Genomic DNA, 539,718 nt, shown 5'->3' with positions numbered 1-539,718 from the left:
GCCACTGTGGGTGAGGCCATGCAAGGCAGCTAAAGGAAGAGGCTATGTACCCTCATTTACCGCGGGGTCCATGTGTGGAGGCTAAAAAGCAGGAGCAGAGGAATTTTCCAGCTGCTGAAGCATTTTGTGAAGTTTTCCTTTCTCATGCTTTAGCTGAGAAACAGTGGAAGACAGTTCTGTAAACTAACTATCTCACACCTGCAGGGCTGTTGTGAGAACATATTGGAATGTTTTGGTTTACTGAGAATAATATTTTGAAATGGGTGCTTATACCTCTTAGCCTCTCACCTTGGTAGGTGGTTGACCGATGGGCCAATCATGTAATTTCTCTTTTGCCATCCATGCTATAAAAAGATGGGGTTTTGGCATTAAAGGTCGGCTTCGACCATACTTCTCTGACCTGAATCCATGTCGGTTCTCACCATCCCTGGGGACAACAGGGACATCCATGTGGGGTTGTGAGCAGGCAGCACAGAGCTGTTTCACTGCAGCTTTTTGGGCAGGACCTGGTTTCTCTGCCCACACACAGCCAGGCAAAGTCATAGACAATAGTATGAACTTATGGGGCAAGTTCGTACCAGTTGATTCAGTGGTGCATTGAAGTGACGAAATGGCATGAGACCACATACTGAATGCTGAGAATGAAATAAAAGTTTAAGTAGCAACTCATTCAGTGACCATCACCTTATTTTGCAATCCTTGATACTTGGCACATTTCCAATATACTGCATGAATCAAAGACCTTAGACCAGATATGTAGTTGTGTATTAATATATGACACATGAAAAAGAAGGCTGGATGAGGATGACATGACCCATCTTTATTTTTTGTTTCTATAATTTTTGCAATTTCTGTGGTTTTCAGCACAGTTTTTTACAGAATCTGCCAAAGCCCTATTTCAGTATACTTACAGAAGAGATTAATTAACTTAGTACAAGTCATGTGACTATGCATCTGTTTTGCCTCTTCTACCTAAAAATTTCCCTCAATGAACAGTGAAGAACCTGTGATTCAGCTCAAAGTGGGAAATGGTAATTTAAAAAAAAAAATTTTGTCAGCTGCAGAGCCTGCCTCTTTTTTTAATTAAAAAAAAAAAAAATCAAACTCAAAGCCCCAATTGTTTTCTTGCAATGAGTTATGAGGAAGTGAGTTAATCTTGCTGTGATATAGTTATTGGGACAGATATTTTCTAGCTTTGTTATTTAAATTTCCTTACAATGAGAGCTATAGTAGGAAAAAATAATGTCTGTAAATTATAGCTTAAAATTACTTCTAATTTGAGTATGAACGGAGATTGAAAGGCTTTGTACAGAGAGTCTAATTTTTTGACTACAGCTAGATATAAATCTCTCCTTTTTCATGCTTGCAGACAGAGAATTGCAGCCAGAACCTGTCAAACTATGCAGCAACATGTGTAACATATCAGATCAGGGCCTGGACTCTGGGGAGGGCACCTGTGAACTGAAAAGACACCTGTAAAGTTTTCAGTGGTAGTTAATGAAGCTATATGCCACTTGTGACAGAATTAAATATTCTCACCACTCAGCCTGGCAGTCACAAGATTCTTAGAAGTAACTGTTGATACAGCAGACATAAGGCACTTTATAAATAAGTCAGTCAAACAAACAGCAAGTTTTCTTTCCTTCCTCTGTCTTCCTCACCACCCTGAAAACCTGAGTACATCAGTTATGGGAATAAAAATGCAGATCTTAAAGAAACACCAAGGAAAGAGATATCACTACTTATTCAGGGTCTCAGCCAGCAAACTTTCTGCTATTCTTTTTTCTAATTTTATAAATGGAAGCATTATTTTTTGGAGACCGTAAGTGATTGCGAAAATGTAAATGGAACAAATTTTAATAGTGTTGCTGTAACCTTTATGTCTTCTAGAAGATAAGGCAACTGCAAAGATTACACACCACATGGGAGACACTAAATAGGGGGGGAAATGTGGTGGAATTACTACATTTTATCAGAGCATTCAGAGGGAATGACTGTTTTCCAGGTTACACATAAAGCATAATGTCTTTTATGGAATGATTCTATAACTCAACAATCAATATAAAATCTATACAGGACTTAAAGGATTGGTTTTCCTCAGACAATCCCTTTATCAATACAGGATCCCCGTTTTAAAGATTTTGTATGAATAAGGGAAGGGGTTGCCATGGAATTTACTTCAAGGTAAATAATGACATCCTCTGCAAGAACTGGAAATTCTCAGGCTGTGGACAGTTCAGGTGTGATCCTAGGAGTCTGCCTAAGTAATTTTGAATAAAAGGCACTTCTATCCAACCATTTACTTACCTAAACTAGTTTACATCTGTAAGACGATTCAGTCAAACATGGATCATGCAATGGCTCTAGAGTGGAATAGGACATGTTAAAATGTGTATTGAATTCCTCTTGTTGGTTATGCATCTCTGCTGTGGGTATATTTCCTAAACAGGTTTTCAGACTCTAATGCAGAGAAGGCCTTGTTAGATGCAGTGATGCAATTGGATATTTTCTGGATTGAAATATGCTTTGTTTGTATCCTCTCTGTAAAAGACAGATAATCTAGGGCATTGGGTTTGGCCCTTCATGTTTCTTTTGAACATTTTTCATGTCACTTTGGTCTGCAATGATCAAATACTTCGAACATTCACAATCATATGTGAATTTTCCACAGAGGGGATTTGTAACATGTTTTGAAGAACAAACAAGTGGAATAAAACAAGTGTAAACTTGTAATTAATACAGTCTCTTAAAAATCTCTCTTCTTCTTTTAGTGCCTGAGAAGGTGATACAGTCATATTAATTGAAATGATGATTATGTGCAGCTGAATCACATGATGTGAAAGTTGAAGGTTGTGAATTCATTTTGCTTATTATTATTATTATTATTATTATTATTATTATTTCCAATGTGTTGCTTAATCTGCAGTGAGGCAGGATGGATTTTCTATTAACTTGTGCCAGTACTAGTGCCATAAGGATCGTCTGAATAGGCAGCAGGATGTCTCCTGCTTGGGCTTAAGTCCTAAGGATGCCCAATGATAATTGATAATTCATATCTGTAGGCAAACATTTTGAAGCCCTTGACCTACACAGGAACTCTTCATAATCTTTCCAAACATTGTATGTTCCCCATTGGAAGAGGATTACCATGATAAGATGTAAGGAAACTTCTGTAAGCCAGATAACAACATTCAGATAACTTGATAACAGCCTACCTGTGAATTTAACCAGAGAATACTTGTTAAGGTGTGATCTGACAAGATGAAAACTAGAGCTCTGGGGAAACATGGATCTAAGTTACCAGCCATGCATTCAGCATTAAAATCAGGAGGACAACAGGTCCTCAACAGAGGAGGATCTGAAGTGGCAGGAGGTGTAAGAGTTGTCTTCATTCACATTCTTGCTGGTATTTCAGTCATGAGTAGAAACTCTCCATGAAGTGAGTATGGTGGTTAGTTGTGATATGTTGGTATAGAAGGCTGAGAAAACAGTAGTTCCTTAAATGTACCTTAAGTTTACTTTATGTACACTTGAACTGCTATCCTTACTAAGAATAAGCATTTAAAGAGAGAGAGAACAGCCATAAAGTTTCAAGTACAGCAGGTTGGAGACACCGAGTCACAGATGAGAGGGAAGGATGTTAGAGTCAGAAGTCCTAGGTTCCATCTAGGAACGTGGTTCCACTGGTGGACTTGGTAGTGCTGAACTAACAGCTGGGCCCAATGATCTTTGAGATCCTATCTAACATAGATAATTCTTTGATTCTGTGGCATTCGCAATTCCTGGCAAGTCTTACCTCAAAAATTACTGAAAACGCCGCCAGGTGGCGCGAGCGGCAAGCGCCGCCCACGTCCGGTGGAGGGGCGGGGCCTGAGAGTGCCGGGGCGGGGCCTGAGGGTGCCGGGGCGGTGTCTGAGAGTGCCGGGGCGGTGTCTGAGAGTGCCGGGGCGGTGTCTGAGAGTGCCGGGGCGGTGTCTGAGAGTGCCGGGGCGGTATCTGAGAGTGCCGGGGCGGTGTCTGAAAGTGCCGGGGCGGTGTCTGAGAGTGCCGGGGCGGTGTCTGAGAGTGCCGGGGCGGTGCCTGAGGGTGCCGGGACGGGGCCTGAGAGTGCCGGGGCGGTGTCTGAGAGTGCCGGGGCGGTGTCTGAGAGTGCCGGGGCGGTATCTGAGAGTGCCGGGGCGGTGTCTGAAAGTGCCGGGGCGGTGTCTGAGAGTGCCGGGGCGGTGTCTGAGAGTGGCGGGGCGGGGCCTGAGAGTGCCGGGACGGGGCCTGAGAGTGCCGGGGCGGTGTCTGAGAGTGCCGGGGCGGTGTCTGAGAGTGCCGGGGCGGGGCCTGAGGGTGCCGGGGCGGTGTCTGAGGGTGCCGGGGCGGTATCTGAGGGTGCCGGGGCGGTGTCTGAGGGTGCCGGGGCGGTGTCTGAGGGTGCCGGGGCGGGGCCTGAGGGTGCCGGGGCGGGGCCTGAGAGTGCCGGGGCGGTGTCTGAGAGTGCCGGGGGCGGTGTCTGAGAGTGCCGGGGCGGGGCCTGAGGGTGCCGGGGCGGTGCCTGAGGGTGCCGGGGCAGTGTCTGAGAGTGCCGGGGCGGTGTCTGAGGGTGCCGGGGCGGGGCCTGAGGGTGCCGGGGCGGGGCCTGAGAGTGCCGGGGCGGTGTCTGAGAGTGCCGGGGGCGGTGTCTGAGAGTGCCGGGGCGGGGCCTGAGGGTGCCGGGGCGGGGCCTGAGGGTGCCGGGGCGGTGTCTGAGAGTGCCGGGGCGGGGCCTGAGAGTGCCGGGGCGGGGCCTGAGGGTGCCGGGGCGGGGCCTGAGGGTGCCGGGGCGGGGCCTGAGAGTGCCGGGGCGGTGTCTGAGAGTGCCGGGGCGGGGCCTGAGAGTGCCGGGGCGGTGCCTGAGAGTGCCGGGGCGGGGCCTGAGAGTGCCGGGGCGGGGCCTGAGAGTGCCGGGGCGGGGCCTGAGGGTGCCGGGGCGGTGTCTGAGAGTGCCGGGGCGGGGCCTGAGAGTGCCGGGGCGGGGCCTGAGAGTGCCGGGGCGGTGTCTGAGAGTGCCGGGGCGGGGTCCTGCTCCCTGCGCCTGCGCTTGGCGCCCCCGGAAAGGCGGCCACGTCTGCCGGAAAAGATGGAGCTGAGCTGCCCGGCGCGGCCCGCGGCTCTGTGCTGACCGGCGCTGGCCGCCGGCCCCTCACGGCTCCCCTCGGGAGCGTCCCCCGCGGTTGCAGGAGGTGAGGCCGGGCCGTGCTGAGCCCCCGGCGCTCCTGAGTGGGGCCGGGCCTGGGGAGGGCCGCGGACAGGCAGTGCTGGGGGTGGGGGGCAGCGGCCACCCTGAACGTCGCCCTTCCGCTCGGCTCTGCGCTTCCTTCCACAGTCCGGTCCCGGGGTGAAGGAGCCATTCCCGGGAGCTGGGGTACAGGCACACGCCGCCGGTGTGGTGTCGCAGGCCCGTGGTGCAGGTGAAGGCACGCACCTGTGCGCCGTGTTGGTGTCACGGGAGGGGCAGCGGGCTGCAGAGTTTGTGGGGAAGAAGATCCCCTGCCGGAGCCAGGTTGGGAATTTGCAGGCCAAACGTCTAAGGCATAGTTGTTTTCTCTTCTGTGGTACTCTGTAGCAGGTGATGACACCAGAAACTGATACAGTGGTCTGATTATAATAGCCTTGATTAAAAACCTAGGTCTTGTCTGTATTCCTCAGAAACTGATTTGTTTTATTTCCATTAGTTACCAAAACAGCAATATACCAACGAGTAGAAGGAAAGTATTAAAATAACTACAGCACTGATAGATTGACAGCCATTGTTTAGGTAAAACATACAATCTGATTTGTAATCCTTTTGTCTTTTGCAGTATATGGTCCTGAAATTTTAATTGTACAGAGTTCATCAACAGACACTCATCATGTCTTGGCTTGCTGATCTTGCTGGAAAGGCAGAGGATCTACTCAACAGAGTTGATCAAGGAGCTGCATCGGCTCTGAGCAAAAAAGACACATCAAGCAGTGCAGTTTATGATAATAAGAACTTGGACTCTGCCAGTGAATATTCTGAAGTGCGCCAGCATACTGGAGAACTGAAATACCAGGCATCATCCAAAGCAGCCTACATCTCCTCAGCAGCCGATAATATTAAACACCAAAAGGCCACAATCCTGGCAGGAACAGCGAATGTTAAAACAGCACGTAGGACATCCTCAGAGGCAGCTTCTCCAGTAGAAAATGCTTCCACACCCAGAGCTGCCTCACATTTTGTGAGAAGAAAAAAGTCAGAACCTGATGATGAATTGCTATTTGATTTTCTCAACAGTTCAGAGAAAGAACCTAATGGAAGGATAGATTCTAAAAAAGAGAAGAGCAAGGCACCTGTTCTTCAAAATCACTCTCGGACTTCAAGCATTAGTTCTGTGTCTACTAGTACACAGAGTGCAAAAACTACTGAAGATAATGCCGTGAGGAGCCAAGGCAATGGTAGTTAAATAGTATTGAACCTAGAGATATTTAAAACCCAAGTATGTCTAGGGTAAGGCTAGGTAACGCGTTTGTTGTCACTTCATGGAACATTTAATAGTGGTAGTATGTCAAATGGGTGAGGTACAGCAGGGCTTTTCACATTTTTTCATCACTGAGGTCATACTCGGTACCATGCTAATTTGACAAGCACATAGTTAATACCTAAATCTTTTGTGCTCTGGATCTACCTTGTTGCTACTGCTCACCCTGACCTCTCTGAACTGTGATCTAACCTTGCATCAGCCCCATATGTCCCCATGTAGAAGCGCAGGTGCTGCTGCATTTGTTCAGTCATTGAGGCCCTTAGCTGCTGTTGCCACGTAGGAGGGTGAGTGACTTCCACCCACAGATAGATGGTGTTGGCTGCTGCCCAGTGCAGCACGTGAGGTGGGGTGCGGTATTCCCTGTTCCACCATGCAGGAGGGGTAAGCTGGCAAACTTGCTTGTCCTGCAGGAAGCTGGACGTGGATAGGGTGTTGCAGAGCTACAGGCATGAGAGAGCTAGAGAGATAAAGCATCTGGGTTTGCCAGAAGTAGTTCATGACTGCAGTCTAAATCCAGAGGGCCAAATGAGCCTCCAGGCCAGCCAGTCAAAAGATGGGGCTGTGCTCAGGTCAACAAGGAGAATGTGGCTGGGAAGCGTCAAGAACTTGTGTTCTCTATCAAACTGTCCAGTCTGTACTCCATCCTTGTTGCTGTGCTACTTTGCTATTACTTATTTTAGAAAATTGAAGCAAGTGGTTCTGTTATTAATAATGTAGTTAGAATACTTTAGTATTTGTTCAGTACTTTGAGCATGTAAAGCATTGTAAATGCCATTTTTTTTTACTTACTAAATTAAGGATGCTGAAAAGCTTTAGACATAAAAAGGGATAATTTCCAAAGATGTGAGTATTTTTCTGTTTCTGAGTTAATGACTTTTTAGTAAGGTTTATTACTAATAATAATTCAAATATATTAGACCTGGCTCTGTGACCTTGCTGATTGGTGCTTAAGAAACATCTGGTTTGCTCAGTGTGGCCTGTTGAATTTTATTCAGAGGATTTTTGAGCAGAGTTTGCATTGTGGAGCTGCTAAATAAGAAGGGATGTAGTTACAATATAGGATTTGAACATGCTGTTTTCCAAAGTTGATTGTACAGATATATCTTTGTCATTTAAATATTCAGCATAGAATCTGTCAAAGTATCTTATGATGTATTAGCTATAGACAAAACCAATTAACATTATACTTTGTATATTGCCATGGTTAGAATCTAGTCTGTGCTATAAATGGCTCATTTCTTGCTTCATTAGTTTCATTAATCTGTTGAGTTTTCCAGAAAAAGAAATCAGCCTAAATTGTTTCATAAGTTGGAAACTGTGTAACTAAATCAAAGGAAAGATAATGACACTCCTTAGAATCCCCTAAATCAGAAGGGCTTGAGAAAATGTGGAAGAAATCTTCCTGTCACTGCTGCTACTTGTGGGTGTGGTGGTGCTCAGAATTAATAATGTGCCCCAGTTCCCTGGTCTTGGGGTATTAGGGACTGTTGCAGTGGTAAGAAGAAAGGTGAAGCAGCTTGATTAGTGATCACAGGGGGAAGTAAATAAAGTTTTAACGATTTCACTGCAGTCTTGCTTGGAATTAGTTGCGGCCTGGCCCCCTCCCTGGATTTTCAGCAGTTACTCCCCTGGGACATACTAAATTCAGCAGTAATATTTTTGGATTGCCTGCTTGTTTGTTCATTGCTTACTATGTCATTTTTTATCTTAACATTGCTGCAAAGCTGCCAAATATCTGCATGCTGGAATCAAGATTCTTACAGTGAATTTTCACAGCACTAATCAAGGATGCTTGTGCATGATGGGAAAAGGCTGTTGGTTCCTCCTTCCCTGCAGGGGACTGTTGTTCAGAATACTGCTAGGAGTTCCTTTATAGTTCTCTCTCTTTTAAAATAAAATTGACATTGACAAATTCTGAATGGAAACCCAGAATGAGCTTGTACTAAAAATTTGTTCAGTTAGTTGCTATGTGTATTTAATGTTTTCTGTTACTCTTCAGCTTCTGAGGACTTCTCTGAGCAGCAAAGTCGTAAATAGAGCATTAATGTTTTGAAATCATAAAGTTTCCATTTATGTAATGAGAAATTTTATAGCTTCTATGTCTTATCATGCAGTATTAACAAAAACACTGTATGATGCATAAATATGCATAAATGTAAATAGTTCTATTTTGTGCAGTTCCTTGTGAGAAATAGCTCCATATTCCATTTCAGTATAAACTATTTTGATTTATTATCATTGTTGTTACTTAACCATTGATGCAGAACATGGAACTACTGTTTGTATAAAGGCAGCTTATTAGATACATACATTAGTTCTAACTTGCATCTCTCTGTACAGAAACTCCAGACAGTTCAGACTCTGGCCTGGGAGCACAAGGGAGCAGCGTGAAGGATTCATCACTAAATGCAGTAACCAACCCCAGCCTTTCAGCTAATGATGATACCAAATCACATGAGCTGTCCAATCTTCGCCTGGAGAACCAGCTGCTGCGAAATGAAGTTCAGTCGTTAAATCAAGAAGTGGCTTCATTGATACAGAGGTCCAAAGAAACACAAGAAGGTACTTCAGCTATAACATGAGTAAAATGCTAGTGAACTAGGAAACAATGCTCTGTGTATTTATAATAAAAGCTCTCCAGGTACATTTGCTTGTATGACTTGCCATGTAATGAGATGGGAGAAATTAGAAGGCTTGTTCAACTACAAAGATAAAACAAGTGTTGATTAAAATGATGTGTTCAAGTAAGTTACAAAGCTTACGTGTTATTAAAACACTGGTAGCAAATACCGTGTTTAAAATACTTTTCTTCCATTTTAATTGCTATTTCAATATACTTTTAAATGAATAAATTCCTTTAAATACTTTAAACTGACTTCTTTCTGGCCGTAGTAGACTACAGTCTCTGATGCCTAGAAACTGACAGTAAAAATATAAAATTAGTAGTTTTAATATGACATCACTGGCTTTTTCAAAGCCAGATTAAATGACAGATGTAGAGAATGTGAATACAAATTAAACAATAAAACATACAGCAAACTCCTGCTGCTAGGCATAAAATTGAGGTACCACATTTTTTTCACAGTAACTGCATAAGACAGATGATTTTAATTTCCGGTGAAGTTTAATATGTGATGTTAGATTAAAAACACAAGCTTCTAAGTATTCAGGCATTATTCACCACTGGTGTATTTTTCTATTGTTATTTATGTGACAACAAACTCAAACTAGAGTTAAACTAGAGATGCTTTATGCAGAGGTTTGTGTTCACACAGAGATAATTGACAGAAGGCCACTGCAAGGAGTGGGGCAGGTGAAATCTGTCATCTGCAGTGTGACCCAGAAGGAAATGTCTGCTTTGAGATCACCTCCAAAATTTTATGGGTTGTGCTTTGACAGCCAATCTGGCATTTGTTACTTCCCGGTAGCTCATAGATTTTCAGTTTTACTTCAGCTTGGTTGTATTTAATTTTTTTCTTCAAGAAATGAGATATGTGCATCCTGACTGCTTACAAGACCTTGCAATGTCTACTTTTGTAAACTTCAAAGAACCTTCTTATTACGTAGAACTGAACAAATCCCGGGAGAAGATGGAGAAGTGGAATGCTGACCACTCAAAGAGTGACAGGATGGTTAGAGAACTTCAGGCTCGAGTTGATGATCTGACAGAAGCTGTTGGTGCCAAAGATTCACAGCTAGCTGTGCTGAAAGTACGGTTGCAAGAAGCTGATCAGCTCTTAAGTGCTCGGACAGAAGCTTTGGAAGCATTGCAGAATGAAAAATCACGGTACTTCATAATTTCATACTTTGGAATTCTGCAAATAGTAATAAGTTTGAAAAAATCAAGGTAGATAATTTAGTCTCTTCAAGAATGAAAAATAATAAACTAATGAGGAAAGATTCGAAATACAAGAATTAAAGTTTGTTCTGAGACTGCTATATCATAGTTGGCAGTGGGAACAGGGCAAGTGAGTATTAAATAGGGCATCAGTTGCCATCTGATTATTGAAATACATTTTGTATAAAGTATTTATGTTTGTTTCAGAGGCCTGAAGTTGAGGTCCCAAGAATTTTATTTTTTCTTGAAAAATAGTCCTGCTTATCCACAAATATAAAGTCTTTCCTAAACTTGTCTCAGTGCTGGGATGTAAATCAGCAAGTGGACACTTCAGAATATAGGCCAGGGAGAAGAAGTGTGTGTCATTAACTCCAGGCTTTACACCTGTAGTGAGCCATATGCAGTAATCTACTGGGCAAATCTTCAAAGCTGGTCTGGAAGCAAGGAGGTTATATTTCTACACAAAAAATCACACTAGCTTGCTTCTTTTCCAATTAATGTGTGTCTCTATTTCAGGATAATACAAGACCACAGTGAAGGAAGCAGTTTACAAAATCAAGCTCTTCAAACTCTTCAGGAGAGGCTGCGTGATGCAGACTCTGCACTCAAGCGAGAACAAGAAAGTTATAAACAAATGCAGGTTAGACATGAAGAGTAAGGAAGCCTTTGAGACTGTTTTTGAGATCAGATCTGTGAGGTTCCAAGTGCTCTCTTCTCCCTTTGACTTCAGTTCCTGTTCAGGGCACTAATTGCTTGGAAGGATGTGCTGTCTGCTGCACTAAGTATCTTTGAGATGCTAATTTACTTCTTATATGTTATTTTGAAAGCTTTGTGAGTAAAGTTTTTTGAGGATTAATGTTGACAATTTTTATTGGGGTTTTTTTTCATGCTAACTTTAGTGTTAATACATATTTTAAAAGTAAATCAGTATTCAGTTTAGTTTTCCATGGTGTGTTGTTACACACCTTATTGTTACACAATTTTACTGTGAGATCTTAAGATGGATGATCACTTCTGTGGTAAAGGTGCAAGTACATTATTGATAGAGAATGTTTTCACACTTAATTTGGCCTTTGTTATGTATAATAACATCTCTGAAAATCTTTATTAGTGTCTGTTTTGGTTTTTTTTAAAGTACTTCAAAATATGTCATACTACAATTGATAATATTTTTTGAGAGGCAATCTTGCTTTTTGTTTGCTAAATAAATATGAATAATAGGAAGATTGTTATTCCCTCACTATTTGTGGTGAGGGAAAGAAAACCATATTCTTACTCAGATTATTTACCACTTGCTTAAGCAAGCAGAATTTTTTTCCACATAGCAGTAATGTGTCTTTAAGTAGGAGGTGGTGTGCCCTGTGTAGTTGCTTTTAAACTGTCTTTTTTCCTTTCTAGGTTAAAGTTGAGACTGTGTTTAAACACAAAGTATTGTTTCTTTATTGCTCATAGAATGAGTTTGCAGCTCGTCTAAGTAAAGTGGAAGCAGAACGTCAGAACTTGGCAGAAGGGATAACTGTAGCAGAGAGAAAGTATTTAGATGAAAAGAGGCGAGCTGATGAGCTTCAGCAGCAAGTCAAAGTAACTAAAAGCCACCTAGATTCTGCAAAACAGGAACTGACAGACTATAAACAGAAAGCTACTCGCATTCTCCAAGTAAGCATTGTTGTGAAGAAATGCAGTTTGATTTGTATGCTTTAACTTTTTTAAGGTGTCATGTGTCAAAGAATCTAACTTGGGGGATTTTTTTTTCATGTGTCCTTTAATGTCTTCTGGGGCATGTCTATAATGATGCATACATAGAACAGCTACCAGTCTGCATTTTGTAAACTTCAGTTTAGAGATGAAGTTATGGAATTGAAGTGGTAGTTCAGGTCCTGAACCTTAAAAAAAATCCAGGTGCACCTTTGCACTTACTGTGCATCATCTCTCAGTGTGTTCCATGTCCAAGGGTCCAGATAGTTAAGTAGATGCAATCTACAGTTTGTTCCATATCCAGTATTCTTGATTCAATAATGTTCTTTTGTTCTGCTTGAGGCTGAAGCATAGCATAGAATGTATACTTAACATGTAACCAGAAAATATTTTTCCATGTCCTGAAAGGTTGCTTGTGATCAACATTATATAAACAATGGCAAAATCAGGTATTTTGTGCAGAGTTCTGTACTATTTAATTTGTCAAAGATACCATGTCCAAATGTGGTCAGTTTGAGTCTTGTTTATAAACTTTAGCAAGATGTTAAAGATAGAGATCTCTGTTTAGAGTAGTTAATTTAGTCGAATGTTTGAGGACAGGTTTTAAATCATCTTGGTAAATACGAAAAGCCTGAAATCACAAGTCAGTGTTGAGGTAACACTAGGCTGACTCGGAATAAAATGGTCTATCCTCTTTCCTGGAAGAGTTATTGCTGTATTTGGTTATTGATTTTGCTGGCAGGAAAAAAAGGAGGTCAGTTTTGTCATGAGTGTCTTTTTTTAGTGTCTGTTAGTGTGCAGCTTCTCTGTTATGGTACCTAGAGGGCCAAAATTGTTATCCATGACAAGTTTAACGTTCCAGGCACTTGTAAAGAACAAAGCTGTACTCTTCCATAGGTAACACAGGCTTTCAGTAAACCTAGTCTTAAGGCATACAGGAAATCAGAAAAATTAACAATACGGAAGCATTTTCATTTCCAAATGTGTGGGGTCATTATTGGATAAAAGAACAGATAAACCAGTGCTTTATGTCTATGTGTGAATTTTAGAGCAAAGTTGTTAGAGCATATTCTAGTTGAGTACTTGTTCAATGCTGCTATGAATAATATATTGACTTATTTTTTCAGTCTAAAGAAAAGCTGATAAACAGCTTAAAAGAAGGCTCTGGTATTGAAGGCCTGGATAGCAATACAGCAAGCACGGTGGAACTGGAGGAACTGAGACATGAGCGAGACACTCAGAGAGAAGAAATACAAAAACTAATGGGGCAAATACAGCAGATGAGAACAGAGATGCAGGTATGTGCCTATGTACACCTGCATTTGTACTTACCTACAACAAAGGACTGCTTTCTTGTATACTGTGAGATTGTTGTTTCTAGTATTAATTACCTGACTTCTCTCTTCTCTCCCTACTGTGTACTCCTTTCGAGGGAAGTATCTTTCCTAACAAGCATAGTGATTTTTCTAGCCATCACCTATATCCTTTTCTGCAAGAGCTACTAATTCTTGAAGCAGTGTAATCCAAGTCATCTGCTGGCATAATGGGCTCAACACAGCAGCTTGCATGCAAGCCTGTTTTACAGTTTTAGCCTGTAGACAGTAGAAAGGAAGAAATGGAGGCTTTTCATGTTCACAAAATGTGTGTATTTTTTTACCGTATTAGTAAAAATATTCTGTATAAAATGACCAAATGTCATTTATCCAATACACCCACACCTTCCTTTTCCTTTGAAGAAATATTGCATATACTACTTTTTTTTTGCTGTTACTTACGACAGATTTGCAGTAATGTTTGAATGTTAGTGAAATGGTTACATTTCTGTTTCTTTCAGGATATGGAGACACAGCAGGTAAGTGAAGCTGAGTCAGTGAGAGAGCAGCTTCAAGACCTACAGGAGCAGATATCAGCACATAAAATGGCCAAGCAAGAGGCAGAAGCTGAGCTAGAACGGCAAAAACAGGTAAGGAATTCTTGAAAGCTGGATCTCTTTTTAGGCCCCGTGTAGTGCCATCAGCCAAGCATTTGGCTTAATAAGAGAATAATTGGATACTTGGGCGATGTTCAATTAATTTTTTGTCTAGTATTCCAAAGAAATCCCCAAAAGCTTGGGGAATGTCATTAGGTCAAGGAAGGTGCAGCCAGAACTAAGCAATGGTCAGGGCCTTCTGGATACTCCTGATGAACAGAGATCTCGCTGAATAAACAGGACCTTAAGGAGTGCACAGAATTGATCAGGATCTTGAATTTTATTCAGCAGGGAAACAATCAAACAACAAGGATAGAGTAAAATTTGTAACATTTTTTGTATCAAGAAACAGTAATACTGAAATTGGCTACTGTGAAACTTCCTGTGCTCAATTAATACATAAGTTTCAGCTTGTAAGACAATGTCATTGTAGTACCAATTTAGAGGTACTTTATTTAATCCATTTGTTACTCAGTTCTGAATTAATTGTTGTTACTTGTAAGCTACTCTATTAGGCAAATTGCTGATAAAATTATGTTAATGAATTCTGTCAGATTGTGTCATCTTTTTGCGCAAACTCTGCCTTGATATAATCAGTTTTGTACAAAAAATAGAGCAGGGAAAAAAAGGCAAACTCTTATTTCATGTGAATGAACTTATTATTCAGTAGGAATTGGACAAATACTTTGCACTCTGTGAAAAATTTTCCTTGTAAGAAAAAGCTCATGTAAAGAGAATTAATAACGAGGAAAGCACGAGTACTCTGTATCTGCTAGGAACAATTTATCTTATAGGATTATCTATCCTTCCAGAAATTACATTTTAATGGGATTCTTGCAGCTTGAACTAATTAAAAGGCAGAAGTCGAGGTCTGCTCTTGATGGGTAGCTGATGTTTATTATGTCAAAGCAGATGGTAGATTGTATTTTGTTACTCCTGCCCTTCTGAGGAATATGTTTTAAGTCAATAGAAAGAGTGAGGTGAATTAAAAAAAGCATTATTGGTTATTGCAGAAACTGAAATCTTCTTTTGGATGACACCCGTTAACATGTGCTTTTAACATAATTGCTTGTGTTGATACTTAATATAGTTATGGTCAGTTCTGTCTGGGAGTTGCTTTAACTATTGTCAAAAGGTTTCTGAAACTGAAGATGGAAAATAAGTAGAGGCGTTATTTTTTGTACATCTGATGGTTCAAAGGGAGAACAGGATTATGTGTTTTCTGTAGCAACTGACAGCTGAAGTGATAGTGATTTGAAGATGGTCTTAATTTAAAAAATAAGCTTGACATGTCTTTAAGTGGGAGCTAAAATTGCCACTATATCATGGGAGTAACAGAACTTATGGTTAGATTTACTCTTCAGTAATTTGTTTTTTATTAATATTCCTTCTCCTTTCACATCTGCTATGTTAATTTATCCTAAAATTTAGGGGAAGATGTATGTCGTACAGAATTACAGATAGATATGCCAAGGGTTTTCAAATATGTTTAAAGAATGGTATTTTGAATTAATGAGGTTTTTTAGGAATACAGATACCCCCTGAGTATTTTGTAATCGTTACATTATTGACATAGTTTCAAGATAGGACTACAACAAATGGTGAAAGTGTAAGGAAGATGAATTATGGTCCCAATGAAATTGTGTGGCTCTTAGTAAACTAGTCGGGATTAATATTTATATTAGGGTAGTCTCCGCAAAAGAATTTAATTGGCCTTGTAGGTTGTGTCTTGATGCTCAGCTCTCTCTTTCCCCATACCCTCCATCCTAGCCAGACATGTAACTAAGACAGTATTTCAGTTTGTATTTGAGTGCAGAATATTGTTTTCTTGTGTTCTGTTGTGAAACTCTAGATAACTAGAGTGTGTCTTTTAAAATACGTATATGTGTAAAATCTTGTATTTGTAATTGTGATAAATTTTATAGGAACTCCATTATACTGAAGAAGAATTGTATCGAACAAAGAATACTTTGCAAAGCAGAATAAAAGACAGAGAGGAAGAAATTCAGAAGCTCAGAAATCAGGTGTGTATAGAAAATAATTTTATCCCCTTCAGTTCTGAAAACAGTGATAGGAACTACTCATTTGACTAACCTATCCTGAAAAATCCCATAAGCATTCTACATGCGAGGCACAGTGTACTTGTTTTCAATAAAGAGTAGAGTTTTGAGAGTAGGGAATACAAGAAGGGATCCATGTAAATAGCCGATTTTATAGCTGTATGTGCTTTTATATAAAGGGAGGGGAAAATCAGCCTCTGTCCCAACTAGACCTGGTGGGGGGTGTTGGATCAACATTCTTCTCTTTGCAAACTAAAAAACCTCACTGGAGTTTGATTAGGTCATTATGAATTCTGCCAAGATCCTTGTAGCTGGGCACAGAACCTTGGTTATGTCCTGCAGACTCAGTGATCCTTCTGGCCCACTGTTCTATCTTGGCCAGTGGCAGTAGGGGCCAGCATGTGAGCCTGGCCACTTCTTCACTCCGTGTACCTGCTCAGCATCAGCAGTTGAATTAGGGTTGTTAGTGTTTAAGTCTCTACCAAGTTCCACTGGTGTGTTGATGGACCTGTTTTCCTTGTATCAATCTAATCCCTTTTGGAACCTCCTCATACTTGTCAGCCCCCACAGTCTCCTTGGGCAGCATGAAGGCATAGGCCTCATTTTGTTAAATTACCTTAGCATAGTGAAAAGTAGTCTGTTTGTGGAGAAATTGGTAGTCTGGAGTCAGGTGTGGTCAGCTGTGCAGTTACCATGTCAGAGGATTTGGAAATGGTTGTGTTGTGATGGGTTACTTGGGCATGTTGCCAGATGAATTTTCTGCTAGTGCTGAACTTCAGGACTACCTGTACCTGCCTTGTTGCAGGCACTTAATTTGTATTTTGGATCTCTGTAATCCCTGATAATTCTGTTTTTTCATCAGTGAAGCTACATTTTTGTGGAATATGATGCCACAATGTGGCTGAGGTCCAAGACTGTAGTGAATAGATGAGCTATAGCACATATGGCAAATCTGGTGATTCCTATTTGCTTTAAATATTTTCTGCAAATTGAATTACATGATCCATGTCAAATGCATGATCCATTTGCTGGCCATGCAGTTTCTGTTTGCTAGTACAACCATATTTTCTGCCTCACTGCTCCTCAGTTCTTCTGCAACATTTCCTGCATTTTCACCGTTTCATTCAAGTTTTCCTGTAAAATGGCATCAGATTCTCCCCATTTGTACTGAGTTTTGCTTTCCTTGTACTGAGTTTTGCTTTCCTTGTGCTGAGTTTTGTTTTCCTTGCTTGAAAACATTTTTATGTACTCACTAAGTTGAAAGTATGGTAGTCAGGCTGGATTAGCTTGCTTATGATTGCTGTCTGAACTTGTCTTTGAGGCATAGCAGTGATTGTGTGATCAAATTTAGGGTTATACAGGAACTTTTGTAGGATTATAGGTGGAAAACAGATACATTTTTACATTGAGCTCCTTGTGTAATGTAAACAGTTAACAACTGTTGAAATTAACTTTCCTCTATTGCACTCACTGGTGATAGTTTTGATGGCATTGTCCTGTAAAAATTCTGCAGTGGAGTAATTTGGTTCTTGAAAGCTTAGATTATTTTACAGTTTTGTAATATGTCAGTTGGTCAGAGCTGGAATTTAGAATGATATTTTTTCTTTGCTTTTCTTTTAGCTCACAAACAAGACTCTAAGCAGTAGTAGTCAGACAGAATTAGAAAATCGGCTTCATCAGCTGACAGAAACACTAATTCAGAAGCAAACCATGTTAGAGAGCCTGAGCACAGAGAAGAACTCACTTGTGTACCAACTGGAACGGCTCGAGCAACAGCTGAAGGCTCTCCAAGGCACGAGTGCTAATGGACCTTCCATTAACATGGCAGGCATTGATGGTGCTGAAGGTAAATAAGGAAATGCAATACTTTAAACTCTTGTCTTTTCTGCAGTTCAGGCTTTTCTGTTTCCTAATGCCTTTCCCCGAAAGTCTGAGTTTGTAAGGAAAAATAAGTGCTGAAAATAGGCCACTTATGCTAGAGACCTTCTCTACATCAGCCAGTATCATAAAAATAGTTAATTAGAAGCTCCTTTTTGTGTGCAAATGACCTCAGTAAATTTAACAAAGCCAATTTAATCTTCAATTCTAAATAATATGGCACTATTGGAACAATCCTGTCACAGGTGCAAATAAACCTGTATTTTGGGGTTTAAACTGAATATTAGAAGCAGGATCTAAGTATTCTCTTGCAAAAAGGGCTTAGGAGAAGGGCAAGAATGGAATACTTCCTTTTGAGAATTGATCTGGTTGAAATTAATTTATTCCTTTCTGTTTTTCTTGAAAAGCAGCTTAAAATGTAATGGTTCTGATGAGGTTGGTTTGTCAATTGTGTATCTCTGGGACAACCTCAGCAGTTGATCCACGGTGTTGAGATGTTACTTTGCCGAGTCAAAGTTTGTCATTTTGTGTATCTCTTAAGTAGCTTTAAAAGCAAGGGACAATCACCAAGAGGTTTGAAATAACAGTCCAGTCTTTTGTTTCTCTGCTTATCAAAGCAGGAGTTGTCTATAAGTAACTTAAGGAAGCTGAAGTTTAGTTGCACAAAAGTAACATTATCTGAGAATCTTTTTTCTTTTTTTTAATAAAATCAATACATAGTAAAAATGTAAATAAAGTAAAAAATTGTTGAATATACAAGTTAGTGTCAGAAATGCTAATGAAAGTTTCACTGTATAAGAGTAAAAAAAATTTGAGAAACTGTGGCAAGTATCAAGCCCATCATTTTATACACCTCATAATAGTTACTGTGACATCATAGAGTTGAATATCAAGATATCCATTTAGTAAGCTAATAAATTAAAAAAATATACCAAGTTGAAGAAATGTTTGACTTGATTGTAAGTTTATCAAGAATTGATGACACTTCAATCACATTGATCACTATTTTTATATTATTTTTATATATCTTTGTTATATACTATCAATTTGTTTTAGTTAAACAACAGCTTGGCTAATTTTTTGCCTTTTTCCCCTTCAAACAGGTGCTCGTATGCGCAGTGTTCCCGTCCTGTTCAGTGACGTGGATACCAGCGTGGCAGGGGTGTATGGGAGAGTCCGCAAAGCTGCCAGTACTATAGATCAGTTTAGGTAAGAGTGCCCCTGGGCAACGCATTTGCAGCTGCTGTCATCCTTTTACAGTTTCCAAGTGACACACTTTGGTTTGTATCGCTTTTATGAAGGTAAAAGTTAAAAATAATGCAGCTAAAGTATGGTATAAATTACTAAATATTGCCCCATTTCACTTGTGCTTTCCTATGATATTAATATTCTTGAGCTTTTGCAAATTATAGTCAATTATTTAAACAAAGCTCTTACAGATTTTGATGCAGGAGGTTCTCTAAACTATGAAAAAAAATCTAACCTAATTCATTACCGTCTTCTACATTTTTTACTTTCAGAGGTTTTGGCTGTGTCTGTGATAAACACAGTAAGAGTGTATTAGTGGGGGAGTATCATCTGTGCTCTTTTAGTCCTGATGAAGACAAGATTCTGCCTTCTAAGCCAATGCAGCTGTTTACCTTGAAAGATAATCTGTTTGAGGAATTAGTAAATGCAAATCATTCTGGATCCAGCAATAGACTTGCTTTGATCCCTTTCTGAGAAGTTAGGTGAATTGACAGTATTTGTAGCAAAGGTCTGCTACAAAACTTGAACCAAATACCAACAGAAAACAAAATCTGGTGATACTTCTTTGAACGCAAGATAACTTGATAGAAAGTTCTTTGTGCTTCCTTGGTACTTGAATTTCATTGTGAAAGGATTTCTATGATTTGGATTAAATTAGGAGAATATGTTTTATTGGTGAATTTTCTCACCCCACTTAATGTTTTGAGTCCATGAAGTAAAATTCAAGAAAACAACAAAGCCTTGTGTATATTTCAGCCAATTCAAGACAGAAACAAAGCCATGATGTTTGAGTTTGTGGTGAGTGGGATGAGAGGAACAGGAATTTATTGCTCAGTGTTGAATTGTGTGTTTTGTTTTCTCTTGTTGCCTGTGTAGCATTCGGCTGGGAATCTTTCTGAGGCGATACCCCATAGCAAGAGTCTTTGTAATCATTTACATGGTGAGTCAGCTTTCTTGGATGCAAGATTTCTGTAGCCAATTTATATGCCTTAAATGTATGTCTTAAATGGCAAGATTGATGTTCGAAAGGCTATAATTAACAACTCCATGTGGGTTTTTGGAAAGTGGACCAAATAATACTTATACAACAGCATTTTAGAGTCATGTTGCTTGGCAGTTTTCAGTTTTCCCCAGAAATTCTTAGTATAGCTGTCTTAAAGACACTTATGTAACTACCATTGAAAGCCCTGTGAAAGTAGATGGCTAGTGGTAAAATATGGAATAGTAGTGACCAGTTGCCAAGGTTAACCTGGCATGCCTGCATGCACTGCATTTAGGAAAATGACATTTTTTAGAGCTTTTTTAAGTATTTGACTCTTCACTTTGGTTTTTTTCAGTGACTAATGATCACTCCTCTCTAGCAGCTGAAAAAGTAGCAAGAGAAGTTTTTCTTGGTAGACTTGCACAAATAGTAGAAAATTGCTCGCCCACATTGGGCAAAATTGTCAGGCTGGCAACTGCTAGAAGTGAAATGCCTCCCTTGTCCACTGGAGGGCAGGTGCCTGTCAGCTACAGGGACCTGTGGAAAGGCAGGCTTTATAAAAACCACTGAAGGCTTCTGCTGCCTAAGATGCAATCTGAAGGGAGGCTTAATGGTGGCTGTATATGAGCTGAGCAGTCAGTGGCAGTTACCCCTTTTCAGCTCAAACCTTGACCATGACTACTATAACTTGAATTTTTAAAAATATTTTTAAAAATAAATGTGGATTATGTATTCCTTTTTGCACTCCAGGCAGCTTCGATTCTAATTGGATAATTTCAGCCAAATTTGAATAAGAATTAACATTCCTGCAGAATTCATAAAAATGCCTCCAATCAGTGCCTGTAGTAAGGAGAAGGAAAGCAGAACTTGGCTGTTTTACAGTCTGGTGTCAGCCAGTTGGCACAAGAGTGAGTAGTGGCTTACCAGTCACTCGAGGCACATCACATAATGTGCTGGCTGGGGACTGGGTGTCAGAGGGAAGAGCTGAAGTCACTGGAGGAAAAGAGAAACCAGATTAACACAAATCTGTAGGAAAACAGGCTGCTTTATTTTTGCTGCTTGCGTAAAGTCTTTCGTTTTCTGTAAATAGCTTCTTCAGAATCTGATTCAGCATTTCATTGTTCAAATGCCAATTATTTTTTTAGAAGTATCTGATTAATAGAAAAAATATTTTAATCAAAATATTTCTACAAAACGAGTTTTATTAGCTCTTGTTGAGAGCTCTCCTATTTACTGCTGCTGTGGATGATGATTCAGTGCTAAGTTTATTTCTTTTCTTTCCCCAGGCATTGCTTCATCTCTGGGTTATGATTGTTCTCCTTACCTACACCCCAGAAATGCATCATGACAGTCCCAGTGGCAGGTAGACTGAGACAGGACCATATGCTGTGCTAATGTAATTTGGACTGGCAATGCCTTTGGAATAATCAGTCCTGAAAAATCAGCAAATTTTTCCTCATGGTGTTTTGGAAGGATGAAAACCATCATGCCTGATTTATCACTACGTTTCAAATATGTGTATAATGTAGCTTTTTCAATTTGCCTAAAAGAGCATCACTTACCTGGAGAAATGAAGCTGTTAAGCTCTGATTAGCCTTTACATTTTATGTAGACCCTCTGGTGGTTAGAGTGAAAGATAAGGCTTGTTCTGCAGAGAAATGCAAGGATTTCTGAAATTGCAGATATGGCTGCAACAAATTATTTTAGGTTGTACTGGATGTAGGCTTTGGTCAGGTAATAAACTGTACTTAGCATTTTAAATAAACTTCTTTCTGTTTTCTTTCAGTCCGCTTTTGCACTTCTGTTTTTGACTTTGTACATAATAGGCTTTTCCTTAACATTTACTGGATACAGGACAATGGATTGGTGCAATATATTTTTGTAAATAAGTTTAAGAATAAAATATTATGCATTCTTCTTAGCTTTGTACTTCTAGTGCAATAGATGTATCTTTCCTACCAACTGAATAGTGGGGCTGCCTATTTAAAGGCTGGTATTTTAGCTTTATTAGAGAAAGAGAGATGGTTTTTGAGAAAGCAGGTTTAAACTGTTGAGAAATAACGGTGTTTCTTTTTGCACTTGAAATTTGTATATTTTCACTGCATTTTCTTATACCTCTCTCATTAGTATGTGTCTTAATCAGATCTTACTGAAACATTTATTTTCTAAAGCTTTGGGTACTTAATTAAAACTATTTCTATATGAAATCTATCAAAACATTAAAATTTTCTCATGTCTAAACACTCACCAAATATACTAATAAACAAACCTCATCAAATATTTATAGTAAAACCCAAAATACCAAACCTACTCAAGTAATTCTGTTGTTGGACTGTGGCATTCTGTAACTACGAATTATCAATAGGCAATCATACAAGGTCACTTTCTTTCCTTAAGAAATTTCCTGGTTTTTTGTGTGGTGCTCACAGCTGGGTAATGAAAAGATGACTACAAGCAATTTGTCACTCTTGCTCTTAAAGATATGGTTCAGTTTTCATGGGGCTTGAACACACAGCACTAGGTCCTGTGCATGCAGTCTGTCACGCTGGCTCCTGTGGAAATGTTACAGTAGACAAATGACTGTATTGCTGCTCTGATTCAGATCTTGCAGAGAAAACTGAAATGTTTTGATGAACTGAGTAATAAAAGAGAGCATTTATTGTAAGTTGTGTCTGCCCTTCATCACATTGTTGATTTTGCCTAATTCCTGTTGCCTGTTTTCTTCTCAATGCTGGTGCTAAAGCCACTTTTGAACGCCAGGGGGAGCTCATTGGTATGGAAGGAGATCAAGTAAAGGACCTTCGCACACTCATTTTCTCCTCACATCCAGTTTCTGCATTTAAACACATCTAAAACACTGAATCTTTGGATATTTCAGTATATTGTGACATTTTGGGGGGAACATTCTTAGTGGTATAAACTCCTTACAGCTTTTCTGACATCACAGTCACTGCATGTCTCTCTTACTTCCTTTTTTGGTTTCCCTTTTCTTGTTTTCTTTTTTTTCTTTTTTGTTTGTGGTTTTGGTTTGTTTGTTTGTTTGGAGTTTTTGTGGTTTTTTGGGGGGGTTGGTGGCGGTTTTTTGTTTGTTTGGGGTTGGTTTGTTTTTATTAGGCAACAACTTTGGAATACACAGATACTTTCTTTTTTGGTGAAACTTACTGAAGCTGTTACAAAAACCCTTCATCATAGATTGGTATTCTTTTCTTCAGTATTTCAGACTTTCTGGTAGAAATTTCACAGGGGTAACCACTAAAAGATTTCAGCTAACTTTTGCCTATTGAACTATTGCCTATCTTGCATTCCAGTATCAGTTTGGGCTTATGTAGTGTGATGTCTTGTGATGAGGATAAAGTGTTTGGTGCAGGGCACTTGAATAGCATCAGCCTTGTGTTCTGGACAGCGCTAAACCGTTTCAGAGCTAGACAAGAAATAACTACTCCATAAAGCTTTTGTTCAAACACACTGGATTTTTTGCCCCACAGTTCATTGCCTGCACAGATTCAGTGCAAGAACACACAAGACCATGTGCTGGAGTCTCTCTGAAGATAAATGTCACATTTTGAGTTGAAGGCTGATGTACTTCCTGCCTCCAATCAGTGGTGTTGGTCCCCAAGGTCATCTGTATAGATTTGTGAAGTGAGCCATAGCTACAGGTCAAAGATGACACAAGGACACCATTCTGACAAGCAGCTCCTCATGGTGGTGCCTTTCTGTTGGGAGGCTGTCCTTGTTGAACAAATGGCTTTGGAGTGAACAAAACACTTCTGTGGTAGCCTCTCTCCTAAGTGGTGGGAAGATATTTCAAGTGCCAAGTTTCTTCTTGAGGGACTATCAAAGTACTGGGCAGTTAAACTACTCCCACTTCAGAGACCAGAATATCACTTTAGGGGTTTTGAGAATACTTTGCAAATGCTGACCCTATCTTCCCATGCTCTGTAGCCTAGCACCAGAAATAAATGGTTGCCATAACTCACAGAAAACAGGAATCTCGTTTCCCAGCTGCTTTATCTCACTGCCTTGAGAGCACAATGGGCTATTTTGTGATTGAAAAGTCCATTTTTATTTCCTTCCTTCCTTCCAGGACTGAAACGGCTCCAGGTACCAAGCATACAGCTTGACAGAGTGAATATGATGGAAGATGAGGAACAGGGTTGATAGGGAGCCCCACATTATTTGTTTATGTTTGTTTGCCCCCCCCATTTGTGCCCAGTTTCCATGCTGTGGTCAGAAGGACAGAGTGCATTATGCCACCCTTCTGGAAGGAGGGGAGAGAAGCTGTCCCTTCTGGGCTGGCTGGCAGTGGGGCAGGGAGAGCAGCTGGGAGACACTGAAGGGAGGGTGGGAGCTGCTCAGGTGGAGAAGGCTGCAAAGGGAGGTGGGGATGGGTAGCAAGAGCAAAACTACTCTTTCCCTGATATTTTGCAGCCCAGAAAAGGCCTGTTTCTTTCAGACTCTGCTCATCTTGGTACACATTCTGTTAGGCAGATGTACTTGGAGACAGATTTGGGTTTCTGCAAAAGAGGGCTTTGTGTGCATACTCACAAGCACTCATGTGACATCAAACTCTTCTTTGCCACCTTGGTTTGCTGATACCTGATCTGTGCTTTATTTGCTGTGCTAGGTCAGCCGTATGTATACTAAGACCCTGTGCAAAGGAAGTGACTTTATTGCTTGATTGCAGATAACATTAACAAGGGGGAAATCAGACTTGCCTGGTAATTAATCTGCTAGTTTCTCATCAATATATATGAGAGACAAGACATATTTCTTTACCAGAGAGAATGGGTTTCTCTGCTGACCAACTGCAGCCTGATTATAAGATTTGACATTCATGTGTTGCTAGATATTTAGCTATGAAACTATGAAAGAATTCATCAGAATTTCATGTGTTTTCATCTGTATGTTATATTCTTGCCCTACAGCTTGAAAGCCTTGACTTGGAAACAGGCAGACAGATGTCAGCAAACCAAAAATTGTGACAGATGAATAGCAGCTCCCAAAATTATCTGCATTATTCTAACAGGCATCCATGTGCATGCACTCACATAAATAATCCTCTTAGATACACAGTTTCCTTTCAGAAATGCACTCACTAATTTAATCTCTATTTTAGGGTAGCCGATATTGGGCTAGTGGAAAAACTGGATCCCACCACTGCATTCCACAGCTAGTGGAATGAGCTTTTGAGTTCTCCCTACCTCATGTTGCTTCCTGGCAATACTGCCTGAATTAAATGCTGTTCATCAAGGAGTTATGCAACCTGTTTGGAGAAAGTATCTGATACTCCAGGCAGCTCAGGGGACTGGAGGGATCATGAACCATAGACTAGATCCGAGGCATAAGTGAATCAAGGTGTGCAAAAAGGTTGGGCTGGGAACACAGAGACAGTTTTTCAAGTTGGAGGGGAAAAAACAAAAGTTGATTTATGATTACAAACCTTTGCTAGTAATGTGGTTAAAAGTCTGACAGAGACTTCTTGGGAGAGAGTAAAAGATGATAAAAGAGAAGCAATGGCCTTTTTGTGCCATTACTTAGGCTTTTCTAGTCAAGAATCAGAAGCATGGATGAGTGTCTTGTCTAGAATTGACCTTTCCTGCTGAATTTTAGCTTTTTTTCAGACAGATATTGCATGGCAGCTTTTCATGTTTGCATGTTCTGTTCAAATCTGGCAAATTACAAAAAAAAGTGCTTTGAGTTCACATTCTTTGAGGAGAAACTGGAGGAGGACACAAATAAGCAACAGTCTGAGCTCTGTAGCAGCAGATGGATGGGCTCCAGATGTTCTGCAAAATTAAGCATGTGTGTTTGGTAAAGGTCTGTGATAAGAAATGGATGTTCTCATTTGCTGAAGTTAACAAAGCTGAAATTAACCAACTGCAGCAAAATAACTGATAGGGTACAGGGAAGATCTGGGCTTAGTGGAATGGGATAGAGTGAATGTTTATTTTTTCCCACAGAAAATGAGTCTGTTTTGGCATTCGTAGTAAAGAGAAACATTATCAACAGCAGCACTTTCTACAGTTTAGTGCTAATATACTTGATGTGTTTTCTCAATAGCTTATAAAAAATACCACCTTAACACCAGTGTCTTGCAGCAACCTGGAATAGATGTAGTCTGCATGTGCAAATTCAAGCAATAATTGTCCTAAATGGCTCTATTTAAAAAATTAGGACGCTTGTTGAAAGCATTTGTGTTGATATCTTTAGTGACAAGAACACACGATTCACAATTAGTGTTTAATTTGCAATTAGAAAACACATTCTGCTGAATGAGAGATGGGAATGCCAGTTTTCTGCCTGAACAGCTGGTTAGTTGCTCAACAAGATCCCTGCCCATGAATGTCCCATCTCCACTGCAGCCTTCCAGTTTCCCTCCTGCTGCAACAATTTGGGAGGCTACATAGCTGCAGCAGATGAAACAAAAAGCAGAAATCAGTATTTCTCCAGCTGTTCATGCTGATGTTCAAAGCTTCCCTGTACAATAAAGCTGGCTTGAATTGCCTGTCAGTGTCTGCCAACTGGATATGCAGATCAAGACCTTCCCAAGTGGGATCTCCTAAAAACGTATTTATGTACCTGAAAGGAGTTTTTGTTTTGGAAAGCCTTGATTCTGCTGGACCTTACTATCCAAGTGAACCATGACTTTGACCTCTATGGGACACTCAGCTGGCCACAAACTGTTCATGCACAAACTTTCGTAGCCCTTGCTTCCCAAAAGCAGCACAAGCTTTGCCTTTGCAGAGCCACAAGTACCCCCTTCTTCAGGGGTGATGGGAGGCACCGTGGGCTGCAGCTCCATTGCCCTGGCCCCATGGAGCCTGGTTTTCCCAGGCTGCTGCCAGTACCCTGCAAGTGACCCCATCTGCAGTCACGGAGAGGGAACATCTGCCTCGTGCCAGGCAATAGGATATCAAGGACCAGGACACACCTGGTTCATCCGTGACATGTGTGGCCATAACACCTCACCTTGATAGGGTTTTCTCACTGCATATGGCATTTTTGTAGGAGAGTGATAGGGAAAGTTGTCCAAAATTCTGCTTCCAAGCCAACACAGAAGCAGGGTTGCCTGCAGAGAAGGTGGGAGTGATGCTGCCTCTGCCACCAAGCCAGACACAGCTGGGGACTGCTTATAGGCCAAAAACCCTGAGTCTGCCTGTGGGGATCAGGGAAGGAGAAAAGGTCATCCAAGGACTGGGGGCCTGGCTTTGCAGCCAGAACAGACCTTTTCAGAGGCATAGAGCAGAGCTGTGTGATCACCTGTATCAGCTATATATGACTATTTATCATTAATCCAAGGCTATTGAAAGCATTGGTTTGAACTACCTGCACCTGCTGCTTCCCAAGGGTTCACACAGACATCAACTATGCAATGAAAGACTTTAATAAAAGAAAGCAGTACAGCTGCTGCTTTGGGGGGGGGGCTGTGTATCCAGCCAGCCATGAGGCCCTGGGCCATGTATCCAGCCAGCCATGGGGCCCATCACAGCCACCTCCAGGCAAGTGTAGCCCTGCCCTGGCTCTGCCCACCTCCAGTGGGGTGGAGGCAGTGGGATGAGATGGTGCACCCACCCAGAAACTTTCACCTCATCAATTCTTATAGCTGATACTGTATTTATTTACTACTTACTATTATTTTACCTGGAACACCTTGTGTTTTAGGGGGAGATGTTGAACCAAATACCTGCTCAGGTTGTTTCCAAAAGAGCTTAGCATGAGATGTTGAAATACAGCTCTATGAATTATTTTCCTAGAATAAAAGTTACACCCAGAGCTGAGTACTTGATCATGGGTGGGGAGGAGGCTGAAAGAAGCTTGGCTGTGACACAGAAGAAGTTTCTGAGAGGTCAGAACCAGCTCTCAACAGCACTGTGTTACAGCAGTTCTAAGTTTCTTTGCCTCGATTTCCACTTGGATAAATCAGGTCGTTTAAAGAAACTGGTGCTTTCTCTGACCTCTTGAATTTAGATAAAATACATGTCTTTAAGTCTTACCATTTTCCTCTCATTTTACTCATAAGTTACCTTGCCTTTAGCTGCAAGGCCCCACAATACTCCAACCTCCTCCCTTATGGCAGGAAGACACAATGCTCCATTTTGTCTTGATGATGGGTTCAGGTCAGCAGCAGTATGGTACATTTCCCCCCCTCGATTCTGTGAAGAAAAGCAAGGAGGACACTGTTTGCAGTGTCCTTGTTGACCTGTGGAAGTTGAGTTTCCATCTACCTCGGCTCTGGAAAGAGGAAACCCCTCAGCCATCATACCAAGCCAAACCAACACCAAGGACCTGGTCTGACCTTGAGATCCAGTGACCTCAAGTATGAGAGCTGTTGAAAACCAAGGTGCTTCTAAGCAACAGCTTCCTCTGCACGTCATCCCTCAGATGGCTGCACTTTACTTAGTGCTTCAGATATTTCAAGGCGCCTTCTGAGTGCCTAAACAGGAATTCTTTCAAGATTTTGGCCTTATTGGCTTAAGTCCAAGTTGGGGTATTCCCTGCATTAAGAGCTTATGTTTAGGAAAAATTATTTTTCAATGCTTGACCATGAAAAAGTTCTGGCAAGCATTGCCTTGATTTCAGTGGCTAATACAGTGCTATTAGGAGAGAAATCTGCTGTAATGCAATTTCAGCTGAGCTTAGGTTAGGGGTTGGTCTGTCGGTTTTCCCCCACTGAGCTGGTATAATACTAGTTCAATGATTTTTTTATGGCCTGGAAACTACAGTTTGTCAGAGAATAGACAGTTCTTGTCTGTTTTAACCTGTGACAGATTCTGGCAAGATAAGACCCAAGTTTGTGTTTAGGCTGAGGTGTCCTGAGGGGCAGCTGAGGCAGCAGCGGGCAGGATGCTGGTGCAGTCCAGGCTGCATCCTCCAGCTGCAACCTCCACTGCAGCTTAAGTGTCCTGGGTTACAGTGAAACCACAGGGATAAAACCTCCCCAGTGGTGGACTTTCTTAAGTAGAGGTGTGCTGAGTCCTAAGGAAATATATGGAAGAGGGGTTAAAATGGATCCACTGTGTCCTAAAGCCGCTCCTGTCTGGAGCTGAAGGAGGAGCAGATGCAAGCCTTGCCACAGGGGCTGCTGTTGAAGAGGGGAGGAGAGGCCTGTCCTTCACAAGGCTTGGAGCTCATCTTTTCCTCCTATTTAGGATCATCTGGGTCTGGCTATTAACAGCAGGGTGCCTGCCTAAATCACTGGCTGGTAAATTACATTTTTCTGTCTAGAATGAGGTAAATGTGTATTTTATCTAGGTAATTAATCTGAGGGATAGAGCTAACATGATTATTGTGTTTTCTTTTCCCTTGCTCCTGTCAATATGGCCATGTGGCATTTGTATCTCAGAGCCTTTATTAAACTGGTTTATTTGTAAGCAATCAAACAAGGAAAATTATAAGGACAAGGATGATTTTGTTCAGACTGCCACCTTTATCTAGCACTAACAAGCTAGGAAATGACACTGCCTTTTATTGTCTTCCTATCTCTGTAAACTTGCTTTTATTTAAAAAAAAATAAAGCTCTTACATAAGCAAAGAGGAACAGGCTTGGAAAATTTTGTGGACTCCAAGGTGCTTCTCTGGTTTTCCTCTGCAGGAACAAACACCACCCGTTCCCCTTTTCCCACGCACTGAACCTGTTTATTAATGTGTCAGGAAGAATGACTCAATCTGCAACTTTGTAAAGACACAGGCAGGAAATTTAGGTGCTTGCATTACCACCTGCTACTGTTTGATAAATCTTTCCTCCATAGATTTTGATAGTTTGGTGCCTTACCACAGGCTGCTGCTTTGCAAATAGTGACTAGTAAGATGGTCAAAGTTAACTTGCCATTAGAGCCTCTTTGGGAGGGCACTGTGAGGAAAATGCTGTATGTTGCTGGAGGCCTGAAGAAAAGAAGTAGGAGAGTGTCTCACCTGCAGCTCTAGCAAAAGTCATCCATAGGTACCCATCCATAGGTACCATTTATTCTGTATTTCATGTCTCCAATGACCATGCAACAAGACCCTCCCATGTCCCCTTCAGTCAGAACAGGCCAAGGTATAACCTGAAATGGGTCGCTGGGTCACTCTTTGGTCCTGTTGATGGACAACGCAGCGGTCAGATGCGGGGACCCAGGGTAGGGGCAGCCCACCTGGACCCTACCTGCACCCTGCTTTTCACTTGCAAACTGCCTGATCTCTGGTGCAGCTGCAGTACTGGGGCCTGGCCACTCACATAATCCAGTCTCATGGGGTTTTTATAGTGGTCTTCTCCTTGGCATTTTATGGGTTTCAGTGTGTGTTTTCCAAAGGCTGAAGCCCAGGCACAGATACCGGGTGCCTTGTGGCCAAGAGCCATCTGCACCGCTGCAGCAAGCACTGCAATCCAGCAGAGAGACTGGAAAAACTGTTTTCTTTCAAATTTCAAAGGCTTTAGGGCTTGCTCAGCACATTTTTTGATTTTCCACACAGGTTTAAGTAACAACTGAAATTACTGTTTAGCGTAGAACTCGAGATGTTTTGGAAATGACCACTCCGGCTGCTCAAAGGTTTTCAATTGCATGGTGAGGTAAATTAATTCTATATTTTAATTTCTGACGGAGAGAAAGAAAATGATGGTATAGGACAGAGCTGGATGCTTGCCCAGGGTGAGCAAAGTGACCTGGCCTAGCATGAACTGGAGAGCTGGCTGGTCATCTTTGCTTCTCATGAGGGCTGCAGCTTTTAAAAATAATAAAATGCAAGAAAATAAAATAATAGCATATAATAATCTTGTAAATCACAGCTTTTACAGGGTCTCCTTTTGATCTTCTCTTTCACATATGAACACCTTATACAGATATATACTGATTTGAACAAGAGCAACCTCAACAAAAGGAGTGTTATTCTCTTTCACCATCCCAAAGATGGTTCCATGTTACAGTCATTTTATAAAGCTAATCAAAACTTTTATTTACCAGTGCTGCATTAAAACATGGCAGGATAACATAGCTGTTCATATTTTATTCTTACTGTGCATACTACAGATATCTTGCATGGATATCTGCTGTCCTCTTAAGAGGAAATTATGTTTTTATGTCAAATGCAAAGAAAGAATAACTCCTTTCTGAAATGTCAATGGTTTTTTTATTAAAACTATTTCCCTGAAGGGCTGAAAACACCAATATGGTGAAATCACATTACAGGAGAAAGTGTGACTGTCAGAAATTAATTTCTCTGTTCATCCTCTGGTCATTGTTGACACAGGGCTGAGCAAGACAGACAAACTCAGAAGTCAAATCATCTCTGAAAAAATAACAGCAATAGTGAATTAAATAAGTTAAGGAATTAGTTAGTGCACAGGAGAGAATCATAGAATGTGTTGAAGGTTTTTCACATCCTGTATTTTTCAGTCCAGAATAGTGGAAGAAAGAAGTTTAGAAGAATCAGGCCGGAAAACCAGCTGTATCTTGGGCTGCATCCAAAGCAGCAGGGCCAGCAGGTTGAGGGAGAGAATGCTGCCCCTCTACTTTGCTCTGGTGAGAGCCCACCTGGACCACTATGTCCCCAGCACAGGAAAGGCATGGACCTGCTGCAGCAAGTCCAGAGGAGGACACAGAGATGATCAGAGAGGTGGAACACCTTTCCCGTGCAGAAAGATTGAGAGAGTTAGAGTTGTTCAGCCTGGGGAAGAAAAGGCTCCAGAGAGACCTTGTTGCAGCCTTTCAGTAATTGAAGGGGGCTTATAAGAAAAATGGGGTTAGCCTTTTTGTAGGGCCTGTTGCAACAGGACAAAGGGGAATGTGTTTAAACTAAAAGAAGTCAGATTTAAGATTTAGATAAAAGGAAGAATTTTTTTTTTACAATGAGGGTAGTGAAGCACTGCATATGTTGCCCAGGGAGCTGGTAGATGCTCCAACCTTGGAATATTCAAGGTCAGGTTAGATGGAACTCTGGGCAACGCAATAGGGCTGAAGATGTCTGTGCTTGTTGCAACTAAGTTGAACTAAATGGCCTTTAAAGGTCCCTTCCAACCCAAACTATTCTATGATTTTGTGATTCTGTGGTTCAGTGGGGTGTGTCTGTCTGATCTACATTACACATGAAGTGTGGCGTGCCTGGTTGCAATTGTAGTGAGACCTGTTCCTCTGCTTGAGGAAGAGACAGGTCAGCGCTGTTGGAGCAAGCAGGCCTGAGCAATAGGCTCTGAGGAGGAAGAATAATCTCAAGGCCAAGGCTCAGCCACATGCTCTGGACCTGGGAAGGCTGAGTTCATCCCTGGTTTACCTATCTCTCACCTTTTTATCAGCACACTGTAGGCATTTAAGGATATGGACTGTCTCTTAAATCTGTTCACAAGACTTTATTCCAAATTTATTCCTTCATGATACTGAAAGCAAACAGCGAACATCTCCTACCAGTCATGATTTTAATCATGTCCCTTTCCTTAAAAATTAAGTGTCATCTGTATTGCAGAACCTGAGATTTAACAGTACAAATGAGGCAGAGAGTGGAGATGACTTTATGTTTTTAATAGTCACCTTCATGCAGAATTTCCCAGTAAAAGACATTTTTGCCTGACCTCTAGATTAGCAAGAAATTATTTTACACTTCCAAAGAGATCAGGCTTTCTTGTGTGCTCTCTTTGAGGGATGAGACAGCTGGTATTCTGGAGCACTACTTTCCATAGAAGCTGACTTCTACTGTCCTTGTGAAGGACTGTCAAGCACATGTTATTGCTGATTGCTACTTTCTATTCTGGTTTCAAATTAAGTCAAAAGTGCTCCATTTAATGCTGGCAGGTGGTTTGTCCTGAATAGGCATGGCTTACCCAAGCCAGTTTGGAGAACATACTTTTTTTTTTGAAAAGTTACTGCTCCAAGACACATTTAATTGTCCCACCTAATCCTGAACCTTGAATCCTTTAGCCCCAACCATCATATTCCTTAGCCTGAATCCTGCCTCTCCAAACCAGTGGTGGCATAAGCATCTAGACACTCCTCTTTTTATCCACATAAATGAAAAGGAAGAGAGTTAATCAGCTGATACCAGACGCTCACCCTCTTTGATAGGTGATCTTAAGATGGTCACCAGTTGCAGCAACAGGTAAGGAGAGGGGCACATCTGTGAGAGGAGGATTGCATGGGCTTCCCAGCAGTGGCTCTGACAGTCACATATATGTTGCCACATGCCCATGATCTGCTGCAGAATTTGCCACCCATGTGCTCATACTGGCTGGATGACTCATGGCCTTTCCCCTCCTGGCAGCCCTGAAAACATGGGAAAGCAGGGAGCCAAACTCCCACCCACTAAGGGGAGTGTCCCTGCCTTCTGTGGGGCTCTGAGCATCCACAGCTCCCTGTGCCGATAGCTTCAGCATTGTACCCACACAAGCCCCCAGAGCAGGCAGTGAAGCAGCCGTGCCTTGGGATGGAGCTGCAGCACGGTGTCCAACACCCAGGTCTTGCAGGAAGAAGTCCACATTTCTCAGGGGCCTTCTGGTTTTGCAAGGACATGAGGGAGCACTGTAGGACTGACATGGGTACATGGAAATCTCAAGAGGACACTGTCTTTTACAAAGCTGCCTGTGTCTGGATTGAAAATCTACATAACATGGATGCTTGCCAGTCTGGGAATGTTTTGGAACCAGTTGTGAGGGCAGCTTCCCTCTGTGAGCTACTCCTCTCTTTCATGTCTGGCCTAAAGCTGGGAGAAGGCCAAGTCTTTAAGTCCAAACTAGAGCGATTTCTGCCTTGTTGTCATCCAGCCTACTGGTTTGTTGAAAAGGTGGAGCAGTCTGTGGTGATCTGTGGGTGTAGTGGCTTAAGTCACATGGTCACCTGTCCACATGGCAGCTCAGAGCTGTGGCCTGGCACCAGCAGTTTGCCACTTTACCATTGCACCAGCTCTGGAAAAATTGTGGGCTCCAGGGCCAAGGCATCCATTCAGGCTGACAGTCTTCTTTTTCCTCCACCCCAAAGCCAACAGACAGAAAAACCAAAGAAAGAACTCCCAACCTCAGAGCAGGAGTCTGTGCCTTTGCTCTGCATTCCCATGCTTGCACCATTGTCCCTGTGCAAGTCAGACCAGGAGGACAGCTGGCCCCGCCAGAGGTGGCACATCCAGGGCATGTGGATGTGCAGAGTTGGAGAGCCCCAGGCTGCCTGCCACTCACTGCTCCCTGCCAGGCTCCTGCCTCCCACGCTGCCTGCAAGGCAGATGCAGCCATGGAGCCTCTTGGCAGGCTCGCACAGGGCTGCATCATTCACCATCCAGCAGGAGCGGGCTGCCTGCTTTGGGCACAGCTATTGGGACTAGCTGCCCTGTGGCCTCCCTGGAAGGGGTGCAGCACATCACCACTAGAAGGAGTGGTCAGTGCTCTGCTCCTGCCCCTGTTTGCCATGCCCTGGTGTCAGGAATCACCATGCTGTCCCATCCCCCACAGCACATATCCCATTAAGTACTTGCTTGTGGCAGACCTCAGGGAAATGTTCCACCGTGCCAGATTGGAGGAAGCAGAAGGGTGTGGGTGAAGGGTACAGTCACCAAGCTGAGGTCTCAGGGGACCATAAAATAATGCATTGCACTGTATAGCTGGTGACCCACTTCTGACCTTAAGAAGTCGGACTTGGAATGCTAAAGCAAAGAATAAAACTTACCGCCTTAAGCATGAGCTCATTAGTAACTTACTGAGAGTTGCTCAGCCACATCCAGAGCAGAGGGCAGTTACCCTGACATGGCTTTGAAGAGACCTGAGTGATTGGCAGCTTGTCTGAAACACTCAAATTTCCCGTATTAACCAATACTCCAAGTCTGCCATGCATCAGGTCCCACCCTCACCCAGCAAAGTCACCTCACCAAATTAACACAACTGCAGGGGTGGATAAAAACATGGACCTCGACATGCCTGCATTGCTCAAGAGTTCAGTCAGGCCTTGGGAATCACACTCTGGCTAATGTGCCAGCATTACCCCTAGAAGGTCAGAGGTCTGAATGTGAATGAGCAGTTGTGACTATGACTTAACCCTTCCCAGAGTATTTTAAGCTATTTTAAAAAACTTTTCACTTCTTAGCTGCTGGAGCTCTCATGGAAAAGCACTCTAACATAATTCCAACTCTGCAGGAATGTGTCTAAGATAAATGCTGGGAGGCTCACTGCCCATGTTCTAGGGAAAAGAGATAATTTTCTAATTCATTGAGTCCAACTAAAATGAACAACTATCAGCATTACTGCAGCATGGAGGTTCCTACTCATCTTCTCTGGACTGGTGGCTGACTGTCTCCACTTAACATCAAGCATCACAAGTCCTGGCCACAGTGTCCTCAAATGGAGGCATCCAGAATTTATGCTGATTTTTAAAAGATGTGGTTTAAGCTATATTAACCTCTGTGCACCAGGTTCCTTACCTGTTGAAAAGGAGTGTGGTACCAACATGTTGATGATGTGGTGCTCTTGCATTTGAATAATACAATGATTCAGAAAGTTCAGAAAAATTACTTTTTAAATTTTGGGTTGTTTCTCTTGGGGGAGGAACTGAGAATGGAATTTGGCATTTCTCTGGCATATCCCACTGCTTTGCCAGTATACCCAGTGCCCTTCTTCCCACAGCACCAGTGAGTCCAAACTAAAGGACAGAGGATTCTCACTGACTGCTCCCAATCCCTTTCTAACAAGTTCTCTGCCCAGGAGCTCCCTTTCCATTTGATCCTCTAAAGGTTTCCTGCTTGACCTTTCTTTCCTTCCGCAAGAACCAAAGCTCCTTTCTGGCTTGAGCTCTGGGGTTTGCCTCTTTAATGCTTCTGGAGGGGGAGGTGGAATGGGTTAGCACATGATCCCAGAGATGAGAGCTGAGGCATGGTCTCAGTTACAGCATTTTAGGTGTTGTCAGCGGCTACTGCACTGTTGAAACTACCCAGCAGTGTGCAGTATGCACAGCCTGTCCTTCTGAACCCTTAAGCAAAGTCAGAGGCTGCTGCATTTCTTATATCTGGATGACGATGTAAAAGAGGGATGTGAGCTTTAAGGATCTCTTGAATCCCATAGACCTGCTACAACTTTTAGATTATTTTATAACATTATTGTCCATATATACATACATCCAGCTAATATCTCCACCAGTATGGACTGGTTTTCTGCTTTTCTTGTATGTATGATTTCATGTCCAAATACTTCATTTATCTGCTGTGCCAGGAAGAAGCTTATTCTGATGGTTTTTTCTACCATGTTAGAAATTTGATTTGGGAGTCCTGAATGTCACAAAACCCCCCAAAACTTCTGCATTTACAGGAACTATGTCTCATTTCCAAGGAAGTGCTAAGCCCATCTTGAAAGCTATGAACCTCTTTTTTTGAGAATCTCTTGAATTCCTTTCTCACTTGAATTCCCACGTTCCTTGGACTGGGTTTGAACCCATCTGTCTGGATCATCTGACTGCAGCACACGTACATATGCCAAATTCTGGTGGGATTAATGTTAAAATGTACTTACTTCAATAGATGAGACATCAAAGTATTGACTGGAGGTATGAGTCTATGTCACTGTTAATTCATGCACCTCATTACCCTACTCAGTCAGAGTGCTCTCATTCCACTGGGGAATGTTGCTGTAATTAAGATCCTGAAGCTTTTTGAGAAAAAGGAGTGGAGACAAAATAAATTAAAGGAGAGCTGCTCTCACCTTCTGTAAAAGCAGCAGTTGCATTTGAATTTTCTGCCAAGCCAGAAGATTGGTGTTTGACACATGTCACTGGTTGCTTGGAAGCAAGTTATGGATCCAGACCCATGAGTAAGTGCCAACTATTCAGGAGGAAGCTACAGCATGCAACAGCTGAGGCCTTGAAGCGATGTCTCAAAGACAGGCTTTCTTGAGCACTGGGATTTCTTTCATTTTCTAAAGCTGCTTTGCCTCCAGTGTGTTATGTTCTGATGCACAGTGAATATGGGGAAAGGATTCACTTACATTAGGGAAAGAATCTCTGGGCAGGCATTGGGAACATCCATTTACCAGTGCAGAGTGTGCAAAGCGAAGGAAGGTCGGTGACAAGTGAGTGCGCAGACCAATTTAAAAACCAGTCCATATTGCAGAAGCTTTGTAGTTAAAGTAGGGAGACTGCAGAGGCAAGCTGAATTGCATGCCTCCAGCATGGTCTTCCAGTCTGCAGTAGGCATTAAATGTGGGAAGTACATCTGAACCAGCAGAAATTGGCAGAGATAAAATTGATAATTAATGCCCAGTATCCTCTCACTGAAATCCCTCACGATCCCACACCACCTGGCTTATCTGAGTTTCTTCCTGGTGTCCCAAACTGCCCCAGTTTTTAGCCTGGATATAGGTTAAGTAAGTAAATATTGAAATACTCAACTCATTAGTCAGAAGAGGAAAAGGCACTTTGCATCTTCTTCCTCCTAAGTTCTGTCCTGTAACCTTTGTTCATTTACTTGATATTGTATTAACGATCCATTAGATAAACCCTAAGCTGGATTTCTCAATAATCAGTGTTTGCATGGTACAGCAAGGAGCTGGAGATGGAGATGAGGAAGGAAAAAGCTGTTTTCTCTTTCCTATCAACGTGAGATGTTCAGCATTAAGGAGCAGATACTGAGATCTGGCCAGACAGGGCTGGTATAAGGGTCACACCTTGGCAGGGTCGTCACCCAGTCTGTACCACTGGCCCGTAACTGATAATCTCCTGATACTATTACAGGCAGTGCCATTATGACTGTCAACTTTAATTAGGCACACTCCCATTTGCTGTTTCCTTCTAAACATCACTCCAGGGCCACAGCTAATTCAATGTGCAGCCAAACTTCACCAGGAGGGGTTTTGCCTTGTTTGCCTTGTTTCCATCAGCCACTGGTGGGGCTAGCCACAAGTGTGCTTGTGCAGGAGGGAACTCTGGAGGCTGTGGATCATCCACTTTCCGCCTTTCTCCAAATTCTCAGCTGCTGACCGTTCTGCTCTAGGGCTCTCAGCTCTCACAGAGGCTCAGAAGCAGAGACCCCTCCCCTCCTCCAGGCAGGGCGAAGCCATGCAAAGGGTCACCACAAAGCCCCTTCACACAAAACCTTCAACAAAGTCTTCAGCATTTGGCATCTGTCAGCCTTGGCCTTCAGTTTATTCTGTAAACATGAATAAGCATTAGGGCACAGCCCCGTGTTTTATTCATTATGAAGGACTGAAACCTATTACATTAAAAATTCAGATATTAAACTGTATTAAATGGACATGTAGGGGATATATGTCTGTATATCAAGATATCCATTTATTCATAGGCTCAATAGGGTCTTAGATATATGCAAGAATAAAGGGAAATTAAGTTACTTATCCAGTCTCATACAGTAAATTGGTAGCTGAGTCAGGAGGAGTGCTTAGGAGAGGTTATTATTTGCTGTTGGTTACATGGGGAAGCTTAGACCCTCTGTCCAAGAGTCAGTTTATATTTGCAAATTATAACTGTCTTTCCTGAGGTGTCATTTGTTTAACACTTTGAGAACTCCATTGTCAGCTGCTGAGGAAAAACTATTATGGCTTCTTTTCTATTCTTCCACACAGTTCTATTTTAAATTTATCAAACAGCTTGTACTGTTCTTGGCATGTGAGCCTCACTGATTTTTCCTAACTGAGCTTGGTCCTGCTCAAGTGGGCACCCAGCCTCTGTCACATTAAGAGCACAGCTGGAAGGACATCCAGGGGTGCAGAGTCTGGACCCTCTGGGCACCTTCTCCCCTCACCTCTCTCTGCAAGGAGCAGGAGCCAAGTCAGAGCTGCTCCCCCCAGCATGAGGTGCACCTGGGACACTTCACCTCTCAAGCCCTGTCAAAGTTCAGATGTGCTGGACTGCCCAGAGAAACCCTGTGTGTGTTTTGTGTGCATCTGACTCATACTCTCAGCGTGGGTTAACAAGGTGTTGTCTGCTCTTCCGAACCATCAAGGAGTCAAACAGACAACACTACTTGAAAATTTACCTTCCCATATTCCAAAGACTGGCCACTGCCCTTCCCTATCCAGAGTGTGACTTGTTTTCATTTGTGCCATAAAGCTCCTCCATCTCTGATTCCATCCAAAGTCATGCTAGGAAATTTGCCCTCAGTGTTGGTCTAAAAAAGCTGTTTTCTAGAGCAACATGCTCTGATTTGAAGATTGCTAGCCATTAGTGGCTGCATTATCCCTTAGCCAGCTCTTCCTAAACAGCATCCCTGGCAGGATTTTATCTTACTTGAACACTGAAGTGGGTATTTGTGGAAAATACCCAGGGGGTAGATGAAGGTCATCACTGTCCACTTACTTAATTATGGAGTGACTGCTATAAGGGTGGTAAACAAGTCCATTACAGATGGGGCTAATGGCTTCAACAAAATTTCACACATCTGTGAGGGGAATGGCAGAGATAACACGGACTTTATGGAAAAACATGAGCTGGACTGACAGTGTAGTCTTCTCTTCATTAAGATCAGGCCTGGATCAGCCTCTGAAGGACCAAGTACTGTGTATGTTTAAAAGCTGTTAAGCAGCGCACTGACAGCATCTCTTTGGACCTTGGGGTGTCTCAGTCATTCCACCTGTGGAAGCTGGACAATATCACTCAGGGAAAACACTTTGCTGAAAAAACTTTATCCAGAAACACTGAAGCTAGTAACAAAATAGAAAGTGTGTAAAGGATCCTGCAATGCAGTCTCAAAATTGGCAATTTAATGTCCTGTCCCTGGGGGAGCAGAAGCAGGATGATATGGGGTTTTGTCCTCCAAAGGCACCTCTAAGAGAGGAAGATGGAGTTGCATCCCAGAATTTTGAGGTTCCCCTTGTTTAGCCCACTTTTTTTAATGCCGCTCATATTTTGCCAACAGAGTGGCTACAGATTGGTGCATCTGAATGTAGGCCTGGTATGGATGGAAACCTCCTGTTCCCTCAGCCATGAGGCAAGGACTGGGGTACAAACTCTTCCTTTTTGGGAGCTTGTGCAGATTGCCCTGTTGTGTAAAAGTGCAAGGGCCTAAGTACTGTTGTATTACACCACTGATATACAAGAAGTTGTTCCTTTTAAGAAAATGCTCCAGAGACACAGAGGCTTTAGAGAAATTAGAAAGGATAAATTCAGAATAATAAATTTAAAATATGACCTGAATCTCTCATTGCACACCATGTGTAGCAAGAGCTCATTTTGTGTTGCTCAAAAAATATAATTACCTGCAGTGCAGGGATCAGCACAGCCACATAATCTTGAAGACTAAGGAGTGATTTGTTTTATAGTTCTGTATTTGTAGTTGTGATATTGTGTCTTGGGTGAAGCATCCAGGCAACAGGCCAGTCTTCATGATTAGCAATATAATAACTGGCTGAACAAATACTTCACACACACAGATCTAATGAGGCTGGTGCTAGGGAAAATGAGTATTAAAAAGTTAATTAGGATATACTTTTTTATACACATTATTCCTTAGTGTTGCTGGTGTATCACCTGCAACACACAGCATGGTCCAGGAAAGGCTGTAGCCAGATATAGATACAGAACATCTGCTGAAGAACAAAGTGTGAGTGTCCTCCTCAGAGCAGTTGCACTGCACCAGAGGGAGGTGTGAGGCAAAGGCAGTAGCCCTGGCTATATCCTCACATGCAGCACATCTTGCATAAGAGCATGGAGGTCAATGCAGTCTTTCACAGGAGCCCAGGGGAGCTCTGGTCATTCAAACTTCTCAGGGTCAAACAAGTTTAATTGTAGGTAGCCCTATTTTAACTCTTCCTCTGAAAGGCACATGGAGAAACACAGTTTGTCTCCCAGGGTATGATTCTAGTACTGGACCACCTCTAACCATGCCACCTATAACCTGCATGTTAGCCAGGAGACACAAGTACTGCCAGGCACCAGCTTGTGTGAAACACCAGCAGATGTTTGCTCTCTGCTCTCTTGTCACGTGGGAAGGAGCTGCACAGCAACACTCTGCAAAACCGCTGTTGTGATAGGCTTTGGTTGTGCTGCATAATGTTTGATCAGACATGGGTTGGGATAAGTGCCTCAAACTAGTACTCATCAAGGAGATTTTTGCCCTAGTTTCTCCAAATCTTTTTGTGTGTTTGCTTGACTCTTATGTGTATGGTGACTACTGAATTTGAAAGGCTTGTTGAGCAAATATGCCCTAATAGAGTCTGTAAAAAATGCAATAGGTGGATTAAATTAAGTTACTCTGCTTTTGCAAACCAGTAAAGTTCTTTGCTCTCCCCAGTTAATTTCACAGGTACTCAAAAAGCAAAAGATTTAGTTAGACAGTCCTTTATATTAGTTGATATTTTCTGTATATGCAATGAAAAAATAATGGGGGTGGATGTATTGAAAAGATGCTGCCCTGAGTACTTTATTAGAAGCAAAGCAAAAGTGAAGGTACTAGGCTGTATTTATTACTGTTTTAATAAATAAATGAGTCTATAAAAACTGTGCACCTTAGCCATGGAGCCTAAAAGCTCTTAATGTTTAAACTTTGCTACAAAGGGAATGGTTGGGATGCATGTTTCAGAAGCTGTTTCTGCATTTATTTGGATGATTTTGTATGAAAAAAAGCTTTTGGTGCAGTTCTTACATGTCTGCTTCAGAAAGGTTGCTGACAGACCTGACCAGCTCTCTGCTTTTCCCCCAAGAAGTGCATCCCAGTTTGTGACCAGAGGCACAGGCTCTTGATAAGAGAATTCATGCAGGTTTTCTAATGAGAAGCATTGTTAGTTTTAGCTGGAGTGTTTTAAACCAGAGAGACTTTTGTCATATCTTTAGCTATGAATGCTAAGGAAAGTTAGAAACCCCAGTCAAATGTGAATTCTGTGAATTCTCTACCAAATGGCTTTAAAATCCTGGTGACAAAAGCCTGGAGACAGTGTGTGCCCAGAGCTGACAGCTGCCTGTCCACACCTGCTTCTCGCCCAGGGGAACTGCTGGTGTGCCTCTGCCCAGAAACCACAGCAGATCTCACAGGGACCCTGTGACGTGGATGTGCTCAGGAGCCAGGCTGTGGGGCCCAGGGGAGGGCAGGTTTGTTGTACTCACCTGCTTAAACTGTTCTTGCTACCTCCACAAACATGCCTCCCTTCCACAGTAAGGCAGCTGAAGCCTGAAGAAGTGTCAGGAGCCATACAGGAAGGTGAGAGCCTCCTCATGATCAGAAACAAAGTTCCCAGAGGGTGGTGTGAACCAGCAGTCTGCAGCTCGAGATCAGGCTCAGGTCTGGGGTTCCTGGTCATATGATCAGATAAAATAAGTTTCCTATTTGCCAGTCATCTGGTGACTCTGAGGCATCTTAGGACCTGGTGGAATGACTTGTGTAACCAGTGCTTCTTCCCACAGTGATATTCCCTGGACATTTGTTCACCTATACCTGCCACTGTGTGTTAAAGAGCAGCAGACCCCTCTATCTCATCTCCTTTAATCTTAAATCCAGCTCCTGCTCCCTTCCCAATACAAATGTCATACATGGAGTCTTTCTCTCCCTACAGGAGTGTTGGGGTTTTAGTTTAGTCTTAGGTTTTCCTGTTAAAGGAATTTTCTCCCATATGCATGTTGCTAGGGGACAAATAGCTGTACTTAAGAAAGACAAAAAGGGGAGTGGGGCGGGCCTGGCTACTCTTTTGTCTACACCTGGGTGTGGGGACAGTTCGCTCTGAGCGTCCGGAGAGAGAAGCTGCAGAGAAAGGAGCTGCTGCTGCTTTCTTTTTGGCCGTTCTTTCTTCCTGCTGGAAGCAACGCCGGGACCCCAAAAGCCGCTTTTCCCTGCCCTGCTGGAGACCGAGCTGTGGCTGTCCTGCCTGCTGCTGCTTCGAGCTTTCGCTACGCTGTAGCCCTGCTCACCCTGCCTGCCTGGGCCTCCGTGGTTTTTTCCCATCTGGATACATCTCGTCTGCCACCCGGGATTTGCGTTCGTCCCTGCCATTCCAGCCTGCTGTTCCTGAGAGCCCGGGATCGGCTGCCCAGCGGTTTGTGAAGCCTTTGTTCCATCCTTCCCGGGATCCCAGGGCACCAGAGCCGCGGGTTTCCCGAGCTCGCTCCGGAGCGCCCCCTGCAGCCGCGGGGGAACCATCGCACCTGCCCTGCTCACCGGGAGCCGCCAGCGCCCCTGCCGGCTGCGAGCGGAACTGCACCCGAGGGGAAAGGGCCCGACAGCCGAGAAGGCTGGGACTGGGTTTGTGATTGCTGTTACTGCCATAGTTGTTGTTGTTTGTTTGACTGGTTATATACATATATATATATAGTAAAGAACTGTTATTCCTATTTCCCACATCTTCGCCTAAAGGCTCTTGATTTCAAAATATAATAACTTGGAGGGAAAAGGGGTTATATCTGCCACTTCAAGGGGGGCCTCTGCCTTCCTTAGCAGACACCTGTCTTTCAAAACCGAGACAAGGAGCTTCTTAAAATTTATGCAGCAGCCCCATTCCTATTCATATCCACTCCACCTCCCAGGTTCCAGGTTGTTGGTGGTGCTCTACAGAGCCCATTTATGACAAACCAGTACTATAAATGCCACACTTGGCACAAAGACAGCTCAAGCCACCTCTTCTTGTCTCCTTCCTCTCCACCCTGCCCACCACTTCCATGCCATCAGTTCTCGGTGGCTCAAGAGATTTTTGGACTCAGATTGTCTCATGGTTTTGATCTTCCACATTTTACCCATATGTACACACATTCATATATTTGCTTTTGCACCCCTTTAATTCTACCATGCAGTAGAGCAAAACAAATAAAAGTGTGAAATCAACTTAGCCTGTGTCAAATAACCTCTGTGATAGTATTCCTGTCAAGAAATGTAACTCATCATCAAACCATCTGGTGCTATACCAGCACTATATGCATGGGGAAAAGCTTTTTTTTTGAGTCCTGGAGGTGGCTTCTGTTTGACTCCAAAGTGCTTGAGTTCCTCCTCCTGATTTAGGCCACAGAGACTGACACCTTCTTCTGAAGTGGTAAAATCCAAACCCAGCACTCTCAGGAACCTGGTTCAGAAGATCGTGCCCGGTCTCTGTGTCATAGTTTGAAGCACCCACAGTCACAGTTCACAAGATGAGAAAGGCCAAGCTCACTTCTCCCATCCAGGTACCCTAAAAAGCAGACAAAGACTACATGCTCTCTTGCACTCATTCATTCATGCTCCAGTTGCACTGGGGACAGCTCAGGCAAAGTGAGGCTGGGTACCCATGGTCCCCATGGCCAGGAGACTTTCAAGACGATGGGAGTTACGTGTTTGAAATCTATCAAACTGAGAGGAGCATTAAACCTTAAAATACTGCTTTCTATTTTTGGGAGGGGAAGATGAGGATATGCTCTAAATATTGTCATGGTAGGAGAGAGGCACTGCACTACAACTACCTCACTGGCTCCTGTTTATAACATGAAATTGTGATTCTTGCTCATTCCCTTCCACAAGGCACCTTCCTTGAGGAGAGGCTGCAGGGTCTAAGGCTCAGGCAGGTGGAGGCTTCTCCTCGTCTTGGGTCAGGTATCCAAGCTGACTCAGGGATGAGTCTCTCCATAAAGCTTCACATGCCCCTCTTAGACACCTAAACCCCACCCCACACTTTACATCAGGAGCCCACCTTTATCTTCTGGGTTTCATTCTGGGGCCAGTGTGGAACACAGAACACCAAGTTATGTACCTCGCCTAGAACATGTTTGCATATAGCTCTGAGCCTACAGACAGCGAGATGAGGTGCATGAGTAGGAGTAGATCCTTAGACTGTTTTGGGTTTTCCTGAGTCATTTGTGCTAATAAAATAATGGGATACCTATTGCATGACTTTATCATCACACCTTTCTCAAGTCCTGAGAGGGAATCTGTGTAAGTCATCGGGAAAGGGTTAAAGGCACCACAGTCTACAAAACTGTATTCTGGAGAGGTGACGCCCAGCAGAAACTGAAACATCCACTGTCATTTTCTGCTTCAAACTTCCTAAAAACCTTTATCATAACCAGATGTTAAAGACAAGTGAAACATACAACAGAATTGGAGCCATGGAATGAAATAAGGAAAGAAGAGCTTAAATAACATTTAGATTAGTGAGATGTGTTCCAGCTTGCATAACCAGACAAAATCCATCTGTAAGAGTTTAAGGACCATCCAAAGCCATTTCCAAGCTATTAACAATTGCTTTTGAGTAGCTGGAGAATAAGAGAGGAATAACAAGGAAACATTTAGTACCTGCATTGCAGGGAAAATCAAGGAATTTAAATATACCTCACTTTAATTCTTGGAAAGATTGCTAGAACCTATTATGAAACCCTCAGTTTATAATCCGGTACAGATTAGTCAGTTGATATGAAACACATTGCAGGGATTTGTCAAGAATAAACTGTGCCAATTTTTTTCATTTTTTCCTCTTTGGTCTAGTGGCTAAGGGAAACAGATTTAATTCTAGGAGTTTGGACACTTTCCTGGTGGATATGTTCAGGTGTGCACCAGGGAAACACAGTATAGGCTTGACTGGGAGAGCTGAATCCACCTACATTATAAACTGGAAGAGTAAAAGGTGGCTCAAAGCATTGCAAGACCAAGGGGATGTGTGTTCAGTCTATGTCTGACCACTGTGTGGAAGAATGAATGATGGGGAAGGGAATGCAGCTAAAAGATGTCTGAATAAAGCCAAGCTGCTAGAGCTTGAAAGACACTGGAAGGCAGGCTTATGGTTCAAAATTACTGTGATGACTAGAAAAAGTGCTCTGAAATCCTCAAGATGAAATTGGGCAAGTAGAAAAGCAAAGGTCTGCCAGCAGAAAAGGGACATCAATGCACAGCTACAACGAGGTCCACAAAGAAAATTCAAGGGAAATAGTAGCAAAAACCTGGGGATGAAGGGATGCTGTGCAGCAATTGCAAAAAATCCCCAAAGCAACAAACCAGATTAAAAAAAAAAAGTCAAGAAATGGGTTTAAACTACTTGTGAAAACCCTTGATTTTGAAATTAGAAGGGTGTCTGTACTAGAGGATGAAAGTCTGAAACAGCTTTCCAATAGATGTGGAAAGGTCAAGAATCCTTACTAGGTTCAAGATGGAAAAGAGCAATTTTTGGCAGGGAGTTATCAGAGGTGGTTGCAGGAACATAGGCCCAGTCTGGGCGAACCAGGAGCTTCCTTGCCAATGTCTTTCATTTGCTTCTCTGTAAGACATAGTGGGGTGATGCTGCTCTTGCAAGGCTTCAGCTGGAGCTGCTGTCTTCAGCCTTGGGAACCCCACTTTGTGGAAGAGAGAGGAGATGGAAAATACCCAAGACACAGAACCATGAATGAGAAGTTTGGAAAATACCTGGGTGGGAGGAGAGGCTTGGTTAATTTAGAATGGAGAATGCTGGGGAGCAGGCTGGGGAAGTGCGGTAGCAATCTTACACAGAAGGGTCACAGACTGTGGTATCTCCATATCCCATGCTGGACAACCTCATCTGAAGAAAAGTGCATAGAAATTAGGAGAAAATTGGAGAGTTCAATTTTCAAAATACAAGGATAACCAAATATTTGGACAGTTCCTTTAAGTGTAAGACTTCATGTGTCCATCAGCCACATGGCTACCAAGGCTGGAAGGTCCCACATTAACTAATCCACCCTGAAGGCCTGCACGGTTAAATGGTCTGTAAACGATCCGTTCAGTCTGAGGCTTCTGGGAGTCAGTCATGTTAAAATCAGAGAGAAGCTGGGTGATATGCACCTGAAATCATGACAGTGTCAACACAAGAGATCTCAGTGAACTTAGAGTGAATCTTCCACCTTCCTGTGATCCTCACAGCTGTATCAGGTGGTATTTTCTCAGAATTTGTTCACACACCAGAGGTGCACAGGCAGTAAAAAATCCAATATGCTCTTGGTCTCTGGTGGCAATAACATGGTACTGCTTTCACCATTTTCTTTCAGACAGAGTTTGAAGAATTATTATATTAGAAATAATTTTCAGAGACATATTAACCTTAGTCCTGCCCAGTACCCCAGGGTGTCTTTTGAATTTTCAGTCCTGAAACAAATTCTTTTGGAAAGGTAATAATTGGCACTGAAATGAGAGGGAAAAAAGGTGATGGGTGTGAGGAAGAGGGCACAGCAGGTGTGCCCGTGGCCAGAGTGCTCTGCCATTGTCCTCGACAGATTCCCAAATGGAGGCTAATGCCTGGAAGGAGAACAAGGTACCTAGGATTTAATAGTAAATGACTGTCAAGAGAAAACAATTATTTTATTGTTTGCAAGACTGAAACCACAGTGGATGTTAACACCAGGCTTCAGAGTGTAATAATCTCTGTTCACTGTCCTAATAAATAATTTTCCTCATTTAGCCTGCTCTGTGAAACAGCTCTCACTTGTTGGATTCCTTGAATGTGCTGATGAATGTTCTCCCAGCTTAATGACTGCCCTTGCTGCTCCTTCAACCAGTTTTTTTTACTGCCAGCTTTTTCCCTCTCCAGGAGGTTGTTTATCCAACAACCAGGGCACTGCTACTGGAGCATTTCTAAAAAGATTATTCTGCTAATTATTCAGATCATTAAATGAAAGGTGAAGCAGTCATCAGCTGCCAGCTTTGAGCTCCCCAATAATACAAGAATGATTCTCTTACATAAAAATCCATATTTTTTAATTCTGCAGCACTTAACCTTTTTGCAGCCTTTGAAGGAAGGTTTCAGCTCCAGCAGATGTGGTTTGTTTGTAAGAAATGGAATTTTTCTCCTTTAAAATATAAGATACATGTTCAATACTCACTGCATGCTGAAGACATTTCTCCTACCTTTTTCCACAACAGTTTGTGTCATGAGGGGGAAAAACCAAAACCAGCTGCCCAGAAAATACCAAACAGGGATCAACATCATCCACAGGCAGACACTTCAACTACCCCCTCAAATACAGGTAGGGTTTGCCTGAAAAACAGGGATTTTTCTTCTTCTCTCTTTACCTCAGGAGTCTGTGGAAACGGAGACAGGCTAGAAGTCACCTGTTGGTGAGGTAAAGGGTTTTAGAAGGGATCATCAACTCTCAGCCATTGCTCACTACTTCATGGAGAAGTGGGCAAAGTCCCTGCAGAGCAGGACTCATCTGGAGCTGCTTTGCTTCCTTTACTGCTTTTTGTTTTGCCCACATCTTCAGAGCTGCATCACACACAGCTGCAAAGCTTTGTTAAAGACATGGTGAGGAAAGGCTGAAACAATACCCCAAAGGAGGTTCATGTAGATGTGACAGAAGGTGAAACAGCCAGGTTTGCAGGTGATAACTGTGCTGTTTTGAGTAGCTGGTCAAATGTCACACCAATGGCAGGGGACTTCAGAGGGATCTCACTGAGTGGAGAAGAGGATGGCAGATGAGTTTCAGTGGAGATAAAGCAGGAGATGCAGCTAGGGGGAAAAATAACCTGAACCATGACAAGCACCTGAAACCATCAGTGGGAGAGAGCATCTGAGAGGAGAAAACACAAGGGCTGGGATTCCTCAGTTTAGACAAAACAAGGTTATGGGGGGATATGAGTGGTATTCACAAAATCATGAAGGTGAAGGCTAGTGTGAAAGCAGAGCCGATACTCCCCAAATCTTGTGTTACGAGATGTCAGGATCTCTAGGTAACCACTGGGATACTGCATTAAAGCCAGTAAGGGGGTTCTCTGCAGCAGGGGTGAGCTCCTGAGCTTGCTGCCATGGGAGCTGGCAGAGGCAGACAGGACCAGAAGAGACAAAGAGGTAGTGAGTAAATCCAGGGACAGCAGGATACAGATATTGATACAGCAAAAAGAGAAGGTAATACTAGGAATGTGTCACCTGCCATCCCTAACCCATCAGCTGAAGATACATGCTGGGGGAGAATAAAGGGACTGCAGAAAGCAGCTGTTTCTCCTAATAATGTCTAATGCTGCTGTGTTATGCAGTTGCTTTTAAATTACCAGGAGAGCATGAGCTTAGCCATTCTCCATCACAATCTCTGCAGTCAAGACCTTCACAACTGGGTCAGCAAGACCCAAGCACCAGGGCTGAGACCCGTGAGAGGAAAATCACATTCCTCAAGACTCAAGTGGTAGGACATTTCTTAGGGAATTCTGTTCGAACTATTAAACTCCCTTCTTTCAGGGAATTGTTAAATTTTTGGTCCTTGGGTACAGCATCCTGTGGAAAGCCCAGCTGAAGTAGCTGCAACAGTCTTATGTGAGTGCCCCCCTCAGCACACACGGGCCTGCTTATGATGGGATCAACACGTGGAGAGTCCTCAGGGAGACGTCCTGATGACTGCATGGAGGGAATGAAGTCTCTTCCAAACAAAGGATTTAACCCTGTAATTCTTTTGCTTAATACAACTACTGTGTAATTACATCCTTTGCCGAATTTACAAAGAAATTCAAAAGCTAAATGCCTTTGGTTTAAAAGCAGTTCATCCTTTCTCCCTTATTTTGATACATAAATGACTTCAAATATGTATTGCTGGATAAACTCAAATACATAATCCTGACTAAACCTGTGTTTATTTAATAAAGGAAGAAGTAGTTGGTTACAAGAAATGAATTACAGAAGAGGCAAGGACTCTTGGTAATAAATGTAGGACTACAGCAGGCACAGTGCGCTTTCTGATGCTATGAGCTGTCTTATCAAGGAAATACTGTTTAGACATGCCAAGAGGGAGTTCCTTGGAGCCTGGGGAGTGCTTGACTGACTCTGACAGCTCCAGTTGAAAGCACTGCCTGGAATTCAGTTTGCAGTAGGGTCATGCAGAGAAAAGCTCTGTGCCTTGCTTCACCTATGAGGCAAGGCTCAGGTGAAAACCAGCAAGTGTTACTCCATCAGAGGCTTCAGTTCAGGACTGAAAACACAACTCCCACAAAAACAACTTTTGAAAAGATCCCCAGCAGCAGGTGTCACCCAGTGTGTTTCTCAGCTCCTTTAGTGACACAAGCCAGCAACCAGTGCCCGTGGAGGGCTGACTCTCACAGTGCACCGATGCTGCACAGGCCTGAGCAGTGGTAGATGCTGTAGCAGCACTTGGACCACTCACATAGTCAGTGACAGAGACTCTGGAGTCGAGACCGTGTGCTGGGGCTGTCTGAGGGGACTAGAAGAACCCAGGTTTTGTTAACTCTGCTGCTTACAGAACAATTTGTTCACTCAAAATGTGCTGCTGGGAGCAAGTCCCTTCTGGAGAGGCACCAAGGCAAGCACATGACAGTTGTCCTTATCAGCACATCTCTTGCTGTCTGATCTGAGCCTAATGAGACCCAATGCTCTTTAAATCACTCAGTCTTGTCACTAACTCAATTTCCAGCCCTGCAATTGCTAAATATCCCTTCATGCACATATTTATTTGCTCCACAGTTACTATGAGGCCAACTACCTCAAATGCAGTTTGCCCAGTAGCTGAGCTGCAGCCTTGCAAATTCAACAACAGTGTTTGCAATTAAAGAATGTAAGTTAAAAACCACTTAACATCAATAACAAAAGGTAAAAAGCAAGATATGCCTTCCTATAGGCCTCTAAAAGGTCTCTCAGCATCTGCAACTCCCTTGTTTGCTAATGGAAGATGAGGGCCAGGGTTGTAAGCTTTCTGCCTCTGACCTGGGAGAAGGGCTTTGCCACAGGACCAGGTGTTTCATGACAAAAGCTGGGCCTGCCAGAAGCCATGTATTTGGGGAAGGGTAGGATCAACTGCACTTTCCATTTTCTAGCTGTTTCAGCCAACGTTATTGTTTGTAAGAGAGGATTTGTAAAATTACTAATTGTGCTTAAAAAAGGCCTTGAAGATATATCCAAAGTAAGAAGATGAGGAACAGCATGCCGAGAAGTAGAAGATTTCTATTTAACTCGTGTATCAGTTGTCTATTAATAATAGCTGCACAGAGAGACACGGACATAATTTCCAAGCACACAGAAATCCCCTCTGTCCCTTATTCTCCATATAAGTGATAAATGAGATATATCATGAGCACTAATTCAAACCCACAGCCCCAAGGCTTCTCACCATCGAGTGTCCCCACTTTTTCAATGCCTTTGTTGCTACCATTGACATTATTGATCCCTTTTGTAGGGTAGTAGGGAAGGTTGATCCCTCCCTCTGCACAGCAAAACCTCCTCACTCACTTGGAGGGCCTGGTTACAGGGGCATTATGTGCCCCCAGACCTGCTTTGGAAGAACCTTTCCACCACTCTATGTGTAAGTCAGGTATGATCCTTGGGCATAGACCGGGATTTACAATGGGCAAACGCTCCTTTTATTCCTTCTGTCTGGTTGGAAGAGGATGATGACAATCCTTAGAGACCAACCACCCTGGTTTGGAGACAAATATGGTCTTGTCTCATGGCAACCTCTGCCAACAGCTCCCAACTGCCTTTCATTCAGACACCTTTCCCCACACACAGGAGCTGCCCCTCTCAATGGAAGGATGCCAAGATCCTGACACTTCTAGCAGAGGTTTTTGTACCAAGAGCTAAACGTGATCTGCTGCAGGAATTCCAAGCCTTTAAATAAATCCTGTTGTACCCTGGCCAGTGGCACCCTGGGAGGCCAAGCCTGCCACTGCAGCCCAGCTTTGAACCCATGGGGAAACCCAGAGAGCCAACTCCATGCAGCACTGTGCGCTTAACAATACCATAGGGGTAACCAGTGCAGGCAGCAGCACCAGCAGGAATGGTGCCACAGGCTCCCAATGCCAAGCAGAGTTAACAGAGAGACCAGCAGCCTTGCCACCACCTTTTTCCTCCTCACCCTTCAGAGAATCTGGTCATGATGAGAAACACCTGCAACTCTTCACCTTTTCAAAGAAGCTGTGCTAATGCAAAGCAGTGCTACCAGGTGGGTAGAGTATCCTATTACTATCCCTTCACCCAGATAGGATTTACACCTGCCCTGTGGCATCTGCCTCCAAACTCCCTGGGTCACTACTCTGCTGGGGGTGGTCTTGTGTCCCTCAGAACACTCCAGGCCTTGCACATGGGGTCACAAGGAGTGTGTGCTTCAGTTCATCACCTCAGGGTTCACTCTTGTCCCAAGCAGCTGATTAGCAATTCTGCAGCAGCAAAACTGCGCTGCTGCATAAGCCAGGTTTAGATGGTGATCCTTTAAACAGGAATGATCTCTGTCAGAACAGCTTTCTTAAATCCTGAGAGAGATGCTGCTACTTGCACTTAATTGTTTTTCTGCGTATTAGCTATTTAATGGTATTAGCATAATATGTGCTCCCATTTACAGAGAAAGCGTTTATCTGTGTGCCTTTACCAAAAAGTGGGTTTGATTAATTAAAAATGGAGGACAAATGGGATTGCTGTGAGGATTTGAATGTAAATGCACCAGCAGATGCTTCCTGATCCTCCCAGCAGAGTACATCACTTTTAATAAACTCGGAACAGATGGCTGACTGCGGTGTCAGAGATAATATGTATCTAAGTGCTCTGCACTCCCCTCCCAGACAACTCTGTCCTCAAGCCTCAAAATCCAGAGGGGTGAATCCTCACCTGCAGCCCGCTGGCAAAGTTCCCACCACCTCAGGGGTGCTGTGCTTACTCATTGCAGCCGTGGAGTCCTGTCAGGGATGTGCAGGTTTTCTGCTTCATGAGTCCTGTGGAAATGTGATGGAGGCGCTTGCTGGAATGCAGAGCCCGTAGTTAGATTAATCAGGCTGCACAAGAAGCAGCAAGAGATAATGTACAGCCAGTTAAAAGTTTAGGTGTTCTTTCTCCTCCATGGGAGTGGGATCCTACTGACTACAAGTGGGAAAAGCTCCTCGTAGTTCAAAAAGCTGTTGAGCCAACCCTGCAGGACTGAAGTGACATCTCGCTGAAACATTTGGTATATGAAAATTGCCTCTAAAATTCTTTATGTGTTCACTTTATCTCTTGATCAAAAAGACAGGATAAGAATGCCATTTAAAATGGAAAAAATTTAGAAAATGAGTGATCAGTGCTTTCTTGGGTCCTTCCTTCCTAGGTCCCTCTATAAAGAGGATTTTGTCCGAAGAGTAAACTGAGGCACTGGACAGATAAATGCATTGCGGTGGTCACGTGGGAAGGGAATAGCAAAGCTGAGCATAGAAACCAGGTCCCCAAGCTTTTATGATAGGCTGAAACATTTCCCCTAGTTCCTCAGGCCCATTACCTAACTCATTGCTACCTTTGTTAGTGCTGCTTTGAGCCAAACTATGCAATGAGTTGCCTGACTCCTCTGCACCTATTTACTGCCAGGTGCTGCGACCACCTGGGCTGGCTGCTAGCAGTAATTGTGGGAGCTGCTGGCTGGCAGGTGAAGAGTGGCAACGTCTGGGTGACTGCTGGAAAGGAAAAATGAGCTGTATGATTCGCTAGAAAATAGGAGGCAATTTTCTGAAAGCAGGGAGATGAGTCAAGCAGGTCTTTCCCTGGACTATCACTAGGAAGGGAGAATATTTGTCTTGAGGAACACTGCTGCCCAGGTGTTTCTGGCAGCTGTTTCAAAGACCATATAACTAGGTTAACAGACTGACCTCTAGGTATCTTTACCATCTGCAGCTCAAGCAATGTAACCAGAGGCAAATGCAGATCTCATTCCATAAAATAAGTTATGTCTCATGCACAGTGCTGGAGATGGAGAATGTCTGGAATCTTGCGAGCAAAATTTCCAGTGTGAAATCCTCATGAAGATAAGGGCTGGCACTAGGAAGCTCTGTTCTGTGCTTGTAGAAGAAAATCTGGCCTTGGTGCAGCCTAGCAGGAAGACAAGAGGGAATGAAATTCTAAGCAGAAAATGAAGATCTATGCTGAGACTGCTATTGAAACATCTCTTTTTTAGCCAGAGCACAACAGAAAAGCATGTGGATATTCAGCAGAAGGGATGGCAGACTGGCAGTGGAATCTCCCAGAGAGGGTGATAAATCTGCAGCTCTGCAAACCTCCAATGAAGGCTTGGATGAGCTATACTTGGTCTTGGCACCCAGCATTCTGTAGGTTAGAGATGACACCTATGGCAGGCAGGCCTGCGAAGCACAGCATCCCGAGCTGCACATTAAAGCAGATCAGAACGGTCTGGTTGGTTAGGATGATGTGAGGACATAGTGCTCAGAGAAAGTGCAGGATGCAATTGAGTTCTTTGGAATTAAAATCAAAAAACAGGGCTAGGGGTTTTAAAGAAAATTGGATGGATAGGAGGGAGAAGGCAAATAAAATATCAGGCAGGATATTCTGGAGAGGAGAAAAGAAAACATAGATAATAATCATTGTTGAAAGAAACAGAGAGGTTTGAATGGTCTTGTCCAGCATCTCAGTGTGTGTGTATGACAGTCCTTGACCAGCATGATCCCTGGGTATCACACAACATCCCACAGCACTGAGGATAACCACCAGCCTGTCCTTCCTATTACACTTCAATAGACCTCTCCTATAAAACTCTGTGCCCTCTCATTTCTTGTTCAAAAGTAAAATATTACTCTATATTGGAGGAGTCAAATTAAGACAATGGCAGCATGATTGATACTGGGGAGGGTAAAAAATACTTCATAAGACTTAGTCTGCCAGTAAAATGGAGGCTTTGCTGCTGGATGAATGCCTGTCTTGGGAAGTTCTTTATTTAAAGCATCCATTTATCATTGCAGCAGGGACCATTGGCTACAAGCATTCAGACTGCAAAACAAACTTTCCCATGAGTACAAACTCATCATTCAGCTCTAATGATCCAAAGAAATGTTTCAAATTAATCCATACAAGAAAAACAGTGGTGTCATCCGGGATGATGACAGGAATAGAAACACCATGCAAGGTCACCCCAGTAATACGGAGGAGCTCCGTGTTTTCTTGCAGAAGCACCAATTATGTATCTCAGGATTTCAAACCGAAGTCCATTGCTCCTGCTGAAGCAAAGAGCCTGTTCCTGGGTCATTCCAAAGTCCATGTGAATCCTACTGAAATCAGGAGTGTATGTGAGGGTTATGGTTTAGCAAAAAAGGAGATTAAATATGACAATAAGCTTCTCATTATTCACCTGTTGATCTCTGCAATACTAGACAGCATATCCCAAGGTCATTTCTGGTGCTAAAGGGATACTTCTAATATGAAAGATGAAAATGAAACTATCACTACCCCTCAAAAATGGGGAAGCACCTTCTCTTGGTCTATGGGGCAAAGCGAGGCACAGGGTGGGTGTCCGCCTCTGGGCCGAGTAAACAGAGCAGCTGGAATAGCTGAGCCAAGTCTCCAGCTCACTTTTACTTACTGCCATCATTTCCTGGTTTTGTGGTGGTTTTGTTTTACCCCGAGGGTCTGACTTCTTTAATTAGCTTTTGTTTTTTACATAGGAGCGATACATAAAGATTTCCTTTTCTCATCTCTGGATAAATAGAGGATAACAGCTTCGTTAGACAATTGAGTACTCTTCCAATCAAACAGCAATACCTTGTCTCTGGGGGGGCTTTCTTTAACCACAGAACACAAGCAGCTGCTGTAATCGTGCTGTTCTTGAGGCCCTCTGCAGGGGCAACCAGGGCTGCTGCTTTTCCTGAGAGCATCTTTGGTGCAGCACAGGAGGGAGTTCTGTGCTTGGATCCCCTATCACAGTGTGGATTTCCAGTAGGCCCTTCTGCTTACCCACCTCTTCCAATTAATGAAACTGCTCTCAGAATATGAAAAATTCATTCCTTTGCCTAAGTCAAGGAATAAACCCCAGATGCTTGATGTTTTGAGGCAATTGCATGTAAGATATTAAAATAAAATAAAATAAAATAAAATAAAATAAAATAAAATAAAATAAGAGTGGTTGTGATACCCAGGAGTGTGTGAACAAAAGGTCAGGACTGAATTCCCGATTCTCATTGTGGCTATTGTACAGTGTGTACCTGCTGTTTATAAAGGGTTAATAAAGCATCAATAGATGCAAGAATCATTTTAAAAACATGAGTAGCCTGTGATCCAGATGGCTATAAACATATCAGTTGATGGTGGTAGAGATGGGCTTCAGCACAGTAATAAATAGGGCTGATCAAAATATGGAAAAGTGTTTCTGAAAAATATTTCAATGAACCAGAGTTGTTTCAGTTCAAAGGGCCTGAAAAATTCATCCTTATATTTAAAAAAAGTTAGACAAAAAATATCCCATTTAATTTCTGCTTTCATTTATTAAAAACACAGTCAAAATAGATGACAATTCGTATAATCATCAAAACCCATGGAAAATATGCTGCTAGTCAACTTCCAAGGAGGGAGCTGCATTGCTCTCTGAGGTACTGATCCTGCAGGGAGTTTCAACAACATGATTTAGGACACTTATTTCGTTGTTAGGCTTGCACCTGTTTCTCCACATTTCACAAGAAATTCAAAGCAAGTAAGAACTGCTTTACTGGACCTCTAAAAACACGAGGAACATCTGTATGTCTTGGCACCAAGTAAATCAAGTTGAAAAGGAGCAGGTGATTTCTGAAAGCCAAGGAACTCACACATCCTTGCAGGGAGGGGCAGAAGTACTTACCTTAAGAGGTCAGCTCTTGCAGGAGCTGAGACGAGCACCGATACATGGCTCTCCCTGTCCTTGCACAAGTCAGAAGTTAAGGCTGCACTTCAGCTGCTATGACAGGGGTGATGCAAAGCCAGTTTAGGAAACAGGAGAGTCATTCCTGCATGTGGGTCCCAACAACCCCACAGCATTACAGGCTGGGGCAGAGTGGCTGGAAAGCTGCCTGATGGAAAAGGACCTGGGGATGCCATTTGACTGCAGCTCAACAAGAGCCAGCTGTGCCCAGGTGGCCAAGAAGGCCAATGCCATCCTGGCCTGTATCAGCAACAGTGTGGCCAGCAGGACCAGGACCATGATCATCCCCCTGTACTTGCAGAATTCAAATTGATTTCCTGTCCTCACTTTTGTTGATGAACAACATTGACTGATTTTTTTTTTTTTAAGACTTTCTCTGAGCAGCTGTTCTTCCCTCTTATAGCTGCTATCCTCACTATTACCTTTACTCCTTGCCTAAATACACTTAAATTACATCCTTTCCTCTGGGAAATGCATCCCAACCTCAGGGAAGGAAGCCAGGTGTAGAATTGAACCCAAAACCCACTGGAAAGGGTAAAAGTCTTTCCATTGATCTATGTTTGGGTTCAGGCTCTCAATGAACAATTTGCTTAGAAATGCAAATAGCACATTTTCTCCTTATACTTCCAGTTTCTCACTATGTGAATCTGTCAAGCAGCTGCAACATTCCCCTCAGTACAGAAAGTCACATACTCACTGCGGCTTTAAACACAAAGTGAACATTGTACCATTTATCTTCTCTGTCTGGGAGAAACCCTTCCATTTCTGCTCCTTTGGGACTACACACAACAACAGTTTCCTCCTACATGGCACAGAACACATGGATTTCACAAGGATTTCACCATGTTTCTGGTTATCTAGCTGCCTCCATCAAACAAAGAGCTGTTGAGAGTCAGCAGATAATGTTTCAGTAAAAACTCTAAAAAAATCCAGAAAGAGAAGCATGGTCTGGATTTTTTCCTGTTGGTTTGGGTTTTTTTAATCCCCAGCAAAGTAGAAAATTTCATTTGTCCTGAAACATCTCCCAAGCACATAGTAGCAGAGACTGAGTCTGAACTCAGCTGAGTACAAATGGACAGTAGATCTCTGCAAGGTCAGTGGCCCAAACCCTTTCCTCCAAACTGAGTAAACTGGGAACTGCAGGATTTCTTCAGGATCCCCCAAATTTCTTTGGACTCATACTGCAATGTAGAGGAATCTGTCTGGACTATTTTGTCTGCAGAGCCTATGGATGAGGCAGGCTCAGCAGAGACTTTGCTGCATCTGAAGGTGCCTCGTGCTGCTGTCCCCTTGCCCTGCGGAAGGTAATGGCTGCTCCCGAAGGACAGGCACTGCAAACCCTACTCTCCTGTGAAGAAAAAGCATTGGTCAGGTAAGAAACCTGAGCTTCTGCAGGCTGAAAAAAAGCCCAGTAACAGTAATTTAAGATTCTGTGGCTGTTCCTCAAGCTACTCTGTGCTGATGCTCTCAAGCAATTTAATACCTGAAAGGCTACCTCCTCCTGTTCCTTGCTTAGTATAGAAGGAAAAGGCTGCTGTGCCTGTAAAGAGAACATTCATTAACTAGCATTAACATGCAATTTGATGTCTAAAACTGCCTTATCAACAGAACATCTGAGGTAGGAGCCATCTGCACTGCACAGGCTGCTCAAAGTTCTGCTCAGGCTGTGCAGAGAACAGCCTGACCCAAACCAGGGTGAGTGGATGGAGGGAGGGGACCAAGGTGCCAGCTGAGACCAACAGAGTGGGATTTTTTTTCTTTGCCTTATCCAGACTGAGTCATTTCCCTGATACAGGCTGGGACAACTCTTTACTACTGACTTACTGCTGGAGCATGTCTAAACCCTCCAGAAATCCTCCCTCTCCTCTCCATAATGTCTTTTATGTGAGGGAATAATAGATCTTCAAGGATACTGACTCCTAAGATAACTATGTATGGCCATTCCTAAAATGAAAACAAGTTTTTTTTAGGTATCCCCAGAAAGTTTCTGGGTCACTAAGTGAAGACTAAAAATATTCTAGTGAGAGTGCTCTAGTGAGAGCAGGATACCCCAGGATCTCTTTGCATTATGTTATAGGTAATTATATTCTATAGGTAATTAACATGTGGGACTTGCTGGCTAGTAGCCAAGTTTAAAGGAGCCTCATGAGAACCATATGACTGAGATTGTTTCTCTTGGAAAGGACATGAGTAAGAGAGAAATGTAAATATCATTAAAGCCTCACTGGACTAGGGAAGAGAAAAGGTTTTTGTCTTTCCCAGCTTTTAGAATAGAATAAGAGGTCATTTAAAAAAAAAAAACAGATGAGATATTTTTGCTGTGTTTAAGCAAGCTGTGACATTTAATGCCATACGGCTGAGGAAGGTACCAAATTTGGGGAGACACTCTCAGAGGGACAATCAAACTAGCTACTTCTAATTAACACTAAAACATTCTGGAGTACTGTAACATAAATATCAGGGCCAGTGCCCAGTTTTTGGGAGGCTTGGAAGGGATTCAGCCTGGCACACAGGCAGGAAGAGGCCCTAGTCTGACCCCAGACCTTGTCCCTACCTCTGGGGGATAGCCCAGGGTCTCCAGCTCCCTGCTCCAACCCAAAATAGCAACTTCTGTGTCCCTGTGCTCCATATCTCCAGCCAGATGCTTCCAGGGATGTGCTATTGCCACTGTTGGAAGAATAATAATCTTGCGGGGACAGCAGTGCCCTGAAAGTCCTTAAGTCTGGCTTTTGGGTACAGAGATGTGTCAGGAGTACATACATGAATCCTCACACCTTTCCTTCATCCTTCTGCAAGAGTGGCAGGGAAGCAGGCTCTGTGCTCAGTTGTCTTTTCATCTCTTTAAGTGCATTGTTTCAAATGTAAGCAAAGGGAGATCAAAGAAAGCTTCCAGAATGGAAATTGTTTATGTTTCATGATTCTAAACCTTGCTGTTAGGGGGAAAGAAAAAAGGTTCTAATTACAATTGCTTTTTAATTAGGGATTCTGTCATTTCATCTCCATGAATTGGAAAAGTTATCACAAGTGAATCTAACTTACATCTCAAAAAAACCCCTTACCATGCTCACAACATTTGAACTCTGTCCTTATGGGCAGCCCAGGAGACCCAGGTACTCCTGTGGCTCACTTGCTTTTCACTGAGCAACTGGCCTGGAATGGGCAGACAGATTGGGTATATAAAGGAAGAGGAATAAAATACAAAATACACCAGGCAGTCACTTAATGTTCAGAATCTGGGCTGATGCTGATGCTGACTGAGAATTCACATGTTGGCTGTGAGCTGCTGGCAGAGTAGAGGCCATCTGGTGGGTTTATGGACCCCCCAGGACAGGACTGCTGGTCCATAGACCTTAGTCGCTCTTGTCACTATTTTTTTCCCTTAATTCTCATGAACCCTGTTAGTGCCTGCAGGCCAGTAAATAGGACTGCCTGTCTCTAGCTTCAGAGCTAAGTAAACAATATCAATTATGTTCTCATGAACTTGTTTAAGACCAGTCTAGAACTTACAGGATTGTTTTATCTTGCTGAGTATGTACATCAGCATCATATAAACTTTGCTGTCACAAGTCAAATAAAACCATAGCCATAGGAACAATCAGTAGTTTCCAGAGGAGGTTGTTTGAGATCACTGTTCAGGAAGAACCTCTGTCTCCACATCTCTTGTTGCAGATTCAGGGGGGCTCATGGGAGTCAATGAGGGTTTTCTGTAAGTACCAGGTAAACTGCCCATGGCATTGGAAGGGTATGACATTTTCCAGATTGGTGTTTCAATAACATTTAGAACAATTATGTTGAGATCCGAGCTATGTGTAAGGGTGTCCAGATGGTATTCTGTGATCACTACAGAGAAGTCTCTTCTTCCAACAGGGGACATACTCCATCTGCCCCAGTGAGAGCTGTGCATGCCAGGCAAGGACGAAAATGGATAGGCAGAGCTAGCTACTGTCAGGTTTGGCACGAAGATGGGCTTTTTTATGGGGTGTAAGTAAACCTTTCAGCAGGAAAATCCATTAATTTCAGGTTGGTGCAAGGACAGTCTAGACTCAGAAAATCAAAGCAAGTCAACATCATTTTGCCTCTGACCTGAAAAAGAAGAGAGGACTGCCTTTGAGCAGCACAGATGAGTATTCACAGCAGCAATCTAAGCTTTGAAGCTTATTTCTGTTTACAGGCAGACAAGCAAGGCTTGTATGAGGGAACTGAGAAGCGAGTGTGACTGACTAAGATGGGAAAGAAGAAAAGGTGTGATGTGGGGGTTGTAACAGGCTTTGCTAGTAATTTAGCAATGAGCTTACATTCAAGTTTTTCAGTCAAACAGTTATCAATTGATTTCATATACAAGAAGTGTATGTCACTGTCACTATGCCTATTTTTCACTTAGTGTCTTTTTGGTTAGGGTGTGGTATTAGCTGTGCCTTGGCTTCAAAACTTTTTGATATCTTCATGAAAATGACACTTTTCCTCTTTATGTGCCTCAGCACCCAGATCTGTAAAATCACAGCAGTCTGAAATGCAGTGTCAGTGTTTCAAACAACAGAAGAGGAGTGAATTCTTAACCTGGTTTCAGCCAAAAAATTAGAGAACAAAGTTCTCAAAGTAACTCACAGACAAACACAAGATCCTTTGGTTTTATTTCCTGAATTCTGAAATAAAGTAAAAAAATATTTTACTCTTGAGAATAGCACTTAAGCCACATAATCTCTTAATCAGATGACCTTATGCATAGAAACATCATATATCAATATGGCTTTTAGGCTGACCCTCTTGTTCCCTCAGCTCAGAGCATGGATAATGCAACAGTGCTGGGTGTTCACTTCCATCCATCCAGACGCTGACATCTTTTCAAATCACTTTCAGGCTGGGAAGGCAAACATCTCTTTGTCCATCTGCGCATGTTACATTAGTGACTGTAGGCAGGTAATGGTATATGGCTTTCCACAGTCCCACCATACTTCATACATGAGAAATTGTGCAGCTATAAGGAAAAATGGAATTGTTCTCTATAGACATCAAGAGGGCTGATATCTATAGGCTGCAAGTGGTCAGAAATGTCCATCTTCATTACTTTGCCACTCCCTGAAGATCTACTCCTGTTTTCCCTATACTAAAACACAAACTACTTTAGAGACTCACAGACCTACTCTTCCCTTGGAGTCTGCTTCAGGTATTGCCTTTCTCTGAGTGGCAGAATACCTTCCACTTTTTTATTTGATCACTTTTGCTCTTTTGACATAAATCTTTCCCTGACACACTTTACTGTGACAGTTCCTAATATAGCTGTGCCTAATTCCAATAGCAAAGTAATGAGACAAATTCCAATAGCAGAAGTACTGATTGCTGGATTAACAGTTTCATATCCATTTTTCTGGGGTAAGAAATAGAAAAATTCACCATCCATCATATGGTACTACAGTGGGAGATGCATGCCATACCTGGAAAGCATTTAGTTTCTCCTCTGCAATGAACTTAATGGCTGCAAGACCACACCTTGAGAAAGAGAAGAAAGACAAAGTAGTTATGGGCACTACATATCCTGTAAAATTTCTCAAAAAGAGGCCCCAAGGAAGAAAAGGGCTTCATGTACGAAACTGGATTAGAACGGAGATAATTTATTGCCCTAATAAGATCAGCATTTATATGTAAGGACAAGTAAATATTGACTAGGAAAACACAGCCTGTTAAGCAGATCAATCTGTTTCTCACTTAGGAATACATAGGAATTAACAAGCTTAATAATGCTCAGTATTTCAGGCTCAGAGACTTAAATGCTGTGGTGTATTCTGAATGAGGGAAAGGCCATTCTATATGGTCCGATCCCTACCCCCCAGTAAATAATTCAACAATACACACACATACCCCCTGAAAAAAGAAGAAAAAAGAAAAAAAGAAAAAAAACCCCAAAACTAAACAACACAACAACCAAAAAGAAAGAATATCTCTTGTTCCTGGAGGTTCCCCATGGAACAAGAACTGTCATGGTTGTTCATTTCATAGACTTACGAACATTTAACCATCCATCACTGCCATCCACAAAGCACTGTTCAGAAGATCAATTTATTTCCATATTTCTCTGCATTTAACTGGAAAATGCAATTGACAAGAGAAGCTTTAATTTTGTATGAATGCCTTTTACAATCCAAATGCGCCTTTTGAAGCATGTGTTTAAATCAGGTAGATATTAGAGGACATTTGAGAGCACATTTCCATGTGCACCTGGAAAGAGAAAGGGAAAATGATGGTGCAGTCTGTACTGCCTAGTCTCATAGAAAAGTTCTTGTCATCTTAGACAAGATGACAAGTGATGACCTCTTAGGTTCTCCCTAATAACTTGGGTGCAGGACTCCCCAGCGAGCAGAGCAAGGCAGGGTGGGGAAGAAAGATGGTGCATTTTTCTGAATTTTGTTTTCTAGTCTAAGTCCCTGCATTCCATGACCTCTGAAACTGCTTGAGGAATAGAACGGAGTAGCAGAGCTGCTATTCCTAAAGAAGCATTGTCCTAAAGAAGAATTGGAGTCACTTTAAAAAAAGAATCCAGCTGGCTGACCTGGCAGATACTCCATCCAAAGAACAGACAGTCATTTTTTTCAAAAGCATGGAAATGCTTGTGACTAAGAGAATTTTTTGTTTCCTCTCTCTCCCTTGCCAATGCAAACTGGCAGTCAGGTAATCTTGGTTATTTCAACTTTGGAGTGTAGGGTATTGCTACAGAGTGTTAAAAAACATTGAACAAAGGGTAGCAACCTATTAAAATTTTGCTTGTAGAGCCATAGATGGACAGCAGATGCACCAGCCTTTGACCTTTACCCCAAATAATATCCTACTAACCAACCTCTCATAGAACAGCTTGGACCTACCATGTCCATTGGCAAGCCCTTTTCATGGTGAGCAGTTCCCTGTCTCTCAACCAGTCTTTCAGGCACCCCTATCCTCTGTGGAGGTCTTTAAAAGGCATCTAAAACTTTCAGCACCTGTTTTAAACTTCCGTGGTCAGTGAAAGACAAGGGGGCTCTGAGAGGGCAAAACCATCTACAGATGGCAATGCAGCCTGGGACACATGAGGTGCCTCACGTCTGGCTACAGGTACCTACAGAGAGGGCACACGTGCAGAGGCGCTGCAGATTGCCGGTGTCGGCTGAGGTGCTGGGAAAGTGGTATCCTGGAAACACACCTCACAGCCTTCCTGTGCCTGCAGAGTGTGAGAAGATGGAGCGATTAGAGCCTGTCACCTTTGCGTGGGCAGCCGGGGAGGTCGGGGGATGCTGCCGTGTGGCCGCTCCTCCGACACCCGACGAGTGATGGAGGCTGATGGGAAGCCTGTGTGCGAGGGGAGGGGGCAGAGAAGGAGGTGGCTTCCTCCTGACGCCATTTCCGAGGGCTGAGATATATAAATGAGGCGGTTGCTGCAGTGCCTCATCTGGGATCTTCAGCCAGAGCACTGGCGTAGATACGCACGCTGCGTGCTGGTTTCCCCCCGGCACCTCGCCTGGAGCCCCCACGCCACGACACTCTCGCCCTCTGCCCCTTTCTCCCTGCCTCCATCCCGCCAGCACCATGAGCCGGCCAGAACTGCTCGCCGTCCTGCTCCTGGCCGTGCCGGGTAAGTGGGGCTGGGATGGGTCCGTGTGCGCCGAGCTCCTGGGAGCCCCGGCCCGCGGCAGCGCTGAGCCCGCCGGCCCCGCTCCCCCGCGCCTCCAGCACCGCGGACAGGGACGGCCCGGCGCCTCCAGCACCGCGGACAGCGGCCGCCGCAAGGTCACTGCCGAGCGCCGCACGGGCCCTGCCAGCCTAGGCACCTTCCCTTCCCTTCCCTTCCCTTCCCTTCCCTTCCCTTCCCTTCCCTTCCCTTCCCTTCCCTTCCCTTCCCTTCCCTTCCCTTCCCTTCCCTTCCCTTCCCTTCCCTTCCCTTCCCTTCCCTTCCCTTCCCTTCCCTTCCCTTCCCTTCCCTTCCCTTCCCTTCCCTTCCCTTCCCTTCCCTTCCCTTCCCTTCCCTTCCCAAGACAGGCATGGTGCACACGTCCAGCTGCTGCACACAGGGACCAGTTCCATCAGAGAGAGATGCCCCTCTTCTCCACTCCCATTCTAGAAGAATAGTGTTTCTCTGCTTGTCTTCCAGATGAGATGAATAACATGTTCTCTTTTTTTCCCCCTCCCCTTACCTTACAGCCGTCTCCCTTCCTGTGACAAATGACATGAATAAAGGTGACACTAAGGTAAGGATGAGCCTGTAGTGGAATGGTCAAATGAAGAGAAAGGATGTGATATTTCACCTCCAACTAGGTGGTTGGTTTTGGGCCACTCCCACTGAACTACCGTGTAGAAAGTGCCAGGAATTTGCATGAGATCCCTAGAGTGGAATCCATCTCTGCTCCCTTCCTAACAGAATTTACCCTTTGTGCATCCACTTCTGGGCAGCCAAGGAAGTGTCTCAGGATGCAACACAGGGATCAGACAAGCTTGTTTAGAGAGGAGATGGAGGCTGGGTATAACTCTCCCTAGTCCTCCTACTTTCAGCTTTTCAAAGCTCCCAACAGGAGGTGACTCAAGGGAGAGTGGGGGGAGATGTGATTCAGGAACTGTGTGTGTTTGGGGGTGTATACATGTGACTTTGTACGTGTGTGGTGTGCTACTTAAACATGCATGCTCCAGAAAAATAGGCAACCGGTACTCTCAGCTTGCTAATCCATCCTCAGCTCCTGCTCAGCCTGTCTGGATGGCTACAAGCAGTGCAGGACTTGGCTGACCTCTCCAGCCCTCCTTTACAGGCTTCTGTGCACATATCTGTGTCACACCCTCCAACATTTATAGCTGCACTTCACAAACGTGCATTCCTATCGGCCTTTTGGCACCTAAATGCTTGGATAGGGGGGTTTGCCTGTGTTTATCTACATCAGACACGATTCCCTGACCCCTCTCCACCCCCCTGCCCCACTGCCCCATCTTTCAGATGTGCTGATTGGCTGCCCAAATTAAAATTTCTTTAGAAATTCATGTCCATAAAGGAAACTTCAGCCTTTTTCCTTTTTACTTCTTGAACCATTTCATGTTATGAAATCTTCTAGCCACATTTTTCCGCAGGCAGCAGCAGGGGAGGGCACACTGATGCCAGTCTCAGCTCCATTGCAGGTTACATCTAGGACATGTGCCATGAGCAACGCCTCCCTACTTCCTGTGAGACATGCCTGGGCCTGGAGAGCAGTTGCTTTGTTAAGAGTTTTAGCCTGCTTAGCCCTTCCTGGGGCTGAGCCATGAGCTGTGAGACACTGGGTGTCTTCCTTGGGCTGTGTGCTGCTGAGGAAGAGGCACTTACCCTTTCAACTGTCCATGCCAAAGTGGGCATCTGGTGGGACAATCCATTAATCATACAATTTTCCTTGTGAGTTCTGTTCCCCAGTATATTCTATGTGTAAAGAATGTCACTTTTGTGGCGGTTGGTGCAACTCTATGGAAATGCTTCCACCAAGGAAGGACTTTCCCAAGACTTTCCCCCTTCCCCTGGGTATTATACTGACATGGGCTCTAGCTGAGAGCAAAATCAGCTTTCTTTTGAATTTGCTGCAATTGGAAGAAGCCATTAGGGCTTTCCTGCCTTCACCATCCTCTGAGAAACAACATTTCAGGGAAGGAAGTCCTGGTCTTATGGAACAGATCAGAGCAGGGATATCATCACATGAATGCAGCAGCAAGCACTGCAGCTCTTCCTACACACCCTGCTCTCTGCCACCAGCATTTGTGGGTGGCTCAGGGCTGTGTAATGGGTAGTCAGCACGTGCAGGCCTTTCCTGGACAGCTCATCAGACTTTCCTTACACCAAGGGCTTTCTATAGGCAGCTGAACAAGACCAAAGCATTTACAATGTCTCTGGTGTTTGCCCACCCTTGTGCTTGAAGGACACTATTTCCCACTTACAACCATACATTTTAGGAGGGCCTGAGCATAGCCGAGCTCAAATATGGAGAAGTCTGTCCTTGTAAGGGCAGAATTCTTTGGAGATTTCTGTGTAGGGGCATTGTGAGCTGCTCTTAAGGATCTAGTTACATGCTCATGGTTAGATGATAGCTATGGCAAAATTCCAGTCTGAGTTTCTGCACTGGGTTAATTACATTCATTTGGAAAGGATCTCCTCCATTTCCTGATGCAGGCTGTTATTTCATGACCTTGTGAAGTCTCACTCTGCAAGACCTCCTCTAATAAAAAGACAAGGAAAGTGTTGTGGGATGACTGCACTCTTCATTTCATTACCTTACAGAGTTCCTCCACAGAGGTGAATGTATTTCTGTGGCAACTGATGTGTTTCCTTGTGCTCAGACAAAGACTTTAGTTCAGCTTAGAAGTCTTGAAAAAGCTTGAATAGAATATTTCATTGAATCAGATTCTTACGTCTCATGCTGAGAAAGTCTTTACTTCTGAAGCTGCATCAAATACTGCTGCAATAAGTGGGTCCAGAAGTTGGGAAACACAAGAGGGCAACATCAGAATCTGGTTTTTACTCTATTTAAAGATAGAGTGATTCAAAGTAATCTAAAATCAGTACTAATGGATTGCTTGTGATATAGGAGAACGATACCAGGGAAATTCCCCTGCTTTCTTTTTTTTTAGATCTTTTCTGTAACATTTTTAATCCAGCAGACAATTCCCTCAAACTGTGTAAGGAATAGAGCAGTTCAGCACTTTATGGCTGTGATCTGCAAAAGCAGAATTCTCTCCTTAGACAGGGTGAAAATTTGCCCATTCCAGCTGTCCAGTGAATATAGCCAACTGCTTGAATGAACAGCATTGTGGATGACTGGGAACTGCTGACTTGTGTTTAATTTCTACTGCAGCCACAGTGCTCCGCTCTCCTGAGAATGGTACATTGTGAGGGAGGTCAGGGCTCTCAGGGCTGCCTGCTGAAATCATCAGGAGAAAGAAGTTATTGAGTGAATTTTTTGCCTCCAAGGCTTACTTGTATTCTTTTTTCAATTTAGCCTCTTTTTTTCCACAGGCAATTGCAAGCCCTGCATTCTTCCTAAGATTGCTTTGTAAATAGTCATCCTTTTGAGCTAAGCAGCCTGATTTGTACACTACTAATCAGCACCAGACTGTAGTAAATGTTTCTGTCCTGTGTGACCATTGGGTTCTACCATGACCTCACACAAGGGCTCCCAGCAGTGTGTCTTGGCATGGCAAGGATGCCTGCAATCTCAGTACAGATGATAACTTAGATAAAAAACACTCCTGGTTTTACACCAAAGAAAAGGGCTGCTGGAAAGGATGGGCCCAAAGTTCACCCTGTCTGAGAAGTGTCAGAACTTCTTTGCTTTCAGATGACCCACTATCATGTAGAGCTCTTGCAGTCTATAACAGATGGCTTGAACACTCAAAGCACAAGGTCAAACACTTCTCCAGATTGTCTTGTCCTTTTCTAGGGTTTGAGAGCAGTATTTCTCATCTGTGTTTGAAAGTAGTTTGCCTCACCTCACCCTCCATGCCTGGCTTCAACCTAACTATGGTGTCTTTCCCAGGGTTTGAAGAGCTTTTAAGATTTCAAGGTCATCTATTGAACAGCTGTGACCATTTGTGCTCTCTACAACCTCCCACTGAGTCCTTTTATGAGATGCAGGTTGAGATATATTGACTTGAAAGAGGATGATTTTGGATTTTCTATGTATATATCCAGATACCCTTTACTCTCCAGATGTGCCCAGACTCTGGGATGGTCTGAAGCCATGCAATCCTCAGCTGAATTGTGTGTCATGTGGAAGAAGCTCTTTCCATTGTCATGTGTAATTTGCTCACTTCTCAGTTGCAGGAGGTACCTTCTGTTCCTGCATTAGGGAAAACAGGAACTGAACATTCAGTTCTGTCTTGACCAGAAAAGCAAGAAGATCTGTGCCATCATCTGCTGTATTTTAGCCTGGGTAACAAGGAGGAACAAAAGACAAAACCCCAGTTCTTTAATTTGTATTTTTTCTTTTTCTAGGTGATGAAGTGCATTGTAGAGGTCATCTCTGATACTTTATCTAAGCCAAACCCCCTGCCGATCAGTGAGGAATGCCTAGAAACTCTCCGAGGAGGTACTGCCTCAGACTTAATGCTGGGTATCAGCAAAAGCAAGTTTGGCGAGTGGGGGCTGGTCCTGCCCTGACCAGCTGAGCCCTGGCCCCAAGACCCCTATCAAGGGGTCCTTGACATGCTCACCTCCCTCTTCCACTGGGCTGCAGGGCCACAGGAGCAGGGATGGTGCCACTGCTTGTCCCAGGCCATGCCTTGTGCTGGCACTGTGGCCACAGGGGTGCTGGGAGACATCAAACTGCCTGGTTTTCATAGGACCTTCCTGTCATCTTAGTCATATGGTTAAAAGATGTGAGAGCAAATCAGACCAAGGGAAAGAAAAGAGCAAATGAAGAAGGAGTGGCATTTGGGGTTCTTTTTCATTTCCTGGGGTTGTGGGGAGGTTTTCTTTGACTACTTTCTGTACTAAGTCTCCCCTATTGCAGATGAACGAATTATTTCTATCCTTCGCCACCAAAACTTATTGAAGGAACTTCAGGAAATTGCTGCTCAAGGTACAGTGCCAGTGTATGTTTTTGGGAATGTAACTATAGGGAAGATTGTTTTCTTCTGTTGTAGTCCCTTACAGAGTTTTATTGCTTGTTTGGTTTTGGGTTTGTTTTTTTTATTTTATATTTATTTAAGATCATATAAATATGCCCTAGGAAATGTAGATCCAAGATTTTCAGCAGAGATTGTGTGAGTGGGGACAGGAATTTTGTTTATAACAACTCCAATATGTTTCTGATGATTTCAATAGTTATCAATGTAACTTGATGGTGATGTAGTCTGGACATTTTGAGGTGGGAGAACTCTAAAAGGAAGTACTGTAATTTAATTCAACAAATGATCACCAGCTCCCAAACTAGAATGAAAGGCAAGAAAACCTCCACTGTCTGTGCAGCTGGAGTCTAGCACTAAACCCAGGTGTGGCAGCAGGGAAGTCCCACTGAGCAGTGAGTAAGACTTGCACCTAAAAGACCCCAGTGAAAATGTTCTTGAGCTAATGAGTATTTTTTGATGGCTTCCTTAATTCGAATGCAAGTTTTTTTGGTTTGGAGAGGTGTAGGCTGCTCACCACTGGTCAATGTGGGAACAGCAGCAGCACTGTGGAGCTGTGCCAAGGGATGTTGAGGGGAAAAAGGGTTATTCTCAGGTGCCCTGTTGCCCAGAACTAACATGCAGATCCCAGGCAAGGCTACTTCAGAGCTAGTCCAGATCCCTCTGTCCAGGTGAGGCTGCAACAGGGCTCTCCCCAGGCTGCAGGGGGAGCACCTCCTGGCCTTCTCGTCTCCTTCTCCCTGGGGTAACCAGGGCAGCTGGGCACCACCAGAGAGACAATGACTAGGGCATCCCTGTGCTCTGCTCTTGTGTGGCAAGTCTGCCAGAGATGGCTGGAAGGCAGTGCCACCAGAATGCTTTCAGAGCAAGGAAGCCACAGAGGCAACAGGGAGAAGGGAGAAGAAAAATTCAGGAAGTCAGAATTGTGGAAGAGCCTCATGCAGCTCCCAAAGCCATATTTTAGTCATTACCCATATGGTGGAGGGGCCAGCTCGTCAGTGACCTCAGATGGACTCCACGGTTGCTCTGGTGATTCAGGAGAAAGAAGCCTTGGGCTCTTCAGTATGCTGGGATGTAGCTGCCCAGGCACACCAGGGATTTGAGGAGGAGCACTCAGGTATCAGACAGGCTGTGGCACTCAGCATGGAGTCCATGAGAAGGGGCTTGTTTCATGGACATGCACCTTGCTCCACTCTTTCCTTGGCCTGAGCCCATCACACCACTTAGGGTAAATGATATCTAATCTACAAATCACAGAGACTGGGGGTGGAACAGTCTTGTAGACCAAGGGAAAAGCAAAGGTGTTTATCCTGGTGTCCTCTGTGCTGGCTGCAGCTGGTTCTGCTCAGGCTGCAGAGCCCACACCATTTAGTTCTGGGCTAGAGAGGACTGCTCTGGCAGCACTGGCTCTTGCCCTTGCATTAAGGCATAGAAGCAGGGCATGAGCTGGGTTAGACAGGGCTTTTTTGGCTTGCAGATTCCATTAGAATGGGGCTGCCTGGCAAGTGCGGGTTGCCAGGACAGCTGCAGTCTGACCTCCAGCATGTGCTGCCTTCAGACACCTGTCTCCAGGTGTCTGTAACACCAGGGTGTTACATTTTTCAAGCAGGCTCCATAATCCCAGAGCTAAGGTGTGGGCCCTTGGAGGCCCAGACTACCCCTGCAGTGGGAATGAATGCTGCTTCTTCCTCGCAGCAGTCAGGGGAGAGGGGCCCCCACAACCAGGCTGGAGGACACAAGAGCTCTCTGAGCTCCCCTCAACAGAGGTGCGTAGGCAGAATCTGGCAGGATGCAATTTCTATCCTTCAGTACTCTGGTGATGAAGTCTTTTGTTGGCCTCAGTGTGCTGCAGTTCAGCACCTCTTATTCTCTAGATCTCCATCAGTATTAGTTTTCCTGGTAACCCTGCTTCTCTATTTAGAAACCATTTTCTTTCCTGCAGATGATGTTTTTGATTGTGGTTTTGTTACTGCAGTTGATTCACATATCCTCCAGTCTCACTCCTCTCAGCTCCCAGGTAGATTTTTCCACTGTAGGAAATATAAAGGGCACAGAACAAATTTCCTACCTCTACTTTCTGAAACACAGGAGGGACTGTTGCCTTTCCCTACTTTTTGTTACTTGACACAGGTGCCAGTGAGAGAACTCAGCAGCAGAAGAAAAACAGTGGCTTTGAAGATGAACTTTCCGAAGTCCTTGAAAGTCAGAACGACAAGAACAAGCAGAGAGGTCAGTGTCAGCCTCCACCCCCGGGAAATCCAGGTCAGGCTGTAAACAAGGATCTTCTTTCTAACAGCCTTGATATGTCCATCTGCTTCTCTTTTAGGCATCTTCTTTGATGCTGCTGCTGACACACAAGCAACCTGGTGTTTGCTTTGCTCTTATTTACCAGCTCAAACAACATGTAGTTTCTGAGCTATAGTAACGGGTGATGGTCAAGTTACCAAACTGATACTGACTTTTCAACCCTGCTGCTGGCACTTTCACTCACTTACAACACTTAAAATGAGTCACAGCCAGGGAAATTCCACACTGAAAGACTCAGTGATACAGGCAAGGGTGATCTGGGTTTGTGCCTGCCACCCTTGTTTTCAGACATCTAAGATATTAAGTAATGAGTCTCTGAAGGAAAAATCGAACTTGATACACACACAGTGCACACACCCACACAAAACACCTGCTTCTTGGAAAGATCACCTTCAGCTGGGATTTACCTTGTCATGGTTTCTCTGGCCTTATTGCAGACAGGCAGTTTAGCAGAAAGGAGGAGTAGGCCCCTTCCCTTTTCCTTGTCAGGAAGACACAATGCCAATGTGGGGTGTGATGTGACTTCTCGTCCAGCAGCAGCTGAATCCCTATAGAGGGTCTCAACAGGTCTGGGGCACGTGGTTGGACCACAGCAGCACAGCACTGCTGTGACACCAGTCCAAAGCTGCTTAGAGCAATGAGGAGTGATACCCCAGGGACAGCTGCTGCAGCCAGCATGGCCAAAATCCAACGGGTAGGATGGTGGCACTGCATCTCCCTCCTGCCAAGACAGACCTGAAACTCTTGCTCTGGCAGTGTGGAGATGGAGGAAGTTGAAGTGAAGATGAAATGTGGCACATGGGCCATTCAGGCCCACTGACAATCTGGTGACACCAGCACGGTGTCACTGGTGGCCACCAGCCCTGTGTGACCAGCTCTCTGCATCCTCTCATCCCAGCATACTCCTCAGCCCTCCTTGGGGTTGCATTTGCCTTTCTCTAATTCTGGCTTTTAAACCCCCGTCTTTTCTTTTGCTAAGTGTTTTCTCTGGCTAATTATGTTAAAAGAGGCCAGTCTCCCTTGATCAGGAGCAAATACTCAACCCATATTAAGCTCCTGCTGAGTAGCTCCTTTGCAGAAGCAGAGACACCCCTCCTCCCTCCAGCACCCTGTGAACAGGGCTGTCTGCCTCTTCAGCCTGCTGGGAGAAATAAGGATGTGATGTGAGTGCAGCACTCAGAGCAGGGAGAGCTGTGTGAGTGCCGTATTACACTCCTCAATAATTTCATTTTACATGCAGTCTGGTTTCATGCAGGGTGAGTTCGTGGCTGGCATCTCAAGAGATGGCGATGAGGACTGTGCTGCAGCAAAACACTTCAGCATATGTTTAACTTCAGCCTTGCAAGTCTCTCCAGGAGCACAGGCACCAGAGAGAGCATTGCCTTGCTTGAATGCAAACATATGCTGAGATGACTTGCAAGAGGATCCACGGGCTGGTTAAGCAGATTGCTGAGCAGGGCTGAAGCTCCTTAAGAAATGCTTGGGCTTTGCTGGTTGTGAAATGAGCTCTCAGCAGAGGTGTTTCTTCTTGTTTCTCCCTCTGTAGATGAAGTAGGGGAACGCCCTGAAGAGGAGCAGCCCACAGGGTCCCTGGCTGAGCTGGCAGCACAGAAGCCCCAGCAAAATGAAGACTCAAGAGAGGAGGGAAAAAACAGCCTGGAGGAGAGGGAGCCCAGGCCACAGGATACCAACCCTGTTGAGAAAGAGGATCAGGAGGAAGCTGAGGGCAATGACATCAGGGATACAGAGGATACCCATCGAAACAAAGTTTTGGACAACCACATTGGCAAAAATTTCAGTGAGGATGAGCAGCAGCAGCAAGGGGATGAAGAGGAGGAGCCCAGAGGCTCCAGGGACAGCCTGGAGCTTGAGGATGAGGGAGAAGAGCCATCCAGGCAGGGCCAGGAGCACAGCAAGGAGGTAGTAGGGGAGCGTGTGGAGCGGGAGGATGACAGAGATGAAGCTGCAGAGGAGGACCCTACTGAAGCAGAGAGGTCACTTGATTTGGCTGAGGAGGACGAGGAGGCTGAGGAGATGCAGGGAGATGACAGTATGTATCCCAGACTGCACTGATACCTTCCTAGGGTGAGCTGAGAGCACTGAGACAGATGGGTTAGAGGCATCAAAGCTAAAAAGTTGCAGCAGGTGCTTAGTGGGTTTACAGAAACACCTCTGCCAGCAGCCACCTATTACTGTATCCCGCAGCCGTAGAGAAGAGAGAAGATCCAGCAGGCAGGAATTGTGCAGCAAGATTGATTTATTTAATTATTTTACAAACTCTTTTATAGACTTTTTTCTTCACAGTCTAATTGGACAAAGGATCGGCCACCCCCTGGGTGGATTGGCTAGAAATCCTAAACATCCATTGTCAAAATATTTTTCTACTGTACCATAAACAAAGCTCTGCAAGGTCGCAGGTATTCATAGTTTATAGAACTTCTGCTAATCTCTTCGTGAGAGAAAAAAGTATCCCACGGGTTTAGAAAGAAGCAAGGAAATTCTTGCTAGCAGCAATATTGTATCCACAGCCACCCAGACCCCACCACAAACACCTGACGCACAGTCCCATGTACAGCAGGTAACACAGGCCTTGCAGCTGCCTCACTGCTCAGCTCTCGTAGCTCCTGGGGACAACTAATTCATTTTCCCTGAACTTCCTACAGGGTTTTTGACTGCTGCCTTCAAGCCCCATTACTGACATGGCAACATTAGAGTGGGTATTTCCAGAATATTGGGAAAGTGGGCCTAAGTCAGGAAATACATCTGGCATCGCCACTGAAGGCTCAGGTTAACAGTTGTGTTCACTGCTTTGTTTAATGCTCTTTCAGATAACGATGATGAGCTGGGATTTGGAAAAGATGTGCGGAGCTCTGAAGAGGAGGAAGAGGAGGAGGAAGAGCAACCCCGGGCACTGAGAGGAGGAAGGCATCACCTGGAGGATGAGGAGACGCAGGGAGAAGAGGACACCTTTCAGTCCAGGGATGCCAAAAGTGATGAGATAGAGGAGGAGTTCTCCAGGGAGTGGGAAGACACCAAGAGGTGGAATAAAATGGATGAGCTGGCCAAGCAGCTGACATCAAAGAAGCGCATGGAGGAAAATGATAGTGAGGAAGACCCAGACAGGTCCATGAAAAAGACATTTAGATCCCGCAAGTATGCCTTCAGTAGTCCAGAGGAGGATGTGAGAAGGTCATGGAAGCGTCACTCAAAGGAGGACAGCAGTGAAGGAGGCTTTCCACTTGCTCCCATGCCTGAAGAAAAGAAGGATGAGGAAGGCAGCGCTAACAGGAGAACGGAGGTTGGTGTATGTAGGCTTAAAAATCAATCCCACCCAGTTATCCAAACTGTGCTTGGAGATGTGGATGGTTTATTGGCATTAACGTTACCAGCAGTGGTTCTCTGTGACATTAAGTTGATGCTTAATGAACTTCTAGTCATTCAGCCTCAGGTATTATTGAAATTTGCACCCGGCTGTGCCTTGGTTTTTATCCTTGTTTTAGTGACTAGTGCAAAAGCATTCCCTGCCCCCCAGAGTCATGTCTCCAGTGACAGGACTTCTGCACTGGCCTCTGCTGGACATAGTGACCAGAGCTATAACTGAACCTAGGGGTAGTCCTTGTCTCCTTGTCTCCTAAAGCCCTTCCAAGTCAAAAGGAATGCTTTCCCTGTCTCAGGGATGGAGTAATGCCAGACCTCCTACAGAGGTGGTGAGAGACCAGGGGCACTGGAGTGGAAATGGTTGATGGATACAGGAATATAGCTGAGCCAGGCTTCCAAAGTCAGAGATCTCCTTCCCTGCTACCTTGTGTGATGCTAGGTAGTAGCTCAGCACATCCCCAGCAGCCAGGAACTGCTCGTGGGTTCACCTTTGTGCTGAGGCCCAGCTCCAGCACAGGAATTGATTTCGGATAGTGCAGGGGGCTGGGCAGTGGGGCTGAGCTTGAGCTTTGTGGACCTGGGACAGGCCATGATCAGGTGCCTGGAAATAGGCTGAGGCAGCGAGTGAAGCCAGTTGGCTCTCTTGCCTCCAAAACACCCCTCTTGCCTCAGTTATGCACCAAACCATTGGCCAAAGATTGCCCATCAGCAACCCTCCCATGAGAGCATCTCCAGTTGTGTTGGTTCAAAGCAAAGCCAAACATCTCTGCTCAGAGCAGGGATGCAGTGGGGTGGGCTGCCCCATCTGCCTCCTCACTCCTGTCTGCTCACATCCCACATCTCTGCCCCAGGGAGGTTGCTGCCCACCTGCCCCTGCCAGTGGCTCTGGGGTGCACCTTGTCTGCAAGGTGTCAGACTCAATCTCTAAAGGGGGATTGGAAAAGAGGTTGCTGAGGCTGCAAAACTGCTGTGTTTACAGCTGCAACAAGACTTTTCTGTTTGTTTGGTTGGTTTTTTTAAACTAGATTAGGGCCTCTGGGAGTCAGTGAGAAAGTATCAAGACCAGTCACGCAGCAGTGAGGGAAGGCACAGACTCTGGCTGCTGTCCTGTCCTCTCTCTTAATTTTTGGGCCATGGGGCTGTGTGGCTTGGCCAGTGATGAGCATGGGCTCAGATATGGGCCGAATGTGCTGCCCCCTGCACTTTCCAGGGCTCAGCATGTGGGGCCAGGCAGAAGCAAACCAGAATACACAGGCAGTGGTTTGGGTCTGACCAAGCTCTCTTTGGGTGCTATAGAGGATTTCAGAACCGATTTTTCTCCCTTTCTGGGGGCTCCAGTAGCAGCCCAAGTTCTCCTCCAGTAAGGTGAGCCTCAGCGAGCTGCTCCCTGACCCACTTCAAACAGAATGTAACAGCCGCTTGGGCACCCTGGGTGCTTGCAGGCACCCTGAGCTGTTGGCACCCTACTGTAGCCAGAGCTTTCCCAGGGGTTGGGCCAAGGGCCCAGTGGAAGGGCAGGGTGACTTGTTCCCCTGTTCAGGAAAATAGCTCAGGAAGAGAAAAAAATTACTTATTTTTACATACTTCCTTTACTCCTCTCACACCAGCCACATGCAGTGCAGCGACTTAGTGTCAACTTGTGGTTGGCAGCTGCTGAAGGCAGCAGCAAGGCTTTGCTCCCTCCACACAGGCGGGGACTGTCACCTCGGCTCTGCCGATGCGAAATGGTACAGCGCTTAGTTTGCTCACACAGAGCCTGCTGCTGCTGTGCTGAGTGCATGGTCTGCAGAGAGCCCAGGTGACCACAGCTGTGAGGGACAGGCAGAGCTGGGGCTGGCAGCGAGGCAGGGCCAGCTGGATATGACCCGAGTTCAGGCAAAGCCATGCAGTCAGGTGTCTGAGTACCTGCACTAAATAAAGCAGCTATAGGTGACAGCACAGATACACAAGATCCAGTATAGAAAGACCACCAATGGATGGGCAGCTTGAGCCTTTGAACTGATGGCTTCCTCAGTCACTATTTTCCCAGGAAAAGTATCTTCTGCTAGTGAAAGTGCAAGCAAAGACCCAGAGGCAGGGTGGAGAGAGGGGACACCGCTGTCCCCTGCATGAGCAGGGCACACGCTGCACTTCCCCCGCAGGAGGCAGGCACCTGTGCCCATCCTGGTTTGAGGCCACTGACTCAGCGCCAGCACCCAGCGCTGTTCGGCAGAGCCTGCTCCAGCTCCGCAGCAGCCTTCTCCCTCCAACCCCATGTTCTGGAGGCACAGACCCATTAGGGGCTGCCCTCCCCGGCAGGGGACTGGGGAAGGATGGCAGCTGCACGTCTTGTCCCCATCACCAGTTGCAGTAATTAAACATTAGGGCAGGAGTAATCAGTGTTGTGCACCGTCGTCTGTCCGGAGGGGCAAATGCTGGCTGCAGGGATGGGGCAGGACAAGGCTGTACTCGTGCACCAGGCAAGGCTCTCTGTAGCTCTGGGGGGCGAGGGCTGCTCACCTGTGGCCACTGACACATTTCCTGGGCTTTTGTTGCAGGACCAGGAGCTGGAGAGCCTGGCTGCCATCGAGGCCGAGCTGGAGCGTGTCGCCCACAAGCTGCACGAGCTGAGGAGAGGCTGAGGGCCCCAGCCCTCCCTGTGCCGGCGAAAGCAGCGCCGCCGCCCTCCTCCCTCCCACCGCGTGTTCATTTCCTGATCTAAGAGCAATTAAGCCGAGCAGAAGCGCCGTGCCTAGGAACCGACCTCGCTAGCACCCAGGCCTGCCTCCCTCGCCATAGTGTTGTGCCCATCGCCGCTGCCTCACCTCATGCTCCCCTCTCCACACGGATGCCCACACGCCTGGCAGGGCGCCCGTGGGTGTGAAGTGCAACCTACATCTGTATTTTCTGTCTGGGTGGGGTTTTTTTCCCTCTTTTTTTTAAAAGACAGGACAGCTTTCTAGAAAGTTCTTTCACCGGTAGTTTCACTGGGTAAAAAACTGCAATAACTTGTTATTTTTTGATTAAAAGCTGAGAACTCTGACTGTAATATATTCTATACAAAAAATTTATCTAAGGAAAAATAAAACTGCAGCGGGTTCCTTCCTTTGTTTTGGCAGCTTCAGTGTCGCTTGTCAGCATGCTGCAGGGCCTGTATGGTCCTGCAAAGAGGAGGGGAATGGAGGACTCTCCTCACCACAAGCACACCATGATGGTGCTCCCCTCCTTACCCAGGCTCCAGCGCTGCTGCCCTCTGAGGCCTGGCATCGAGGACACTTCCCTGTGGTCCCAAGCACTGCAGGGCTCTCCCTGCCCAGCCGGGGGCCGCTGGTGCTGTACAGCTCGGCCCCGGCACTGGGTGTCCTGGGTGCTTCAGTGAGACCTGGGTCACATCTGAGGCTCATCAATGAACACAGAGAGAAAACAGTTAAAAGTTTAAACACTGGGGCAATACTTGACCAAGTCAAGCCATGTGGACAACACAGGAGTAGATTAGAAAAAAGACAAGCAACAAATAGGCCAGGCAGGAGGAGAACTACCGATCTGTGTTCCCCCCAGAGGTGAAGGCCCATCCCGAGGAGATGCTCCTCCTGTGCACTGGCTCACAGGAGCCATGGTGGCCAGCTGGCACTGCGCTTCCAGGCAGAACCTTTCCATCCCTTGGGCTTCAGACCACAGGGCAGCTGGAGGACCGGGTGGTGCCTGGGCTGGGGAAGGCAGCTCCAAAATCTCTGAGTACTGATCACATTTTAGATGTTCTATGTGCATTGGCAGGAGAGGAAGAAATCCACCCACTGCCAGGGCTGTATTCCAGACCCCCCAGTCTGAAGCTCAGTTCTCTCCCATCACCTGGAGCCCACAGAACAGCTGACATGCTCGGGGAACAGCTGCCAGGCTTTGAACTTGACTCACTCCTTTATTCTGCAAAAAACCTCATTGCTGTTGGCCTGTGGAGTGCATTGCATGGGGGGTGGGTGTGGGGGGTCCCCTGGCGCAGGAGGCATGTGGTGCCTGTACCCCACCCACAGGATGAGCTTCCCCAGGGAGGGCCAGGAGTGGGCACTGCCCTCACCCCCAGCCCTGCGCAGCTGCCACTCAATGGGAAGAGGTGCTGTTGAGGCCAAGGCCCAAAAGCTGCCCTGGCACAGGGCACAATCCAGGACAAGGCACTGGGCAAGAGCCTGGCTGGGGAAAGTGCACTGGAGCGAGCTGTGAGCCTTTCAACTCTGTCCTGAGGAGATCATAGTATCTTTAACCTCAGGGAAACACGTAGGAACCAAAGTGAAACCAAAGGTGTTGCACAGAAACAGTACTAAAATGTCAATTAGGGAGTTACTCCACCTGGAGAAATCTCATTTTACATATTAATCTTCACCTAAATTTAAATTTGAATACTGTATTTTTAATCTGAATATTTTATATTGTGAATATATTGTATTTACAGCTGGAACAGGTTCCCCAGGGAAGTGGTCACAGCACCAGCTTCACAGAGTTCAAGAAGTATTTGGACAATGCTCTCAGGCACCTGGTGTGATTCTTGGGGTGTCTTGTGCAGGGCCAGGGGTTGGACTTGATGATCCTGATAGGTCCCCTCCAACTGGACATATTCTATGATTTAGTTTCTCCCTTTTTTTTGTGACAGAGTCTCTGCCAGTAGCAGCACCCATACAACTCCTTGCAAACTCAGGACTACATGTAGCAATAAATTCACAGAAACCCTCAGACCCCCACCACACCTCCACCAAAACAAACAAAAAATCCCCACTAAACCCACAAACTCAAGAAACCAAGCAACCCCCACAGAAACGCAACCACGTCCAAAGGCGTTAGACAAGATTTTTTCACAAAGGATGGCAGCAGCAGACAGAAATTGTCCATACCTGACACAAAATCAACAAGAGGAAAAATAATGTTACTTGATGGAGCTGCTATAAATACTGTCTTAATTGGATAGTCAAGTAATCACAAATATTTGGGACCCAAGGATTTTCTTCAGAGGGGAAGATGGTGTTCAAGGCCCAAGTGCAGGGCTGCAAACATCTGCACTCGGCAAGGATGTGAACATCAAATTCCCATGAAAACAGGCCTCCCCTGATGAGCTGCTCACCTTGCTGCCCTAGCTACTCAAAGAGGAAGCAAACTAGAACTTGTTATAAGGCATTTATTTTCATTATGTGTTGGAAAGGGACAATTCTCTCTTCAAAACAATTACAGAGATAATGCCACGATACCTACTGCATATTGCTTTACTGTTGAAACCAAAACATTGTCCAAAACAGGTGCTTGGCAAACAAAAAGAAAATTAATATATTACCATTGAAATCAATGCTGTTAGATGAAAGCACCATCTCCACTGTCAGATCTGATCAGTCATGCAACTGAAGACGCCAAATAGCAAGTATATTGAGTTTTACAGTAAGCCATGATCTTTTAAGGGTTTATATAATTCTATACAAATTGAAGTACAAAATGGGAATTATATTTCAGAAATCATAGTGAACCAGGCTGAAGCGAATCACAAGACACACTTGTTAACACTGTACAGCTGGATTTGAACACAGATACCAATGAACTTCCGAAACTGAGCACACGCACACAATGGTCCCCGAGATTCAGCCGTGCTTGGGTGGGGAGCAGTGCTGGACACTGAAGGACAATATCCAACACTATTCACACCCAGAGGGCTAATTTGCTCAAAATTGTTGGGATGCCAAGGAATTGCTGTTACTCCATTTTAAGAACGACAGTGTTTTCAGTATGTGGTTGTCACAAGGGTACACACAAGCTGTATCAAATACTGAATCAGAAATAAATAATAAAAGATACTTCTAACACATCTTTTATTTTTTAATATTTTTTTACAGCACTGACTTTACAAGAGGATAGACAACTCATTTTTAGGGGCTGCTAACATCTGAAACAAAGAAGTCACTATTTTATACTCAACATATTCTCAACCTTTTAATAACTTTATATATGTATATATGACTTTTCACACAAAAAAAAGTAGTTAAAATAATTTATATCTAAAAACTACTGTGTAAAGAATGAAGGAGGAAATAAAATGCGGTTTTCTTTAAAAATGCTGGAAGAGGAAGACCTGATTTTCATGAACTCCACTTGCTGTTGCAGCTATTTCGGGAGTTTCAAGAGATTCCCTGGCCATCAGCAAAAACTTCCCAACACATCGGGAGCCCTCTGCAAACTCATGACATGCCGGGTAAGGTCACCTGCTAATGAGTTCGTGTGGGCCACAGGCACCTGCTATCATCAGCCCCAGTGGATTCAGGGTAAGAACGATGGAGAGGAAGAAAACATCTCCCAAGATTGCTACTGAAACCCACAGAGTGAAATTCTGGACAACTGGTATCATGATGTCCACCGGCCAGGATTTTACTCCCGAGCCCTACTCTCCTTCTGCATCACAGATACAGGATGTTTTTCTCTCAATGGATTTTTTTATTTCCACAGGAGGGCTGCCCCAAGAGCAGGGTGGACCAGACCCCAAGAGCCACCTGCACACAGAGAGTGAAAACTATTCTCTTTGCTTGCTACAAATGCTACTGTGCTTGTGTTGCTGAGGAATCGCTCCAACATCTCCATTTCTACCTGGATCCTCCCAAACTTCAATCATCTTTAGTAACTTCTGTGGCCATGTAAATGTGACAGAATTCATGGAGGATCTGAAACCCATCCAGTCAAAAGCTCAAGTGTTGATGGCCTGGATCCACATAGGGTGAACAGTGAAAGGAAAGGTACTAAAGATATGGAAAGTACTTTTCTGGAAGTTACATTCCTCTGAAATAGATATTAAAGCAATATTACAAATAAAATCAGCAATGTGATCTGCAATGGCATGTTCATTTATCTAGAAAGTGAGAGGAGATTATATTAGAGGAAATAGTTTCATCTACAAAAAGCATTTTCACATATTCCTAATTACAAAACACACACCATAAAGTAATTGTATACTGAATACAGAAATCAATACATCTCTTACTAAAAAGGAGAGAGGGGAAAAAAATTAGCAGGGTAATGCAAGTGAACTCCTGCAAGTGTGCACATGGGGAGACTGCTACAAACTCAACATAAACTCTATTCACTAAAAATCCAAAATCCAAGATTTTCTGCACAGCTGTGGAAGGCAAGGCTACAAGCTAGTGTGGAAAAGCCTGACTCACTTGTCGCTGCTGCCATGCAAAGACTTCAAGAAACCAGCATTAGTCTAAGAACTGATAAGTCTGGATTTTTTTAATTGGATGGAAACAACAGGAGCATTTTTCCTTTGTTTTGCTCATTTTTTTCCCCAACAATTCAAACACCTCTGGCCCCATTTATTCTGTTGCCTTTGGAGTGTATTCTGCCTCCATTATCAAACCACTACTCCACCTGGTTGTTCCCTGGCTGGATACTGCCCACAGTGAATCTAGAAAACTTCAGACTTTATCTTGAGCAATCCTCGTTACCTCCAGGTCAGGTTCTTAATTTGTAATCATCTACAATGAAAACAAATTGAACTGGTAGATTTCCATCTGTGCAACCTGCTGCAGACCTCCTCTGCAGAAACATTCCCACATTGACGATGGAGATCTTCAAACAGCTTTATCATTCCAACAGTCTGAATAGCAATAATGAACCTATCCTATCTACCAACCAGCACAGTCCATCAGTGCCTCAGCACAAAGGCTGCACAGCCAGACACCTCAACCAAAGGCAAAACATCATCAGCCCAGTGGTTGTGCATTACACAAACCACAAGTGCTAGGCACTGATACTGATAGTCTGGTTGCATTGCTGCAGTTGGCTTCCACATAATGATCAGGATGTTCTGGCACAGGCTACAAAGTCAGGCACAATGCGGCCAAGTCAGCTAGAGGGGGAAGAGGGTGACTTTACATCACAGGCAGCAGTAATACCACTCAAGTTCTCTTCAACAGGGAAAAATCTTCACCTGTTGAAGTTAATTACATAATTACAGTGGAAACCAGGGTCTCATCTCCACCATGCGGACACAAAACCTGGAGAAATTCCAGTCAAGCTAATGGTATTCTTGTGGATTTCAAACAGTGAAGCAGAACAGTAATAAATCCCTAAAAAGCTAACTGGTGACCATGTTGCTCCCATCAACAACAGCAATAAGAGCTATGCCTCTGAAAACACAGAAGAACCTTTTTCTAACCCACAATAAAAAGAATTCAAACAGACATTATGGAAAATCTCCTCAGATTGTCTGCAATTTTAAGAGCAAGGGCATTCTGGTATGGTCTAATGTTACTACACTCCTCTACTTTTATAAAGAAAGACAAGACTACAGAATATTAACTAACTTACTGTGAAGCTGATTTTAAATCAAAACTATCCTGAACTTACCAAATGAGGCAGCAATTCAGAAAAGCACTGTAGCACAAGCTTAATAACATACTCATGCTCGAAAGTTTTGCAATAACATAATTCTATGTCTGGATACTTGGTAATTTACAGTTTTGGCTTTTACAAATTGGTCTACCAATTTGCCCCTGTGATTTAGCAACATTCTAGCATACTAGTCATTACCTTAATTTCTGCAAGGAAATATAGTAGTACAGCAAATGCATGGTAATTTATGTCAAAACTCTATTGTAATGCCACATCACAACAGGTACCTGCATAACTGCACCTGGTAAATTAAAGTGATACTGATACATTCGATAAATAAAAAATAAGTTACAGACTATGGGAAAAATGTCACTGATCTCACCAATGACCTAAACTTGTTTTCTAGTTACTGCCAAGGTCTGGAGTAATATTTAAATATAGTATTTCTGCAAGCATTCCGAGAATTACAAAATAAACTTCTAACAATCATTTGTAAACAAGTTTAAAATGCACAATTATGTTTCAGTAGTTTATTTTGGAGAAAAAAAGCAGTGCAAAATAGGCCAACCAAAACTCAGAAGGCAGCCAGGAAAATAAAATTCTTATTTGATGTTCTAACTAGGAAACAGCATACAGACATTTCCACTGGATCCAACACTCAGATTAATGTAAACATACTTAGTTTGAAAGGTCTTGAGTTAGTAACTCAGTTCTAACATCATTGCTTCATCCCCACCACCCAGTAAAGAAACAAAAACCAAAAAATCAAAAAAAGCCCAAGCCATTGTAATAAAGGGAGAAATAGGCAAGTCTACAAACACTCCACCAGCTGGTTACAAGAAAGTACCATACAAAAATATGTACTGGCAAGTTCCTTCCTGAGGGTATCTTTTGTTACACATGTAACATAAAAACACTTTTTATTTTAAACAAACAAAAACAAACCCCAAACTGTAGATGTCCATTTTATTTTAGTCATGGCTTTACGAAAAGTTTGGTCTATCATGAATACTTTTATAAACCCTTACCTATGTACATCTGACTCACTCACACCACAGCCACCCGAGACCTGCGAGCTGCAGACAACAGCGGATCCAGCAGCCTCAAAGCACACAAGGGCTGTGAAGCGTGCCCAGCTCAGAACTGATCTGCAACACTTGAGGAAGTTGGCTGTGCTTATGTGCACCCTGGGATCTGACTGATACCTCATAAGGTCCTTCCAGTCTCTATAGAAATAATTTAAAGTTAGTAATCCCTCTAGAGGTGGAATCATCTGCTATTGTGTAAAATCATCCTGGAAAATTCAATCCTGGATACAGGAAATTCCCAAGAATGGCATTCTGGAAGAAGACCAATCTCTCCTAAGGAAAAAGCATTGTTTACACAAAAGAACTGCTACATAACACTCCTCAAAATTTCTTCCCCTCCACAACTGGTACCATCAGGTAGGGTGATTACATCTTTTACACAGTTTAATCCTCTCCCCATGATCTACCTGGGCTTTAAGCTCCAGGTCCTTTCCTTTTGAGTAGCCATATAACACATGATACTAACCAAGCTGGTATCAAATGCTGCAGTGACGGATGCTTTAAGAACACGTGCTATAGAAAGACAGAAAATCCTGCATTTGCAAGCTAGGAGCTTAACTAAGGAAATTTTCTTAACACCACCCTTCTTAAATGTATTTTAGGGCTAATAAGGGGAAGAGAAGGCCACTTCTTCTACCAAAATAGTGTCTCTGTTCTCAGCACTTGGCTGTTTCCAGTATAGTGTTCAGAATTGGCAAAAGCTGCAGGAATTCTCAACATCAGAAGATGCTGCCACACTAGAAGATATCTCAAGAGATACAAATTGGCTGTGCTGTAGTTTACAAATAGTATAAACCACTGTTGTGAATTACTATATGGCCTCGCCTGGCAGCTTGCAACAAAGTAATGGGGTCTCCAAACTACAGCTGTCCTGTACTTCTACCTCATATGAAGCTACACAATTTTGTTTATATTTCATTTACAGAAAAAAACGCACAACAGGCATGGATCTGTGGAAGGCAGCAACTGTGTTACCCCTCAGAATACCGAGATCAGGTGTGCTGCTCCAAGGAAAATGCACAGCTCTGCCAGCCTTTTCCCAGAGCTGTCCCACAGTCCTCACAAGTGCAATGGAAGGAGAATTAAACTCTCTACTAAGAGATGAGCTGCTTCCATTAACTCTTCTAGGATTTCAGCACTAGCAGACAATTGAAAGCATGTTATTTAATCTACTCAATGACTCAACCTAAATACTGGCACCCTCTCTGGGTGAAACATGTTGCTGTTGGCAAGCGTGGTTAGAAGCTGATTTGAGTGAAGCAATGAGGCCTGGGGAGAGAACGGCAAAGCTGGAACAGGGCTGGTCACCTTGGTTCTGTGCCCTGAATAAGCAGGCTGCTCTGTCCTACTCAAAGTGCAGCGGCTTCACAGCAAGCTACCTGCCAACATCTTGACTGGTCAACGTTTCAAGAGATTTGGTTTAGTGATACTGAAGTTGTCTTAGCTTTCTTTTGCAATGGCCTACCTGGAAAAAAGAGGAATGGGGAGTTTTTTTAGGCAAAAATCTCTAGCACTGTTACATTCAGACACTGTTTCAACATTATTATCTTCTTGATACAATGAGGTCTGATTTTAAAATGCTGGTCACCAGTGATTACAAAGAACAATAGAAATGAAAGAGCAACCCTCCCACAACGAAAGGACTAGTGTTAAAACACGTGTGTGTAAACTCACTACAGATTTGCAACTGGAATCTGATGAAATGGATCTGGATCACTTTCTCGCTCTTCCCCTTTCAGTCCATTTCATCAGCAAATTAGGTTAAATCAAATGCAAGGTTTTTTTATTTTGGTTTTTTTTGTGTTGTGTTTTATGTTGGGGGTTTTTTTCCATTTTTTTCTCAATTGTTAAAGCCTGATCTGGTTCTGGGACCACAATTTGAATCCCTGGGGCTTTTTCTCAGTCCATGGCATTGGCAAGTTATTGAGAAGAAGCTTTTGTTGCCAATGTAGCGACGCAGTGCTGCTGGAAGCTGGGGGACACTGCTGAGTTGCAGCCTAGTCTCTGGTGTTGCAGCTTTACTGAGCTATTGGTCTCGCTTTCCACAATCCAGGAGGAGTCTTTTCCCATGACGCTGAGACAGCCTGTGCTGGCACAGCATATCCGCTCGTCCATGATCCCACCGCTCTGCTCTGCCAGGAGCTTGCTGTGGTTTAGCTGGGTCACCTCAGGTACCTGACCCTGCAGGACAGCAGCTATGTGGTTCAGCAGATCTGTGAAAAATTCAGAAACACCCTCGTAACCTGAAAAGAGTAAAAATGGAGGAGAGAAAAAAAGGCAATTAAGTAATTTCCTTAGGTTCTTTGAAAGGCTTACTTTAACAGTTTATTTCTTGGTGTCTCCTTGCCCACTGATCATAAAAAGGCTGATAATAAAACTGATAATAAAAAGGCTCTTTCTCCATGACATCATTTTAAAGTGACAGCAGAAGCAGAGCAGCATAAAGAGGAACAGAGACTCTTGCAATAGAAGTATTTTTCCAGCAAGAAAAACTATTGTCTTGCAGAGTTGCTGCTTCTTTTTCCTCCCAAGTATATATACGTATATATGATTTTAGGTATATTCTATCATTTATTGCCAAGTCCAGGTTTTTCCATAACTTACGAACTCTCTGGTATAACACTGATCTTTTCCATACCACTTCCAGGTTTACTATGGCAAGTAGCTCTAATGTAGAGCTTCCTTGAGGGTCTGGACCCTCTCCAGAATTCGCCCAGCAATACCCTCAGTTAGGGAAACCTCAGAGGTTTTAGCAGGGCTGGCTTTATACATTACAGAAAAGGCAGCTCCCCACTGTGTAAGAAGCGATGTGATGCTCGTCTAACCTAACCTAACCTGACACTTAAAACCTGTTTGCTGCTATGTCTGAAAAACACCTGAGGGACAGGAAATGTCTATCAATGACACAGTATTTGATAGAAACAGCAGTCATTTATTTCAGTACTGAAACCACCTTTCTGCATGTTCTCTTAAGTGATTCCAGACAACTTACAATGCAGTTTAATAACAAGTTCCCTGGTTAAAACAGATGCTCAAATACCAGCAGACAAGACATTTTTGGTGACACAAAGGGTGGCAGTAGGTGTACAGAGCTTCTGGCTCTATTTTAAACACTGTGGTACAGGCACAGTTTTATCATTGCATTTCATTTTAAAATTGAAACAGATATGCGACATATGGGTACAATATCTTGAAATGGATCTTAACTGCTACTGCATTACCTAAAATTGTTATCAGTTTGCCTTAGTATTTAGAGGTGACATATGACATTCAGTGTTATTTTATGGGATAGGCTGATTGTTTTAAAATGTCTATGGAAGTATTCTGGGAGTGACCTGGCATTAATACAGGAGACTGAAGCAATAAATAAAAGACCCATGTGAATAGCACACATTCACACAGCAGCACATGAGCAGAACCAGAGACCACAAAGTAAATGCACATTTTAAAACACTTTTAGTGATGTGATCACTGGGCAGAAGAGTTCCTCAGATCCATAAATAATTCAATTTTAATTTCCATTCTCATGTAAAGACCAACTTCCTTAGGCAATAAAAAAACCAACTTCCTGGAAAACATTAAGTAAGACTATAATTTCACTCATAATAGATGTGAGGATTTTATGGTGTATTTGTAAGCCATATGTCAACCAATTAACACTTATTTAGGCTGCTACATTACTTTGGATTTTATTGCACTTGGTCCCAATTCTCCTGGATACAAGCCACACAAAACATCAGTAATGTGAGACAACAGCTCATAGTTTTCCTTTCTCAAAGGCCCTTGAAGGGATTCACCAAACAAATGGCTCATTTCAAAACACCGAGTTTCCCAGTGTCTCACATGATAATTCACTGGTCAGCAGGGGGCAACTAGGACTCCTAGGGCTGGCCATGGGAGTCAGAACAGGGTCTCCACCCCTTGGACAGAAGTGCTTGTTACGCTTTCTTGCTTATGTAAAAGCCGTGGGATTAGCCTTCAAATCTACTCAGAGTGCTTCGAACACCCTGGGAATAAGCCATCTCCATAGTAACAGCTTTAATAGAGGAGATCCATAGTACCCCAGAGTGTTCTGTGTACAATCATTGAAAATAAACTAGCCTTGTAGGAGGGCACCTGGCAAACTCACAAAGAAGTTGGTTTAAATATTTAATAGGAACAAGATGGCCAGTTATTCGGTCCTGAAATCAGCAGATGTTAGTGAAAGGAAGCTGTACATAACAGGCAGGCTCTGCCTGTGCAAGCCCTCTGCACACTGGGTAGAAATGCCCAAGGGATTCTGCCTGGTCACTCAGAAGAAACTTCACAAACTTGTAAAAAATACAAGGAAGGGAGGAAGAGAATTAGGTGTCTCAACTCTTGGTTCACAGGACACCTGGGGAAGGCTGAAAACTGTGGGTATTGCCGTACTTGGTTCACCTAGGGCTCCTGTAGGCCTCTCAAACAAATCAGTTGTGGGACATCACTGTGCTGCAATCATAAAGAAATCAAGGAAGTGCAGATTGAATAATACCTTCAGAAACTACTGGCAGTGAATTTGGGATTTGTGTCACACAGGCAATCAGTGGGAGGATATAAGTTTGGCATGCCTGAAACATAACTTGCATGAATCACGCTCCAGCAGGTGCTATCCTAGCCCACTTGAAACCATTTTGGAAATGCCTGTCTACAAGGTGCCTGAATTTTGTTATACTGAAAACAGTCTCCCGAGTCCTCTGGCTGAGCATGGATAGGAAAGATGTCCACCCAGCAATGCATCTGAAAACAAGTGCCCATCTCTGTAAGCTTCGGTGGAGGCAAGAAACAGCTATGAGCTTTTTAAAGCTAGCTTTACAAATGCTACCTGCCTGATTTTTCAGAGATTTTCCCTGATCTGGCACACTCAGCTTTTCTCCATCTTCCCCTGGTCAAAGAGAAATGGACAGCCCAAATCCTGCATTTACAGCAATGTCTTTACACACACAAAGTGCATATTCAGATTTGATGCTTCCAGCTACCATACGATTGACCAGAGCCAGCAGTTCACCTGCATGGTGACAGCCTGCAGCTCCTGGGGCTGGGTGAGCAGCACCCAGCAAGCTGCATGGAACCTTTTCTCTCACTTATCTGAGGTCAGACAAATGTAACTCCCACACGCTACGTGACTGTGCCTACAGTTCGATACCTCAGCTGGTAACCACTGCTAAATATAGTACCAGTAGTTTCCCACAGAACAGAAGGCACAATAGGCCTTTCAGACATTTATCTTTAAAATCTTTTTGAAGAGTTGCTGGTGCTAATGGAGCAGATAACAGACAAATCCTCCTACAGGTACACCTGCTCTCGATTCTGTCGTTAAACTCATCTCAAGATGACAGCCATGGAGGTTCAAATGAGCTTCAAGCCTGGTAAACACAAAAGACAGCACACAAGAAAGGCAGCAAACCTCTGGGCAGCTGGACAAGGCTTTGGTCAGGCTTGGCCCCAAGCCATGGCTTGAGTTCCATGAAAGAGGCTGTGATTACTCTTTAAAGGGCACTTCTTCCCCTCTCTTTTTCCAAGCAGTGGGGCAGAGAAAATGCCCAGGAGGGCTGACTGCAGTTTGGCTCTACTGCAACTCTTGACGGCTATGATGATTTGAGGAAGAAGAGCAAGGGAGGGCCCTTCCTGGGACTGCACTGAGCCAGGCCCAGTCCACTGTTGATAAAGGCCACCAGTGGCTCTTCTGAGGTGGGCTGAGCTTGAACTTCTCACTAGCAAGGTGATGGCTCTGTCAACAAAGTCAGTCATTGTAACTCTTCAGCCTTTAATCATACTGGCCATTGGAGGGAAATGCAGTTGCCTGTGCTGAACATGCTTTTGAGCAAGAGAGTATTCTGTGCTGAGATGTAACTTTGCTTCTGTTGCATTTTACCCCATTGTTTCTTCTCTGACCTCAGCAGCCCTCAAGAACAAGGGCTCCTCTCTCTCAGTTCTGCCATGTTTTACAAATTTGAAGGCAGTTTTTTCTCTCCCCAGCTTTCTCTTCCATATGTCTGGGCCCTGCTGCTATCCTCTAGATTTCCTCCTGGTCATCCACCTATCCCATGGTGATAAAGTCAGTAGTTACCTTCATGACCCACATGTTCACCACCAAAAAAACTGCTGTGTGAGACACAATGTAGATCAGTGCATAAGAAACTTACCTGTGCTCTCAAGCCTCCTGCAAGGACTAAAACACTATAAATTCAAACTCCCTTCAAAGATCAATTACTGTGCAGACTGAAACACAGGACTTGGGCTGAATATTGAAAACTATTGCCTTAGGGTGGAAGCACAGCAGAGCATTCTGCAAACGTAAGTGACTAGAAGAAGACATTGGTCCTCTCTAAATATATGTTTGCCACATTGCTGTTCCCCAATGTGAACTTCTCAACGTTTCAAGAAAAGGGGAATCTGTGCCAAGTACCAAATCCAAAATAATACTTGAAAAAAAAACGAACCTGAAGCCGAAAACATGAAGCACCAAACCAAAATGCAGGATACAGGATTGCAAAAGAATGTCCTGTATCACTGACTTCAAGATCCAATGTCTGAAATACAATTCTATTCATGAAACTGATATGGCTCCATCTAACACCCAACTGAGGTTGTTTCACTGTCCTGGGCAGAAGAGTGTTTTCATAGGTCTGCAAATTGCGTAACACCATGTGGTAGAACCATGCTGGAAAGTGACCTGAGAATAGCACAGCTGAGTTTTAAGAGGAAGCCAGTCACTGTGGAGATAGACAGAGAAGGAAGGCACTACACAGCAGTAGGACTGAGGACCTGATTTGTAAAACTGAGGAGACTGGGAGCTCAGGACAAGCTCTCTAGATGTAAAAACACCACAGTCACATTAAAGTCTTCAATGACAGGTTAAAGAAACTATGCAACAGCCTGTGTATGTCTCTGGAAACAAACATCCCCATTCAGGTAATGAGATGAAATTCTCAGAGAGAAAACCCCCCTGGCAAAACAGCATCAAATGAGATGATGTATTCTTTTCCTGGGTTAGACTACTGAATTTAGCACAGGTGACAGACCATTATTGCCTCACCCTTATTCACACTTGCAACTCCTTTCAACAATTCCAGTGATCAAGGAGCTTGTTTAGTTGTTTCCAAAACATAAGTTGCACTAAAAAAAGTGGAGGACAAATTTACCCACTTTTACATGCTCTAATCCATCCTTTTATTCCAGGATGCACTTACGAGAACCTGCAGGGATACCAACTCTCTACAGCAACTTCTGTGCATCTACAATTTTATCATCTTCAGATTCCTGGTATTGTTTTTGTGGACAAATGTCTTTTTGTGGGGAATCAATTTGCACAGGAAGAGATTTTCAAGGGAACAATTTGTTGCTTCTACCCCCTCAACTTTTTTAATGGCACAGAGTCTGAAAAAGAAGTAAACTTTAAAGGCTCTCCTAAAATAGAATTTACTATTCTTTTCACTTCAGAATGAGGGCTAGGCCCAGAAAGGCTAGGTCCTAAGCACACAGTCCCACACTGCAGTTCCTGAGCTTCCCTTTGCAGAGGAGGGCACGACAGCTATGTTACAACTGCCACTAAAATTTGACTGTATCTCCTAAGAGCTGATACTTCAGTTGCAAATTCCATATCTAGATTAGGGTTGTTCCCTTCCCAGATTGACCTGTATTTGATCTCAGAACCATCTGGCTGCTGCTGTCCCATCCCCAGCCTAAGAAGAGATGACATGAGACAACAGCAGTAAAACTTGTTCCCCTAAAGCAGGAGTGGAAAGGCCTTTCTTACCTGGGAATGCATTTATATCAATGACTGCATGCTGCCCAGTCTGATTGTTAATGATGATATCAATTCCAAAGAGAGAAACTCCCAGAGCTTGCCGCAGTGCTTTAGAGATTTCCCGGATGACGTCATCATTTGGCCGCTCAAATACGCCTTCAATTTTATCCAGCTATAATGGAAAAAGACACATTACTAAGGGACTCTGAAGCAGCCTTTTTATTGGAAAGATTGATTTTCAGAAGTTTCCAGGTGCATATCTACCAAATTTAATTGCAGAGAACCAGTGACATGAAACCGAGAAAGACACCAAAGAGAAACTGCTTTCATAATTCAGAATCCTTCCTAAATTGGAAGTTCATCTGCTCTAAAGCATCTAGTTCTTCCTCTTCATATTGGTGCAGCTAGAGAAGCAAAGCAGTGTAGGAATGAATGGAGAACCAGACTAACTATTTTAAGTACCAGATCTACACCTTAAAAAACATATATAGGTGGCATGTTTAATCCTGTGCTGCAAAAGTTCTGGCTATCATTGTTATTTCAGTGTAGATCAAGGTCCGTGTTAAAGGGCTGACAGGACAGACTCCTCCTGTTAGTTTAATCTGAGTCCTACAATACAACCCAGCTGGTTTCTTAAGCGCAGAGCATACCTTTTATGTGGGTTTTCATGCGTAAATTATTTTGTAAGTATTTATTAAAATGAGTGACTCAGGTTACTTATGACTGGAGGATGCACTCTTCTTTGCTTTTTAAACAACGTATTACACAGCAGAAGTTTGCTGTTATGCCTGCAGAAGCATGACTGGAATATGTATGTGTATGAGTGAGATCCAGGTAAACCACAGGAGCACACTCTCTAAGTCTGAAGGTAAATTTTTAGTAATGGCTTCTCCTTCAACATAACCACAAAGGGATTTATGACTAGCACAATTACAGTTTTAATATTTAGCATGGCTAAATATTGCACATAAAATTCAAAATCAAATACGAAACTAGTCCCCAATAGAGCTTGTGAAACAGAAAAGAATCTCAAGACTCAAGAGATTGAAAGGACCCAGTGCTGTAAAGTGACTTGCTCAGTAGCCGAGTGCCCAAGAACGTGTTAGGATTCAAATGTGCAAATCTTATTAAAAGGACTCGTAATGCTAGCATGAAACTGTGCAGTGTGCTAGCACTGCTGGTCTTGAAGGACACCCAGAAATGGTCCCATGGTCACAGCTTGGGCATGCTCATATGGGAGACAACTACTGGCTCTCTGTGACCTTGTGCCAACTCAATTTCTATGCTTGAATTTTCAGTTTGTCTGTCCTCACAGAACTGAGTCCTAGAAGGATGATTTATGTTTATTAATCTCTCTGGACAGGAAAAAGCCAGGTGTTTGCATCCAGAACCTCCTTCTTCCCTTTGCCTAGATTAGCCCTGGGTAGTTTGGGAAGCAGCACAGCCCTGCTACAAGTTCTTCCTCACCGGAGCTCGGTAAGGAAAACCAGAGGGGGACACAGTCATGCTGGTTCGTGGTACCAAACAGACCTCAGCCTGCAACACAGAAGCAGACAGCTTGTGAAAGAAAGTCACTAGCTACTAACACTTCCATAAGAAAGGATTAGATAGGTTTCCAGCTGCACTAGAAGGAAAAAGACCAAGTGTACTTACCGCTGTTAAGACAGATGAGGACTCTGGTTTGGAAACATTGTGGCTGTTGAAAAATATTGATTCTCTGTCTGCAATTAAAAACAGGTTGTAAACAACTTTATACCAGATTGTAATTTCCAAAGGAACAGTGCAAGGAACAGTAGGTGGCAGTGCAGCCCCGGGATTCTCGTCCTGGTCTCAACCATCCACCCCACCAACAGTGCTCTCCTGCCTGCTGGCACTTGGCTGCCTGCACAGGCTGGAACCCACGGACAGATCAGCCACGGTTCTCAGACCACAGATAAATAGAACCACGCGCTGGGTGGTAAACAGAAATCAGTTTCCATTCCTTCACCAGAACAAATTAACTAAGTTCAGTCAGATAATGAAGTTAATTTTTATTAATGTGCTATACTCAAAGTGACAGTTCCAAGGGGAAGGTGTGTGACAGAAGGGAGAAGCTGCACTCACTGCAGGTGGTAGGCCAGCAGAACCCAGGGCACACTGAGATCCCTGTGAACCTGGGCAGGACATTGTCACCATGGCAGAAAGCAATACATTTTGTGGCCAGGACCTGTCCTTCTTTTGGAGGCACTGTAGGAATGCAGGAGACACACTGAGGTGACAGAAGTCACTAACGAACCACAGTGGAAACCGTGGGGAGAATTGCACCAGCACCTCCCACCCTGCTTCCTCTGTGCTGGAGGTCTTATGGCTGAAAGAAATCCTCCACCATGTCTCCCTTTAGGATTCCCACCACAGTAGACTGATGGCATCATAGAGACAACCTGCCCAGGAACACCCAGACCCCAAAGTCTCAGCACACAGGTGGCACCAGCAGGAGTATTTCTGCTATGCTGGTCTCTGACTGGACATTCAAGAGCAGCCTCAGGGCAACATAAAATAAAGACAGGAAAGCAAAGCCAAGTCCACTCTGCAGTCTGACCACCAAATACTCTTCGCGTCTTTCCTCTTGTTTAGAAAGATCTTGTACTTTCAGACACTCAGCTCTTTCAGTGTCTCACAGCCACCAGATCTGCTTATCCATCAGATCTGCCAGCTCAGGTTCCTGTGGCACGGCCTCTGCAAACTCTCCTGATGTGGGTAAGAGAGACAGACACTTACTCTAATCTGCCAACAAAACTTATTTTTATGGGGACTTCCAGACAACTTCCAAGTCTTATACTATCAGATAAGACATTAACTAAGGCATTTTTAGAAAGATGCCTTAAAATGTTCCCTTCCAGCAAAAGTATAGACCAACTGTCCTAACAATTTATATAAACACACATTCTGGCCTACTTAATTTGATCAGGACATAGAGCAGACCTAAATGTCTGTTCACAGGCACACATAGCTACAGACAAGAACTTCTATCAGCATCCTACTACACCTATACTACCAAAATACATATTTGTGTGTGTAATGGTGTGGTGAGCATATATGGACATATTAGGATCAGCAGAAAACACTAAGCAAAGTGACAAAAAGCGGCATTTGTTCATTCATCTCCTTTAGTTTGATGCCATCCTCACCTCCTGGATTTTTCCAGTTGCTCTAGCAGATCATGCTCCCATCCATGTGCTGCTAAATTTTTTATGCTTTTGGTGGGTCACAGAATGCAGTTCTCTGGAAAGGAGCTTTTTTCCATAACGGAAATCTAAGTAATCTCTAATGAAAACCCTTTCAAGTGTTGCTTTCTAGTGACATACAGAAGAATCACTCTCCTCACTGAGAAATCCATTCCTCCTCCGCAACACAGCTGATATCTACAAACCAAAGGGCACTTCCCACCAAGATTTACAACACTGGGCCTCTCATGAAGAGGGAGGCTCGTTTAGGGTAGAGCACAAGTGATCTTTAATTTAAACACACATACATATTCAGGTAAAAACAGGGAAAGGAAGTTCTGAAATGATGGAATCCAGGAAATTCTCTCCAAAGCAGATTTTTAAACAAACTCCGGAACAAATGACACATGAACTTACTGTGAAAGGAGGGAACTTCTCTCCCTCTCCCCCTTTCCACATGACATAAAACACTGTGTCTAACAGGTAAGACTCAGGTTACTACTACATAAATATTTACTATATTAATGTCATTGGTAGTTATTCCAGAGCAGGTGAGTTATCTCTCTTCCTATTGAAATAATACAGAAGAGGAAACATGGTTTGTCAGAACCAGCAGACTTCACTTCAGCAGTCTTTTCACAGATATTTTCTTTGGAGATGTTTCCTGCTGATGTTGCGAGAATGGACATTTTTTTTTTACATCAGTACAATGTACCTGAGATGCCTGCAGAGAAGTTCTTTAAAGATGGTCTTTTCACCACGGTGTAGGATTCCCCGACCACGAAAACTTTATAGAGCACAGCATTATGATTGATGAAGCTCTGAATGACGCAAGGGGGGCGAACAGCTTTGAGGCCCTCCTGGTTGAAGATGATCGCCATCTGGAAACACACACACATAGTTGTGCACAAGGCTGGCAGTAATTTCATGCTTACCCAGACCTGACAAGCAACAAGGTGGAACATCCACTCGTGGATATATATTGACCACACGTGAACTCCTTCTCAGCTTCTTGTTCTACTTCATTACGTTTCATTTAACTGACACACAGCTCTGCAAACACTATTAGCAGTGAAGCTTTCATTTTCAATCAACATTTTCTTCACAGCTCTTTGCAATTTCATTTGCTGCCTTTAGCTGGGAAGCTACTGCAACTGCAGGTACAACAAAAGGCTAAACCATCTGACCAACATAGATGACAAAGTTTGTGTTGAAAACAAGCCTGTATCATGAGAAAAACAGAAGGAACAGCTCTGTGCACTAACTACATGAGTTCTTCCCCACAGCTCTATTCCCCTGATTTGGTTCAGCCCAGTTGCAACAGCCTAAGCACCAGGGCTTCACCCACACCATCAGAGAATATTTCTCAGACTCTAGTAGTTCTTACTGCTAACGAATGCTGGCATATCAATTTTCCTGGCATGGTTTCACTCCATTACTCCAAACAGATAGTCCTCTTGAAGGCACTGGAATAAATACGCCAAAAAGGAAGGCATTTATTGGGCCTTAATGAATGATGACCAGCAGCTGTCTTTAACAGCATGGAAGCAACATTGGTAGGTGCCCTGAAATACTTTGATGAGACAGCTTATCTTCAGCACATTACACTGGTCTTTCCATTGAGCTCTCCATTACCATGCTTACATGCATATATAATTATTAATATTATAGTGCCCCATTTTTCAGGTTTTTTGTTGAAGTATGGGTTGTGCCATGGCTCCTACAGAACCAGCAGCAAGCACCATTCTTGCACAAGTGATGAAATTATGTATCTGTGTGCCTCTACACAGCACTGAGGATACATTCAGGTTTGGTCTCTATCCTCAGAGCCCTGAACAAGCTCTGCCCTAATTATCTGAATATTGACTGAACTTTTGCTAACACCTTAGTTTGTTTCTGTAAAAAATACCAAATATATAATAGGTTTTCTTCTTCAAAAGCATGGCTGTGGTAAATGATGTGGTGATTACATACTCATAATTAAAAGTCTGAGCACATTTTTGTCCTTATTCCTCCTTATCTGGTAGATGACATTAGATCAAATAACTGTCTGCACACATGTACAATAACTCAGCAGATTAACATTTTCTGAGTTCAAGTCGATGTGTACATTCAATACCTACTAGCAGCTGATATTCTTGCCATCTCTATTACACAGCACAGAGTGAATTTGTGAGTGGTAACAACCTGTGCAAGGAATTTCTCTAACACACAGAATCATCCATCAAGATGATTCACAGCAACAACATCATAACTCATTTGTCTCTTACTGGTGGCAAGAAACATTGCTCTCTTCCTCCTCCTGTGTGGACTGTTGGCATTATAGTGTCTACAACATCACACTGCCAAGAACTATGCTGTTTCTATAGTGTTCTCTTCCACTATTAGTTAATTGATTCCCACAAACAAACATAAGATGAACAGGTATTTATCAGCCTATTTTAGAAGTGTGGAAAGCCAGAACTTATCTTCTCAGCACAGCACTGACATAGACCGCTGGAAGCTACGTGAAGCTTCTCTTCTCAGCTCTGTGCTGGCAGCCCCATGGACTAGCACACAACCCATGTAACTCCTGTGGTGTTGTGTTGTGCTGGTTCACTGCCATGTCTCATGGTTTTTAACATGCATGAATAGAGCTCCAAGAATTTGCTTGCAGGGTGCACTTGTTCTTTGTCATCTAGCACAGACCTGCTGTGTCTGGCAGTAACGTGGCTACAATACTTGATATCATAATTTCCAAATAGCATTTCTCATTATAAATGCAGAGCTCTCTTGAAGGCAAAACAAAACAAAACATTTGCACCAAGAATTTTTACTGACAATGTCCATAAGGAATTCAATCTCAAAAAACCAGTGATTTTTTGCCTTTTCCTTCCTGTCTGCTCAAATGCTCAGAAAAAAGAATTCTGGATACATTTCTTCAGGCTTTGGGTCTCTCATGGCAGCTTTAACAGAGGTTAGTTATGTTCTGACCTGATGGCAGGTCAGAAGCACAACTTTCAGCCATCATCTCTGTTCAAGTTTAACAAATGGTGCAGGCAAACTGGGGGTCAAGTGCCGAGCTGCTGAGGCCTCTGCTAGTGCAGAGGCCATGTAGAACTGGGGACATCACAGGAAGGCTGACAACACCTCACCTTAACAACAGCATGTGCTCATATGAGAAAAGTGGAGTCTGCCAGCCCCACACGGCGAACACACACACCAAACCCAAACTCACACACCAAACTTAAACTCAAGCCTGCACCTTCAGCCGTCCTTGTTAGACAGTACTTGAACTTTCTTAACAGCCATCTTATGAAGAAAAGCAGGTTTCTGGTCAGTGCTCTAGTTTCAGTGTCAGCTCTGCACTGGAAATATATCCACAAACAATGAAGTGATTTACCAAAAGCCAGACAAGGAGTCATTAATAAAACAGACAAGAATTTCTTGCTTCTAGACCTATGCTCCATCTTTTAGAAAGACTGTACTGTAAGTAGGTATTTATCCTATGCTTCCTTTGTAATTATTGACCATAAGCAACTACAAAACAGTTCCACTCTGATTATAAATATAATTTTGGATCACTCCTGAGAACTCAGAAACTGCAAAAGTGACAGCTACTACTACTTTGTAAAGTACTGTGCAAGACTTCAGGCTTTTTTCCAGGGGTCCTCCTAAGCTCTAGTCATAAGTTCCTGTGATAAAGTGCAGACTGTGGCTGTATTTTAGTCTAATTTTTGCTCTGGCAGGAGGCTTAGATGTGTCTGCACTGTATGAAAGAAGATCAAAGAAAGATTCACCAGGGAAATAAAGTCCAAGCCTAACTGGACAAGTACTGAGAGATTCATGCATTTCAGTTTGCAGTTGCAAAGGAACTCTTGACAGAAAAATCAGCAGGAAAATTGGAGTCTTAAATTCATTAACAATCCAGTCCCCAAGTGTTCTCAGAAATGACAGCTAAAAATTATAACAGCTGCTCCGGCAAACTAACAGGACTGTCTGCTGGCTTGTGAAATCAGCCGAGGTAAGGCCTGCCTGAAAAATCTCACTGCATTTTTAAAAGGAAGTGCTGGTCAGTCAAGATTTCAGCCACAGCCATTCTGCTCATCTAGATTTACAATTTACTTCAGGGCCTTCAGCTTTCAGAGACATGGCAGCAATGTCTCATAGTGCACGTTTCAAGAGCAGCTGGGAAACCTGGACTGATGACCATGTGGTTAACAAAGGAAGCCAGGAGTTAATGCAGCCAGCATCAAGGGCTGGATTCTCAAAACTGATCTGCAGTAAGCAGGAAGGCAGGAAGCACAAATGGAAAAGAATTAAAACGGGACTCAACTCACTAAGTTTAGAGGAAGCTAGTCTCATAGGTAATGCTCTCCTTCCAGGAATATACAACCATTTTAGCTGCAATTGCCTTACAGGAAGGCAGATAAGTTCTACCAGTCCTGTTCTCCCCACAGATCTCACTGTGTTACTACAACTGAACATGTCTGGAAAACATCTCTATTTGTTACTCCCTTCCTCTCAAGGAAAGCAGCCAGCTGCTCCATCTGAAGCACAAACCCACTTCTCATCTGTACCACATACAAACTGGAAAAGTAACTTTCTGGGTTGGAAACTTTTTTTAATGACCTCTTACCAGAGGAGAGACTGAAGGAGATTTCTTGCAGACAAAGCTGACTGGAGACTACAAACTGCTAGAAGCAACAATATGATAGAAGCTAGAAACTGCTAAAAATAACTTCCATGTCAAGAGGTTCAAGTAATATTTGACTTCATTTCAGATTTTTGAAAAAATAATTGTGCAATTAAACATGAAGGACAGGTGGGGAAGAAAAGTCGTTTGGGCACAGCCCTCATTCTACCCACTCCAGGATTGGAAATCACCAGCCAAACCATCACAGGGGGAGTGGGGGACAGGACACAACTAGAAGTAGAGGGATAATACTGCAAAGTTTTTTAACTCACCTCATGAGAGTTGGTTCCATGGGCCACTCTGGTTTTACAAACTGGGTAAATAAAAAAGAAAAAACAATTCACCACTGAAACAAACTCTTTATAATCCTGTTCCCACCCACACATGCAAACACTGGAGTCCACCAGACCAAGGCATTGACTGTAACAGACACCAGTGACAATCTTTGCTTGAACAGTGTCCTCAATCACTGCAAAACTCGGCTTGCTTCAAGCTCTACTCTCTCAATTCCTCCCTGCAACTAAGGTGCAAGTACAGATCATTATTAGGACTAGACAGAGTTGCCAAGCATCAGCTAAGAAGTTAGTACTAGTACTGGGACTGCCATCCTGTTTACTCAGAGAGCATTTTCACAACTATGTAATATTTTTTCTGAGGCTAGAGCTACTTTACAGGTACCACAAAACACCACTGTCCTTAAAACAAAGGAACTGGGACACGGTGGAAACCAACTTTTTTTCCTACCTCCCTGTTTTCAGGGAAGAGCAGGAAATGTAATGGGCTGAACCAAACTAAGATGTAACTTACTTTTCACAGGCAACCATAGAGGGGGACAAAAAAGGCAGAGAGCCTAGCAGTTTTTCTTTCTCCTTCACATTTCTTATCTGCTCTGTATACCCTGGTTCTCACCTCCATCCTGATTAAGAGGAGGAGTAAAACCAGTAAGAGGAAAGAAACAACATGCTCCTTCTACTATGAGGCCAGAGAAGAACTGAAGACCCTAGGAACCACATGATGACTAGAGCTGATGTTACTTATGTGTTACGCAGAGGAGATGAAAACTTGCAAGTAGTGAGGGGGTGGATAGGACAAGACTTCTTTGCAGTTTGTTGGAAGAATCAAATTGGCAGGTAAGAGGACAGGCAGCTACGAAAGGCAGATAACCTGCACTAGAATCCAATATAAGTTGGTAACTTGAAGTTTTGGAAAGTGGTTTATGATGTCTCACGGACATATGCTCTGGAGAGATGGAGGATTTTTAAGAAAAAAATAAAAATAGAGACAGGAAAAAGAAAAAACACTACCAGAATACCAAGGTATATTAATTTTCAGTGCTATTTTGTAATTTCATTATCATTTAGTGGGGTTGATTCAGACCTCCTGAATATATGCTGCTGACTACTGAGGACTAGTCAGTCTGTACTGAGACACAATGTGAAGAGAAGGGCAAAGCCATTCAGTGGGATTTGAAGTACTGCTTCACAGTGCAGCTTCAGGAGACCTGCCTCATTTGGGAGAGCGATGGCAGGGAGGGCAAAACATGCTTTTTCCACGCAACTTTACCTCTGAACCTTACAAATGAGGCAAACACCAAGGGAACAAACACCGACTAATGATCCTGCTCACTTTATACTGCAAGGAATCAAATAAAGGAACGAATTAAAGCACAAGCCCCACAATGAAACTTGCTACAAAGCACGAACAGTTCATAGCAGCTGTTTGAGCTGTGGGCCCTTGCTATCTTTGGTAACCCTCTTTCTGTTACCCTTTAAGATTTTATTTGTACCCTGGACCAGCAAAAGGGAGACGTGGGTGAAAAAAGAGGCCAGTCAGCAAGGCAGTGATTTTCTCAAGAAAAATAATGAATGCAGTTGGCAGGAGAAACATCTTGCACAAGTTCAGGGCAAGAGGCTAACTTTGTTAGAACTATTAGCATTTCCCAGGAATGCATGTTTACTGTAGCGAGGTGTTTAAAGTAAGGAACAGCAATAAAAGGCAAAGTAAAAGCTGATAGGGAGGGGGTTTGTTCCACATTCCAAGCAGACTGCCTCAGAGCATTTGTTTCAGGAAAGTTTTAATATCCTTGACACCTTTGGCAGCGAAACCCACACTCCTACAATGTTGGCTATGTTTTGGGGGGTGCATGTGCAGTATTTAGAACCTACTAGAAGCACCAAAGAAATGCCCATGTACATACTGAATGGGAATGCCAGTCCATTCTTCTCTATAAGCTGCAAGGTATCTTCTCCACAGGCACTTGTCAGCTCCATAAAGGGTGGTGAACAGATCCTCTCATCTGCAAGAAAATAAAAAGGCTCAAATGAAGATGAGGGGATTAGCTCCTCAGCTGCACCATTACCAGCTCTCTCCGTACTAACTGCTTCTTGATAGCTTATATTAAAGCACCCAGAAGGATTGTAAGCCAGGCCTGAATTTGGGGCTCTGGAAACATTTCAGAAGATGAAAGGCCAAATTTTAAGATAATCTAAATGGAAATATAAAGCCAGTATTTTCACAGGAGGCAAGAATGATCACTTGGTTAGGAACACGTAGTCACAAGACTTAGTCAGTGAGGTGAAAAGCAATTGGGATCTTAGCTCTTAACTTTATGCCTTCAGGCATAATTTTCTAAAGCATTTTACAAAAAACAGAATGGTCTGCAAATATGACTAGAGCAGGCAGTCTCACAAAGCCATCTCTCCTGTAGGGCTCCTCAGATGGCAGATTCCAGTGTGTATTTACTTCAGACAAGGTGCCAGAACTTTCTGCTGTTCGCTGGTACTGCTCTGCCATGAAAGCAGTGTTCATTTGGTCTGGCAAAACCAACCAGAGCACAGCTGAGACATCACCATGTCAAGACTGCTCAGCAAGCTCCGGTTAAAGAGAAAAATCAGGGGAACCATGGTAAAATTTAATGGAGCAGGTCTGCTCCAGAGTGTTTCTGCTGATGTTGTGCTTGTTCACACAGCGTTGCAGGAAGGCTGGAGTCAAAAACCAGCCCTCTTAGTGACTTGGTAAGTTGACTTCTCTAGGATTCACTTCCTGTTCACTGTAGGAGAACTGAGATTCCCTTGGGAATGCAGCAGAAAAGGCAGAAACCACTGTAGGACTCATAGGGCTTGAGCATAACTCGTCACTTAAGAGGGCTGGGTTGCGATTTCAAGTGTACAGAGAACCTTGGCTTCAGCCATAGCTCTGAGACAGGTCAGCAGGCCCACAGGTTTTCAGACAAAAGCTGTGTGCATGTTGACAATATTGACAAAGTCAAATCAAGGACATCACCCAAGTATGAACACCTATTCAAATTACCTCCTCAGTGAGCACAGTCTTAAAAACTTACTACTTTCATGGAGTTTAAGCTGTGGCCAGGTTAACTTTGGAGCCACAAATGAGTTATAACTCGATTTAGCTGCACAGTACTGAACACAATTCAGAACACGTCTGCCAAGACTAGCTTTTCAGACTTATTTCAAGAGAAACAGCATGACACCTTCCTCCAAGAAGCAACTGGAGACAAGCACAAATGGTGGGAGCAACTGTATCTGGCAAACTCAAGTCACAGGTTTATATCAACCAGAAACTTCTCTTGAAAATAAGCAAAACATGGCTGAATCCAAACAGGTGGAGGCCATGCTGTGCAGATGGTGCAGAAATGGAAAAGTACATGTGAACTAAAACCCCAGCAAAGCTAACCATAACTCTGAGACAGCCACGCATTCAGAAATCACTTTATAAACATTGTTTAGATTCATACTTTTCACTTCACTGTAAGTGTATATATATATATATATATATATATATATATATATATGTAAATAAAACTGAATCACTGAAAATAACAGAGATGCAAAACTCTCTATATTTTGGTACACATATCTCAATACATCCCCAAGCTTTTAGAATATCCAAGAACTCTGTTCATTAGCAGTGCTGTCACTACAAGAAGTTTTCTGAGAAAAGGCTATTTTCATACATTCTAAAAGGAGCAGAAAGATTGATGCTTTGAGGTCAACCTCTACAAAACTAAACAAAACATCCCAGATTTCAAAGCTTTCAATTTGCTGCTATGAAAACAGAAAGCAGCATCCAAAAGTGACAGGTACTGTAATATTTACAAGCCTTTGCCAGAGCAAAAGTTCCTTAGTTGGATGAATTTAGGGAATAAGATTTAGTTTACAGATACTTGGGAAAAACTTTGGCTTGGCAGCTCTCCCACCCACATGCTTAAGGTTCACAAATAACTTTGCCTTCATAGAGCAGATGCAGAGATGGTTCCATCTCACTTCCCTCTGTTTCTCTCTCATGCAAACAGGAATGGGAGACAGGGAGGATTCAGTGTTCCTGCTGACTACATGACACTTGCATGGGGAGATGAAGGAAGGAGCAAACAGTAATTTCTTTGACTTTGTACTTAGAAAAGACCACCTGGATCAACAAAAAGTAGCAAAGAAGACTCTTAGCATCTCAAAGTGCTCCCGCTGAGTTTGCACAGCACTGGCATTTTCTCTACCAAGAAGATAGCCCACTGAAACCTCTAAAACAAATCATTAATTCACAGCCAAACCTGAGGACAAACAAATCCTCACTCAACACAAGATTTCCATAGAGCCTACAGCTAGAAAACTGCTGCTCCGAGTTTAATTGCACATGCTGAAATCCTAAATATAGCTGTAGGTTAAAAAAAAAGTCCTCCAGCTGCCAGCAATCATCCTCTCCTCCTTCCCAGGGTGGCAAACACATGCTAAAGCTTTCTCTCATCACCAGGCTCCCACTATCAGAGTGACAGCAGTCTCTGCACACCTTCTCTGCACTGAGGTCCAGGATAGACCTCACTCAGTGGCTGAGAGTCAATTCAATACTGATTTACATCAGCTTGGAACTACACCATGCAACTCACATGGTGCAAACCCCCAGTGGTACACTGAACCCTCCCCTCCCCTCCTCCTGAGTAAGCTGCTTTAGTGTGAACTTACTGAGCTGGGGTCAGGTGCCAGACCCTTGGCACTGTCACTGCTTCTTTGCAAACCAGCAGTGACAAGACACCACGGGAAACCATTGCCAAAAAGAACAACAGTAAATATACACAAACAAGTGAACATAACAGTCTAGAGATGAGAAGGGCGTCAAGATTCTGGCTCCACTGCTGACCCTTTGTATTGAAGCTGCAGCCTCCAGTTTAAAACCAAGCAATATTCTCATTAGCAGCTGAGAGCCCAGTGTGGACAAAGCACTTTAATGAAAGAAGTCTGAGAACAACTACAGCATGAGGCCACAGCCATGTCACCCCTCCTGTGCAGCTGCACTGGCCATACACCGCTAGCAGAAGTGACTCTGTCAGGACAAAGACCTGATAAAACCCAGACCCTGTGCAAGGAGCTGATGCTGTTGCTTTTTTACCATCAGTACTCAGCTCTGCTGTGCATTGAGATGCTGCTGAGTGGAAGAGTCTTCTTCTAAAACATCAAGTTTGGAAAAGACTCCACCTCATCTTCCATCCTTGGCTATGTACAAGTGACCTTAAATCCCAAGAGATTATTACATATGCAATTTCTAATCTTTCCACATTGGATCTGAAACTAAAACTCAGGCACTTCCTCCCTCCCTTTGGGTGCATACACTGCATTGCACAATAAGCAGATGACCACAATTATTAACCCTATCTTCCTTCATGCAGCCTGCATTGAACTGAAGATATCAGCAGGATAAATCTGTCCATAAGTCTACAGACTGCTGTCAATTCAGATTCTGTACATTGCTGTACTGCACACTTAGAGAAAGGTATTTCTTTATGTTCTAAGCACCTGGTAGTGTCTGAGGGTCCTGCCTTTGAAATATGGCCAGGACTTCAGGTGAACCGTGTCAGGTCCAGAACTGCCAACTTAACAGCAACATGGAAAGATTCTTCAGATCACAGTGTTCAGCTTTCACTTCAGACAGGTACCCAAAGTATTTGCAGCACTTTTGTTGTTAAAACCAACACGTTATAATTAAATTTAAAAGTCAAAATTCTGTTACTCTGTTCCTCTCCCATCTTTGTCCTTATTTTTAGCACAAACTTTGTGGTATCTGTTTTCCGTATTTTCCTTTAAATATTCTCCCTTTTCTTCAAGATTATTTGATCTCAGAGGGAGTTCTCTCTCTCTCTCTCTCCTCTTTCTCACTTTTCTGTATTTTTTCTCACTCCCATCCCCATCTCTCATCTATGCTGTTCATTTTTTCTACTGTTATTTCTGTTCTTTCAGTGCTACCTACACTTTATCCCTCCGTCACCTCTGAACGGAGCTCATGGCTGGAGGGATCATGTTCATTGCAAGCACAGAGGGAGCGTTTGCAGTGGGACTTCTGGGGACAGCAAGGAAGCTGGCACTAAGAGGTCACGGGTGACAGGCAGCAATCACAGCACCAGGGCAGTCAGCCTGGCACACCCTGCTGCGGGCTGAGCTTTGTCAGAGCATTGTTCCATTCCCATGGAGCAACAACATTATTATGAGGGCCTGACTGATGAAGGCCAGTTTACAGGATGAGTAACACAGCTCACCAACAACAGAGAGGTGAAAGAGCACTCAAATCAGGGTGTCAGTGCCAGGAGGGGATTATTCCAGATGAAGTTCAACAATAGTGACAGGAGCAATGGGATGTGAAGATGAGGAAGATGCAGATTAAAAACTGGCTGGGGAAAAGAATTTTCTGGCAGTGAGAATTGGTGGAATTCTTTGTGTTCAGGACTTGCTTTAGTAAGAGATGCTGAGTAATGCTTCTCTACTCAGGGGACCCTGGTGGCCTGCAGACAGCCTGCCAAACAGTCACAGGACACCCAAACCTCGAGAAGAAGGCACAAGAAGCCAAACACTCAACACACTCCCACTCAGCAGCCAGGCAAAACAGACAGAGAAAAAAGTAAGAGTAATGGCTGTTCCTATTTGAACCAAATCTTAGTAATAAATGGAAACCACTGCGACACGGTTGTACAGGACAGTCCTGGGATGGTTTCTGATGAGGGTAGAAAGTCCTTTTACTATAAAAGTTTGAGAAGTACCAACAGAGTGGGCAGCTGTGGATAACTGTGGGGAAAAAATAAACCGTAAGAGAAGAAGAACCTATTTGGATTTCTTTGGTCCTTATGATTTTGGACAGGTAAGAAAACAAATAATAGATTGCAGATCCAATGCTCTGCATTCACAGATCAACCAATTGTATTTCCTTGCCTTCAGAAAAGGATTTTAAAGAGAATTTTGGTCTTGTGAGAATAGCTCAAAAACTGTGTCTAGAAAAGAAATACAAACAGTGATAAGACAACTGCCTATTAAACTTCAGAGTTATTGTTTAAAGATGTTTTCCTACCTCATAGTTCACCATCTTTCACTACCTAGCCTAGGGATTAGGAAGTGCAGCAGACAGGCGGAAAAAAGAGTATTTATTCTCAGCACCACCAACCTCTTGCCACAAGACCATGATGCAGTCACCAAACACAGTCTAACTCTGAGCTTCTGTTTATGAAGTGGGGAGAAGGCTTCACCTCCCTTTGGCCAGGCAGGGCTTTTTGGCTCTAGTTTAAGGAGTTCCAGGAAAAAGACTTTTTGATGCTACGGGGGTCATTGCAGTAGCTGAACAAACTACCTGTTTGAAGCTTCAATCTGAGCACCATCAACCAAAATCCTGAGTGTGTCACTGGAAAAACATAAACCAGAAGGTGTTTACAGAAGAATGTCATATCTTTTGCCCAGGCTCAGTACTCATCATTAGCAGTACCTTCTTTATTTAGACACAGAAGGTAAAAGAAGCACCAAATAAGGGGTGTGCTGAGGACAAGGGAAAGGTGAAAGAAGTTGGTACAGTGAATTTGTGAAACAGGTGGAAGGAAGACGCAGTTTGTCAAAGGAGCACAAGAGGAGGCCTGGAGGCCCCCAGGTGCGCAACCTACCTGGCACACCTAGATCCCCTAATTCTGCTTAGCAATTCCAAATGGAGCACAGCTGTGCCCAAGTTGCTCTCTGTGCCTGGAAAGGTTGTCAGGATTATTCTTAAAAAGACTGGGTATGCAACCTCCACATCACACAATGCATTATGCAGAAAAATTACAAAGCTGCTTTGAAAAGTGCTGGTCTCTGGTGTAAACACCCTTAAGATAAGCACAAAACCATCCATATCAAAATCAAAACTGACTGGCTCAGGCCGTTCCTCATCCAACACTCATGGAGCAAATGTTAAGCCTTAAACTATCAGAAAGATTTACAGCAGATGGTAACAAACTCTAAACTGCCTACTTTGTTGAAAAAAGCCACTCTTCAATAGAACAGTTTGCACTATGATTTGAAAACATTTAAGACTCCTTAAAAATAAACATATTTTCAGTAAACTGTGCTTCACTGTAGCTTCCACCAGCTTGTGGCACTCTGCTCCTGTGGGAATAGAGAGGATACACAGCCAGGGCCATGTCTTTTTCTCCTAATACAATAAGGGGAGGAAATAGGAACTTCCAGCTCACCCCTGCCTACTGAGTTCATTTTCAACCAAAAAACCCAACCACACAGAGAAGCTGGCAAGGTTTATTTTTTAAGCATGCAGCTAAATCTTACTCAAAGGTATAGTAAACCACTACATGACAGAGTCTTTTGCCCTTTGAATCCCTTTAATGACTGTACACTTATAGCTTTGGACTGTAACTTTTGCTAAGGTCAAAAGTTGCTACATCAAGGAGTCAGTCCAGCTAAGCCAACACCACCTTCACAGCAGCTCAGTCCCTATGAACTGGAAGAACCCCTTCTTCACTCCCTCTAGTAGATAATTTTTCAGTTGAAGCTTCATAAACCTAAAAACTTTATTCATAAACCCTACAACTTTAACAGGTTTATTTCAGCACTTTTGAGCTGTATTAAAAATACTCTCAAGTTGTTTTCCCTTCCCCTCAGAAATGCATGTGCATGAGGAATATTGGCAGAACAGATTTAGTTCAAACATATGTTGATCTATACTCATCACTGAAAAATCAGCGCATATATGAATATCCATGCGTTTGCATCTTATTCTTTAAGTCTGTGAAGGGAAAATTCCAGCTCTCAGGATAAAGCAGCTGTATCTGAGGACCATTTGGCAACACATTCCAAAGACACAAGAGGGCAGAGCAGACTCAGTTTTGAGGGCACAATTTCAAGCTTACCCTAGCTTGGCATACAAGGAACTGCACACCGAATATCTGTGTTAAATGGAACATCTGCCGAGTAACAGTCTTTTTTTTTAAAAAAGTAGTGATTTTGAAGCATTTGGGCAGTGAGTGAGGAAATCTCACCACTAAATATCAATACGAACCTATTCAAAAAAATTCACAATAACTTGTCATTTCCATGCAATTTAGGAGTGCTAATTATGGGTTTTGAACACGATGAAATCAGCTTAGACTGAAGAGAAAGTATAAACCATAAAGAAGAAATAAAGGCAAAGGTCATAGTAAAGTCAGCCTGATGGCATTTTTTCTCCCAGATGAACTCTTCAGAGACAACCATTTCACAAAGCTATGGTCCGTATTAGTTCCTCCTTTACTTTTTAGATCTAGACTTTCATCTTATGCCCACTCTCCTTAGTGAGCAGAATCTTTCTGATTCCTGAGAAAGGAATTCACGTCATCCTTTGGGTGCTCAGGCTGAACGAGGCAGGTTTTGCAGACAAGCATTCTGCTCACTCGTGATGGAGCCTCACAGGCACCCGATAGTAGAGAAGCACAGCTACAGACATGCCTTCAGTTAAAATAGACCTGTGGTGAAACACATAACCTGATAAAGTGAGCTCACGACCATGTAACAGTTTAAGTGGTGAAAAATTACCTCATTCAGGAGACAGAGTACAGACTGGGAGACGGGTGTTCAGCATCAAGTAGCCTCATTTTTCAGCAGGTGAAAGTGGTTACCCGCCACCTTGCAAATGCAAGGGACAGGAAGCTTTGCAGTTAAATTTTAAAAACCAAGCACACCTCACCACAGAAAAAGGAGGCAAATGAACTAGCTGTCCAGGAGAAAGAAATAAACCTTCTGGTGCTTCTTTGACTCTTTGTAGATAAGAATGTTAGGCAAAACTGTCTTGTAAGTAATGAAGAATGGGTGGAGAAAACCTGCTAGAATAGCTTTTGTTGAAACAGTAACATTTATTCCTTAGAGCACTGAAGCTGTACCAAAACCTAGGGACTCATTTTACAGGCAGGAGTGTTTCCAACGTTACAGGAAGAATGAAAGCAATTTTCCTCATCAAGGAAAAAAATGAAAGGGATTGTTCGACAAACTTAAAGGAGTCTTTTCTGTATTTTTATCCCAATAATGTTCCGCTCAGAACACTGGCATTGAAAGTATTGGTATCTGCAAAACCCCAAAGGCTTTTCAAGAAGACGGACTATGCAAAATATACTCTGCATGTCTGTCTGCTCTACATTAAAATGCAAATGTCAGATTCAGTGTGAATACCTAAACCCTGATTAAAAACAAATCAACTGTCCCTAAACAGTAATTTGGATCGGCTGTTTCATATGCTTACCTATGTATGTTGAATACAAGAATTATACTTAGCGTTGCCATTTTCAAGTGACAGAAGTCCCCAGTTTTAGTACTCTTACCAACATGGACAACCCCGTGTTGATGATAAAGAAGTCTCAGAACCAAGAGCCAGTGTCAAATATGACTCTTTACCATGAAATACAGAAGGTATATAATGGCCCAAATGCAGGATTTTTTATGCTTCCTCTCCCAAATACTGAGCTAAGACATTACTTAGACTAGTGCAAAACAATTTCCAAGCTAAGCTTCTACTTGCAAAGTACACAGCTCCAGGACAGGAGTCAGTGGGATGTCAATTTGCATCCCCCTGGCCTAGATGGTGGATAGGAACAGATAGTGCTGTGCACTTCCCTGTACACACCCATGGAGCTTGAAAATGGCCAGGGACCACCAGATTTGGAGCAAATATACTGTTATACACTATATGTTGGAGATTGAGTGAAAGATGTGAACACCAGGGCCCTCATAATTAAACAGACACATAGCTCCACGGTTCTTCATGACCACCCAATTCACTGAGAAGTTGACAGCAGAGAGAGCACCAGTTTGCTCCATATAATGAAATGCTCATCATTCCCAGGAATCTAAGGTAAGCTGTGAAGACCCAATGCTGAACTCCTTACTGAATTTATTTGCATATAACTCTACTCACTTAAACCAATTAGTTCCTCTCAGTTGAAGAATCAGTCTTTCCTTGTATTATACAGAGTACGTTGTCTAATAAAATAGAAAATGCATTCATGCAGGGGGCATGATGACAGACATGATGTAGGCAGCTTTTTCTTGTCTGTGATGGAGTCCATTTGAAGACGTTAGAGTACCCAGATTAGTAGAGTCCACTGAAGCTCTTTATATCTCTAATCTAAGAGGGTTGATGGCCCTTAACAAGATCAGTTTAATGAGCTTTTGGAAGATAAATCCTGGGAGATACTATACAACGCATGTCCCAGGCTTTCAGCAAACACCACTTCCAATCTACACATGCTGTGTCAGAGGCAAAGCAGCAGCCCACAAAGAGCACAAAATAGTGACAAAACTCCCTCCGAGGTAGAGAGGTATCCCAGGGACACACTGGAAGGGGCTCTGACAGTACCATTCACTGCTTAGATCAAGCCCCCATAGTTTAGCAGGACTCCTGCAGCACCTGTGCTGCAGCTCGAGCCAGAGAGGAACATGGCCTTTGGCTCCTGTTCCAAACCATACCAGAGATGACAGAGGAAATGCGAATAAATACCTGTCCTTTATTACTTTACCAACTCACATGTATGTGAACACAAAGTTAGTGCAAGAGTTTACATACAGATCTAGAAAACACAGCAAGATCTTAGAATAACGCTGAATAACAGGAAAGGCACATCACTGCCACTGCACAGCTGAGCAAGGCTGACAGCCAGCCCTGTGACTGGGCACCTCCTGTCACCTGTGTTGGGAGGCCATCTCTGTGCTGTGAGGACAGATTTGCCAGAGATTTGGTGATCACTGATTTAATTTGAGTTCCTTTATGTAAAACAGCCACTCAGAGCACAACTATACAACTGCAATGCACTTCTTCCTGTGCCATGGGTAAAATGCAAGCATGTGGCATTTCAATAACAACAGTGGAAAGAACTGTTTGCAGATACCTAAGCAGAGACTTAACTATCAACTCAACAACACAAGCCAATGATCAAGGACCCAAGTTTGTATGTAACATGGGAAACAAGAAGCTACTCCCCCGCCCTAACACTGTTCTTGCACAGGTTAGCAAACTTCTCTAATGCATGTGGGACTTTCACCTGCTACACTGCTCACCTTTCAGAGCTTGCACTTTGTGTCATGGAAGGAGCAAACTCAAATGAACAGGGTTTTTTTTATTCAGAAACATTTTGTATTTTCAATTGAAGATCATATAGACAATCCTGAAGCACTTAGGAAAAATGTAACTGAAACACTGGTTCTAGCCTTGTAAGATCCTGCTCTGCACTTGTGTGCAATGCTTTAACTGGAGCAGGGCACACCAGCCAAGGCTGCTGCCTGCTACACAGACTGCTACAACTTGATGATTTTTCCCAAGTGAGGTGGATTGGGCCCACTCCAAATCAATGAGAAAAAATAACTCTTGAGACAAACAAGCTATGAGTATTTTAAACATCAGAAAGAAAAAGACCTATCTACATGGGAAAGCTTTGTTAGTGTATATTTTTCTGTTCTAATTATGTTAGTATAACTACAGCAAAGGAATGCACACACAGTATTGTTTACATTGGATTAGTTTCTCTTGCTAAAAAGTTTTCAGACAGCCCTCTAAATATTAAACTATTAGAGAGTGTCCAAAGGAGGGCAATGAGGATTGTGAAGGGCTTTGAGGGGAAGCCGTATGAGGAGTGGCTGAGGGCACTTGGTCTGTTCAGCCTGTAGGAGACTGAGGGGAGACATAATTGCAGTCTACAACTTCCTTGTGAGGGGAAGAGGAGGGGCAGGCACTGCTCTCTTCTCTGTGGTGACCAGTGACAGGATTGAGGGAAAGGCCTGAGGCTGTGTCAGGGTAGGTTTAGGCTGGATATTAGAAAAAGGTTTTCACCCAGTGTGGCTGAGCACTGGAACAGGCTCCCCAGGGAAGTGGTCACAGCACCAAGCCTGAGAGAATTCAAGTGTTTGGACAATGCTCTCAAGCACATAGTGTGACTCTTGGGGATTGTGCTGTGCCATTGAGTTGGATTCAATGATCCTTATGGGTCCCTTCCAACTCGGCATATTCTGTCATCTCTTTTCATAAACAACTGAAAAAGCACTCTGTGTAGATATCCCATGGAAGAGCTTTCCCACACCAGATCCCAACACTCATCAAAACACTTTGCAATACCTGTGAGAAACTATTGGGAGGCAAGGACTCGCAGTCCTTACCTACTACCCTGAAAGCAGTGTTGGTGTAGGAAGCTGACACTACTGCCACCCTGCTGACAGGCTGCCAGGAGAAAATCCTGTGTTGCATGATTCTCTCTGGCATCATGGAGAAGAGGTAGTGGCCGCTGAATTCTGGAAGGGGCATGTGCCCAAGCTTGGTATTTCAGTGGATGTCATCTGCTAAGATGCCAGACTTCCAGCAGAATCCAGGACAAAGTGGTTTCTATTTCTATTTTCTCTGGCACTGTAAGACTAGGTCTTTGGCCACATCTTTGGTGCAATCAATGCCATGTCCCTGGTTTGTCCATCCCCTGGGCATGCCAAGCAGCTAGCAGCAGCCAGAAGCCACTTATTCCACAAAAACCTCAGTGCTTCAAAGCTGCAAGTCCAGCACTTGGTCTCCTTCAATAACACCTGGGCAGGAGAGAGATGGCAATGAAAAAGCAGAAGAAGGAAAGACAACACCAGAATGGAGTCCTTGACTGATGTGCCAGAACACATGGCAGCAACAAGGAGGCTCCTGAGTCTGGCTAAGAGCTCCCAAAAGCTGTGTGCCAGTGAATAATCGTGACAGAAAAGGGAATTCATCTCACATGGCTCTAGCCAATTTGTTTCTGGAAGCTGACTGTGTACCAGCAAAGCCAATGGACACAGGCACATTTGACCAGTGGTTTTACCTTATACATTCAGCAGTTTAGAACTAGTAACTTCTGGACATATCTATCTCTACCCACTGTTTGTAAACTCCTAGTACTGCATACACATGTAAATTTTAGCCAGATAGTGTGAGGTGCAATGACCTGCCCTTTGCTGCGTGACAATTACCTTCACAAGAACTGTTGCTGCAAAATAATCTTCCTGTTTTTCTGAAATGTGCATTCCTGTCTTGGAGGGAACAATGCTGACCTGTATAGTCTGAATACACAAAGAAATACCTATCATTTTCTGGCTTCAGTTATTACACTGACTCCTGACTTGCTACTGTCCTGTCAAGTATACCAGCAAGGGTGGAGGAGATGTCCACATGCAGAAACACCCAGCAAGAAAGTCCAGGAAAGACAGAGAACTTGTGGCTGATTTCATAGAATCACAGAATGACTTGGGTTGGAAGGGGTCTTAAAGATCATCTTGTTTCAATCTCCCTGCCATGGACAGGGACACCTTTCACTAGACCAGGATGCTCAAAGCCCCATCCAACCTGGCCTTGAACACTTCCAGAGATGGGGCATTCCATAACTTTTCTGAGCAACCCATTCCAGTGCTTCACCACCCTCACAGTGAAGAATTTCTTTGTAATATCTAATCTAAACTTACTTTCTTTCAGTTCGAAGCCATTCCGCCTTGTCCTATCACTACACGCCCTTTAAAAAGTTTCCTTAGTTTATATGTAACAACACTGGCCAGGACAAATTCTGAATCATAGTCTCCACTTTGGCAAACAGTAGCTCCCAAATAAACTTTCTAGTGTAATTTTACTTGTTTAAAATGGAGTGCAAATATTGCCCTGGGCCACCTGGGTGTAGGTGTGTTTCTGGTTTTGTCTTGGGCTCCTCAGCACAGGCTTGCTGCTGCTCCCTGGATCTTATGCTTGTAACAACTTATGAGCCCTGGATTACACCTCCTGCTCTCCCTTAACTACTGAGTATGGAGTTTCCCTCATGCAGTGAGGGGAATATTTTTTCAGTTTATCTCTTTGTACTGCACTGGGCTGGAGGACTTGTACCTGCCTCTGCAAGTAGTTCCCATCTGCTGACATAAGGACCAGTTGTACTGAGGTGTACTTTTTTCCCCCACCGGTTTATCTGTTTAAGACTTGATATAACAGCTATCCCCAATTAGTCAGGATTTAAGGCGTGTGGGAGGTGCTCTCCCTAAAAGTTAAAGCATTCTAAAATTTCATGTGCTTTCTACATATAATGATCATGTCTCCACTTCTCTCTTCTTTATCTCCCCACTTTGATGAATACAGCAAAACATTCACTGTCTAGGCCCTCTCACCCTGGGGGATCCTTCAGTTAGAGGACAGCCCACAAGTCTTCTAGCACACTGCTTGTTGCCATTTGTCCACCACTGAGTCCCAACTCTTCTTCTATCTCAACCGTGCCACCATCCCTGACCTTCCCATTTACACCTACACACTGCCATCTCATCACAAGCTTTCTCATGAATAAACTCCTTTTGTGACATTTCTAAAACCAGGCCCTTCCTCAAATCCCCTTTGCCAAAACTCAAGCTTATACAGTTTTTTTCCTTTCCCCTGGTGGCTGGATCCATTTTACATCTCTCCTCATTAACCGATCTAACAAATGAAAGTTGTAAAGAAATGTGCCACATTTATTAGTTTTCTCAGTGAAGTATATATGAAAAAGCCAAGTAATACCTCAAGAGGAAGAAGCCTCAAATATCATGGATGGATTGAAGAAAACTGAGGTATAGCAGAGCTGCAGACTGGATCATTTAGAAAATAGGAGCTGTGTGAGTGCAAGCAACTGTGTAGGAACCTCTTCAAAATTCTGGTCAACTGTCCCCAATTCCCTAGATGTGGTGCACCTACACCAAGAAATACAGGGGATGCCGACTCCTAGAAGGTCAGACTGTATCAAATCCACCCCTTAGCTATCCAACAGCTGTGAGCCCTGTAAGTTGGTAAAACAAGGATTTTCCCTTTCACAACAGCCAGTGACAGGACACATGACAGGAACTCAGAGATAGAAGATGCCTTGAGCCACACAGACACATGTAAAAAACTACACCATAATTTGTGGCTCAGCGTATGTGTGAGATCAGTGAAGAGGAAAGTTCCCCATGTATTCAGTGTCAATTCCCAGTATTCGGCAGATCCTTTCTCAAAGGAGAAGGAACATCCTGTGTCTTCAGAAAATGCATTTCTTTGAGAAGTAAATAGTTGCAAAAACTTGATTTGTACCTGCTGTCTTCCAGCCCACTTTTTGGTGGTTGCCAATGCTGCAAAGATATATCAAAATCCTATGCTCTACAATATGATGGTCTGTTCTTATGTCCTGCACAAAAGAATTTAACAGTAACTAACAGGGTAAGTAAAATCACAGGCTAAACTCTATTCTTAATCATGTTGTAATCAAAGAAGTTTTACAGACTACCCAGTCAGAAAAATGCCAGATTCATACCATACCAGTTGTAGTATCTGAACTCTGCTCTGTAGGTGGATTAGAAAGTTATGGAAAGAGCTAAATTCTTGGCTAATTTTCAAGAAGAGAAACATTGCTAAGCTCAACAAGTTAGACAGCTCTCAGCATGACCCATCATGGTTTGTATAAAACATCTCTGATTTAGTAGACATGCTATTTCCTTTTGTCTGATCTATTTAATGACCTTTTTCCAGGCTTTGGGAATCTGGGTACTCATTTTCTTTTTGACAGACTGAAAATGCTGTAACAAAGTCAGGGCAACAGAAGACATTGAGAGACAGAGCACTTTCAAAATGAGGAACATACCTGTAGGTCTGGGAAAGCTAAATACTTCAAGGGCAATTAGTAGATTTCTGAGACATGTGGTCATGTCTTTCAGTCAAAACTTTACTAATCTGCTTCTTACTAGATGAAAATAATTAGCTTGTATTTGCAAAGATTAAAAAAAAAAAAAAGTAAAACACAAGAGTATATGCTAAGATTAGACTTTTCAAGTAGCTAAATGCAGATGAAAGAATGCTCATTAAAACCCCATGCTACTATCACTGACGTACACTTTATTTATATAAACCTCTTGAAATACACGAAGTTCCATATGCATCAAAGACTCTTCCTTCATTCCTGCACTATCCAATAGCAGTTTCATTTTACTGCCAGGGAAGCTGAAGCAGACCCTCAGTGAACTGACCAAAGAAACAGTGGGTTTTGGTGGTAGGCTCACTCAGGACATACCTGCAGTTGCCTCATGCTCTCATACAGCACTCCTTGTTTGGAGATCTTTCCCTTTTTACAAAGGCAGCACTCATCGCTGATCCATTTTACAGCAGCAAAAGAAAGAGACAAAACCCTAGAAGGGCTCATCAAGAGACAGCCTGTGGGCAGGGGTGGAAAACCTCATCTTCTGTGCCTGACTCCATCTGAACCAAGAACTTAACCAAGTTAAGTTCCTGGTTAGTACTCCATCTGAACCAAGTTCTGGGTCTGCTCTGAATCACCAGCCACTTGCAATGCAACAGCTGAACAATCTTTGTTAAAGCATTTAAATATAGAGAAAGGTAACAAAGATGCAAAAATATTGAAGTAAAAAAGTGCAGTGGAAAAGTTTATAAAAGCTATGAACAACACATAGAGTATAAGCATTTTAGCTTATTCCAAGAATGTAGAATGTGATCCTGAATAGCATTAGGATTTGCAAAGATATGTAACACAGACACATAGCTGAAGCTTTATATGAGATTTCCTCATGTGTCTGGAAGCTCATATCCCTGACCATTTGCTGGGTTTCAACTTCATGCTCTTGCATTGCTGTGATGATTAGTGATTGCTTATTTTAGTCCTTGTGCCCATGGATGATTTTATGTAAGTGTAAGCTGTGCCACCAGCACCATGCAGGTGTCCAAATGTGCTCATTTCCATAGGGCCTCTCAAACACAAGGATCTGCACGTCAGGGCTCAAAGCACCTCAGAAACAAGCAAGACACAAGCTGTACAAACACATCAGTTCTCTGAGGTGGGGAGGCTGTTCTTCCTGACTTGAACTCACATTTGGACAACATGAAATTATGCAACCAGAGGACTTCTGAGACGACGCATGTGCCCTGACAAGAACATTTTAGCTTGCTTTCCTCTTCCCTGAGGCCAGCACTGGCACCATTTGTTAGAAAAAAACCTGAGTACCACATATTAGGCAGCAAAACAGTGCACATACATCTTTTCTGGATAATTTATTCACATTACCAGAGAAAAGGGCAACAGAAGACAATAGACCACTGCAGACAAGGTGCTGTAAAATTCAACACTTGTGTTAAAATGCAGGAATGATGTCCCTTGGTCTCTTGGGAACAGCCTTCAAAACCTGACCTCAGCACCTTCTCTCTGAGATGACTGTGGAGGAGGATGCTGTTATTTCTCAAGTGTTGCTGAGTTCAGCTTAGCAAGAAGGGGAAAGCACTCAGGAAGGAATGCTCTATTTTGCCAAACAAGGACATGTTAGCACCCTACCAGGACACCAACCCAGGCAGTACCAGCATTTGTTTTGTTCCAGTAAGTCTGACTATTAGTCACATCTATGTACTGTCTGCAGCAGCCAAATGCTGTAGTGAGACAGAGGAGACTTGTACAGGCAATTCCAGAAACACATTCATCCTGTGCCAAAATACAATATGCTGTCAGTTAAAAAAGGGGATTCTCACTCCAAGAGCAGGGGTGACATTTTGTCTCCAAAATTGTACCACGAGTCAGAGGCTACATAGGACCTGAAAACAGTAAGGAATGTACCACAGCTCAGTCTTACAACATGCTTGTCCTTGAAAACCCTTAGTTTTAGCACAACAAGAGGAGGAAATGTCCTCAGGGCTCCTTGCAACGTCTCCACAGGAAGAGACATTGCAAGTATCAGTTATACTGTGTAACTGAAAAAATGGGGAAAAACCTAAGTGTGTTCAGAACTAGAAAATCACAGCAGTTGTCAATATTTTCCAGTCTTCAGGCATGTAATATCAACATTTCAAGCTTCTCCATCAAGTGTTTAATTATGGTCTCCTTAGGTTCCTTAGGAATTGTCTGCACAGCATACAGCAGAGTACAAAAGCAGGAAACCATTGGGAGATTTGGTGCTTTACTAAAAGGGGAAGCAGAGAACACGCCAAGTTTCTTGTGAAAAAAGATGATTGTGCCTTGCGTAATGCTGTGAAGGGATGGCTGTGACCCTGACAGTGGTTAGGCTATCAGAGCTTTTTGAAAGTGCCAGGGAGCCACATCCAACACGCGTAGCAACATAGCAGCAAAGAGCGCGTGGCAGTAAGCCTACCTCACTCATGCAAAAATATGTCACTACCGCTGCTGGATTTTGCAGACCACTTTCATACAAATACACAGAAGACGGAGGCATCCTGTCTACTCTGTTCACCTGAGAGCAACAGTTCAGGCTTCCAGGCAGGAACAGGCAGTTGTGAACAGAGAGGAAACGAAGTCTAACAGAACTCATACCCCGCTGAACTCACAGCTTGCTGCTCCTTCTAAACGAGATATTGAGGACATGATTTTGGTTCACAGCACTTAATATTATCATTATGGACTTTAGGGGCTGCTCTAACTAAATGCACCCTTGTGGAACCAAACTCCTCCATTTCCTTCTGATAGCCCTGTTCGGGGCACAAGGACACAGGCTTTACACTCCAGCAGACTCATGGAAGGTACCATTCCAAGACTGACCAATGAGGAAACCACAAAACCAGAAACGCCCCTTCTTTCCCAACAAACCTTCATCATTCGCCTGCATTTTTCTAGGGGGAGGGTGGTGAAGAAGGAAAGCACCCTCCCACAGTTCAGGGCCCAACAGAATGCTTGTGACATTCACACTTACTCAGTCATTAGCAAGCCATGACAGTACAGCAATTAGCATGTGGATGTGCTACTGAACAACCAGTGGGAAACCAATGCAACCACCTTGCTGGACGAGCTGGAAGCTTAATCTTCCTGTGGCATCAGGACTGAATCCTACTGTAAAGGAAAGCCTTCTTCCTAGGTGCATTTAACCTCCTGGCCATGGAAGGCAAACATACTGAGAAGCCAAGGAGGATGGCACTGCCACAGCCTCTGCTGGCTGAAACAAAGCAGAAGACATGTCTGAGCCAGGCATGCTCAGGGCACAGAGCTGATATCTCAGCATCTTTTGAAACTGTAACTCTTCTACACTATGTACTTCATTCAGCTCATATTCTTCACTATGAGGCTGAGCTAGATGCTTATTTGAATTTGCTTTTGAATCTGCAGGACGACCCCTGCCCTGTATACCATGAAACAGTAATTATGTTCATTTTGGCAATAGTTACTAGTGATTGAAATAAATACCGTCTTCAATGCCTGTTTCTTAAGTCTGCTCGAGTAAGAGAATATTCTATAAACATATCCCTGCCAACGAACCAATACATTCATGTTTTTTTCCCTAATACTGATATACTTTCATAGCTTTTCCCCATAAATATTTTGCAAGCATATCTCAGACAAGAAGAAATTAATTTTCTGCTTGAAAGGCGAATAGCAGGACAGATGTTCATGTAGCACAGTGAAAAATGAAGCATTTCAAACACATAGTTGCCAACTGGGAAATTATCAGTTCTTCATTAGCAAGAATTTGAGTTAGGTATGAATGAAATTACCAAACATTCCTCTCCCCTTTCTGTTTATCCTACTAAGCAGGAAATCCAAGAGATCACATTTAATAATGTATCTTTCTAAGAAGTGACTTTAGATTTCTAAAGGATTTTCATTTATTACAGTTCATGATCACTTCTGCAAGTTCCTCTACTCATTTTACTTCAGCTTCTCTCAAAAAATACCCAAGAATTTTAATTTCATTTCATTTTTAACCTTTGCATCCCTTTTCAAAAGCACTTATATTCTGCAGCATGAGCCTAATCATTATGTTCTGCCTTAGACAGAGCTGCCAAAATCCAGGGTTAAGCTGCAGTCAGCCAAAGTTCAGACCACTTTTTCAGGAGAACACAGCCCAGGACTGTCTCAAAAGTTGCTCCTCAGCACAAGGTGGGATCCCCACAAGCAGCATCCCACCTCATCCAGCAGGTATAACCTGCAGGCAGCAGTACCAACATTTTTAAAGTAATTTCACATGTATTTCATTGCAGTTTCTCATCAGAGAAGCCTGGAAAAATGTCAGCTGTCTTTTTACTTGAACACTCGTGTGACTGCAATATGACCAATAGAGGGAACAACAGGGGACAGGACTTAAAACACTGTATCAAACAAACCAGCTTTAGGTTTGCTAGTCTTTTTAAGAAACCAAAAAGATTCATCCAACCAGGATCAGGAAGGTGTTTTTGTTCCCCAGGATAAGCCTAATCCTTTGCATTACCAGGTTTGTGGAGCCCTGTGGTGTTTCCAAAAATTGGAAACTCAGATGTGTATTTGTAGTGATGGGGTACATGTTCATACTCTCCCAAGAAAACTGTTCCTAGTATTCACTTTATTTCTCTGTATTTTATTTTTCCTTTAGGTTCCTCCCCTCCCTTTTCTTTTGGTCTTTGCCAAGGAGATCTTCAGCATCCTTTACTGAAGGAGACTTTTTTTCCAGTATCAGGACAATGCCAGATCATAATGGCACAAATCAGCAGAGAGAAAGGCTAGTGGCAGGTGTCCAGCAAAGAATATAAAATCACAAAAGCTTACAAGGACGTTGTCCCTGTCATAGCCCTTTAGGGACTTCTTCAGGAAAGTAAAGGGTTTTTCTGTTCTCAACAGGTTTTTCTGACATGAATCTAGTTGCTTTTTTGAACGCACACAAATCAGCATTCACAGCACCCTGTGGCACTGAATTTCCTTGTTTAGCTATGCAGTGTAGGACAGTGAAAATGTTGGGGTTTTTTTTTCAAGCTTACCACCTACTACTTTCATATTTACCAGAAGAAACAACACATTGCTGTTCCCATTCATCATCAGCATGCTGCTCCCGATTCACACAGGCCTCCATTGTGCTCCCTCCCCTCTCAGCTGCTTCAAGAAGTTTTGAACTCTGCATTTCAGTTTGATTCAATCCTTTGCCAGTGAAGCTGCTGTACTGGGGATGGAAAAGAAAGGGTCTGGCCGCTATAATGAAGCATTTCAGTAACACAGTGCAAGTTTCTGTCAAAAAATCTTAAGACTTTTGCCTGCAAAGACTTATGCTGAGTCTAGAGTAGAGATTCTTTACAGCACAGGCAATCAAACGCTTTTGTATTCAATATGGAAAATTTGGAGAAAAAACCAAAAACCCTACTTCTGTAAGCTTGTTTTGGGACTTTAGACTATTTAGGTTGTATTTCAATGTACCAGGTTATTATACAGTCTTTGTGAGGTTAAAACAGCCACTTCCTGAAACAAAATGAGATACTTGGTTGGAAGAGGTTGGTGAAATGCAAGAGAATAAATACTATGCTTGCAGATGCAGGTCAGATTTTGAACACAGTCTCTTACACAAAGTCCCTACCTCTCCTATGAAAGTGTCCTAAAACAAAAAATCTAGTTATTAAGAACTAGAAACTGCTCTAAAAAGAATATGAAATAATTTTAAAATAGCTCTTAATTTAGATTGCCTTAGATCAGAAGGGAATGCATTTCAGCAGTTATAATGAAGCTGGTAAAATGCGCTTATGCAGTTACAGAGCATTGAACAGACCACATTCTTTTTGTGTGATTTAGAAAAGTAATCAGAGGCCATCATCAAAGAGATATTACGTAATATCTATGCAGCTAAGTCAGGTTTGTAAATCCTCCCACCCTTGTGTTCAGAAGGAGGGAGAAGAGTCTTGCTCCAACAAAACCACTGCAGGCCCAACTCAGAATTTGGTAGCGCTGGTCAGACTCTGACTTTCATCCACAATTGCATCTAGATATGAATTTGCAAAGACTAGCATGCAGGCAGGTAGGACACAATATTCAAGTGAGATGCCTGCAGGGAATCAGCTTGCTTAACGCCATCCCCACCCAAATACACCACATATACCCTTGCCCCCACCAAAAACACCCACCTAATTTAAAATTTCAAATGCCATATTATATATGTTCTGTTCATTCTCAGATTGAGAATATAGACAATAACATATAGCTGGAAATAAGCTTTAACTTTAGGTTAATTTTAAATCAAGAATCAGATTTTGTAGCTGGATTAGGTTGGGGTCTTTATACTTGCTTTGTAGTAGTAGATGTGTCTGGTGTGGGGCTCAGCTCGAAGCATTAAGAAAGATGCTCAGATGCTGTTTTTGAATCCAGAAAACTCTATACAGCATTCACTCTCCCCCCTCCCAGAAGAGATGTGTTCAGCTGATTACACAGGCATCCCTAGTCCCTGCAGCATGAAAGGAATCAGATCTGAGTAGCACCCTTCCATAGCCCATCTTCTTCCTTTTATCCTGAAAAGGAGTAAATTCAGAGGCTGCTATGATTCTGAGCTAGAACATACTTGCCGAAGAGGGCTACCTCATTATTGGGAAAAGATACAGCCTGGAAGAAAAGTATGTTTCTCCTGCAGGATGCAATGCCCGTGGCTAGGTACAAGTGTGACACAGAAATAACCTGTTCCCTGCCAAGCAACACAGCATGCTCTGCACAGTGAGCAGAGGCAACTACTGCTGCTTTAGGCCTTGCTGCCTGCAACTGAGCACTGTATTTCAGGGCACTGGGAGACTGAAAATCAGAGCAAACAAATGTCTCTAATCTCTGTAATAGCACTTGAACCAGTAATTATATCAGAGGTTCTCAGGAGAGTCGTTCACAGGATGATGGTGAGAATTTGGTTGATAGGCATTTTCCCATTAAGAAAAAACCTTCAGTAAGGACATCATCGTTATGTACCATAAAGGTCAGTACTGGCAAAAGACACTTCAGGAAGCCCTGTGACAAATGGCAGACTTGTCCCCATATTAATTTTATCCAGCCATCAGCTGGAGATGTCTCAAATGGTAAATGCAATAGAAAAAGTAACAAATAAATCCTGTGTTAGGAACAGCAGTTCTCTGGTCAACTCAGTCTACCAAAGTTTAGCTGCAGCCCTTCACAGACACATCTATTAAGTTAATTAAAACACAGATATACAGTCTGGTTTATTTGAGCTCCATTCGGTGTCATACTGCCAGCCCATGGACTTTTACTCCCCTACATCAAACTCTGACTTTAGCATATGTAATACTTCATTTTGAGCAAACAAGTCTTCCTACAGGATAAGGATCACTACATTAAATTATCATTAATTTTAATTACCATGATATCTCAACTCTGGATATGCTGCCCAGCCCTAAAGACATGTTTTGTTTCAAACTACAAAGCAGTGTCACTCTTCTGTACTGTGTTTAAAAGCCATGACATTTATTTAACCCTTATGACAATTAGTATAGAGGAGAAAGTTAAATCGCACCACTGAAATAGTAAACACCAAGCTCCCAGCAGTGTTAATCTTTCTCTGATCCCTTCTTCCAAGAGGCTGCTCCTTACAATCTGATCAAACTTGAAAGCCCACAACTACTTTTGGACATTAGCTGGTGAAGCAGAAAAGAGTAGTGAGTTAAGGTGGACAGTGAGTGTAATAAAAGTGTTTCACTGTACAAATTTCTTCACATTCAATCTCTGTGGCTCTTCTTATTAAATGTGTTTTATATTACTTGAATGACTACCTGTACCAAATTTCCATAACCCCTCTTCAGTCAACAAAAGCCCAGCACTGACACCGGCCTTAATTTAAGACTAAGAAAACAGAAGATGGAGGAAAATAGGTAGCCAGGGGTCCCACCAGATCTCTTGGACAATTTACATCATATAAAACACTTGAGATTTTTGCTTCACTTGAGGCAAATTGAATAATGAAGGGCTCTAGGGAGAAAAGAATAGGACACTGCAATTTTTGCAATGCTGACAGATGAGGAGAGGGAAAAAAACTACTCCTTTAGGTTCTGGCTACTTTTGGCGACATTGGGATCTGAAGCCTAAATATTACCTCTTTTCATTGTTCTTGCCTGTCAGAAGTATTCTGCAATGGTGAGAAAAACATCCCTGTCTGAATTACTAAAAATCAAAAGCCTGGGCATTAGACCGGGCATAATACAGTGGTATTGAGTAAGTGCAGATCTCCTGCTGGTATGGAAGGCCACACACATGTTGTGTATTTACTCTGATAACAGTCTTACCCCAGACAACCTGAACACAGAAATCTGTGGTTAGATACTTCAACTCAGGTACATTCCAGCTACTTTCTGTTAAGACACAGATTAAAACTAGCCCCCAAAATTTTATTAAACACTATCAGTCCATCAAAGCTTGTGCTGTAATGCTCACAGTGCTTTTAAAGCTGGCAAATACTGAGCAGGTCAGAAATCCTCCCCCATGGGGGCCCTGGCATCACTAAGAGTTAATAAAATGGGAAGGGAAAAATGAGCACACATTTCCAGATGCTTATAAGACAAAGAGTACCTGTAAAGCTCCACACCCAGATTTAGCATGTGGATAAGGCAACTGCATTCACATATTGGAACATTTTGTTGGGTGTTTTTCCTAAGAATAAGCACTCTCCAGTGGAATTCATGCTCTAGTCTTGTACATGTGTAAGACCTAGAGTTAAGTGGCCTTAGGTTCTCTTGCAAATAACCTTGTTTGATGCTTGCACCCATTGAACTAGAGCAGATGTTCTCTAACCATGTTTTTCTTCTCACTAGGTGAGAAGAGAGCTGCAGTATGAGAAGAGCTGCTTCCAGCACTGATGTCACCTGGAACTGAAGATAAACAATCACAAACTGCTTCATCTGCTCTTGGTATCCTCTTTTAGCATGTTATTTGATATGGATAGAGAGAGCAGATTTTTTTTTAAAAATCTTTTTCACTGTTTATTCTCCTAAAGGTCTTACTGCTTCCTGTCATGTCCTGGCAGAAAAATTCTCATGTTTAATTATCTATTCTCTCACTACTTTGTAATAACTTGCATTAAGTTATAGCAAATACTCTGTAGAATAAGTTTTAAATAGCCCCACAAAAAAAAAAAACAACCCAAACCCAAACTCCCTAAATATTAATTACTGACTTCTTTTGCAATATCCTATTCAAAAACACTGTAATTTATTCTCATGGTTATTAATGCAACCCCACCACACTGCTTCAATTTCCTATTCTTCTCAATCTATCTTCTCTCACTCATGTTCCCTGTCTGTCTTTTTAAGGGAAACAGATGAGTATCCTCCTGGAAAAGATCCCTGCTCTACCTTACATGCATAAACTATGTAGCCAGAATGAAAAAAGGGAGGCAGAGAGAGAACAACAGAAGGTCAGAAAACTGAAATTCTTTCGAAACAACATTCTACATCAAAAGGCACTGAACTCACAGATCTGACCCACAAATGTTAGTTAGAATCAAAGCAGCTGGATGAGAACTGCTGGAGGTAAACCAGGATGACCTGAGTAATTCCATTCATCTTCCACTTGCAACACAACAAATTACCCCTACTGCATCCAGAACAGGGGTAACTCAAAGCAGAGCTAAGCACAATTCTCACCTCATGTAGAGAAATGAGATCTGGGATCCACAAAAAAAATGACGCACCTTTAAAGTGAACACTACAGTCCATCTTCTGCTTAAAATCTCTCCATGTTCCTTCCCACTCCAGGGTTCTAGCATAACCAAGGCCTTGCAGGGGTCCTGGGGAGCAGGCAGGCTGGCCTTTCCATGGACAGAAGGAGCTGGGCGCCAAAAACCATCCACTCTTCATGGGAGACAGGTCTCTCTCCCCCAGAGCTGTCTGAGCATTCTGCCTTGCTGTTCTGTACACTGTAATTTTCTTCACTTTCAAGGTTTATTTTGAGGTCTGAATTAGGTTCTACAGAGTTTGGCTGTTCCTAATAGGTCTAACAAACTGCAATTTTGTTACTTTGAAGGAACAAATTTCACAGCAGTTCCTAGCACAATGATTTTATAATCTTATTTTTCAACTTGAAGCAGGATGTACAGGAATAAAGTAGAAGACATGAAGGCGATGGATCAGGCTGAGGGACTGGTAGGCTGGGCATCGATGACATCCATCACTTGACAGAAGAACCTAAAGCAAAACTGGGATTCATGTGAGTAGGGATTGCTCATTCCTGAGAATTAAGTCAAAACATTTTCTTCCTAATTAAATCAATCCTGAGATTCCAGTAAGAATTTCTGACATATGCTTGCTACTTACACTCTTTCAGAGCTCAACTGCACCACTCTTTCCCATCTCAGATTTCACTTCAGTTTGCTTAGTACAAGCTTGCACCTTCACTAATGTTTTGATCTCTGCTTTGCTATACTAATACCTGCAAGTTATATGTGATACCCTAGGAGGTGCTTTTCATAACTGCCACCTGTCCAAACAACCCCCCTCCAGCACCAACCTTTTTTCATGGAATCACAGAATGCTCTAGGTTGGAGGGGACCATCATCTGGTTCCAATGCCCCTGTCATGGACAGGGATGCCTTCCACTACACCAGGTTACTCAGAGCCCCATCCAGCCTGGTCTTGAATACTTCCAAGGATAAGGAGCCCACAACCTCTCTGGACTGTTCCAGTGCCTCACCACCCTCACAGTGAAAAGTTTCTTCCTATTATCTAATCTAAACTTGCCCTCCCTCATGGCTTAAGGCCATTCTTATCCTATCACTACATGCCCTTGTGAAAAGTCCATCTCTTGCCTCCTTGGAAGCTCCCTTTACGTACTGAAAGGCTCCTGTAAGGTCTTTCTTTTTTTTAAGTTCAAATCCATTTGGACTTTGCCTGCCAGGCTGAAGAATGCTGCCTTGTATAGCATCAGTTCATCTATGCTTTTTCCCCTCCTATTTATAAAATACACTTTCTTCCAATAACTATCAACAACCAGGACTTTCATACTACTCAGTGTTTTAGTTTTATAGTCTCAAACATTTCTACAAAATGGCTGTGAAATCCAGCATTCCCCCCTATGCTTCTACTCATATAACAATGTCAGACTATTAAGATATTTAACTTAAACCTTTTCAAGATGTGCAACTTTAAAGGTGCAGTACCAGCCCTTCACATTTCACAGTTCACTGTGAAGAATTAAGGAGGATTCTCCTTAGTGCTCTTCAGCTTTGTCTAGATATTGGAAAAATGACAAACTAGGCTATGAAATTATGCTATAAAAGCAGGATCTAAATAAGTCTAGGAACTCTCATTCTAATCTGTGTTTTTCTACTCAATTTTGGTTTGCTCTGAGCAAATCCCTTATGAACTGCATGTCGAGACATTTCTATAATGATCAAGTGAATAAGTATTATTTATGGCAAGATTTATATAACTACCTACACGTGGGAAGCTCAGCACAGTGTATTTTTAGCATCAGATACTGAAGGCTTCAAAATAATGACAAAACCTGAATGTTTAAAGAAACCAGGTCATAGCTCAGAATTTAGCTTCTACTAAATGCGGTTTCAAAGGGTTTCCTCTGTATACAGTCACAATTAAAAGCTGGGTGGACACCATGGAAGCCTCAGCATCTTCCCCTAACATTGTAGGATCTTTTGTATTACAGTGGCATTGCAAGACCAGTATTTTGAGTACTGTGCAAAACACAAAATAATAGGTGGTGTCCCCCTCAGAGAAGTTTCAAACCAAACAGGACTGATGAAGGAGAGGGGTGTGAAATGAAGAAACAAGGAGGTGGAGAGATTAATACCTACTCAGGCACCATCACTAAGTCTTGAAACAGGATCAAGCCTTCCAACTCCCAGCACAATGCAGTTCTTCAACAAGATTTAACAACTTCAGTGTCCCTCTGTACCTTCTGGCTGACACAATACCCTTGCTTTAATTAAGATAATGATAGTGCTGTTCCTAGATTAATACTATGTGCCCTACAGCCACTAAAACCACACCTCAACATGTTAGTCTTTAGAAGTTGCAGTACATGGTGTATACAGCAGAAGAAAATGACACAACCAGAGCACAAAACAGACAATGTTTTGAAAAGATCAGTTGTTTTTTCTCAAGTCAAAAAAGAACAGGAAGCCTCCCTACATTTAGGTTTCAAAGAAAAAAGATCCTGAACAAACATTCAGTTCACAAAGATCTACCTTTACAAAAGGAAAAATTAATTTTCCTATAAAGGCTAACCAAGTATGGAAAGTTATTAAAAGAAATTCTTTTGGACAAAGTAATATAAAAAACAAAGACTTAATAAGAGCACAAAAGGGAAATGGATCAAAACCATCTGCATGTCATGATACACATTACATTCAATATGAAATGCATTTGCTTTACTCTTCAGCTCCAGGCAGGCTTTGACTTTCATTGCAAATAAACAAACGAATGAACCAATGCAATTCACTAATGTAAAAGGTCAACAATGCACCTAAAATTTGGTATAGTTTTATTTAGGAGATAAATTTTGTTTAAGGATTCCTTTCAATTCCTAAATCAGAAGGCAAAAAAACCCACCCTGATCATAGGATTAGACAGAGAATTATGACACTTTTTTTCCCCTTGAGATAAAATTCTTGTGGTAAATCTGATATATAGGTAGGGAAGATAAGACAAGCACTGCTAGCCTCAGAGAAGTTTGTGCACATCTAGATGTGATTCTCATGCAGTGAATGTCTATCATGCTTTGAACCCAGCTCTGTCTCAATACGAGCCGGTTTTCTTTGTGCACATGTTCAGGCTGCAATGAATTGTGAAACAGCCAATACAGACAGAAATTTGCATTGTTACAAGATGTTACTTCTTTTTGTGGGTAAACCTGTAAACCTGGACTTGAAATTAGAAGGGATTCTCAGCTGTTTAAGTATCCAGGCTCTTGAGCCACCTGCCAGCTGAAAGACGGGGACAGGGAGAAGAATAAAGCGAAGGGGAAATGGTCGTCAACCTGCTGCACTACTTACAACACACACAAGTCTATAGGGCTGGATGGAATCCACCCGAGGGCACGGCGGGAGCTGGTGGAAGAGCTCACCAAACCACTTTCAATCATTTATCAGCAGTATCACCAGGGAGGTCATAGACAAAAGGAGGCTGGCAAATGTTCTGCCCATCTACAGAAAGGGCCAGAAGGAAGATCCAGGGAACTACAAGTTTGTCAGCCTGACCTGGATGCTGGGGAAAAAATCACAGAGCTGATAATTTTGGAAAGGTGCACTCTTTGCTGGATAAGAAACTGGCTGGACAGCCAGATCCAGAGACTGGTGGTGAATGGTGCTGCATCCAGTTGGCACCTGGTCACTAGTGGTGTTCCCCAGGGATCAGTACTAGATGAAGTCCTATCCAATACATTTATTGATGACCTGGACACAGGGGTTGAGTGTACTCTTAGTAAATTCATGGCCAATACCAAATTGGGTGGGAGTGCTGATCTCCTGAAGGGCAGGAAGGCTCTGCAGGGTGATCTGGACAGGCTGGTCCATGGGCTGAGACCAACTGTATGAGGTCAACAAAGCCAAGGGCCAGGTCCTGCACTGGGGTCACAACAACCCTCCAGAGCACGACAGGCTGGGGGCAGAGTGGCTGGAAAGTTGCCTGATGGAAAAGGACCTGGGGATGCCATTTGACAGCAGCTGAACATGAGCCAGCTGTGCCCAGGTGGCCAAGAAGGCCAGTGGCATCCTGGCATTCTGTGTCAGCAATAGTGTGGCCAGCAGGACCACGGCAGGAATTGTCCCCCTGTACTTGGCACTGGTGAGGCCACACCTCAAATCCTGTGTTCAGGTCTGGACCCCTCATGACAGGAAAGACATTGAGGGGCTGGAGCGTGTCCAGAGAAGGGCAACGGAGCTGGGGAAGGGTCTGGAGCGTAAGTCTGATGAGGAGCAGCTGAGGGAGCTGGGGGTGATTAGCCTGGAGAAAAGAAGGCTCAAGGGGAACCTTATCACTCTCTACAACCACCTGAAAGGAGGCTGTAGCCAGGTGGGGGTTGGTCTCTTATCCTAAGTAACAACTCATGGGTCAAGAGGCCTCAAATTGCTCCAGGGGAGACTTACATTGAATATCAGGAAAAATTTCATCAATGAAAGGCTTGCCAAACATTGGAACAGCCTGACCAGGGAAGTGGTGGAGTCACCAACCCTTGAGTTATTTAACAGACATACAGATGTGGCACTTAGAGTCATGGTTTAGTGTTGGGCCTCGTAGTGCTGGGTTAATGGATTCAATTGTAAGGGTTCTTTCCATGTTTCTAACAAGGTGTGGAGAAGGAGAAAACTTGGCTAATCTTTTCACTGGCTCACCCTGGGTTTCTGGAATAGGCTGGATGATAAAATGCTTAGAACAGGTGGGCCAGGACTCGATAATCCTGGCTGTGTTGCTTATGTTGTTGATAAGCCTGGATACTGAACTAACACAGAAAGTACCATTTCCTTGCAGGAAGAACAAAAAAAAAAGGCAGGTTTGGTATGCACAACCAGTTTGTCTGTCTCACTCTCTCTTTTTTCTTTTCTGGGGGAGAGAGACAGCTTCACAGGCACAAATGTACCACCTGTTGAAGCTTTCTCAGCTATTCCTTTTTTTTTATCCTCACCTCTGCAATACCTTAGGCAGCTACTACTGCTGCATCCAGTGCATGAATCCAATCCCAGGCAGACCTTCACAAACCAACTGCGTAAGGTCCTCCACCCATACCTGCCTCCAGAGACCAACATATACCTGTGTTTGGCACAGGTTTCACTACAGTTTCAGCTATTTGGTTACAAAATTTTAAAAGCTTTTCTAACCAGTTAAATGATGGCAGTTATACAATTATACCATGCTATACACCTTCAGCCTGTTTCTCAAAGAATTTCTCCTAATTCACAACAGTCACTTTGAAAATAATCACTCTAAAGGAGTAAGGCAAGAGGGAAGAGGCAAAACATCACATGATCTTGGACAGGTGTGCACTTGCAAAGAGCTGCATCCATGGAGCAGTTACTGCCAAAGGTGCAATTACCATCTGGAATGGTAACCCTGCCCCAACACCTGCACGGATGTAGTTATACAGACTATAAAGGTGCTTTCTTCTGGGACTGTTCATCCCTCCTCCCACGCAGGAAGTTGTGTAAGAGCATCCACATCAGAGCTGTCATTCACTGGAAGGAATGAAAAGCAACACACATAATGAAGACAAGCCCACCGAATCTCCTAGATGGGACTCTCTTGTAAATCCAGACTCCCACTGGTGTGAGCAGCTTGTGTTTTACTTTTATATACAACTAGGTTACAGCTATACTAGTCCTTAACGTTAAGTTCAAAACAATAGGACCGGCCAAACTGCTGGCAAGCAGTTGCACTTCCATCAAGTAAGATGCTTTTCAGTGAAACATAAAGCAAAGCTTGTTTACTTTCACTTCAAATAAAGTGTCCAAAAGAACAAGTCACCTTTCTTCCTGGGACTTTTGGGCCAGTGAGCTGTGGAGTAAGAGTGGGAGAGAGGAAGGGGAAGAAAAGAGCTATTTTCTTCTCTTCTCCAAATTCTGAAATCTCAAAAATACTAACTCTCTCCACTGCCCCTTTTAGGCTCATTATAAATGATCATTTCTTCAGTGAAATAAAATGGATATTTTCAGATCTCTTCTAACATTATTTTCTTTCAAAATACCGAAAACCAAAAGCAATTACAATCAGCTCTATAATCTAGGACATTCACTTCTCCCCCTCCCCCCCTGTGCAGGACCTTGAGGGGAAACATCACACTTAAAGAACTGCCTGTATTTTGTTAACAGCTCATAAAACAGACAGCATACAAACATTGTGGGGCAGTGTTGGAAGACACAACAATCAGAGTGTTGAAAAACCTGGGAAATGTAGAGCTCTACACCCCCCTAAGCACTTCTGCTATCTAGGTGAACACATTTTAAGATTTAGCAGTTTAACTAAGTGGCAGCCTAACAGCTGATTAGAAATTAATGATAACCACAATAAAATGCCAGCATAAATTTTACCCCCAAAAATCATACCAAACTCTGGGTTCCAAAGGCAGCAAAAATCAACCAATACCCCCTAATCTGCAATCTGGTGCACCTGTATGGCAACTTAGGATAGAACTATGAAGTGCCAAAGAATTTACGGCAGAATTCATTTTCCTTCAGCAGAATAGGAGTGTGCTATTGAACTTTCTTGGTGGGACTATCCTTCCCAAACTGCATTTACCTCCTTGTCAAAAATAGCAAGTTTTTAAAAAACATTGTCTTAAAAAGGAACTAAAAAACTGTCCCCATGAGCAACAATGAAATCAGCAAATTACACAGTACAAGAAATCAGTTGGTGTGATACACTTCTCTCCTTTTAGAAAACCAACACTAATTGCCCAATACTGAGGTAACTGCAGTTTATCTCCTAGCAAATGCTTGTGATGCTTCCCAAATCAGCAATTAGCGTCTGTCCCATTGTGCTTGTCTGTCTAATATCTTATGCAAATTATACAATTTATAGCTTTAGATTTAATGTGTGGTTGCCAAAGAACGCCCAAGGCAAGAGGAGCCTGCTGATTCAGGAATGCATAGCTCAACTGCCTCACCCTTGTGAAGCAAGTGACAAACTCATTCCACAGATTTCTCCACAGAGGAGGAAATACTTGCTGCACCACATCCATATGAACAGGTGCAGCCAGCCCACTGCTCTTCTCTTGGCATCCCTAAAAAGCAGAATGAAGCCAACTTTGGCCCGAAAGTCAAGCAGCCAGAGTAGCAGGACTATGTCCAGGTGAAACATGTCGGGTTTTATATCGGAGCACAGCCTATCATATCCAGGCCTGGCTGCACTGACCCACGAAAACTTTGCCTCAATAGAAGCCCAAGACTTCTCAAACTGCTTAACTCTTAGATCACTGGCTCAAACTATCAGTAGTTGATGTTTTTCATTCTGAAGGACAATCAACATCAGGAAGTGCTGGTCTGGGAAGGCTGCCAGGTTACCTACCCCAGTCCCACTGCATTCTGAGAAGATGAAATGCTTGTAACACCAACACTGGCAGATGTTCCCCTATCCAGTCTGTTCCCAAAGCCTCCAGTACAGGAGATTCAACTACCCCACTAGTTTGCCCCAGCACTACAGCTGCCTTGCAAGCAAAAATCTTACCCATACTTACCCCTTCTACCAGTGTTTAAACAGCACATTCACAGGCTTCCCAAGTGCTGACTAATCCTCAAAAGGTTCCTCTGAGGGAGCAGGGAGGTTTGGCTGGCATTTTAGAGATCAAGAGAGTAAGCAGGGCTGTTGTCAAAGCCCTGAATCTCAACAATTAAGAAGATACTAGAAATTCTTCACTGTGAGGGTGGTGAGACACTGGAACAGGTTGCACAGAGAAGTGGTGGATGCCCTATCCTTGGAAATGTTCAGGGTCAGGTTGGCCAGGGCTTTGAGTAACCTGGTCTAGTGGAAGGTGCCCCTGCAGGCACCCCATGTTCTTGCCCATCCCATGGCAGAGGGGTGGAACTAGATGATGGTCCCTTATAACCCAAATCATTCAATGATTCTGTGATTACAGATCCTTTGCATCTCAGAGACTATGCCTTGCCCACAATGCTGCATGTAGATTGATTGTATCACATGCAAACCAGAACTTAGCACAGGATGGGGCTCATGTTCTGTGTCCCTGCTACTTACCTGGATGGGTGTCTTGTCAACACACCTGTGCCTTAGTAAGGTGATGAGATAGAATAAACTCTCAAGTTTTAAGTGAGGAAATTGCTTCAGTGAAGCTCAACTGTCCCACACAACCAGGATCTCAGTGGACCCTCAAACACTAAAAAAATACAGATGAGAAAAGATAAAGCTCTTCCTGAATGTTAACAGCTTCCATCGCCTTCATAGTATGTTTAGCGTCATTTGTCAAAAAAAGGACCTCATTCAGAATATTCATTTGTCAGCAGATGGGTGGTGGGTATATGTGTGCAAGACTGACACTTTGCATCTCTGCAGGAGAGATTTCACTGCTGGCTGCTCACTGGCACTCAATCAGAGACAGAGCGAACACCCACATGGCATCCTCAAGCTGATTAAGAAGGAGCTGGGATATGAACACTCCCTTGTGTAGGAAACCTGATGCCACATCTAAAGTTAACACTCAGTAACAGCTGAGAGATCCCTTCCCTCCTTGCCCCGGCAGACACTACAGAAGCTGGCAGCTGCACTGTAGCAAGGAAAAAGCTGCAGTTATTCTGATCATGGAGTAGGCTTGTTAGGGTGGGCAGGTGGGTGAGACTGTGAAACATTATCTGTTCAGTCATTTTCATAATTACATACAAGATAAATTTTGCAACTGGTCAGTCTTCCCCATGATTTTGCCAGGCACCAAGAGAGGAAATGAAACAAAGTATTTTAAAAGTTGAAAAGTCCCATCATGTTAAGTAATGCTCTGTCCCAGAAAATGCACCAGTGTCGTCTGGAGGGTGACCTCCTTGATCCTCTAGTAAAATAAAACCTGATAGAAAAACTTCTTCAAGGGTATTCAGTACCATTCCCTCCCTGCCATGTATTACAAGAGCCTGTCCCACAATGCCTCCGTTCTGTCCCCTCATGAACAGACTCCTTTGTCTAGCTCTACAGGGTCTTAATACAGCAGAAGAGAGAGCTATCAAAGAAAAAAGTCCTAATCATATCATCCAGCCACATTTCTGAAAGAATAACAGTTTTAACACATGTGGCTCTATCCGAGTTCCCATTTAACATGCTGAGTGCTCATAACGATTTATATTAAATACCAAGACTTTATTCACAGGACAGTAAAAACACTAAAGCATTACTACTCGCATGAGGTTTAAAAGTTATGGAGTAGAGAAAGTGCTTTAAATCCTCACTGCACTTTCAGGCAGTCTTGCTTCCCTGGAGATGAGAAATGAACACTGGAATTATCAAGCCAAATGAGAATACAGTTCAGCTGATACCATGTCATCTCCGTCTTTTCAACTTGGCACTGGGTTTCAAATGAAAGAAAAGGGAATACATATTGTCCCCCAACATATCCCAGCTTATGGAGTTCAGAGTTCATCATGGAGTGTCTTTTTAACACCCACCAGCCAGTACTATATACCACCAATCACAATGGTTTGTAAACCTTTCAAACCTAGTTGTGAATGCGTCCTACCTCTTTCAGTCCAGCTATGATCTCAGTTGATATTTTATGGCAATTGAGCAGCTATTCAATGGAACTCCAACTCTGACATGGTAGAAAAAAAGGGAACATTTCTCCATTTATTCATGTTTTGTTTGCTCAGGTTTTGTTCCACCTTTGCTAGCCTGAGATTGATTTTACTCTTCACTTGTGTGGCTGTCTCTTGGCATTGACCATGTCCCTTTTTTCCAGGACTTCTTTCACTTCTAATGCATATTTTTAAATTCAGGAAAGCAGAACTGAAAACAGTCTTCGGAAAAAGAAAGCGCTTTATTTACACAACTGTATGCTCTGTGTCTTCAATGCTATTTTTGGCCACCATAATCTTTTTGTTTGATTCTTTTGGCATGTTCTCTTTCGACTACTGAGGCTGAGGGGGCAGAAGTTTCCAGTGAGCTACCCAGTGTGATGCTGAGGTCTTTCCTGAGTAGTGAGTCAATGTAGAAGTTAACAATGCACGTCCATATTATATTTTATAGATTCAAGAGACAACAATAAAGTGGATCTATCATTATGCTAACTCTTCACTGTCTTTTGGTAAACCTGTCTGATATTGCTGCCTCCCTTTGTCTGGAAAAAACTAAACAATTTGGACTTGTCTAAGAAATTTGGTATCCTGTGTTCATCCACCTTTTCCAGTGTTAATAATAAAAGTTCTGAAATGCCACTAGAAGGGGTAGTATGGGATGCTTGATTTGCCACATTGAATGGAGTTTATTTATCTTCTCCATGTCTTTGGTCTCTCTCAAGCACTTTCTGATGCTTCAGTTTACTTAAGATCTGCCCTCTGAGGAGTGACTTTTTTTTTTTTTGAAAGTTATTTCAATGTGCTGACTTGTGTTCAGCTATCCAATTTCTAGCTGACTGTTTCCAAGAACTCTAATAGGCCAGAAGGCCTGAAGGCAACTAGAGCAACATGGACAGTGCCATTTGAAGGATACACAATTTTTATTATTCAGACTATTTTAACCCAATTTAACAAGCAGTGGTTCACTCTCAGTGTACAGAACTAAACAGATTGTATATTTCTCTACAAATGCCAGGAGTTCTGAAACATGCTCCATGTACACCTTGCCCACCAAACAGGGTATGAAGGGATGCAACACATGGCTGTGACAGTGCTGCTTTTTCTTCTCAGCAGAGCATGTTTTTGTTTCCATGGAGCAAAGCTGTATCCTGCTGAATCAGTTTTGTTTCCTTTACACAAATGCAGTGACCTGAACCACAATTACTGACACTCTAGAGGTGCTGACTGTCTCCATACAGCCATACCAGCCCATGAATGCATTGGGATCTCTATTTCCACCCCATATGCAGCATTTATACATCAGAAAACCAAAATATTAGTACTTTCCAAGCACTACTGGAAAAAGGGTACCCCAAACAAAGAGAAAAGCAAGATGTTAGTGGTATAGTGTATCAAATGACAATGACAAGTAAATAACCTTGTCCAGGAAGACTATCAAGCAACTGACCATAGAGGTTTGGTTCCACTCAGTCATAAACTATACAAGAAATCCATACCATTTCAAGTCCCTCTCATCAATCTTTACACTTTCAGCCTCATCCACTCTAATTTCTGAAAGCCATTTAGAAATTTCATGAGACAGACCCAATTACTGATGTCAAGAACAAGAAATGCACTCAGGCTTTCATGATTTTCTTTACTGATACACTCAGCAGGAACAGTTGCACAAAGCCAGCAGATAAGTGAAATGGGAGCCAACAGTGATTTTAGAGGGGATGTTAGGGCCCTAGTGGTAAAGGAAAGCATCCTCTGTGCATCTCCCAGGCAGTGCTGCCATCAGCTGATTCCACACAACCTTGATAGAGCCTTAAGGTCCTGCTGGACTCTACGTGAGGAGAGATTAGAAGCTAACCAGGCGTACCACATGTTGGCTAGATACTTATCTCAGAAAATGTAAGGGATGCTACTTTTCTTGTCCACACCAGAATAAACTGCTTCTTCAGCAGCAAAAGTGACATAAACACATTACACCAAAACTGGAGTAATATTTCATCAGCCAAGTCCTGGTGTCCAACTCAGATGAAAGGTCCTAGTTTTCAAGACTTATTTCTTGACCTTTGATCTTGTGACAATACCAGTAGAAACACTGGGAAAAGCCACTTCCTGCAAAAAGTATTCCCAGTTAAATTTTACATTGATACTTTGAGCAATTTATCTTTCAATGCTCCTTCATTACTTTTTCTACTGCAGCACCCAGATACTTGAGAAATTTGGATGTCAGCCAAGGAAATTTCTGCTCAAGAGGATCAGAATACGTTGAAACACAACCATGCTGGAATTTAAAACATCTAGTTTATTCAGTGAAGACTTCATCATGACAAGAAGAATCCCGGCTCCTCTTTTCCTCCTTCTAGAGAGACCAAAATCCTCAAGAATTAATCCATGTTCTGTTCATAAAACTCAAACTGGAGATGTCTTAGGAATGCCCCATGACCACGGAGTGCAATCATGGCTTATATCTTTACCCCATAAAATGCAGATTCAGTCATTCTTCAGATCCACCCAAGCCCCTAACACCAAATTCATGGCAGTTCTCACTTAAATGGATATAAACTTTTCCACTCTTTCAGCTTTATCAAGTAGAAAAATGCTTTGAAATCGTGCATGTAGATGTAAAACAAAAGTTTTCAACACTGGTATTCAATAAATGGATAAAAGGTCCAGCCTTGTTTCTTTTCAGATTCAGATAAGCAAAAGAGAGTGAAAATGGGGTGCAGATTCCCCGTATCTGGTCAAAAAAGCACATGAGAGTTAAAGATTAAACCTAAGTGCACCCAAAAATAACATCTGAACTTCACAGGCAGGCTTATTTTGAAAGCTCAGTGGCCATTAAGACTACTAAGATCCAAGATGACGATTGTTTGTTGGTTCAAGGAGTTCTGACTGGCACACTGTGAGACAAAACAATAAAAATGTTTTCTGTATTATTCTCTGGGCTTTGTGCCTGTTGGCCTGCAGAGTCACTTGAACAGTCCCAAACTGATGGACCTCAGGAGGCCAGTGGCAGCGGGCCAGCAGACTGCCACTCCTGGCTGGGAGAACAAGGACTGTGCCCACCATATCCACAGAGGCCCCCAGCTCCCTCCTACCTATGCTGGGACAGAGATCACAGCTCAAAATAATGAAAATCTGAAAGGGGAGAGGAGAGGCAGGAAGGGAATGGAGAGCCTGTTCTGATTATGAAATGGCTAACTTTCAACAGTCTTACCTTGGAAAATCCTTTTGTATACTACTTTAACAAGAGCAAGATATGGTACAAGACAGAAGATTCCAGGCTCCTTTAGGGGCTTCCCACTTTCTTGTCCTGCTGCCTCTTTCAGGACAGCATTGGTCCTTTGGAAGCAGCTATCTACTTTAAATTTCAAAGCCAGGGCTTGTTATCTTAACACCAACATGCTGATGTCCCTTTGTTATCCTCCTCCTAGATGGAAGAATGAGCTTTTATGAGAAAGTTGGCAGGTGACACTTCCCTGGGGCAAATGTCCCAGTGTGTTTCCAGTTCCACAGAGCAGGACTGAGACCCACAAAGTGCTGGCAGCTGGGTATAGAGGACTGCCATGTGCAACACTGCTGGGAGCTGAGGCACTTTGGACAAGCTGCTTACAGTCACAGAGACTATCAGTCCCATTCCAACTCCTTCCTTCCACACAGGTGTACTAGTTTTCATACAGAAATTAAAATCCAGTCAGTGAACACGCACCACACATTTTAAGTGAAGTACTAAGACATCTGTCTGCATGTGTTCTTGCTGGAAAGAGAAGATACAGCCAACAAGGGAGACTTTTGCACCCAAAAAAACTGGCGTGGTTATTTACAGTAACTGACATCAGCCCTCTAACTAAAGATACTTTATTGATATGTCCCTGCATGAAGAAGTGAGTCCCAGGTGAGTGATTAAGAGGTTTTAAATTGAAGCTAGATTTTTCTTTTCACTTTAATAGGAGCTTCAAATAAAAATCAGAGGTGTCCGAAGTTGACCTGTGTGACTATTTTTCTCTCCCCTCTGACCAAAACTGCCCTGAAAAGTAGGCCACAGAGAGAAGATGCTACAGTTTCAAAAGTTGAATGCCTGAAGCTATGTATATACAGCTATTTTCATGCACTTTTTAACTGGGTGGCCTGATTTTGAGAAGTTCTAAGTATGCACTGCTCCAGCAATGTACATGCTCCGTAATGCCCAAAAAACCCACCCCTGACTATCGGCTCTGGTGTTGAATTGTAGACGCAGTTTTCTACTCCACAAGAGGTCCACGCTTTCTGTTCAAACAATACCTACACAGCTTTCTTGGCACAGACACTTGCTGTATCAGAGTATGTGTACGTACACCTGGAAAAGAGCTCCTGCCCAAAACAATGTGGCATCTTGACAGGCAGGTGAGGGTCACGAAAAGAAAGAGATGCACAGGGGTGACACGCCATGTCCAAAGTCATGCAGCAAGGCAGAACCAGCACCAAGCAGAAAACCCTGAGCCCCAAATCAAATGCCTTACCTATTACATCATACTGAGCTTCCCTCCCAGCAGCAAAAGATACATGCAGCTGTGCGAGGAGTATTTCTAAGGCAGACAATCTGATAAAAAGAAATCCACAGACTAGAGAAGGATATTGTGATCTGTTCTGTAATATCCCCCAAAATGAGAAAGGCGTACATACAGCAGCAACTGCATCTCTTATATTAGTAACCAATCAATCATAAATGATTTTGATTACATGCCAGGATGAAAATATCAAAGCTAAAGGGGTGTATACTGTTTAGAGTGTCCTGAGGAAATAGCTCCCATACTTCAAAGACAACTGCTATGAAGAGAGAAATTAAGTAGTTGCAGCTCGGCTCATGCAGGAGTTCTCTCTCCTAGGAGAGCTCCACAAAGACTATTGTCTGCACAAATTTTAGATTTGGAGCTAAATTTAAGAACAACAAAATTTTTAAACTATGGAAGAAAAAGCCAGGAGCAAGTGGTTAAAGAAATGAACTTCAGGGTCTGCAAGTTCAAATGTTATCAGAGAAACCAGCAAGTCACTTGAGACAGCAGAGGAAGCTGAGCAGCAGATGGGAACACTAACTAGATAGCACACTGAGTGAGTAGCATGTTTACTTCAGTTTTGGTTTAAGTTCCTTCAACTTGGATTATTACTTTTAAGATAGGTAGTGAATTTCAAAAGCTTTTAATCTTTAAACAAAAAATGTAATATGAAAAGCTTAGTTAGTGCCCAGTCACAGTGCTCATCCATTACCATCTTAAGCATGATTTTAAGTGCCAGATTTTGAACTTCAAACCTGAAGGATCACAAGTTTTCAACACAGCATCAGAAAATTTAGTTACTTTCATTAGGTTAGAGCTTTAAAAAGGCTGACACAGTTCCAACCATACAATAACCTGTTAAAAAAGGAATTTGCTCCTAATCTTTCACCAAACATCATCAAAACTGATCAAGAGCACTTTTATATAAGAAGCAATTCTTCACAGATAAGTAAATAAAGCAATACAACTGCTGAGAGAACAACTGTGAGACCAAAAAAATCAATTCAGTGATTTATTTCAACATAGATCTGACAGCTATATAGGACACTAGCTGGGAATGCAACCTTTATTTTTTCAAATCTTTTTTTTAAAAGATTCAGAAGCACAGGTTGCAGAATAACTAGCTCTTTTAGAGCTTGCACTCAAAATAACAGAGACCTGGAAAAAGAGTAAGCCATAGCCCCAGTCAGACTATTGATTCCAAAATAGAATCCATTAAAATCAAAGTTAAAATATCTCTTAAAGCTTTTTTTTTTTTTTTCCCCCAGAAGAGAGTGCTACTTCCTTCCAAGGGAGATATCACTACCTATACTGAATAAAGCAACAATCTGCAAACCACCTCAGCACTGCTAGTAGCACGCTAGCACAGTGGGTTCAAGGTGAATCCTGGAGCACATCTCTCAGAGAGGTTATGCAGTCTCCATCTGTGGAGAAACACAAAAACCACTGGACATGGACCTGAGGAACTGCTCTAGAGATTCTGCTTTGAGCAGGGAGTTGGACTGTATATTCCCAAGAGGCCTTTTCCAACTTCAGTGATTAGGCAAGTCTGTGAACCTTCTATTTCCACAAGGACTGAGTGGTTACTAGGTCAGACTAGGACATAGAAAGCCCAGGTTCAACCCCGTGCTTTCCCTCAGACTACTGGTACAATTCTGGCCTAGTTACTAGTCTTCCTCCACCTCGGTTCCTTTAGTGGCCACAGAGTGGTAGCAGAGAAAAGGAGTGTCTCAGCCACCCATTCTCAGGAGGCTGGATCAAAGTACTTATCACTCAGACACTTGACTCCAGAAAGAGCAAGATACGGGACTTTCAGAAAGCCTAACAATGTCCACGTACCCAGTTTAGACACTTCAAATAGGGATTCCCTTTTTCAGGAAGCATGGAGAATTCTGTGTCAAAAGGACAGTGACTTGGACATCTGAAAAATAATGTGAGTTAAAATCAAGCTGTTTATAGACCATGGGGCCCTACTGCTGCAGAATACAGTCACCTCAGCAGAGCATGTGGTCACCCTCTCTTTAAGCCAACTGGTGCAAATCTTCAGTTTTCCAGTTGTTGTAAAGTCTACAGCATTGAAATAAAGTGTAAACTGAGAATCATAAATAAAGATTATGCTTCATTTATAGTTACTTTCAAACATAATTCAAATAGAGGCAATAATCACTGAAATCCAAAACTGGTCTGTAAATAAAAACTGAATTTTCTTTTGAAAGACTTTGAACAGCAGAAGGCTTCTCCTTACATACATACTCAACCCCCCTGAGTTTACAACACTCCTTTGGAAGAGATAATCCCTTGCACTGAACTTAACCCATCACATTAATTTTGTATCCTGGGATAAAAAGAGCTCTCTAGTTACAGCTAAAGACTAGGATATTATTTTCTTAGTAGTTACGTCCATAATGAAATTCCAGAACAATAAAGATGTGGCTCCTAAAAGTTCATGCTATTCACAGATGTATTACTTCTTGTTTGAGTTTTCCAAGTGCTCATGGCCTTGGGATATGAGATGGCAGCCACAACAGAGAAAACATAACTTAGCAGGTGAAAATAAGGAAGTGGGGGGAAAACCCACAGCACTGTCTAGAGTGGTGTAACTTTTCTCTTACTGCACATCATCATGTGCAGGAATAGAGAGGCTGATCTACTTAGGCCAGAACAAGAAGACAATTATTCATCTCTCCTGAGATTTCCGCTGCTAAATATGGAGTTGGTTCAAGGTCTTGGTCATGATATTTCTGATTATGAGACAGAAATAAGATGAGACTAGGGAGAAAAGTGCCAGGGGGAGGGAGACACAGGGTCAGGGGAAATATGGTCACCAAACACTGCAGCAGCCAGTGACAACAGCTAACGCCATTCTTTACTTAATTCCTCAACTTTATTAATAGCTTCTTTTAAATTCAGTTTTACCTGAATACAAATTTCCTTTTTCCTTTTCCTCCTTAAGTATTTATTTCTTTTTCTCATCAGTTTGACCAAAGGAGGCTGAAACATGTGGAAGACAAACTACTTGCAAAAACTGGATGCTCTCCCAAACATATTGTTCTCATAAGGATAACAATAGTACTGATAGCAATTTAAGAAAAAAAGAACAAAACCAAACCCTACTGAATCCCTCTGCTTTTAGAACAAAATCCCAACCACTCCCTCAGAGCACAGGTTTCCCTCAGCACCTTTCTCTTACTCACAAACAGCAATAACTACTCCAAAACAAAATCCTTCTAAACTAATCAAGTATTTTCTCCCTAAGAGATTCCAAAAGACAAGTGAGAGTGCTGTGAATTGGTAGTCTTATTTTTACATAAAGACGGTGCCAGTGGGGCCAGGCAGGTTGTATGCAAATAATATGTCCATAAATCTACAACTATAAAAATACAAATTGCTGAGCTTCTTACCTGCCCATCAAGACAGTGATAACACAATCTCAATGGTATTTCCAATAACACCCCATTAGAACATAGTTCAGAAATGCAATTTCCCCCCATTACAGTCATCTAACATATGAAACAGTTACTTCAGAGCTATTCTAGATTTAAATTCAAAAGCCAATAAATGTTTCAAGAACATGACAACAGCACAAGTAGAAAGGGAATGAAAGACTAACTCAACCCAACAGTTACAATGTTAAAATGAGAAGGTAATAGAATTTTTCAGGTTGAAAAGGCATGACTTCTAAACATGGGAATACAACTCAAATGATACCAATTAAAGGCAATAGTTTATGTCAGGTAACAAGCCAGCACCAGAACTGCATTTATGTTCCTCCTAGCAATTAGCTTGTGCAATAGGCTTCCAATACCTCTCAAAGACCTTAGCTGTATTTACACTTTAATTTCTTTCGGTCCTTTCCAAAAACTATTTTTCTTCTTCTCCCTCCAATTCAGACCTCAGGACTCTTACTACTGCTGAGTTTGTACAGTCATTTCAATTTACCAGCTCACACAAGAAGACAGTGTTTTCCAGAAGATTTCTGAGAGTGCTCACTGTGGTAAATATGCTCCCCATTAAATCCACATCGTATTTTTAATCAGATACAAACCTTCTTTGTGTATATGGAAAAAGAAGAGCACAGAATTCCAGAGGGCAATCCTGTGACACAGGAATGCTTCAGTGTTTTTGCTCCCATGGAGAGACAACGCAAGGGGCCCAAAACCACTACTTCAAAGTTCACATCCAACCTCCAGAAGGAAGCTGCTTCCTTCTCTAGTCATAATGAAAGCCTCCAGGGAGAGCAGATATTGGCCTACCTTGCATGTATGCCTCTATTTGCCGAATTAGCTCATAAGACTTGGATCGGTCCAGAAGTGTACGAATAGCCGGGAGAGGGTCTAGGATAATGGTTTCTGGATGAGCATCAATATACTCCTGCAAAACAATATATAGAAAAAAAACGGCATTAGGTTGGCTGAAGAGTGTAGAAAAATATGAGAAGAGAAAATAATGGGGAAGAGAATAGATAATGTTAAAAACCTCGAAGTCCAGCTTCTCTTCAAGGGGAGCCAAATGGACTTTGGCAACGCAGAAAGTGACCAGACAGTCAAAACACTGACACTTGAACTAAACGCAAATGTGACAGCTAACTGGTTTAGATGGCAAATTCCTCCTGTAGACACTATCGGTACCAAAACCCATGCTGCAACCACATTACCTCACAAGGGAGCCAGTGGCAAAGTGCCATAGTAAGAGCTGTGAGCAGGGCTGAGAAAAGCCATTAGGGGAAGAAAGATGGCACACAGCTATCTTGGGGTCAGCCTTGCATTCAATTTCTACATGTGAACCTCACAACTATCTGAACTAGGCTCAGAAATACATCTGGGTTCTTTTATGTCGTTATTATTGCTGTCCTCTAGCTGGGCTGAAGACAGTGTTAAGGGCTGGATGATAAGGGCTGAAATTTTTTTTGGCAGAGCTGAAGAGATTGTTGCTTCACTGTGTCTTCATTGCTTGCTACTTCTCTATGTTCATACTCTCCTTTTCTGACTACAAGAACAAAGCAAAGTTAATGACCTCATGGATCTTCATCTTGGGAACTCAATTCCCCATTTACTGAGGTCATAACCGCACTACTGCATCTTGGCCATGAACACAGACACAGCTGCCAGGTATTGGCCTTGCAAACCCAACAAAACTTCCTTCTGTTTCTTAGAACAGGAGCTGAGTTTCTTCATCATTACCCCAACCTGGCTCTATAAAGTCAATGGAAACATGCATCCATCTTACTCTATTCAAAATCAGACAAATATACCCAAAGTTAGCATCTCTCTTTGTTTTACCCAACTTCCCAAAGCCATCCTAATGTTTCCACTTACTTCTTTAAATACCCATTCATACAAATGCTGCTGCAATTAATGGACTTCCACAAAGTTCTACTTCATTTAAATTGACTATTTCAAAGAAGAAAACATATTACAAAAGATACTTCAGAGTATGACAAGGTGGCCTCAGGAGATGCACTTTGCTGGAGAGAAAAGAATGGCATAATCTATTCTCAGAAAGTGATTTTGCTCCAGATACTAACTGGGGATGCAGACTTCTCCACCCTAGCACTGGCAAACTGTTGCCTTCTGGTGACTACATAGTCTGAGCTGATGGCGGGTAAAAGGAGATTATTCATTTGAGGTTAAGAGGATCCAGCACTGAGGTTTAAAGAACCTACTGCATCACCCACAAGACACAAGCAGCTTTCTTTCACAGTGCATTAGGCACCCCTCAGTGGCAATACTCTGTGTCTGACGTATTTAGTAATCCCTGCAGAACACAAAAAATGAATTCCCCAAAGATACGTTCAACCTTGCTGCCTCATGGGAAAAGTAAGGGACAGCCTTTTGCACAGCTGGTCATCAAGACTGTCAGACCCAGGTCTCACCCTGCAGTACAGCCTGGATAAAACGCCTCATCAGCTCAGTGGAGCAGAAGCTGGGTTCATTTCCAGTCACTAAAGCCCAGAACATACACTTTTCATGAGTCTGCTGCCCCTAGTACTTCCAGAGTCTTAAGCAGAGCAATCAGCTTTCAAATAGTATCATATTACCGAATGCCTCTTAGACACCCACACATGTTTATGCATACGTGCCCTGTATGCAGCACCTAAAAGACACCCTGTGGAGCTAGCATGATCCAGTGATTATGGTATTAGCTTGAACTTGCTGATAGTGAAACTGTACTTGAGTATCTCAACATCTCCAGAGTGTAACAAGACAGCTCTTTTAGTCCCTCTGTGCCTCCATTTAAAAGACAGGGAGTTACCACACTCTTCTGTGTGAACACTGTGTCTTCCCCAGCACACTGAGGATGAGCTCCTGACAGGGCAGCAGGGAAGCACAGCACCCAGACTGAACATCTCACAGCTCTGAAACGTGGCCTCAGCAGAGCTCTGGCAGCAAGTGTCCTGCAGCACTTCTGTTGTGTGTACAAGCTCTTCCTTTTGCACTGTGGCGACCACCCGTCCGCCTCTGGTTCCACTTTGACTTCAAGATCCCCAGACTTCCATCCTGGCCCAGCCCCTACTCTGCACATACTAATCCTTCCCCTCACACATACATTCCTCCAGTCTTTGGACTCCATTGCCTTTAACGCCCTCCAAAGAGGGAATGATTTTTCCATCTCTTAGCTCCTTGTGTACCTTCCCGAATTTTCCTGATGCTCACATCAGCATTGAGAACTATCCTTGCTTCTCTGGGATTCATGTATTCTACTTGTTAATTTGGCTCACATTACTCTAAGTATTTCCAGATGGAGTCTGGCTTTTTTATGCTTTCTGTAAGGGAAGAGTGCTTTATTTCTAATGATAATAGCTCTAAACCGTATTAAAAGATCATCCAAGCAGTAAGCTTGCTACAGCATAACAAAGTTTAACAGGAATAAAGGCACAATCTCAAGGCCATTCTATACCAGTCAACATGTCAAGAGAAAGGAGCATCTAAGATGACTTTCCAGTGCCTGATTTCTCATCCTGTTGCCTTAAGGAGCCTCCAAAAAGCTCTGTAAGGCAAACATGAAATAACTGATGAAGATGAAGGAGGTGGGAGTGGTTTTCCAAAAGCCATTTAGACTCTGAAGGACTTTAAGAAACTACTCTAATGTCAAGAAGAACTGCACTGAGTAAAAGGCAACAGCCCCTTCAAACACACAAAGGCTTTTGAGCTTTGAGCAAATGAGCTTTCTTTACAAAACAAAGACATTTCTCAGCATTAAATCTGTGTCAGGTGCTATTCTCCAACTCTTCTCCATTCGCAGGCCTAGGCACTCGGACAGCCAGAGAGCACAGGAATGGCAAAACTCAGAGCAGGGCAGTGAAGATCTGTGTCATCTAAGGAAAGGAAAGGGCTAGAAACTTAAGTGTCTCCTAGAGCTAATCTGGGGACAGGCCACACATCTCTCCTTTTAACTGAATCCAGAACCAGCTTCCCCTTTGAAGCACAGGACTCTAAATGCAGAACAAGGTCAGCGTACTTGTATGTGTCCTTTCTGTTTGAACACAGCTAGAGATGAACTGCAGAAGCTGTGCAGGGGACAGGAGCATCAAAATGCACTCAAGTCCTCAGAACTCTGCATCTCTTCTCAATGCTGTTCATTGCTTGGATTTCCATCACAAAGCATTAACTCTGCACTCAAAAACAAACCCATCCAGTTGCACCAGGATCCCCAAAGCAAATCATCCAGCTTCCCCTTGGGCCTGTAGGCTGCCCGCACTTTCCCAGTCTCCCACATGTCTCACCAGTACATCAGCAGCACACGCAAAAGAAAGTTTCAATACCCATGCATGGAAAACTACTTTAAATAAGTAATTAAAAAATCTGAACCTTACACCAATTCCCTACAAGAGGAAATTACAATAAGAAAAGTCAATTTTGTTAGTTTCACAGGAACATTATGGTAGCTGATGTGAGACCTTTCATAAACTTTGATTCTTTACTAGAAACTGCTCCACACTCAGACATCATGTATTACAAACATACTCAGTTTTCAAAGCCATATACTTTGTCTAGAAGGCAGGAACTGGGATAGTTTGGTTTTCTTTCTTACCAAGAAGGCAGAACTGTAGCACCAGTAAGTGACCTGTGAAGATCACTTAACAGACTGGAAAACCCTTGGTGCAGCCTAAGTAACAGCGCTCCAGTGGCACAGAAGGACTCCACTACCAGAAATACAGATCTGGATAAACATGAAGGGTTTCTGCCTAATTATTTTGAAAGCAGGTGAGGTACTATAGAAATGAACTTGAAAATGAAGCAGTTGAAGGAGGAAAAGAGAAACACTGAAGCCAGGAGAGAGCTTTCAGTACAGCACAACCTTTCAACTTCGAACGTTCAAATCTTCTCTCATCCTTCTAGCAAAACAACTCTGCTCTCCACTTCAGTGGATTTACTGAAGACTGATATCCAACAGCAGACTCCAACCACCCAGGCAACAATGTGGAAGATATTTAGGCTTTCCAACAATAGATTGAAAGGGCTCTGTCCTTGGGCTGCAGTTCAGCTTGACCCAGACAACATCTATGTTTTCCTCTTTCTAATCTTTGACATAATAAAAGCAAACAAGAAGAAACAAGGACTTTTAGGAGATCTTCCTTTGTTTGTATTCCAGGCCTGATGTTAAATCATGCTTTGTACCAGCCCCATTCCTGGCAGAAGGCCAGCAATGAAACTTGAAATCAAAAAGAGACCAAATATTTCATGTTCCCTATTAAATACCTCTGGATATAACCCAGCAATTTAAAAAAAAATACTTTCCTTGAAAAGCCTGTGTATAGATGAGAATGGAGTTGCTTGTCATTTTACCCAAGAAAGGTAGCTAATGATTTTTTAAAAAATATTTTAACAGAAAGTTGATACAGTATCTACTGCAAATAATAAGTCATTAGATGATAAGAGAGATTCACTGATTCATTGACTTGCTTTTATTACTAAGTAATAAAACTTATATAAATCTTTTGTTTAATATTAAACAAAGTTCCATAAAAAAATATTCCAAAAGAAAACAAGTAAGCAAAAGAAACAATAACGCCATTTGGATTTGTGTTTTCCCACATACAGAAACATGACAATGACCGCTTGTAAAAACAGGACAACATTTTCCAAGGGAGAAACAGATGTAAAGACAAGCCTGTCTAAAGAGTTTGCATCAGATTCAGACTTAGTTCTGACTAAGCTGAGTTCTAACTCAGCTGCACTGTTTAGCCTTCAGAAGTCCACTGCTGCTTCATCTTGCAAATACCTACCCACGGGAAGCTATCCTGACACCTAGCACTCAAATGACAAATTTTCAGTTAAGTTTGCTGTTTATGAGGCTCTTCCAACAAATTTAAGACATTATTTTTTAAATGGGTAAAGCACAGCCTGTGAATTCAGGTGCAAATAAACCATTTCAATTTTGTATTAATGTGTCCCCCCAGTTAGAAAATAATTACTAAGACATAATAGTTTCCTTTGGTTTTTTTGCTTGCATTTTCCCAGCTGAGAAGTCCCCTACCTCCTTCCCTTCAAAAACATCTCCCTAATTTTCCTTCCTCTGAGTCCCAAACCCTTCTAAGAAAGCTTCTCAATCAAGATTAGAAGAGCCCATCCTGGACAACTCCAGAGTAAGAGAGTCAAGAGCTGAAGTGCAGCAGGGAAGGAGACATTTTAAATTTTCATCAACCTGATAGCAGAAGTCTAGGCATAAAATCTGCATCTGATCTTTTTATGTAGACTAATGCAAAGAGAACCTGTTCAGAGAAAGCTCTGAAAGACAAATTAATAACCCTATTGATTTTCCATCATTCAAGCCATCATTTTGAATGCAATATGAAGTGGCAATGAATGAAGCTACTCAAGGCCCAGTACAGCTATGACAGGCAGGATTTTGCTCTAATGAAAGCATAACAAAGATTCCCCAATGCCTTACATGAGCCAAAACATACTCAGTTTTCAAAGCCATATACTTTGTCTAGAAGGCAGGAACTGGGGTAGTTGGTTTTCTTTCTTACCAAGAAGGCAGGAACTGTAGCACCAGTAAGTTAAAAGCACCCTGGGGACTCTGCCTCTTCACCTGACTTCCCTCCATGTACTTCTGGTCAAGAAGGAACCACTGAGCACTATAACCAATTTTTACAGTTAACCAATTACCTGTGTTCAATCAGTCCAGCCCTGTGTTACAGTGGGTAGGAAGGGAAACTGATCATCATCTCTAAAAACAATCATCATCCCCAAAATAAGGATTTGAGTGTCCTAGAAAGCAAATAGAAATAGTTCTCCACTTTTCATCTCATGCACTACACTAGGTGCTGCATGCAGTCTTTGTTTTGGCTTTGGATGAGATCACTAGGCATTCATCACTGATTTTCAGTGCAGTGGGGAACAGTTTGCACCCACCAATATTCTCCTGAGAAACTGCAGTCCATACCACATCCCACTAGCACAAAGACCTCAGAAAGCTCAGCCCTAAAGGTCTTCTGGAGCTAAAAATCCCCGTCAACAGGCAACTCCTCCGTACCATTTTTGTTTTCCTGTAATGTTTTTTTTCCAAGGCAATTGAAAACAGCCATAAACTGGCATGCCAAGAGGCTTCCTGTTCTATTAGAACTCTCTGCCAGACCCTACAAGGGCTCATCACAGACTCCAGAGAGCAGGGACACAGAGTCATGTAAATATGAAGCCAGTTTCCTCCTTAGCTCTTTGCAGATTAGATGGTCAAGGCCTCTATAACATAGATCTAAAAAAAAGTCATTCTTAAAAAGGTCATAAATATAGTCTGGCAGATCATTCCTCCTCCTGTGGTCAAGGATCCCTTGCTCTCTGCTTCCTGGAAGACTGCTTTATGGAGCCAACAGTAAGACTGCTGCCAGGAATCATCTTGCTGTCACATTTATATTCAATAGCAGGAAAAAAGCATAATGAATTTTGCACTGTTTGGTCTGGTTAAGATCATCAGAACTTTTTCAGTCAACTTAATCAACAATAAGGGAACCACACTATTTCCAAGTGTGTGTAGGTGCCAGAAATACCACAGTGCTTATATAACACCTCGCTCGTGCAAATAGCTTTCTTGCAAGGGGTCATTTTACATTTTCCAGGTTGGTCATTGATTTTAGTTTTAAAAACTCAAAACAACAACCCTATCCCACACACTTTATACAAAAGTATTCTTACAATTTCTTTTTCTTAGGGAATATGCTTCTCTTAATTTCTAATGATTTTCAATATCGTAAAAATAATACAGGACAGATGCAGACAGGCAGCAACTTCCAGATAGTTTCTGTCCTGGACTCGAAATTACATGAGAGTATAATCTAAAAATGCATTTTGGTGGGTAATTCAACACAGAAAGGCCTGTGCTCTGCCCCACTGGTTCCTAGTTATATGTTTTACTACTGTGGAAGTTTCCTGCATGCCAGTGATGTGGCACAACTTGGCCTCCTGCAGAAGAAAAAGCTTAAGGCCTTACTTTATTGGAGAGAGGATACCATTCAGATGCCTGCTCACAGGGGCCCTACCCTCTATCTTATCCTCTGTCTTCCAAAACCGAAAAGGTTGGAAGGTACCGGGAGAGAATCTTTTTCTAATGAATGAGTTTTGAAGACACTTTTTCTTTGGGAAAACAGTTCTCTGTACCACTACACCTTGCATATTTCTGACCTTCAATGTAAACCTGAGGGAAAAAAAAATTAATACAACACGATTTTCAGCACTAGAGGACAGAGTCTCTCATAGTAATCTTGATGTTACAGAAATTAGCATTCCAGGAACTGGGAAGACTAAACAGAACTGGGCCAAATTCAGTGGCTTCTGTCATGGAGAGATACACATAAAGTGCTCGGCAAACACCTGTTCCTCTTCGTGAGCAGCACTAAGACTCTTGAAATGACATAAGAACATTTGGTGGGAAACCAGTTCTAACTAACCTTACTGATACAACACAAAACCTTCCCAGGGTGCAAGTCCATTTTAAACTGACAAAACTATTTTTGCTGGGCTATCAGTAGCAAGGCAGCAGCATGCCAGACAGCTTTTCTCATCAAACCCCTACAAACTGCAAAGTAATCAGACTGAATTTGCTGCACTAAATTCATCCTCTTGCTTGAAATGCAGAAAGAACCACCTACCTGGAACCTCTGAACCAACTCCAATGACTGGCTGTCATTCTGGTCTGCTTCAAGGATTACATCTGTCAGTTTATGTATGATCACATCCAAAGGGCCCTGATCTTCAATGGGTTTGGTGAGGTCAAGCTGAAGAAACCAGAGAGAAACATTTTATTAATATATGGGGGATCCAAACTCTTGTCCCTGCCACCATCCGAGGTGTTGCTGCAACACAGAAGGCATTTACTTTACGCAGTGCCTTTGTTTTGGTATGTTATCCAAATCCCTGAGCATTTACACTTCACTTAATGTCAGAAAACTTTACTCAGACACTTATGTCTCAGCAGCATAGCTCTAATTCCATGAAAAAGCAGTGAAGTCACCAGCAAGTACCCTCCATCCAAACACCTTCCTGTTCCTCTCCACCCTAAGCCAACATACGCCTCCTCAGCTCAGTTTCCCGGTACACTCACATACATACAAAAGGAATGAGCCAACAAAGATTAACACCACTAATAAAAGGAAAGTCTGCTATGCCCTTTGCCCACTGGGATTGCACAAAACAGCGCCCAGGAAAGGAAAAAAGGTAACACAAAAGCAAGTGACTCAGGATCTGTGGAAATTCACCTGCTACTGAAACAGCTATTTAGCTGGTAAGGAGGGGTGCAGCTCCTAGACACTCCCAACAGCAGACTTTGGCTGGAGGCAAAGATTTGGGGTGGGGTGTGCAGAAAGCCTGCTCCAGACAGCACAGGAAGGCATGAAAATGGTGGCAATGTGTTAGAGGGCTTGGTTCTAGTACCAAAACAGGGTTCAAGAGCAGAGGAACGACCTGCACTGGAAAAGGATTGAGGAATTTTCTCTTGATGAAATATTAATGCAAAGAAGCCTACTGGACCTGATGGGATGCATGCGAAGAATCCTAAGAGAGCGGGCCAGTGTGAGGGCTTGGATTTATCAGGATATAAATCAAAACTATGGATATTCCAACTAAATCAGGAAGGGCAGTCTGGTTACAGCAGAGTCCCACAGAGGTAGTGGGATCTCCATTCTTCAAGGTTTTCAACACCTGACTGGGCAAAGCCCTAAGCAACTTAGTCTAAATTTAATGCCAAATCTGCTTTGATGAAGATGATGCATTTCAGACCCCTAAGATGCTCGTGAAACCTAATGATCCCATGAAGCTATTTACCAGATTTAACATTAGTTCAGTGTAAGTGCCAGAACTGGCTCATGTTCTAGACAACACACCAGGCTGCTCACAGCACAGAAGCTGTGAGATTCAATTCAACCAATTGTCAGACCTGCTGCATTAATGACAACTTAACCTTGTAAACATCAAACCAGGAACATCTCTGAGAGGAAAGATGGATGTGTGCTTACTAAACTAAAATTAGCATCTGATTTTACCTGCATGAGCCTTTCTATTGCTGCTTTCTTTTTTATTCAACTCTGGTAAAGAAGGGTATGGGAGGCACAGGAGGGAGAGGAAGAGGCTGGGCAGAAGAGGCTGCTGATGATGCTGTTTTCTGTCTTGTTAGCTTGAGTTTTGTCCTACTAAAATCTCCCACCCTACAGAAATGACCCTGCTTTGAATTAAGGAGTGAGTGCTTTAAAGAAGGTAAAGATAAGACAAGATAAAACCAATAAAATGAAACCAGCAGAGATCTATCAGCCTTATACTAATTTGCTAGTTGCTAATGTAACCGATCCACAGAGCTGAATTGCTTTTCTTGTGTAGGCTCTCTTATCTGGGCCAGGCTTCCCCGAGCAGAATAACTGAAGTTACCTATGGCACAAAAGCAAATTGAAAGCCTGCCATTTCCTCCCTCAGAGACCACCTTTGCTTGCCCATTACTATATGCTCCTACTAACAGTTATGGGTTGGGGCCCTTTGACGTCCTCATGCAGATTCCAATACAACTGGAAAACAGTTTTTGTGTCTCTCTTCGGAGGAGACGAACAGAGGCACCGCTCACAGGTGGGCAGCCACTCCTGACAAGCCGTGGTAGAGGCCAACAGGACAGACTTGGCATGGATGCTCAGGGACAGGTAAGCTGTGGCCAGGTGAGGCAGTCCACAGAAGGTTTGGCTGTACTGACATGTTTTCACTCTCACAAGTAGTGCAGCACAAAAGCTAAGGGACAGCCTAAGGGTCTGCAAAATGAAGTGAACTGCAGCTTGGCTAAAGGACACGGGAGGAGATAATTAACTTCTGTAACCAAGTTCCAGAAAAATCAGTTAATATCCTTAAAAGAAATCTCAGATGACCACACTGCTTCTTCTGATTTTTTTCCATCTGCCTATCACATCTGGAAGGAAATAGCAAAACAAAGGGTTCATTTAACTAGGTCAGAAAGTTCCCAGTTGCCAAGGTACAAAATTCTGAATTAATCCATTTTCAGGACTTGCAGTTTGAAAAATGGTAAGAAGCAAATAAGTACTTGAAATTGGTTACCCCTCTACATTCTTCCCGAACTTTCAGCTCAATCTGCACAGAAACATTCAGAAAACAAGAAAACAGTCCTCCCTTTCAGCCTTGACCCAAGAATAGAAGTAAGCTTTCAAGGCATATCCAGGCATTTCCAGCACAGTGTTTTCCAGAAGCATAACATATCTGGGCAAGATAACTTCTTCACAACAGTTATACAAGCTAAACACAACGGGCATATTTTGAGAATGAAACCAAATGCACCTACTTTGCACACTGGAAAGCATTAAAAAGGCTCCCCATTAACAGTGTTTTCCTTCCCCTTCACCGGTAAAGCAATGTGAGAAACGACAGCATGATAAAGCAGCTTGTCTGGAAGGAAGTTCAGTGACCACTTCAATTGCCTCAACAAGGACAGCAGGTACATTTCAGCCACAAAAACCTTCAAAATTTCATCCAGTATTTTGTGGATTGGAGGATCAAACAATTTGCAAAAAAATACGTTCTCTATGTTTAGAGCCATGCTGCAGAAAACAAATATTCCGGGGCTATGTGGAATTTGGAAGAGATTCACCTTCCTTTTATGCACTCAGAAAAAAAAAAAAAAAAAAAGTAAAAGCAGGAGGAAAAAAAAGATTTGAGAAGGTAAAAAGAAGCCTTTTCAAGTGGAGTATCAGACCCAAAAAGAAGTCGGTGAAAGCAAAGTACAAAATTTCTGATGGCCCTCTGCTGAGACAAACACTGATTCACTGTTTGTCATCAGCTGGAATTTGAGCCCTCCTACTTCCCTTCCCTTTCAGCATCTCTCGCTCCAAATGATCTCTGCATTTGACATGATCAATTGTTTTCATGGTTTCATGGTATTGGTTTCATGGCATTGTCACTTACCACCAAAACCCAGTAAAAGTCAGGTGCATGACATGCAAGAGAGCGTCAAAGCCGTACACAGTAAATGTACACGGCGTGGATGTGACATGGACGGGTGCACTGTCTCTGCGTAAAAGCTGTCGGGATGGCCAGGACCAGAGAGTGGTGGTGAATGGAGTTAAATCCAGTGGGCAACTGGTCATACCTGGTGTTTACCACGGCTCAATACTGGGGCCAGTGCTGCTCAATGTCTTTATCAAAGATCTGGACAAGGGCATCGAGTGAACCCTCAGTCAGTTTGCAGTTCAAACCAAGCTGGGCAGGAGTGTTGACCTCCTAAAGGGCAGGAAGGCTCTGCAGGGTGATCTGGACAGGCTGGTCCATGGGCTGAGACCAACTGTATGAGGTCAACAAAGCCAAGGGCCAGGTCCTGCACTGGGGTCACAACAACCCTGCAGAGCACGACAGGCTGGGGGCAGAGTGGCTGAAAAGTTGCCTGATAGAAAAGGGCCTGGGGATGCCATTTGACAGCAGCTGAACATGAGCCAGCTGTGCCCAGGTGGCCAAGAAGGCCAGTGGCATCCTGGCATTCTGTGTCAGCAATAGTGTGGCCAGCAGGACCACGGCAGGAACTGTCCCCCTGTACTTGGCACTGGTGTTGCCACACCTCAAATCCTGTGTTCAGGTCTGGGCCCCTCATGACAAGAAAGACATTGAGGCTTTGGAACATTTCCAGAGAAGGGCAACGGAGCTGGGGAAGGGTCTGGAATATGGTTCTGATGAGGAGTGGCTGAGGGAGCTGGGGGTGTTTAGCCTGGAGAAAAGGAGGCTGAGGGATCATATCTCTCTCTACAACCACCTGAAAGGAGGCTGTAGCCAGGTGGGAGTTGGTCTCTTCTCCCAAGTAACAAGTGATAAGACAAGGGTAATGTCCTAAAATTGCAACAGGGGAGATTTAGATTGCATATTAAGAAAAATTTCTTCACTGAAAGAAGTCAATCATTAGAATAGGTAGCCCAGGGAAGTGGTGGAGTCACCATCCCTGGAGGTATTTAAAAGATGTGTAGATGTGGCACTTGGGCACGTGGTTTATTGATGGCCTTGGCAGTGCTAGGTTAACAGCTGGACTTAATTTTAAGGGTCTTTTCCAAACTAAATGACTATATGGTTTTTATGCCTTTCCTGGTCTTTCAAATCCATATATGGAAGAAACCAACCAGTAGATAAATGCTCTTATCATAGCTGGCTGCAGCCAGCCTGCCCACCTTTTAATAGAAGGATGGGCTGAAAGTTACAAAACGCTCCAAGCTTAGAAACGACAGTCTCTCCCACAGGCTTCCCAGAGAATCCGCTGGAGAACAAGTTACAGGCACGCAGAGCTCTGTCTCTGCCCTCCTCTCCCCTTCCCCCTTCCTCTGTCCTCCAGAAACACACAGCCAGCACATTATCCAAATCATTACAGAGAAGGGCAAAAAATGTTTATTTCCATTAAGTATAATTTGTTTAAAGTTTTGGGGTTGTTTTTCTCCAGAACCCTGGCAATCCATCTGTATTGCAGGGACAGGGTGAGTGCCTGGCGGAATGCCATGGCTCTCCACTGGTCCCAACTGCAAGCCCACACAAATGCATTTCTGGAAGCCGTGTTTAAAAATAAAGCTATGTCCAAGTGGAGAAAATCTGGATTTGTTCACTCAGGGAAAAAAAAACCAAGCCAAACAATTACAAATGCTGGATTTAGGAAAAAGAAATATCATTTATAATAATGATTAAAAATAGTTATGTATTTTTTGTTTTATTCAGTGTTTCCAGTCCATGGTATAATCAGCTATATTTCAGAATCTGCCTGATCAGGATTTATGATTCTGATTTTTTTTGTAAAGCTCTTCTTCCGAAATAGTTTTTGGATTATCATTCACATGAAATGAAGTTTTAATACCAACCTGTTATTTTATCTGAACCAAAGAGAGCTATGTCCACTGCTTTATCCCTGAGGAATGTAGAGTCGATCTCTACATTTCTATTTATCCTCACTTTTCTCTTATTATATTTTCATTAAAAACAAAAAGACTCATACAGCTATTCTTCAAACATTTTGCTCCCATTCTCCAGTCTGCTAACAAACTCCACTCACCAGGATGCTGCTCTAAGTTTTTGCTATGTCTCTTGCTATGTTTTCATTTGATTTGCTGCTAGGAACAGCAGAACAGGAGTGCACGTCCCTTCACAGCAGTCTGTCATGCTGCAGGTGGAAAATGTTCATGAAACTTTCAGCCAAAGGAGGTAAACGAAGGCAGAAGGCAAATCAGAATTCCAAGCCTTCTCACCAGGAAGATAGCATCAAATCATCAGACATTAGCTCAAGTGCTAGAAAACTTAATAAAATGCCACCAAAGGGAAAGAATCCATTCAGCTTTCCAGTAGGGACCTGTCAATGCTCTGCTACACATTTCACAGAATCACAGTCCAAAAATCCCTCTGTGGTAATTTAACCACTCTCCTCCCTGTGAACTGGACATACAACTTCAGCCTGACCTGACTTCTCTTCTCCTTGACTCCTGAGACTGTATACAGAATTTTCTACACAAATCTATTGTATCCTGCTATTCAGACACTCAGTTAAAGCTGTATTGATCCCAAGACATGTGGTGTTTATTTCAATCTTAATTCAGCTTCTTAAACTCCACGGCACGAAACCTTCAGGATTTTAGCCCTCATCTTCCACTCCTGGGGCTATTTTCTACCCTATATTTTCATCACATACATTTATACCAAAAGACTTGTAAAATAAAGCTTCTCAAATTCTTCTCCCAACCCCATCCCCAGTGTTTACATGTGCTGTGCATCAATGCTGAGGAATTCATAATAAAAAAAGTCAAAAGTCACAAGTCACAAGCTCTAGATCAGAAAGCCAAGTCTTCAGAAAGCTGAACCCTGACAACTGATCTATTGGTGGACACTGTTCTCTCCCAAAAAGCTCAAAGAAAGCATCTAAAAATATCTTAAGCACTTCGGAGAGGGAAGGGAAGCAACAAAAATCAATACTGTCAAGTTCACTCTAAAAAGCTTACCTTACTGTAAAAAATAAACAAAAATACAGGTAACATTCTAATTACAGGAGAGAATGTGCTAGCTTTTGAAAGAAAGTGGGGAAATTTCCTGAAAGAAATCAGGGAAACAGTTGTGCATATCCATCCATTCATGTAAGACCTACCTGTGCACAGTGGCAGTGACAGAACAGAATGGCACAGAAGCCTGACTGCTCTTGGGACAAACCAAGGGAAATCCATATGGCCAAGTAAGAGCAGCACATGCTTCTTTCACAAATTAAATCCTTGAGGAGCAGTCCACTCCTGTCCCGTCTCTCCACTAGGACTATACACTCACAAAAGCAGCTGTCAGGTCTGTGCAAGCACAAAACTGACACAAATGATTCCCTGCCAAACCCAATGGAAGGTAATAAAGTATGTATTAGTAAATATTTCCTCATGAGGAAAGACATTATGCTACCTGGCATTTTCAGTTGTATACAGGCTCTCCATAGCTCCTAAAATACCCATGTATTGTAACTAAGAAAAACTTTAGATATCTAAGTGATTTAAGATATTTAAGCTATTTAAGATATTTCAATTTCTCATCTCTCTGTCTGAGAAAGTTATCTGGGTTTTCATCACACCCAGATAGTGCAAGTGTTCAGCACTTGCTGCTGCTAATGGGGCCAAAGGATACCAAAGGATAACATGAACTTCCCTAGGCAACAAACACATTGCAAAGGGCAAACAGGGACTTGACCATCAAAGGGTGTAAAGAAAGAGCAAAAAGTACACCAAGAGGTGCTGGTTTGTCTCTCCACGCCCCCTTCCCCAGCACTGCATTAACCTGCACATCCTGTTGCAGCATCGGCAATCTGAGAAAGGAAACGCGCTGTGGTGAGGAGCTCCCCCCCCCACCGCTGACGAGAGGAGAGGGCATCGCAGCGGCATCGCTCACAGCCACCACCTCACATGGGAACTCCTTCCCAAGCAGGAAGGAAACACCTGGACAATACCCTGCCTTCTTCATGGGCTTTTTGAAATCACGGAAGTTAAAGACCGACCAAAGAGCTTACCTTTCTACACTAGAGGTTATCTGCTGTTGTTCTGCCCAGCTTAGTTTAACAGAACCACCAAAGGAGAAGGAAAGCAAGTCCCACACTGTGATATGTCATGCAGAATCTCAGGCAAGTATCAGTGACATCCCAGGCATCACGACATGCCTAAAGGTGAGGAGCAGCACAACACAGCCGATGAAGCTGTGCTGGGTTCCCATTTTCCCAGATAATGAAACTTTAACACCAGAGGAAAGATTCTGGGTTTAACAGATGGTTTCTTTGTGTTTTCTTGCATTCTTGTGTTTACTTTGCATTCTGCTGGGCACAAGTTGCCAGAGAGTATGTGTGAACACTTTTCACATTTTCAGGAGTTGCACACATCCATTCCCCTGGAAGCTTGGTATAATGTCTGAAACATCTGGGAAGTTCTCATTTCTAGCTGTATTCTAGATAAAATGAAGGAAAAGGGATCTCACAGGGTTTTTTTACACTACATATGCTAACATACACAGACACCATTTATGGATCACTTCCCCAACCACTACACAAACTGACTAGTCCTTGTACACTCGAGGCTTGTCCCCAAGTAACGCAATCCCCCAGGGCCTTGGTGAGCATCACCTCCCCACAGCCTGCTCTGCCCCCTCCCACAAAAGCAAAGAGTGAGCCAGCACTGCTCTCGCCTGTGCGGTAACACTGGCATAAGTTACTGCATCCCAGTTACTCAAACCTCTCCCGCTGCTCCCCTCACTTCCCTCCTTACTCCTCTGACCCCAGTATACATATTTCCACTGAGCACCATCCTCCTGCTAGCACTAAGTTTTGCCCCTTCACTTCTGTAAAAGCAAGACAAGCAATCCCATGTTTGGGCTATGGCTGAAGTTCTTCACAGAAACAATTTTCTTTACTGGAACACTGTTACTGGAACTTTGTTTTAGACTTACAGCCCAACACACACACACAAATAAATTCTAGCAATTAAAGTTCAACAGCTTGGTTTATCTCCTGTACAATACTTTGGCAGTTGCAGAAAGTTCTTTCCAGAACCTGCCAAGATGTTGAAGAATGGCTATTTCTGAGCATGATATTAAACTGAGAGGTCATGTCCCATTGAGTGGACTGCAATGAGCAGGTTTTGGTAGGCAAATGGTTAAGCAGCTCAGTCTTATTCAGGGATGATTTGAAAGGCAATTGCTGATTTTCAGCAATGCAGGAGAAATAATCAATGTTATCCAAATCCAGAAAAGCCTCTTGCCAAGGGTGTCTCCTGAGGTCACCAAGGCTCCTGTGGATTAAGAAGGGCAGCAGAACAAATCCAGAGATTAGCAGAGGAGAAAAGTTGAACAGAAACTGTGTGACATGGGAGGATTAGTGCCCCAAAGAATGAAAGCAAGTTATAGAAAAACAAGAACACAGGAGAATGAGCATTCAGCATAACCTGCCTTGCTTTACTTCCTGGAACTGTCAAAAAGGCAATGTTCAGTGCACCAGATTAAAAGCCTATAGAGGAAATCTCAGTAGTGGAAGGTATGGGAAAACTACTAAGTGGTTCACAAAACCTCTGTCTCATTTCTGGAATGGACAAATCGGACCCAGAAACCTTTATATTTTTTTAGACTTTACACAGCAGAATTTTAATGTTTTTTGAGCGAGCTGGGTCAGCTGTAGCCTAGTTATTGAACTGACAGCTCAATCAACCCTGTAGGAGAGCAGACAGCAGAGGAGGAGTGGAATGGAGAAACCATCCATGGAGAACACTCTAGCTAATCCAGAATACAGAAATATTGCAGCACTACAGCCAGTACAGCCCAGGTAAGCAGAGGGAGGGGCACAAGAGTGGTGAACTTCACTCGCTAAGTTTTCAACACTTAATTATATCACCGTATATGGAATCAAAATATCAAGACCTTACAGTACTACAAATACTTTTGGTTTTTTAATATCTACTGGATACAGAGAAAGTTAAGATGAAGGAAGCATATCCTGAAAGTTTCTCTTAAAGAAACACAAACATAGACTGCCTAACTTCCTTCCTTTTGATCATGGGATTAGATAAGTAGAAAAGCTGATACATAAGAAACATGCCCCAGAAAGCCTGGCTACTACCCCTTATCCTAAGGGCTGACAAAGCTCAGCTCTGGACTTATACCACACAGCTCAGGCTCAGCTTTTGGATAATTCTTCAGCAGCACCTGTCAAACATCAAGAAGAGTCAGAGCTCCTGCATGTGCAGCTGTACTTCTCATGAAATTGCCAATGTGTCTGCTGTAATTCTCCCTTCAACAAAGCTTCCCATCTGGCACAGCCAGGCTGCCAGAACCCTCTTTGCTTCTGTTAGCTACAAGCCCCCAGAGAGCTGTATTTCTAGGTGCACTTCCCTTACTCAAGAGACTCTGGATGACACCAAGTTGTAAGCAAATGTAGGTAGCACCCAAAACCAGTCTGCTCATCACTTTGCTGAATTTATGTACTCTTTATTGCATACTAGGAAATTTAAATACATGTGGAGGGAGCAATAGCTGTCCGAGTAGAAAGTTTTATGCTCTTTATTCACCCCCTGCCCTTCTGAAAAACAAACCAAAACTGAAACATACTTCTCTCAAAAAAAACCAAACCTCCTTCATCCAAATGCATTTTTACGGTGCTGCTCATGAACACTGGATAGCTAGTAATGCTTGTGCAACTGCAAAGGATAGAGGAGAAGGAGGAGGGGGAAGTGCACTGGAATAAGACAGGGAAGAAACACAAAAGCTTTTGAAGACTTTGCCTAAAGGGAAAATAAAAATGCATAAGGTTGCTCTTAAACATAGAGAAGGCCATGCTTAGGCTGATCTCTATCATATCCCTATGCTGCATGAGCAGAAATCAGAAGAGAGATCATGAAGAGATTGAAGAGACTGTGGCATTCCCTTCCATTCTGTTCCAGCAAGTATTATTTATGGAAGAATGAAGTTGCCTTTCAATTAGAAAGCATTACTTCAGCTTGAAACCACTGCTCCCAGTAAGACAAAATGATTAAACCGTCCCTTCCAAGGGTGAATGTAAAGGCATTTGAAATAGTCTGAAATGAACACAGCTGCAAAGGTGAAACAGCTCATCATTTCTCAAACAGAGGAAGAAGGGCACAGGCAGAGATTACAATCATCCCTCACTGGTGCTGCATGGCTAGAAGGTATCGGAGAAAGGAGCAGAAAGTGAAGTCAGGAGAAAGTGGCTGGGACACAGGCAAGGCTCTAACTGGAGTCTCAGTTGGTCTGACTCACTGCATCAGCAAGTATCCTGGCACAGAGGTAGTGATCAATAGTTAATGGCCAACAGTTTGTTTTGCAACAACTGCAAAACAGATTTGCTTTTTACTTTCTGCCATGTCTGATAAAGTCTTCACAAGTGGTCCATGGCTCAGCCACACATCAGACATTTTTTCCCACCCAGGTGAACAGTCTTCCAATGCAGCACCTACCCGACATATATGGAGACCAGTGGCCCAGGCAGAACGTTTTAAGCAAAATTCCTTCTAAACGAGAATGTAAAACGTCTTGCTTTTGCTGTGCTGAGATCATCTGACAATCCTTCGGAGGTTATAGCCAAGCTATTCTGAAGCAGGAAAACTAACATAAAATTTAATAATACAAAGAATACTACATCAAGCTGTGTTAGTTTAAATTACAGGATAGAATGGTGTACAATTCAAGCAGATTTATGACTTCAGGATGACAAATGTATAAAGGAAGTAATTAGTAAAGACTGCTGAGTTGTGAAAAGCTCCAGGATTTGATAATAAAGGACGCTCAGCATTTTTTGCCAGCATGCCAAACAGTGAAACGTATTTTGGAAACACTTAAAAAAAGAAGAAAAATTGGGATCTCTGTGTAGCAAGTGTAGGCTTAATATTAAAGATAATATAGGAATAGCCACAAATTCTACACAAATGTTTGGCTTCAGCTTTCAACAAGAATAAAGAGGCCAGTCATAGGGGCAAGGCAAGCTGGTGAACAGAGATGAGTATAGATACACAGATGTCAGATGACTCTTCAGAGTTTACAGTGCTGAGGTGAAGGGAAACAGTCTCTCTCCTATAACTGGATAATTTTTTAAAAAATCCCAAAAAGCACCCCTCCCCCCCATCTCTAGAAAACAAAATTCAATTAAACAAAACATTACATAGGAGATTGGAGGATGGTGATACAAGGGTTCTGAATAACTGTATCCTTTATACAGTGCTTCCAAAGAATTAAAGAAAAAAAAGGGCAACTATATGAGGGAAAGATGACAGCTACTTACTGTTCACCTGACCTAGCAGTATAAAAGCATTTCAGTACATCTGAAGATGCCAGAAAGTAATCAGATATTCAGACATAAGTAAAAAATGTAGTAAAACATGATGCAACTCTCAAAAAGACAGACCAAACCTATCTAATTGGCTGTATGACCACTGATTCTCTAGACAGAGAAAATGCAGCAAAGCTATTTTCTTTTTTTTTTCTTTCTTTTTTTTTCTTTCTCAGTAAAGCATGCAGGCAGGTGGAACTGGAGAAATACAAGGACCCACAGAAGCACAGGAAGGTGAATGAAGAGTTAAATAAAAGAGAAGCTGACAATGGCTTGCATGCTGAAAGCAGCAGTGGCAAACCAGAGAGGCTGTGCTAGTGTCGTTCCTCAGGCACTGGTTTTGTGCCCATTTTATTTAATAACTTCATTAGTAGTCTTAGCACAGTAAGTAGATTACTGATAGACCTTAGTACCTACACAGTCTAACTGGCTCCACCACTTAGAAGTATCATGCACAAGGGAGAATCAGAAATAGAACAACATTGACTAAATACAAAATGAAAATTATGCATACTTCTCTATGTTCAGAGAAGTATGCTGGTATGGTAGCTGAAGTACAGCTATGACAAAAATAAACTCAGTTTCACCAGGATCAGGGTATTTTGCCTGAGGTTTTTAAGAGTTAAACTAGTGAAAAAGGCACTACTGAGAGCCCTGTGGGACAGCTTCACCCAGTTAGGGCATCCATGACTAGAAACAGAAAACCAAAATTTAAAAAAAAGGCTTAAGAATTCAACTAAACTTTTTAAGTTATAGGCTCAAGAACCTAGAAAATCCTTTCCACACATTCCATGGTCACGGATCCTTATAAACTATGAATAGGAACATTTGGCCTAATGCAGATTCTTAGAGTGTTAACCACTTTCTGGCAAGAAATAGCTTACCTTAATCATACTGTTGCTGCACTGGAATATTGACTGATTTGATGCTATAAATGGGCATTCTGGGGTGTGCAGCACAAACTGAAATTGCTACCTAGGAACACATATGTTCCTGGAGTTCCCTAAATATTCTCAGAGGAACAAAAGAACTAGGAGGTCAAGGGAAGAATCCCAGGTTTCAGATTATTCAAATTTGCATTCCACTTCATAAACAGAGAGCTAAGTCAGCTGAACAGAGGCAAGATGAAAAAAAGACCTTCAGAAACATCACTCAGGAAGAAGCAGGCAAAGCAGCACTTTGTCATTGACCTGTAAATCAAGTCTGGCACACTCCCTAGTTCTGGTGTCTTCCCTCAGGCACTTGACTGACAAGCCACCCTCACCAGACGGAGAAGGAACCTGTAGCTCTGTCCTCGGCAAAGCAGCCAGGCCATGCTGGACTTCTGCATGGATCCTGCAGATACCTTGTCTCACTGAGATGGCTGTGCTGGTTTACAGGAATATCAGTGACACAAAGTAGGTCAAAACTTCATTTTAATTGGTTAATAATAGTTTCAGGTTTTGTCTCACAAGCCTGCCATCTGACTGTTGGGGCTTTAAAATGACATAACCCACCCCTCACTACTCATTTTCTTTTCCTTTTTACTGTTTGAACAGAAAAATGACTTCCTATTCAGGGAAGATGGTGAATGCTGGGGTAATTAAATGAGCTAGAAAAAGAACAGCTAAAATTGCTGTTCTTGTTCCTCACTCAACTCTTGTTTACAGGAATCTCAAGCTTTCCTGTCACAGCAGCAGGTAAAACATCCTAAGAAAATGGAGTCTATAAATTGTTGGTATGCCTTCCACAGACACCAAATCCCATCTTCAGTATTCATACTCATTTTAACAGACAAAGATGGGAAGGTGGTAAAATAGTTAAAATACAAGGACACAGCTAGAATGTGAAAAGCCTGTCTGTGTAGCTTATAACCACAGGACAGAGAGTGCCAGACACACTCCTAGAAGGTCTTATGCTATAACCTAGTTTTCAAACTGTGTTTGCACACATTCTCTCCCTGAGCTCTGATTTCAAGGCATTTGTCTTGACTGTCACTCAGCTATCTGTGAAGACGCCCTCCGTTGCTCCTCATCCGTCAGCACAGATGATGCTTCATTTGCTCTCTCTTTTCTTCTCCAATCTTTTGCATGAGGGTAGTTCCAAACTCTTTCCAAATTTCTCCATGGCATCACTTCCTCACTGCTTTCACCCGGGCAAGACCCACTCTGTCAACTGCCAGGGAAGGCTGGTCCCAGCTCCCATATGCCCCCAGGCCCCTGCTCCAGCAGAAATTCCCAGCAGCCTCAGTCTGACACTTTGGTCTTCCTCCCCTCAGCTGTTTTTCATTGTAACCGGACCTCCAGTTAATAATTCTGGTTTCTACTTTTCTACCTCTAGCTCTTACCTCAACCTCTGCTCTTGCTCCTGCCCCAGCAAGCTCTTTGAGCTCCCCTCTTACGTCAGTCTCTGTGAACACGAACACCGAACTACTGGGCCTGCTATTTAGAAGTCATCATCAATTCTCTCAAACTCTCTCCTTCTTGAAATCCAGACCTTTCAGATTCCTTGTATCTCACCACATCACCCTTTTGGATCAGAGGGAAGCCCTCCCCTGTTCATCTTCAAAATTCTTGAGCTTATTCTCTCCCACCTCTCATCCACCCGCAAAGCCAACTTCCACAGCCCACTTCAAAAATACAACCAGCACCTTAGCATTTTCTTGCATCCTGCTGCTTCCACTTCAGAAAAGCTTGCCATAAACATATACACAGCTCTGTCACTGCTGGACTTCGCATCCCTTTTTCCAATTCCTGCTTTGCTGGAGTGACATAGAGTCACTTCTAAAACAGCCAAATGCTCAGAAATCTCCTGCCTTTTCTCTGAAGGTCTATTTGACTCCATCCACCAGCTTGACCACACCTAGATTTAGAGAAGCAAGAGTATGGGTGTGACACTTCACCTAAATATGGCTACACAGCTTTTAGCAAGGACACACTGAACTACTAAGGGCAGAATAACAAGCACAGAGACCAGCAGAGCACAGAGGCATCTCAGCTGAACTTACAGCCTTGACCACTAAGAAAGTTGTTCCCAAAAAAAAGGTAAGTATAACATACACATTTATATATGGCAAACACATTTATATATTTTCTTTTACGTATATATTCCTACCTTTCCAAGAGCCCTTGTTGGAGAAGATATAAATACACGTTCTTCCTCCCCTTTGCTTCTAACTAGTTAACTTTCACTTAGGACATGGCAGAGAAGAAACCACCACATTGCCACTCTGAGCCATCTTCTGAAACCAAGAACTTATGCTGAGCTTCTGCGCATTTCCCTGTAGTCATTTGTCACCACTGGAGTATTTAAAAGCCTACATTTCAGGGAGAAAAGGGGGCTTGAAACTACTACATTGCATTTCAGCGACATCACTTGATAATTAGAAGTACTCTCTGACATTAGCCCTTAAAACTATGACATGAACACAAACTCTGTCCCTTGCCTGTTCCACTTGGGAGCCAAGCACCTCACCATAACCAGTCAGCTTCAAGTTCTCTGAGCAGGAAAAACTGAAATCACATATCATTGCTGGCACGGCTTTTATACCCAGAAGTTTTAACATACAATTGGCAAAATAGGCCTTTTTGCTGACAAAACCCCTTCCACATGCTTCCTGACCATTTGGTCTTCACTGCTACGCTAAGCAAAATAGCTTTAAACCTTTTGGGCACAAGCACACTTGAAACTTTCAGGATAAATCTGTATTTCCAAATGAAATCCCCTTTCCTTATTGAAAACAAAAGATGTGAACAAACTTTCCATTTTAATTTATGGCATCAGTCACATAAGAATCATCTTCATGTAACTTCCAGGAAAACTTCTAGTTAACGAGGATTTTAATAGACCATGCTGAAAAATAGAGCAGATTTTTCCCCCTTTGTATCACTTGACTTATTGTACTTGCTCAACCCACTGGAACTGAAAAGCTGACTTTAAAACCTCAGACAACTGGCAAAAAGAGTTCCTGCAGATTAAGTTCGCCCTGCACATCACAGCAGAGTGAAAAAATTATTTCCCAGCAGGAGCTGGTAAGGCAATTTCCAAAGGCTGGTTCCTTTAAGCTGCATTGCAATGTGAGTACAGATGCCTGTTGGGGTCCATATCAGTGGACCCCCAACAGAAGGCAGGTGATCCAGAGCTGTCCAATTCCCAGTTGTCACCTTACTAGAGACATTAAAAAGTATTTCTGACCATGACTTCCCTCTCCACTTTGCATCTCTCTATAAGCCTCCCTTATTTCCCTCCATCACTGGCAGCTGAGGATGACTGCCAAACTGGCATCTCCCTCCTCTCCAGTCAGTTCCTGTCAGCTCAGTGAGGCCACCACTCCGGGCCAGCAGCCCACAGGGCCATCTCTCACTGCTGTTTACAGACAGGAAAGAAAAGGTGTGTGACCCAGCTGGCCCCTACAAAAGACAAAGTTATTACACCTCCAACTGTTCTATTTACATCTGCTGGTAGGAGGAAATAATCAACTTGTCTGAGCTGGAGCACAGGATGTTGGAGAACTATGAATCAGAAAGCCGCTTGTGTCAGGAAACTTCTGTCATAGGTTGCATTAAAAAGGACATCTTATCTAGAACTGTGTAGTAAATGGCACCTTACCATTATTTCTCCCTCTTTCTTCCTATTCATGGAAACAAGAGGCAGGGTGTAGAGGAGGTGATGTAGGAAAAGGCAGAGAGCTTTATGTAAAACCAGAGATAAACCTTCCTGGTGCCTTGTCACAACTGCAGCCATATGCAATGTCTAATACACACAAGAAAGTTACACACTGAAACCATAACTGCTGGCAAACAGGAGTCATTGCAAGGTCTGCATGCATGCCCTGAAGTGCTGAACTCTAAGCCAAGACCTCAGAAAAACACTGAGATTGAAAACCAACAGAGGCATCTTCCATACCAGCTTCCTACTGATCCACATCTGTAGGGCTGGTTTGGTGCTGGATGTAGGCCCTGGGGAGTGCCCATCAGCACTGACCTTCAAGGATTTTTAATTCTTCACAGCAGTTTTTCAGAAGAAAAATACAAGGATTATAGCTGGAACTGCAATGTTTTAACTAAAACACAATACACTATCCTCCAAGGCATCAGACTTGTCTTGAGAAGGCCTGGTTTCTGTCCCTTTACTACCAGCATTACCTTAAAAAGCTTTAGCAGACTGACTTCCTCTAAGCTGGAGCGCCTACTGCACTCTCACACCTGGAAGTTCACCATCCAGGAGGTCATTTAAGCCCTTTCAAGTTATTTCCTCCACCGTGCATTTTTACCATTAGCCCATTTTACTCTGTCTTTAAAATCTGAATCAGGACATCAGAGACATGCTTATGAAGCTACAGCAGCTGTGAGCCTTACAAGAACAGAACTGACTCCCACGTTCTTCTATTATATTTTAATTCATTGAGCTTTTCAGGTCTCTGGAACATCAGCCAAAGTTGAGGATCCTGCAGCTTGACACAGTGGTGTCTTTCACACAGCTGCTTTATTCCACTTTTGCAACTAGCCAGGAGCAGAGTCTGTTACTACTTCCCAACTTCAGGGCAATACTGTAAGCTTTGACCAGCTCCCAAGGTATGCTGAAGGCTCTGGAGCTGCTTCTCTGTGACAAAGTTCGCCAAAGTTCCTAGAGCTACCTAATATTCCTTCTTCCGCAAGAGAGCAAGAACCAGTCTCTGAACGAGGCTCTTTAGGACAGTCACTGGTTGTACTGGGTTTGGCAGGGAGAGAGTTAATTTTCTTCACAGCAGCAGCCTGTACGGCACTGTGTTTTCAACTGGTGACAAAACCAGTGTTGATAACACACCCATGCTGCAGTTATTGTTGAACAGGGCTTGCACACTGCTCAGGCCACCTCTGCCTCTGAAGCTGCCCCTGCAGCCCACAGACAGAGGTGGGCAAGAGGCTGGGAGGGGACACAGCTGGGAGACCTGAGCCCACCTGAGTGAGCAGGGACTGGCTGGGATCTTAGCTGCCAGCTGGGATCAACCCACCACACTGGTTTACAAAGTATCTTCGAAATCTGAGCTCAAGCTGTTGCTAAACTCAGATTTAAAATCATGTGATAGGGTTAAAATTAGAAGTGAATAATACATTTTATAACATCTGGCAGGCATAGACCAGGCATTTCTGTTGTTCAGGTGAATGTCCAAGGTCTTTTTAAAAATCCCTTTCCCATCTCTACACACACATAAGCAGATATCCTTGTAAGATGAAGACATGGAGAGAGAAAAGTTGTAGTTACATTTAACATATTAATGCAATGTGACCTTTTCAGTTGTGCAATTTAAAAGAAGGAAAGTCATTTCACTATCAGGGGATCTTGGGTTTTGACATTACATTTTTCCCCTCGTTCCATTTTTTTCCCTTTATTTATTTCAGCTGTTCCAAGCTTTTCACATCCTTCAAGAATTATTTAAAATACGCTGACAGAACATGCCCTTTTCAACACTGGCACAGAAACAATTTCCCTAATGTACAGCTAAGAAGATGACCAAAATACATTCCCAATTCCCTGAGAAAATTAGTGGACTATCTGCTAATCACACTTAGCTAGGCCATGTCATTAACTTATGGCTATGACTGCTAAATAAGGCCTGGCTTAAGAGAAGATAGGAACATGCTCACCTTAAGCGAGAGCTACTCATGAAGCCTTCCAGAACATAAAGGGGGGCTACAAGAGAGATGGGCAGGGATTTCTTATATGGGCATGGAGTGACAGGACAAAGGGGAATGGCTTCAAACTGAAAGAGGGCAGGTTTAGATTAGATGTTAGGAAGAAATTTTTCACTGTGAGGGTGGTGAGGCACTGGATGAGGTTGCCCAGTGAGGTTATGGATGCCTCATCCCTGGAAGTGTTCAAGGCCAGACCGGATGGAGCTTTGTGCAGCCTGGTCTAGTAGAAGGTGTCCCTGCCTGTGGCAGGGGGGTTGGAACAAGATGATCTTCAAGGTCCCTTCCAACCAAACCATTCTATGACTATGAAGCCCTTCAGACTTTCCAAGGAAGGAGGTTATACAAGTATGTGTGTGGGATAACTAATCGTCAGCAGCAAGGGGAGCAGTCTTGTAAAGTCACCTGCTATTCAGAGCAGTAACAGAGGGATCATGGCTGAAATTTTGTTTGAATCATCAAAGAAAATGAGCATTGCAGACACAAGTTAAGGGTAGACAAAAACAGAGAAGGCATTTGATTTTGATGAGGGTGTGTTTACTCTGAAACAAATATTGAAGGCATACATAAAAGTCTGGCTGAGTTGCTTGTTCACATTGTTCACAGTGAAATTTGAGTGTAACAATTTACTCAAAATTGGTAACATTTCTCTTCTGAGCCAGACAATTTAAAAACACACAATCATCTCAAAAATTTGCACAAAAAACTAAATATTCTATTCATCATTATTATAAAACCTCAAGCTCAAAGTGTATTTTCTCAGGTTACTAAGGAGCTCATCAGGCTGGGCTGTCTCCCTTTACTAAGCCCAGGTGTCTAAACAAAAAATTAATGAGGGGGAGGGAAGTGTGGAGAGATGGAGAAGGAAAGGCTCAAAATAAACCAGTGTTATTCAAACACTGCTAGTTCCTAAATAAAACACAACAATACTGACCAAGTGAGACACAGAAGACCTGGCATGGCTCCAGAACACAATAAACATTTGTCTTCTTTGCCAGAGGCAAGCAGCAGCTGGAGATGCCACTGGGGGGGGATAAATAGCACCATGCTACAACTGGAGGATTGCTCCCAGGAGCAGTGCAATACATAAGAATAAAAGATGACAAGTTAGATGAATGCTCTTCAAGAACTTTTTCAGAAAGGTCTAACTGTTCTTTAGAAGAAGTAGGAAAATTGAAGTTATGCAAAAAAAGGCCAACATAATTTTGCCAAATTCACTTGAGAATAAAAATGAATCAACATGCAAAAGGCTTCACCTGAATCAGCCTGAAATACTGCCAGGAAACCCTGGCATAGATAGATCTTGAACCAAGGGAAATTTTGCAGAAATGGAACACTTTCCTAAGAGTGAATGGGAACCCTTTAAAGCACTCCTCAGATTTTGGGGAATTGTTATACACAGCCCAGTGGAAACTTCTGAGCGGCAGAAAATGTCTTGAGAGTCTCATAAAATAGCTGGGGAAGTAAGCAGAAATTCAGCAAGCAGTTGGTATTTATGTACTTATTTATTTATTTGTTTACTGGCAAAACATGCTTTAAAATTAAAGTTATAATACTGCCTGCAAACCTGTTCCACATCAAAATCACCTTTTGGGGAAAGGTATAAGACTGGAATCAAAACAGAAGATTCTTCACAATGCTACGTGGTCTGTAACATAACAAACACCACTGCATTTCTTACCCAAGTTCACTCCCCACATGGCTGCCTCAATATAAATATACTGAGTGAAAGCAGAAGGGTAGGTGCCTCAGAAATACACCTTTGTGGTAACATAATCAAACATGCAGAAAGGACCAGACTAGCAGTACAGGAAACCTTTCTGCTGCAGGGTGTGGGAGCTAAACTGGGAGAGTTTTCTCAAGTGCAAACGGGAGGGAGGGAGAAAAACGAGAACAAACTCCAACTGTATGAAATCAAGCTTTACATAAAGTAAATCATAGTCCTTCCCAAAACACCACTAAGTCAATCTATGATATCCTTGTAAAATATATGGAATGGAAGCAATTTCTTTTCTGCACCTTTCAAAGCTGACAGGAAAAAGAGCACCACACTGCTGGAAGAAACATTGTGACCAGCAAAAAAACCAGGCAAAAGGGCTTGATTTCCACTAAGAAGGCAAAACACAGGTAAGATATCCAAGAGAACATAAGGATTCAGGTTTCCAGGTCACAGCTGTGACCTTTAGGTACCTAAATTTCCTAGGCAGTTAGTTTGAAATTCTTAGGTTACATCCAAGCAAACAAGTTACCACAAGATAAAGGGTGTGGATTTACAGCTCATCAACTGCTGAAGCCAGGTAGCTGTGGAGCAACCCTACTTTCAGCCATGACAAACAGGTAGTAAGGTAAAAGAGTATCAGCATCCGAAAAGTACTTTGCCCTAGAAGAGAGAGAATGCTTAAGATGAGCACAATACAAAAAGGGATAACTAGGACTGATAGGGTGACAAGAAGGAAATGTAGGGGCTGATCACCAGAAAGACTTGCTGGCACACAAACGTAGTTAGACCATGGAGCAATCTCCCAGGGGAACTGGTGAAAGTCCAGTCGATTGAAGCTTCATGAAAGAACTTAAGCCAAACAACAGGCAGAACATAAGCAGTAATCCTGCACTTCAGGGAAACAGCAGAGGTATTTCCACATATACAAAGCCCCCCGCCCCCCTCCCTCAATTCAGCCAACCAGAAAAGCTTTACACAGAACTTTTTAAACAGGATCCTTTCTTTGTCACAGCACTTTTGCTTCCAGCAAAGCACAACACCATCACCATGCAGGGGGATTGGACCTGTCCCTTTCCGTAAGGCAGCACCAGTTCTGTGACCACAGAAGCCTGCCCAGCTTCAATCCCTGCACTGCCTCTCAGCTTGGGACCCTGCCAGCCTGCAAAATGTGAAACTAAGGCCAAGAAAATGATCTCCTGCATTTGAAAAGGACCGGCCTCCTCCACTCTGTAGAGACTGCAGACATTTGCCATGTCGTTAACCAAGGGAGGCTTGCAGGGTTAGTGTTCTGAGTATTCATATATTGCTTACTACAGACATGTGTCATTCAAGCTTTAACTAGAGCTTTCCAAATAAATCTATTCTGAGGTTTAAGAAGCTCTTACACAGCTCAGCTCTGTGGCATTCACAACGCAGTAGACAGCAGTACATCTGAATACCACTAATAATACAAAAAGACCTACCATAGCTAGAGTTCAGCCCATTAACTATCCTGGAGCAGCACGGGGCTGAGTAACCGCAGGTTTAATAGCTGTGACCTGCAGCTATTTGCAGAGACATACCAATGTAAGTGTATTTTGGGAAGTGCTATGTGCTGCAATGTGCTCTGCGGTTCCAGGCACTTCCTTGCATTGACTATCAACAACCAGCATTTTTTAAAGTCCACCTCATTTGACAAAGGGACAACAGCCTCTCTTTTCACCAAGAAAAAGAAGTGACAGTTTTCAGTATTTGGCAAGTTCATAGTCTCTCCACTACGTGCACTTCAACACCAAACAAGCTACCAGTGCAATTAGGAAACTCCCTTTGCAAACAAAACTGGTTTTATTTACTGTCTGATAAGAGCTTTCAGAGGCAACCTGGGCTCAGCAGAAGCCAGGCAGCAAGGATTACAGAACATGCACTTCCATAGCACATCCTGAGTCAGGTGTTTCAACACTGTGAGTATCTACATCTGGTAAAGATGCTCTAAGAGAAAAAGGTAAGTCACAGAAAGCATGCCATGTCATATTTATTACTGCCATGAGTAACTGACAATAAGACTTCAAGGCTTGTCATCATTTCTCACTGCAATCTATCTTTCTTCCCCTTCCTCCCTTTATGCACCCTACAACCCAGGATGACCCCAGAAAGCACAAAAACTAGACAGCTCATCTCCAGGGTGCACTGGCAATGAGTACTATGCTGGGGGCAGTCTCAACATTGGTTTTCTGGCTAACAGTGGCAATTTCAGCTTTAAGTATTTTGTTGCCTGTAGAAGAAAATAAAATGGAAAAGTAGCTGAAACATGCTAAATACCACTGAATATATCCTGGAAATATACAGCAGGAACTGGTTTTATGGTTAAAACCAACAAAACATAGGTTCACACAGCTGGCACTGGTGAAAGCAAGGCACTGCAATCCAGCTGTACTACCACCATGGCAGTGGGCTTTGCAGCAGAATTCACCTTGCAGCAGAAACTAAGAGTATGCACAGGAGAATTCAGCTGTTTTCTTCTCCGCTGAAAATAAATGCCTCAAATAAGTGCTTCAAGTAACTTTTGAGTAATAAAAATAGCTCATGAAAAATGGGTGCCTTTCAAGCTGTCTCCTTCTATGGGAAACATGATGAGAAACAACTAAGACCTAACAGCAATTAATTTCCAGCCCATCCAATAAAGTGCATTTTATCACTTATATTTATATCTCAGACTGACACAAGGCAGTTAGACATAAGCTAACTACCCACTATAAGGGTGACAGCAATAGAGCAACAATTTATTTCACTTATTCTTTTTTTTTTTTAATTTGGTTGGATTTTACTTTAGGAAGCAACAGCAACGGTATTATTTTTACCAGGAGTATAAAGTTTCTCCTCTTCATCCTGTGCTTGCAGGAGGGTTGACCTTCATTTTCTCAGCAATAAAACTTTTCTTTCGCAGTTTTTCCTTTTTATAGACATTTCAAGCTCATTACATTAGTCTGCTATTCCAGAATCCGAAGGATGTCCTGAGTTCTGGAGAAAATGGGTGGTATCCTCAAAAACAGGTCTGGGACTGCTCTATCTAAAATATATGGTATTTTAAAATGCAATGGGAGGCATGGCTGAGTCACAGGCCCACACTTGTGTTAGCACGAATCTTCCTAGGAAAATTAGGAAAGGAGGACACACTGGGATTGACTTTGGTCCAGATTAGCAACATATCTACATATTTCATGCTCTTTAGCAGATCACCCAGTCCAGGTGGAAAAGGTGCTACCTACAAAGGCTGCGCCTGCAACCCCACTTTCCCAGCTGTACCACAGCAGCATTCCCACAGCTCCTGCCCAGAGCCACCTCCTTGGACCACACGATGTACCAGACTACAGAAAAGGTTTTTATGAAGTCACTCTACAGTATTGAAGAGAGCAGTCTCTCACACTCTTACCCCTTCAGACTCTTTCAAAAAAGCATACTATAAATGCAGCAATAAGCTGCTGGTGTGTTTGTTTTTTTTATTCCATAGGGGCAGAGGCTCTCCAAGTTGCCATGCTACTTGCCTTCTATATTTATGTCTGCTATATTTGACTGGTTCCCACAGAACCAAAATCTCTCACTGAATACTGAAATTCTCTCATTTTAAAAAAAAAAGTTTTCATCCTGAAATTAGTATTACAAGCCTTCTTTCTCTACCACATACCTAGCATGCCTATGGAGTAGGCATGTTCCTTTGCATACGGTGGTATCTCCTTAACTGCAAAGGAATTACAGTATAATCACTGAAACATTAACAGAAATTCCTCATTCTATAAAGCTTAATTTTCTAGGAAATAAAAAATTAAAAGCCTGTAATTTTAGTTTTCTTCTACTGCACTGCCAGTAGGTATCATGATATCACAGACTATCCTGAAACAGAAGGGACACACAAGGATCATAGTCGAATTCTTACAGCAGATTCACAATGTAGTATTATTTTTAAATAGAGCCATGGGAAACACAAATAGCAAAATCAGGCTGTTTTGTAAAGCATAACACAGGCTACTGCATTGTATTATATTTTGCTCTGAATTTAGAAAAGTCCCTCAAAAATGGCAAAAAAAGTATAGCAATTTCTATGAATGTTCGCAGAGGGAAGGACACCAATGGATTAGGTTCAGTACACAGACTGAGAGGCTCTGCCTTCCTGTGCCCCAAAAGTACAAGTCATTCATGCACATTTGCATCACTAAGTAATAGAAGAGGTCTAGAACAACACAAATACAAGCAGTTTAACAGTAAAGATGGTCAGAAAATCTGCCAGCATTCAATAATGGAATTCATTCAGAAAAAAATTTTTCAGCTAAGATTCTCTGGAGGACGGGTGGACAGATGGGGTAAGATTCACAGACACATGTCTGTGCAGAGTGGGCTGCTGCATTCATATTTACACCCCATGGTAAATATGAAATGCTAGAGCATTTGGTTTTTTCCATGAACCTCAACAACAGCTGCTTAGCACCTTTAAAAAGCAGGGTCATTACTTAGCAACTTACCTCAGACTTCAGATACAAGAAGGACCAGTATGGTCACTCATCTGCCTTGTCCTATGGCCCAAGCCACAGAACTTCCCCTCACCATGGCCTCCATCATAACTGACAACCCGACTGAATACTTACCTTTGTGCAAATAATAAAATCATGACTTTAAACAATTTTTCCTAATTGTGAAACTAATTTGATACCTAGTATATATTTTAATGATTACTTCCCCTTGACTAGAGCACCTCATTTCCACTGTAGTACTGCAAATTTCATGTTCCCACTACACCATCTATGCCATTAAAAAAAAAAAATCACCTTTCAAAATCTAAAGGAACATATGAAAAATTTTGTGTTTGCAGCTTTAGTTCTGCCACACTTGTTTACCAGAAGATTACAACTGGAGTCAAGCTGTAATTCAGCATTCAGCAGTGGTCCAGAAGGGCAGGACTCCTCACTGAGGTTGACAGCAGGACACAACGGCAAGAGCTCAAACACTGAGGATGCCACCTCCAGCTAAGAGCTAGCACCATAGCTTACAGCCCAGGATGTGCTGCAGCCACACCCTGGTGGCAAGGCACGCTTCTGCCTGTCCCAGTGCAGGGAACAAGGTGTGACAAACACAGCAGTGTAAGCTGGTACACAGCTAGCAAGGAGCAGAAGGCAGACGAGCAGTTTAGAAGGAACTGTCCTAACAGCTCATCACAAAGCAGGAGGCTTCTCATCACCAGTGCTCTCTCTACAGAAACAGTCATTCCAATGCTGTACTTGGATAGATTAACACATTTTGGGTAGGTCTGTGGTCACATACAGGCAGAAACATGCACAATTTGCCTCTTCTTTCCACAGCCAGAGCAGACGGACCCTGGCTCTGCTGGGGATGCTGCCTGGACTCACTGATGTGGCACAGGGCTCAGGAGGCTAGTAAGACCCATGGACAACAAAGCCAGTCATCTGCCATGCTAGCACAATTTTGCAACCTTAAAATGAGGAGTTGGTTTGCTTCCAGACAACTTCAAGTACAAGCACAGGACGGGCTCCAAACACAGGTCCTTCAGTACAACCTGTTCTGAACACCACAGCGCAGATGTTTGTGAAGGGGAACAAAGAAGGATGCAGAGCTGGTGCAAAGAGTGGTCTGAAGTCTGAAATTTGCTCTTCAAAAGCTCTGTACTTCAGGTTTAACCTGCTTATGTTAACTGCAGAAACATTCAGCTCAAAACGAAGTTCCAGATGCAGAGCTCAACAAAATGAGCCAGTCAGTAAAAGCCTCTAAAACAAGGGACAAAATGCAAACCACTGACCAGCAAGTTTTATGTATCCTTAACATAAATACATGCTTTCAACATGGAGATTAAGTGCCTTGAACTTTTTGGTAGACATGCCATTGCTCACTTTTGAGCATCTAAACCCCAAACTACAACACATAGAAAAGCAGCATCTAATGGTTTTACTGCTAGCCTTAAGAAAACACATCTACAAATACTATTTTGATTGTCTTCAGTTTTACAATTAGCTAGTAGAGACCTTTTTCTTTTACCCATTTATTCTTGGCCAAGTGCTTTTGAAAAAGGAGAAATGACAAATGCATGAAGCAATGGATATTCCAATAGATAGCAGGAAATGCACAGATAGTGGGAAATGCATGGAAAACAGACAGGAGAGAAAAGTCTGCTATAAAGTTCCCAACACCAGACTGAAATGTTAGGAAGCACTGTATGGGGTCTACATGCAAACAATTGCAATGGGAGCACTTAATTCAAAGCTCCAGGCACAATTAATGGTTTCTTGTTCTGATAAAATGTAAGTCCTTCAAATCCCTGGCTGCTGCAAGCATCTGCAGAAATGACAGCACAACCTTAAATAATCTCTTTATGCTGCCCACAGAACAAGACAACCAAGATGGGTTTGGTTTGGCCTACCTCGTCAGCTTAAACAAACTGTGATAACCTTGCCCAAAACAGACTTCGTGTGGAATTGCCTTGCCCTACCTCCTCGAGCTGCCTCATCTCAGAGAAACACAGCCTGGGTGAACAGTGACGTACGATTTTCAACATCTGTAGTGTTCTGAATGAAGTAAGCATACAGCATGACAACCTGCAGGTCAGTGCAACATGCTACACCAGAAGATCTCATCCCTCGGTGTTAAAATATATTATAGACACAGCTTTGGTTCTGCAAACTGAGAGAGAGAATTCAGCACTGTTTTGTTGTTGAGCTGTTCCAGCTTACAGGTTTGTTGTATGGCAGAGTAAGATAGCAACTGAGTTAAGACCTGAGGTCTTTAAGTATGACAGCCTCCCCATTTTAGTAGAAAATACCACCAGTCATGCTTAACACTGTATTTTCATACCTTCCTTACTATAAGAATGTATTTTACGTGGGATATTTTCCAAAGAAAATAATAACATTCCCTGTTTTTTCCTTCTTGAAGACTCCAGATTCTAAGGTCAGGGAACTAAGAATTTTCAGTGACTGCAGGAATACCAGCAACAACAAATTGAATTCCACCAAAATCTCAGCTTTTCCTTTTTTCATTAAAACTTGGATTCATATCCAAACTCCTTTAAAACTCAGTTAACACTAAATGCAAATACTGCATTTCGGTTCCTTCTTGAAAAGTTAAAAAAAATAGTAGAATTTGTTCCATGCACATCCCAGAATCAGAAAGAATACTTACAATAAAGCATTTCCTTACAATACTTAACTTTTCCCCCACCTACTATGGACCCCTTGAGCCACTAAGATCCATAAACACAGTGTAATCTATGTTCCTGTCAATTTACTGTTGTACCAAACACAGATGTGGGGCATTTCCCACTTACGTATTGTCTATACACCAGACCCTGAGGGCAATTTTTAAAAAAGGTCTTTTCTGATCATGTTCAGCTTTCACCTCCAGTGCAAGCTAAGTGACAGAATCATATAATCACAGAAGGGACCCATCACAATCATTGAGTCCAACTCCTGGCCCTGTGCAGGACACTCCAAGAGTCACAACATGTGCCTGAAAGTGTTGTCCAAACACCTCTTGAACTCAGGCAGGCTTGGAGCTGTGACCACGTCCCTGGGGACCCTGTTCCAGTGCCCAACCACCCTCTGGGTGAAAAACCTTTCCCCGAGCTCCAACCTAAACCTCCTCTGACTCAGTTTCATACCTTTGCTCAAGTCCTGGCACTGGTCACCAGAGAGAAGAGAGCAGTGCCTGCCCCTCCTCTTCCCCTCACAGGAAGTTGTAACTGCACTGAGGTCTCCACTCAGTCTCCTCTTGTCCAGGCTGAACTGACCAAATGACCTCAGCTACTCCTCATATGGCTTCCCCTCAAGGCCCTTCACATCTTCGTGGCCCTCCTTTGAATGCTCTCAAACGGCCTGATGGCTTTTTATACCGTGTCATGCAAAGCTGCCCTCAGCACTCGAGGTGAGGCTGCCCCAGTGCAGAGCAGAGTGGGACAATCCCCTCCCTTGCCTGGCTGGCGATGCTGTGCCTGATGCCCCCCAGGACACGCTTGGCCCTCCTGGCTGCCAGGGCACTCCTGATTCATGCTCAACTTGCCATCAACCCCCAGGTCCCTTTCCATGGCACTGCTTGGAAGTCATTTAAGTCAAGCCCATTACTGGTATCAATATACAATAACCAAAGGCCTGAAATACGCAGACATTCAGACTTGAACTTGTAATTCCTCTTGATCAAAGAGAACCACAAACCTAAACAAGAAAAAAACGCCACCACAGGAATAGAAATATTGATTATTAGAAGCAGAAGAGTCTTCGAGCTGTACAAAGTGTGCACAAAGCTGTAAAGTTGGAATACCAGTCTAGATTCCAGACCCTTCCAGAGAACTTTTATTCCTTAGCTATTATTTGGTGGAGCACTAATTAAGAAGACTTAACAGATTAAAGTATGAGTTGTTTCAATATCAAATAGTTGCTTCTATTTTAAATACTCAGGAGATGCTCCATTATAACAGCTGGAGATGTCCCATGAATATGAACATCTACATAAGCAGAGAGTATCATTAGATCAAGGTTACAAACATGTAAGTAAAGTATTTTACAAGCAGTGCCCCTCCACAGCAATGTGGAACTGTTCAGTAAATGAGCTGCTTTGTTTTGCTTTAAATTTCTATTTACTTGCTGTTTCTGGGTGTTTCCTCATTGTTTTATGCTTCATCGTACTAGCACGAGCGTGTCACTGTGCCATAGACTGTTGCTAAGTGATCCTCTGCAAACACACCAAGTTCTTGAGACAAAATCATAAACAATCCTGAGGGATTCAATAAATAAAGTTGCAGCACATCAATCTTAAGAAAATTTGTAAGGAATTAAAATTCCCAATCATCAACAACTATGCTTAGTACTTCTCTCTACTGAAGATGAAGTAAACTCTGTCAGCTCTTCTTTTAAACATTAGCTTGATGGTATTACTGCCCCAAAACTTGGCTACAGACTGACATATCTGGGCAGTAAGAAAGGAGACCATCAAGACAGCATTACTATGGACAGATTATTTTTCATGCATGATTATGCTGCATTTGCATTGTGATTCCTTAAACAAAAAGACAGCATAACATTAATTCAAAATCACTTTTGCTGTAAGCAGAGTTAGGCTGTACCCACTCCAGGAGAGTCTTGGACAGTAGTTATAAAAAACAATCCTCCCAAACTAGGTATATTCAGATTTATGGAAAAGGCAAAAGTAGTCAGATTCATTGACTTGAAAAGAACACATCAAAAGTGTCACAGAGGCATGAGCTATGAAAACACCAACAGACCGCTTTGCCAGCTGCTAAGAAAGTACAGGACACCTGACAATAATCTCCACTGACTCGGGACTGCCACAGTTCCTGGGTTGTGACCATGGCTTAGCAACCACATAAGAACAACTTTCAAGTCCCATGTGGTTCAAGGACAGTGCGCTGTTCATGCCTGCCTTTGGTTTGAACTCAGTCCCTCCAAACTGAGCAAGATACTCTCCACCTGCAACACTAATGCTTCCAGCTGGTGTTTCTCTGGGGCTAGAACTGCGTAAGGCACTCCCTGTTCCACTCCTGCCCGGAGAGGTCCTCCTTGCACCCAAGGGTATGAGCTGCTTGGCAGTGCAGAGACACAGTAAGCAAAGCCAGGAGTGTGGTGAAAGCAGACTTGCTGAAAGCAATATTTAAACCTTTCTAATGTCTAAGTCAGCACTTTGCCACTTCAGAAGAAAGGACCTTGACATGGGAGATGTTAAAGAGACTGCTGGATAAATGCAATTTCACTTGCCTTCTAAGCTTCCACTACACCAACTACCACTGACCATCAGGGTACCTCACTAGCCTCTTTCCTTCCTTGTGCTATTTTGAAGTCAAACCTACTCTGTACTAATACAGAAGTAAATATAATCCACTGAGCTGCTGTACAAAGGGCTGACTGCACTAAACTAGTAAAAAGACATTACACCAACAGACCTTTAAAAGGCACTGCAAGGCCTGGACCGTACTATATAGACTGAACATCCTACAGCACAAGCAGCAGCACTGTCCTGGTCCCTTAGAGTGCCGTACCTGCTAAGGCACAGCATAATCACACCTATGTGGCACACAGTGCTCAGAGATCCAACACGCTTTTGTGTGCATCCACTTCTACAGGCTCACTCGGAAAGACTCGGATTTTTTGAAGCACAGAAAAAGTAGAAATGTGTGGTGATGTGTTTACCCACTGCTTTTCTGATCCCATCTTGTTCCCCGCCCCCCCCCCCCCCGCTTTCCCCTGCCCCTAGCCCTGGCCACTCCCTCGGGCTCTCCCTATCGGCTCCTGTACCCCAACTCTGCCCGTGTGCCGCCCCTGAGCAAACCCCCCTGCTCCCTGACCACGAGGTCTCTCTGCCTCTGGGGGTTGCTGGTACAAGATGTAACCATTAAAAGTCCTCTGAAACTCTCATGGGGAGACCCTTCTTGCCTCCTTTGCCGTCACTGGGCTGTAGAGCTGAGAGCTACCGGAGCAAGAGTGCGGAGCCGTCCGAAATCGACTACGGGAGGGTGAAAATGGTCGCACTGTCCTAAGCAGCTCTGCTGAGCTCCCAGGGAAAGCTGCAGCTTGCTAAACTAAATCTAGCATTACGACAGAAATGCCTTGATTTAATTGTACAAGCAGGTTGAAGAAGCTAAGAAGAGACCCAGCAGGCAGCTACCTCGAAGAAAAGCAATCACAGCATTTATCAAAAGACAGCAGAGAACTGGAGCACTCCACACACCTGCGAGACAAGACCAACCACCAGGGTGTAGTTTCCTCACCCGATAGGAACTGAAAGCAGTGTGAGGACATGGACCTTTACTGGCAGGAGAAAGGTCCTCTGCCCAATGGAGGATCATGAGCTCTAACCTGCCCTTTTTGGCTCAGAAGTGGAAAAACTATGAGGAGCAGGGACCAGTGAAGGGATCTGTCACCAGCAGGGAACAAGTGCTATCTCTACCTCCTTTTTAGTCACTTAGTTCACTGATAACCAGCTATTAAGTCTTGCATGGTATGTAAGTCATCACAACAGGCTCATGAACATGTAATCTGCTTTGACTCAGTTTCAAGCTGCTTTGTACTTAAAAAATTCTGTTTCCCTCTTTATAGCTACCGTTCTTTTTTCAGCCACTTAAAGGTTGTTATCATAAAGGAAAGGGTATTACAAAATAAGCTCATCTAGGTCACAGGAAAGAACATTTTCCAAGCTAACCTGAAGTACAAATGACCTCTCTGCAATCAACATAAATTCTCTACAGAAAGCAGTTAGCTTGTTCTCTAATCTTGCCATCAGTAAGGCGATGAACAATTTAACACTGGTTATGCTGCTGAGGTTACAGGACACTGCAGCTGTGCAACGAAGCTTCTTGTACAAGAAAGCAATTTCAGATGCACTTAGACCTTTGAGTAAAGGAAGCTCTTGGCTCCAATCAACAATTTATGACAAAAACAAAGCTAAAAAGCTTCTCAGATTGCAAAGTCAGCCAAAAATTCCTCTACAACAGTTGTTTTCCTTACATTTCAGTCTTTTACAGTATTAGCTCAGTCCCAATGGCATCTTTTCCATCCCGTCCTGGGATGATTCTGTCAAAACACTGTAAATAACTTCCTTGCACTTTGGCAAGGTACCATGAGGATTACTTTTTTTGTAAAAAAGGCCCTCACTAACTACTCAATGCTGACCTTAAAACACACACTCAAACAAGGACACTATGTATAAGTTAACATGTGTAACAACTTCAAATTAGGCACGAATTTATTCAGGGAAGCACACCAACTGGGAAATCAAATGAGGCAACTATAATTTACTGAAGGAAGCTCAGGTTGAAAAATTGATCAGTGAATTCTAGTAAGACACTGAACTATCATGGATCCTAAAATAGCAACCAAAAAACAGTGTAAGGTAAGTCCATTGCTCAGCAATGACAGAAGCAGTCTGCAGCTTGTATACAGGTGTAGTTTCTGCTCTCCCACCTGTGTAAGCTCTGTTGTGCCCGTTTTCAAAGCAGCACCACTCTCAATTTGATTTTTTTTCTTTAAATCATGACTGAAATGTGAGATACCTTACTGACTGGTTAGCTGACAGCATTGCCTTAGGATCCTACAGGCTGACGAGCAAACTTTATCTAAAAGCATAGTGGACAAGTTCTCTTGATAGGCTTTTATTCACCTATAATATGGGCAACAAGTAATTCTTTTGATTCCTTTTGACAAAAATAACCTTAACATAAGAAAAGAACCATTAAAGTAAAATGTACTACGGCATCACCATTTCAGTGACAGATCTGCACACTGAAGTCAGGCTTGGGTTTGCTTTGTTTTTAATCACAGTTGAGTCACAGAAAGCACACCTGGATACGGAGCCTCCTGGGAACAAAATCACCCTGCTCTAAGGGCAGGTGAGCTGGAGGAGAAGCAGCAGAGCACAAACTGTGACTGCCATGAATAAAGCTGCCTCACAGAACTGCACAAAGCTGGTGGCTTTTGTGGTTCCTCTGGCTTTGGGATTTATACCAATTCATTACTATGTCAGTAGCACACTATCTTTAAATTAAGTTTCTTCCTGGTATAAACCTGAGCAACAGGAAGAGTCACAGGAACCTACTGGAGAAAGCTTCTCTCCAGGCTCCCCCCAGTCTATGGGAACAAAGTTAACTCTTGCCCTCAACCTTCTCTTTGAAAAGAGCATTCCAAAAGGAGGGTCTACTTCCATCACTTGCTAAGGGACTGCTGAGGGCAGATCAATGCCCTTAGGTATCCGGTGACTATTTCAATCCATTTATTGTGTGTGGTTACCCACCCTTGCTCCTGGCATAGCCAATAGAGAACCACACTAATCTCATCTAGAAAAGTGCACCAGCAGCCCCCTTCATGACAAGGCATATGAGGGAAGAGGGTTGAAAAACATAAATAAAAAAATTAACATACTACAACTCTGTGATCTTATGCTAAAGAAACACATTTTGGATAAACCACTTCTACCTCGCTTTGGAGGAACTGTGCTTATAGTCATCTAAATTCTCCTGGTAATCTCCTGTCTTCCTCAAAGTGAAATCCTAGATTTAACAATTTTCACCCTACACTATTAATTGCACTGCTTTTGGTACCAGTGCAAAATTACCCTTAGCAGTAAATATTACCAAAAAACCGACAGTGATTAAAAACAAACTGTCAGAAAGTCCAGAAGTGTTTTCCATCAAAAGGTCAATACTAGAGATATTGCAAAGTAACAACCAAAGGCACAGAAAACTCCTACAACATATGCAGAAACCCTTTTTGTCTAATCTGTCTACATTTAGACATACAGCAAAGAGGTTTGCACTTTTGCAAAAAGAAATTAAAAGAAAAAGCAGGTGTATTGCTTTCACCAGAAATGCAGAGTTAAAGTGAAAAACAGATATTCATTCTAGAAAAAGACATCATCCTTAAAATACAGTGCCCCTTGGAGAGAAAAAATGGGGGTAGGATGCAGGCAGAAGTTCAGCTGTTCTAATTAAGTTGAAGCCCCTCTTCTGTCTTCTGCTATATTTCCATGAAGGCAATGAGGTTCAGGAAAACATTTCCAGTTTTTTGCTGTATTTGACTGTGCTCTGTTTTATATAGAGGCAGCTTAAGTACATGCACTAGGAGTTTCTCTAGCTTAACGCTAAAGACCAAATACAGGAAGACCTAAGAAACTTTAGGGCTTAATGTCTTTAAGCACCAGGTTTTATTGGAACCATTCAATCTTGCAACATGAATATGTTTATCTCCTTTAATTGTGAAGTGCCAGAAGAGCAAACAAGCATGCAATATTTCCAGATACAATTATCGCAGGTCACAGATCAAAGGAGTAAGTCAGTCTTGCAGAAGCTGAAGAAAGAAGAGTGAACATACACTGAAAAGAGTTCCTTAAGCTCCACTGATCTGCAGTTCAGACCTACCAGCACCCTCACTGAGGAAGACAGGCATACAAATAGCCTCCTTCACTGTTCTGATGATATTCTCTCTATAAAGCTTCTGTTGAAAACAACCAAGTCTGAGCTACAGTGGATACATGAGTCACTGCTCCTAAAAAATATCTCCGTGGAACTAAACCCCTGGACTGAAGACAAGGTTACAACTGCTGTCACAGGAATGAGCTTGCAACTCTGACAGAGCAGAGAACTGCATGATTTCACCCACAAAACACACAAGGGATGGGGCATTCATCTAGGAGAGGACAGGGTCAGAGATACAGTCACCCTTGTCAAGGTATCATATTAACTCATCATCCTTCCTACTCCAAGAAAAAACTTCAGAAAAGGTCAAAAGAGCTAAATGCATATTTGTACTTCAACGCTGACTCTGCAGTTTCAGCAAAACTGCAAATAAGACAGGCTGGTTTTAAAATAAGGGATTTCCTGAGTCACGTGTCTCTGAACACACTCCATGTGCCTATTTTGATATCATATCACAACACCTGCATCCAGTGAGACAAATAATCCTATTGTTAAATGCAGACTCAAAGCCAAGTCTTTGTTGGCCAATAGGCACAGTGCAATATTCATGATTCCTAAAAGCACGGTCTAACTGTCATTTTGTGCAAAGACTGGGACTGTATGCTCCAAAAAGAGACAAATAAAGAATTTTATAACCAAGCATTTCTGTGAGTGTCTTATTTTTATCCATACTGTTTCTTAATGAGGGATTTATGAAGCTTTGCGGTTCACAGAAGTATCTGGGAAGATACATGCTAATGACAGAAAAAACATTATTATACACAGCAATCTTCAGAAATTAACAGCCCCGTTTTCCTTCACACACTCATTTTTCTCTAAATCTATACACTTAGATATCTGAAAGTAACTTAAATGGCATTCTACTATGTGGAATATTACCTTCATTAGGAAAAAGAGGCAGAATTTTAAGGGATTTGCCCAAAGTGCCTGCAGTTAAGTGACAAAGCAAGGCAACTCCCCACTGCAATTTCAGTCCCATTACAGCCACCAAAATCTTTGGCAGAGGTCCCACAGGGACTGGATTTTCGCTCAGGACTTCCCAGCTCCCAGCCTTTAGCACTGTTAGAAATCACTGCCTCATCACTACATACCAAGGAGTGGGGAGAGGACAAAGGGGCTGGGCAGAGCTGGCTCCGTAGGCCAGAACAGTACAAGCTCCAACCTGACAGCCATCCATTATACATTAGTTACAGATTTCTAAATCTTAGTAAAGTTTTCACTCACACAGGTGCTGTCTGCAACTGACTGCAGAACCCACACCTCTCCGAGGCTACTGGGATTCACCATCAAAAGAAAGCAGTCAAACCAGTCAGTAAGAGACTCTCTTAGACACAAAAATTTCTTCATGGTTCTCTCTCTCTCTCTCTCTCTCTCACCAAAAGTGAAAATAAATCTAAATGCAATTTGATTTGTTTGGCTTACTCTGTTTAATTTTTAAGAATAAGTGTTTGTCGTTTATTTAATCTGCTTAAACCACACAGTGAAAATGTTCCATGGTTTTGTCTTCTTTCCCTGCCCCAACAGATGTGCATTTATTCTTCTTTCCCAGCGGACCAGAAAGGCCCATGCTGTACCTAACTGACCAGCATGCTGATGCAATATAAAGCATCGTGCCAAAATCATCTCTCCCTGCACTGGAACCTGTGCTTCATTCCTGCTGGGCAGTGCTGCTTCTCAGCTACCATGAAGGTCTCACATAGAAGGATCTCCCCTACTGAGAAGGACCAGAGGGAGGATTCTGCTTGGGATTTGTTCTTCCACATTCTTGCCGTTTCAGGGTTTGAAACTGAGATTAATACACTTTTTTGGAAGACCCTACTTTGTGATCTTAGCACATCCTTTGTAGCACTGACACTAAGAAGTATCGGGATCTTTCCAAGATTTTAACCAGTGGCCCCCCACCTTCAAACACACACAAAGTACCTAACACAGTCCAGACTGGGAAGGGCTGGAGTGCCTCTGTAGCATCATTTCCAAAAATGCACTGAAGGCAAAACAGGCTGCCATTCTCAGGAAAACATGCACTTTACTGAGGGCCTGGCATGCATGTAAAAATAAACTTTCTTCTCCCAGTACTAGAGAGCCAACTCTCCAACATCTCAACAACCTTGCTTGCTTTGGAAGCTTTCCAGTCACATCTTTCTGTATATGCTATCAAATATATATTTTACAAGCTCCTTTTCTTGGTTAGAACACTGCTATTTCAAGCTTATTCCATTAATACTTCATGTGAAAATAAACCTCTCCTCATTTCTAGAAAACAACAGTCCCCTGGCAACAAATAGTAGAAACTGTTGTCATTAGAATTTCACTTTGATTGAAGAATTAAAAAGCGCGAAGGGCACCCTGAACTCTCCTTTGCAGACTTCAAGAAAACCCATGTCTCAAAGGACAGTTTTCTTTTCCAAAGTAAAAGATTTCAAATATCTTGATTCCCAGAGAGCTGGGGGAAAAAAGAAAAACAAGACAGCAGTCAAGACCATTGTAACTACTACAATCAGCTGGTCCACATCGGAAAACATGTTCTCCTTCATATCTCACTGCTATTAAAACATGTGCAGTTTGAAATACAATGACTAATCCCACTTTTATAGCCAACTGACTAGAACATCTTTCTAAGATAAAAGAGCATTAGTGTTCATTTGAACCAAAAACACCCAGCAAAAATAAGAAACCTCCACTATTTTAGAACTAAAAAATGCAAGCAAGAGCTCTAGGAAAGTTTGGGTGTGGAAGTGCTTGAAACAACTTTGAAGTCACGAGAAATATGAAGGCTCCAAACTTTGTCACACAAAAACCAAACTGGCAATTTGTCAGAAGCCAAAGGGCTGCAGCTAATTATTCTGGTTTTGCATAGCTCGTGAAACAAAAATAAATGCATGTCTCTATCAGAGGTACTTGTGATGATTTCCACTTCGCTGCACATGTTTTCACTCTTAAATTCTTCAAACTAAGCCAACAGATTTTTCCTGAAAAACAAGGTAGATGAAGATGTTCTTTCTCTCCCTTGCCAGCGTACAAAGTCATAAGAAACTGACTACTTCATTAGCTAAAGAAGAACTGACAATTTTCAATCCTAAATTTGGCCCTCTGCTAATTTGGGTGATGGAGGGCTGGAAACTGAACAAGATCAGGAACAGCTTTACTTTTAAGACACTATGCAATACCCTTATTTGCTGGATTCCATTATAGAAAATAGCTTTTTTTAATAGTAAACACCTCATCAGCCATCCACTGCATAGCTTTGTAGGCAGTTTTCCCCTTGAAACAGTGATGAAAGAATTTATTAAGAAATGCTTCAGTTTAAGCATTTTCTGGCAAGTCTTCCCAGTGCCAGCCCAAGAGCTGCTCTGCCTCAGCCTTGCCAGCTGCTGCCTGCCTAGCAACTGCCTGCAGGCCATGGCAGATGGGCTTTGGTCATGTCTGTCACCTGTTCAGGGCATCTCTACCCCTCTCTGGCCACCAGCTCAAGCCAGGCCAGCTGAGCAGGCAGCTGTGAAGGGTGGGAAGAGCTGGTAAGAAAGGAGAAGGTATGCAACTGCCACAGGAACCACAAGCATTACATTCAGAGTACTTTAAATGCAGCCTGAAGATTAAACGCAGCTGATTGGTGCTGCCTTTCACTGGAAGAGAGCCAGCAACCCCAGCCCTGCTGACCACCTTTAATTGCTCTTCCCTTCCTGCCCATACAACAGCATGAACTAATGGCCCCACAGCCCTGCTGAGACAGCTGCAGCTGTAATTCCTGCAGCACAGATCCCAACAGCACTGGGGCTGGTACTGCAACAGGTTCCCTGAGGGAAATGGAACACATCCTTCAGTCCCTCCTCCTGCAAAACTGGAACAAGAATACTTCCTTACCTTATGGAGTACAAACAAGTAAGCACCCTAATTCAAAAAGCACCCTGATACGGGAGTGATCCCTGCTTAAGAAAAAAAAAAGCAAATGCCCTGTTACAAGGTAAAAGATGCAGCACAGTATTCTGTTAAGAGCCCATCTTTAAAAGCCAGTAAATCAGTTGCAGAAAGCAAATCTAGATCCAAAACACTGCCAGATTTTAAGGATGCTGCTACTCGTAGTTCTGCCATGCCCACTGGAAAAACATTAATGAGCTAATCCTATTCAGGCTTCCAAATGTTTGGGTGCAGGCTCAGACTCAAACTGTCTTTGGAAAGTTCATAACCTCAAAAGCTTTTTATTTAATTAATCTACTGTACCATCTTCTAAGCCAGCTAGCTTGATGGATGTTACTCAGTTGTACTATATAACGTTGCACATTTCAGCTCTAGTACCTTGAGTTCATAGTGAATTCTTATGTTAAAATTTAATCAGTATTTCTAAAAAACCCCAATTATTTATCATCACACAAGTTGAGAGGTTTTCTGTTTGTTTTCAATGTGACGCTTTAATTAAGGTCTTACTGCTAGCTAAGGAGAATGCCTGCTTAGCATCCCACTGCCAGTCCTATTCTTGCTTCATTTCTCTTTGGAGAATGTGCATGTTTCCCCATTCAATAAAAATAGAAAGCTGGAAACACTCTTTCTGCTGAAAGTGGAAGTCTGAGAGAAGACAAAACACAAAACATGAACACAAGTCACAAAATGTTAATTGCTGTCTAGCAGCAGCTCACTGAATCTGTAAAGCACAATTAGCTCTAAGAAAGCAAAATAGAAGAATTTAATCTGTCTAGCTGAAGAAGTGAGGACTACTCTAAATCCTCCCTGTAGGAAGGAAATAGAAGTTACACAGGTGCTTATCTGAGGACTTCCAAGCTTCCCTTTAGTTGCAGAAAATCCTTTCCTGCTCCTGTGAAACATCTTTGGAAAAGAATAATCTGATGTCTGTTCACAGAAGTCAGCACATACCAGTCCATCATGCTTTGCTCTCTAGAAGCCAGTAACTAAACCTTACCTTCCAACTCATTACTTATTACTGGAAAGCAAGTCTACATTCAGAAAAAATCTGAATTTATGTAAAGAATAAATTCTTTTTCAGGTAAACACCCTGTGTATCTTGGGTTTTGAGTTACTTGCTTACTGTCAGGTCTAAGAGCTGGTTTCTCTCTAACAGGACAGGTTCTTTGAAGGAGGAGAAGGGGAAGTGAAACAAAAAAATGCTGCTGCTTGACACAGGAAGACAATATTCCCCCTGTCAAATAAACCTTGTGCACCAGATGGACACCAAGACAATCCTTCATCTAGAAGCCAGATCATGCAAAGTGCCTCAAGCAAAGGTTTCTAGGAAGAAGGGATGAAGAAAGAGCCCATTTCTGATACATTCCCTACTGGCTGAAGCACACACATCGGGATGTACGAAGCAACACACAAGTGATATGCAAAGGGTGATCTCACAATTCCATCCACCCTGTTCCAGCAGAGCAGCAGGCACCAGTGATCAAGGTATGCCTTTGGGGCACAAGTTCCCAGTATACATTAGTCTGACATCTCAACCACACTGTCGAATTAGAGCCAATAAATTATGAGACCGTAAAGCATTTTTATGGGGAAAAAGTCCTGTCTAGTTCTGTCCAAATGTTTCCCAAAATGCTCTTAATATAAATAAATACTTTCCAATAATTTTGTGTCTATCTGATGACTAGCCATTAAGCTACACAAATGTCAGACTAAGAGGCAACCTGCGGAAGGACAGCAACTTTAATCCCTGAAGTAACATGGAATTTGCCTTCTGCTCAACTAATGGATGCATCACTGAATTCATCTCATGTGAGCCCCTTGCTGCTTAAATGTACAGTGCAGGTGCATATACATATATATATGTATAACAAATACAGGCTGTAATACACTGGGGTATTATTAAAATAATAATGTCTCCTAGACAATGACACAAATATGGGCTAACTTTCTCCCTGTGCTCCTGATCGAGCTGTGCCTTGCAAATGCTGGTTTGTTTTTATCAGTCTGGTAATGCCATTATCACAACTGATGAAAGAAGCTGCTGCTTAGCTCTGAGCAATAGGAGGTACAGGTAAGGAAGAGGATGCTGTAGTGGTGAAAGGTTAAATGCAGCCAGTAAAGCATATGCCCTTTGTCCTAACACCATGCAGTTCTCAGACAGACATTCATAACTGAAAGACATACTCTCCATTTTAACTAGCAATGAGAATTTTTTTAAGTCTTTTCTGACAGTGGATTCTTTAAAATAACATGGCCTGATTTTTCAATTTATTTTTTGTTAAGTGCTTTTTTCCTGCTCCCTGCTGGTGTTGAGAAGCACCTTTCACATGAATTTAAGAGCAACCACAATTACCAGTGGCTGACACACCATTTTCCTCCTCTCTCCTCTGTCCTCTCTATTGAGGCAGTTTCATCTCTGTTACTAAGCGAGGAACTCACTGACCACGTTAGAGTTCAAAATGAGCACCAGGTAAGTATCAGCAAGACTGAAACCTATGACATACAGTTCTTCTAAGCACACAAAATAAGCCAGAAAGAAAGAGCATGCTTCCCCCTCATCTTTTAGGGCTTATAGTGCTCTGTGTTACAGCTGACACGTAACATAATTCCTTCCACAAGCCGACGCTATCCTTTAAGTAACATCTTGTGTGAAATATGACCATTCAGACCTGGAAAGGAACAAATGTAGCCAACACCTGAACTCATCTGTAGATGGACCACAACTCAAAGGCACTTTAGTATCATTTCACTGCTCACTGGATTACAAGAGCATTCCTTCTGCCATAGCTTTTTTTTCAAAGGGCAGATCCTGTTTCTGTTAAGCTTGACTGCCTGTGAATGCAATTAAAAGAGTAACATCACCTAATCAACTATCAGATCTTATTAATTGACAGACACAAGAAAAGCCTAACTGCATCCCCATTTTCCCTAGGGCATCTATTAAGCTGGACTGCATGTGAGCTCAACACATGCTTCATAAAAGGGGAATCCTGTCTTTCCAAAAGCAGTATCTGTTATTGAGAACTGAATGGAAAGAAAAATCATTAAGCCCAGGTCATATTGGCATCCAAATGATAGCATTTAAAATCAATAAGCCTTCTTTAGAAGAAAATAGAGCTTTTACTCACCTGTACTACTTCTACGCCTCTTTTCCTGAAAAAAAGGAAGAAAAAAAAAAAGGAAAGGTTAGTGTTGGAAATGTGGGAAAAATGTAAAAACAAAAACTAATGGAAAAGCACTGCTTCATACTAGAATGCAAACAATAAAAATCTGCACTAATAACCTGATTCAAATTCAGGAAAGCACTTGTTCAGTTTCACTCCCTGTCTAGGAAGCACTTTGGCAGATTGTGAATCATGGCCCCAGAAGTAACCCAAGATGAACACTAAGCAGCTGCAGTGCTGGGAGTGATAGGGCTGTCAGGTGAGCACAGGTAGGAAGTGGCTGATATTAGGGAGGGAGCATCTCAATTTTAATTAGATCTAGATTGCTTTTCATTTCTCATCTGCCCTCAGAGTGTGCAAATTGCACCACAGCACATTCTGCATGCTTGACAGATCTTTTATGTTGAACCAAGGATACATGTATAAATGTCAGGGAGAAAGAACACAGCACCTTGCAGCCATTTATTCTCTTACTTACAACTTTGTTCTACCCCCATCATCTTGGTACACAGGATGCTACCCTGGACTTCAGTTCAAAGACTTGCAGTCAGTCCAACTCCTTCATGAGCACAGTTCAAATACTGGGGACTCAAATACTATCAGAAAGGCCCAAGCCTCTGGCCATACGGAGAATCATTCCAGTGATCCTGGATCGCCAAGGATGAGAGACTGGAGAGGCCTACTAATTAAACACCAAAATGTTAAGAACTGCAACTGGTAGAGCCAATTTAGGCAGATCTGGAGAGATAGTTGTCTACTCTGCTGGTATGAGAATTAAGATTCAGGTACATGCAGTCAGAAATGCTCAGTCACTGCCTTTGACAACTTATCAAGCAAAACAAACCATTTCTGCACTAGTCTTGAGAACAGAACTGAATCCCTGGCACAAAGCCAGCCATTCCTGCTCCATGCCCTCCTCCCAATATATGCAGGCTATTTAAGTAAGTTAGAATCTTCTCCTCACTTTGAAGACATAGGGAATTTAACTTAAAAATTAAAAGCCTCAGCAAGCACAAGACAAGAATCTCTCTTCCTTGTTCCTGCTAGCCCTGTATGTGAAAATCAAAGCCCCTTTTCTGGGGAGGTCATAGAACAGGACCGCCTAACTCTGCTCTCAATGCTTTTCTATCTAAGAGCGTCTGTGGTGTTGTCCATAGTCACAAATGCTGCACACTGCTGAATATACAATGGCTCCTCCAGTTTTCCTCCCAATACAGTAGGTCTTTCTTTTGGGAGGCCATTACAAAGATGCCCAAAGGGACAGGCGATCAATCAGCATCTATGACACAAATTGCCCCCTCTTCCACTTTACCAGTCTGAAGTCTCTCTGGCCTAGAAGCAGCATTCAATGCACAGACACAGGAGAGAGCTTGTTGTGAGAGCTCAGCAAGGAAATAAAAAAGAAAATGAAACCAAGCACCTCTTGCAAAGAATTTCAAAGCCCTCTTGCAGACAGCAGTAGCTGTAAGTGGTGGGTGATTAATATAATGCCATTATGGTGTGGGAAGCACTACTGTAGATCATCACCTGAGGCTGGCCAGATGCGTTCCAACTCTGTGGTGAGAAGAAAATATGAAACTTGTAGAGAAAGAGTTAATAGCCAAATTTTTGAAACCAAGATTTTCACAGAGCTAAGCAAGAAAAATAGGAAAAATTAGATGGGGAATGCTGTTCCGTAAATTAGGGCAGCAGACTATCAGAAGAATTCCCAGTATTGTAAGCTAAAACTTAAAATAATCAAACATTTTTGCTGTGTCTGCCCTGGAGTAAACAGAACGACTTGGAACTACCACGGAAATACACTAGGCTTCAGGCAAAACTGCTCTTGAGTCCCTGGAAGAACAGTGGCTGATGGCAAAAGCTGCATTTCTTGTCATGCCTGCATACACACTGAATAAGCTTTATTCTACTTTGAGAAAGATAAATGTTTGTGAGCTGGGTGCCAAACCCATTTGAGGAAGAGTCAGTCCAAATGGTTTCTGTAATCCCCCCCCAAAATGAACTTTGGGACTTACTGAAACCGACTGCACTGTCCCAGCAGAAGGGAAGAAGCCAGAAGAGCACACAGGCAGGGAGAGAAGGGGTGCCTGCTCTTAGGTATGATACCACACATGCTTAAAAGGTACAGGAAGAAGGAAGCAATTACCAAAGCTGGCTTGTAGGCTGGTCTTCCCCTTTTCAGAGGGAAGCAGGATGTCCTTTTTGTTACCTGAAATATGAGAACTTTTTCTACTTAAACCCAGGGGACAAGAAACCATAAAAGCATGCATATTTTGAGGACTAATTAATTGGGGAAAAAATCCTCTACCAAAATAATCCTTATTTGAAAATCGGTTATTTTAAAAACAAGAAGTATCCAAACAACCAGGATGTCAAGCAACCACACACCTCAGTTTTGTTATTAGCTGATTCTCTACCCAGAAGATTTCCTAAGCCAGTGGCTCCAGGCTTTTCAGCCAGGCAGGTCACAGCTGCAAGCTCAGGGCAGCAAAACATCCCTTATGCAACCAAGCATGCAATACCATCTAACCACACAAACTGCCCTACGTCACCTGGGAAAGGGCTTAGGGTCAGGCACGGAAAGAAAGCTGATCCTACGCACAAGAAACTCTAGGACCTTAGAAAAAAGGAGCAAACAGAGAGAACGAAGCAGACTGTGGGCCTCCATTCCCCAACAAGGGGCTGCCTGTGCAGGACACACAACGGAGACAAGACAGCTGCTGAATGAACTGTGCTGGGAGTCTGACAGAGACATGGACCAGCTACCACTTCTTCCTATTGTGCTTTAAAAAGCCAGTAAGAAAAATACATCCTACAACCCTGGTTTATGTTCTTTTGGGCTGTTTCTTTAGCAGAGGACAGGCAGTGCATGACTGACAGGACAGGATGGGATGACTGCTCCACTTGGTGTACTGACGACTCCTCTTGTGTCCCTCATGGTGTTGTCCATGACCCTCTTGCTTCCCATGCAGTTTGAAAGTGAGCCACTGCCTACCAAGGGAAGGGCTCCCATTCCCAGCTGGCCTAGCTGCCTCCTGAGGAATCTCTTTTTCTGAGGAGAAAAGAAAGATCATTATTAGCTGTATTTCCCTTCTGCCTCCAAAGAGGCAACTCAGCTGGGTCAAAGAGAGACTGCATCTGTCGACTTTCATTGAATAGCTATTTGAAAGATGGTCAGTTCTAAACTACATTCCCAGAGGTCACTAATTTTTAAATACATTTAATTCCAAAGACCATCTACACACTGCAACACTTAAGGAAAACCAGAAACATTTAAGCAACTGCTGCAATAGCCTGCAATACCAAGTAAAACCCAAAACCTTGTTCTAACTTACTAGATCTATAGCAGAAACCTGGATAATGCAAGCCTCCCTGTATGCAATAGCAATTAAAATAATTACCATGCTAGTTGACTTCATGTTTGAGTTGGAATGATGTATGGATTTAAAGAAGAATTCAATATCAAGTTACTAAAAGCACATTAATCGATGTCTTGAAATTGATATTTTGCCACAGCCTTAAACTATGTAGAATAGCTGGCTTTTGGGGTTGGGGTTGGGTTTTCTTTCAACATTCAAAGTAAACAGTTTGGACTAATTCCCCACAGCATCTAGGATCTGAACATTATAGTGAATGAAAGTTAAAAGAGAAAAAATGATAATCAGGTTGTATATCATAGTCATGGTTAAATTAAGCAACTTGTTTTTGCTGTATGGTCTGAGTGACAGACTGAAAAATGCCAAATGGAATTTACAATTTCAAAAGTAAAAGGCAATCTTTCTGTTTTAATAGCCTAAGAAGTTATTAGTACATGCAGTGAAGTTAATTTTCTCAGATATGAGAATGTTTCACTTTGAAAATTTCCCATGTAAAGAAGTGGCAAATAATAATAATAATAATGTATTGCTTTAATATTAAAAAAAAAAAGCATTTTCACAGAAAAGCAATACATTGGCATCAAAGGGAGCTTATAAATACTAATGCTTCAGAGCAAAAACCTGCAGCCACTAAGACTTTCCACCACACCGAAAACCAGCCAATACTGGCCAGCCGCAACCTTGTGGACAGCCCATTTCCCCTCCTGGCATAAAGGCAAGCTCAGCTGAACTGCCTTAGCTTTTCCATCAGCAGAATACTCTGAATTTGTGTTATTAAATATCCATGACAATCCTTGCTTTCATTATTTTTCATCACTGATGGACTCCACCTCATTGTCTATCAGGGAAGCAACCAAGCAGCAACTCCGATATTGGGGTGCTTGCTGTCCAGGGGCTCCAGCTCGCAGCCACAGCCATCAGAGCACGTGGAAGTTACCCAGGGGCATCTGAAACATGGCAAGACCCTGCTGTAACAGGGGGACCTTTTGTGGTTTGGTTTTTTGCACACAGATTATCCAGCAGGCAATTAATCAGTTATTTTTACCAATTTATATCCAACTACACTTACCTTTTAGAAAGCTTTTCCCCACTAATCTTTATTCTGGAAAGTTTTATGTCTGAAATTAATCTAAAGTTGGCATTTGGGGAAGGGAGCTCTCTATTTCCTCAGTCTGTCAAGTATCATAGATCCAAAGGAGAATGGAAATAGAGTGCATCTTTATAGTCTGGCAGGTACAGATAATGTAGTACAGGGGAGAAAACATCTCAATTCAAACTCGAAGTGCTCTCTAGGTGGGCTGAAAAACCCCCAAGATTTTGGGCTGTCGTGGAAGACCTTTCAAGTAGGATAAAACCCCACAGAAGGTTGCCACATTTTTGCATTTCTTCCTTGTTTGTATAAGCAGGGAATGGTCCAAGCAATAGGAGCCCTCATACATCAGACACTACAACACCATAAGTGATTTTCACACCACCACCCCATTCACACATGACATTTGGTAGAACCATCTTATGTTTTCCACATCTTCAAAGCATTATATCATCCCATTTACAGCCATAAAAATGCTTCTTAAGAGTGCTGTATCAGAACAAAGTGCCCTGAAAGGGACTAGAAGATAAGAGAGGATCTTGATAGAGCAGCAGCAGCGTCACTCTGGTATTCACCTGCAGTGCCATGAATTCCCACTACAACACACACAAACATTCACCAGCACTTCACAGCAAAGATCCAGCTGGAAACCCACTAACCCCTTATCCTGCAAGAGCAATGACAAAGTGAAGCATCCAACATCAATGCTTCATTCAAACAGAAGGGAGGAAAAAGCCATCAAAGAAAGAAAACAGGCACTGCAAGCAGTAACTAAAGGAAATAAACTGCCTTTAATCACTAAATATTAAGACAAAGTTTCTGTCTGTTTAATGAAATGTTACAGGGCTACTAATTTCAGCACTAAAAAAACCCAGTTAGAGTGGAAATAAAATCTGCGTATCCTAAGTTATAAAAACCATAAAGCCAGTAAATACAAACTCAAAAGAATCTATTTTCTTTTTAAACTAGGCATTTAAGACGGATCAGTGCTGCTGAGCTCTGCCAGACTCTTTTCTTGGAGCTAGTGACCCCAGGTTCTGGGAGCCTCTACTCACTACTTTCCCAGCAAGGACAGAAAACCTTTAACCACAGTCTTTTGAAAGAAAAAAAAAACCTGAAAAATCACCAGTGGGAAGAAGGAATGATTAACAGCTGCACAGAAAAATTATTAAAGGCTATGAGTTATTCATCCTACCAGGCATACAGAGACAGATTTAGTACCTGATGACAATTATAAGCAGTTGGGCAGGGTTCAGCCTTTAGCCATAGGCTTACCCCACCAGACATTATCAGTTCCAGTTCCCAGCTATGGCAAACAGCCACACCACATGATCTCTTTATAGCCTTATTAAAAACCAGCTTCAAACCAAGCTGTTTTGGAACTGTATCTTCCATTACAAGACATTAATTTCCTAAAGGTCAGAGTCCTTCAGATTTGCAGGCTAAATTGCTCTAGCATCATCCTTTGGCTTCAATAAACTGCTTGCTTCCTTAAGCGCTGCAAAGAGCACACACGTCCACTCTGCTCCCAGTTCCCTTTGTCTCCCCATGACCTCAGTCACCCCAATGTTAATATGACCCTTAATATGCAGAAAGCAAACATATGACCCATCCCTTTCAAAAGTCTTTCTAAGGTCATGAGACACCAGTGATGACTCAGAGACCTGAGAAGAGGCAGCAGAATCACGAGGCAGAAGACAATATCCCTTCCAGGGAGAGACATGGTATTCATCTTTATATATAAAAAAACTCTCACTGCAGAAGCTATTAGAGGTTTCTAGAAACATATGAACACGGTGGGATGGTTCCTATGACTGGAGAGTTGGAATGGAAGGATACCAGCTCTTCAGGAAGGACAGGCCAGGGAGACAAGGACAGGATGTCGCCCTCTAGGTCAATGACCAGCTAGAGTGCAAGGAGCTCTGCCTGGGAATGAATGAGGAACACACTGAGAGCTTATGGGTCAGGCCTAAAGGGACGGCAGGACAGGTGACACTGTAGTGATGGTCTGACACAGATCACCTGACCAGGGAGACCAAGCAGATGAGGCCCTATATAAACACATAGGAACAGCCCCACATTCACAACCCCCGATTCTCACAGGAGACTTCCCAGCAAGATCATGGAACAGATCCTCCTAGAAACTATTCTAAGACACTTGGACAATACAGAGGTGATTGGTGACAGGTAGCAAATTGTGCCTGCCAAATTTGGTGGCTAAAGGAAGAGCAACTGATGCCATCAACCTGGACTTGTGCAAAGCATTTGATGCTGTCCCACATGACATCTTTGTCTCTAAACTGGAGACGGGCCTTGATGTTCTGAGAAGGAGCTTCAGCTGCTCTCATTCTCACTGCACGAAGACCACCAGCTCAGTATGGCCAGTGAGACGAGGCTCTTCTGGGCCCCAGGCTGCTGCTGCAGGTTCTACAGGTCTCCTGCACACCACAACGGAAAACAAATGCACATCTCCACTCTGCTAAAGCCAAGGGGTACAGAGAGAAAGGCATGTCTGCCAAGCCAGCTTTCATCTAGAAAGGGCTTTTAATCTACTAACTCTGAAACCAAAGGCTGTACATCCTCTGCAACTTTCCCAGACTTTGGCAAACAGCCTTGAATAAACCTTTCGGGGGTTTTTATAGAGGCCAGACACCCACTGAGACATGCATGAGCAATGTGCAATACACAAAATTTTTTTTCACTACTTGGATCTCTAAAAGAGATTGGGCATTTTTTTGGCAGGAATCATAGACGTATTTAAGTTCAGCAACTTGCCATGCAAAAATGAGTTTATTCATCTCCAGCCAGGCTTCAAGTAAGATATATAGGTGTCTGGGGCTTTCTTCTTTGTGCAAAACTTCATTATACAAACAAGAGAAAGTTACCATGTCTGCTCAGTGAAGAAACCTGATTTTTCCTCTCTGTAAGGGACAGTGTGTTGGCACTGTACAAGTCAGTCACCAAGCCTCCCTTAAGTTTCGTCACCTTTGAGAACCCTTGTGATTTCTTGTCTTTTACACTCACCAAGTGACCACTGTTTGCATATGCACAGAACAAATTTTCCTCTATGGAACTGCAGTCAGCCATAGATTCACAGACATAACCAATAACAGGAGCCTATGCAGGGAAGTTACTGCAGCCAGATGAATGCACTGGCACAGGTAACCATCAGGTTAAAAGGACATCCATGCAAAGGTTTAGCATTCCCAGACATTCCTAGAAAGCTCTTCCCCTCCAACTCTGTATCAGTTCAGGCTCACATAACTCATCCAATCAGTTCCTGTTTTGTTTGTTCCTTTGAGAGGCATTTCAAGCTTCAATCTTTATTTTGGGGCACTTATGAATACAGCTGTTATTTTAAAGAGGACTGGCTGGTTAAGCCCCAAATAAAAAGCCAGTTAAAAGCAGTTCAGTATTGTATGAAATTGGATTTCACCTTTATTTCATTATGCAGCTTCCCCAAACACTGTATGAACCACATCAGTGGAAAACAGACTAGCACTTAGAATACGAGCAGTGCACTTCTGCAGTCTGGTACTCTACTTGAGAGGAAAAAGATGTTCAGCAGAAAATACATAGTACAAATTAAAGAAATGTGAATTGGATTGCTTTTCTCCATTTGAACAGATGCAGATGCCAATACTAATAATGGGAACTTCCCTCCACTGCAACTGATTCTTCTGCTCGAGTTTACTTCACCGTAGATCAAATAAAAATGATTTTACTTTATTTGGAAGCCTCAGTAGACAGGTTTATAATAAAATGAAAGCTTGGCTTCCAGCAAGTGATCATACTGTTTGAAAATATTCCATTTATTGACATGTGGCCAACTTCCCTGAGAAGCAATAGGATAGAGCATTTGACAGTGCTGCAGTGAATATTCTTGATGGTCTACAGAAACTACACACAATCCTGGAAATGAAGTAAAATTTCTGCAACATGCAATATTTGAGTATGGTCCTTAAAAGAAAAAGTATCTAAATGGAGAGATGGCAAGTTAAGAAATGTTCTTTATTATAAAGCATACAGAATCATTTTAATAGCTGATGTGAAAATTGGGGTGGGGATCATAAAGAATAAACTAAAAAAACCCAACACACACACCCTGGGCAAAAAAGTTCAGGTAAGAGAACAGAGTTTTCCACCGATCCCATTGGATAGGGCTGCAGTTTGAGAAGCTGGAAATCCAACATAGGGAACAAGGTACTGCTGCCAACCTCTTAATACCAAGGCAATATAGACCATGAAGATTCACAGAAATACACCAAAAGCTTTGAGCAGGGATAGGCATAGGATCAGCCAAGGTCAGAAAGTACAGACTTGAAGCTGGACCAGAGATTAGACAGCGAGATGAAGTGTCCCTTGTTTATCATAGTTTCTGCACCTGAAAAGCACAAAACAGTATCTTCAAGAAATCTCCACCCTAGCTGGTGCAAATTCTGTTATGGTGATTAGACCACTTCAGAGAAGCACATCTATGTATGTGCTACAAATACATCTATTTTATCAGGCATTTTATCTGCTCTACATTACACTGAAGTTTGCTGCTAGAGAAAGATTAAAATTCTCCCCATTTCTTCCAGTCCATAAGGTTCTTGCTTTAAGCAGTAGCAGATAAATCATAAAACACAAATACTGCCTGGTTTTTAGCCAAGCTGTTAAAAAAACAGCTTACGTCTGAAAGGTGAAGTGAATGACAAAGACAGAAGCTCAATACAAATCCTGTTTGCTTGCAAGAAATTTCGAGCATCCCATCTCTGTGAACCAAACCTTCTTTTTCTGATTAGCTTCAGTCCTTCTGCAGGTGCGACTTTTGCCCAAGAGGTCCCTTCAGAGCTCTGCCTTGAGCCAATACCCACAGCACGCGCCTTGCTGTCTCCCACAGCCCTGACATTCCATGGCACACGTTGCTGCTCCTCTCTCTCACACTGACACTGGGGTACACATGAACACAGAGGGCCCCCTAATTCATCCTGGCCTTGGTTTTTTTTCTTGACTTAGCCTAGACAGCAACTGTTACACCCATCGTTTCCATCAGTGACTGAACACACGTGTTTTGAGATGACAACTTTCCCAAATTTGGCCAGGGCATGCAGGAGCTGATATATAACCCCCAAAATGCTGTTCCATTTTCTAACCAGATTCCACTCTAGCCCAGCTGCAGATCTGCTGGGAGGTCTGCTACACTTCATAACTGGGAGAGACACAGAATTTTTTGGGCCTCGAAGCTGCCTCAACAAGCTAAGTCCTACCATTGTACCTGAGCTCTGTTACTCATACCCTACTTCTTCCTCTCAGAAAAAAAAGCCTTAGGCCAACAGTTCAGCTGCATCTTTTACATTTGCTTCCCTTTATGGACTTATCTAGATTATCTGGCACCTGCCCCTCTCCATTACAACACTGGTGTGATCACAACACACTGATAACTTTAAAAGATAACCTAAATTCCTCTTACAGGAAAAGGAAAAGCTACATTTCTATTCTAATCTACCAAATTACCATTGTCCTTATTACTAAGGAGGTGGACATATAAACAGCTGATCCAGCTTTAGAGTGGGATCTGGAGAGGCAGTCACACAAAAGCACAGTAGCAGCTAGTTGTTTTCCTCTGGGGTATATCTGTTCATCTCCTGAAACTCACTCTTCAATCCCAATAATTGGCAGCAACTAATTAGAAGGAAAAATACAAGTAGTTTATTACATGTTTGATTACACATGATCACAGAACAAATCTCCCTCGGACAAGCATAGTCATTTTCTCTTGCTCGCTTCTTTTGTTTGTAGACACAGGAGATAAGCACTGTGGAGATGCTGTTATACCATGCACAGGGATTTCAAGCCTATAGGTGACTACACAACACAAGGCAAGGAGAAGCTGGCGACTCCTCTGCTGTTTCAGACTGATTTCCACATTGCTCATTATTGGATGCACACTGCTGCACCCCATGTTTTCTCTTCAGGGCTTTCACATTCAACAGTGTTATACACAGGATCAGCTCAAAGATATTGCCAGAATTACATCACAGGTTAATTGGAGATACAATCAACATAAAGGAAAAGGACTTGTTACAACTTTTACATTGCTGTAATTCCAAGATATATATAAGAACTTGAAGAATCACTATACATAAGAAAAAATCTGCATTAAATTACAACTTCAAATAATGTCAAAAATCCTGAATGTCTTAGATCTTTGAACTATAAGTAACATGACTTTTGTTCATCCCATTTGCTGTTGCTTAACTTATCAAGTAACAGTAAATTAAAATGACTGAACCATATTATACTACTAAAATCTGCAAATGTACACATTTACCTCTCAATCTCTTAGTAAATAAAAAAATCGCTCCAAATATTTTCATGAATTCTTGTTTGTGAGGGCAAGAGAAAATCCTTGAACAAGTGTCTGCTTTTACACTCCACTAGCACATCTATCTGCAACAGCAGGATTTCTTATCCCAAGAAGTCTTTTTCCCTGGCAGCATGTTTTCACAGCTCTTTGCACATCATATCCTGCAGTCAGCTGTGTTTCATAGCAATGGAGGCTGCTCCACGCCCAGCTTTACGTAACTACCCCCTTGCACGTGGTTGCTCAGCCTTGCTGACTTCACTCCTGCACTGGGTGGGTATTATGGACTGGCAGGGTTTTGTGCTTGGTCAGTCTAAGGTACCAAATACACAGGCATCACCTTAAGGGCAGAAGCTAATCCAATTTAGCAAAAACATTCCTCTTCAAAATCATCCCAGTTGACCATAAAAATGTCATGATGGTTATAAAATGAGAATCAAAACCTTGCAAAAGTTGCACTTAAGAGACTGTAAACTGTCATATTATTTGGACTCCTCCCCCACATCTCAATAAAACACTGTCACCCCTAACTATTTTCTCTAGTTTCCAGATAAAAATAAAAAAATTGCCAGGTTACTTATATTTTTGCAAGAATAGTTAGAACGCCTGCCTTTTTCCCTCCCTCTGAATTCTAGCATCCATATCCACATTGCATAAAAAATCTTCCTCCAGCCTGGCCTGCATGTCTCCACATCACTGCCCCAAGGCAGACACCAGCCAAACATCCCCCCAGTCCCACAGACAGCACTCAGACCTGGAAGGCTGCAGACCAGCCAGCACAGCTGACAACAGCCCACCAGGGCAGTCCAACAGCACCATAGCCAGCCTTGATTTTGCAGCAGGACCCTCTCTCAAAGCCTGGCTTCAGACCAGTTCCAGTGTAAAGTACTAAAGTGCAAATTTTTTGAACTGACAAAAGCATTGACCTACATCTTGGTCAGACATAGTACCTACAGTTCCAATTACTAATTTCCAATGGAGTTTACAACAGCAGCCAAGTGCTCCAGGGCGCTTTTAAACCACAGACCCTGCTTACAGAGGTACACTACATCTTCATTCATGTCCCTGTCTCTCTTCAGCATATTCAGTCAGAAGTGACACTGGAAAGGTAAAAGATCACTTAATTATGATTCCACTGTTTTCACATTGTGGTGTTCTCATTAGAAAAATCCTAGCAAAGTCACACCTAGACTTTTTTCAGAAACTTTCCCTGGTGAAAATTAACTTCTCTGCTCACACCACTAGAGAGAGAAAAAGCCAACAGACTAACAATTAGGAAATGAAAGAAAAAAAATGTAAAACTGCATTTTTGGCCATTTAAGGCTATGAACTGAGAAAGAATGAATAAGCCCTTATGTGAAAACAAAAGAAAATTTTAATATTGTTAAAAGCAGGAATATTTCTCTTTTTCAAGTAATTCTCTATAAATATGCCACTATAATTAAGGCACTAACCCACAAAGTCTTGCATCCTATCTTACAGTAAACTGCTTACAGGTGATTCCAAAGATAACCTGTGTGCTGAACTTGACATTAAATTTCTGCCTCTGCTAATACACAAGAGAGAACTAGAGAGAACGTAACACCAAAGAGTAAGTTTCTTTTAATTTCTTCCTGAAAGTTTACCACTGCCTCAGCGCTCGGCTTGCTCAAGATCTGATGTCTCTGTTCACCTACAGCCATACAGTTCTTGTGCTGTAATTTAATGGCACCAAGCCAAACATCACTGGTCTTGCACCTTTCTAGTAGTGTAAGTAGGCAGGGCAGGCTTATGCTGTCGAGTACCAAACACCTCCACTGATGATGAACATGCTCAGAAAATAGAGGCAACGGAAGCTGTGGATGTGAAGCTCACCATTACACACTTCATGTACATAGCAGAAGTTTATATTTCTTCTATAAACCCAGATAAAAAAGCATTTTTAAAGAGCTAAAGTTAGAATTCAGTTTTTCAGTGGAAAGGTTTTACATGAAATGGGTTTTAAAACTGCAGCCTCTGAGGAGGATGTACTGAGTCCCATCAGTGCCTCAATCAAAACACATTCCAGGGACAGGAGGCTAGAACTGCAAACTCTGCCTCTCATGCTGTCCCTCACTTTTACTGCTGGTGCTCTTTACTCTCTCACCCACCTCATTGCTCTCACTTGGAACACCGAGGCTTCCACTAGCTGCATCCCACAGGCTCAACGGTTACCCTGGCCACATCTGCATCTTACTCCAAAGGCCCATCTATCCTACACTCCACACAAAAGCAAGGAACTCCTCTTGAGTCCTTCCATGTTCATCCTGCAGTACCCACTGCCTTCATTTGCTGTTATTAGAAACCCTGAATGTGACACCTGTGCATTCTGGGACCCAAAGACAGAGGGCTAAAGAATCCCCAGCCCCCCAGCCCTTGCCTGGGAGGGCACTGCAGTACTGCAGCCATCCCTGCTGCTCTCTCACGCCAGTGATACAAGACAAGGTGGCAGCTGTCGTGCTGTCTTTTCTATCCTCCACAGCATGGTAGTATGGAGGGAAAGAGAAAAGCACCTGCTAGGGACCATCATATCTTCCATACCCAAAGCAACCAGCAGGAAGTTTTTGAACATCAGTGAGCATTTTGGACATTGCCATAAACTGCTACCTGCATAGCAACAACGACCTTGAATTTAATCACTTCTGTGCATATGCTCAAGACACCAGCTGCATTAGCTGGACAGTGGGCCAGTACCATCACCAAGTACTCCATTCAGAATGGAAACTACTCTAGCAGCCCTTTACCACTTACCACACAGCTGCAGAACGGACAAATCACACATAGAATCCCAGCATCAATTAGGTTGGAGAAGTCCTCTGAGTTCAAGTCCAACCTATGACTGAAGACCACCATGTCAACTAAACCATAGCAGCAAGTGCCACGTCCAGCATTTCCTTAAAGACCTCCAGGGATGATGACTCCACCATGTCCCTGAGCAGTCCACTGCAGTATCTAATCACCCTTTCTGTGAAGAATTTCTGCCTAATGCCTAACTTAAGCCTCCCCTGACACCCAGTCACAGGGTGCTTAACACAATTTCTTCAACACAAGTGGGACCATACAGAAATTCTTCCAAAGGATTTACAAAGCCAAGAGGAAAAGGACCACATTTAAATCTCCTCCTTGAAAAAAACAACAAAAAAAACCAAACAAAACCCCACAAAAATCCAACAAACGAATGACAAAAAAAAAAAAAAAAAAAATCATACCTTAGAGAGCAAGGGAGAGAGACCAGAAATGCACTCTCCAACAGATCAACAGCATGGGAAATCTATGGCACACTGCCAATCTGAGTATAAAATAAGAACACAGAGTAAGGATCTCCTTTCCCTGATGCAAACATGCAGTTTCAGAAGCCAGTACTAGTCTACAAGTCATCCACAAAATCATGGTAAAAAGAACACAGTATCACACCAGGACAACTCAACAACATGAACTTCCTTCAGAAGAAGCGGAAACAGCACCCCAACTTAAGTGCATGCATGACCCTTGTGTTGGATCAGGAAGGGTGCTTAGACCAGCTCAGGGCATCACAGCAGGCAGCCCGCTCTGATCGCCACATCCATCTTCTTTCCTACATACGGCTCACAGCTGTCCATTTGAAAAGCAGCCAGGAGAGGAGGCACAGGGCTTTGTAGTCTAGAAAGGTTTCATTCTGATTAGGCATTTTATTCTCTCCTGTGAGAGCACTCCTTGAAACCTTCACATACCCAGAGATTAACTGAACACACTGTGTTCTGCAGACACACTGTTTTCAGTCCTGTGACTGAGACAACTGACAAGAGCTCACCTTATTAACTGCCCCCTTTTTTTCACTTGGGAGTGTTTAGATTACACTGCTCCACTTTCACTGTTAGGATGGGATCTGAGGCCAGAGGTTCACACAGCTACATCCTCACCTGTAAGGGAAGACTGAAACACTGCTGTGTGCTGCTTGCTGGCCACTGGGAAGAGGTACGGTGCTATTTCTCAAACATCATTTTAGAAGATGCATCAAATCATCCCATATTTCAGAAAATAACTATGCAGTCTTCAAATCTCCTAGGAGATCCAGGCCTCATTTAGAAGGGAAAAAATAGTTTCTTGGTACAATGGTGAACAGCAACTTCTTTTAGAAAAAAGGCTGCAGACTATACCTGATCTTTTAGTTTTTAAATAAGCATGACAAAACCAAGCTGTTACCACTGCTGATACAACCCTCAACTAGCCAATCATTTGAGCCTTTCAGATGTTTAATACAAGTAAAACTGTGTAGAATAAACACAGAGGAGTGCAGACTTCCTGAAGAGCTGGTCCCAGTAAACAACATACAGATGTGAAAGAAAATTAATCACTTGAGAAGTGATTATTTCTCTTTTTTTTTTTTTTTTTTTAAGTTCACAGCTAGATGAGTAAGTTATATAGTACCTTCATAGATAAGCTGCTATAAGAAGAGTAAAATACTTCTACTTTGGGGGATTTTTTTTCCAAATTTCCAATTTAGGTAAACCTTCCCATTAGCCTAAGCAGGTTTATGTTCAACCTCAAATTTATTTGTAGATTCCAGAGTTTTCATTTTCCTGAGCAGGTTTCATGTACACTTGGAAAATGGCAACTACTTGCTCTACAGAGTTACAAGGGCTTTCTTGGAACTCAGGCAGCCACACAAGAAGTACAGAAAAAATATAATTAAGAAAACAATCCTTACCACTGTCACTCTCTCTTCTACACTGGATTGGTACACAGCCTCCTGACTCCTCCTCTCCTTTGCTTGCTTTTCAAACCATGGTTTTATTTTCACCACAAATTAAAGTTACCAAGTTAGGAAAGTCAATGCAGGATGAAATCTTAGCTTGGCAAAAACTGAGTAACTTACTCTGTATATGAACTGAAAACATTCATAAGCTAAATAGGTCTGAAAGAGAACAGCAGTTGAGTGAACTAAAATTGTTAAAACATCTTGGCATCCTCAACAACTAGGTCCAATAATAATCCTCTACAGAAATCACCAATGAGAAGGAGACAAATTTTAACAACTTTAATTTTTTAATTTTGAACCATGTGTTGGAATAGCTAAATGTAAATTAAGAGCTGCTGACAAATAACAAGATGAAGTAATACACAGACTGGCTCTTCTTCAAGATCCAATGATCTTTGAGCAACATATACAATGATAAGCCACTGAACAGCATTCTGACAGGTTTGTATTACTTCAGACATGCAGAAAAGTAAATTAGTGAATTTTCGAATGAATTTAAGTTACAGCTAAGCCTACTACTGAGCCAAAAGCCAACCCTATTTTGGCTGCCAGGCCTGTGTCTGATTCAAGGGTCTTTAGTCTCTCTTGGTGAGGGGAGTATTCCTTGATTTGGAAACTCCCTGTAAAACCCCTGTCCTAGTGAATACATGGAAGACATCAAGATTTAAACACATTTCAATTGTTCCCAGCTCATCTACATACACCTAAGACTCATATTTCAAAACTGTCTGGGCAGAGTGCTTCAAAAACTCATAGTCAAACTATACACTTACAGTACAGCAGGAAAGATCCATCTCTCAGGTTTTTTGGGGATTGGCCTTGCAGAAATACCTCTGAGTTCCTGTAGGCATCCAACACCGCCAAAAGGCATTTTAAACAAATAATTTAATTTCCTGAAGTGTTGGAGAGAAGGAAAAAAGCCAGAGAAAAAATTTTCACTTTTGAAGACATACAAAGAATGAGAAAAAGTTAACCTTTTAAGAGTTTTTATTTCATCAAAAGGAAGTCAAGTTTTACTGAAAGAGAACCTTCATCGCTGCTCTTATAAAAGGCTCCAACAATGATCCTCTCAAAGCCAAAGCAGCTACCGAAAGCAGCCCCGCACAGACATTACCTGTTTCAAAGACCGAAAAATATTAAACCAAAAACATTCTCCGGCACAAGCCTTTTAATATTAACAGCACTGCTAGGCTGCTCCAATCTGCCTGGATCAGCCCTAAACTGGCAATCTACTTCAATTTAAAGGGAGAGGGAACCAGGAGATTTCACATGGACCATGCACATTTTCCAGAAACAAACCCTTTGTGGTTCAGGTTTCACTACCAGCAGCAAGTGTGCTAAAAGTCTATTTCTGCCAGGGAGCTTTCACACCCACGTATCAGTCAACATAAGAAAAGGTGACAACAGCACTAACAAGCAAAAGGAAACTCAAATACTGTACTTGGTCCTACAAAAACAAATTTCAAATTACACTACTGGATACTTCCCTGGGACAAGTAGGCATTTAGTGTACTTTCAATGGCATCATGGTTGCATGTTTTAATTACTACCTACCACCTTTTTGATTCTTGGCCATCAGCTGTTCTTATCAAGCCATGCCATCTTTTAAGTGCCTGCTGTCAGTAGCTATGGTACAACGAGGCAAGAACAAGCCAGTGAAAGAAATCCATGTGGTGATCCAGGTTCGCCATCAAACTTGTGCCAACATTAAAAAATTCAATCTCCATTCCATTCCAAGTCTCTCACGCTTTCCATTTAAAAAGAAAAAAAATCTGAACACCAGTTCAGAATATCCAGTTCCCAAGGAATCCAGCTACAGAAATTCCTAATACCTTCAGAGTGAGCTGAGTTAGGCCAAAACCTGAGAACATGATCAGTTCCCACCAAGGTCAAAGAAACTCAACACCTTAAAAAGTAGGAGCTTTTCTGAATCTTAACCTAATTCATATGCAAGGATTACTTTTTCAGGAATAAGCACTTGTACAAAGAACTTGTCCCCCATCTAATTTGTCTAAGAAACAAGATTTAGAGATCTTGATCTTACACATCAGGAAACAGCTTTGCACCAGAAGAAATCTTTGGAAAAGCTGTCTAAGAATAAATTACTTTGTTTCCAAAGTCTTGCCCAAGCTATGAACTAAGCATTTTAATTAAGGTCTCCTAATTGCTGTTAGTGTAATTTGGGGTAGGGGGCAGGGAAGAAACATGCTTTTCCATAGTCTGCCGGTACCAAAGTGACTTTGAAAACACACATTAGCTGTAGTAAATGTTCTAACCATGTTCTGTGATTTCAGAAACATATTTCCCTGTTTGAAGAAATTTCCCAATATCTGTTTCTACAGAACTTTTTCACAATGGCAAACAGGAGAAACTAGGGAAAATCAGGGAAGTTATTTGTTAACATATGAACAGACAGTGTGTCAGACTGGAGGTCCAACCTACTCTGCCTCTGGCTGTTCTTTCTGTTCTATAGCCAAAGGCACAAAAGAAACATCCCAAAATACTGTTTTTCTTCAGTGATTCTCTTGCAAGCAGAGCTACACTGTTTCATTACTACTGCAAAATACTACAGAAAAACCTGCCAAAAAGGAAAGGGATTAAGCATTACATTTTAATAGATTATTCAAGACAAACTAGGGATCAAATCACAGCACAAAAATATTGTGCCAACCCCCACCCAAACAATACCTATTGTGAGCCAAGATGCAGCCCCTTCACTGATCAGGAAACCACTGAACACAGCAGCACAAAAATGAGGAAAGACTTTTACTACAAGAGCTGGTGGTCAGCACAGCATACCTGGAAGTGATAGTTTGCTGCAACCTTAATTCTCTGCTATGCACTTGAGCTTACTTTACTCAGAGAGAAAAGACAAAACTCCCCAATGACCCCATGCCTTTCTCATTCAATCACTTCTCACTCCTCACAGTGTCATTGTGGGCTCCACTCCTATTTGACTCAAATGAGCACTTACATCCCATCAGTCTCTTAGAAACATTCACAATTAAAACAGCAGCTGACCAGCATCAATCAAGCAAAGTCTTCTCTACTCTCCAGAGCCCTCTCAGGGAGACACGAGCTATATGCTAAAGATCCATGCGGTTTGATTACAATATCTGGAACCAATGATAACTTGTCAGATACTTAAAGATATCTAACAGAGCCTTTAAATTACATTTAGGCCAGACAACAGCAAGATCCACTATTTTTACAGAAAAAAGCAAGTTCTGATCCACAAGAATGCTCTACCTTGAGGAGCAATGCTAGTTGAAAATGGGCTATCCATCACTAGTAAGCAATAAAAGTGATGAAGATCAATGCCCTATAGCACACATAAAGACTAAAGCTAGTTACATTGCACTAACAAAGGAATCAGAAAGGACACTAGCTAAGAGTTCTTGAAACTAAGTTAGCCCCAAACAAAAGCAATTTAGACTGGTGGATGCCTATGACCAAAGATTTTTCACTCTACTGAATCACAGAAAAAACCCCAAAAAAACAGAAACCAAAATTTGAAGCACACATCCTCCCAGATGCTGAGAATTGAGGGCCTAAAATAGCATTAGAAAGAGAAAGAAAAACAAAATGGAGTTTCAATCCCCTATCTAGCAGCAAGCCTGTACTTTCTATTCAAAGCATGTTAAAATTTTTGTTCAGGAAAAAGGTCAAAAAAAGACCTACTCTTTTCAAAATTCACTTCAAGCTGGACAAAATCCCTGGACTTTGATCTATTTCTTGAGACAGAAGGAAAGGTTACACCAAAATATCAAGCCACAAAGTCAAAAAAATATAACCCCATCCAGTGCTTGTTCACTTGCAAATAGATCTTTTGCCCCAGTTCCCACTTGCGGTTCATGCAACCAGGAACAACTAACAGTGTAGCACAAACTATTTTTCTCCACAGACTAAACAAGCTTTAAAAGGTGGCAGTTTTGAAAAAGAAAACTTCTACCAAGGGACAAAGGGTGCTGTTCAATTCTACCATCATGTACTTTTCCCCCAGCACACAGTGCTCCAACCCAATATGCCAGCAATAATACTTCCCTTTTACTCTTACGCTTTCCCCTTTTCTACTAGATACAGTGTGCAGGTCAGCAACTACAATTGTGGGGGGATTTTTATATCATCAATCTTTCATCAAAATAGTAGTCTTGCTTAGTTGCTTTTTCCTTTCCTCCCTCTTACACACGGTTTTACAGGAGTTTTCTTTCAATGCCTGAAAACTACCAGATTGACAGCTCCAGTGAATTAAGCTCCCTCTTTGTCGACAAAACAAGAGCAGCACCACAGGCAACCTCAGAACAAGCTCCCTGTATCCTTCTCTTCCCACCCCTCCAACTAGCAAGTGTATCTGAATGCTGAGCTTCACACACAGCTCTATCATGCCAGGGTGCCTTGTACAGGAGTCTCTGGTAACACAGTTTACCCAGACTATCTCAGATGACACGTTAAAGCCACAAATGCTGGAAACATCATGACTCAACACATTGTCGGTGTATACCTGTTCCAGACAGCACAGTAACTCTAAAACCATGAGGCTGGCTGAGTGCATGCACATCTGTGCTTAAAGACTTACTGGCAAAGAAAATCCATTTAAGACACCGGGGTGAAAGAATGCAGACCTGAAGCAACTTAAAGTCATTCTTGAGACCTGAGAAAGGCAATGTTAACTAAAAAAATCAATAGGAAGACCAGAAAAACTCAATGCTCTCAATATAAGACAAAAGTCAGGTGCAGATTTTATTAAAAAATTAATTGCACATTTGGCATAAATGCTAGAAAGACAGGGGTTCTGTTACTATTGCAGTACTAATTCAGTGCTTCACTTTCTCAGAGTGCCCCTCCGCTATGTTAGCGCTTAACCTCATCAGGCAACAAATGAAGATCTGTACACTCTTCTCTCTTCAGTTACAAGGGGCTTTTAAGTTCCACAAACCCCTCCACTGTTGGTTTCAAGTCACAGATTACCATGCACTAGATTAAGTTAGAAGATGGCTTCTAAACTGTACCAAACTCTTAGTTCCTCCTCCTTCATCTAGAAGCTATTTTATTTTTAGCAGGAAAGTGTTTTCTTTTAGGGAAGAACTTTTGACTTCTGAACTTTTCAAGACATCTTGACCAAATTTTTTTTTTTTATTAGCCAAGAGACAGGGTGCTTTTGTAAAATGAACACCTAGACATACACTTAAAAATAAGTAATACCTATTCCTTTACAGGCTTAAAAAAACACAAACAAACAAAAAAACCATGCTAAAACCAAAACCCAACCCCCCCCTCCAACACAGCAAATGCAACTTTGTATTTGCTTATGTTTTTACTCATGGCCAAACTAGAGAACTGCCAACAAACGCCAATAGCCTCCCTATGTTCCCCGATGGCAGAAATGAAAGCAAGTTCAAAAATGCGTTAATAGGTTTATGTGGAGCAGATCCATCCATGGCTATTACAGGTGGTACCACGGACACAACTGCTGCCACCAAAGTCTCTAGAAGTGACTGACAGAATGCAAGGAGGGTCTGCCAAGGGCAAGGTGAGCACATTTGCTCTGTGCCTCATACTTTCCCTAAGCAACTGCTACAGCCATCCCTTCAGGTCCTGGCCGGCTGGGTTCAGGTCTGTTTGGCTGTCTTCACACTCTTCAGCTGGTCTGTCACCCCAAACAGCTCCAAGCAATTACATTCTCTGCTACAAAGCAAAACATACTGATGAACTTGTATGGGAGTAACCTCACCATTACCCCCACCAGCCCCTCACCCTTCAAACAGCAGCAAGGAGAGCCCATTCCATCTGCACTGGTACCAGACTCCAGTGACAGCAGCCAGAGGGGGCTGGATCCTCAGCCTGTAAATTCCCCAAAAGTGAGATGAGATTTTGTAATCGAAGGAACAGCATGTTCCTGAACAAAGCAGCATCTACACACAGCTGCATGACATGCAGATAAAGCTAAAGAACAAGAGTGTTCTGTATTTACATTCATCTCTGTGGTTTGTTTTTTAACTACAAGGAAATAACTCCTTGAAACACACATACCCAATTAGGTTTAAGTGGTCACTGCTGGACTCACTAAAACATACCATACTGCTGAAGCAGGCAGTGTTTCACAGCCCACCGATACAAATGATGACACTTCTCATCCCTGTAGGGAGAGCAGGGTGACAACATAAGGAATAAGCCTAGTCATCCCACCAATGTTTTAAACCACAGAAGTCATTTCAGAACAGCAGGGAGAAAGGACTGTGGCACTGTGGCTGCCAGTGGGTCAGGCGTGGCATTTCATAAGTGAACCTTTATGATATCATTTCCTTCCAGCACCATTAATCACCCCAGACATCACTTGTTCTATCAGCTATTAACCAGTTGCCCCAACTCCAACATGAAGATAACTTTATCAAGGTTAGGCAGCAAGAGCCATTACTAAGCACTACAACACACAGTGCCAAGGTCCTTGTTTCCAGAGAATCCTCTGAACTACTTCTTCCTGCTGTAACAAAACACATTGCAGTATTGCATGTATTTATCCATACCTAACATCAGGAAGAAAATTACAGAAAGTACAAAGAATCACCAGCATGTTAAAACACAGATTTCAGAAAAAGACATCTATGTTGCTTATGGCCAAAACATTCAACTCAAACAAGGTCTCTTAAAACACTGATTTTTAGCTCATTAATGCTCTTGGGGGGGGGGGGGGGGGGGGGGAACAACACCCCCAATATCCATGAATTTTGGTGGTGTAGTCTGATGAGACAACCATGGGGCTTCAGAATGACAGCCAGGAGCATCATGGCTTCACAGCTCAAGATTTAGTATTTTGCTACAAACATGTCTCATTTACTTGTTTTTCTTCTTGCCAGTGGCACCATGAAGAATTCAGTTTCACGAGGCAGTGCCTCAGGACCCAGACCGCACATGCAGAACCAGCGTGTTACAAAGGGAAAGAACTCCTTGTTGACAAGGAGAAAGAAAAGTTTGTGAGGAGTCTGATGAAGAGCAAAAATAAGGCTGTTTCTGAGGAGGAAGGACCAACTTCGAATTCTTCCAAGCAAGCAAACTTTACTCAGCAATATGTTACAAGACAAGACATGTTACAGATCTTCACTAACTGGCATCGGAGGGGAGAAGATTAAACAGCTTGATGGGAACTGAGCCTGCTTCCAAGTCCTGTGCCTGGCTCTGACAATTACTTTCCTAAAAGTGCCATTAGATCTGGAAACATGATTTTTTCCACTCTACAGATCCGAGCCTCGACAGCCCTCAGAGCAACCTCTCAATGTGCCTATACCCTACTGCCTGCATAGGTAGTACCCTGACTGTGGGAAAAAGCAGACTTCTGATTTGGCTCCCAGTTCACAGGAATTATTTTACATGAGTGGCAATCACACTCCAGTCAAATTAGCCCAAGCACTGCAGCTGGGAGGAAGGAACTACAAGTAAGGACATTCTGCTTGGAAATAAAGGACACCTCCTTCAGTGAAACTCAGTTATTTTGAAAGCCATTCCAAAAGAGCGTGGTTGTCCCAAATAGGATTTCTCTCTGAATACTAACTAGTATTTTTGTAGTATTTGGACAGTATGGAAGTATCAGCAGCTTCCTCCTCGATTATATTAACCACATAACTCCTTCCGAGCAGAATTAAATTCCATTAGTACAAAACAAGCCATTGTTTCAAGAACTGAACACTGAACTCAAAAATGAGAAAACGGAAGATAACCAGACAAGAGAGGGTTTGTTGCACAACACTGTGGCACAGATGTGACCAGCCCAGGTGCTTATTTTATCTATTATCACACTTATTTTAGCGTGTTTCACGTGCACTGCTTCCTTCTTTCTTTGGAACATGTTCAGGAATGTCATCCTCCAAAAAGTGTCAACTGCTGAGATGAATAGCACATTATCTGGCCAATATCAGGAAATATTATCAATTCCCAGATGCAGCACATTAAGACAGAGGAAACATTTTCTGTCATCTCTGACACCCCACTCACACTGAGCCTCTATGTTCAAGAAATCTACACACATTAAGACTGTGTGCTTAGACTTCCCAAGTCATGACTCCCAAATTAGTAAATGGACTTCAAGCTACTTAATGTACACCAAGAATGGTTTCTCAGGTACCTTCTGCGCTATTACAGACTGAACCAAGCCAGGAACAGCACTGACCTCAGGAGAGGTCAACATCTCTGCCCTGAAACAGCACCACAGGCCTGTATCATTCCCAGCATATTTGTCCAAGGTGGTTGTAGAGCTCTCAAGCAAAAAATTCCACTGCCTGCCTAGACAATTACAGTATCTTTTTCACTTACCTATCATCCCTTCTTGGCACAGTTGAAGGCCACTACTTTTTCTTCTACCTACAACAGAACTGGGGAATATGCTTTGCAGAGGAGGGGGAGCACATGTTGGATTTTTGTCTTTCCTACAACAGCTTTTTACAGACAAGATCCATCTCCAGCCTCTTCTTTATGTTGAATAGCACAGTACAATACACTGTATTTACAAAATCTCCGATTCTTCTCACTGCTCTGGGCACTTCCCAGCTGATCTGCCTTTTCCTTGAAATGCTGTGCCCCAGACCAAAGGCAGTAGGTGAGGCTACTGCAGCAGCGTTATCAGTGCTGTGCAGAATGGAGGCACTACTTCACACGCCTTGCAGGCTCTGTTCCAACTCACACACCCCAAGATGACATTTGCTTGGGGTTTTTTGGGGCTTTTTTTTGGCAACACTGTCAACTTGTATTCTGCCTGTGATCTGCAAAAGAATGCACATCTTTCTCAGAAAAGTTGCCACATGACCAGGCTTATTGTTCCTTTGCTGCATAACAGTTCCAACAGGTTGTGGTAAAGGGATGTGCCATAAGGAAGACACAAACTTCCTGAAGCTGAGGTAAATGATTGCTAGACCACAAAACAGAGTCACTATGAAAGGGTGATTGTTACAGTCACTTCTGTTGTCCAGCAGCTGTGCTGTGTTCCCATGAAATGGTTCTGCAAGCGTAACACCACAAGCTCTTTCTTTGTGAGAAGAATGCCTGTCAGTAGGTGCTCTCAGAGATGAAGAAAATGCACACATATCCAGCTCTTCTGGGATGTAAAGTCTCTACACATGACCAGAAGAAGGAGCAGGAATCCAGAAACAGAGTGAGCTGCTTCTCCAAGAAATACATCCTTCTTTGCTACTACCTTCAACACTTTTTCATGGCTTAGTGTAAGTTCTACCATTAGGCCAGTTGTCTTTAAGAGTTAATGTCAAAGAAACTTACCCACCCATCTGGCCCCCAGTTACTTCTCATGATATAGTATTTCAGACTAACACAACCAACAATAGGAGCTATTGATCAACACACATGTATTTTATTTTTATGGCTTTTAAGGCTGTAAAAGCTAACTAGCACAAGCCAGATATCTAACAAAAGTAGTATTTAGGGTTTTTTGTGGGGAATTGGGGTTAAAGAAAATCCCCTGAGTTCTTCCTGGAAAAAATATGTAATATACTTCATGCCTGCTATATAAAGAAACAGATTAATTTAATACCCTCAAACCAGCATTATTCTTAAATCTGTCTTAAAACTCACGTTTAGGTTCTTGTGCACAGGCCATGGCACACAAGGGACCACAAATAAAGTTTAGAACAGAAAAAGAGAACCATACAGATCTACAGCACTGACAACAGTGCTTGCCATTTTATGGTAGATTACTAGATAGTGTGATTTCTCATATGTGCTAAAATAATACTTAACTATATCACAAAAATTAAATTGACAGAAGTTGAAGAATCAATTTAGCCTAAAGAAAAGGAAAAAAAGACAAACAAGTTCAGAAATTTACAGAAATTTAAATTAGGCATACTAATATTTTGGTAGGGGAAAAAAAAAATCATTGGTTGCTATGTTCAGCAGATCGACCTGGTATCAGCCTCAAAATAGCTTCATCATAACTCAATGAAAAAAAATCAACAAACCAACACACCATTTTGTTATGACAGTGACCTGTCGTAACAAAATGGTCTTCAGCACAGTTGACAGATGCTCTGTTGGAGCTACATACCCAAAGTTCTGTACTAAATCCCAGGCCTATTGAACTGATGCAGGTCGCAATTCAAGAACACAGCCTCGAGTTTCCGAACAGTCTTCACCAGTGCATAGCACCTAGGAATCCAAACTGGACCAAGATAACTCAGCTTCCTGCATGTCAGGGGATGCTATCAGTTTGACATGGGTGATCTCTCAAGGAGGGAAGATGTCAATTTGGCTTGGTCACTAAAAATCAAGACAACTGAGCTTTACTAAAAGGCATAACACAGTCACCCCCTTCCATTGTCTTTTGTGGGCAGAATTTGAGTTTCTCAGCATTTCTATCATTTCCTGAGAACTTCTTCCTCCCAGATGCTCACCCTATTTTATGAAAAACAAAACAAAAAACCCAAAACAAAAACAAAACAAAAAGAAAGCCAAAACCAAAACAGAATAAATAAACAAAAAAACCCACAGCAGAGTAAATTCTTACCATAAATAATCTGGCCATTAGGGTGGACAAGCACTGTTCTTCTATCAGTCAAATTGTGGGATTTATTATGACATGAATTACATCTTCAGGCAACTCTTCAACTGCTTTTCTATTCATTTTCTACATGCCATTTAGAGGAAATTCTGACTTTTTATGTATATAGCTACACAGAAAAGCTACCACATTACCATGCAAACTTACAAGCTGCACATGTGAATGCTTTTGTCCAAAATAACTGAGAAGTAGCTTATCCTTTAGAATTAGGTGACTTTAAATTATCTCCTCTTGGATGAAGCATATTTCACTTCACATCACTATAACTCATTCATATTGCCGTGACCTTACTGCCTCATATCTCCAGAGCTCCCAAAAGAGACCATAGTAACAGCTGACAAGCAGAACAACTACCAAGGAAATGGAGGCTTTTACAGAGCAAAGAGACATTTGTAAATGGCTGCATCTCACTAATCTTAACTGGTGCCAAACACACACAACTCATTTACTGAGTAGATATATAGGCGGTTTTATGCATATATGCCACTCCTCATATGGCATGAACAGAAGTCTTTTTATTCACAACATCCACAGACGTTATTCACAACGCCCAGCAGCACACAAATTTTACAAAATGATAACATGGGCATCCAAGAGTCCTCACCACCATGTGACATTCACACAACAGCTCTCCCATCTCTATAATGGAATGTGGCACCTCCATTTCCCTAACCTCGTATTAGTGCTCATGCACCTGCACAGTGACAGCCATTCCAAGGTCAGTGTGATGAGCATGGAACTGATTGGATTGAGCGTCTTTGCCAACTGCATAATCATTAAACCCAGCTTGAGACAGAGGATGAGACCAAGCAGCTAGAGAAAGGAGGAACTGTTCCTTTCAGCAGCCGCAGGGACACATGACAACATCAAAACTACACCCTTATATCACAGGCTCCTAAATTCTCAGTCAGGAGTGCCTAGAAACCTTGCTTACTTTTCAGTAGGCAATAGATACTCTATGTTTTGACAACAGACAGCAACCTAAAGCTCTGAGACTGTACCACCTGCACCAGAGGAGCAAAACATAAAGGCTCACAAGAAAGTCTATTTGAGATGCACAAACCAGACATTTGCACGCTGCGGTCCCACAAGCACCCTACACTCAGGGAACTGCAGCTGCAGCATATATGCTGGAATGCAGATAATTCCAAGTGCAACACAAAGCATGGTGTTCTAGCAGCTTTACTAAAAGCACAGGACAACTTGGCAACAGTAGTAAGTTGCCTAATAAATTCACTGACAGTGTAAGAAACATGTACCAAGCGCCCTGTTCCACATAAAAGAGCTCAACCCCGTATCACAACTCAAACAGGAATGCCTTCCTATCAGCAAGACTGAGACAGAAACTCTTTTCTCACCACTGAAACTGTACCTATGCACAGAACAGAACATAAAAGTCTTGCTCCAATGCCAGCTTACAAAGCAGCTTATATAGAAAAGAGCTGCTGGGCAAGACCAAAAACCACCTCAGGAAACAGACCAGAACAGAGGACACACCTCATCCCAAAGGAATGCCCCTGCCAGGGTGCTTCAGACATAGCAGGGAGAATGACTAACCTGGCACTGGGGAGGGAAGTCACATTCCTCTCTATACACAGTGGCAGGTTCAGCCAGTGGATCAGAGTGAACTTGGCCTATCTTCAGGTTTGGTCTCCCTTGGGAGATATCAGCTGCAGGCTTGAAACCAGGCTTCCCAGGTGACAGGCCAACTGCTCTATCCTCCAGGTCAACAGCTCTTAAGGCAGTATTCAGGGATCACTGATTCTCTGCAACAGACCTGTGAAAACACACTGCCCTTTTTCTCACCACTCTGCTCAGAAACCCCAAGGAGATGTAGAAGCACTAAGGTCTGCACTGGGCTGCAACTCACAATTTGGGATCACTGGTCTGGGCTATAAATGTGAAGGTAGATACAAACACTGGCACTACCTTTACCTCTACAAAGTTATGCTCTACTAAGAATATGGCTCAGGTGGGATATATCTAGTCTGTCTCAGTGAGGACCAAACGTGCAGGTGAACTCTAAGGCCTTTGATAAAAGGAAGATTCCCTTGTGGATAAAAAGATTAGGCAAAAGTCCCAAGACACTATGTTCAGGCAGGACAGCTCCCATGTCAGTCATACGGAAGTTTTCAAGTTGGATACAAACATGAGGAAAGTATTTAAGGTTCCTGCCCAGTGTTTGTGGAGCAGAAAGCTCAAGGCAGGGCTGCCTATGCCCCAAACCTGCACCTTAACTGCTGGTCCACTCACACTGGCTCATGTCTCCTTTCAGTTCAGACAATCTAACCTAAAACCTGGAGCCATGCTTAAGAAAGCAGTCCAGCACTTAGAGCCCATCTCTCAGAGAATGCTTTGAACAGATTTTGAAATGTCTGTCCATGACCTCTTTCAGATGTCAGTGCTTTGCACAAGAAGTGGCTGCCCTGGCAAACTGTAAAGAAATGAAGATTCTCCTTATCCTAACAATACCCCAGATTTAAAGCCAGCATGCTTCAGGAGTTCATTAGGAGGCTCCTCTTACTTTCCTGGACTATATAACTGCTCCATCACAAACCCGTACAAACAAATCTGAACTTTGTAGTCATCCGGAAAGTATATCCCTAGGCAACAGGCAAATAAATTCCAAGTAGCAGACACCATAAAGCACATAGAGTAGACAGACAGACACATAGTCCACTCTAACACATGAATCACTGTACAGGAATGAGTATGCTTGTCTTGTTTTTTACCATACACAAGATTTCTAGTAAGATGCATGTTGAGTTTGGCACAACTTTGTCTATGGAAAAAAAAGTTTACAAACACACAAGTTATCAAGTAGATATTATCCATAAACACTTGAAATCTTTGCCTAAATGAATGCAGCCTCCCTTTGGTGTCAATAGAAGTTACTGGGAATGAAAACAGAGCATCCAAGATATCAGCAGAATGTGCTCCAATGACTGTACTGATACTTAAACCAAACATTTAACTCTGCTTGTACAGAAATGCTAATAATGCTTTTAAAAGTACCAAAGCATGTATGAACAGCCACCTCTATCCAGTGCCTGTAAGTGGTATTCAAATTGAGCTTAGCCTGTACAGGATGAGGTAGCCTAATTTTCACCAAGAAATTAGTAAAGTGTAGCAAGAGAGACTCTTTGGGGTCAATTTTCACAGCACCATGAGGACCCAAAACTATTAATAGGTTTATACAGTACAAAAAGAAATTGTGGATCCATGCTATGTAACACAAGTGTAAGGAATTTCTGAGGTAGAGAAAAATGAAGCAAAGCACTTAGTCAAAAAGAGAAACAAGGACAATGGAGGACAAAAAGTCAGTTTTGGAGATTCCTAAATACAACAATGTACAGTACATAATACGAAAAAGTTTTTAATGGATTTTCTGAGATTCACTGTAGTTTCCAGGCATGAAAAACAGCTATACCAAACCTCAAAGCCCTAAAAATTACATTTTTCATATGCCTAATAGAGGTAAAAAGTGTATTTTTGAGCATCACAAAAACTAACCTAAAATCTTACACAAGGGCAAAACTTAGCATTATTCATCGACAAGAATTTTGCTTAGAGAACCACGTGAAATTAGACATTAAACCAGAACTTGTGGCCCTTTCTATACTTCCAAAAAAGTCTAGTAAATTTTGCTGAAGTTTGATGGAGGGGATACAAAATGTCAAGTACAAAAGCTGATGTAAAAGCTTCTGTCACTTTCTTGAAATAGCTCTCTGTTTTGCCTCCTTCATCTTTACAGAAAGAAGCAAGTGCTGTCAACAGAAATTTCACAGGGACTGGTGTTTTTAGAATGACATGCTTTAAATAAAGTGTATTTGACATCCTATACAATATATTCTGTAAAGTTTGCAGCATATTTTCAATTATCAAAATTGATTTAGTATCCTTGTTATAAACTTACTATTAGAATGAAGTAAGAAAAAGCTGTTATTCAGTATCAGAAACTGTGATGTATATGTCACAAGACGTTGGACCCATAAAGAGTTTAAACTCCCAATTAAATAATAAAATTGTGTAATATACTGCATAAATTATCCTCTAAGCTATACAGATAAAGTCTAATTACAGCTTATCAAACTAACCTTTACCTCTGGGACAGCACAAAATAGACGTGGTTATACCACCTTCAGATGTCTTATTCACATCTCAAATGAATACAAGCTTACTCAGGGGTTTGTAGACCCTAATTTTACATGTTTTCACACAACTTGAAGGAAAGTTATTCCCAGACGTTTGACTCTTTCTAATAATAACTCGGCTTCGTAAGAAGGTCCGCAGAGATCCCAAATTACACTATTTCAGCGGGAATACCAGAGACCTCTCGGGAAGCAGGGGACAGAAATGCACCCAGGCGGGCAGTAACGTGGGGCTGTGCCGGGCCCTCGCACACCCACGGGGACGCTGCACCATCCCGGATAGTGCTTCCCTGGAGAGACCGGCAGCGCCCAGGTGAGCGGAAGGCAGGAGCGCTTAGCCCGGCCCGGAGGCAGCGGGGCGGGGTGCCCGGGGCACTGCGAGCCCTGCGGCCCCGGTCCCGGCGGGCAGAGCCGGCTCCGCGGATTCCCGCACCGAGTGCGGTACGCCCGAGGGCGGCGCGGGCCACGGCCGAGCACGGAGCGGCCCCAGCCCCATCCCGGGGCCGCCGCCTGCCCCGGCGTCCGCCCCGGCGCTCTCCGCGGCGAGGGCCGCCTCCTTACCGGCACAGCTCGGCGAAGGCCTGGAAATTCAGTTTCCTGATCTTCTTCTCGCTCAGCCAGTATCCCACCCGCTTCCCCTTCAGGAAGGTCTGCATGGTGCCGCCCCGCGAGCAGGCGACCAGGGCGGCGGGGCAGCGCGGCTGACGCTCGCACTCGGCGCCTGCCAAGCGACGGCTGGAAGAGAAGCAGAGAAAGGAGGATCAGCCGGTTCCCCGCGGCGGGCGCTGCCCCCCGCCCGCCCGCCCGCTCCGCTGAACCGCCGAGCCGCGCCAGGCGCAGCCCCCGGCGGGCGGGCAGCCCAGACAGGCCCTTCCCCGCACCGGCGGGCAGCTCGCCGAGGCAGAGAGAAGCCGCTCCCCGCACCAGCCCCGGAGCGCCCAGCCGAGCAGGCACACCGCCGCCGCCCGCCCCGCGGCACGCCCGCAGCGCCCGCACGCACGGACCCCGCCGCCGAGCTCGCCTCCGTGCCCACTCGCCGTCGTCGCTGCCGCTGCTGCTGCTGCGCGGCCGCGGTGGTGGTGGTGGTGGTGGTGGTGCTGCTGCTGCTGCAGCCGCTCAGCTCCCCATTTGCCCGCTATTCGCAGCCGCCTCCACTTCCTCCTCCTCCTCCAGGCCGTCCCCTGCGCTCCGCTCCCACCCACCTCGCGGGGCGGGCACCGGGATGCTCCCGCCCCGTCGCAGCACCGAGGGGCCGCGCCCGCCCCGCGGGCTCCGCGCCGCCGCCGCCAGGGGGCGCCCGCGCCGCCGCCTTAAAGAGACAGCGCCCCTTTCTGGGCGTGGCCCGTGGATGCGCCATGGGACTTTGGGGTCCTAGGGAGGAACAGTTTTACACAGCTACTGAAAGCGGTTGGTCAGTACATCTTTCACAGAAAAAAGATTCTAAGTAAACATGAATCTTCACTGCAAAACCAAGTATGTTCCTTCTTCCAGCATTTGCAAGTATCTGGAGGGATTAAACAATGTTTTCAATAACAGCTATTTCTTATTTAACTTTCTTTGGCAGGAGGCAAAAGGCAGGCAATGCAAGCATGAGCTGACATTCTCATTTTTGGATTGTGCATCCCTAAATACTGAGGCAGCTGTTCTGTGCTTCATTTCAGAGGAAGAATCTTTCAGTCTGATTTACTGTGTCTCAAAGGACAAGTATCATTTCCCCGTTTTTGTTTTTCCCCTTCATCTGAAAGGATCACCATTTCATCCTGAACATTTTTCTCTGTCTCTCCAGGAATGGAAAGCATGGCCTTGACAATAACGATGTCCCTCACAGAGGGGTTGGCGTACCTGCAATCCTGAACAGAGGTGCAGATGATGCTTCTATGAAGATGCTCTCTGTGAACCAGCCCTGGAGCCCTGTGCAGTGGGAACTGCTCAGCGAGTTCTGCTGACTCACAGTGCCACAATAAATGTGGTTTATAACTTCAGCAGAGTATTGGAACAGTGGTAGAAGTATCCATGTGAAGGAAGGAAGGGTGAAAGCCTTAAGAAATATGAAAGGGGTAATTGACTTAGGGAGTTTGTAGGAAACATTTTACATTCCTGTCATTATTCACATGAACAGTGCAGTCATCCTGACCCAAGGGTTTATTGGAAAGTAGGCAAGGAATGGAAACACCTGCAAACAGCTCATACCAATGGTTTTTGAGAATTTGTATCATAGCATTTTTTCTCTATTTGTGATTGCTCTGAGGAATAAATATCTTTATTTGTCTCCTTCATCTTACTTGCCACTCATACGTTCTAACCTTTATTTTACAGAACACTTTTTATCTTAATCATATTCACACATTTTTTCACAGTAAATTAATTAATGTAATTAGAATTAGTAAATGTATTTTGATAGCATGATTCCTGCTGCAGAGTATTTCACTGATACTTAAATATTTTATGGGAGTAAGGTAATTTTGGAAAAATTTGTAACTCAAAAATACAAGACTTTATCAAACATTATCAAATTTATATACAAATCCTGAAACAAATTGACTTGCGGTTCTTGTTATGAAGTGTTTCATTTTGCCAATATCAGTGCTTTATTTCAGCTATCATTTCACTGGACTTTTTTTAGACTTTATTAAAATTTGAGTCAGTATATTAAGCTCAAAATTTATATTTGTATCAGAATAGAATATGAATGTATTGAAATATGAAAATCTTGAAGCCAACTTCCTAAAATATTTCTTTCTGAAAGTTTTCTTCTTTAAGAAATGTCACCGTTTCAGACCAATCTAAAACACAGTCTGCAGAGACAGAAATATTTATGTACGTTTTTCCGGATGCAGCAGAGCAGGTTTTTAGAGGTGTTGAGCATTCCTAGCTCCTGTGGAAATGAAGCACAGGCACTAAAAAGGAGGAATTTGCTTTGCTCCGATATAGAAAAACTTGAATTAAATATATCAAAGACCAGATTCAATCTTAGGAAGGAGGAGGCTGGTAAATGCCTTCATTTTAAACTACAGTTTTTGAATCTTAACCCTTGAACAACTGCAGATGTGGGAAACATATTTCACCTGGTGTGCCACTGTACTGCATCTTGCTGTACAATGTTGCTAAATAAATTACAATCCTCTGTTTACACTGCAGAGCTTGTTCAGGCAATGCCAAACCTGCAACCACAGGAAGCCCCAGGGTAATGTTTATGCCATTCCTGATCAGGAGCAAGCTGACTATTCCTGTGACTTTCTGTGGCCCAACTCTGTAAGCTGCAGCTCATGAGCTGCTTCATGCTAATTAAAGGGGTGAGGGTTGATTAGGATCTTGAGCCCTCCGGCAATCAGAACTATCTTCCTCTTCATCTTAGCTTCAGCTACAGGCCAAAGCATGTTTCCCTTGTTTAGCTGGAACCTCTCACACCTTGGCTTCTAACCCTTTCAACAAATACAGGGGCTCTGACAAGGCTGGATACTTGCAATGTGGCATAAGTTAGTAATGGAAATTAATTTTAGATTAATATGAGGCATCCCCACTTAGTTATCGAAGTATATTTTCTCAGTATTTTTTGAATTATTTTTTCAGCAGCTGGAAGAAGTCATGATAGAATCTTTTGCAATGAGTGAAAAGAAGGTGGTAAACTGATTTACATTGCCTGCAGTTTAGGGTTTTTGCTTTTATTTGCATTTTTTATTATTACAGGACAGTTGTTACTCTGCTGCAGATGGGCAGGAGGGTGGGCTGAGCCTTCTGTATCAGAACAGGTCCCTTTCTCCAGTCAGTCAAACCACCAAGTCAGATCACGTGCTAACACGGCACTGCTGGAATAAGGTCGTAGGTAGGAGGGAGCACAAAGAAAACCCTGCATGTGCTGCACTGCAGCTTCTGGCCCCTGAGAGAGAGACCCAAAGATGAGTCCAGGTGCTGCACAGCATGTGGAACTTGTCATCACCAGGGAGGCAGCCAGAGAGAAATGTACAAGAGGCATGGTGGGCTGCCATTTCCTCAGGTCTCTGCTATATCTATAACCGATTCATCACTGCAAGATTCATAAAAAGGCCAGATAGGACTTCTTTCCACAGTGGTTCACTGGAGGATGTGTGTGACAGAAGCTGAGCTTCTACAATTTATGGTTGTTTTTTGCCTCTGATAGTATCAGATGGATTTGGTTTTTTTGGTTTTTTTCTTTAATACACTACAGTTAGTCGGCTTTGGAATACTCCTGGCGTGGGCTTTGGAAATGCTTTTCTGCAGCTATTCTTTTTGCACTTGTGAGACTGTACATTGTGGTAGCTCTTGAAAAGATGGAAATTGTTGCCCTTCCCAGAGAGCAAAAAAAGCCAGTGTCTCCTGATGGGACTGTGCAAAATCAGCAAGCACAATGTCTGTGAACTGTTAGTGAACTCTAAGGAAGCATTTAAACAAAACAGGAAAAGGGTCCTCAATCACTGGAGCCGTAAGCATGAGAAGAAAGTGCAAGTGATGCTGTGGCCCACACCGGACTTCTATCTTTCCTGTTTTCTCAATTTTAGCAGTCTAAAAGGTTCAACTGTAGCCACAAACAACTCATGGAAGTGGAGAACCGCTGGAAGGAGGACATGTTCTTGAGGTCACCTTGAACGTGTTCTTAACATGAGAAGCAAAGACAGATGTAAGCCAGAAAAATACGGGACAAGAGTGGTAGGATTAATATATGTCCAGGTCAGTTGATATGACTTTATATGTAAGAGTTATGTGTCCATGTCAGTCTTATGTACATTCATCATATTAAAAATAGTTACATTGTTTTAAAAAAATAATGAAATGAAAGCAATGAAAGATATGATTTTTTTTGTGGTAAGATGGCTCATTTTGCTGGAAGCATGCTCCCAGAATTGTTATACATACTTAAAACTACCTGATTAAAAAACCACGAACAGCTATAAGCAGAATAACTCTCTCAGCATGAAACACATCCCCCATCCTTGGCTTTTTTCCACTCAGAGTGCATTCTGAAACATTATCTAATCCCCATACTCAATAATACTCAATAACCAAAAGAGGCTTTTTTTTTCCTTCTTGCTCGAGTACCAGTCTCGTATCCAAAGATTAAACTATACATATACATCTCCTTCACGTTACCAACACTCTGTCCTGTAACATCCCATTTCTACCTCCTACTACATGGAGCCCTTCTGAAGGAAGATGATCATGTAGAAAAGAACTGGAAATTCAGGAGACAAGTAAGTTATAGAAAACAGGAGCTAATCAGCTGTAGTGTAAAAGGAAAAAGGGGAAAAAACCCAAGCTAAAGCACCATCAACAAAAAGACCTGGAATAAATCAACTGAGACCACAATTTGGTTATAGCTCTGGGCATTTACTAGATGCTCAGGCTTGTAAAGTGAAATAGATCGCTCATCTAGAATCACAAACTTTCAGATATTTCAGATCACCTAGATCCTGTAAGACACTTGTAGTTGCACAGATGATAAATTCCATTAATACTTGTTGTATCACTGTACTATTAAATTTATTATCTCACATACTCAGTGCCTGTCAGTCTGTAAATAAGGCTTAGGCAGTGAGCACATCTGAATGTGGGACTTGTCATAATCCCATAGTGTCATTATGGAGCTACCTGGACAGGTACTGCTTCCCAATCATTTTTCTGACAGCTAAAAGGGACACTTCCATAGACAGGATCCCAGCAAATATTCCTAGTGATTCTTAACAGGCCACTTCTGTGCTTCATATTAATGTACCAGATATATAAGAGCCACCTTTAGGGTTGAACATACAATGCCAATGCTGCCCTTTGGGATTTTCCTTTCTCCCAGAGCTTCCAGAGAGGGGAAGGAATGTTAGTGACTGAATGCATGAAGGCTGCTTGCCTTGAGCCTCAGTTTTCTGGTGCGACCTCTGAAGAAAGCTTTTCACATGGATGAAAAGTTTGTCCTAACTTGTGCCTATGAAGATTCCCATTGTTTGATAAGGGATGAGCTAACATTGTACCTTTTCCCTTCATCAGAAGCCAATTTCCATTATCCAAGTGCCAACTGTCCCAATACATATAGAAGCTCAATGCCTAAAAGAGATCTATGTTTTTGAAATTGTGCAATTAATATAGATACATACATGCTTCCTCTTTTATTTATTTGGGAAACCAATCTAAACAAATCAGAGCGAGGACAAGTTAGAAGAATGTTCTTGAACTCTCAGCACTTTGAATAGTGGTTATTTCTGCTCCGTTTGCATCAAGCCTATGAAGTGGGATTCTTTTTCACGTGAAGGCCTGCCAGGAGAAATCAGAGAGGGTGAGGAACACCCTAAACCAGAGGAAAGCACTCATGCCACCATTTAGACAGCAGAGGCCTCAGGACATGCCAAGGAGCTGTCATAAAAGTGTTTCAAGCACTTAAGTAATTTTTCAGCTACTTGGACTATAGAGTTCTCTAAAGAAAATGGTTTCATAAACCAGAGAATTCGAAGTTAGCCCAGATGTCTTGAGGGTAAAGTTGATAGTGGTTTCAGGTTAGATTTTGGCTACTCTGCAATAACAAAAGAAGCTGCCAAAGGGATTTACCACAATTTGTAGGACATCTTCTGAAGATAATGCCTAGATTGGTGTGGGGGAGAATAATAGGCATGTGGGTCTTGCCAAAGGATCTCACCTACTCAATTTTGAGAGCATTCAAACCTGAACTCTTCTTTGCTAATCATCTCCACTTGCTACCAATGACAATAGCCCCAAAAGACTGGTTTACCATCACTCCACACAGCTGGGGAAAGGAGAACTTGCAGCTGTCACAGACTTTTCTAGAGTGAAAAAACTTTTGTGTTGCTGGCTAACCTTGGTGGTTTTTTGGGGGCCTTATTTGTGCAGATTTCCAGAGAAGGGACATCTACACCTTCTGTTCTGCTGTTCTTTCTGATCCTCCTGGGTTAGGGTGGCTATTCTCACCCACCAGTCCAGTGCTGGCTAACCACGTTTCCAAGCATTTTCACTGTGTGAAGCCACTCCAGAAAAGTATCAGGCTGCCTAATTTTACCAAGCTAAAGATTTTCCACTGCTTCAGAGGCTGTTTTGACAGAGCACTTAGAACTAGCACTTAAAAAATGTGCAACAATCTGAGAATTATAGTGTCTAGCAAGTGAAAAAAGAATGATGGAAGATGAAAAGACCTTGAAATTGTAACCTCTGCTTCAACAACCAGATCAGGATAGGTTTAATTTTGTGTCACAATCCATTGTAACATCATCATTTATGCATTGGATTCATTGGTGAAACACTTCGACTGGTAACAGTTACCCAGAACACTATACCTGGCAAACAAGCTCTGCAGCATGTAAAAGCATCATTTCAGAATGGAGGTGCTCTAAGTCCCATTAAACAAAGCAGTGCAGAAATGCACCTACAATGACACACTAATTTAGGCCAGATACTTTTTTGTATGGAGAAGGTGTTGATTTGGATGCACTTGAACTTGCTACAGTCTCATAGCAGTATATTTCTTTACCCTCCCAGTATCCTCATGTTGTTATGATAATGATGTTTACGTTCTGTTGGTGAAAGGCAAACCAAGCATACATTTGTGTGGAAAAGTGGACATTTCCCCTCTTTAAGAATGCTAAAAAATGCAGTAATAAATGTGCTAAGCTGGAGACATTTAAATAGTCACTTGGAATTATAGGACAGAGTATGACAGTAGGCATTACTGCAATTTCATTTTATATAGCAAAGAGCAGCAGCTTAAAAATTCTGCACAGCAAGGAAAAAATGTAATGCCTTTTGCTTGAAAGATTTGCAAATACTGCTTAATGTGCTTTTGTTAAATGAAATGCAAATACTTACTTACTAATAAATTATTGAAATTTTCCCTTTGAGAGTAATCATCAACTGCTATTAACATCTCCATTCAAATGTTCAAGTCATTCTGGGTCTCTGTGCTATTTCTGGTACAGACCTCTAGCATGGGCTTCAGAAAAAGGCAAATTCAGGTACAAGGCTAGGTGAGTAGTTAGAAGCTTCACAACTACAGTGAACTGACTTTTATCTTTCACTAAAGATAAACAACAGGACAAAAACAGGAGCCCTCCATACAGATGAGGATGAAGATTTACTTCCAATTGATGACATTTGTATGAAAGCCTCCCCTCTCATGTCGGCCTCTCAGCTGAGCTGACAGTGTGCACTTGTGACAGCTGAGCTGACATCGAGCACTTCAATGGGTAACAAGGTGCTCTACAGGTCTGGAGCTTGGATAAACCATTAGGTCCTTCTGTCATTCAGCCTGCCTCTGACAGTGACTTCCCATTGCCTCAGACAAGTTCTGGTTTTTTATAATCTATGCAGACATTTCTGTGACTAAGAACCTATCAACCCACACATTATATGGGTGGATATCTTACACATATGCCTCTTGCAGTACATTTTAATGTTAGCAACTATGGGCTAATTCCTAAGCTCGAACAGGACAGAGGGAAGAGGTTCCTAAAAGACACAAAGACACACTGTCTTGGGGTGACTTTATGATGTGCATGCCCTACTGCCGCTCTATGCCCAGATATGATTCCTGTGCCTGTGTCTTTAAAAATATGGAACCCTTCACAAATTTTGGACATTCCTCCAAATTTGTCTCAAACCAGGACACACAAACGTAAACTTTTTGGTTTGGTTTGGTTTTTGGGTTGGGGGGGGCATCATTTTTTTGTTTGTTTGTTTGGGGGTTTTGGGGTTGGTTTGGTTTGGTTTTTGTTGTTGGTGGTGTTTTTGTTTTTTGAAAGGTTAGATTCTGCAAATTTTAAATATTGCTGTCTACAATATGCTGTCTACCTCCCCCAAACTTCCATCCTGGTCTATGCAAAATTGGGATCCTTTGAATTTGGGAAAAGGCCTGATATGAACTGAGTTCTTTCACTATTTGTTTAGTAAAAGAAAGTTATGTTTCTGGAAAATACAGTTTACAGTCTAGAGCAAGATAGGTACAGCCTAGAAACTGGGAATCTCAGAAGAGACAATAACTAAATCTCTTTAAAATAATTCTATGGTGTTACTGACTTAAGCATCACATAAGCATCACTGAAGGAGAGAATTAGTAGAAATTTTTTTTTAAATTTCTCCTCTCGTGAGGGTGGAGCAGTCACTCTCTAAGATGGTCAGATGTTTCTCTTGGACCATCTATATGGACAGAAAAAGGATTCTGTTTTTTCTTTTTAACATGGGTGATTTTTCAGTTAACTTGTTTATATGACTAAACGTTGACAGCAGCAAACTCAGCATGGAAATTCAATAACTGCTCCTTTCTGGGAGTATGAGCTTACTTTAGTTGAAAACATGAAAAAACAGAATTCTCAGGGGTTTAAGGGCAGTTTTGGAAGTGGACTTGGGGTGGTTTTTTGTATTATTTATGAAAATTTAATTAAAAACAATAAATTGTAATGAACAATGGTTTTGTTGAAATGCAATTTATAACTGTAAACTGGTTTGACAAAAATTCTGCAGGAAAGCTCTCTTTCCTTCAAGGTCAGTACAATGCTGGGTCATATCACTGGAGCTGTGAGATCAATATCTGCATTGCTTCTGCATAAATTGTACTTGTTCTCTGTTTGAATAAATGCCATGGAGAGAAATAGTTAGTTTCCAGACACCTCTGCCCCAATCCTTTCAGTATGTTTTGTCAGTTCTTGCTCAACTTTGAAGCGACTTTGTAATTGGCTGAAAAAGAGAAGGTAAAAGCAAAGATTTTATCTCTTTCCTGCCGGAATTGTTTTACCGCAGACAATGCAGACATGAGGCGTACATTCAGTGGTAACTAATTAACGAGGAGCATCAGTGTACTGAAGACTAAGAGTGCAGTCTAAAATACCAAGGCCCTTCTTCATAAAAGACTCAGTTCTTTATAGGCACTTTGACAAAGGGTACTAGTGTATAATTCTTCCTTTGGCAGATGTTTACTGTGGATGGTTGAGAGAATGAGATAGCTATTCCATTTGAAAATATCAAAAAGTTTGTTGGAAAGATGATAAATATTTCTACAACTAAGAACAAAGTATGGATGGTATTCAAAGAACCTGGTTAACATGATTGCCTGAAGCTTAATTCAGATGTGGCTGCTGCTAATAAAATGGTGGAAGCAGAATTTCAGGAACTGAGAATTAAAGATTAAGGTAATTTAAGGTCCCAAAATTTCAAAGTGTACAAAGCAAATATACTATTTCAATTCAAAATGAGAAGAAATAAAATATAAAAATTCTATCCTATAGAAAAGTGCCTTGCATGCTCTCAAATGAATGTGCAACACTCTATAAGAGAACAGATGTTTCCAACAAAAGAGTTCAAAAAAAGACAGCAGTACAGACAAAACAACTACCCAAGAAAAAAAGGGGATCAGAAGATTACGGCCTTATTTTCAGAAAAAACAAAACTTCTAAAACACAAACTAAAGATTCATAAAACATGAAATAAAACATATGAATTGAAGCAAACTAATGTTCTTGACTCACACTAAATTATAAGAAACTGATCAAAACAACTTATTACACCACAACAGGATACTATGAAACTCACTGTAACTACATCTAATAAATAAAACTGCTGTAAGCTGCAAAAACACTGGACATTCAAGCACTCACTGATAAAAATTCACATGAGTACTATAAACATTGTTCTGAGCAAAAAAAAAAAACCCAAGGCATTCTCTTTTCCCAATATACATCCTCAGTTTTTTCATGTGTTACTTCAAATTCACTAAAAACTCATTCCCTTCTGTATTTCTTTATAAGCACAGCACTAACCCTGCTTGTAACACAAAGGAGAGTTTGCCCAGCTGGAGCTGAGGGCAGATGTCATGTGAGGCTTGGGTTTTCATGTGTGTTTTCTTTCCCCAGTCAAAGCACTGGTTCTTCAGTTTGCTCTATGCCCTACCTTTGGAGTACCAGGAAGAGATGTGAACTAGTCTACCTCTCTTGGCTTAAGGTTAGGTATGATCTTCATAGGACCAACACATGTGCTCATGCCCTGTTCTCCTCATTTATGCCAGTTTTGTCCTTGGAATCCCAACATATACGGAGTCTGTAGGGACCCCAGTTCTGCAGCCAAGAGTTTGGTTTAGAGTCAGGATTAAGAAGGAAAAGATCCAGGAACGTGGTATTCTAGATGAATCAAAAAATCAGTGTCCTACAAAGTGGAAGGCAAATGCCATCTTGACAGAAATGTTTCCATTAATAGATTCTCACTTCTCAGTTCTTGTCAGCGAGAACCTACTACAACTCTGCTAAATATAAACATAAGATCCACCCAAAAGGATGCAAGATGCATTCTGTCCTTCAGCTTCTGCCTTCCATTTGGAAGGCCAACTAATTTTGGTTTTTTAATCATCTCAGGTCTTCTACTTTTGCTTTTCTATTTTGGCTAAAATCTAAACTTAGGCAATACTTTCTATTAATACTGAGTTATGAAAACTTTGTTTGACTCAAACATTACAACTAACCCTTCTGATTCCTCTTGTCAACCCTCATTTATCCTATGTAGTTTATCAGGATCCTGAGTGCACTAACAGGCCTTAATAGCCCCAACAATCCTCACCTGATCCCTCCCTTGGGCTCAGGACCCCAGTTTAGTCAAGCCTTGTGCTTTCAGTTCATGCCTGACCTGAGCTGTATCACTATGTGTCCCCAGCTCAGCCATGACTGTGCCAAGCCATGTTTATCCAGACCTGGAGTTACAGACTGAATTCCTAGCTTGACCTCAGTCTTTTCTTATCAATATGGACCTTCGTGGCAATTGCTAGGTTATGTCTGACCCTAGTTCTTGCTGGACCTGACCCTAGCCTGTGGGCTGCCTTCACAGCTTGAACTTGGACCTGCCTTGTTACTTGCCTGATGCTCTGTACTCCTGGCTGAATCTGGTGTGCCCTGCCTGCCTTGCTCAGGCTCTGTGGGACTGGGCTTGGGCAGTGAGGCTCTGCCCCATCATCTGTGTTATTATGCTTGGCTCCTGCCCTCTATGGAGCAGCCAGCTCTCACTGCTCCATTGTTTGTCTCTTTTATCTTCAAAATAAACCAAATATTTCTATAAAAATACATTGCATGTCAAAACTAAGTGAAACACTTTTTTTTTTCTAATGCTACAAAATTCCATGATTAATTCTCTGATTCTGTTCATTAAATATTATTTCCTTTGGATTCAGCAGACTTCTATCTCCTCCTCTGGTTTGCCAAGCTGAATATTACCCTTTTGAGTGTCACCAGGTGTATGTTCTCATTTCAATATGCAGAGTTATGAGTTCTTTCCCCTTATTAATACCAGCCCTTGTGACTGGAATTTGTCTAAAGCTGAGAACAGTTGCTTCTTGTTCTACTAATTTTGGTATTATTCCCTTCCCCCTCAAAGGCCTGCTGCTAAAACTAATCAACCAACAAACTCTCAGTTGAGCTATTTGCTCCGTCCCTTCCTATACTATGCCAGAGGTTAAGCATAACACTGAATTTAGGCAGACTGAGATCTAGCCCAAAACCACTACAAATCACTCTGTCCGTGTTATGCCTTAGCTTTCAAAGGCAGCTTGTGATTGTTGTAACAACTCTTCAAATTTTTTAGATCCTTCTCTTCATAACCACAATCTCAGGCTTATGGTTATTACAGAAGACCCATGGTTAGGTCTTTTAACCTACTTGGTTTACAAGCAGGTTAAATCCTAAACCATCCTTCCTGCTTTTTTTTCATAATCTTAAGTGCAAATGCAGGCTTTACAGTTAGCACATGTATCCACTGCCAAGCCATACATTCACACTCACATATTAATTCATACTGAAACCCTTCTCTTTGAAATCTAGGTGGGTATTTCAAAGAATCTGGTTCATTTCCCATCATTATATCTAACCTCAATATAAGAAAATGCAATATAGCCATGCTTGAGTGGAAGGTCTGTCAGCCACACAGGAGTTTTATTCACTTTTAGATCACCTGGGACCCCACCACCTGTAAGAATGGAAAGAATGCCATTTAGGTGAGAAAAGTGTCCCAGGGGTAATTAGAGGTATGTAGCTATTCATGTCTAGATCTATCATCACAACTACACTAATGATTTATTTAAACTTCGGGAAAGATAATGAAATCTTGATTGAACTGAAGTGTAAAATCGCTGACCTGGGAGTCACGCTGTTGCTCAGGCTGGCTCTGCCTGTGGTGCCGGGCGCCATCTCGTGTCACTTTTGGGCCTTTAGTTCAATGAGCATTAAAGCAACAATAATTTTTTTAAAAACCCACAAAACAACAAAACAACAAACCAAAACAGCACGACTTAAAGTGAAGTTTCTCTGTGACAGAGGAGTTGTATTTCTGACTCTTGTGGGCTCTCAGTAGTGTCACTTTTCTCTACTGATATCTGCAGCTCCATGCGTTTTGTCATCAGCTGTCCTGACTATAATCCAAAACACCAGCTTCTAACACTTTTCATTGAAACACCAAACATAGCAGGATAAGCCATCATAAATTTGATTTTGCAGCAGCTCTTATATACTGTGTCCCATGCACCTACTACATCCCCAAGAAAAGTGGCAGAAGATACCATGTATTTACAAAATGTCATTGCTTTAGCGTCTTTCATTTCTTATTGGGCATCCCTTTTTAAATCGTCTTTTAGCCTCCTTCTTAAGGACAGCTGCATGAGAGTGAATTGTGGCCACTGCTGCTTTCTCTGTGAAAAAGTGTAATTTCCTCACGACTTTGGGATACAACAATTTAGTAACAAGTTCCACTTGCTATGTAACGCGATTCAGTTTCGGCATTAACTGGCACGGAGTTCTCGTCACACAGTTCCTGAATTCAGGCAAACACGTTCTGCCCACACAAACTCTCCCCAAATCATTGCTGTGCCGTCATTGAATGGCACACACCTGACCGGATCGTTTTGCTGTCAATTTAAAGGATCTTTTAGCTTCATTTAAAGCTTTTCCCCGGTAGAAACATATGGACCTTAAAGATCATCTGGTCCCAACCCCTGCTGCCATGGGATAATAAGCATATAATATCTCCTAATACTTTAATTCATTAGAAATAATCCACTAAGTCATGTTTATGTATAAGCATATACTGGGTTTTGACTACACGTTTGCCATTTTCTGGAGACAGTTTCAGTCTCTACTGTAATCTCTAGTAATCTCTGTTGTTATTCCCCTCGGCCGGCTAACGCGGCCACTGTACCAAAACACAACAGTTTGGGTCTGTCCCCCGCCAAGGAGCCGAGCGCCGCCTCAGGGCGACGCCGCCATTTTGGGCGAAGCCACCCCCGCCACAGAGGGGCGCGCGCCCGAGCCAAGATGGCCGCCGGCCAAGGCGCCCGCCCCGGATGCGGCCGCGCGCCCCGGCAGCCGTTGCCCCGTGCCGGAAGTGGCGGTGCCGGCGGGCGGCCATGGCGGCGGGCGGGCAGCGGGGCGGGCCCGCGGGACTCGCCGCCTCCCGGCGCCGCGGCGCGGGCTGAGGGGAGCGGGCCGCCCGCCGCCGCCCTCCCGCTCCCTCCTTCTCCGCCAGAGGAAGGTAAGGAGCTGCCGGCGCCGGGAAGGACGCGTGGTGGAGAGGCGCGTCTCTCCCAGAGCGCGAGTCCGGAGGGTGGTGTGTGCGGGCGGTCGTGGGAGGAGAGCCCCAGTGGGGTGAAGGGGTCCGAGGACCATCGCGGATCTGCCCGAAAGCTGCAAGTTGTAGTGGAGTCTGGAAACGGAGAATAACAATGAGAAGACTCTGTTACCTCAGCCTCTTTCGGTATAACCGGGAGCAAAGGCTTCTGTTCTGGCTTCTGCTCAAGGGCAGGATCAAAACCCGCTGGTGTTTACCTTCTTAATTCTACTGCTGTTTTGACAGTGTTTGTGCTTTCAGTATGTACATACCTTCTGACGTTTTATTTCTTCGAAGGTGACAACTCGTGAGCCAGCTCGGATATGCCGAACTGCTGGAAAAAACAGCCAGCGGCTTATTTAGCGGGTAAACGCAAACCTGGGGTTCACGTTTTTACCCTGTGGATTAACAGCTCTTTACACGAATGTTTCAGTTGTCCTGCTGAACGTATTGGCTCGGGGTAATAAAGGGAAACGTGCAGCTGAGTTACATAGAAGGATCAGCTGAACGAGAAGTTGCCATTACTTAAGTCTGCAGTAGATTTCTCAAGTATTTACTGTTCCTTTTCAGGTATTTACTGTTCCTTCTCAGGTATTTATTGTCCCTGTATGTTTGACTCTTTTAGCCACCATGAATGTAGGAGTCTGAGGGCCAGAACAATTTCTCCAGGGCTCCCTTGATCAGATTCTGTCATGTCAGGATTGAGGATACCCCTCAGTTATGTAAAACCAGGAAGTAAGTCTTTCAGGATTGCCAACCAAACTGGCAGATTAGTCTGGCTCAGAAAGGGTGACTGAGAATGATGTAATGATTTTGTATAATTTATGGTAAATTCTCTAATGCTTCCATGAATTGTTACTGTTTTCTATGCATAATTCATTTTTCAATAAGCATTTCTGCCTAGTATTTTAAAGGCCTGATATATTTTCTTAAAATAGCACTACATAGATGGATTTTAGCCCTCTCTAGGAAAAGGTAAGAAATGTAAAAGTCCAAAAGTCTGAAAAAGCATTTTTTTTGGAGAACCCTAATCAGGCGTAGAGAAGCAGTGGTTCTCCCTGCCCCATGCAAGGGCTACTTGGATGGAAAGAGGTGATGACTTCATTTATGTGGAGGTACTCCAGCTGGAGTGTTTGTGACTGGTTTGAAGAGTGTTTCCAGTCACCTAGACCCATGCAGCCAGCTGGCAATTTGAAGCAGCTGAAATTGAGCCCAGTAGTGTCTGTGGGGCTCCAATAATTTGTGCTTTTTCTGAAGAGTGCCCAGTGGTGAGTGTCTGGTTTGTTCTGCACAGAGACATTGACCAGTGCAGGTGTGCAGTTCTGTTCCTCTGGAAGGCCTGTGGCAACTGTCCACACAGGGACAGCAGGAATACAGTTAGGTGCAAGTAACATGGTTATAGCACCTTCATGTGTGCAAGTACATATTTTTTGTACAACCTAACCCTTGAACCTCATGTTCAAATTGAAAATATCCTTTCTGTGGTTCATAGATGGGCACTCAGCTAGAGCTTAATACAGCTGGATGTTGCTGTACTACAGACAAGCAGCGATGTTCTTGTACTGGCTGTCCAGCAGCATGTTTGTCTTGCAGATGTCAAAGAACTTTCCAAACTTTACATATTTATAGAAAATCTTGCATTATCCCCACTCTATGTCTAGAGACATTGAGGGCAGATGGGGTCAGTAACTTACCCAGTTGATGACTTCTGTCTTGTTCCCTCAGTACCTGACTTTAGCCAGCAAGCCCTAAACTATGCAGAGCCATCAGTGGAGCTTCTTATGTTGTTGCTGTTAACCTGTTGCTGGCAGAGTAATGATTTTCTATGTTGTAGAGAAAACTCGGGTCTTCAGAAATAGATGTGTGTGCTGTTTTAACTAATGTGTAATGAAAAGTTATAGAAAATTAACTTAGGAAAACCAAGGTTCATCTGTCCCCTCTTTTGTCAAGCTGTACTGAATGTTTATGTCACCTTTTGTTTCAGGTGCAGAGCATGGAGAATGATGAACTTCCGCCAGAGGATGGGCTGGATTGGTGTGGGGCTGTACTTGTTAGCAAGTGCTGCGGCTTTTTATTACGTCTTTGAAATCAATGAGACTTACAACAAACTAGCACTGGAGCACATTCAGCAACACCCCAAGGAACCACAGGAAGGAACCACATGGACACACTCCTTAAAAGTACGACTGCTATCCTTGCCGTTTTGGCTGTGGACTATAATATTTTTAATACCGTATTTACAGATGTTCTTGTTCCTCTATTCCTGTACAAGAGCTGACCCCAAAACTGTTGGGTATTGCATCATTCCTATCTGCTTGGCTGTTATTTGCAATCGTCACCAAACATTTGTGAAGGCCTCTAATCAGATCAGTAGATTACAACTGATTGACACTTAGCTCAAGTTCTAGTTTCTGTTGCTGATTTGAAGCAATTGCATATGCCTGATCTAATCACAAGACTGAAGTTCTGAGTGAAGGCCGGAAAGAGCCTTTTCTTTCAAACTGGTAAGCAATGAAGAGAATGACTGTTTTCTATTTAAAACAAGCAAGTAACTACTAAGGTTTTTAATTATGGATCTATCAGGTGGCCAGAGTGGGAGAGCCCTGTGTGACACGTGATGGAAGTATTCCTCATTTTGCCTTAATGATGCAAAATTGCAACACTCCATCTGAAATGTCCTGTAGGGAAACAAGTTTCTGGTCCACAATTTTACTCCTCTGTGCAAAAAAGTGATTTCCTATGTTTTCCCTTGGAGTGAAATCAATGAAAAGATACTTCTTTTGTGGTAAATGTAAAAGGAAAAAAGAAATTGAGAAATTATATATAATTGAGTAATTATAAAAGCTGTCCTTAACACAATTCTTTGCTTTTTTTTTTATTATCTACATCAGTGGTGTTTTTAATGACTTTTTAAAAGCAAAGAATAAAGTCTGTGCAAACCATTAAAGGGAAAAAGTACATTTTTTCCTGTGGTAGCCTACTTGTTTTCAGTCACAACAGTCCATACTGTACTAGGTAGGCAGTGAGGAGTGGCATAGGCCTGGAGCTTGGTGCTTTAAACTGTTGCTGTGACATCAAAAGCAGCCTATGCTGGCATTGGCCTGTAGTCTGCACAAAAATTCTTTTGTGTTTCCTTCTCCTATCATTTCGCTTGATAAAATTACAAGTTGCTGAAATTTATGACCATTCTGATTTCATTCCGGACATCATGCAAAACCATGTTCCAGGAGAACTTATGTATTAGGAAAAACTTCGAATTTGGGAAAGTTTACTGGTTGGGGGATGCTACAAACAGATTGTAAGATAGATAATCATGTTTCTTCCAGAAATTAAAAGAAGATACCTTCTTCTCATTCTTGTAATGAATGCGAATTTCTTCAGTCATACTGAAATTCCACTGAGATTTCTTTGCCATCGTTTCAACCTCTATTTTTCAGTGCTATTTTGGAATAGCATTTAAGTCTAACTGCTGTATTGTGTATTTTGAATAAGACTGAATCTGTTCTTTCTTTCTGTCCGTTTTTGTTTCTTCTTAGAATAACTAAATTTTTGTCTGAGCTGTGATGGAAGTAATAAATATGAAAACAGTGCAAAATACACTTCAGAAGCAGTAGGCTCAAAAGAATTATGACCTAAACTCCTCGACTATGACTTTAACTGTATGTGATTGTCCAGACCTAATAATCACAAATGCCAATCCATTTCTGACTGCTTTAAGGGAATCCTGGAGAGCGTTGTCTTTTGCTTTGGAAAGAGAACACTTTTCAGTGTTGCTGTGCTTAAGCATGGCAGTTACAACACCTTAAACTTTCTGTTTGCACTTGGAGATACTTTGAGACACTGGTTTCAATTGTCAGCGTCGGTGCTAGGACCTGAAAACAATGTAGCCTTTGCAAGAAGGTTTTGACTTCTAAGTGCAATATGAAAAGGAGGAAGCTGCCATCTTAGTGCTGGAGTAAGGGTAAATTATAAACTCTGACAAGTATTTAGTATCTTGGGGAGTCAGAGCTTTTAAGATGTGTTGTTTCTGAACTTTTAAAATCACCATGCTATTTATCTATAAAATAAAAACTTTTCAATGTTTATAAACAGTAGTCTGTTAATGCAGATATTTACCAATGGCTTTTCATTTTTGTTGGTTTTGGTTTAGTGGGGTTTTAGTGGTGGTTGGGGCCAGATAGCAGTGCTGGCCGTCAGTTGCTGCTCTCCTTCCCTTAGTGTGTGTGTGTTCAGTTCATCTTTTGTTGTCCTTTTATGCTCTGTGCCCTAATTACTTGTTTGTAGCCTGAAATTTTGGGGCTTGCTGGATGAAACTGAATCCCGTGTTGTTTCTTTACCTTTGTGTAAGAGATACCTCTGGCTGGACTGTTTTTAACTTGATGCTGTAAGTTAAACTGAGCAGCTACATTGTGTCCAGATGGAATTATTTAAAGAGCCAAAGGCATAAGAGGAAGCATCAAAAATAGAAAATGATAGGAAGAACTGCCTAATTTTCTGTTGGGCAAGCATGTGACCCTTAGCAAATTCACCAGCAGGCCTGGTGGGATGAGCCAAGCCGTCTGGATGTGGAGCACGTGCTGGGCATGGTGGGGACTCGCAAAACAGAGGCTTGTGTTTGTAGATTTTTCCATCAAGCCTTGTTTTGGATTACGGCTGTAGACAAGCATGTGCTTTGCAACTAACTACAGAAAAACACACAGTCTAATTCAAGCAAATGCTATGTGTGTAAGGATTTGAGCTTGAAGTGGAAAGCAGCAGTGGAGAGAATTAGTTTTAACTATTAACATAGTGTATACAAATACTAGACAATAGGAGTAGGAGAAGAGCAAAGTTAGCTCTGCTGGTGCTTCCAGCATTTTGGCATCAGGGGAACATCAACAGGTGAAATCTTACCCACAGTGTAAATAAAGGAAAGACTACAAAAATTAATGATTAAATAGTTTTTACTTACTGTAATAATTTTAAAAAAAGAAGTAGTGAAATAACTTCTAGGTTGATTATTCTGAAAATTTATAGGTATTGTCAAGGCTGATTATCTGAGTCACCAAAGAACTGCCTGTAACAGAAAATGACATCATCTACAAACTTTTGGGATAATTAAGCTTGAAGGTTTGCAACGTTCCGAGCTTTAATTTTCTGCCAACGAAGTGAGTAGCTGTAACACAAGGGTGGTTAATAATCATCTGTATGCTGCCTACTGTGGTTTTCTTTTTATTCATTTGTGTCACAAGATAAAGCATTGTCAGACTGCTTGAACATCACTTGAGCAGTCTCAGTGTTAGTTTCTTTAGCTGCTTGACCTTCACCTGACAGTCCCTTCCCATATGTCTGCCACATATCCGTAAGTGCTACTTAGCCTGTTGTTCACTTCCTGCCACATGGGAGCAGGTCCAGTGAAGAGCATAACATGAGGCTGCAGCCCTTCAAACTTCGACAAAAGTAAGTTGCAATAAAATGTGTTCCTTATAACATGTTTCTTCCAGCAACAAAGTAGGACTGCAAGTTTGATTTCTTTTTTAAATTAAAAATATGAGGATTGACTTATCCTTGGAACAAAGCTTTCCAGTTGGTGCAGAATACGCATTAACTCTGCTTACTTTCTCTTGTCTGGTCCATTGTTCTCTTAAAAGGATGCTCTCCTGTTAGTTTTTAAAAAATTCTCCTTTTTATGTCACAGTCTTTGATGAGAACCAGTTTTCTACAAATAACCTAATGCACAAAAGCAGTTTAATAAACTTTATCACGTAGTTACATTTTAGGAACTGACTTATCTTAGCTCTCCTTAAAGATACCCCTATGGTGCAGGTTTCTTCTGGGAAGAAAGAACATGCTACAAGCCATAAAAAGGTACTTCTGCTCAATTCAGTCCTCCTAGCCCATGCCTAGTCCAATTGGCTGGTGCATGTGCCCAGAACCACTGCTCGGGTGTTCACACTGCTGAGTGCTAACCTAGTCACCATAAATTACACCCCACGATGTCCCAACTGTCACACTACTGGGTATTTTGCAGAGAATCTGACATTCATAACAGCTTGTGTATAAATTACCTTTTAAGATGGAGTGAGTGGGAATTAAATGGGCTGCAGTGGGTGAATGGCATTCAAATCCTTTAATAAAAATGATGACTGTGGATCTCTCTCCTGAGAGCTAGGAAAGGTCCTGCACTTTTAGACAATGCCCCAATTACTGGGCATAATGGGATTGCCTCCTCTCCCTCACAGAACTGAGTGCCTTGCCATACTCGAGATTTAAGCTGGTTTTTTTGAGTTCCTTTGTGAATTTAGCCTCAAAGGTGTTTGAGTTCCTTTGTGAATTTAGCCTCAAAGTTGTTTGAACCAGCAAATTCAGTATTTCAAAACAGTAACAATAGAGTATGTCCTATAATTTCAGTCTTTGTGAAGGAGACATGCTTTGACATTTTTGTTGTTCTGTTTTGTAACTAGTAAAAGTAGTTGGTTCTCATCTAAATAGTACCAAGAATTTAGTATCACATCAGATCTTTTAATTCCATACAAACATACCAGCATTCTCCCCTTTAGTGAGGAAATCCAGAGCCCCCTTGGGCCAGTAAAACCAAGTTCTATTAATAAGACATACAAACTGCACTAAACAGTGCAGATGTGGTGAACTGAGCTTGTTCTATGCCCACTTGAAGATTGGTTAAGTACAAAAGCACTGCATCTCTCTGAGGTGAAGAATACAACATCTTTTTTTTCCATCGAGGCTCACCTCCTCTGCCTAAAATTCAGGGGCCACAGTTGATTTAGGGGCTCCCCAGATGGGGTTCAGAACACAGCTGTAGGGGATTGGGAGGGTAGGGAACTACATCACACTAGTGTTTCCTGTGCCTGGTAACCTCGAAGCAACTCAGAAAAATGAGGTCTATTGAGTCAGGGCACCTTTGTCACAAGCAAACCTACAACTTGGAATTGCGTAAGGTCCCCTGAAGCTCCAGTGCTCTTTTTAGTCACTTGAAAGTTTTTGTAGCTACAATAAAGACTAGCAAAGATTCTTTAAAGGCAGAAATTTGACTGGTTTTTTTTGACTCAGTGTTCACTGGTATTTTCTGGATACTCAGGTGCAGCTTATTCCCGTGTCCAGGCTGACAGAAAAAAAGAAGTATCCCATTTCTGGAATGGTACCTGCACTACTCCTGTGCTAAGAAAGTTAGGGCCTGTTGCTTTACACCATGACATGCCAGTGGACTAGTTTACACAGTCTATATGTAAAGGCCACAAATTCTTGCCTAATGTTAAATGTTGCTTTTCAGCCATCACACAGTTCATACCGTTTCTGGAGTGTTTTGTGTGGAGGAAAAGGGAAAACACTTCTCTCAGATGAAGGTGTACAACAAGCTTCCAAAGCTGCAGAACAAAGCTCATAGAAGATGTCATCATTTTAACACAGATCATGTGAAAGAGCTCTTCTGATACACTTATCAGACTACTATTTTGTACTAAGTGTTGCCTTTGTCATTTTGGTAAGACACTTCCTGCAATAAATCATCTACCCTAGAACACTTAAAGCATGTTATCACTTCAAGATGTTGCAGCCTGACAAGACATCAGAGTGAGTGTAATTTTCTCTCACTCTAAGCAACTCAACCTCCTTGGTCTTCGGAGTCGGTCTTTTCAGTTATGCCTCTATCCCATCTGCCAACAGAGTATCTTAAGAGTATCTGAGTACATAAATGTCAAGGATACATTTACTGGACCTCACTTCTGACTCCTCTCTGCATTTCAAACGAATGTAGACAATTTTGTCCTTATAAAAATTCATTTATTTCCACACCTTGTCCTCCATATGTAAGTCTCAAGATTTGCTCAGTTTCCATAATATATAAACAAACTTATGCCAGCAGAACACAAAGTGAAAATAAAAGCTTTGCCCACTATTCATTCAAGCAGTTAAATTCTGCTAGAGAAGATTCTTAGGCTCTATGGACTGACTATCAAGTGTTTTACACCTGTTCACAGAGGCATTCTTGATTAATAGGTGACTAAACCTTGAAGATGATAGGCAAAAATAATCTTCCACTGTAGGATTGTACAGGAATGGACACAGTCCTACACATGCTTGTTAGTTTTGATAGTTATAGTGGTCTTATATTGCTTTTTCTTCATACAAATACAAGTTGTCTTGTACTTCTAAAGATCATATTTGACAAAACAACTCTTTTCAGATTTTATTCCTTTATTTTAAAAGTGGTGTCACATGATAAAATACTGTGACTTGGAATAAGTTATTAAAAAACATACCAATCAGAAGATTTGTGAGAAAAGTTTTACACTTGTCAACTAGTTTACCAAAAAACTGTTGTCAGCATAACACTGGCACCCTGGAAGCAACACGCTCCTCGCACCCAGGCCTATCCTTTCGGTCAGGTTTCCGCATTAAAACATAACTGTCGGGATGGACATTTCGCATGTAAACAGGAGCAGCAGCGCCGCAGGAGCCGGCCCGTGCAGCGGGCCCGGGACACTTACAGTCGGTACAGCCGAACGGGACTGTCTTGGCGCAGACCCGGCCTCTAGCGCCATCCTCACGGCTGCTGCACCTTCGTCCGCTTCAGGGGAGGGTCATCGCCGCTCGCCGCCGTGTCCAAGTTGTTTTCGTCTTCGCCTTGATCCTCCTCGTCGTCATCGTAGTCGTCGTCATCTCCGCCATCACCTGCCAGAGTTCGGGCGGGCACGAGTGAACGGTGCGGGGCGCGGGCGGCGCCCCGGGCCCGGCGGAGCCCCCTCGGCGCACCCCCCCCACTCACCGCGCCGCGCGCCGCCCGCCGCCGCCCGCTCCTCCTGCACCACCGGGGCCAGCATCTCCACCACCCGCTCCTGCAGCTCGCTCAGGGCCCGCCGGAGCCCGCGCAGCTGGGCGGCCTCGCCCTCCTCCGCCACCGGGTATGGCACCCGCACCGTCCGCGTCCGCCCGTCGCGGCCCCGCAGCTCCGCCACCAGATCCTGACGCAGGCCCGGCTCCGTCCCCGCCACAAGCTCCGCCATCACCGCCCGCTGCTCACGTGCCCTCCCCTCTCGTCACGTGCCGGCCGCGCCCCCCGCCCCGCGCTGACACACCGCCCCCGGTCACGTGGGGCGCACGCGATTCCGCTTCCGCTGTGGCGCCCCCTGGCGCCTCCTTGGCCCCGGGTTTCCCGCCTCGCTTCGCGCTCCTCGGCCTTCGCGGCCCCGCGATGGAGGCGGCGGCTCCTGAGGGCGCCGAGCCGGGGAGCGCCGGGAGCGGCGCGGAGGAACCCGTGGTGTCCCTGGCGGAGGTGCTGGCGGAGAACGAGGAGCTGGAGAAGGAAGCGCGGGCCGTGCTGGGGGGCAGCGACCACGAGCGCTGCAGTTACTCACAGGTGGGGGCGGGGCCGGGGGCCTCGGGGGCCGGGGGCGGGGCCTGGGCCGGGGGCATCGGGGCGGGGCCGGGGCGGGGCGCGGGGGCGTGGCCGGGCGGGGGCGGGGCAGCCCCCCGTTCCCCCGGCGCCCCTCATGCCGCGGCCCGTCGGTGTCTCCGCAGGGCGCGGTGAAGCGGCAGGCGCTGTACGCCTGCAGCACCTGCACGCCGCCCGGCGCCGAGCCCGCGGGGATCTGCCTGGCCTGCAGTTACGAGTGCCACGGCACCCACCGGCTCTTCGAGCTCTACACCAAGAGGTACGGGCGGGGGAGCGGGAACGGCCGTGTAGGACCCTCACAGCTCCCGTGGCTCCCGATAAACTGCTGGGAGTTGTTAAGAATACAAACCCCAGCGTGTTCGCACTTAATATAAACCCCGAAACGCTACGTTTTTCTTTCCAGGAATTTCCGCTGTGACTGTGGGAATAGCAAGTTCAAAAATCTGCAGTGCAAGTTATTCCCGGTAAGTTCAGACAGGTTTCAGACATTCAGAGTCAAAATAACAGTCTTGGGAGGTTGGTGCCTTGCCTCAGCCAGTGCTGACTCATGCGACGCCTCCAGTCTTCCCAGCAAGTTAAAAAAGGTGGGAGTATTATGGCAGGAGATAAAACTGTTGAGGGACCAAAGGGAAATGCTGGGAGGAGAAGGAACATTTGGTCCTTGTCATCCAAGAGTGCCGCAGTTCTGCATCCATGGTCAGTGCTCTTCCAGAAGCATGTTCTGGCATTTCTGCACTAACACATCTCATTAGTTTTAAGCTGGTTCAGAATAACCTTTTGGGCTGCAATTTTGCAATACATTAAGAAAATTTAGGGCTGTGGTACTGTCAGAGGGACAGTTCCCTTTCCTTCTTTGTGGTGGCATTAGTGCCCTAATATTTTTTGATAGGTTGTCACCAGAGCCTACTCATGGGATGTTTTTTTATTGTATGAAGCTGCCTGTACTTTCATACTTGGTGGGCATTTTGGACATGTCAAATAGCCGGTAATCTTCTGAGAAGCAGCAACAGGATGCTGCTTGGCTTCCTTGCAGTGGTGCTCCCAGGATAATAATGGTGCAAACATAGAAACAGACAGTGGTTTTGCGTATGCCTATTTTGTTCTGGGAGAACTGAGATGGATCCAGAACTAGTCAGCCAAGCCATGGTGCAGTGATCCCTACAGAGACACCTGTAACAAATTTAAGGTGTTACCGTTTCTCATTTAAGTCAATGAAATGGATCACATGGTTGTTCCTTCTGCTTCAGTTCAGTGAAAAATCAGTTGTACAGGTTAAATGAGCTTCAGCATCTGTCCATTGAATATTTCTGACACCACAGTTGCCATTTGTTACAAAGGTGAGCAGACTGTTTTTCCTCTTTGCTTTTGAGCTTTAGCATTCCTCACATGCCCTCTTTGCTGCTCACTGTAAAGCAGAGGTGTCTGGAGAATATCTTTCTTTTTGTATATTCAGGCTGATGAAAATAATGATTGCTTTTAGGAATTAAAGGGAAACAGAAACTGTGTCTTTACTGTCTTTTGTTTTCTACTGTGTTGTCTATTGAGATATCTTCCCCTTTTCTCCTAGGAAAAGAGCAAGGTGAATTCAGGAAATAAATATAATGACAATTTCTACGGATTGTACTGTACATGTAAAAGACCTTATCCTGATCCTGAAGATGAGGTAAGAAATAGAAAATCCAGTAGTAATCATATATAGATGGTGTTTATGCTAGGTACTGTGTAAAGGGTGGTCGCTGAGCTGCTTTGCAAGGAAAATCCCACTTCAAGAAATCTTACTTTCCATATTGGTTGTCATGTGTCATATGAAGTAATTACTTTATAATTTTTTTTAATGGTAAAATATGTTTATGCCTTAAAGACAGATGATGAGAACAACTCATCATTTGGACAAAATGATGCTGCAGTTCTCTAAAGTTGCAGAGTTCCCCTAGGGGACGGGGTTATCATCATCTTGAGAGATGTGGCTAGAGCAGAATAAACATGTTGCCCACGTTAGGAGAGTCCAGAACCTGCTTCCCCATGCCTGCAGCAATGCTTTGGCAAGGCTTCTGGGATGGGGAGAGTCTGTCCTGTCCTGTAACACTAGCTACAATCCTTGGTGGTAGCCAGAACATTTTTTTCACTCTCTGAAATACTAAAACACAGCACTTGATTTTGCATGTGCATGCTGTTGTTTGCAGCCACAGAAGTCAGGTGTTCTAAAGAACGGGGAAGGCACAAGTCTTTCAAATACAAAAACCAGCATTTTATAAACTCCCCTTTCTGAAGTTGAGAGACAGCGAAACATTTCTGAAGAAATCATTAATAGTTGTTTCATAACAAAGCACTTCATACTGTACTGTATGGTGATCAGTTGATTTCAGTTCTGGCATCTTTCACAGACCTGATGACTGTGAATATCAGTATCTTTCTTCTGCTGAGCTGTCTCTTCATGCATTTCTGTTTATAGGAAGAGGGATACTAGTAGTGTAGTAACTTTTATCAGGTTTCTGTGAGAAAGTCTTGCCCTTCTGGTTTTGTAGTAAGAAATGGGATTTCCACAGCCTCAGTCATATGACAAATGACATGTGCTGCTGAACCTGAGGGAAGCAAACTGATTAACGAAGCACTAGCTACTTATTAATGGCAGCTCCCTATTGAGGGGTGAAGAGGGAAATGCAATTCACTGAGCAGGATTTGCATGATACTGCAGTTTGAGACCTGTGAAAGATTCTGGAGGTTGCTATTAATGCTAATAATATGATTGTTCATCTAGATTCCAGATGAGATGATCCAATGCATAGTTTGTGAAGACTGGTTCCATGGAAGGGTAAGGAAACTATAAGTAGCAGAACTGCCATTTGCACAGGAATGAGTTGGTGTTAGTTAGGTTTGTATGGTAATTCTTACTTGGCAAGCTTGCTGTAGTTCTTAAAAGAGATTATTACATGAGTTCCAAGGTATTTGTTTTCAGCTTATGCAAAGGAGCATTGAAAGTCTAATCTTGCACTGCTGTCTACTCCAGTTCAAAAATACTGGGAAGAGTCCTACCTTTTTGAAGGTTGCCACTGCAGAATAAAGTAATAACTTTATAACTGTCTCTTATTTGGAAAACTCAAATCAGTATAGTTGGTGAGGAAAAGATTCTTACTGAGGCACATCTTTATCAACTACCTGAATAGTTCTTCCTTCAAAAAAATGCTTTTTAAACTCTTAATTCCTTTAAGTAGCAAGGAACAGACTGTGCTGGTCATTCTTGATTTTGGGCTTTGGGGAAGTCCTTTGAAAGCAGCCAAGCAGTGTAGTGGGTGCCCTACTTAATGGGTAAGCATTAAGGATTCAGCCTCTTGTGCCTTGAAGGGCACAAGTGAAATTCCGTGTTTGAAGTTGCAGGATCAAAGAGTAAAAAAAAAGATGATTGGCTTCAATTATGGGTTCTTGTAGATAAACTTCTTTTATATAAGCGTATGAATGAAGAGTGTTGTGCTGCCTACTGTGAGCCTTGCAGGAATGCTTTTTCAGAAGAAAGCCACTAAGTGCTTTTAATTGCCAAAATAGTTCTCATGAATTTATGGACAGCTTTGGGACTTAATTCTTGTAATGTTCAGTATGTGATCACTATGAAGACTTTACAATCTCTTATATGTAAGGAAGGAATCATAAGAAGCAATCATAAAAAGTTAGGAGTTGAAATGTGCAGCGTACAAGAGGTATCTTCATCTGTCCTATGTTTAGAACAGTTTAGTAGAATATTGTTTAGAAATGAGATTTCTGGGTATGTTGAAGACATAAAAGGCTGTAGACAAACAGAAAATTCTTTTTTTCTCCTGGAATTTTTATCAGCTCTTTCCAGTCTTCAGTTATTCTGATAATCATTGCAAGAGTGAGCGCTTGTGCCGAAAATGTGATGGCAGCTGATGTTTTCCTTCCTCTAAATGTGGAGTCTGTTAATTGGCAGTGGATGCTTCACTACTGTGTGCTTGCTTCTTTCTGACAGCATCTTGGTGCAGTTCCCCCTGAAAGTGGAGACTTCCATGAAATGGTGTGCCAGGCCTGCATGAATCACTGCCATTTCCTATGGGCTTATGCATCGCAATTAGCAGGTAAAGAAAGTTAAGAGATCTGAGCCAGTATTTTGTGAGCATGTATTTCTCATACATGGTTGGTTAATGACATAATACTGGTTTTAAGTGTTTGGAGAAATGATACTCATTAATTATATTGGACAATCACCTTCAGCAGTGGAACATGTGGGGTGGCAGTAACTTGTGTAAAAAAAAAAGGCAGTTTTCATTCTTAAATCTTAGTTCTGTGGTGCTTGCTTTTATTTATTTTATCAAAGATGTCTAGCACAAAATGGATGAAGATTTAATACTTGACTCAAAGAACTTAATTTCTAAACTGGATCAAAGAACTGAAGAGCCATCCTAAGGGAAGCAGTGAGACAAACAGTTCTTACAGAGGCTCTGAGCAGCAAAGAGTGAATGATAGAGTGACCTGAAATGAATATGCTTAACGTTAATCTGAGTAGGGCTGGGGCTGTGCTCAGGACACACATTCCCTGTGGTCACACCAGGCCTCAGCTCTGTGAACTTAAAAGAGTAGATGACTTGATTTCTGTGGAAAGAGCTGGTTTCTCATAGTCTCCTAAAAAATACTGCTTGTATCAACTGCTAATTGATCTCTTATGTTCCCAAAATTTCAGTGGTATTTTCAAGGATGGCTACCTGGAGTTCTCTTCCTTCTAATGTAAATAGTACAGAATGGGGCGTTTGTCTGTTTTTTGCTTTCCTCCTCCTAACCAGCTTTGTCACAGGGCATGTACTTAAATTGGCATCGAAACAAAAACTTGTTTTAAATAAACAAGAGACCAGCGTAGTTAATCTGCGATGGTGTTTTTGGGGTATGTTAGGAGAAAGTTAAAAACTCTTGACACAGCAAAAAAGCATGTGACAAGTTACTGAAACTGTGATAGCTGGCAAGGGGTGTCAAGAAGGACAAGCGTCTTAGTAAAGAACTCTTTCAAATTGTGATACCCTCTTCCCTCTCTTAGGGCTTAGGTTTTGGGAAGCAGAGTGTTTTAGAATAGGAAAAGCAGAGAGAACATCTGTAGCGATCTGCACCTTTTCTGGCACAGTATTTTCACTTATGGGGGTATGTATCTTCCAGTTCCTCCTTTGACCAAAGCGAACTCCCTTGAGAATGAAGGGATTGTCCTGAAGGTAGAGGAAAGTGAAGAGCAGAAGAAAGAAATAATAAAAGAAAGTGGAGTGGAACACCAAGACACAAAGGAGGAAAAGCAATCGGAACAATTTAATGAACCATCCACTAGCTCTGGGTCTGCCTGTCCTGAGGTAGAATGTGCCTTCTTTTCTGACCTGCACATCTTCACGCTGCTGATAGTTGAAGTAAAGCCCACCTTGCTCTGTACAAGCTCAGGGAAGGGGTGGTGTGTTCAATCTGTTCCCATGTTCCTCTTCAGTCACTTACTCTTCTGACCTGCAGTCTCTGTGGAGCACAGCTTAGGCTGTGGAACAGGGCTGTCGAGAGATGTAATGTCTGTTTGCAGATGGGCTACATCTGTCCCTTCTTGTCGGCCACCTGGCCACTACACTGAGGTGACTTCTGTTCTAATATGTGTTGTGGCTGCACTTGCATGATGGTCCAGCTCTGAGTTCTTAAATACTTATGGTTATTGCAGTAAATTTCTACAGAAATTTCCAGTGGAAATTGCTGAAACCACATCAGAATTCTCATGTGGATGGTAATATGGGTTGTTTATAAAAATAAATGTTTGAGACAAAAGAAAAATCTTGCCTAAGGAAAAGGACATACCAAAAAGAACAGGGTGTGTTTGAAGTGATGTTATAGAGTGCTGAACACTCTCATTTTAATTCAGGTAGTTACTAAGAGCGAGGAGCCAGTCTGCAAGCTGAAGGAGCTCCAAAGCAAGCCATTTGTAAAAAAAGATACTGCCACCTTTTGGCCATCGAACTGGAGGAACAAATTATGCACCTGTGAAGACTGTTTGGTATGTACGTTCTCTTCATTACCATCACACATGTGGGAGAGGCAGGGAGAAGCTCCCAGACAATCTTGAGGAGAAGCTTTAGGTAAAATCTGTGTAAATCTTCTTAACGCTGCATATAAACACTGAAACCCCCCTTCACTCCACATAAAGATTCGCACTGAATCCTATGGAATTAATATAGCATGAAAGGGCTTCTAAATGTTTGTATTTTCTTTGCTGCTTAAATCCAGTATTGCTTTAGAAGTTATGAGGAGATTCTGAAATACTGGGTACAAATTTACCTTATTATTTTTATTGTTGTTATTTGTGATACTGACTGAGGGAGAACACCTCCATTTGAGAAGTTTTGTCACATAAAAGTAAATTTGACTTTATTCTCCAGAAAATGTATTCAGATCTTGAAGTCCAGTTCCTGACAGATGAATGTGACACTGTCTTGGCTTATGAAAATAAGGGTACCAGTGACCAAGAGACAGAGAGAAGAGATCCTTTAATGGACACCCTTAACAGCATGAACAGAGTCCAACAAGTGGAGCTCATCTGTGGTAAATACAACTTTGTTTTTAGAATCTGCCTTAACACACTTTAACTGAACAGTTTTTCACAAGAGATTGATCTCAGGCCTTGCAGTGTGATGTCAAACTATTTTTGAAGTAACATGCAGACAACTGTATGACAAGTTGCACACCTCACTCAGGATTGGTCCTCTCTGGCCCATCATTACAGCTTTAATTTACAGTGAGACACTAGATGGTATGGGAACTTTCACCCTGTTTAACATCTTAGATACTGTATTGATAGTAATTTATTGTAATGTGAGTATTTAAACCTTAATTTGAACTTCTGCTGTCTGGCTGATTTATCTTACCCTGTTCTGTTGTTTGGCCATCTCCTGTTGTCTGGGGAGTGCCAGCCAGGTGTCCCCTGTAGCTCTGCTGCAGAGCATAGTGACAGGGCAGGGCTGAGGTGTTTCATACCTGGAGCTGTGCTTCTCGTTTCCAGTCAGGGCTCTGCACTCTGGTGAGGACAGTGTCCCAATCCCGAGTTACAGGCTGGGTCTTTACACCACAACCCACACATGCTTTTGCTGGGAGCAGGGGCACTTTTAATTAATTGTACTAAATCACTCACTGATGTCTCTGTCTTTCTCTGAAATGAACCCAAACAGCCACTCACACTACATAGGTTAGTCTCATAAATTTTTAGGCTTCTCATGTTTACATTATTACTACTATTATTATTATTTATAATCTAATTCAAACCTACATTTGTCTGAAGTAAACCTAGCAAATGACAAGAGAAGGTAGAACAAGTTGTGTTCTTGAGCTAGTGTTAAACTAAAACTAGGTATCTTACTGGGGTTTTTTTGTTTTCTTTGCCATCCAGAATACAATGATTTAAAGACGGAACTGACTGACTATCTCAGGAGGTTTGCAGATGAGGGAACGGTAAGGTGCAACTTCCAGAACTTGTTTGCTAGAAAATGTGTTTTAAAGAACTGTGGAGGGCTCTGTTGTAATGTTTTTTTCCTGTCTCTTGGACTTGCTGGTACTGCATTAGAAATTAGAAATCCCTGATTTCATTCAAGTTTAATTTCTTAATGACATTGTTGAGAGATAACAGGGACTTTACAGAAATCTATCTTCAAGGTACTGAGAGTAGTTCGTACATTTAAATGAAACTTCTGTTGCTCTAGATTAAATATTCAGGAAGAAAAGCTCTTCTCTGTTTTTTCGTAGATTGAATCTAAACTGCTAGAAGAATAAGGATTGATTATGATTGTCAGTCTTGTCAGTTGTTTTCCTGCAGGAATTTGCATGCTGTTATTAAGTAACACTTGGATTTTGTTGGCTGACTTGCTGTATTGCCATTCGTAGTTACATTGGAATGACCCTGAAGTGGGCTAGTGAAAATCTTGCTTTATGTTAAATTTCCTGATGGTAAAAGCAAGAGGTCAAAGTCATTAAAATACCATTGGGAGCCTGGCTCCTTGTGTCTGTTCTGCCTTCGACGAACTTGTTTCCTTGTTTGTATTATTTACAATAGAATTCGGGCATGAATCCTCTTCTTTGGGTGCAACAGGAAAGCTGTACCAGAGAAATTTCAGGGTATTTGCTTTTCTGTGCTCTGTGTGTTATGTGTGGGGATAAAACAGGATCCCTTAATTAAGCATTTGCACCACAACTTGGGTTTCATACTGCTTCTCCTAGGTGGTTAAAAGAGAAGATATCCAGCACTTCTTTGAAGAATTTCAGTCTCGGAAAAGGCGACGGACTAACAGGATGCAGTACTACTGTAGTTAGACTGAAAGGGTTTGGGTCTGAAAGGACAACTGGGAAAACAATGTTCACTGGCAAACAGAAAAGGCATCTTCAGTTTTTGGCTTCTCATCAAAATCCAGCTGTCTGAGAAACATCATTTTGTCTTATACTTCCTTTATTTGTAGCACCTAAAACATGTTCTTAACAAATCCTTACACTGCAGTTAGAGGGATTTCAGTACCGATCGACTTTGCATTCCCGTGAAAGCCGGCCTTGTCTCCAGGGGAGGAGGGCTGTTGCCACAGCTGTGTCCTGCTGCTTCTCTGTAGCCTCTTCCCTGGTTACTGCCAGGGCCTGGCGCTGTGGCTGTGCTAAACCCGCCCGGGCTCCGCCCTGCCCTGGCCTCGGCCGCAGGGAACGCGTTCCCGGCTTTCCTGCTTGAGTGGTTCTGTCTCCTCCCTCCCTTTGGGCTGTAGGGATTCTGGTGAGGGCTCCCAGCACCGAGGAGGTGCCTGTCCCTGCCCGAGGGCTCGTGGCTCCTCAGCGGCTGGAGCGGCCTGGCTGTGGCTGAACCCAGCACTGCTGCCTGCCCACTCCCACTGGGGAAGCGCTCCCTGGGCTGCTCACAAATGGGAAAGCAGAGCTTAGGCTTGATGCAGCAGAGTGTTCTAGCTGGTTTTACACATTAAAAAGCTTATTTCTAGTATGGGACAGGGATGGTTTACATGGAAAAAAATTGTCACATGATCTTAGTTCACTCAATAGAACATAAACGAGAGCTAGGAGGAGTTATTAAATTACGAACTAAGCATGGGGGGGTTTGTTATATGCTTTGATTTTAAAAACTAGCCTACAGCAAATTCTTCTACTTTATAAATGTTGCTGAAAACACTGCAGCATCCTGGTATTTTGCTACAGTATGGAATGTTCTTTTTATAACCACTGTGATAATCACGGAACAGGAGATGTTTCACTGACTTTTAAGACTACACTTAGCGGCAGTTAAGAATAAAGATTTTTAAAGTTTGGAGCCTAATGTAGTTAGACCCCAAAACATACATTAAAGTTCTAGTTTTTGAGGATTTCTGTATCATGGGGTACTACTCTGCTTCCGTGTTAATGGTTTTTGAAAAGCAAAGGTAGGCCTTTATCATTCTCACTATTAACTGTTTCTGACCACTTTATTTACAAACAGTAGTTTAGCATAGATGCTCAGCTCAGCAGTTTCATAGAACATAGAATATGCTGAGTTGGAAGGGACCCATCAGGATCATCGAATCCAACTCCTGGCCCTGTGCAGGACACTCCAAGGGTCACAACATGTGCCTGAAAGCGTTGTCCAAACACCTCTTGAACTCAGGCAGGCTTGGAGCTGTGACCACGTCCCTGGGGACCCTGTTCCAGTGCCCAACCACCCTCTGGGTGAAAAACCTTTCCCCGAGCTCCAACCTAAACCTCCTCTGACTCAGTTTCATACCTTTGCTCAAGTCCTGGCACTGGTCTTGAGACTGAAGAGATCAGTGCCTGCCCCTCCTCTTCCCCTCACAGGAAGTTGTAACTGCACTGAGGTCTCAGTCTCCTCTTGTCCAGGCTGAACTGACCAAATGACCTCAGCTACTCCTCATATGGCTTCCCCTCAAGGCCCTTCAGTGTCCTCCTGGCCCTCCTTTGGATACTCTCCAACAGCTTTGTATTTTTTTATATTGTGGCACCCAAAGCTGCCCCCAGCACTCGAGGTGAGGCTGCCCCAGAGCAGAGCAGAGTGGGACAATCCCCTCCCTTGCCTGGCTGGCGATGCTGTGCCTGATGCCCCCCAGGACACGCTTGGCCCTCCTGGCTGCCAGGGCACTGCTGACTCATGCTCAACTTGCAGGTCCCTTTCCTAGTTTCTTTTAAATTTAACTCTGGGTATTGTACATGCTCTTTTTTTGGTAGCAACTGTTACAGGAGTTGTAACTGCACATCTAACTGCAATATAAAAAAGTTAAAAGAACTGTTCACTGTGTACTGTCTTGTTTTCTCTCAGTGCTGCTGTACTGTTCTGTTTCCATCCATGATCCAGGCAGACACAGGGACCCCAGTGATGACGTGTTAGCCAAGCCACCAAGGTACATATATAGTGGGGGCCCAGTCAAGCCCAGGATTCCTAGATCTTTGTTTCTCCCTGATGCAGGTGTGAAACAAGGGATTGCAGCCTGCTGTTAGAGCAGGATGGGGTCATGTTTCCCCGGTATTGCAGTTTCTGTAATTCACTGAAGGGGTTGGGGAGAGGATACCAAAGGCAATTGTGTCTTCTGCAGGAAATAAAAAAGCAGGGAAAGGCCCCAGTGCACACAGAAATGCTTTATGGCCCAGCACAAGCCTTGCTGTGCTTGAGAAAATACAGCAGTGATGGAAGAGTGAGGAGTTCAAATGTGGAATTCCTGTAGCTCCAGTTGCACAGCACAGGGCCAGCACTGACCATGAGCACTGTCCATTCTTGGCATCAGCCTGTACTGAAGCAGGGTTCACCCCAAGGGATGCGGCCCCAACAGTCCCCCTTTCCAATGCCTAAAGCCTCCCTTAGCAGACACCTGGCATGCTCTCCTCTGAGGTTAGCAGGCTCAGAAGCACTGTTGCAGAGTGACAGAAAGCCTATAACAAAAAATGTTAAAGTTGTCTAATTTAGGAAGCTCCTAGAACTCATCTTCCTGGGTGTGGGAGGAAAGGTGACATGTAGGACCACACAGTTCTCCCTCTCCTCACCCACCCGCGCTCTGTGCCAGGATGTAACTCGCAGTATTTTGCTCTCGTACATCAAAGCGAGACCAGGCAAGTGGCCAGATGACACTTCTGAACTGAAGCAGTGAGGCACTTCTGTGAAAGAGATGTACTGAACAGTCAGCTGGAATAGTCAGCAGGAAAACTGCAACCCAGGAATGCTGGTACTGAACACATCTGTCCAGCTGCTCTGATGAGAAAATGAATAGGGACCCAGGGCTGCCCCTCGCAGCCCCAGCTCTGAGCAGCCCTGTTGCCTTTCACAGGGCATGGTCTCAGGCAATTAGGCTCTAGCCAGAACTCACAGAACTACTTTACTGAAATGCTTTTCATTTTTAATAACTGCCTGATCAGAGTGACTAATTTCCAGTCCCTCCTTTACACTGGTTTATATCATGGCTTTGGTGTTCACACAGCATTACTGTGCGCCGTTTTTCCCCAGCAGGAACAAACCTTGTCAGTTTGAGGAGTCTTTGTACTTGGACGGTGCCTTTCTGTTTGTATGGCTGGGCTCCTTTCCCCGGCCCCAGTCACTGCAGTCTGGAGTGAGCAGGGCAGGGTCGCGGGTGCAGCCAGGCAGCAGCAGCTCAGGGGAAGCAGCCACACAACAACCACGTTCTATACAAGCCATTTATTTGAAATGCCAACTATATGTAGGATAAAGTCAGTGTTACATGCTTCTCAGCAACAGTAGAAAAATAGAACCAGTGAAAACCTTTTTACAACTGTAATGGTACTCAAAAGAGAAATGTATTGTTTTACAATGCATCACACAAGACTAGAATTCAAGTTTGGAGGTACCTAAATAAAAATACCATCTTTTTTTTAAAAAACACTATGTACAATTGAAGCGTAAACAAGTTTTACAAAGTACTGGTTATGCAGGTTGTAGAAAAAACACTTGCATAGGACATGAAGTCAGTTTAAGAAAGTTTTCTGAGCCTTTAGCATTGAAGGCACTTGACTTTATACCAGTAACAACACAAGGACAAGAAACAAATCCGTAACACTGCCAAGGGCAGGGCTGCCTTCTGGCAGTACAGTTAATTACAGAAACCCCAAATGCGGTTTTACAAGTTTTCCTCTAAGCTGTTCCCTGCATCCAGCAGGGCTCAGCACTTCTACCATAGAAGCATAGAATTCTTAGAAGAACAGTGCCTCAAACAGCATTAGTGTTCTTTCAAAAAAACCCCCAGAAGAACAACCAAACCAAAAACCCAAATAGAACACCCAACCCCCCTAGCCCCCCTGCCCCAAACCCAAACCAAAGAAACCCCTAAGACATACATTTGGGACATTCCGGGACCAAAACCCAAGCTTACAAGTACAGGTGGCCACAGCCTTAGTTTTCGTAAGTGAAAATCCTTAAGAACAGGAAAAATACAACAAGAAACTGCCAATCAACACAGCAGTTACTAATACACAACTACAATAATTCTGTGGAACAACAAAACGTTTCAAAGGAAGAATGTGTTTCAGGAATTAAGTTATTCATCCATATATTAAGGAAAAGAGGAGTTGGGTTTGGGGAAAGGGGAATAAGACCTTTTTGCATGTTGCTCACTAAATCCAAGTCTGAGCTCTCTCTTTTAATAAGAACAAGGAGCATGAGTCTCCCCCATTCAAGAAAACAATGTTTATACCTCTATCCTCAAGCAAAATAGTCAATAATCTGTAATCTCCATCAAATTTATAGAAGGTAAAGGTGTCAATTTCCAGCCTAATCAGAAAGTGCTTAATGTAAACAAGGAGCTTCTGCACCAAAGTTTCAGTAGACAGAGAACAAGGAGTAGCAGGTAGCACAGGTACGTGTGTTGTGCGAGTGAGATGTAGGATGAACACTGGCTTCTGAATAATGCTGCCATGAAAAATGGTCTCACCCCTCCCTCTGCACATCCTAAGTAGGGAATCTTGCTCTGGAGTACAAAAATACAGTTCCAGTAATTCAAGAAATCCTTATTTTCCACTTCAGACCAGTTGCCCTTAGCTGCCATCTTCTTCCCAATTCAAAATATACAAGTGAAAACACGGATTGTCTGCATGGCCTGATTGTCTTTGTGGCCTCAGAAGGACTTGTCTTTCATTCTGCATCTACTTTTATTCCTTCTTTTTTTAATACTGCTCAGTTCCTGAGACTTCAGAAGCAATTTTGTATTCTAAAACGCAGATGTGTCCTCCCCCGAGGCATTTCTCACCAGCTTATTCCAAAGCAAAGCATTTCATGATTTTCCTCAAACCACAAGCCCAAAACTTCTCATCTTCATCAGCCACAACCCCCCTAAATTTCAAGCTTTAAAGTTCTATCTGTAGATCTCGGTCTCACCTCTATTCAGGTACACAGTGCCACACCAAACTATGATAACTAAAATAGTTTTCCTGAAGTACATCTATCAGTTTTAGGTAAAGATATTGAGAATAATCAGTCTTCTGAGGACAGCTGTAATTTCTTAGCAATTAAGCTGCCAACACACACATGATCCAAGTCCAGGGAGTTTCAGGGTTCTTGTGTGTGTGATGAAAGTTACTGGTTCTAGTGAGCTGGTCTGATGCTTGTAAGGATGAGACCCTCGTGTGCGGTTGGAGCTACGCAGTCAGACAGCACCGTGCTCAAATCTTCAGAAGAAACCCAATGAGCCTCAGCCCCTTACTCTGCAGCAGCACCATCCCCCCACTGACACCTTCTTGCATTTAAAAATGTTCAACACCACAGTCCCATGGAAATCCCACAGATGGGTGATGAAGCCAGGACCACCCAGTGCCTTGACTGTGGGCAAAAAACAAGATTAAAAAAGCTGACAGAGGGGAAAAAAACCCCAAACCTCCCCCCACCCACAAGACACAGCACCTGCACAGTTTAGCTAAGTTACTGCTCCAATCCTACACCATGCTTTCCATGGCTGCATCTCAAAAGGAGCACCTGCAGAGCTACCATGGAAGCAGGTCTATAGATGTGTCTGCAGGAGACACAGGGTTTATTGGTTTAAAGACCCATATCTTCATTTGTCTAGAAGCTATTTGGTAGTTTGGAAATGCAGTATTCAATATATTTCAGTAGCACTGTGTTGTTACCAGGCCCTGCATACTTTAATGAAACACATTAGGTAAGAATCTGCCATCAACTAAAACCACAAGTAAAGTTGCAGCAAGAATTCTGTTAAACAGTATTAAGCACTTTGAGCTGCAGGAAACAATTCAACCTAACCTTAAAGCAGTCCTTAGGTCACACCTGGGACTATAGTTTTCTGCTATAGGGAAACTCATTATAGAAACTGCATTTAACCTCCCCAAACAGGACCTTACCAGCAAGCACTACTCTGCAGTGGCATCAGATCCCTATCCTGAATGCAATGAATTTCTTGTTAAAACTGCACAGTGAGTATTAAGGATGCACCTCATAATTGTAACCGTTCCCCTGGTGCTCTGCTGAACCCCGCTCCAGGGCAGGAGCCAGCCCGGAGCAGCATCCTCCCCTCCTCACATCCTGTTAACAGGGGAATCTCACTTCTGTGCTTTCAAAAAGCAAAGCCAGGCAATGGAGGTGGAATTTAAGAGCGCCAAAGCTTCACACGTGTGGTGATGCTCAAGCAGTGACTCTTCCCTTGGATTCCGCTCACGGAACAGCTGCACCTGTGGAGCCAGCGCCACGTGAGGCCAGGTAAGGAACACTGAGCGAGTCACTGAGGCTGGAGCCCTTTGTAGCCACAGGCAGAAGAAAGCAAGGCCATGGGCTGGCACCGCCGGGGAGGGGACCCTCCCACGTGTTCAGGCAACAGCAAAGGTTCTATGCTTCGTCTTCCTGACGCTCCACGAGTTAGCAGGAATCCGCTCATCTGGTCTTCGCTTACCCACGGATGAGCAGCTGGAAGAACAAGTAATCACTATAATTCCTAATAGCATTTCTAGATTTATTTCTGAATGGGCAAATCAACAAGTCTGGTCTGTCTAGTATGTGCTTCCAGGTGATCATGAAGTCCTCCATGGTCACAGCCAAAGCAGAACTAAACAGACTCAAACTGTCATATTCCAGTGAATTTCACAGGAATTTGGATTCCTAAATATCCTTCTGAAGTCTTAAAATCCCAAATATAATTCTTGAAGTGGGTTTGCTATCTATATAAAGAAAAGACCAGCTGCCAGAACATTTCAAACAAAATATTAGACTGGATTCTTGCCATAGTCGTAAAAATCAGGAAGATTTCAATCTAAACAAACAAAAAAAATCTAACTAAAAATGTAGGTTTTTTGATGTGCTGTTCTTTGGAATTCCTATAATTAAAAAATAAACGTGTTGTTATTATCTCATAAGAAAATACATTTCATAATGTGCAACCCAATGCACATAAGGAATCAGCACGTGAAAGGGTAAATGCAAAAGTATGAAAATACAGTCCTTTAAATGTGACATTAAAGTTTAACATATTAGTACAAAACTAATACACTAAAATAGATGTACAGGTGCAAAAGGCTACAAGGTTGTAGAAAAAAGGTACCAGTTTCTGTTTTTTCTAAAAGGCTTAATTAAATCTGCTCCAAAAAAAGTTGCAACAAAATAAAACCAGAAGCAGCATTAAAACCAAACTGATAACATGCTGTCTCTAATAAAGCAATGTATGTACAAAAGAAGTGAGCAAAGCTGAATTTTTCTGCTGGCATGAAAGAATTTCTCTGACAGAAGTCAGGCCAAAAGTTGCAAGGAATGGGATGTTTACAACTCTTAGGCACAGAGAAATAGTGGAGGTTGCTTTCATAGGGCAGATTTTTTGTACAGGAAGTCTGGTTTGTTTGGAGACCTCCTTCCTCTGCTTACGCCATCTTCCCTTTCCAAATCTGCGCTCCTCTGTGCTCCATGTTCCAATGGCTCATCATCTGCCAGTCTCCTACTGGGTCTCTCTTCTGGCATGTCAGAGTTGTAGGCAGAGAGTGAAGGTCTGTTGGAGGTTAGCCCATAGGTTAAATCCGTTTCCATTTTTGTTCTTCCCCTGACGTGAACAGGGCCACTGCCAGCATTTTCCTGGGTAGCCAGGGCCAAGTCCAGTCGCTGGGGAGGTTGTTCTAAGACATCGAGGTGTATTGGCTCATTCTTTTGCCTGTGTTGATGCCCATCTTGTGAGAGCAGGTATTCCCTCCTAGAATCCTCTTGCTTTTTAGGAGATATCTGGGAAGGCAGATAGGCTGACTTTAAGCCACTTGGTGATGCCTTATTGTGGCTGTACAAATCTGGGCCAAAATAAATGCCTTGTGAAGGTGAAGGACTGTGCCTGTTGGGTGCTGGAGTAGAGGGTCTGCATGCAGCATTAGAGAAGTCATAGAAGTCAGGATACTCCTGGGGGTTTTCTCGAGCATCTATTTTTTGCTCTATTGCATGTTTTTTCCGAGAAGTAGGCATGTGTCTGTTCTGAATACATGAAATGTGCTGGGGCGGGCCGGGCCCTACCTCTGTAACCGCCTGGCTTAGCTCCGTGTCCACCGTGAGCTCTGGTAATCTTCTGTCTTTCAAAGACATTGCTGACACACCCATGGCGATGTCTGGCATCAGTTCATTTAGCAAGGGCTGAGTGCACTGGAAAAGAGAAGAAATTGGTCCATGGAAACAAAGACAAAAGCTAAACACAAACTGTATTTAGGATGGTTTTTGTAACTCAAAATGGCATTTACTTAATCTACTTTTGTCTTGCCAACTTCAGCCTGCAAGTTTCCTGCACTGTTTAAAGAAAACATCTATCCACCAACCTTCACCTTCCTGCTTCTTTACTTCATGAAGCTGTTGTGTCACAAATACAGCTCTTCTTAAATTCATCTTGCCTTCAACGTGCAGTAAAGGACACTGTACTGCTGAACTTCTTAAAGGCAGGCCTGCTTTCAGCCACTTACAATTTTCAAACTAAACAAGAGCCCAACAAATGGTTTGTCAAGCACACAGTTCCAGTGCAGAGAAGCCATGACACACACGTGCCATCACTGTAGACACAACCCTTCTGCCTGCATTCCCCATTTCAAAGTAAGTAAACTCCAGACAGCCACGTGTGTCCAGGACAGCCTCAGGGCTTGGGGGAGCATCAGTTACAGGGCTGACTAGATCCAGAGAGTACGTGGAAGCTGTTGCATGGCATTCTTCTCCACCTACCCCATGCTTGCCTCGGTGCAGAATTGCTCATATTACAGCCTTCCAGACAGAAGAGTGAGAATTTCTACTCACATTTATCATTTTTCATGAAAGCAACTTTAGTAATCATTGATTAACAGTAACTCACAAATTGCAGAAAGAATACAGAACAAAAGTATCACCTATATTAAGCCTATGCTCCCCCTTGCATTATTTATAGACGTATTCTAGCAGAAATATTTCTGAGATGAAAAAGGTTACTATACAGTTTCCTTAGGGAAGTCTGTTGATCAAAGGAGAGTGACATGCTACAAACCCCACTTTTGAACAAACAATGGCACACATTTCTAATGTTTTTTACGTATTTCATATTTTACTCTAAAACAGAAAAAGAAGTGCAATATATTTAAGACAGTTGCTAATGGGAAGAAAATAAAATCCATTTTTCCAATCAGAACTCGATGCTCAAATCTGCATCTAATGTGCCACAACTATGCACTGACAGTTTTTTCAGTGCAGAAATAAATTACCCAATTCTTCATTTTGCACTTCCTGTACTTCACAAAGCTATGTCTTTACTGAGTATCTTATATTTCATTGTTTTTATTGCATCATATTGTAGTTCAGCAACTATAATGACTACTTTTAAATGCTGTAACAAACCCCTTTGTATCAGCAATTACCAATTTCTGCTTGCCAATTCCTTTTCAAGTATTTCTCAGCTGTAAAGCTTTCACACTCTTCACATGCGTATAAAGGCAACCTGTTTACTTCAGACTACTTACCTGTGAAGAGCCAAAATATCCCCACTACTTCTACCTGTGAATTACAGTGTGCAGTCCACTACTGAAGTTGGCTTATGCTTTGTTTTGGTGTAGAGCAAACTACATTTGCCACACAAGGGGTGGCTGATGTCACTTGGTCAGTTCAGCCTGGAGGAGACTGAGGGGAGACCTCACTGCAGTCTACAACTTCCTCTTGAGAGGAAGAGGAGGGGCAGGCACTGATCTCTGTGGTGACACTGACAGGATTGAGGGAACGGCCTCAAGTTGTGTCAGGGGAGGTTTAGGTTGGATATGAGAAAAAGGTTCTTCACCCAGAGGGTGGTTGGGCACTGGAACAGACCCTATGGATCCCTTCCAACTGAGGATATTCTGTGCTTCTATGATTTCAGAAGATTCCTGAGCTTGCCATTTGCCCCTCCAACAATGCTCCTGCCCCTGGAACATTCATTCTCCCAGGGATTAGGGCATGTCTTTGGGATAGAGAATACTGACAGACAGTTCAGTAGAAAAACCTTCTCCTAACTGATAAAGATGCTCTTTTCATACAAACCCAAGTTACTTCATCATAACAATTCTCCCCAGCTCCTTCGATGAGGTACTTTGAGTGGCCAGAAATAGGCAGAAGAGGAGGAATCCCAATACTTACTACTTGTTTCTCCGCTGCCATCACTGCCGCTGCCGCCGCCACCGTTTGCCGCCCCAGGGCCGCAGTGTTGGTGCAGTCGGGAGGCGCTGCCTTCACGCCGGGCAGGTACACAGGCGGCACAGCCTTGGGGGCTGTCCGCGAGTGGAACAGCGAGTGGTTACAGGGGTAAGAAAAGGAACGGGAAGGATGTTGACTCGGCACCCTTTGTTTCCAGCCCACTTTGAACTGGTTATGAATAGGAGTTGCTGGTGGGTGGTATGGAGGTGGAGGAGGGGGCAGTGGTGGATGGAAGGCCACGAAAGAGTCCAGTTCTGTAAACATGGTTTCTGCAGTGGGAGTGCTGTTGACACGACATCGTCCAGACTGTCTCACTGTCAGCAGTGGGCTTTCATCCCCAAAGCGCTCATCAGGAAAGAATTTGTGAGGATTCTGCAAAGGTAAAAAACCCAGCATGTAAAAAGACAAAGCAGGAAGCCATCTAGAAAATCTCCCGAACTAACACTCTCAGAAACATGCCAGTACTGTAACTGCCTGGTTGTGGTATCTACGAGCCCGCCAACGCTCAAGGTGACTGCAGCAACCATGCAAAATAGATTGGGTTTTTTTTTAAATATGAAGCATCAGATTCACTGTAAGCTGACCAACAAATGCATTTGCTTTAGCAGCAGTGTATAAACAGAAGAGGTATTTTCAGTTTCCCAGTTCTGACATGTACTGTGCAGACCTACAGTATTAGTTAGCACTTTTTCTCTTCTCTAAGAATAAATAATAACCTGGGCTTCAAGTTATGGTTCTACTGCTCTCATCAACTCTCTCTTTAGCAGTTCTATTTTGTCCCCAAAATCTGTGTCAATAAGAGCCTCCTGAATGGCAATGACTCTTTAGAAAACTATTTATACATGGCACTTACAGGTTTATAAAATCACACACATCAAATGCAACTGGCATTTGCACCTGGACAGTCACACAGGCATTTCAAAGCACTTGTGCACCTGCATGCATACTATTGCAGAGCACACAATCAAGTCCCTTCATGGTCTTGCACAGCCATTCTTCATACCTGCAGGAGCTCAGCAGCAGCATCAGAAAGCCCAAATTCCCGCAGCACGCGGATCTGGATCTCGTAGCTGACAGTGGCGCCTTCCCCACAGTTCAGGGCGTAGGCTCTCTGCACCTGCTCGGTGTGGCGCAGCTCCTGCAGCCGCTTGATCATCTCTTTCACAACCAGGAGATTGGGAACTGGAGGGATAACAGAATGGGGTAGGGATAAGAGAGACTCCTTCTTCTCAACTGTGAGACAGTAAGTTTGATTGCAACGGTTAGATTTACTCTGAAGGAAAAAAAAATCTAACATCAGGCTGCCTTGGCTTTTTTTTCTTTAAGAAGCATGCTGCCAAGAACTGTTCAACTTACACATGTTCCACGGAGCATCATTAAGCCACATGGGATAACACACACCATATGAATGATAAAAACATACACCACTTCTCCAGCTTCTGCTAGAATGAGCCACAAATAGAGCCTTCTCTGTAAACCCCTTATGATGCAGGAATTCCATGATTTGAGGTGGGGGCAGGATATCTTAAATAACAACTGAATGTTCCCTCATGAATTGTACAGGCCAAGAATTCATTGATTTTTTTGGCATACACTTCATACTTCTAACGCAGCTCAATAATCACAAGACCATAACACCAGTATGTAACTAGAGAAAGAGCATTTTACAAAAGTTACACAAACTGTAAGCCAACAAAAACCTGTTAAAATTATGTTGTTTTATGCAGTCATATTGAAATAATGTTTTAAAAACCATTCCAAAAGAAAGTAATATATAATTTTGGGTATTTATCCTGTTGCAAAACTTTCTCATGCCACTTCTTACTGCTGTTTGATGATGAATGATATTTCTCTGGGGTGTTTCTGTCCTGAGGAAAATGTGCATATAATAGAGAAGATAAATCCAGATCTCTGAGTGTGTAAGTCCTGGTGTCTGATCCTTCACTAGCTTTACAAGTGTTATGTATTACCATGACCAGATGTCCGTATTGAAAGCTCACAAAAATTAAACAGATCAGACAGCAAGAACAGTGTGAAAAGACATTTGCATTACAGAGAAGCAGAAAACCCAACACCACACAACTACAACTGGTCCCAATTTCACAAAGTTTACATTGGTACATGAAGGAGAAGTATATGTAGTGCAAAATATTCCCCCCCTCAATGGAGTTCCTGTACTGGGAGGGGCGGGAAGGAACCCATTCTAACCAGTCTTCAAGGCTTGTAAATAAGTCTTCCATGCTACCCTCCACTTAAATTCTTCTGAAAAATCCTGGTTTAGCAGCCAGATGTTTAGCTATAGCCAGTATTTTGCTAATACTTAAAGAAAAGGATTTAAGAGAAGTCTGAAGCAGTTCTCCAAACTAGTAGTCATAAAAATGACATAAGGTTTTCATTAAAAAGTGCTGTCTTCGCAAACCCTGGTTTGTTTCTGGTTTCGTTGTTTTTTGGGGTTTTTTTTACTATTATTCATGTGAAACACACGCAAGAAAGATTATGTATATAAAAAAATACAATTCTCTCAGTTGCAAGATTTCTAATTCAAACGGAAACTGGAAAATACATAAGGAAACCCAACCACTTGCAGAACCTGGCCTCAAATTAGAACAGGCTTCAGCTGAACTCATTTTACAATAGTGCTGCAGAAAGAGCACTATAACATGCTGCCAGCAGGTTTGTGCAAATCCAGTCCTCAGGCAGTGGGTCCAGGGAGAAGCCAGGGACAGATGGAGAACAGCCGAGCTGTGAAGCACCCCCTGTTCTGAGCCCAAGAGCCATGGAGGCGATGCTGCCCAGCTCTCCCCCTATACCCCCTGTGCTCCATCTATGCTCCAGGATGGATTTCTGTACAAGTTAGAGTTTGGGACAGGCTTTAATCTCCTCAAATTAACTGGGCCCCATCTGCTCATTCTAGCAAAAAGGCATTGGCAAAACAATCAATTCTTTTGCTTAATTACAGGACTAAGCAAGGCAGACAGTTGCCAGGACACAATTCCTGTCCTCCAACTACTGGCCAGGCTCAGAGTCGTATCTATGCTCAAATCAAAGGGCTGGCAATAATTTCTACCTATTAAATTGTACAGAACAAAGCTGCAGGGGAGTTTCAGATTGGTCAAGATGTCTCATGCTTGCCAACAGTGCCAGTATTTTTTAAGAACATGAGAACTTTTGCAAAACAGTAAAGACCTCTGAGAACCTGCTGCCATTCTCAACTTCCTTGGAAATTAAGATTGAGCAAAGTGTTATCAAAGTCCTATCTTATATTAAATAGTTTATATTCAATTAATGGTAAGTATATTTATGCTTTTCTGGGGAGGGAAGTCTAAGTACTATAATGCACTGTTGAGATGCCACAGTTTTGTTGAAAGCTCCAAATTTCTAAAGAAGCAATTGGTATTTTTATCGAATTTTTCAAACAGTAAGTTTTCAAAAGCTCCTTCTAGGCTTTACCAAGTTTCTTCCCAGACCACAAGAAGCAAACAGATCAAAACCATTCTACAAATTTTCCTAGAAATCTTATAGCTAAACAGTGTTTCAAATCTTCCTAACACCACAAATTAAATTCTCTTGCAGCAATTTCACTCCATTTCTTTTGTCCTGGCTCTACCATCTATAAGAATAGTTTATATCTACTTCCTTTCAACATAGTTGACTGAAGAGAGACATAATTGATACACAAAGAGCTTATAAAATGGGGAATGTCATAGGCACAGCGTTTACCACTTCCTTCACTGAATTAAAATTTAATCTTTTAATATAATATAATATAATTATATTATAATTTAGCTATCTAATCCTGTCCTCCAAAACATCCACTAACCCTTCCAACTTGTCATCAGTTTCAAGTTTTGCCAGTGCATTCTCTGTGCACACCAAGTATTAACAGGACAGCGGAAAGGCGAGAAGTGCTAGATGCTTTAGGAACCCCACTAGATACATTCCCCTAGTCTGACACCAGAAGATCATATGCATAAATGACAAAATATATTTAGTATGTACTTTTCTGGCTTGCCTATGGGGAATGTCACACCAATCATCCTGAAGTCAAGAGAGGCCATATTTACTTGAGCCTATAAAAACGTACTCTGACACACTCTTCCACAAGGAATCAAGTTAGTTTGACTTCAAAGCTAAAGTGGATTTGGTAAATTGAAGTAAATGTGTTTTGAGTGCCTACTTCCAGTACTTTCCTGGCAAACTGAGTTCAACTGATTTCCTTACAAGTTATGTTCTCTGGCTTTTGATTTTTAAAAGAAATTTTCCAGACCCACAGATCTTATCTATATTGGACAACTGGTTGTATAAAACTGAGAACTCGGTAGAAAATTCTGAGAATAGAGAGCCAGGCTCCAGCAAGTGTTCTACTGTGTTTAACCAGTCCAAGGGTTTTGTTTTCTAACTTGTTACTCTGCCATCCAAAACCAGTTAATGTCTTTAGGATAGACCAAAGCAAAAGGACTATTCCTGGTGCAGAACTAGTCTCTGAGGAAACAAAGTTCAATAACTGACACTCACTCCCCCCAGGCCCAAGCCCCCAAGCACTCCCAGGAGATCACTTGGCACGGGAAGCGATCAGAGCTCACCTGGGATCTCGTTGGCTATAACTGAGGGAGGACTGGTCTGGTTAGTGCTGACTTGCTGGTGGGTGATCACATGGCAGCACTGCGGCACCGCGTTGTTCACCATGTACAGCGTGTCAGGCACGTTGGACATTCGCACCATCCGCAAGCGAACGAGGTCGGTTTGCTCCACCATCATCTCGTCCAGCACAGACTGCAACGACAGCCGCCAGAGCCTCGTGAAGGCACCGCACACACCCCGCTGCCACTGCTGCGAGCACAGCCCCAGCGACACAAGGCCAGCCACGTCTACACCACAGTCACTTTGTCAGGCCACAAACAATATCTGGCTTTTCATCAGCATTTTCTATTCCATTTTCCAGTCATGATCATAGTTGAGTTTCAGAGCTAAGAGTAGGCAGGAGAATAGTTTGGGAAGGATGCTTTGTTTATTTTAACCTGTCAGATTAGAACTGACCTTCTCGAGGGCAGACACCCTGGACTTACACAATTACTGCCTATGAGTCTCAACTTTCTGTGCCATTGAGTAGAAGGCACTAGCCTGAAAATGAAACATCATTCCCTTAGACATCTTAAAGAATAAAAAAGGATTTATGCCTACCCTTTAAAGATTCTTACTTGAAGTTAAATGAATTTATTTCAAAAAATGGGAGACTACTAGGGGAGTAAAAAAAAAAGATCAAAAACCACTCATTCACAATTTTTTCCTTTTACAATAATTAAACTACTACTAATAAATTAAACAGGAGGAGTAAAGTTACCAGAGACTATGTATGAGAGTCCTCCCTCTAAGGTTAAAAAGCCAATAATGCTTTAAAAAATATTGACAGCATAATATGACACCAATACTAACAAGCAGGAATCCTGACACAGGTATGGGAGGTGTTAGAATGCACTTTTTACTTTGGATAACTACTAAAGCACTCCCATGGCATATACCTGAAAACTAAGAGTCACAGCTTTTATCACATTTTTGTTAGTTTTAGCAATCCAAGATACAAAGAGAACATTTTAACCAGCTAGTGTTCCTTTGCTGTTTTAGTGCCACTTGTTGCTCTCTAACTGCTGTGCCCAAAATGCAAAGTAGTTTTATTTCTTCTCCTCCCTCACAGAGGACATTAACAACAACTCATACCCTTAGAAAACATTTTCTCTCTTAGGCACAGGGTCAAAGCTCCAAATTCACCAGAGCAGAGGTCAGAGTCTGTAGGTGATGTGGATGTGCACAGCTTCACCTAACCCTCTTGTTCTGCTGTCACCTGCACTGCTGGGACTCTCAAGCCCACAAGTCAGAGCACCCTGAAGTGGTGGCATTAGTCAGTGACACAAAAGGCTCCCATTCTGCCAAACAGAACGCGGCACGTTCCTGCCCCACGCAGCACCATCTCCACCCTGACACCAAACTCACCACCAGAGATGCTACAAGATCTTCACCTTGACAGTGCTCATGCAAGAAATTAAATAGGGAAGCAACTGCCTGAGAGGGAAACAAAGGACTTCATTCAAATCAGACACAGGATATTCATCCCATTTTGTGGAGGATCACGAGATTTTTGGGTATGTTCTGATTCAAACAAGAAGATGAAATATCAGTCCTGTGCCGAATAGCAGTTCCCCACCCAGCTCTGGTGGGAGCTGGGGAGCCTGAAAGAGCTGGCACCAAGGTTGCTGACTAGCTGCAGACTGGGACTCTCAGGCTCTCACCTTGCCATCCGCCTGCCAGGAGGGCTGCCGAGGAGCTGGGCCGGCAAACTGGCTGGAAACCAGGGAGGTTTCCCTCAGAACGCTGCTTTGTTTCCGGTGGAATTTCATCAAGATCTGTCTCGCAAACATTTCAATTTCGACAAAAAAAAATTTTGTTGAAATTTTTCTGACCAGTTCTAGAAACTTGAGCCTGATGATCAATCTTGTAAGTCTTGTTAAATTGAAAATGTTAGTATTTTAGGCCAGTACATGTAAAGAGACACAAAACACACCAAAATCTTTCCCTGTTTACAGAACCCCCTGATGACTCCAATCTGAGAACAGTCACGTGTTGCTGATATTACCTTAGCCTCCTCCACATACGGTGAGAACAGTCTTGGCCGCACATATATTCCAGCATTTTTTTGCCGCAGCCAGGCATTTGACTTTCCACCTTCTGATGTTGGTAGCATGTCTGAAGGAGGAGTACTAATCAGGCCTCTCTTCATCTTTAAGAATCAAGAAAGAGTTTCATGTTTTTTAAAATATTAATATGGTAAAAACTTGCAATAAATGCATTTTTTACACTGAATCCTTACACCACTGATTTTTCTTTAGCCTTCTGATAGATTTAAAGGACACAAAATCTAACCAGAAAAAGTGCTATACATCTATTACTCTCAATGATAACATTTTAGAAGTTAATCTTTAAAATAAATAAACAAAACCAACACCCACCAAAGCAAAAAAACCCTCACACCTGAACACTGTAACATGTGAAGTACAAAGAACCCAGAGATGGTATTTGTATGAGACTACTGACTTACTGCATCACTCAGTACTTCACTATTCATGGGTAAGATGTGCTCAATGCGGACAAAAGGTAGAAGTGGAGACAGGATCTCCCTCAGCTCTTCAATGTCAAGATCTCTCCTCTTCACACCTCTTTTATTCACACTGTGAGCTGTACCACTGAGTAAATTAGGCTCTGTGGGAAGGAGACATGTTAAGTTTACATGAGAAAGTTTAAAGAGGATAGCGAGAGGTACAGGGCGTACAGGAAGTGATAGAAAAGGAAAAAAACCTCTCATTTTATATCAATAGTGCTCATCAGCACTGTTCCACAAAACTAACAACTGAACATGGCACTTAGTGCTATGGTCTAGTTGACAGGGTGGTGATTGGTCAAAGGTTGCACTCCATGATCCTGGAGGTCTCTTCCAATCTAAATGATTCCATGATTCTACTTCATGCCTTGAAATCTTATATGAAGCATCCACAGAGAAGTTCATTTCATACAAGCACAGGTCATTTGCACAGCTGCCAGTTTCAAAGTGTAAGCCAGGCAGAAAATACAAAGATAACACTTGGGATAAACACTTGGAAAGCTCTATTAAGAGCTATGCTATGAAAACATTTGTACCTCCCTGCTAGCAGTTCCCACAAGGTCTCTCTCCTGTAGCTCCTTTCCCTTTCCCCAGCAGTTTTCAAAGACACTTTCTACAAATCAAGGTCTGAAGAGTCCTCAGGGATACATTATTCTAGCTTCCTTGTGTAACCCACCTCAGTAACATGTCAAACCCACTCCAATTGCTCTTAGGATCACAGGACACCTATCTGTGCCAGGAGTGGGTATCTTCCTTGAGACAGCAAGATGACCATATACCCACATGTGTATTTTAGGTACTGTGACCAACCTGAATTTGACTGGCTTCCCTCTCTGAGGGAACCTGTCAAACATACCCACCCTCCCTTGGTACATGCAGCTCAACTTTTGTTCACAGCTCATTACATTCTCTAATGCATTGTGGCATTTTAGTGACACCATCACACATTCAGAGCTGCAATATAAGGAGTGCCACTGAGGAATTTAGATGAAATTACTAGACTAAATCTGCCCCTAATCTGACAGAATGTGGCATCACTGTTATTTCTGCTTTTGCTTATTGTGTTATCTGATGATCCCAGATAAGAGAAGTGAGCTGTTTACTTAATGAATGCCAGAGAAAGAAGCTGTGCAGTGTTCCCAAAGGAGCAGCTTCTGCCCCAGTCCAGGTCTGTTACTGTTTAACTGGCTCCATTATGTTCCAATGTGCCCTAGGACAAACACTTGGAAAATCTTGTTTTGGCAATAGGTTAATACTTACTCAGGTCACTAGAAGCACATCCTTTAACTAACTTTTTGTTGCATTTCGTAAAACATGTCCATGACAAAGCAGTTGTATTGCAAGCAGTAACAGTGGATTTCAAAAGCATGGCCAGCCCTCCCAAGACAGTAGTCACACCAGTAGTGCTCTGTTTTCACTCTGGCAGGTTCTTCCCTTTCTGTTCCTCTTGCGGCACTATGTGACTGACATTTGTAGTGCAGATGAACTACAAGATCCTTATATTTGTTATTTGGGAAATATATGTTTAACCTACTTTCCATATCCAACACGTGTGAGATTGCCCTTGAAGTTACCACTCTAGGCTCATAAAAATATATTTACATCTACTTTAGGGAAAACACTGGTGCCACTTGTTGGCTTATTTCTCTCTACCAGATTCCTGTGAGAGAGACACACAAACTGAAGTGAAAGGCTGACATATTAAACTAAGACTGCTGTGAGAAGCCTGCATAAGAAGATACTGCAGGGTTTTTTATGTGATGAATTAGTTACAAGAAAAATAATTCTGAGCCAACAGGAAACCAACCAGACTTCAAATCAGACAATCATAGAGACTGAAAGGACCTCTAGAAGTTCAGTCACAACCAAGACCATCTTCCCACACCTCCCCAGCTAAGGCACAGAACACTGCCCTTCACTGCATCCAGTTGGGATGTGAATACCTCCAAGGATGGAGATCCCACAACTAATGTGGGCAACCTGTGCCAGTGTCTGACCATCTTCACAGTTTCTTGTATTTCAGTTAATGCCTCATCTTGTCCTGGGTGCCTAGAGAAGAGTGCTGCTCTATTTTCCTTGCTTCCTGCCATTAGATATTTATAGACTTTGCTAAGATCCCCTCTAAGCCTTTTCTTCTTCAGGCTAAACAATCCCATCTCCCTCAGAATGCTGTGTTCTCATTTTTTAGATAACAAAACCTTTAAAGAAAGGAAGAGCATTTGCTTTGTTTTGACTGTACTATGGACAAAGTAGACTGAATTTCCCTATGTGACAGACGATTCACAAAATAGAACTGCCATAAATTTTGGTTTATTTGGTTTAGTACTGCATGGTTCAAAGGATCCTCACCTCGATCTGCTATCCTCTTCATCAATTGGTGTTCTCCCCATTTAATCAGATATTTAAGAATATCTTGTTCACTTGCCTGTAGAAACAGAAAGTCAGTAATCTGTATATGCTTAATTTAATGTCACATACACATACACAAAAGAAAAAAAAAATCACAGGTCTTTTACAGCTCTAAAGAAACACAGCTGTACCAAAGCATGAAGTATTTGCACTTTATGATCTGCTTACCACCTTCTCCTAATATTTTAAGCTGTACTACTGGTATATCACCACCATAATTTCTAGATTCATATTATTTACTGAATCCCTAGGAAGAGGAAGAAGTTTTCCACAGAAGGAAGAATTTTATTTAGTATGGAAACTTATAGGTATAAAGTTTGAATTACTAAATTTAATTAAAAGGGGCAGTTCTACCTCTGGGTGTTTCGAACTTTTGTTTAACATTACAAATTCAGCATCTGCCAGCCTGAAAAATGATGAAAATAATCAACTCTATTAAATTATAATCTATGTGAAAATTTTTCAGTAATACTATAATTAAAACAACTTTGCTTTGTTCATACCTATACACGTGCTGACCACTCAACATTCTTACAGAAAAAAAATCATGTACTAAAAAATTTATCTATGTAATTTCTTAACAAGTAGGGTAGGAAATTTAGTCATAATATAACCTCTTATGGAAGATCAACACTACTGTTAACTGTAATGTCTGAAATGTTTCGAGTAAACAAATCTTTAAAAGAACCACTTAAAATAATCTCTAGCACTTACTTTTTTATAAAGGATTAAGATTGAAATGAGTGCAGTTAAAAAAAAAAAATCTAGTAATCTTTAAGCTATAAAAAATTATTAAAATCATTATAAAGCTATCTCCTCTGAAGAGAAACAGCAGCAAAAACCTAGAATCTTTTTATTGGCCAGTACCGTTCTCTCTCCCTAAAACCACACAATCACTGAAGGCAAGTCACAAAAAACCCCCTAAATTCTGCAATACTTGTCAGAGAAGGTATTTTTCTCTCTCCACAAAAATAAATCGAGTTTTCTGATTTCTAGTTTATTAGCTCCCACTGCCCTAAATTAGTATGTGTGTTGTTACAGCAAAACTACTCCCACCACGTAATTTTATAAATCTCTTGAACAGGCAAGGCAAATGTTAGGTTCAGAAATGTGTTGTTTAAAATAATTTGCATCCATTTATAAACCATTATTAGACTTCTAAGCAATAGCATATACCACATTTGGGTTGTGTTACAAGCCAAGAACAAAACAATCTCCTTAATCACTACTTCCATTTCATTTTTTTACATATTACAGAAGGAGTGCTTAGTGTGTACAAGCCTGCTTCAGCCTACAATTTAAAATTAACTATTCCCAAGCATTTCTAGCAATGGTATAATACATCCTTCTAGCAGGACCAGGTGTACTCTGCAATGCAGGTTACCTGTAAATAGTCAGACTGAATAGCTGTGAGCAGGTGGTCCTTGCTGAGTTCATAGAAGACCTCTGAAGTCATGACCTGGGTAAACTCCTCACAGAGGAAATGTAGTGCTTGGCGATGTACCCACTTGGAACCGTACGGCTGAGAGCTCCACTTCAGAATGGCAATTAAGGTGTCCAGTGAGATGCTCTCAGCAATAATATCTTCACAGCCTACAAAACAAGGGCAACAATCAGTGATGTTGTTACAGAAGCACTTTGATCCTGAAGGAATAATACACGTGGCTAAATCTGTAATATAAAGGGTCACATGACTCCCAGTGAGACTAAATACAGAAGTGCCCTACAGATCAAGGTTGAAAACAAGGTCATATTTTGACTAAAAGTACAACAATTTTAACAGCGGTTTAGGATTCCAACTACAGTGTTATTTACCTTTTAAAGGCACATGAAACATCATGGCTGCTAGCATGCCTAGATGAAAACTGGAAAGCTAGTTCAACCCAGCCAGAATCCCCCTTTGGTTATCTGAGTGTTTAACATATTTTAACATTGCACATTTGAGTCTGAGTCACTATTGTTTGCAGCAGATTCACAGAAACCTATGAACTGTAACAAAGGTGGGATTTCTGTCAGTATCACTTTGCTCATGGACCCTCCTGAGACAGACCATGCAGAGAAGCAGAAACATAAGCTGTGACACTGTGTTGGTACTCAGCTACTCGGTACAGGATGAGGGCAGCAAAGCATCATTTTCTGACTCACAGAGAGGGCAGGAAGCAGTGGATAGCTACTCCAGGCCACCACGATGGCCTCAGTATCCAGCAAGGCACAGAGGGCGCCAGGACAGGGAGCACCTTCTCTGACAGGGAAGCAGAAGGGAGGCAGACTTAGGGGAGTCTGCTACAGTTTCTTCCTACTCACTGCTTTATTAAGATCTACTCTTTCACAGGGTACACATCTTCTGAAGGAGAGAGAGTATAGTTAAAACTCCTGAAGGGAAATGGAGCAGATTTGGAAGAAATGAGGGAAGACATACTGTAGGAGGGCTGAAAACATGGGTACCAGGGGCTATGGAATTAAGACAGATGGCACCACAACACTGATAACTTGAAGTCTCCAACAGCACTCTGTTGATTTCACGTGTACATCTAGTTTAGCACAAAGATAGCAATTTAAAGAAAAAAATCCTCAGAATTATACATTCCAGTCTCAACCCAGTACAGCCACAAAATTACAGCTGTGCTTATGCCCATAAGAGGTCCCCAGACAGTTCAGAACTACATGTCTACACTGCAATTTTACTTGTTATACATCATCATTTTTCTCTCAAAGATATCTAAAAACTAAACTTTGTTTAGGGATGTGTATCACATTACTGAGCTCTTGCACTAAGCTGAGTAAAGAAGCGTTTAGCACAGCAATCTCAACCCTAGCCAAGACAAAGACGGGTCTCCTGATGCTACATATTTTTGCACTGGCTGCATACAGGTAAAACACACTAGCAACAATTAACAGAAATAAAAGAAAAACCTTACTTTTCTACATAGGACAGCATACAGAATATATAGTATTCATTCCATTTCCATTGTAACTAATAATGTGAAAGATATGTTTCTAAGGAGTAGGTAGTAACAGGTGAACACATTTCTTCAAGTAGGAGGGAATTTGTCAAAGGAGCTATTACTCAGAATTAAAATCACTAAAAGGGAAATTTAAACAGGAGGGTTAAGAAGGTAGTAGAACATGATACTGCTTATGAATTTACCTGTCCTATTAGACACACATATTTGTACCTAATAGTATAACAACCCTAGTGTGGTAATTTTAAGAACAATATTCCACCAAGAAAATTTTCTAAGCTTTTCAGGAATATGTCTGAATGTATACATAGTTTTGGAAACAATCTTTATTTAATTTCTAAAGCAATTTATGAGAGTAATGTCTGTCCCCCAACAGTAATGCATTTTACACCAGTTCATATTTAAACCTAACTTCCCTCAACAAGCAGATGGATGATTTTTTTTTCACATGCCCGATTCACCTGAGAAAAGGAAGACTGAATGCAGCCATTGACAGAAGGGCTACCCAAAGCACACACATTTCTGGACAATGCAGCACATGCAACATCACACTGTGCATCCCCAGACAGACTGTACATTTGCTTCTTTCAAAGAGGTGAGTGTTGAATCATGTTTCAACACAACTGCTTTGTCCTTCACCATTACTGAAATAGTATGGCACTTCTCAGACCTACCTGTTTCCGTGAGGTTACATATTATCATTACTACGACTAGTAAGAGCAGATGCCTCATTATAGATACTGACCTCTAACCTGCACGGCAAGCACTGGCCCCAAGTGAGCAGTGCACAGGCAGCAAAGATGGGTTGGAGGCACTTGGAACATCACTACAGTCATCACCAGTACTGGTTAGAACACAGGATGAGAATGTTCTGAAATGCACTCCATGGGTTGAGGTACAGGTTACTGAAACTGCCCCCTCTAGACGGGGGAATTCCCCAGATTCCTAAAGTCTTAAGTCTTAGAAAGTTCTGGTCAAGAATCTGAGAAAGAGCCTTAAACAAACAAACAAGAAACAACTAAACCATCAAAAACACAACCTATCATACAAAAAGCTCAAAATACTTCAGCATACGTCACAAACACGAGTAAATGAAGTCTGAAGCTTTCCACTTCAGGATCCATTTTTACTCCAACAGCAGAGGGCTGACATTGCATTTAATGTCCCGCGAGTCCCTCTCACCTTTCCTTTTGGGGCTCAAGAAAGGAAAACGTTAAGTTAGCAGCAAACCTGGCACGTGAATGAAAGTTAAAGGTGACTAGTTGCAATTTGCTTAAAAGAGGAGTGTGACTCCCATGAATAAGAAACACAATTGTTTGAAACAATTCTTTTAGGGTCATCTGCACTCAGCCTTCCCCTGCTGAATCCTAACACAACTTTTTGCATGCAATTGCTCTGCTTGCATGCAAACTGACTTCAGCAGACACTGCATCCCCCTGAACTCTAAACATCACATGTAAGGACTGCTCCATTTCAAAGGCAGTAAACTCACATACTGAAATCAGTCACCAGGATACTCAAACTGCAAGAGTAGAGACTTATCTCAAAATTAATGCCATTCCTAGTATTTAATCTGACATTTATTTTTGAAATAAAGATGCCTGCCCCGTGAAAAGACATGAGAAATGCAGTTCCAAAGATCTGAGCAACAGCAATTTATAGAAACAGTACATCAGCTCAGTCTCAATTCTTCTGTCAAGTTCAATTATTGCACAACTAACAATAATATGACATCAGGTGAAAAGCTCATTAAGGATGACTAGCAAATGAAACAGTCTTTTTCCCAATTAATTTTAGCAGCGGGTCAAATGTGTGGGATTATTAAAAGTATTTCTTCTGAAGTAAGCATAAGGTAATAATTAAAGTGTTTTTTTAACTTCTAAATAAATTGGGGCAACCCAATTCTAGCTATGGAAGGAATCCAATTTCCTTTCTTCTTTGGCAGAAGTCTTTTCTGCTTTAACAATCAGCCACTTGGCAAAAAAAGTAGCCATCTAATAGCCACACTTTTGCTCTTCAGAGTGGAATAGAGCACTTTTTTCTTGTGAATACTATTTTTTTAATACTCAGGCAGCAACAGTCTTCCCAAGATCCATCTGCAGTGTCCCACAAGCTTCTGTGACCACTACTATCCTTCAGAGATTCAACCTGAAATTTACAAAAAGGAAAGATAATTATCACATTTTGCACAAATTATGCTATTCCATGCACTCCTTTTGCTGGATGCCAATGGACAATGCCTACAATCAAGTCCTTTCTGCTTCCACAGTTCTCTCTCAAATGCAGTTCCACAGTCCTTCCAGACAGAAATAGCTTGAGCCTACATTTAGCATTCTAGCTAGCGGCTTAGGATCAGACAGTTGACAGACCTACTGAAGACAAGTGCCTTCAACAATCAGCAAAAGTGGCATTAAGCAAAGCTACAAAACTGTTAGCTTGATTTAACTCATTCTGAGCTGAAGCCCTTCCCTCTAAACTTGTGCACATCAGTGGAGCCAAGGAAAAAAAAAGTAGTAAGAATTCATCTTAACACTGAACTGAAATCTAGAAGCTATTAAATGTTTATTGTCACATTAGGAGAGACCACGCTGGCAATCACAGGAACCACAGTTTTTGAATTTATTGGCAGGTAGAGAACAGTTCAGATGTACAGCCTGCAGCTAGTCTGGACTGCAACATGTTTGGAAGCTCCAAACATGCCTGTCTCATCCATTCATGTGCATCCTTGCTGCTCTAACCAAGATTCTCAAAGGAAGAGAAAGAAAAAAGGAAGATACCATTTGTCCAGCTTCTTTCCCACATCTTATAGACCCAGAGCTGCAAATATACCCTGTACTTGCTAAGGATTCCTTAGAGGGTAGCCCATGCTCACAGGCTGTGGGAGCAGTCATAGAAGCTAAACTCACACAGTGCTATTAAACTAGATTTTCTCCTTCTTACACACCACATGTCCCCTGTCTCTTCTTCATGCTGGTGCTTGGTGGCTACTCATGAGCTAGCCAACTAATTTCCATCAATCCTGCTTCCAGCAACATCAAGTTCACAATAGCCCAAACCCTACAGAGAGCACAGAGAACATAAACAAGGAGACTACTGCAGGAGGAAGGGCAGCACTACCAATCAATCAGTGTCAGATACAAGTGAGCTCATACACTTGAGAGACATGGCAATTGGAATTTATGTTCTCCATGGCAGTACAAAAACAGTACGAGCAAGTCATGAGACTTACATAGTACAAACAGGAACTACCTTTTTAACTAGTTATCACAGAAGCAGCAACTCCAACAACCTCTACCTTTCTCTAACTGTACAGTGAACAAGGATCTTGTTCAACTTCCACCTTTTGGATGCAGGCATTTTCCCAGTCTATTAACGTTTATTGCCTCCTGGCAGCACTGTACTCTCCGTCTTCATGGAATGCTACAGGTTCCTAGCTTTTCAACATTTTAGTGCTTTTCTATCTCCTCCTGAAACTATTTTTAAAAAGTATCTTTAAAAGCAGATTAAGTTAATTGATAACTGATGCCAAGGCTGGAATTTGCAGGTGCACTGTTTCCCACATCTTAGACCTCTGAAGCAGACATTCTGGTTAGTGAAAGTGTAAAACTATGTGAATGTTTTGCAGAAGAGAAAACAAGACCTAAATAGCACTGGAGATAACGAAGTGCTCAATGGGCCACTGCTGAAGTCTATGGCCAAATGTGTGATGTTTTTTGAGCTATTTTTAATCCCTCTGCTGATTTTTCCAAGCATAAAAATTTAAAACATGCATGTAAAGCCATCCTTGAAAGGCTGGATTCAAAGTACATCTATTATGGCATTGTTAATGTATAAAGCATTATAGTTTGCTTTATTCAAATACAAAGCTCATGACTTCATAGCAATTCAATTAACTGTTAAAGCAAAAATAAAATATTATCTGAAGGTAAGGTCAAGGCAGCATTTTGTGCTACTCTTAACCATTCTTCTTCAGTGAAAAGTCTTGAATCATGTCAAATCCAATACAATATATTATTCAGTTATTTGAAATAATTAGAGAGCAGACAAAAACTATGCAACTTGCATTATTTAAAAATAATTTAATTAATGATACAGTTATAAAGCTGTTAAACCTTCTAAGATATTAACAGCTGGATTTTTTAAGTTGTAAGTTTAGCCAGAAAAACAAGGTAATCATTACATGTTTAAAGCAATCAATATTGGTGGAACAAGCTCTCTAATGTTTTCTCTCCCAAAGGTGAAAATGAATTTACTGTTCTGCTCCTGCCACAGGTAAAATGCATGAATTTAGGAAGCCTGAAATTTGCACCCATGTGCATCCTAATCTTTAGCTTCTTGCAGCCATTCAGTTGGTAACTGCCCTTGGCTGGCTTCAGCATTCCTTGAGCAGCACATCAGCAGCACCAGCAGACAGCAAAGCTGATCCAGCCTAAACAGAAAACCACCATGGGTCAGAAACACAACGTGCCAACTCAACCATAACAAACCAGAGGGAGAACTTCATATGGGAACAACAGAGAGCTGAGGGAGGAAGAGCTGATGTTTAGAGTGACCACCACCAACCACCACCAGTCAGCATTTAAGCCACGTACTTCCTAGAACCTGGTGGCTGAAAGAAAAACCTGTAAACAGTGACCAGCACTGTTTCTCTATAAATTATGACATTGCAAACAAATTGTATGTGCTCTGCTGCAGAACTCGGTCAAATTCTTTATCCTTGCATATAACCTTGGAATGCAACTGCTATACTGGAAGATCCTTTCCAGTCTTCATAATATAAAACCTAAGCAATAGTTTCAGGCTTGAGTGCAAGTGAATCATTACAAGGAGACAACAGGTCAGATGAGCTTCTACAGGTACACTGGTGATAAAATGAAGACTAGGGAAAATGTGAGCCCTTTTCAGAAGGGAACAGAAGACTCAGTTAACTGGAACATGGAGGAGGCTGAGGTGTTAACAACTTTTTTACCTCATCTTCACCAATAGGTGTTCCAGCCACACCACCCCAGTCACAGAAGGCAAAAGCAGGGGGAGAATGAAGAACTGCCCACTGTAGAAGAAGATCAGGTTCAAGACCATATAAAGAACCTGAAGATGCACAGGTCCATGGGAGCTGAGGGAACTGGTGGATGAGGTGGTTAAACCACTATACATCATATCTGAGAAGTTGTAGCAGTCCAGTGAAGTTCCCACTGACTGAAAAAGGGAGACATAACCCTCATTTTTATAGAAAAAAGGAAAACTCAGGGAACTACAGGCCAGTCAGTCTCACTTCTGTGCAAGGCAAGATCATGGAGCAGATCCTTCTGGAAACAACACCACCAAGCTGTGTGGTGCAGTCAATATGCTGGAGGGATGGGATGCCACCCAGAAGTGCCTTGACAGGCTTGAGAAGTTGGCCTCTGTGAACCTCATGAAGTTCATCAAGGCCAAGTGCAAGGTCCTACATGTGGGCTGGGGCAATACCAAGCACAAATATAGGCTGGGTGGAAAACGGATTTAGAGCAGCCCTGAGGAGAAGGGCTTGGGGGTCTTGGTGGATGAGAAGCTCAACACGACCCAGCAACTCAGCCAAGAGACTTTATAGCACCTATATACCTAAAGGGGCTCAAGGAAGCTGGAGAGAGACTATTTACAAGGGCATGTAGGGATAATGACATGGGAGAATGACTTCAAACTCAAAGAGGGCAGGTTTAGATTAGGTAGAAATTCTTTACCGTGAGGGTAATGAGGCACTGGAACAGGCTGCCCAGAGAAGCTGTGGATGCCTCATCCCCAGAAGTGTTCAAGACGAGGCTGGATGGGGCTTTGAGAAACCTGGTCTTGTGAAAGGCACCTGTCTACAGCAAGGAGGCTGGAAAAAGATGATCTTTAAGGCCCCTTCCAACCCAAACCATTCTTTGATTCTATGACTTAAATTAATAGTTACTTAATCATACACAATTTATTTCAAAGCTCCTTTGAGCATTCCTACTGCACTGATATGTAACTGACACACTTGCACTAATCTCCCAATACATTTATGTGTATTTAATACTGCTACTGTGGGATTCCTGGCATTTCAGTCCTCCTATGATCAAGAGTACTTTTGATGTCAAGCAGTATCTGCTTCTAGATCAAAGGCTTTGCTACTCAATATGGCTTTAAATAAAGCTTCTAAGTTCTTATAGTTGTCAAGAGTAAATGCAACACCTAAAATAAAAGCAAAGGAAAACAAAAAGTCTCAATTTGAGTTAGTTTTTGTCAGTCTTACTTTAGAAAACTTTTTTGCATCAGTTGACAGAAAAGGTTCTCAGGCAAAACTACTTCATAAGGTCCCAGTATCTAAAAGCCTATCACAGAAAAACATTCTGTACCACAGCCTCAGTGGGACTATCCATGACAGTAGGCAACAAGGCCAAGATGCAATAGAGGATTCACATATGTAATACAGCTATCTAATAAAACTAATACGCCTGAAGTCAAACTTCCCTGCAACAGCAGGGCAGTACAGTAAGACTGGAAGTGGGGATTATTTTAACAACGTGTGATGAACAGGACTAGGGAACTGATCTGGTGTTAGTAACTGTGCTACAGAAGAGCAAGGGATAAGTGATATTAAACCAAATCTTTGTGAGTCAATGTGTTAAAATGATTGCACCAGTACAGTTGACAGAGAGAAGCAAGGTAGCATGAAGACAGAAAAACTGCAGCAGACGACAGAAACAGGCAGCCAGAGCACAGAAATGTTCCACTAAGGGATGTGCTCCAACCTCCTGGAAAGGGCTCTAATCCTCACAGCCTCTGTGAAAGCCCTGAAGAGCTTTGCTTTTGATAGTAACAACTACCAGAGCACCTCTAAGAGCAGTGTCAGTCCTATTAGGTAACAAATGGGTTTCAGTATGATCAGCTCTATTATCCACATATATATATATCATGACCAGATATGCTTGCTGATTAGTGCATTTACTCAAGTAAGTTCATTCAAAGACCCATTTCAGTTTCTCTTGTAAGGTAAGTGGCAATCCTCAGCTGAAACAAATCAAGAGGAAGGCAGAGGAAATTCTAGATAAAGGTTGCCCTGCTTTACTTGGACAGTAAAGATTCATTGCATATGCTATCACTGTCTTCATCATGGGGAAACTATCTATTAAATTACCATAGTCAGAAAAAGGAGTATCACGGTGTTAGGAATGGGAAAATTTCCATGGAAATAGTCAAAGCTGAATCATCTGCTGCAACTGAAGAAAAATTACAACATCTGGATATTTAGAAAGGTCCCTGAAGACAAATCAAACTAAAATCTGTTGAAAATAAAAACAGCTGATCAGAAGCTTTAAAATACACCACTTCACTTGACACTCAGTTACAAACACCCCGGCAAAACTGAGTACAAGTGAGAAAAACGAATTGGAAAGAGTATCCAGACTCAACATAATAAGCCCAAAATATTTTCCAGGAAACCAAGGAGACAAGCATTAGCAAGTTTGCAATTGGCTAGCAGGAGTGAACTGAAACAAAAAACTTTAGATGAGGGTGTGGAAATCTAGAGAAGAAACTTAAGACATCAGCTACTGAGAAAGCCAGCTGATGGAATCAGTCAGTACTTGGGCAGAACTGGACACCTGCTGCACCACAGAGTGGAAAAACACTGTCAGAGGTCCAAGCTAAGAGATTTCAGGAGAACTGCCTGCTCCAACATCTACACAATGCTGTCTCTTCCTGCAGCACTCTGTATAACATCTAGAAGCCAGATGTTTGAGTGACAGCTTCCAGCATAGAAATCTGCTAGCTGTGAAATCAGGGAATGGGATAGACACTACTGAAATTAAGATCTCCCATCTTCCTCACGTTAAGTATTATAGTAAGTGAGGACAAGGTGCTACAATTAAGTCGGAAACAAGAATGGCGGTCACAACTAAAGCACATCTTTAAGTGATCTCAGTCACGTGCAGGCATATAGTTTTCCCTGCTCAAATAAGCTTTAATTTTGATTGTAAGACTATACCAGAGCAGTTCTTCCATGTCTGCAGAGTACCAAAGACCTAAACATGAACTCTGCAAATTAAGTATGAAATTATTAGATTCCGACTCCACTGGCATATACAGATCTACAGAGCGCTTACTACTTTCTCCTGTAGCTAGAGAATGCAGCACCAATTTGTAAAATCCTAATTAGGTGAAGTTAACATCTAGAATTTCAGTATCTGAAAAGGTGCCAAATCTACATTTTCTAGTATTTGATAATTTAATAGATTTCAACACTTGCTGATTTTACTGCATTTCTCCCCTATATATAACAACAGCTTCACCCCTCAACCTCACTACTTTTGTGGTCAGAAAGGGATTTACTACGGAAAGAAGAAAATCTCTGAACGTCACTACATCCCTCTACCTCCTCCCTATGACCATCTCCAAAACACTACAGCTCCAGTTCATCCAGAGGGCCACCTAGACCGAGCCTGCACTGCTGCACTCATTGGCTTCAGCCACCCAAGTGTGCTGCTAAGGTGCAAGCCCAGCGCAGCTCCTGCAGCTGCCTTTCTTTTACTCTCCTAGAGGTAGTACTAAGGGAATACTCCCAGGAAAAAGTAGAGATCTTGTTACCACTGACTCATGGAATATATATTCCAGAGCAGCATGCAGACCAGTAATGCACTCTGTAGTGCATTACTGAAAAGGGTGCCAGTTTAGGACATGCTGATCCAAACATGCTCAACTTAAAGAGAGCAGAAACAAACTCAGCACCAAATAAAACATCAGCTTGTTTTTCAGTATTTACTAACACTGAAAATAAAAGCCATTTTCCTATCTATAACTAACTTTCTCTTTGAAGATCTCTATCTGTCAATGCTTTTCTGCGTTGATATAACCGACACTGCTTCCTCAGAGCGCTTCCAGACCACAGTTGTTCAAATTTAGTTTCCAATCTGAGTAAAAGAATTGCACCCTTTTCATTTATGAAACAGTGCATAATTATTCGGTGTCTCACTGAGGGTTTCATTCACCATTTAATTCTCTCATTAGTATTCCCTGAGCATGTGAAATCCTTTTAGCACTTGTATTTATGTGCACTCACCAAAACTGAGAAATTTCATCACCTCTTCAATTTCAACCCATTTTCCTTTTTTGCTTTCAGCTGATCCAGAGAGTTATTCTCAAGTACTATTAGCTTGTGCATATCATACAGAAATTAACTGAATACCACAGTTCAACTGTGGTAAAACTTCTTGCCCCTTCTGAAACATTAAGTTTCTAGGTGTACTGAGAGGGAAACAACAAAGGTAAGAAAGGTGCAGATAGACAAGAGAGGATCTGAAAGGACTGCCATGATGATGATCAAAGTGCTGGAGAACCTAGCCTACGAGGAAAGACTGAAGGAAGTTAGGTCTCTTCTCCCTGGTGAACAGAAGGCTCAGGGGACCTTGTCGCAGTATTCCCAGTCAGTATTCCTGTCACAGTACTTTTAGGTACTGTAGGGCAGCTATAAAAAGGACAGAGGTTCTCTTCTCACAAGAAGCCACGTGAAGATGACAAGGGGCAACAGGTATAAGTTGCACTGGTAGACATCTCAACACAAGATGTTTTTGCAATGAGAATCATTCACCAGGACAACCTCCCCAGGAACACAGAACAGTCCCCATCACTGGTGGTTTTCAAGAAGTGATTGGACAGAATGCTAGATAACCTCACCTAGGCTCCCTTTCTCACTTGGATAGATGGGACCATATGATCTTTGGAAGCCCCTTCTAACCTGGGCTGCTCTATAATTGGATGATTCTGAGCCTAAGAACAGCCCAATTGCATCCTGTAGCATGTTGCCTCAGAAAACACATCCCCTTTGATTTGTGCCAGTTTTATTGCAGCACAATTATTTAAACTTTCAGCATAATCTGAAAATTAGTTTCCTAATGGCAAACTCTGCATGAGCTACAGTAGTTCTATTAGTTTCACATACTCTTATCACTCTCAGTTTCATGTAACTATTAGGAGAACCCATTAAAAATATGATCTCTTCCTGCAGTGCTTATAACTGCTCTTTCCCGTCCACTCTCTATCAAGTTTCCTATTTTAGTTAGAACTACTTTATAGCTTATAATAGGTTTCAATCTTGTCAAATTTAATTTGACATCCAGATCTACTGTAAAAAGCTACTTTTGTTAAAAAAATTAAACCAGCTTAAACAAATTATGTTGCTGATATACCAGTGAGTTCCATTTTCCCTTTCTCAGCTCAAAAGCAAAATTCATATCCCGCATCAGCAAGGCCTGAAGCAATTCCCATACTTCATTATGTATAATATGGCCACTAAATAGCTCAAACATCAACAGACAAAACTGCAGGCAAAGCTCCTGCCACCACAAGAAGTACCATTAGTTCACTGATCAGTGACACCTTACCTGAGATTGCAATAATTCAGGTCAGGAGTTGTATGTTACTAAGATTTGAGTGATCTTTGAGAATAATGGAAGTAGTAAAACTTTCTAAACTTTATGTCTCAAAATACTGACTGACCCTGCCTTCAGGTCTGTACATACAGATATTAAAGACCTAAGACTAGTGCAATTAAACTGTTTAAATTTACCTTCCAACAGCAAGATTGCAGAGTTGGTGTCTGACATGAACTACAAAAACAATCATTCAAGTTTACAGCCTTGTTAATATATAGGGACACTTCCTAACACGGCTCAGTATTTCCTCCTCTCAACAAGGATCTCTCCTATCTTCTCCTGGTAGTTTACACCCAAAAATGGATTACAGAAAGCAGATAAGCATTAGAAATATCAAGACCAGTTATACATATTTGATCTAAATAACAATCTTCTACAATGATGCACCATATAACTAAATCTCTTGCACGGCATTTCTTCTGTCCCTAGAAAACAGAAGCATTATTGACAACTTACAGATGGAAAACAAATTCCATTTCTAAAGGAGCTGCCAGCCACAGATAGCTGACAATAAGCTACTTACTGTTGTAAAGTATTTGAACCTTGATAGTGTGCCCCAGCCAAACCATTTTTAGTTATTTTTACCAGAGCCCTCAGAGAGTGAGCAGGCTGGAGTTACCCTCACCAGCTTCACCGGGCCTTCCACCTTCAGCTGCAGCACATCAGCCCCAAGAGGGTTTTTAAGCTCCAGTCTGAAGGCTCGAGGGGAGAGGTGGGCCAGGTTTATATCTGCTCTCTGTCCTTTGCTGTCTTGTTGTTTGCATTTCCTGGACTAACTTGGCTGCTGATCGCTGGATGGGCTTTGTTGCTGTCATCATCTTAATGCTGCTTGCCTGGATCAGGAGCCCCACCTGTTAGAGCCCTCAGGAATTCATCAAGGACTGAAAGGTAAACTGTGCTAAATTGGAAAAGAATCGGGAAAGAAGAAGCTGAAAAACTAAATACCAAGACAGCAAGGAAGAGGTAAAAAAGGACTGTGCTGCACTTGATTAAAACCAATCATATTATCAGGAAAAGCACGTGCAGAGCTCATGGACAGAATAGAGAAACCAATCGAGCAGTGGGAGATCTCTTGCACAGCAATTGCAAAATGTATATGTACTGTATTATGTAAGTAGTGTAAAATGTATAAGTAGAGTAGTATGTAAAAGTAGGTAGAATGTAGAAGTAAGTAAAATGTGTAAGTACTGTGTTATGTAGACGTTGTAAGAAAATGTATAACTAGAGTGATATGTATAAGTACTATAATCTAAGCAAGTGAAACGTGTAAGTAGGTAGAATGTATAAGTAAGCAAAGTGTATGAGTAATGTATTATGTCAAAGTTGTGAGATGTGTGAACACAGGGGTATTTTAAACAATAAGATCCTTCTGCGTAATCATACTGATTCATTGATCAGAAGGCATGAGTTCCTGCAACTTACACTGCAAAATTGCTAAAACTTGTTCTAGTAAGGTCATATACTCTACAGCGAGGGCAGTAGTACGTACCTTGTGCAAGCATGTTAAACTCCAAGAACAGTGCTATATGATAAAGCTCCATAGCTTCTTCAGCCCTAGTCATGTTTAGTTTTCCTGCTACAAGAGCCTGAACTTCACTTAAACTGCCCACTGAAGGACTGGAGTGCAAAACGGAGAGGTCCACCACATCTGTATACATACAGTTCAAAATGACCTTAGCGTATTTTTTTGGTATGATAGATTCATCCAATATAATTCTAGTTGGAGTTCGTAGAGTTCGGTCTGTGATTTCTTCACCAGTTCGTATCCTCCTCTGCAGCAAGTGACGGAAAAAGGGAGATCGTGATGAAATAATAGCTTTGTGAGCTCTGAGCTCTTCATCTAGACAGTTCTGACTTCCACCAAAAGTTTCAACTAAGTCAGAGTTGGATGAAAAGCTAAGAACCACATCGTAGTAGCACATATAATCAAACAGTGCGCGCATGTCAACATCTAAGGAATTTGGTGTTCCAAATTCTTCACTAAGCTGCACAAGAATATCAACATTTTGGAATCTTGAATCCTCCATTCCAAACTCGCCCGTATAAAGGTAGTGTAACAAAGCAGAAAACATAGGCATATCTATGCCAGCTGTGTTAATATCCATTATTATTTCTGCCCCATACTCTGGTGAGGAAGAAAGCAGCGTCTTAAAAAATGGACATCTGGCCGCCAATATCGCACGATGCACAGGAAAACAAGTTTCTTGAAATATTAAGTCTACATCAGTACAATATTTGTATTGATAAAGTTCAGCCATGTCTTTTTGTAGCGTCTTGGCTTCTGGTCTTGCCAAATTAGCTTGTAGATAAAGTTCCTTTAAGGCTGACGTTCCTTCGTATTCTTCTACTAATGCATTAACATCTCTGACATCCCAGCCTGAGAGGAGCTCGCGCATCTGCTTGGCATGGTCAGCAGATCGGCTCGATTTCCGACGCTTAATGAATTTCTTTTTGAGGGTGGCAAGGCCAGAGGTTTTCTTTTTCTTGTCTTGAGGTTTCTCATGGCCATGGTCAAGGCTATACAGCTTTGATTCACAGCCAAAACCTTGATGAGAGTAGGAGGATGTCCCTAAAAGCAAAAGGAGAATTGAACACATTTATTCTTTAAATTTAAAAGGAAGGTCCATAAAACCTAAATGCTCCATCAATGATACTGCAAGTTACACAGTTATTCCTTCTCCTCACATCAGATGATACGGTAAGTGAAAACCTGACTGAAGCCTTTTCTGGCGATTAAGAACAAAGCCTTTTATTTGCATCTACAAAGCTCATAGTTTGCTGGATTTCGGGATGTTTTGGGGTATGGTTTTCTTTTGTTTGGTTGGGGTTTTTTAAAATATATTCAATTTTAAGAACTCAGTGGTGCCAGTTGATGTACCTCTATAGCATATGGTACACTTATCTAAGCAGGAAGAGAGTACTGCAGTTGTAACATTGAAAGTGTAATTGTATTAACTTCTTAAATCCTAATATGTCAGTGAAATACTAGCAATCCCCCCTTCAAAGTGTTTTTCAAATTCTGTTCTAGCATTAAGCATCATTAAAACAATAGAAGCATACCTGGCATCAGACAGTCCTAGTCACAAGAATAAAAAGCAAGAGAACACAGTACACCAAAACACTCAGGGAAACTGAGGACAATTAATTATTTTCAGTGCAAATTTAGAAAGAAAAGTAAAAATCCTGTCATCTGATAATCAAGTAATGCCAAAGTCAAACACATAAAATGGGCTCCTTTCCACAGAACTACAAATACTAATTTGTGCATACACACCATCAAAAAGAATATGGAGAAAGTCATACTGTATTATTAAAGATTTCCTTTGAACAGAGCATTATACAATTGAAGTATACATATAATTATTTTTCTCCTCAAAAATAATTTATAGGGAAATTATACTATGAACTAACACTGATTGCAATTCAGTGAGGAAAAAAAGGAATTAGAGTCTGCATTTTGACGAGTAATGGAAAACCTAAGTAGTGTTTTAGAGAAAAAAAAGGAGTTAAAAAACCATAGCTTTAATGTGAGAGTCATGCTTCTGTTTAACGGTTATTTTCTAATTTAAGTTTATTTACAGGGCTTTCACTCTAAGCCAGATGGTGAAGAACCTCAGACATGACAAGAAAAGAGAAAAGGAAGTACACAAACCCAACTCCCACTTCTGGACCAAAAAAGAATGAGAAGAAAACATTTGCAAGTGCTACACATATCAATAACAATCACAGGTTCATCTGAAATAGTGTTTGTCCATTTTCTGTCACAAACAGTTAACATGTTTCCATTAGCACACTTGTGTAGCTTCACTACTTGTTGCCATTTTTTTTAATCTTTCAAAGCCCATTCAAGAACCAGAGCTTTTGGGGCCTTTTACAACTTGTTCTATCACTGCAATCTCACAGCTCCACCTGTTTCAGGGTGATTCACTGTGATGCTCTTTTGATAGTGATGTTATGGGCCAGTCTGTCAAAACACACTGCTTTCAGTTGCCACGTGATTTCAAGTATTTCTTGAACTTTGAAAGACACTGGAGTAATTCAAAGCTGTATTTGAGACTAAGGCAGCTGTAGCAATCTAACAGTTCTGTAAATTGTTTTATTGTTTAAGTCTCAATAACTAAACTTACACAGTGGTTTTTATGTCAAGCTAATTAAAACTCCCACAAATCACGCAATGCAGTGGTTTTATGATTCTTCTATTAGTGAAAACTCTGAGAAGGAACTTTGCTTTATTTGAGGAAAGACATCTAACCTTTTTATCCAAGTTTAAAATTTGCTTGATCAGGCAACATGTTATTAATCATGTTGAAATTTCAAAAAGTGAAAAGAATACAAATTTAAATGAAAAGAACAGGAGTAACTCAAGAAAACTTCAACAAAGACGTTGTGCTGCAAAATTTACCACAAAAATTCCTTCCACATGCTATACTAGATATGACAACGGAAAAGCAGAGATTTAGCCTCCTGCTGACAGAGACAAGCGTAGACTTTCTGCTTCATTTGAAATTTTCCTTTTTACAATAAAAGTAAAACTACACTTTGGTCCCCCTATAACGACAGATTCTGTTTCCAGAGAACATGCCAGCTCATTTCTACTTGAGGTACATTGGATTCTAATGGCAAATTTGAGTGCAGAACATTCTCTAACATTCCACTAAAGAAAAACTAGGACACCGCAAGTCTCAATTTCTTTCTTCCCTGAAGGCTGCTGTGAGGTATTACTTGCACATGAATCACCACAAAATACTAAAATGCCATTCAAACCTTTGTGTACCCTGAGCTACTTGCAAGATTTAACTTTGGAAGTACTGCAAACAGTTCTATTAACCATTACAAACAGATAAAGAACTGCTACAAAAGTATCACCACACAACTGCTTTTTGTAAGAAATAGAGATGCACCATCATAGCCTCTCTGGGTTCCCAACAGCCGGTGGCTCCGTATCCCTCAAAGAAAGAATCTGGAAGAGAACATTTTTGGGCTGCCTGCATTCCTTCATAAGGCAGCAGCATTAAAAGTAGGAAAAAAATAAATTATTCCCCAGCACTACACTAAAAGACACCAATCTATTAAATGCTGTTCAAAAGCAATCGCTATATCATGGCCCTAGACCATACCCAGCTTTGGACAGACAAATATTTACAGAATCAGATGACTGCCAAGAGGAGCTACTTGGGAACTTGACAATGAAAAATGGGATCTGTTCAGTCCCTTGCATGCCCACATATTTTAGTATCTAATTATAGAGCTCTACTTAAAAAAGCAAACATCTTGAACAGATGCACCACCCTAAGAAATGGCGTGAAATCCTCCTCCTGAATGCTGCAGACAAAACACCAAGGAGATGACTAGTTAAGCTTTTGCTAAAACGAAAGTATTATTTTCCAGTAAGTGCACTACACTATTTTGAACTGATTTGTCTCCTCTTCATAAACTATAAGCAAACTAGGATGAAGTCAACTAACAATAAGAGCTCATACCATGAAACTACTGTGCTTTGCCATACCAGTTCTCAGACCTTAGCATTCATCCTACAGTTAGCAGGAAAGACGGTGCAGGGCTTTAATGGTAAAGTAGCATGTCTAAAACAAACCCATAGGCCTGAATCCAGTTTCCAGGAATAAGGCAACTAATACATATTATGATGCAGCTATGATAACTCTATCCCCCAATTCTGCTTCGGGGCAGTAAATAGATCTAACGCCATCTACATTAAAAAAACCCCCTACAAGACCATAAAAACAGACAATTCCCCCCCAAGCAAAGGAATAAAACCCCACAACACCCAAGCCCCCATACATGTAAAAGCTGATACAACATTAAAACATCATTATTCTGACAAGTGATGAAAACCTCAGCTATCAATTTTAGGATACATCTATTTTCTACTGAGACAGCTACAAAAACCAACCATGCAAACAAAAATCAAAATGAGAAAGAGCCAAACACCACAAAGTGGGAAGAAGAGATGTACACGTTGGGATGTAGATAGTACATTCACAGAACCCCATAGTATCAGGAGATTTCAGCAAGAATTTTACCCAGAACACTCATCTGCCTTTCCTAAGGTGAGACAAGCACATGCTTTTAGGCTTTCCTCAAAAAGAGCCTCAGCCACAATTTCCCATAGGTAACAGGGGTCAGTAAATTTATTGTGACATACTATATAATGGGTTTCTATTTTGAGTTTAATAATGAAGAGCATCAACTAAACCTTCCACATATCATGTAGAAAGTTTCTTGGGAATTTAATGAAGCCTTTGGAACTCTCTTCAAATCTGCTCAAAAGGTGTTTCAGCCTGCAAATCTGCCTGTTTCAAGGCCTCTAAGGGTTTCTCTTCACTCAATACAGTGGCAGATTAAAAAACACCATGACATGTAAGAAAAGCATTCTAGCTGCATTTTAGAAAGCATACATGCAAACTGGAGCAAATCTTCTACTAGTTAGCTATGATACACTGAAAATATTTAAACCCTCGGGGGAAACTTTACAGCACAGATATCCATGATGTTAGGACTAAAAGTTCTTCCTTGACATGCTGTGACAGCACACATGGAATTTTTAGTCAAGAGCAAACATCCTTCAATGCAACAGTTTGTGGTCTGTCCTCAGAGCTAGGAATGCCACAAAAGCTGAGAAAAAAGAAAAAATTTACAAAGTGAGTCAATTTTCCCTCTGCTAAGGATATCGTTCTGCTTTCAATGGTGATTAAAAAGAGAAGTAACACTGAATATCAATAACTACTTATGTAGTGTTGCAAGCTGAGGCATAAAGGAGAAAAGCATTTATGAACTATTGATGTTATTTACTGCTAAGATCATTCTTCAGGCTGTCAGGGTTGGGGTTTTTTTAAGGAATATTTATATTCTCAGAGACTGCCTTCTTTCAGATTCATAACATAGATGTTTATTATTTATAGGGTGACAGTACTCAGATCTACACTGAGGTCTTTTTGTACTAGACTGAAAAACACATAAAGGTAACGCCTGCCCCAGTTATGACTGGGATGAGAAAATACTTTCTTAAGGGCACTTCAACACGTCTCCAGCTAAGCAAGGTCCTGGCTTGTAAATAATACTGTTAGGACAGTAAGTAACTCCATTCCCCATTTACAGGCACACAAAAAGGAAGAGAAGCTGTCTTCAAGCCTGTTTATTACCTTAACAGGTTTATTACCAGAGATATCCCTTCTAGCAGTAAGGAGGTAATTGACTTGGACACAATGTCAATACTACAATGAATACTGATGATCAAGAGTTTCACATGCTCTGACACAGTTCCACAGAAATTCTGAGGAAGAGTATAAAACAGTACGAATATTAACAGAAAGCAACTGCTCTTGAACTGGGAAAACTAGCATGCATGGTTTAATGATAAAAAACTCCATTTATTTTATTTAAATAACCTGGCAAATGTTTACTTGCAAAAGGCAGATCAACTCATTGCATACACAGGCCAAACAGATGGACAGCACCAAATTTCATGCACGATTGAACTTGAACGGATTCAAACTGGTGACCTAGAAAATAGAAGCTCTACATAACATTTCTGCAAGCAAATCAAATCCAGTGCATACACAATCCACCAAGTCATTTTTGTAAGTGACAAGATAACTGAAAAGAGTTACCTATGAATGTCTGTTGTGCCTGTGAATTTCCCCCTACCCTTGGGGAACACGAGTGAGGGTAGTTAGATGCATTAGCACCCATTTTCTTCAGTCACTCAGGCATTCCGCCTGCTGGCTCTTCAATGTATAATCCCATAATCCTTTATAAATCTTCAATCCCAGGTCCAGCATTCTGTTCCTCCATTTCTGAAGAACAAAAACGCCAATAAGTTACTTCATTATTTGTCACTGTTATGTGATTTAGATGAAATAAATTCAGCTTCCAGCACACAGTATTTTCATAAAATAAAACCGCAAACTTTCAAGATAGCTTATTATTTGAATGATTAAACCAAGGTCAGACACACTTTTTTCCCTTACAATAACCTGTAGTTTTCCAAACCATTCACAATTCATATGATAAATTGCAATATGCAACAGGATGGCTATCAAACTTTTAACTAAGAAATTTTCAAGGAGAAGTTGGTCTAGACTAGGTAGTCTCCTTTGACTATACCAAGAAAGACTTTTCATACATGTTTATACCTATTCCCACATTGTTAAAAAGTCCCAAACTGAATTATACTGATTGAGAAAGCTAAACAAGCCAGTCCTGTTGGAGGTTATACCATCATCACTGCTTTCAGCTGCATTTTTATTCATAACATTTACATACTTCTCATTCAGTACTGCTTTTCAAATTCAGACTTGAAAAGACCTAGAAGTATGTTTAAAATAGCAAAAATAAGGCATTTAAGGATTCACTGAATGTTTTTTGGGCATTTGAAAACATCTTAGAAATCAGTTCTGAGGTAATTTGAACAAGGATTCTTTGCTAACATACAACAAACATTCTAATTTATTCCAATATTAGCAGTGTTAAAATATTAATACAGAAAAATGGAAGCTACCACATGAAGAACTGCTACTGTCAACTGAACACCTGTGACCCCTTCCAAAACACAAACATGCATATAAAGAGTGATACAAAGGTGAAGCCTATACCAAGAATCCTTTAGATTCCCTTGAATGTTGTTAACACAGATTTGCTATATGCTTCCAAATTTTCTTCCTTTCTTGGTACTCTGGCATGTTAAATTGGCCAGGAAAGTGACATGCAAGTGCATGTTTCAAGGAAACATGCAGTGCAGATCCTGTGGAGCAGAAAGTGAGAGAGAGGCCAGGAAGGAAAAGGCTGCAAATTGCTGTAGGCACAGAGGTGAGGGGAACAAGTGCTCCCGGATTTGAGTGCTGGTTACGCGAAGAGGAAGAGTAGGGAAGGGTTTGAAAACCTGGCTTTACAGATGTGGTTACCAGGCAGAATTGCTGCTCCAGCTTGTGCATATCCCCAGGGTGGCCTCACACAGCTGCAGCCTGCTGAGCACTAGTGGAATTCTGCTAGGGCAGGAGACACAACCATAAAACCACCACAGCAGCTTTCAAGCCAACTTGAGCCAACCTGCAAGCTTGTAAATGAGAAAAGGGAGCTCCCATGACCACCCTCCCTAGCGAGAAAGCCAGGTCATCTCAGCTGCATACAGTCTTGAACTTGCAGATCCAACTTGCTACACATCTGGAAACAAAGACAAAATACCCTCCTACAGGAATAGAAGTCTACTCGGGATGAAGATAGAACCAGAGCACACACAAAACAGGCAACATCACACCAATGAACATCAGCAAATCTCAGCAAACACAAGCTGCTGGATCAGTTCAGTCTTACCAATGCATGCGCTCATGTTCTGCCTTGTGCAGAAATAAGGAATTCAAAGATTACTGAACCCACATGGATGCAGATCTCTACTTCATTTATGAAAAACTTCACTGACTTAAGAAAAAACACTTAGAAAATAATTTCATTAAAATAGTGACACTCCAAGTGATTTCTGTACGCACCAAGAATACATTGCTTAAATGTGGTGTAGATTTCTAGATGGAATTAATTACATCCAGGACAAACTTTGTGAAGGTAAGAGTCACCTTGAAGTTTGAATGCTAACTTGCTCACAGGTAAAGGCCAACAACCTGAGTAGATACCCCAACAACTTCCCTTTTCTCAGCTAAAATTGGACTTGGTTCATTTGGACTTGAGTCCTGGAATAATGCCATTGTTATTTCACTTTTCTCTTCTGCATTCAGTTGCGGTGTGATAACTTGTCTATTAGATGTCTACTAACAGTTTTCAGTTCTTCCTAACACAGGAAAGAGCCCAGGAGCTAAGTAAAAGAGGGAAGAAAAAAAAAGTGTTGGGCTTCTCTTTTTTCTTTATAAGTAAGCACTCAATATTTAGAACCAAGTCTCAGGTCTGAAGTTAATACTTTCCACCTCCTTCCACTTGGCAAAAAATATGCACCAAAAGATGGAAGGAATGCAATCAAGGAATATATGCGACTGTTCAATACCATTAGCAGTCAATGCTTGAATTTGCAAACAAGGATTTAAATAACTGGAAAAGGAACATGATAAAAGATTCCTAAAATACACAATAGATAAAATTATTTTATTTGGAGGCTTACCACAATAACATTGTTACACACTAAGCCCAAGTGAGTATCATGCAGAACAAATTCACTCACTAAATTTAGAATATGTAACTTCCATGCACTGGTAAGTCATGTGCGTACAGGCTGATTTCTTGAGTATTTTGCATCTTGAATTCAAACATGTTGTAGTTCATAAAGCGTATTGGGCCCCATGGCTCAAAACTGACCACAGCTGTAGTTCCACTACTGTCCTTAACCTCATGTATCAACTGAAAGTACATTTCTTGTATTTTTAATACATCACCAAATTTTACGAGACAAATTTTAGACAACCCATGTTGCATTTCCCAAAAAATTAAGCTAGCACCAGTGATGAACTCTGTCCTGGAGGAAGCCCTGCCTTCTTCTCTTCATTCTCATAACTTTTCCTACCTTGTTTGTTCTGTCCCAAGTATTTTGTGAATCAGATAAATTTACCCAAATTAGAGCTAACCTAAACAAAAAGCTGAAACAGCATCAGTCACTCAATTTGTTTGTTAAGACATTAAATGAATACTTGCACTAGCACAGGTGGAAAAAGAAAGAACCTGAAAACAAGCAATAGAGTAGGATTGCATCTTTTGACAGCAAAGTGTACTTGAACCACTCATGGATTTGGATGCTTTTTTTTTTGTTTGGTTTGTTATGCTAGTATCCACTTCAGCCTCTGTATTAAACCTAGCCTACCTGAACACCAGTTAGTTTAGCATATAACTAGCTGAGTCTAGCCAATACATCTCAGCTACTGCAAAAATGCCAAGTCAGGAATGCTCCTTCTCCACAGTGAAAGGCACTTGTAACAGGAGAGGAATATAAAAATTATATATATATAAAAAAAAAACTCCAAACCACAAACAATTAGATCTTTAGCTGCAAAAGGAAAGACAGATTTCATCTCTTCTTGCAACAGTTATCCTGCATACCAAAAGCTTCCCTATTTCAGCTTATCTGAAGCATTTTTAAACGTTATTTTAGCCTCAGAATATAGCCATGGAATTTTGTTTGTTTTAAAAACTACCATCAGATGAACTTTTTCTTTCCTTTTTATTAAAAGCCTGCATGCATCCACGTAAGCATTACCAAAACAAAACTGAATTCAACATCTGCTGACCAACTGAAACAGTCGTTGAGAGCGGTGACGCACGCACAGATGCATTTTGAACATACACAGGAAAAGAGTTAAACTATGTCAAAGCTTGTTTTGAAAAGCCTATACTGCAGAAGGAGTATATGGAGTGTGTTACGTGAAATGAAGCTATAGAAACTAAAATTAAAACCCTCAAATCCTACAAAACAGCACAGAAGTGACTTTCAGATTATACTGATACTCAGAAAAGAATTTAAAATAAGCACAAACCTGGTTAAAAGTTTCAGAACCTGAAACACATTTCTCAGTCTTCTCAATTCTTGTCACACTGCACCTAAAATCCTAAGAACCTAAGGCAACGTGCATCTGAGGTATCTGGGCTGACAGCCAGGTATTCCTGGACTGGGAATTTTGATTTAACAAAAGTCTCTGTATAGAATGGACTTTGGGTAACAGTGACACTTTGTTTATATCATCATTCAATACAAACGTTTCATAAAATTTCCTGTAGTTCACTGTGATCCAATTAATATAAAGGGCAAGGCAGGGAGTGCTACAACATGTTTTATGACCAAAAGCATTTGACTTTTCCCCTGTAAAATTTTAAGAACTTTGTATTTCTTTTGGAGTTGCTGCCATAGGATTATGCAATAGCATAATACTAAAACCAAAGTAGGAAATTATATCAAGTACATGCACATACCTGTACCAACATGGTATTTCAGGTTTTCATCTTACCTAACATGTTTTTAATTTACTATGCGTAAATGACAACACAAGCATCACAAGAATAACTTACTCATGTTTGCTTAGATTTTTATCCAGACCAAAAATGCTATGTTATTTTGCCCCAACAGCTCATTTCAAGTAACAAGAAGAACTGTACTGCAAGATGAGATGACAAGATCCAGCAATAAAAAGCCCCAACCCCAGTAAGGAAACACATCAACTAAATTTCAGCAAGGACAAACTTATTTCCATAGAAGTTAGGTAGATCAATAATTAAAAGAGATAGAACTTGTGAGAATGGACCATTGCTATCATCCCCAAAATACATCCCACCAGCTTGCCTTAACATCCTGAACCTGCCTCCAGCAGAACAGTGGTCTGGTGACCAATACAGAGTCCTGAGCCATCACAACGTGATTCAGGAGCAATGCCATGCTCAGAAGGACAGAAGAAAGTTCCCATCCACTGAGAAGTTTCCAGAGCCAGCCCTGGCCGTGTTGCTTGTTACACAGTATACTGCTGGAATTACAAGTCAGCAACATCAAAGCCACAAGCTCTCAAAAATGAAGACGAAGTTGCTTGTGGCTGGAGTTTCAACTGCTTGTTCAGATGTGCATTTAATATCTAGCTCATTTTTCTTACTATGCTACTGGAAGGTGGCTCTCCAAGTAAGAGGAGCTGATGGGAACTGAGTACTACCTGTCCTGACCTTCCTCTTTTTCCATGAATAAGACTCAGAGGCACTAGCACAGTCTCAGATTTTGTGGAGGTAGAGCCTCCAGTCTTGGAAGCATACATGCTAAAGGACTGAATGCCTATGGGACAGAGTATTGGAAAGAAATTGTGTAACTGGCAAGTAATTTTCTGTTCAAAGGAAACAACTGAAATTTGAAGGCTCAGCTGATTATGCAGCCTGACACACATGCAAATCCATGCAAAGCCTATTCTGACTCCTTTTTATAATCCAGTCAAGCAATCAACCTTTATCATTATTCAAAATTAACTGGATGATACAATACCAAGATGCAACTGAAACAGCTGAAAGGTTGTGGTTTGGATTAGTTCCATACAAAAATAAGGAATGGATAATGCTCTTTATGACATGGGATAATAAATCTGTGTTATTTCATTATTTAATGCATTGGAAAGAAAGAAAAACCCAATAAGCAAAACACCAGAACTTAAGCCACATCAGCAGTTACCAGCTCAAGAGGGCAAGGAAAAGCAGCTATAACTAGATTACGAAAGTGACTGCATTACTCAGTGCTTTGCTGAGAATCCTGTGTTCCAGCCATCACAAAGAACCCTTTCTTATAGTTAAGCATGAAATGTACAGCATTTTCTCTTCCATGAAGTAGTATGCTTCTCCATGAAGAAGTTCTTTCAAAATGGAGGTGATAAAAACACCACAACAGTCCTAGCTTTTTATTTCTAGATTTGTTGAGAATCATAGGACTGAGTTTCAGTGGGGAAAACCCACCAAGAAACAACCTGTACTGATTTTCAACCTTTTCTCTGAGGAATCAGAGTTAAAGTTAAAAGAACTATGCTCAAATAGAGCACAAAGGTGTGCGGTCTTGAAGATATGCACACTCCAGAAACTGAAAACACTGAGCAGCATTTTAACAGTTAAAAAAACCCCACAGAACTCACAGGAATATAACCTCTTTTCAATGCTGTCTTTGCAAATAGTGCTCATAGTAGGATTTCTCATGATCAGCAAAGCAATTCCAAGTACGATGTGAACATGTCACATCCTAGAAGTAATTAAATAATGTCATTAACAGGGAGTGACAGGTCAAATCACTATCAGCAGTGTGGAGGCAGGGGACATCAACATATTTATATTCCTCTAAATATAAAAAATTCCAGCAGCTAAAAAATTCAAACACACAAAGCACACAGAGACTAACTGAATTACAGCAGCACAATCCTGCACGGAATAGGCTGTTCCTCCCAAGCAACTTAAATGTCTTCATACACTGGCGAACAAATTTTCATCTCTCTATGTCAGTGATCCTTCCAGCTGGTTGCAAAAACACACTAATTTACCAAAAGTCTATTCTGATTGATAACACTCACATGAAAGACTTAACTAATGTTCCTGAAGATGAATTCAAAACACTTCTTTCAGCCAAATGAGCAAGAACTCATTTATTGCCCTCTAGGACTCTCCTGAAGTGAAATGACAACATGTATTCTTCAATGACTTTCCATTTTTTCACAAGTTAACTTGAAAGGAACATTATCTGATTTCAATGCAAAACATCATTAAATCTACTTTGTAAGAAAATCAGAGAAATCCTATCCACCAAATCTTTATCAATATCACTGAACAGAGTAATTAGGTATGAATATATCCATTTACAGGAAAATGAGGATAATTAATTTTAGCCAATCTAGAGTAATTGCAACATAGTTTGACATACTGTGATAAATTTTGAGGAGTCTAAATGTGTTTCAAAAGGCCTCTTCTGAGCAAAAATCACCCACATGCTTTTGTTTCTTAAGAACAGCAAATATTCTTTGGTTCAGATATATGAACGCATCAGTTGTTTAACACAGAAAAAGGAACTTCCAAATAACATGAAAAGTACCTCAGAAAAAGGATCAGACTTTTTTTTTTTTTAAAGTAGTCTGCTTTTTCTTTTCCCATCAAAGTTCAGACCAACACTTAATTGTCTTGTCAGGCAGTGACCTAACTCATAGAGATTTCAGCTACATTCTGCTTTGGATACTGAGGTCAAACACCAGTCTGGTAAGACCACTGCCCTCATCAGTGTGCCTCCAGATACCGACTGTCCATGATTGCAGCAATACCCTTAGTCACCTGTTCCTCTTCCCCCTCTGGAAAAGACTAAAGTGGAGCAGAAGTAATAACCTTCCACATGAAGCTCTACCACCTTTTTACAGCTTATTTCATGGGCTTCATATCCCAGTACCCTTCATCTGTCAACAGGATTACTGCTTCTTCTGGAAGAGGGCAAGCAGTCTTTCAACTCTGCAGTCTTCCCTCCCCATGGAATTGTATTCTATTTAGTCTGAGAGCGTCCCCCAAAGATCCCTGTCTCATTAAGAAAGGGAATTCTTCCTCTTGCTCAAGCTGCGACCCAACCACAACACAAAATCCTGTTTTCAATTAACAAATCTACTACGACGGGAAAATCTTGGCTCAAACCCCAGTCATATGGAAGATCCATATACCCTACAGTTTCCTTTTACTGGAAACATTTTCCCTTTTTTCCAGGCCCAATGATTTCACAGAAAGCCATTTACTCTGAATGAGGATGTCGGAGCTTCCTGGACACAACAGTGCTTGTAAATTCACTGCACAGTTGCATTCACACTTCCTCTCTGAACATGCTTCCTCTGAGAGTGCATTAGAGTCTCTGGTAGGACAATCCCAGACACTGTGCTCTGTACCTACATAAGTGGGCAAGCAGCATCCATCCTATCTTATGACTTACTATTTTCAACTTATCTTCAAAAAAGCAACCTTTTGATCACTCAGCTTTAGTTCCCTTATTAACTTCCACAGCCTGAGTCATCTCTGGTGATGACACTGCTTGGGGTTTTCACATCAATAGCTCCAACATCAAAGCAGACTAAAAAGTTTTGGACCCACATACTGATCAGCTTTCCCATATGGGTGGCCTCTTTTAATAGATCAGATGAAAAATTACTTCTATCTTAATTTGGCTGCAATCAACTCCTCACCCTGCCAGCCAGTCATTGTATCAGTAACAACATCTTGTGGTATTTCTGTTGCTTGGAACATCATACTTCATGACTACAGTGTTTCTGTACAATACTCTCCCTTTATACACAAGCTTCCAAGATGCTTGGTAACAGTACACAGCTCATCTCTTTCCACTGAAACCCCTGCCTGTGGCTAAAAAGTGCCACACATCCAAAACAATTTTCTCTACACGCCAGGCCTTAATACACCACCATTCCTTTACTTCTGTACATCATCCTCTCTGCGTCCTTTTGTCATCGCACAACAGCATTTTCACCCATTCAGCCTTTCTTCTTCAATATAATAAGTCTGAAGTATTGTTTGCTAGCATCATTTCTTACACATTTAACACTAATAGGTACATCTATAAACAATAGAAAAACTGGAAGGTGGAACATGAAAAGGTGTGGTAAAGAACTCAACAGGCAATCTAGTCCAGTCATTTCATGAGACATCAGGAATTTTATTGAAAAAATAGTGATTTTCCTCATTGAAGAAAGCATTAAGTTACAGCCATAAAATGGACTCACTACAGCTACAGTTTGAATACTTTTAACGGTAAGCCACAAGTCTTGCATCCAACCAAAACACAATTGCAATCTGGATTTAAAATGCATTATTTGGTGTATACAAACCCAAGTTGGTTCACCAATACTGTGGTCCCATGCACATTTCCTCAGCTCCAGTGCTCGCTGCAGCTACCACCAGCATGTCCCCAAAGCTCCTCCATTGTGTCAGCAACTAAACACAGATATTCTCTTCGGTGAGATTTTTTTCTCTCCAGTGTAGTTAGCTCCCTGCACCAGTTTACCAAATGGCTCAAGGAACCCAAAGGTCGCCACAGAGAAGGAAGAACAGCAAGGTTACTTTGCTCCCCACAATCAAACATGACATGCAGTTTGACTAATACCCAGTTGACACAGTCTTCAAAAAATAAACATTCCCAGTCCCCGTGCACCCATTCCTGCAGGAGAGCTGTACCCCTTCATTGTAGAAGACATTTGGAAAGCCACCTAAGTCCTGAGGACCGTGTTTGTTTTCAGTTGATCCTTTGGTGCTGCCCGAGTACAGCACTGCTTCTATCTTCATTCAGCCAACTACCACTTTTAATGAAAACATCTTACTTCAAGTGGGCAGCTACAAGACCACTTTTGCAATATGCTTTTTCTTCTCCACAGCTCTTAAAAAAATTAACAGTAGGAAAAATCATCTGCAAAGCAAGGGCAGTCCTAGCAGAAAAAGGCAATTTAGACAGCAGAAACTACTGCTAGGATTCACGATTTCAGTGCTCCCTGTATCTAGCTGGTTGATGGCTGCTTCTTTGGCCTGCACTTACTTTCCTCTGTATTTGTGCAGTTTGTTCCTCCCTCAGTTAACAACGCTTCACATAGCTGTCATCACTGCTAAAGAGGTCCGTGGGGTCCATTTTTGCTTTTTTGAATGCTTGGAGAATTTTAAATTTGCAGTGCCAGAATATATGCATCTAGGTATTACTCATATAGGGAAAAAATATAAGGCCAAGTGTAGGTTACGGGGGTTCTGGGGTCCAGTCGGGACGGCCGGACATAGACGGTGACGGATGGAGACGAGAGATCTCTATAGGCAGGTCTTGGGACACAGCCGGTTTATTGTAAAAGGCTTGGGTATTGGGGCACTGCTCAGAGCTGGTAGACTCAGCTCTGAGCAGGCCCAAGAGAGCAAGAGAGTAAACGGGTGAGAGAGAGAGAGTGTAAGAGCAAGAGTAAGAGCAAGAATAGAAGTGGAAGTGAGGAAATGTCTGAAGTCCTGGTTACAATACAATAAATCATCTTCTGTACTGAATATTCTAATTGTCACTAACCAATCTAATACAAGATACAAATCCTATAGCATTTACATACAGCCTATAAGAGTTCTTATATTACCATAGAGTGTTACATCTTAACTTCTAAAAACTACTCTTTGGACCCCTTCTGCTGAGCTAGTAGGGTCTGCTCTGACCCTTGGACCTGTTTGCAAGCAGAGGGTATTGTTCCATCAAGAGGGGATTACTTCAGTCGGCCATACCATTGTTTTCTAGTTGTTCAGTAACTAAGACCTGGTATTTCAAAAGTGGCTTTCATTTCGATGTTGCCTGTAGTTTTCATATTCCCAAAATCTTTTGTCAGGCAATCATATTTCCAAGGCTTTCCTGTTTCATCTTCCCCAACATCTCCCCCTTTTCGACGGACAATTAAGATATTAGACATAGTCTTACTCGTCATTTTTTGCACACACTGAAGTATACAAGGTACTGCTACTAAAACTATAATTATTACTACAAGAATAATCAAGCCTATTTTACAGAGTTCCCTTAGCCAGGGTGCAAAGCTCCAACCATCAAACAAACTGTCTAGCCAAGACGAGTTATCTGTTGTAATTTGGTTAGCTAGGTCCCTTAGGTTTTGTCTTTGGTTGATTTACAGGTAAAGCTTCATTATAAAAACAAAAACAAAAGGTTAAAAGCAACATGCATCTACACAAATAATGCTAAAACTCCATTCTTTTCTCGAGCTGTTTCTGGCAGACAATCTTCTCTCAGTGGTTCTGCCGAGTTCACATTTCAGTGCCGGCTTCTCGGCTTCTACTCGCGGGGTCACTGCCTGAAGTGGAACAGACAGTGGGCTTTGATGCATGGTACAGCTTCACGTTCTTTGCTGGAATCCACTTGGTTCCTTCACCTGTGGAGAGACATGCAAATCCCTTTCCCCACATTATAAGATCATAAGGTCTTTCTATTTTTCCTGATGCTAAATTCTTAATTAAAACTGGAGGGTGCTCTTTCAGTTTTGCTTTTTTGTTGTTTAAGAAATGTCTGAAGATGGGGGGTTCAGGCTCTTCTGCAGAGCTGTTCAAGAAATTAAAAACATACAAGGCTTTATTCAACCTTCTTTGAGGTGTAGCCTGGGCTTTTCCCCTTTTCTGTTGATTTAAAATGCGTTTTAAAGTTTGATGTGTTCCTTTTAGGGTACTTTTTGGCAGTTGTTTAAGATACGGTGAGCAAATGCCACTGTATCTTACAGCACTTTTTAGTTCTTTAATTTGGAGAGTGGAGATGGGAGCCCACATTTTAGGACTGTCAGGCTGTTGGCTAGCTATCACAGGCTTAGTTAATAGACTAAGACTTTCATCTTTATAGATTTGGGGTCTTATTTCATGGCAATCTGTTAATTTAGAATAATCTGAGCACTTTGGAGGATTTTTTGATTCAGAAGGTAGGGCTGACAAACTTTCAGAACTCGTTTTCTCTTTCTGGGTTGCAAGATCCCCGCCGCTTGCCGGCGGGACTCTGGGGCTTATTGCAAACAAATCTGGCTGCTTTTCAGAGTTTACTTGTGTTAGATTTAAAGCATCAGCTCCGGCAGAGGGGCTCTCCGTCTCCCCTGCCACTGGAGCTGCATTATTGCTCTCGGTTCCCCCCCTGCTCGCGTCTTCTGAGGCAAGGCTGCGCTGCGCGGAGGGATACGGCTGTACGGTGTCGGGGGACCCCGGCGGGGGCGGCTGCGGCGCGGGGATGGGACCCGGCAGGGGCAGCGATGGAACGGCAGAGTTCGGGAGTGGTGCAGCCGATCTCGGTGGCGGCGGGCGAGGAGGCGGGGTGGAGCTGCGCGGCGGAGTCGCGGGAGGATGCGCGGCTGGTCCCGGGAGCGGTGCTGAGGTTGGAGAAGTCTGAGCGGACTGATACCACTGGTCCGGGAGTTGCAGCAATGGCGCATGCGCGTGTTGCGTCATCAGGTCCGCGCGGTAGGCTGTAAGGGCAGCAGTCCGTGTGGCGGGCGGTTCGGGCAAAGCGAGAGATGGCAGGACTGCAGAACCAGGGGCTGGGGCTGCGGTCGCGGGAGGCAGGAGGGCTGGTGGCTGGACCGCGGCGTGCTGCTGCTGGAAGCTTGTAGGCTGGGCTGGGGTGGGTGGTGGTGCCGCAGGAGACGGGGCTGCAGTGCCGGGAGACGTAGCTGGAGCAGGGGCAGGTACGGGGGAGACTGCAGACATCCGTGCAGGCAGCGCGGCACCGGCATCAAGTGGCTCGCGGAGCTGGGGCGCTCCCAGCGCAAGCGATGGTGTGCGGGGATCGGGGAACAGCACAGAAACGGCAGGAGGAGCGGAAGTAGACACAGGCGGCTGCTGTGCCGCCACGGGGCCGGGGGACCGCTCGGGGCGTGCTGTGCGCGCTTGAACGGCAGGGTGGGGGGGTAGGGTTCCTGCGGTAACGTGCAGAGGGGGTGCCGGAGACAGCAGGACAGCCGTGGCCGGCGCTCTGGGCACCAGTGTTTCGGGAGCGGCAGGGGACTGTGAAGACGCAGCAGCGGCGGACGCGGATGGAACAATGGCTATCATCGGCGCCGTGTGGGGGGGGGGGACCTGGGGGGCTGGAAGAAGGGTCGCCGCTTGGCTTTGGGGGGGGCCGGCTATAATGGCAGCCATGGCCATAACCGGCGCGGCTGGGGGAGGGGTAACACCCGTAGGTAGCAGGGGGATAGGCGCTGGCCCCGCCGGGGGTACCGCCGGGGGGCGGGGCCACCATGATGTCAGCAGCGGGGGGTGGGGTAGCAATGACGGCAGCAGGGGGGGGTGGAGCCGCGGTGACGGAACCGGGGGGGGGGCACGGGGGGGCAGGGGCAAGGGGCGGGGCCGCGGAGACGCTGGCACTGAAGGCGGGGGCCGCGGGGGATGGGGCAGCGGGGGCCGCGGGGGATGGGGCAGCGGGGGCTGCGGGGGATGGGGCAGCGGAGAGGAACGGGATGGCGGGAGGGGCCGTAGGGTCCGGTGGGGTGGCTGGGGCCGGGGTAACGGGCGCGGGGGCCGCGAGCGCGGGGGGCGGGGCGGCGCGCGTCAGCCGGACCGCGGGTATCGGAGCCACGGGGTCCGGCGGAGGGGCGGGGGCCGTGCTCCGCTGCGGGCTCGCCACGGCAAGGGGCGGACTCGCAGCTGGAACCAGGCTCGGCGGGGTGACTGCTGCGGGCGGCGCCACCGCAGCAAACAGCTCTACCAGCGCTCTGCAAGCTGGGAGCAGCTGTGCAGCTGCCATATCCCGGTAGGAGATATTATTAAAGAGCTTAACTCCAACTGTGTCCCAAAAGTCTCTTGTAAAGACGGCTGAACGGTCAGCATTTGGGAAATTAAGTCGGGTCCATTCTAAAAGATTTTTTAGCTCGTGTTTAGGCAACTGACTAGGACCAGAGCTTATAAGTAAATGCTTAAGTTGCTTATAGAGATCTCTGTCATGGGCAGAGTGGGTTTGTCCCATTTTTTAGACCAGTATGATACTCACTTAGGTGATGTCGCAGGAGCAGCGTCCTTACTCAGATGTCTGTCGTGGGGGGCTGGCCAGGCACTCCACTCAGCACTCAGGACGCCGCTTTTCGGTCCTTTCCCAGAGCTCCGGTTTCAGGCGTCGCTTGGCAACGGCTTTCCGTGCTCAGGACCTCACGGGTGGGTCCGCACTGAGCTCCAGCGCGGGCGGTGCTCAGCACTACTCGCCTGTGCTCGGGGCGTGCGGCAGATTTCCCTCCGCAGAGCTCCGGTCAGTACTGCTTAGCAGCGTGTCCGTGCTCGAGGGGTGATACGGCAGACCTCCTCAAAGAGCTCCAGGGGGCCGCTGCGCAGCAGTGGCGGCCCGTGCTCGAGGACTGCCAGGCAATTGCCTCCAAGAGCTCCAGGTAAACCCTGTGCTCGAAGGCTGCCTCAGCAGAATTACAGAGCTCCAGCTATTACGATGCGCAGCATCGGTATGCCGTGCTCACGACACGTTCTAGGTGGCTATAACTGGTCTTTTAGTTACCGTCCATGGAGAAAAGTCCTACAGATGGAGAAAGCTGAACCGGGCGTTCAATCACGTTGTGTGCCAGGCTGCAGGTGCTGGGTGTGGGCTCGTCAATCACGGTGGGCGCCAGACTGTAGGTTACGGGGGTTCTGGGGTCCAGTCGGGACGGCCGGACATAGACGGTGACGGATGGAGACGAGAGATCTCTATAGGCAGGTCTTGGGACACAGCCGGTTTATTGTAAAAGGCTTGGGTATTGGGGCACTGCTCAGAGCTGGTAGACTCAGCTCTGAGCAGGCCCAAGAGAGCAAGAGAGTAAACGGGTGAGAGAGAGAGAGTGTAAGAGCAAGAGTAAGAGCAAGAATAGAAGTGGAAGTGAGGAAATGTCTGAAGTCCTGGTTACAATACAATAAATCATCTTCTGTACTGAATATTCTAATTGTCACTAACCAATCTAATACAAGATACAAATCCTATAGCATTTACATACAGCCTATAAGAGTTCTTATATTACCATAGAGTGTTACATCTTAACTTCTAAAAACTACTCTTTGGACCCCTTCTGCTGAGCTAGTAGGGTCTGCTCTGACCCTTGGACCTGTTTGCAAGCAGAGGGTATTGTTCCATCAAGAGGGGATTACTTCAGTCGGCCATACCATTGTTTTCTAGTTGTTCAGTAACTAAGACCTGGTATTTCAAAAGTGGCTTTCATTTCGATGTTGCCTGTAGTTTTCATATTCCCAAAATCTTTTGTCAGGCAATCATATTTCCAAGGCTTTCCTGTTTCATCTTCCCCAACAGCCAAGCCTATGCGAATTTTAATATATTCCCCTCAATCTAGTGAACTCCTCCTCTGACAGGGAGAAGCTAACTGCATGCCGGACTCACTGCCTGTCAGCTCATCACAGCTACATCAGCGTGATCTGACACCACCACTGAAGTCAAACTAACAGGGAACTGTACTTTCCCCTCACACTCCATCATCCCAAGGGGTTTTCTTGCTTCCCCTCACACTACATACAGAGATTATATGATCACAAACCAAATAATTTCAAATGGCTGATCCATACCCCACTGCTGTAGAGAGAGGCAGGTAACAGACAGGGAGAGGGAACTCTAGAAGATTTGTCTGACAGGCAGCTAAAACTGGAACAGGATGCCACAGCTCTGAATATGAAGAGAGAAGACTATTCCTATTAGACTGCCTCACAACTCCACAAAACTACACCCCTGTAGCCATCCTTTCTGTTCTCCCTGAGTGACTCTTCAAGTCGCTCTGGCCTGGCCCAGAGTGACACTCATATCTTGTTGACACTCACATCTTCCCCTTGTCTCCCAATAGCCACAGTCACTCCCAAGTCTATTCTGCTCACTGCTGCAAGAAGTAATACACAACCAAATTGTAAAATTCATTGTACCTAGTATTTATACAACAATTGACTTATCTGAGACCATGTAAACTGGTTATGCACTGCTGCCTCCCTGAGCAAGGGTGAAATTCCTGGTCAAACCCACAGAACATTTTTCTTGTATTTAGGTGCTTTTAAGACAACTCCCCCCCCCCCCCCCCCCCCAAAGAATGATGATTTTATACATGTTCATATTAATCAATTATTATCTGTATATACTAAGATTTTAACAGTTACTTTAAAACATACACATTTGAAAGATGTCTCCTTTGATTGGACTCTTCTGCATGGCTAATTTAAATTCATTAACTTCAGGAGAAAATTTTAAGAGCCAAACTGACTTCACCAACTAATATTTATATCATAACATCTGACGCCAAGAAATCTTTCTATGCCATATACTTCAAAGATTTCAGCCATTTTGAAGATAGTAGCAAAATACATCAATATTGCAATACTTCCCCTCAAAAGTTACACCAGTAACTTCAGTTTCAGTAGTTACCTTCATGAATACCTACATTTAGATTCCATGAAAGCGTAGCAAGAACTAAATGCTCATAAACTTTAAGGTGTGTCCTGCCCAAAACTACAGGAATTCATTTCAGAAAATACACTTTCTCAATGATAAAAGAAATCAATTAAGGAAGGAAAGGCTTAGTCAGAAAACCAGACTAGTACTTAGCCTACAATTAAGTTGGAGCTTTGTTTACATTTTCCCCTTGGCAAGAAAAGGAAGTTATGTCTTCCACATTTCCTGCAACAAGCTCTCTGCACTTCCAAAGCATTTTTTTTGTCCTGTAACATGAATATGCAAGTCTTACAGAACAGTCAAAAGAGCATCACACATGTTGAGATAACATGTTGTTTCTGAAAACAGAGGCACCAATCATGTACACATTTAATTTAATTAATTCAGCAACATCTACACAACTCATGATGGCAGACTTTTGAAGGCTGCTGAGTTAGAAAAGCTTATGGGGTGGTTTTCTGCTTAACTATCTGCTAAGGTAGATCTGCCCTTTGAGCAGACTGTTGATGTGCCTTAACTCCTCCTTCTCCCCCCACAAGACTGAAGCTTTTCAGATGCCCCAGATTATTAAAAAAATAAATAGATTTTTCAAAGAAATCAAACAAAACTTTTAGAAGGAAAGCAAAAGTCTGTTGCATTGTACTAATTACTAACTCCATTAAAGAATCCCATTGCTCCTAATGTAATTTTAGACCAATTTTTGTTCATCTTTCTCTCTTATCCACAACTGTCCTTGATACCACTATTCCTTCACATTCGAAGAAAGCGCAAAGTTCAGAAACTTTGCCAGCCTGTGCTCTACTTCCCAAACCTCCTTTGATTCTTCCAAGTCTGTTAATCCAAATGGGAGACTTTGAGCCAATAATTAACTGAGAAATTATGCAGTAACAAAATTACTTCAGATATTCTCAGCAGAGAAATTCAAATGTCTTGAGAAACTTAGAAAAAGACAAAGGGAATTTTGTTTTACTTGCAGTGGAAAAGCCCTGAGTAGTATGAACAGATATTTTAGAAAGTTTGTATTAAGACTGTACTTCTGATTAACATCATTTTCAGAAGACATGTAATTTAAGCTTTAAGACCAACTTCAAGTAGTAACTGTCCAGGTTACAACATCAAAGACTGTGGTCAAATGCAGTTAAAGACAAGCAGCTTTGATGCAGTGCAGAAATACATATAAGAGTCACTTTACCAGAGGTTACCGGGTCATCAGATCTGTGCCTAGAACTACAAAATACTATTAGACGGGTCTTATACTGTATGTTAACCTTACTATGTTGGATGGGTATTTTGGCATTTCAAGTCCAACTGCACATTTCCAGAAGTGCTTAATGGAAGACTAAACCCTACATTGATTTTAATGACCAAATAAGATGCAGGAGGTACTTTTTGACCCAAATAATGTACCTTTTAATGTATTTTTAAAAAAGGATACATCAAATTATTCTCTTAAATATTATCTTTGGCTATACAAAAAACCTCCAAAAACCAAAACAATCACCCAAGCTGGGATTTGAGAATTTAAAGCAGTAAACACACATGCTTACCCAAAATTTAGATAAGCTAATCATGAAAATAAACTGCAGAGAAGATGGAGGTACTTGATACACTGAAAGTGTGGAGGGGCTCACATGGACACTGAGTAAGCACCTCACGCTGTCATACACATTCCTCTGTAGAAATTATGGTGCTTGCATCCAGCTCACCAGTAACAACTGTTGCCTTTCAGTACTGACACAGCTTAGCTTATCCCTCGTTCAGTACCAAGGCCATCACTACACTGATAAACACAAAGCTTCCCGTCTCCAGCATGCATTTTGTCAACTCAGCATTCTTCTACATTGCTTGTCTCTGTAGTATAGTAAAAAAACAATTTCAAAGACTTCCTACAAGTACCTCATTACAGACTGGCAAAGATATTTTCAACTTAAAATGATGGTAATAAGCAATTTGATCTATTTCAGAGAGTAGCAGTCACTACTAGAATGACTTTAAAGAAATCCATGAACCTATTAACATTACCTACTCTACCTGCATTCTAGACATTTTATATGTATTTCATTTCATCTCTCAAGATGTCTGAAATTGAGATGCCCAGTACAGGATGAGCCAAGGTACAAGACATCAGTCTTTAATATAGTCACATGCTTCATTAGTCTGGGATTTGCTGGGGTTTTCTTAAATGGTTAATACAAAATTGCACTGTGTATATGCCCGCACTCCTTCCTTCTTCATGATGAAATCTTCTGGTCATTCAGTTAAGTATCACAAGCAGCTTCAGAGGTTGTTAGCCATTTATGTATTTTAAGACAGACATTTGGGTACATGAGAAAAACCCTCTAAATGGCCTCACATATAAAAAGTACTTCAGCACAACCTCATCTTACACACTGCAGAATTTAAGTGGAAAAGCACTGTAATTATCATAGCAGCAGGAAGGCTTTAAATAAGACATCTTCCTAGACAAAGTCAAAAAAATCACCAAATCCACAGCAAACCCAGTTCTCATAGTCAAAGAACCACTTCTCCCCCACCTTTACATCAAGAATCATCATTTGAAAAACGCTAAAGCAGAAGATCGAAAGAGATCAAAGAATAAGGGAGCACCAGTCAACAAACTACTCTCTTGTTGCATTCTGATTGTATTTGCTATGTTAAAATGCTTTTAATCAGCTCTCAAGCAGCATTTCTAATATTGGGGTCAGGAGAAAAAAAGTATGAAAAGGAACTTTTGTCACTCATACTGATTATTTTTAAAGCACTTAAAATAACCTACCCATTTACAGAAGTGTTTTATATACTTCATTGAAGTACAGAGATTTGGAGTAGCAGATGATAAGTAAAGCAGCACTTCAATTTTTCATTAATGCAACGTAATCTACTTGGTCACTCAAAAAATACTTCAATTTTCATATAAATAGGCATAAAATTTGACTCATGTTGGATGCCTTCACAAGACACTGGTATTCTTGTTCTTTGTATATGAAATCTTGATTAAAATCTCAGCAGCAGACTATGAGAACAGTCTTCTCTCACCCAAACTGCAGTTTAAAATACACAGGCAAGCACACACAGATACATTTTGCAGCTCTACTGATCACACAGAGCTTCTGCAAGTTCTGGGTCACAAAATAACACAACCAACTAAAGCACCAAGCAGTCACTTATTACATTACTGTTTCCATCAACTCCTTCGAGTTTAGCCATCGTTACCATCAGCAGAATGGTAAAGTGTCCTGCTAGTTATCCTGAAACTGGGTTTTAACAGATCTTGGACGAAGTTTCCAAATTAGAGGAATCTTGCATATCATTAACAAGCTTGATCTCTCTCCGAAGCACTTCCCACTAGGTAACACTGAAGATCAGAAGTGATGGAGAATGACAGGAAAAAGAAATTAATCTTAAAAGCTGCAAGTTACCATACTGAAATGATCCTGTAAAAGAAAGAGGACAGAGTAGAAATAAAAAGGCTCTTTAACAATATGGGGAATCACAGTAACAGCAGCACTAGAAAGACATTCTTAAAAAAAGGGATTTAAAAAAATTAAATTCTACCCTTTACAATTTACTACAGTTGGTTGGAAACAGGATATGATATGAAAGAAAAGCAAGGATGAATACAAAAAATCCAGTCTTTCTAATACAGGAAGAACTGAAAAGACAATGACATTTGAGTGCCACAAACAATATACAGTATGAATGACCACTGAATTCAGACAAAATTTGAGGACAAAGATCAAATAGGATGTAGAAAATGATCAGTCAGTTATACAGGTAACAGCTCACACAAGAATGCCGAGATCGAAAACCAAAATAAGATCACTAGAAGATACTTCTGAAACAAACTGATTTAGGAATATGTTGCCCGAAACTCTACACCACCACACTTTACTGAAAGTTTCTTCTTAATCAGTTTTGACTGCTGTTATTTTTTCTTGCATGTTTTAGCACTCAAACATCTAAATAACCAGTTTAAATCCACTGATGATGGAAAACCCCCAACAAGCTGGACTTGTCTGCAAGGACACCAGTAGTTAAAGTACACATTCAGTAGTGTTTGGTGTAAGCTTGCACAACACCTGCACACAATGGAGCAAACAAATCAGATTTAAATTTAACTAAGTATATAGTTAGGTATGTACTTGAATCCAACACATGAGGCAACCTCCCTGGCCTCGCCTCTACACTGTGCTAGCAAACAGACTTTCTACAGCAATGTGATGACCCAGAAGAAGGATCTGATATAAAGTTATTTTGTGCTTTAGTGGTTTATTTTTCAGACAGATCAACTTCCTGAATGTTTCAGAGTGAAGCCATGTAAACAGCCCTACCAACACAGCTGAGGGGACTGTGCAGGAAGTAAGGAAAAGCAGCTGTGGACTTAAAGTATTTAAACCAATTTTGCTACTAAGCATCTATCAAGAACCTCACAGGCATCCTTACTGTTGTGGGTTTCCCCTGCCAGTGGGATAGGGAACAGAACCAGAAGGCGAAGAAAAAACAATGCAGTAAAACTCGTGGGTTGAGATAAGTACAGTTTAATAATTGAAATAAACCAAAATATAATTATGGTAATAACAATTTCAGATCTCTTAGCATCCATTCATTACACAGAAAGCATCATTACTGATGGTATCCTTCTTGGGAGACATGCAGAACAGCCTATATGGGTGTAAAATGCAAGACTAGAATCAAATGTTGCATCTGCAGTCCCTTCTTATAGTTCAGGCATACTGGTAAGCCAACATAGGAAAGAGCATTCTAAAAATCCACAACAGCTTCTGCCCAAAGATTTAAGGATACACTGACAAGACTTATCCTTCAAAGAACCTGGGAAATGAAATAAAGCAATAGCTAGATGACCCACTGGAAGCTCACCTAATACATCTGAACTAGGATTCCTGGTCTCCACTGCATGTACAATAAAGTTGCGCATTGGATTTCCAGACTAGTGTGAAAAAATGGGAAAAACCATTGATCCCGGTAACAGAACTCAAAAGCCATGTAAATACGTTAAGAAAAAGCAAACAAACAAAAAGAAATTTAGAGTTAATATTCAAACTTGCAGTTCTCTGTCAAGATTTGCTGTAAGAGCAGATTCTCATCAGTCTCGTTAAGAACATAGTTATTTCTTTCTTAGTTCAATCTCACAGTTTCCCTATAGATCTATTTATTGATTAGTGTGAACTACATGCAGTCCATCAATATGTCCATAGGATGTTTACATTCATCTTACTGTTTGCCTCTGAAAGGCAGTCAGCCACAACTATCTTGGTCACCACAGTGTGCCCAAGACATCAGAATAAACTCACTCTTCTTGCATGTGGTCTGGTATATCAAGACCAAACAAGCATCAGGGTGGAAGAGGAGCAAGCAGGGTTAGTGTTACCTCCTCCTACGGCCATGTGCAGGACCCCAAGACACCACATCACCAATGCAGCTTGCTAATAAGACAGAGGAAGACATAGTCCAAGCCTAAAATTTGTCCCCAACAAACCTGTAGATTAATTATCATCAGTGACAATTAATCTGTAAACTTGACACCATGTATGCAGCAACTTTGAAAGGCCGCTTTCAAAATGAAGACTCAATATTTTGTTGTTAATTCATCAAGCTCTGGCAGTTCCACTGAATTAAATTCAAAGAGCTGGCTGCAAAGGCAGCACATTCTACTCTAATTTAACAATGAGTAACATAGCTTCACAACACAAAGTTTGGAGCTTCTCAGACAAGCTTGAAAATTAAGAGGGGAAAAAATATTTAAAAATCACTACGACAAATCCATGCAAGTCTTCCAGAAGAGCTTATAAAAGTAATTCTATTCTTTCATGTCTGAGTCTTTGCAAATCAGTCCACACCAGCTATAAGCATTACACCACCATTGTATCTATGACTCAGCAAGGGAATCTGGACATATGAAGAGAATTCACTACTGTAAGAGGTAAGGATTTTTATAATGGCAACAATTACAACAACGCCGCAGTAAATGAACCAAGACAACTTGTGACTGCGCTCCTTGTATGTTTAAGCATACAAACTAGACTAGAATGTCAAACCCATTTATACATTGGCTAAAGTCTGAAAGCAAGTAAAACAATGCTGAGTGCAGCTGAGCTGAAATACAAAGGGTTCAACAGCTGTTTTCATCTCCAATGAACAAAAACAAACACTGGCTGTACATTTGACACAAAACACTGAACTCCATTTCCAAGATTACCTGTGTGCAGGCCAACTATGCAAGTCTAACTTCAGCACTAAATAAAAACCAGTGAGCATCTGGCAGCTTTGTGTTGTAACTTAAGATACAAGCTTGATTTACAGAGACATTCATCACATGTTTACATATAAGCACAAACAGATAGTACTGTTTACAGGACATTATTTGACACAGCAAAGTAGCAAGTTCTTAAATGACTCAATTATGCCTTGGTCAATCAACTAAGACTAATTATCTAGTTGATAAATTACTCCAAAAAGGGAGAAAACATCACAATCCATACCTTCTCAATACATTATCTTCATCCAAATACTCTACATAATAAGCACTCAGACCTTGCCTTGTAAACATCACGGTCCACAGAATCTGTATGTTACTAAAAGACTTCTGTTCCACCTCCTCATAAATAATACCTACAGAATTATTTTTGGTACATTGGTAGCAGACTCTTAGTCAAGAAGGGATGGAGGAAAAAATATTTTCATTGAATTCTTAAGCAAAAGGTTCAAGTCGAGAAGAATCTAAGAAGGAATTCCCTCCCTGCACCACCCTGTGTGAAGGATACTAACACAGAACTAAAATGAAATATCTGAAACAATAAAGGAGAAGTTTAGAAGACTCATCCTCTTCCCTAAGATCTTTCAAACAGAGTAAAGCTTTAACTCCTCAAGCTTTTCAGTGCATCAACATGAGTTATGAGGTTTAAAAATTTTTTATTTGAGCTTCAGGTTTTATTTTCTCTATTTCTAAATGAAAACAGAGCATACAAGATGTGGTAAAACCTGAGGTGATTACATCGCAATGGTATATCTGCCAAACACTTTAAATTTGTTATTATATTACACTGGTTTGAAGCAAAGCCTCAAGCGATGCTACACTGCCTAAGGTAAATTCTCACACAAACTATCATTGCATCAACACGTATTTTATTATCCTACCGTCGTATTTTATGTTAGCACTCGACATGTGTGTCATCTTTCACCCAACGGCCTCAAATGGGATGGCGGAGAAGAGCAAGTAGAAACACGAACCAACAGAAAACCACTTATCCCACTGGCAGCAGGAATATTCCAGAGGCACAAGCGAACACATCACCTACAAAGCTCTCCAAGTTTCTCCAGGAACACCGCAGTAACACCCGTACAGAGAGGAGCGGGACAAAACCCCACCTGTCCGGGGGCAGCAGCAATCTGCGGGCCACAGGCACCGTCACGGGACGGGCTGACCGGCACCGGCGGCAGCCCCGCAGCCACGGCGGGCGAGCGCGGCCGCTCTCGCACCGGCCCCACACGGGCGGAGCTCCGCAGCTGCGGGAGCACGAGCCCCGCACCGGCTCCTGCGGGAGACGGCTTCAAGCACCTCTCCCGGGCTCCGCGAGGAGCTGCGCCGGGGCGGAAGGGAGAGAAGGAGGGAGAGAGGGAGGGAGAGAGACAAGACCCGACAGCGCGGGCAGGCACAGCCGAGGCCGCTGCCAGCGCTCCGGACCGCGGACCTTGCGGGCCGGGGAGCGGCACGGGGAGCAAGGCTCCTTCCCACGGCGGAGCGCTGCGGGCTGGGAGCGGCGCGGCGGGATGAGCTGCCCGCAGCCGGCCCGGCGGGGCGCGCACTGAGCCCCGCCGTGGGGGCGTCGACGGTCTTGCCCCCTCCCCTCCGCCGCCGTGACACCAAGCCCCCGTCCCCCTCCCAGCCCGGCTCCCCTCGGTGCCTCACCTCCGGCAGCCGCTCGCCGCCGCCATCCTCCCGCTCAGCGCCGCCCGCTCCCGCCCGGCCCCGCTCCGGCCGCCGCCATTTTGATCCCGAGCTCCAGGCTCGGCCGGGCAGCCGGAGAGCGCACGGCGCCTGCGCGGCGGCGGCGCTGCGGCGCGCGAGCCACGTGGTCCGGGAGGGCGGGGCGGGTCGTGGCTGAGGGGTCCCGGCGCGGGGAGGGCGGCGGCGGCGGCGGGTCTGGGTGGGTTGGGGTCTTCGGTGCTTTTCCCCGCACAGCTGCTCTGGAGTCGTGGAGAAAAGCCGAGCCCGGCGTGTGTGCCCCTTCCACGATCCCCGTTCCAACATCGCGCGCACTCCCTGCTCTGTGTGACACATCTCCTAAGCTTGTTGCAATGCCCAGATGCAGAGGTGTCTGCAATGTAAGTGGTGTGTCAGCACATGTTCTTTGTCCTTGAGACTAACATAAGCTGCTTATATTAAGCCTGTGTCTGTCTCCTTGCTTTGCCAAACTGCTATGAGCTTGTTCCAAGCAGGCCACAGTCAGAGTCCAATTTCATTGTTTGTACTAGGACTATATACTGCTCACCTGGAAATAAACTCCCACCACCCTTCCCTCTCTCAGCATGAAGAATTAGTATTTCACTCGCCTAGGTGAAAATAGGTGCCAGCAGTAAAAATGCTTCTAGCTTTTTTCCACCCCTGCTGGTACCACTCTGGCTACATTTTCTTCAAAGCAAGGTGCACGTTGATACAGTGAGGATGAGCACATATCTGCCACTATGTCTGTAAGTTAACTGTTTTCTAAATCAGTGAGAGTGACCAAAAATACATGTCAGCATTTTATAAGAACCAGAAAAACCCTTAAGTGAACCGAACAACCTGTGCCCTGTAAAAGAATGAAGCACCAATGTCTATATATGAGAAGGTCTGAGAAAAGTTTCATGCATGGGCCAAAAATATGAATAAATCACATGCTAGAAAATATTCAGTAAGCTGAAAGCCACATTTATGATCATTCCTGGTTGGTAAAAGCAAGCTATGACTGATTACATCCCTTCCTGATTCTGCTGACAGTCCATTTCTGGAGGGAAGCCTTCTTCCCACTTGGCATCCTGCTGTCCTCCATCTCTGTAATTAACTTGCCTGAATGCAGCAGACCTCCCTAACTACCACTTGGCATAGCATCCCATAGTGCTCAGCAGCTTACCAAGAAGCTAGGGAAAAAACAACCTCTAATATATTTACCTGTGCTGTAGACTGTTTTCTTACTGGTTTCAGCCTAAAAACAGAGGTGAAACACATTTGGGTTTATAGACAGTATTATGTACTCCTTGGGGTTTTAACCATCTTAGTTATTTATACGTTCTCTGAAATTGTAGTATACGAGAGCATCACAACCTTTGACCTCCATATCTGCACAGTACCAGAGGTGAGGGAATTCTTATCACTGGAATTTAATCAATGAAGTTCATGCTGTCAGGGTTGTGCTTGTATCTGTTCAAGGGGGGCTATTTCGTGTAAATGGGATGTCTTTGCAAGCTGTTGTTGCTTTTGTTGCTGTCGTCATGAGAGCTCATAAAACTCACTGGCTGGCAGAGCTCAATCTCTTTGAGCTATTCCCTGCTAGAGCCTTCCCACCTTCTATTTCTGTCTCTTTTCTTGTGCCTGCCCTAGCCTGCTTTCCATTTCCTGCTACTAGGAACCCTGATATGGAATACCATATACACAGTGTTCACCTTAGTTTTATTTTACCCTGTTTTTCTGTAGAATTGTGTTATATATGTTCATATTGCTTGCCTGGACATATAAGGATTTAGGTCTATGACCTCTGTGCTAAAATATTTTTAACTCATTGATGCATTTCTCATTTGGGTCCTTATGGACACTGCAACTACAGGAAGAGCTTCATTTGCCTGAGCCACCAAAGTCAGGCAACCAACAGACAGAAACTATTGAAAATTAAACTGCAGTAGTTTTAAAACACATTAAACTGTTAATTTAAATGTATCTGTTAGGAGAAATTGTTGCAGATGAGGTTCTTAAGTATGAACAGTGTGAGACAACCCCAGCCTCTCTATATCATTCATGATTTATAATATTGTTACAATTTTAGCAGTGGCTTGCTGAGAGCAGCATAAAAGTAAGAATGAGTTGAAGTTAAGTAAGTAAGGTTCAGGTCACACAACTCTTAGACTGAAGGGAAATAGTACACCAGCTTGGTTTTCAGGTGACAGGAACCAGTTATGAATTTGTTCCCAAAGTTCTGTAGGTAGGTGAAAAAGTCCAGTCAATTCTCCAGCAAACCTGGCTCATAATATTATAGGTAATGAAAATGAGAAAGGAAAAGAAGTCTTGCCGGCTGAATGTTTGGTTCATTAATGGTCTTTTTAAATATTCTAATACCGTTAACTGGAATATAGTCAAAATGGATGGTTAGATTGAAGTACCAAGATCTTGCTCTGCAATAGTCATCCTTTTAGTGGCTAAAATAAACCTTCTTTCTTATGACTCAGAGACAAACAGTGTGTTGGGTAACAACTTATGGGAGACATCTGGCAGGTTGGAAGTGACGATGGCTACCATGTGCTTTCTTTTACTTTTTAAAGCATAGAGGTCACCCCTTGACTGCAGCACACTGTCATTGTCTTTGAGGATTGTGTGGTCTCATGGACTAGACAGCTGGGAAGCGCACCACAATAAGCTGACTAACTCCTTCTGCCACCTGGGATCTTGGTGCAGAAGACAGGTTATAAAACACTGAGTTACAAACCTTGCTGTGGAGGAGTGGGAAATGGAAGCTAATTGCATTTACATGCAGGTAATGTAATGTTTTCTGAGATGAGAGGATAGGAAATTCACACGGTCTGACAAACACCCCCAGAACATGTGCACTCACATCACTTCCCCGATCATTTAATTATAATCCTCACCCCACATTCTGAGAAATAAATTTGTCTTCCATTTTTATCAGGATTGAGGTGTTTGGTTTGATCAATTTAAAATAATCTCTTGATGTCCCAATGAGTAAAATCTGATATATGCCTTAAATATTGTAAAATGTCATCTCCTCTTTAGAACAAAGAGCAGAGTGAGAATCTGTCTGAGCTGCACAACGGTTCTCAGTACCTCTGCTCATACAGAATGATTCAGTGCTTTATTCATGTTTTTGCAGGGACTTCTATAAAATACTTACTGATGATAATCACTGTACATATACATTGCTTTTTATCTACAAACTCAAGAGTGTTAGTAGGAAAAATTGATTATGTGCCACGACTTATTAAAAATAGAACCAAGCCCAATGTCTATTGTAGTTCACTTACCCTTCATTTGTACTAGGAAGATCAAGCTTTGGAATGCCCTTTGGATGATATTTATCAGAGTTTATTGAAGAGAAAATACACTTAAAAAAAACTCCCAACCAGTTCACTTCCATTGCTTCATTTTTTGTCTGTGATTCATTTCTTAGACTTTTAGATGTTTCATTTGATTTTCATTCCAAATATGTACTGTTTGTGATTATTAATAACATAGATTGTGTTTATTATTAACATATTTATTAATAACATATTTCCTTTGAAGAAGCACAAAGGAAGGAAGAGGCATCAGACTCCATGTTAAATGGGGAGGCCTGGAAATAAGTCTCTGTCTGTGGAACAAGCCTGCATCTTAAGAAATGAAGATAAGGTTGGTGGTGATTTATGCCAGGAGGTTAAACCTTACAGAATTAATGGTCTGTGAAGGCCGTGGGCTAACAATGCTGGGCAGCCCATGGCCATTACATTTAGACAAACCTACACTGAGAGATACAATCAAGATCTCAAATTTAAGCACACAAAATTAATTGTCTTGCCTGCATGACCTTTATGTAGCTAACTTCTGCACATTCACAGGGAATATCTCTCACTCTGATCACCAAAGCATTTCCTAAAAGGAATGTTACCTTATTGTAAATCAAATTTCATTTGGATTAAGCTTTGGTTGGGTCCTTAAAAGGCGGTTGTTATCCGTACATAAGGGGGTTGTTTGTTGTTATTGAAGCTACAATGTCACTGATGGTCTTGGTGAGGGTATAATCACTCATCCTGTGGCTGCATTCCTTGGTAAATTCTCATTGTAATTTGTCAGTACAGAGAAAGATGCCAAAACCAAACTGCTGCTGCTGCTGGCAATTGCTTGTGTTGGCTGTGTAAACCTTCACTGCTGGTCTTTTCCTACCATGCAGTACTTATCAAATGGTGCTTTTCCCCCCCATTTCTGTGTGCAGTGTGCAGAATGTAAGATGTTTGTGGAATGAGCAGTTACTCAATACATTGATCTCTCCCCACAGTTCAGTGTGACACTATGCCTACTTTGCAGCACAGTTCAACCTAAATGCGGAGTTGCTAACTTCCTGAAGCCCTTTCTGTGGCACCTGAGTGCTTCACAAACACTAATGAACTTCCAAAAAGCAGTTGCTATATCCACCCTATCGATTACGATGTGAGGCACAGAATTATTCAGATGGAGAATCTGCTTGTTGTGGGGGCTCAGCTGGGTACCCAGGCCCTCACGGGCACTGGGCAGCACTGTGGCATCTGCCGTGCTCAGGGCACATATCCTGTCCCGTTCAGCTGCAGCTGTGAGCCTGCCCTCCTGCAAACTTGGCACTCGAAACATGAAGAGCAAACAAATAACCACAACTTATGAAAAGTTTAAGTAATGACTGATTATTACACTGTTATTCTTTGGCAAAAGCAAGGTTGGATTCCCAGGAGAGCACTTAGCTAGGAGACAGTAATTTTTCTTCGTAAAATTTCCTGCCTCATGCCATCTGTGCCTTCCCGGCTCTGCAGCATGCTGACCAAAGATCAGCATATGGACAATATTTTTTTTAAATGTGCATCCCTGATTTATACCGAGAATAGGGTCATCCTATAAATCATCTATCTGTTTAGAACCTGCTATGACCCAGTTGGATCTGGATGTCATAAAGTGCAGTTACTGATGTTAAAAATAGTTATCCACTGGAACCTAGATACATAGCATCTGCTGAATTTGTAGCACTGACTGGAATTTGTCTAAGTATTTAATGTATGGATAAAATAACTAACTGATTGGGAAGTTCATGTTAGAAAGGTGACAGTAGATGATCAGTGGGAGGTACAAGAACTGATGGCGTGCATATAAAGCCTGTTCATAGAATCAATTAGGTTGGAAAAGACCTTTAAGATCATTGAGTCCAACTATTAACTCAGCACTGCCAAATTCACTATAAACCATGTTCCTAAGCACCACATCTAGACATCTTTTAAATCCCCCCAGGGGTATTGACTCCATCACTATCCTGGGCAGCCTGTTCCAATGCTGGATGTCCGTTTCAGTGAAGAAGTTCACACACAGAATCACACACAGGATCATTTAAGTTGGAAAAGATGTCTAAGATAATGGAATCCGACCTTTGACTGATCTCCGCTCTGTCAACTAGACTGTAGCACTAAGTGACACATCCAGTCATTTCTTGAACACCTCCAGGGATGCTGACTCTGTCACCTTCCTAGGCAGCCCATTCCAATGCTTAGCAACCCCCCCTGTGAAGAAATTTTTCCTGAAATATCCTGAACTGGAAGGGATCCACACAGATCATCTAAGCCCAAGTCCTGGCCCTGCACAGAACAGCCCTGAGAATCACACCATGTACCTGAGAATGTTGTCCAAATGCTTCTTGAACTCTGGCAGTCTTGGGGCTGTGTCTACTTCCCTGCTTCTTTGTACTCAAGTTGAACTGGTAATCCTCCTGAGATGCTGCTTGATCAACAGTGGACAAATCTTGTAATGTTATTACTGCTCCTTGTTCTACTGTCTCAACAAAGAAACCTGGATGATGAACCTGTTACCAAGCTGAGTAGTGTCTGGATCAGACTGAGTGAATCTGATTTCTGAAAGAGGTAGGGCTAGGAACAAATTGAAGCAATCAATCATTGTCAGTGAAAGAGAAACGCTAACAATATCTTCAGATGCCGGAAGTTTTTGGAGTGCCAAGTAAGAGCAACAGGGAGAGTAGCCAGTGGTCTGAGTGATGCCTTTTCCTGGTCTTAAAATCAAGAGTCAAACACGGTTAGAAGGGAAAAAGGGATTTTACCTTGGTATTTATTTTAAGGATCCTTAGGTGCACCACATCCAGGTTGAATGCACCTCGATGCCCACTGCAATGCACACCCCCAAAAGATCTGGTGTAACATTATAAGTCTTACAAATTAGCATATCTGTCAAAGATTCCCCATTCAGAGGCTTGAATGAGCCCCCCTCCCCAAGGAACCTTCCCCGGGATGGTTCTGTTTTAGTTTACAAGAATGTGTTCTGGAGAGGACCTTGGGGTCTGGGGCACACTATCCTCTACCTACGAAGCTTCTAAAATGTTCAGTCTCCTAGCTGAACAAACAAGTCCAAGAATGTAGGCAAAAAGCACTAAGAATACAGAAGTTGTAAAAAGGTATAACGGGTATAAAAGAACAGGCAAAAATCTTCATGGCATCATGAGGGGGAGGCAACCTTGAAAGAAGTAGTGAACATGATGGAGATCTAAGCTCCCTAAAGAGAGCAGAGCATGGTAATGGACTGCTCTCAATCAGCAAAATTTTCCTAGTGTCAAATCTAAATATTCCTTACTCCAATTTAAGTTCACTACTTTTTGTTCTGTCAACAGCAGACATGGGAAACAGGTTATTCTTAGTCTTTTCAATTGCTTCTATTGTACAAGACTGGAAGACAGTCACCTTCTCCTCTGCTTCTGTACTTAGACTAAATAATTTTTCAGCTTTTCCCCATGGATATGTTGTGGTTCTTGGTTGTTCTCCTTACACTTCTTTGTTGTCTTTGTGATTAGTTCGCAACTTTCTTGAAGTCCAGGTCCCAAACTAGATGCCAGATTGCAGTACAGGTTATACCAGTAGCATGTGCTGTAGGGGACTCCTTCAAATACTTCACAGATATGCTTTTGTGTATTTTACCTTCCAATTTTGTGTATTTTACCTTACCAATATTTTACGTTCTTGTATTTTGTGCTATTAGCTATCCTGGGTGCAGAATTTTCTGTCCTTTGTTATTTGTATAAATTTTTCCTTGTTCATGTTGAATTGCGTGAATCGTGACTGAGACAAGTTGGCTTCATTACACACATCTCCTGTTCTTTCTCCACTTTGCATTACCCTGCAACTGTGCCATTCATGTTTTTTAAGGAAGAACAAATTTTCTGAGACTTCTTTTCCTCTTGGTCATATTTTCCTTAGGATCTGTGAGTTCACTGATTTTCATAGAAAGCAGACTTTATGGTCTTTATTTTCCTATTCTTCCTCATTCCCTTCACAAAAATGAGGAATACTTACTTCCTAGTCTCAGCTACCTTTTCTCTACATTCTCAACCAGTTTCTCTCTACTGCTTGCAATTAAATGGAAAGTGAGCTCTCTTCTACCTCTATTCAGAATAAACACATCACCAAACATCTTCTAAGAGTCTTCTGGACAATCTGTTCTCTATCTTTTTGTTTTTTCCCTTAATAAATATGCAGATGCTTAATCTCCATGGCTTACAAATCTGTGCCTTTGGCTGATTCTGCTAGCTGCTCTCAAAAACCTTGTCTGTATCATCTGCCCTGTTTAGTGTTTCTGTAACACCACCCTTGTGCATTCCCTTCGTTATTATTGTGCATATATTAATATTACAGGAATATAGATTTTTCCACACTCAATTGTGCAACTTCAGTAGTAACTGGTTTCTTGTTTATCTCCTGTCTTTCTTGCATTAATAAACAAATATCTGAGATGTTCAGGGAATTGACTCACTGTCCTTCACAGCCCTCTTATGACCCTTATGAATACAAAGCAAAGATACCGATCCCCACTTCTTGACAAGGTGGACTGAACATCTATCCAGTTATTTGTAGAACAGTGTTTCAAGGAACCCAAGCCCTTCTGCTGCTACCATTTATGGAGACAAATGCTCATTTTCAAGATGTCTTTCTCACTGTCTTGCCCTTAAATCACAACTGGAAGAATAAAAAAGAGTTCAAAGTGACTCCCCTGCTGCCTCACCCTCGCTCTTTGCACCTCACAGTTACTACCCATCCCTTCAGTCTCTCTTCTAGCAGTATCCATGGCACTCATGTGGATGAAGAGCATGAGGAAATAAGCACTAAACTGGTGGGGCTTCCTCATCTCGTTCCAGGAGTTTGAGTGCATGGTTCTTGGAACAGCAGTACAGAGTACTGTGGGGGCCTACCCAATTCAGGAAAGGTTGATGCCACTTTTTGTATCCTCCATGGAGGTTTTGTGTCCTTTGGAGAATGTGGCTTTCCTTCTTTCATCTTCTGTGCTAAATCATTGTTTGCTGCCTGGACCCTGGCTCCTTGACTTCAAAAGAAATGCCTTCTTGGAAGAGTGGCATATTCACCCCCAGCTGCTGATGCTGCTATAGACTGCTTCAGCTTGCCAGCTTCCCTTTCTGCATCCTGACCTTAACAAAGGGATTGAGAAGCAAAGTAAGTTAATTAGAAGCTAATTAGAAGAAGTCCAGAGATTTTTCTCACGCTATGCATGAAGACCCAACTCCTGGAAAGAAAGAAGTTATGAAGCATTGACTGAAGATATTTTGCCTTTTCAGACTGAGAGGTGCATAAGAGAACAGTGTTGGCTGTTCCACAGGTGGGACTGACCTGTTTTGCTTCCTGACAGTAGTAGTGCTGATGGTGCCAGGGGGATTTGCAATTCCACACCAAGCCACAAAGGATTTCAGAGATAAATGAAATGTTATTGACAGGTTTTAGTTAAGAAGTAACAGTTAATGAAAACCTATGTCTCCTATTGTGAGATCTGAGATGACATTAAGAGTGTTAGCAGTGTCTTGTTAGGAGAGAAAAAGTGCATGGAAAATTACACAAATACTGACACTAAGATTCTGATGAGTCTTTTAAATACGAAGGTAAGATGAGTAGGTCCTGTATGAACATAATGGGATCCTATTATGTTCGTGGGATAACTGCTGGAGATGAGGGACTGTATCCCTAGAACATCACAACCAAGGATTAGAATTTGCTGTACCCGCCCACAATATATATGGAATGAGTAGTACTCATGTATCCCATGAAAAGCATTCGAGCTAACAGAAGGGGTTAGAGCAATTGCCTGAATGAGATGATTGCTTTGGAAGTCCCTTTTAAATTGAAGTAGGTATAAGCTGTGTCAGATGTAGTTCTATGTTGACTGATGACTCAAGAGTTTTTGGATGCAGAGTGTAGGTGCAGATCCTAACAGATAAAGTGAGCCCTGAATACAGTAAACTGAAATTGATAGCACATCACAGTGATTTAAATTAATAATGTGCTGAAAGCCTGGTTTTGCTTACGTTTCAAGATTTTGACTCTGCCTCCCTTTTTACCTTTGAAGTTAACATTCACTGCAGAGTGATCTTTGTTTTCTCCCAAGCACTTTCATCTTCTGCCTCAGGCCTTCTCATGTACATGGGAGGAGATCTGTGTGAAAGGTTTTTTCAAATCCCTCCCTAAAATTAATTTCTGCTATGAATCTTTTAAGCAATGATAAGCTGCTACTGTTTGCTGTGCTGCATATGGTGTTCACCTCATTACTCATCACTTTTCCCACAACATGTATGTTTATTTTTGACTCAAGCTCTGCCCTTTCAAAATAAAGGAGCCTAATGTGCCAGAAGGTATTACCTTGGTAAGACCAGTTCTGCTTCTGTAGACCTTTGCAGCTGTCTGAGGATGTCAAAGCATAATCTGTCTGTGAAAGTGGTATTTTCGGGTAAAGATAGGCCTCTGAGGCTTTCTTGGGACAGTGAGTCCACCAATTCCTTTTATGATATTGGAAGAAAAATTGAATTAATGTCAGATCCTGATAATTTTTCCCCTTGGTGTCTGATTCTCCTCCTAGTTCACTTTCCAAAGAGTTGTTTTATTTGACCTGTTTAGACTCTAGCGTAGCTCCTACAGTAGTTTGTATGTTGCCATATGGATAGCATCCAGCCTTGTGGTGTAACATCTACTGGCAGTCCATACCCTACTGAATTACACCTGTGCTCTGGAGACACCAATCCAGGATTAGGCACGGTGAGCAAGTCTTTTCTTGGAGCAATGGAACTAACGCAGCCAAGCTGTTACATCACTGCTTGGGGATATTAACCTAATTCCAAGGGTAGTATAGATATTTAGCAAGGTGTTGGGCATTTCTTTGCTGCACACCAGAGATGTGCCCTTATATTCCTACAGGTAGTACACACTTTCAGTCTGTATTTCTCTGCAAGCAAACTTTGGAGGTAAAATGAGTGTTGCAGGCAGAACACAAAAATGTCAAAGACCACCGACAGAAACAGATGACCCGGCTCTGGACTGGACCCAGGATTACTGTATCCTCCAGAGCTGAACATGGCAATTAATTTGTGATACCTACCTACAACAGAAGAAAAAGCTAAAAGATATGTGTTCTCGACACGTGATGAAAAAAGATACAATACCTCTGGTGATTTTAAAAGTAGGCACAGTGCATTTATGCAAATTGGACGAATGGGGGTACCGACTGGCTTGCTTTTGCAAGCCTCCAGCTGATAACAGTCTGTTATTGGGATAAATTTTTCATTGTCTTGTCCAAAATCCAGTGTGTTGAACAGTCATACCATAGGTTGTCTCCTCCCTCTGTCTGGGTTGGCGTAGTGCCACTGTCCTCAGTTGTACAGTGCCAGTTTATACCAGCTGGGACTCCCGACTATGATTTGCTTATTCATCAGGTTCCAAGGGGAAAATATAAATAGTACTTAGCTCTCTTACTGCTCTCTACAAAAAAAAAAAAACAAAAAAAAACAAACCAAAAAACAACAACAACAAAAATGGGAGTCTCTTCTGCATTTAAACAGAAGAGAAAAGCTAAATACTGTTCAAGGTAAAGTACTGAAATTTTGGTGTCTCAAGGAAAAGGGCAAAAAGCTGATATTGTCCCACTAAAATTGATAGAAACACTATCACTGGCTGGCGAATGTAGGATAAATCTTCAAATTGTCATAAAGGCCCTTTAGGAAAGTCAAATAGCTTTCAGAGGAATTCAGAATTTCATTGCTTCTACCAGTGTTAGCAATATATGGATTATTTTTGTGATTGCAAATAAGGGCAGCAGCCAGTTTGGGTCTTTACCAGACAGAGAAATACCTGTCGGAAGACCCTGCAAAATGCTCAGCTTTTCTCAAAGCAGTTGCTTTGTATTGAATGTGAAACAGAATCTGAAGCAGAAAGCAGCATCCTTCTTATTGTCCCTGCACTTCCCAGGAAGCCCGTTTCAGTGTCTGGTGGGTCAGACTGCCTCTCACCCCCCCAGCACACTCAGGAGCAGCCAGTCATACAGCACTGTACCGTTCAGAGGCTCAGATTTTCAGCTTTCATTCCACATTTAGCTGTTCCAGAATTGTGGGAGAAATCTTAGCCTAGTCATGTTAAGTAATCCCTGTATTCCAGCTCTTACACCATTAACTGTTGTTTGAGTTTACAGAACAAAAATGTTGTATACTGCATACATCAGCCAAAAACACAGCAGAGAATATCTTTTGTCCCAGGTTTCAAGCAAGTTTTAAGTTGTTTTTCATGCTACTTAGTTAAGTGGATAAAAATCTTATCCTTCAGGAGAACAAAACCAGAGCAAAGTCGTGGTACACCCAGCCAGCTGTAGGTAACTGAGCCTGCTTGGTGTTGCACAATGAATCAGTGCCACCTACAGTGTGAAATGGGTCTTGAAGATAGAACGCTGTCAGAGGTTTAAACTGCACACAAAGCAAAACAACATGCACAAAAGATTACCTTACTATTTAAAAACAAATAAAGACACGATAAAAAGCCAGAAAAAATTAAATTAAAAGCTTGCTATGTATTAAAATAGCAATAGAAAATTTAACATCATTTAATAAAAGTTTTGCTTTTGAATATGCTTGATTCCAACATAGATTGATGTAGTCATGCGGTACAGAATTTTTTTTCTCAGGTCGTTTATTTTTGCTATTGTTGATCTTACTGAACTTGAAGTAAATGACAAAATGCCACCTGGTGCCCTTCTTAATAAGCTTTATGCAGTAGCATATCAAACCTGCCTTCGGTCCTCTGGTGTCATTGGTATTGCTTACCTAGACTTCAGGAGGAGAGAATTGGAACTCAGTTGAGTAAATTCCATATTGTGTAGTTTTCTGTGTTAATGCAGTTAATCAAAACCTAGGAGCATGTTGCCCTTTTGAAGTGCTGTGCTCTTGACCAAAGCACATGAACATTTGATTGGGCTTTACCTATTCACTTAGGAAGTTCCCTCCATTATTTCTTATGTGCTCTGTTCAGGCAGTAAACCAAAAGGGGGGATTTTATGATGATAAACTGAATGATTCACTGCTTTCTCTCCTTGTACAGTCTCACAGCTAGAGGGCTGGACCCAAATGCTCTTCAGCCTTTATATGCTGTAAATACAATTTGGGATGGAGAATGTGTTTCTGACAACTGGACGTGGAGTTATCCTAAACTCTTACACAAATTGGCAATCAGGTTCTGAAAGCAAGAGCAGCTTCCCAATTTCTTCAGTACCTCAGTGCCTAAGTGGAACCTCTAACAGTGACCTCTGAAAGACACCGATAGAGATTGACTTCTCCATTTGCCACTACTGATATTTCTAAAATTAAATGGATTTGAGAATAGGAACTGGAGAAGCAGGTTCTGATCTCAAGGTCCCTCACAACCTTTCTCACTGCTCCCCTCTCTCTCCTTTCCTCTTTGCTCATATTCCTCCTCAGTATTAATATGTCTTTGCACTTAGATCCATTGTTTTCTTATGTCAGGGATATTATGTCTATTGTACTTAGGGTAATACATGATAAATTCAAGAACATAATTTCTTCTTTTTTTGTAGGTGCTATGCAGAGCAGGCTTATTAAATGTTGAAGCAATACTTGCAGTAATATAATGTACCAGCCATTCTTTCCAGGAAATTAGTAAGTATTTAGAAATACCCATTCTCACTGATTAGTATGGATATTGATGCAGAGAGCTGACACCAATTGTGAAAACCTTGTTTGATTTTCTGTGCCTGGGAGCAGTCAGGCATTGATTCATCCCATCAAATGTCACTGCTTAACCAAGTTGTCTTTGTTAGGACCACAGCCACTCTTAAAGTCAGTAGAAGAAGAAGAAGGCAGTCTGCATGGTAGATTCAGATTTTAGGTGCACATTGGTAGAAAGGGAGGATCTATACAACTGAAGAAATCAAAAATGATGATAGAAGGAATTTATGGTGTCCACACTCCTAACTTAGATACCTCAATAAAGTCTGGGGCATGAATTCACTGGAGACAGGAGGTAAGAGGAAGGACACTATTAATATTTTTTTTTCTTTAGAATCAAAACAGCTGTAAAATTATGAACAAGAAGTCTGTTACATCTGTGTTCAAGGACACAAGAATTAATCATCTGGTTTTCTTAGAGGAAGGATTATGTTAAAGAAATACCTGCTTTCAATTTTTCTTCTGCTCAGAAACAACCTGAAAAATATCAAATACTCAGTAAATGCTCAAGGCAAAATGCTATCTATAATTAGCTTGTAAATGGTTTGTTTATGCAAAACACAGTGATGACTTCGGTATTATTAAGCCTGCTTGGGCAGTGCTCTTAAGCAACATGTATTCCGGATTATTAACACGCAGCATCTGATTCCAGCATTTGGTTCTTCTCTCTGATACATTCTAGAAATTCAGGAGAAACTTCACTCAAGGGAATGAGCTTTTCCTCTTCGAAATGGGAGCGGGGCTGAGCTCTGCCGTCCCCAGGTGGCGGTGTGCGCCCTGGAGAGACAGAAACGCCCAGGTCGCGGCTCGGGGACGCCCAGGTTATCCTGCGTGGGGGGTGGATTCACTTTGGCCAAATCCCTGTGTTGCATTAAAAAAAATCCCCCACTTCCAGCCTTTTCTTCCTGTGCATCTTAAACAAGTGTTCCACTGAGGTTCAGAAAGAAAAGGTAATAAATTTATAACACATCTAGATTGTGTCTACTGCAAAGCGGGTTCTGTATCTAAAGCAGCAACTCACAGTAGAATCACCACCAAATCCTCTGCATTCTACTATAATTATTATTGATCTGAAATTTATGGAAAATATTAATGATATCTGGCAAATTTATAAATATCAAATGTATTTAATTTTATTGAAGGCAGTTTCTAAAAATGTGTCCAAGTAGTAGAAATAAGATTTATTTTCTTCCAGATATGAAACTTATGGATGCAAGTTACCATGTTAAAAATTTCTCATTAAAAGAAAATAAGCCCTGGCATTCAAAAAAATTCAAGTTAACTATGGTTACTTCATTTTCAAATTAGATATATTTCATCATAGTTCTACAGGTTAAATAGCACTATCACTACAATTGTCCTAAATTTATATTGCTGTAAAATTCCTGTTTTGAATTCCTCTGTATCTTGATGAACCTTTCATCTTTTATGACAGTGATAGTCAGAAACTCATTCATTCCTACTGAAATGTTTTCTTCTGTGAAAAAGCAAAGACAATCACAAATAGTCTTTCAAAGATAACATCAAGTGATTTATTTGTGGGAGTATTATTATAGATAGACCAGGAAAAAAACCCCACAAAACCCTCAAGCATTAAAAATACTCCCTCCAATAGTGTCATTGGAGTCATTTTATCAGGACTGTAGATTTGAAGATTAGTGATAACGAGTGATAATTTTCAGAGAAGTTTCAACATCTGTTTAGTTCTGTATGTTCTATTCTCTTTAAGGATTTCAGCATTTATGTCCAGGGAGGATTAACAATTCTCTGTGCAGCAGGCTTGGTTCCCTCAGATGCTATTCTGAAACCAAGGACCATGGAAAATATGACCCAGCATTAACTTTCTGCACACTGGACTCACCTTTTAAAATAAAATAAACAAGTAGCCTGACGCAGAAATCAAACTGTTGAAACAGTCTTACACTATTACCTACAATCTTCCCCCAGGAACAGATGAGGGAGAAAATGAGCTACAAAATCAGGGGGTCAGTGCTGTCTCTGTATGTTAATTGAAAGTGCTTTGCTCTGGCATTAATGGGAATATTGTTACCTGTATCACTGTACCAGTGGCCAGAGAACCTGCCCTAGAACCTGTCCTCTCAGCTAAGGTGCAAGGAGATGGTACCTAGCTAATGAACAAGGGACCCCAGCAATTCAAAATCAAATTGTTCCAGTGATATCAGTCTAAAGAGCAAATACTCTTAAAAGCGGGGCTCTGACGGAATGAACAAGCAAAGAACTACCCCGTGGGATCAGGTATGTTGGGAAAAATACAGAATGTATTTTTATGGTAGCCAAGAAGATGAAAGCTGCTGGATAAGCTGTGCCAGGAGAGCTTTGAAGTCCTCCTGCCTTTCTGAAGGGACCAATAACAAACCTAGGAACAGCAAAAGGCTTTGCAAATCTAAACTTAATGTGAGAAAACTCCTAGTGTTCACAAGTGGTGTATAAGTACTGTCTGGAGGGTTGGCAATGTGAGTATAGGGGAGGCTGGAGCAGGCTGAGTGTCCCCAGGCACTGAATGAGACAGACTGAGTGAGGAACAAAAGGGCCAGTGCTGAGCCAAGCTGAGCGTTCTGGGGGACACCGACGAATATTGTTCACTGCTATGTGAAAATACATGGTCTGCCTCTCAATGCCAGGGTGCAGCACTGTTCTGAGCTGAGGACTATGGTAATGGGGAAGAGTGGTTTGGATGTATAGCTGTTAGTGAAAGGTGCATGAACCAAACACATGCAGGTAACACCAAGATGACCACAACACACAGCTGAAATGCAAAAAGTAGATTTATTCCATCATCTCACTGGCTGGAGGATTCCACAAACAGATGGAGACACATACGCTGCTAAGCTCATTTTAGCAGGGGCAAAACATGGCTAGGCCTGAGTCCTGTGTTCCAAAAAAAAAGGGGTCTTGGGCATGCACAAATCTTCCCCACGCTGTGTTTTACAATCTTCAAACTTCTTGTCTTCCTTCCCCCTTAGGAAAAGGCCTCCAGCCTGTCTGAGGAATGCTGGTATGTTTGTTAACAGCACTTTGTTATCTGGGTGAGAAAGCTCTTCTTCAGTAGACAGAAAACAACCCAAAGTGAACATAAATACATGAATTTTCTCACACTGAGAGAAATATCTGCCAGGTGCAAGGTTGGTCTTGGAGTGAAAACAATTCTAAAGGCAACTTATTTTCCTCTCTCCTCACCAATCATCCTTTTTAACCCTTTCATCTCCATGGAAGATTTGATAGAAAAATAAGAACATATCTAATTTTCTAGTGAATGTTCAGAAAGCTGAAAAATAAGTACCAAGTATGGCAAGATTAATGAGAGGCACTGTTGCTATTGTAGGACAGAGTTTGATTTCATTTTAATACAGGAATTAATGCTAGTGCAGTCTGAACAGGAGATAGGAAGGAGAATCCCAGTACAAATTCATGAAGTTTCCAATCCTCACAACTGTAGAGAAAAAGAAAGTTAATGTTGAGAGCATGAAACACAAAAGCAAATACCTGAAAACAAGTAGTAGAACTCAAACCCTATTATTTTAAAATATCATATATCTAGGACAATCTCTTGCTGTTAGAGTGTCTGTCTCAGGAAGTTTGGTTGCTTAGGGTTATCCACTGTGTGCTTAACTGCTATTGCCTCAGCTGATGAATGAAAATCAGTCTTTTGCTTTCTAGTTAATTTAGACACATCTCTCAGACATATTTATTTCTGGATAAACTCTGTATTTGTTACAGGCAGGTAGGATATTTAGTGTTTGGGGAGAATTTACAGGGAAAAAAAAAACTTGTCTCATCCTCTGTAAAACTGAGCAATTAAATTTACCAAGATAACAAAACCACAGCTCTGGCAAATAACCTGCCAGATATGTCTGTTTAACCACTGATCTCCACTTGTTTGTGTAGACTTCTAACTCTTTGCTCTTCACACCTTGCTAACGTATTCTGCACATTGTCAAAACCCCTCAAACTGAGGCTCTCCCCACCATCAGTGTGTTGCAGGCTGTCTTGGAAATGAGCTTCAGGGGCGTACTCTAACGAGAAGCCTAGAGAAGGATGCTATAGCTATCTGATTCAGGATTTGATAATTAAAGGCAGGAGAAAGCACAGCAAAAATTAATAAAATGTATTTAGAAATGAGTAGGGAATCTAATAAATTGCCTGTTTATTGCAGCTGAGTAAAAATCTTCATGTCTGCATGTAATGAGCACAGAATTCATCTCTCAAAAATGTCCATACTGGAAATGGCGCAGTCCGTAGCTGAGGGGAGGATTATTTACTTCCCTGCCTCTCCACCTCTGAGTGCACAAGTAACACATTTTAAGCAGATATGCACAGAGCATTGGATATCTGATTGCTATGGCTGAAAGCTGACTAGCTATAAACCAGCCCCAGTCTGCAAGATGAGTTGCTTAATTCTCACGGTGCTGGTTCCTGGGCTAATAGCTCCTAAGCCTGGGCTTATTGCCATGGCATTGTAGCTCTCCAGCATCCATCCAGTTCTGCATGCAGAGGAGTAGACGTGTCCATCTCTGTGCCTGCCCAGCTACTTCTGTCCTTAAATAATCTCCTACCAGAAATGCTGATAACATTTTTCTGCCTTTGTCTGTTACCCTGTCACACATTTTGCTTTAATGCTGAACCCAGGCAGGTGACTTGACATTTCCCTCCTGTGGATGGCTTCTCTCCCAGCAGGGAAGCCTCACAGCGTCACTGTACACCTGGATTAATGATGTTTTGGGTAGGATGTGCAGGAAGGAGTGTTCTCTGCAGTGGGAGCAGGGAAGTATTTTATTCAAGGTACTGGTCATTTATGGGTCAGTTTCTTGAATGAAGGTAGTAAGTGAACTGCAAACAGGAGTTCCAGAGAGTGTGTAATTGGGGTGCAAACAATTTGTGTGGAGAGACATACACATATAAATATAGGGCAAAAAATACTTTTAAGGTTCTGGTAGATGGGAGGACAGACAGGTTTCTCCATTTTGCTCACAGCATCAGCAGCAGAGACCTCCTCCCATACCCTGGGCTCAGCAGCATAACTCAATGAGCCTGTGGGAGGTGGCTGCAACATGCCCAGGTGCTCCTCTCCCAGCCAGCAGGCACAAACACACTCTTCTGCTGCTGCTGACCCAAGGAAAGGTGTTGGTGCTTCTTGCACCCAGCTTAAAAACGAAGGGACCTGACTGTCAAGCAGTCTTCATTGAAGAGAATTCAGCATTCTACAGGTTTTGAGGAATAGAAAATAACAAAGGACTGAAAAATTCCTGGTAGCAGTAGTCACTTGTTGGTCAGGATATCTCAGCTGTGCTCTCTCCTCACTGGGCTAAAATAATGGGCCCTATAATGCATTGTGGATCCCAACTCTTCTGCTTCAGGTCTGCCAGCTGGAGCAGCCGCTGGATCCACAGCTCCCCACCTGAGGACAAAGTGGGACTGCTGGTGAGTTCTGTCTTTGAGCCTTCACTTTATTTTTTCTCATGCAAGTCTATCTTCTTGGAAGAGCTTTCTCTTGCTGTTCTTTTTCAGATAGAATATATTTGTTTTCTTCATCCTAACTAGAAGCCAGCTCTCCCCAGGAACTCCCTCTGCTCCTCAAAGAAGTTTGTTTCCTCCTACTTCCTAGAAGGGAAATCTGTGCCTGAGAGGAAGGGAATGTCATAGCATCCTACAGAGATGTCACAAAATCCTTTTCTGTGGGGTGCCTTTTATAAGCTTTGGTTATAGTCCCCAGCACAAGGATTCCAGTATGTGATTCTAGAAGATCATCTAAATTTATTTAACTAAATTAAGCAGCGACTCTCTGCCCTATTGTATCAACTCCCAGTGTTAGTGTAAACCCAAAGCTCTTTTATCTGAATAGTTGTTGGCTGTGGTACTGTAGCTATTAAGCAAATAATACTGTTTCTATAAAGATTTTATTTATAAAAAGCTCAAGAAATAGGCGCAAAATGTACTGAATCTGTAGGAAAATAAGACAGTTGCCTAGTGTCTTTTACTGTGTCTTTTAGTCTTTTAAATGTGTCTTGTATAAACATGGTGCTGCATGGAATGGACTAAGATACTTTTCTTTCTGACTGCCATAGCTTGCTAGTGCTTCTAGTTCAAACATGTAAAATAATCCTCTGTGGATTATTTTTCCTTCAGAATTTGTCACATCTCTGGAATTATAGCTGCAGAAGTTTGATAATACTACATAATTTGCTTGGCAATAGACAGCTTATTCTGAGAGCATTTCAATTTGTTTAGCTTTGTTTAACCTTATTTCCTTTAATTTAGGAGAAAATCATTGGATTCTCAGCATTTTCACTGGCAGTTCTTGGACCAGCTGGATGGTTCCTGTGCCACCTTTCAAGCTATAAAAAGAAATAGAAAAAAAATCCCTTTAAAATTAAGATCTGAAGGCTGCAATAAACTATAATACTCCCAACTTGGACCCTCTTGAAAGTCCCAGTTCACACTCTATCACCCATCCCATGGGCCAGGTCCCAGAAAGCTTTTGCAGATACTGTAGAATTGGACCCAGAGATACAATGGTGTAACAATACCAAATGGTGTCAGGCCTAGTCCGCCATCACCTGCTGCATTGGAGCAGCCTGAATCTGTCATCAGGTACTGCAAGAAATGGAAGATTGATGAGGAGGACTGTAAACACGCTCAAGTGACTTGCAGTTTGGCTGTTGAAAAACACATGTATCATACTAATTGTTGTTTGACCTTGTGTTTTAGACAAGTAGAGCATCTGTGTCTAGGAAACATAGGCCCATGGTAGCCTTAGAGGCACCCTATCTAACATGCTTGAGAATCCTGCCCTCCTGTGGGCAAGATTAAAGCACAGTGGTAAATTGTACTTGTGTGAATCCTTGAAATAGGAAAAAATAGCAGGTTTGCTGATCCTCCACCATGGGCCAAGCTTTGCAGTGCCTATGTTCCCACTTGTGTGCCTCTTCTGTCTGCTGCTTTGGTGATCCCTGGTTGGTGAGGTAACAAAAATGAGTTTACTCTTTGTGTTTCATCCATGGTTTTGTCATTGTTCCTGTGTCCTGTCTGCTCCATCTCATACAGGTACCATCAAAACTTTGAAGCAAATAAATGGGAAAAAAAATACAGAAAAAAAAAAATTATAGCCATCTCAGACTAAAACTCTGAGAATTTAAGACAATTTTCTTGAGAGTGTCTCTTTAATCTTTACATGTGTTCTTTTGGTGTGTTCCCCCACCCAATTTACTCTTCCATCAGAATAAATGCTTTTCTGCAGGTCATGATTGTAAGATACTTCAATTTATTTTCAATTTTTAGATTAAGATCTTTGACCTTTGAGAGATTCTTGCATGATTGCTATTTGCAATTAATATGATAAAAACTTTGAAGTCTAGACTAATTTTGAGAAAAGTACTATAAATAATATTTTTATGCCACATAACATGTGATAAAGGAATGTCTTCTAATGATTTCATGTCTGTCTTGCAGAAAAACCCAGAATATGAAGCTTTTGTGATGTTAAAGGATCAGTTGTGATGCTTAAGTATTAGCAGAATATAATTTATAATTCCATTAAGTCATTTGTAATATCTAATATCAAACAGTTTCTGAAAGTAGGGCTGTGAATGTGTGAAAGTATATAATCTTGCTGTACGTCTCAAGTATGATTTACAAATAAATTGTCATGAGTTCCCTTCAGCCTTGGAACCATGACTGAAGTTTTCAGAGTGAGAGTGGAGACATTCATGCTGAGTGTTTAAAGAAACTCATACTTCTTTATTTTTTTCCAAGAAATGATAGCTTTGTCCCTTAGTTGAAGAGTCTGATGTGAAAGCCCAGTTGTGTATGTGGAAAGTTTCCCACAGATTTGGATGAGTGTTGGATATGTGCCTGCAGTCCTGGTATCCAGAGAAAAAACAATGCCAGTAACTGAAAGGCACTTGGACAAGCAATCTGAAGCTTTGCTCCTGCGCACTGTGAGTGCATCCTTTGGAATCATAAGGCTATTTTGCAGAATTTGTTGTAAAAATCAGGTTTGAACATTTCAGTGTATCTGCTTGTCCTGTATCTGATTTCATCATCCTTCTCTCACCTAGTAATGTTTAAATAAATCAGTAAGATATTACATTTCAGTTGTTGTACTTGTCCTCTTAAATTATGGCAATGAGTAATAAGATTGCCTGGTTATAATACATACTCGGGGGATGTGAGTGAAGCACTGAGAATTGCGTTGGATGAAATGTGGTAGAAAAGTCACTTGGTGTCTAATATCTGGGACTACAGATATATAGTGATGTTTATATTGAAGCAGTGATAATTTTTAGAAACTATTTACCTGAAGAGCTACTTAAAATTTAAGTGTTTTTCGCAAATACTTTTTTTTTCAGATTTCCAATCCACTTCAAGCATTTTTTTCCTAGAAGTACTATTGATTACATTTTATGGGCATTTTAAAATGCTCCAGTCTTCATGTAGCCCTGTTTACTGATTGCAAATGGATCTTTAACCCTGAGATTGGAAGCTCTGGAGAATGTGGCACATAGAAAACCAATATGAAAAGGAGAGAAGCCAGGTCATTGCAGGCACCTTTATTGCTGTTAGTGTGGTATTGAGTGAGTTTATACATTTCACTAAGTGCAAGGGTGTTTATTTATTACTCTAAACCAGCCACAGTTCAGCCAGAACTGGGCTGATAAATGCAGCCAGTAGTGCCCAGGGCTCTAGCTCCAACAGCTGTTTTTCCTCAGGCTTCCTACAGCTCCCCAAGGTGTTTGGTCAAAATGATCGTGTGTTTCATTTCAGCAGCAATGACCCTACCTGCAGCCTGACTGGTACCACTCGGGGCTGCCTGAGTGATGCTGAGTTTTTTGTGTGGGCATCAGTGGAGTCCCTTGCAAAGAAAGGCAAGAGACTCCCTCCTGTAATTCTGCAGATGGGAAGCCCCAAACATGAAATGCTTGCCCAAGATAAGGCAGCAGGGTAGCAGGAGGTGGAAACAGAGAGTTGGAGGATGTTTCCCTGCCGTTCTTCTCATGGTATATTTACATCAATGGTTTTCATTTCTTGCTGATGGATCAAAGCTGGCTTTAAGCTGACTGTAGGTAGTAGCACAGGTAACACATATATTGCTAAGGGTAAGTGGCTGAAGCCTGTTCTTTCATGGGAACACAAGTAGCAGCCATTCCAGATAAGACAGAAGATCTTTTATTGAGCTAAACTTTGTAATATTTACATGCTTTGTGATTATAGTTATGTGCTGCAGTGTACAATTAAGCTAAAATACTCATAGTTCTGAGTAAGTAGAAGTGTCTTTCAGCCACTCTGTTGTCTCTTCTTAAGAATGGATGCTCTAGATAAGCTTACACTTAAATTAAGAGGCCCAATAGTATTCAGCTTATAGTCCGTAAACACTCTGGGTCTGCAAAAAATAGTTGGGGAATACTATGCAATTGTCAGTAGGCCTGAATTTGCAATAGATAGGACAATTTGTAAGGATCTGCAGATGAGAAAAATACATTCCCATGTAAAGTGCAGCAGCTTTCCTACAGGCTGTGTTAAGAGTGTCCCAGTTCCATCAATTTTGTTCACTTTCTGTTTCCAAGGTTCCAGTCTCTGGTAGTCCACCCTTCATTTCATCTTATGTAGCTCCTGGATTCCTATGTGGAGCAAACCAGTTTGGAGGAGAGACTACACAGCTCGCTGGCTTCTAAGGAGGCAGCCTTCAAATGCAGGAGCAAGGTCAGCCAGTTTTAATTGTTACTGAGCCAGGTCTTGACCCTGCCATGGGTGGCCAACATGGTACAGGTGTGGTACAACACCAAGGACCGCAGCAGCATTGAGCGTCGCATGCCTTCTCCTCACTTCCTTGTGGAAATTCTCATGCCTTCTTTTGCTTTCTGTTTTTGCCCAGCAGAGACATTTTACAAATGTTTTTACTTGAGTGTAGAAATACTAAAGCAAACTAAATATCTGCTTTTCTTGATTTCTCTGTTCATTTCTTTGCCTTTAGGCCATGATACTGTGATAAGTTTAAGAAGGCAGTATTTTGACACTTGTCATTCTGATTCCTAAAGCATTACTACCACTACAATGTGCTTTTATTTTAGCCATGTAGGTAGGTGGTATAGTCAATTCTGCACAAGTCTGATATTAAAGGTAAGAAAAGACCCAGCCTTTTGCGGGGGAGATATAATTCAGCCAGGGTGGTGCTGATTTTCACAAAATTGGCATGATAGCTGTCACAAAGACTGTGCCTCTTAGAGCAGTATATCCAATCTCTGATTTTATAATAGTCCTAGTATATGCTTATCAAATTTGTGCTAATTCTTTATGCAGGTCACCATGTATTTCTCAAACTCCACTGCTATGGCAACAAATTAAGTATTTTGTTCACTTAGAGGCTAATGACATTACTTTAGAAGAGAAATTGAGGGCATTTATCAGAGATTTTTACAGTGACAGATACTGACAAATGTAATAATAAAGCAAACATCCACAGACTGAGTTGATGTAATTATCAGAATAAGAGGAAAATTACAGTTTTGTAAGTACAATCAAATAACCACTGTATTTCTTAACGACATTTTTTTCCCCCTGAAGTCTTAATTATTCTAAATTGGGGAAAGAAAGAACAAATATCAACATCACAAGCTGGATACCCTGTTGGAAACACAGTACTAGCAATGAGCCACAGAGCCCTTTAGTGCTCCATCTCTCACTTTAAAGCAGCCCAAGCCAGAGATGACTGAAATGAATTTGTCACATGCCAGATGGCATAACTGATATGGGTCGGTGGCTTCAGCCAAGCTTCTGGTCACATCACGATCACTTCTGCCATTACTGCCAACTTGTTCTCTATTCTATTCTAATTCTCTACCCTGTCCAAATTTCTCTCCTACTATACCCCACACTTTCCTTCTCAGAATAGTTACTTTCCTGCCCTCCCACTGGAGAAAGGTCTGGTTGATGTTTTTTTTCTGTACACAGTGCTGTGTGATAGTGCCACTAAACTAAGTTTTCCTTGCATTTTTAAGTCTCAGCACAGAGGCCAAGATTGCATATCTTCACCACAGAAGAAATTATTTCCCTGCACAAGACTATAAAGCTGTCAGTAGTATTGTATTACTTTTGTGCAGACATGATTTTCTGTGGGCAAGAAGAGGTGCTTTCCCTGTTCCCTGTCTCTTGGCTCATGCTGGTTAATCCAGGTGTCAGAGCCCAAAGGAACTGCTCTAGAAATCATCCTGTGTCAACCAGGATACATGCTGTAGCCTATCTAAGTCTAACTGTTCAGTTTAATCCCAGATAGACTTTTTCCTCAAGTGATTATATATTTTACATTCATTCATGAGGATTAATGCTTACCTAGAGCAAAGATTTAGAGACTAATTTAATATGGTATAACTATTGCTGTCAAATACACTCATCTGAGCCTGAGGGACTCCATCTGCTGTTTGAATCTGACAGAGAGGAGGTTGGTCCCTATGCAGGAGCTGTTCAGGGGCTCCAGTTCCATACCAAGACCCTTTCATTGGCATTAGTTTAGCCTTGCAAGTATCCAGAAAGCACCATGTGGATTGAAAAATCCTGAGGGCCAGAGAAACTTGCCTTCTCCTGATCGAGTTCACTCTATGTTTGGCTTTTCTTATTGGAATTACCATTGGCTCATCAAGCAGATTCTGCTCTCCCTTGCCTCCTTCCATGACACAGCCTTCAATTCAGATAGGCTTGTAGTGATTAGAGCAAGAATTTGAGAATTTGAGTCAAACATTCAAACATGTTCCGACCTCTACTGCAGTTTTTAATATCCCTATCACAATGCAGTTATTGATAATCTCTTGCCAAAAATGGTGAGGAAGTTTCAAAAAATTGAGGCATTGGCTTAAAATAAATGAAATCGAAAGTTAGATGGTTTTGGTTTGTGTTTTGATAAAACTTACAGAGCACTTAGGTCCTTGCCTCTCATTTAGGCATTGAAATCCTAATTTGTTTCAATCATTGTTTATATTGCATTGGAGTCTTTGAATATGTTGGGCAAGAACAAACTTTTATTTAAAATTCAAATAAAGACCCCTGTAATTACATGACTCTGGAAGCTGCGCCTTTAAGGAAAACACCATGAGAATGTTTTGAGATTTGGTAACAGTGCACGTCTGGATACCAATGTGCAGATATATATCCCTGTAAACTGATACATTGATTTATTTTTATCCATGTATACATTCACTTCAATTTATAAACAGTTTAATAAATTTTCTGTACATGATTCAAGGTAGGAGGGCTTAGGATTTGTATTTTTCAGAAAGGATTACCTTTCTAAAAGTAGATTTGTTAATGCTTGGAGATTAAAAAAAAGGGGCAATACTAGATTTTGTCTTTTTGGAGCTGAATACTTGAAAATGTAATTCAAAGTGGCAACAATCACATATATAGTGACTTCTGTTCTTGATGACTTCTTTTCTCCTTAGAGGATATTTCATTAATTTATTCTTGAATTATGTTGTAACTACAATGCACATTCTTAGGCAGGCAAAATTTAGTTAAAAACCAGCACAATGCACAGAAACAATATGCTCCACATCCCTTCCAAACCTTATCTATCTTATCCTGCAAAAGCCACATTTTGAAACAACCAGAAATACACAAGTCCATGGGACATGACAGGATGCATACACAAGTGCTGAGGGAGTTGTCCAATGACACTTTAAGACTGATTTTTATTATCTTTAAAAAGGCCAAAGCAACTGGAAGAGTCCTGAGAAGCAGACGAAAGCAAATGTCACTCCTATTTTCAAGGCGGTATCCAGGAAATTATAGGTCATTTATCTTCACCTTGATCCATGGGAAGATGATGGAGCAAATCATCCTCTAAACAACTTTCAAATACATTAAGGACAGAAAGATTATTTGGAGGAGTCACTGTGCATTTATGAAGGGAAAATTATGCCTGACCAACCTGATAGCCTTCTGCAACAAAATTACTGACTCCGTGTATGAGGAGAAAGCAGTGAAAGTTTATCTTTAGCAAGACTTTCATCAATGCCTCCCATAACACTGGCAAAGACAAACTGATGAAATATGAACTAGGCAAGGTGACAATGATGTGAATTGAAAAGTGGCCAGACAAACTGCCAGGCTCAAAGGGTTGTGATCAGGGGCAAAAAGTCCTGCTGGAAACCAGTTGCCAGTGCTGCACTACAGGGGTCAACCGTGGGCCAGTGCTGTTTCATGTCTGTGCCAGTAACCCCCATGATGGGACACCCTCTGCAGATGATACAAAACTTGGGGCAGCAGTTGATACACCAGAAGCTGACGGTTTTGCTGCCCTTCAAACGTGTCTTGAGAGCTTGGAGACATGGGCCAACAGGAGTCTCCTGAAGTTCAACAGGTGAAAATCCAAGTCATGCACATCCGAGGGAATAACTAAGCACCAGTACAGGCTGGGGCTGAGCAGCTGACAAGCAGCTCTGCAAAGAGTGACATGGGGGTCCTGGTAGACACCAAGCTGACCGTGAGCCAGCAATGAGCCTTCATGGCAAGAAGGCCAACAGGATCCTGGGCTGCAGTAGGAAGAGCATGGCCAGCTGGTCAAGGGAGGTGTTTATACTCCTCTATTTGGCACTGGTTAGACCCAACTGGAGTGCTGTGTCTGGTTCTGGACTCACCAGTACAAGAAAGACATGAATATACTAGAGTAAGTCAAGGGAAAGGCTAAGTGATGAGGAGACTGGAGCACCTGTCATATAACAGATGCTGAGAGAACTGGGTCTGTTTAGCCCCAAAGTCAAAAGGTTTGGGGTGGGGAGTGGATCTTGTCAATGTGTACAAATACCTTAAGACAGGGACTAAGGAGATGGAACCAGACTTTTCTCAGTGGAGCTCAGTGATAGGACCACAGGCAATTGGCACAAACTGAAATACAAGATTTTCCACTTAAACATAAGAAAAGACTTTCTGCTGTGAGGATGGCCAAACTGTTGAACAGGTTGGTTAGAGAATTCGTGGGGTCTTCATCCTTGCAGATATTTGAAACCTGACTGCACATGGCCCTGAGCAATTTGCTCTAGCTCACCTTGCTTTGAGCAGGGAAGTTAGAGTAGACAAGCTCCAGATATTCTTTCCACCCTTGAAAATCATGGAGATTCCATGATTCTGTGAAATTTCCACTCATAAACTCAGAAAGTAGCATTTATTCTTTCGGTTTGCATCAGTTGGTATGTAAATTTTTCACTCCCTATTCATTTAATGTTAAAAACATGTTCTTTCATTAATGATTTGTGGGCTTTAAGATGCATGCAGCTTTTCTGTGTTCTCTTAACTGAGTGTGTGCAGAGGCAAAAAACATATGGACATAAACCTTAGCTGCTTAAAAAGGTTTCCTGTGGAGCATTGTACCCATTTTATTAGGCACATTCATGAGGATCTTGCTGAGAAATTATGCCTTTGATTCAGCCCAGAGACTTGAGAAATTAATTCCCAGAGTACCACATTCCTATATTTGCTCCTTAATGACATTTGTTCACAATTTAAAGTGTGAGTCTTTATACTTGAATTAACAAACTAGGCAACTATTAAATTGTTTGACTGAACAACAGATGACTTGTATGGAATTTATTTAGGGCTTAGACATTGTTTAGACAATGCAGAAGGAGTCATAAGCAATAAATTGTTTACCATGTACCTGAACTACATGCTGATCTGTGCAGGACCTTGTTCCGTAAATGCAGACATAGTTGCAATTTTCAGGCACTTAAACTAAAGAAGAAATTTTACATGAGAAATGGAATTAATATTTTCTCAGTGTACTCCTGCTTTATCAACTTGAGTGTTTTTAATAAGCTCACCACTCTGGTATGTGAACACTTGGTGTATTTTAAAGATACTTATGGAAGCTCAGTTCCCCTCGGTGCAGAGAGTTCCCTATTGTTCTGAAATGAGCAATAAAGCAGTTCAGATTGATTTGTTGCATCAACAGACAGAAATTCAAAGATGAAACCTGTCTTCAATATCTTATTTCAATGAAGCCTGAAAGCCATTTGTCTGTATTTTCATCACTTATGCTCCATGTTGTGAGACATAGGGTTGGGGGAAGTAGGATTTGTAGCACCACAAGACCTCTCTGGGCACTTTACTAAATAAAGCTTCTAATAAGAGAAAAAACTCAAATGTTTACTCTCAAATATTTGAATGTAAAAGAGAAAACAGTGGTATAAGTTGGCTTCGCTCTCTCTTTGGGGCTCACAAGCAGCAGGGAGTGTGGAAAGAACTATGGCTTCCAGTAAGAGCTCTGTTTTGTACCTAATTAAGTGTTGAAGAAACATTGCCCGTGGAGTATTTTTAGAAAATTGCTTTCAGAAAAAAAGCCAACCAGTTAAATGCCAGTGAACAGCATCTGCCCCTTCACCACAGTTCCTGGCACCAAATATGCTTTGTCCTCAAACCAGGGCAGCAGTAATTTGGAGGCACTGCCTTGTATGATGAATAACAAAACATACCTATTTTCCTCCATCTCCACAGCACAGTTCTCTTTGACTGGTACAGGCCTACTCATCTTACACAGCCCAGAATTTTGAGGAGAGTGTGTTGCAATGGACTTTTTTGTGTGTAAACATCAAGACTCCCATGCCCTGGCTGATGAAATACTGCTCCTTCCACATAGCTTTTTCAGAGGTGTGAGGATCTAAAAAACTGGTTTGGAAAGTTTTGGAGAAGAAACTCCTAGCTTTCCTCGGGAAAGGCACGGCGGTTCCGAGGTGCTTGGTGCACTATAGAAACAGGTGGGGAAACCCGGGCAGAGGCACCTGACTTGCCCGCCCGCCCGCCTGGGGCACACAGCTGGAGCCCAGGGCTTGAGGGGAGAAGTACTCAAGGGAACAACCGTCCTGTTCCATGCCAAGGATCACACGGAGAACACAGCACAACCCCTGGCAGTGCCACCAGCGCTGTCTTCGCTCAGTGCACTCCCGCGGGGCCGGGCGAGGGCACCGCCAGCTCCTCCGCAGCCCCGGCCACCCTAGCGGTCCCGGGAGTACCGCCGAAGCTTATCAAGATTTTCCGGCTCGGCAGCTCTCAACTCGACGCTGTGACAAGCTCGGCGGGGCCACAGCCCCGCTGGCGTGGGTGTCTCAGGATCGCCCCGGGGCCAGCCGGCCTCCCCCTCCCCATGCCATCCCATAGCATCCCATGGCGTCCCATGTTCCCCGTCCCATGGCGTCCCATGTTCCCCGTCCCACCTCTCACCCCGTCCCTCCCGAGGATGCTGTTTGCCGCGGTCGCCAGGCGCGCTGCTCCTTTAAGCGCGCTCCCGCCCGGTCCCGCCCGCCCGCCGCTCCCCGGCCCGCAGCCCTGCGGCACCGGCAGCGGCAGCGACACCGGCACCGGCAGCGACACCGCGGCCGGGGGCCGGCGCTCCGCGGCGCCGAGGGGCAGAGAGGGGCGGCAGCATGTCCACCAAGGCGGAGCAGTGTGAGTGGGGGCCGGGCGGGCGCCGGGCCGGGGTCTGTCCGAGGGGAGGGGAGGGGAGGGGAGCGGGGCCGGGGCGCCGTCCCGCCGATGGCGCTGCCCCTCCGCCGCCCGCCCGCCGCCCCGGCGGGGCCGCGCTGCCCGGGCTCCTGCCGCGCTCTGCGGCGGCCGCGAGCAGGCGGTGCAGGGGGAGGGGGCTGCCGGCGTTCTGGCTCTTTCTGTCGGAGCCGCCGCCGGTGCTGGGTGGCCGCAGCCCCCGGACCCCCTCGCTGGCCGGGCGACCCGCTCGGGGCGGCGGCGTGTTTGTGCACAGGCGGAGCCGGGGACCCGACCGGGGAAACGAGGGATCGGGGATGAGAGTTAATATTGAGACCTCCGGCTTGGCCCCCCGCCCCACGGCGGGAGCGGTCCAGCCTGCCCCGTCTGCCAGCGCTGCGTCCTGTCCCAAAGGATGCAGCCACCTGCGAGAGCAGGGGTGACGCACGCGTTGCCACCTTGCAGGTGGTCTTGCAGTGAGATAGAGCGACAAGAGTCGTGCTGTCGTTCGTGCCCGTGCCGCTCACCTTTAGGGTGAATGTAGGCTGGGTGTTTGTGTCTTGCCCACAGGCTGCTTGCCACAGTGGCCAGTGTCCCAGCAGGATTCCCCCAGGTGCTGCCATCCGCCTGCCCGCGGCCAGCGTGCCTCTGCTTGGTCACGGGTGTTCTAACCACCATGTTGGCTAGATCTGATTAGAGCATGATTAGATGACATGGTGGTTGGGATACCAGCATCTGGGCCATGGAAGTGCTCCCCAGTGTTGTTGCTCATGACACCTTGGTGTGTCTGCAAGAGCCCCGATGGGAGGCTGAAAAGAAAATACTCAGGGTAGTCAAGCTCATCACCCATGTCAAAGCTACTTTCTAGCTTGATACAGTGTCATGGTTATGAACAGGCAGTCTGTGACCAGGAGGTAGGATTGATGTTTGTCATGATGACGTGATATGATTTGACACTTCACATGCTGAGACTTCCTCTCTTCTTCCTCCGGGTCACTGAGGAGGATCCTTGTGTTTGTAGATGTCTATGCTGAACTGGTCTAACAAAAAGAATACCTGTATTTTTTTACTTTAGGGTTTACTGCTTATTTATAATGATGGATGATCTTGCTTTAAAAATATTATGCAGATGTTAATTTATTGCTGTAGAGGTGCAGTTCTAGCCTCATAAATAGAGACACAATGTTCCGACTGTGCAGAAGCCCTGAATTGTGCAGTGTTTGGATCTGTAGTGTTCTGTTGTTGCTACCTTCCTCACCTTCCACTTGGGTTCTGTAACTGTTTCTTCTTTCATGTGATACTTATACATTAATTACACTTCCTTCACACTGCCATGTGGAAGGATTTGTGCTGCTTTTTTCCCCAGCCCTGGCTATGGCATTATCTTCCTCTTCTATTCTGCTTTCTCTGTTCCTCCATTCCTAATGCTTTTGGTCTGTTGTTTGAGCTTCTCTTTCCTATTTTATCCTTGGCTGCTTTTTCTTTTCATCCATTTGTACTTTTCAAGATACTGCATCTAGGCCTGCCATGTCTCTGTTGCTCTCTATTTTAAGATTTACTTGGGGTCCAGATTTCAGATCTTTTTGCCTCCTAATGTTCCTTTTCATGATACTCCAGGAAGAGTATTTGGTTAATGGCCATATCCTTTGCATTCTAACCTGCTGAATGTATTTTGTTTATCAAGGCTACATCCCTGACTAGTTCTTACGGCATTACCAAATGTCTTTACATAACTTCAAGATTCCCTCACCTGCAATTTTTGAGCAATGGACTCTGACAAGGATGTGTTGGTGTGCATACATCACTACCAGTCAAACCCCAGCTGTCGCTGTTGTTGCTTCTGCCCTCACTGAGTGACAGGCAAGAACCAGAATGTCTTGAGAAGGACTCAAGACATGAATCTCAGTTTACCAGTGAAACACTACGACTGAGGAATCACACTGAACAGAACAGAAGATGTGCTGGTCTAAACATGAATACCACAGCTCTTGGGCAGGTTGTATGAACAACAGGTAAAATGGTGTCAGTCTGGGAAGTCGACTGGAGAAGCTTCCCTTTTTTGTAACCACACACATCTTGTATCCCATGCTAGACGTATCAACAGTGGCTTTCATCATTTGACTCTTTGCAGCATGCCTCACGTGTTCTGTTGTATTCAAAGAAAATGAATTCTTTTTCACCTTAAATAGCAGTAATTGGTATTTAGTTGTGGTAAGTAATGTCCTGGGAATGTCTGATGCCTGCTCTATTCCCCTCCAGAACAGTGGAGCAGCCAAAGCCAAAGCTTTGAGGACTCCTAATGGTTTCACTCTTGGTTCAGTCAATGCTTACACAAGGGCTGAGGAGTTTAGTGAAGTCTGTGTAGATCCTAGAGAGATACCTATTTGTTTTTTAGGATGACCCTGTGACAGTGGCCAAGTACTTCCACAGGGTGACATCACTTTTTGAAGTGTGTCTTCAGGTACTCAGAAACTCAGAAAATTGGGTCATTCACACACTTCCTGTAACTCAAAAGCTGGGAAAGTTTTTGCTCTAGGGCTTTCCTTCAGAATTTTCTTTGTGTTCTGGGAGTCTGTGCTGAAATGGATAGAATTTTGGGAAGCAGAACTGAGAAGTGAGGCTGAAAACTTTAGCCTAAAGCTAGTGTTAATATTTAGGCTTTATAAATAAGTTTTCTCTTTTGATATTTTGCCTGATACAATTGCACAATGGCAATTAATAGAAATAAATGGATTTCCATCTTTAAAATAAAGTGATTATAAGTGATTCTAGATAGCCCTATGCTCTGTATTGAAAGTTAGTAACTGTAGGGAAGCACACAGCTCTCTGAAATACATCTAGGTCTGAATTCTGTAATCATCTTTGGCATTTTGTTCATCCATTTAATTTACAGATATCTGACAGTAAACCATGGCAGCCACAGTAATCTGTGCACCTTGCTGCGAATTGTTCTTAGTTGGGTACTGTGACACATAGTCTGTGTCCTTTACAAGTATACTTGGTTTCATTTTTTTTTCACCTGACAAGAGAAAGTAACATCACAAAATACGTTTAGGAAGTCATTGCTTTCTTAATCTAGAAATTAAACCAAATTAGCTTTTTTGACAGTTAAAGCAAATGCCTACCTTTTAAATAATCTGATGAGATGGCCTGCAAATCTGGGACTAAAACTGAGATTAGTGGGCAGAAAGAATGAAGTGTGAGATGGGAAGGGGAAAGCAGTCTTGGGCAGTGCAAGTCAACCTCTGTAATGTGGAGTGAAACACATCCTGCCCAGATGTTACTACCCCAGTGGTTTGGGGGCTGTATAGGAAGCTGGTTATGGCTGCTCTCACATGGGATAACCTCCTGAAAAGCACAGTTTATGTGCCACAGGCCTATGTGGTGGCCTGAAAGGCTCTGATCTTGCTCCCAGCTATCCTGAGGCAATCTGAGTCTGAGTGATGAAATTTGTCTTTTCAGTTGTTTGAGGGGGAGGGGAAAAAGTAATGTGATTGTTTTTTAATTATTCATTAATGTGACCTTAGAATAAATTTGTGAGGTAAAAGACTTAAAGATGAGGAAAAATAACTAAAGATGCTTATGCATTTTTAGTGTATTACTTTTGCATATGCATTATGGCAGTGTCCCTGGTTGCATTTTTGCTTGCTGTTTTCATATAAGCCCCAGCCCTTCAGCCACATGATGGGCTTTCTCCTTGTGATGAAGCCAGGTAATATCACGAGGGAGACTTCTGTCTGTAGAAGCTTCACTTGCTGCAGGAACTGGGGAGTGCAGTCCTTACAGCACGAAATGAGTTAAAGAATGACCTTGATTGGGTGCTGCAAGGCTGGATATCTTGTCATGCATTCAAGAAAACAGTATTCTTCATTTGATGATTTTTTGGGAGTTCCTCATTTTATGGATAATTGACTGATAATTGATAGATAACCTCATTTGTTGTGTGGCTAACTACTCACTGAATCTTTTGTTTCCTGGATATGAAAGTCCAGTGTGTACTGTTACCTATACTGGCAAAATGGCTTTCAGTATCTTAAGCTGAGCCTCCAACAGTATTTGCAGACATTTTGCTCTTGGTGTCTGTCCATCAGTCTTTTTCTCTAATATGGATACAATGTCACCCCATCTCATTCAACTTGCCAGTGGCACAGGAGAAAATCAGAATGTTCATGAACTGTTCAGATATCTCAGCAGTGAGAGGCATAGTGATGTCTCTCAGGCAGTTAGTACCTTTGTTCAGTGGAGGATTTAATGGTATTCATACCTTAATAAATGCCACTTGACCATGAGAATAAAACAAAGTGTTGACTAATTGATTGTTTAGGAAGCATGATTTATCTTCCACACTGAAGGAGCCCTGTAGGGGAGCAAGGTGTATCTTGGTGTAGTGAAACACTGTTATAATCCATATGCTCAAGGGCTGAAAGAATTCAGAAGCATCTCCCCTTTTAACTGCCTGTTACAGTCTTGGTGCACTTTTACCATGATGAAGAGTTCCCAGGCAGCTGTGCTTTCATGAGGCTGTGTCTTCAGTCCAGTGCAGCTGAGCAGCCCTCTGTCACAGCCAATGCACTCTGTCTCTCAGCAGAGTTGATTAATCTGAGTGGAGCACAGAGTGTTGGGTGTGTGTAGGTGTCTCTACATGAGACTGTCTTGTGCTGTATAGGCAATGTAAGGCAATGCAACTAGGGTGGGTGATCACTTTTTTCCCAATACTGAACAGGGATCCCATTAGAAAGTAAACCTACTGTTACTTGTAATACAACAAAAAATGGTTTGAGTGAAGGTGTACACCTGCTACTGCTCTTTGAAATCCCCTCATCTGGTTGATCACACTTCCTAAGACAAATAAACAGCAGACACATTGCTCTTTTCATGTCTTTAGTTTATTGCATAAAGTAAATGTATGGCCTACAGTAAATCAAACCAGGTCTCTCTGTCTTAGCTGATATCTCTGCTTTGGCTGTAGAAACACTTATCTGTCTCACATGAACCTCCTGTGATCCAATGACTCATTCATTATAAATGAATCTTGAGATGCTTGGAGACATGGAAGAAGTACAGAGTGGTAATATATATTTTTTAATTTGCTAGCACTGTTTGCCTAATACAGATGCAGAAATTCACTTCCATGTGTTCTCCCTGGTACTCTTACAATTTATTCAGTCAGAACAGAAAGAACAGAGAGATTTTTCTGTTTGTTGAGTTTAACACTTAAATTAAAAAAAAAAAAAAAGGAAAAGGAAGAAACAGACATGACTCTGTCAAAGTCTGCAAAAAACCTAAATGAAAGTTTCTGTGTTTGTCTTTTTGTCTTTTATGTAGTTGCTTCCAAAATCCGTTACCTTCAAGAGTACCACAACCGGGTTCTCCACAACATATACCCTGTGCCCTCTGGAACTGACATTGCAAATACTCTGAAATACTTTTCTCAGACGTTATTGAGGTAAGTTTTGACTAATGCTCTTGAAGAAAAAAGAGCTAAAGAATTGTAGGAGATATTGATTGGCTTTGTATTGGTTTCCAGATTTAATGGGTCAATGGTCAGCCAAAAAGAGTCAGAGCATAATTTAAGAAAAAGATGGTATGAACAAATCTCTTCAGTGGCTGTTGCCCAATTTGCCCAGTTAAGCCCCTTATTGAGTGGCTGATTCTAGAATAAACTTGGTTGATTATGCATTTGCTTGGCCCTCCTAAGACTTAGCTGAATGCACAGACATGCTGAACTTGTGAAGAAAGGAGTTTCTGACCTGTAGCGTTTTAGATGTGTATAATCATGACCTCCTTGACAGTCCTGGTGCCTCAGAATCCCAGAGTGATGAGCCAGACAAGCAGAACTGGATTCTTACTGTGCTGTAGTTCAGCTGTTTTGGGTTCTGGTTCAGTCCCTTAGAACAATAGGAGTAGACACAAAGTTTGTATACAGATCTGGATTTTCATGGCAACACCACATCAGGATTGTTCTGACTCAAGGTTTTTGACTTAGTCTAATATTAGTAATAATATATAGTACTAAATACCACGTGGATGCAAAATACATTATGAACAGGAAATACTACCTCTTGTCTTGCTAAAAAAGATAGGAAAAAATGTGAGACTTTATTAGGAATAATGTACATTCCACAGTGCTGCCTAGTGGATTCATATTTCCAAATTGTTTTTAAAATGGCTTTTGACCGCGAAGAGGGGATTTCTATCTGCTGGTTTTGGCTGGCACTAGTTTTCACATCCAGAAGAATGCAGTTAAAATTGCATTTTTGTGCATAGCTTCCTGATTTATATCTCGAAAGATTGTCCTTGCTGTCAGAAGGTAGTTTGGAAATAACGCTGTTTGCCTTATTTGAGGAGGAAACATTAACAAAATACAATTTACTCATATATTTGTACATATACTCCTATGATATATACAAGTTGAGAAGCAAGAATTTAAACTTGACAGAATGAGAACAGTTCGTTCTAACAGTCAAAGAGCCTGAGATGCATCAAAATTTTCTTGACCCTGTTTATAAGAAGGAGAGACACATAGACAGAAATAATTTTTAGTGGAACACCTGTTCACAGCAAACTTGAAAACCTCCTGCTTGCTTTTGAAAATTTCAAGAGCAGATCTGTTTCCCTCCTCATTTAGACTGTTGAAGAAACTTACAGCAGCCAGTAGGACTTCTTGTTTGAAGATTAATAAATGAAATTTGGTCTCATTGTATTGAGCAGTGGGAAAATATGTTCAAAGAGTCACTATAGATACCTCTGAAATGTGTCTCTGTTCCCACATCAGGCTGTTATGATGGATTATTTGTGCAACACTTAAATTGCATTTAAGTAAGATTATTTATGACAAGACAGCTTTTGCTTAAGTACTGTGAACCTTTAAGCTGTTAAAGCAAGAAAGTTGGACTTGATCTGAATATTTTCTCTTTCAGCTGTAACTACCAAGTGCTGTAATGAGATATGTTTCTTTTTGATCAGAAGTTCACTTGGTCAGGATAGATTTAGAATGTGCTGTTTAAAGAAAGCATCTTTATAGCACTCCATGGTCTTCATGTTTCTAAACAGTACAGCTGACATGTCCTGTGTGATAAATTCTTCACACTCAGGAGCAGTGATGTTCCTGGGCTTACTGAAAAAGCTTTATACTTAGCAACTATGAGAGCAGATCAGAAATCAGGGCAGCAATTGCACAATCGAGCAACTCCCTTTCTTTTATTTCATGTTCAGAGTGGGACTGAACCAAAATCCTCTTGTTGATAATGCTGAACCTCATGGGGCAGAAGTGATACTCATATCTGATACACAGACCTATACAAATGGCTTTGTCCTTCATGATCTGGGATCTGATCAGCTTCAGAACTAAAAGGGTATGAGAAATTAATGCCTGGACTTGATCTAAATTTAAGTGGACGGAGTTCTGATACTCATCAAGGTCAAATTCACATTCTAAACCCCTGTAACTGGGGAGTTTAAACTGTGGGTCAAAGACCGAGTGCTATTGTTGAACCAGTATAAGTTTATATGCTTGCTGATACTAAGAAAGAAGATGGATAAAAAAGCAAAACAACACACCCTGTATTTAGTGTGGCAGATGGAAAGAAGGAAACTCCCACCCACTGTGTGCAGATCTCTGCAAGATTTATCCTAAAACTAAACAGACTGGTTAAAAACCTTTCTGAAGAGCGTGTTCAAAAATTTCTTTGAATATTTTGCATGCTGAGTCTCCTTTCTGCCTCCTACACTGAGACTCCATTGTACAAGGTTTAACATCAATCACAGAAGTACATGGTGGAGAATAATCTTTCTAGCTTAACACAGAGCATATGCAATGAATTTGGGCTGCTAAGAGAATGCTGATACAACCGTGACAAAAATGCCCGTTGATTTCTGGAGCTTTTAGGTTGGTTGTCACCATCTACTATTTTAAAATAACTTTAAAAATACTTCCCAGTTTGTCTGCTCTCCTTGCAGCTGAATTTTTTAGGACAAACAATTCTTGATGAACATGTATAGTAGTAGAAATAATGGAGGAATAGTCAAAGAAATTCCACATGATGATTGGGTTTTACAGAAGTAGATTTTACTGTTTATTACACTTTTACCTTTCCATGTTAAGGACACGTTGACTGTGTTCTTTTCAGTGGGATGTGCCCACTGTTTAGAATCACATTCATATGTGGTATCATTTTGCTGACTAAAGATGGATTGCACAAGAGATTAATTTGCTCCTTTGCTCTGTACGCAGCCTCTATAAATTGCAAGCTCAGGGGTGGGGGGAACAGATGTGGAATGGGTGAAAAAAATAAATTCCTTATTTCTATAACAAACATCACATAAAATCACCATACACAATGCATAGCACATTGACTCATTTAGTTCTTCTTTAATTTTCTCTTCGGGAAAAGCATTTCTTTACATTACAGCATGAATTTGTTTCATGCCCTACTCATTTTCAGTGATTTCTCCCTCATTTGAGGAATGATCTAAGGCTCAATAAACATCTCACAAAAAAGTTTATTCTTTCACATTTTCCTGAAGAAAATTCTCCATATGTATTTCTAAGCAAAATACTTTATGTGAGGCATAGTTTTAAAGGCCTTGGTGGCTAATTAATGGCCAGGCTTGTTTTGCTGCCTTGGTGAGATGTAACTCACTTGTACCCATTTTAGGAGACCTTTCCAGGAAGGCAGTAATTTTGGGATAGATTTGCAGCAAAGATATACACATCTTGAAACAAGCCTTGGTAGCTTTGCCCCTTATTGCAGAGCAAGTTCAGTATGGAGTAAGTTCAGTATGGAGTTATGATTTGCAGATACTCCAAATTCTCAGCACTTGGTTTGAATTGAAACAGAAGCAAATTGCAGTCATTGTATCTTGGTCTTAAGGGACTTCCTAGCTTTTCAGTTTTGCCTCTTCTGTTTATTGCTTTTAAAAAACGTGTCAGGCAAAAGCCTGGACATGAAATTTTTTTTGTTTTGTTTTGTTTTTTAATAAATTTGGTGTGGTTACAGCTGGAATTTAGATCTAGTCTTATTACTGTTAAACAGAAGGATGCCCTGATCAAGATACAATAAGCGTGCTTTGGCATCTAATCCAGAGATGGGCCCATAGCTCAGTGTAAAAAGAAAGGATTAATATCCTTTCTGGAAATAAGTGCAGTTGAAGTGATGTTTTGGCAAATAAAGGGATGCATAATTGGTATTATCTGTTGGTAGACAAGAAAGGAGTATAGTCATATCTCTAAAGATAAGCTGAAAAATATGGCAAATGAACATCAAGCAAATTAAAAGGAATCAGCACTCTGATAATTTTTTTTTAAAGTCATACTAGATATTAGGTGATCTTCTGATACAATTTCATAAACACCACTGTGCTAGTGATCACGTTTCTTTTACTGGACATTGGGTAACAGAAACCAAAATAATCTGCCAAATATGTGAGGCACAATAAAAAAAACCAAAAACCAAAAATATAGTTTCTTAAGACAGGCTTTGTCTGTCATCTCTGACTGCAAGGTGATGTGATAGTAGCCATGTAGCCATGTGATAGTAGCCACTTGGCAAAGAACTGTTTTTGTAAAAGTGTTTTGTATATATGGCAAATGAATGATACCTTGTCTTATAAGCACCTTAGCAAGAGTTTGGCTTACTTGTGTAAACTGTTGAATTGACTTGGAGGTAAGATTTGCTGAGGTGATTATATGATAGGGATTTCTGTACTGTTAAAGAGAAGAGAGGTTTCCAGAAGTGCTCTCTCTTGACATAATTCTGCTCTTCATGAGTCAGTGGAAATCTTAGTGCTACTGACTTGTCTTTTATAACCTTTAACACTGACTTTGGGAACAGAGTTAAACCAACAGGAATTGCTTTTGGAAATCCCAATGACTGAGAGGTGCAAAAATGTGCTGTAAAAAGGAAAAAAAACCATTGTGTGTGGGTTAATATATTTAAAAGGTGTATTATATTTTATAGGCACATATGGAGATTATGAACTAACCCTATAATTGCTTGATAACTAAAATATAACACTGCTTAAGTGACAATTTATTTCTATTTAAAATAGTGGGGTTTATTTTTTTTAATAAATTAGATTACCATGTTTACAACCATGTTTACAACCATGTTTGCAACATTCTTAAAACTACATAACAAGCTGGTTGACGTATAGCCTCTATTTTGATTCCCACTAAATTCTTTTTATTTTTTGAAATTATCTCTCCTTTAGTTTATAGTGAGTTTTGTTGAATAATAACGTAAGTAACAGCAGGAGTGTATGGTAACATACCGTCTGATCTGCAGTTACATAATTGGTCTTGCTTGCTTAGCCCTTAGATTTTTGAAGGTAACTATTTACACAAGGAGTGTTTGTATTCATAAAGCAAAATGTTTCCTCCCTAAACATGGGCAAAATTAAAAACACACATAAACAACCATTATCATTAGCTCACAAACATATGCTAAAGACCATCTACTATATATTATTTTATGACTTTTCCAAACGTAGTTTAGTTAACATTTTAGAAATATTATATTATTTCTAAATCCATGTGCCTGTTTAAACTTCATTATCTCAAATGATACTGAGTGAGTGGTCATGAAACAGTATCATAAAATACATACAGACATTATTTTAATGCAATAAACATGTGATTTTTAAGACTATCTTAACAAACACACATGTTTATTCTTTGCTAAAACATGTTTCTGCAAGTGCCACACCTATATTTTGCATGTTTTCACTCAGTTGGTTCAAAAGATTATAGGGGGGAAAAAATAAATCTCTCAAAATCCTCAGAATCTCAGAGCAAAATACCAGCCTATTTTGACACAGCTAAACACTTCTAATTCTCAGAATTTTTCTTAACTGTGAAACATGGGTAGGGCACTGAAACATGCATTTTTATATTTTTGCTCCTTATGAACCAGATAACACATGAGATGCAATGAAATTTTCCTAGATGTCAATTTTTAATTCTCCTACCTTGAAGCATGAAAGTAAATGGTTGCTAGATTGGTAGACATGCTGGTTTTGGTAGTGATTGCATCTTATGTGGGATGTATCTGGTCTTTTATTATTTGTTTTATAGTGTCATTTCAATGTAATGTGCTGTTCTTTGTGTCTTTGTTGTCTCTTTTTTTTCTTTGTCCCCCCAACAGCATTTTGTCCCGCACAGGGAAGAAGGAGAATCAAGATGCCTCCAATTTGACAGTGCCCATGACCATGTGTCTTTTTCCTGTGCCATTCCCACTCACCCCATCTCTAAGACCACAGGTCAGTTCCATCAACCCTACTGTTACTCGCTCCCTCCTTTACAGCGTCCTGCGAGATGCTCCATCTGAACGTGGCCAGCAAAGTCGTGATGCTCAGTTATCAGACTACCCATCTTTGGACTATCAAGGACTTTACGTGACACTGGTGACACTGCTGGATCTAGTTCCCTTGCTACAACATGGGCAACATGGTAAGCAGGCCCTTGAATGATTCCAGTGCTGTGAATCCATGAGTGGTGCATATATGCAGTAGAAGAGATGGGCCTAAACTGACCTGGATCTGGATTTCAAATCTCCTGGGATGCATTTATATCCAAGTGTTTGGTTTGACTTTCTTAAATAAAGGACTTTTTTTTGCTAAATGTGGATTTGAATTCTGAGGTTGTCTGATTTTTAGTGGTGTGCTGGTGGTATGTAATGAAAACACAATGGTATGTAACAAAAATTGCACGGCTGTAAAACTACCCAGATTTTTAACTTGAATCTGCTGGAATAACTTCAGACTGTCTTTTTGGGGTGGGTCTCTTAAAAATGCACAGAGCTTGCAAATGTGTATCTGGCCTATCAAAAATACACAGATTGAGTGTTCTGGTGAAGGTCCATCTCTACACAGAATATAGTATATATCTAATTGAAGAAAAAAACATGGTAATTGTGCTTTGAGATGGTTTTAAAATACTTCTGTGTAAAAATGGTAGCAGCATCTCTGTCTGACTCAGAGAAAAATGATATTGTCTTATGTTTTAAATTAGCTGCAAGCTTTCTTTTGTGACTGTGCTGTATTTGTGTTGTTTTCCCTCGAGTTCTGCTCTGCATCTGTCTGGCTTGTTAATCTGTTACGCTTTCCATACTGGGATCCAGTAGCCCAGTATTCTCTCTATGTATTAGCCAAATATTAATTTCCATTGTGGTATTATGATGTATTACTTACATAATTCAGTATAGGAAGGTGGTTGTCTATCTGATAATGCTGTTGAAATTCTTCAGGAGGAAAGTTGTTTCTGTTAAGTGATGAATTCCATTTGAGCTGGCAGCAGTGTGTTTGAATCAAAGGCTGCTGCACTAGGAAATGGTATGATCTTGCAAAAGCAGGGCCCATAGCACATTATAGACTTGTTGACTTCAATTCTTAGAAATGGAGGAGTTAATTATCAAAACAGTCTTTTCCTAAATAGATAACATGGTGATAATTAACAATCAATGAAGACCTGTAAAGAACAAATAACATTGGACAAACATAATTTTTTCTTATGGCAACACAGTGGCTCTCCTTGCATGGTTTTCCTGTCCCTAGTCACATTTTTGTTGCTGTGTCATTTTACATCCTAATAGGCAACCTGGGACATGGTCCCCACCTGAGGAAAACACTCTAGGAGTGGCTTGGCAGCTGGAAGCATATACCAATGGGAAATCTTACAGGAGTCTGTGCTGGGTCTAGTGTTATTAAATATTTTAATTTTTTACTTAGCTGATAGAGTTGAGAAAGCACTTGGATTTGTAGGTGTTATCAAGATGGTTACTGGCATGTGCTTTGTGTGAAAGATACGTGATTCAAGTAATTGTGGCAAGTTGCATTCTGTTTTGAAATGTGTCCAAAGGAGAAATGTAAAATACTATGCTTAAGTAGGAAAATCAAAGGAGAAGGAGGTAATACTGGCTTGTGCTGCAGAGAGCTCTGAGTGTTAACAGTGGATCAGAGAAGACCATAAGTCACTAATATATAAATATTATTCTAGCAATGTGGTAAACATTTTTTTTTTGTGTATGAGACACCCAAAGCATTGTGTTTATTATTCTAACAGCCCTAGCAAGGCCTCAGCTGGAGTAAAATTTTCAGATTTGTCCATCTAGGTTCAGAAAAAACACGTACTATTTGTGAAGAGTCCAGGTAAAAAACAAGAATGATGTGAGGTCTAGAAAATGTGAACAGTGAGAGAAAACCCCAAAAAATTTCGTTTATCTAGCTTAGAGAAAAATGGGAGATGTGATTATCATATGAAAATGTGGTTGCTGTGAGGAGAAATAAACTAAACCAATCTATTTGTGGTTGTAGTTGAGCAGGATAAGAAGTTATACACTTAAATGGCAGCAATGGAAATTTTTTTTTATAAAGAAGATCTTTGTATGATAAAGACTTTTAAGCATTAGGATGAATTGACAGGAGAACGAGTGAACTGTCTTGCAGGTTTTTAAGAACATTTTAGATAAATATGTGCCAGGAATAATTTTGTTGACTCATGCTTGGGGCAAGGAGAGATCATTTGCTATTTTGTATGGTTTTGTGTGTGGAGAATTAAATTTTGCTGCAAAACTTGTTATTTATTTCTTCCTCAGCTTAGTAATTGACTAAAAGAAATATGTATTTTTTTATCAGAACAATCAGTTTTGTTTGGGTAAGTACAACTGCTGTGCTAGGCAATCCTGAGCTTAGGCCCAATCAGGTTATAAAAGACAGTGTTTAGCTGATAAATATGTATTGCAAGAGAGAAGCACTCTGTAACATTGAGGGTCTGGTCAGACCCTTGCATAGAAAGCTGGCCAGAACCACTGAAATGGAGCGCTGATTTTAGTTTTTGCTATGACCCAGGATGTTTACAGCTACAGATCTCTCTGGCTTTCCAGAGACGGTTTTAAATCACACCAGTTGTACAGGTGAGACTGAAGGCCTGTGTAACATACTTAAGGCTGGGGAGTAATTAACAAAAGTAATGCCTCTCATGCAGGAGAAAGGCCTTCTGACGTCTTTGGATCATCATTCAGGTTCAAACTTGGGGTTCCTTGAGTGCTGTAACCTTTGTCAGAGGGTTATGGGCACCAGCTCAATTCCTCATTTGGGAGAGAGTATAAAGATTCCACAGTGCCCAGATACGCAATAAACTATCCCTTCTCTTTGGATCTTAAAATGTTGCACTGTTATTAAGTATCCTTTCCAAAGAGTTACAATGTGATTAATTAGAAAAAGTATAGAAAATCTTGATAAATATTCTTTTCCTTTAAACTCTGGCCACTTTTGGCTTCAAAGGTTTCCCAGGAAATCAAGATCTGTCGTTTAATCACATGTGGTTTGAAAGATAGCGATGCTTCCTGTAGTCAGTATATGTGAGGTACTTTGTAGAACTCTTGAGGGTTATTAAAATAAAGCTCTTATTTTAACATGAATGATAAAGACTAGAATGCTTTTTGCAAAATCTGGCCTTCCATACAATGTGCATTTCAAATTCTGATTCTCGTAGCATCTCTGCTTAAATTCAAGCCATCATACATTAATCACTTTATGATTAAAATCAACATTGACTTTAACCAATTATTTTATTGGCTGTAGTATTCATATTCCCTTCAAACTCTTCTGAGTAGTGTTCAACAACTGTTTCTCTCTATTTAGGAGGGTCTTAAAAATGGGTGAAGTCACTTGTCTGCAATGATTATCTTCCCCAGTTACTTTGAGAGGAAAGCTTGAATTTAAATAGAACTTTTTTTTTTTAGTTTTGTAAACAAAAAAGTACATAGTCATAATTACTTTTTCACTGTAATGATTTTATATTTCTTTCATTTTATTCAACAGATCTTGGGCAATCAATTTTTTACACTACTACATGCTTACTTCCTTTTCTCAGTGATGATATTTTGAGTACTTTACCCTATACAATGATTTCAACATTAGCTACCTTTCCTCCATTTCTGCACAAGGATATTATAGAGTATCTCAGCACATCTTTTCTGCCTATGGCTATATGTAAGTAGAACTCATTCTAGTATTGTTTTGTCTTGGCACATAATAGTATCAGACTGTACGAATCAAAATTTGATCTGTTATGGAATAGTGATGGAACACCAGTCTACTTACATACATGAAATAATTTCATGTGACTGATTTTCCAAGGGAAATAGTTCTATAATTTTTATTTATTTGTTATGCTGTGTTTTCGTGTGAATTCTTCCTTCATTTAAAGTGTGAAGTTTATTTAAGAAATCACTGTTTTCAGACTCAAAGAGCTTTCAGTGCCAGCAGTGGGAGTATTGAATGCAGAATCAATGGTCAAACTGCTGCTGAAGTAATAGCAATAGCAACAAGCGTGATTTTTGCATCTGGACTATATCTGGATGTACAAGTATGATTTTTCTCAATGTAATGATGTTGTGATGAATTTCTGATTTTTCTCCCTCTGTCTACTCAGCTCTTTCTCTCTAAGTTCTATACTAAATAGCTGTGCCTGTAATTTCTCCTATCCATAAGTGTTAGGACTGAATCTGAGGGTCCCTGCCTTTTTTTCCCATTCTTTCTTTTACTTCCCCTCCCTGAGGATGTCACGTGATTACTTAATTTCATAGTCCCTGCACATTGTGGGTCTTGGGGTGTGTTCTGAATGCTTGTCTATGTACCTGACAAAAAGCTTGTTAGGACTTCAGTAGTAATGAGAAATGTAACCATTTTCTGCAGACAGAATCATTAGGGTCAATATTAGGTCAGTTTTAGCCAACAAGCCTCTTACTGTGTGTGACCAAACACTGGAACAGTTTGCCAGAGCAGTTGCAGATTCTCCATCCTAGCAGATGCTCAAAACACAATTTCCCCTGGGTACCTGCTCTAGTTGCCTTTCTTTGAGCAGAGGGACTGGGCAAGATGATCACCAGAGGTCCCTTTTAACATTAACCATTCTGTGATTTTGTGAGACTGTCTTCTCCTTACCGCTATATTCCTGACCTTTATGGAAAAACATGAACAGCTTCTGTACAGAGATCAAGAGTGATGTCATTTAAGTGTGCAGAAAATGCTGAAAGAAGCACAGTCCAGTGTTTTAAGATTAATATTTAATGCACATTTATCACCTGTATTTTCTAATTTGACCAGTCAATGATTTTGGAAAACTCCCCTAACTCTCCTGTACCTCAGTTTTCCCATGTAAAATAGTCCTTTTTAATACATTGTAATGAGGTTTTCTCTATTAACTTTGACAGGTCTAATGACAGTATGCAAATGAAAATTGCTAAGATCTATTTCATACATATGTGCAATACGTCCTCTTTGTGTTAAGAACAGAATGTTGCATTAAACAACTTCTTTTCCTGCTGCTGTTACCTGATAGAGAACAGCTGAAGGTGGTGACATATCCTGTCTGTCCTCAGATCTGTAGAACTATACCTCAGAATAACTGGTTGAGTCAAATCCTTGGTTTACTTAAATAGATTCCCCAACTTAAATAGTTCCCCAACTGCCCTTGACAGAGATTGCATCTGTGCATTTGCATTTGTCATGCTGCCTTTCTTCTCTATCAGTTTTGGTGAGATTTCTGTATGAAACCAGTCTGCTGCTTTTTAAATTTACTAATCTAGTACTGTCCTACTTTTTTGCTGATGACCATGTTTAATTGCCCAGTTAGAGCTGCCAAGTATTTTTCAATTTAAATCCATACAAATACACTTTTCTGTAATAATTTGGGGGCTCTTATTTGTGTGGATAAGATTAAAAAATAAATGAATGAAGTGCAATGAAGAGAGCCATAGTAACGTTGGGTCATGTGGAGAACAGACAGGGAGAAATTCTCCATTTTCTCTTCCCTCCTTCGTTTCTATTTGAGTGTTCTTTTAATTAGTGTCCTTGTCTTTCCCTGCTGGGAATTATATGCTCCTTTGCAAGGCAAGTGCAGAACCTTTCCTTCCCTTAGTGTTTAATTCTGATTCAAACTGAAAGGGAGGATGCAAGAGATTGCCTAAGCAGTTGGAGAGCCAGATGGGAGGGATGAAAACAGCTCACTGAGCTGGTAGCTACAGTTCTGTGCTTCTATCCCAAATGCTTGGTATTTGGGTCCTGGCAGCCAGGCTTGGGAGAGGGCTGTGAGGATGGAAAGATACAAGTGACATCTCTGTGTAGGAGCTTGCCTTCAAAGCCATGTTGCCATGTAAAAGTTCTGCAGGGTTTTTCCAAGTATACCATTTAACAGTAACCCATTTCATAGGAAACCAGGAGGAGCTCCAGCCACATTCTGTGTGAGGTAAAAGGTACACTTCAGTGCTGCTCTTCATCACTATCTCAGCACAGTTCACATGGCGATGGGACTATGTTTCTGGTATGTTGCTGTAACTTGAGCTCTTACCAGATGCTCCCTGAAAAGTAATCTGTGCCATACACCAGCAGCTATCACCAGCCCCAGCCCTTCCTCAGTACACCTCAACAGCAGGCTTTCCATTTGTTCTTGGTTCCTCACTCTCCAGCTCCTCTTTACCCCTCCTACAATCCAAGGCCTAGGTGCACTTGGTATACAAGTGATGTTATTTTGTCGGGTCTGTGGGTTCTGAAGGAGAGGGCCTGAGAAGGCAACTGGTTAATGCAGTTTTGGGGATGATCTGGAAAACCAGGTGCGTGCTCTGTGAATCAATACCTAGCCATCTTTCTCTTCCACCAGAAAAGGTGTTTCACCCCCCAATACAGTGTGTTTCTAGTTTTTTAGGGGTTTTTTTCTTTCTTTTTGATTTTTGTTTTCATGACATGGTACCTTAGGAACTTTATCTGCAAGAGTTGGAATCAGTTACATGCTATTCTCACCTGATTTTCCTATTACAATAGAAAATTTATTTGTTTTTTCCTTTCTTTTAAGTGGGATCTTCAAAACGAGAAGGTGTTCCAGCACATGTCAATCTGTCTGCATCATCAATGCTGATGATTGCAATGCAGTACACATCAAACCCAGGTATGTGTAAACATGAAACATAGTATCATTTTTTTCTGAAATGATCAGTCTGGAAGTATTGTCCAGTGCAATCAGAAAAGTTTTGATGATGGGAAAAATCTGTGTCATTATCCAGAACAAGATGTAAAATGAGTTATTTTAGTCAAAACTTGGGTTTCTGAACATCATGCTGGAAGTAATCATTATGTAGGTAAGAGATCTCTTTGTGATGAAGAAAGAGGATTTGGCCCAGGATTGGAGACTCTGATCTACTCATGTTTGAGATCAGAATGTAATGTTATATCTAACATCAGTGTTGGAGAGAAATACCGCTTACCTTGACTACAGAAATTCATAGTAACTGTGTTATACGATGATTCAAGTATCACCAAATTCAAAACTGGTACAGCCTTTCTAAAGAAGACAAGTAATGCTGGCTGCAGGCTTAATGGAACTATAAAGAAGTTAAATGTAATTATGAGTATCTAAACAAAAGTGACACAGTCCCTGTTAAACCACTGGGATCACATAACCAAATCAAAACAATATTTAACCCCAGTGAGCTGTTACATTGCATGATGGTCGACTGTCACCTGTCTCTGGTCTTATGCGGATGGGTAGATGGTGTGTGTGTGGAGGAACCCCACACTGCATCGTGTGCATCAGGAGTGTCACATCATGCTAATGTGCTTCACACAGGTAGATAAAAGCAGAACACCATTTTTAAAAGCTGCTTGCAGAAGTCAGTTTTTTTCATTAAATGTTCTGTTTTTGTTTTTGTGATGTCTGTGTTCAAAACATCAGAGAAAAATGTTGCCCTGGGGTTTTTGGGAAGTCAGACAGGTAAAGTAGTTCACTTGGCTCTCATGTTTGTTTGATGCAGAGTGGCTCCTACAGCCTTTGGTATATGTGGGAATAATATATTGTTACATATGATTTCCATTGCTGCCTCAAGATGAATGACAAGATACCCACTTACGTTGTGGCAGAAGGACAAAGTTTTAGTGATTCAGCAGATATTCTTAAACTAGATGTGTTTGAAAAAGATCTCCACGGCTGTGCAAAAAGCTCTTACCCTCATGGTAATAATCTTCCTGCATTTCTTGACAGAAACAAGTTACTAATATTAGGTTTTCTTACATTTTGTGATGACTCTCAGGGCAATGATTCTTTAGCAAGCCCTTTAAAATGAAAAATATTTGAATGAGGCGTAGAGTTTTAGATGGACAAAGCAAAGCCAATCATCTGATTCCATCACTTCTTTAACCTCAGTTTCCATTTCTGTATTAAGTCTATACTCTTTTCTCTCTCAGTGTATCACTGCCAGTTACTGGAATGCCTCATGAAATATAAGCAAGAAGTATGGAAAGTAAGTTTATGATCATATACTTTGTGGAAATGACTGTGGTTGGGTAGTAACAAAAACCAGATGGCTTGAAAATTGAACCAACTGTATGCCAAGAAGTTGTAAATGATCTTTATATCCAATCCTCCCTCTGGATTATGGAGAGGAAGGTCCCTCTAATTTTTAGTTTACAGAGGCTGTTCCATGCTTTGTAGAACAGAGCTCTGTTTCCTAAGTGCTATGTGGTTGTGGCTCCAATTAGTGGCAATTTTAATAATGAGCAGGCTTCTCAGTTCCTGTGGGACTGAAGTTTTGTGAGAACTATTTGTGAGTATTGTTGTCTGAATGTGCTCTGAATCTGGTTGTTTATCCGTATCTCACCTCTTTGCTCCGCAGCTAGACAGAGAGTTCAATTTGCTCTGTTAGTGCACTGTGGGGTGGTGGGTGGTTGCTATTGCATGCTCTGATCAAACTCAGAAGCATTGAAGTTGGTCATCTAATCTGTCTCTAAGAGCATAAAAAGGAAGTTTGTTAGGGCATGAAATGTATTAGTTTTGTGTGTTCAGCTATCTTTTGAACGGCAGTACAATATATTGAATTGTGGTTTGTTACCTTGTAAAAATAACTGTTTTGTACATGTCTTTCCTTAGGATTTGCTATATGTGATAGCCTATGGACCATCTCAAGTTAAACCTCCAGCGGTACAAATGTTATTTCACTATTGGCCCAATTTAAAACCCCCTGGGGCAATCAGTGAGTACAGAGGACTGCAGTACACAGGTCAGTGCAGCTGGTTTTGTATAGCCCAAAATAAATGAATTATGAGAAGTGTTAAAGTCATGTTTTTACAGTTCTATGATGTATTTTGACCTTTTTTGTTTGATAAATTGTACTTTGATAACTACATACAATATCCGTTTATCTGCATTTTCAAAAGATGTTATGAAAAATAAAAACTCAGATCATGGCTAGTAAATATGTTGTCTTACTCCCAATAATAACTAAACCAGAACAGGAGACGAAATAAATATTGTGTTTGTAACAAATGGTCTGTGAAACTGCTGCCTGGGCCTCACAACAGTTCTGGTTTATGTTCCTTTCAATTATTGCTTTGGTTGCCTTTGTTGTGCCAGCTGCTAACACTGCTGCTGTTCCTAAGACTTCTTATCTGGCTGTTACTATTAAAAAAAGTCAGGTGATGTCAGGTGCGGTTAGTATAATGGATAAATTCTCAAGGTTGATTATAGGATGAAAATGCGAGACAAAGTCAGGAATGCAGCTGGAGTAGGTAGATGGTACAAAGTCCTCTGTCTGCCAGACTCCCCAGAGATACTGATGGGATAGTGCTGCCACAGGGATGACTGTCTAGCAACAACTCATGACTTGCTTGTCCTGCTTGTCTGTCTCAACCTGTTTCAAGTAATATCTGTCATATGGCATATGTTTTGATCATTTTTAAAATTTCTAGACCAGAATATGACATTGTAAATTGTAAAAACGAAGGGTTGGAAGAAATCTTAGAGGACCCCTAGACCAACTCAAGTGCAACCTGAATGTTCCCGATAGAAGTTTGTCTGATCTGTTCTAAAGCCTTCCATTGAAGGGTTGATACATTTTCTTGACTTTTTAGAAAAAAAATAAAATTCTTCATATACTGTTCTGCATCACTTCTTCCATGCAAGCAGGTCTGTAAACTAAGCAGGATAGTATTCGTTCTTAACTGTTACTAGCACTGGATAGACTGGGGTTTTGTTCTTATATAGAAGTTTTTTGTTAATATATCCCAGAATGGGATGAGTATTATCTGCAGTTGCATGGCATTTTGACCTGGGGGCATCCCGCAGAGCATCCAGGTGATGCCATTTGAGCACCCCTTTGTTGTTTACTTCTTGTCATTACACAACTAAGGCTCATTCTGTCTCTGGACTCATTTTCCTGTGTCATAGCTGAGTTTTCATTTTGCCTGGGAATATAACTGAATTTACTCAGCTACTCCTACCATCTTGCTCATGGAGTGGAAGGATAGTTAATTATTTCAGGATGTTGGTGAGATCAAGAAGGGTCTGCAACAGGAATGTCTGTGTCTTACTTTTTCCATTTTCTTGCTGAATCCATGGTTCGTTTATATTGTAAATAAGTCAGGAGGCCTGTATGTTCAAGGTTGTTTATTATAATTATTAAACTTCTTGAGGAATCGCTTTTTGTATTATACTCATTTTTGTATACTACTTAGTACAAGAGGATCTTGTTCTCAATTGAGACTGCTAGGCACACAGAATATAAATATCTCTTCTCATTTATTAATCAGCCGTGTTTTGGTTTTGCAGCCTGGAATCCTATTCACTGCCAGCACATTGAATGCCATAACGCGATTAACAAACCAGCTGTGAAGGTACTGCTGTTACTTCAGGGGCCAAACCCAGCTGTCTGGGGTGGGGGAGGTTGCACTTTGACCCCAGTCCTATGCTGTGGTTGTGTGCAGGTGACCAAAAGCAGCTGCTAAGGGAACAGCAAAGCCTGTTGAGACCAAGGGGACCAGGCCTTTGTGAATATGTTCTTCGGCTGCCTAAAGCAAGATGAGGTTTTCCTGTAACTACTGCGGGACAAATCTTGAAATTAAACATGGTGATGGTTGTAGAGCACGTTATAAAATTCTAATCTGACTCCTGGCCAATCCATGTAAATGTTTTCCTGAACACATATATGTGTATAAATATGTGCACAAATATTACTGTATACAGGAAACATTATTTTAGTTATGTAGGTACATGTTCACCTTGGTATCCTGATTGAGCTCATACAATGCACCTACTCTGGTTATGATCCTTTGCTTGGAATGTGTCCTAAAGCAAATAGCAATAAAGCTTTACTTACCTTTCCTGCAGCCCTCTTTGAGGGAGGTAAATAGTATCTTTACTGTTCACACATGTAGTGAAAATGAAAAGGATTTGACCAGGCTCACAGAACAATTTGATAGCAGAAGCAAGAACAGCAGCCCAAGTCCAGAGCATGGTACAGTTAGGTGTACTTGATTAATTGATTTGTATCTAGTTACATATGAAGGTACCACCAATTTTCCTGGCATCAATTCGAATACTAATATAATTTCTTTAGTCAAACAGTTCTTCAGTGAGCCTTTTCCAGAGGCTGTGATAGGACATAATGATGACACTTGTCTCAAAAGTCCTGCAAGGGACCACCTTCCTGCACACTCCAATCATTCTCAATTATCCCTCTCTCACAGGAGAAGTGCTGAAAGGTGTTCCTTCATGTTGTAGTGATCACCAGATTCAGGCTAATAACACAATAGAGCAAAATATAAAAAAGTGCAGTTCCAAGCTTTGCAGCTTAAATACCTGAATATTTTTGAATGATCTGTTAGCCTAATTTTGACAGAAGCAGCTTTGATCAGTCATCACTCAGAAAAATGCAGCCCATTTTGTCTTGAATAGAAGAGTTGGTTAACACAGATGAGAAACATTCAAAGAGGTATTTGCCTTTATTTATAAAGTCTTGCACTTGAATGGAGTAAGAAACATTTTGATCATAGTGGTTAACATACAGTGTATGCATACTACTGTTAAGTGTTTCCTTAGTAGTACAAAACACTTGAACAAATGTGTGTGGAACTGGCTGTTAACTGTAACTGTTTTCTGTAATTGACTTATGTGAAAGGATAAAAGCTTATGCAAGACAAAGTCTGGACCTATGTTGCCAAGGGAACTGTGAGTCTTTGATCTGTCACTGCAGTTGTGCTCTATACTTAAAAGCAGCAATGACTGAAAATTAGATTTTGCTGGAAGAGGCATTGTTGGGAAAGAAAAATCTAGACCTTTACATTAGCTTGTCCTAAGCCATGGATCCTCTAAGTGCTGTCTCTTTGGGGAAAAAAGTGGAAGTGTACAGTGAATAAATGATGTCAGTGTATAACAAAATGTACTTGTCTTTCAGAAAATGATAATACTGGTACTGAAGTATGTCCTATTTTTTATAGGCTCTCATTTTCACTTACATCCCTATCTTTGTTAGAAATAGTTTGAGATCTTGTATGCCACATGCTGAGTATTTTCTTTCAGAATACTAAATGCTGTTAACGCACACCAAAGCTGTGTTCTGTTTTATGTCCTAGCATTAACATGTTGAACTTTTTCAGCCAGCTTCAATGAACAGAAGTGTTAATCCTTTTCCTTCTCCACGTTTCAGATGTGCATTGACCCGTCCCTGTCTGTGGCTTTGGGTGATAAGCCACCTCCCCTATATCTTTGTGAAGAATGCAGCCAAAGAATTGCAGGGTAGGTAAACCAAGAGCTGGAAAATGATAAATATTGTCAAACTCCAGAGTTCAGAACTCTGGAGTTTTGCTTTATTGCAGTATGATTAGCATATAATTTATATAGGTGAACCTGTTGAGGTATATGGAGCACACCGCCGCTCAATATGAATAAGGGTTATGGATATTTACCCCACATGATCAGCATTTGCACCTAGCTTAAAGAGTTTTTAATTTGAGATCTCTGAAAGAATGGATACTGTGGGTTGCATTGACTATGATAGGGAAACCTCATTAATGTACAGGCTTTTGCTTAAGAAACATATTTAGTCCTCATCCTTTAGTTTTCATTAAAAGCAGAACATTACAGTGAAAGCTCTTTTACAGAGGTTTTGATACTTTTTTGTAACAGGTATTTCAGATTAGTCTCTAAGATGTACTGTGGAACAGCAGAGATCAAATAAATTGATCCAGGATTGACCAGTACTTCGAAGGAATATACCCTGAGATAAAATAACCTCATTTTGTTTTCATTTTTGGTTGTCTTTTTTACCTTTAAATTGCTATTTTGGTTTGCATTAGCATGCAAAATCCGACGGTAATATGTAATACTTAAATTCAGTGCCAGTCATTACTTCAAATGGACAAGGTTACAGGTAGTTCAGAACCTAAAGGAGTGTTTTTCTCCTCAGTTTAAGACAACTTTAAATCACACCAGCTGTGGGAAAAGCAATTACATCTCACCTTAGGTTTTCAAGTCATCATTGATTTAAAGCTGCAGGAAAAGTAATTGAATTTGGTAGAAGCATAGCTTCTAAGGACACTCACAAGAAACAGTACTGGTACTTTGGTTTTTTTCTACGTTCATCTGTTATTTTTCACTATCATTTCTTAGCTGTCAGACTTTCAGAGTGCACTCTCTTTTAATTTGATAAATTTAGGTCTCAAAAGTAATTTTTGAAAGCCTTGAACATGGTGACAAACATCAGCAAAGTGATAATTTACAGTAAGACAGCACAACAAAGAGACGTAATGTAAACCAATCTGCAGTTTATAAAACTACATTTGAAAAAAGCAGCACTCCTACCACATTGATTTATCTAAATTTCCTCTGTGCAAAAATAAATCCATATATATATATATATATATGTAAAGATTTTGTTATGTTTATTATATAATTTAAATTAATGTTTACAGGGATCACAGTGAATGGTTGATTGATGTTCTTCTGCCACAAGGTAAGAGGTATTTTAAGGGTAGGTACAAACTAGTCATAGTTGTACAAAGCTATGCTTCTGATATTTCTCCATACTGTTTTACTTGAACTGCTGCATTCTGTTCAAAAGTGTTGGAATTTTTTTTTAATTTTAAAGCAGTTTGTACTTAATGCTGCTTAATGTCCTGAAAATAGTATGAAGAATTGACTAATCCTTTATCTGAAATACTATATAACTCTTTATGTGTGAGGAAACAGAGACAATTTAACAGATTTTCAGATCTTGAAGCATTCACGATTGGAGCCAAGTTTTTAAAAAGTATTTATGTCCCAGAGCGGTGTCCAAAAACTGGGGCTAGTTCTTCCAGTAACCCAAGTCTGATTCGAAAGCTCTTAAAGCTGCTGAAAGTCTATAACATGAGACTGCAAAGGAAATCAGAAAAGGACATAAAATATTTTTTGATGGTCCAGTCATTGATCCAATCATTGCCCTTTGATCAGTGAGAAAACCTGATATTTTATTATCTACTAGAATGTAGACAAAGTGTGTTGACAGGCTAATCAGCATATTATCTAAAATAACCCTCCCAGGGATAGAAGGAAGACACTGCCTGTCTCTTTGCTTTGAAAACTGAAAATTCTTAAGCAATTGAGATTTTTTGGCTGTCTGCTTTTAGTTGAAATTTTATCCAGATTAAGAATGTTTTATTTACTTAAGGGAAACACTTCTGTTTAATCAGCCACTTAAACTTACTGAATCATATGTTGCCAGGGCAACAGATCAAATAGCTACTGCTTACAGGTTGAATCTGCAAACATTTCACTCTGAAATGATGGGCCACAGACATAGTGGCTGCTTCTACATTGTTCATCCATATTCACTACTCTTTTATGCTGAGAGCTTTCACAAGCCATGTAGGCCCATCAGAGCAGTGTCTCCTAGAGCCTGCCGCAGTAGCGTGTACAAGGTGTGCTTTTAAAAGTCTGTCTGTGAGGCAGAAGCATAAGCAGAAGGTGGAGGAGTTGCAGAGCACGTCACACTTGATGCACCAAGGCTGTTCCTGCATTTAAATGTAGAAATAGCCATAGGCCTAAATGTGCAGTGTCCTAACTTAGGCTTAGGGGTTTCAGTAGTATCTGGAAACACAAGTTTAGCCCAGAGACTTCCATCCAGGATGTCCATTTTCCCATGGCTGCCATAGTAAATCAGGAAGATGGTCATTTTGTGTTCATGTTTTGTATGCCTTCCCCTTACAGCGGAAATTTCTGCTATATGTCAGAAGAAGGTAAGATTCAGCCATTTGTGTGATGGGGCATGATTTGATGTTGTGTCTAGTGTCATTCCATTCCTGTCTAGTGCGTTCTTCTTTGTACCATTCCAAAATTTCACAATTTATCCATGAATGCATTTATTGGTGGATGGAAATGATTCAGCAGCAGCAGGTTTCTTTTTGTTAAAACTCATGATGTTGATTTGAGTTGTAGGTTTTAGCTGAAGTGGCAATTAGTAAAGCAATTCAATTATGCTGTTGAGCTCTGTTTTTATTCTATAACTCTGCTTATGAAGAGGATAGAACAAGAGCTGAAATTTATATCTAAGTGTTTATATATCTTCTCATCTCCTTGAAGTCTTGGATTAATCCTAAATTGGACAAAAATCATACTGTAAAACGTGCATTTTTAAAAATAAATGGACTGAAAATCTTCAGTGCTTGGCTCTGAAAAGATTGCTGACAAAAAGAATCTGCTTGCAGTACATACCAGCTAATGTGTTTTAATAAGAATTTAATAGCAAGGAATACAGTGTATAACATATTCTAGTTCTCATGTGGTAAAGAAAGCTTTTCTGTTGGGCTGGGTTACCAGGTGGCAGAAATTTGAGGTCCATATTTCAGAGGCTCATACAGTTTCTTGTGATAAGCAGGTCCTTACATAGCATAAACTGTGGCATGGTGGCACCATGGTTTTGCACTCCTAAGGATCTACCTGTTGCTACCTGTAACATAAAAAGACCTTCTGAAGCATAAGCAGGAGTTAAGAGAACTACTGTAAAATTTAGAGACTGCTCCAAGTCAGGAGATTGAGGCTGATGACTTAAGTGTCAGTTTGGAGTGTTTCAGAAAAAGAGCAACTGTGACATTTAAGTCTAGGCTCAGCTTATCTTTCTGGAAGGTCAGTGATGTTTGGCATCAGGAGTTTGCACACAGCTGTGCTTCTACAGAGTGATTTTGGAAATTGCCAGCACTTGAGCCAGCTCCCTCGTGCTGACTCTCATCCATGTTTTTGGTTCCATTGCCTGATACTTGTGGCCTGATAAACTCCTTTTTATTTTCCAGAACTGTAGCTCCCACGTCAGAAGAGCAGTCGTCACGTGCTTCTCGGCGGGCTGCTGCGGCCGCCATGGCAACAGGCCCGTGCGCTACTGCAAAAGGTGCCACTCCAACCACCACAGCAGCGAGGTCGGGGCGGCCGCCGAAACCCACCTGTACCAGACCTCCCCGCCCCCCATCAACACCCGCGAGTGCGGGGCAGAGGAGCTCGTGTGCACCGTGGAAGCTGTGATCAGGTAATCCGGCAGCTGGCGAGCCACCAGTATGTAAAGCAGGATCAGGCTTTCATGTAGATATTGCCTGCAAATCTTGTGCAGGTGAATTTTAGTTTCACCGGGATAATTTAAGAGCAGAGACAGTTCCACTGCTTTAGCAGAGAATGGATCAGCTGTGAGTGTTGTCCTGATGAGGCAGTCAGCCTGGAATCCTAGAATTTGATGTTATTTTGTTCAGGAAAGTGATGACATCATATGGCTTAACATCTAGTTACTCTTGGTTAGATACCTGTATCCACTGCAGGAAAGCTGCATTCACTGACCACAAGCTTGTTTTATAGCTTGCTGAAAGAAGCAGAGTTTCATGCTGAGCAGAGGGAGCATGAACTCAACCGAAGGAGACAGATGGGCCTCTCCTCTTCCCATCATTCCCTGGACAACACAGACTTTGATAATAAAGATGATGACAAGCATGACCAACGCCTCCTGAGCCAGTTTGGAATATGGTTTTTGGTAAGAAATTCTTGCTTTCTTCTCTCACTCTTCTTGATTCCCTCATCTTTACTTTCTGAAGTCTCAGTTTTACCTCTTTTTATTTATTTTCCTCACTTCGTGGCTTCAGTCGGAGAGTTGTTCCGATTTGTAAGCAAAAAACTTGTCCTGTGAAGCTGTCAGACTTGGAGATTTCATAACTAGTTTGGGTGGAGCTGCTGACTTCCTCTGAGTCCTCTATAAAGTGTGTAACAGAGCTATTCACTCTCAGTTTTTAATTGAATTTCTGTTTGCCATCAGCTTCTGTTCAGAAGTACCCTCTGCTGAGTGCCATTATTTTAGGTTTAAAAGGCAATCCCCTAAAAATCAATTTTTCACCTTCCAGCTTTCAACATCACTTTCTGGAAGCAGAGCTCTCTCTCTTACCTCTGATTAGGCTGTCGGATTCTTAGTGGGATGCTGTTCCTTCCTGCAGTTAGCTTGATCAAGCTGTGTCAGCCAGTGTACTCCATTCACCTGGTGTGGGTTGAGAGAATGAAGCTCTGCTGGTTCTACCCCACAAAGTAGCTACCAGAGATTATTCCAAAACAGCAGGACTGCTGCTGGCCATTCATTAGTAGGCCAGGCTGCAGTCTGATGGATCCTCAGAAACTGCACTCTGCAATTCTCCTTAAGGAGAATTCTCCCTCTCAGGCTCTTTCCAATTCACCTTTCTTCTCAGGCTTTGTCTCCTGTCCCCAGAGGATACCAAGAGCTCAAACAACAGGTAATTAAGGACCTAGCAGTGTGCTGGCCTGTGAGTTGGGGTAGAAACTTGATCTCAGATTTGTGACAGCTTTACAGTCCAGGTATCATTTTAGAAAGTTTGGAGAAAGGGAGAAGAATGTTGATTATTATGTGAGAGTTTCTGAAGACTTAAAACTCATATTCACGCCCCAAATGAGGACAAAAATTCAAGATTGGAATATTTTTACTTAGTACATTAAGTAGGTATCTTCTTTCAGAATTTTTGAAGTTCTTGATTTGACTTATCTTTTTATCTTGTACATTTTATATATATGTGTGTATGTATATCAGAAATTTTACTAGGTATTACAGTACCTTCTGAAATTAAAAGTATTAAAGTTTAAACCAAAAACTTTGTCAAAGCACTTTATACTGATTTTTTTCAGTGTTGAAAGTAAACAAAAAAATTCAGTGCCTATTTTCTTTTCCCTTTTATTGTTTTTTTTCTGGTTATGAAATGTTTTTTCTATTGTGCTGTACCAACCTCTACTTAAAACTGATCATCTCATTTGTCTCCTATGTAGTCTGCATCCTCATAACTCTGAGAATATGCAAAATATAGTAGACAAAAAGTTTCCCACCTTTAATTCTAGAAATGAAAGTTGGTTTGTGTTTCACTCTTCCAGGTGAGCCTTTGCACTCCCAGTGAGAATACACCCACAGAGAGTTTAGCACGGCTGGTTAGTATGGTGTTCCAGTGGTTTCACTCTACAGCTTACATGATGGATGATGAAGTTGGTAGCCTGGTTGAAAAGCTGAAGCCCCAGTTTGTTACTAAGTGGTTGAAGACTGTTTGTGATGTCCGGTTTGATGTCATGGTTATGTGCCTCCTTCCTAAGCCAATGGAGTTTGCCAGGGTAAGAATGATTTATCTGAAGGCTCCCTTATTTGCCACAGAGATTAAGGTCTTAGGTAAAAATGCCTTTTCTTTCCCAGCTCCAACAAGACAAAGAAATCTCAGAGGTAGAGGGAGCAGTGGAATTTTGGAATTTTTCCTCTTAATGGAATTTTTAGTTTTACTGTCTTAGAAAGTAGGCATTATTTATTTTATTATTTTTTTAAAAATTATTATTATTATTTTATTTAGGCATTATTATAATGTGAAGACAGTTTGAAAGAATATTATAGGTATTTAAAGATACTGCACATTTTTGATAGCTGCACATTTTCATTATGCTGCTGAAGTACCCAAACTTGTCTTTGCTAAAAGGTGTCATTTGCCTACTCCCAGATATAAGCCTGTCCTTTAGTGATGTTTCTTTGCTCTTTGCATACTTCATCTCTGCAGGTGTGAATTAAGGTTTATGAAATCACACAGTTGTAACCGAAGGGAATTCTGGGAATACCAATGCCCAGTAACTTCAGACCCAATTTGAGTGACTCAGTTAAGAGACCAGTCTGACATAATTTGCCTTGTTGCTGATGGAGAGAGAGACTTACCTGGAAGGTTGTCCAGGGTGCCTAAGTGTAACCATTGGTGCAACCTCTTCTAGAAGGAGTCATTCTTTCTGTCCGTTGGTTATGAAGCAGAACTCACCACTTAATCATGCTTTTGTAAGACATTCTTTTTCTGAGCCTCTCATGTAAAATGTCCAGAGGACATGTTGGGCTTGTTTCCTAAAATTAAGTGGCTAGACTTGGAAAGGCCGTCAAGACTTCATGTGATGTATTACATCATCAGGCATGAACTGTGCATCTGTGGATTTTTCATGACCTAATGTATGGGATTTGCTGTTCATATGCAGACCAGCATGGATGTGTGTTTTACTCTGAACCATTGCTGTAAGATACACCTGGCTGTGGGAGGATTGAAGGTCAGCTGAGGCACTTTGAGAGCTGGATGGGTGCTTTGAATGTTAGAAGCTTAACAAAAGAGACCATGGCTTAGAGGTTAAGGGGAAAAGGAAGGATTGAACCTCATGCTGTAATCTCTTACAGATTTTTTTCTTGGATCCAGCCTCTCTTTTGAGTTTTGTTACCCCCTACTGCAATACTTAAGACTAGACCAAAAACTTGCCAGATTTGCAAGGCTTCACAAGAACATGAAGACAAATAGCCATGAAATTAGCTGTGGTGAATGAAGGAAAAATAGTTTGTTGGCTGAGATTACCATTAATTGCTGCCAAAACAGCAGGCATCTCTAGAGCCATTAGTCAGGAACAGATGATGTGAGCTGAGGTCAGTTAGAATAATTAATTTCTGTATGCCAATTACTTATGTACTTAGAAGCATATTTTTTTGCTTCTGTCATGTAGAACCTTTCTTCAAAAAAACCCTAAACAAACACCAATGAAAGAACACCTTATACAGACCAAGTTTTTCAAAATAAAGACCCAGCAAGGTAACAAGTTGCCTGGAGCAAAAAATTGATGGTGAAGGTTTGACCAAATAAATCTGTGCCTTTTTGAGAACTGTAAATAATAATACACTGATTCATGGCGTGGAAGTAAGCAAACTTCATTTAAGTCTTGGACAATGCTTTTGTGTACTGTGAGTCAAATGGAAGAGGAAAAAACAATGCAGCTCCATGGCTGAATTCTAAATTCTGCCTTGAAGGTATTAATGATCACCTCCTAAAATTTCCTTGCTGCAACATACTGAGCAAATTTGTGATGCTGAGCAAGTTACAGGGACTAGAAATGTCATTCATCAGTGTAATCCTTGGAAATACCCACAGGTTGGTGGATACTGGGACAAATCATGTAGTGCTGTAACCCAATTAAAAGAAGGGCTGAATCGAATCCTTTGCTTGATTCCATACAATGTAATAAACCAGTCGGTGTGGGAATGTATCATGCCGGAGTGGTTGGAAGCTATAAGGACGGAAGTGCCTGATAACCAACTGAAAGAGTTCCGGGAAGTGCTGAGGTATGTAGGCATATGGTGGAGTCATTCTGGTTTTGCATATGTTTGTTGAGGGTTTTAGCATGGTAAGATGGAGACAACTAATAAAAATGCCTATGTGTGCAATAGGCAGTAGTGAGTGAATGCTTCAGATTTGTTTTTATAACTTACATTTAGACTAAAGGATTTAATCTTTGGGAAAGTTTTCTTTTATTGCTCCGGATATCTTTGTATCAAGAGCCAACTACATGGATGCTTCTTTGGTGTGAGCAAGGCACATTTTTAGTGGCTTCCTGTAGCATGTTGGAAGGACCATCTTTCTCCTCCTGTCCAGTTGATGAGAAATGGTGGGGATTAGTAGAGCTGGCATTGATTTGGTATTTGTTTAGCTAATATCTTCCCCTGTTGAGCAAAGGAAACACCAGAATAAGAATGGTGGCGGAATCGTAATTTTATGTCTGGTGTATGACTTTGTCAGTAAAACTTCTCATTGCCTTTTAACTGATGACAGGGCTCTGAAACTCACTGTAAGTTCATATTTGTAGGTATTGCTGTAAATTTTTTAGTGCAAACATGGAATAATGGACTAGTGAGATGAGTAATTTTCTGATTTTTGCATTGGATGTTGGAAAAGATTTTGCTATCAAATGAAACTGGACATATGGGATGTCAATTCTTAAGGTACATCACCAAATTCAGACATGACCTTATATAGTTAGGACAGGTGGTATCAGCAGCCTAACTCAGCTCCCATGGAGGGTGAGGCTGCAAGTAGGATTAGCTTTCTACCAGTTTTCTGTTCTATCTCACACAGTGTATGCCATGCTAATTCAGTGATGCTACATTTTTTTTCTGTTTTTCAGCAAAATGTTTGACACTGAGCTTTGTCCTCTCCCTTTCTCCTTGGAGGAGATGTTTGGCTTTATTAGCTGTAGATTCACAGGGTATCCATCTTCTGTGCAAGAGCAGGCATTGCTCTGGCTGCATGTAAGTGTCCTCGCTTGACAAGTCATGCTGAAACAGCTGATAATTTTGAAAAAGAATCTGCTTTTGCAAGGTTGATGCACACCTTCTGCCCTTTGCTCCAATATAAGGGTGGTTGGTAGACAGACCTTGAGTGTAGCTAACCCCTCATGAGCAATAACCTAGTTGACAAGGTGGGAATCAGTCAAAGGCTGCACTCAGTAATCTTGGGGATCTTTTCCAACCTAAATGATTTTGTGATTCTTTAATAAAATGGAAGCCTGGGAATTTCTTTTATCTATGTCAGTTGAGTCTTTAGGGCCATTCAGTTGGCTTTCTTACAGCACTATGTTTTAGTCTCCACAGAAATTGGTCTGTAGATTTCAAAATTAATTTGAGACTCCAGAAACAGCTGTAGTTGTTCCTGCATATGAAGAGCTGGATTAGACTAGCTCTGTGCCTGCCAAGCTTTCTGCTGATCTGGCCCTTTTGTGCTATATTTGCCCACAAAATTGACATTCACCCAATGTTCTTATCAAAAGCTCCAGGGATAATCATGTCACCTGAGGGCAATGAGTTCAAAAAGGGTATAAAATTTTCCACAGCACCTCAGAACAATACCTGTACTTTTCATTATTGCTTTTTCTTCTGCTGAGGGTTATTTTAATTAAGGTCTCTGCAAAGACCAATTTACCTGACTGTAATTTCAATTTTTAGGTATACAGAGTTTTCAAGTAAAGCATGATTTTTTTTGATTTTTCTTGAATTAATAACACTTAATGACAAGTACAAATGAGCTTATATTTATCTGAGTGTTGGTGGCATAGTAGATTGTGAATATTCTCTAAGTGATGTGCAATTAACAATCCTGTCACTATGTTGACACCTGTAGGCTACTATTCTGACCAGGTTCTTAGAATGAAAAAAGGAATTCAGTTTTAAGTAATAATAAATAACTAGTTATTCATTCAAGTATTGGTAATACTTCTGCTTTACAGAAATATTTTTGTGGAATAACCTCACATCCCTGGGTGTTTGTGCATGAAACTGATCTCAAGGTGCACCAAGTGGATGCCAACAAATATTTTGAAAGAACCTGTTTTATTTTGCCCTGATTCTAACAGAAATCTATGCTTGCACCTCACCTCACTGAATTCCAAAATTAAATTCACAGAGCTTGCTGAACTGAGGATCATGTTATAAAAATGCATATAAAGTAGCTGGTGTTTGTGATCCAACTTGAAACTCATGCTTTCTTATTTGTTGTATTTCCTCAGGTGTTGTCTGAACTAGACATTGTTGTTCCTCTTCAGTTACTAATCAGCATGTTTTCTGATGGAGTTAATTCTGTAAAAGAATTGGCAAATCAGAGAAAATCAAGAGTCAGTGAACTGGCGGGAAATCTTGCAGCTCGGAGGGTAACTGTTACTTATCCTGCTTGTTTTTTTTGCTTGTAACAGTCTTCCTAATAGAGTCCACGTGAAGAATTAAAAATCATCTTTCAATATGGCAGTGTTTGATTGGAAACACTATAAATTTTGAAAATGAGAGAAAATTGGCATGACTTCAGTTAATATCGCTCTATCATATAAAAGTGTAAAGATAATACAGGTAGGAACTTGGTATATTTTCCAACCTTTTTTATTCTTTGCACCTTTTATTAATAACCATCAGCAACAAGTTGTTACGGACAACTGGTCATCCAGAATGACCTTTTGTATTCTGGTATGAATTTGGTGGGCCTGGGTAAGTTTTGAAAGTGTGAGAGAGCAGAATTTATTTCTGGTTCCCTGTATTTTTTGTCCCACACAAAAGAGATGAAGAATTTGATCTAAAGTTGTCTATCAAAAGCTTATGGTCTGGAAGAAAACATGTACAAATCTGTAGGCACTACATATACTTGGTCTGATGTGACTTAACTTCCCAGTAGTTTGGATGAAGTGCTTGAAGGACACCAGAACAAGGTTGTTTGAAAGCCCCGATTGTTTAGATTTAAGGAACTACAGCATCTAGGCAGTTGATGATTCCTTGCATGTGATGTACCAGTCTTCTGATGTAGCTCTGCAGAGAGCACTGCCACACCTAGCCCATGATCACTTCTAAACTAAGCAGAAAAAATGGACAAACTTACTGTCTGGTCTTTCAGACCATACCTGGCCTGAAAACAGACCTTGTGTGCCATCTAAGTGTGTATCTCCCTGCAATGCCTAGATGTTCTCAGGGTGTTTTAGATGGCCTGCTGTGGTGTGGGCATAGATCAATGCACACATACACAGCTTATTGCCATTTTGACTAGTGCATTTCCAGCTACCTGTATCCTTGGTAGAGCCTTAGTGAGCAAAGCTCTCTTGAGATGGGCTCCTTTATTAGCCTGCTGCTATTAAAATCAGTGTCCATGGATTATGGAGCAGATCTTTGTAACCTGATGGCTGCTTTACTGCTTGCACCAATTTTCAGTTTGGTTTATGATGTTGAAATTCTCCTTAGTAGGAATAACATAATGGATGTCAGCTGCTTAGCTTGAGAGAATGTACACATCTGGGCAGAATATTGTTCCTGTACTTCTATCATATCTTATTCAGTGGCGTTAAGGGACACCTGTGTATTTTGCAAAAGAGCTACAGAAGGGAATGGCAAGGCTGCCAGAGTTCTTGCTATTTTTGGCATTTTCGTATAGAATGAGATTGCTTAAATGTCTAACAGTCATTTGTACATGTTGATGTTTTTATGTTTTCAGGTAAGCGTTGCTTCTGACCCTGGGCGCAGAGTTCAGCACAACATGCTCAGTCCTTTCCCAAGCCCCTTCCAGAGCCCATTTCGGAGCCCAATACGTAGTCCTTTCCACAGCCCTTTCAAGAATTTTGGACACCCTAGTGGAAAAACTATTGATTTTGAGTGTGAAGATGAAGAAATGAATCTTAATTGCTTCATTCTGATGTTTGATCTAATTCTGAAGCAGGTACTTGCAGAAGAAAAACATCCACATGGCAGGAACACTGAAGTTCTGTAGTCACTTTTGGCTCTCCTGTATTGATTCTCTTTCTGCTAAGGGCCTGGCATTGATTCTTTTGATCCTATATTGATTCTCTATCTGCTAAGGGCCTGGCATGAAGTGTAAGGCATTTAAATCCCAGTACAGCTGTCATCTGTCTTTATAGAAATTATAGATTTGTGTTCAATGAAGTTATGTACTTCCACATTCAGGTTAGATACTAACCTCACACTAGTGAAAGGAACTTTTCATTGGAGATTTGTTTATTTTTACAGACTAGAGGCAGAGACATGTTGATAAGCTTAGGTTAGTTAGGTTAATTTTTGGATAGTTAGGTTTGTACATTGTGAATCCAAGGATAAGTGTTTTGGATTACAGTCTCCAGGTAAAATTAATGGATTCTGTGCTTGAAATTGTCTATTTACTCTAGCTGTTTGGGCTTGAGCATCAACACCCTTGACAAGTTAAATTCTGAGCTACAGTTTATCTCAAATTCTTTCCAGTACTGTAATATAAAAGTAGTAGAAATGTAGGAAGAAGCAGAAAGTCAGTGCTGTGCCTTTTAAATGAATAATAAATCCTTAATCTTTTCACTTTCTTTCAGATGGAACTCCAGGATGATGGTGTCACTTTGGGCTTAGAGAACAGCATCTCAAAAGATATAATAGCCATCATAAACAATGTGTTCCAGGCACCCTGGGGTGGTTCTCACACCTGTCAGAAAGATGAAAAAGCTGTTGAATGTGGTCTGTGCCAGTCCAGCATTCTGTGTTACCAGCTGGGTTTTGAGCTGCTGGAACAGCTTGCTCCAAAGGAAGAAATCAGGCTTGTGGTAAGCAGAGCAGGAAAGGATCTGTATTATTGGTGTGCTAAAAAACTCCTTCACTATTCTCATTCCATTGTGCTCAAGGGAGCAAAGCTGCACTGACTTTTGGCATGAAGGATTCAGGAGTTTAAAGCAAAATGCCATTGAACTCTAAAATTTCCTAAGTTCAAATTGATTCAAAGAACCCAGGGAAGATGGCAATATTCATCCACTATGAACTCTTCCCCCATGAACATTGACGTGCTATTTCACTTTGGAAGTGCATCACTCCAATCATACTGTGTCTCGAATAAAATGTGAAATGTTAATACTTAGCTTTTGTTAAAAGCAAAGAGTGGATGCTTTAAAATGATTAATGATTTTGAATGAATCAGTTGTCAAGTGAGCAAGCCTTAGTTGGAGCTTGACCATTTAAAATGCTGAGTGCTGTGGGAAAACTGAATGTACTTCAGGTTGAGTATCCAACTTTATCAGATACAGATACTCTCAAGTTGCTAGTCACCATTAAAGTCCTCTGTAGCTTTGCAGAAGAATTGGAGTATTTCCTGTGGTGGTGGTGGTGTGGTGAATTTATTTTGAGCTGTATGTCTATTATACATAACTTTTCTGTCTGATAGTTGAGAAGAAAGCATCATTCTGTTTATTCTGATGCTCATTTGCTGTGGCATTTAGTAGCAGATTTTTATTAGTTTATTTCTTCAGTGGAGGGAATAATGATGCCTTTTTATGTGTCAAATTTTCAGAATTTAATTTGATGTGTATGCTAGAAGTCATTATTTTGCATTTGATAGTCAATAACTTGTGCTAGAAAAATCATCTCATGCCCCTCCAGTACAGATTCTCATCTCAACCGAAAAATAGCGAGTAGTGCAGTCTTTTGGGTGCTGGGGCACTCCCAGAATTCACACTGCAATTTACAACATAAATGTCACAATGGGAACCTTTAATGCTGAGCTCCTGGCCACAGGCAGAAGTAACTCCAGCCTGGAGTTTACATTTTTCAATGTAAAAGTGGTTGAGGTATGTCCTGCCCCAAAGCTGGTAACTCAACAGTAGTGCAGGAAACACCCTGCTCCTGTCTGTTACTCCTTTCAGGCAAGGATGACAAACTTGGTGAGGTATTGGCCCTTTGAATGAATCCCCCTCAGCTCTGATATGGATATACAGTTTCTGTTAAATCCATGTCTGGAACACAGTCTTTTTGTCAGTATGCATTTGCTGATGCAAAATATTAGATATGCAGGTTATTTGAGTGCACAAATGTACATGGACCTAAACAAAGTCTGCCTTATTTGAGCTCAGTTTGTCACACCAGTTGTAGCTTAGAGAGCAGGATATGGCCTCATGTATGTAGAGAACATCAAGAAATGAATTTAACTAATTATATTCTTAAAGGAGCCCACAGATAACCTCGAGGATAGTCTTCTGTATACTAGACCTGAGTTTATTATAGGAACTGAAGGAGAAGAGGAAGACAAATTAGCACCAAAGCATGGAGAAAACCCAGGAAATCACACAGAGACCACAGAAAATGCTGGTAGGTAGAGGCTGAAAAGGTTATTTCAGTAAGGCTATAAAGAAGTGCTTATACTCGTATACAATACAAGTTTCTGGAGCAGTCTTTCAAGTCAAACAGTGCACAGTCACTTTTTTTATCATGCATTTAATTCTTTCAACATATTAAATAACTAGGCTCTAAATAAGTTGATAGCAAGTGTGACTGTCTCCCAAAAAAATGTTAAAAGAAATCTTGGCTTTTTGAACATATAAAGTAGCAAAAATATTACATGCTAAATTCCATGCTGTGCTAATTTTACTGACTGCATGCTTAATGTGCCTAGAATTAATTTAACTCTCACCACCTTAACATTCTTTAGTTTCATTTTGAATCCACAGATAAAAGAATTTTAACATTGACTGTAACTTACATTTTTAACAGCGATAAAGAATGACACAGAAAGGAAGTTTTGTTATCAGCAACTTCCAGTTACCTTGAAGCTCATATACACTATATTGCAGGTAACATGGATTACTTGTCAGTTTGGTTTGTATTGTTGGTGAAGTGGTGTCACTGTGCTGAGAGAACATCTGTTTACGCAGGAAATGTCAAGGTTTGAAGAACCAGACATTCTTTTTAACATGCTGAATTGTTTGAAGATCCTGTGTCTTCATGGTGAATGCCTGTATATAGCAAGAAAAGACCATCCACAATTTCTTGCCTATATTCAAGATCACATGCTGATTTCAAGGTGGGTTTTTATATCACATTTTTTCTTCATACTTAATTGGTTCTCCAGCTATAAGTTTGTTGTTAGTGTCAAAGAATTTGCAAGTTTACAATGGAAAATTGACAAGAGTGGTAGGGATGTCTGGAAAGATCAAGAAACCTGTATAAGAGTTCATTGCACAGGCCAATTAAGATGTAAATGAAATCAAGGTACCCTTCATTGTCCATCATGGCTACCCCATCGTGAACCACCTCTTTTGCAGTGAGTCAGAGTCTCTCATATTCAATAATACCATTACCTGAGACTGATGTATCTTCCTGGACTCTACAAAATAAAATAAAGGATGTTGTAGAGGCAGGCATGCAGTTTATAGGGCCTTAGCATTAAAGCTGAGAGAACAATAGTATTTCACCTTATTTTTATAAGGGAAAGGAATTTTGTTCACTTGGAGTCAGAGTGAATTGGATTGAAATCCATGCATTTTAAGATTCTCTTTGGAGAAAGGGACTTCTGCAGAAAAGTAGCTGAATAAACATCAGCATATGATCTTCTGAAATAGAGTGTGTTTGTCAGCACTTAACAGCTGCTCTATATCAATTTCGCTGAAGATCTTCCAAGACTTGGGGTTTTAGCAGCCTAGAAAATCTGTCCTGAATCTAAATACCAGCAAATTGTGAATATCCAACTTCTTAGTTACTCGTGGATGCACATGATTTGTGGTGCCAAGACACTTCATGTGGCTTATGTGGTGTAGCTGGTCATGCTGAAACTCCTAATTCATAGCATAGATTGTGTTCCATGGCAGTTATCTTGAATTAGGCAAACTCTTTCAAAATCTGAAGTATTTCAAAGTGAGGAATATTTGAGCCTGGATTTTTCAAGAAAAAACCTGCTGTAGTTGAAGATTTGCAAGTAGCTCTGTTTTCCTACTCTGTTTTTACTACAGTCCACTCCACAGTATTCACATAAATGCCCAGGATGGCTCATAAATATTTTCATGAAAAGTTCTTTACATTTAGAAGAAAGGATATCAAGGGAGTGTCTTTATAAGCAGGCTTGCTCTCTTTTGTCTTGCCAGCTTGTGGGGAGTTGTGAAGTCTGAGTTCTCTCAGCTTTCTTCCCTGGCAGTCCCACTTCTTCTTCATGCACTTTCACTTCCCCATGGAGCTGACATTTTCTGGACAATCATAAACAGCAATTTCAACAGTAAAGACTGGAAGATGAGATTTGAAGCAGGTGGGCCTGAGAAATGTACTCTATTTTCTCTTTGTTTCTTCTCTGAAGAGGTAGAGCTTTCTCTGCTATAACTGAGGAGACCTATAATAGATGATGATCTTTTTGCTGCTTTGGAGATAGTTTGGTGCAAAACTATGGCACACAGTGCAGTAAAATAGAGGAGAAGATGAGACATTTTGGAAAATAAAAATCAAAATTACAACTCCTTCCAGCTATCTTTTTGTTGTTACTTTCTCAGCTGTGTATATTTCTAGGAAATTTATATTAATCAGTACATAAATCATTGCCTAAATGAATATGCCTCTTTTCTTGTCTGGGTGCATGACTGCTACAGTGGAGAAAGTGGCTGTGTTGTGCAGATTTTTGGATATTCACTCTGTGACAAAAAACCACCTACTGAAGTACTCTTTGGCTCATGCATTCTGCTGTTTCCTGACTGCTGTGGAAGATGTCAACCCAGCAGTGGCTACAAGAGCTGGCCTATTACTTGACACCATAAAGAGGCCAGCTTTACAGGTGGGTGAGTTACATGGGAAAAAATACATTCCAATGGGAAACGGGCTTTTCACCTGGAGTTCAGATGAAAAGCATAACAGTCACTGCTAATACCTCTTTAGGCAGGCATTATTGGTCTTGGTGCTTGACATATGCCCAGAATAGCCAAGGGAAATGATGCTGCCCTACTGCCAACTTAGAGTAATGGAACTGTTTACGTTGGAAAAAATAATTCTTAGGATCGAGTCCAACCATAAATACTTTGATGACTGCAGAGGATTACTATTGTGTTTGAGCTGCTGTTGTAGAAAACAGTAATTTTTTTTATTATTTGAAAGTAATCTGATATTTTTCAATTAAAAAAAATGCAATTCTAAGTTTTATGACACCCTGCTGAGCTCACTGTGAGAAAATATGTTTGAGCAAAACCAAACATGGTCTCGATCTTTACAAGATTTACTTAGGCATGTAACTTCAAGCATGTGAGAGAGGCTGCCAGTCAGGATTCACATGATTAAGTCTAAGCAGATATGGAAGCGAGAAAAGCAAGATAAAAAAAAAAAAATCTCATAGAACAATTCAGTTCTAGTTCTCTGGAGAATAGAATGAGTGTGTCAAGAGTTCGAGGTTACTGCCTACGAAAAGCTGTTAATATTTGCTAGATTAATTCCATTTGGTACCTTTTCAAAATAGTTTCCAGAGACCTTGAGTTCAGTGACACAGTTACTGAACTTGGGTTTAATGAGACCAGTATACTGCACTTTTATATTTAATGTGTGGGCTTTCTTCTCAACCTTAAGTTTTAACACTACAGACAAAATTCTAGTGCAAATAATGTGCAGAAGAATTTTGAGGCAAAGTGCCTCTGATACAATTCACAGTGTAATCTTTCTTCCTCTGTTTAGGCTTGGTGATTCATTCTTTTTGTAATTACAGGCTTGATTCAGTTACCTAAATGTAAGGTTTTTCTCGGACGGGGAGTGTGAGTGAAGTACTTTAATATTGTGTGCCAAATATGCAGTAGGACAGAACTTTGCTGGTACCTTTGTATTGCTCAAAATCTTAGAAAATTCTACATTCAAAATACGATGCTTATTTATCTCTTTATTTACCTTACTTTCCACTGATATCAGTAGCATTAGTTCTGATTTAAAGGACTTGGTAGAAAAAAAGAGCTAAACCTTGATCCTGTACTAACTGACAGGAGGAGTTACAAGCTTTGACCTCCCTTTGCTTTAAAGAAATCCTTAAAAGATCTCATATCTCAGTTATGTGTTATTTTTTTTGTTTCCCTCTATAGGGTCTCTGCCTCTGCCTTGATTTCCAGTTTGACACGGTTGTCAAGGATAGGCCCACAATTCTTAGTAAGCTTTTGCTACTTCATTTTCTAAAAGCAGATATCCCAGCTTTGAGCTGGGAGTTCTTTGTGAATCGCTTTGAGACCCTGTCTTTGGAGGCGCAGCTTCATCTGGACTGCAACAAAGAGTTCCCTTTCCCAACAAGTAAGCAGAATTGAAATCAATCTGAACACTTTTTGTCATCTTCTGGAATTTTAGCTGCCTGCAAGAGTCTGAGAGAGTTGCAGGTCTTGTGTGTATAAATTCTCTGAAATTAACTGATCTTTCAGGCCAAAATGAAATAAATTGAAGTGAGCATTTTTTACTTCCTGAATATGGGTTAGGCTGTATTCTGTTGTGCCTTTGGGTGCTGTGTTTTGCTCTCATTTGGATGTGTTTGCAGCCTTGGTTGGATTGTGGTCTGGTTCTATGATCGCCTGCAACCCGCATTAACCCACTTGTTCTACTGTAGATATTCTAATACTGTCATGTTTGCTATTCTCCAAGTCCCAGATCATGCCAACCCTGTCCCGTGGTGGTCTGTACAAAGTCAGCCCTAGGAGCGCTGTTTGACCCTCAAAAAAGCCCTAGTGTATGGGGCACAGCATAAGAGATACATGGACTCTTAGAGCCAGTGCTCAGTTAACTATTATTGCAGTGACAAAAGTTTTTAAATGTTTGTCCTGTTCATACTTGGTTTCTTGATGAGAAAACAAATCTCTTTCCTTTCACTAGGGAGGGCCAAAAAATTACTTCATGCATAATTATTTAGAATGCTAAATAATTGAAAACTTCCTAACCCAAGTGGTGGCCCATGAGTCAGATCTATTTCCATCTGATTTTCCTGAAGGAGATGGGAACAGCTGTTTGAACAATATATGTTCCCTCAGCGGTCTAACACTTCCTTCTACTTTTGCATGGAGCCCAGTGCCTAAAAAAGCCCAGGTGGTGCTACTGCTGCACAGGAGAGGGGTGGAACTGCAAAGGTATTTTCTTCCCCATGTGTGAGTAGCTTGACCCAATGCTGGGAACTGCTGCTGTGGTCTGAGGATGGAATCTTGGCAATAGTTTCTAACACCTCTGACTGCAAATGTAGGGCAATATCTTTAAATAGGAATACTTTAGAGTGATTTAAAATAAGAAGGAGATAATTTTCAGATTTCTTTTTAACCTTTCTCTTTGCCATTTCAAGGACACAGGTGATGCAAAGAATGGGCTCACTGACTTCAGTCACTCAGATGATTAAACTCAAAGGGTTTCAGTGCACTATAGGTATGAATATGGAAAAGTATTGGTGATCCCATTAAGACATGCAGTGATACTGCTGGTAACACCACTATAACTCAATAATAACACTCACAGGTTTTTTGAGTTCGAATTCAGGATGGTAAGAGTAGGCATAACAGGAGGTTAGTAAGGCAGAACTAGAGGCCATGGTTGGGTATGAGTGCACTAAATGTGATCCATACTTGTGAGAGTTCTGCCCTTTTAAAATATATATACCTTCTCTTAGCCTGAAATTCAGATCTTGGTTTCAAGAATCTGTTTTTGTCAAGTAACAGCATAATTTTTTAACAGAGTTATGCCTTTTGGGGTTTTATGGATTTCAGAATGAGAGCATGTAGATGAGTGCCTTGCAGATGGACCCCTTGGGCCCATATGAAACTTCTTGGCTTGAGTGGGACCTGGGGCCCAGTTGCATTTGGCACTTGGCAGCAGTTAGGCCCCCCCATGCTGTGGAATGAATCCTAACTTGGTCCCTTGCATTTGCAAAGCTATCACTGCTGTCCGGACAAATGTGGCCAACCTCAGTGATGCGGCAATGTGGAAGATCAAGAGGGCTCGTTTCGCACGCAACCGTCAGAAGAGCGTGCGCTCCCTGAGGGACAGCGTGAAGGGACCCGCCGAGTCCAAGAGAGCGCTCTCCCTTCCAGAAACCTTAACCACCAAAATTCGTTGAGTATCTATGTTTTTGTGACACACCCGTATCTCCTCCCTTAGGTTCCTATCCAGTTGATGGGTACACATTGGATTTGTCAATATTTATCCAGTTGGGATGGCAAATTTAGGTTTCTGACTGCTTTGGGCATTACTCAGATACTGACAAGTTAGTGAGTTTGACAAAGAACATAGACATTGTGTCTAGATGTGTCTGTTTAAAATGCCAGAATAAAATGCTCCAAGACTAGTTTGTCTTTTCTAGATCTTAAATTTTGTTTGTGGCTAATATGCAGTAGTTTTGTCTTAAATAGATACAGTGTTTACAGAAAAATTCCTCTATTACTGATTTATTAATTATAATTATTAATCAGTGCATGCAGCATATGTTAGACATCTTAAAAACAACTATTAATGTCTCAAATGAGTTTTTGAATATATTCAGAATTCCGTTGTTAAGCAAACAATGTCCGTGCAACACATCCTTCCTGCTGGCTTCTACAGGAGGACCTAGGTGCTGGAAAGCCATAGGATTGTGTGGAGTGCCATGCAGATACCTTTCCAAGCAGAAATAAAGCTTGGCCCTTCTCATTTAGAGAGTTTTGCAAACACAGATCAGTCCTTATATTCAAATTGGACCTCTCACATTGCTCTTACCCATGCAATAGGAACTGATAAAACTTTCGAACTTGGGTGCTAGTGATCTATTAACTTAAAAAGTAATTTTCTTTCCAACACTGCAATATATATTCTTTCCAAGACCCCCCGCAAATATTTTGGGATTCTTAGGTAATCCTTCATGACCGATTACTGATGCTGCACAGGGACTCCTGTGTGATGACTCTTGTACCAGCAAAATTGAATGATGGAGAAAATTAGAGTTACAGAACATGGTGCACAAAGTCTGTAGGGCACACAAGTGACATGTTCCAAGCAGATACACTCACTGCCTGACAGCAGTGCATGAGTAAATGAACATAAATGTGCTAACACCGAATATATGCTAAGTGTAAGATGTCAGTGCTGCCTTATTAAACAGAGTTGCTCTTGTTTTCTCTTAAAGCTGTGAGCTTGACCAGACATGAGCAGTCTGCACCAGCTCTTGGAGGAACACCAGAGCAAACACCAGGTGGGTTTGACAAGGGAGGTGTGTTTTGATGGAACAGGAAAAGGAAGGCTCTAACTCTGACTTTCTTGCTGATCGTGAGATAAACTTACATGAGATAGAAGTTGTCTAAATGGCAGAGTGAATCACATCTCAGCATGGTTCCAAAAAGTGTAAATTGAAGCTTTGCTCTCAATCTGTACTGAAAGCTGCCTCCAGTTGTAAATAAGACTTTGGAGTTGGGAGGAGGTTATTCAGTCAGTCAGCTGTGCCAGCAGTGCCTCACCCTCCTGTGTTTCATTGCCCACAAGTAAATATTTGCTAGACTTGCCCCATGGGTCACCTGTTTTGAGTCTGATCTTTGTCCTTCAGGTTTTAAAGACTGCAGACAGAATACTTTTGCCTGTTAGTACTGTATATTACATGTCTCCTCTGCATGCTTATAGATGTCTCAAGTCCCTTATTTTGTATTTACTGACATTTTGTGAAGATGTTGCCCTTCTGTCAGGTGTCTGTAGAATAGGCAGCACAGCAGGGTCCAAGTAATCTCTCAATAATTGTGGCTACTGACAGTTATTGCTCTGAGTGCTGTGTAGACTGATGATTTGGAAGTGAAGAGATGTCAGATTCAGATCTTTTCATGTTCCATCTTTAAGACTTGGAATACTTCCAACAGATGCAAATTCATAATCAAAACATATCAACTTACTTGCTGATCAGCTGGAAGGAAGATACCTTGTCACTGTGGGAGCTGACTAAGCTGTGAAATGAAATAGGGGAGTTTCTGAGTTAGCAGGATATAGCCTGCTGTGCTAGCCCAGTGAGAGCTGGAAATCAACCAGTTCCTTACAGAACATATGTGTGGGTTGTCACAGGCTCACAGAGGGAACAAGTGATGTAATGATGCAATAAACAGGTATGTCAGTGGATGATTGTTCTTCATTTAATGGCTCTAACCACCTGCTATATACTGGGCTTAAAGGAATTTTTTTGCATAAGAAGTGTCAGTCTCACAGTAGGCATTGTTAGACATTGTGGTTTTATTAGCTGTATTTTGGTATTTCTACACTTTACTTTCCAGGCTCAGGTAGTTCATCACCTAAGGTTAAAACAAAGTTTCCACTAAAAATGTGTATATAAAATGTTTCATGTAGTTAGTAACTACTGATCTCAAGAAAACTCTAATAATATGATTCAGAATACGACAGATGATTTGGGAACTAGAAGACTGATTACTGCCCCTTTTCTCCTACCCAGTATTTATTATTCCTTCCTAAAAGCTTAAGTGTTTGTAAAAAGAAATTTTTGAGTTTTGTTTCAGTTTTTAACACTGCATTGGGAGTACTGAGCATATCTGATTTGGCTAAGGAACTGACTGACTCCTAAGCAGAGGATGTACATCTGTAGTAGAAAAACATGTATTTTATACATGGCACTTGAATGAACCAGTTTCATGCTCATCTGTCCTTTCTAGATCTAAAATGGGCATCCTTGCACAGTCCAAATGCAAGCTGAATTCAGTGTGCATTCTGTATGGATCAAACAGCAGGATCATGTATTTGTTCCTGTATCCTCTGCAGTATCTTGGACAGTCACTGAGAGAGTTTCATTGGTAGGGATCACAGCTGGGATGATGAAGCATGGTGTAATTGTGATCTGATGTTTTATGTTACATTGTGATAAACCTTAGAGTAATTTGAAGGTAAAGGGATCTGAAATAGGGGGCACATGAATAAAGAGATGAATCTTCAGAGGTAAGGCTAGACTGAATTCAGGCATGGAGGCTGTATATTAACTATGTCTGTGAGTTTGGTGATGTGAGAAGGTTTTGATGAGGGTTGGGGAGGATATATGTGTGTATCTAATGTACCTTATATAGGCATATACAAATGCACACAAATTTCAAGGGATAAAAGTTACCTTAGCCACTGTAGAGATAGAGCTGTCTTGGTTTTGCATTCTTAGCTTGGATTTAAACAGCCTCATGTGATAACAGGATACCCTGTATCTTGTGTTGATGAAATGAATGTTTAGTTCAGGCTTCATATAACTTAAGACTCATTCCAGACAGCAGTAGTTTTCCACACTCTGAAGATCTATTGACTAAACTGGATTGTAGAGTTTTTGCAGTTTTAAACAAGTAGTTCTCCATTGCTGGTTTTTTGCAGGTTCCTACATCAGAAATAATAATGGAGTGACTGACATTCCATAAACTTGATCTTTAGTAGAGCTATGACAAACAAATCAGGGTGAAGCTCTGTTTACTCTTTCCTGCTGTATAGTTTTGCATGAGGGTAAAGTATGAGAAATCTTTAATGCATCAGAAAGGGTAGTAATATTTCTGGAAGAGTAAAATGTCAGGAAAAGTCCTGGGAAGTATCTGTTAGCTAGAGTTAGAATTATGAAACACTGTCAAAATTGAACATTTTATCGCTGAGCTTCTAAATTATATTGCTCAGCAAGTGAAAATAAAATGGTTTAATCTTTTCAGATTAATTCCTCTTTGAATTCTATTTGGAGAACCAGGAATTATTTAGAGACCAATGATCCTTTGACTCATTTCATCTTATCGCCTTCTTTGGTTTATTGAAAATCTCACAACATGTTATAGAGATGAAAATAAATAGGGCTGGATAGAACAGTCAAATATCATCCTTACAAAAATTGTGTCTTTGTGATATAATTCCATGGAAAATTTTAATCTGTGTGTAGTATTATATAAGAATATAAGATTATTTCTCAGTTTATGTCCATGAAGCTAAGATTATTTTCTGTGTACATTTTTAATGTGCTTCTGAAAATAGTTTTTGCTTTATTTCTGATCCTAATTATTTCAGAATTCATTGTTTTCTTTTTCCATCTGCAAATCTTGATCCAGCAAAAGCCTGGGTAGAGAATTTTAATCGTGAGGGAGATTTTTAAGTAAAAAATCCCAGTGAAAACTGTCTGGAACAAAAAAATATTGTATAACATGGAGTTCGTTATTTCTTCTTACCCAGATAAGACCAGTAAGGGAAAGTTACTCTTAATAGAAGTGGGTCTGAAAATTCCTGCCCCCCCACATATTTTAGTTTTCATCTGTCATAGAAATGAAAACCATCTCCCATGCTTTGCAAAACAGCCAAACAAACCTTTGTTCACCCACCAATAAAAATGCAACATACTTCAAAATTATTTAAAAAAACTTTACAGACATTGCAGTTTTTTCTTGTGAAGAACCTAAGAGAGATGCAGTTGTACCAGCAAAGGAGTGCCTTGTCAGAATAGCATATCACATTGAGAATATGGGTAAATTAGAATATTAAAATAATACTATTTATTTGCAAGTTATTTGTAATAATACAAGTTATTTAAGAGAAATACAGATTCGTGCTAATAGGGGAAGTCTTCATTCTTTGTTTAGTCATTATTTGGTACAGTTTTTCGTATTTCCTACCTTTGCCATTTTGTACATTTTCCACTGGCAAAGACTGATACCCATTAATGTTTACTGAAGAAAGACTGATAACCATACCAGATGAGAATCTGGTGGCAGTGGGATTTGATCGATGTGGAAGAATAATAGTGTTCAATTCGGCAGAAATGCACTGGGATGGGAAATAAGATGCTCCACTAATTATGGGAAAGCTGAGAAATGGAGTTGGGTGTACACAGTAGGTGTTTCTGTGCTGTTGGGCCTGAGACAACAGAGGAACAATGTCCTCAGAAATGCCTGCCTGTCTCCTGCAACTTCACTGTGTGTATTTGGGCAGAAATGGAGCAGTGAACTCTGGAAAAAAATTCTTGTGTATTTTGTACCCCGTTTTTGGATTTACAGAGTTTACACAGTGTTCTCCAGTGTCTGATACCAATGTCTCTTGTACCCATAGGACAACCTTCCCCAGAGAATGATAATACAATAAAAGACCTGCTGCCAGAGGATGCTGGGATTGACCACCAGACTGTCCACCAGCTCATTACAGTGCTCATGAAGTTCATGGCCAAGGATGAGAGCAGCGCAGAGTCGGACATCAGCAGCGCTAAAGCTTTCAACACAGTCAAGCGCCATCTGTACGTCCTGCTTGGCTACGATCAGCAGGAAGGATGCTTCATGATTGCACCCCAAAAAATGCGTGTTTCCACCTGCTTTAATGCCTTTATTGCTGGAATAGCACAAGTAGGTGAAGGCACTTAGTATTTTTTGCTGCTATTTATTATTGCCTGTTGTTGAAATGTTGGTAGCACAACCTTCTTTGTAGCAAAATAATGGTTGAATGAGGTACTCCTATTTAAAACTTCATCTCTTCAGCTGGTCAAAAATTTCTTTCTGCTGGTAGTCTAAAGTTGCTGCATCACTGGCAAAGAGATGATGGTTTTGTTTGCACGGAGGCATGCAAATACTACCACTGTAAGAAAAATTAGAGACTGCTTCTAACCTCTGCCATCTTGCACTAGCCTTTGAATGCCTTACTTTCCCCAGGAGTAGTTCCTCCTTCCTTCTTTGGGAAGACCTGGGACCCATGTATTCTTATTTTGTTTCCCGATATGAATGGTCTGTGAACTCTTCAACACTCTTCACTTTGCAGGAGGCTCATTTTTCTTCCTTACAGTGCACCAGAACTTCCTGTTCTTCCTTTCTTAGGGAGTGGTATTGCCGTCATGAACTTTTGCATATATTGATATGATAAATGACCAAGCACATCCTTGCTTTGTGCCTTCTTTCTCCATCTTGTAAAGAGGACCATAATTTTCCACCTCATGAGGCTCTTCTAAGGCTCAGTTAATTCCCACCGATAGAGTAGTGGGTGATACTGGCCTGAAAAATATTTCTCACTTGCAGAGTATTCCTATTTGCAATGGAGCATCATCATCACTTCAGTGCTTTTTTATCACAGTCTCTCATAAAGGAGTACCTTAGGAGAAGAAGAGGGCTGTGATTCAGATGTCTGCTGTAACCTTCAAACATTTCTCAAAGCTATCCTTGTCTCTTCTGTATCTGCAATTCTTACCAGGATTTTCTGATTCACATGTTGGAATCAGTGATTTTTTTTTTAAAGTTAAATGTGGTGTTGATAGTTGGATAAATTTTCACAGCTGTGGCAATGTCAGGTATCCATATTTCAGGAAGCAAAATAGATGGTGTTAATGCAAACTGGGTAGCTGGAAATGCATCGTGTTCCATTGTCCCAGAGCCTTATGGTTCTGTGTCAATCACCTTTCATTTGTACAGTTTTAAGCTAAAGAGTGTAAAAGGAGATTCAGATCTGCTACTGTTGTACTGAGAGTCTGGAAGTGGCAGTTCAGATCACAGTGCAGCCTCTTCGCATTTTTCCATGTGTTTTCCAAGTTTGGAAGCCCAAATTTCAGTGATCTTAATTAGCCTGATTTTCAGAAGTACTCCTTACTGCAATTGTAAATATCAGCCCCTGCCTTTCTCTTTCACCTTTAAAATGTCTTGTGAGAGCTAAATTCACCATTTGTGTTTAAAAGCTTTTTAACTAAATCCGGGTTCCTCTGACATCAAAAGGAGTTTGAGAACTTCAGTAGGCCAGGGTTTTTCTCTGTGCAGCAGACATCAAAACTTTAATTTGTAATTTGGGAGAATTGTTTTCTTATCTGTAGGGCTGGTTTGCATTTGGAATCACCTTTGCTGCAAGAGAAATGCCATTTGCAATCCGAAGATGTGTTTAGAGAGTGAAAGTTTAGTACTGAGCCCTTCAGAGATATATTTCAGTTACTCTTCCTTCCTTCCCAAGCCATCAATACTTGCTTTCCCCTGCCAGTTCCACAAAGACTGGGATTGTGTTGGCTTGCTGGTTCGTTGATTTTGATTCCAAGCTTGGTTCGAATGGACAGTTCAATAAATAAAAAGTCCAATGTTTGTCAGTATTTTTCACCAGAAAGTCGAAGTGTTTTGGCCAGCCCGGGTTTCTCTGCAGTGGCGGTGCTTGCCCGCGCGGTGGCGATGTTGCGCAGCGCGTTGGCCTGGCGCGGGCTCCGCTCCGCCTGTTCCGCGGCCTTTATTCCTTTATTCCTTTATTCCTTTATTCCTTTATTCCTTTATTCCTTTATTCCTTTATTCCTCTATCCATTTATTCCTTTATTCTTTTATTCCTTTATTCCTTTATTCCTTTATTCCTCTATTCATTTATTCCTTTATTCATTTATTCCTTTTTTCATTATTTTCCTGCAGCCGCTTGAAAAATGGCTCTGCTCAGCGCCAGGCATGTTTGCGTTACAATATGTGCTCTGTTAGGCAGTGCTCGCTCTGCTTTGTATGGATGAGTTATTCCTAACCATGCTTATCGCTCCCTGAGGGAACCCAGCATTGCAGGGTAGGACCAAATTTGGTGATTATAAACCATATATTCGACTGGCTCACCCTACATGGGTAGATATGGGATTCTTCTATTTAGCTCTACACATGCAACACAAATATTTGAGACAGCTGCACATCAAGCTGGAGAATTTTGCAGGGAAGGACTTCTAGTCAGCTTGTTCAGAAGAGAACTTGAGACATGAGTTTAGTGTTTGTAAATTAGGCTCATCTACTTGTTCTAATAAAAACAAAACAAAAGAAGTACAGGCTGTCTGTTTAGATGTAGAGAGCTGCTGATAAAATCCACTAAGTCCATTGAAACTGCAGGGGCATGTTGGATTTTGGGGGTTGTGCTGGAGTTGGCTTGGCCTGCTGTCACACCTTCCCAGGTGCCAACCAGTGTAGGGCAGCATCAGACACGAGGGCTTTGTGGAGCCTTGTTATGATCTAGTTTAACTGCTGATTTCAGCGTGTGTGATTTTAAAAATAGCTCATGTTGGAAGACTGATAGGAAGATTATGGAAAATAGCATTGCACTTTCAATCGAAAACACAGTTGTGCCAGGGTAGTGGGAATATATGGCCTTACTGCACTTTTGAATCACTTCTTGGATTCAAAGCACTAGGACTGGCCCCAAATAGCATGATGTTCTTCAAAGGTCAGGATGGGGGAAAGGCATATGACTAACAGTAATCACAGCAACCTGTCTGCAGCAACACCACTACTTAACATTGATGAGCATTTTATTTAGAGCAAGATATTTTTCATTTGCTTTATTCTTGGATCCTTTAGGATTTGTGTGCTTAAACTTCCTGCATAACATAGCAGACACTCTTACCTTTGGTAAAGAGGAGAGTGGGAACAGAGCATCATTACCTGATCCCAGAACTTGGGGCTTAAAAAACCCCAATGCCTAATGTTGCAAGACTATTGAGAAAAAAAAAGAAAACTGCCAGTACAATGTTAAAATGTTAATACAAAGCCCCTAAATAACAAAAATACACAGCCCTCAAAACTCACAGCTGCATTCTGTCTGTTAAACATGGGATATACATGATATACATATGTTTTTGTGTATTGAAGCATGATCAACTTGTGCTATAATACAAGGCTATTTCAGCATAATATATTTTATGAACTTGCCAGTGTATCTTAAAATTTAAACTGTACTGGATGAAAGGCTTTCAGAACACGTTTTCTTTTGTTTCATTCTGCCTATCTGGCTAAAATGAGAAGGTGGTAAGCTGGTAGAAAGCTTCTAAATGGTAGTGAGACTTCCTTAAAACCATTGATTTCTCTTCACTTAACTAATACCTCAACTGTATTAATTATTTTGCTTTTCAACATCAGTGGATTTGGTATGGTGAAGTAACTCCTGTGTTCTTTTCAGGTGATGGACTATAACATCAACCTGGGAAAACACCTTCTTCCCTTGGTGGTGCAGGTGTTGAAATATTGCACTTGTCCTCAGCTAAGGCATTACTTTCAGCAGCCTCCTCGCTGCTCCCTGTGGTCCCTCAAACCTCACATTCGGCAGATGTGGTTAAAGGCTTTGCTCGTTATTCTCTATAAGGTGAGTGGTCTTAATCAGAGACTGTCCACAGAAAAATTTACACTTCAATTTGAAATTTATTTCAGGGAACACCTAAATGTATGGCAAGTGAAAAGAACTGTAAAGGACACTTTTCTCTGATATACTTACTCACTGCCTTTAATTTCAATGTCTGAAATAGTTGGGATTTAGTCTGTTCAACTGACTTCCTCTGTGCTTCTGCAGTCTATATTGTCTTTCAAGTGTTTACCTGAGAAAAGGAAAATATGGATTTGAAAATAGGAAAATTATGTTTGAAATTCCAGTGAGGAGTATTTTGAGTAACTTAGAATTAGTTTTAAAAAAACAGTAGTGACTTTAAAGGGAGGAATGTGTCAATTTAGCAGTTTCTGTTCTGTAGCTGAGTGATAAAAAGTGAGCTTTTTAGGAATTGCTGTTAAAATGTAATGCATTTATGCACTGAAATGGAGCTGTGAATACTTTTGATATGCTTAACAAATTTCTAGCAGATCTATAGGGCATACAAGGAAGTGCAGACACTAAATGTTACTAATATGGACTTTTAATATTTTATTAAAATAATTCTGTGTACAAAGTTCTCAACAGTCCTGCTTCTCTTGATGTATTTGGAAATGTATAATCAAGGGAAGGCAAAGGGCATCCAGCTGACAATATTATTGTAATTTTTCTGTTTTGCTGCCTGAATGTTTATCCAAGGAGAAAAGTTAGTTTTTAAGCTGAAGTTTCTCTTTTGCTGAACAGTACCCCTACAGAGACTGTGAAATCAGCAAGATTGTACTTCACCTAATCCACATCACAGTCAATACCCTCAACGCTCAGTATCACAGCTGCAAGCCCCATGCAACTGCTGGTCCTTTGTATAGTGACAACAGTAACATAAGCCGATACAGTGAAAAGGAGAAAGGTATTTTTAACACTCTAATTTGTATGATAGCCATTGATTTAATTCATGAATCTTGCAGATGTTGCAGAAATGGGTGAATATGGTCTGAACTTTAGAACATAATACTTGGAATTGAGTCTGAAGTCTGACTTATCTGACCAATATGGCCATGTATAGTAAAAGACATTCTCAGCTGCTCCATAGCCTGAGTTAGCACAGTGGTCTCACATCTCTCAGGGGAGTGTATCTTAGACTTTATGGCTCAGGCACCATGTCTGGATAGTCCTTGGCCTTTTCTATGGCAGTGCTAGCTGATCATGATAACGCACAAGGTATGCAACCAGCCTGACACCACGTTCTGATTTTACTTTGTAATAACATGAAATAGTAGCAAATATTTGATACTGAAAAGATAAAACTATGATTTCAGTCTATAGTTTTTCTATTTAAAGGGGCTGAAGTTGGAAAGGTTAATGCAAACATCTATGTGGATGTTTAAAGGCAAAAGAATGTAAGGTTCAACTCTTAAACTCTGTCTGATTGTTAGCTCTGTATGTGCTTCCTAAGTTGTAGCAGAGGTACTGTGGTGATGTGAACTGGTGTAAGCTTGGGGCTTCTAGTACCATGGTGTCACTGAGTGTAATTCCTTACGTTTGTGAGGTTAGTTATATAATGAGTGTTAATGATAAAAGTTTAACAGGTTCTTTTGAAATTCTGTAGCCTACTTCCAGCTATTTTGCCTTTTAGCTGCTTATTTGCTGTTTACGTCTTCCTTCTCAAATAGTCTTTGTAGTATGCAGCAAACTCTTCTGAAGAAAAATCCAAGAAACTCTTATGTTTTCATGTCAGAACCTTTTCTTCTTTTGCTGCTTGCTGCTCGTAGAAAGATATCCCGCAAAACAAGAGCACAGAGTTTTGTTTACCTGAACACCCTATTACTCTGCTCTAGCAAATTAAAGCAACCTCAACGTGAATTTAAACTATATATTCCATATCCTCATTCTGTTGGACATTTTGTATTGCTAGTGGAGGGCTAAGAGGGTTAAGATAACTGTGGCCTTACTACAAATTTGTCTTTGAGACAGTGGCTTAGTTCATAATGACTTAATAATGCATTTATGAAGTGCATTAACTTTCTGGATTGATTCTGAGATGTTTTAAAGACAAAGTGAGGTGCCCAAGTACCCAGCTTGTCCAATACTGGTTCCCTGGGTGGCCTTGTGTCTTACTTCAGCATTGTTTCCTTATGTTTACAGTAAGGAGAATAATATTTACTTGCTTTCCAAAGCTGTTCTGATGGGCTTTGGGCTGCACAGAGGTAAAAGACCATAAATGGGCAAATTTTACTCTGTAAATACTGACTTAATCATAGGCTTGTTCTCCTCCTTTGTGGAAGGGCTGCAGAAAAAGGAGGATGTAGAAAAGTTTCCTTTCACCTGCAAAAAGCAGCCAATGTAATTCCATAGAGATTTGGAGCGTTGAAGCCTTTGCCACCTTTTCTAAAGAGACTTGTTTAATCACTGGTCAGGTGGTGTGCGTGTGTGTTTCTGTCATCATCAGAGGTGGTATTTAGATAGTGAGCAGATGAGGATTTTGTTGTCAGGCAGCAAGAATTCCTATGCTAAAGATGGATTTCCCCACTATTGAACTTTTTTCCTATTTTTCTGCTGAACTTTGCTGTGGGGATCATGAGTGTTGTGGGGATCAAGTGTACTGACTGCTGTAGAACTGATGCTAAATATTCTGACAAGAAACATTTGCTGCTAAGGGGAAGAAGAAGTTACACATAGGACATGACATTAAAAGTGATATTCTAACTTATTAAAGCCAGTTCTTGTGGAAATTCTTACTGTCAACTTTGATTGATTTTTCTGGATTCATCATTTCAATTAGGTATCTTGTCCCGGATGCCCTGGTGGCAGTTTCCTATCTTCACATATACTAGCAACTTTCCAGCAACTTCAAAGCTAAAGATATTTATGTCTCATTTAAGTCCTCAATTTTTGTCCATTCTAGATCTTTGACTTACTTGCCCCTTCACTCCCAGACACCAACTGCATTTCCTCTCCATATTTGCTTGCTAGAATAAACAAGGCAAACTTTGTTTGAGTGCTCTGTTTTCTTCATTGTCCCAGTAGTGTTTCTTATTTCCTTGGAGATGAATTACTGGACATAGAATTACAGAATGATTCCACATGATAGATATGGAATTTTTCTTTTTTTATTTCTGTTTTTTTTAATAGCCATTTCACATAGATGGTACGGCATTTTTTTGGATGGATAAATAGATTTGGATCTTTCTTTCTCTTTGCCATTTTCATCTGGCTGGTCTCAAATCAGAACATAAGGTTTTACTATTACTACTTAGATCAATAATTTCATAATTCATACTCTTAGGTCTTATTCTGTTACTGTTACCATTATCAGATTCCCAAGATTATCCATTTCTTCCTTCTTCACTTTCTTATTTTGCTGGTTTATTACTTACCTTGCAATTCTTGTACTAATTTCCATCTTCTTCAATTTACCATTTCTCTCTGAGCACTACAGAATTGTTTACTCAAGTCAGTGTCCCAATCTAGTGTATTTCTTCCATCTAAAGAATCTGTATTATTATCAGTAGAGAAGATCAACTTAGAATGGTAGAAGCTTTGTTATGTTTTTGTTGCACTGTAACCCATTTTTCATTTGTCTCTGACATTAACTCAAGATGGAACAAGAATGACAAAGTTAAACCTGGGATACAAATTTTCTTGCAAAACTCATTTTTCAATTCAAGTTTAATTGACACTAGCTGAGGTTTTGTTACGTAGACAGCTTTTCATTCAAGAAATTGCACTCTCTTAAGAGTAATAAAGTTTTTTTTTTCTCCAGCAGAGGAAGACAGTGTTTTTGATGAATCTGATATTCATGATACACCAACTGGACCTTGCAATAAAGAGTCTCAAACTTTCTTTGCAAGACTGAAAAGAATTGGTGGCAGCAAAATGGTGAAATATCAACCAGTTGAGATGAATGCTCAGAGAAGTATGAATTGTTTTGTTGGTATAAACTCATGCAGAAATACAATTTCCTACTCTTAGTTTCAAGCTACCACCTTTCTTTGTAGAGTTTGTTGCACTGCCTAATTTTAATATAACTACTCTGTCTGACTCTTAAGAGCACTCATTTCCCTGAATGAATTACCTTTTAGGAATCTCAAAGTAGGCCCTCCAGAGTAAAAATATCTAAAATTAGAAGTTGTTTTCTGAAGCATTAAGCTCTTCTGAATTAAAAAATATTAAGAGGACTTTTTAAAATTTTCTTCAACTGTTGGGCTGAAGAGTCTTTACTCAAATTATTTTCTTCCAGAAATTGATTTTGTTGATAAGGTGGACTCTATGGTAAGCAAATTTGTTGTTGCTGCTGCAAATATTATGGTTTCCCACTGGCAAAAATGTTCATTTGGGGTTTTCAAAAAGTGATAACTCTTTTGATTTCAAATTTAGGTGTCTGGAATGGATAGACTAAAAAAAAGTTGAAGAGATTTCCACTACCACCCACCTGCTTTTCTTTCAGGTTTTTGCACAGGGAGGGGGAGTGATTCTGACTAGAGTGAACACTTAAACTTTTATCACTGTTTTTTTCTTTGTGGTGATTCATATGTGGAGTATTTTGAAATATGGGAATATTAATGATTAGGAATATCCCTTTTTATGTGAAAATACATAATTCATAATAATAATAATAACAACGATAATAATCTTTTAAAATGTTCTCAATGAGTGTGTTCACACAGCAGAATACCAGTGCAGTGGCAGTGCTAGCAGGGGCAGCTGTGCTCACTGCCCTCTTCCCTAGGACAAGGAGGCAGGACTGAGTGCTGTGGTAGCTGCTGGGCTCTGCTGGGTTCTAAGATCACCAGGGAAAAATTCTCTGATCTCAGGCTTGTGCTACAATATCCTCACTGCCAATACTACCCTTGCTTCTTGAATCAGAAGCATCCATCTTAAGCCTGTTCTGCTGCAGTAAATAGCACATAGGTGTACTACATGCAGCCATTCCAAGTATCTGTGGAAATTACATGGCTTCGCCACCGTCTTGCAATGCACAAGGTTAAACATTCTATCTTCAAGGTACGTCTGTGCAGGATGAATAGAGTTTGGACAGTATTTAGATAAACTCTACTATCCAAATAGCAGGTTTTTGTTACTATTTGTTGTAAAAATCCATGTAATTTCATTCTGAGGTTAAAACAAAATATGGGCAATTTTGACTAATACTGGGTTTGTATTTAAAATGTCACTCATGTCGAATTGTGATATAAAGATGAAGGTATCTGCCAAAAGTCTCCATCTGAGGTAGTATTAGCTTTTTCTGTTTTGATCAGGTGAAATAGAGCTGGCTGAATATAGAGAGACGGGGGCCTTACAAGACAGCATTCTACGCTGTGTGAGAGAAGAAAGCATTCAGAAAAAAAAACTGCGCTCTCTAAAACAAAAATCTCTTGATATAGGGAATGCAGACTCCCTGTTGTTCTCATTAGACGAACATCGCAGGAAGTCCTGCATAGACCGGTGTGACTTAGAAAAGCCTCCTGTCCCTGCTGCTTACGCCACACACAGGCAGAGCGATTATGGGCGGTCTCGGCAGAACTCTTCTACTAAAGCTGAAAATATAGACACACAAGAAGGTCTTCCTCATGCAGAGAGTTTCCAGGAAACAAAAAGACCTGTCATACCAGAGGTTAGGCTAAACTGCATGGAAACCTATGAAGTGAAAGTGGACTCCCCAGTTAAAACTGCTGGTCCCAAGGAAGATTTAGATCTGATAGATTTGTCCTCCGATTCAACATCGGGTCCTGAAAAACATTCAGTGCTCTCCACTTCAGACAGTGACTCTTTAGTCTTTGAACCACTTCCTCCCCTTAGAATAGTGGAGAGTGATGAAGAAGAAGAAACGACAAACCCACTGAATGATGAGGTCTCTGGCAAAACTGCTGTTTCATCTCCTTCAACTCCTATCAATGTATCTGCACTCAGCCTCAGCACAACTCCGCTGGTACAGTTCAGCATTGAAGATTGCTCCAAAGACTTTAGTTCTAAGGATACAAGTGACAAGGCTTCAGCAGTAATAGAGGAGGTCATTTCCACTTCTCCCAAAGATCAGAAGGACTCTTCAGAGTTAGTTAAGTCAGAAGAATTTCAGGACGTGTCCTCTGGAAACTCACTAACACTGAAACAGAAAAGGGACTTGCTGCAGAAATCATCTGCCCTTCCAGAAATGTCCCTTGATGATAACTCTGAGCTCAGTGTGGAGGAAATTAAACCTAGTGGAACAATTCCAAGCCCAAATGTAAAGACAGTCCTTATTAAAGTCCCCGAAGATTCTGAAAAGCAAACAGAAAGTGATAAACCTGATACCAATACAGAGTCTGACACCGAACAAAACACAGAGCAGAAACAAGAAGAAGAGACTGAGGAGTCAGAATTTAAGATTCAGATTGTTCCTCGCCAGAGGAAGCAGAGGAAGATTGCTGTGAGTGCTATTCAGAGAGAATACCTGGACATTTCCTTTAACATCCTTGACAAGCTGGGAGAGCAGAAGGAGGCAGGTGAGCTCACTCACCCGATCAAAAGGTTTATTTTTGTGTGAAGGTTTTAGTAACAGACCGGTGTAAGGAGATGTGTTTATTTATAGAGAGACATGGGTATTTATAGCATCTGATGTGCTAGCTAAGTGCTTTCAGGTGTTCGTTCCTCACAAGGAATGTGCTAACCAGTCAGGTATGATGAATGTGTAAAGAGCCCATTTGAAAAGGAGGTGGAATTCTGTGACAAAAATATTCATTCTGATATCCAAGTTAGGGAATGAAACTCCCTGTCCTCTTTATGCTGGGAGTCAGAAAAAGGGTCACTTTGGTGCCTTTTATCCTGCTAATCTAGTCCATGCTACACTGATTCTCTTTTGGTGTAGTGATTTTTGGCCCTTATTTCTTTTGCCAGCATAAGGCAGTGGAAAGCAGAATGGATCACAAAGTGCACGGCTGAGCAGGCTGTAGACTTCAGAAGTGAGAGCACTTGGAATTAACCAAAGTTTGCATTTAGACATAGACATACATAGATATTTTGGCTTTTATACACTAAAATCTGTTTTTAGCCTTCTTTGTACTGGGTATCCACAAAGTTTTCCTTGCTTGTGTTTGTTAAAGATTTGAAATTCAAAGATGGGCAAACCTCTGTGTAACCTAAGTTTTTTCAGGTGATTTCAGTGCAAAGTTTTGTTACTACGATTTTCGGGTGGAGATAAAGTGAGTTTTAGCTATTCCTCAGATTCCAATTGGATCTATCAGTTTGAAAAACTGTATGCTGCTGCCTTTTTAATTTCTTGGCTGGTTTTTTTTCCCTAGGATATTTTAGTTATTAGAATTTTAACAGGTTTTATAACAAATTAATAAAAAAGGACAGAATCCTCCAGGCATCAGTTCTTTGTTGCTGTTGAAGTGAGGGGGAATATTTATGCATTCCTGACCTGACTTTTTTCTTAATTACTTCAGAGGGAGCCAAAGTATAATTTCTTCTGAGGATATTCCACATTTACAAGGTGAAATTGTTCTGTGTAATCATAGTTACACTGTTCCCTTTATGTTTCAGGCCTGTTGTCCCATTTATGGTTCTAATAAACTGAAGAACTACTGGAGCTTTATAAAAATTAGAGCTGAGTGCTTTTGAACCTTTCATATAGAGAAGCGTGGTCTTGAAAGAATTGTGCAATTAGACTCAGTGCTTTTTTGACCATTAATAAGGGCCAGTTTTCATGCAGTAATGAACACTGTCATCCTTGAAACTGCTTGGAAGGGCTGTCCCAGTTCTGAAACACAATGTGGAACCTTTTTAATGCAGAATTTTAAACTGTGAATCTTCAGAATTAAATGCTAGGTCAACAGCCTCTTGAATAAAAACTGATGACATATTGGACTTAAGGCTTTTAAAAGATACTAAGCTGTCACTTAAACTAGCTTTACATGAGTGGTCTCTCTCTTATTTCCATGTTGGTGGTTCCAAAAATCACTTGAGTGGGATCAATATCAAACTCTCTGTGCATTTATTAGTCACAAGCTCTAAAGACTGTAGGCAGAAGTCTCCTTTAAAAAGTGATTTTAAGAAATAGATCCCTGTGCCCCAATAAAAATTCTTATGACACACACACTGAATCCTTTTAAAACTACTGGGAATGCCAGATGGTGAATGGATGACTGAAATGATGTGAAAAGGGCATCCAGGGAGAAGGAAGATGAAAAACCGTGTTGATTTTAAATGCTGAGAGTTTTAAGCACAATTTTCACATGCAGATCCTGCTGCCAAAGGACTTTCAACACTGGAAATGCCAAGAGAGTCATCATCTGCACCAACTCTTGAAGCAGGTGTCCCAGAGACAAGTAGTCACTCTTCCATATCAAGTAAGTTTATCTCTGGTTTGAGGATTAAATCAAAGTTACTGTATTTGTGCATCAGATGCATATCATATATGGTAAATTCCTTCCTCTGAGTTCCCTTGATTCTTGGAAGTACAGCTGTTTTGGATATCATTAGAACTGTTAAATCTCTGATGGTCAGCAGCATTTTAACAGTTAGTAGCTAAAGGTTTTCTCTTGTGACGTGGCAAGTTTGACAGATGTGGCTTTCTTGAATTAAAGTAGGTAGCAACTAAAAGCAGTAATTCACTAAAGCTGAACATTTATTTTCCCCTGTGAGAAAGCATTGTCAACTGTCAGTGCACAGAAGCAGAAGATGAGAGTCCACAGGGCTGTTACTATGGCCTTTGGTACATTTTTTGCTGTACCTTAGGAAAACAAATCTCTTGCAATTTTTGTAAAATGCCTTGAATGCCACTTCCTCAGCTGCTTGCTGAAATGTGGTAGCTCTTTGTCTGGGACTCCCATAACCATTTCAATTGAAAGTGAACTATGTTGTTTAAAGTAGACATGACACATGGTTTAACAGAGCACACAAAGATAACATGTTAAGGTGGAGGTACCTTAGAACACTTAACAAAATTCAGAATGATGTGTTCATCTAGGTGACACATCTGAAAGCCAGTGGGGCAGAACTCTGGCTAGTAAAAAAGGGAGGGGAAATGACTTCCTTTGATACTAATGAGCTGCTAGATCAGCTCAACTGTCTTGCTGAACTTCAGTTTCAGATTGGTGTAGGAATGTTAAATTTTAGTTTCTGAAATTTGTCATCTGCTGATTTGATTGGAAGGGGTGTCTGGCTTATTAAAGAACGTTATTTTAGACATGCTAGTTGAGTACCTCCCCAGTTTTCCCACAAGCATCTCAGGTCATGTGCATCTTGTAGAGAACATTTGTTGGCCACCTAATGATGCAGATGTCACTTACTAAAGCGCTGAAGAGGTGCCAGTTAAGACCTATCTCTCTGGGGTTTAGTTGAGTGCTAGCAGTTCCTGTAAATTCCAATATATGAAACTGGGAATAGTACCTGTATGATATTGAGCCCATTCCTATGTAAATATTTCTTTCCTCTTTCTGTGTGCCTCAGTTTCCAACTGCAAAAAGGAGTATGAATGCTTCCATTGTGTCTCTTGTACATTTAGACTGAAATGGTTTTAATCTTCTACTATGTACCTTTATAGTGCTTTGCATAATAAACCCTAATCAGGACTGTGAGCACAAGGCACTTCTGTAAAAGAAGTAGGTAACATTACTTGTGCAGCCAGTGCCTGGCCACACAAAGCATGCATCATTGACTACAACAGGAAGATTTTGCCTTTGGACTTCTATTTTTGAATAGGGAATTCCACGGGAACGGGAGGACTGATCAGATCTGTAGATAACAAATGAAAGACTGTCACTGCCAGCCACTGTATGAAGGTTACTGATCTTCTAATGTGCTTGTTAGGTTGCTTGTAGAAAATGTGATAGAGGAAAACTTCCCTCCTGTCATGGTCTAACCCCAGCCAGCATCCGAGCTGCAGGCAGCTGCTTGCTCACTCCCCCACCAGCAGGATAGAGGAGAGAACAGGAAGGGTAAAACCTGGAAAACTCACGGGTTGAGATAAAGACAATTTATTAGGGAAAGTAAAAGCCATGCATGCAAACAGAGCAAAACAAGGAATTAATTCACTGCTTCCCATGGGCAGGCAGGTGTTCAGCCATCTCCAGGAGACCAGAGCCCCATTACAGGTAATGGTTACTTGGGAAGATAAAATCCATCACTCCAAATGTATCCCCCCCCTTCCTCCTTCTTTCACCTGCTTTATATACCGAGTATGATGCCACATGGTCTGGAATATCCCTTTGGTCAGTTTGGGTCACCTGTCCTGGCTGTGTCTCCTCCCAGCCTCTCATGCACCCCCAGTCTCCTCACCAGTGCAGCAGCATGGAAAGCAGAAAAGGCCTTGGCTCTGTGTAAGCCCTGCTCAGCAATAACTAAAACATCTCTTTGTTATCAACCCTGTCTTCAGCACAAATCCAAAACACAGCCACGGTGAAGAAAATTAACTCTACCCCAGCTGAAACCAGCACACCTCCCTGTGCCACTAGTCAGTCACAGGCATGAAAAGTCACACGCTGGTCCACAGCAGTCAGCCTGGATCCAACACTGTTCAAAGGCTGGAAACTCTGATATTTTTTGGGTTTTCAATTTTTTTGGTAGCTCTCTGGTGGTTTGGATTTTGTTTTGTTTTGGTTTTTTTTCCTTAACTTATCAATATTTGAAATTATTGCTGTTATTGAGAAATCAGATAAATAATCCTGGAAATCCAAACCTTCTCAACAATAGCCTGATTATGTGAAATATTCATGAAACTTTTTTAATTACAATCGCAAAAAAGCTGCTAAGAAAATTCAAAGAGATAATTTTCTCTATTTTGACAGTCATCTGCACTCCAAGCAGTCCTGTCAGTTCTAACATTAATTGCTGTTCTTTTATCAGGAAATTCTATGCTTGATAAAGTGATAAAGCATCTATTTAAAATCATTGCCCTGGAAACGATGGAAATTCTATTTTTCTCTTAATTTGCTGTGAAAGGCAGCAGCAATATAATTTTTAAAAGTGAAACAAAGAATGGTTTCTTGGTCTGGTTCAATTCTACAATTCAGTTATACCAGGAATTCTTTGCAGAAATGCTGTACTTGGGCCAAAAATTGAGTTTAAATGCACTTCAAAAGGATGGAACTGAAAAGGATGTAATGAAGAAAAGCTTAAATACTTCATCTAAGAAAATAATTTCAGTGCAGACTTTCACTGAACTATTCATTTTGTTTATTATTACTCAAGGCCTGTATTTGTTTTGTTTTGTTTTTGTGGAAGTGCTCTGCTTTGAATTTTAAACTCTCTGATGGAAAATGAGTAGAGCAAGTTTAGGAGAAGACGCTCAACCCTTCAGAGCTTTCTGAAAGTCACAGTTTATCCCTTATCTGTACTTCTTTATTACAGTTAATAATGTGGAATGCTGTGTTAATTTCACAGCTTAGATGGTTACTGTTTGGAATTTTAGAATGGGACTACCTGATAGCTAGTGGTCTTTTTTATGATGTTGAATGTAGTAGCAGATGAAAATGATCATTCAGAGAAGATTTTACTTTGTTGCCCTTTCTCTACGGGCCTGTTGAGGAAAACACTTAAACCTATACCTAAGGTAACATTTTAAAAACTTTCCTGGATACTTGTGTCAGCAGTTTCACAGGCCTTGTTCAAGCAGGGCCTTAAAACCCGGTCCCCATACAGTGAACAGTGATTTTAGTTTCAGTGGTGGAAGTATATTGCTCAGGCTCAATTGCCCAAGTGAATGTATTATGCTCGTTCAATTTGAAATTTTTTATGAATGGAGAAAAAAGTAAGAAAGGAGTTGAGTATGATCTCTTTCTTCCTCAATTTAAGCAGAGAAAGTATGTAGAATCATTTAGGTTGGAAATGAGCTTTAAGATCCTTGAGTCCAACCTAACACTGCTGAGTCCATCACTAAGTCATGTTCCTAAGCACCACATCGATATGAACCAAAAGTCTTAAGTCTCCTTTATGGTTTTACTTTGAGCATTATCCAGTGACACATATCTCATAAATCAATCATTTTGAAGAAGCAAATAGCTGGACAAATAAAAATTGAATGCTTGTTACAGAGAGCTTGATAGCTCTCTATAAGAAAAATGGGAGTGAAGTTACAGAAGGGTCTCATCTTCAAAGGCTGCTGGCTTCACACTTCAGCAGAATGTGCAGGTGTTGTGCCTGAGGGGTGGGTATGTCGGAGGCAAGGTCAGGTTGTGCCACCCATGAAGGATGCTGGTGGTACATAGTGTCAGTAGGTTTGTTTTCCTGGGGTCAGCATGGACACAGCAGTCCTCCATACTTTGCTGGGAGGAGACTGAGTTTCCTTCCTTGGTACACTGTGTGAGTGAGACTCAAGTGTACATTTATTGCCTCTCAGAATGGGAGTTTTAGGGTAGTATCTTAACACTCACAAATCTTTTGATGAGCTTTCATAATATTTGGAGGCAAAAAGGCACTGACAGTTGACACAGTGAATCCAAGTCATTTCTGACTGATGGCACTGGGGCCAGAATTGTACCCTGTGTAGTTGTATGAAAGGTGCATATTGACTTGAGCAAGATCCTCAGAGCAAGCCATCATTGTCCTTTCAGTATTTATATCATGCTGGCTTGTAAGATCAGGAAATGAGAGTAGTTTTAAATGTCTGAGCTCCTGAAATCCTTTTGCATTTCTGACTTGCAGCTCAGTTCAGACAAATGAAAAGAGGCTCTTTGGGAGCTCTGACAATGAACCAGCTAATGAAGAGGCAGCTGGAACACCAGTCTAGTGCTCCCCACAATATCAGCACTTGGGATACTGGTGAGCTGCATTTATTGTTCTTTATTTCTATTTCCTAAACCAATTACTGTGTAACAAACCACTTTTAAAAAAAGAGAGTATTTCTATTCTACCACTGCAGATAAGTGATCAGTATCAAGTCTAAAGTGAATTTTTATAGCGAGTACGAGATTATTACCTAGTAAGAGTTGGAATAGTTACATATTTGGGAGGTAGACCCTCTGGTACAGTGTTGTCCCTATAATTGTACATAATACTCAGATTATTTCCTGGTCTTATTGAAAGAAATAGAAGTATCACTGCTGAATTCATCAGATATAGGATTTAATCCCTGGTGCATGGAATCATTTATTTGTGTGTGTGTTTACTATGGTGTTGGTACACCACAGAGTTGTGCCTTATACCAGCCAGTTTTGTTTCTCTTAAAAGAAGTTTCTACCAAGTCATGCTGAACACCTGAAGTTTCTGTTCACTCACTGCTTTTTCTCCTTTTAAGATGAATGCAAAGCAATGAAAACTGAATTAAGCATGTAATTCACTCATTACTCATTTTATTTTTTTTTTCTTCTGTAAAACACTTTCAGTTATACCAAATTCATAGCAGATGTCCCTAAACAATAAATTCATTCTGGTTTGTCAAAAATGCTAGATATTTTAGTGCCCATTTTGATGTTAGTGACATTACAAAACTGTGGTTCTCAGAAATTTATCAACAGATCTAGATGCGTCTAGAGAAAGGAACGCTTAAAATGTTATATGGAACATAGCATGCTGAATGAATGTCTTACCACCAGCCCTGGACAGCTGAGTTGAAATTTTTGCTTAATTTAGTCTTCAGCATAAAGTTCCGTCAAACTAAATTGTGTAGCTGAAGACTGGCACTAGATATGGTGCATAGTTCAGGATTATCCTTTCTATTCCAGTCTGCTGAATAGCATCCTCAGCATGAGACCCTTAAATCATAAAGGTCAGAATTTGCCAGTGGTGACAATGGGGGTTTTGTTGTATCAGCAGGTAAGTTTATTTATTGAAGAGACTTAGCTGGATCACCTAGTCTCTCAGGCAGGGTTTTGGAGATTTAAAAGTTACTCCCTTTGTTCTGCAAGAAGTACTTAGCATGTATTCAAAATGAACAGGTCAATACTCAAAACTGTTTAGGAACTCTGTCTAGTAATCCTGTTCCAAATCTAGTAGCTTTCTTCACAACATCTGTGACTTTTCCCTGCAATATTAATTTCATCTAAAGGCCTTCAAGCATGGAGAGGCAGAATGAATTGTTCTTTTCTGGAAAGCTTTGCATCTCTCGATCTCTTGTTCAAACACTAGCATCAAAGTAAAATTTTTATTTGGACAGTGGTTTTTTTTCCAGGACAAATGCTCTGTGTGACCGTTTGTCATTTCATTGTCACACCGCAATTTTAAGACTCATTATACTCATGCATACCAGCTAGGAAGTAGTCTCATCCCACATAAATGTATGATGTGTTCGGTCCACACATCCTTTATTAATTTATTTTTTATTACCTAAGTATGTGTCATGAGTCTCTTCCATTCTTACTTCAAACCACTCTTTTCCCAAGCTTGCTGTCTGTAAAATAAAATAATTTTGTGCCTGGCTTCTGTTAGTACAAAGTATATCTGACTTCTAGTGTCTTGGTATTTCTAAACACTTGTTTCTTTCTCTTTTTGTGGCTCATATATTCCATATCTTGTTGAATCTTTATGGCTAGCACTTCCTTTCCTGTTTAATGACTCTAGTCTAAAATGCCTTCTTTATTATTAGGTTATCTGTGTCCTTTCTCCTGTACAGACTTCTTTAATCCTTCCCCCCCTTCCTTTCTATGCTTAAAAAATTAACTCTTTTCTTTGTTTTTGCTTTTCTATAGCAGTTGTATTTGTCTTTCTCTTTTTTTAACTGTTTGAGACTTGTGGTGCTGGTGGCTGGTGACAGATGCTGGATTTGTGGTTCTGGAGACTGAAGTTTTTTCTTTATTCACAGAGCAGATACAGCATGGAAAGAGGCTGTGCAATGTCCCTGTTTGCCTAAACCCAGATTTGGAAGGACCACCACTGAGAATCAGAGGTCAGTTCAGTGTCTGTTTGACCTGGTCCTCTGCCAAGACTGCCAGGAAGATTTCCTGGTTAATACGAAATGGTGCTGAATTTTGTGTTCTATTCAGCTATTAAAGCCCTCAACTGTCCTGCAGAAAGTGTGCAGTGAGTGGTGAAATCTCATTTCTGTATAAGCTTTCCTCCCTCAGAGCTGAAATACATCCAGACTTCCTTACCACCCTGCAATGGGGCAGTGACCTTCTTTGCCTAAATCGTGTTTTTTTCCCTACCGTTCACTGCACAAGAGAGGACATTTTTGAGCAGTTAAGTCTTGTTCCAACATTGTAAGTTGCATTATGACTGCTTTTAGCATTTGTATTCTGCAATGGGACTTATATCTAGAGAATATGACAGTGAAACTTCCAAAGTCATGGCAGAGGGATCTTTATGCACCTGAGAGGGGAAGAAAAACCTGGCTACAAAATCTATACCTATCCCCTGCATTCTGGATGTCGTTCTACATTACTGCAGTATCCTAGCCTTCCTGAAGTGTCTGCTCATATCCAGTAAAACCTTAGGGAGCAACTACAAAGTCCTGAACTGTGGATATAAAAGTAATGTTTCCTTCCATGCTTAGTAAAATGGGTTGTTTAAAACCTACCTTATTCTTGTTTCACTCCACTTATTTTGAGTTCAGAAATTGTGGGAGCTTCCTAGCTTATTTTGCCTAAGAGCTGATGTTAAATTTGCTTTTCCTGCAGTAACCAGGATTATGTCATAGTAAATTCCATCTAAATCTTACACAGAGCAGCTTCCTCCTGTTTCTGCAGTTAAATGTTATCAGAACAGGCTAATGTTAACATTAAATCTGAATTGACAGATTGAAGCAACCAGAGAGAAAATTTGCAATGGATTTCTTAAACTGTAATTTGGGAAAGCAGAACTTGGAGAAGCCAAAAGTTTGGATCTTCCATAATACATAACTTCTCCTACTGAAGTAAGCATCTATCAGAAATTTGGGTGCACAAAAAGTGCCAAGGGCAAAGGGAGCCCCATATGTTGGCATGATCACAGTGACTGTGCTCTCAGCTGAAAAACTCAGCTTTGAAGAATAAAGATACTTTTGAGGACTTCCAGTGGAAAGCATTTCTAATGATCAGCCCTCCAATGTTCTGAATTCCTTATGAATTATTTCTTCTCTCTGTCCTTTACTGATTTCTCTCCTGTGGCTCTGTTAGGGACAGTATGAATAGATTGATTATCTGGTGTTGAGACATACAAACTTAATTCCTTCTTCGTATCACTGAGAACTATGGGAAGTTAATTCCCAAAATGTATGGGGGAATATTGCAAATCTTCTGATGTCCAATCTCATAGCAACTGTAGAATCATCCTCTCTCCCTGGTAGATACAATTGCATCAAATTTCCTGGAATTTTTAGTTTATGTTATCTTTTTTCCCCAAGGATTTATCTATTTTTAATTGATAGTCCTAGGTAATTGGAATAATCTGGCAGAAGCAAGGAATGTGCTTATATGTCTTTTTATAGACACAATTTATTCCTTATTTCTAGGCACAGTAAAGCCATTATGGCTATTCTTTAGAAGTCTGCTCATCAAGCATTTTGGATTTCTGTTTGATGATTCTTTCCTTTTTAATTTTTTTTTTCCCTACTTGCCTTAAGGTGCTACAAAATCTAGTTTGCTGTCAGCACCCAGTATAGTCAGTATGTTTGTACCTGCACCAGAAGAATTTGCTGATGACCAGCCCATTCTGATGACTGACAAGTAAGTGGTTTTCTTTCTCTCCTTTCAAAGAACTAGTTGAACTTCAAATATATCAAGTAAAGTATAGACATACTTTTTGCAAATACAGAGTCCATTCTATCATTTATCTCTATGTCAAGTTTTTTAATTCTTTTTTTTTTTTTTTACCCCAAGGTAAATATTTTTTAAATACTGCTAGCAAGATGTGTTTTCAATTCAGTAGGGCCTGGATGATTGTGCACAGGTGAAATGATGACTCAGGCTATTGTGTGTGCACAGAGGGCAGGGGAAGCACTTTCCATCTTATTTTAAATCAGGGGTTCCTTGTGATCCATCAGAAACCTCTTTTGTCTTAGGGGGAAAAAAAGTTCTACTTAAAAATTCCTTTGGGTTTCTGTTGAAATCAGTAGCTGTTGATGTGTCATGTGTAATCTACATAGCATTTTTAATCCTGATACTCACTGATCCTCAAAGCTTTTGCAAACCTGTACTGTTTGGTTAAAATGCCTGTAAAGGGAGTGTTAAACAGAAGAGTACTCATTTAATAGAGAAGTAAAGCAGTCAGCAGGGAGCCATGCCTTGGTTTGTTCAAAACTTAGGATGAGAAACCACAAGTTCCTGTGTGTGCTCAGTCCAGTAGACAGACATGCAAGGATGACCACTGGAGAAAGACAGGGCCATTGTGCAGGCTGTCACTGCTAGTGGACCTTGTTGTGTTACAAAGTGAAGCATCCCAGAAGTTAGTCTGGTCTGTGGCACTTCCCTTGGCCATTTCACCAAAGCTCAAGCACTGCCTATTAACATACAGACCAGCTGAGCTTGACTTCCATGACTTTGTTGGCATATTTTCTTTATGTTCAGTAAAAAAGGCAAGAAAATTGCCTGCTCAATTCCATTAAGTTAAAATCTCACAATCTGCTGGAGTCATTAGCAGCTGATTGATCAAATTAAGCAAGCCTTCCTACTAGGCTGAGATAAGCCAATTTCCCACATTGGTTTGCCTTTTTCATAGGTTGTGAAAGCCTGTCTCATCTCTCCCAAATCTGACATCCCCTTTATAATTAGACATTTTGGAGCCCTTTCAGACCTTCATCAGTTGTCTTTGAGCATTTCAGGAAGGATAAGTGACTCAGCAGCAAATCTGCCCTGGGAAGGGAGACTTTTCTGAAATCTAAGGTTCTGTGCTCCTGAGAGGTCTTTTCATTTATTTCTTAATGGCTGTAACTGCTGTGGGAACCAATCAGATCATTGTTTTCTAATTGTATAATTTGTTATTCATAATTCATGACTGACAGGAAGGGCAATGTGAAATTGTTCCATCTCTTTAAGATCATCTGTGAGTGTCATTGTTTGTGTCTATGGTGCTAAATAGAAGAGTGCTGGGACTCAGCCCAAGCTGCACAAATTGGCATGTGCTCACACTGCTGAGGGCCAGTCTTCACTGCTGCAGACTTCTCTTGGATAGTGCAAACTGAAGCACTCCAATACAGTGAGGGAGCTGGAATACAATTACCAATGAAGGACTCAAAACAAGTCATGCCCTGTGGCCCTCTTTCATTTGTCACTAAAGAAACAGCCAGTGTAGCCAGTGAGAAGTTTTATTAATGTTTGAAAGCTATGGGCTGTTACTAATTATAGAAAGATCACAATTATATTATCTTTCTACATAAATGTGGAATAGAATGAAGTAAGTAATAATACTTTTAAAAGACATAATTATACACAGATCTATGTATGGTAATGCTCTGTTTTATATCTGTTAACATCAGGTTTAAAAACTGTTCCTTGCAGGTGCCATGACTGTGGGGCTGTTCTTGAAGAATATGATGAAGAAACACTAGGCCTGGCCATAGTTGTGCTCTCAACCTTCATTCACCTCAGTCCAGACTTGGCTGCTCCTCTGCTGTTGGACATCATGCAGTCTGTAGGAAGGTAAATTCAGGACTTCCTTTTCTCCAATGAAATTGAAAGAATTTTGTGCCTGGAGTTGGGTTTATATAAACTTCAGTATACAAAGGTGTGTATTTTAGAACTCTTAAGTGAATAACATCTGGTTCTGTCTTGCGTCTTTGTTACTCATCGTTTTATGAATTTCTTATGTAACTTCTTCCACTGTCAGTTCAATTTTTGGCAGCTCCTTTGATGTTCTCCCCTTTTACTCTCCAAAGGGAAATTCCAGCTCAGGAATCTCCTCAGCTTGTCCCACTGTAAGCAGTGATGTAAAGAGTAAATTCAGATTTTCTACAGTACCCTTTTTATTTACTACCCAGTTTATTATCTGAACAGCAATTGGTGCAGCAATTGGTGTGCTTCTTCATCTTTTTTTATGTGAAGAAAAAATTTCTGTTAGTTTTTATTCCTCCTGGTAGTTGCTCCTTGAACTGGTGTTTTTTGGCCTGCCTTCATGTGTTTTTTGCATACTATTTGTCAGAATTTATGCTCTTTTCTACTTTCCATTTGAGACAGGACCTCACCTTTTTGAAAGAAGCCTTCTTTTTTCTAATAACCTCCCTCACTTTATTTTCTTCTGCTCTCTTGAAGTCTCTTTTTTCTTAACAACTGGAGTACTTTGGCCCTGTGTTTCCAGTGTAATGCTCTTAAACAGCTTCTGTGCCTCTTACAAAAATTGAATTCTCTTGGCTTCCCCTTGTTGCTGCTTTGACAGAATTTTTCACTTTTATGTGGTTCCTGCTATAGAAGTTGTGCACAAATGTGGTCAGCTGTTCTCAACTTTGCTCCTGGAGGACTGTTGACTCCTAGGTATGATCATTCATTAGCATACCTGAGGCTCTTCAGGCTTTTCAACCATATTTTACATGCTAGGTAAAAATTTACATCGCCTTATGAGGGCTTCCAAACCAGCTGCTGCATGAAATTGTCTCTGAGAAAGTCTTGAACATTTGCTGTCCGTTATTTTTCTCTTGTTACTTTTACCCAGTGTGCATGGGATAATTAAAGTGTATCATTACTACTGAATTACGTGTGCTTGCTGTCTTGGCCACTTCCTGAACTTCTTGCCTCAGAGGTGGGATGGATGTGATGGGGTGTTCCAGAATAAGTTTCTGAGCAGCTCTAGACATGCAGAAACGATGTCCAGCTCTCTTCCTCCACATTCTTTTTGGTGACTGAAGTTCAAATTGCTTGACTGTGGCTTCTGCAGGGGCATGGCTCTCACAGCCCTCTTTCTCCACTACCTCCCAATTCCATTTAAACACAGCAGCTCTTCAAGTCCTCCATTTCCATTAATTGCAAGGCTGCAGTTCCCTGCTGGGACTGCTAATTAACTCTGATGGAGGCAAAATTTCTGATCTAGACGGCTGCTGGCCATTCTGTGTGACTCTTGTAAATACAGCAGTACTACAGCCACAGAAAGTGAATCATTTGGAAAATGAATTATCAAAGGATAAGTGGGCTACCTTTTTCTGTGTTTTGAGGGGGAAATGCTGCATCTTTAGAGTGAGACAGCTGATTGTTTTAGAGCAACAGGTAACAGTGCAACGTGGGGTATTCCTGGTAAATGTCCTGTCTTGTTCCTGCTGGTTGCAATTTCTGGCGAATTCTAGGTCCAGTTCTGGGCTCCCCACAAAGGAACTACTTTGAAAATATGCAAAATAAGTAGTATATATAAGCAGAGAGGCAGTCAGGTGCCTCATATATATACCTTGCTCTGTCTTTCATCACGCAGTGCCGTATCACTACCTCCAATTACCCATCTAACAGCAGAAGTGAAAATCAATTAGACTTCTTCCTTTTTTGTTCTTACAGAAAGAGCTACTACTTTCTTTCATCCATAGAATAAGAAATAAGGAGTTAGGAAGTCCAAGGTCTTTCAGAATACCTAAAAAACACACAGAAATATTTTCAAAAGTTATTTGGGTACCCACAGGCACAGATAAGCACCTATTGTGATTTTCAGAAGGGAAAAAAATTCTGGATTCAAGTTACTGACAATTAAAGATTGAACCGTTTCGAAGACTCTGACATGCATTTAAGTTTATGATCTGGTTCCTGAATCAAGATTTTTGACTTGCTGATTCTTATTTAACTGATTTCCAGTGAGATTTAGCTTTCCAAGCATTAAAGCTGTGTTTGAAAGTTAGATTTAGACTTGAGTTAGTGAGGAGCTGTGAAAAGCTTAACTTCTGTTCCTAACGTATACAGATTTGAATACATCCATTTCCTGTTCTGCTTTGTGGTCTGCAAAGTGGAGGTGATGATGAGGGTTCATGGCATTTGTGTAATAAAATATTTAGGGTAGTAATGATAAATATATACAAACTGCACATTTCAGGAAGTTTCAGATGTTCCCAAGTGTTTACTGTAGTTCATGTCTTGTGAAGTTTTTCCAAAGTTAGAAACCTAGTGTTTTGTTTGTCACAAAAGCCATGCTTGCATTATCACATTCAAAAGGAGAGAAAAACATTAGACTTTGATTTCTTTTAGAAAAAAGATTTTACGTTGTTGTGTTTCTGTACTTCAACAGATTTTTGAAAACAGGTATCAAGTCCATTGAGCATGTGATTGGTCTCGTGTTCTGCAGAAATCCTTGCATGCCTTAATGTAAGGTGATGCTACAGTTATTCCAGAATAAAGGTCTGTATTGCTTGATGGTAGCTTCAGACCTTTCTCACCCGGAATTAGCTTTGCACACCAGAAATAATATGTTGTATTTTAGTGTGGATTCCTCTTAATAGTGGAGTTGGGAACTCTTAATGTGTTTTTCTGATTTATGCTAGAACAACTGAGAATAACATGATCTTTAATCCCCTGCACCATCAAGTTTGAGATTATTGCATTGTTGGAAGTATGCTGTGTTCCCAGTTTGTCATGCATAATTCATTAAAATCATTGTAATTTTGGTTCATGCTGTTGCATTTGACTGAGCTGCCTTAGGGTCCTTTTTGGATTTTATGGTGTTGATTAAACTGTCTTCAGAACAGGGGGTGACCAAGGATGAGCAACAGGATAAAAGGATCATGAATCAAAGAAAAGCATTGAAGATTAGATACAAAATAGCATAGCTCTATGAAATTTTCACTTAGATTTATCAATTTATAACATCTGAAATATTGATTTGCAGCAAATTAAAGTAAAAATTTGGTGGTATTTTGTATATTAGAAAGAGATGCTTCCAGTGTCCATCCTTATAATGGCTTTACAGTGTACAGCTTTTTGGTGGCTTTTGGTATTAAGGATGTTTTGCTTTGATATTCCAAGCCCTGATTCTATTCATTTACATGTCCTGCATATTGAAGTACCATGATTTTACTTTAAGATTGTGTTCAGTATTTTCACCATGAGTGCTCGTATTTGGCTTTAAAGTCTATATTTAGGTACTAAAATAAATGACCTAATTTTTGAGAACACACCATTTCTCATTTGACTTTGGAAGAGCTAGTAGGTAATTAGTGTTTTTGAAATTAGGCTAGTTATTTAGGTGCCAAAATCTGGAACTAGAAGCCTCACTTTAGACTGCCAAGCAAAGAATTTTTGCTTAGTCTGTGTTGCTGCGTTAATCAGAAACAATTCAGTCTGTAGGCAGCTTCTGGAAAACTTTTTTTCCCTCTAAAAAAACTTAGTTATCCATGATGTGCTGTAGGGCAAAAACATTACTTCATTATCTTTGTGCTACTAGAGGGAGGCAAGATTTGTCTTTAGAGCAGTTGAGACTGCAAGAGTTTAGAATAGAGTGAGAATAGAGTTTACGTCATGCAAACATGGTTTTTCTGAATTTAGGTGCTCTTCAGAAGATCCTTATGGTAACATTTTAAATGTTCTCTAAAATTGTTGTTTATTATTTGTTTAAAATGGTACTTTATTGGCTTACTTAAAAAGTGAAACACACAAAAAAAAGCATATGAGCTTCAATTTCTTTTTAATTTTTATTCCAGGTTGGCATCAAGTACCAGTTTTTCTAATCAAGCAGAAAGGTATGGTAGCAAAGGATACCTTGATAAAAAAAGAAACAATCAATCTAAACCATCATCTTCCCTGACCCTGTAATCAAATAAATTTAAGTTTTTAAAAATGTTATTTAAAATTTCTGAGTAAAAGAAAAAACCTGCCTTTTCCGCTTATTTCAAATATCCTGTGTTTTCTGGAGATGAACAGGAGCCCATATTCATATATGTTAAACCTGGAAAAAATTGGATTCAGATGCTGTCTTGCCTTTGCAATTTCAGTGCAGCTTTTTCTAACTGATTCTGTGTTCAGTATTTGTCTTGATAAACTATCTCCAATCAAGTGAATCATCCTTGGCCATGGAGAATCCCTGGTAGTGTTGCCTCATTATGTAAATCAGATGCTGAATAGGATAAATTCATTTTGAGAAGCTGTAAAGCACGTTAAGATGTGCAGTTTATGAGTAAATAGATAATACTTAGGCTTTTAAAATGAAAGCATTCATTTATGAGTGATTAGGGAGTACTTCATCTCTTGAAGGAAACTGCAAGAGGCAAATGGATATTGTAATGTTTTTGTTTACCTGTTGTTCATGTGTTTTATGATAAAGCCAAGAACCTTATTCTGTGTCACTGGAATACACAAGGTGAGAGCAGGATTATATTTCAAATTCAGATGATTCACAAATAAAAATACGTGGAGAATCAGAAAAAATACAACTATTTATTGGGGCAAATACTTTAAGTATGTGTATGTAACTTTTTTATCTCTTCATAGTTGAGCTGAAGTCATAAAATCAACAAACTTTTTTTCAGGATCAGGACAGTTCTGTTTTTGACTATCTCACTCATAACTGAACACTTCCATAATTAAAAAGAATAGCATCATCTTTATTTTCTCCGTGTAGTCAGCTTTGACAAGTGTTTCATCTGCAGTGCAATTTTTTTTCTTCTCTTCTTTTCCCTTCATTTCAGCATGATGATCCCTGGAAATGCTGCAGGTGTGGCCAAGCAGTTCCTCCGTTGTGTGTTCCATCAGCTGGCTCCCAATGGCATCTTCCCTCAGCTCTTCCAGAGCATTATTAAAGGTAATGTGCAATACCTGAATTCATTTTTGACCCTTGGTTTCCTCTGTATGAACAGCCAGTGCAAAAATGTCATTCAAATTTCAGATGGAAGCTTTTTACGGACTTTAGCCATGTCTCTGATGGACTTCAGTGAGCTGAGTTCCATCGCTGCTCTGAGCCAGCTGTTAGAGGTATGTTGACAATTGACTATGTTAATGATGCTAATTTTATTAGCATTATCAGGATCATTTTTCCTCATTTGAGTTCAAACTTGTTTCATCAAAAACGCTGTGAATTTTTGTTTTGTCCTCCTTGGAAATAATTAGGCTGTCCTCACCACAAGTAGTGTGTCCCATTCCTTTCTATTTTTTGTTTTCAGGAACATTTCTGCTTATACATCTCAGTTCCCCCTCTTCATTTTATCTGATGACAGTTTCTCTTAAGTATTCCAAAACTCTATTGCCTGCCTTTGACTGCCTTCTATGCAGTTGGCTTATTTCTACTGTACCATTTTTCCTCCTGCTAGAACTAGTCACTTGCATGTACCCTGCTTTTCCAAGAACATGGCAATTGCTTCATACAAGATGTTGACATCACTTTAAAACTGCTCATGTCTTTTCAGGCCTCACTCTAGGACAGAAGCCACGAAAGCACACACGGTCTACTGAACATTAGTGAACATATCTTTAAAACTGTCTAAAGGAAAACATGAGCAATCTGCTGCTGAATACTTTGAGTTTTGCTTTTTCTACTGCCATGCCAGTCTAAGCAGATTATGAGTTAGGACCCTGCTTATATAACATTTTGGCTCAAAATCTTTTGGTCAGTACTTTAGGAACTGCTGGACTAACTATCACATACTCAGTTCGGCTTCCCAGCACAACACTATCATTAGCATCATAGAGAAAATACGCAGTATTTCCTCTCAACAAATTAACTTCAGCACTTTCAAATACTGTGTAAGGGACCACTTCTGCACAGGTGTGATTGTTCACAGTTATCGCTTTGTTTCCCAGGGTTTAAACAACAAAAAGAATTTGCCAGCAGGGGGTGCAATGCTACGCTGTTTGGAAAACATTGCTACCTTCATGGAAGCCTTGCCAATGGATTCGCCCAGCAACCTCTGGACCACAATTAGTAATCAGTTTCAGACCTTCCTTACTAAACTCCCATGTGTTTTGCCTCTTAAGGTATGATGTATGGACATCTGAAGCAAGCTATATTGCCATTGGTCAGGATGCATTGAAACAGTGGGAAAATTGTGGATAACCAATCAGAGTGGGTTCGTGTGAATTATTCTTGTGATTTATTGTATCTCTGATCCATCCTATTAATTATGTTTTCCGTGGATAACAACAGCAACTCTGAAAGGGGTACTTGTCACTTCTTTCTTGGCATTTTTCCTATCTGCTTTCTACGCCCTGTCAGATTAGAATACTGCGTTTGAGAGAGTCAGTATTTAAACCATGAAAATCTATCTAAATTTAGTTTTAACTGTTAAAACTAAATAAAACTCTCAAGAAGAGCAGCACCACCTAATTAATTTGCTAAAAGTACACAGTAGTCAGACAGGCAGAAACAACTGAGACTACTGGGAACTGGGCCTACCCTGTTTGGCTGACCAGGTTGTAGTCCTGATTGTAATAGAATATTGTAAAGGAAACTGAATCCAGAAGCTTTGGGCTCTGATTTCTGAGAGCTCAGAGGAGATACAGCAGGATCTTATCTCCTGGTGTGTATATTTCCAGATATCGTTTCAGCAAACATAATAAAAACTTTTGAGTCTTTCCAGTAAACATGGAGTTCTGATGCCCTTACTCTATTTCCTATGGTGTGAATAAGCCCAGTGGTAATTTCTTCTATACAAAGCAGTGTTGTTCAGTATGGGCTGAGGGATCCAAAATCTAAATCTGTGACTGATAAAATTGTCTTTTAAATTGGGTGTCACTACCCAGCTACATGAACAATACTAAATTCCTTGGCTCTATTATGCAGTAGTCAGATCTTGAAACCTCTTCAGATTTTGGTAAATTGTGACATTATCCTTCAGCACTTACTAAGTCAAACAGGCAATAACCATTCCCTCTGTGTACTAGTCACCCCAATCTGCTGCATCTTGTATAACTGAAATAAATAAAAAGAAATTAATTGGATCTTAGTGATTCCAACTGCATATCCGCCATTCACGGAACCTTTAGGTGGAGTGTTTACTCTGATTTGCCTTTTATTCATGGGAGGAATTATTAGTGATACAAGAAAAGCAATTGCTTGCTCCTGAGCTTTCAATCTCCCGTTCTCTTCTTTAGGGTCATAGGGGACACTTTCATATTCTAGATGTTTACAGCAGGGGTGAGGCAAGACAGTGGACTGATCCTGAAAAGTCCATTCAGTGCTGTAACCTGTATGATTTATTCGAAATAAAGATTACATCATAAGGAACAGCTTAAGGAATCTGAAACAGCTGCTGCCAGGGCATATTCCAATGTTAGATGTTGTGAGTTGTCTTGAGATGTGAGGGAAAATATCAGAGACCAGGACAAGCACAGAAATACAAAATTAGGTAGATGATGCGTACCTATGCTGTGTATGTTACCCCTGAAGGGGTGTGATTGGGTATGATTGTGTTCAAGAATAAGCCAGTTTAGAGAAAGTAATTAAAAATCAATCATCATTTTTTCAGACTTCTCCTATAACTTATTCATAGCTGCTACCACTATAAGCAAGATGTGTGCACAGAAAGATACTAACTTATTTCCTTTTTCTTTTCTGCTTTCAAATATGTTCAGTGTTCTTTAGACTCCAGTTTAAGAATCATGATTTGCTTGTTGAAGATACCTACCACTAGTGCCACCAGGGTAAGTTCCAAGAAGACAAAATTCTGTTGCCTCGGATTTAGCCAGCCTGTGCTACTGTATGAATGTGTTCTTATCCCCTGGCTAGGAAAGTGTTATATATAAGCATAAAATTGTGCAGTCCAATACTGTTTGGAGAATGATAAGAGCTTTGGAATCTAGGTTACAGTAAAGTGGGGGTAGAATTACATTCTTGTGTGGGTGTGAATGTATGTCTTCTTAAAGATTTGATGTTCTCCTTTTTTTTTTTCTCGTCTATTTTTTTCTTTTTTAAAAAAGGGTAATGAGCTTCCTTAGACTTTTTTCAGTACAATTCCACTGAAGTCAGTGAGGTTTTCCTGCATAAACTATGCAGAATCTCTTATAAACACCATGTCATAAGTGAAACTATTTTCTACCTTTTTGTTTCTAATTTCTGACAGAAGCATGAAGGCATATGATACAGCTGTTTGACCAAAACAGTGTAAATCCCAGGCAGATAGCCTCTGAGCCAAAAATAATGCTGTTCCATTCAGGTTTTCAGAGTTGGAATGCTTCTTTGCTTTTTTGGGCAACGAGTTATTGATTTCTGTAACACATGTCATTGCAGAGTCTTCTGGAACCTTTTTCAAAATTACTGAGTTTTGTGATTCAGAATGCTGTCTTCACTCTGGCCTACCTGGTGGAACTGTGTGGTTTGTGCTACCGAGCCTTCACAAAGGTAACAATGACACTGTATCTTCCTTTAGGGACAAGTGAAAACAGGACAAAGTTGTGCTTCCCACAAGTAGTTTGGAAGTAAAGATGAAATCAGTGTCAAGTTTCAGGCATGTCAACAGTTTTAATGTAGTTTGGTTAATCAAGTAGTGATCATGATTCAGTACCTTTTAATAATGCTGAGTTTTACATTCACAGTAAAGACACAGATTATGGGAACCTGCTGCAAGTGTTGCTCAGAAAAGTATTTTGATGTGATTTTGGGACTTGGACATTTTTTTCTCATGTTGAGAAGATACCTGGTATTGATGCATCACTTAAAACGTCTGTACAGTCATATCTTTCCTAGTGCACAAGTTTAGACACATAACTTATGAGTAAAATCTTAAATATTCCTGGTAGTGCCTTTTGAGAGCATGACTGTGAGGGGAGGCAGTAGACAACTAAGATGGAAAACTCCAAGTTAGGAGCTTTCCATCTAAGATACTGTTCATTCTGTATTAGGTATTTTCCTTTGGCATGTATGGCTGTAGCTGTGTAGAAAAGAGAACAGTATGTGTACACTTTTTAAAAGTTTGTAAGATTCCTGGATGAAAGCCATGGTGTACAAATAACAGTTTAGTTATTACTCAGGTTCATTGTTGTAGCTATCAGTGAGAAGCTGAACAACAAAAAAGCAATTGAACCTAAGGTCATATATACTCCATTATGTAGATTGTCAATGTACTGAGCGAAAATGTTGCCTTATCCACTAAGTGCACACTTTTCCATGCTTGATACATTTATCAGAACAGTAATTAATCCTCAGGGAATGTTCTATCATAAGCAGCTACATGGTTTTCTGTTTTGATAATGTACAACTGGAACATGCGTTGTTTGAGTCTTAACAAGACTTAAAATATCACTGGACAAACAATGAAGAAGAAATGATAAAACCAATGACACTCACAGAAAAACTGCACCACAGGAAAATAAGAAACATTTTTACCAAATATAATGGTTTGAAGCATTAAATAGAAATTAATAGTATGTTTAATGACAGCAAGCAAGTTCTAGCATTTTGTCTCGTTTAAAAGAGAAGAGTTTATGAAATGGAATAATCCTGAATATAGAAGATATTGCCTAGCTTTTAGAAGTATTTTGAGTTAGAGCTATAGTTAAGGGTTTGGACAAGGCAAAGTGAGAAAAATGTTAACTTGAAGTCCAATAGTGGTTTTTTTCATTGAAACGGAAAAGCCTCATTTAAAACTGAAGCAAAGATACTGCTCTTGCATTTGTGGTCTTACCAGAGTGTTTTGTATATCTGCTAAAGCAAATTGTGACTACAGGAAATTTTTCACTTTCCTCAGGCTCTGCAGTTTCACAAAAATGTAATAAAACCACATTATTAGAAAACCCACACGTGTCTCTTGCATGCTTGCTGGTTGGTTGCTCTATGAATATAGTGAGTACTTAATTGCACACAGGAACCTTGGATTACAGTGTTTGGTAAAATCATCTTGATTTAGTTTAATGCAACCCGATGACCCAGAAATTGGAAGCATTAGTGAATGTTCTGCATTGTATAGCCACAAAATAGTTAATTTAGTGGAACTCTACACTACATTATCTTTGTTATTTCTGAAAGCTTACCATAGTTTTGCCTTAGAAGTGTCAAATTAGTGACTGCTGTTAGAAAAAAACACCAAATCGGTTATGATGTCTGTGTTTTTTCTCTACAGTGGAAGTCACTGTAGGTAAATAGGAGTGTTGTGACAGAGTACCACATAGAAGTGAATTTCAGAATGAATATAATTTGTGAGCGTTGAAACTATTCAAATGTAATTGCTTGTTTTGCAACGTTGAGTGTGGTGACTGGAACAAAACACCAACTTTCAGCTAAGCTGTGGAGGATTCTTGTCTTTTCAAAGAGCAAGCTACTCTGACATGCACTTTGTAGAAGTCAGTGCTGTACAACCACTCCAAATCTTTCTTTACTGCAACATTTTCCTGATACCCTGTGGTAGGAATATCTGAGTTTCTCGTCTTGGAGCCTGAAGACTCAGGTCAATCTGATATTTCTGTTGTCTGAGTTTCTGTTCCAGGTCAGCAATTTGTTTTTTTCAGTGCCTTTGGAACTCTCAGTTGAGAGTAGCATCTTTTCTGTGGGTAGTAATCATATCTTTAGTTTTCCTTTCAAGTGTCTTAAGGTCCTAAATGGACACTTTTTGGCTTTCTTATATCTTATAGCTGCAGAAGCTTGAAGCTAAGCTTAACCTTTTGCTAGTATTCTGTTGTCCCTTACCAAGTGAATGCAGAATGCCACATGATTTTGCTACTGAATTTTTTGAAGAATATTATGTGGCAGATCTTCAGTATTTTTAATTACTGTAGTAGCAGCGGTGACAAAGATTTTTGCTTTATACTAGCTTACTTAGAGGATAGCATAACACTCCATTAAAGGTCCAAATTTACTCTTATTACTAAGTTTGGACCCTGAGGTACTACTGGAACTTCAGGAGTTTCATGTTCTACATATTGACATGTGGTAAGTCACAACTTGAAGGTTGCAAAGCAGTTTTCTATAGGGATGCATAGACATTTGAGAGTTAATTTGGCTGAACAGAGGCTGAAGTAGTTAGTGTATTCTTGATACTTCGGGTACCAAATTTCTATATGTGACTCCCCTGGGTGTTACTTTTATGGAACAGTGGCCCTGTGGCAGAGTATAAAGTTCTAAAAGTATGTATAAACTAGGTTTATACATATTTACCACCAGCAGGATGATAGGAATAAGTAGGCTTGGATAGGAAGGATACTCTGGGCCATTGGCTTACCTGTCATCACTCCTGATTTACAGTGCAGGAAGCAACAAGTCAGATGTCAAAAAACCATTTTGCCTGATTTTGCTCAATCTCTCTGCATTGCATGTGCTTAACAAACATTGAGTTTAGACTGTGAGATAGGAGACTTCTTTGAGAAAGAGGTAGCCAACTGCTGTATTATCCCTAAAGCCAAGAAAAGCTGGGATTCATGAAGCCTATGCCTCCTTTCCAGTGTTCTGGCAAAGCAATTTATTGTGGCCCAATATCCTGCATAGCATAGATGTTGGTATGTAAAATAGTTGAATGCTTTTGAAAGAATTATGTCTTCCTTCTTTTTCAGTGTGTGTAGGCTACTGTACTGGGTTACTGATCAGAAGTTCTGTCCACTCTTTGGGGGGATGTAATTGTCATCTGACTTGAGTGTGGCACGGCATAGTGTCTGTGTCTCAAGTCTGGGAAGGCATATGGTGGTGGGAAGGGGCACTCTTCCTGGGGAATTCTAACAAGTAATCAGGATCTTTTTATGCTTTGAGTGTTGTGCACTGTTCTGGTTCTCCATTCCCACTCAGAATGTTGTAGTATCAGAGAAAGTTCAGGTAATGATCTCAAGAACAATCAAATAGTTAGGTGAGTTCCACATACAGAGCAACTAAGTCAGAGCTCCTCAATCTGAAAGTGCAACAACTGGTGAGAATGTGAGAGAGGTCTGCAAGGTCACAAGTGATCCAGACAGAGATGGGTAATTCATTCCTTCCCAGTGGAAAGAACATACTAAGTTTGTAGGAACTAATCAAAGCAAGTAAAGGGAAGTGATTCTTCAACAGTTTGTGACTCCTTACCAAGTACCATTTGTGCTAAAGGTTGACATGAGTCCCAGAGGTCAATGGACAGTTACATGGAAGAGAAATATATTGAGAGTCATGAATTATACAGAAACCATGCTGAGCTCAGAAGTTCCCTGAGCTGAAAATAGTTGGTAAAATTACACATGCTTGCCTTGTTCTTATTCTTCCTTTTGCTTCTGCTTATGGCCTTGTTGGAGATAAGTTACTGAAGATATTTGTTCTCATCTGACCTCTCCTGGATATTATTATATTGTGTAATTTTTATCAGAGCACCACTCATGTGTGTGGAATGTGTGATTTTTGAATATTTGTCCCCTCAAGCTGATTTTGGAGTGTTAGCTTCCTGCGAGTTTAGCTGCCTAGACTGCAGCAATGTAGTCAGACAAGGACAAGGACTGCAGTTTGGGACCTGTTCCATCATCTGAATATGTTATCTGTCTGCACACTCCATGTAATTGAAGGGGAAACTAGGAACTTGAAGTACGGTCTCTTGATTCACAGACTGGCATCTAACATCCGTGAAAGACATACCATTCTGTTGTTTTGGCACCTTCTCCCAGATCAAGGCCTGATATTTAAGATCTGTTTTCTTTCAAAGATATATGGGTGCTGTGGCAGACACGCACTGCTGCTGCACGCATTGTTTGACAGTATGCCACACAGGTGGTGTGGTGACCTCAGCTCTCTTAAGAGGAACCTTGGCGACTGCTTGGTCTGCTGCAACCAAAGGTCACTCTTACTTCCAGCTATTCATCTTCTCCTGTGTGCAGCTGGAGGTGGCCTTCAAGTTGTCTCTCACTAACCTCATAAAACTTCTCTGAGGAAGAGACAAATGGTCACATTTTACAGATTTTTGTGGAGAAACTGAGGCCCTGACTGAGTAAAAATTTTCATACATTTAACTTAAGTGAATGGGCAAATGTATGAGATTTACAAGACGGAGGATACTAGGTTTTAGATCTTAAGCACACTTTAGATACGCTCTTCTTATTAGACAATTTATTTCGTCTCTAGTGGTTGTCTGAAATAGAGCATGGTGCTCTTGCTGATCAAAATTCTTGAGTTGCTGTGGTCAGTAGCAGGTTCTATGTTTTTATCTTATTGTCTAAAGTCAGAGAATGACAAAGTAAGATGTATAACAAGCCCCTCTTATCTCTTGTACCTCCTTGCTGACTCAGCCCTACAACTCTATTCTTAGACTTCTGCGTGCTAATCTCCACTGGCTGATTTCCCCCTATGTTTTAAAGTGTTTCTGTTGTAGCAGCTGTAGCCAAGACTGTTTTTATTGTGGAAGTGGAAAAGTACTGCCAGTCTAATGAGTGAAAATAGATAGTCCAAGCAGCTGTAGTGCAGGCACTCATTTTTTAAAGGGGGAAAACAACAGAAAAAGAATATGGTGAAATGTAGACTGTTTTTGGCAGGTTCAGTGAAAGAATAATGCTAAATACCACACCAGTTTTATTCTCCTGTGTCATTTCTTACTGCTTTCCCCTTTTCTCTTTGTATGGGACTACTTAATAAAAGCTATGTTTGCATGCCTGGACTTTATAACTATTTTATAAAATCTATCTGTATCTCATGTGGGAAATATTAAATCTCGGATATAATTTCTGATAAAACATGAAAGGAAGATTACCTTCATTGATGTCTGTTCGGTTAAGTCTGTAGAATTATATAAATGATGAGTGGTGATATCTTTTTCTTAAGACAGGAGAAACCAGTACACTTTTGTAACTTTGTTATTCTTAAACTTAGATAAAATGTATCTTTATGGTTTAGTAGTGGCTGTCAGTGAATTTCAGGACATTGACAATTCTGTATTTTTTGTTGTAGGAAAGGGACAAATTCTACTTGACGCGCTGTGTTATATTGGAGTTACTGCAAGCACTCAAGTTAAAGTCACCCTTACCAGACATGAATCTGCTGCTGTTGGTGCAGGTACAGGAGATTCTGATGTAATTTTCATACTGGTCCTATCTTGGCCCAACTTCAGGAGTGGGGCAGAGCAGAAGAACGAAGTCCAGCATGGTTACAGAAAGTACCAGCAATGTCGGTGAAAGAAGAACTTTTTGAATCCAAATCCAATTGCATTTGTATGCATTGGTGCATACATTTAGGCTCCTACATTAAAATTTAAAGTTGGAATCCAAATTTCTCATAATGATAATGACCTGTGCATCATTGCTGATGTATTGAAGATCACAGAGTATATCTTGAGTTGGAAGGGACCCATAAGGGTTGAGTCCATTGAGTTTTATACCATGTTCTTATGGGGCAGCTGCCCCAGGTGCTGCCTTGTCTTCATATCCTAGCCTCAAACCCTGTCACCAGTTTGTGTGGGAAGGGGTGCTGATCATGAGCCACAACTCAGTTTCTGGCAGTAAGCTTGTCTGCAGTTCCTGAAGGCCATTTTCTTTTAACCTGTAGTTTTCCAGTAAAGAATACATTGACAATATTTCTGCTGCTTTCATTCTGTGGAGTCATGCTAGCTTTTTCATTGGAAAATATGAGGAAATAAGATACAGACTTGTGAAAACTTCTGCCTCCAAGAAGGCAAGTGTGGCACAGTTTGGCACCACAAGCCTGTCCCATGAACACAATTTCTTGAAGTCCATCAAATGTCATCACAGGTAGTGGGCTCTCATTGTTTACAATGAGCTAACAATGATATGTTAGGAACTTAAATTTACAGACTTAAAATTATAGGGGACCAGCATAACAGCACTCCATAAGGTTCAGGTGAGGTGTTTATTACATAGATCCCTCATAATGCTCCCAGCATCACAGCTCCATTCACTCTTTCCCATCCCATTATGGGTCAAAGCTTCATATAGCTTACTATGGACTCATTTTCTTTTGAGTACTGGTACATTGCTCATAGTAAGTAAGTCATTGCCAGTTGACACAGAAATAATACTGACTAATAAAATTATATAGAAGTTAGGATAACTCTGAAAACAATTATTATGCCATCAGTGTTAGGGAGAGAAGTTGGGAAGGGAAGAATAACAGATGAGTTTTTTTCTTTTGATGGTAAGGTGTTATTTTTTAAAATCCATTTTAATTTAAAAAGCACAAGTTTGCCTTTTTTTTTTTTTTAATTATTATTAAACCCAAACTTCTTTTTTTCAGTCCCAGTCACTACCATCAAATAACAACCACCAGCCTCTTTCTGTCTTACGGCTGCAGTGATGCACCTTGATACCGTGTGCAATGGTTTTTGTTGACTTGAACTGACTTTTCCTGTATTACAGAATAAAGCAATTATTCTGCATCAGTCCTGTAATTCAGTCCTGTGGCTACCCCAACAGTGACAATCCCCTAGTCTAGTCATGCCTGAATTTCTCATTTAAGAATGCAAACAGGCCATGTCAGTTTTGGCAGTGGGATTTAACTGATTAACACTTGTCCTTCATATTGGGTCAATTGCCTGAGAGACCCAGTAAGCAAAACTCTCTCTTACATTACCTTTATCTCATAAAGATAAAATGATAATTGCCTGGGTTTTCCTCCTAGCACTGTTCCCATATGCTGTATTCACTTTGGGATGTATTCATACCTTACACAACAGCATCTAATGTGGATGTAAATGTCTTTTATGATGTCTCTCTTTCAGAAGCTGATGAAGTGATTCATATTTCCTGCAATCCAAAGCAGCCAGCTTCTGTTTCTATGTAGTCAGTGGTGGAGAATAGGGGTTGTATTCAGACCATCTGCCGTAGATGCCTACTGGAGGCATGATGACAACTTCTCCCATTGACTGTGCAAATTGGCAGCTCTCAGTAGTATGTGGTCTGAATCATTCAACAGCCTCTGGAATTGCAGTACCATAGTAACCACTAAGCCCATCTCCAGCACCACTGTAATTTAAGAAATCTACCAGTAGCATATGTGTCTTACTTTTTAAATTTTCTCTGGTGCCATTAACAGAATGAAGGAATTGGTTCACCTCTTTACTACACAAAGCCGCTACAATATTAATTCAGGTTGTATGCTTTTGAAAGAATAAAGCCATACAGAGTTAACACAGCACCAAACGGAAGTGGTTTTAATTTCCAACAGTCATGTCTCCATGGACATGTTAGCCTGTATGCAAGATTCTATACAGACACTGCACACAGAATACAGAGATTCTGTCAAAATGTTCCAGATAACAAAGGAGCTAGGAGCACTTTAATTTAATGATAGATCACTTGTGGGCTGACTAACAAAGGAGTTCCTAGAAAGGTACATTTGACACCCACGTTTATCCAGATTACATAGTGCCATCAGTGTCACTGGTGACATAAGACTAAGATGAGAGTTAACTTTATCCCACTTCACAAAGAATGAGAATTTTAACCAGATCACTCCAATCTTTGCATAGGTGTCCTAGATGATAAAGGGTACTGAAAGACTGTCTCCTTGATTTGTCCTAGCAAATGAAAGCCATCATGTACATGCTGCTGTTCCATGGGTTTCCATAGGAACTGCTTCTTCACACAGCATTTTGTTTCCCAGTACTTTTCTCTGCTCACATTTCATCAGCACACATCTCCAGGATTTCCATTGACTTCAAATTATACTGATGTCTCTTTAGAATTTGCTTGTTCAGTCAGGCTCTAAGATTCAGTGTACCTGATCTGTTTTGTTGTAAAGCTTGTGGAAATGCAAGAGTGAATTCTAGGGCTGTAAAGGATATTTTGAAATATTTTCGTGAAGTGCAGTCAGTCATTGAGAGTACTGCTAACATATATATGCATTAGACAACCATAAAATATGGTAGTCAATATCTGTCTCAGTTTGTGAAAGTACCATGGTATCAATTAATTTTTAATAAGAAGGGAGATTAATGCTTAGACCTTAGTTGACAGTTATTTTCTGTCTGCTCCTTCTTAGAAAGTTACATTGCATCACTATGGACAAAAATTGCTCAAGTGCAAGTACAATGTTAGGACAAGAAGTTGTAGGAACAAGCAAATCATCTGCAGGGTGTCCAATGCATGATTGAAGTTTATAATGATTAAATAACAGTATTGGCAAGTTTAATGTATGAATGATATGGACTCTGGAGATTTTAGGTCGAGGGATTTGGAAATAAAAAGAAACAAGAAAAAAGGTGAAATAAAAGCATAAGAAAAGCAATGAGAGAGATTCTACTGTAATAAAATGACACTGACCCTCTCTCAGAAACAGCTTGTTTATGTAGTATTGTGGCCTGTATTGTGCAGAAGTTATACCACACCATACTAGTATGTTGTCAGCTTCAAAGCTCTTCATAAAATGCATAATTGTAGAACTTCAGTGAACGTGTTATAATGTCACAGTGAAGAATATGGCATCCTGCCTTACCATTCTCTGTCATGGTTTACTCTATAATGAAAGAGGAACATTTGATATATGGAAGAAATAGCAAATATATATTTTTTTTTCATAAAGAAAGTCTGATTTGTTACACAATATTCTTCAAATTACTCCTGCACAGCATATGTGTTAATTAAGCACATTAAAGTCAGATTTTTTTTCATTAAAATTATCTCATTTATAATGGTGAGTTAAGTAGGTTGTTTATAAAGAAAGAGATCTCTGAAGGCAAATTACCATGAATAAAAGCAAGAAGAGATCTGAACTGATTTTAATGAAGTAATGAATAAATTATTAGTGTCTTCAGGTTCCTCAAAAAATAATTTAAAAATAACTTGTCTTTAATTTCTTCTTAGTTTGTTTGTGCAGATGCTGGAACAAAACTAGCTGAGTCAACAATCTTACATAAACAGATGATTGCCTCAATGCCTGGAGTAAGTACTGGACCAAAGTCCATTTCTTAGTTCTGTTGTTCTGATTTTTTAAAAAATACATCTTATTCAGCTTTCTTTGCTTCATTTTAATGTTCTTTCCTTTTATTTCTCCTCTGGTTGGCAAGATATATTACACGCTGGAGGTTGAGATGCTTCATCCTTTCTATTAATGGTGGAAAAGTTCTGAATTTGATGTTGCTTCCCTTGCTTTCACTGATAACCTTTAGTCATGTAATTGACTTCAGTGGAGCCTGTGCTCAAAAAAAAAAATCGAGAGCTGCAATTCTCAGTGGGGAACAGACCAGCTGAATGCATCAAAAAATGGTAGCAGAATGGAAAGCTACAAGCCATTGCCTCCATTTTCACAAAAGATTCTGATTAAAGAAGGGAGTTAATGGTATTTCTCTGGTAATGTATATAAGTCATTCATTTATATCCTGCTGATGAGTGTAGCTGAATTACAAATACTCCTAATTGCCTGGGCACTGAATATGCACCTGGTGAATATGGGAGGAAGTAGCACAATGGGAGGTCTTGACTTGTGACTGAGTACCCAAGCAGATGGAAGGGGGTTAGCCAAGGTTTGCCTCACAGGCTGAGTGAGGAAAACTTGTTTCCCTATGTGTGTCTCAGCTTTAGGGATGACTTAATAGGATCTTTCCCATGTATCTTCTGAAGTGCGTGATTTTTTAAATGCCAATCTTTAATAATACCTTTCCTCCCAACAGGATATTTTAATTTATACTTGCTTTAAATAGACAGACTAACATTGGTGTTACGAGGTGTGATAGGAACATGATCATTTCAGAAGAAATCACAGAAAATTAGGCTGCCTACTGCTTGCATGAAACAGAATAGGTGGTTGGAGAGAAGTCTTGTGCAACTGAGCATTTATTTTCAGAGACTGGAGTGTAGCATCTTTCATAATTCTGTTATTCAATATTCTAGAAGCCAGGTTGAATCCTTAGTGCACATAAACTGGATGGAGGATATACTGACAGGGTTCCCAATGACCATATTTTACTGTTTTTGACTCCGTCATGAGAACTGACAGGAACAACATTTGAAAATCCAGAAGGTGGCATAGTTCAACACTGTGTAGACTGATACTAACATACAAAAATGGGGAGTGCCCAGGCCAGTTGTTTAAATATAGAATGCTAGAATATGTTTAAATATAGAATGCTTCAAATTTCAGCCACTAAAACTCAACTCTGGCTTAATAATTTTTTGATCGAAACTATATCTAGTTCATTTGTATACTCAGATAGGATAATCAGCTTCTATGCTTCAAAGTGCAGGTAATTAAAAAGAGGTCAAAGAACAGTAGTTTTCTTCTGTAAACTTTACTGCAATGTTTTGCCCTGAGCCGAGGACTTGGGATAAAGTAGATTTTGGTGGCTTCAAAAAGGTATCTAATTTAATAGTATGATCATTTAGCCTCAAAAGTTAAGCATTTCTTTTACTTGGCTCCTAAGAATGAGACATCCATAGTTCCCCTTGAATTCAGCTAGCATTATCTTCACCTCAGACTATTAACACATAAACGGAGGTTTATGTGATACCTAGTGGGTCAGTCGTATCACCTTCGGAAAGCTTCCCTGCAGGGTTCTGTGATCTGTTCAAAGCTCTTATTTAATCTGACAGCTTTGTTCTGTTGACTGCTTTATGCACCTCAGGCGCATCTGCTGAGGGCCAGATTCACATTTGTGACTGTTCTAGGAAAAGGATTATGAAAATTGGTACTGTGCAAATACAGCAAGCACCACATTGAGTCCTTTTGTTTTCCCTTTGAGATTGTTTTTGCTCTGGCACAGGTGGCTTCTTAATAAGCTTATATCTTTATGATCTAACTGGAGCACTTAATAGCTTAAGTGCCATTAAGATGCTGTATTTTGAATGTTTTTTCTTCAGGAATATACAAGAAATATTCATTAGTTTTTGCAAAAAGGAAAAAACATAATACATTTTAGTGATGTTTACACATAAAATACCTGAAACCAGTTATTTAAACTGTTTTTCCATCGTGATTAATGTGAATGTAAGGGCATCTGTGCCTGTGACTGACTTTTGTTTTCTTTGATAGTAACTGATTGGTTCCAATTGCAGAAATGCTCAGCTGCTTGAAAAACTGAGTTGTTCAATTCTCATTGAGTTTTTAACACTTTGATTCTGGACTGCTGTAAATTTCAGGATGACATGACAAGAATATTCTTGAAAGTTTCATCAGTTAATCTTTTATTGCTGTGACAGATAAGAGTATTTTATGATGCATGAAGAAGCTACAGCAGCTGGGCTATCTTATGCTATAATCAGATAAGAGGACAATACAGTGAGAAGAAGAACATCAAAGAATACCTATTCCTAATTATTCTAACTAAAAGTAAAATAAAGAACTTGAGACAGACCAATTGTATTCTGGTGAAGCAAAACCTGGTACTTAAACTTATTTCTTTTATGTTTTAGTGTGGAACAGCAGCAATGGAATGCATGAGGCAGTATGTTGGGGAAGTTCTGGATTTCATTGCAGATATGCATACCTTAACCAAATTGAAGGTTGGTTCTGGGCATACATTGATCTAAAGTATATGACTTTTTTTTAACAAAAATATGTTTTCTGTAAGGAACCTGCCTGGGAGACACGGTAGGAAGTGTTTGAGGATGACTGACAGGTGTTTTTTCCTTTCTCTTTTAAAAAATTGTTAATACTGTTATAGATTAGAGACTTCTGTGGCAGCAGTAAAAAGTAGCTTATGTGGTGTTGAAATGGAGGCTGATTCAAATATCATCAGCACACAATAAAAATGCAGGCTTGGTTTTTCTGAAATGTTGATCATAAGCAAATGTCATACCAAAGTCACTGTGAGAAGTAGTCATGTTTAATATAACCCAGGGAAGCATAAAACTCCTTGCCTCTACAAGTAAGTATACTCCTGTGTAGGAAACCTGTGTCTCTTATATACACAGACACTTAAATTAATTGGAAGTTCAGAGGTAATTAAAATGCAGTAATTGGCCTAAAAAAGGGGGGTGTCCTTTTTCTAATGGATGCTGTTGTTTTTACTGTCAGGTTATATTCTGTTGAGGTGGAGAAAAACCAAATAGCTCTTACCTCTGTAGTCCAAACTGCATTTTGGTTTCTTTATATTAGTTGAATGACAAATTGTTAAGAGTAGTGATAGGAAAATACTTCTGTCAACATAAAATACTTTATTTAGGAATGCATTTCATGAAAAGATCCTAGTAATCATTAGCTGATCAAAACCTAGAATTCCTGCTTCATTTATTAAGCAGGATATAATAACATATTAAATTTCCTACAGAATGGAAATTCTCTAAGATGTTTTGAAAAATAAATAGCCTAGGTTACAGTGCTGCTCTGAATTTTATTTATGAAGCAATGAAATGAGAATTTTTACCCCACTAGTTTCTCACACACTCACTTGTTCACAGTCCTCCTGGCTCCTCCACCCCACCTTTGCCCCAGAGGGGACACCTTATTGCAGGTTAATAATACTTACCACAAAAAGAAGAAGAATCCCAGCTAAACTGAAACTTGTATCTTGAAACTCACTGTAACTGTATTTTACTGGATAAAATATCCCTTTTCTTAGGTTCTCACCCTCCTGGCCATGAATTTCTTTGAATTAAAAAAAATAGTCTAAGGGAAGCAGCCTGTTATGCTGGAGTAGAAATTTACTTCAAAGCACAAAGTAATTAATCATTTTAAGTTGAATTGGATTGCCTTCCCACTCTATCCTCTTAAGTTATTCACCTATTTTTCTTAAAGTTCAGAACTGCTTTCAGAATAGGTAGGCAAATGAATCATAAATGAGGCAAGAGATACATCTGGTTTGCTAGTTCCACAGGAAAAAAAAATGAACTTATCTGAAACCAGGAATGGGGAAAATTTGTTTATAAATACTTGCAGGTATCCTCACTCCTGTGTAAAATGTTTCTGTAGAAAACTTTCTGTCATTTGGACTTTTTTCCTTCTGCCCTTCTTTCCTTGAGCTGTAGTCTGAGTTTTAGAGTTGTTCTTACAGAGCTGAAGTCTGATGATTACTTCTTATGCTCAGCGGGACTATTTATTTTTAAAAAATTCATGAATTGATATAGGTAGAACATGAGCTAAAATTTTGCCCATTTTTTCACTTTCATGTTTTGAAATTCAACAAGAAGCTTCCCAAATAAGTCATCTGCCCATTTAAAACTACGTCAGAAATTGCATGTTGTTTTGATTTAGCCATATAGTACAGGAATCTGAGGACAAAATTAGCATAATAGGAGAGTCAAATATGACCATAATTTTATGTATTGTAAAGAATAAACTTTTCTGTCTTATAAAATTAAAAGGCAGTTTTTATTTACCCAGAAATTATTTAACCACTTACTCTGTGGCTTCAACATATTTGAGAAAATATTTGTAAGCATTTCTAAGTTTACAAATAGTCAGAACTTCAAACAAATTCACAGCATTTAGATTCAAATTCTTGCAAGCTCATTTAATATATTTCCTTACATTGCTTGGGTTTTATTAACAGCAGTGTTACTCACTAGAAAATGAGTCCTAAGTTCATCCAGTTGTACGATTTCTTATGACAAGTGTGTATTATCAACAGCATCTGGGGTTGGTAGCTAGCAAAGAATTCTATATGATTTATATGACCAGTAACAATCCCAACAGCAGAAGTTTAATGTTGGTTTCCAAATTTGGAAATTTCTACTCTCTGTAGGAATTCAGTGAACAGAAATAGTTAAAGTTGTTTATTTATACCTAATGTCATCTTTTGTGTGTCCAATAATAATGTCTGTGAAAGAGGCTAATTATTTTCAGTCCTTTGTGTTAGCAACTACTGCATTATAAAAAAGGTATAAATGTTAATTCTCAAGATAATCACATTTCAGTGTACTGTTTCTGTTCAGTTTATTATGATTTTTTTTCTCTTTGCAATAACATTTTAATTGGTAAAGTTTGGTAGGATTTTATTTAGAAAATTCCACCATTTTTGAAGGTTTATAATGTATTTACCTGCAAAACTGTCTATCCTTTTTACTTGTCTATATAACAGTCATTAGATATTCATGCTGGTACATAGGGGTTTTTTCTCTTGAAAGAGACTTTAAGTAAGTGCAATTTGAGAGTGTAAGTTTCTGGGGTCAGATACTTATCTGTTACAGAAATACTATTGGTTCACTGATTTTTATCCTGTTATAATAATTGAATAACTGATGACCTGATTTTCTTGTGCGAAGCATATGGCTCTCCTTTTAAGCAAGCAACTGCAGTCAGCCTGTGTTCTGTTATAGTCTAATACCAGAAGGTAATGCAAAGTTAGCTTAATAGAAATGCAGAAGTACCTAAAGAAGCACCAATGAAACATCGCTCAAAGCTGGCAAAGCAGGATAATTAATTGTATTTACAGGCATAAATATTTGCGTGTTTCTTGGTGAGAGGTTTGACCCTTTTTATCACCAGAGCTTAAAGGCATTTGTAACTGAAAGGTGCAATATAGCTGAATAGTGCTGGTGAATAAGTGAGAGCTTCTTTCTGAACGTGTAAATAGAGTATTGCACATAGCATCTGGGCAGGAAATGCCTTCCATCTTGTTAAATGGTTAGGTTCTTTTGTTTTCACCTAAGCTCTCTGGATGTGCAAGCATTAGTTTGTATTTATGAGCTGTTGTACAGCTGCCTGTACATTTTGCCCAATTTATATTTTGTCTGGCCTCTTGAAATTGTGGGTGGGGAAAGATCTGCATCATACAAGTGTTACTCATATAGGCACTGGAGAATTTTTTAAAGTCTATTTTTCAGTTTTGTTTTGTAGACACAGTTAGAGATCCTGAGAAGGAATTGAAGGGGAGTGAAATAGAATATGCTGTTTTTTGGAAGAACTTAGTTCAAGTAAAATACTCTTTTTGGGTAGGAAATCAGATCTTTGCCTTGCAGAGTCACATGAAGACTTGTTCTCAGCCACTGCATGAAGACACATTTGGTGGACATCTGAAAGTTGGTTTAGCTCAGATTGCTGCCATGGAAATCACCCGGGGAAACCACAGGGACAACAAAGCTGTGATCCGATATTTGCCTTGGCTTTACCATCCTCCTTCAGCAATGCAACAAGGGTGAGAACGCTTTTCCACAAAAAGGAATACTAAAATGAGTTAGAAATCATCACAAAATTATGTTTTTATTGCCAGATTCCATAGATAAGACCCACAGTAGGGAATGGTGGCAGTGGGACATTGAAACAGCTGCTCAGCAGTTCCGGGATCCTTAACTGAGGAATTTGTCAATGTAATATTTAAAGGACATGCCAAAGGGACAGTGAAGGTAACTCCAGGGGCTTAACTGGAGTAACACTGGAATTTAACTTGATTCTTGGTCTAGATGCAGACAGTGAAAAGCACAGAGGGACTTGATCAGTCCTAGAATTACAGATAATATTCTACGAATTGTAGACAATACAATGGGAAATGGCCTTTGAAATTATGGAGCACAAATGAGTGAGAACTTTAAGTGTAGGCCTACTGATGTGATAATAAAGTTAGATGAGAGAAATCCTGCTCAAGACATGTTTTCTGTCCCTTTTCACTGTGAGAGATCCCTTGTGTTACAGTGACAACAAATGAGATGTTTTGAGTGTAGGCAATTGGACCATGTTTCAACAAACCTGTATTCTTGCCCCAGCTTCGTCCCAGACTGCCTATCCAGGATTTTGGGCACTATGCTGCTTAGGCTCCAGTCCTTTAGATACATCTGCATATGCACTCATGTGGAGCATATCTGCTTTTGGAAATACGGAGTGCTTATCTCCTTGCACTTTAGTTTCTTACATGTTAAAAAAGGAATACATGCTCTGAATGTAAGGTAATGAATTACTTTAAGATCCTACAGGGACTTGTGGAAGAGCATTTTGACAGAGTTTATTAAAAACCAAAAATTAGTGGCATGCTTCTTGTGTAATATGAGTCTTTGACAATGATGTCAAATTAGAAACTAGAAACAGCAGTGAGAGTAGCCTAGTAAATAGTGATTTATTGATGGAAAAAAAATTACTTTTTTCCTGTGCCTCTGAATTCAAATGAGTATTTACTCAGAGCTTAGAAGTGGAAAAGGGACAGACAAGATGTCACCAGTAAAGGGCTCTTCCTTTTCAGATTATATAAACACACTGCTTTGCAATTAGACATTGCAGTAGATGGTGGACAAATACTTAAGTGTCACAACAAAGCATAGTCCCTGCCCTCAAAAACACAATCTAAATGTGCAAAGAGAGGCTCAAGAACACAGAAATTAACTCTGCTTTACCAATGGAGAAGTGGAACACAGTGGAGGTAAGGCTGCTGAGTGGTGTCCAGGGGAGCTGAGAGGAGCGTTTCCACTTGGGCAGTCCTTCCCATCTGATGATATCTGTGTAAAAAAATCATTGTATATGGAAGCAATGAAGCTGTGAATGCTTTAACCTTTTATAGAGACTGTTTCTTAGACCCACCAAATATGTTCTATTGGGCTTGTATATGGTACGCCAAGGCCACTAAGTTCTGTGTGGTTGGGATCTTCCCAAAGCTGTACCAATGATCTGTGTCTCCAGCACCCTGAGACTGCATCTGCCTAATGTGCATAAGGAGACTCCATATTTTGGGGAAAGCCAGAAAACTTAGTATCATTGTAAAATCTGCTCTTTCTTGACAGGCCCAAAGAGTTCATAGAATGTGTCTCACACATTCGTTTGCTGTCCTGGCTACTTCTGGGGTCTCTGACACACAATGTTGTCTGTCCAAATTCTCCATCATCTTGCATGCCTATTCCACTGGATGCAGGTTCACAAATTGCTGACCACCTTATTGTTATTCTGATTGGGTTTCCAGAGCAATCAAAGGTAAGGGATTATGTGTTTTAAGTAGAGATGTGTTATGTACTGGCCTTATTGCAAACATTTATTTTTAGTAAGAAAAAAAGGAGGGGTAAAACCTTAATAAAATCCAGGGCCTAGGGAAAGAAATCTCTGTACAGTTTTTCTTAAATGCATAGAAAACTGATGAAATCAGTACAGTTAATGAGGTTTGGCTATTTCAAAATGTCTGAACACAGGAGTGAGGAAAGAAAAATTGAGTTCCAAATTGAACCTTTAGCAATGGCAGTCTCTGTAGCAAATCTTTCAGAAAGTTATTTATTCTAGTTGTATATTTGCACTGGATAGCATGTAAATAATTTTATGATCAAAATCATTACAAACAGTGATGATTCAAGCACAACTTTTTTTCTTAAGGTGTTCAGGACCAGAAGAGTTATTACAGATTATAAGACATTTGTGACAGTAGTTTAACACAAATATAGCAGCAGTCTTTGACACCAACCAGGGTTTTATTAGTGACAGAAGCAGAATGATCACACATCTTATACATAAAATCCTCCTTTCTTTCCCTTCACCAGCACACTGGTGCTTCCCATTCATTTCTTTGGCCTGTTTTTGCTCTTTCAAATACTTCTTTTCAGTTACCAAGCAACCATTGCAATGTTTGGTGCAGTCATACTGCCACAGAGCATGAATCCCTCTTGCACTTGCAAACTGAGAAAACATTTCTGACCAGAAGCATCTTTCTTGTAATGAAGTAGTTAATGTCCAGCAGTCCTGGAGGCTCAGACACTGTGGTATATTACAAGGATTAGCAAAGAACCATGCATGAGTATGCAAAATGAATTCTCGTTCCTTGACCATTTCCTTGTGACTATGAGCAGTCCCAGCAAAGCAGAAATGGATGACAGATTAACAGAACAGATGTAGTAAGATCATGCATTTTGTATGATAGCTGTCCTTTTGGTGATCAGAATCTGAATGACTTACCCCAACAGCATTTCTGAAGTGGAGTCACATGTGCCAGAGCCTCCATACCTTCCACAGATTGCTGTGGAGATTTCCATTAAGAAAGTTTCAGAAATAGTCCTGAATCTTCAGAAATAGTCCTGTTTTGCAAAACTAACCTTCTTTTAAAGGGACTGACCTTAGTGCCATGCACTTAGATGGCACGGGAGCATGTTTGCAAATGCAGTTTTTGGTCTGTAAATATAAACCCATTTTTTAAACATGGAGAAGATGTTATCAAGTGTACTTGACTTACTAGTTCCTAATGGGTGGGAAATATGGGAAAAACTGCACGGTGGGACACATGACAGGGGATGAAAGCCTCTGCACTATATCCCAATACACTTATTTAAATAAACATTTCCTTTTATTTTCTGTTTCTACAGACATCTGTTCTGCACATGTGTTCCCTGTTCCATGCATTTATATTTGCTCAGCTCTGGACAGTGTATTGTGAGCAAACAGCAGTAGCTCCGACAGTCCAGAATCAGAATGAATTTAGCTTTACAGCAATCCTCACAGCCCTGGAGTTCTGGAGCCGAGTGACACCGAGCATCCTCCAGCTAATGGCACATAACAAAGTGGTGAGTCAGGTGCTGCAGACAGATTTAGTACAGATTAAACTCAGAGGAGGCTTGGCTCTGTTTCAGTGGAATACAACAGACTATGAATAACATCATAAAGTGACTTTGATGCTTTTGAGAAATTAAAGGGATAGCTAATTAGTAGTGGTTTAACCTCACAGTGGGCCTGAAACTGGATCTAGCCAGAATCTGCCTGAAACAGCATTAAGAGCTTGAGTTGCTGCTTGTTGGATTAAGAGCTCTTTGCATCACGTCCCATTTTATGTATATTCCTGCTCTTAACTGTGGTCTGTTGTTTTATCTGACTCTGCCTTACAGCAGAAATGAACTGTTCTAGGATAATTCTGTGAATATCCATTTGATTATTTTTTACCATGTGATGGTGAAAAATTACACAACTGCTGACAATTGGCCACCCATAATTCACTGGTTACTTATCAGAAATAAGCGACATAAATATCTCTTGAAACATTTTTGAGTAATGAATGACCAGAAGGAGGCATGTCTAGAAATAAGATTTAAAAGGGAAATGTTCACTCTGTCCAAAAATTGTCCATATCATTTGTTTGGAAATAACCTTTAAACATTTGTTTATCTCAACTACTCTCTTCTGTTGGAGCAACTTTGTACAATAAGAACTGAGGGGTTCCAGCAGCCCTCTCATAGCTGCTCTTTGCTTACCCTTGACTGCTGATTCTCTGCACCTGCAAGCTTAGGGTTAAGAGCTTGTTTCTGATGGGCAAGACCTACTGTGTTTCCCACATCCGAGATAGTCACGACAGGTCAAAACTTTTGAACTGAGGTGTTCACTAGTAGCTCTGGCTCTGGAGAGCCTGATGTTAGCTTTGAGTGGGAAACATTTTTATACATGGCCCATTACTCTTAAGTCAGGTGCTCTTAAGGTCTGGGTTTTTACGGTTTGATGCTTTCAAGCTTTTCACTTTTGGTTTGTTTGGGTTTTCTTTTTTCTTTTTTAAATGTAGACCTGTTATGTGTATGGAAATTGTTTTATATAGTTCCCCTTTCCCCATGTGAAACATTTCCATCCTAGGCAGGTATGGACCTTGCCCTTTTAATTGTAATTGCATGGGCTACACTTGAAAGTCTCAGCCAGTTACTGTTTCCTGTGTCTTGTCCATATCAAGCAAGGACCACCTATAGCTGTCTTTAGATGATATTTTAGCAGGGTGACATCTAGCAGGGTTCCCAAGACACAGTGGTTCACAAGCCATTGTTGGGAGCAGTAGTTCAGGAAGCTCCATTTGAAGGAACAGGAAGTGTGCATAGCATTCCTAACCAGCCCCTTGTTTAGTCAGACACAAAAGCCTCTTGTCAAGCCTTAGGACAAGAATATGACTGGGAAGTCCTAAGTTCCAATCCTTTTTCTGAAAGTATATCATTATGTAGCTTTAGTGCCACAGTTGTTAAGCTCTCTGCCTCAGCTCTTGCTCTGTGAAATGTAGATAATAATACTTGCCTGTCTCACAGGGGTGTTGTGAGGTTAATTAGTTAGTGTTTGTGAAGCACTTTGAAGATGAAAAGCACAACATAAAAGCTAAGTTTATTATTATCAAGGGGAATTTACATGTAGTTTAGACAGGCACTGTAAATACTCACTGCTGGCTCAGGGTGTTTGTCTTGTACCTGTGAATTTACACAATATAAAACATAAAAAGCTGTCTGCTACCAAATAACTGATATTTGCATCTGTCATAAATTATGATACAAAATGGAAGAATTACAGACTAGCTGTCAGTTAGAAACAATAAATTGTCTTTTGATGGGGGATAAAAAGATGGGTTTTGTGAGTATGTTAATTTTCAAAGATTCAATAAATAAGGATACCAATTTTTGACACACAGATTGATGAGAATTACACAGCAAAGATATAAAAAACAATTTATGATGTCTGAAAAGAACAAAGCCAAAGGCAACTTGTTTTGACATGTGACAAGTATTAAAATATATCAAGGATTGAAATACTTAACCAATAGATGTTACCACATTGGGGTAAAACTAAATAAAGAAAAATATCCCATATGTGCTCATGTAATATTTAATCTTGTGTGTCAGTGGTTGATAAATGCGCACCTAGTGATTCAGTATCCTATCTGGATACTGAATGACCTATCCTAGGTCCTTTGCCTAGCAAATACAGGAAGATTCTTCTTAGAGACTATTGGCTTAGTTTATGATATTGTTATGCTGGACATTAATTTGGTTTTACGCTTGATTTTTCTTTTCCAAGATGGTGGAAATGGTGTGCCTGCATGTGATCAGTTTAATGGAGGCTTTGCAGGAATGCAACTCCACTATCTTTGTAAAGGTAGGCATACCATACCATGACTATTTAGTTAATGAGATTGCCTGACTGTTCTGATTTCTGAAAGTACTGTCCTCTGCTTCCCCTCCCACTCAAAAAAAGGAAAGTAGAAGAAACTGAAGTTAAATGTTAATGCCATGATACAACCTAGCAGAACATACTGAAAAATAAAATCTCTGGTAAGAAGACCAGACCACAGTCTCAAATTCAAGTTCTCCTGATTTTTTTTTTAATGGACATCTACTTCCTCTTTCCACTGTCACTAATGTCAATAATGATCTTATTTCTCTAACAGACACAACTAATGTCACTGACTTTGAGAGCCTCTAGCTATTGCCTGAATTTTCAGCCATTCTGTATCTTTTAATCATCATAGGTCCTTTGCAGATCTCATCTGTGTTCTGAGCCTCACATTCTTTTAGGTGGATAACAAAAACTTTTTGCCACAGTGTTTTTCTTGTTATTATATGCATATGTGTTGTTTCTTTGGAAATCCATATTCAGTCTTCCATGGGTTATCACAGTGTTTGCAGAAGGACTGAGGTAGTCTCACAAGCATAAATCAGTATTACTAGCCTTTTCTATGTTTTCCCAGTGCAAGAGAGTTTCCACAGAAGTAGTTAAGGTTAATATAGTTCTTCTGTTGCTATAAAGGAAATTTCTGACTGTTGCTTTACTCCAGTCTTTTGCGATCAAGCAAGAATTGAAAATAAAGTAGCTAAAATTGAAGGTCTTTATGTCAACTGACATGAAAGCATTCACACTCATTGTGAAAATACAGATTTGTAATGTCTTGATTCACTACAGAAATTCTGTCACTAAGGGATGTTAAAGTGATTATGGCTGTGCCTGAAAGATGTATGGACTTCACTTTTAGCCAGTCCAGGATGTTCAGAATTTGACAAAGATGAAGAGTGGCTTTAAAGCTGTGAAAAGAGAGGCCTTTGGGGCCAAATCCCTGTCACAAATCAAATGAATGCTTTCAGAGGGTTATATTTGAGAGTATATATCAATATAATTCTAAGTCACGTTAAAAGAACATTGTTGTTACCATAAAATCAAGCTCATAAAACTGTGGAACTCTGAGTTAAGGTGCTAAGCTTTCATGTTTAGTGGATAGGAGATGGAAGAGAAGAATCTGGGTGACCAAATCCCCTTTACTCAGCCCCAAAGTGAAATCCTGCATGAACAATATATCTACATAACAGTACTATAGGATTCATAGTTCCAGGTTACTATTTTTTTTCAGAACTAACTAATTGTAAAAATATTTATTGTAGATCTGAAAAATAAGCGCCATGATTTAGGGAAAGGCTTACTGTGTGTTTGAAGTCCTTTAAAGACACAGGGGTGCAAAGCTTATTCACACAGGAACCAGTGAGTGGCTTCTCTAATTTAAAAAATCAAATTTGAGACTGTCTCTTCTTCAGTGACTGTGACGTAGATCTGAACTTTGTTACTCCTACTTTGTAAGTCTGAATGATGACCATTCTTTGAAAAAGAGTTTACCAGACAGGTTTTAGGTAGCTTGTTTTATTCTAGACAATTTTGTGTTTTAAAGCACTTCTTTTCTCTTTTATTTAGATACAATTCTTTCAAACAAGGTTTAGTTTTCACTGAAGGAAAGGACAAAGTGTAGTGAGTTCAGGCTTTTTTTATACAGAACATTCTTGTCACTCAGAGATTTATTCGGCAAAATTAATAATTCCCAATGAATTTCTCTTGGAATTGAGCACAGTAGCATTGATAAATACTGACCATATATCATTCTTATAATGATATTTACTGCAGTGTGTTTTATTCCATCTGAGGATTCAGGTGGTGCAAAAACTTACTTGTTAATGAAGTCATTGCATGATTAAACACACACATGTCTCTAATACACCAAAATGAGAAGGTGGTGCACGTGACATGATGCCAAGTGGTTTATGGATAGCTATCCTAGGTGGCCATTTTATGTATGGTAAGTGAGGGGAAAAAAGAGAAGACATGAACAGTGCATCTCTCCTTCACTGAGACAAGAGTTTTCTTTATACCTGAGATAAGCACTCCTTCATCTCCTCCTGGTGTTGGTGCTGTGAGGTTTCCTCCTCCCAGTACTGTTGGCCTTTGCTATTAAATTAAACTCACACTGAAAGCATTGAGATGTGTTGATTACTTCCCATAGTATTTGAGCCATTTCATATATTCACAGAGGATATTTTTTGGATCTGATGTTAGACAGTCTTTACCAATCTGGTGTGAAAAACAAAGTTGCTTTCCTATGAAAACATTTCAGCCATTATGCATTTAATTTTTTTGCTAAGTTTTAGCGAGATATATGCATACACACACACACACACAGATGCATATATATACACACGTATGTATTGAATTCATTATATATTCCTCTGAAGGGAAGCATTCTGCTTTAGAAGGGCTTAAATGAAAGTGTTCAACTTTTCTCTTGCTTTTCTATGTCAAAGGAACTGGGAAAGTGGCCATACCAGAATAGGCATTGGTGATGGAGACCAGCTCCTTGCTGATCACATCTTTGACCATCAAATGTATCTCTGAGGAACTTGGGAGCCTACAGTAAAGGCAGGAACAACTCAAGGCCTTTTGCAGAGACCCAAGGGTTTTATGCAGCTCCAGCAGCTGCTGTCTAGCTGTTCTACAGCCTGGTTTCCCTTTAAAAATTGGACTGGAATCAGTATAATTTTGTTGAAAATATAAACTCAAAGAATTTGACAGTGTCTGACAGCACTCTGTTCTTCCAGCTCTTCTTTCTAACTAGAGTTTTGTATTCTTCCTTTGTGAAGAAAAGGCTGGCTGAGGATTAGTTAACAAAACTCAAGTGCTTCCATAAAAATGTCTTCTTGTGTGACTTATCTATCTGGCAGCTGTAGCACTAGAGGGCTTGCTTGCTTGTGCCTGCAGCAGAGTGTTTTATTTCTCTAAATATGTCCAGACCCTGGAAGACAGAACTGGTGCTGGAGGACAAAGATTTGTGTCTGACCTTAGACTTGTCTAGAAGAGATATCGATAAAAGCTAGTTTCCATGAGCGCCCTTTACAGTCAGTGGAGATACAGTATTTTTGGACATGATTCATCTTGATCTATTTTAGATACTTGCTTTGGGACAAGATGAACTAAATGTGAAGTGCTTGATTCTCTCAGCTGACTGTAAAAGTTGTCCAGTGAATTGGTTCAGATGCAGAGCACCCTAAATTTTCTACCTGGCTTCCCTTCTTGCTTGATGTACTTCTGACACCAGTCCTGCCACCACTGGCTAACTCCATAGGAGCTTCTTCAGTGTCAGATGAAGTTGTCAGTGATATTTTGTTGATGGCAGTGGGGTGTGGAGCATGGCCTCTCAGACCTGTTCCTTCCTCACCAAAAACACACCTTGGGATTGTGGTCACTGCATCTTATTAAGCACTTCATTAGTGTGAGAGCCCACGGAAGGGTGTACAGAGCCCACATGTCTGCATCTGGCTGCATTCCAGCTGTTTGGGCATTCATCTGTCTGTAAATGCTGAGGTTTGACTATGGTTCTTCATGTGGTAGACTAAGTAATGAGTCCTGACAGAGCTGCATATGATTCTCCAGCACAAGAGCACTGAAATTGAAACAATTATTGTTCCTTGCACAAGGGAAACAGCACTTTATCTAATGTTGTCAATAGTGATTAGGTTTAACTTGCAGCTCCCTGTAGCATAATTGGCAAATTGCAAATTTTAATGCCATATTTTAGAACAGTAACCTCAGTGGATAAATTAATATTGAAAAACATGAATACTTTTGCTAGAAGTGCCTCTCTGGCTTTCATAAGGTTGTCATGTTACACTTCCTCAGAAGTAAAAGTTCCCTGAAGAGCAGGAGTCTGAAATACATATCGCTCCAGTCCTATCACAGCTGACAGATTTGCAGACCTCCTCACCTTGTCATTCTGGATAGCTTTTACCTGTGCTCCCTGGCCTACAGAATATCTCACATTCTGCAGTGCAGCACTGATGTGACTAGTGGCTTATAAAATGTTGATTACCATTTAAATATATGACCTGTTATTAAGAACTACTGCTGCATGCTTTTTTTCATTTTTTGATGTATACCTCACCATGCAAAATGTTTACTCTATTTACTCCAATATTGCTCACCTGCGCATACAAAACACCCTCACAAAGAAAATAAGAAGTCACTTCCTATACTTCCTATAGCAAGTTTAATTCTGTATTCTCATCATTGCCTTAAACAGGATATCAGTAATTGGTGCTCATGATCCATCAAGCTACTGACAAGGGAAACTGGCTTCTTTACATCTGAGAGCTACCTTCTCCAAATACTTTAAATAACCACATTTTCAGATTTGTGGTTCAGACCATGCCAATTCAAATGGCTAAATGCATTAGAGATATCTTTCTCTGTCTCACAGTAACTGTAGCATGTTTACAGTCACTTGTATAACAACAAAATGCACTTCTTCTTGCAGCTTATACCAATGTGGTTGCCAATGATACAGTCAAACCTAAAGGTAAGTTGTTTCTAGTACCTTATCATTTTATTCTTAGAACTGTACATTCCTGTAAATTCTGGAAATAAGATATGATCTGCAAACTCTCTGAAAATAGGTAATTGTAGCATATGCAGATGAGATGTAGGTCTGAAGTGTGAGCATACATAGAGAATCATTGGCTGAGATACTTGCCCTGTAGTCAGTACTGCTCTACTTTTCCCTTCTGGAACACTTTCCTCTAACCAGGGTCTGTGTTGGGGCCTTTCCTCTCTATTTACTGAGATCGGTTGTTCCCTGAGCTGTGGTTTACTTAATGTCTTAGGCTTGAGAGTTCCCTGACAAGTCAGGGTTGGGACTCTTGACTCAGGAGATAGATTTGAGTTCTAAAGATGATATTGTGGGCCTGTTTGCTTGGGTAAAACTGTGCCAGCTGGCCCTCTTTGTAAGGGAGAGCAAGGTGGATCAGTGTGGTTTGTGAGCCAAGAGAATTTTGGTGAAGAGAAGAAAAGTTTTGGAGTTGGTCTCAGTATGGAGTTGTGTCTGTAAGCACATATGCCTTCCATGGCAACACCACAGTGCAGGATGTGGAAGATAGAAATTTGACACTGGGGCAGTGTAAGAAACTCCCTGGCCAACAACCTATACCCTTCAAGTTGTTATATGAATGTATGTGTTAAAGGTAAAAAACTACATGTTTTGCATCATTTCAACAGCATTTATCTGCTGGACTTCAGCTCCGCCTCCAAGCCATCCAGAGCAATGTCAACCATCACAGCCTGAGGATGTTACAGGGGTCAGGACAAATGAACAGCAGCTCATCTGTGCTCCGCAAGTGGCTACAGTGTACCCAGTTTAAAATGGCTCAAGTAGAAATTCAGTCATCAGAAGCTGCATCTCAGTTTTATCCTTTATGATTCATGTAATTTGTTCCAAAATATTAGTTTTTTAGCCTAGCAATAACAGGGTTAGAGCTGTAAAAGACTTTTTGTATAAATCAGTATACAGAGTACATACTGTAGCTACACTTTTTAGCCTAGGACAGATTGTGAAAAAGCTTATAATGGGTGAAGCTAAGGGCCTGCTCCTGCCAGTTTATAATTACAGTTACTCAGGATCAACAGGTTCTAAGTCTGCATTCATGAACATGGATTGGACTCAAATCTATCGTATTGTACATATCTCTCTGATCATTGAAATAACTTGTTCTTAAATGTTTCTTTACATTATTTTTGAAGCTAAAACAAAAATCACTTTTCTTTAACTTCTATTTTTTTTAAAAATAGAATTGTGGGTATTCACAAACATGGAAGTGCTATGTTGCTATTTTTTGACAATTACAAAAGAAAATAGGGTTTTTAGGAACCTTTATATGAGTTTTTAGGGGGGATGTCTTTTTTTTTTTTAGAATCACAGCTGGCAATGCAATAAAATCTGTCACTATAAACCAGTGATGTTCTAATGAAGCTTTTTGTCATCATCTTCTGGGAAAACAGCAGCTTGTAAGGAGAGTTGTTATGAAGTGCACTTAGAAATTAGGTTGTTAAACTGTGCCAATTAATTTGTCTTTTTTTTCAGTCCATTTTCCAGAACTGCAAGTCTGACTTATTATTTTTTGAAATACTGCTTTTACTTAATTGATTCTCTGCTGCTGTTCTTTGTAGGTTTCATAGAAACCTCTTTAATTTTGTGACTACTGTATTGTATTCTTCTGTCTATACTTGTATACAGTACAATTAAAAAGATATCCCAAATCTATTCTTATTGATGTCTACAGAATATATGTTGCAGACTTCAAGAGGAGCATGATTGGACTTGAACTTTTGCATAATGATATTTACAAATCCCACTATTTGCATACTGTTGTATTAAACATGATATTTAATAACAGATGGATTTTAATATCATTAGGGGACTCAGCCAAAGCCCATTGGAATCTAAGGAGAATCAATTAACTCAGTGAATTTTACATAAAGTCTTGAAAGCATCATGATTTACCACCTCTTGTAATAAATACTTAAATCTGTGCAATCCCAGTTGTATATTCTGTGTTTATTCTGTAATGCACTGATTAGAAAAATAACAAACATTAAGTTGTATATTAGAAGGCTATTAAATTCCTGGTCTTTATTACCACTCTCAGGATCTGTCTGAGTGCATTTCAGGTTTTGTGAAGGGTCAGTCTTTCCTCACTGCATTTACTAAAATAAAAATGGAAATGTTTGCAGATATGCCATTAAAGTACCATTATGCATTACAAAAACAACAAAAATAAAACCAACCAATGAAACAAAGAAAAGACAGTAAGGCATGTGCTAGCTTGCTTAAAATATGCCTCTTTATGTGTTTCCAGTGGAGAGAAGTTGATTTAGCTAATCTAAAATGGAAAGCAACCTAAAATGATCTACGTGGAGGCTGGGGATGAAAAAACGGTAAGTAAGGATAAAAAGGAATGAGAGAGATCCTCCCATTGAGTCAAGATACAGAGTGGACTCCCCTTGCCAAAGTCAGCCCCAGACCTGACCAACTGTTTTTGGGCCTAAAGGTTTTAACAGCACTTAATTGATAACCTAATTTAAGCAATTTAACAAAATATTCTATAAACACACCCACTTAGAGGCCTATCTTACTTACACACTTAACATACTTTAGAATCCAAGAGGGAACACTCACAGTACACTTACTACAGCACATTCACACTCCCATGCACACAAAACCAGTATGAGTATGTACAAGGTACCTGTGAAAAATTCCCCTCGAGTTCAATGAAGTATTAGCTTTGGATGCCTTTGCATCTTCTCAACAAGTGATGGTGAAAGTGGGGGTATCAGCCCCATCAGCAGCATCTGCTCAGAGGGAGGTGGCCTAACGAGCCTTTCTGAGATCATAGTGTGGTCTGACGAGGAGCAGGGAGGGGGATGCACCACCACGGGCATGCTCTTGAGCTTGGAGTAGGTTATTCTCAAATATTAACCATCTTTCTTGCATCCTTCTTTCATCCAGGGTCATAACTCTTGGGACTCTTAGATCTCTCATGGCGTGTTTATTCCCCTGACTGTGTGCATTAATGTACAGGTACTTCAGAGAGGTGCCCGGCATGCTGATTTCCTGAAGGGGTTTTGGGATTTTCTCCATAATGATTCCCTGTAGGCACTTTCTAGCTCATCTGCAGAATGCTGGTGGTTGAGCTGTGTTTTGTTGATTTTGGATCCCATCCTGTCACATCACCCCAAGCTCCATCACTCCCTCATGGGGGTGCAGTACCAAGCTAAGTGGTAGGAAGTTGGAACTTTGCCTTCGGGCAAAAAGGAGCTGTGGTCTGTGTTTTCAGTGGGACTCACTCCTTCCATTCCTCAGCCGTGTCTTCTTCAGTCTTGTGCCTGCAGCACAGGTGACACCTTTGCTGAGTAACCACATTAATAGCGAGCCCAGGTTCACTATTGTAGGGGCTGGGGTCTCTCTACTGAAATGGAAGTGCTATTGGGCCCCTGAAAGTGGGATGTGTAGGAGAGAGATTTTTTGTATTTTGATATGCTGTGATCTGGTGAATCTGAAAGACAACTGAAAGACAAGGAGAGGGAGGGAATATGAGGCCCTTGGGTGTGAGGTGGGTGAGCTCAGATGGGTGCAATGGGAATTGTGGAAACCTAAAGGATGAAGAGAGATGATTTGCAGGAGAAGAGTAGAGCCTGAGAGAGCTTGTTGTTAAAACTCACTTCTGGAAAGGAGAATCTGTGATCAGGCGTCTCACTCAGTGGATAATGCATGGAAGCAACATGGTGAAAGCTCTTTCCCTACCTAGAAAAATCTGATTCAAAGCATCTATGTTCAGACTGGCAAAACTCAAAAAGAATGCAAATACAGTGGTGGGGAGTTATTAAAATTAAACAGAAGCCAAAAACAGACCTGCTGAATCCAGGTCTGTAAACAGTTTAATACTGTGAGAATTGAGATGTGGTTTCAGCTCTGGGTTTAGAGATAAGAGCTGGTCACGGAAACTACTCCCATGTTTCAACATAGGATTCAGTATGTATCTGTCACTGATTATAATTAATACGGTTCTCATGGAGCTGTTATGCCTAGGCAGATTAGGACTGCAAGTATGTATTAAGAAGCTGCTTAAGCATAGGGGATACAGCCTGGAAGATGGTATAACCAGTATAGGGGTGTTCGACTAATAACAACAAATAACATGGGGCTTGACCAGATATGTGTGGTTTAAGACTTCAGGAGAATCTTTGAAGTGCACTCTAGGGATCTTCAGAAGTACAGAAATCTGCATTAGTAGTTTTTTAAAGCACTGTAAAATATATCTTTACAGTGCCTGAGGTCAATATACATCTCAAGTCACTCACATTATCTCTCTGAAATAGCCCTGAGCAGCAATTCTTTATATTCTGTAGGAAGATTAGGAAATAAATAACACTTGGTGTTCCCTGAAAATGCTGCCAAATAGCAGTGGCAAATCTTTCTGCTCCGCCATGCTCCCAGCACAGCTGTGTCTCTGGGTGTGTGTCACCAGGAGCAGAATCCATCCTCTGTAGGATCATAGAGAGCTGCCACTTAGGAACAGTGTTTAGTCTTCTGCTGCAATAAGCTGCTTAAATCAACCCTTGTTACCAGGATGGGCCTAGTAAAAGAATTAATTTAGTGTATGCTGAACTGTGAAATTGCCAACAACAAGGGGCACTGTGGATGAAGCGATGGTTAAAACCCCACTGCTGCTGGGTTATGTAACCCGTGTCCTGAGCGTGAGGTTAATGTCTGCATGGGCATCTCAGGGGGTTTCCTCTGCCTCTGGAGAAAACCATGGCCTGAGCTGCATGCAGGGTCACACAAACAAAGGCTTTTACAGCACATCAGTTAGTACCTACATACGTGCCTTATCTTATATGTAATGTTTCTGCAACGTGTCATTAGAGCCGTGGCAGTTCAAAGGCCCTAAAAGCACAGTTGGTTTTCTGGCTTTGCTTTCCATGCTCTGACAGCAGTCAATGTGCTCTAGGACTGATGAACATTCTGAGATGGAAGATCTCTCTGAACTCTTGCCTGCAAAGCTTCCTTTCAAGCTGGATGAAGATTACCAGAGCCCAGGGCTGTTTGTCTTTGCTAGCGTGTCCTGGAAAAGAGTTCTGCAGCCAAGAATCCTGTGCTACTCCCCCAGCTGCACGCAGCTCTGGGAGAGTTCTAGCCACAGTTTTTCTCGTTGCCTCTTAATGTGACTCTTTGACAAAGCAGAAGTCTATTTTTTTTTCAACAGGATCTGAGTCTTGATTGCACAAGAGCTGCTTAATCAATGATGTGGGTCTTCAGCCAAGCAGTCTGCCTGAAGCCAGGCAGAGGCAACAGCACTACAGTTTATTGGGCTTGATGCAAATTCGAAAGGCAGGGCTCTGCATTTTTCACTTGGTTTCTAACTCTGAATTACTGTATCCACTTCTGCCTCTCCCTGCTGAGCACAATTTCAGCTGAAGTCTGAGCATCAAGGGACAGCAGTGAGAACAGTCATCAGAGGGGAAGATGTCCTGATGCTCCCCAGCTGCAAAGTGATCAGGAAGAGAACCTGAATCCACCCTTGGCATTGGCCTTCCCAGGGTTTGCTGATGGGGAGTCAGTGGCTACCATTGGAAATGCCTCAGGTCAAAGAACAGAAGGCCACATGACAAAGAGTCCTGGCCTGCTGGTGACCTGCTGTGCCTAAGTCGTCCAGCTATGAACAGGGGGGTTTTCTGCTATCACTGTTGTGGTTTGTGAATTTTAATGTGTACAGGGAACAGGAGGTTGTGAAGAGCTGGCAGAGCTTGGGAAGACTGGCTTGTTTCTCATTCATAGCTACAAAGCATTAACATGGAAAAGTGGAACGCATGACTCAGTCACTGGAAGTCTACATTGTGAATTATTTTCCAGTATTTTGCTGGATTTGAAAGATACCACACAGCTTTCAGCCAATGGCTGAGCAGCCTTTAGTGCACTGCCCCAGGTAACCTACTCTGACACTGCGTTTAACCAGCTCCCCATCAAACTGACAAGCCATGACTGTGAGCGGGGAGGCTCTCAGTTTGATAGACACCACGTAATGCTAGGTCAGTAGTACATAACTGTTATGGCTGTTCTGCAACTTTAAATCCTTTCAGAAAGGCACATCAGCACACCTGTGAAGTTTGACACACACAATAAAAATTTTATAGGTAATAGGTTTTTTAGACAGGTTAGCTTTTCTGGCAGCTCCACTACTTCTGGATGAAGTCAAATTGATTGCAGTGAAGAACTTTACTACACCTGTGGATCCTTGCCATGTAGGAAAGTGTCAGTACAACAGAATATAAAGGACTATCACTAAAAGAAATAAATTATTTATTAAAACTGTTACCTACTTTGCACTGCTAATGAAATCCTGTGTACACAGTGTTGATTTGTGATATCCAAAGCAAATACAAAGTGCAGTTGTACCAAAGCCTACAGACAGGCAAAATTTGCTCCTGTTAGGGTTCAAAGCCCTATGTATAGCTGAGAAGGAGCAAGGATTGATACGGTGAAGTGACCACAGCAATACGTGTTCCAGGTGCTTGTGGATTCCAGGGAGATGTCACATTAAACTCCTAAACTGATGCAGCCATGATCTGATCTTCTTCCTCCAGACACATTTATTCAACACCAGGTGTTGCCATCATTGTGCAGTCAAGCCAACAATGGAGGTTTTCTTCTTAGTAAAGTACATGTGTGTGGGGCAAATTAGTTCCCCTGTTGTTGTCTCTTTGTTTACTCTGATCATACACAGCTCAGAATCTTCCTAAATCATCTTAGTGCTCCAAGAGCTGCAGCTCCAAGAACTTTTGCTCAGGAGATCCTATTAACTGTACCTGACCAAAGCATTTTCCAAGCCTTTCAATAATAAAATCATGCTATTGGCATTTTCTTCCCCATGATCACCACCCTGAAGACACCGATCTGGTTCAAATGTCAGATGTTTATCAGCTCTAAGCGTGTGTCACTGAATAACAGTAGCCCAGACATGTTTCTAAGCTTTCCTAGGAAGAGTGTTAGAGGACCAAATTATTTGACCAACTAATTTTCCTAGGCCACCTTCTAAATTTAAAATAGTTTATTTCCTTTTCCTTGCACCAGACCCTCTATCAGTCCCAACAGCTATGCCTGGATCCCAGTCAGAACTTTCTCAGCCCATCTCTAATGATTATTTAAGATCCATTAAGGGTTGGCAGGGTAATAAAGGCTGAACAAGCCAGGAAGAAGATCTGCTTTCTACTGATTATATGAAATTCAACCTATGTATCCCCAGCATTTACAGATAAAAATTTTCATGTTGGAACCTTCTCTGCAGTAATATTTATGTTTCATTATAACTACTTTAGTATTTTTTAACATTTCTGTCAAAAGGAATTGCAGCTGATTTACCTAATGTGTACTAATTTGCAAATTAATTCTATTAACCAAATTAGGCTTAACTGATCTGCATTGTCCAACTATTCATCTGACTCACCCATCCACACACAGAGAGTAGCCTCAACAGGTTATTGTTCTATTCCTTTTGAATCACAAGCCAGCTGCTAGTTTTCCCCAGCTGTGAGGCTGAGATCAAGCACTAGGGCTGCTGAAGATGCTTCACTCCAAATGAGAGTATTAGATGCAGGGAATTTAATGCTGCCTTGAGTGTCACAAGGCAGTGCAGAATGACATGGCTTGGAAACCACAGCAGCATTTCAAGGCTCTGTTCGGTCCCAGCTTGAGAGTGTTTTCCTGTGTACTGTGACATCTGTCCTGGCCTTCACAGTGAGTGTACAGTGGTACTTGGAATGTGTAAAGGAGAGCAGGACAAAGAACCAGGCCCCCTTATGGCCTCCATTGATGGAGCAGCCCCAAGTATGACATAATGCTACTCCCTCACAATTCAAAACAAGAAGGGATTTGGTGAGATTTTGGTTTCCCTTACCTCTTCATGAATGCACAGAGCATGGCCTGTAGGGACCTGAAGACCTAAGGAGGAGCTGTTCCTGCCCTGTTCCAGGTGTGAGAAGGAAAGGTCACACTAAGACCAGGTGCAGGTGGATCTGTGCCAGTCTGAGGCTTCCCTGACCAACTTTTCCAGCTGAGAAACCTGGATCTTAAATTTTAGCCAGAAGTTAGTTTTCAGGTAAGTGATAGCATCTTGGGGTATTTAAAATGCAACTCTAGTAAAGGACAATTCCAGAGATTACGAAATGAATCTTTGATGTTGGGACCTTTACATCCCTTGCAAATACTTTTCCTCTTTGCCATGGGAGAGCTTTCTTGGGTGGTACCTTGAGCAAACACAGCAGGCACCTCAAATACATCTGTATAGTTTGAGTTGAGGTTAGAGCTAAATCTAAGAGGCTAAGAGGCTTTTGTCATTATTCCAGTGCAAAAGGAACAGCTGATCTGAGTCACAGACAATGTGAAGGATCCTGGCATCGTCAAATAAAAACCCAAAATATGATTTAACTTAGCTTCTCTAAGCCAAGAGCATCTTACTTGAGCTGTCACATGATGCTGAAGTGGGTCCAAATCTTATATGCCCTCCTAAGTCCACCCTTTGTAAGCTCAGTAAAATATTAATTTTCAATGCTGCTGTCATATGAAAAGCTGAAAGTATCAGTCAAGTGTATTGATTTCTAAAAGTGAAAATTGAGTCTCAAGGGACTCTGGCTAGCTCAGAGGGTTGCATAATGCACTGATGAACCTGACAGCCATTTCTGTCTCCAGAAGAGAATGGTGGCTCATGGCTGTAGAATGTTGCTCACTTTTGGCACACTCTCAGGGACTAAAAGCCTTGACCTGTACAGTTTTCTGGGCATTCATCTCAAAGGGAGAAGGCACTTGAAAATCATTGCAATTCTGGGCTAAACATCTTCAGTTCTTGATACTTAAATCTTTTTTTTGTTTTAGAGGGTGTTCTGTTGCTGAAAATCTCTCTTTAAGAGCCTTAATAGAGATGGATAGCAATTTAAGAACCACATAAAGGAAAATATATTTTCATCATTGAGAGGACTGATTTACAATTCTTGAGATAAAAAAACGTATTTCAAATTCAATGATTGCTTCTCTTCCTTAGTATGTTTAAGCAGCATCAACGTAGCTCAGAAAAAGTGCAGGAGTGATTCCCAAAGTGTCTTTGAAAATACCATCCTTTTTGTGCTCTGAATACTGCAGAAGCTTCTCAGAACAACTTTTTAATTAAAGCAAAAAATGTGCTACTCACCACAGAAGTGAAGTGGCCTCCTCTTTGCCTTCTAAATAGGAATTATGATTTCAGCTCCTTCATCACCACTTCTACTAAGCAAGAATCAAAAGCAATCAAGTCTGAAGGACCATAGAAATCTCAGATTAATACAATCAGCCTGACAGTAGGGAGACTTCTTCTTTTTTTGGTATCAAAATAGCAAATAATAATGCCAAGTAGGTTTTTTTTTAATTTTTTTTTTTATTGCCACTTGCTTCACACCATTAAATGCTTTGGAAGAAAGGTACAGTAACTGCAGCTATTATGGTTAAACTTTAGATGAATGTACTTGTCAGAATATAAATGAAATCCTATATCACTTTGCTCATTTTGTTTTGTTTTCCCCATCCTAAATGAAATTACAGGGAATTAAATTTTTGAAGCATGACCGTTGCACAGAGAATCATTCAGCTAAGAGCTGGCCACCTGCAAGAGGTTCTCTTCTCCCTCCCCTTAAGCTTGTTATTTATTGTCTCTGTTACTAATTAGGTTTCCTGACTTAAACTTAGTTTGCAGATGATGGATTTTAAAGAATATTGTAAGGGACAGGACATCAAGGTCAATATTTGAAATTGGCAGAGAAGTAACCTTCAGAGGGCTCATGCTCTGTGATAGCTCAGGAGAGGGAGAGGCTGTGAGCTGAGTGGACAGTCTTGTTAGTGGGTTTTGTAGGTTTTTTGAGGTTTTTTTTGAGTTTTCTGGGTTTTTTGGTGGGGTTTTTTTCACCCTTAAACCACAGCATGCAGCAAATAGCACTGCTGGTAGCGACACCATGGTTATGAAAGTTAAAAGCCTGACTCAGTAAAAGCAGCACCTGGTATGTGAAGGGCTTCCCCAGGCATCTGGGAAATGCCTCAGGGTGGAAAAACAATATATTTTCTTGCAATCTAAGGGTAAACTGACAAGGAGCACAAGGGAGAGGGAAGCACTATAAGCATTTTAGATAAACATTGACTGCTTTGTTGCTGACTGAGAATTCAGACAGGAGCTTTGCAGGGCTGAACCAAGAAGAGTCATAATTGGATCCATGGCTAATTCTGCAGCAGTGAGGTGCAGTAGCAGCTTATCTTTCATATGTACAAAATGGAAAATTCCACTTCAGTCCAGTTCTGGTGCTAGATCTACTTTAAATAACTATTTTCTCCTCCATTAGACCTAATGACTTCATTACAGTCTCTTGTGATAGAAGGCACTGCTTGGAGCAAATAGGGTGATTGGAGTATGGTTCTCCACTGGTTTCATGGTTCAGGGCACCCTCTCAGGAGCAGTTTCACCATTTGGCCTATGGGGGCTAAGAGGAGTATTGTCTGAGTAAGAGCCCAGGGTGAAAGGGCAACAATTATTTTAGACTACATGTACTTTTTGGTGCAGTTTCTCCTTCTGAGAGATCTGAGCTGTTTGTTCAAAGAAATTGGACAGGTTCCTTCCCTGACTGATGTGGTGGTGCCAGAATTTTTCTTCTTTGACTTCTACAATACTTTTCCTTTTGACATGACAAACTGAGGCTCTAACCTGTGATCAGCCCAGAAGTGCTCAGGTAGTTGGAATAGATTGATCATTGTAGGCCTCTTCCAACAGAAATAATATATAGTATAGTATAGTATAGTATAGTATAGTATAGTATAGTATAGTACTCCTATGCTATTCTATTCTACTCTGTTCTAAATCCAGGGTGCCATGTCCAGGGAGTGGGAATCTGTGATGATTGTTACTCGAGGCTCTTTTTTCAGCATCAGCTGTGATCACAAAGATACACAAACTCTTGGCTAGATCTTCGAAGACTTATGTAAGACTTCTTCCTATGCAGTGCAGGTGGCTGGGGCTCGAGCCTTGAGAATCTTCCCTAAAAAATCAAGTAAGTTGTAATTGTTATGACTCATTCATATACAAAGCTATAGCCAGGATGACAATCTGAAACAAACTTGGAATCACCCTTCAGCTGGTTTACAGAATATTCCAGTAAATCATGCAGTACTGATGGAACAACCCAGGTATTTCAGGTGGTTTTTGCTCCATACTTTCTTGTGATATCTTGGTATTTATATATGCAAAGTCTCTATTTTTCACACTGGGATTAAGTGGAGGGAATCACTCATTTCAATCACTCTTACATTAGTAATAATTCAGCTCTCCCCAGCAGGTTGATTAGGTACACTGGGCAAGACAGCTGTAGGATCTGCTGTGACAGGAGGGAGTGACTGTTCGCTGAAACACTGCTGTCCACGGAGGTGGTTCATTTGGGAAATGTCAGCAGTGGGTGAGATAGAAAGGATGTGTTTGAGAGCTTAGAAGCTAATGATGGGACACGCTTCTTGCTACAAGAGGAAGCAGAGGACTTGGAGTAATTATTTCTGTTTTTATTCCAAGTCACTGCTCTTTATTGGATTAGCCAAGCTAAAATCCCCTCTAAATTAATGCTCAGGAACAAAACATTTGTAATAAAAGAAATAATATTTACGTAATTAAATTTATTTGTCCTCAAATTATCTGATCTCCTTTGCCATCACAGAGTCATATTTTAAAATTTGTATACTTTGATACTACATTCAATTCCAGCATATACAGCTTTAAGTTGTCACTGAAGTACTGAAACAACCATTTTATGCTTTTGTGAGGTAAACTGAATAAGGGACTTGTATAGATCTACTCTGTAATATACAAATAGGGAAAAAAATTGTTTAATCTGTGGTATTCGTTGAGATACAGTGATTACATTGACTCTAGTAATTGTCAGCAGCCAAATGACCTTCATGGGAATGCCCTGGGATAGGACATGGAGAAGAGAGGTCTGACTTCCATCTTCTTGGTCCCAGACTAGCACCAGTCTTAGACAAAGCATCTGTGTCTCAATTCCTTCATCCTTGTGCAAGGGAGGTGAGACTAACCTCCCTCAGAGCAATTTCATAAAGATGAGGTTTATATTTGTAAAGCCCTCTGAGAACTGTCAAAGGAACTTGCCCACCCCCTTGTCTCTGTGTAAAGATCTGTGCACAAAAGATGGTTCAAAAGGAATTCGAAGGGCCCAAGAGGTGGAGGTCTGAGGTAGCTATGGGGTCTCAATGGGTTAGTGGAGGAACTTCCATATGGACCAGTAACCAAAACAAATAAAGCCATTTTCACAGTTTTTAGTAGATTCCAGTACTGCTAGAGAGGAGATCACCTACTCAACAAACAGATAAACATTTTCTGGATGTCTTACCTGACTTGGAGGGCATATCAAATGAAATGAAAAAGTAGATTAACTCACATACTACATGGGGCAGAAGGAATTTAATTTATTGAAACTTTACAGATTGCATCATGTTTTGAAATTCAGAAGTGAGCTTACAGTCCAGATTGAATCTGACTGTACTTCATGCCAAAAAGACTGATTATAGCCTAAGAAGGCAACTTGATATGTTTTCATAACAGTATTTTGTTAGCGTTAACAGGCAGCCAAATGCCAAACAGAAGATTAATTGAAGCAACAGTCAGGGAAGAGCTGAAGTTTGGTTGGGAAGTCCTTAATGAGCGTAATACAAATTGTGCATCACTGTCAGTGACCCATAAACATTTTTGGGATAAAATATTTCTTCCTGTTAAGAACCAAAGAGATGTTCTTAAATTTAAACAGAGGGGGAAACAGGGAAAGGGAGGTCTTAGTAAAAAAAAGGCAGAAGAAGGAAGCATGACAGACTGTGGGAGTAGCTTGCATTTTCTCTAGAGGGATGGCTTTTAGTTTTCTGAACATCTGATGCCTTCAGTGTTTTGTAACACTAAAGTTCTGGACCCTGAGCTGCCAGTGGTCATTCATGACATGGTACATCTGATCGCTTTAGGGTAATTTGTATGCCTGAAGTAGCTCCTTGGTATATGTAGGACACCCGCCTGTGATGCAGGAGGGGAACATTAAGTTGCTGCTTCTTCTCAAGGGAGTTGTAGCCCATCTTCCTCCTGAGGAAGGGACTGTGTGCAGTCCCTGTTGTGGGGCAGGATTTCCTGACTGGGGAAACTTCTGCTAAAAATCCAAACTTCTTCCCTCCTTCAAAGGTTTGAAATATAGTTACTGGCCACCCCAAAAAACCAAAAAGAGGGGAATTTCTAAATGCCAGAACAAAATCCAGAGCTATTGTTTTACAATCATCATCAGTGATAACTCAGCTTTGGGTTGGGCAATGGAGTGGGTTCAAAGCAGGAGGGATGACAGAATCCAGCCCATGAAGGCAATCCAGTCTACATTTTTTTCTCCAGATATGTAAGAAAATTGGTTTTTTTGGGGAAAAAATATTGCTGCTTATAAAAGTAGATGTTTCAAATTCCTTAGTTTTGATGAGGTATTTTAGTTAAAGATTAAGGCTTATATAAAATTCTGACCCTACAGAAAATATTTTCTCCTCACATCCAATTTCTACTCAATTTTCCTCAGCAGAACAACTTCAGGCCTCGCATGGCAGAGGAGTAACATCTATTAAGCTTCAGTGGCAGGAAGCGATTAGCTCAGCAAAGATGTCACAGGGTACCTTGCTTGCAGGCATGTGTGTAGAGTAACAATTCAGAGACAATCACTTAAAGCCCAAAACAGGCAACTTCTTGATCAATGAAAAAACACACTCAGAAAATTAAATTGCTGAAAGTCAAGCTTGGTCATTCATCTTCTATAGAGCATGATGGAGTAGGAAAAGCAATAGAAAACAAGTCTCTAGACTCGGAAGGCCTGCTCCCTGCTGTGCTCCAGATTTTCTGCTAAGTGCCCTCTGTGCCAGCTCTTGCAGGTGTGTGAGTCTGCGTTGGAACAATTTAATTACCTATCCCAGAAACAGTGCTGGAGATGCTGTGCACTTCACCTAGGGAAAGTTCCAAGCTGGATGCAAGCACTTTCCTCTCCTGATCCTGACAGAGAGGCTAAAGCGACCCAATGCACTGCACCCACTTTTCCTGCCATGACTAGAAGAGCTTCTAAGCTTTTAATCTCAGAAACTTCCTTGGGGGAGGGAAGGAGCAGAAAAGTACTGAACAGACAGCAAAGCCTTTTGAGGTCTGGCACAGTGATGGTCTCAGGGGTGGAGACTGTTGTTGCAGTGGGGATCCTGCAACACGCATATATCAAACCAGGAGTCCCGTGGAAAGGAAATATATATGGACAGACAGATTCTTGCTAGATGTTTCAGAGATGTTTATTTCTCCAGCCGCATGGCCGGAGCTCTGCTGAGGAACTGTCCCAGTCACGGGACCAAGGGTCCTTCTGCCCGCGCAGGGAACACAAACCAACCAATGGGAACGAGGCTGAGCAGGGGCAGGGAAGCCCCGTGTCTGTGCCCTCAGGGCCCCTCTCCCAGGGCTACACGGCAGGGGAGGGACCCCAACACCTCACCCGTTTTATTTTAATAAAAGGAGAATGAAAACAACTGGATAAACATAACAAGAACAGTTTCAAAACAAAACAAGCCACCCTCCTGAGTCTTTAAATGTCCAAACAGATTCTGTGGAACATCTTAAGGCTGACAGAAGGGAGACAGAACTCTGAGCATGCTTTGTGGGGAAACTGAGGCAGGAGAGGGTTTAACTTCTTCCCTCCCCCTTTTCATCCCCCACTCAGCATTGGAAAGGGATTTTTGGGGAAACAATTGGCAAAAGCATGGTTTTGTGAGGGAAACCATGGATGAAAAAACGGATTGGGAATACACTGGGGGTAATAGGACATAGGGTAAAAGGGAAAGGTGGGATTAGGAAAGGGAAACTGTAGGGGGGGCTTACAATAGAGATACTGTCTAACATGACTACGATTTTTTGCATATATACTGCCTTTTACAGGAACACCATCAGGCCCAGTGACCTGCGATGCTTGTAACCCTTTTCTCCCTAGTACAATATTAAATTCCACCACCTGTCCATCTCCCAAGCTTGGGATGCATTTTTCAGGGTTATTCTTTTTAATAGCAGTTCTATGCACGAATATGTCTTGCTGGTTGTCACACCTTGTTATAAAACCATAATTTTGCTTAACATTATACCATTTTACTATCCCTAAGGTCTTAGTTACTATGATCTTTTCGTTTTTTCGAGTGGCTGCTGTTTTCTGTCTCGCTGCGTCTTTGCTGTCTCTTTCGGTCGCTCCCGTGTTGGAATTGTCGGGGCTGCTGGTGCCTGCGCGCTCTTCCCGGGGTCGCGTTCGGGGCTGCGCGGGCCGGGCCGGGCCACGCCGCTCAGTTCTCCGTGCGTCGCCTCCTCTGGTCGCAGCTTCGCTGCCGCTGCCGGGCGCTGCACCCACGTCTCGGCCGGGCCCCCGAGCGATGACTCCCCCGTGCCCCGCTCCAGCGCGCGTCTCGGCCGGGCGCGGCTCCGTTCCACCGCCATCGCCGCCAGCCGCTGCCCGCGTGCCGCCCCTCTCGGTCGGGCATTCACGGGGCTCGCTCCACCACGCACTGCACGGGGCCATTCGGGCACCGCCGGGTCCCGCCGCTCCCGCCGCGCCTCGCTCCGCCACCGACACTGCGGCTCGCGTGGCTCCGCCCGCACGCGGGAACTGCCTCGCTGCTGCTCGCAGAGCGCTCGGTGCACGTGGCCTGGGCCGCACGGTCCCTGCGCCAGGCTTCCCTTCACCAGGACACAGCTGACATTGCTCAACAGTCTCGGTAACTAAATAATATTCACGAAAATATTCTTCCATCAGCATATATTTTGACTCCAGTATTAACTGTGTCCAAACGGTTTTCCAAAAGCCCTTGGTAATAATTAAATCCCAAGAAACATAGAAAAAGTTCTTAAACAACCATGCCAGGAAGTGTTTCAGTTCTTTTTGAGCTTGAATCAAGCTAAAATTTACAAATCATTGTTCAAGAATCATTTTAAGTTTAAGATAAATGTCCATATGCGGCTCTGAGAGCCAAGAGTCTTCCCACGGTTCCTCCATAGTTTAGATATGGAATAGCAAAGCAAAACCAAGAAGAGGAATCCAAAGTTTCCAGGGTTTACTCACACAAATCAGTCGCTTAGGGATCGGGGATCGTTCTGCTCTCAAATCTCCACCATTTGTTGCAGTGGGGATCCTGCAACACGCATATATCAAACCAGGAGTCCCGTGGAAAGGAAATATATATGGACAGACAGATTCTTGCTAGATGTTTCAGAGATGTTTATTTCTCCAGCCGCATGGCCGGAGCTCTGCTGAGGAACTGTCCCAGTCACGGGACCAAGGGTCCTTCTGCCCGCGCAGGGAACACAAACCAACCAATGGGAACGAGGCTGAGCAGGGACAGGGAAGCCCCGTGTCTGTGCCCTCAGGGCCCCTCTCCCAGGGCTACACGGCAGGGGAGGGACCCCAACAGACTGTGGCACCCACTGCAGTCTGCTGGCCTGCCTGCTCCTCAGCTTCCCCTCCGTCTTTATGGGATGAGGGTGTGTGACTCTGGTGCTCAGCACGGGCTGGCCTCACTTGCCTGCTTGCACACCTGTGGGTGTGGTGTGGAACGGCCATCCTGGAGGACAGCTGCTTGTTTCCTTAGTGCCACATAAAGTCAGTGTCCATCGGCTTCGGGGGTGACTATGGGATGGAGAAGAGGCATGATGGATGTGCTATTCAAATATATGAATATTTATACAAAATATAGATGCATGAATGAGTTATTGCAAGGGAATGAAGTCAGGGCACGTAAGGTCCTTCTGCAAATGTGTACCCATTTTTACTCTGGCATGAAAATGGGGGTGTTACTTTCAGTGATGATTCACTCAGTGCCAGCTAAGGTACCTCTGTACACTGCTGCACTCAGAGCACAGACGTGTCTTCACTCTCTAACTTAATGCTTTTCAACACACAGGGCCCCTGGGAGCCCATGGAATACTTTTTGGGAAGCTGTGAAAGCTGATGAAAACAAGCAAGCTTGTATATACCTGCAGCAATCCTTGTTTTTGATGTTTCTAGAGGAGCCTTTCTGCAAACAGGACTGACTGGCTAGCACTTCCTTTGGGTGGTCTGTTGGATGTCTGCTGGGGGTCTGGCTTTGTTTGTTGTGTCCATGTCTTAAGAGAACAACATGACAGAATGGGGATTTACACAAAAGTAAATGTATCCCTATTTAAAAAAAAAAAAAAATTAAAATTTCGAAAGGAAAGTTCTTTTGGAGTGAAACTAATTGTTAAGGGAGGAATAAAGGAAAGTGTTTACAAATTCTGGGTCATTAGTTCACAAGACAAGAGAAACTGAATTTATGTAATAGGTCACATAGGTCACACTGTTCAAATGTCAGATTGTGACCATTTAGAGGAAAATTTTATCAGCAAAATATTTGCAGAAGAATGTCCAGATATCAGGGTTTGTTTGGATAAGAAATAATGAGAAATCTCCTTGCATAAAGAATTAAAGATCCTAAATGAAGAAACAATGTCAGGTCAGAACATCAGCTGCTCAACTAATTAGCTTAATGGATTTGGCTCTCTCTAGAGAAGAAGTGGTTCTGCATCATTTTTCCTGGTGATTTTTTGCTTGTTTGTCTTGCTGTTGTTTGGTTGTTTTTAATTCCACATTTGAGCAGTGTTAATTTTCATCTGATTTTTCTGATCCTGTGTTGTCTCACTACCTCAAAACTTCTGTAGAACATATTCATGTACAACAAAAACCAAGCCCCGCTGACATTAAACCATAAGACACAGTTTTAGTTTTATGCCTGTTGAGGCACAGTGGAAGTCTAAGAGGCTTTGCCAATTTTGGTGGATATATTCACATTTTGACCTTTCTATGCTATGAAACTGATAAATATAGCAAAATCGGTTTTCACTTCTTTAGGGTAGATAATTTTCTGATTGAAATGCTTCTCTGAGGCATGTTCTTTTTTTTTTTTATGAGCTTTCTCCCCCAGCTAGAAAAAAAAATAGAAACCTTCCTGTCCTAACTGGTTTGGACAAGCAAATCAAGAAGGGCTGCAGACGTTTAGAGTGGTTACAAGAAAATGCCAGCGTATATGTTCTTATCTCTAGGAAAGTTAGGGAAAGATACACAGCCTTTGAACCATATCATCCATTGAAAAAGAAATGCACTTCTTCAAACAGGAAAAAATGCCAAGGGAAAAAGCAGCAAGAAGAGGCACTAATTTCCACCACAGACAGTGACTGTATAAGGCAAGTGCTCAGGTGATGTCAGAAGAGCAAAACAAGAATCAAGCAGTGAAACACAGCAGAGCAGATCAGAAGAGGAGGGCTGTACATCTAGTACTGCAGTGTGGAGATCCTCCATTTACTGAACATTAATCAGGCAGTGATTGATTTTTAAGGAAATACTGGGTACTGTGGATAAAGGATCATTACTATAATAATGCAGATAAACTGGCGCCCTGGAACCTGTCTGGAGAAGTGTTCTGTATTTGCCTAAATAATGGAGATAAGGTAATGAAAAGCTCTGGGATGCTGGAACCGTCCTTGTGCTGCAGGCGGAGGGCACAAGGCTGTGAAGGAGCAACCACAGCTGCATGGACAGGGAGAGGGAACAGGGCAGATACTGGCTTGAAATGGGACCACTTTTTCTTTCCTGACAGCTTGGTGAAAGGAAAAAAAAGGATCTTTGCTTTCAGTAAAACTGAAGATCCTTTGCTCCAGTGGGAGGTGACCTTTTACAAGGTGAAGATCTCAGCTCATTTCTACGAACAGAGCAGATTTATGGCAGTTGCTCTATTTTGCATGAAGTAGCACAATTCTATGGGAGGGAGAGACTGCAGCATGAAATCATTAGTGGGGCAAGACTGTGCACTATTTCTGTTCTTCGCTGACAATCAGAAATTGATAAGTTACCCATAAGACAGTTCTCTTTTCATTACCTTGGGGCTTTTTTGTGAAGAAAAAAATTGCTATAATCACGGTAGTATATATACATAGAATATATATTTATCTATAAAACATGTAAAGTGGAAAAAAAAAGCCGCTCATGATAACAGAATCAACTAGTAAAAAATCAAAATATTGAACAAAAGAGAGAAGGGAAACCAAAAGAGAACAAAATTTTGAAGTGTGGTATCAGTTCTGTTGCTGCCATCATTTGAACTTAGTGACTGAGAAATGGGATCAGAAAAATGACCTTTTTGCCAAGTTTATCTTTTACTACAAGACCCACTGCCAGTAAATGTAAGGTACATGTCCCCATGGGGAGCTGAAGGAGCTCTGCCTGAGCAGTCACATCTGCCTTCAGGGAGGTGGTGGGGTGCATATGGAAACAATTAGTCCCCTGGGGAACTGGAAAAAAAAAATTCTTCAGACTCCAGCAAACTGTCTTTGTGGGCCCTGCATTGATGTCTCCAAAGTAGTTGCTTCAGTTTACCTCAGCTTTGAGACTCTATTCTGATGCTGGTTAAGAGAGAGAGCAGACACACTTTCTGTGACCCATGAGGGCTAATGCAAACTCAGCAAGAGGTGATTTGTCTGTTACCACTTTCATCCACATGGTCCAGGGAGAAACTAAGGCTTTGATGTTTCACGGATTTTACAGGATACCTAGAGTTGGGTCCCTTCCTCTGTCCAAAGCCTTCAAGTGCAAGCTAAATCCAGGAAACATTTATCCTTACAAGAAACAAATAAACAAACAAACAAAATGATGTCCTCTATGATATGACATCCATGTAGGCAAAGAGCAGAGAAGAAACGAATGGTTGCATGAGCTGCAGTGCTGTGTCTGAGATGAGTATCTGGGTACCTGCAGTCCATCAGAGCCTGACATCATCCACAGGCTCTTGTGCCAATAGGTAAGGACAGAATAGCAAATCTCTACAGCCTCACCCGGGTACCCTCAGCGTACCAGATGTCACAGGGAAAAGCTCCTACCACAGTCCATAATTCCATAAATTCAGTTTCCATAGAGCTGGCAATGTCTCCTGAGGCACTGCTGGTTTGTGGATGCAGGAGGGGTCCATTGGGATTCTCTTACATTTATTACAGCAGAGAGAGGTTTTAAGTTAGATCTGAAAATGTGGCTCTTAGCTAAAAATCTGTCTTTCTGTTGATTTATTTTGAATCATAGAGATGAAGAACCAGGAAAAAACTAACACCTTCCTTTACCAGGCTAGTTTCAGATTTCAAGGGCCCAGTAGCCTGTATCCTTTATTTTACCAGTAAAACTGATTCCCTGAAAGTTGTACCAAGAATGCACAAGCTGGCTTTGTGCTCACCATTCAACATCAACCCAGAGAGGAGGCCACGATCTGCACCATGACTTCATCTAAACAGGACAACTTTTCCCTCCAGTGCTTTTCCAGAGCTGTGATGTTCTCAAAGGGTGGCTCCATGCAGCACAAGGGGCTGTGAAGCTGAGCCAAACTGGTAAGGTGGTGAGCAGGATGGGATGCTCATTGCTCAGCTCTCTTGAGTCAAATATTCAAATAAAAAAAATATAGGCATCTGCTGAGAAAATCACATTTAATTAGAAGGGAATAAAATGAACATGCAGAATAAAAAGGAGACCAGAGCTGCTGCAGAAAGGAAGTCGAATGAATCCATCTGAGAATTCTCTGAATGATTATTATTAGTAACACTGAGCACTTATGTAGCATTTTTTGGGTCAAGTTCATTGCTGTAAATCATCACAACAAATGCGGAATGTAGGTTATTCTTCAGCATCCAAATGTCACGTCTAATGTATATTTAGCTTAGTTATCACTATCATGTGATAAGGGCGTCAATTCTGTCTTTGTTACTGAAGGGCTTTTCCCCTCTATCCTGCAAATAAGAATCTCACCCCTTAGTGCATCACCTGAATCTGTTTCCTGGCAAATACTGTTTGGAATAAAATATACAGAACCTAATATGGAATAGCTATTTTCATCTCCAGTGTGTAATTTTAAAACGTGTTCCTTCATGCTAAAGGGTATTTTAGAAAACTCTTTTATACTTTGGTTTCAACAAACATTATGTTTCCTACTTCAAGCCCCAGAACCCTGTGTGAAACAGCACTCAGTCCCTTTGATCTGGAAAGCCTGAATACGAACCCAAGCTATTACACCAGCCAAGCTATTACACCAGCCAGGTCCATGGGAAACCAGGGACTGAAATAAGTACAGTTAGAATCATAGAAAGTGTTCCTGTAAAACCCAGGAACCACACAACTCTGCTCCCCCTCCTCAATTCTTCAGGTCTGGTGGCTTCAGCAGATCCTTAATCATTAACAGCCACGATCATATGCTGGGCACCGTGCTTTCTGCAACACCTTTTATAGTTAGATTTCTCTTCTCTGATCTAACATCAAGGGTTTGCAGCCTCAGCTGGTGATCTGTTTCATTCACACGCCTTATTTGCAGTCCATTGCCTTAATTCAGTTACAGTTGAAAATGAATACAGGTCAAAGCGAGACTTTACATTATGATATTTTTCGAGACATACTCTGGAGACTGATACATAATCTGACAGAGAGAAACTATCCTGAAGCAGATCTCACCCTGTATAGACAAGTTGTTTGTGTAAGCAAGAGACCAGTTAACAGGTTGGAAAAACAATTGTGAAACAGCTATTTAAAAAAAAATCTGTTCATGCTGCAAATAACATCAACAGGAACATTCCTGGGATAAAGGCATATTTTCCTGGAGTAAATGTGCTTGAGAGTTTGAAATGTTTGGGAAAGGTGGGTTGGTAGCTAGTATATTTTAAATTCTCTTTTTCTTTTGATTTTTAAAAAAAATTTCTTCTGATTAAATGCAAGTCAAGGCAGAAAATCCCTGAAAACACAAAAGCAAACTGAGTGCTGGTTGTTTTCAAGCTTTCCTAAGCTGATGGAGTGTCATGTTGTTTTCAGCTGTTCGGTTCCCTTGGAGAAAGGGCACGTCTGTGCAGTGTGTGCTGAATTCAGGTGACGGTGACAGACTGCAGCTGTCAGAAAGGTTGGGTTGGCTTTTTGGGCAGCTCTGGTCATTGCTGTTGACAGCGTGTGACCAGCCAAGTTGGGCAGACGTGCAGCTCCACACCCTGAGGCAATTCAGCTCAAAGGGTGCTTGCTGCCTCCCTTACGCCTCTGAGTTATTTCCCCTCATATGAGAAACTGCTCAAAACAGGAGGAAAAAGAGATTTGAAGGGGGTGTCCTATGGCTGCTGCACTAACCTGAAAAAGAAGGATTGTAGGGAGAGTGGCTTCATGCTGTAATGTGTTTGCAACCTGCATTTCCATGTTCACTTCAACACTGGAGTGCTGGCTTTGCCAGTAAGCTGGGCTGGGACCCTGGGCTCCTCTCCCATGTGCTCTCCACACCCCCCTGAGGTCCCAGTTTGGGTTTCTGTCTCCAGAGAGAGTAGCTGAGCCTCCAAGCTGCCATGACCCCACAGCTGCTGGGAAAGCCTGTGCTGTGTGTGCTGCTGCTGGCTGGGAATGAGGGGGAAGCACCGTGGGCCCTTCGGTTGTCCCCTTCAGTGGAAGCCTGATCAGATTGTGCAAGTGACCTCAAAGGAATTGTCTGCCCAAGAATTATTATTTTCAGAACAACATTCATCTAGGCAGGCTGAACTAAATTGCATCCATGTACACACATACACACACATGCATGCGCATGATGTTTTCATCAAATTTCCTAAATTGTATATTTCCTAAATTTGTATAAATACAAATTGTTTTCTTTAATTAATCTACTATGTTTTCCAGAATAAAGTTGCATTTTCTTTACAAGTTTGTATGAATACAAATTTTGGATGGACTGCTCAGGCTCTGATTATTGATTATAATCACCTAATTTTACATTATTTTCCATTAAGATGAGTATCTGACTGGATACCATCCACCCTGCCAAACTGCCTGAGTGCAGCAGCATCTTCTCTCTCAGCATCAGCAAATTCAGCCCCTGTGAGCCATGTCCTGTGTTACAGCACTTGTCCCTGTGTGACCGAAGAGAATGGGGTTGTTCAGCCCCCAAGGCACAGGTACTTTTTTCAGGGTGAGATGGGTTGCCATCTGGAGTTGCTATCTTTCCTAATTGAAAACAAGGTTCTGGAGAGCTTAGATATATCAAACACTACATTTTTTTAGTTTGGTTAAAGTTAGACGAGAGGAATCCTGCCTCAGGTGTTCAGGCTTCATAAGTCAGGCTTCATAAGTCACAGGTGTTGAAAATAAACCTCTTCTCCCCTATGACAAATTAGAATGCACTATTATTGATATTCCTCAAGGTACTGACAGCAGAAGTGGAACCAATTCAGATCACATGGTGCTGGGCAGAGAATCTGTCACCATGTTTAGACATCAGCCAGCACAGTAGAAATACCAAATGGGAATTCATCATGAGACTCATCTTGGTAAGTCAAAACTCTTTAGACTCTTTAAGGGAGTGTTGAATTTAGAACATTGTTCAAATTGATGATGAATTAGTTTCCTGTTTGTACACTAAATAGCATTTCAGAAAAGGCACTTTTTTCCCCTCAGAAATGATAAATTTTAATTCTAAAATTGCTCAGCTCCATCTGGTATCTTTTCAACACAATTCCTACACAACATTACAATTACAAAAATAAACTTCTGGTCGTTTTCCCCATGCCTATTGCTATGGAGTACTTCTACTGCTTTTAGTAGGGCTGTGAAAGGTAGCATGTGACCTTGTGGGCACCATATAATCTGATGCCTGAGCTAAGGAACTGCTTGCTAAATTTTCCTTTTTTTTTTTTTTTCTTCCTCTACAACCTCCTTGAATACAGCTGTGGTTCATAAAGATCATAATCTGAAACAAATGAGTCTCTCAAATGCAACTGAAACCCAGTTTAGAGACCTGAATTCATATGGCAGGTGATGAGGCATGAGAAAAAAAAAAAACAAATAAACCAAAAACCATAGCTGCTGAACCTGTAATTTCTCCATTTGGGTCCATTCCTCCATCCCCATACAGCCTGAGTAATTTCAGATATGCACCTTCAGTACACAAAAATATTTGGGGAAAAGGATAAACCCAGAGATATCTCCCACTCCCTTCCTCACCTCCTTCACCCAGTAATTTTCCAAAGAAGAATCAAATTATAACAATTTTGCCTCAGTGACTGGGGCAGGCAGTCTTCCTTCAAAAGATGTCCTGAAGAGTTTATGCTGCACTGTCATGGAAACTTGCAGATAGTTGCTGCTCATTCCTAGACAGGCAGTGTGTGTGTCTGTGTGCCTCCATGCAGGAGGCAGAGAGCTGTAGAACTGCACCTTTGTCCATGCAGTGCCCGAGGTATCAGGAAAGAGCAGAGCGGAGCAGATTCGTGTGGTCATTCATCTGACGGATTTCTCATGCTGAGGGTCTCTACCTGCATGTATGACCAACATCACCTCTTTGAAGGTGAAATAATATCATGAGTGGAAAGAATCTCTGTTTTATTTCTGCTAAGTGGTTTTTCTATTCTGCTAAGGTCTGTTTCTACCAAGGTATCCGAAGATGAGAGCAGCTAATTCCCTTGCAGAGGAAAAGTTATCACTAATTTTGAACTAAATTTACCATGGTTTTGATCTTCCAAAACTAGTTTTAAAAATAAATGAGCAGAATTACTTTTATTTAGCTCTACCCCTGACTTTATTCACACATACTGAATTGATTGGTTCTTGAACAAGAATTGATTGAAATTCAGTATTTTAATTTTAGTTGGAATGGTAGAGATGGAGCAACCTCATCTCAGAGAGGCTTTTCAGTGGACTTACCTGTCCTGTATAAATGGCCTCTAAAGAAGGGAAACCATGAGTTTCCAGAAGCTTGTAACTGGCAATGAAAGCATTGATCTTTTTATTTGAAATTTAATCCCAACTCCAAAGAACCAAGGAATTAGAGATTCTCAATAAAACAGTCAGAAGTTACTGTTAGGTTTTGTTTTAATATTTTTTTCCCCCCAAATGTCATTCTTGGAAGCAACAGGACTGTTCTGCAACTCCTGGAGAAATGCAAAGGTCAGGTTCCAGCAGAGTGTTAGCATGAAAAATTTCAGCACAAACTGTTCTCACCTTTGTAGGTTATAAACCCACTAAATGCTGGATCTTCAAATAGAACGACTCAAGGAAAATTACCATTCTATCTAGCATCCACATGTACTGTATATACTTTTTGGACTTTTACCATCCAAACTTGGTCCTGCATAATTAAAATGAAGATGGGGTAGGGGTGATACATTCCTGGAAAGTTTTACAAGTGAGTTTTCTGCTCCAGAGATTTTCTGAAGGTCCATCGAAGGGACACCAGAGGCACATAGTCTGACAGAAGAGTTTTACTTGATGATTCCTGATGCTTTCATCACCTGCCTCTAAAAGTTACCAAAGGAATGACTTTGAGCAATCCAGATCTGTGTCTGTCAAAGCTGTCTTGTCTGCCAGCCAGATGGTCGATAGGTTAGGGTCACCTTCTGCTTCCAGGGCAGCTTCTTGGGCACAAGACAAATAGCATTTCTTCCCCTGGATCCAGAGGTCACAAGAGCCAATGCATTTAAAGTAAGCAAGGCCCTGACACATCCTTGTTTGAAATTCTGTCTGAAATTCTTGTGTTGTTATTATTATTATTATACCCAGCGTTTAACATCACTAAGCTACCACCCAAGCAGCCAAACAGCCAATATCTCCATTGGTGGGCACAGAGCCATTCACTTTGTGGTTATCCTGCAGGGTTTTGGCTGCTGGTGGCCAGGGCAGGCAGGGCGAGCAGGGCAGCGGGTGCTGGGGTCGTGATGCTGGGCAAGGGACTGTGCGCTGCCTCGCTGCGCATGAAATAGGCACAGTGAGGGGCTTCCTGCTCTCCAGCTTCTCCCTGTCACCTCCGAGTGGGCCATGGGTCCAGACAGGACCTCTGCTCTGTGGGTTCAGTGCTGGGACCTTGGCACAGGGTGATGATTTCAGCTACCTCAGTGTGGCCGAGTGTGGGCAGGGGCACCTGGCTTTCATAAGAAGCTGCTTACGAAAGTGCTCCCATTCTGCTCCTGAATGCCTGCCTGCCTTTCAGCTACCTCGGGAGAGGTGAGCAGATGGGTGATCAGGTGCATTTATGTTTTAATCCCTTGTTAAAAGGAACACACAGGCTTTGAAATATTCTGTTTTAAGTATATGGCTGCAAATAAGGTGTGAAGCCCATAGCCAGGGTCTACCCCTCACTCTGCCCTTTGTACTTGTCTCACCCTCTGGTGCCTCCTGCGCAGCTGCCTCCTCTCCCCACTGCACACTCCCCACCCCCCCATTTATTTTTTTAATTTTCCAGTAGGCATATCAATTAGATGAGGGCTTTTCCTTTTAAACATTGGGATTTTCACTTGGCCTGATAAGGCTGTCAGGTCTCGTTTGCTGCTCAACAGTTTATGCTTTGGTGCTGGACAATGCATGAATGTTTAAATTGCCTGAAATGTCTAATTGAATTATCCTCAAATTACAAATCAAAATAGGGGAGGCTGTCCCTGGCTCACAGGCTCGTTCACTGGGATGTGTCTGTCATGCTGCTGCTTTTCTTTATATTTTCTTTTCTGCTTCCGACTAGGCCTGTGTTAAATGAAACTTAAATACTGAAAGCATTTCTGTTTGCGTGTGCAGGGGGAAGTGATGCCGAACGTAAAGGGAAATTTATTCACATTCCAGCTCTGAGTTCTTTTTGTGCTGCACAAAAATGAATTCATGAAATTTATATCAATGCATAGGAAAGGAAAACAGTCAGCTGCTATTTACAAAGAAACTTCCTTTCTTTTTCAGCCACAGTGATATATCATATAATATACTTTCAGGCAGATATATATAAATACCATTTAACTATTTTTTTATGACAGCTCACAGATTAAGGAAACCAACTGCCATAAAAAAGATTTGATATATCTAGCCAGCACACATGATAAAATCAGCTTCTTAAAGCCTTGCCATTAATACAACAAAGGAGAAATTTAAACCCATAGGACTTTCTTTTCTAAGTTGTTAAGGGAGGCAGAGCTGGGTCTCCATGCATCACATCTGCCCTGTTCTGCACCCTCCCCAGCACCACTGGAGGCTGATAAGGAGTCTAGTCAGTGCAATAATGCTTCTTTCAGGGATGCAATATTTTTTATAGAATTTATTAATATATGATACAGGGAGTTTAACTACCTACATCCAACCTCAATCATTTTGTTACTGAACCTTAACTTGTCCAGTGACTGCCTGAACCAAGGGCTCAAAGTGGGTGTTGGTGCTGCACACTGTGTCCAGCACTTGCACCATCCCTCCTCTCCCCAGAAAATACACCTTGAAGGGCTGCAGACTTCATCAAGGCATTGGTGCCTCCCTCTGTGGCTCCCAGGACACCCCATGTGCTCTGTGTTTGCTGCTCAGGTAAGGAGCCCTTGCCAGGGCTCACAGCACTGCCAGGATGCTCACACCCAGGAGGGCTGGGCTGGCAGGACACTCTGTCTAATCAGGAGAATTGCCAATCCCCATGGATATATCAAACTGCGCCATGGTGCAAGACAGGAGCAGCAGGACAAGTGTTTACATGTTGCAGTGAGTGCTTTTGTTTTAACTAAAGCCAAAAGTAAAACAAGTTCAGAACATGCCAGGTATCTTGGTATTAATATTCTCAGTATTTTTTCCTGAATACTAAAATTAGTTTCAGGCCATTTTCAAGGACAACTTCTCTGTAAATTCATAATTAGACAACTATTTCTGTGCTATAAATGTGGTTGAAGACATAACAATTATGAAAGAACCTTAAGGAAATGTCTTAGATAAAATCTTAATCAGTGGAAGATCAGCTCGGAAGGGATATTTTTGATAAGAAAGAAACATGTATTAATATTTAAAATGTTAACACTTCAGTAATTGAAGACTAATACATACTATAACATCAGTTGTCAGTTGTTTTCTGTTGGGTTTTTTTTTTTTAACATTTGATTGCTTTGTGGGCAAAGATTACACATGCATGAATCAAGCACACTCAAATAAAAGCATCCTTCAGAAATGCAGAAAGTTCTAATTTGTAACTAATTGTACTGGGCATCTTTTAAAATGATGTAGACCTTGGCAACATGTGCCCAGATGAAACCAGTGAAAAGCACTTCATGATTTTATATTACCAAAATCACAGAACACAGATCTCCCTCATTACAATTTCTTGCTCCTTCTTCAAATAATATCAAAGCCCAGTAATCTAATTTCTCTGGGTATTGTAACACAGTTCCCAGTGATGGGACAGTGAAGGAAGAGCACATCAGGCAACACCAGGCTCTTCAGCATGGTGAAATTGCTGCACCTCATATTATTTAGCAAGGTTTTCAGCTATGCTCAAGACATAACCCTGGTTTCAGGTTTGGAGCTCTTTTACTGTGCTCTAGTCTAATCAGGTTTGCACCCAATCCTCCCATTGCTTGTTGTGGCTATCTCATCATGACTAAAGCATGACAAGAGCTCAGCCAAACAGCAGTGATTTTGGGGCTGATAATGTTAGTAGGACTTGAGGGACTTCGCCAGAATTTCACCAGGGAGTGCCCTACTCTCCAAAGTGACGTCCTTCCTCTGCAGACTGGAGGTGGGGATGTTGGTGCAGCAGTTTTGATGCCTGAAGCAGGGATCAAAGCCTTCCAGAGGCACTTTCTTTCTCAGTGGTCACAGAGAGATTTTAACCTGGAAGTTTTCTTCTGTGAAATGTGTCTAATATTTAAACCTGCTGGATATCATAGTCTATGGCATAATGGTTATTACTGTAATTTCATTAAATTGCTCCCCAATCACTCTGCATCATAGAATCATAGAATTGTTTATGTTGGAAAAGACCTCTAGGATCATCAAGTCCAACTGCATTCACCACTAAACCATGTCCCCAAGTGCCACATCTACATGTCTTTTAAATAGGTCCAGGGTTGCTGACTCTACCACTTCCCTGGGCAGCCTCTTCCAATTTGTGACAACCCTTTCAATGAAGTTTTTCCTAATATCCAATCAAAAACTCCCCTGGTGCAACTTGAGGCCATCTCCTTTTGTCCTATCACTTGTTATCAGAAGAAACTGAACTCCATCTTGCTAGAACCTCCTTTCAGGTAGTTGCAGAGAGAGAGAAGGTTTTTCCCTTCCCTGAGCTTCTCTTTCTCCAAACGAAACGTTCTCAGCTCCCTCAGCTGCGCCTCATAAGACTTGTGCTTCAGACCCTTCATGTTCTCACCATACTAGATGATTATTTTTGCTCTGCCTTATCTAAGATTTTTTTCCAAACTGGGATATGAAATAATTCCTAAGGGACCAGCAAAAACTGTTAGGGAATAATCTCTTGGGAACTAAAGACAACCAAAATGCTTCCCTGTTTAAATAAAATCCTCCTATCCCATGGCAGGCATTAGCTGACCTCACGCAGGTATCTGGCAGTCACTGGGGAATTACTTCAGCTTCCTCCTCTGGCTGGGGCAGGAGGAGCCCTGCTGTGAAGGAGAAGTGCAGGTTGTGGCAGCCCCTTGGCTTCAGGGGGCCTAACACAGGCTGTGCTCTTCATCTCTGTCTGGTAAAGGCAAAGAACTTGGAAGGGGGAACCCCAGACAAAGGACCCAGGTTTAGCTACTGTGTGTCTGTGTTGATCTGCTGAAGGACTGGTCCATGAATTGCTTTTGTTCTTGAGTGGATTAGGAGTGTGAAGCCCATCCAGGGAGTCAGAATATAAATGGTGAACATTATGTCTTGCACCAAAATAAATAAGGATATGTAGTATTATGTGAAAGATGAAGAGATCACTCTAAAACTAGACTATGAAGCTTCCAGCCCGTCAGCATAAGAGAAAGGGTTTCATCAGCTTTGGGGGATGCAGGAATGCATGAGTGTGATCCCTTTGTTAATGCACCACCAGCAGTGCACGTATCTGGGAGAGGAACAGCAGGGCTGGGGAAACAGAACCAGGACCTACCTGGACACATGTACAAGCAGCAGCCATGAGCTTCTCCAAAACCACAGTAGAAAGTGTTCAAGGAAGTCTGGTAAATTTGGGCAATAAGTGCCTGAAGAGGCACTGCAGCCATTCCCCCCCTTCAGTGCTCTCAGCTACATAATCAACAGGACACAGGAAGTTTTTACAAGTACATTTTTATTTAAAATAAAAATTAATTGTGGTGCCTTTTTAAAATAGGGTACTGCACAATCTGTATATGCAACACAGTTTTTGGTACAGAACATACTTATTGAGCAATATCCTTAAATACTAAATATACATTAATGGCTTGTTTGAGAAACATGACAACATTAATTCTGATATTTTTTTTCTCTTTAGTCATTTAACCACTGATACAGATTTCCTATAAACAGTATTTGTTTTCATCTGTACATGTGGTACACTGTCAAGAAGGCAGATCTTAGAATATTTACATTCATGCATTGATTTAAACACACTATTTTGCAGTTTAAAATAATATATTTTTCTTTGTACAGGTGCAGGGAGTATTGTAATACATATCTACCATAGGCCTGATTCTCCATTGCTTGGCAGCATCTATGGTCATGACCTGGTTGGAGCAGGGCTCCCACACTTTCTCCACATGCTGTGACCAGACGGCATGCAAGACTGGACAATTAGGTCTCTGTATAGATATATATCAATATATTTATATTTCATACTTAGTAGAACTTTCCCCTTTCTTTCCATGTCTGTTTTTGCAGCATCTGTCCAAGGCAGAAATGCTTTCCTGGGCACACTGCTGTGTCAGGTGTGGGACAGGAAGGGCAGCAGGGCTGAGGCTTCAGCTCCACTTTCCTGTCTTCTCAGGAACGAGGAAACTCAACACTTGGCAGCTCAGGCCCTTAAGGTGCATTCCCTGCTAGTGGTGATCCTTGAGAAGAGATTTGGAGCTGCTGCTCTCCCTCAGACTGAGTGCAGCAGTTTGCTGAGTCTGGCCAGTGGTGGTCAGAGCACAGCAAGTACCTCCTGTGTAGAAACTGGCCACCTTCGCATCTGCTGGGGATCTGGCTATTTTGTGAATGGAGCTATGCAGGTCCTTTCTACCCCTGATATTTTAGTGGCTAAAAAGGAACTCAAAATGCTTGTAAAGCTGCATTTTGGGTTGCCAGTTTCCCAGATCCAGGATCACTGCTTAGAAGCATTTATGTATCTGGCCTGTTCCTTTCCCTTAGAATTTAATTATAGTACAATAAGGAAGCACAGAAGCCTCTCTTACAAAAGCTTTGCAAGTAGTCTGTAGAGTGTTAAACACAACCTTAAACCACATCAGCCCCTCAGAAGTCACCTCTCAGTGACATCTCCTGTCTTGCCTCCCTTTTCTGAAGAGTTACATCTGATTCCAGTATACTTTTCCAAGCGCCTTCCTCAAGATCACTTTCAATTTCAGTGCAATGCAGTCAAGTGTACTTGGGCAGGAATCTACAGGCAAAACTACCCCATGCAAGATTTCCCACCTCTCCCTGCCATGCCGCGATGAGAGCAAAGGGTCTGGGCAAGCAGAGGAGCAGCTCTCAGCCCATCTGCTGCTGCTTTTCTGTGGCCAATGCATTATAAAAGCACACAGGGAATGTTTGCTCAAGAATTATGCTGGCGATTATGTGCCCGATACATTTATCAGCATGTTGCATGTAACGACGCTGTATATCCACCTACGCAAATAAGCTACAAGTATTTCTCTCAAAATACTGCCACAGAGCTCGTACCTACTTTTGTCTTGATTATACAGATGGGTAAACTGAGGCACAGAGAGCCAAAATCACTTGCTAGTAAACAGCAGATCACTGGCAGAGTTGAAAATAGATCCTAGGTGGCATATGCTGTGTCTTGCAATGCCCTGCCTCTCCATTCTCCATGAAGTTTTTAAAGTTTATGTTCTCCTGAGGAGTCCTCATGGCGCCTGGGCAGGATTTGCTTGTGGGTTGTGTCATGCACCGGGGTCTTCTCTAGTGAGGACATTTTACCACTGATATCACTGAAAATCAGACAGTGTTTGGTGACCAACTCTTTCTACTCTTTTTTGCAAAAACAGACGTATTTTGATGGACATAATGACCTACAAATCCCTTTTGTGATTTTGACCTTAGAAAACATGCCTTTAAAGCTGTATTAGGAAACAAATAAAATCAACAACCTTTAGGAGAAAGTTCTAATCCTGAGCCCATATTATGGGCTTATTAAACTTATTAAACATATTAAACTTATCTGCATTCATACTTTATACTCTCAGACAAACATGCAACCAGTCTCAAACTATGCCACATTTCCACATTTAGGCTGAAACAAGTGGAGTAAAAAAAGAAAGGCAAACATAGGTAACTACACCTAAATAAATGTTATACCTTAAAAATATTTTAGAAATATACTTGCAATATTTTTATTGCAGTATTTAGGGGCTAAGTGCTTTAGGCAATCAACATTTGGGATACTAGACCCAAAGTGTAAATTCTGTCATTTTAATCCCACTTTGGATCTAAGAACATATCACTGTGTCTTGCGTGAGCACACAACATGAATGTGGCTGAGAATGATCATACTCTTGGGCAAAGGATTACTTGCCTCCTTTCGCTTCTGCAATTGCATTCACTTCCCAAGAAAGTCTAGCTTTAAAAAATAATTTTATGCAGTTGAACTTCTACACAGTGATGACAGACTAAAAAGCTAAATGAATAACTACATAAATTTCCCAAGAGCAATATATAGCAGCATTTCATTTTATAATTGAAAAGGTACTTATATTTACATACACACTATTGTTCGATAGGTAACAGATGGGCCTGAGCTGAGACTGCTGATTTGAACATTCCAGAGCTTTTTTTTGGGAAGATCTGCAGAACATCATCTTCCTCTACCATCATGCCACACTCTGCATCCCAGCAGTAGATGACCCACAGGCCGGAATGCGCTCAAAATCAAAGTCTGATTTCTGCAGTTCAGGCACATCCTTAGGTAAAACTGGAAGTATTGTTGTGTTGCAGTACTGAGGGACAATACAGCCGGGGTACAGCCAGGTCCTGGAGCGAGACTGCATTGGTGCCTGGGAGTTACTCACAGATATGGAGACCAAGTGGTACCAAGGTTTTATGCCCAGACAAGAAGCCAGGGTGTAAATTTGTCTTTGACTGCATCACTACTTTCAGCACAGAGGTAAATGGAGACATACATGTGGAAATGTGACACAAAGAAAAGTTTTCAGGAGGTAGGGAAATACCAGCATCTGAATTAGTCTCACCACCTTTATCCGGAGGGCTGCTTACTGAGTCTAACCAGAGATCCCACATGAAATGAATTTGGGTAGATTCAGCTTTGCTTTAAATAGTCTGTAATCCACATCACGGAAAGTATACTGAACTGTACGCTGAACTTGGCACCACCATCAGTGTCAGCTCAGGAGAGGCAGAGGCTGAGTTAATGTGGGCACAACCAGCTTACCAGACCCTCAGAAGGGGTCCTACAAGCCAGATCTGCAATGTCCTCAGTGGGTCAGTTCAGGAGACTCCAGACTTTCAGGGAACAACACTAAACAGCGAATGAAGACAACTTCAAAGGGCTGCTAGTTCTTTCAACACAATCCCACCCAAACACTCACGCCAAGATGTAAACAGCGTCTTTCCTGTAGGAGTTTTCTCTGGGGAATCAGTGTGATGCAAACTCAGAGAAACATGTGGAATTTCACAAAGAAAGAACAATTTTAAAGATAAAATAAAAGTGTGGTGCAAAAAAAGGAGGTTGATTATGAATAACATTTAAAGCACATCTTAATAACATCTCTCTTTCAATAGCAATGCTAATTGCTAAAATCTTACATCTTGATTTCTTTTGCCTGAAAAGCCTTCAGCCATGAAAACTGCATAGTCACCAGACCACAGATAAATTTCCTGGGATAGGTCACAAGTTCAGGCTAATTTTGCTTGATTGCTTAACAGAAACCTTTGTTCCCTTTTTAATAATGAAATAATAAGAATGATAAGAATGAAGCATCAGCGTATGAAACTGCACAGGCTGGAGAAGCACACAGGTGACACCTTTCACCATTTAGAGTGAAGTGTCCTCCCACTTAGAGGGAGACACCCCCCTCTGACCCACCCATGATAAACTACTGCCACTCTGGCATTACCCTCTCCTCAGAAGATCTTAACTTCAGAAGCTTTTTGCGGACACTCAGTTCCAACATAAAAGTAGGGGAAGAAGGAGGAAGAAGAAGAAGCTGGAGGCATCACGACATCGCTTTCGTGGGATGCAGCATGCAATGCTCATGCCTTTGTGAGGCCTTTTCTCTGGGCAGCCCAGGTGGGTGAGTTTATCTTCCCTTGGAGTAGCAGCAAGCCCGGAGAGCAGCCTGCTTTTCTCTTCTGGATCACTGATGCATGCGCTGTTTCTGAAATGAAGTCCTTGGCCGCACAGCTCCCTTCGTTGCCTCATTTCACCCACCTTGCATACTCCGTGTGTGTGCTTCAAAAGTTTACCACCTCCTGCGCCTTGGTGGGGTTCGGGGATTATACGACTGCATTGTTATCAACTGTCTTGTTGTTTTGGGAGGAGGTCATTGCATATTCGGACCGACTGGTTCCGTTCTCTTCTTTCCTCATTGGTTTCCTTGGGTGATCCCAGGTTCAGTGATGTACAGGCAGGGTGGGGAGAGAAGAAAGAACAGAGATAAACATCTTCTTTGTCAATACAGACTCAAAGCGAGGAAATGTAAGGTACTTAATAATACTGAACTTTTCCTGTTTATTTTTTCCTTTTTGAACACAGGCCAAACCAGCAGCTAAATTTTGTCAAGCATCATAGTCCACCTGGAAGGTGAGAGATCTGATCCTAAGGTCTCATGATGTGCTATTGGTGTCCCCATGTTAGTCTGTTAATGGATACAGGTGTACCTGTTGCATGAGATGAAGGCTGCTGGAAGGAGCGCCCTCCACTGCCACCTTCATCTCTGGGAACACAGGCTGGGATGCTGGGCTGGGTGCTGGGCTGGGCTCTGCCTTGGGGTAGTCATGACCTCTCTCCTCAGAGTGTCACATCATTCAAACTGGGATGATGACCAGTCATAACCACCAAAGACCCAACTCCCTCACCAGTAATCATGAAACCACTGTGTTCGGTCACTAGCAGTGGACTCATCTGACCAGTGCAGACGTGTACACCTGTGGTGACCACCCCAGACAATCTCCACAGCCAATGGAGACAAACAGGCACTTATAAAACACGGTTCAGAACAGCTTAAAGTGGATGTCCAAAATACGTCAGATGCTTTGTGCCCAAGGCATCTGTGCTTCCCTGCACTGTCTGTAAAGGCAGGCTAGTCTGCTAGCCCACATACAGGAGTCTGTGCTCTGGGTGCCTGAGTTAGTGACTGAAACATGGTGCCTGCTGTGACCTACCAGACTTTGAGCACCAGTTGCCCTTCTTGTTTTGTTTAGTGGCCACTCATACTATTTGGTAAGACAGACCAGGATCACCAGTGTTAATTGTGAGACAATTCAGGAAATGCTCAACAAGTGCAGAAAACTATCAAGCATCTGTACATCACAGAGCCAAATCATTAATTTAGGATTTTATAGTTACTCTGAAAAGGGAGACCTCAGATTAAGTTCTGTAACAGACCATGTTCCATCTTGTAACTTGGCCCCACAACTTCCCTTCTCAAAAGAGGCTTAATTGAAGCTTTAAACATAACAGGAAGAAAAAGCTTTGTGCTTTCCACATAGATATTCCAGACATGAATGTCTTGAGATTAAAATGTTGCTGAGGGCAAAAAGAGGACCAGATACATGTATTACAACAGTCAGTCTGTGTAACTGTTCTTGTCAATGTTTAACAAAACAAACAACAATTAATAAAAAATGGTTAATGACATTTAATTTCAGCAAAGTATTAATGAAAGATTTATGGAGAGTTATTACAGATAGGCAAATTTGTTTGCTTGTAATCTCAAAGAAAATACTTCTGATTGTGATATTTTGTGCCTCTCTACCTGGTAAGAGTTAAAGCTTGTTAATATTTCATGATTTCAGCTGTTAGAGAATGGAAATGGAAGGGGAGACTAAGAGTTGTTGAGACCAAGGGATTTGATGAACTGTTTTTCAGTGCTCAACATGCAGTGCCTGTCTGCATCTGACACGAGGTCATGTTAGTTTTTCTTCTGTGACACTGCAAAGCACCCATCCATTGTGCCACACCCCTGGCAGGAGGAATGGAGAATCTGATGGCAATGCTTATTTTTTTTCAGGGCAGGAAAAATGGCGTGGCTGTCTAAACTTCTCTGCTGCTTTCAAAAACTCTTCTGTTTTTCTTTTCTCCCAGTTCCAAACCTACCAATGGTTAAAAAATGAAGACATTTTTGCCACTTCTACTTGCAGTTTTTCTCCTATTTACCTGTTCTTTCTTTGGTCTCCTATGTTTCTGCACCTCTCCAGTTCCATTTTCTTTCCCTGTCTAGATTTCCTCTTCTTTCTTTATGTTAAAAAATGCCTTCCTCTCATTTTTATCTACATTTTTATGTTTTCTAGTAGTGATTTTAAGATGGACTGCTTCAGTTGTCCTGAAATTTGCACTTTCCCCTCCCCAGGCTGTTGTCCCAGCACAGACCTGGGTGGATTGGACGCTCTCCTTTGGTGGTGAGATCACTCTGCAGACCCTGCTGGACAGGTTGCCAGGGATATCACACCACTGGCACTTGCAGGCAGTGGAAGGGGATTTTTTCAGAGCCTGCAAACAGGGGAATGGAGATTTTATCAAGGTTTTGCTTCTGCCTTATCAATTGTGCAGGGTTAGTGCTAGCAAAACAGAGCAGTTATTTTCTTGAATCTCAATGAAAAGACTGTTGTCAGATGCAAAAGTTCAGGCTTGGAGACTGCTCTGTTTAACTCCTTCACTCAATTGTTTTCAAAAGCACAACAGGCAGGGATTTGGGGTCAAACTTGCCCCAGTTACACCATTTAAATCACTGGCTTGGCACACTGGTATGCACTTTTCACTGTGATTAATCTGACCCATGTATTTAGATATACCAGGTCATGTTGGCTTGTTGTGATTTTTCAAGTGCCCTCTTGCATTAGGGCATTGCCTCTCTGTGTGCCACCAGCTCTGTGCCACTAACTTTTTACTCCAATTTTTGTTGACTGTTGAGATCCAGGCATGCAAATTTTCCTCTTGCACACCAAGGGGAACCTTTTTATCCTATTTTCTGCCTAATAAGCTGAATTATGCATGATCTTCCAAAGTGTGATACTCCAAGCCCCCTTTCAGATGATAAGCTATGGCCACGCATTTATGCATTTCCATTCCAGGGCTGCTCTTCATTGGTTAAAGGGATGTTTCAAATTAGTGAGGAAATGAGTAGGGAACTATTAATATCCATGACATACTCACTTGGTGGCAGGCGAAACAGGCTTTTCACTAATAAGTGGTTTGCATTGTTTTACAGTATAATTTGCTATACATTGTTTAGCAAACAAATTGGGTCTTCGTGCCAAACATCTGTGAATGAAACTCTGGCCATGCAACTCTGTACAGCTTAGCACACGCCTGAAATGATGCCTCAGAGTCCATAATGACCTCTCCACCATGCATGCATTAACTCGCTCGAGTCCTAAAATTAAGAAAGCATCAAACAGCCATTTAATAGTGTATTTCACGTGCCAAGCTTAAATTTCAGATGAGGATCTGATCACATTTTAAATCTCACTTATCAAAGAATTTCATATTGGCTCATCATATTGGCTTGTACCAATCCTCTGCAAAGTCCTGGGTAAAGGTCAATGTACTGATGCACATTCAAACATAATCTGTATGTTCTGTGTTGAGAAAATTTTTTAGAGGAAACATAGTTTTTGGCCCTTTATCATGTCGAGTCACAAAACTTAGTTGGTATATTTGACAAAACCCTCCTTGCCAGCTTTGGCTACTGTGTAAATTTGGCACAGACCTACTGTTTGTAAGGCAATTGTGTGGTAGAGTACTAGGAGAGAGCTACACCTCGTGTCCCACTTGTACACACTTCAGAAAATCTCTATCTATGACTACTCAGACAAGATCAAGTAAAACCAGGGCAGACTATTTATTTAATAATGGCTTTATCACGCCTCATTATAGGCTTAAAGAAGTGTTGAGAAGAGTTAAGATCACTTAGACATGGAAATAGAAGTTTTGTCCAGAACAGTAAACTGCAATAGTTTAAAACTCACAGTGCAAACGACATTTCATACACTTATGGGTGCTTCATGCTTGAAAAGGATGAGAATTTAGAATAAAAACTGATTTTGTAAGACATCCTGAGTGTTGCAAACCTGTTTCTACTGCCTACCTCCATAGCAATGTCTCAACAGTGCCAGTGCATCAAGTCCAGCATCTGGGAAGGCTGGGTTCCAAGGAAATCCAATCAAGCTACGAAGGGATGACCTTGGGCTGGCAGTAGAGACACGACAGGATCTCAAATTCACCTCCTTCTGGGGTTCCCATACCCGACTCAGCACTGCCAGGAGACACCTGTCTCCACTTGGGGATTTGCTGCCCTAGATTATTCTCTGGGGAAACACATATCCTATTTCTTCCCAAACAGGAATAGAGTGTCATTATTCTTTTCAAATATAGTTAGAGGAAGAAAGACTGGTTTTTTGGTGTCCATTGTGGGAGGGAATGACCAGTGCTCAGAAGACCAAGCGGTGGTACAAAATTGTAAATTGTAAAAGCCACCTGCAAAAATCTCTCTATATATACATATATACATGAAAGATTGCAGTGTATGGGTATCAGTATCAAATGACAAAGATTTTACCAAAGCTGAAAGCTATGAGGCATCTCGGTACTGTCATTGCACAGCTGTACCTGTGCGAATGCACAAGGTACCCATGCCAAAAATCCCTGCGTGTTTTCAGTTCTTCTCAGGAAGGTGATTTCAGTAGCACGTAAAGAACTTGTCTCTCTCCTCACTGCTGTTTCACCCCTGAACAAAGCTCTCTGGACAGCCCCATTTGGCAGCCCCACTTCTGGTGCTGGCATGTGCCGGGTTGAGCGTGTGCCTGCTGATCCCTGGGGAAAAGTGGCTGAGGGGAGGTGGCAAATCAGTGAGCTGTTCCACTTATATGCGCAATGATTTCAAAGCTCTTCTCCATAATGATATTTCATTAGCTATCAACACATAAAAGATAATGATTTTCAATAAAATTTGGTCTCATACAACTCATCCGTTTCCTTCATAGGCTTTGTCTAGCCTCAGGGGACGTATAAATAGAAATACCCAGAAATATCCAAGCTACCTACATACCAGCAGAGATCAAGCTGCAGTGGCATCTTCCTGGGTTACAAAAAGTTGTCCAAGAATCAGGGTAAATATCTGTGTAGTTTATTTTCACTCAGTTTTATCTCCAGGACTAGAATGCTAGCAGTACCTGTTTAGAGCTCTTGGCTAGACTTCACTGCTGGAAGCCCAGATAAGATGATGTGTGGGCTGTAGTCACACTTCAAATACATCCTTATTTAGCAGACAGGAATGGAAGAATAAATTTTGTAATGTTATTCAATTACTAGACCATCAATCTGCATAATCTGAATGTTTATAAGAACATAAAGAACATGAATGGAGGCTGTTTACATCTCAGTACTGGGGCACTCATCCAAAAACTGTTTGGTTCATGCTGGCCATCAGTTATCAGAGGTGAATCACTTTCCACAAGAGCAACTGGTGGGAGAAGAAAAGTTGCTTTCTAAGACTGGTTTGTGAAGAGGACTCCTGCTAGAGGAGCTCAATGCACTGACAACAGTTGCTTTCAGGGACACAGCCATTACATTTGTGTGCAGCCACACACAAGGTGCCTTGCTGGTGCTGGCTGGTGGCCAGCCTGGTGCTATGGCTCAGACATATGGGGCTCAGGTTGGAGGAGGACATTTCTCTGGTCAAAGTCTTCAGAATCATGGAAGGAGTCACATTCTGACTTCTACCCTTAACTGCCTCAGAGAGACAAGAAAAAATCAGTCTGGATATATTTTATTTGATAATGTAAAGACAGAAGTCAAAGAAAAAACCTTAATGATGAAAATTCTCTGGAACCTTAGTTTTTCTCTATTAAATTAGTTAACGGCCATATGTGGACCATCTCTCTGTCCAGAAAACAGGCAGTACACTATTCATTACTCGTAGGAAGAGGTTACAGGCTCTCCTACCTCCCACATACAAAGCAAATGTTTTACAGTTATAATAAAAAGCAGCTCCATCTGGACAACTTTTAGCAGCTCACACACTACTGCTCAGTGTTTGTCTCCCAAGGCTTTTACATGTATCCCCCATATTCCCATCTCCACTCAGGTAAGTTAGATAGTCCAGCATCTAAAAGACCAACAAACAGTCTTGCCCCTGTGTTTATTACTTTTTATCACAATATATGATATTTTTAACTTACTCTTCCAAACTAGAAAGTGTTTCAAGTATCTTGGATGATATTACCTGCAGCATTTGGAAGGACTGTGTATACAGGGTGTTTTTCAGTTTTAGATATTTGATGGAGTTCTCCTTCCTCAAGCTGCATTGCCCCTTTGCTCCTTATGAAAACAAATAAAAAGTCTTTTGTGAATTAGAAAAGGCCATTCTTTCCCTAGAGACCTTTGAGTAATTCAGTCTTAGCCAAACTGAACCAGTGGTCAGATGATAAATAATATTTACAAGAGCAAGTACCCATACAATTTTTAACATCTTCAGACCTTTTCTGTGCAAGTGCTCTGCATAGTGCTAGGACAATAATGCAAAAGGAAGAAGTCTCTTTCACAGCTCTGGAAATCACGTTGCAGGATAGCTTAACGTAACTCCAAGATACCATCTCCCAGGGAGAGCTTCTTTTCTGACTGTTCACAAAAGCACTTTGAAGCCTGCGATTTACAGCGAACTTGGCTCTGCCTCACAGCCAATTTTAGCTGACCAGTTTCTGGAGTATATTTAAGCAAGCCCTGCTGGCATGTGGGCGATTTCTGTTTTGGGATGGTTCACACTGAAATTCCCCTCTCTGTTCATGGATTGAGCCTTGCTGAGTGTTTCTCCCAGGGAAAAAAAAAATCCATACTGCTCTGCAGCCATTCATCAGCACTTAGAGATTCCCTGAGCTGCTGCACTCAGGCTGCAGAGCATTGGGGGCAGATCTCTTTCTGCAGGACTGCACCTCTCTCAGCCTGCTGAAGTCACTCTGGGTATGTCTAAAGGGAGGGTTTGGACTGTTCAGATTGCAAGTAATTGCAGTATATTGCTGAGCCGCATGTGAAATTTAAGAAGTGGAGTTTAGTCTTCATTTATTTTCAGCAGTGCAAAGTCAGAGTAATTCCACAGACTTTGTTGGACTTGAGGAAGATTTGTTCTGATGTTACACAGGAAGAAGATCTGTCCCTGCGAGACAAAGGGGATGGATGCAATCCCATTTCCTACTAAGTCTTCAATTAAGCTAACTTCAGAATTATGCTCCTACACGAAACCAATCTTAAGGAAGAGAAGCAGCTTTATTATTAGGATACTGGACAATTAACCAACATAATTGATAAAAGTACTTTCAGTGACCCCTCACATAATAACCCATTCTTTGCATTCCCTCTAATGATCTTTAAAAGGTTTTATTGACTGGAGGGATATTACAGCTGACATTATCTGCTCTCAGTGTAGAATGCACTGTCAATATGTTTTGATTATAAAAGCAGAAAAATGAATGGGACTACTGCAAAAAAATGAACTCACGATGCCAGCTTCTTAGCCTGGCAAAAAGCTACTAAACAAAATAAAAATATTTAAAAAAACCCAACCCACCTCCCCCCCCCCCCCCCCCCCCCAAAAAAAAAAAAAAAAAAAAAAGACACATTAAATGCATGGAATGAATGCACCTTCAAACAAAGCCAAGATATGTCTGGAAGATGGTCATGGCCATGGCCATGCCTGGCAGTGGACTATGGGGATGAGCTGGGCACACTCCTGCTCCTCAAAGGCCTGTCTTGTGCAGAGCAGTGCAGGCAGCTAAGGCACAGTCATGGAACTCAGTTCATGGGGCACCACGCTCTGCTAAGCAACACAGAAGCAGCCTGGCATTGGAAATATTTATGCTCCACCCAGAAAAATGGGCTTATTTGTAACTCTACTGCATTAGGCATGATCTGTCCCCACAAAACTGAGGCATGCATGTTCTCACAGGTGCTGGCATGAGGGCAACAAACTTATCTGCCACTCTGTAATACAAAAACACCAGTGGAATCCCAAACCTACATATCTCAGTTCTTTAAAATTCTCTAGACCTTCTGGAACAGATTGAACAACTATTCAATGCTTGCTATCTTCCAAGTGCTTAACAAACATTAACTAGGAAAACTGGAGAAACATTAGAAGGTGTCCTTACAAAAAGATATCCATACTGGAAGGAAAAGTGGAGGAGGAAAAAGGAACAGGAATCCCCTACCATGTTTGCAAAATGAATGGCTGTTGGTGCCTGTGCTCTGGGTCAGGGAGGGCATCATTACTAAAAAAATGTGGGGTTGGAATAATAAGGGACAGAAAGAGGAGATGAGCAAGGGCTGATCTTCACGGCTCTCTTGCTCTCTCTCAAGGACAGTATGTCTCTCACCAATCAAGTGACTGTAGATACTGCCATTTTAGGCAATGGACTTTTCCATCCCCCAAATTATGCTACTTTGTGTCCAGATTTTTTGCCAAATGCAGATAGCTACCTTGCCATTTAATCACTGTCAAACATAGGCAACAACTTAAATGATGGACTTGATCCATACAAAAGAATGAGGCTACTGCTATTTCACAGAACCATTTAAATATAATTTCACAACATTATTTAAATAGTATGATTAATTTCTGTGCAGATGTACAAAAATTCTCTACAGATTTTCTGTTACAGAAATGTCTTTGAAAGAAGAGTGTCTGCAACACAAATAAATGCAAGGAGCTGAGAAGAAAATTAAAACTTGTAAAATTAACTGACCTTTGCAGCTATCTAGATCACTTTGCATTTGAGGCAATCTGTCTCTGCCTTCAACCAGACTGAGACCACTGATTTTCATGCAGCTGCTTCTGGCTTTCTCCACTCACAATGAAGAGTCTGCACAGCCAGACCTTGCTCTTTGAAGGATAAATGCAAACCCAACGTCCATGGATTGCACAGCATGGTCCCAGCCTTCTCAAGTTCCAGGTGTGCCGTGGGGCAAGTCTATGAAGAGGTAAGTCCTGTTCACCATGATGTCTATGCAAAGATTTGGTTTTGTGCAGTTTTAGACAATTGTAACTGGGGTCAATTTCTGAGGAAGAATTTGAGTTTAGCCAGTCTCCACACTGGCTTCTCAGGGCTCAGAGCAAGTGAAGGGAAGAACCTACAGTTCCAGCTGCTTGAGAGTATTAACATTTTTCATAAGGTTTCATGCCACTGCCTCAAAAAGCAGACACCAAAGGCAATGCAATTTCTCCATGTGGGTCCTCTTTTCAGGGTCTCTTTCAAAGGCTGGAATGAGGAATGATCCTATTTTCCCACTCTTACCTTGCACACAGCTGGGATGAGACTCTTTACATACACACATCACACCCCTCTGTCAGTGCTTCGCTCCATCACCTGGCGTTAGCCTGGGGAATGGGGCCTGTGGTGCTCCCCCCGACAAACACTCTCTGACATGGCTAATTAACCAGCAGCTCTCCAAGAAGGACAAACCAGTAGCATTGTTCTCCAGCCCAGCCACACCGGCAAGGCTGGCCATATGCCTGCTGAGTGAGGGGATGCTGGAGGGAGAGTGAGGGAAGGGTGTGGTGGAGCAGGATCACCCCAGCAGATGCCATCTTCTCCTATTCCCAGCTCTGCCCACGCTGACCTACTGCATGTCTCGCCTTCATGGCAAGGCTCTCCGAGCAGGGAGCTGTGTGCTGCTTAGCAACCCCGCAGCACGATACATACTGAGCAGTCAGTACAGGGGTTGCAGAGAAGGAAGGACAGATATAGCAGAAATCAGACTGTGCAGCCTCTCCAGCAGCGGCAGCACAGGTCCAAAAAGCTCAGGTGTGGCTGTGATTGATGTGCACCCCATGAGTGTCACAGATATGCAGAAGGGGACCCTGTCTGTACCTTTTCCCTCTGGACAATGTGGTTGTAGGGCAGCGAACAAGGCAGCACAACAAGGTGAGGGGGTGTGAGATGTGCTGTCCCTTCAGCTGGGACCCTCAAAACCAGCTCCACTCAGCAGGACCTGCAGTTGTTCAGCCAGTGGAGAAATCAGGCTTTACTGCTTTTACTCAAAATGCACTGCAAATCCTTTGCAGAAAGCAAAAGGCAGCAATAAGGCCACCAAGAAGGTTTCTATGGGATTCTTTTTGTGCAGAGGAAATTTCTGGGTGATAAGGAGCTGGAGTACAGATCTACACCCTCACCCGACTACCATGGGTACAATTTTCTCTGAGTCATAAAAATATTGACCTAGGAACTGCAGGCTTCTGCTGCTGGGTTCTTGCAGGTTGTAAAAACACAGTCCTGAGCTCAGATACTCCAGATAATCAAGAGAAAAAGTTTCTTCAAATGTCTCAGCACACTGTGCTGGCTATGCCTCAGCCACAGCTGTGGCTGTTCACTAACAGGGTCAGCCACAAGCACCCTCACATCAGCTTGCAAAAACTATGACTGGCTTAAAAACTAAATGAATGCCTAAGAAAATTTTATTTCTTTGTCTTTAGGAAAAAATGTAATAAAAACATCATGGTGAACCTGGCACCTCTCCCATATGTTTCAAAGCTCTAGTATTAACTTTTATCTTCTATTTGTGTTGGGTTAAATTCAAAATGCTGCAACCAATATAATTACACCAGCATGAGCATTATATTCTGTCACAAGTGTGTAAAATCCACCCATGAATATCAGAGTTGCACTGAGGCAGTAACTCTCAACAATACTTGGCTGTATGGGTCGACTTCTGCCCATTTGATGTGGCACTCTCACCTGCAGTAGAAAACAAGAAATGGCAAGTTTGTTTCTGGTGATAATGAAAAATTAATTTGTCACAGGACAGACCATAGGACAGACCATAATTCTCTACAGATTTCTCTTGGCATCTTTGTCAATATATCACAAATTAGGAGTGAACAAGTGCCAAATGATCCATAAGAGAGTATTCTGTGAAACACTTGGACCACTTGTTTTATGCTAAAGACTAAAGCCTCCTGGAGGCTTTCAGTGTTCCTGGCTATGAGAAACAGTGGGGCATTTTATCCATTTATGACCACAAACTTTCTCCCTAGCAGAATTTGTGAGTTTGTATAACTTAGAAGAGACAACGAAATCCTGCCCTACAACAGTTACAAACACATGTAGTACTTATAAAAGTCCCAGACTGACAGCACTGGAGAGCAGATCCTTCTGCTTTTCTGACCAACACATTCTGCACAGACAACAGCAAAACAAACTGTTCTGCACAGCAGTGCCCATGTGGCTTGGCTCAGCCATCTCTCCAAGTAAAAGGCTATTTTATCTACTTCAGTCATCAGCCTTGAGCTGTCCAGGGAGCCTAACAAATAGTTGCAATACTTTTGCTATTCTACTTAAAAAATGACGCCAATCCTCCTTCATCTTGATGCACCTAAAAAGCATCAGGCAGCACCAGCTATTAGCCCCCTGTCCAAAACCCCCAGTGATGCCACTGAATGAGCAGAATAAATACAGCAGAGCTCTGGCATCTCCAGTGGGCTTGGGTCAAGCTGTAAAGCTCTTCAACAGCTTGTCTCATAAACACCACCCTGGAAATTGCTGCACAACCAACATCCAGACTTCAATAGTGTTTGGGAGAATAACTGATTTTCGTTGTATTAGCCCTCAGTTTTCATCAAGCAAGGCTACATTTAGTTTAGTAAATAGTGATAAATTTGAAAGAACACAAGAAAACCAACAAAAACTCTCCATCCATGAAGATACTTAAAACCCAGCAGGATACAAACATAAGCAAGCTGATCTAGTTGACTCTGCTAGAGCAGAAGTTTGGATTGGATGCTTTCAAGTGGTCCCTGCCAACCTCAACCATCCTGTGATTCTAAAAGCTCATTTCTTGATGATTAGAAAATGGGATCTCCTGCAGGAAGATTGGTTGCCCAGGGTATTTAAATTGTCTTTAGTAGGTCATCTGCAGCTTTGTTCCAAGGACGGGAGTCAATTCACTACTGGGAGATGATTAGGCATACAGGCTAAGCAACACATGGGGATGTTGGGCTTTGGTTAGAGGTGACAGAAGACCTGGACAGTGATGGTCAGGGGTAGATACTAATCCTGTTGTTGATAAACATCAACATTCAGACAGTGGAATCAGGCCACAATGCAAAGGTCTTTTCCTTACTTTTCCAAAATGTTCAAGTCTGCCTTTCTCTCAGCTGCCCTCAGTAACTTTCCCAAGGTCTTTCAATGAAGACTCTATTCCCTTTTCAATGGCACTTCTTAGGGATTGATCCCTTTTGCAGAGCTGAACTGGTCTGACATCAATGAATTGCATCAAAGACACAGAGATCTGCCCCCACAGATCATCTTCTTCCCTTTGGGTGTCTCCCACTCAAACAGTACTTCTAAACATATCTTTTCCACCAACTATCTCACTCTATCTTCTGAGTGATTACTGTCTTTCCCTGCACCTGCTGAGAATTAAGGCACCATTTCAGTACAAACTCCTCTAATGTGTCAGGGAGAATAGGAGACATTAACAATTTCAATTCACCTTGACCTGTCATCAGTCATGCTGTGAATTGCTCTTCAAAGCAATTAAGCACGTTTAGGATTCTGTCTTCTCTGCTCAGGTTAAACAGCACCGTTTTGTTGCAATTAATATTGATTTTGGACTACATCATGCTTGGCCTCAGTGGCTCATAGGAGATGACCATGTAGAGGACTACACAGTTCTTGCTCTTTGGGGGAGTGAGTGGTACAAAATTGGCTGGGAGAGAAGTGCAGGGCCATGGCCTGTTTAGTGGGACACAAACCCCTGCTCCATGGGACACCTTCACCACAGCTCCCACTGCCAGTTCTTGGCCTCTTTAAGAAGGTCTCAGTGTCCTCCCTTCACAAGTATATTGTTAAACAAAGCCAAATTTCAGATCTTTGCTCCCGCTTCTGAAACTAGACTCTGCAGTATACAGGGACCATAAATCATACACAAATGCTAAGCACCCTAAAAATACCTGAGCAATGAATTTTAAGACAGTTTAAATATGACCTGTCATTTTATTTCAGTACAATATTTTCTTGCATTTAATTATTATTTGAAGGTGAACTCAGCACCTATGTAAGGAAGTGCCTATGTAGGCATTTATAGTACCTTTCTCTCAGGCTATGAGACATATAAAACAGTGGCTTCACAAAGTTAGAAGAGTGAATAAAAGGTGTATCATGTAAAACTTGGCTATCATCAACCCACTTTCCCTGCTGACTTAGCAGGAGAGCTTTTTTGGCAGCAAACCCTGCAGTACATCTGAGAACAGATGCATCCATCCTATCTGAAATCCAGCAGAACCAAGGAGCCACATCACTAAGCACAATGAACTGCTCATGGGTCATCTCAGACTGCAGGGAAGTTCCAGAGACACTGAGTAGATGTTTTTCGCATGTTGGAAAGCCATCTGAAACACTCCCTGCCAGGTTGAATAGCTGGCACATCACTTGTCATAAAGACCAGGATGCTCAGCCTTGCTTTCTCCTTCGAGCTTTGACAGATGGCTCCGTTATCTTAATTTCATACAAGGAGCCAGGGATTTATTTTTTCCTCTTATGTAAATATCTTACTCCCCTCACAGACAGTGACACACCAGTGAGCTGCAGAAATAGGATTACACACTGCATGTCCTGCTCTCCCCCATCTCAGTTGCTTATTTACCAAACAACTCTCATTAATCCTCTTTACTGTGTTTACTTCCCACTTCCCTCTAGTCTTACTGTCTTACTATTATTCAGGTACTTGCAGATGTTAAAAAAAGCTTAAGAAACAGTCACCTCCAGAGCTGATTAAAATTGAATTCCATTGATTGTTTTTTAATTCACACCAGATGAAGGTTTGTTAGAGCTGCTGGCATTCACGGTGCACTTGCCCAACCCAAAAATCACATAATACTGAAATGATCCAGCCTTCTCCACCCTGGAGAAGGTCTTTGGACTTCCTGCTTTTACTTCTTGATTACAGTTTTTTGGGGAAAGAGTGAGAATGGCAGGTTTTTACAGACAAAGACATGGTAGAGAATTACTTGGACATATCTAGATTTTGAAGCAGTTATTCATCTGCTCTTTTTATGTGTTACAGAAATCCCTGGTAGTGGGATCACTTTTTTTATCCATGAAATGTATGGAAAAGTCCCACTGCTTACACTGAGGCTGAGTCCCAGCCAGTGATCAAGCCTGTCCCAGAAATCTATGAATGTCACAGATGGTGCTAACTGACTATTGCTATTTTTTTTCTGATGTGCTATGGAAAAGATTCTTAAGAGAAAATTCACATTTTTTTAAAAAGTGGAAATACCCCTCTAACACAAAGACCATAGAAAATAGCTGGTTTTCCACTGCCAAACTGAGTGTGCTATCATCACATAACCATGCTCCAGCACAACATAATATCACCTGGGGTCTCCTCTGGTGCTTGATCTATTCAGCAACACACATCTGTACCTGGTGTGCCAGTCATGTGTCCAATGCTGCAGTCACCAGCAACACAAAGATGAAACTTAGAAGTTGCTTGAAGCACCTTTGAAGTATCACTCCATAGGTATCTTCCCAGAGTTCAACCCATCTGAGTATTAACGCTGATGGATGCAATTTGGTGAAAGTTCCCTCATAGACCAGGGAGGTCAAATCCAATCACTGGAATGGATTTCAGCATTTCTTGTGACCATTTCATATTGGGAGAACCTGAGTATTTCCAGGGTAGATGCAGGGATGGAGGTAGTAGCGTACTTGCTTGGTTCAGGTAGTTATTATATACAAAGAAGCACCAATCCACTAGGTTGTATTTTATTACAAATCGCCTTAGTGCCTAAAATTGGTGGTACGCTGAAGTTTTAGCTTTTATGAGGGAAAACTAACTACCCCAGGAGACACAGTTTATATATAGATTGAATAAAAACACAGTTGAGTTATGATACCTCGAGGACAGTCACTACCTCTCTTCCTGCTACAGAAAAGCAGACATAAGAGAGTTTGACTGGGTCTGGCCCTTTGAAACAGTAAATGAGATTTCAACTTAAGCACAATAGGATTTTTCTTTTTCTTTTTGCTTCAAATTTGATTCTTATGAAAGTGAGGGATTAATACAACAGATCCAGACTTAATGCAAATAAATCCCTGCCTGCACTTTCCTACTGGAGCATTTAACCCTTGTTACACCCTACAACCAGATGACTGCTGTTACTTCATTCTTTGGCACCTCTTCAGTGGTGGTAGGAGACAGATTTGTCAGAGGTGCTTCAGTGACAGAAATACCAGTTCCAGGAGATATGCAGGAAGAAGGGCCCAGGAGGAGCATAGAGGAGAGCTGGTGGGATGAGGGTGTGAGAAAGGACTGGGAAGAGCATGGTTATGGAGCTTAAAGCTGGGAACACAGCGGAAGAACTCTTGGCTTCAGCATCACCCGTATTAATCCCCTTACTCTTTCTCTAGTCACTTCTACCTTCCAGCAAAAAACAAAATGAAGGATTTCTCACACTAGCTAAAGCCAATTCAGCTCAACAATACGTGATAATACTGTGTTGAAGGCAGAGATGCTTTTCTTGTGAACCACCTGATCTTATTTCCCAGCATTTATTGACAGATATCTTTTACAGTGGATCAAGAAACCTGAACTACTGGGGAATGCTGCCAGGCCCTTTAGGGATTCTTTTAGCAGAGCTGTTTCAGGAAGGACTCATTGATGAAAAGAAATGCTCTAGTTACCCTGTAAAATTATAATTAATAAGATTTTCTTTCATAGCTGTCCATCCCACATCTGAGCAGTTTTTAGCTTAGCACTTGTCAGCAGTGTGAATGTCAAAAATAAGAAGATCTAAGAGGAATTTTCCCTCTTCTCTGAGCCTAATGCCTGTTCAAGCAGCTGACTTGTAGGTTGATATTCATGCAGTTGACAAATAATGGGTGTCTTCATCAAGTATCAGTATTACCCTTTACTGACACGAAGCATGGGACTGTTATGTGAATTCCTCAAACCTTTGCAAGGCAGCTCTAAATCTGTCACTTTAAATTTAATTTCTATTCCTCCCATCTATTTCTCCCATCTACCAGCATCACAGCGGATTCGAAAAGCAATTCCTCACGAGGCACAAATTGCACTGGAGAGTTCCTGCTCTCATACATATATTTTGCAGCTTTGACACAAATCATTCACAGTTTGGCAGTAGGCAGACAACTACAAATGAGCAGTAATGGTAGATCAGCAACTACAAGTACGAGATTTCACACTGTGTTACCGATTCAACTGGATGCCAATCTCAGTCCTCCAGAGACAATTTTTCAAAAGTGCAGTAGCTAGAGTGAAAGCTTTCCAGATCTCCCAAAATAATAAACATTCACTTTAGCTAAACTAGAATAGCAAAGATATTTATGTAAATTTAATAAGAAATAAAATAGAGAATTTCTCTTGCTGGAATTCTCCCTTTTTGATGCCCTTTCAAATCCTGCATAAATTTTTCAACAACCACCAAACATGTCCAGTGCTCCACCACTGTGATAGCCTTGCTGAGGCTCAACAAAAATCTTGCAATCACTTTGCACACAGATAACATTTGTCATAAAAACTATTTTCATTTATTTTCCTTTCTGCCTCACTCCAAAATATTATCACTCAGAAAGCATGAAGTTGAAAAAAACTGTCATTTAATCCAAGCTGAAATTCAGATGTCACTGCAGTGTCTCATGAGAGCTATGGATGGGCATCCTGCGTTCTCTACTGCAGGCTGGGTCACCTGGATATACCAACAGCTCCCAGCCAAGATACTCAGAGTATGAAACAGTGACACCATGAACACACAGCTGTGGGGTGTCGTTAGAGCCATACTAAAAACAAAAGAGAAATGAACCTTATGCATCTGGCCTACAATTCCCATAAGTTACTTTATCTTCTAAATCAACCCTTTGGACTTACATTTGGAACTTTCACATGGAAATGTTAAAATTTTGACCTTTTCCACTAGAAATATGAAATGTTATTCAAGTGAAGAAATTATTTTTGCTCATATTTTTCTGTGTAACTGAAGTCAATACTTCCTAACTACTCGAGGCCTAGGCAAGTGCAGCTATTGTAAAGACAGTGAGCTGAAATGGCTACTTCACACTGTTGTATATAGGCTTCACAGAGGCTTTTACATTAAAAGAGAAAGGTTTTGAATTTTGTTCTGTAGGTTATAATTTTGAAGCAAGAATAAATTAGAAGTACAGTCTCCAAATGAAAACTACACATATTACTCAAGGCTTTGAGTTAGAAGACTTTGCATTCATTTGAAATGTCAAAATTAGTAATGGGCCTGGGCCAAGAATCTCACATCCCACATATAAATTTTGAACACTATCAGAAGTAGTGTTCAAATAGAAGTAGTACAGTGTTTCCTACCTCTACACTTGGCCAAGCCAAAGCTCTCCACTTTCACCGGCAACCTGCAGTAATTTGACTTTGGGCAAGTTCTTATTAATCTGAACACCATAACTCTGTCCCATTTCTACTTTTTCTCTTCCTCATGCCCATGACTACATTGAACTACATCCTTTACACATGCAGGGTAAGGTACATGAAGTGACTTTCCAGTGAAAACTCACATTGGCTACAGGACGCCTTTTGCCTTTTGAATGTCTTTAAACTGAACAACATATTGTAAGACAAGTCTTGGGTCAGCCTCTGTGGGGCTGCATTGCCCTAAGTGCAGTAAAAGCATCTGGAGTCTTACCTTTTTATGGCTTTGTAGCAAATGATGACAACTACAAAGAGGAACACTAGTGTGGCGCAGCATACTGCAATGATAATAACCAGGCCTGGCCACCAGGTCTCTTCAGTGGGACAAAAGGTAGACTTGGGAGCTGTAAAAAGAGAGTGGAAAAATACATGAGTTCTCCCAAATCAACAGGGTATAATCAGATATGCTTCAGTCACTCACACAGTAGCACTATACCAGGACCACAGATACATGCAAAGATGTTATTTCACATTTAGGACCTGTTTCTTTCTTTTCCCCAAGCAATCAATTTTTCTTATTGGTACTAGATATTTCTTGTCATGGTCCCTAGATGACCAAGTTCTCAGTGTCAGTGTTGTCTACAACCTGGTACTCAGCACGAAGGAGAAAGGCTCATCTCTGCTACCAGTGGGAAACATCTTCTTCCTCTGCATTGGCTATCTCCCGCTGCACCAGAATTAATTTTAGAGAGGGGTATTATGCTGATAAGAGCACGTTTTCAAACCCCATTAGGAGAGGTTTGTTGGGAGACAAAGCAGTGGCTCCCAATCTGTATTGTAGTTAATATTACTGTAACCTTGGAGTGAGGAAGGGGGATTTGTTTTAAAAGAATGTGAGTTCTATTACATTTACTGATTGCTTTCAGAATATTATAGTTGACAAGCTTCTTCTCCATTAAACTACCTTTGAATTCTAAGTCACATAGTCAAGAAATGTTAACATTAAGAAATGTTAACTTGTGGAAATATAAGCTACTATTATTACATTTTTCTTATTGCACTTAGGGATAGAATTGTCCATTTAAGTACCACTCAAAACAAGAAATATTTTGTATCTGGTGACATTTAGTTATAATATTTCCTTCAGGGCTAAGTTCTTTTTCCCATGCTTTGAGGGGACACATTTCTGGAAGGATGGTGAGTAACAGCCAATGCCATGAGCAGTACCAGTGTATTGCAGAGGGGAGAGAGAGCCTTAATGCAGCCTGTGCAGACACATAAATTCCATGAGAATTTTGGTCACCTTAAGTGACATTTAATAATGATTCAGTTGATGGAACTGTCTGTATCTACATTCTCAGCTAAGTAGGTGAGAGAATCAAATACAGAAAAAGGCTCTTTTTTGAGTCTAATTGTTAAATTTGATATTCTGAACTTCCAGTTATACACATCATAAATAGCTGAACAAGTTAAAATATGTCATCGGTCCAGTATCATTTATTGTGATTTGACGTCTCCTCTGTCTCCTGTATTTGATTAAGAAAATACATGCACATACCCTTAGATTAACATTTAATAGATTAAATAATGAATAACATGATTACTGAGAAAATTTTCTTTTTCCAGTTGCAAGATGTATAGAGGAATTGGCAACATTCACCCTGAGGAATCTGCAGGAGAGCCTTAGGAAAGGACTAGGTAAAGAACTCTAAGAAGCATTAAAAATAATAAACCCAACAGCCTGACAGCCAGTGGTTCCCAGCTCCTCCTTTGACTATGTTCACTTCTAGACTGCCCCAGGAACTGAATTTCTACTTCATTATTATGTCAGTTGCAGAAGTCTGTTTTCAGGGGATAGTGGAACTCTTTATTGTGTTTTGATAAAGCTAATGATTTTAATATTCTCTGAAAGTTTTCAATTTTTTAAGATTCCAGAACAGAATGCATTTCAAAGATGACAAAATGTTTGCATGAAGGAGCAGGAAGTGTCAAGGTCAACTCTACCCTCCTGGTGCCGTCCTGAAAAACACAAAATGTTGCAGTGAAGTCAAAGGAAAAATATTGATCAGCAGGTGCCATGTAAAATTTGATGAGCTCACAGAAGATGGGAGGAGTGGGGCTATCCTTCTCAAGCCCTTGTTCTTCTTCAAAGGCAGGATCGACCAAACTAGTCATAAAGCAAAATGGTGGTGAGACTGGGCTGCTCCTCAGCACAATAAATGAGACTGACTAATGGCAGAGACAGGGTATAAAGCCAGGCTTGTCACATGCCTGTATACCATGTGCTCCTTGATGGTTTATCACGGTATTTTTACATGGAGAATAAACAGATACATGTGGGATTCAATAGTAAACATTACTCCTATATGCAGTCATTAATGACAGGAAAATAATGCTAATGGGGAGGTGACTCCTAATCCACCCGGCTCAGTTCCTTTCCCCACTGGTCCAGACTGGGCACTCAAAAAGAAGCACAAGAAATCACACTGGAAGCTACCAAAGCCTGTTTCTTAGTGGCTCATGTTTTCATACAGATTTAAAAATTATTTTCTATTTCTACTCCTTATTAATGCAGTGCTAATCCTATTTTCCTTTGAAATATCCACTTCTTTTTTAATAAGTGCCTAGTTACATGTGCTTTTCTGCCTTTCTCAGTATGTGTTCACAGAGCCCTCATACCCTGGCACTTCTATGTCCTTAATGCATTTCTCCTCACAATTATTCTCTGAGGAAGAGCAGAACTGCATTTCATCCCCTTATGATGATGGGAAGGCTGAGCCTGGCCTGCATGGATGACTCCTCTATGTGCAGCCAGAAGTGTCAGCTGAGAGAGGAACTTCCCAAAGAGCCAGCAAGATGACTGGGAAGCACCATGTCTTCAGAGAGCCTCTTAGTGAGTCCCACACTGAGCTCCTGATGCTAGGGAGGTGTTGATGTCCCAGTTCCCTTGGGCTGGAGCTCACAGCTTTTCCCTGGGGCTGGGGAGGCTCTCCATCCTGTGCTTGACTCTCAGATCCCAACTTATCACCCACACTTGGCAAGGGCTGAGCCTGCAGGTGTCAATGATCTCTCAGTGATGAGAAATTATCCTGGGTGAGGGCAGCTGCAGCACCCTCTTGCAACTGTGCCATTTTGCATGGAATAGCAATGTATTTCTCAGGCACTCCCTGAAAGAGCAAAGATGTGGGTCCCAAAGCCTCCTCTAAGGAGATACTGAAATCATTACAAAACACACTGAGCAGAAGATGTCCCACACTACCTATAACAATGTCAATGTCCAGTTGTTTCGCCATCTTCACCTTTGATGAAGAGCAGGAAAGTAATTCTCCTGGTTGCTTCCTTCTTTGTACCACCTCTTTCAGACACATTATAAAACCCCAAAAGCTGCATAGTTTCAGAACCAAATTGTGCCCTTTCCCATGAGTAAAGAAACAACAACCCACATACTGCTGTTATTCAGAGAAGTGTAGCTGGGGAGTGGAGGACATCCCTGGATGCCTGAAGTCCCTTTGTCATCACCACTGGGCTACTGAGAACTGAGGGCTGGCCAGCCTGGCCACAGTGGGTGTTCCCTCGGCACCCATCACCATCTCATGTGCAGCTTCAGATGCTCAGAGCATGATTGCTTCTTGGTTTGACTCATTCCTGGCTGTTCTTCACTGCTCTCAAAGTCAGCTGAATGGAGAAAATTATTTTCACAGTACAAAACAACTCAAGGAAAATTTGCTTTTTCTGCTAAACCTTGAAGTGTCGTTCTGTACATTGAAAACGCTGCTGAGTGGAAAGTGGTAGGAAAGTGATGACATTTTAAAGAAGATAAGAAGGTTGAGTGAAGTAATCACAGCCTGACATCCTGACAGAAATCCTGCAAAAATAATGAAGATCTCATTCAATTAATAAAATATTAAAATAAATAATTGATGATAAACAGCATAGATTTAGGAAGACATCTTGTCAAACTAACTAGATATTTTCTGAGGAGATTACTAGTTGATATATAGATGTATTAGTGCTAGTGTGATAACTTTAGACTTTGATATGACATCCAACTTAATTCCACGTGCTGTTGAGGTTATAAAACTATAAAGCTACACACAGAGTAAGTGTGGCACACATAAATTGAGTTAAAAGCCAGAGAACCAGTATGTCTCAAAATCTAACTATAAACAGAAAGTTACTGCTGGAAGAATGTGGTTTTTAATAGTGACCTCCCTCTTCCCCCCCAAAATAGGGTGATGAATACTGATACAGTTTGCAAATGACTCAGGAATGTACTCAACTACACATGGATACAAACACAGTTAGATTAGAAATAGGGTAATTTTAGCCATTAAGGATAATTAATCATTACCATAGTCTATCAGTTCTGGTTGAGTATTTAAATGAAAAACTTAGTTTAAGGTAGACTTTTTATTTTACCTTTAAGAGGTCTAAATTCAGCTAACGAGATTGGACTCAGAATAAGAATTGAGTATGTGAAGAAAATGCTCTGGCTCTGGAAAGTCCACATGAGTACAATGGCATTTATCTATTGGCCTTAAAATTTATGAAATACAAATGTTAGTTAGGTTTACTTTTAGAGGGCCATCACCTTCTCCTCTTCCCAACAGCACCAGGCCTAAATAAATACAATGAGCAAATAACCCATTTCAGGCCTGTAGTGGTTAGATGGATCCAACTAATTGAAAACAAATTAATGAAAAGGAGCTTTCAGAGCAAACTGTTTCAGCCCCACAAAAATCTTACACCTGCTTTTTTTTACTAAGTTTGTTTTGAAGGCTCAGCATAAAGGCACAGCTCCAATTCTAATGTTAGAAGGTATCTGTACACAGCTGGTTCTAGCCAGAAATGTGCATACCAGAAAAGATTAGCTCAGCTATTGAGGGTTTCCCTCAATGCCCAGGCACAAAAATAGAGGTTCTATCATTGGAAAGAATGTTTCCATGAAATTCCCAAGAAGTTCTCCGATTTCTTTTTATCAGATCTCAGTGGGTCATTCTCAAAATTGCTCTGAGCTTCCAACAAAAAATTGTGATGAAGCTGTTTTAATCTTCTGGGTTAAGTATTAAATAGTTTTGTGTATGTTATAAAAGCAATACATGTACTGCCTGAGACAGAATCTAGAAACAGGACTTGGACTTGGACACACCATCAGGTTATCTTTAGTGGTCATGGCTGTAGTTTATAAAGCTCATAATTTCAGAAGCCAGTGCTCCTGCCATTTATTTTGATTAGGGTTATTATTTTCCATTACCATATGGGTTTTAGGCTAATTGCTCTTTGCATGGGAATGCTGGGACATTAACAAGTAACACAACCAAGTCTGTCAGGAGACAGAAAGTGCTCTCTGAGGAGGCCATGCTGAGCTGGTGCCCCTGTGCAGCTCTTGGCAGCAATGCTGAGGCAGGGAGCCTGCACCAGGGCACCCCTTCCCACTGCTGATCCCACAGCAGCCAGCCCCGCAAAGCAAAGCAAAAAAAATAGACTAAATCAAAACAAAGCAAGAAAACCCAGAAAAAAACAAAATCAAACTCAGGACTGAGCTGGAAAATAGCGAAGCGAGGCAGTGACCCATGCTCCCCACATGTAATCCCAGGGGAGGTGTCTCCAGTGGAGGTTTGTCAATTTGCTCACAGCTTGGGTCACCAGCTGGTGAGTGTCCATTGATGTGATGTGGAAGGGTGACAGTGACCCCTATCACTTCTACAACAGCAACTTTATGCCTAAAAAAGGAAGAGAGCTTTCAAGATAAATCAAAAGTTGATTATTGTTTTTCTTTTGCTTTTATTCCTGTTCTTGCAGAAAGGTCAAGAGTGCTGTCGTAATCATCTTTATGAGACATCTGCCTGTTTTTAATATTGTATACTCACAACAGGCTAAACCCTGCCATCTCTATGCCTGCAGCATTTCTCTTGCTATTGTAGGGCTGCCTGAATCAGCCATGCACTTTTAATTAGCATGCTAGGAAGCAGGATTGGATTTTATTTTGAAAGCAGGCTCATATTCCAAGGGCCTCAAGTGTTTTATCAGTCTTGGTTGGAAATTAAAAGGAATTGAAGATGCAGGCAGTGTGTTTTCAGCAATCTCTAAGTATGTCACATATTCTAGAGACCTGTTAATCTGCTGGCTGAAGCAGGGTTTGGGGTCCTAGCCTCATCTTCACTCATTTATTATTTTGATATTCATGTAAGTTGAATGTTGACATCTCCATTTGCAAGACAGAAAAGACACTAGTTCCTACAGCCATTATCACACTGGGATACAGGGACAAGCCCAGAAAACATGGAGAAGTTTAAATCTGATTTCAAATGTCAAGGTACATGAAAAAACTCCCAGGACACTCTGGTGTCCACTCTGATCTCCCAGTTAAATATGGAGAAGGATTTTGAATCTGTTACAGTTTGGGTCTCTTCACATCAAGATGTCTTATCCAAGCTCCTGTGGAATAGAGGACTGCAATGAATGCCCTGATTAGTATGAAATAATTTGGGTTCTGTGAGGAGAAACTCTACAGAGAAACAGTTACACAAACACCAGGGCTCAAACATTTACTCTATAAGCATTGCTCTGTGTAAAACATGAGAAACAAGGAGAGCCTCCATCACATGTTCCTATCCTTTTTGAAAAAGCTGATTTCAGTCCTGAGCCTGAGGCCTCTTGTCTACTTTTGCATAAGGCCCTTCACTCCCCCAGCAGCATAGATTCACCCTAAAGTGAGTGCTGATTAACTTAATGTTGATTAATTTCATTGTGTGACAGAATGAAGCCTTAGGCAGCTAATAGAAAAGGTCCAAGGGCTCAAATGATGTAAAATAGCAGAAGTCCACCCAGCTATGAGACCGGTGCCAACTGAGGACCTTGTCCCAGAATCTGCATGATGACGCTCAGAAGAGAAATGTAGCCGAAGGTCAGGATCTCGGTCTCCAGAGCCCTGGAGGCTGTGGGCTCTCCGGGAACAAGATTGATTACCTAACCCAGGGCCATGGGGAGAGATCTGTGAGTCAGTGTCAGCTCAAGCATCCCCTCTGTTTGCTGTATTTCATCACGTAGGGACTGCTACAGATGTGTTTGGATAACGCATGTGGTAGGAACGTGCTGTGTGAACCCAGGGCTGCTCAAAGTCAGAGCATGGAAAAGCAGTCATGGGAAAAACAAATCCTTTAACAGAGCCTGCTAGTAGAGTTTGTGGTGCTGCTAGACTTGATACAAATATAGATCTTCAGCTGTTATTCTAAAAGGCATTTTGGGAACAGGCAAAGTATATGTTTCCTTCCACACTCTTGGATTTAAGTAGAAAATTTCCTGGGAGGATGGGGGGAGAGGAGGCTGACTAGGAAATGGGCAACCTTGGTGTCTGTTCCTGGGGCAGAAAGCCATGCCTGCAGATGTGACCTGCATCCTCACACTGTCCCAATGCCCAGGTCCTGGGGCTGTGCGTGGCCAGAGGCAGCCCTGAGCTCGCCTTCACGTGGCAGCCACAGCTGCCTGCAGAAGGCAGCGCTGGTGATCACGGACAGACAGGCTTGCCAAAGGAAGGAAGGAACGACATTTTCCAGACTAATGGAGAAGTGGCTGGTCTAGCCCTGCCAGGTTTCCTCATGCTGTGAGAGGAACTCCCTGGTGTTTGCATATACATATATACACACACAAAATAGATGCACACACATACATGTATATGTATTTGTGTAAAACCACACATATATAGAAAGGAGAAATATACCATATATTTTTAATGTATGTCTATAAAGAGGTGTACATATGCACCCATATAAATGAAACTGCTGCTAATAATTTTGTTAAACATGTTTGCATTCTGAGTGGTTCCTCAGGATTTATTAGTAACTGTTGGTGAGAGAATATATGAGAAAATCTACCAACTCCTTTTTTTCTTCTCCCTCTTTCATGCAATTGAGATTACTTTTATCAGCTGAACATATAAAGGCAAACGTTCACATTTGGGGCACCTCTGTATGTATTTGAAATTATTAACTTTGAAGATATAGAAGCTATTAAATATGAATAGATGCACTTTACTGTCTCCCTGGCAGGTCCAAAAAGCAGCCTATCAGCCTCCTTTCACAGCGTTGCCCTCAGACAACACACCTAGCCATGCTTGAACTGATGGAGGGGAGATGCAGGAGCACAACACATGAAATGCCAAAAGGCAGGTATCAACAGGAGCCCCAGGGCTGGGCCTGGCCCCTCCTGGTCTGGTTGGCCACAGACTCAGAGACAGCCTGCAAGAGGCCATAATCCCCCTCTGCAATGTCTTCAGACCCCACAGCAAAAGCAGAGCAAAGTCTGTGAGCAGACTCTGGGAGGGAAGTGTGGAGGCATTGACAGAATTCAGCTGTGGTAGAGCCAAGACAGGAGGAATCTGAGTAGGTGTGGCCTCAACCACAACAGCTGGTGGTGGAACCAGGTACTGTCACCACCAGTATGTACAAACAATTAAACGCTGAAGAAAGATAAATTGGATTTGGCCATCACTGCAATGATGCAACATCTTTGCCTCATGGTAAGACATGGTCATGAACAAAGACATTTAGCTGCTGACTGGGGGGCTTTGGGCTTTTGCCCTGCTCCTGGCACCCCAGTGGCAGCTACAGTTGGTCCCCTGGGAGATGTGAAATGATATAGAGGACTGGGAGCAGACCACCCTAGAGAAGCAAGATGGTGTCACATACGCTGCCATACCCTTGCATACGTCTGCTCAGAGAAGCTGTGCATACCCCATCTGTAATTTTCCCTTCCAACCCAAACCATTCAGTGGTTCTACGATGTTTAAATATCCAGCATGGAGGTGCTCTGTCATTGCAGGTTCTTGGCACAGCAGCTGGGACGAGGCCCCAGCCCTGCTGCTGCTTTGCCATTCCTTCCCTCTGAAAAGCAGAAACAAAGCAAGCTCCAAAGGACAGCTGCAAACACTACAACAGCATCGGGTGGCTTAACTCCAGGAAATAGAATAAAATATGAGATTCCCACAGCACTGTGGCTACTCAAAGTGATGAACACACTGTTTCCTGTTTAAAGAGTCGGGGGAGAAAGGGCAGAGGATGGACACCACAGAAAGCCAGGTCTATTAACAGCCATCATTACCACAAGGGACCAGGCCAATGCAGCAGGAATGTAAAGCAGGAATAGACAACAGCTTCAATAATAGACAAAGTCTACTTGGGGCAAATTCACCTCCAGTAAATTCGAACATGATTGAAAGAATTTGGATTATCACAGTCTCCAATTAGCAGTGACCCAGAAAGCTGTTTTGCTGGACCTGTTCCCTCAGATCCTGCCACAGAGAACAGGCACAGGAGGAAGGTACTACCCAGCAAGGAAAAACTGAAGAACAACAATATCCTGTGCCACCATAGTCATCTTTGGAGCATGGCTGTAACTGTACATGATGTGCAATAGACTGGCTTAAACAAACCAGGAATCACCTAATTTTGGAGCAAATTTTATTCCAGAAAAAGAATTTGTTTGTTTGTTTGTTTACTCCCTTATAAATTTCTGCCCTTCCTGTTGCCTGTAAGCTTAGGGCCATTTCCAGAGTGCCATGAGCCAGTCTGGTAAACAGCCAGGCAATAGCGGTGCGCTCAGCAGCAAGCCTGTCCTGATTTACGGCCTCCCTGGAGTAGCTAGGTTAAATAACACTGGTAGAAAACAGCTATTCCTGTAGCAGATGATACTTCTGTTTATCGCACTTTGTTGCAGACAAGTTTATACCATGCAGCTGCTCCGTGCATATGTTCCTACTACACTTTTAAGGGGGATACTGCAATCACTACGCAGCGGGAACTTCTGCTATAATAAAAACATGTGTGGGAATGATGCTGGAGAAATTCCCTCCCCCGCAGCTCTTACACCGTAGTTGCTGTTATTCTACACTCTCAGTTGCTTCATCTCCTTAGTTTTCTCCTCCTTTCTAAAAACACTTCCCTTCTGAAACAAGAAACATACTCAGTTTTGTGCTTCGTTTTGGAGACTAGAGTGTGCAGGAGGTGAAGGACAGGGGTAGGTCTGCAGGAATTTTCTGAAGGTCACAGGCACTAGAGGAATGCATTGCTCATTGCAAGAAACAGAACTGGAACTGCAGGTGAAAATGCCTGAGCATGGATACAGTCAGTGGGGAAGAGAGCAGCTGGGTGGGGGAGGCTAAGAGTGATGTTCAAGATCTAAGCTTTAGGAGTTACTGAACCTGCACACATTTAGGTTTGGGTTTTGCAGTGGATTTCACTAAAGCCCCATGTTACTGTGCTTTCTTGGTAGGTGTCAGGCAGCTGCTTTTCCTTGGCAGATCTGAGATTCCCATAGAAAATGAACATATCGTAAGGACCAAAATAAAGTAATAGCAGGTGAAAATACCGGTCAGCCAGACATAAGTGAAGCACATTGTGGGGAAGTGGCTTGTGCAAAGTCACTGCACCTCAGTGAGAAAGCCAGGAAAACAAAATGTCTTTTGACTCCTGGCCAGTCCTCCCCTCTGGATCGTGTTGCCTCTTCTTTTGGGAGTAAACACAAACAACTGACTTGGCCAAAACTACATTACAGGGGTGGAAACAGCAAACTCCCTTTTTGACTTCCCAGGCAGGCGCCAGATCTCTGCCCCAGGCCAGCACAGCGACACCATGCCCAGGAGCTCTGTGTGGCCGAGCCCTATAGAAACAAGGTAGGATCCCACAAGGTGCCCTGGAATGGCTCACACTAAGCTTGTGGGATAACCTGTCTTGGTTTTGTACAACTGCAGAGGTAAACTAGAGAACAGTTCAGAGCTCTACGTACATATGGAAATATGCTGATCCATAGAGCAGAGCAGTCCAGGGATTGTCAAACAAAGTAAAAAGGGAAAGTCTGTGCTCCAAACGACTGACAAGCTGAGGGCCAGACCTGCCAGCCTTAATCCTATCCGATTGTTGGTGAAGCTGATGAGACCCATCAGAACTGAGGTACCCCTCAAATAGGGGCAAAACATGCTTTCAGCTGCTGAGGTCTTTTGGAGGAGAGCAGGGTTAGAGAGCACAGAGGGAGACCTCTAAAGCATGATCTGGAGAAGCAGTAGCATTTATAGACCTTGTGGAAAAAAGGCTTTTAAGGAGATTAGATCATTGCTAGCTTCTGTGTTAATACTCAGCTCTGGCATTTATCTTTACAGTGCATGCTCACATCAGCCACTGCCCTCTGATCTGACTTTGTCCTGTGTTTTTCTAACCAGCAGTCTCCCGATGAGATGCTGCTTTTCACTCACCATCTGGTTCTCTCTCAACATAAAGGACTGAATTGTTTTTACCCCGATTAAATCACACCCCGTCACTTTCTGTCCCAAGCAAATGAGAGCTGAAGCCTGTGCCTTGCAAGGCAACCTCCTCCTTGCAGCAACACAAGCATTTAGGAGAGCCTCACGGGCATCGTCACACTGTCTGCTCTTCACAACCTGGATCACTGCCAGGAGGGGCAGCACCAAGACAGTCCTAAGGACACCCCCAAGTAGTCCTAAGTGCTGCCTCTCCATGGGAGCCATAGCTCAGGTGAGCCCTGCCAGACTTGGTGGCCTGTTTTCTGAAATGCAGATGTCGATCAGATTAGTGGGTATCTGGTGCCTCTAAGAAACAGGTCACCAGTGCCAAAGCATTTGCTGTTAAATTAGTACCCTGGAATTTATTTTAGAAGGTAACCTGGTTTCCAGAGGTTCTTAGCACTCTGAGAACCAAGATGCTTAAAGTTGGGTATGAAGATATACAACCTTAAGTTTAATCTTCCTGAGTTTCATGATACAGGCCTTAACCTCTCTGTACCTAGGCAGCATGTCATAGTGGAAGACAGAAATTCCCCTCGGGATGTGGGTTCCAGGCTCAGTTCTCCCCCTTTTTTTGTTTGCTGGGTGATTTTGGGACAATCTCCACTTCAGTTTTGTTTCTCCTTCTCCGGGATGGGAACAGTAGCCCCAGCTTTCCAAATGGTTGCAAAGTGTAGGGATAAAATGTACAGTGTAAGGCTGCATGTCAGCATTGTTGCTGATTCTTTCCTAATTCTTTAATAGAACAGACAAGCCCATTTATAAGTACTTCACCTATATTTCTACAAGAACTAGCTGTATTTCCCTGACCTTTCTGTCAACCACCAATTCAAGGAAACACAGCAGCAAGGCCATAGTCTGTGACAGAACAGCAGAGCACAGTGCTGACCTGGGGACAGTAATTCTCAGTTCTTTTGAACAGAGGCACCACTGAGAGACACAGAGATGTGCCAGCACAGTACCATCCACTTCATTGCACAAACACACAGTCTAACTCTCCAGTGGTGAGTGATGTGCACAGGCACGTTATGAGCACTGGCAATTCTTCAGTGGGGAAAAATCAGTGCTGAACATCATCTGCTTGTCCTGCCAAACTGTGGGACCTCATCATATTACAGGGATGAACATGAAAAAGCATCCAGAAAAAAAGAGGCCTCAAAACACTGAACCTTCATACTAAGTCTGCCTTTGCCATTTCAGAACACTTGGGCTTATTTCCATCAACAAGCACACACACACAGACATGCATACAGATATCTGGGTTTGTTTAGCCTGGAGAAAAGGAAGCTCATGGGAGATATTAATACTCTCTACAACTGCCTGAGAGGAGTTGTAGCCAGCTGAGGGTCAGTCTCTTCCCTCAGGCAACCAGCAACAGGACAGGGGGACATAATCTTAAGCTGAACCAGGGGAGGTTTAGGTTGGACATTAGGAAGAAGTTCTTCACAGAAAGTGTTATTGGGTATCAGAATGGACTGGCCGGGGAGGTGGTGGAGTCACCAGCCTTGGAGGTGTTTAAGGAAAGACTGGATGTGGCTCTTAGTGCCATGGTCTGGTTGACAAGGCGGTGTTAGGTCATAGGCTGGATTTGATGATCTCAGAGGTCTCTTCCAACATAAATGATTCTGTGATTCTGTGAATAACTTCAACACAGGCAGGAAGAGGTTTGCTGCTGGGAATCAGATATGTGGAGACTTCTTCAAGCTGCCTGGGAAAAGGGCTATCTTTGCTTGCAGGCTTATGCCACTGTGCCCTGAGCCATTTAACAACAAACAAAAGTAGGGACCAGTGAAAGAAATAAAGGGCTGCTTCCAAGCTGGAACTCACTAGGTACAGGACATGGATTTTCCCACCTCAATCCCATAGCCAATATCACCTCTCAGGTCCACTGCAGTAAAATAGGTATAAAAATAAATGAATCTTCTGGACAGTTTCTCCCCCAGTCAACCTGTCTTGCTTTCAGGCTGTTTCAGAGGCTGTTTTAGGGCAGAAGATGGGCTCGTCATCAGAACCAGGTATTTCTGAGAGAGATAGGCTCCTTTGTGGGGCAGTGCAGCTGCAGAGGGCAACTCACGGAGGAGCAACTGCCAAGAGCAAAGACATTAAGTAGAAAACTTGCCTCATCCTCCCTTGTGACCTGCTGGCCACCATTCACCTCAGATCAACAGTGAGGAAATGATTAGTAAACAGCACATGGAAAACATCTGTCCAAAATAAGGCGGAGTGGGCCATGGCTTAGGACACTTCCTGAGCGCTAAGTGGTTTGGAGAGCTCATTCAGCATCTATCTGCATTTTTAGGTGATAAAAAGCCCTTAAAAAACTAGGCCTTGCTTCCACTGAGCCTCAGGTACCCTTGGATGAAGGCACCCAAAAGGTGCCATGAAGACAGGTTCTGGTGAGCCTGTTATGGTCCTGTGGTAGTGGCAGTTGTATGGACACTGTAAGCACACATAGTGATAGCCTTTCCAGGTTGTTCATTCCCTTATCTGCTGATATACTCTCCTTTACCAGGGCTTTGCTGAAGCTGTATCATCATTGACAGAGTAATAAGACAAGCCATAGTGCTGTTTTTAACTGTGTGCTCATGTCCAGCCCCTCAGGCTGTCTCCTTTCATTCCTTACTGGATGGTGATGGTGTGGCTGTAGGTGCTGCATCTCACTCCTGGCACAGTCCTCGCTGTGTGATGGTACAGCCTCCTATTCGATGAGACAGGACACATCTGATCAATTCTATAACAATTACTATTACTTTTGAGCCTAATAATAATAATAATAATAATAATCTTCAATGCTTGAGATCCACTAGTCTGAAATACAAAGTTTACAGAGATGAAAACATATCTCTGTTTCAGATATGGTAACTCTGGGTGTCTGATATCGTAGTTGACTCTCTTGAGATCTCCCAGCAGGTTGGTGCAGAGGGAGAAGCAGTGCCCTGGACACTCTTTCCACCATTCCCTGGAAGGTGGGCAAGATGCCTCCTTTTTGAGAGGCCCAGTATGTGACCATCAAGCCTTCTGAAAGCTTATCAATCTTTCAGCTCTTACAGTGAACAGACCTTCCAAGGAGGGATGATATAGGCTGAAATTCAAACAGCTGAAACATGGTTTCAGGAGTCTACACTCTTACAGTGATGACCAGTCTTTCACCAGCAAATGATTAATAAGATACCTGAGGGCTGGCAGATTCAATCCCATAGAAAGAGGACATATTTTCTTGGTATAATGTTTTATACTCAGATTGAATTAAAGTCCAGATTTGCACAACTTCTTAGAGTTCAACAGTATTCACATGAGTGGTGCCATCAGTCACAAGCTAAGCAAAGTGAATAAAATTCTGTGCTACTGGTATTAAGACATGATCTTGTAGATCATTAACAGCTTTTTTAAGAGCTTAGGAACCTCTAGGTAATAGCAAAGATTGGACAAGTCTCACATCTCAGCGCTGACTCTTTCTCAAAATTAGTGCCTTCAGGCAAGTCTGAGACAAAACCAACTACAGACTGAATTTCCTAAAACAGATTGTGGAAGACTTGGAAACACTCTGCATATTTTCCTAATGTGTTAATAGGACAGCTTCTAAGGTACTGGTTTGTGTCCATCTCTGAAAAATCAATGGTTTGCCTCTTGGGCACTCCACTTTATGAAGAGAGTGACTATAATAGACATACATTTTAGATTGGTGAGTGCAGATGGCTCTAAAGGGTTCACTTTACAAAGAAAGCCATATTGCAAGTCATATGTGTAAGTTTTAGGGAACAGCCAGCTGACTATGTAGCTGATACTTGATGTATAGCATCTATATAAACATAATCTTCCTGCTTGATATTATGTGTGTTTTTTCACACTTGTATCACTCCAACAATTCAGTTATTGCTGGAATTAAGGGCTACAGTGATCACTTAAAAATGACCCTGAGCAGATCAATTAATAATTCCCATACCTAGTGCTTTTAAGTTACTTTTCCAAATTTTATTCAGATTCAACTTAAGGGAAATTAAATTGATGACCCACCCGGAGTAAAATGAAACTGAAATGTGAAAGACCTTCCAAACCAGGTGTAAATTTAATTCTAATATAAGTAAAATTACATTTATCAACTAATAATTTTTCATGCAGTTTCCATAAAATACAGAACACTTAAAAAGGCAATTACATCACATTAACAGATTGAGGTATTTCACCATGCCAAATGCCTTATGTGAAGTCCTCAATCACCACTCAGTATATCTGGAACTCCCAGAAAGCTAAAAGACAAGGCACAGCTTATTTTACAATCACAAATGCAAGCAAATTGGTTACAGGTTGCTATCTGCACCGCCCCCAGGCTTTACACAGACCATGACTCCCTACTGAACCTCCAGCAGTGGGCAGCCCGCACGTACAATGATGCCCTGAAAAGCTGAGGCAGAGCACCTGCCCCTTGCCAGACTGAAACAAGGGCTAAACCAAACCCTCCCTGTGCTCCACTGACAGTCATTTCCTTTGATGGTGGCTATGAAATAAGAATATGCATCGCTTCCAGAAGGATAGGAAAATGTCCAGGGATGATTCAAGAGAATCTGCTCCATTGGTAAAAGTCCAGTTTAATAGCAGCATTTGTCAAGGAACAGATCTTTGTCTAAAAATATTTCTAACCAATGAACTGATGAAATACCAGCTTCATTTAAAAGACACTTCAAAATTATAAAATAGTTCATTTAAATAGGCATTAGGGAATGGCAATTTGCTGCTATATTTATGTAGTTATAATGCAATATGATTTACTAGTGGAAGGGTTAAATTAACTTGCATAATTATTAATGACAGATTTTGGCAGCAGCATCAGTTATTAGCCTATATTCACGCTATATTAATGTACACTATGTCCTCACTTTGGGTTAACATCCCAAATTTCCAGACTGCTTCCTTGACCTGCTGCATTGACTTAAATATTACCCTTAAGTTGCAATTACACAAGCAGGGCAACACCTTTACATCATGTTCACAACAATACAATGCACAAAACCCTTACAAGAACATATTCTGAGGTCAGCTGCTTAGCCCTCCCTGCTGGAACAGCTTTTGCCAATTAAGCATTTACTTCTGGCTTGTCAAGATGAGGCACAACTCCTTCTGCCAGGAGCAGGTGAACCTGCAATTACTTGTAAATCAGCAGCCTCTGACTCATCAGTAACTTCACTGAAGATTTGTTATCTTCTTAATCAGTGAAATGGTAGGCATGTACAAATGGACTGCCATCCACAGAAGGAATTAATGTCTTCAGCTTAGCCAACTCCTTCTGCTTAAAACAAAAAAAAAAAAAATCAAGCTGTTGGAGTATGCATCTCAGAGTAGAAAGGACTGTTCTATTGCAGAACCAGTTTAAGATGTGATGGTTCTTTTTAAAAATTAGACAATGGTTTTAATCTATAGACAACAGAATTCCCACTGATTCCTGCACTGCAAAATCTGGCCTGAGGCTCTTACTTTTAAATACTTCAAAATGCATTTTCAAGAGAGAGGATTTTTCCATTATATAGATTTATTACTGTATGAAAAATTCAAAACAAATATGCAAGGTCCCAGAGCAGGGGAAATATTCATCACTTGCCTAAATAAAAATTAGACTTGACAAAACATTTCAGAATTTATTGTGATGAAAAACTCTGAAATGGGAAAGCACTGGAAGCTGTGATTGACCATCTGATCTTACCAGTGTTTCAAACAGAAAGACAGAGATTTTAAAACAGCTCAATATGAGGAGATGTTAGGTGAAAGAGTGACAGCAGAATCCTATCAAGAAAGTATTAGCATGAACCTTTCCAGTCTTACCTGCTTTCTAGTCACTAATCCAGCTCTTCAGACTTAATATAACATCTTAGATGCTCAAACTATTCAAATTTCCTATTTGATTGCTGCTTAAGAAATCTCCTCACCATAAATAATTTTCTTATTTTGACTGAGAGGTGAGGACTTGTAACTTTTACTCCTACCCCAGAAATAACTGAGCTAAATGGAAAAAAATAGCAGCATTTTGAAGTCTTTATGTCTTTGGTGATAAAATCAGAGTGCCTGCAGTTTGAGGCAGAAAATCCAATCATTGCATTTCTGATTTAGATGGGTGAATTCTGCTTAATCCAGTCTTGAATGCTTAATGATTTGGTTCACTGTACTAAGAGAGAAGGTACTGTCTGTGATGTGAAAACAACACGATGGGGACCTGGACTAGACTCTACTTCTGCCATCAGCCATGGCTCCAGGCTGTGGGGTTGGAGTTCAATTTAGATTTGAAAGCCTCAAAATCCTACACCAGTTCTGAGAGTCACATTCCTCCAGTAACACAAAAATGTATGTGGGAGATGACAAGAATTGAATTTTGGTTTTGCTTTGTAAATTATGAACAATGCTCTCATACAAGACTGCAATTCACAGTATGACAGCTGTGTTACCAAAACTGGAAGGGCTTCCCTGTTTCAGCATTCTGTTTGCATTTAAAAAAGTCACTGTCTAGACCAGACTTGCTCTCACAGTAGCAGTCTCTACTGTATTTGTCTTCATGCAGGAGACAATGTGTGCCCTGCCATTTTGGGGCTACTGTAGTTCTCAGCTGTACAGTTTTGGTAGTCACTATGTTGTATGCAGTATGGAGGGAAATGTCTTCCTCATATTATAAAACAAACCCAGCCCCACCTGTTTGCTAACAATTCCTTTGGGCATCACTTGGGAGAAATCCACCCAAGATTCCTCAAACATGTCCAAATATCTCAAAACTACTTTGAACAAGTCTTTCAGGCAGAAGGGCAGTAGGTGAAGGCTGGTCCTGCCAGCTGAGACCTTATGGCCAGCAGCTTTGCAGTGGCTGATTGTAAAGATAGAAAGCCCTCACAAAATGAAGTGCCTAACCAAAGGGAAACTTAAAGTCAGAGCTGCCTGAGATGCTCAACTCCTACTGCTGCAGCCTACATCAGACTGACCTGAGCTGATTATCGGGCATGCCATATTTGAAGACACATTGTGGCCTCCAGGAAGATTTCAATTCATTTTGCAATCACAACTTCCCCTCAACTCCTGGGGGACAATCAGACGTCTGCCAATGACACAAGCCCTTTAGGCATTGAGTAGGCAAACACATCAGCATTCAAGTACAAGAAATGTATTGGTGAGCATCAGGACCATGCTCAGCTTTCCTGCTGGAATAGCGACATAGAGACAGTACTCAGCATGAGGTTCAAACTCATTCTTTGAATCCACACTGGGTCACCTGTGCATCCTACCACCAGGATTTAGGACCCAGAAAAACCCATTTCTTATTCTTTTATGTCCTAGAGCTATACAATGTCTATTTCTATAACAAGTTTTTGCTATGAAAGGCTATTTTAAGAATTAGCAAGACAAATCGGAAAACTCTGGTTACTTTAAAACCCACACAAAGTTTAAGAAGTTCCAGACTCTTCCTGTTCCTCAGATTCCTGCCTAATAGATATACATTGTGGCAGTCCAGAGATGTGTGGCATTCCTCAGCAGTTGGTATTAGGACTGGTGCTGTGTGACATCTCTGTCAGCAACACGGACAGTGGGATTGAGCACATCCTCAGCAAGTTTGCTGACAAGACCAAGATGTGTCATGCAGTCAACATGCTGGAGGGAATGGATGCCACCCAGAGGGGACAGGTTTGAGCAGTGGGCCTGTGCAAACCTCATGAAGTTCAACAAGGTCCTTCACCCACATCAGGGCCATCCCAAGTACAAATAAAATCCGTGAAGAGAATAGATTAAGAGCAGCCCTCAAGTGAAAGACTTAGGGGTGCTGGTGGACAAGAGGCTTGACATGACCCAGCAATGTGTGCTCAGCCCAGAAAGCCAAGTGTATCCTGGGTGCATCAACAAAAGCGTGACCAGCAGGTTGAAGGAGGGGATTCTCCCCTCTACTCCACTCTCATGAGACCCCATCTGCAGTTCTGTGATCAGCTCTGGGCCCAATATAAGGAGGATGGGGACCTCTTGGAGTGAGTCCAGAGGGGGGCATGAAGATGATCAGAGGGCTGGAGCATCTCTTCTATGAGACAGGCTGAGAGAGTTCAAGAAAACTCCAGGGAGACCTTATAGCACCATTCAGTACCTGAAGGGAGCCTACAAGAAAGCTGGAGAGGGACATTTTACAAGGGCATGTATGGCTGAGGACAAGGGGTAATGGATTTAAACTGAAAGAGCATAAGCTTAGATTAGATACCAGGAAGAAATTCTTTAGTGTGCGGGTGGTGAGCCACTGGAACAGGCTGCCCAGGGAAACTGTGGATTCCCCATCCCTGAAAGTGTTCAAGGCCAGCTTGGATGGGGCTTTGAGGAACCTGGTCTAGGGGAAGGCATCCCTGCCCATGGCAGGGGGTGGAACTAGATGATCTTTAAGGTCCCTTTTAACCTGAACCATTCCATGAATCTATGATCTGTCCCAAAAGATCTGAATGTCTTTAGCTTTCCTACTTGCACTGAAGGGACCCTGCATGCTTTCTGAAATTAAGCTGTACATCTGAGCTTATATAGTTGCCAAAAGGTTTCACCCTTCTTGTAGTTGGTCATTTTTATTTTGGCATTTTCATCAGTCCAAATAATTAGTTAATTAGATGCTCTGTCTCCAAAGATAAAGATTTCATCTTGAAAAACAAAATTATACAATTACTGCATGGAGATTAGAGTCCTCTGTGGTGATGTCATTCACTTTGGCTTTGCACTGACATGATCGTGCTTGATCTCAACTGACAGCTCAGGGCAAACTTCTACTAAGGTCAGGAGCTGTAAAGACTTCACTTTGTATGTATGTGCAAGCATCCAAATGTTAGAGACTGGTTCATGTACCCAGACTCAGCTTAAGTTTCCTCTAAATTTTGACTGAAGCAATGTTTGACTGAACACTTCCATCATCCAGAGAGCAGATGGCAATACCATGGACTCCTCACCCAGTATGGGAGAAGGGCAGAGCAGAGACAGCAAATGCTGCTCACCAAAAAGTGAGGGGTACATGCAAGGACATCCTTTCTCTTCCTCATACCATTTTAAAGAAGTCACGTCTGAATTTGTTTTTTCCTAAGACCTTACACAGATTAAAACTGATGCTGACTACAGCGTATGTCTAGCTCTAACCCCTTCCCCCTTTCCTGGTTTGAAAGCCTGGCTTTTACTTCCAGAAAAAGTCCTTTCTTCTTTGCAATGCCCCTGGAGAAACCTGCATGCTCACGGAGTATTTAAGGGTTGACAACAGCTGTTTTTCAGATTTTCAAGGGTCAACGTGACTTGAACTAGCTTAATCTCACGGGTCTGTGAAGCTGGGTTAGAAATGCTGCCTAAACAAGTATTCCATCCACCTTGTCTTAGTCTTGGCTGAAATCCAGAGACAAGGAGGAAAGCAGATGGAGAGAAAAAGACACAGTTAATTAAAGGCCAGGTTCTGAGCATCTCTATTGCCTTCAGGTCATTACAGCCACATCTAGGGAACACACTCAATTTCATTGAAAGTTCCTTCTTCCTTTGCTGTCAGCATCTAAGTTCAGTTGGCCTTAGGCCCCTTAGAGCCTCATGAGCTTTCCTTTCACTTCATCAATGAGCAGTTTTCTAGGCATGGGTTAAAGAGCAGGCTGCTGCTTGCATAAGGGGAGTTACTCCGGAAACATCAATGTGCCAAACTGTCTGGAGGAACTGCCACGGACTCAGGGACCATGTCTCCTGACAGTCCTCACCACTTCATCACACAGTCCCCACCATCCCAGCTACTTCTAACACAGGCTAGAGCCCCTCTCCTTGGAGCCCCTCAGTAAGGTACACATCTGTACTGAACCAGACAGCAGTATCTCCATGGGATGACAAAAAACTCCCTCTGAAATGAAGCTCAGGAAAGTCAAAACTTAAATACTCCATGTGTCCCACTTTGCAAAAAAAGATAAGGGTGAACCAGCAATTCTGAGAGAACCAGCATGCACAGGAAGCAGCATGGCTGACGGCAGCCTTCATCTAGATACTGTAAGGCAGACGAATTCCCAGGAGGAGGCACAGGGTTATGCTGCCATGATGGAATCGGCTGCAGAGTGGAGGCACTGGAGGCAAGAGCAGCAGTTGGATGGGGCACCAGAAACACCAGTGGTCTGTGTGAAGGAGTTAGATAACATGGGGAAAGGAGAGCTGGGGTCATCCCTGAAGGAGGACAAAAGCATTCCATTAAATTTCCCATATTCATGTAGCTTCATTCATTTATTCAGTGCCTCCTCAGGGTGTGCTGAAACACTCCCCACACATTCTTGATGTAAATACACAACTGCAACAGGGAAGTGTCTCCTAAACCATGGAAAGCTGGTGCTCCTAACACTACTTGTGCTTTTAGACTGCCTGCTAAGCTGTGTGTGATTCTACCCATTTTCTGCAGAGGGAATTAGGTTATTTCCCCTCAGAGTAAACACAGCATTTGCCAGCTATTATATGTGAATTCCAGGATTGTCTGCATTTAACAGATTTTGTATAAATCTATCTGCAGGAAGCAGAGCTAAAGATTTGTTGCTGGATCAACCTGTCAATATTGAAATGTCTAAAGAGACACTAAATGTACTGTAATTGTTCCTAAAAGTCCTCAAGCACAACAAAAGCCTTTCAGGGAGTGATTCAGCTGTTCACAAACAGTTATGCAGTGCCATCCCATACAGCCAAGTAGGGTTTGTAAAACAATCAGGTGGGACTAACAGGACACACAGAAGGTTCCCTGCTTTTTCACAGCAGCAGCTGGAGGCCACGTCAAAGAGCACAAGATGCTTCATACAGCAGATAACTGAACTGTTAGTGTCTGTAGTGACTGGATAGACAGGATTTTTGCATCTATTGGCTTTAATCACCCAGCCCAAACCATGGTAACTGCTTTAAAGTTGATCTAAATCTCCACCAATATTCAGTTTGTTTGCAGAGAGAGCTTTTAAGGACGGTGCCTAGCAGACTGCAGCCTTTTGCACCTGACAAAGCCCTGAAAGCAATTCCAGCATCTTTATGTAGTACCTCATGGCACAGACACTGTACCTTGTAAAGGTAAAAATCTTGCAGCTCCTGGACTGCTGTTTTTTTGCAGAGGTCTTTTCAGTACTAAACTTTATTCACTTAGAAAGTGCAAAGTGCAAGTCTAGCATCAACCACTTCACGACAGCTTTTGGCTCTTTACTTCCCTCTCCTCTGAATACCATTTAAAAGCACTATCTGTAACATCAATATTTAACCACGAGGCTTGTTCTTTCTCCCAAGGAAGGGGATTGCTGTACACATGGACTAATCACAGTGCCTAGACAGCTGATGATAATGAAAGCATCTTTCAAGATGAGACACTTGATTGCTACTCTAAAGCGTACCAGTAAAAGAAATGTGGAATCTCTTTTTTTCATTGTATTTGAAATGAAGTCACTTGCTTAAATATTAGTCATCTGGATTTATACAGCTCATTTTTAGAACTGTGTTAGCACCTGGCAATCCAGCCTGAGAAAGCATCAGGCTATCCTAGTCACAGGCCCATTTGGTTTCTTGTTCTTCTTTTTGCAGTGTGTGACAGACTTCCTTTTTTCTGACATGATTTCCTTCCCACTTGACAGGGGACATATTCATGCACTCAGAGCAGCTGCCTGATGGAGAGGAAGCAGCCTGGCAGTGGTGCTCCCTTCCCAGTGCAGCTGGTCAGCAGGGCTGGTCCCTGTGACAACCCTCCGCCACATCTCATCCCCCTCAGGGCAACGGGGTACCCCAGGTACAAGAAAAGAGAGTGACAAAGTACCTTATTTTCTGTCTGTGATACAAAGATCAAGGTAATTTTCAATATTACTGTCCATGACATTTTCCTGAACACTGAAAGAGATTTTTCCTGCTATAAAAACCATCCCTCTCTGCTTTCCCAGCTGTCTTTGTACTTCCTTTCCCAAGTGTTTCACTGTTGGTTTTTCTCTGCCTTTGCCTTAATTTTCTGCAGTGTAGCACAAGTACAAAGCATGCTCCTGGCAGAAAAGACACTGAAAAATTCTGCCTGTCCTCTGCCTGACTAAAAGCTGCGCAGAAGCCTTCTTTATGTCTTATGCACATCTGGAGATGGTGCTGATAAAGACAAACAGCCAGATGATGATACCTAATGATTTATTTTTCCTTGGGGGAAGTGCTGAGGATACTGGATACACTAAGCAACACTGCTCTCATGAGAGTTTATATAAGCAGGGAGAAGAACTAATAGGCAGCCTTATAGGGAAAGATGAATTTATGAAAATGCATAAGCTTTAAGGAGATTTACTGGAATACCAAACACCCAGGACCCAGCCTGTGTCCCTGAACCCAGTGGGTGCATACAGAACTGGGAAGCTCTGTCCCACTGTGCAGGGACCATGGGGACAGCTATCACTCCCCAGAAATTATCTGTATGTCAGGGATCACAGGAACACTGATGTGGAAAGCAGCGGCAGAGCTAGCCAGCAGGAATTGAAGGCACCAGGTGTGCTGGTCATGGGGATGCATGGCTGGAAATTAGGAGGAGCTTGGATGTGCTGGGTAAGGCTCAGTAAGCACTGATTTGTATGAAGAGAAATAAATGAGTCTTAGCCTGTATGTGCATTAGTGGGAAAACTTCTCCCTTGCCACTGACTCCTGACATGCCTCCTATTTTTGTAACAGTTGTAAGCAATTTAAAACCAGTGAGCCTGACTCACTGCTATGGTAAACTGTAGTGCTCCAGTGTCTTGACAACAGTCAAACGTACTGAATGGTCTAGACAGAGTGTTTGGATTTTTGTCTGCTTATAAATTAATTTGCCTTGGAGCACCCAGACCTTCAAGCTGCAAACCTGGCTAAAAAGGAGGTCATGCAACTCAAGGGGCAGCACAGCACTGTCTCCGTAGGAAAGCATTTCCCAGGGCTAGGGGATTAGGGAACCATTTAAAACCAGAAAGTCATATATAACACAATGAAAGGAGGGAATTTCTCTGGCTTTCCTCCAAAAGCCAAGAATTATTCATTGATCAGAAAACAGATCTCCATCTCTACTGAGAACATTTCTTCTTCCATTTGCTAAGTGGAAAATGACAAATGAGCTAGCTGTGCCCTTTCCCACATCCTTTCTCCTGTATGTCCAGGTGTCCCCATCACTTTGTCCTTCTTCAGCACAGCACAACTGTACCAGTAGCTACTTACTTGGCACCGCTAGCAACCTCGGGGGCGGTGGAGGTGGAGGAGGCGGTGGTAACAGTGGAGGTGGCCTGCACTGGCAAATTTCCTGGCAGCTCTCTGTAAATTTCTCTGCTACAGGCTTGGAGCATGACTTCTGGGGCTCACCCTGAGTGATCTGTGAAGAAACAAGTCATTGCATGAGCAGCAGAACAGTGAAAACTGATGAATCTGTTTCTTAGACTTGAGTACCTGAGTGGCACCTCAGATCTGTAGTGAGAACTGAGCTAATGTTCCTAAGATGTCTCTTCCCTATGTGGTCCCCATTTTAATTTTTTTTTATTTAACACAATATCTTCAAGACCTCTTTCCCTCTGTCAAATTTGGTTGAAATTGGGCAGCTGGTTTTTGAGTTATTATGGGGTAAGGAGAAGGCAGGCAGTGGCAGACAATATGATTGCATAAGCCTTCTTTCCTTAGGAAAGCCATCTAGCAGCATGCATTGTTCACAGGGTCATTGCTGCAAGCCAAAGAGAGCTAATAAAAATTACAAGACAGTTAGGGTCAGGATTATGTTCATTTTCCTTATGGCAGAACTGAAAGCCAGAGGACATCTCTCCTCTGCTTTGCCAGCCTCACTTGGAAGTTCACAGAGGATTTCACGGGGTGTTTCACTTCCTGCCAAGAGGAGAGGCTACCCGCATTTTAATCATCTGTGGACCACAGCAATAACATGGTTAAAATAGAAACGCCACTTTGTAGCCTCTGCAAGATGCAGTGCTGGCTAATAATAAAAGTGAAGATGAGGCATTGCAGAACCCAAGTATAAACATCACTTGGCCATGGACAATGATTTAGCCAGTACTGGTATATGATACATTCAGTAGCTTCATCTAGTCATGACAAGGACCATTTATTAACAGCATGTTTTTCTTATCATCAGTAGTATTTACATAACTATGGATTCAAGGAATAGTCACTAAAATTCAGTAAAATACAATGCTACAAAATGGAGTCAGTCCCCAATGAAAAGGAAATTTGCTGAGCATCACAGAAGCTTCTGAGTGGTGTTAACTTCAGAGGTCTCTAAGCCAGCTCTTCTTGAATGACTTATACTGGATACAATTTTGAAGAGACAAAGCGAAGCCTGAAAGATTAATAAGCATGTTATCTAACAAGCACTTTGAATGTAAGTATTAGGAGACCGCCTGGGACAGACTTGTGTCCTGCTGAAGCTAAGCAGAGTTATGCTAGCATATTGTCTTGTACAGTCTGGTCTCAGGCGGGTTATTGTCCTAATAGTTTTGGCCTAACATCACCTTCTTTAATGAGCTTTTTTCCACAACATGTTGGTCATTACAAAGAGGATGTCTCATGCCATGCTTTCTGATCTGTTTTAGGCAGGCTTCTTCTGCCTCTCTGCCAGGGTCACCCAGGGTTGCCTTCTCCCCACTTCTCTCTTCTGCCCAAGCTTTGGTTCCCTTCCCCTGCCAGCTCTGAGCACACAGTCTTTCTCCTCTCCTCGCTCAAGCCTGGCCCCCAGCACAGCCAGCGTGCCTCTCCCACTACCCACAGCTGGGCACCAAGAGGGCTGCACTGCCTCTTGGCTGCAGGAAAGCTGTACACAGTCATTTTATATATTTCTGGCCAAAAAGAGAGACGTGGCTAATTAAAACAACATCACTGCACAAAGGACGTGTTCACATGCGTAGGAGGTTTCTAAATGCAGAAAGACGCATTACTCTGGCCTCAGGGAAATGGAGGTAGGGCTTTGTTGATTAAATATTATAGGGAGGGAGAAAAGAATAGAAAAGGCTACATGTAGCTGAGTTGGAAGGACAGCTCAGCACAGCATAAAGCAGAAGGCTCAGTTCTTTAAACAGCTTGTCTAAATCTATTACCAGACATAGGGAAAAACAAATTCAGCACAAGTGCTTTCCAACTTTCCCCTTCACCATCAGGTAACAGTAAGAGGATGGTTTAAGACCATCCCAGAACAGCTTCCAGGAACTTACACAAACTCTCTCAACACTCTAATGAATCAAAGTGACTTGGCTGCGTAATCCCTCATGACTAGTAATAAATCTGTCTGCTAAGAAGGTTTACTTGTTTTTAAAGTAAGGGATCCCAGGCAGCAGAATATCCTCCATGCTGTTTCAGCTCTTCCAACACTGCTCACGTGAGGGGCTGGGGTCCAGGCACACTCCCAAAGAGAGCCCTGTGAGAGAAGTGTCCTTCCCATGCAGTGTTGGGGGCACACCTGGAGTACCTCCTCGTTCAACAGGTGTGACAAGATTTACTGTGCTGGCAGAAGGAGGAGGGCAACACCTCTACACTGGTCTCAGCAACTGATTAGGAAGCAACTATTAACTCCTAGCTACAACTACTGTCCCCTGCCTAGGCCCTTGGTTATTGAATCCTGTGAGCTCACTCCAGTCTTGCAGGATGCAGTGTGATGGGAGAGGATGGACACAGGGAAGAATAACATTGAGCAGACTTAGAGCCAGCTTTGTTTGCAGACCAGAAGCAGCTTTGCATATGGAAGTCTGAAGACAGTGCTGGTATAGCAAAGCTACATTGACTTATTGCTCTAACTTAATATCAACCAGAACCAAAGGCTTGCTCTGTCTTTTTTTAGAGCTATTGACTGTTTTTAAATCCCTGGAGGCTCTCCTACCTTAGGCTGGTAATAGTGTCCTCAGAAAATTGTGGATAATTTTCTCAATTACTTTGCAGACAAGATTAACCCCATACATGACCAGTCACTTGCTGCTCCTGCCTACTTTAAAAATATTATTTTAGAGGGAAGAAAGAAAGAAAGAAAGAAAGAAAGAAAGAAAGAAAGAAAGAAAGAAAGAAAGAAAGAAAGAAAGAAAGAAAGAAAGAGAAAAAAGTTGCTCTGTTTCTCAATACTTTAGCCTGAACCTCTATAAAAATTTCCCATGATCATTTTTAAATAGTCAGGAAAGAACTGACATTTAAAAGTATGGGCTTTATCACCTATTTGTTTCCCTTTTCCTGTCACTGGGTAAAATGTGTGGCTGTTAGAAAACAGAAGTGGGAACATAAATATTACCTTGACAGGGGTTTGTCTTAAAGGTTTAGTTTTAAAAACAAAGATATTTTAAGGTGGTTGAAATCTGCCAGGAAAAGGAAAGACCCAAATCGAGGTTGAGGGCCTCAAGGAGAGAAATAGTCAAGGACTGCAGCAAGAAGATAGAACAGTAACAGTAACATAAAGCAGCAGATAACAGTAGCAAGAGAGAAGCAGGGCAAAAAGAAAGGCATTTGGCTCCTTTTCAAGGAAAAAAATCTTCCTGTTGATGTCTATTAGTCTTCTTATGAAAGAAATGAAGGCTATTACTTGTGTCTTCTAAAGGTAATCAGAAAAAATCACTAGAAAATATGCTTTAGGGAACAATCTTGCTCTGGCAGAAGATGATGAAATAATACTCCGTGTTTCTTTCTTACTGTCTGCAATTCAAGGTAAGCTGCCTTTACAGCATGTGGCTGGAAAAGAAAAGCATTTTGAAAGAGCCACACCTTTCTATGGCCAGGTCATCTAAATGAACCTGGCCTCAAACTTCACGGCTTATTTGTTCTGCTGGACTCTTCCATGGCCCCAGAATGGCTCTGGAATACCCTCGCAGGTAAGGCATAACTAGAAACCCACCAGGCACCCACCAGGCTGCCAGGCAGTTTGTGGCACAGAGGTTGCCTTGGCAAAGGGATCACCTTTGGAGACGGATCCACAGGGTTTGCTCCCTAGCTCTTCCAGACATTCCTCCAGGTGCTGGAGGTGCCATGAACACCTTTTCTTGGCCTATCTGAAACTTTTGCTTGTTTGGCACGAGGCTTTCTTAACACACTGAGCAGTTGGCCAGTCTAGACATATGCTGCCTGGACTTCAAGCTGATGAATTTTTTCCCTGCTCTGAAAATATGTAGAGTTGACTTTATGGATTTGTGCATTTGATGTGAATATGTTTTGCAAAAAAGGACAAATGTTTTAAAATACTTATGGAAATGAAAATCTGATCCACAAATATCCAGGGAAGAAAAAACAATGTGATAACTGGAGGTTTCCTTTTGCAGTCTCTGTTGAAGTTTGTGCCTGTGGCATATTTCTCTTTAATTCAAGATTTCTTTTAGAAACAGTGATCCTAGTCCTGCTTTGCATACAGTGGAAGAATAAATCTGCATGTGGAACTGTTTAGTATTTCAGTAGAGTCCCATGGGGTTGCAGCAGTCCACAAGTACATTCCACAGAGTGGGATAGGAAAAGAGGATTAATACAGTCCCTGGAGGGTGGCCTTCTTGTGACTTTTTTAATCAGGTAAAAGGAGGAAAGCTTTAAAAGAAAAGTACAGTTGACTGAAAAGGCACAGAGACCTCTAAAAGCCTGCTGATGTGGCAAGAGCTTTGTCTCTTGGAAGCAGTCTACAGAGATGAGATGAGATGAGATGAGATGAGATGAGATGAGATCTCTACACCACTGCATAAATCCCAGGACAGCTCTGTGCAATTCACATCAGAGTTAATCCAGATCCATGTTTACAAAACCAGAAAAAATGTCACCCTGCTATTTATCATGACCCTTTCTGCTCTTTTTTAAATTATGTCAAAAGCCTCTGACAGAATCATCCCTTCCTTCTTGTCACAGAACTGGCTACCACGCTAATAAGGAAAGATTGTGGGTTTTGTCTTGGTTTTGTTTTTAGTAAAATAAATGCTTCTCCTTTGATTAGCATCTGGCTGATTCTCTTAAGTGTCTCACGGCAGGGCATAAGGAGGCAATGCAGAGGTGGGAGGGAAGGCTATGCCACACTAAGTCCTTGTGGGGACAAATGAGTGAAGAGGAGCTGGAAGATGTGAGAAAACATGACTGTTGCTATAGATGGAGCAGGGCAGAGGAGCGACTGCAACACTACAGAATTAGTCAAGGAGAGAATGGCTTGTGAGACTGAAGATAAGAGCAAGGATTATGACTCAACACGGGGAAGGGAATCATGGGAGGGGTTCAAGGATGAAGGAGTTTCAGTCACAGGAAGGATGGAAGGCTGGCATGCCAGTGAGCATTCCATACCTGCCCTTCCCTTTGGAACCTGCTGATGGGAGCCCTGGACATAGCCTAGTTTTGGGAAAACTGAAAAAAAGTTTGAGAGTGACCAGGCTTATTGCTTGTTCTTCAACACAGCAGCAAGTAATAGCACAAGCACAGTTGATGAACGGGACACGCATCCAAATTCCAAAGTATTGCAAAGAAAGGCTGGTGGACTCCTTGGCTTTTGTATTTCTCAGAGCCTGTTTCAATTTTTATAAATGTAATTATTTTCGAAAATTTGCTTTAGATCATGTAAATAGTTTGCCAGAAAGATGTTTATCCAAGGTCTTTTTTTGTCTGCTCAACTGACTGATCAGAGAGAGGCTGCAGGAGGCATCTCTTTTCACCCAACTGCGCTTCCCTGAAAAATGCACTTATAGTTTAACTTTAGATTAGCTACCTGAATACTTGAGGAGGACAGCAGGAAGGTAGAGTTGGCAGAAATTTTTATGATGGGGATATTGGTTTAAAGGTGGTTGTTTTTGTTGTATTTCTGTTCATTTTAATCCATAAGGAGCACAAATCCTCTTTGTCATTCATGGCAAGAGAAAAGATGCTAAAACAAACAACATCTCTCTTTAATCTCTTGGGAGTCACTAAGTTTAGATCAGGGAGTAAAAGATGCGGACTCTCCACTTTGTTTTTCCAAGAAAGAAACTGTAATTGGTCTGTTCTTGAACGGCACTTGGCTGGCTCATCAATCACTTCTCTGAAGACATATATTATAAATAAACTTTAAAATATTGAAGTGACGCATTTGAGTTGAGCTTTGCTGCTGTTCTGATTCTCCAAACTGGATGGGCGCTCTCCCTCACTGTATACCAATTTCTCCCAGTCTCTCTTGCTGGCCGCCCACATTACAATCAAGGTCACACAACACCACAGCGTCGGAGTTGGCAAAAGCTGATTCAGCCCTTTACCCAGAAAATCCTCAATTTAATTCGCAATCAACACCGAAAACCCACGGCAAGGCATGATCGCCGGGGCTCCGCTCCGCCGCTGCCTCTTTCCGTGCATCTTTGCCACCTACAGCAAAATGCGCTTCCCAACCCTCTGACCGCCGGCGCGCCGAAGAAAGTCAACTCCATCCTGCCGGGACCGAACACGCTCGGACCGAGTTCAGCGCTCCGGGGCTGGCACCGGCCGCCCGTCCCGCACACCCACCGTCCCGCAGCACCCAGCGAGGGGGGCCCTCACCGGGGACCGCAACAGCTCTCCCGGCTCGGGGGCCGCCCGCGCGACCACCGCCCCACCACGGCCTCCTCCCCGCAGTGCCGGGGGTGCCGGAGGGGCTCTGCCCGCGCCCCCGCTTTTCCCCCGCCCAGGCCCCGCCGCCCCCCGCGCCCCGCAGCTGCGAGCGGGCTCGGGCGGCCCTACCTGGAGGGACCCCCAGAGCGGGTGGAGGGCACAGTGCAGCAGCAGGGAGGGCCAGCAGTAGCGGAGCAGCCCCAGCAGCTGCCGGAGCAGCATCCCTCCTGGGCGGGCGGGCGGGGGCGCGGGCTCCGGGCGACCTGGGGAGGGAGCAGAGCGAGCCGGCAGCAGAGGCGTTGGCTCGCACCCATCCCCGGAGCGCGACTGTCCCAACTTTAATTCTGGAGGGGAGGGAGGGAAGGCGGGAGGGAAGGAGGGGGGAGGGAGGCAGGGAGATGGGCGGGTGGGGAGGGGAAAGAGTGGTCGGGAAAACCCAGAGCCCTGCAAGTCCCGGCTCCCTCAGCAGGGAGACGCGCCTCCACCCCCGCCCTGCCCGCCTCTCTCCTCGCCCGCCCCGCCGGCTTCCCCTCCCCGGGATACTCCGGCTGTCGCCGCTAGCAGCCTCTCCGTGCCGGGGGCTTCCCGGCCGGCGCTCACCGCTGAGCTCGCGGCTCCCTCACACACGGGAGGAGAGCGGGCGGCGGGAAAAGTTTAGAGCCGGGCACGGGGGAAAAGAGGCAGGGCCAGCGCCGGGGCCGGAGCCGGAGGGGAGAGGCGGGGAGAGCGGCGCGGCCGCGCAGCCCGGGCACTGCATCTCCCCCTAGCCCGCCGCCGCTGCTGCAGTGATTTTTCAAGCCCATCGAGGCAGTCCCTTCCGCGCACGGCTCCCCTCGTCTCTCCCTCCCCGCCCGGGCTCCTCCCGGCGGCAGCTGCCCTCCGCTGAGCCCCGCCGGGGCGGCCCCGGGCGGCTCGGGGACCTGCGGCACCCGCTCCCGCCCCCTCCCCGCAGCCGAGAGCGGGACTGACCCAAAGGGGAAGCGCGGGACGAACCGGCACCCCTGTCCTGGAGGAGCCTCATCCGAATTGCGGCCAGGTGGTTTTGGGGTTGGTAGTTGTTGGTGTTCACCCCTTCCCTCACGAGTGATGCAAGGGCTTGTCCTGTGACAGGCAGGACATGGGGCTGGGTCGGCCCGGTGTCTCTGGGATGTAATAGGGAAGATGCTTCATGGCATTTGTGTTTCTAACAAAACACGCGGAAATGTGTAATAGTGCTTGCAGGAAAGTGGATAGACCACCTCCCCAATATCAAGGCACCACAGTCCGGCTTCTCCACGGGAAGGAAACAGTAGAAAACAAAGTTTCAGAAACAGTAGTGCTTCCAGTGAAGCACTATAAAAGCAAAACAGCTGCTCTGTGAATGGTGGCTATTGCTGAAAGTTGGGCCTTGCGGGTATCAAGATGACCATAAAACATCTTTTGTTAGGTCCATGACACAGGGATCCTGTTTCCAATGTTTCAAATGCAGTACGGACATGGATTTGAACAAAATACTAGTTCCAAGGTTTACATTTCATATCCAGTGATGAATGAGTTTGAG

General features: G+C 41.7%; 9 protein-coding genes and 2 long non-coding RNA genes across 32 annotated transcripts; 6 read left to right on the top strand and 5 right to left on the bottom strand.

The window, feature by feature from the left end:
• Positions 1–5,069: 5,069 nt before the first annotated feature.
• Positions 5,070–22,865, top strand: GOLGA5 (golgin A5). The gene is made up of 13 exons (XM_048307867.1): positions 5,070–5,210; positions 5,829–6,444; positions 8,871–9,092; positions 10,098–10,317; positions 10,885–11,008; positions 11,821–12,024; positions 13,191–13,361; positions 13,898–14,026; positions 15,958–16,056; positions 17,713–17,938; positions 19,074–19,179; positions 20,095–20,158; positions 21,487–22,865. Exons 2-13 carry the CDS (start codon positions 5,880–5,882, stop codon positions 21,565–21,567), a joined length of 2,211 nt encoding a protein of 736 aa, XP_048163824.1. The 5' UTR covers positions 5,070–5,210; positions 5,829–5,879; the 3' UTR covers positions 21,568–22,865.
• Positions 22,866–61,283: 38,418 nt separating this feature from the next.
• Positions 61,284–63,958, bottom strand: LOC125327930. The gene is made up of 2 exons (XR_007204455.1): positions 62,037–63,958; positions 61,284–61,579 (listed from the first exon to the last, which is right to left on the bottom strand). It is a non-coding gene; the product is annotated as an uncharacterized LOC125327930 (long non-coding RNA).
• Positions 63,959–64,029: 71 nt separating this feature from the next.
• CHGA (chromogranin A) lies at positions 64,030–77,964 on the top strand. The gene is made up of 8 exons (XM_048307997.1): positions 64,030–64,201; positions 64,768–64,814; positions 68,564–68,657; positions 69,081–69,149; positions 71,326–71,424; positions 73,049–73,552; positions 74,331–74,800; positions 77,418–77,964. The coding sequence occupies exons 1-8, from the start codon at positions 64,156–64,158 to the stop codon at positions 77,499–77,501; spliced, it is 1,413 nt and encodes a 470-aa protein (XP_048163954.1). The 5' UTR covers positions 64,030–64,155; the 3' UTR covers positions 77,502–77,964.
• A 2,042-nt stretch (positions 77,965–80,006) lies between these two features.
• Positions 80,007–225,265, bottom strand: ITPK1 (inositol-tetrakisphosphate 1-kinase). Its single transcript, XM_048307998.1, has 11 exons — positions 225,144–225,265; positions 224,701–224,874; positions 193,823–193,847; positions 152,766–152,891; positions 144,931–145,048; positions 102,146–102,244; positions 100,221–100,261; positions 95,989–96,154; positions 93,724–93,791; positions 92,080–92,242; positions 80,007–86,545 (listed from the first exon to the last, which is right to left on the bottom strand). Exons 2-11 carry the CDS (start codon positions 224,793–224,795, stop codon positions 86,223–86,225), a joined length of 1,224 nt encoding a protein of 407 aa, XP_048163955.1. The 5' UTR covers positions 224,796–224,874; positions 225,144–225,265; the 3' UTR covers positions 80,007–86,222.
• Positions 225,266–238,536: 13,271 nt separating this feature from the next.
• On the top strand, positions 238,537–242,805 carry TMEM251 (transmembrane protein 251). Of its 4 annotated transcripts, none has more exons than XM_048307805.1 (3): positions 238,543–238,641; positions 239,342–239,451; positions 240,701–242,805. In XM_048307805.1, exon 3 carries the CDS (start codon positions 240,717–240,719, stop codon positions 241,110–241,112), a length of 396 nt encoding a protein of 131 aa, XP_048163762.1. In that variant the 5' UTR covers positions 238,543–238,641; positions 239,342–239,451; positions 240,701–240,716; the 3' UTR covers positions 241,113–242,805. The 4 variants fall into 4 exon arrangements, with proteins under 4 accessions (XP_048163761.1, XP_048163762.1, XP_048163764.1 ...); XM_048307807.1 differs by lacking the exon at positions 239,342–239,451 and adding an exon at positions 239,150–239,286 and having other exon boundaries at positions 238,545–238,641; XM_048307808.1 differs by lacking the exon at positions 239,342–239,451 and adding an exon at positions 239,014–239,082 and having other exon boundaries at positions 238,545–238,641.
• A 3,668-nt stretch (positions 242,806–246,473) lies between these two features.
• On the bottom strand, positions 246,474–247,772 carry GON7 (GON7 subunit of KEOPS complex). The gene is made up of 2 exons (XM_048307809.1): positions 247,481–247,772; positions 246,474–247,386 (listed from the first exon to the last, which is right to left on the bottom strand). Exons 1-2 carry the CDS (start codon positions 247,716–247,718, stop codon positions 247,259–247,261), a joined length of 366 nt encoding a protein of 121 aa, XP_048163766.1. The 5' UTR covers positions 247,719–247,772; the 3' UTR covers positions 246,474–247,258.
• Positions 247,773–247,827: 55 nt separating this feature from the next.
• Positions 247,828–258,374, top strand: UBR7 (ubiquitin protein ligase E3 component n-recognin 7). The gene is made up of 11 exons (XM_048307803.1): positions 247,828–248,071; positions 248,233–248,366; positions 248,511–248,571; positions 249,675–249,770; positions 250,866–250,919; positions 252,087–252,192; positions 253,259–253,443; positions 253,989–254,120; positions 254,503–254,665; positions 255,507–255,568; positions 256,331–258,374. The coding sequence occupies exons 1-11, from the start codon at positions 247,907–247,909 to the stop codon at positions 256,421–256,423; spliced, it is 1,251 nt and encodes a 416-aa protein (XP_048163760.1). The 5' UTR covers positions 247,828–247,906; the 3' UTR covers positions 256,424–258,374.
• A 1,383-nt stretch (positions 258,375–259,757) lies between these two features.
• On the bottom strand, positions 259,758–321,118 carry BTBD7 (BTB domain containing 7). Of its 3 annotated transcripts, none has more exons than XM_048307800.1 (12): positions 321,013–321,118; positions 297,313–297,498; positions 291,174–292,253; positions 277,676–277,884; positions 276,232–276,307; positions 273,823–273,983; positions 273,361–273,504; positions 273,017–273,130; positions 271,316–271,505; positions 267,736–267,914; positions 266,676–267,104; positions 259,758–264,701 (listed from the first exon to the last, which is right to left on the bottom strand). In XM_048307800.1, the coding sequence occupies exons 2-12, from the start codon at positions 297,392–297,394 to the stop codon at positions 263,886–263,888; spliced, it is 3,480 nt and encodes a 1,159-aa protein (XP_048163757.1). In that variant the 5' UTR covers positions 297,395–297,498; positions 321,013–321,118; the 3' UTR covers positions 259,758–263,885. The 3 variants fall into 3 exon arrangements, with proteins under 3 accessions (XP_048163757.1, XP_048163758.1, XP_048163759.1); XM_048307801.1 differs by lacking the exon at positions 321,013–321,118 and adding an exon at positions 297,968–297,985; XM_048307802.1 differs by lacking the exon at positions 273,017–273,130 and having other exon boundaries at positions 321,013–321,117.
• A 150-nt stretch (positions 321,119–321,268) lies between these two features.
• On the top strand, positions 321,269–342,133 carry LOC125326892. The gene is made up of 6 exons (XR_007204058.1): positions 321,269–321,428; positions 323,616–323,827; positions 324,592–324,696; positions 333,931–334,012; positions 339,457–339,520; positions 340,358–342,133. It is a non-coding gene; the product is annotated as an uncharacterized LOC125326892 (long non-coding RNA).
• An 8,274-nt stretch (positions 342,134–350,407) lies between these two features.
• UNC79 (unc-79 homolog, NALCN channel complex subunit) lies at positions 350,408–457,936 on the top strand. 13 transcript variants are annotated; one of them, XM_048307069.1, is made up of 52 exons: positions 350,408–350,524; positions 355,883–356,003; positions 361,702–362,006; positions 365,378–365,548; positions 368,409–368,501; positions 369,794–369,849; positions 370,476–370,605; positions 372,153–372,217; positions 374,029–374,117; positions 375,293–375,333; positions 376,569–376,597; positions 377,648–377,877; positions 378,198–378,369; positions 379,761–379,991; positions 381,812–382,002; positions 382,842–382,965; positions 384,219–384,359; positions 385,679–385,900; positions 386,538–386,765; positions 388,155–388,296; positions 388,699–388,778; positions 388,860–389,008; positions 390,066–390,223; positions 390,558–390,739; positions 392,019–392,220; positions 393,831–394,010; positions 395,057–395,122; positions 398,968–399,254; positions 402,787–402,969; positions 403,711–403,873; positions 406,730–406,879; positions 408,222–409,445; positions 411,183–411,290; positions 415,585–415,701; positions 417,680–417,763; positions 419,417–419,519; positions 421,290–421,430; positions 425,390–425,428; positions 426,374–426,486; positions 426,571–426,656; positions 427,482–427,655; positions 429,252–429,320; positions 429,907–430,017; positions 435,496–435,600; positions 439,362–439,439; positions 441,906–441,995; positions 445,392–445,567; positions 447,138–447,324; positions 448,695–448,892; positions 451,141–451,218; positions 455,687–455,728; positions 456,424–457,936. In XM_048307069.1, exons 1-52 carry the CDS (start codon positions 350,503–350,505, stop codon positions 456,622–456,624), a joined length of 8,127 nt encoding a protein of 2,708 aa, XP_048163026.1. In that variant the 5' UTR covers positions 350,408–350,502; the 3' UTR covers positions 456,625–457,936. The 13 variants fall into 13 exon arrangements, with proteins under 13 accessions (XP_048163026.1, XP_048163025.1, XP_048163036.1 ...); XM_048307068.1 differs by having other exon boundaries at positions 406,727–406,879; XM_048307067.1 differs by lacking the exon at positions 350,408–350,524 and adding an exon at positions 350,810–352,553 and having other exon boundaries at positions 406,727–406,879.
• A 30,027-nt stretch (positions 457,937–487,963) lies between these two features.
• On the bottom strand, positions 487,964–538,562 carry PRIMA1 (proline rich membrane anchor 1). Of its 5 annotated transcripts, XR_007204342.1 has the most exons (7): positions 538,308–538,562; positions 531,855–532,005; positions 507,669–507,798; positions 496,218–496,312; positions 493,148–493,367; positions 492,365–492,484; positions 490,299–490,369 (listed from the first exon to the last, which is right to left on the bottom strand). XR_007204342.1 is itself a non-coding variant. In XM_048307446.1 (6 exons), exons 1-6 carry the CDS (start codon positions 538,398–538,400, stop codon positions 490,270–490,272), a joined length of 789 nt encoding a protein of 262 aa, XP_048163403.1. In that variant the 5' UTR covers positions 538,401–538,559; the 3' UTR covers positions 487,964–490,269. The 5 variants fall into 5 exon arrangements, 4 of the variants coding, with proteins under 4 accessions (XP_048163403.1, XP_048163405.1, XP_048163404.1 ...); XM_048307446.1 differs by lacking the exon at positions 492,365–492,484 and having other exon boundaries at positions 487,964–490,369; positions 538,308–538,559; XM_048307447.1 differs by lacking the exons at positions 492,365–492,484; positions 493,148–493,367 and having other exon boundaries at positions 490,277–490,369; positions 538,308–538,558.
• Between the last annotated feature and the right edge of the window lie 1,156 nt (positions 538,563–539,718).

Source organism: Corvus hawaiiensis, chromosome 6 (assembly GCF_020740725.1).
Source record: "Corvus hawaiiensis isolate bCorHaw1 chromosome 6, bCorHaw1.pri.cur, whole genome shotgun sequence".
Lineage (NCBI taxonomy): Eukaryota > Metazoa > Chordata > Aves > Passeriformes > Corvidae > Corvus > Corvus hawaiiensis.
The sequence above is the reverse complement of the archived record's forward strand: the minus strand, read 5'-3'. Positions and strand labels throughout refer to the sequence as shown.

Excerpts from the sequence above, each read along its gene's own strand:
- GOLGA5 (XM_048307867.1), top strand. The coding sequence starts at position 5,880 with ATGTCTTGGCTTGCTGATCTTGCTGGAAAGGCAGAGGATCTACTCAAC. Across the intron at positions 11,009-11,820 it reads AAAGTTATAAACAAATGCAG|AATGAGTTTGCAGCTCGTCT; the intron begins GTTAGACATGAA and ends TATTGCTCATAG. Across the intron at positions 14,027-15,957 it reads AGCTAGAACGGCAAAAACAG|GAACTCCATTATACTGAAGA; the intron begins GTAAGGAATTCT and ends TAAATTTTATAG.
- CHGA (XM_048307997.1), top strand. The coding sequence starts at position 64,156 with ATGAGCCGGCCAGAACTGCTCGCCGTCCTGCTCCTGGCCGTGCCGG. Across the intron at positions 64,202-64,767 it reads CCTGCTCCTGGCCGTGCCGG|CCGTCTCCCTTCCTGTGACA; the intron begins GTAAGTGGGGCT and ends CTTACCTTACAG. Across the intron at positions 64,815-68,563 it reads TGAATAAAGGTGACACTAAG|GTGATGAAGTGCATTGTAGA; the intron begins GTAAGGATGAGC and ends TTCTTTTTCTAG.
- ITPK1 (XM_048307998.1), bottom strand. The coding sequence starts at position 224,795 with ATGCAGACCTTCCTGAAGGGGAAGCGGGTGGGATACTGGCTGAGCGAG. Across the intron at positions 193,848-224,700 it reads GCCTTCGCCGAGCTGTGCCG|GAAAAGAGGCGTAGAAGTAG; the intron begins GTAAGGAGGCGG and ends CCTTTTTTTCAG. Across the intron at positions 145,049-152,765 it reads AGTTGGTTCAGAGGTTCCAG|GAGTATATTGATGCTCATCC; the intron begins GTAGGTGGTTCT and ends ATTGTTTTGCAG.
- TMEM251 (XM_048307804.1), top strand. The coding sequence starts at position 240,717 with ATGATGAACTTCCGCCAGAGGATGGGCTGGATTGGTGTGGGGCTGTAC.
- GON7 (XM_048307809.1), bottom strand. The coding sequence starts at position 247,718 with ATGGCGGAGCTTGTGGCGGGGACGGAGCCGGGCCTGCGTCAGGATCTG. Across the intron at positions 247,387-247,480 it reads GGCGGGCGGCGCGCGGCGCG|GTGATGGCGGAGATGACGAC; the intron begins GTGAGTGGGGGG and ends GAACTCTGGCAG.
- UBR7 (XM_048307803.1), top strand. The coding sequence starts at position 247,907 with ATGGAGGCGGCGGCTCCTGAGGGCGCCGAGCCGGGGAGCGCCGGGAGC. Across the intron at positions 248,572-249,674 it reads TGCAGTGCAAGTTATTCCCG|GAAAAGAGCAAGGTGAATTC; the intron begins GTAAGTTCAGAC and ends CTTTTCTCCTAG. Across the intron at positions 250,920-252,086 it reads AAGACTGGTTCCATGGAAGG|CATCTTGGTGCAGTTCCCCC; the intron begins GTAAGGAAACTA and ends TCTTTCTGACAG.
- BTBD7 (XM_048307800.1), bottom strand. The coding sequence starts at position 297,394 with ATGGGTGCTAATGCATCTAACTACCCTCACTCGTGTTCCCCAAGGGTA. Across the intron at positions 277,885-291,173 it reads GTTTAACATGCTTGCACAAG|GCTGTGAAGATATTATTGCT; the intron begins GTACGTACTACT and ends CTTGTTTTGTAG. Across the intron at positions 264,702-266,675 it reads TGGCAGCGGAGAAACAAGTA|TGCACTCAGCCCTTGCTAAA; the intron begins GTAAGTATTGGG and ends TCTCTTTTCCAG.
- UNC79 (XM_048307077.1), top strand. The coding sequence starts at position 355,813 with ATGACTCTGTCAAAGTCTGCAAAAAACCTAAATGAAAGTTTCTGTGTT. Across the intron at positions 382,003-382,841 it reads GAGTTCCGGGAAGTGCTGAG|CAAAATGTTTGACACTGAGC; the intron begins GTATGTAGGCAT and ends TCTGTTTTTCAG. Across the intron at positions 430,018-435,495 it reads GCTACCGAGCCTTCACAAAG|GAAAGGGACAAATTCTACTT; the intron begins GTAACAATGACA and ends TTTTTGTTGTAG.
- PRIMA1 (XM_048307446.1), bottom strand. The coding sequence starts at position 538,400 with ATGCTGCTCCGGCAGCTGCTGGGGCTGCTCCGCTACTGCTGGCCCTCC. Across the intron at positions 493,368-496,217 it reads AGTCCTTCCAAATGCTGCAG|GACTCGAGCGAGTTAATGCA; the intron begins GTAATATCATCC and ends TCTTAATTTTAG. Across the intron at positions 490,370-493,147 it reads CCTGTTTCGCCTGCCACCAA|GAAACCAATGAGGAAAGAAG; the intron begins GTGAGTATGTCA and ends GGATCACCCAAG.